The sequence below is a fragment of the Budorcas taxicolor genome, chromosome 8 (assembly GCF_023091745.1).
Source record: "Budorcas taxicolor isolate Tak-1 chromosome 8, Takin1.1, whole genome shotgun sequence".
Taxonomy (NCBI): Eukaryota; Metazoa; Chordata; class Mammalia; order Artiodactyla; family Bovidae; genus Budorcas; species Budorcas taxicolor.
In genome coordinates, this window is record NC_068917.1 from 67,709,380 (window position 1) to 68,286,095 (window position 576,716).

At 40.5% G+C, this 576,716-nt stretch overlaps 5 protein-coding genes and 1 pseudogene across 9 annotated transcripts; 2 read left to right on the forward strand and 4 right to left on the reverse strand.

Annotated features, from left to right (window-relative positions):
* The first annotated feature begins 749 nt into the window (after positions 1-749).
* On the forward strand, positions 750-66,815 carry STX17 (syntaxin 17). Its single transcript, XM_052645098.1, has 8 exons — positions 750-783; positions 11,795-11,980; positions 22,946-23,011; positions 45,368-45,593; positions 54,763-54,878; positions 54,957-55,007; positions 65,055-65,141; positions 65,888-66,815. The coding sequence occupies exons 2-8, from the start codon at positions 11,858-11,860 to the stop codon at positions 66,125-66,127; spliced, it is 909 nt and encodes a 302-aa protein (XP_052501058.1). The 5' UTR covers positions 750-783; positions 11,795-11,857; the 3' UTR covers positions 66,128-66,815.
* A 15,579-nt stretch (positions 66,816-82,394) lies between these two features.
* Positions 82,395-170,644, reverse strand: ERP44 (endoplasmic reticulum protein 44). 2 transcript variants are annotated; one of them, XM_052645073.1, is made up of 12 exons: positions 170,419-170,644; positions 132,221-132,293; positions 129,748-129,787; positions 124,664-124,779; positions 104,280-104,464; positions 102,907-103,022; positions 101,066-101,123; positions 98,756-98,872; positions 96,407-96,518; positions 95,398-95,539; positions 84,687-84,789; positions 82,395-82,714 (listed from the first exon to the last, which is right to left on the reverse strand). In XM_052645073.1, the coding sequence occupies exons 1-12, from the start codon at positions 170,473-170,475 to the stop codon at positions 82,613-82,615; spliced, it is 1,221 nt and encodes a 406-aa protein (XP_052501033.1). In that variant the 5' UTR covers positions 170,476-170,644; the 3' UTR covers positions 82,395-82,612. The 2 variants fall into 2 exon arrangements, with proteins under 2 accessions (XP_052501033.1, XP_052501034.1); XM_052645074.1 differs by lacking the exons at positions 129,748-129,787; positions 132,221-132,293 and having other exon boundaries at positions 82,396-82,714.
* A 298-nt stretch (positions 170,645-170,942) lies between these two features.
* On the forward strand, positions 170,943-304,725 carry INVS (inversin). The gene is made up of 17 exons (XM_052644796.1): positions 170,943-171,044; positions 173,985-174,113; positions 189,026-189,192; positions 234,126-234,299; positions 237,490-237,657; positions 241,326-241,506; positions 243,823-243,932; positions 246,308-246,479; positions 252,652-252,807; positions 253,221-253,450; positions 257,498-257,604; positions 265,776-265,988; positions 279,669-279,955; positions 291,260-291,977; positions 299,301-299,530; positions 300,241-300,312; positions 302,988-304,725. The coding sequence occupies exons 2-17, from the start codon at positions 174,008-174,010 to the stop codon at positions 303,137-303,139; spliced, it is 3,243 nt and encodes a 1,080-aa protein (XP_052500756.1). The 5' UTR covers positions 170,943-171,044; positions 173,985-174,007; the 3' UTR covers positions 303,140-304,725.
* On the reverse strand, positions 303,842-353,615 carry TEX10 (testis expressed 10). Of its 4 annotated transcripts, XR_008199816.1 has the most exons (16): positions 353,467-353,615; positions 349,712-349,900; positions 347,378-348,090; positions 346,756-346,999; positions 342,508-342,620; positions 333,714-333,952; positions 332,867-333,002; positions 331,310-331,485; positions 329,546-329,723; positions 325,524-325,630; positions 324,113-324,246; positions 312,593-312,673; positions 310,672-310,853; positions 306,049-306,259; positions 304,534-304,850; positions 303,842-303,942 (listed from the first exon to the last, which is right to left on the reverse strand). XR_008199816.1 is itself a non-coding variant. In XM_052644797.1 (15 exons), the coding sequence occupies exons 2-15, from the start codon at positions 349,889-349,891 to the stop codon at positions 304,737-304,739; spliced, it is 2,808 nt and encodes a 935-aa protein (XP_052500757.1). In that variant the 5' UTR covers positions 349,892-349,900; positions 353,467-353,615; the 3' UTR covers positions 304,442-304,736. The 4 variants fall into 4 exon arrangements, 3 of the variants coding, with proteins under 3 accessions (XP_052500757.1, XP_052500758.1, XP_052500759.1); XM_052644797.1 differs by lacking the exon at positions 303,842-303,942 and having other exon boundaries at positions 304,442-304,850; XM_052644798.1 differs by lacking the exons at positions 303,842-303,942; positions 312,593-312,673 and having other exon boundaries at positions 304,442-304,850.
* Positions 353,616-399,648: 46,033 nt separating this feature from the next.
* LOC128052072 (putative serine protease 47) lies at positions 399,649-415,099 on the reverse strand. Its single transcript, XM_052644536.1, has 5 exons — positions 414,901-415,099; positions 413,712-413,895; positions 411,985-412,270; positions 409,570-409,701; positions 399,649-399,966 (listed from the first exon to the last, which is right to left on the reverse strand). Exons 1-5 carry the CDS (start codon positions 415,097-415,099, stop codon positions 399,649-399,651), a joined length of 1,119 nt encoding a protein of 372 aa, XP_052500496.1.
* A 142,846-nt stretch (positions 415,100-557,945) lies between these two features.
* Positions 557,946-559,454, reverse strand: LOC128052511 (platelet-activating factor acetylhydrolase IB subunit beta-like; annotated as a pseudogene).
* Positions 559,455-576,716: the final 17,262 nt, after the last annotated feature.

A 576,716-nucleotide genomic window follows, 5' to 3' on the forward strand; every position in this document is an offset into this window, starting at 1 on the left:
CCTGTGAACTGGACAGGGCTTCAAAGCCGACCATCTGCTTGTTCATTGGTAGCAGCTGGTATAACTGGAAGAACTTGAGAAGGAAATTAGGAAACCCAGTTGAAGTTCCAACTCTGTCACTAACTGGCTGAACTGGAGTGAGTCACTGGAAACTCTTTGTTGAGCCTCAGTCTCATTATCTATAAAACTGGAACAAGGGCGTTGGCATTAAGGGCCTAACCTATTTGGGAGGAAACACACTAGTCTAAACTTCAGTTTCTGTCCCTTTTACATTTAAACTTGTGCCCTGTCCACCTCAGAGGGTTTGGGGTTTGGGGGAAGAGCGACAGGGAGAAGGTATAACCTCTCTGAGCTTCAGTTTCTGTCTGTGTAAAGAGGTAACAACATCCCGCCAGCCCACCAGTAAAATTCCTAAAGAGCGGAAAATGGGACAGAAAAAGATTGCAAAATGTAAAAGGCTATACATATGTGACTTGTCTCACACTTAAAACACAAAAAACAGACTTAAAAAGCAATTGTGCAGAAAAAAAAAAAAAGCAATTGTGCGTCTCCTTCCTCCTAGCTCCAGTGTTACTGCCCCACAGCAAATAAAGACCAGCTTGTAAAACGGTCCAGAGTGGCAACCCCGTTTGTACACCCTGGAGTGCCAGCCACACCCCGCAAGGCAGGACCTGGGCGGGAGGGGGCGTGGCGGAGCGCCGTCCGCCTATCGCGACGCCCCGCCCCCGTCGCCCCTGCGCCTGCGCCCTGCGCACCTACCAGCCTCCGGCGCCCCGGCGGGAGGTAAGGGGCTCGCGGGAGGCCGCCTCGGCGGTGTCAGGCCGTGACCGAAGTGGTGGGCAGGGTGCCAGCACCCGGCTCGGGAGGGACACCCCACAGGAAGCAGGGCATCAGGTCGGAAGTGCGAGCGCTGTGGGGTCTCTACTCGACTTCTGGAAGTGGCGTTTTCGGTTGTGGAGGCGCTGTTCGAAGCGGGTATAAGGAAGCTGCCGACCGGGCGAGCTTGACGGCCTCCCGGGTCTCGGGGTGGAAAAGTTTCCGTCTTCCGCCCTGCCCGTTGACGCACTGTGGGTCCCAGATCCTCAGGGTAGCCGGAGTCTCGGTCCAGAGGCTGGCCCGGGCACCCGTTCCTGGGCGGGAGTGAGGGGAGACGGCGTTTGGTTTCTGTGGCCCAGGTGCGCGGTGGATGACACTGCGAGGGACGGTACGAGGCTCAAGGGAAGTGAGAGGAGGTCTTGGGGCGCGAGGTGGGAGCCAGCCTCCTGTCGGCTAGACCGGCGAGAGGGCGGTGGATCGCAGAAAGCCCCACATCGAAGTCCCCCCCTTTTTAAAATTCGGAATCGAAGGCTCAGAAAACAGATCATATGGGAGGTCGATCCAAGGACCTTGACTTTTCTTTCCAAAGTCAGTACCCCTTCCCCCAGTCAGAAACACTAGGCGACATGCTTGAGGGAATTTGGTGCCACCGGTGTAGGCAAATGTGGGAAGGTGTTCACTTTTTTTGGAAGGGGACATTGCCTGCAATTTTGGACTTTTCCTGAGAAACGGGCTTTTCCCTTATAAATAACCTTAAGTAATTTGGTTAATATCCCGGTACTTTCTCCTTATTGAGTAGTATGATACTCAGCTGGTAATAGTTGTAAGCACTCAAGGTTATGTTTGTAAAGCACCTGGCACCCTCACCTCTCCCCCGCCGCAAGTGTTAAGTGCCGTGAATACGATTGCAGTTCTTTGACTGCTAAATGTTTGACCTGTCTTATGTGAAACAGTTCACATATTATTTTAAAAGACTTTTTACTTTGAAATAATTTTACAATTACAGAAAAGTTACAGAAGTATCTGAGTTGTCTAGAGTTTCCCTTAATGTTAACATCTTACGTAACTATAATACAGTTAGTTACCAAAAGGAAGAAATTAATTTCGGTACAACATTGTTAACTAAATCACCGTTTCTTCAGATTTCATCACTTTTTATATTAACGGCCTTTTTCTGTTTCAGGATCCAATCTAAGATCCTATGTTGCATTTAGTTGGCATGCCTCCTTAGTCGTCTACAATCTGTGACAACTTTGAAGTCTTTTCCTGTTTTTCATGACCATTGCACTTTTTAAGAGTCCTGGTCAGTTATTTGTAGCATGTCCTTCAGTTGGGCTTTGTCTGATGTTTTCTCAGAATGACATTATGGTTGTATATTTTTGTTAATACCACAGAAGTGTATTTGCCCTTCTCAATAGTTTATCATAAGGGAGTGCATGAAATGACACTATTGTTGATCACTTGGTTAAGGTGGTATCTGCTGAGATTCTCTAGTGTAAAATAACTGTTTTCCTCTTTGTATTTAGTTAGTATCTTGGGGTAGAACTTTTAAACCATTCAGATATCCTGTTTCCCCTCCAGATTTAATTTGCTGATTTTAGCATCCATTAATGGATCCTGCTTTCAGTAATTATTACAGTGATGTTTTGTTTCCCCATTCCTTCTTAATTTATTAATTGGAATTTTTCGGTAAGGAAGAGCTGTCCCTTTATCCTATTTCTTTATTAATTTTTTGTATCAGTATGGACTCATTGATTTTTCTATTGGTTATTTTCCTACACTTTTGTTATTTATTTTATGTCTCAAGTTGTTCCAACTTCATCCATTGGAAGTTTTTTTCAGATTGCTTCCTGTGCCCTTTTAATAGACTCCCATCCACCCCCCGACCGCCTTTTTTTTTATTTAAACTGCCTTACTTTTTGGCATCATAAGATGCTCCAGGCTTCTCTTAACATTTTCCCTATCCTGGAATCTACCAGTTCTCCAAAGACCCCTGGTTTCTTTTATGGAGAGTACTATTTAAACACCAAAGGATCTGGGCTCTAGGTGTGCTCATTGCTACTGGCATATCATTGTTTCTAGTACCTGGCAGAAGACATCTAGGAAGGGGTGTGTGTGTGTGTATATTTTATATATATGCACGCTCAGTCCCTCAGTCATGTCCAACATCTTGCAACCTTATAGACTGTAGCTCACCAGACTCCTCTGTCCATGGGATTCTCCAAGCAGGAATACTGGGATGGGTTACCATTTCCTCCTCTAGGGGATCTTCCAGACCCAGGTATCAAACCGGTATTTCCTGTGTCTCTTGCATTGGTAGACATATTCTTTACCACTAGTGCCACCTAAGGAAGCCCATTGTATATGTATAAATGTGTATATTTCTAGCTAGCTATACAGTCATCCCTTAGTATCCAAGAGAATTGTTCAGGACCTGCTGCTGCTGATAAGTCGCTTCAGTCGTGTCCGACTCTGTGTGACTCTAGGCTGCCATAGACAACAGCCTACCAGGCTCCTCCATCCCTGGGATTCCCCAGGCAAGAACACTGGAGTGGGTTGCCATTGCCTTCTTCAATGCAGGAAAGTGAAAAGTGAAAGTGAAGTCGCTCAGTCATGTCCGACTCTTCGAGACCCCATGGACTGCAGCCTACCAGGCTCCTCCGTCCATGGGATTTTCCAGGCAAGAGTACTGGAGTGGGTTGCCATTGCCTTCTCCACCAGGACCTGCAGCAGATACCAAAATCACTGAGGTTCCATAGTTGACTTTTTGTATCTGCAGTACTGTATCTGCAGATTCAAGTAACTGTAGACCATGTAGTATTTATTGAAAAAATTTCCCTATGGGTAGACCCTTGCAATTCAAATCCATATTGTTCAAAGGTCAACTGTGTATCTGTATATGTCATGGAGATACAGGCATATTTATTTATATATATACACACACATATATACCCATGCATCTACAAAGATTTATATTTCATTTTTATGTTTATATGTGTATGTATATATACACATGTAATTATATATATACACATGTAATATATATATATATGTATGTTTTTAAACTGGAGTTTATTCTGATACTTATATTTCTAGAAAAATACCACATTGTTCATTACAGTCTTGCTCCTTATTTGTAACTTCTCTCTTCAACAGTGAGAAATCTGGCTTTTGTGTTCTACAAAATATGTTTTTTATTTGTTCAATCCTAGTAATACACATAATGTATTGTTAGTTCAGAATTCCTAACCCATAGTCCTATGAGAAACAAATTTACTAACTAGAGAACAGTAGAGTTGTGTGTAGTTTTTGTTGTTGTTGTTGTCTTTAACCTTGTGTTATCCAGTTTGTGCGGTGCTATGCTAAGTCACTTCACTCATGTCCAGCTCTTTGTGACCCTATGGACTGTAGCCTACCAGGCTCCTCTGTCCATGGCATTCTACAGGCAAAAATACCAGAGTGGGCTGCCATGCCCTCCTCCAGGGATCTTGACCCAGGTACCGAACCTGCGTCTGTTACATCTTCTGCGTTGGCAGGCAGATTCTTTAGTGCTAGCACCACCTGGGAAGCCCCGTATCTCATATCTAGACACCAATGTCCAGCATCTGTTTTCCAAAGTCACCTGTATTAGTTATTTTCTGCCACCACTGCTTTCAGTGTGGTTATGTTCATTTGTAATACAGTTTATTTTTTATAGTTTGTATTTCATTGTGGGTTCCCCCACATTTTGTTGTTTTTTTTAATGTACAGAATTTCACCTTTTGTGGTATACAGTTCTGTAAGTTTTGATAAATGTATTTTAATTGTGTATCGACCATCATTGTCATGATACAATTCTGTTCCCCCACATATTCCATTACACTTGAAAAAAAAGTCAAAAGTAATACAACTCTGCAGAAGTTTGGGAAATTAGTCATTTTTGTGTTCGCACTAGCTTTTTCGTAAGCATATTTTAAATATTTGTGATGTTAATGTAAATATATTTTGTATCCTGTGTTTGAATTATACCAGAAATATTTCCCAGTTTTTTCACTAAAAAATCAAGAAATGCTGAAAATATTTTCAACTTGTTATTTAGTCACACTCTTAAGCCACATTTTGTATTAAGACCTTCCCGTAATAGCTTACAAATGTTATTTGAGCTACTTTGTCATCAGAGTAACTGTTGGACAATTTTGTTGCAGTAACACTATACCTTATGCAGTTGTTTGAATGTTATGGTCTCTTCTTAGTTTTATATGGAAATTTTATTATACTTTTATGGACATGGAAATGGTAGAGAGAAGAAAAAAGCACTCTCTAGAAGGAAACCAGGGGATGGAAAAGTCTCTTGGGCCAGAACTTCTGCCCTGAAAGATGGCCCTTATGAAGCAGCAGGTTTTTCCTTCAGCACAAAATGCTAAGGGGCAAAGTCATGTACTCTGATCTGGAAATAACACTTTTTGAGTTCAAAAAAGAAAGCTGTCATCATAGCATAGGGTAACAGTGAAGATAAGCCAAATAGTCAATAATTGGGGTTTGTCAAGTATACCAAAAACTGATTAATGGAAGAGAAAGAAGAATCATTTGAGTTGTATCTCAAATGCTACATACTGTTGAGAGGCAGATGGGCTATAAAAGAGTGACTAGACAGAGGGAACACCTTGCAAAGCCAAAAGTAGAGATTGGATGATATTTCAATAGAATGAGTGGATTACTTAGGAACATTGTATTTTCTTGCTCAGATAATAGGAAACTCTTGGAAGTGTTTGTCCGAAGGAGGAGCATGTTGCCTTTGGTGTTTTAGATATATTAATTGGTGATAATCTATGGGGGAAGATTGGAGAGGGGAAAGAGACTAAAGGAAGGCCAAATAAGACACTTGTAATATGCTATGCATATTGTGCTGTTTGACTAGAGTGATAGGATTAGAAGTAGTGTAGAAGAGACATGTGAAGGCATGTTTTAGTTCCTTTAGCATTGGAATACCAGTTTGAATACCAGGTACTTTCAAAACCATTTTGATGGGAATAATAGTATATATAAAGATAGCTTCTGAAATAATCTGCATAGTGGAAGAAAATGCAAGAGGCAATGGGATAAACTAGGAAATGATGTTAGACAAGTAATAGATAATTTGTGAGACTATTATGTATTATATATAATAAGAGAAAGACATTCCCTATAGCAGGCAGTTGATGAAAGAAGACATGCAAATAGATAATAAATCAATCTTATTAGTAACTTAAAGAATGCAGAATAAATAAGGAGACACCATTTTTTGTCACCAGTTGAATGTCTAAGAAGAATGATAATATGAGATAATGGTTGGAGTATGGATAAATGGACATTTAACATTTTTTAAAATTGAAGTTTCAGTTCAGTTGCTCAGTCGTGTCTGACTCTTTGCGACCCCATGAATTGCAGCACGCCAGGCCTCCCTGTCCATCACCAAATCCCAGAGTTCACTCAGACTCACGCCCATAGAGTCAGTGATGCCATCCAGCCATCTTATCCTCTGTCGTCCCCTTCTCCTCCTGCCCCCAATCCCTCCCAGCATCAGAGTCTTTTCCAATGAGTCAACTCTTCGCATGAGGTGGCCAAAGTATTGGAATTTCAGCTTCAGCATCAGTCCTTCCAATGAATACCCAGGACTGATCTCCTTTAGGATGGACTGGTTGGATCTCCTTGCAGTCCAAGGGACGCTCAAGAGTCTTCTCCAACACCACACTTCAAAAGCATCAATTCTTCGGCGCTCAGCTTTCTTCACAGTCCAACTCTCACATCCATACATGACCACTGGAAAAACCATAGCCTTGACTAGACGGACCTTAGTCAGCAAAGTAGTGTCTCTGCTTTTGAATATGCTCGCTAGGTTGGTCCTAACTATTCTTCCAAGGAGTAAACATCTTTTAATTTCATGGCTACAGTCACCATCTGCAGTGATTTTGGAGCCCCCAAAAATAAAGTCTGACACTGTTTCCACTGTTTCCCCTTCTATTTCTCATGAAGTGATGAGACCAGATGCCATGATCTTAGTTTTCTGAATGTTGAGCTTTAAGCCAACTTTTTCACTCTTCTCTTTCACTTTCATCAAGAGGCTTTTTAGTTCCTCTTCACTTTCTGCCATAAGGGTCTGCATCTATTTCCAATGAAGTGATGGGACCAGATGCCATGATCTTAGTTTTCTGAATGTTGAGCTTTAAGCCAACGTTTTCACTCTCCTCTTTCACTTTCATGAAGAGGCTTTTTAGTTCCTCTTCACTTTCTGCCAAAATGGTGGTGTCATCTGCATATCTGAGGTTATTGATATTTCTCCCAGCAATCTTGATTCCAGCAGTATCAAGTAACAGAAAAGGCAAAATGGAAGTATAGTTGACATAAAATACTGTATTTGTTTCTGGTATACAACATAATGATTCAACAGTTTTATCCATTATGAATTTAACATCATGATAAGTCTAGTAACCATCTGTCATCCTGCAAGGTCATTACAGTATTATTGACCAAATTTTCTGTGCTGTACCTTCATCCCTATGACTTTATAACTGGAAATTTTACCCATTTCACCCACCACACTGCCTTCTTTCTGGTGACCACCAGTCTGTTCTCAGTATCTATGGATCTGTTTCTGTTCTGTTTTTCTTTTTAAATTTCATATGATATTGGTCTTTCTCTGACTTATTTCACTTAACGGAATACCCTCTAGGTTCATCCATGTTGTTGCGAGTGGCAAGATTTCATTCTTTTCTGTGGCTAAGTAATAGTCCAGTGTGTGTGTGTGTGTGTGTGTGTGTGTGTATCACATCTTCCTTAGCCATTCATCTATCTTCGAACACTTAATGGTTGCTTCTATATCTTGCTAATGTGAATAATGCTCTACGAACATAGGGGTGCATATATCTTTTCAATTACTGTTTTCATTTTCTTCAGATAAACACTCAGAATTAGAATTGCTAAATCATATGACTTCTATTTTTAATTTTTTGAGTAACTTCCATGCTGTTTTTTATAGTGGTTGCACCAATTTATATTTCTACCACAGTGCACAAGGGTTCCCTTTTTTCCACATCCTTGCCAGCAGCCAGCATTAATTATTTCTTGTCTTTTTTGATGATAGCCATTTTGACAGGTGTGAGGTGGTTTTGACTAACTTTTCCCTGATGATTAGTGATACTGACAATCTTTTCATGTGTCCTAGGAAAAAAATGTCTATTTAGGTCCTCTACCAATTTTTTAATTGGATTATTTTTTGATATTGAGTTGTTTCAATTAAAATTTCATGGACAGAGGAGCCTGGTAGGCTACAGTCCATGGGGTTGCAAAGAGACATGACTGAGCAACTTCACTTTCACTTTATATATTTTGGATATTAATGCCTTATCAGATACATTATTTGCAAATATCTTTTCTCATTTAGTAGGTTACCTTTTTGTTTTGTTGATGGGCTCCTTCACTGAGAAAGCTTTTTAGTTTGATGTACTCCTATTTGTTTGTTTGCTTTTGTTGCCCTTTCCTGAGGAGAGAGATCTAAAAACGTTGCTGAGACCAGTGTCAAAGGGTATCCTGTCTGTGTTTTTTCCTAGGAGCTTTATGGCTTCAGGTCTTTTATTTAAGTCTTTAACCCAGATAAATGGACACTTTGATATGTCCTTGTCCAGATATGTTGCTAGTGGGAACGTAAATAGGCACACCCTTTTTTGGGATTTCTAATATTAAAAGCCTTAAAAAATGTGTCTACCTGTTAATTCTACTTCCAGGTATTTATTTTAAAGAAATAATCATATAGATGGTTGTATGGACTTATGTGTAAGGAAGGTAATTACACTGTGGTGTAGTTTATAATAGAGGAAAATTGGAAACATCCTAAATAGCCAACATTAGGTGATTAAATCATCGAACCTCTATATAATGTGATACTATGCTGCTATAAAAAACATTATAGAAAAATAATTACATGGAAACATTTTTATTTAATCAGGTTGTTCAAAATAAATCTTTTATTTGTTCTTTTATTCATACTTTCCTTTGTTCACCCAGTAACAATATACTTTATTATTATTATTTTTTTTGCTCCTTGCCATTCTTTTCCTTTGGGTTTATTTTCTTTATTGTTAAATCATGCCTTTTAGTAGTACTTTTAATGAAGGGCTTTGTAATAAACTCGGTCTTTGTAGGTCTGAAAATGATTATTTTACTCTCACTTCTTAATAATCTGGATATGTATCACATCACCACTTTGAAGATATTTCTGTCTTTTGCTGTGTTGCTTTGATGAAAAGTTCCTGCTTTTGTTGTTTTAGTTTGTCTTTTATATCTGCTTTGCTTTTTAAGGTAGTTTTTCTTTTTCCTTAATGTTCTGAAATTTCCCATCTGTGTATTTTGGTAAATTTGTGTTTTTTAATGCTGCTTGGTGCTTATATGCATTTTCAGTTTGAAATTTTACATCTTAATTCTTAGCATATTCTCTTTGAATAGTGCCTTTTCAGTTCAGTTCAGTTGCTCAGTCGTGTCTGACTCTTTCCTACCCTATGGACTGCAGTATGCCAGGCTTCCCTGTCCATCAACAAGTCCTGAAGCCTACTCAGACTCATGTCCATTGAGTCAGTGATGCCATCCAACCATCTCATTCTCTGTCATCCCCTTCTTCTCCAGCCTTCAGTCTTTCCCAGCATCAGGGTCTTTTCCAATGAGTTGGTTCTTCACATCAAGCGGTCAGAGTATTGGGGTTTCAGCTTCAGCATCAGTCCTTCCAATGAATATTCAGGACTGATCTCCTTCAGAATGGACTGGTTGGATCTCCTTGCAGTTCAAGGGACTCTCAAGAGTCTTCTCCAACACCACAGTTCAAAAGCATCAATTCTTTGGTGCTTAGCTTTCTTTATAATCCAACTCTCACATGCATACATGACTACTGGAATGTGACTCTTACTTGTTATTGAGCTTCTCATTTTATCCTTTATGTTGTTTATCTTCTTTTTCCTTTTTCCTTTGTTCTGACTGATAGCTTACAGCCAATAGTTCTCTTTTCAGCTACAAAATTTACTGTTTAGCCCACCTTTGGAGGTTTTTATTTGTAGAATTTTTACTTGGTTTCTTTTCAGATTGGCCTGTTAGTGTTTCATAATATCTAATTTTTAAAAAAATTCTGTTTCTTTATATTTTTATTTTAAAATGTACCAATTTTAATTTCATTTTTAGATTATTATCTCTAGACCCTGAGCTATGAATTTTCCCATTTTGTTGGGTCTGTTGGCCAACTCTTTCGACAGTGAATTTTCCTGTGCACTCTAATGTCCACTAACCACTGTAGCTGTTAGACTATTTATGGTGGCTGGAGATTTTCCTTTTCTGTTTTCAAACTTAGATCAAATGTAAAGACCAAGTTTCTGGTGGATAAGATAATTTGTATAACCAACACTTCAAAGAGAGAAACATTATTTAAAGTAATAGTTTTTAATGTTTGTGGAGTGATAGAGTGTTTTGATAATTTCATGAAAGCAGTTGACTCCTATCTTCTGAAATAATTAAAAAATAGTCCTAGTTTTTTTGTAAAGATTCAGTGACTCCTCAAAGTCCTGAACACCCTTATCTCTGTGCACCCCAGTCTAGGATACCATCATACAATGAGATTAACATAGTCAACTTATCTATTTTTAATATGGGAGAGGTTGTGGCTAATTAGATAGCATGAAAACATGATGTACAAGAGTGGTTTTCAAGCTTACTTAGGCAGTGGAGAACCTTTATTTACATAAAATCAAATAAGTTCAAATTTATGAAATCAATGAAACAAAATTTTCTGAAGCTGAAGCAGGTATGGGGTCCTGGAGCCTGCCCACTTGACAGCTTTTATCATCACCTACTCTGACCCCAAATACATAACCCTAGACTCTCTGCAACACTGGTAGAGAAACTACTGGTGAATTAGAAAGAGCTTTTGATTGTACTCTCAGGAATACTGGGTTCTTATTCCATCTCTGTCACTGGTTACTTGTATTGATTATAGACAATGCTAATTACTTTGTAAGAAAGGGAAAAGGCAATTTAAAGAACATCAATGAGAAGAGTTGCCTTTTATATTTCAAGAGAAATGTTTATATTTCAGCAGAAATGTTAAGAATAAAATTTTTTCTTCCAGTTTTGCAAGTTGACACCTGTTTAGAAAACATTATTCACTGTCAAAGATACATTGGGTGATGAAGACTTGAACAGTATGCTTCTGGTCTTCTGAAACAAGTTATTTTAAATATATGCATATATTATATTAAAAAGACCTGGAAAGACATACATCAAATGGAAAAAATAGGGGGATGGGAGGGAGGAAAAATGGAAAGAGTAGCTAACTGTAAGTGAGATGATCATTGATTTTGTTTTATTCTCTATTTCCTAATCTCTAAACATTTTAAAGTGAATATACCTGACTTGTAGGAAGGATGGGGTGGAGAAGGCAGTGGCACCCGACTTCAGCACTCTTGCCTGGAAAATCCCATGGATGGAGGAGCCTGGTAGGCTGCAGTCCGTGGGGCCGCTAAGAGTCGGACACGACTGAGCGACGCGACTTCACTTTCACTTTTCACTTTCATGCACTGGAGAAGGAAATGGCAACCCACTCCAGTGTTCTTGCCTGGAGAATCCCAGGGATGGGGGACCCTGGTGGGCTGCCGTCTATGGGGTTGCACAGAATCGGACATGACTGAAGTGACTTAGCTTAGCTTAGGAAGGATGGGGTGGGAAGGGGGTTCAGGAGGGAGGGAACACATGTATGCCTATGGCCGAGTCATGTTGATGTATGGCAGAGGCCATCACAATATTGTGAAGTAATTATCCTCTAATTAATATAAATAAATTTAAAAACATTTTTAAGTTTGTTAACAAGTCACTCAGGTTCAGCATCAAGTTGAGTATATGTTCAGAATATCTTATAAAATTACCTAATTGTTGGTTTTTAAAAATAATGGAAGTTAATTTTTAAAACTCTTAAATATTTCCCTTTTAGGTTTTTCTACATGAGTGGATAAGATAATTGTTTCAAGTAGGAGAGACACAGCATTTTTTTAGGATGTCTGAAGATGAAGAAAAAGTGAAATTACGGCGTCTTGAACCAGCTATCCAGAAATTTACTAAGATAGTAATTCCAACAGATCTGGAGAGGTTAAGAAAGCACCAGATAAATATTGAGAAGGTGAGTTTTTTCATTTTTCTTTTTTTCCCAGTTTTTTCTTTTCCTTCTAAAGAAAGAGTTACATATTCTGATTTATATTTGTTGTGCATTTCACCTACATTGAAAATCCCAGGTAAGAGACTTTGCTAAAACATGTAGCTCTTGTTGATTTAACAACATTGTTCATTTTTTCTGTTCTACAAATACTCCTCTCATATTATTTCTTTTTTAATGAAAAGATATAAGAACAGAATCTATGCCTTTTTAGTTGTACATAGTGATGAATTAGCAGTTAATAATTAGAATTTGTTTGATAGTTGACTATAATATGAAGGTGATGGATTTCCACTAAAGGGCTTGCCTTAATTTCATTCACCCAGTGGCAAGTTTTCTTAACTGTGAGGTTGTGTTCATCAGTAACTCCTGTCCTCTTCAAGTGCTTTTGGATTAAAGAGGTAAATCATTGTTTGATATGAGAGAATTTCCCAGCTTCATGGCTTCCCTTTGAGGAAACCCCAAAGCCCAAATATTAGCTAGAGGTCAGCTTACAAGATAGGTAGGGGGAAGAACTAGCGTCAGGGACTATGGGGGAGGTTGCATAGAACCTGGCCCAGCTAGGGTCTGATGGAATGGTTGTGGCATTTATGGGGACATGAAGTTTACTGTGTACTGAGCATGGATTTGGCAGGTTGTGTTGTCTTATTTGCTGTGGGACAAATCAGTGGTATTTGATCTCTCAGGAGAACCTCCCCAGGTACAAATTTTAAGTTGTGAGGTCCTCCATTAAATGTTTTTTGGCTGGGAGTGGGTGGGAGGTGGAAGTGGTCGTTAAGCCTTTCAGTATAAACAGTATTTATCACCCTCAACTGTGTACCTTATACAAGTAAGAAGAGTGCCAGCTTTTTATTTCGTGGATACCAACTGTCTTTCTAGTATTTAAGTCTTCTGTAAAAGTTTAGAAAGTAAGTTCCAAGAAAAATAAGGTGAAAATTTCAATGCAAATATGAATAGAATTCAAGATTAACATTTCATAATCTTTTAGTTTCTTTCTTCTTTCTCCATGATAAGTATTATGACCTTTAAGGATGAAGGAGTTGTCTGGTAAACTGGTTATTCTTGTGGTAAGCAGAAATAAAGATTCCATGTTTTAATTAATAAGGAAGGCGTGTTCTTTTAACACTGTAACAATATGGAAATGGAGTTGTTTACTTTTGATAAATCATATCAGGGTGGGAGGTTTGATAAGGTGTGTTTCAAAGTCCTGAGCTTATGTTGAAAGTGTTCGGTTAACAAGATAAGAATTTGGCAAATGAATTGATTCTGAAAGGAAGAAATAAGTGGACTGTGGTCTATTAAGACTTTCTTTCATTGTCCTATTTTGACTTTGACATTTTTCCCTTTGGCAAATTGCCCCTTTTATGTATTTATTCTACACAAACAAAATGCCTGCTGTCATTACCCTCAGATCCTAGCCACATGTACCACCTGATAATCGATGGAAAGGCCAGAACCCTGGGAGAAAGGTGGGTGGGGATAGAAACAGGTCTGTTACTGATTTAATTTGCTGTGCCAGACTTCAGAAAAAAAAATTATTCTAGAGTTATATAGATCTTTTTCTGCCAGAACAATTTTTCCTCTAGCATTTTCTGAAAATTTTACTTTTTGAGAAACTTTTAGATGGTATCAGAATAGTTTACTGTATAGGTGATGTCTGAAGCTAAGCAGTTAGACTTACACTGAGCTATGTTTTAGTCCATAATCTTGATCATTCTATCTATAGGACTTCTAGTTTAGTTTTAATGGTGATTTTTTTAAATCTATATAAGTTTGAATAGCATATTTTAGTAGATACTTTATGGCAGTGTAAAAACATTAAAAAGCCACTGCCTCTATTGTGGACAATAGAGTTAAGAACTAAATTTAGAGTCCAGGTGTCTAACAGTGCCTCATTTTCAAAAAGAGATAGTCTTCTTGAGAGAAGGGTGTAGAAAGATAAAATATTTATTATGTTAGCCATCAGTCATCCAATATGAATTTAAAAGAAGAAAGTCAGACTGAAGGGAAATTGAAGGTAAGCCTTAGTAGAGTGATTGTGCAACATCTGAAAACAATGAGGGTAGTGTGCTGTGGACACCTGGGACTATATTCCATAGGTCCTTCAGCATTATGTTTTATTACACATGATAGACTTGATTAGAATGTAATCCTGAAATTTGAAGTGTTAGCATTTCAGCTTTGTTATCTAACATAGAATAGACTTAAGCATAGTTAATAGGAACAACAACATAATAAGCTTTGAACATAATTTTCTTTGTTTCATTTTATAGAATTTTTGGGGAAAACTTACTGTGTAGCATGCCCCACCATACACATCCTCCTGATTACCTGGCTGTGGTACCTCTAGTTAACTGAGTCTTTCTGGAGTAGTGCTGTTCCTTTGACTTACTTCTCACTGCCTTTCTCTCCCACTTTCCACCCCTTCTGTAACCCTGGGTTTCAACTTTCTCTGCTCGACTAAGTCAGCTGTAACATATCCATTCTCTTTCCAGCTTCCAAAATGTTGTTAAAGTTTCTCGTCAGTTAATATCTCCTGTTGTATTCTCATTATTCTTGGGGGTTGATCTCTTTTAAAGTTCTTTACTGTCATTTTGGTTAAATTTTGAAAAAGGGCAGAGATGAATATTTCTTCTATCTGCCAGGTTTAATGAGAAGGGAAATTATTACAGGATATAAACATATGTTGGCTTTTCATAAGCGCTGGTGTTTGCTATTTCTTATATTTTTAGCGTTGAAAGTTATGTAAAAAATTAGGTCTCTAATCTGTAAGAAGTTTACCCTCCAGTTAAAGAAATAAGATAGGAAATATTCAGATATGATGAGACAACATATAATTAGGTGTGAAAATGAGTGGTATAGACTATTTAGGCAGTATGAAGCCTGAACTATGTGGTACAAAATCAGATATAATCAGTCTTGTTGATTTGTTACTTTTGATTTGGTTTCATTTACTTGTTTTTTTAACTTGTGATTACAACAAAAACTATTCCCATTTCTCTTTTTAGTATGAGAATGTTGGTTTCAATCTTACAATCACATTTCCCCCCTCATAGTTTTTTTCTGCTGGACTCCTGATTCAGTTTGCTTTCTCCTGTGTTATAGGATAGGAAAGCCTCAGCACAGCTGGTGATGGTAATGGGTCTAATGGTGATAATTTCATGCTTGTCAGTGTTTGGTTAGCAATGAAAAATAGACATATCTGACTAATGAGACTTGAGGGAAAACATGTTTGGGATATGGAACTTCTGGAAAAGACTTTTCTACTGTATAAAGATGTACACAGGAGGAAGCAGTTCTGCTGGTCTTATGTCTCCCTGTTGTATATGTAACTATAGCCAGGAGGGGATAAGTATGAGAATGAAAACTCTTTGTTGAAGGTAATAAAGCAGACAGAACTTGGGTGCTTGACAACCTTGTAAGCTTCTGAACTAAACTACCCTTGAATTTATCATCCCACTTTGAGGGTGCTGTTTATGTGAGGTAATAAATATCTTTATTAGTAAAGCCATTTCTTTAAACTTTCAGCTTTCTGTTATTTGCAACCAAAAGCATCCTAATTGCATCAAGTTATAGTACAACTTTAACTTATCTATCTAGCATCACTGTGCAAATAGACAATACAAAAAAATGACATTTTGTAAAAACAAACATTTAGAAATGTTTGTCAGTGGTCCCAACTTAACTAAATTTTTAGGGGGTTATTTCTTATAATTCCCTCCCCCCCAACACACATTAAATCATTTAAAGCCTTTTCTCCTCTGCAGGTGTTTGGAATGACAGCCTTTAATAATTAAACCTAATTTAGGTTTAACATTGTGTAGCAAACATAGAGTCTGAGCTATTTTCTTTTTCTTAGAATTTTGTTGTGAGACGTAAGGTTTCATCTATTCAGTCTTCATCCAAGACACTAATCTCTTCTACAACTTACTTGACATGTGAGCAAATAATAATAATAATAGTAAAGACAGTAGCTATTGTGTTTATCTGTTGAATGCTGTGTAAAGTTTTTGTATTTATCATATTTAATCTCACAACATCCCGATAGGTTAGCCTTCTTACTGTCTTCCTTTTTCAGGTGGGGAAGCAGACTTGGAGTGGTTAAATTACTTTCTTGAAATCACCATGCTGCTAAATATATTAATCTTCTAATATTGTGCCTGAAATATAGCATGATTTAAGTTTGTTCTCACTCTTTTTTAGTTTTTGTTTTCCTCTTAGTCTTGTCTATTGTGGACTGTTCTATTTTTATGCTCATTTTCCAGTGAAGAAGGAAAATGGAAAAAATAGAATTGAATACTGTGACTTTCCTACATTTATTAGCAGTATCCACTCCAATTGCTCACCTTTCAAACTTTGTTTTTTTTGTTCAAATCCCAACTTAGTTACATCCTGTGGAACATTACCTGGTTGACTCCAACCTGGGTCAGATACAAATACACCATCCCCACACAGCACTGTGCAGTAGACCTTCAGGTTCACCATCATTTTAACCATTCATGGGCAATCTGCAGATGCCCATGATTGATCTCTAGAGAGTTGTAAAGGTAACATTAAAATCTTTCTCATAGTGTTATTCTGAGGATTGAGATATTATATAAAGAATCCCTGAATGCAAAGTTGATACTTAGAAATGAGTTACTTAACAGGTACGTTATTGTTTTCAGGTACTCAACATTGGTGCTGTCAGTTAATTGTTTACAGTCATTAGGAGAGTCACAACATTCCTGAGATCTTTTGTGTCTGAGTTTTACATTTTTCATATATGGTAGACACAGTAAGGTGAATTACTTTTAACCTCACTGTACGGTGGATATTATTTATCATCATTACATGAGTAATCCTAATTTTATGGGTTATGCTCATTGGACTATCTGTTAATATTATGTAGCTTTACTTTTTGGGTCTTTGATTTTTTTCTTTTTTATTGAGTTTAATAAATTATTTATTTGAATTGAATACTTAAACTTTTCATCATCTACAGTACTCTCGTCCTACCTGGTTAATCCTCCATAAAGCCATCGTCTTCCCTATAATGGGTTCTGATCATTCAGATCATTGAGATATCCTTTTATATCCAGCAAAAGAAGCTTTCATCTACTTTCTGTGCTTCTTTCTCATCATCTTCCCATCATACATTATACCACAAACACATTGATCTTACGTCAGTCCTTTGGATATCACATATAATTTTACAGCTCCATAGTATTTCTTGGTCTTTTTCTCTCCAACTGAAGCATCTTTTTTTCCTACTATGCCCGTAAATTTAAATAAATCTTTTAAGTGTCAGCATAAGGTTTAAAGTGCTTTTATACCCTAAACTCCTAAATCCTGAACATTCTCTGTGTTATATCATCATAAAATTTCCCAAACCTATAATAAATAACTTAGGCTTCCCTGGTGGCTCAGATGGTAAAGAATCCTTCTGCAATGTGGGAGACCTGGTTTCAATCCCTGGGTTGGGAAGATCCCTGGAGGAGGGAACGGCTACCCACTTCAGTATTCTTACCTGGAGAATCCCCATGGACAGAGGAGCTTGACAGGCTACAGTCCATGGGGTTGCAAAGGGTCAGATATGACTGAGTGACTGAGCACATAGTGAAAACCTTATATAATTTTGGAAAATCATTTTTAATAATTATGATTAGCTTTTATGTTTTTATACTCTATGTAGTATGAGGCAGGATTATTATCATTGTTTTTCAATTTTGAATCAAAATATTCTGGAAGATGAAATGACATAAAATGTGAGCCTACAAATATATAAAGTTGTTTAAGTAAATGGTGAGGCGTTCTAGAGAGAACTCTTAGCCCGGATACTACTTTTGGAATATTTGTTCTCCTTGCCCAGCAGGCAAAGTGAAACTGAGAGACCTGGTGTCACTGCCAAAGAGCACAAAGGGATTAATGTCAGGAAGGCTGAAAACTCCTGTGCAGAGGCGTTCATTACATGGTGGTGTGGGTTCATAATCAGGGTTATCCAAAATGATAAACTAGAAGAGAGGGCAAAAGGAGACAAGGTGTTCAACAGGATGAGAATGGTGGACACGGCTTTTTCTCACCAGAATAAGAATGTGCTTTGGTCTCTTTGGGGAAAGTCTAGGGGAAAGGCTGTTTCTGTGAATGTTGGATTCTCTGCTTGTGCCTGTTCCACTTGTATACCATGAGGCCGTAAGACACATGAAGAACAACATGAAACATCTTCCTGAAATGACTGAAAAACAATGTCTATGATTTTTTTCTGTAGTTTTTCCTCTTTCTTGGTCCAGTTTATTCATAGCAGTTAAAGGTATTTATTAGAATACCTCTGCAGTATGCAGCAGAGGAAAAGACCGGAATCTGAATCACACTGGGGATGTCATTCTGAGTTCCACCCACCTTGAAATATTGGGGCAAAGCTTAATGGCCTGGAAGCCACGTAAGAGCAAATAGTGCTGAGACAAATCCTTCTGCCCACTCTGTGAAAAGTGTATATCCAATCGCATCTAGAAAATATTTCCTTCCAAAGTTGCTATGTTTAAAAACCTTTTAGAGAGAAGCCCTAAGGAGAAGCCCTTGGCAAAGGCAAACTGTTTTATAAAATCTCTTGACAGGTAATCTGCCCATCATTCCTTTTCCATCTCTTTGCATCGAGTCTTTGATATTTTCTATGTAGACAGTTATGACGACAGACTGTTTTATTTTTTCCTTTCTAATCTTTGCCTGCCTACTTCTTTCTTTTCTCTCTTCTGTTTCGTCTCTTTCCCCTCTCCTCCTCCCTTCCTTCCTTCCCTCCTTTGCTTTCTTCTCTCACTTCCTTTCTTACCTTATTGTCCTGGTTATGGCCTCCAGTGCAAGATCAGAAGTCCTTACCTTGTTCCCAATATTAGGGAATGATCTTTTACCACCAAGCATGATGTTAACTGTAGAGTTTTTGCAGATGCTTCTATGAGGTTGAGGATGTTAACTTCTTTTATAAGTTTCTGATAAGTTTTATAATGAATAGATGTTTATCAAATGGTTGTCTTTAAATCTACTATCTTGCTCTTTTTGTCTATTTGTTCCATCTATTCTTTCTCCCCTTTTTTTCATGTTTTACTCCCTTTTGGATTAATTGCATATTTTTAAGATTCTGTTTTTTCTCTTTTATTGGCTTATTAATTATACTTCTCTGTTTTTATTTTTAAATGGTTGCTTTACAGTTCAGAATATTCATCTTTAACTTATGATAGTCTACCTTCAAGTGATGTGTTATATATATATCACTTCACATATAAAAACTTTATGACAGTACACTTCAATTTCTTCTCTCAGAATCTATGTAGTATTACTGTAATATAATTTACGTCCATCTAGTCAAGGCTTTGGTTTTTCCAGTAGTCATGTATGGATGTGAGAGTTGGACTGTGAAGAAAGCTGAGCTCCAAAGAATTGATGCTTTTGAACTGTGGTGTTGGAGAAGACTCTTGAGAGTCCCTTGGACTGCAAGGAGATCCAACTAGTCCATTCTAAAGGAGGTCAGTCCTGGGTGTTCTTTGGAAGGACTGATGCTAAAGCTGAAACTCCAATACTTTGGCCACCTCATGCGAAGAGTTGACTCATTGGAAAAGACTCTGATGCTGGGAGGGATTGGGAGCAGGAGGAGAAGGGGCCAACAGAGGATGAGATGGCTGGATGGCATCATTGACATGAGTTTGAGTGAACTCCGGGAGTTGGTGATGGACAGGGAGGCCTGGCGTGCTGTGATTCATTGGGTTGCAAAGAGTAGGACACGACTGAGCAACTGAACTGAATTTACCATTTTCAGTGCTCTCACTTTTTTGTAGAGCCAGGTTTCTGTCTGGTATCATCTTCTCATCAACCTGAAGGACTTCTTTTCACATTTCTTGTAGTGCAGTTTTGCTGATGGTAATGAATTCTGCTTGCTTTTTTGTGTTTGGAAAAAAATCTTATTTTGCCTTGACTTGAAAAAAAATATTTTCTCTAGGTATAGAATTCTAGGTTGACTTTTAGATCGTTTTAGTACTTTCAAGATGTTGCTTCAGTGATTTCTGGTTTGCACTGTTTCTCACAAGAAGTCCTCTATCATTCTTATTTGTGTTCCTCTGTACTTCACATCCTTTTTTCTCTTACTCTTTTTTAGATTTTACTATCATTTATTGTAAGTACTTTTGTTATGATATGCATTAGTATAATTTTCTTCATTTTCTTATTTATGGTATTCCTTGAGTTTCTTGGATCTGTGGGTTTATAGTTTTTACCAAATTTGGAAAAGCTTTGGCCATTCATTTTTCTTTTTTCCTTTCTTGTTGAGATATAACTGACATGCACAACTGTTTTTAAGGTGTACAACATAATGATTTGACTTACATACATCATGAAATGATTATCACAAAGAAATAATGAATGTCCATCATCTCATACAGATACAAAATAAAAGAAAAAAAACAGACTAGGATTTACTCTCTGTTTAACAACTTTTGTATGTAACATACAGCAGTGGTAATTATCTTAATCATGTTATACATTATCTCCCTAGCTCTTATATATCTTATGATTGAAAGTTTGTATCTTTTGTCCATAAACTATATGGTTTCTTCTTTATATCTTTAGTTGTGGAAAATCTCTTCTGGTAGTCTTTAAGTTGTTCTTATCCGTACTTGCTCTGAAAATAGTTGTAATTTTGGTGCACCTGTGGGAGGAGCTGAGCTCAGGGTCTTCTTACTCAACCATCTCAGCCAGTATCTCATTAATTTTTCACATATTTTTTCTTTCCTTCAGGGAGTCCACCTGCATACCAGTTGCTTTCAGTTTTCAATGTTGCTTTCAATTGGCCTTTGATTATTGATACTATATTCATTTATTGGCGATTTTTTTTCTGTTTCATTTTGCATGGTTTCTGTTTTACATTTTTAAATTTACTAATCTTTTCTTTGCATGTCTTAACCTTCTGTTCATTTTTCATTTCAGCTATCTTTAATTTTAGGAATTGAATTAAAAATATCTTTCATATCTCTGTATCTTCAGTTTTCTTCAGCTTTCTTAAACATGGAATACATCATAACTTTTAATATCCTTGTCTGTTAATTCTGTTATCTCTATCATATCTAAATCTGTTTTTGTTGATTGGTTTTTCTTATTACAGATCATATTTTCCTGCTTTTTTTTTTTGCATGCATGGTTATTTTTTATTGGATGCCAGACATTCTGAATTTGTTGGATACTGAATATTCCAAAATTTCTTTGAGTACTTTTGAACTTTATTTATTCTGAGACACAACTAAGTTATTTAGGAACAGTGATCCTTTTGAGGCTCTTTTAAGCTTGCAGAGGATCAGAACAGACTTTGTTCCAGGCCTAACTTTCCCCCACACAGTACAGTACTTTGGAGTACTCTGCCTGATTCCAGTATGTTGAGAGATTTTTCTACTCTGACTGGTGGTCACATGAACTGTTTTTGGGCTTGTGTGATTTGGGGTGATGAGCCTACCTGGTCTTTTTCAGTGATTCTTTTTCTGTCTTCAGGTAGTTTCCTTATGTGCTTGTGCTGCTCTGTACTCAGCTGAAGACTCAAAAGCAAAACCCTGCGGATCTCTGAAACTCTCTGTATGGTCCTCTCCTGTTAATGCAGTTATATCCTCACATGCAGCTTTTTCTCTGATACTCTGCTCCATGGATTCTTGCAGCCCTGACTTCCCTGGATTCTCTGTTTCCTTAACATTAATTTTTGTTAAAAATATCATGACAGATTAGTATTAAGTAATAAATTTTAAAGTGACTTGTTTTCAGATATGTATTTTTGGCTTCTATTCCCTTCTTTTTATTAATATAACACTATCTAAATGAACATTTATACTGAATCTGCTGGCATCATTCAATTTTTATTAGTGAAAGTAGTAAATTTTAAATTTATTTGATTGGGTAGTGGTTTTAAGTTTATGTTTGGCAAATATATTTTCAATATAGTCTAGTTATTTTTAAGCTTAATAGCTATTGTTCTTAGATGATGTAAAAAAAATTCAGGAGTTATCAAGAGTTTCCTTTTTTTGCTGTGTTGTTAACAATAGAGAATATAAAAATACCCTTGAAAAAATTGTAATGCTCTACTTTTATAATCTATTAGGCCTTCTATGTACATATGGGACATTTTCATGTTTATGTGCTTTCAGAATATTTCTAGGATGATTTTGTGTGTGTGTGTATGTGGGTGGTATACCAAAAATATGTTTAATGTTATTATTTACATCTACTGACATCTTAATTATTTGGATTTTTAAAATTTCAACCAAAAATAATATGTGATGTTTGACATTGTTTATATTTTGTGTAAATATTGTCATGTTACCACATTTTGCTATGGTTCTTCTCAAATGAAAAATTTTCCATTATGCTCAATAAGTTTCTTAGATGAGACTCTGAAAACTAAACATAATCTAGGTGAAAAGCTGAAATATATAAAATGTTCATTCTCATTTTTACATACTTTCTAGTCTGTGATATCAATGTTCCTTCTTCTCAAATGAGATTTTAGTTTTCAGTAGTTGACTCTATCATTAACAGACATTTCAAAATCTTCATGTATAGTAAGAATATCTGATGAATGCTGTTAATCTTTTCATTTTTCACCTTCTTTTACATTCTCAATCTTTATTTTTTTTTCACCTCCAAGGAGTATGCATTATTGACAAAATACATACTCTTTTTCAGTAAAAGAAAGTAAATAGTATTTAGTGGTTTTTATTTGTTTTACCGTTTGCCAGAATTTTGTGTGTAATGTTTTTGAAAACTTCCTACCTATATGGTCTTTGGACAGTTAATTCCCACTACTAAGTCAGTAAGTTTTTTAGCTTGCATGTTTAAGTTTGGGTGGGTGAGTGGGGATTTTTGTGGTAAACTGGGAATAATCACTTAGTGATTTAAAAAGTTCAGTACCTTTCCTTTTCTTTCGTACAGTATCAGAGGTGCAGAGTATGGGACAAGTTGCATGAAGAGCATATCAATGCAGGACGTACAGTTCAGGTACGGCTATTTTATTGTTTCAGTTAAATCGATATGAAAAAGACAGTCTTAAAGAAATTTTGCTAAAATAAATACCCTTGTAGCTGAATCCTTTTATTGTATTTGTAACTATTTCCTTAAAGGTGCATTTTTAGCAGAAATTATTGAATCAGATGTCAGTCATCTTTTTAAGGTTTTGAATAATATTACCAAAATTTTCTCCAGAAATGATATATTAACTTACACTTTCACTATGTATCGATTTTACAACATTAATACTATTCATTCCTCAAATTTTTGCTAATTAATAGGTTAAAATAATACTGCTTTGTTGTTTTAATCTGGACTTTTTCTTTCATTGCTTTGAAAGGTGAAACTTTTTATATGTACCTTGGATAGTAAATTTTTTTTTAATGAATTGTCTGTTCATGTCCCTTGCATATATTATGTTGTTGTCTTCTGTCAGAATTCCTTATAATTTTAAGATAATTGATCTTCTTTTTATAAGACTGATGCAGTAATGTAGTGTTGTAAATATTATTTGCCAGTTATTGGCTTTTTGATAAATGTTAATTATTTTAAATTAATTTTTGAAATTCATATATTTACATAGTTAAAAGCCAAGTAAAAAGACATAGCACCTACCCTTCTACATCTCCAGGTCCTTCTTTTAAGAAACTACTTTTAATCCTTTTGGCCATGTTCTCTGGTATTTAATTCTCTATTCCTAAATACCATGTGTAGACTGTTATTTCTTAATCAGGTTTAGACATAGCCTCTTCACTTCTTGCTATATGAGGTGCAGATCTAGCTTTCAACCCTACTCTCCTATTTTCTTCCCCGTATTTATATTATTATAATTTTTGGTTAAATGAGTGATATCTCATTGTTTTGATTATAAAGACATTGTTTCTTGCTAAGCCAAATAGTGATAAACAGTACAGACTTTTGCTTTGTTTTAATCTGATGACTTTTAGAATGTGTTCAGTGTTTATTTTTAATTGAAATATAGTTGATATACGGTATTATATAAGTTATAGGTATATAACATAGTGATTCACAATTTTTAAAGGTTATATTCCATTTATAGTTATTATAAGATATTGGCTATATTCCCTGTATTGTACAAGGATATATTTATCCTTGTAGCTTATCTATTTTCTACGAAGTAGATTGTATCTCTTAGTTGCCTACTCCTGTCTTGCCCCACCTCCTTTCTCTGTCCTTAATGGTAATCATCAATTTGTTCTCTATATCTGTGAGTCTGCTTAGGTCTTCTGCACATTTTTTAGTTGGATTGTTTGTTGTTTTTGCTGTTGATATATACAAGTTGTTTATATACTTTGGGTATAAACCCCTATTGGTCACATCATTAGCACACATTTTCTCCCATCCAGTAGGTTGTCTTTTTGTTTTGCCAGTGGTTTCTTTTTCTGTGCAAAAGCTTTTAAGTTTGATTAGGTCCCATTTGTTTATTTTTGCTTCTATTTCCTTTTCTTTAGGAGACAGATCCAAAAGAAATATTGCGAAGATTTATGTCAGAGTGTTCTGCCTGTGTTTTCTTCTATAAGCTTTATGGTTTCTGGTCTTACATTTAAGTCTTTAATCCATTTTGAGTTTATTTTTGTATATGGTTTTAGAGAATTTTCTAATTGCATTCTTTTATATGTAACTGTCCTGCCTCTACTTACTGAAGAGACGACTTTTTTCCATCGTATATTCTAGCCTCTTTTTGTAGATTTATTGACCATGAGTAGGTGGATTTATTTCTCAGCTCTCTATTCTGTGCCACTATCTATGTGTCTGTTTTTGTGCCAATACCATACTGTTTTGATTACTGTAGCTTTGTAGTATAGTCAGAAGTCAGGGAGCATGATTCCTCCAGCTCTGTTCTCTCTCAAGATTGTTTTGGCCATTTAGGATCTTTTTTGTTTCCATACAGACTTAAAAATTATTTGTTCTAGTACTGTGAAAAGTGCCCTTGGCATATTGGTAGGGTTTGCATTGAATATATAGATTGCTTTGGGGAGTATGGTCATTTTAAGAATATTAACTCTTCCAATCCATGTACATGGTATATCTTTCTGTCTGTTTGTGTCATCTTCATTTCTTTCATTAGTTTTTTATAGTGTTCCAGGTATAGGTCTTTTACCTCCTTAGGTAGGTTTATTCCTAGATATTTTATTCTTTTTGATGCAGTGGTGGATGGATTATTTACTTAATTACTCTTTCTGATTACTTTGTTGTTAGTATATAGAAATGCAACAGATTTCTGTATATTAATTTTGCATCCTGCAAATTTACCGAATTTATTGAGCTCTAGTAGTTTGCTGGTGGTATGTTTAGGATTTTCTAAGTATCATGTCACCTGCAAACAGTGACAGTTTTACTACTTTCTTTTCAGTTTGGATTCCTTTTATTTCTTTTTCTCATCTGATTGCTGTGGCTGGAACTTCCAATACTATGTTGAATAAAAGTGCTAAGAGTGGACATTCTTGTCTTGTTTCTGACCTTAGAGGAAATACTTTGTCCTTTTTATTGTTAAGTATGATGTTAACTGTCCTTTTGCTTCTTTTGGAGTTAATAATCTTTTCATTTAAAAAAATTTCCTGTTTTTTGTATATTTTTAGTTAATTTTTTTTATGTTTGTTGTAGCTAATGTTTTATTTTTTTATTATTTAAATTTTTATTTTTACTTTGTTTTACTTTACAATACTGTATTGGGTTTGCCATACATTGACATGAATCCACCACGGGTGTACATGCATTCCCAAACATGAACCCCCCTCCCACCTCCCACCCCATATCATCTTGCTCCACATCTCTGCCACAATGCTGTCAATATTTTTCATATGCTCAAATATGTCAGTTCAATTCTCTATTGTAAAGACTCTCTCCTGAAACCCTTCTTCTGCCATTTCCAATCTGAACTCATTTTCTAGGTTTGTTGCACAGCTGTTGTTCTGGGACTTCCCTCAGTTGTTCCCGTGTTGGGTTCCTGTTTTTTCTGGATATCACGTCTTCCTCATTTTTGGCTTACTCCATTGTTCTGTTGGAATATATCTTTCAATAGCTCTCAAATAAAGGTACCTTAGAGGTAAAATTTTAATTTATTATGTGTCTGATAAATACTGTTATTCTCCCCTCACATGTGATTGCTAATTTCAGTAGGTATAGAATTCTCTTTCAGTTTTGAAGGCTTTCTAATTTACTGTTGCTCTTAAAAAGTAAATATCATCTAGTTTCCCATTCTTTGTGTAGGACCAAGTTTTTTTTCCTTTTGGGAACTCTGAAATTTGATAATGTTATATGCTTCGTATTGGACACTTTCAATTTAAAAACTCATGATTTTAGTTCTGTGAATTTTTCTTTCCTTTTCATAAAATATATTTAAAAAAATTATTTACTTATTTTGGCTGCACTGGGTCTTCATTGCTGCTCTAGGACTTTCTCTAGTTATGGTAATCAGGGGCTACTCTAGTTGCACTGTGTTGGTTTCTTGTTGCAGTGGCTTCTCTTGTTTTGGAGCATGGGGTTAGGGCATGCAGGCTTCAGTTGTTGCAGCTTGTGGGCTCTAGAGTGCAGGTTCAGTATTTGTGGTGCATGGGCTTAGTTGTCTCACAGCATGTGTGATCTTTCTGGATCAGGGATTAAACCTGTGTTCCCTGCATTGGCAGATGGATTCTTAACCACTGGACCACCAAGGAAGCCCCTGGGAATTTTTCTTACTTATTGATTATTTATTCCTCTGTTGTTTTCTTTTGTCCTCTCTTTTAAAACTATCCTTTTACCACAAGGGTCAGCAAACTATAGCTCACAGGCCAAATCTTGCCTGCTGTGGGCCCCATTTGTTTATGTACTATCTTTGACTGTTTTCATACTACAACAGCAGAATTGAATGGTTGCATCAAGAGATCATATGGCTGGCAAAGCCTAAACTATTTACTGTCCAATCCTTTGCAGAAAAAGTTTGCTGATCTCTATTCAGTTGAATGGAAAACTCTTGGATTGCTTTTCTAATTTTCTATTCTCTTTTCTGAGAGATTTCCTCAGCTTTATTTTCAATTCTTTCTACTGAATTCTTTGTTTCTACTATTATGACATTTATTTCCCAAGAACTTTTTCTTATTATTTTTTATAGCATTTTACCTTTGGACATAACAATTCTTTCTGCTTTTCTGAGACATTAAAGAGCTTATTGCTTGTCTCCTGGTGGACTTCACTTAAATTTTCTTTGATAGGCTGGCATTTTCTTTGGAGCAACCTCCAAGTATCAGTGTCTGGAGGTTGTTGTGGTTTAGTTTTCTGAAGAAGAATCCTTGTTTTCCTCCTAGGGTAAGTATGCACTTATTTCCTAATTACAGAAGCAGCGTAGGTGAATTCTGCTGTGCTTCCATTGTTCAGTCATGTGAGTCCTGCCCCCTCTCTATTTTAGCCCTGTGCCAAATGTTTCTGAATTTGAAGTCTCACCAAAAAAGGCATCTTTAGTCCTCTTACATTTCAAGAAAGGTTACTATGGCTGCAGTATACTCAGTAGATTGGGATAGAATATAATCAGTGCGAGAGATTATTTAGGAGTGGTTACAGAAATGGTGAAGGTATAGAAAAAAAGATTGATTTGAGACTTAGGTGGAAATTTGACTTGCCTTTCATATATATGTATTTTATCAGTATTTCTTGTTGCCTAGATTATAGCCCTAATATCAGTTACTATGTCTCCACTAATTGTGTATCTCAGAATGCCAGCTGCTCAGCAAGATTCAGAGTTTATGGAATGGTACTGTGCATGTTAATGTCAATGAGATTATTATGACTTTTGTTTCTTACCATCTTCACTGTTTAACATGTTATTGAAAATCACTTATGACTTTCTTGAGACAGTGGTAGGGTCAAAGTGTTTGTTTAGTGATTTTTTAAAACTATATATGTATATTTACATTATTGATCTCCATCTGGCATAGAAGTTTTGTGTGTACCATTAAAATAATGAGATTGAAACTGTTTTTAGATGTAGGTATTGGCTTAGTTTTATTCGTATATGCCTTGAATTTTTTGTATAGGCTTGTTCTTTGCTAGTTTGTGTAAAACATTTTTAGATAAACAATTTCATGAACAGTTACTATGAATTTTCTAGATTTATCATTATTAGATTTGTACAGTAAGAACTGTCCTTTTACTTTTGTTACAATGTCTTTGTTGAAAAGGAGCTCTTAATTTAAATGTGTCAGTCTTTATTTATCAGTCTTTTCCCTTGTGGTTCATGCTTTTGCTGTCTTGTTCAGGGAATGTTCTGTGTCCTAAGATCAAGAAGATATTTCCCTATATTTTCTATTGAATATTTTAAATATTTTGCTTTTAACATTTAAGTTGTTAATCCACCTGGTATGAGGTAGGTATAAGTAAAATATTATCCCATTTGGAAAACCAGTTGTCTTTCATTATTAACAGATTTCTGCAGTGTTACTTACATATTGCAGTTCCATATATGCATGAGTCTGTCTCTGGTCTTTCTCTTCTATTTGTCTATTTCTCCATCAAAGTCCACACTATGTTAAGACAGCCTTCTTATAAGGCTTGATATCTAGTAGGACAATACGGTTACCTTGTTTTTCCTTCCCAGGAGTGTTTTGGCTGTACTTGGCCATTTGGTAATCCATATAAAATTTGGGATCTGCTTTTCAAAGTTTATACACAATCTTGTTGGAAATATGGGAATCACATTAGATTTGTTCATCTATTTAGAGAAAATTGACATATTTACAATGTCCAGTTTTCCTACCTATGAATATATGATATTCTTGCACTTGTTTACAACTTCTTTATTATATGTGTATCATTATAGTTTTATGCATAAGATTGTGGTAGATTGTACAATCTATCAAGATATCGACCAAGGTTTTTATCATCGTACATGGTCTTCTACAATATGACCTTGTTACTCCCCACCAACAGGTGGAGTCTCATTCCCCTCCCTTTGAATCTGAGCTGAGGCAGAAGTAATGCCACTAGACCTCTGAGGCTAGGTTAGAAAAAGCCAAATAGCTCCCAGTGGTTCTCTGAGGATGCTTGCACTGGAGGAAATTAGCCATATGCGAAACATCCAAATATCTGAAGACCTCCATGCAGGAGATATCCACAGCCACAACTGAGCTCTTAGGAATTTCCAGCCTCAAGTGCTAGCCACATGAGTGAGCCATCTTGGACATCAGTGCAGTTGAGCCTTCAAATGAATACAACTTCAGCCAGTGCCTGACTTAATTACATGAGTGACCCCAGGGAAGAACTCTTCAGCTGATTTCTTCAATGTCTGGTCTGCAAAGTCATTAGCAAAATTAAGTGGTGGTTTTAGGCAGGAGGAGTTTGGAGGAATTTGTTGTGCAGCAACAAATGACTGGAATACAGGACTTACACTTAATTTTGTCTATTTCAATCTACTTCATTAATTTGTTCTTAAATACTTTATTGTTTTAGGATGTGTCTTTGTGTTTGAGGAAGGTGTGAAACATTGTCCTTTTAAATTATGTTTTCTAACTTTTGGTGGTATATATAGAAATATAGTTAATTTTCATAGATAGATCTTATGGCCAATTATATTAAATAATAATTTAAAGCTTTAGGAAAAGAAGTATCATAAGTCAGTATGTGACTAATTGTCAAATATATTCTGGAGACCAGTAAGTGATAGAATGTCAGCTATTTGGATGCTGGATAAGGGCAATATTATTCTCCTTTTTCGGATTAAAGAAGGCTGGAGAACAGAGAAACTGGTGTTCGTCTAAAGCACCAGACTGTCATAAGTTGAAGGACAGGGGAATTATTTTTAATATTAACTCAGGTAGACAGACTAATCCAGGAATATTCTCAGGAATACTGCACTTAATACATAGACAGTAGGTCTTCATTACATATTTTTTGAGTAAACGAATGGAGGCCCTTTTCTCCTTTGGTTTTTATTCCTTTTGGTGGTTCATGTAATATATTTTAAGCTATATGTAATCTTTTCGGTGCCTTTTGATATTGAAATATGTGTGAAGTCATTAACTACTATTAATACCTTAACGTAATAGTTAGGTAATACAAGCAAGGGATAGTCCAGATTTATTTTAATTAAATAGTTATGGCTTTGGGGTCCTTGATAATAAATTGTATGACATCTAGAATGTGTTTACTCTAAGTTGTTTAAATGTTTCCCAGTGGACTTGTGCTTTATGTTTGTAAAGAAATCAGATTAATTATTATGATACCAAATGTTTTCTGCTGTGTACAATTTGCTCTCAAAATTACATGTTGTAAAAACACATTAGAAATCCTTAAATCAATATTTAACAAAGGCAAATATATGCATAGCCTCTCTTGTTTTAATCATTACATACATAATTAGCCATTTTTCAGAATTTAATTAACTCAGAATGATTACTTTTTACAATTATCAGAATAGATAAGTATACATTTAAATATATCTTTTAATCTATAGACAGAAATTTCAGGATATTTCTGGAAGAAGGGAAAAAGCCATAACTAGTTACTAAATTTAGATGCAGAACTAGAAAGAAAGAGATGTCACCTTTACTTTACTGAAAATTTGGCCATAGTTTGCAGTTTACTACTACTTGCTTACTGCAAAATGTTTTAATTACTGAGTTGGTATACTTTAAAAAAAAAAACTTATTTCCTTGATTATAGTACCATTTATCAAACTTGATAGTTTTGCATATTTTCAGAACTTGGCATACTATTGTTTATTTTCAGGAGATTATTGGGAGAACCTGATTATTAGGAGAACAGAAACACTTGAACATTTACTATGTCCTAGATACTATTCCAGAGCTTCCCTGGTGGCTCAGCAGTAAAAAATCCGCCTGTAATGTAGGAGACGCAGGTTTGATCCCTAGGTTGGAAAGATCCCTTGGAGAAGGAAATGGCAACTCACTCCAGTATTCTTGCCTGGGAAATCCCATGCACAGAGGAGCCTGGCGGGCTACAGTCCATGCAGTTACAAGACATGACTTAGCCACTAAACCACCACCACAGATACTATTCAAGCCACTGGAGATACAGCTGTGAGCAAAACAGAAGAAAATTCTTTTCTCATTAAACTTATATGTTGGGGGTAGGAATGAAGAAAACAGACATATTTTTAAAATAAATATTTAGATGATTATAAGTACCTTGAAGTAAAAGCAAAAGCTCGTTAAAAAGAACAAAGAATTGCTGGAGATGATGAGTGTTCTTTTGTATAAAGGATGGTTGTGGAAGGTTTCTAATGACATTTGAGCTGAGACCTGGAGGAAGTAAAGGCATAAGGGAAACCCAGTGTGAAGACTCTGAGGTGAGAGGATGTGTGTCATATTCAGGGAGTAATAAGGAGGTTAGTGTGGTTGATGTGAGCCCAAGAGATGAGGTCAGAGAGATCAGCTGTCTCTAATTAGGGAAGGCCTTGCAGGATGTGGTAACTTAAAGTTTTGAGCATATGATAATGTGATATGATTTAAAAGAGCACCTTGCCTATTATGAGAAGGATAGATTCTGTGGGAGCAAGGATTGAAGCAAGAATGCCAGATAGGTGGCTAATTTAATAATCAGGGTACTATGGGTCTGCTTTTTGGCAGAAACACTCATGTATAGACAATTTGTGTAGAATGTCAGAGGCCTGGTATGTTAATTTTTACATACATTCTGTAGCCCTGGGAAAGGTTCTGGACTTAAAAGCTTGACAGAGGAATAAGGGACTATCTTGATAACAAATTTAACATTGAAATACCATTTTGAGAAGTTACACACACTTCAAATATACAAAAATGTAGGAAAGGAAATAACGAAAATATAACATTTATGTACTCATCACTTAACTTTGTCAACTCTTAACATTTTGCCCAATTTCTTCCCATTTTTTTTGGAAAGAAAAATTTAGAAATACCACTGAAGTCAGTTGTGTACCCTTCCTTGATTCCATTTACTTTGTTCCTGTCTGCATCTGAAGGAAATCTTTTCCCTTGTTTTAAGTATTTGCCATTTTTCTGCATATAACTGTATATAAATACCTGGAGAAGGAAATGGCAACCCGCTCCAGTATTCTTGCCTGGAAAAATCCCATGGACAGAGGAGCCTGGAGGGCTGCAGTCCATGGGGTTACAGAGAGTTGGACACAACTGAGCACTTGTCAGCAGCATATATAAATAATATATGATATTGTTTTTGCTTTTGTTTCTGCTTTTTTTCCCAAACAGCTTTCTTGAGGTATAATTGACATTTGATAAAGTATACAATTTGATAAGTTTTGATATATGTACACACCGTGAGACCATCACCGCAATCAAGATACCATGAACCCTTCACCACAGTCCAGATAACAAAAATATATCCATTGCTCCCAAAAGTTTCCTTATACCCCCCTGGTAACCCTCTTTCTGACTTCCTCTTCATCCTCCCACATGCACATACACTCCTACTACCCGAGCAACCACTGACCTGCTTTCTGTCACTATGCATTAGTTTGAATTTTCTAGAATGTTCTATAAATAGAAGCATATAGTATATACTTCTTCTTTGTCTGGTTTCTTTCACTTTCACTTTGCATGTATATTTTGAAGTTCATCCATGTTGTATTGTGTATCAGTACTTCACCACTTTTGTTTTTATTTTTAATTATATATCTTTATTAACAAAAGATAAATAAAATACAAAATAGACACTAATATCAGATTTTATGTTGAACCAGCCTATGTTAAGGTAGGAATATGAAAACATAAAATTTGACATTCTTAAAGTAGGTAAGAATTAGATCTGTTTGCATCATTGTTTTAATTTCATACTGGTCTGAATTTAGATTCAATGTATATCCACAGTACTTGACAGTTTGATTTAGTTTCTTTCCCATCAGCAGTATTTCTGAGATGTTAACTTAATGCAATATTCTAGTGGGTTTTAGTAGTTTGGAAAAGCCAGTGAACTGTTCAAAGTCAATGTACTTGTGTCAGGGGTTTTAAACAGGCTGTTTTCACTGATCCCATGCTGTCAGTATTATCTTCACAATGTTATTAGAAGAAGCTAAAAAATCATGTCATTCTCAGTTACTAATAACCCCACAGGCTATACTTGTAATATTTTGAAGAAATCTTCAACTTCAAGTTTCACTTTTTGCAAATTTTACCAAAAGACACCTGCTGGCTATAAAGATTAGGTACAACAGATACTCTACAATCTTTAAAAACTCTAATATTCATGATTGTTATATAAAGGCAGTCACAATTAAAATAGCAATTAGTATCACAAAGCATATCCTCTGTGATAAAGGAGAGGATTTCGGTGCCTGAACACCTCCATCCAGAATTATAAAAGACCTAGGACTGATCAGTCAACACTGACTCAAGGGTGAAAAACTTTTTTTCGCCATTCAAAGGCTAACACATTTAGTTCTGAGTATAAGATACAAGGAAATGTTTTGAAAATCAAAATTTTATAACCAAGTGGAAAACAGAATTATTACTACACAGATTGACATGAGGGATAAAGTTATTCACATGTTCTACAGATTTCCTTCCAGTAACCCAGCGCTCAAGATAGGTTATCAGCTTCAGATCAGAAAAATCTGAGAAGGCAAAAAGAAATGATTATCAAATAACTACAGTTATAGTTACTACTAATTTAAAAAAAATGAAGTCCTTGTTTCAAGAAAGAGTAACTAATTGCCTTCACAATGAGTCCTAACACTACATAAAGGGCCATAAAAACTGAGGAAATAAAGTTTGAAACAATAAATAAATGTTGAGAAGATATTTGTGATAGGTGGAGAACTAAGACTGTTACCCACATCACTAATATAAAATCTCAAATAAAATCTTAATCTGCACTTAATGTACCACTTTATTTCTTCTTCTTTGTTCTTCACTGTGTAAAGGAAAGAATTTACTATGAGACTTCTGGATGCTTTATTAAAGTCAGGCAGTCTCCTTGCTTCCTGACTTTAACGAGAATAGATACGGATTTTTCCATCGATAATCAACAGCAAGAATCTAAAAGAATGTATCAGCAGAGTCTATCTTGGGTCACCGTCAGTGACGAGTTACTACTGTCCAAGGAAGGAGGCCATGGGGTCATCTGGCCTCTGACGTTTCATTCTGTAGGCCTCCATTTCCTCTTCAGTGGTTGCTGAGTTTCATATATGCTGTTGTAAGGTCGCTTCCTCTCATCGATCTGCATGATCTCCTTGACGTGAAGAAGATGGGCCTCTTCTGCATTCAGTGCCTTTTTTTTTCTTCTTTTTCTCCTCTTGTAGTTTTTCCTGATGCATCTCCATGAGGGTTTGAGGGTTTTTTCACAGATTCTTCTCCAGTTGCATCATTTACAATACATTCCTCTGAATTAGCAGTCTCATTCCCAGCTTCTACAGTACAATAGGAATACTTGAAAAAAGAATGACAGCATTTGTATCCCCATCGGCCTTCTTTCCAGTAAGATCCCCAGATATGTGTATGATTGTTGATCTTCAGATCTTCCTCGTACTTGGAGCAGGTGACAGCCACTCCTGGCCTTTGATGACTGTCCAATATCTTGAGTATTCCACATAGTTTTCAGTCTGAGCTAAAAGCAATTTGGCTGGAGGAGCATCCAAGCGTTCTTGCCTGCCGTACTTTTCCAGGATGCTTTCTTTCTGCTGTTCTTTGAAGTCTTCTTTCTTGACTTTGAAGGACTCATACAGTAGCTCTAGTTTTGTAGGATCTGCCTGTAGATGCACTTCACACCCCTTGTCATAGGCTTCCCAAGCAAACAGTTGAGTATGAGCCATTGAAATGGTATCACCTGTGTATCTAATGAAGTTATCCCCTGCATAGCTGACTTCATCTGGATTCATTCCTGCATTTACATAGGGATTCTCTTTCATTGCTCCAGTTTTGGGATCATAGTAAGCAGAATTTGGATCTAAATTCTACAAATATTTTACAATATATTCTCAAATCCTGAGATTATGACAGTAATTCATCTCTTAGAGTCAAAATTCTGTCCAGGCATGCCAATATCATCTGCATATTTATCTTCATCCTCATCTTCATTGTTATGATCTTTTTCCATCTGAGAATTCATTTCTTCTTCTCCCCACTGATGTTTTAGAGAATTAGCCTGTTCCACTAATTTTCCTGAGGCTAATTCTTCTTGGAGTTTTTGGGCTTTCAGTGTTTGCTTTGCTAGGTCAACTTTGGCATCAGTTCAGTTCAGTTCAGTCGCTCAGTTGTGTCCAACTCTTTGCAACCCCACGAACCACAGCATGCCAGGCCTCCTTGTCTATCACCAACTCCCAGAGTCTACCCAAACCCGTGTCCATTGAGTCGGTGATGCCATCCAGCCCTCTCATCCTCTATCGTCCCCTTCTCCTCCTGCCCCCAAACCCTCCCAGCATCAGAGTCTTTTCCAATGAGTCAACTCTTCGCATGATGTGGCTAAAGTATTGGAGTTTCAGCTTCAGCATCAGTCCTTCCAATGAATACCCAGGACTGATCTCCTTTAGAATGGACTGGTTGGATCTCCTTGCAGTCCAAGGGACTCTCAAGAGTCTTCTCCCACACCACAGTTCAAAAGCATCAATTCTTCGGCACTCAGGTTTCTTCACAGTCCAACTCTCACATCCATACGTGACCACTGGAAAAACCATAGCCTCGACTAGACGGACCTTTGTTGGCAAAGTAATATCTCTGCTTTTCAATGTGCTATCTAGGTTGGTCATAACTTTCCTTCCAAGGAGTAAGGGTCTTTTAATTTCATGGCTGCAGTCACCATCTGCAGTGACTTTGGAGCCTCCCCAAAATAAACTCTTCTACAATTTTCATATATCTGGATTGTAGCCATTCCACCGATCCCTCTTCCCATCGTAGTCAAACATCAGCTGAGGCTGGACATGTTCATCTGGAGCTATATTAGTCTCTGTAAATTTTGCTCCAACTCACCTAGGTCTCTCAAAACAGTCTTTCGTTTTGTGTGTCATGGCTCTACAGTTTTCACATGCTCCTTTTTGATATTTAGTAGTTATGGAATTCTCTTTTACACCCCTCTTATACCATTCTCCAGATGGGCCTATACTGCTTTTGTTTCTCTGGCTGTGGTCTCTGGTGCTTTAAAGTAGGCATTTTTGATGGATCAACATACCATGGCACTGAAGAAATATACTGAGGAATATGAGGATTGATGTCTTTTCCTTCTTCATCAACTTCTGCAGGGGCATTGCCCAGTTTTCACTGTTCTTCTAGATCCTTTTTCTTTCTGCAGTCCTCTTTAGTCATCTTCTTTGGTTTCTCCAAACTCATTTCCTTGGGCCCTGACAAGGGGGCCACATTGGCTGCCTCACAGCCGCAGCTGACATGGTTATCTGGCCTCCTGGTCCCAACGCTGCTGACCCTATGACAGCTTGACACGAATAAACTTCACCACTTTTTATTATTGAGTAGATACTATATTTTATGGATCTACCACAGTCTGTTTATCTATTCATCTGTTGATGGACATTTGGGTATTTCTAGTTTTTGTCTACTACAAATAAGTCTACTATGAATGTTTGAATATAAGACTTTGTATGTACAAAGAATTTCGTTTCTCTTGGATAAATACTTATGAATAGAATGACTGGGTCATATTCTTTACCTTTTTAAGAACTGCCAAGCTGTTTTCCAAAATAATTGTAGCATTTTAAACTCCTGCCAGTTCCTTCATATGCTTGCCAACACTTGTTATGGTTAACCTTTTAATTTTAGCCACTTTTTGTAGGTCTGTAGTGGAATCTTATTGTCATTTTAATTTCATTTGACTAATGATGTTTACATTGTAAATTTCTTAAGTAGTAGAATCTTACTTGAAGATAAACTATACTCAGTATACTATAAACCCTAAAGTAACAAAGTTATAGCTAGCAAGACAAGAAAGAAGATAAATGGAATGAAATATACTTAGTTAATTCAATACGTCTAGTCAAGGCTATGGTTTTTCCAGTGGTCATGTATGGATGTGAGAGTTGGGCTATAAAGAAAGCTGGGTGCCGAAGAATTGATGCTTTTGAACTGTGGTGTGGGAGAAGACTCTTGAGAATCCCTTGGACTGCAAGGAGATCCAACCAGTCCATCCTAAAGGAGATCAGTCCTGGGTGTTTATTGGAAGGACTGATGTTGAAGCTGAAACTCCAATACTTTGGCTACCTGATGCCAAGAACTGACTCATTGGAAAAGACCCTGATGCTGGGAAAGATTGAGGGCAGGAGGAGACGGGGATGACAGAGGATGAGATGGCTGGATGGCATCACTGACTCGATGGACATGGGTTTGGGTGAACTCCGGGAGTTGGTGATGGACAAGGAGGCCTGGTGTCAGACACAACTGAGTGACTGAACTGAACTGACTCAAGGAGTCAGACACAACTGAGTGACTGAACTGAACTGAACTGAATTCAATACAAAACATAAACTGAATCTCCATACTGTTCTCCATAGTGGCTGTGCCAATTTACATTCCCACTAACAGTGTAGGCAAGTTCTCTTTTCTCCACATCCTCTCTAGCATTTAATGTTTGTAGATTTTTAAATAATGGCCTCCCCTCCCAGTCTTTATGCTGCTGTTGTCATATATTTTACTTATACTGATACATGTGTTATTTATTTCATAATGTTTAAACAGTTATCTTTTTCAAGTGATTTAGATATTAAGTGGGAGTGGGGAATCTTATTTATTTACTTCTGTTATTTCCATTTTTATGTGCTTAATGCCTTTATGTAAACCCATATTTTTATTTAATTTTTTATTTTTTTATATAAATTTATTTAGTTGGAGGCTAATTACTTTAAAATATTGTATTGGTTTTGCCATATATCAACATGAATCCGCCACAGGTGTACACGTGTTCCCCATCTTGAACCCCCCTCCCACCTCCCTCCCCATACCATCCCTCTGGGTCATCCCAGTGCACCAGCCCCGAGCATCCTGTATCATGCATCAAGCCTGGACTGGCGATTCATTTCACATATGATATTATACATGTTTCAGTACCGTTCTCCCAAATCATCCCACCCTCGTCCTCTCCCACAGAGTCCAAAAGACTGTTCTATACATCTGTGTCTCCTTTGCTGTCTCTCATACAGGGTTATCGTTACCATTTTTCTAAATTCCATATATATGCATTAGTATACTGTATTGGTGTTTTTCTTTCTGGCTTACTTCACTCTGTATAATAGACTCCAGTTTCATCCACCTCATTAGAACTGATCCAAATGTATTCTTTTTCATGGCTGAGTATTACTCCATTGCATATATGTACCACAGCTTTCTTGTCCATTCATCTGCTGATGGACATCTAGGTTGCTTCCATGTCCTGGCTATTACATACAGTGCTGCAATGAACATTGGGGTACATGTGTCTCTTTCAATTCTGGTTTCCTTGGTGTATATGCCCAGCAGTGGGATTGCTGGGTCATAAAGCAGTTCTGTTTCCAGTTTTTTAAGGAATCTCCACCCTGTTCTCCATAGTGGCTGTACTAGTTTGCATTCCCACCAACAGTGTAAGAGGGTTCCCTTTTCTCCACACCCTCTCCAGCATTTATTGGTTGTAGACTTTTGGATAGCAGCCATTCTGACTGGAGTGAAATGGTACCTCATTGTGGTTTTGATTTGCATTTCTCTGATAATGAGTGATGTTGAGCATCTTTTCATGTGTTTTTTAGGCCTCTGTATGTCTTCTTTGGAGAAATGTCTGTTTAGGTCTTTGGCCCATTTTTTGATTGGGTCATTTATTTTTCTGGAATTGAGCTGCAGGAGTTGCTTGTATATTTTTGAGATTAATTCTTTGTCAGTTGCTTCATTTGCTATTATTTTCTCCCATTCTGAAGGCTGTCTTTTCACCTTGCTTATAGTTTCCTTTGTTGTGCAGAAGCTTTTAATTTTAATTTGGTCCCATTTGTTTATTTTTGCTTTTGTTTCCATAATTCTGGGAGGTGGGTCATAGAGGATCCTGCTGTGATTTATGTCGGAGAGTGTTTTGCCTATGTTCTCCTCTAGGAGTTTTGTGTTTTACATTTAGATCTATAATCCATTTTGAGTTTACTTTTGTGTATGGTGTTAGAAAGTGTTCTAGTTTCATTCTTTTACAAGTGGTTGACCAGTTTTCCCAGCACTACTTGTTAAAGAGTTTGTCTTTTCTCCATTGTATATTCTTGCCTCCGTTGTCAAAGATAAGGTGTCCATAGGTGTGTGGATTTATCTCTGGGCTTTCTATTTTGTTCCACTGATCTATATTTCTGTCTTTGTGCCAGTACCATACTGTTTTGATGACTGTGGCTTTGTAGTAGAGCCTGAAGTCAGGCAGGTTGATTCCTCCAGTTCCATTCTTCTTTCTCAAGATTGCTTTGGCTATTCGAGGTTTTTTTTGTATTTCCATACAAATTGTGAAATTATTTGTTCTAGCTCTGTGAAAAATACCATTGGTAGCTTGATAGGGATTGCATTGAATCTACAGATTGCTTTGGGTAGTATACTCATTTTCACTATATTGATTCTTCTGATCCATGAACATGGTATATTTCTCCATCTATTAGTGTCTTCTTTGATTTCTTTCACCAGTGTTTTATAGTTTTCTATATATAGGTCTTTTGTTTCTTTAGGTAGATATATTGCTAAGTATTTTACTCATTTCATTGCAATGATGAATGGAATTGTTTCCTTAATTTCTCTTTCTATTTTCTCATTATAAGTGTATAGGAATGCAAGGGATTTCTGTGTGTTGATTTTATATCCTGCAACTTTACTATATTCATTGATTAGCTCTAGTAATTCTCTGGTGGAGTCTTTAGGGTTTTCTGTGTAGAATATCATGTCATCTGCAAACAGTGAGAGTTTTACTTCTTCTTTTCCAATCTGGATTCCTTTTATTTCTTTTTCTGCTCTGATTGCTGTGGCCAAAACTGAACCCATATTTTTATATGGTATAATTTTCCTTTTGCCTGAAAGGCTTCCTTAAACATTTTTTAGAGTGCAGTTTTGCTATTGTTAAATTCCTTTGTGTATGTATCTGAAGAGTCTTCATCTGGCCTTTGTTTTCAAAAGGAATTTTGCTGTATATAGAATTCTGCATTGTGTTTTTCCTTCAGTACTTCAAAGATGTTGTTCAACTGTCTTTTCAGTTGCATTGTTTCCAATGAGAAATCTGCTTTATTTTTATCTTTATTCCTCTATATGTAATATGTGTCTTTTCTCTCGGTACTTTTACAGCATTCATTTTATCAGTGGTTTTGAGCACTTTGATTATAATGAGCCTTGGTAGAGTTTTCTTCATTTTTCCTGTGCTTCAAATTTGTTGAGCTTCTTGCATCTCCTCATCTATTGTTTGCATCAAATTTGGAAATTTTTTTGGCCATTATGTCTTAAAATTGTTTTCTATCCCTTCCTATCTCTGATCTCCTTCAGGGACTCTAATTATATATATACTATGCTACTTGAAGTTAGCTCACAGCTCACTGATGCTCTTTTAAATTTTTTGCATCCTCTTTTCTCTGTGTGTTTCATTTTATATATTTTCTATTTCTATGCCTTCATGTTCACTAGTATTATCAGCAGCCATGTCTAATCTACTGTTAATCCATTCAGTGTATTTTTCATCTCTTCTTATAATTTTCTACTCTAGAATTTTGATTTGGGTTTAATATCTTCCATTTCTCTACTTTTTAAACATATGCATACAATTATAATACTTTTTATATGCTTCTCTGCTAATTGTTATTTCTGGATCAATTTCACCTGATTATTATCTTCTTTATTGGCCATATTTTTCTTCCTCTTTGTATATATAGTAGTCTTTGCTTGGGTTACCTTTGTATGACTGGATGCTAGATAATTTTATATTCCTGTAACTCTTCTGAGCTTTGTTATAGCACATAGTTAGGTTACTTGGAAAGAGTTTGATCCTTTTGGATCAAAATGATCCTTACTTTATGATCTATTATAAGCTTGATTGGAACAATGCTTGGTCTAGGGCTACTTATTTTCCCATGACTGAAGTAAAAACCTTTTTGAGTATTCTACCCAATGCCCCATGAATTAAAGAGTTTTTCCAGTTTATCTGGTGGGACACTTTCCAGCTTTGAATGAGTGCTGAGCACTGTTCCTTCTAATCTTTTTAGATGGTATTTTTCTCCAGCCTTGGATGGTTTTCCTGCATACATGTTCTAATCAGTTCTTTGCCAAATGCTTGAGGGTTACCCTTCTTCATATCTCCAGCATTCTTTTTCTGTACAGCTCTTTCCTCTTCAGTACTCTGTTCGACAAACTCTGCAGAGACAGAAGTCTATCTGTTGTTATGTTTTGAAACTGCAGGTATTGAGGTTGGCCAAACCAAAAGAATAGGTTTAATGGTTTTATTCTTTGGAATAAGAAATCATTAAGAATAAGAAAGATTTTGTGATCAAATTTTGAAACTAAGTGAAAAGTTGAAATTGTTACTACTCTAATAATTTGATGAAGAACATTAACTTGGCTTTTATAGAAACTTGGTCAGCAGTGATGATGCAGAGCTTGTTGAGAACACGGATTTCTGGGACTCACTTTAAAGATTCTGATTCAGTAGATGTCAGACCACATTTGGAAAGAAACTGCTCTACAGAGAGTCTGTCCCAGTTCCATAGGTAGCATAAATACAAAGAAAGTCAGGCATGGAACTGGTAGAAGTAAAATATGGCTTTCATGATTTTATTACTACTAGGAGAAATACAGGATACTTGAGCTACTTCTTAATTTTTTAAGGAAAAATTACAAGGGAAAAGTAGTAGAAAAGAGAGGGAATGAGGAAGATATAGGGAGAAATGAGGATAGTAGATAAAAGCTAGGAAAAAAAGAAAAGATTAGACAGAAGCAAGGCCAGGTATCTTAAGGGAGAGAAAGAAGAGTAGACACTAAAATGAATGCAATTAGGAGATAAATTCTTTTTAGGTTATTATGAGTTTAGAGGAATTTAAACTTAAATTTTGACTTGAAATATTTGTGAGCTGATTAGTCAGGATTTAGGATTCCTGCCTGCCTCCCCCCTTTTTTAAAAATACATTTGGTATCTATGCTTCTACTCTGATTGGAATAGGTACTATAGAACCTCAGGGAGGAAATTAAATCTGAGGCACCATTGCTTGTAAGATAGACCAGTATTTTCCTCTAAGAGGCATAAAGTGCTGCCAGTTAAATATGCTTTTTTTTTTTTTTAAAAAAAAACCATCTCTTTTTAAGATATATTCCAGTTTCAGAGATGTTGGAAAGATGTGCCCTAAAATTGATGAAATACAGTATTTCCACTCCACCTTTATCTTTTTCTTTTATTTTCTTTTTTAGTATTAGTCATCAAGAATGGCTTAAATCTCACCTCTGTCATGAAGCCTGTGTAGATCCTTACAGTGAGATGTTTCAGGTTTCCTTTGAGCATGTTTCTTATGCCCCTTTCAGTTTTGAATATTCTTCTTAATGGAGAATCAAAAGCAAAATAGGAGTTAAGTAGTTCTGCTTTCTCTGTATCATCTGCTAACATTATACCATCTGCCCCAAGCAGTAGGCCTAAACCTTCTTTCTTGTTCCTCTTGCTCTACATGTTTTTTAAGTCTTTTTTATCGTTCTTAACATTTTTCACCAGCCTCCGCTCATTCTGGGCTCTTACATACATCTTCTTCTCCTTTCACATCACTCTTTTGTGTTCATCCTTATTCACATGCCTTTCTTTTCCTTCTTTTTTTTTTTTTTTAAATGACTGTCTTAAAATTATGAACTTACAGCACACTTTACCCAGTCATACTGGATTTTTAAAGATATCCATCCCCCTTAACATTTTCCCTTCACCCATAGTAACAGAATTCTTAAAGTCTGACACTGTATTTTTGGCTGGGGATATAACATTGAACAAATTCTATAGAAGAGGGAGAATATGTCACAGGCAAATGCTCATTAGCTGCAGAAACTTCTTAAAGCTTCTCCAAACTAATATTACCTAACGTACTTCTGTGAACCATGTAGCGTTTAACCAAGCTTTGTAACTAGTGTAGAAAAGAATCACACAGCCAAGAGCCATGTAGTGAACAATATTGTTCCAAGGCTTGAGAACTGGACCTAATCCTAATTCTGCCACTGTGTTCAACTGGACTCTGGTTTCCGTACTGTAAAATTGTGAGGTTGAATGGATGATCTTATAAGCCCCTTAGGGTTCTATGATTTTTACATATAAAATGCTTAATATCATATATCTTTAGTTTTTCCAGTTCACATTGGAATGGTAAGAGTGGCTATAAAAGAAATATAAAGTCATGATAGGATAGAGGTACAACTTTTTGATTCACCCAGAAAATCTTACAAGATGCTTTAGTGTAGCTAAACTTTTTTTTTTCAGAATTGGCTTTAATATAGTGCAATAGATACTTTAGATTGTATTAAGGTGCCATATAGCTAGGAATTATGTTTATAGTTTAATGGAAAGGTTGCTGACTTATAAGAATACCTGGGTTTTAACCTCAGCTTTGCTGGTAGATAATTAAATCCTGAACAAATTTTGTTTTGATTTCTGTGTGTAATAATGTGAAATGTAATTATATGGACTATATCACCCCACTGAAAGTAGGCACTTGAAACATTAAAGGAATCAATACTTTTTGTTCTGTTTACTGTGCAGGATTTGCATTTGTGTCTGTGAAAGTACATTAGGGGAAAATAATTTAAAATATATGAACAGAGATCTGCAGTTTTAAAATAGGTGTCATATATAGATCATTCCAGTATTCTTGCCTGGGAAATTCCGTGGACAGAGGAGCCTGGCAGGCTATAGTCCATGGAGTTGCAAAGAGTCAGGCACAATTGAGCTACTGAGCACACATGCACAAATAGATCATTCTTACAAGTTCTGTTTAATTGTAAAAGAAAAGTTGGATTTTATGTTTTCCAAGTATAGACCATTGAAAAAGATTAAAAGCTCCCTGGTTTATTTTATGAAGGTAGCACAGCCTGTTAGAGTGAGTTTAAACTTAGTGAAGGTAGCACTTACCTGTTAGAGTAAGTTTAAACCTAGTGAAGTTAGTATAGACACACACACTGGTCATGTATGCATCTGTGCACACATATACACATTCACATATTCAACACGTACTGAAATTCCAAATAAAGTATTAGCAAATTGAACCCCACAGTGTATTAAAAAATTGCATGTATTGACCAGGGAGGGTCTATCTCAGAAATATTCAAATGGCTCTATACCATGAAATTTGCCCAAAATTCATTATATCAACACATTACAGAAAAATTTATGATTATGCCAATAGGCAATTTTTAAAAGAGAGAGAAAAGCATTTCATAAAAATCCAGCAACTTCACTCAGAAATTTAAATAAAAGAGAGAGACAACACATAGTACTGGCAGTATATGGGGAAATGGAAACTCAGACATTAGTGGTAGTGTGAATTATTAAGCCTTTCAGGGGAAAACTGGTAATAGCTTTTGAAATAAAAATGCATGTTATTCTTTGAATTCCTACAAAATATAGTATAATACTATATACTAGAATACTAATATATACTGTTACTATTTATTAGGATGTATGTGCATGCATCCTCAGTCATGTCTGACTCTTTGTGACCCCATGGACTGTGCCTGCCAGGCCCCTCTGTCCTTGGGATTATCCCAGAAAGGATACTGGAGTGGGTATCCATTCCCTTCTTGAGGGGATCTTCCCGACCCAGGGATCCAACTCATGTCTCCTGCAATCAGGATTTGTAGTCTAGGACATTTGTTTCATAGTTTGTAATAGCTAAAAACTGGAAACAACATGAAAGACTGTTGATCACTGGGAGAGTGACTGAGTAAATTATATTATATCAGTACGATGGAATATGGTATAGTCATTGACCAGGAAGGATACCCATTATGATATTGTTAAGGTGCAGTGTGAAAGTTTGTCAGTTATAGATTATTCTGAATAATCTGCAATTCATTTTTTGTGAAAAGAAGGTCTATATATGCTAATATTTGTATGAGCAGAGAGAAGTATGCAACCTTATGTAATAGGGTTAAAAGAAGTGGTAGGCTTGATGAAGTGAGGAAATCATTGTTTTTCTTGATGTGTTTCTGCAGTGTTTCATTTTTTATGAAGAATATTTGTTACCTTTGTAATAATCACATTTAATGAAGGAAAAATGCTAAATTCAGAATATGAGGATATGAGTTCTAAAGAAGCTGGATTTGGCCAGAGATATAAAAAATAGAAAGTACTAATTAATACTGTCTGCTCTAGAGGATACTTGTAATCATGTCCATTCAAAGCCATTGTTACAGATTGGCTCTGAATGTAAAGATATTTTATATTGATATGGTAGCTTTAATGATTTTTTTTCTTTTACAGCAACTCCGCTCCAATATCCGAGAAATGGAGAAGCTTTGCTTGAAAGTGCGAAAGGATGACCTAGGGCTTCTGAAGAGAATGATAGATCCTGTTAAAGAAGAAGCATCAGCGGCAACAGCAGAATTTCTCCAACTCCATCTGGAATCTGTAGAAGAACTTAAGAAACAATTTAATGATGAAGAAACTTGTTTACAGCCTTCTTTGACCAGATCCATGACTGTTGGCGGTAATGTACTAAGTCGTATTCTTGATCATAGTATTGTAATGCAGTTAATTAAGTTCACTTCCTTGTACTGATATTGTAGATTTGCAAATTATATATAAATCTCCAGGGATACCTCCTAGTTCAGTATGCTGAATTCTTGGTCCCTGAGTGTGACTGGAAATGTGTATCCTAAACATTTCATGTGTATTAGTTGCTCAGTTGTGTCTGACTCTTTGTGACCCTGTAGACTGTAGCCCATTAGGCTCCTCTGCCCATGGAATTCTCCAGTCAAGAATACTGGAGTGGGTTGCCATTCTCTTCTCCAAATCATTTTATAGGATTAAAAAAAATAGAGGCTATGCTGTATAGTGTGAAACATAAAGGCTTCAAGTACCTACTTGTTCATATATTAAAAATAAGTTTTAAAATATTTCCTAAGGAGAAAATTAGTACTCTGGTCTGCAGAGTACTTCTCCCTCATCTCCAGGTACAGAGGCAGCCTAGCCAGGCATGCTTCTTTCTGAGGCATTCTAGTTTTCAGAGGGCATGTCAGATCTATCTCCCATAAAAATCTACATTGGGGGGTCACACCATTAATTTTTATGAAGTGATACTCTAAGGAAGAGGCCAGTAAAACCTGTCATTATAGCTCCTCTAAGGATGTAATTGATAATTGTTGATTACATTAAACAATGTATGTATAAAGAAACCTGAAAAAAATTATTGGTTTAATTAGTACTGCTTCAAAGCAGTTAATCTTTTTTATTCTTATAGATACTGAATGGCATAACTAACAAAGTTTCCTGCTTGAGTTGTTTACTAGAATGTGAAAGAAAGTGAAAGTCACTGTCGTGTCTGACTCTTGGTGACCCCATGGACTGTAGCCTGGCAGGCTCCTCTGTCTGTGGAATTCTCCAGGCAAGAATACTGGAGTGAGTAGCTGTTCCCTTCTCCAAGGGATCTTCCTGACCCAGGGATCAAACCCAGGCCTCCCACATTGCAGGCAGATTCTTTACTGACTGAGCCATCAGGGAAACCCAAGAATACTGGAGTGGGTAGCCTGTCCTTCTCCAGTGGATCTTCCTGACCCAGGAATTGAAATGGGGTCTCCTGCATTGCAGGTGGATTCTTTATCAGCTGCACTACCGGGGAAGCTTACTAGAATACTTAAATATAATTTTTTTAACTTCTAAAAGCCTAAGTTTTGAATTTTCCTGGCTTGATTTTGTAATTACTGCCCTTGTTTTTCTTTTGAATTTCTCTTTTTAATTTATGCATCCTATTATATTTTATACATGTTCTAAGCCACCTTAAAACTTTATGGAAAAGATGGGCTATAAATAAATTGTTGTTGTTCAGTTGCTAAGTAGTCTCCAACTCTTTGTAACCCCATGGAATGCAGCAGCCCAGGCTCCTCTGTCTTCCACTATCTCCTGGAATTTGTTCAAATTGATGTCCATTGAGTCAGTGATGCTTTCTAACCATCTCATCCTCTGCCACCCCCTTCTCCTTTTATCTTCTATCTTTCCCAGCATCAGGGTTTTTTCCAGTGAGTGGGGTCTTTTCCATTGAGTTGGCTCTTTGCATCAGGTGCCCAAAGTATTGGATCTTTAACTTCAGCATCAGTTCTTCCAATGATATTCAGGGTTGATGTCCGTTAAGACTGACTGGTTTGATGTCCATGCAGTCCAAGAGTCTCTCAAGAGTCTTCTCCAGCACCACAGTTTGAAAGTATCAATTCTTTGGTGCTCAGACTTCTTTATGGTCCAACTCTCACATCTGTATATAACTACTGGAAAAAGTGATATCACTGGTTTTTAATATGCTGTCTAGGTTTGACACACAGACACACAGACACACACACACAGACACACACAGACACACATGTTAGTCACTTAGTTGTGTCTGACTCTTTGGACTGTGGTCTGCCAGGCTCCTCTGTCCATGGAATTCTCTAGGCAAGAATACTAGAGTGGGTTGCTGCTCCTTTCTCCACGGGATGTTCCCAACCCAGGGGTCGAACCCAGGTCTCCCACATAGCAGGCAGAATCTTTACCATCTGAGCCATCAGGGAAGCCCCATTTGTCATAGCCTTTCTTCTAAGGAGCAAGCATCATAATTTCATGGCAGCGGTCACCATTTGCAGTGATTTTTGAGCCCAAGAAAATAAAACCTGTCACTGCTTCCACTTTTCCCCCCTTTTATTTGCCAGGAAGTGATGAGACTGGTTGCCATGATATTAGTTTTTCTAATGTTGAGTTTCCCAGGTGGCCCTAGTGGTAAAGAATTTATCTGCCAGTGCAGGAGATGTAAGAGACATGGGTTCAGATCCTGGGTTGGGAAGATCCTCTGCAGGAGGACATGGCAACCCAATCTAGTATTCTTGCCTGGAGAATACCATGGACAGAGGAGCCTGGTGGTCTATAGTCTATAGAGTCGCAAAGAGTTGGACATGACTGAAGCAATTTAACATGCACACATGCCAGTATTCTTGCCAGGTGAATCTTGTGGGCAGTGGAGCCTGGCAAGCTGCAGTCCGTGGTATCGCAAAGTGTCTGAGGACAACAATAAATTACAAATTAGAATACAATCTGAGAGGTGTTACATCTGACCGCTTTTCCTCTTTTTATTTACGTAGAAAGTAGGAGGCTCCTGTATCACTCTCTGGCTCCAAAACCTGATTGTTTTAATGCTATATTTTCAGTGCTAATGAATCCAATTTTACAGGTCTCTACCAGGCTCCTTTGTCCATGGGATTCTCCAGGCAAGAATACTGGAGTGGGTTGCCATTTCCTTCTCCAGGGGATCTTCCCGAGCCAGGGACTGAACCCAGGTCTCCTGCATTGCAGGCAGACACTTTAACCTCTGAGCCACCAGGGAAGCCCTAATGCATCCAATTTTACAGGACTCTTCTTTTTTTTTTAAATAGAAGAGGCATTTAGGCCATTATTCAGTTTCTGGATAATCTTACTTTCATTGTCTCCTCAGTACCTGAGCATGTAGTACATAGAACTTGGCACACAGTGGACCGTTAATAAACATGTTATAAGTATGAATGAATAAAAATCTTTTTAGAGACAATTTTGTAATTTCAAATGTGCTCTAGTCACTTCACTGTGTAGATAATCACTGTCTAACAACACTACTCAAAGTATTGTTTTGGGTAGAAAGAAATCTTAGCACTCAACCTTGGTTGAAGAGTATTTAGGAAGAATTCTTTTTACTGTTTATATCATTGTGTTCATATAGAATTATCACCTCCATAATGATGTGGCTAAATGCTGTTCTAACTATGAAGTATAAAGCTATGCTTTCTGTTTATGTATAGAGAAACTGGGCCTTATAAGTTCCATGAGATTAAGGAGTCACCTTATTTACCAGACCCTGTGACAGTTGTGATGGTAGTAATAAAAGTGAAGATGGTGGATTTTCTGGAAAGAATCACTGGTATCAGTCTCTTCTGCTATTTAGTTTTGAATTGCCCATCACCAGCAATTCCCTCACAAACAAAAATTTTGAGTTCTATTTAAGTATTTTAGCCTGAATTTGCATTTTATTATTGCATTGTTTATGTTTTTACTAGTAGAATTGCTTGGGCTCAACAAATTTGGTTCTACGTGTCATCAGAGGAATTGGGTGATTATTAGAAAAAGGCAGCTTACCCAGTTTGGTGGCAATTAACTTTCTCTGTAGGTAGCTGACTGGTATTTAAAAAAAAAAGTGATGGGAAAATTTGAGGAAGCATGTATATGGAGAAAGTGAAGAAGATTGGGGCAGAGCTAGAGGGTGAGGGAGAAGAAATAGCAGGTGAAATTTGTTTTCCAACTCTGTTGATTCTCAAACTTCTCACTTCATGGAGCACCAGATTAGCTAAAGAACTAATCACTTGCCACTGAGAGAAACTATGAAATCAAATCTCTGCATCTAGTGCAGATTTGATTGAAACAGTCATTCCATTTATGAGATCAGATACCTGAATCTCATAATCTAAAACACCTAAAAAAAAAAACTCATAATCTAAAACACTGTGTATAGTTTCAAATTCTGAACAATCTTCTGGTCAGATTTTGCTTTGACTTTGTATCCATTGCCAACATTAAGCAGTTAAAATTAACTGTCTCACTCAGTGCCTGAGTATTTCACCAAACATGAAGTTTCTACTAGGTTGTGTTAAATCCATAAATATTAACAAGTAATTGAGAGGGTGGGAAAGGAGAATAATGAAAAGGAAGTAACTAATTTACATAAAACTTTAATAGTGGGGAAAGAACTGGGTTTGCTCTATGTGTGGTCTTCTAGCTATAGACTCCTTTCTATCACCCTACATGTTTTTATCCTGTGCTCTCTGGGGTTTTTTTTTTTTTTTTTCCTTTTTTCCTATTTTTGCTTTTGGTACTCATAACAGTAGTGACAGCTTATACAGAAAAAAAAGAAGAGTGATTTGCGCAGAAATTTAAGTGCCTTAAAATGCTTTTTCCTTTAAAAATTCAATCTAATTATAAATAAATTGGTTGGAAACATGAGAGCAGAAATTCAGGAGCAATGCCACATTTCCATGACTGAGATCAAAATGCAAAAATAGTTTTTCATTTACAGATAGAAATAACAAGTAGAATAGAATGTTTTTATGTTCGCTGGAGAATGAAAGAAGCCTATTACGTTTAGGGGGAAGCTGTGATGATTTTGCTGTATCTTTTGTCCAGATTCTGAGAGTTTCTAAAGCACATCTTCTCTGCCAATCTTGCTTGATCTGAGAAACTCCCTTCTGTCTCAGTTGTGTATCTAGTTTCATTTTTAGCATATTGCTTCCCACCAAGAGAAGTGATGAGCCTCCAAATTTTATTTGTATTTAGCAAGGTGTATCAAGTCATACAGAGCAAATCAGTGCTTCTCTCTGTCTTTGTCTTTCTTACTTCCCATCCAGCTCACACACTTCACCAGTGTAGTAGGAACAGAATCTTACTACATTTTAAACAACTATTCAGAAAAGAGAAGAGTCAAACATTAAAACTCCTGGGAACTTCAGACCAGCATGTTGAATTTTATGAAATACTAGATTTTATCACAGGTATATGTACACTGGTATTGAACACATTGTGAATCATGTAGATGTTTTTATATATTACTTAGAAGGTGTCTTTTGAATTGACTTTAATTTTCTTAAAAATGCTCCTTTGGAGCTAAGTTAAGCCATGACTCCAAAGTCACTTTATCTTGATAGGTAGGTTTATATAGATGATCAGTAAAGTAATTTCAGTATGATAAAGCTGTTAGAACATGAAAGAATTCAGGAAATGCTTTTGAATTAACTTAGATTTAAAATGGAACTTTTCCTAATGTAAAATGTAGTGGAAGTTCCTTAAATATTGTGTTGTAATTCTTACTGGAATCATTGCCCTTCCTGATGTGTGGAGAAAGATCGGGGAGTGTATAGTGAGAATAGTTTGGACGCATAGAAGGAAAAAGTCTTATGTCTATGTTGCTAAGCTTATTTTTTACATCAACTAAAAATATCTTAATGTTTGAGTTTATAGTCAATAATGTTTTTAAAAAATAGAATCTGAATAACACTGCTAAGTGATACCGTATTCCACATAGACTTTACACTTGCAGTTGTTTGCAAGTGAGTGAAATTGAGATTGTTATACAAGAATAGCAGTTTTGACTTCAGTGGACAGGGTAAGAATTGTTTGGCTGTCTTTCCCGCAGCTATAATCTCTCTGTGTTTTGCCTCATTATGTCTGTAGTAGTTTGTAAAAGTTCAAAGTCAATGGATGAACACTGAGATAGTGATTTTTAATACAAGCTAGAATAAATGAATTACAGAAGTTGTAGAAATTAAGAGGTTCCTTTCTTAATTGTTAGTCATGCCTTGAATTGATTAGCAATGTTCTAAGTTGTAAGTTTACAGCAGGATTTTCCATGGAAGAGAACAGATTTCTTTGTTCTAAGACTCCATTTGAACTGAGATACATACGCAGTTTGGTTTCAAGTGAAACGTTAATGACTTACACATTTAATTATTTTTTTCATTGAGGGAAATCTTTTATGTTTGCTTAAAATGTCAAACATTTCCCATCCCTTCATTTTTAGATCAAGAATTTTTGTATGATAATCTCTCCTCATTTTGTTATACATCCTGGCATACTGCATTGGAAGCTTCTCTAATAGTATAATAATTATGGCTTTAAAAAGTCTTTTGAGTGATATTTACAAAGTTTTGCTTTACATTTGATCTATTAATGAAAAGAGGTATCATTATTTATCATCCTATTAAGGAAGTTGGAGTTCTTATTACGAATGGAATATTAAGTAGAAGAAAGATCTTAGAGTAATTAATTACTTTGATTGAAGTAAAACGTTTTTTTATGTGGTAACTTAGGACATGGAGTAAATAACTCTCCTAAACGTTTGTAAAAATCAGAGCTTTTAATATGTTGGATATTTGCCATATGTTGTAATGTAAAACTTTACTCTGTGTGTGTTGTTTTTGCTCTTCCTTTAAGGTAGGGAAACATATTCATTTCAGTTAAGATTCAAAATTAAAAGAACACTGTCAATTCTGATAGACCTATAGATTTTAAACTTTTAATCAACTGACTGCCCTTCCTAAACAATTCAAATAGGTTTTATTTCTTAAGAGGTAAAACGTTCACAAACTTTGAAAGTAAAATAGAAATGCAGTTTTATAAAATACCATTCAGAGGGGCTTCCCTGATAGCTCAGATGGTAAAGAGTCCATCAGCAACCCAAGAGACCTGGGTTCATTTCCTGGGTCAGTAAGACCCCCTGGAGAAGGGAATGGCACCCACTCCAGTATTCTTGCCTGGAGAATCCCATGGGCAGAGGAGCCTGGTGGGCTACAGCCCATGGGATCGCAAAGAGTTGAACATGACTGAGCAACTAACACAACCACATAGGCTTAGATGAAAGGAGAAATTGATAGAAAAGACGAACTTAAGAGTCATAATGACTTATTTTTAGGAATACAGCAGGTCACATCACTATGTTACTTTCCTGTTTATAACCGTTAATAGATTTCCATGGTCTTCTAAATAAAGTCCAAAGTCTTTTAACTGGGCTGCAAAGTCCCTCCTAACCATCTATAATGTCTTATACTTCTAGCTGTACGTTTTCAACTTTATGCTTTGGCAAGACCAGACTGCTGATTTTATGTTAAGCTATATTGGGTATTTTCTGAGGAACTTTTTCATGTTGGTCTCTCTATTTAGAATTTATATTCCTGTCTTCTTAGCCTAATAAGAAAAAATTAACCTGTTTTAGTAAGTTGTTCCATAAACTGCACACCAGACCAACCTTGGTCAGACGCCATGCCCAGCTTGAAACTCCCATAAGCACTGTAGGTATCTGTATCTATTTATCTAGATATCAGTGCAGTCTCTTATTGTTTCAGGATTGTCTGTTTGTATGTTTACTTTTCTAGAATGTAAGTTCTTTGAGAACAGCTACTTTGTACTGTTCACTTTTTTATCTTTGATGCTCAACCCAAAACATAATGGATACTCAGAAATATTAAAGTACTAGATGTTTTGAGCTTTCAGTAAGGAAGACAAAGGGAAGTAGACCTTCAGATCTCATCTCTCCATTTCCACTGCCACTGTTCTAGAGCACACTGTCATCATTTAGCACCAGACACATTGAAAAGCCTCCCAACTGGTTTTCACTCTCTAATTTTTTGCCTTTCAACTCAATCCTTAATCTGTTCTTCACACTACAGCTGTGGTTACCTTTCTAAATCTGAAATCTGATTATGGCACCCTCAATTTCCCAGTAGTCTCAATATCCTTTTAAAAGTTCCATACTGATCTTAAGAGAAAGACAGAACTCTTTAATGTAATTTACAGTGCCATAAATGATGTCACCTTAGACTTCCAGCCTCAACCGTTGCTTTCTTTTGTCATAGTCTGTGCTTCAGCTATACTGACTGGTTTCAGTTCCTAAACTTAAGCACGTTAGTCTTTCTGAACTTTATATTCTCTCCTTCTCCCTTCACGCTTGCCCTGGTTCAGCACTGTAATTTCTGTTCATCCTCAGGCTTTAGCTTCACAACCTTGTCAGATCACTCTTTCTCTACAAGTCTCAGTTAAATATTAAATACCTTTCTTCTGTGCTCACATAGCATACCATACTTACCCATATCATAGTTCTTTTCAGACTGTACTGAACTTGCCTGTAAACCTCTTTATCACACATTATATAGTAAACTCCATTAACAGTAACAGCAGTGACAGTATTCTTAATAGATAAGCCAGGCACCATTTAAAATAAACATCACCTTATTTTACAAGTGAGGGAAATAAGCCAAAGAAATCAAAGAGCTAAGTAAATAGGCAAACTAGGATTCTAACCCAGGTCTTTCCAACTAGGCCGATACTCCTAACCACTATGACTTCTTGGAACTGATTTACCTTAGCATATTGATTGGCATATAGTAGGCATTTTATAAATATCAGTTTAATGACATTGGTAAAACCAAGGAGGAGGTAATGAGAAAGACTTGAAGGTAGAGTTTGGAGTATAAATTCATCTTTATAGCAGTGTTAATGACTAAAGGCTTAAAGGGTTGATGACTTTTTAAAATTCAGAAAAGATGTAGAAGAATGAAGGCACAGGCCAGAAAAATTACTCTGAGGAAAAGGATGACAGTGTGTGCAAAAGGATACATATGGTAAGAGGTGTTTAATGACAAATTTACTAAAAATGACTGATAATTACTAAAATGACTGATAATTTACCAAAAATGACTGATTTTTCATTGCTAAAAATGCATCATTTCCCTACTTTTAAAATCTTGTGAATCTGATGTTTATTACTAAAATAGCCAAAGAAAATGTTACTGATTTAGCAATGAAAAGTGTTAATTTTGACTAGGTTATCTCTTCATAGAACATTGGCCAAATAGAATAGTTCTACTTTATGCTACTTTAGCATCTAGCCCTAGTTGTTCAGATTGGGTAAGTAGTATTTGTAGTAATTTTCTTAGATGATTTTGTAGAATAATTAAAGAAATAATGTTTGTTAACTAACCTCCCCATAGATAATCAATTTACTTTTATCCTGAACTTAATTAGTAAGCATTTTGCATGGTAGTTGTTTCATGGAATTGATTCATGCTACCATCTTTCTAACAAAGCAGATATACTCTAAACATGAGGCTATGTTCATCCAGGAACATTTCACAGTACTGAAGATGAAGCTGATCCTCAGAGTATGACTCAGATTTATGCATTGCCTGAAATTCCTCGAGATCAAAATGCTGCAGAATCATGGGAGACCTTAGAAGCGGTATGTTAGAGATGATTTTCCTTTTGGCAACTGTGAGGCATGAAAGTAAGTAATTTCCTCTTTCTCTCTCTTTTTAAGGACTTAATTGAACTTAGCCAACTGGTGACTGATTTCTCTCTCCTAGTGAATGTAAGTATATAACTGTTTTTGACTCAGAGATGTTGGATTAATAGAATAAGAGGCTTTTATCAATTACTAGACTTCTGATTAGAATTTTAATAGAATTTACAATTTCTAAGACTGGTATTGAGCCCTAGACCGAAGTCTTAAGTGTCCTCAAATCCCACTTCAATTAAAAAAAATTTATTAAGCATTTTTTTATATAGAATATACTGGGTATTAGGGTTATGACAAGATTGGATATAGAAATAAATGAATCCTGCTCTCTGCCTTCAGGGATTTACAGTGGGTGGCCATAAACTTGGACCCCACCAAAACTGAAATTTCAAGAATTATTGTTAAATGTAAAAATAAGCTATGAAAAGTATTATTGGCTCCAAGGAGAAGTGTTTAATTCCAAGGGAAAGTTGCAGGTGTCATGGCACATTAAGAATAATGTCATAAGATAGGTAGCATTTGCCTTCAGCCTTGGAAATTGAGTAAATTTCCACAGGTGGGAATGAGGGGTGCAGTTGAAGATATCTAAACAAAAACATAAAGTAGAAAAGTGTATGGGCTTCCTGGGTTGCTCAGTTGGTTAAGAATCTACCTGCAATGCGGGAGACCTGGGTTTGATCCCTGGGTTGAGAAGATATCCTGGAGGGAGGGCATGGCAACCCACTCCAGTATTCTTGCCTGGAGAATCCCCATGGATAGAGGAGGCTGGCAGGCCGCCTGTGAGGCGGGAGACCTGGGTTTGATTCCTGGGTTGAGAAGATCCCCTGGAGGGAGGGCATGGCAACCCACTCCAGTATTCTTGCCTGGAGAATCTCCATGGACAGAGGAGCCTGGCAGGCTGCAGTCCATGGGGTCACAAAGGGTTAGAGCACAACTGTCCTTTCAGGAATAACAGGTGTTAATAATGTGACTAATGCATAAGGTACCATGGGTAAACTAAGCAAGGAGATTGAGATGCCACTGAAAGCCATACCAAAGAATTTGAACTTTACTTTGTAGATATTAAAGAGCCAGTAGACTTTTGAGCAGATAGAGCGATGTGATATTCTGTACTTCAGAAAGATCACTATTAGCCGTGTGAATAATTGCCCTGGGCGGGAGGAGAATATAGGTGGAAGGACCTTTGGAATCACTTCCAAGAGTTTCACTGAGTGCATGGCAATACAAATATTAATACAAAGGTAAAAGGCAGCTTAGAGGCATTTCTGGGGTCAATTTATGAGAAATTGGAGACAGGTGGAAGAGTCAAAATAAATTAAGGCTGTTTTATTCTACATAATTGGGTGGCCAGTGATACTGTTAACAAAGATTGGGGAACAAAAGTAAATTTGGTGGGAAAGATAAAACAGATTTTCTGTCATTATTTTTGTAAGTTACTCTTATTTTTCCTTCCCAGGAATTATGGGAAGGGGTGTGTGTGTGTGTGTAGCATGTCTGTTTCTGCATATGCTTCTTCTGGGTTTAGTTCATTGTTCTTGATCAAACTATGAGTTAGGAGTTATACATCTTTGAATTATGGTTTCCCTGACATTTGGCTTTAAATTATAGGATGTTCCTAGGTCATACAATCTCAGGTTTGGAATTGGAAAGGACTTATGAGGCCTATTAATCTGATGCTTCTACTCTTGCTCCAGCTTCTTAAATAGATGATCTTTTGCCTCCTTTTCAACAATCACAGTGCAGAAATACACTCATTCCATTTGGAGGCGCTAACTCATAGAAGTTTTTTTCTTATGTAAAGTAAACTTTGATCTTAATAACTTCCTTCTGGTACTTTAGCCCTCTGAAACCCTGTCCTGAAAAAGTCTTTTTTCCTTATAAAAGTTTTTCACCACAGCCAACATAATACTCAACAGTGATAAGCTGAAAGCCTTCCCACTAAAATCTGGAGCAAGACAGGGAGGCCCACTCTCACCACTTCTATTCACCATAGAATTGGAAAGCCCAACCATGGGAATCAGACAAGAAAAAAAAAGGTATCCAAATTGGAAGAGAAGAGGTAAAATTGTCAGTGTATGTAAATGACATAATTCTGTGTTGATGGACATTTAGGGTGCTCCCATGTCTTGGCCATTGTAGAGTGCTGCTGTGAACTTTGGGGTGAATGTGTCTTTTCAAATGGTAGTTTTCTCCAGATATATGCCAAGGAGTGGTATTTTTGGATCATACGGGAACTCTATTTTTAGTGTTATGAGGAACTTCCATACTGTTTTCCAGAGTGACTGTACTAATTTACATTCTCATCAACAGTGTAGGAGGATTTCCTTTTCTCCACACCCCCTCTAGCATTTGTTATTTGTAGACCTTTTAATGATGGCCATTCTGACTGGTGTGAGGTGGTACCCCATTATAGTTTTGATTTGCATTTCTCTAATAATTAAAGATATTGAGCATCTTTTCACATGCCTATTGGCTGTCTGTATGTTTATTTCAATCTTCTGCCCATTTTTAGATTGGATTGTTTGTCTTTTTTGTTATTGAGTTGTATGCAGTGTTTGTATATATTGGAAACTAATCTCTTGTTGGTCACATCATTTGCAAATATTTCTCCCAGTCTGTAGATTGTCTATTTTTTTAAAAGTGATTTTCTTTGCTGTGTAAAAACATAGGTTTGATTAGACCCCACTTGTTTATTTTTGCTTTTATTTCTATTACCTTGGGAGCCTGACTTAAGGAAACATTGCTGTAATTTATGTCAGAGAATGTTTGGCCTATGTTCACTTTATGATGTCTGTCTTAACATTTAATTCTTTATGCCATTTTGAGTTTATGTTTCTGCATGGTGAGAGAGTATGTTCCAACTTCATTGATTTACATGTGGCTCTCCGATACCACTTGCTGAGGAGACTGTCTTTTTCCTATTGTGTATTCTTGCCTCCTTTGTGTGAGTTTATTTCTGGGCTCTCTAATCTGTGCCATTGACCTATGTGTCTGTTTTTGTGCCAGTACTGTGCTGTTTTTGTTACTGTAGCTTTGTAGTATTGTCTAAAGTCTGGGAGAGTTGTGCCTCGTGCTTTGTTCTTTATTTTGGCCGTGCTGTTGTACAGGAGACAGGGATCAAGACCATCCCCATGGAAAAGAAAGGCAAAAATGCAAAATGGCTGTCTGGGGAGGCCTTACAAATAGCTGTGAAAAGAAGAGAAGCAAAAAGCAAAGGAGAAAAGGAAAGATATAAGCATCTGAATGCAGAGTTCCAAAGAACAGCAAGGGGAGATAAGAAAGCCTTCCTCAGCGATCAATGCAAAGAAATAGAAGAAACAACAGAATGGGAAAGACTAGAGATCTCTTCAAGAAACTTAGAGATACCAAGGGAACATTTCATGCAAAGATGGGCTCGATAAAAGACAGAAATGGTCTGGACCTAACAGAAGCAGAAGATATTAAGAAGAGGTGGCAAGAATACACAGAAAAACTGTACAAAAAAGATCTTCATGACCAAGGTAATCATGATGGTGTGATCACTCACCTAGAGCCAGACATCCTGGAATGCGAAGTCAAGTGGGCCTTAGAAAGCATCACTATGCACAAAGCTAGTGGAGGTGATGGAATTTCAGTTGAGCTATTTCAGATCCTGAAAGATGATGCTGTGAAAGTGCTGCACTCAATATGCCAGCAAATCTGGAAAACTCAGCAGTGGCCACAGGACTGGAAAAGGTCAGTTTTCATTCCCCAATCCCAAAGAAAGACAATGCCAAAGAATGCTCAAACTACCACACAATTGCATTCATCTCACATGCTACTAAAGTAATGCTCAAAATTCTCCAAGCCAGGCTTCAGCAATACGTGACCCGTGAACTTCCTGATGTTCAAGCTGGTTTTAGAAAAGGCAGAGGAACCAGAGATCAAATTGCCAACATCCATTGGATCATGGAAAAAGCAAGAGAGTTCCAGAAAAACACCTATTTCTGCTTTATTGACTATGCCAAAGCCTTTGACTGTGCGGATCACAATAAACTGGGGAAAATTCTGAAAGAGATGGGAATACCAGACCACCTGACCTGCCTCTTGAGAAACCTGTATGCAGGTCAGGAAGCAGCAGTTAGAACTGGACATGGAACAACAGACCGGTTCCAAATAGGAAAAGGAGTATGTCAAGGCTGTATATTGTCACCTTGCTTATTTAACTTATATGCAGAGTACATCATGAGAAATGCTGGGCTGGAGGAAGCACAAGCTGGAATCAAGATTGCCGGGAGAAATATCAATCACCTCAGATATGCAGATGACACCACCCTTATGGCAGAAAGTGAAGAGGAACTAAAAAGCCTCTTGATAAAAGTGAAAGAGGAGAGTAAAAATGTTGGCTTAAAGCTCAAGATTAAGATCAGAAAACGAAGATCATGGCATCTGGTCCCATCACTTCATGAGAAATAGATGGGGAAACAGTGGAAACAGTGTCAGACTTTATTTTCTGGGGTTCCAAAATCACTGCAGATGGTGACTGCAGCCATGAAATTAAAAGACGCTTACTCTTTGGAAAGAAAGTTATGACCAACCTGCTGCTGCTACTGCTAAGTCACTTCAGTCGTGTCTGACTCTGTGTGACCCCATAGATGGCAGCCCACCAGTCTCCCTGTCCCTGGGATTCTCCAGGCAAGAACACTGGAGTGGGTTGCCATTTCCTTCTCCAATGCATGAAAGTGAAAAGTGAAAGTGAAGTCGCTCAGTCATGTCTGACTCTTCACGACCCCCTGGACTGCAGCCTACCAGGCTCCTCTGTCCATGGGATTTTCCAGGCAAGAGTACTGGAGTGGGTTGCCATTGCCTTCTCCATGACCAACCTAGATAGCATATTCAAAAGCAGAGACATTGCCAACAAAGGTTTGTCTAGTCAAGGCTATGGTTTTTCCAGTAGTCATGTATGGATGTGAGAGTTGGACTGTGAAGAAAGCTGAGTGCCGAAAAATTGATGCTTTCGAACTGTGGTTTGGGAGAAGACTCTTGAGAGCCCCTTGGACTGCAAGGAGATCCAACCAGTCCATTCTAAAGGAAATCAGTTCTGGGTGTTCTTTGGAAGGACTGATGTTGAAGCTGAAACTCCAGTACTTTGGCCACCTCATGCGAAGAGTTGACTCATTGAAAAAGACTCTAATGCTGGGAGGGATTGGGGGCAGGAGGAGAAGGGGACGACAGAGGATGAGATGGCTGGATGGTATCACCGACTCGATGGACATGAGTTTGAGTGAACTCCGGGAGTTGGTGATGGACAGGGAGGCCTAGTGTGCTGCGATTCATGGGGTTCCAAAGAGTTGGACGTGACTGAGCGACTGAACTAAACTGAGCTGAGGTGTTTGTAGCAAATGGTCTTTCTCTAGTTACAGCCAGCAGGGGTACTCTATAGCTGTAGTTGTGGGCTTCTCACTGTGGTGGCTTCTCTTGTTGAGCATAGGCTTTAGGGTGTTCAGGTTTCAGTAGTTGTGGTGCCAGGCTTAGTTGCCCCACTGCATTTGGGATCTTCTCAGAACAGGGATCGAACCTGTGTCCCCTGCACTGCAAGCCAGATTCTTAAGCACTGGACCACCAGAGAAGCCGTCTTGCTTTGTTCTTTTTCTTCAGGACTGTTTTGGCAGTCCTGTTTCCATGACTGATTCTGGGTCTTTTATGGTTCCTTATAAATTTTAGGATTATTTGTTGTAGTTCTGTGAAAAATGTTGTGGGAAGCTTGATAGCATTAAATCTGTAGATTGCTTTGGGTAGAATGACCATTTTACCAATATTAAGTCCTTCAATCCAAGAGCATGGGATAGCTTTCTGTTTCTTTGAATCATCTTTCCTTTACCAATGTTTTATAGTTCTCAGCATGTAAGTCTTTCACCTCCTTGGTCAAGTTTATTATGCCTAAGTATTTTTTATGTGATTAAAAGGAATTTTTAAATTTTAATCTTATATCCTGATACCTTGATGAATTCATTTGTCAATTCTAGTAGTTTTTATGTGGAGTTATTAGGGTTTTCTATATACTACTCAGCTATAAAGAAGAAGGAAATAATGCCATTTGCAGCTACATATATGAACCTAGAGATTATACTAAGTGAAGTCAGAAAGAGAAAGACAAATACCATATGATATCACTTATACTTGGAACCTAAAATATAACACAAATGAACTTATTTACCAAATAGAAGCCGACTCACAGACATAGAGAACAGACTTGTGGTTGCCACAGGGGTAGGGGGTGAGGGAGGGATTGACTGGGAATTTGTGATTAGTAGATGCAAATAATTAATCTTATGTATAGAATAAATAAAGTCCTACCCAATCACAGAGGGAAATGTATTCAATATTCTTTTACTAAAACATAATGGAAAGGAAAAAAAATTATTCAGTTTTTTGAGATCAGCATTATCCTTCCTCACCCAACCACACCTCAGCATATTTTCTTCTCTTAAGAACCCTTGATTCTCTGTTTTTTCTAGAGTCTAATTTCTCAGCTTTTCAGTACTAGTTATTTACTCTAGTTTGTGGATTTATTTCTCGAAATGTAACACCTAAAATTGAGTACAGTACATTGTTTGAAGCATTTTCCTTTTTTATGCTTCTGAATCGGAAGCAGCAAAATGTTTGAAATTTCTGAGTTAGGTATCTGTACAATCTATTAATATAGTTGTGTATGAAAGAGAAGTATATAATAAAAATCCAAAAATATTTGTTTTTATAATCATGATTTATTCAATTTTTATAACTCATAATCTGATCTAATGCAGTGTGTAAAATCTGTACATGTAGGGTTACACAAATATTTACATTTGCTGCAAGTCATCAATATTTACACAATAAAATGGATGAGTTACAATGTATGTAAATTATACCTCAAAGTTGATTGAAAACTAAACATGTACAAGTTCTCATTCAAAAGGAGTGCATTTGTCTTCCAATGAAATAGGCACATGAAAGGGAATTTAAGGGTTTGTGGCCATTTAACAAGTTATATTTCCTATTAGGTTATATAAGCAACTCCTAGCCCCTAATCTAAGAAAGATTTGTACAAGAAAACTTTGGGTATAGCCATGGCTCTATACAGATGTCCTATTTATAACAGTCTGTGTAAGGACATGAGACAGAATGCTATTAGGCAAAAGCTCAAAGAAGAACCCCTGATTACTGTTCCCAGGGTGACTGAGTTCTCATGACCACATGGTCAAGGACTCAACAGAAACTCCATTTAGACATGGTATGATTTGGAAACATAACTAAAGTGACCACATCCTTTCATTATCATCACATGGACATGATAGTATTTAGGCTAATTAACCATGTATTTATGGAATGCTTTTTGTGTGCATAGTATTGTGCTAAACTCAGTACAATGAAGAATAGAGAATAGTATTAAAAAAGAACCTATAGGACAGTCACAATAGTTACGCAAAATTGTGAATGTGCTTAATACCATTGAATTATACACTTAAAAACTGTAAATTTTATATATACTTTTACCATAATAAGTAAGCACTTGCAAAGCCGTTAAGAGATCCATGTATATTTCAGTAAATGTTAATTATTATCTACTAGACACCCTGCTTTTTTTTCTTCAGCCTTATTGCTCAAGTGCCCTCTTCTGTTCTTGTAACTGTGGAACCAGCCCTGTTTCTAGTCAAGAGGAACTAGGAAAACTCTGGGCCATTTGCTCAATAGCTTGTCACTATTGCTGCTCATCCAGTTTTGTCTCTACCTTTTGCCATATCCTGTATGGCTTTTATACTTAAGTTTTACTCCCAGTGCATAAAAACTGGGTTGTAATTGATTAGATCAGATTCTTCCATTTATTATTTATGTGACCTTCAGAATGTTAACAACACTTAGCTTTGTAAATAGATGGGAGGACTCCATGAGATATTGTCTTATTTCTCACTCCCTTCCCTACCCTTGGAGTAGGAAATGCCAATCCACTCCAGTATTCTTGCCTGGAGAATTCCATGGACAGAGGAACCTGGCAGGCTATAGTTCATGGGTCACAAAGAGTAGGACACAACTCAGCGACTGACACACACACACCATTCCCTACCCCGACCCACTGCATTCTTGCCTTTGTCCCTCCCTGTTTGATTCACTCTTTGCTTAGAATTCCACTTTTGCCACCACCAATACCTTTAGACATTTTAGTACTGTAGTTCCTATAGTCGCTTTCCTATTACTGGAATCCCTTAATGTCAACACCATACTTACCCACCCTGCTTATTGCCTACTCTAGGCCAGTACACTCTGCCTGTGTATCATAGTGTTTGTATGCTTGTTTCTGGGCTTTTCTGTGTATATGAGTGCATATAATTAAGTTTAGTATATTCATATTATCTGTCTTTGGAGCTCAGAACCAAGATAGCTTAGTTGGTTGGGATCTAAGACTAAAGCTGGCCTTGAAGGCTGGCTGGAATTTAGAGAGAGAAGAATAAAGGAACATATCTGGAATTTTGGCATTAGTTTCTTAAACCTGTACTTTCCAGGCACATTAATAAAACTGTACAACTACCAACAAGGGGAAAACAGTTCTTCATAGTTTTGACTTCAAATGCCCAAATTGCATTCTGCTTGACAAATATTAACTTAATAAATCACATTTCCCCCCAGAATCTTAGGTGCTCTTATAACTGCTTATTAAGATTCTGTTATTTTTTTCAGGCAGGTAAGGAAACCTAAGTCAGTGTTAAATCCATAAACATATTCTTAGATTCTTTGGAGAATTGTTTTCCTTTAAAAAGGAAAGTCTATTCATTACTCTAGTTTGAGAAAACTATAGTGATCCTCATAAATAGTTTAAATAATTGTTAAAGGGATGCTGAGAACAATATGAGGTGCCAGTGTTAAGTTGATGGTTGTCAGATTTGGGAGGCCTAGGTCAATGAAAGCAAACATAAGTAAATCAGAAGCAAAAGGGAAGGTTGGTAGGTAGGGGTGAGGAGGCTTTGTTGTTTGGGGCTTGGTGTCCTGTAGTAGAATAAAGTTGCGTATGTATAGTTTGGCCCAGCATAAAGAGCCAAGATCACAGTGGACAAATAGGGTCCAGACTGAGCTCTGAATGGAGTCTAGTTTGGCATTTAGTTGGGGTTGAAGAGGGATTCTCTTCTATTATCTGTGAATTAAAAAAACCCTCAAAAGTAAATAGTCTATATGTTGATGTTTACATCAACATGGGTTGATGCTTACATGGGTTTATACATGTGTGAGAACTAATCAAAGGATATGCCCTAAGAATTGGTTGTATATTATATGTAAATTCCATATAAATATAGTTTTCTAAAAATGGGAATATGTTCCTCTGTCAGGTAGTGAGTTCTTGTCACTGGAGATGTTTGAGCTGAGATTCAGTGGCCACTTATCAGAAGTGGTATAGTGGGGTTTCACATAGCTGAGGGGAAAGTTGCACTTCCACCCAGAGATTCCGTGTTTCTGTTGTGTCAGCACAGATGTTGCCATTTTATGTAGAAGGCTTTATTAATATGTTTGATCTGAAACATTTTAATTTGTCATGATTTTTAAATGTACTGAAGTGTACAGGTATAAAACATGGGACAGTAAGTTCGTTCACTGCTCCCTTGTGCATATCACAAATGGAACAATTTTATGGCAGGTCAAACCATATTATATTTTTACTCCTAAAACATAATAACTTGTGTTTATTGGATCAAGGGCATTTAACTCCTGAGACAGATTTGTCTGTTTTAAACTGAATCTTCAAAGAAGATAAGTTAGAAAGGCTTTTGGTTTGATTTTTTTTTTTCCATCAAACCTCGCATGACACGTAAATGCTTATTTGGATGTTTTTCCTCCTGGAAAGTAGATTCATTTGGAGAATAATATGTTTGTATGTTAGAATGCATTTTAGTGTGAGATGCTTTGTCCTATAAAGGTGCCACCCTTTTCTTGTCTAATAATTAAGTCACCCTCTTTTTTTCATACAAGTGAATTTGTACTTTCAACATGGTTTATCAGATGCTATTAATGAACCGCTATTAAGACTGCAAGGCTGCAGTACCCAGGGCTCTGATTACAGGAATTAAAGTAGTGTGTATTGGCTGACTGCTGCTCCCCAGCAGGAACGTTCACTCATAATTCCTTTGCATCTAGTCTCAGCAGGAGAAGATTGACAGCATTGAAGACCATGTCAACAGTGCTGCTGTGAATGTTGAAGAGGGAACCAAAAACTTGGGGAAGGTAAGATTCTGCTCCTGCTGACAAATCAATGGTACTCTGGCTCTCAGGAATCCCTAGTATTAACCCAATTGATCTGTTCTCTTTAATGTTGAGGGAACCAGCAATTAAGAAAATAAGGAAGAAATGACACATAGGTAGTGCAGGAAATCAATGGTGGTTGTAATATTCTACTCTAAGATTCCTTCTGTTGGGAGAGAAATTTTTTCAGAGAGAGAGTAAACTGGAGCCCTGCTATATGGCACTTGGTGTTACAAAATAATATTTTCAGGGGTCCAGGAGAGGAGTAGAGAGGGTTGCCAGAATCCAGTAGGGGCCAAAGTTTAGGGACGTGACAGCACACATGGTGTGGGTCCATCTGTTTCTCATAGAAAGTGGCTTTTAACCCCAGGTACATAGCATGGAGTAATCTGTGTGCAACATAAAAGCTTTGGGAGTATCTGTGGCTACTGAAACTGTTTAAATAAGCTAGCTAGATAGTTAGTGAATTGACTGTTTTGCAAGTAAAATCAATCTGTAGCAGTCCACTCTTTGTAGCTCATTTCTCTAAGTTCTGAGATCTGGAGCAATTAGAGTACCTGTGGAATACTTTCTCCCCTCCCCCAACCCCAGAACAATCTCTAAGGTTAATTATGTACCACGAGTTAAAGAGGCATTGCCAGGAGTAATGAGAGGAAAATGCATATCACCACAGGGAGATATTCTCAACTCAATTTCTAAATTGAATTTTTTTTTTTTTTTTTTTACAGGCTGCAAAATACAAGCTGGCAGCTCTGCCTGTGGCAGGTGCACTCATCGGAGGAGTGGTAGGGGGTCCGATTGGCCTCCTTGCAGGCTTCAAAGTGGCAGGAATTGCAGCTGCACTTGGTGGTGGGGTGTTGGGCTTCACAGGTGGAAAATTGATACAAAGAAGGAAACAGAAAATGATGGAGAAGCTCACTTCCAGCTGTCCAGATCTCCCCAGCCAAACTGACAAAAAATGTAGTTAAAAACCAAACTTCGGTATTATTGGTGCCAACATGTCTATCCTAATGACGAGCTTCACTGCTGTTGGACACCCAGTCAGCTTTCAGAACATGATTATATCCCAATAGTGGCTGTAGATGCTCAAGTGGAATTGAACTGTGATAAGAGGATATATTTTTTTGTTTGCTGGGGTATTAATGGGGATGTGAGAAACTGAGGAGCCTGGACTGAGGGTGTACAGTATTTGTCAGGTAAAGTTAAAGAACTGCCAGGGAGCAGATTTTCTACTTGGAAATGTGAAAACTGAACCTATAACTTTGATCAGGACTTGTGATCTGTAGACTTGTTGGGTTATGGAAGGACCGTTTTCAGAATATTTTCTTCCATGACCCTGACTTGGAGACTCCAAGGCTAAGCATATTGTAAATATGCTTCTTTAACTCCTAAATATACATTATTTAGACAGTTTAGCAGAGAAAAGAATGGAAGTTCAGGAGCTTTTCACATCAAATAGGGAAATCAGGATCTAGCAAGGGGCCCAAGTGAACTACATAATGGAGTCCATTTGGTGAGCCCTATTGCCGTTTGGTCTAACACTATTTTCCAGTAAAGGAAATAAATATTGTAAGAAAATGGAAAAAAAGGCCCAATTTCTCCTTCAGGTATCTTAATTTGTGACACTAGCTTCTTCTCTGAAATCTTTCTTCTGCCTTTCTGTAAATAAAGAACACAGAGTCTCAAGTCACCCTATCTCTTAACACCTCAGAACTCCCTCTGCCTTTCCGTAATTTTGAAAAGTTCTTTGACTTATGGGATGAATTCTGCCATGTTTAATGAAGACTTTTCTCATAGTCTGTTTTTTTTTTTTTTTTTTTTGGTATTGTACAGAGAGGTGTTGATCTCCAAACATTGTTAGAGTTTGGGCTAAAAAATAAGCAAGGCGGGGATAACCAGATCATTTCTTGGGGCATCTTACAATTTCAAGGGGCTCATGTACTTGCCGTGCAGTGAGTCTTTGACCCTATTTCTTTTGTCTTTTCAGCTGGCAATTGGAGGAGCTAAGAACTAGCTTTCTACCTCACTTCCATTACTACCATCCTTTTCCCTAGGTTTTACTATCTCCTGTGCTTTCCTTCACTTTGTACAGCTGCATTTCTTCCCGAGAATAGCATTCATGCTTGTCTTTTCTCACATTCAAGATTGATGATGGACAAGGCCTGGTGCCAAGACTCAGTCCTGGTGGAGGATTTGTGGTGCTAATTTCAACACGTGACATTGATAGCAAGCATGACCCAGCCCAACCCAATGTCTGTCTCAAATAGCAGGGAAGTTTTAAATTTAGGAAAAAAGAATTTAAGATTATGGGCAGCCTCATCCTGTACCCTCAACTCATCTGAAGTAGGAAGGAACCACCTTTTGCCTTGTTCTTTATTCTTTTCTGAGGACAGAGGAAAGGGCACCTATACCGTAAAAGATGTGAGCTCTCTGCTTAGGAACCAGATGGATTCATCAGGTGGTTGAATGGTTTATCACTTCTTTCTTGCTGAGTTTACTCTTAATAACTTTTATTGATTGCTGCCTTTTACCTGTATGTCTAATCTAAAGAGACCTTTCTCTTTCATACTTTTTGCTTCTCACCAGTCAATTCCAATGAGGCAACATACCATTTCTTATCGTTATTGAATAACTGGAAAACATATTGGTCCCTGCTGACTTGTATCTTTAGTATAATACCAGGAGGGGAGTACTTTGAATAAGCGTCAGATTCTGATCCAGTATTTGATATTAGATACCTGTGAGGTTGGGATAATTACTTTTGAGCTCCACCTTTTTATGTTTTCTGATCCTTGCTGTCCCTTTAACACAGGATGTTCAAGCCAGAATGAGGATCAGAATTGCCCAGGGTGCTAATTTAAAACAGAATTCCTATACTTCAATCCCATGGGTTCTAATAATAGCCATTCTGATCCTGTCAGCTAAAATGATAAATTTAAGATATAGTTATATCAAGATTCAGCTGAACTGCTGAATTCTGTAATTTCTAGTATTCTACGCTTCAGCATAGCCCAGTCTTCATCACTGCATATTATTCCTATTCTGCCAATCTAAAATTGGTTAGCTCACCATCTTAACAGCACTAGGGATTCATTATACTGTCAGGGTGGTTTTTGCTCAAGACCTGGTGGAGGAAAGAGGCCTATTGTTGACCCTCACATTTTGTTTTGGGATCTTTCCTTTTCACTGAGCTAGTGTGGGCCATCAATGTATGTGCTCATATAGGCCTTGAATTTTTTTTTTTTTTTTTTTACTGCTCATCAGGATGGGACTGTTACTCTAGCGGAGTAATATTTTATGCTTAGGTAAGTTACAGTCCTTTTTTAAAGTTTTATAATTCAAAATTATTTAGAAATTGTATCTAATTTCCTCATTAAGAGAGCCTAATAGCCAAATTTTTGTAAGAAATTTCTATAAGTGTTCAATCAACTATGAATGATATACCTATAAACTGTGTTAGAAATATAAATTAGCCAGTATGACACAGAAACCAGTCTTAAAATTGAATTTAATGCCCTGTAGTATCAGATTAAATTTATCTTCTATATGATTCATGTATTATTTTTACTGCAGCAAGTTAGAGGTAGGGAACATTTTAAGTTCTTAAAATTTACTGAGGCTTATTTGGTTACAGGCAGCATTTCTACAGCCTTGTTGATATAATAACCTGAGAATTTCTCTGTAGAGCAGAGACTGAAACTTTTTGGTTGTAATCTATAGTAAAAAAAATGCATTTATATCAAAACTCAGCATATGCATCATGGAACAATACTGTATGTTCAGTGTACTTTGTTTTTTGTTGTTTTGGCTTTTAAAATATGCTAGTTGTAACCTATGAAATTGATTTCATAATCTACCAGTAGGTGCTGACATTTAGTTTCTTAAAAACAACAAAACCCATATAGAGGAACTGATACTTATGGAATATTGTCTGTTGGTCAGGCACTTCACTAGGCATTTTATAGGTAAGGAAACTGGGTCTCAGAGAAACTAAATAATTTGCAGATGGTTATTCAACTGCAAAAAGGTGAAGCCAGGATGTAAACTAGGTCTGTTGAACTACAAAAACTTCTGTACTCTCATACTGTGCTGCTTCTGCATATAAAATTGTGATGGGCTAGTCACTCTGCTTCACCCAAACACCCATATTTTCTGTAAGGCAGCAGCAGCAGGCTTGGTTTGAAATTACATGTGCCATTCATTTACACTTTTCTTAAAATCTTCTTTTTCCTCACCAAGTGTCTAGCAACCTCAGAGTTTTTAATGGTTCGGACAGTAAAGAATTTGCCTTCAGTGTAGGAGACCAGGGTTCGATTCCTGGGTTGGGAAGATCCCCTGAAGAAGGGAATGGCTACCCACTCCAATATTCTTGCCTGGAGAATTCATGGATAGAGGAGCCAGGTGAGGCTGCAGTCCTTAGGGTCACAAAGAGTTGGACACAACTGAGCGACTAACACACACACATGCAATGCAGAAGTACACAGTGGTGAATCTGGTCCTTAGACTATAAAAGTGTTTCCATCCCACACGTATCCTACATATTTCCTTATCTTTGTGGGTCACAGTCATCACTTAAACAGTGTTTTTTATATTGAATTTTAAAATAAACTCTGAAGTAATGTTTTAAAACAATTATAACTCATAGAGTCAAGTTATTATCCTTTACCATGGTACCCTTGGGAGGCCATGTACTTACTGTAGTGATGCTAGTATTACTTAGAATATTTTTGAAACTTTTCTTTTGGAATTGGCTTTAAAGACATTTTACAAATCATGTAAAAAAAGCCACCTCAGTGTTTATTAGTCACAGATTATGCTCCTTTATCCTTATGACGTCTTCTTTCCTTAGTTTTGCTTTTCTTGTGCTGATCTAGCTCTTCTACCCACCTGTGCAGGAGCCAATAACCTAAGAAGCCCCAGAAGATGGGTGTGTTGGCCAGAGTTCCAGGAGCAAGAATTTTAGGTTATACTGAAACTGAGTGCTGTGTAGGGAGAATTCTGTGAATCCAAAAACCATCTTCTGTGGTCTGCATAAGTGCCATAAGTAATTTGCACAGGAGTAAGGACTGCAGTATCTATGACTCACAAGAGGCTGTAGAAACTTAAATATAAACAATTGTGTACAACATTTTTCTCCAGTGAAAGTCACAGAAGCCAAACCAAACCATTCTTTGTTCTCAGGGTCCCCTTTGCCCTTCATGGCTGCCACTCAAAATCTCTGGGAAGAAGGACGAGAAAGAACTTGGGGAAATTGTTCTCCTGTAAAATGGCATTTTCTTCTCTTGTGATGAAGTATGACATGGTGGTGGCTATCAGTACTTGAAACTTTAATTAGTGAGAGACCTAATAAAAAATAGGGAAGCTTCCCCACTAGCCTAAATTAATGTAAACAGTTCAGGTTTTGTTTGTGTTTTTATCAACACGTCATGTTTCTAACAGGAGTTTCTTACTATTTATACTGATTAATTTGACGCCATTTTACAAAGACACTTCTTGGGTATTATAAACAGTCAATGGTTAAAGATCCACATATTATCTATATTACTGCCCTCAGAAATTATTGGTATAGACAAGAAAAACATCTATGCAATATTAACAAAAATAAATTTATTTAAAAACATGAAAGGTGTCAAAGGCAAGTGATTTCCCCAAGGTTAAAGCTACTTAACACAAAAGTTAGAACTAAAACCATGGTCCAAGAAAAAAATCCTCAAATAATTTAACTGAGTTTCTGTTATGCCATATCAAGTTGCTTGCTGAAGTTTGTGGTCTTTCAGACCAACATTAACATTCCAAATCAGTCAACAGCTCTAGTGGAAAGAGAATTCACTGGGGAATCAGGTCAGGGTTTTAGTTTTGTCTTTGTCTATTGTAGTAAGTATTTACTCAGGGTAGCTGCTTTCTCCCATTCTCTAGGCAGGGATTCCCCCAACCTAACATTGTCCATTCTTTATATTTAGCCTCCTCCTGGGTCTTGTCAACTGTTTGAATATTAGTTTTTTTTTTTTCATTTCTTATATCTATTCATAGCCATCACTCTAGTAAAAGACTATATTACCTCACATCTCCTACCTCATCCTCCCCAACTTTAGACCATTCCTCACATCACCGCCACAAAAGTCATCTTTTACTTTTTGCTGAAATATTTTCAGCAGCTCCTATTGAATAGCTGATCAAGTTTTTCCCTTCCATATTTTGGCCCCAGCTTGTCTCTTCAGACTTGCTACTCACCATATGACAGTGCCACTGAAAATCAGACATTCTATAAGAATGATTTTAAGCTTTTTCTGTGGTGAAGGAAGAAAATGGTTATAAACTATGTTTACATTTTTTCCAGGCTAATTTCTGTAACAGTACATTTTACAAAACTAACCAGCTGAGTTTTAAGCTTTTGAACAAGCCTAAAAGTTGTTTCCTAAGGAGAAGAAATCTTTTGTCCCCCCTGCAAGAAGAAAGTATATTCAATTTCTTAACCTTCAAACAATGTCAGTCTTGCGACCTGTGCATTGGATAGCCAAAGCCATGAGGATTTTAATTTAGCAGCATAGATAATTCCAGACTAGAACTGACTGTTGTCAAGCTCCTGTGAGAAACTTGACTGATCAATATTTGAGGAAAGCGCTCAAGAGTACATTTCTCAAGTACTAGAGATTGGTTAATCACTAAAAAAGATGTTTACCTGGGCTTCGTTAACTAACTCCCCCAATTATGTCTTCCATTTTATTATTAAAACCTTTGGTGTTAGCAAGGGTCAGCACAAGAAAAGGCCCAACAGAGAATTTCTACAATTCTGTAAAGCCTCCTGAGTTCACTTATTGTGTTGCTGAGTGGTGCTTATTTAAGGAAACATGCAATAAATTTACTTATTCAACAAACATTTAACTGAATGCCTGTTGTATGTTGGGTGCCAGTGCCATATGTAGAAAAATATTAGACCTATAGAATCTACCCTTATAAACCATTCAGGCTAGTGAATTCAGACACTCAAAGCAAGTAAATCACCATAAAACATGGTAAGTACCCTAAAAAAGGAGAGCAAAGTATGAAGATACAGAGAATGGAGTGACTTGTTCTGCCTGGAAAAGAAGGGGAAGACTTCGTAGAACATGGGGTATTTGAGCAGTGCTCCAAAGAAGAATATGCCTGACTGAAGACTGGATTTGTAAGCTTTCAAATGGCAAAGGAATTGCAAGTACAAAGGGTTCAAAACATGAACAAGTATAGTGTGCTTAGAGAAAACGAAGGAGTTAAATGTGAGTGATGAAGCTGGTTAGACCTACAGACCAGGGTTGTTTTTATATGTGTGTGTATGTATTTAATATATACATTTAATAATTATTTGTTTAAATGGATTATTTGTATCAGATAAGACTGTTACAACTCTCTAAGTTCTTTGCTTTGCCTTCCTTGCCAGAGAAGTTAGTAATAAAACTCACTTTTGCCTGGGCTCTTGGTACATTCAGCATATTTGCTTTTCTTCCCCACATGTAAGAAATGATTTGTGCTTTCTTGCTTCTGTTGTGAGATCCCCTGCTTGACACAGAATGTCTACTTTCTTCCTATCCTGTTACTCATTCCGTAAATATTTATTGAAAACCCACTGAGAAAATAGTCATGAAATTTACTTTTGCCTTTTAGTGTCCAAGACCTTCATGGCCCAGTTTCCCTTCTCTATGTGAGTATTTCTTGGTAACTGCAATTCATTTGGCTTTCATTTTCACTTGGGGCTAATTCTGCAGTGTTTTATAACTTAATAGGTATAAAATTCTTTCATTTGTGGTAGTGTGATCTCTCCAACTAGAATGCTAGCTTCTTACAGGGCAGGGACTGTATCATCTGCTTCTTAGAGTATTTTACAACACAAAAGTACAGCAATGAAAAGGGAAAAAGAAGCTATACCCCTGTTAGTGACTTCTTGATGATGAGTAATGAGGTCATGGCATGTGTGTTTTGCTGTTTACAGAGATGTGTATTGAAATGTTAAAAAGCTTTCTAAGACATACCAAGCCTTTGCTCAGCCCTCACTTTTGTATATTAACATAGGAATGAATGATGCAACAGAAGAAATCTGGAAAACATCTCTGGGACTTGGATATCATGAACTGAAATTTTCAGAATTTGGAGGTAAAGGTATTTCTCTTTTTCCAATTAAAAGTCATGAGTTGGAAGAGAGAAGATATAAATCACTAAAGGAATGATGTGGGAGAATTGGGTTTTCTGTCTTACCATAGAATTAGTAGTGTCAGAATAGTAGGAACCCAAGAATTTATAATCTGATGGTCTAGTATTGAAACAGAATAGTGGCAGGAATTTAATTGCTCTGTCCGGCAAGCAGAGATTGCAATTAGGTAAGGGCAAGGTTCAATCTAGGAAGTAGGCATTTCACAGGATTTGAACCAAGGTTTCTAATACTCAGGGTCATGCCTCTCAGTTAATAGGAATGAAGAGGAATGAAGTGCTCCTCACTTACTAATTCTCCATAGGTCTTAGTTCCTTTTCTTTCCTTTCTAGGTTTTATTGTGTGTAACAGATTGCTGCCTCTTTTCTGGGTTAGGGTGGGGGTCAAGAATTCAGGACTTCCTTAGTGATCCCCTCCTTGCATCCCCAACTCCCTGTTGGTAACTTACCCATCTTACAGGGTGGTTGTGAAGATTTTAACATTTATACATATCGAGTGCCTAAATGGAGCCTGGCTCATAGTAACTACAAACGTCAGTTGCTACTGTTGTTGTTGCAACTATTATTATTTTTCCCTGAAGTTTAAAGGAAAGGCACATTAATGAAAAATTAACATGAATAGTGTTAGCTGCTGCTGCTGCTGCTAAGTCGCTTCAGTCGTGTCCGACTCTGTGCGACCCCATAGACGACAGCCCACCAGGCTCCACCATCCCTGGGATTCTCCAGGCAAGAACACTGGAGTGGGTTGCCATTTCCTTCTCCAAGGCATGAAAATGAAAAGTGAAAGTGAGGTCGCTCAGTTGTGTCTGACCCTTCACGACCCCATGGACTGTAGCCTACCAGGCTTTTCCGTCCATGGGATTTTCCAGGCAAGAGTACTGGAGTGGGATGCCATTGCCTTCTCCAGAATAGTGTTAGGGAGACACCTAAAATGAGTGGAAAGTGGAAATGTCAGTTGCTCAGTCGTGTCTAACTCTTTATGATCCTGCCAGGCTCCTCTGTCAATGGAATTCTCTAGACAAGAATAGAGTGGGTAGCCATTCCTTTTTCCAGATGAACCCTAAAATAACTTTAAAATGGCTTAGTTACTAAGAAGTGGTATAATGATGACAGATGCTTGATAGAAAGTAAATCTTAATCTCAATTAAGAATGATACCCAAACATGAAAAGGTGTGCTCAGATGGTAAAGAACCTGCCTCCTATGTGGGAGACCCAGGTTTGATCCTGGGGTCGGGAAGATCCCCTGGAGAAGGAAATGGCAACCCACTCCAGTATTCTTGCCTGGGAAATCCCATGGACAGAGGAGCCTGGCTCCATGGGTCACAAAGAGTTGGACTGAGCAACTGACACACACACTTAGTAACAGGGTGATCATCTATTCCAGTTTGTCTGGGACAGTCTTGATTTACATCTCTTGTCATGGTGAAATTATTGCTTAATGCTCCCTTTCACTCTCAAATAACTTCAACTGGATAAAAAAATTAAAGTGTCACCCTAGTTACACTGGCAGTAGAAGTAAGTGTGAAATTACCAAAAAAAAAAAAAAACAAAAAAAACCCAAACCTGTATTTTGAAAGAATTTCTAGTTTATAGGCTCAGATTTTTTTTTAAAAAAAGCATCCTAAGGTTAGTGAGAACCTGTATATGTGATCATGAAGTACTACCAGCAGTCTTTGAGGAACTAGGAAATAAAACATGCCAGAACACAGCTTGGGCAAAAGTCTAAAATCCAGGCATAAAACTGGATTTCAGAGAGCAGGGAATTTACCTTCTAATCCTAGGAAATTTCTGAAGTGGACTGTTCAGCATTGTATTAAATCAGAAAGCTGTGCTCATCATGAAAGCATGAAGAAATATGAAGAACTGATTAAGTCAGAATAGAGGCCTTGTTTTTTTCCTTTACTATGTGAATAGCCAGGGATGTCCTGCACTATCCCTCTTCTTGGGCAGTGGTTAGGGCAAGATAACAATCACGGTGTCAGGCCTCCAAGACTGATCTGATCTTACCTAGCCAAGTATACAAGTAGCATCAGGAGAATGGGCATACAGCTTTCTGCCTGGAACTCATCCCAATAAGTAAAGCACATGAGAGACAGCACAGATAGGCTGTTATCTGTTAACTGAGTGGCCGAGTTGGGAAGGAAACAACAGGGCAGTAATTACTAGTAACACTTTGCTACTGAAGTAAGACACTAATAGAAAATCACAGCAGCCTCTATTAATGTAATGGGGCTTCCCAGGTGGCACAAAGAATCCTCCTGCCAAAGCAGGAGACTTAAGAGATGCAAGTTTGATCCCTGGGTCAGGAAGATCCCCTGGAGTAGGAAATGGCAACCCATTCCAGGATTCTTGCTTGGAGAATCCCATGGACAGTCTGTGGGGTTGCAAAGAGTTGGACACCATTGAGCATGCACGTATGTATTAATGTAATTCTCCTAGAGGGGAGAAGTTTAGGAAAGTATAGTTCTTTCTGTTCCTATGCAAGAAAACCACTTACGAGAAGATTCCCTTGACCCCCAAGGCTGCACACACACCTCCATGCTCCTGTGGTTAACTCAGAACAGCACCTAAAACATTCTATTATAATTTTTACTTATCTGTTTAGCTCCTTCACTCAACTTGGAAGTCTGTGACAGTAGGGGCAATCTCTTATTCACTGTTGTATCCTTATCCTGGCAACAGTGGATTCAGTTCAGTTCAGTCGCTCAGTCGTGTCCAACTCTTTGCGACCCCATGCATTGCAGCACGCCAGGCCTCCCTGTCCATCACCAAATCCCAGAGTTCACTCAGACTGACGTCCATCGAGTCAGTGATGCCATCCAGCCATCTCATCCTCTATCGTCCCCTTCTCCTCCTGCCCCCAATCCCTCCCAGCATCAGACTCTTTTCCAATGAGTCAACTCTTCGCATGAGGTGGCCAAAGTACTGGAGTTTCAGCTTTAGCATCATTCCTTCCAAAGAACAGCCAGGACTGATCTCCTTTAGAATGGACTGGTTGGATCTCCTTGCAGTCCAAGGGACTCTCAAGAGTCTTCTCCAACACCACAGTTCAAAAGCATCAATTTTTCGGCACTCAGCTTTCTTCACAGTCCAACTCTCACATCCATACATGACCACTGGGAAAACCATAGCCTTGACTAGATGGACCTTTGTTGGCAAAGTAATGTCTCTGCTTTTGAATATGCCATCTAGGTTGGTCATAAATTTCCTTCTAAGGAGTAAGCATCTTTTAATTTCATGGCTGCAGTCACCATCTGCAGTGATTTTGGAGCCCAGAAAAATTAAGTCTGACACTGTTTCCCCATCTTTTTCCCATGAAGTGATGGTACCAGATGCCATGATCTTAGTTTTCTGAATGTTTAGCTTTAAGCCAACTTTTTCACTCTCCCCTTTCACTTTCATGAAGAGGCTTTTTAGTTCCTCTTCACTTTCTGCCATAAGGGTGGTGTCATCTGCATATCTTGAGGTTATTGGTATTTCTCCCAGCAATCTTGATTCCAGCTTGTGCTTCTTCCAGCCCAGCGTTTCTCATGATGCACTCTGCATATAAGTTAAATAAGCAGGGTGACAATACACAGCCTTGACATACTTCTTTTCCTATTTGGAACCAGTCTATTGTTCCATGTCCAGTTCTAACTGTTGCTTCCTGACCTGCATATAGGTTTCTCAAGAGGCAGGTCAGGTGGTCTGGTATTCCCATCTCTTTCAGAATTTTCCCCAGTTTATTGTGATCCGCACAGTCAAAGGCTTTGGCATAGTCAATAAAGCAGATGTTTTTCTGGAACTCTCTTGCTTTTTCGATGATCCAATGGATCATCTCTGGTTCCTCTGCCTTTTCTAAAACCAGCTTGAACATCTGTAAGTTCACGGTTCACGTATTGCTAAAGCCTGGCTTGGAGAATTTTGAGTATTACTTTACTAGCATGTGAGATGAGTGCAATTGTGCGGTAGTTTGAACATTCTTTGGCACTGCCTTTCTTTGGGATTGGAATGAAAACTGACCTTTTCCAGTCCTGTGGCCACTGCTGAGTTTTCCAAATTTGCTGGCATATTGAGTGCAGTACTTTGACAGCACCATCTTTCAGGATTTGAAATAGCTCAACTGGAATTCCATCACCTCCACTAGCCTTGTTCATAGTGATGCTTTCTAAGGCCCACTTGAAATTCCAGGATGTCTGGCTCTAGGTGAGTGATCACACCATCGTGATTATCTTAGTCGTGACGATCTTTTTTGTACAGTTCTTCTGTTTTGTCAAGAGAACACACTGATCCTAGCCAAACACCCTCTTCCAACAACACAAGAGAAGACTCTGTACATGGACATCACCAGATGATCAATACTGAAATCAGACTGATTATATTCTTTGCAGCCAAAGATGGAGAAGCTCTATACAGTCAGCAAATACAAGACCGGGAGCTGACTGTGGCTCAGATCATGAACTCCTTATTGCCAAATTCAGACTGAAATTGAAGAAAGGAGGGAAAACCACTATACCATTCAGTTATGACCTAAATCAAATCCCTTATGATCATACAGTGGAAGTGAGAAATAGATTCAAGGGACTAGATCTGATAGACAGAGTGCGTGATGAACTATGGACCGAGGTTCGTGACATTGTACAGGAGATAGGGGTGAAGACCATCCCCATGGAAAAGAAATGCAAAAAAGCAAAATGGCTGTCCAAGGAGGCCTTACAAATAGCTGTGAAAAGAAGTGAAAAACAAAGGAGAAAAACAAAGATAAAATCATCTGAATGCAGAGTCCCAAAGAACAGCAAGGAGAGGTAAGAAAGCCTTCCTCAGCGATCAATGCAAAGAAATAGAGGAAAACAGTAGATTAATTCTTGCCAAATGCTAAGTGTATGTTTTGTAAACCACATGTGGTATTTTGTCAATTCACTCTAGTCTGTCCTTCCACAAGGCTGAGTGACTGAGAAGGGGTCAAATCCACCTCACAGAAAATGTGTCATGTTCATGGGAAAGTTTCCAGCACTTCTGCAGGACTCTACACTGCCCAAATGGGCATTCCAGTGTCATTCTGAGTTATGTATCTGTGGGTTGGTTTAAGATTTTAATCTCTTCTAGAATAAAACTCTTAAGACTCCAGAATCAGTTTAGGATATAGGATGAAATGTGACTAGCTATCAGATAATTGGGATTCACAGATGGTGTAACCGAGGCCATTTGGGGATGCTTTGTTGTCCCTTATTCATTCATTTATTATTATTTTGACTTTTTTCCCCCCATCACATAGTAATCACTTGTGCTGGGAATCAAAGATGGAGCAGTTTGTGCTTCCAGAGCCAGCCTTCACATGGTGATCAGGAAAAGGGATACATATACTTCCAACTTCTTTTAGACTGGTATTCTAAAACACTTAGATAAAGGGCTGTGGGACCACAACAGGTGGTAATGGTCCTGGGCATTGAAGGATGGATAGAAGGATTTATTAGGCGAGGTGGGGAAAGGAAGGGAGGGAGTAAAGGGAGCACTTTTGGGGCACAGTTTGAAAGCTGCACTCTTCCTCTTCCAGTGTCTCCAAAACCTATTCTCTGAAGGCAGGCTGGCCCTTCCCCACTGTGCTCTGCAAGAGGGAGCTTTGATGCTTTAGCTAAAGGCTAGGTCTGTTACCAGCACATGGATTCATACAGCTTCCCATGCTGAGTCAGGTACAATTAAATAATCTAAAAAATAACTGCAAAACTGGAACATCTTGTGACTCTGGTCATCTGAATTTTGAGTCAAATATTCATGACAAATAAGTAGTCTCAAATATAGAAGTATTTTAGAAATATAGTTTTATTACTTGGAAATACATACAAAAATTCAAACACAGCTAAAAAACAGTTGCCAAGCAGCAGCCCTATCCAATCTGTTTTAATGAACACACAAAAGTTATAATCAGCATAAGACAATTTAAGTTCTAAAACAACTTACTGTCTTCAGGGTCTTTAAATATTGGGCTTAAAACTGATTATTCTTTACAGCTGTTTAATCATCCCCACAACTATAAAGTACTAACTCACGGTTTTGAAAACTGGAAGAATGTTTGTCCATTTCTAGTCTTCTGTTACCTTATGATCTCCATGGTTTCTTAAAAATTCCCAGCAGTTGCTGACAGCATTTGGTACATCCAGCAGCTGTCTGTGATACTGGAGTTTGGGCCTAAGAGCCCTAAAACTATTCAAGGTGGCAACATTTTTACTTCCTATTTTTGCGGTTTTGCTTATGTCATTTTTTTGTCCAAGCAAACTAGGTCTGTCAGAGAAAAAAATAAAAAGTGAGTTACTCTGTTTTTCCTGATTGTTGATCCAGTATACTCCTTTATCTGTTTTTCTTTTTGCTGTGATTCAGGTTTTAAAATATTTTTTGGCAGTGTTAGTGTTTTCTGCACATTTAAGCTCATTCTGAGCTTTAACATATCTAACACTGTTTTTTATATTTCACTTTGCTCTTTTCGGGCCTTGTCATGCCAGTTTTTCCTTCTTTTGTATGTAATCTTTGACAAGTTGACTTCATCAGAGAGCTCTCCATGAGATGCTTTAGTCACCCATTCTCTGCCTTCTTCTCTAGGTTCATTTAACTTTTAAAAAATGTTCAGAATTTCATCTAAAGTAAGTTCACCCTTTTATCGTCCCCCTCACTACTGTAACTATTAAAAAACAACAACTGGAGAAGGTAGTGGGCTGACAAGCAGTAGGGCCTGCTTTTAATTTTGGTTTTGCAACTTGACTCTGTTCTTCAGTCTAGTCTAGCATCCTTTCTTTCACAGCTGAGGAGCCTGAGGCCTGAAGTAGATTGGATATCCTCTGATTCACTGAGGTTCAGAGGAGAAGTCTAAATTTTAAGTTCTAGATTCCTGAAGTTCTCTCTCTACATCCAGCTGGTGACAAATGCCTATGGGACCTCTTGTATTTCTCTCCATCTCTGCTGTCCCTATCTTAGCTCTGCCTTTCTTTCTCCTCCACTGCACTCATTTAATTATCTTGAGACCTCTGCTACAGTGTTATGAACATACTGACTTGCTTAAACTTGTTGATGGATCTGGCTATAAGATACAGTAAAAATCTCTTCCTTAGATTGGCATACAAGGCCCTACACAATCAGCTCCAACTTCCTTTCCCATTGTCCTAGCCACAGGCCTCCTCCCCACCCCAACCCTGCACTAGCCCTGTGGCAAGAACTTACTTTCTCTAGTGCATTTCTGCTGTTTTGCACTTGAGCTTGTTAGTGACTTTACAAAACTGGGCAACAAATCCTGATGAGTGCCGAGCATTTCAGGTATAAAAATTACCCAACGTCACTGCATATCTCATTCATTCAGTAAACATTTATTGATGTTTATTGTCCCGATACAGGCATAAAATTTAGTATCCTTGCATGCCCTCAGTGGCTTCACACTCTGGAGAAGACAGTGACAGTGGCAGGGCTACAGTCTAATAAGCCCCCATATGCATAAATGCTAAATAACGCCTCAAATCCACTTTAACAAGCCACTTAGATCACACTGTGTTATCTTAGATCACACTGAAGATGTGTTCTTCAGGGCCTTTATCATGACTACTCTCAAACCAATTCTATGCAACCCAATTCTTAAGTGTAATCTTCTGCTTACTATTTTTTTTAAAGTCAATTAAAGGATTACAAATTTATTCCAGTCAATTGCAGATGCTGCTTTTGGTTTTGTATGCTTGCTTGTTTAATGTTTCTAAGTTTTCATTCTGACACCTCACATTTGGTCCATCTTCTGACTTGAAGACTGTAGCTCTGATTTCAAAGTTACTGATTAAAAGCAATGGAGAGAACAGAACTAAGGCCCAAACTTGAGGAAGCTCTGTCCTGCTTTTCTAGCATTTTCTATTAAACATGCCCCATACTACCTTACTAACATTTATTAGTCTAAATGAAATGATGGGCAAGTCATGCATAACAAAGAATTTTAGACTGATTTTAAAAAATAACAATCATTAAATATCTATTATAAATATTTACTTTAAAAGAACTGAAAGATGTTACATATATTACATACTACATATAATGGCACATGTCAGCCTTTTAAGCTTAAAAATAATCTTTCCCCAAACTGGGATTGACTCAGACTCCAAGTATAAAATGACTCTTGGCCTATAGCACCAACCCAGGCCCAGAGGAAAGCCAATTTTGAACCTGTCCTCTGGCATTGGGCTTCCTGATATGACACCGAGGGTCTTCTCCCTCTGATTTTGCTCCCTGGCAGTACTGAGGCCTGGCACAGGGACCCATTTCACTGAACGCTGCAGGCCTAGGAAATCAGGGAATCTAGAGGACATAGGGTCCTCCTTAACAATTTCACAATGAAGAAAGAAATATGCCTTACTGTCTTTGCTTTTGATCTATACAACTAGAACAAGACTACATGATGGAAGAAGGTCAGAATTACTGAAATACATTTTCTCTGCTGGTTTTTCTCTTTGGAAATTTAAAAGTGTCATGATAGGAGGAGCCTTAAAAGCCATCTAGTTCAATACTGGTAATCTGTTCCACTAGTATCTCCTTTTCCTCAGATTTAGGTATAATTCAAAGTTTTAAATGCCACCCATATGCCACTTTGTTAGACAAACACATAGAAATTTAATAACACTTTTCATTTTTTTTCTTAATTTATAAGGACAATTCCTGCCAAATGTTCTGGCTTATGGCTCTCCTCCTCTTCATACTATGTTTAAGTTGCATATTAAGAATCCAAAAAATACCACTATGGAATTTTCATAAGCAATATCCAACTAATCAGTAAAACACAGTACACAGTGTGAAAATTTTAATTTATTCCCCCTCCCCCCAGCCATCCAGAATGTATACCCCTTTAGCTTTGAGAAATGTGAGAACTAAAAATACCAACAGAGTTGATCATATATAGAGAAAAGAATGAAAAACACATACTACACAGGAAACATCCCTAAGTCCTCCCTAGCCTAGTAGTGCAAGTTAATGGTATATATCTGGCAGTCTCACCTTTCACTTGATGTATAAAAATTTTACAGGACAGATTTAAAGTAAAGGTAGGCCTCTGATTTTTATTTATTTATTTTTAACCCTAGCAGATTTTTTTAAAAGAGGCTATATTAAATGACAATACATTTTGAGTCGGGGAGAGAAAAAATTAAAAAACCCAAAACTTCTTTCAGTTTATTCAAAATAAAAATACACATAGAATTATGAAAATATAGGTTTACTATTTCCACCATGTAAGTTGATGCTGCTGTTTGAAAGGCTTGCAAATTGTTTTTCCAAGTTTTTAAAGCTCATCTCGATCCCTCAATAGAGTATACCTATATTCACTGGGTGCTAGTTTCTGGAAGGAGCTCTCAGGAGGACTGCTTGCTACATCCTGGACTTCCTACATGGGAAAGAATAAAACATTTTTATATCAATATATTTTATAGTTATATTTTAATAGGAGTATTAGGTGCATGGTAATTGCCCTATAATTATTTATTAATAATCAATAAACTATAGCTACTATATGCCAAAGACAAGAGTTGAGTTTGAAATCTTGCTTTCCCTGTTTCAAATGCCCTTACTCAGATTCTCCAAGGCAGGGCTACCACAGAGCCATTAACCGTTGATCTGATGACAGTTACTGAGGTGTGGTGGAGAAGCAAAACATCTGACACCTGGGTGCTTTCCTAGAATATTCTGTAGAGGCAGTAAAATCCTAAGCTGGCCAAAACCCTTCCATTTTACAAATGACTGCTAAGATTATTAAAGGCACCTGTAGCCTGGCAGGCGACAGTCCATGGCATTGCAAAAGAGTTGGACACAACTTAGCAACTGAACAATTCTGCAGACAGAGATCTGGACGTCAGCAGTTACAAAAACCTAGCTGACGTAAGGAAGAAAAACACTTCAATACTCTTAAGAAATTTCTGTAGTATTTTACTTGTATACCAACAGTACGTAAAAATATCCAGTGGAAATATAAGAGTGACGTAGAAGAATTTCAAAAGGATAGTGCAGTCTGTCCTTTACATTGTGAGCTCCTCAAGAGTAAACGTGATTATCATTGTTTTAATATTCCCTGTAGTTTACACAGGCACATGGTACATGTAGTACACTATATATATATATATATATATAAATAAAATGGCACATGGGAAGCAATATATCCACACTTTACTTTTTATACTTAGTCACATTCCCTTTCCCCAATACATTTGTTATTTTTTGCTGAGATATGTTTGGTTTAATTAATCTGAAGCTATACTACTATGAAATGAACATGTATTTGGTGCCTACTATGTATTAGTATGCAAAGATAAATACAAGAAGTTGAGTATCTAATATAGAAATTGAAACAAATCAGGATAATACAATAATGGCAAGCCACATCTTTTCTTACTCTGATAAAATACTAAGCAGGCCTACTTTGGGTTACTGCCAACAAAGTTTTCCTATATCTATAGTTGCTTAATTATCAAAGAAAATCTGATCTCAGATTGTAAGGAAAAAAGCATGTTGTCAGATTCCCAAAAGTAACTGGTAACTCTGAACTTAATTTGACTGTTAAAAATTCACTTAGTTTTTATTTTTCTTTGGTGGTTCTTTTGGCAAAAACAGTGTATTGACGTTCTGGGCATATGCAGTAAGGGTTTTGGTATATATCATCTCTGGTATATATCATTCCCTCTCAGTATAATGGTAACAGACATGATATAAATCAATAATGCATCAAAATGCAAATTTAGGGGTGTTTAACGAAGTAGGTACTTATACAGAATTTACAAGGTAACTTAGAACAGAAGAAAATTCTCAGGTTAAAAATACCTATCTGTATATCAAGCAAATATTAAATTGTATTGGTAAACAGTTGTCAAGCATTCTACATCTCAAACGGAAAAGCTGCATTAAACTGTAAGTTTTGAGCATTATGAATACCGTGGTGATGAAGGCTCTTAAGATATCAAATCATTATTTTCTTTATAGTGTGGTGGTCACTCAGCCACAGAGGAAGGCTTAAGCAATTAATGAAATCCACTGATTTCTTTGCTAGTCTACCTGCTTCTAATTCCTACCTCCTCTATATGAAGCTAACTGTATTTAACCCTTTTATGGCCATTTTCCACCAAGGACTTACCAGACAACTTTGTTTATATGATCAAGGAAGTATATTGTAATATTCTTACAACTTTTCTGAAGGTTTAAAATTTTTAAATGAACATAATTTATATATTATCTAGTTTGTTTAGAATTTTTTTACAAAAATATTCAGGACTGGAAACTCAAGCTTATGCAAGAGCTTCAGAGTCTTTTCAAGACTAATTGAAAAAGAAAAAAAAGACTTCCCACTGAGAAACAAACAAGAGTCCTACCTCTCCTGGGGCAGTATCAGTTGGGTCAGGACCATGATGGAATTCTCTGTGTAGTTTTCCAGAATGTAAGTCAAATACAAACTGCTTGAGTTTTCCAGGAATTCTAAAACCAAAGTAAAACAAAAATTTAGCTTAAACTATTTAGATGGACTTATTTCTATTTTACCAACTTCACAACATTAAAAACAATTAAAAAAAAAATTTAGCTACAATCCCACCAACTCACCATAACTAGTAACAATCAGTCCAGGTACATCTCAAACATTTTCACACAGTTGTAAATCATCATGTCTAGTACTCAACCGTGTGTTCCAATGCTTGCACGTGTTTTACAGAAAATTTTCTACGCTTACTGGAACAAATGCTTCAGAATCAAGATGGTGTCCTAAGGCTTATTCCCTTATGTTGGGCATTCATAAATTTTCCTTAATATATAGAACTGCAAAATCTTATGTTCTGCAAAATTACACTAAAAATAATAGAAGCTCAAGGGAAAAAAAATGTAGGGACTAATCACTTAAAACTATGTAGGTCTATCCTGAATTAACTGAAGGAAGATTATATTACAAAGCTCCACATCCATTTGGCAAAGTATTTGGAAGGCAGAATTTTAAGCCATGGGAAATAAAGAGAATCACACAGAAAACAGAGACTGATGTGAGCACTTCAGAATGACATGGTGCTTCCAAATATGTAAGGCTTCTCCACCATTCTACACGTTCATGACAAAGGAAATGAGACAAAGACTATGAAATAGAAAAAAAATAAACTGGTTACAAGTCATAGCTTGTTACATAGGTTTGTAACCAGATTCCTACTAAGAGCCTAAAAAATATTAGTGCCCTTCAGCCTCCTCCAGCATTTGATCTCTGTGTCAGCCAGATGACACCTTAACCTGAAGCTTAGCAGTCTTTTTTGAGATATAGGGCATTCACTGCCAGCATAACAAACTTTATCAAAATAATCTAAACCAGGGTATAGCTCTTTCATGTTTTTTCTTAGAGGGAGAACTTTCTTCACAACTTAAACCACACAGGCAGTTTCATCGGCTACCTTAACACTGAAAAGCAAAGCACTTCTCAAGGCCAGTGGCCTTAAAAAAAAAAAAAGTCTTCATACATCACAAACACAAAGGCATTGTCTTTTATGGTGAAAAAGCTTTCCTTAGTGGCTTCAAACTATTCTGAGGAAAATAACGTGAACCAACATCAGTTCAGTTCAGTCGCTCAGTCGTGTCCAACTCTTTGTGACCCGAAGGACAGCATCACACCAGGCTTCCCTGTCCATCACCAACTCCCGGAGCTTGCTCAAACTCATGTCCATTGAGTTGGTGGTGCCCTCCAACCATATAACTCACTGTATATTTGATGACATTCCTGTAATTACCAATTATGGTATGAGCACATCTGCAGGACAGAAACATGCACTGCAGCAAAACAGACCAGTATAAACCTAAGCAGATTTACATAGTACCAGCCTTTTCCTTTACAATTATTTCCCTGAGTTGTATCTGATAAAGAAGGAGTGATGAGTTAATGTGTAAGAACTTAAAACAAAGTGGGCAAATTATGGTTACAGAACATCAGTATTGACTACTGCTTGTCTACCTGTTTGTTCTCTGAGGTCTTGCCAGCACTTTTGTCTTTAATACTAAAATCCATTTTGCTAATTTGATAAGTAAAAGACACCAGCATTTTGATTTCCATCTCTTCAGAAATTAAGCATTTTTTCCATTGTTTTAATTTCTATTTCTGCTCATATGAATTGTTTGTCCTCTGCTGAGATCCTGGTAGAGATCTGGCCTCTACTGAGATCAATTAAAATTCATTATATTTTTAAATAGAAACCTGTTTCTCCCCCTCCCCCCAATCTATTGCATGGAATAAAATGCAGGTCTACAAACATTTTATTTCCTTCAGTAGAACTGATTTTTTAAATGACTGTTTTGGTAGCATACCTGGCTTGTGTTAATATTACCAGTTTTTCTTTTTATCCTCTCCTGAGGTCCTGCAAGTGCTGTTTCTTCTCTTCAATAACTCCCACTGAGATTAACAGCCAATAACTTCATTGTACACCCATTTCGGCTCCCCACTAGCTCCAATGCAACAGAGGCCAGCAGGTGCCAAATGCACAGTTTACAAATACAAATGGCTGTCAGGTAGCTGTATTGACAGAATGCCTCTGAAAGGGTCTCTGGTACAGAAGAAACTGCACATGCACCAGACAGAAACACTGAGAGGATATCAATTTAATCTGACATCATCTATTGTCACCCACAGCAAAGTGCTCAAATATATTCAAAGAACTGCAAATCTATACTGTTTAAGATAAAGCCCTTGCTAGTTTGTTATTTAAAAATGTTCAAAGATGGTCACACCAATACAATGTGAATTGCTTCTGCTAGTCAAGAAATAATTTACAATTAAATCTTAAGTGTAACAGATTCATAGACTACACTCCAAACAGATTTTTCCCCTACTTGATTTTTTCCCCTTTGTCAACATGTGGGAGAACTGTGAGTAAAAGCAAAGACAAGAGAGAGAGGATGAATCTGAATTGATGTGGTAGAGAAACAGATGACAAAGAGCTCTTATCTAGCTTGTGGCTAGAAATTATCCAGTTATTAGGTAACAATCAGTGAATCAACAATACATTGTCAAGAAAACAGGCAACACAGTTATTTGCTAAAAAGGAAGATAAATAGACCCTTACTATAATAAATTCAATTAAATTTTCATACTTAGGGTATACTTTTTCTAATTAGAACCCCTAAGTGTTTCTCTTTCATCCTCCATTTTTTTGTCTGCTATTTTATTTTTAGGTGATGCAAAATTTAGACATGGTGAAATGCACAAAACATAAGTGTATCATTTAAACGAGCTTTAACAAGTGCTTATGAGGTGAGAAGTATTTTTATTAAAAAATTTACATACAATAGAATTCATTTTTTAGGCTTAAGTTATATGAGTTTTAACATAAGCATGTAGCATCTTGTTACCACCTATACAAACAGGAAATAGAACAATTCCAACACTCACTCCTATCTTCCTCTTCCCTTTAACTCTTGCTGATCTGATCTATTCCCATAATTTGTCTTTTCCAGAATGTCATGGATGTGAAATTGTGAGACTGGCTTCTTTTACCTAACACCCTGCATTTGAGATTTATCCCCTTTGTTGCATGCATAAAAATGTATGTTCTTTTATTCACTGAATAGCATTCCATTGAGTGGATTTACCACAACTGGTTTATTCATTCACCCACTGAAAGACACTGGTTCTTTCAAGACTTTGGTGATTGTAAACAATGCTACCACAAATGTCTGGGCATAGGTTTTTGTGTGAATATAAGTTTATTTCTCTAGGTAAAATACTAGGTTATATGCATGGTGTATGTTTGACTTTTTAAGAAACTGCCAAATTGTCTTCCAGAGTGGCTGTATCATTTTGCAGTCCCACTAGCAATGTATGAGAGTTCCATTTGCTCCATATGTCAAGCATACCTCTGTTAAGCTGGAAAAAAAAAAATGGGGGACATATAATTTGGAGTGGAGAAGGAATCGATCTATGTGGGTTGAGCCAATCAGATGTCTACAGAATGTAGGCCAAGGGGTTTAAGGAATGCAATCAGATGATATGATGAGAGTTAAAAAGTCATAGAGAGTTCAGACTAAGTCCCATCATGGTAAATCAGAACTGCGTCCAGGCAGAAGTTAGAGCAGGGCAAAGGAAAAGCTGCTCTACAGAGAGGAGGATGGGGCAGATGTGAAGTGAGAGCCCAGAGAAGAGCTCCTGGGCCCCAGAGGAAGGGAAGAAGAGATCAGCTGCCCAGCACTTGCAGTGCTTCAGCCTAGTTCCCCTCAAGCAGTTCCATTCCTTGTCATTTTCTTAATAGTTTTTCAGCATAAACCCCTTGGTTTTGAGCTTCACCGGGTGAGTTATTTTGTTCCTTGAAACTGCAAATACTTAACAGCAGAACTATCCAACAGAACTTGTGTGATGACCAAAAAATACTGTATATCTGTCCTGTCAAATACAGGAACCATTACCTGCATGTGGCAACTGAACACTTGAAATGGGTTTAGAGTAAGTGAGAAACTAAATTTTTAATTTATATCATTTAAATTAATGTAAACTTAAGTATCCATATAGGGCTGTTAACTATCATATTGGATAGAACAGCACTATGACTTTTGACAAAAGGTCAAAAACAAGAAGCACAATCAGTAAAAGACAATGAAAGAGCCATTTCCCCCCTACCAACAAAGGGAAAATCATGATGGGGAAAGTGTTCCATAGCATCAAAACTACAAGGATGTTAATGAGGATGAATCAAGTAAAGTCCCATTAGTAGCAGTGTTATTTTTTCATGGGAAAAACCTGGATTTCAAACAACAGAGGTTATTTAGACAAATCATGAAACAATCCATTCAAAGGCAAGCTATCTGGCCACTAGAAATAATGGAAAAATACCGATGAATGGGAAGATGTTTATAATGTGTGGATAAGTTAAAAAGAAAATTTATAAAATAGCATGGTTCCAATTTGGAGAAGGTGATGGCACCCCACTCCAGTGCTCTTGCCTGGCAAATCCTATGGTAGGCTGCAGTCCGTGGGGTCCCGAGGAGTTGGACATGACTGAGCAACTTCACTTTCACTTTTCACTTTCATGCATTGGAGAGGGAAATGGCAACCCACTCCAGTGTTCTTGCCTGGAAAATCCCAGGGACGGGGGAGCCTGGTGGGCTGCTGTCTATGGGGTCACACAGAGTAGGACACAACTGAAGTGACTTAGCCACTTAGCAATGGTTCCAATTTTATAACACATACATATATTTAGATCTCTTTTGTGGATTTATAGGTGATTTTTATTCTTTGGCATTTTATCAACTTTAAGAATTATCCACAAAGAAAATATTTTTATAATCAGATATAAGGGACAAATTATATCCTTAACAGATACATAGAGAGCAGACATTTTTGCCTGGTGCTTGATGTTAAGAGGAAAGCATTCAGTCTTTTACCATTAGAAAATAGCTGTAGGTTCTCTGTAAATGTCCTTTATAAGATTGAGGAAGTTTCCATATATTCCTGGTTTCTTAAGCATTTTTGTCATGATTGATATTGAATTTTGTCAAATGCTTCTTGTGTATGTTGATGTAATCAGTATATGCCTAATTACTCATTGATTTCTGAAAGCTGGAAGGAAATGGCAACCCACTCCAGTATTCTTGCTTGGAAAAGCCCATGGACGGAGGAGCCTGGTAGACTACAGTCCATGAGGTCGCAAAGAGTTGGACATGACTGAGCGACTTCACTAATGACTAAATGTACCAGCCTTGCATACTTGGGATAAAGCCCACTTGGTTGTTGATATATTATTCTTTTTTCACTAATTGCTGGATTCAATTTCCTAGTATTGTTTACTACTTTTTAACTCAACTTATACAATAGTTTGAACTCATTCAATGTATTACAGTGTAAAAACACTATATCTTGTCATTTTAGTTACTTCTTTGAGCTTCAGCTTTCTGATATGTGAAGTGAGAACAACTGCTTTATTTATCTAACTGTATTGTTTTTATAGTCACAGACTTGGATTTAACTCCAAATATGTTAGTGCCTATAATAATCACACGACCGAGCGACTGAACTGAATAATCATAGCTAGCCTTCTAAACACTAGCCATGTATCAGACACTGTTCTAAGAGTTATACATATTCATTTAATACTCAGAAGAACTCTGTTAACTAGGTAAAATTATTATCATTCCTGTTTCATGATGAGGAAACAGAGGGATAAAGGTCTTAGGAAACTGCCCAGGGTGATATAACTAATAGATAACAGACTGGGTCCAGAGTCTGTGCACATAACCACTGTATTCCTTGCCTCTTTAGTGACTCCACTTTAGTGAATTTTCTAAATCTTGCAGAGCTTAACTTCTTGATTGTAAAGTAGAAATAATATCTACCTTCTAAGCTTGTTATAGATTAACTGAAAACACATATAAAAGGATAAAGTAGGGCTAGTACAGTGCCTGGCTCTGTCAGTGCTTGATGTCTGTTTTGCTGGCAAAACCAAATAAGGTAAAAATATATTGGAATGATCTGAAAAGTAAAAGTACTTATAAATACTACATATCAAGATCAGGTGTACAAAAAGTATGTTACAGGAATATAAAAATGGTATTTAGGGGCCTGGACCACTGTATATGTATCAGCCCAGTGGCTGATAAGAGAGACACATTCAGAGAATTAAAACTACAGAGATGAACAGGAGAGGTAGAGAACAGGGCAGATGAGTAACTGAGAAATACTAGGATATATTCCAGATATATACATTCAGAATAGTCAAACTCTTAATCTTATAACAAGTGATGAAACTAAAAGCAAATTAAAAGCATTTAATACTAATTTAATACTAATGCCACCACAAAGCACTTAGCATAGCAAGAGATGATGAAAACTAAATACTGGCCTTTTAAAAATATTCTCAGGGTAAAGAATCTGCCTGCCAGCGCAGGAGACATGGGTTAGATACCTGGTCCAAGATCCCACATCCCTCGAAGCAACTAAGCCCGTATATGCGACAATAACTGAGCCTGTGCTCTAGAGTCCATGAGCCACAACTACAGAGCCCGTGTGCTGCAACTACTGAAGCCCTTACATCCTAAAGTCCACGCTTCACAACAAGAGAAACCACTGCAATGGGAAGCCTGTGCACTGCAATGAAGAGCAGTCCCTGCTCACCATAACTGGACAAAAGCTGGCACAGCAATGAAGACCCAGCACAGCCATAAATAAAACTATAAACACACATAAAAGATTTTGCAGCACCATTTTTTTTTTCAGTCAAAAGCCTGACTTGGGTTAAAAAAAAAAGAACCCCTAGATAATGAAGAATGAAACCAGGTTGTCAGGGTTACAAGGGTAAACATTTCTTTTACCTATCCCTCTAAGTTCTTTATCATCTCATTCAGTTCCTGGTTTGTTCCCTCTAAGTTGAAGGAGACAGGCTAGTTCATCATGGCAGCAACCAAACTGCTAAATTAGGGAGATACCCACCCCTGTAGCTTCAGTTTCATGTTGCCTCTCTCATCTCCTCACAACCATGCCCCCTGAGTAGTTTAAGGAATTATGATCATAATTTTCAGTGATGCAGTGATTTGAAATAAATGACCTAGATCTCAGAATTGGGGAACTCCTTAGCCTTAGAGTAACTTGTTCATTTCCCTAGGAGTGATCTGACATCTTGCTGCTTTTTCCCGTCACTGGGGCTCTGGTGGGAGCTTACCTAAGAACCCCTGAGCAAAGGAACAGATGGTGGGGATTTGCAGGCCACAATTTTTAGAAGGTAAGTTTCTCCAGAAAGCCCTTCAACAGTCTTTACACTAGACCCCATCATTTATTCTCTTCTCTCAGGGCTGGCGAACATTTCCTAGGCCTATCCCTATGTGCTTAGGCTTCAAAACTTCCCCCTATTCTACCTCCATATAAAATCTTTACATTTGGCAAGACATCAATCTGGTCAAACTACAGATAGATAGATAGATAGATAGATAGATAGATAGATAGATATAAAACAACTAAGGATTCAGAGAGGTGTGATTCAGTTTCAGGTATTAACAAACAGTGCCTCTTCAAACATCTTTCACATTCACGCTTAGACTGCCTTTGTATGTACTGAAAATGTAACTGTTTTGGTATCAAGTGTTACGAGCTTGAGGTTTGGGGGTTCAATATACTCTGACATGACTTCTAGCCCTGCCAGTGATTAGTGGTGTGGCCTTGCTGGTTATGTTACATCCCTAAACCTCAGGTTCTCTGAAATAAGGGACGAACAGAATACTGGTTAGCAGCTCCCCACACCATGCTGCAGTGCCTGCCTTTAGCATGGGAGGAGACTGCATCATAAATCTGCTTTCCCTCTCCTTACCACCACATACTTCTACCAGTTGACTCCAGAATTGCTGAGTTACTAAGTAAAAGTAATAGTAATTACAGTAATTTATGGAAACGGCTTATCATTTAAGCCTTAATTACCATGCAGCACAATAACAATTACACAAGCCATTAAATGTGTCAGATTCACTTTGCTGCATGTCTTTTATTTTTTAACACTAACATCTATTCACATAGGCTCAGTTTGTAGCTCAAACAGCATGTGCCTTCTTATAATTAAAAAAATATTAGAGGAAACAGTGCCTAGGAGGGGAAATCAGGCACCTAAGGGAGAAATTAAAAGTAATTTGTTTCAGAGCTTCAAATATAATCACTTCTCTTATCTCCCTCCCTGCTCACAGGACTCAACACTTGCAGGATGGGAAAGAATCATTTCCCATTTCCATGTTTCTTTGGGGAATTTTACTGACTCTGTCTTTTTGCACCAGGGCACAAGCAGAGAGAGTGCTTCCAGCTGATAAATTAGCTTTTCTTGGTAACATGCCCATCTCTTGGTCCAGTGAACTGTGGCTGGAGGATAGGGGGATTGGGTCATGTGATAAATAATATGACCGCTGATCTTAGTTTGGGTACTCTAACAGACACCAAGATGGGATTGGAAAGGCTAGAGTGTTTTAAATCTGACCAGAACTGGAGGAGAAAACGTAAAAGATAGCCATGGTGAAATCTGTCACAGGTTTCCCTTCATGTGTAACAATGTTCCTGGGAATAAAAGCCAAAGTTGGGCATAGTTTGGTTTCTGACTCGTAAACCTAACCTAAGTCAGCATCCTCTTGACTTTGGCTAACTTGAAACTTCATAATTAGGGCTGGAAATTTACAGTGAAAGGAAGAGGTAGATAAACAACCCAAGATTTGCCCACTACCAGAGGTAGGAAAATATAAAAATTCATGCAAATAACCCATGAAGAGGGCAGCATTTTAATACCAAACATTGTCACTGCCTGGAAGCTCCTGAAGTAAACTCAACCACTACAACAGCTGCCCCCTCTCCTAAAAGGTCTGTTCTTTTAGCTAGAGTTTACAGCCTCTGGAGGCAAGCCAATGAAGTAAGAGGAAAAGGATATGCAACCAGCTAAGACATTTCTGTCTAGCACAACAGTCAATGCTCACACAATGCTCAGCAATTTAGATGTTTTCACTTTACCTACACTCGGAAGAATACCACTTAGCATATTAACTCACTGAATATTTATCTGGGTCTTCTATATGACAGTTGTATAATATAAACCACTGGTTTATATATAAAATAAAACCAATGGTTTATATATAATATAAAAAGTTTACTAAGACTGGATCCCCAGTTCAGTCCAAGAACTCACAACCAGGTAGAAAAAGGAGATAAGCTGGGAATAGGCAATTGGGTTTTATAATGTGGTAAGTGCTCTGACAGGGTTCAGCAGAGGGGCACTGATTCAAGATTTCTGGAGATGTTAATGCCTAGGGTAGGACCTAATGTTCTGGAGAAGTTTTTCATGGAGGAGAGGAGATGGGGCTTGGAGAAAGGCGATGCTGGGAGGAACAAGTACAGACACTGTGGGCTGAATATGAGTAGACAGGAGGGGGATTGCTGAGGTAAAATAAAAACAACTAATGTTTTTAAGTACTTAATGGTTCATAACACAATTATCATCTCTCATTCATTTTTATAACAATCTCCTTAGGGAGGCTGTACCACCAACCACACGTTAAGTGTAAAAGAACAAGTAAACAGAAGTGACTTGCCTGAAAGTGAAAGTCGCTTTGTCGTGTCCGACTCTGCGACCCCATGACTTGCCTGAGGGAGGACCCCAAATGGAGACCTCCTCTATGTGAGGACTGAGAATCTTCTTCTATCAAACAACCATATCTCTATTAAAATATTTAGAAGTGAGTGAGGTAGTCCATTCTGCAATAGGACTTCAAATCACCCTCAAACTGTGAAATTTAATCTTTAAACATTAAAATGAGTGATATTTAAATTAATTTTGAAAAGAAAAAGGTCTATTTTGAATTAATACTTGTATTGCTTAAATTTTTCATATACGAAGAAACATTTCTACTTTAACTGTTGTATCTAGCATCTCAGAAAGCTGATATAAATAGTAGTATCTGTGGTAGTTACTAGGTTTATGTTTATTAACACTATGAGAACAGAGTCAGAAAGCATATCTGTTCTTGGAAAGGTTCTTAGCTGTATGCCTTTATAAATGCTTTGTCATAGCCATCTTCTGGTCTTAAATACCACTAACATTCTTGACACACAGTCACAAATGAGCACCAATATTATTCATTTTCTTTAATCTACTTACTCCCTTGATGTGCTGACAAAGACTAAATTCAATTCAAAACAAATTTCTCATAGGTCAAAATTTTTCTTTCAGAAATTAATTCCCAAGCATTTAAGATTATCTAATTCTGGCATTTCTATAGAGATATATCATAATTCTCATCGTCATTTAACATTTTCTTTTTTTCCTTGGTTTTGCTGCTCAGCTCATGGGATCTTAGTTCCCTGACCAGGAATTGAACCTAGGGCCACAGCAGTGAAAGTACCAAGTCCTAACCATGGAACCACCAGGGAAATTCCCCACAGTCATTCATACTACACTCTGGAGTTTAAAACAAAACAAAACAAAACAAAACTCTTCCTTCCAAATAACACAGCATTACTGTTTCAACATAGGATTATTTAAAATATCCAAACAATCATTTTAAGTTCATTTTTGAGACACAGATCAGTAATTTTAAAAAACCAAAACGAATACTTACAATACATCCCTGAAGTCTCCAAACACATACATATGCCTAAAGCTGTCAATAGCTATTACAGGGCAATCTGCTGGAGTTTTCTGTATGTGCAGAAGAGGATGTCTAAATTTGTCACAGTCAGCATGTAAAAAGTTTATTGTACCTTAAAAAGAAATAGAATTTGGAGAGGTAGATTAGAATATTCTTTATTATATTTTCATAAGTTTGCAAGTTCATAAAAAGTGATATACTAAAAACTTCCCAACATGCTTTAGAGTAATATAGACTACAAAGACTAAAACCTAAATATTACAACACTTAAAGAGGTAGGATTTTAATTTTTAAGGCAGAGAGTATAATTTCTTTAGAAATGCAATAGTGAATTTTAAATTTTTCTGGGCAATTGTTTGCCCTGGAGATTATGCTGGTCTGTTCTCATGGGAACATCTTCATTTCATCAAGGATGCCCTTCCAGTCCCTACTGGTTGATTTTTAATCTACTACAATTCCCAAAATATTTACAGAGACTGAAATGGGCATGGCTCTATATAAAACCTTCAGTCTATTTTGTTTGACTTTCTTCTCCAGTGGTGATAATGCAAATTCCGTTTTGATGCTTTGGAGAAGTTTGCAGAGAACTACTCAACTTACTTTCATTTAGAAATACAGTAAATGTTAATCAGGCTGTGAAAGTCCTCTCAGCAATATCTCTGGAACTATTAGAAAAGGACTAGACAAGCATCAAGGTGCTGGAAGAAAGTGCCTAAAACACACTGTCCACCCATGATCCCACTTTTCATGCTACTTGATTTTAAAAAGCTAAAAAAATTGTGTGTTTTGTTTAAAGCTACTGCTTTGCATTATCTCTACTCATACCTCCCTTCCCCATATTTTCATGTAATTTTAGGAGTTGAGTTAAAATAACTTTAAGTTTTTAATCCAAATATACTTATGTCAATATTAATGTAATGGAAAGGGGGAAAGTAAAAAAAAAGAGAAAAGAAGGATATAAACACCTTCATCTGTCTACCTTTTTCACTTATTAATTGTCGGGCTACTTCATTCTGGAATATTTCTAAACTTTCTGTATCTTCTTTCATGTGGAAGAGTATGAGAAAAGGCAGTCCTTCTTCTGTCAGTTCCTGTATAGAGAAGTATTCAATGAGAATTACCAGGCCTCTCCATTCAGCTCTAGCTATTTTCTAGGTAGGAACAATTTAACCTCAGCCCATGTAACATAAAGCAGCTGCAACATTCCAGGAAAAAGAGACCAATGGTGTAAATAAATGCCTCAGTGGAAGAAGGAGCCACTGAGAATGGCCCCCTGTGTCCTGTACCTTGGGAACTGACCTGCCTTAAGGTAACCACTTGGCTGACCTGTGACCTAGTACTGGATGAAGCCATGGTATTTAAAAAATGAGCTGACTAATGAGAGGATAAACACTCTTCACAGATAACAATGAAAAACTGAGTGTACAGCAATAAATAAATGTAACTGATTTGCAAACTTACATTTATTCTAAGGTTTATTGCAAAAACCACTCCACTTACATGAGACCTACCAACAGCTGAAAAGTGTGATACAGAGCAAAAGACAAAAACCCCATAATATAGCCAGTTTTCAATCAATATACAATTTATCAACATTATTAACAAATACTTCCACTTATATGTGTATGCTTATATATATACCTTGTGCATATACACACACAAAAATACCTTGAATCTGTTCTGAACTCTCAGAACATTTTCTCAGTGCCTCACATGTGGCATGTTACTTTTTAGAAAATTTAAGAGCTAAGAAGTTAAAAGTAGAAAAAATATATTACTTTATTAGTAATAAAATTACTAATTTTGTAACTAAACAAAATTTTTTATTAAAAGAAATCCTACAAATATAGGTGAACTGACAGTTGTTAAAGAGAGAAGTAATAAATTAGTAGTTTGAAAATATGAATTAGTTTGCTAAACTAATTTACATACATTAACATAGTAGCTGGTAGTTTAACCTACTAGAGCTTCCAATGTACCCATGTCCACATCTGTACCAATATATTCTTTACAAGTAGGTAGTCAAGAATTCAGGAGAAAGAGAGCAAGACAACCAGATTTACAGGTTAACAAATCTTTCCTTATATTTTAAAGGATTTGTGGGTAATTGGTTATGAAATGTAACAAGTCTAAAGAATTTCATTAAATGTGCCGACTACTATAAATGAGAGGCAGGGTTGGGGGTGGAAGGACAGACCTCTGTTTAATTGTTCAAGATTTTCCAGGTCTGTACCTTTAAACTGTTTTGAAACTAACCCTGTAAGAACTGCCAAAGCAGTGAATAATGACAGGTTACTAGATCTTTCTGAGTCTCTAAGGTCTAAATGAGCTGCTACAATAAAAATGTTAATTAATTCAGATAAACATACCTGAAGCCCAGGGAACAGAGAAAGTAGAAAGGATAAAACTAAGACAATAACCAAGCAAGCAAGCTTTACTGCAACACAACCACACTTATTTATGTACTAAGGCTGCAAGTTGAATAGCTGCAACACAGACTGTATGAGCTGCAAAGCCTTAAAATACTCACTGACTTTTTACAGAATTGCCAACCTCTGACTTGGCGGGAATTATATGAGAGTGTTTATTCTGTCATAATTTCTTGAGTTGTATATTAATACCTGAGCTATGTACTTATTCTTTTGAAGTATATATCCATATTGAAAGTTTTAAGGTAAAAAAAATTTTTAAAAAAATTACATTCTTAGGCTGTGGGTTTTGAAAGTGAAGGAGTAAAATGAAATGAAAGCTATGTTTCAAATACAGTAAAAAACAGAGATGTCTTTTTAAAAACAGACACAGCACTTTGTATTTGCTCCTCCAACCTCCTAGGTTTTTATGGGAGTTGTTAAGAACTGGAGATAGGCTTTATTTCAGGCACATGGGATCACTGAGGACAGTTACATGGTAATAATAATTGCTTTCATTATTTACAATGGAAAGAGAACACAGTTTCATTCTTTTAGGAGAGGAATCAGAAAAACATTTTCAAAGCAAAGGATTATTCACTGTATATAATCAAGTCTAACTAAAATCTGCAGAACATTGCTTCTAAAGCAATCTCCTTAAATAAGAATCTTCAACCAAGGGTGGGATCAGAATCACCTTCAAACTCATTTTCAAGGTGGTCATGAAACACTGCTACTGCAGGAAATACAACAGTGGGATCTGGGACAGCAGAAGTGGCCCACTGGCCTGTATTATGGAAAGAGCTATGACGTGTTCACTGTAACAGTAAGTTCTGTGTTAAAACAGCAAGATGGGTAGAAGCAGCTTGCTCTTTCGGAAATCTTTATTAAAAATAGCAACATACACTAGAAAGCCATACCTCTCCATTTTCGAATGTTATTTCTCTGACAAGAGGAACGCATTTATCTTGAATCCAATTGTAAGTCCCATCAAAATTTGTCATAGATCCCAAGTACACCATATCTGGAGCAGAATGCTGTTACAAAAACAAAGAAAAAAGTAAACATCTAACCTATGCTAGCAAAACTGCATTCTTAAAGCCATCTATGAGCTTAGAAAATCTACACGGGATATAAAAGAAGCAAAAAATCATGGAACTTCTGAGAAAGAGGACTACTGATGGTAATAAGCTGCTAACTATGATTATGAGGGACCTGATTATCTAATCTGTGATGCCTAAGCCTTCCGCTTTCCCTTGGATTTGCATCAAGTAAATGCTTATCAGTATCTTCATCAATAGCCGGCAGGTGTTGGGAAAAGAATTATCCTAATGATTTCATTGAGCTATCTCTCCCTTCAAAAATGTCAGAAGAAAATTTGGAGACTTCCAGTGAAAAAGCCTTGAAAAATACATGATACTATATAAATCTAAACTAAAATTAACTGCTGTTATCTGTTTCCACATTCACTCAAAATCAGTACCTATGAAGTGCCTAAAATGATGATAAATTGCTAACATTACCTAAGCCAACTACTGTGACCAAGCATTGTTTTATCACCTTGTATGTGTTTTAAGCACCTTGTATGTGTTGACTCAATTAATCCTCAAAACATCCCCATAAAGCAGGTACTAGTATTATCATGGCTGTTTTTACTAATGAACAAACTAAAGCACAGAGAAGCTCACAAACTTTCCCAGAGTTTTACACCTAGGAAGGTAGCTGATTGTATTATTTTAGTGAAGTACAGTTGATTTATGGGCTTCCCTGATAACTGGAGACCTTGGTTCAATTCCTGGGTTGGGAAGATCCACTGGAGAAGGGATAGGCTACCCACTCCAGTATTCTGGCCTGGAGAATTCCATGGACTGTATAGTCCATGGGGTCACAAAGAGTTGGACATAACTGAGTGACTTTCACACACATAGTTCATTTACAATGTTGTGTTAATTTCTTCTGTATAGCAAAGTAACTCAGTTATATATACATACATATCTATATAAACCTGTATTGTATATATGTATTTTGTTGTTCAGTCACTAAGTTGTGTCCATCTTTTTGTGACCCCTGTGGACTGCAACATGCCAGACATCCCTGTCCTTCACTGTCTCTCAGAGTTCGCTCAAGTTCGTGTCCAGTGAGTCAGTGATGCCATCAAACCATTTATCCTCTGTCGTCAATTTTTCCCAGCATCAGGGTCTTCTTCAATGAGTCGGCTCTTTGCATTAGGTGGCCAAAGCATTGGAGCTTCGCTTCAGCATCAGTCCTTCCAATAAGTAGTCAGAACTGATTTCCTTTAGGATTGACTGGTTTGATCTCCTTGCTGTCCAAGGGACTCTCAAGAGTTGTCTCTAGCACCACAATTCAAAATATTAATTCTTCAGCACTCAGCCTTCTTTATGGTCCAAATCTCACACCCATATATGACTACTGGAAAAACCACAGCTCTGACTAAACGGACCTTTGTTGGCAAAATGATGTCTCTGCTTTTTAGTACATTTTCTAGGTTTGTCACAGTTTTTCTTCCAAGGAGCAAGTGTCTTTTAATTTCATGGCTACAGTCACTGTCTTCAGTGATTTTGGAGCCCAAGAAAGGAAAATCTGTCACTGCTTCCAGCTTTCCCCCATCTATTTGCCATGAAGTGGTGGGACCAGATGCCATGATCTTAGCTTTTTGAATGCTGAGTTTTAAACCAGCTTTTTCAGACTGTTAGGTCAATTTGGGGTAATAATTGTGAGTTTTGTCTTTCTTATTTGTGGTTACCATCACCTGGGTCTAAACAGCTACTTCTAAGTTTAGATACACTTAACTTCTTAGCCAAGGGTTAAAAACAACCTAGCGCTCCTTAGTATCTGCCAAGTACCAGGTGAACTTATACACCAGGAGACATGGGAGTTTGGCTAGTCTCATTCAAGCTAGAGTGATGACCACAGACCTCTGAAGCATTGTTTTGAACGTGAGTCCCAGACTGAAGGTGAAATAGAAGTGGGAAAGGCCTGGGGGTCAGGCGGTCTCTAGTCCCAGCTCTGCCACTAAATGCCTGTGTGACTTTAGGCTTGTGTTTTCATCTTTACTTTAAAAGGTTTGGATTAGGACAAAATGATGTCTTAAGGTTCCTTCCAATACTAAAACTTTATGAATCTGTGAATATTAACATGTACAAAACTATAAATTATAGTATACACATATTTACATTTTAAATTATACACACTAAGAAATAGCAACTTACCCCTGGAGGCTTATAGACTATGTTGTCTCCACTGTATCTTTCTGGTTTTGAAACAACCCTAACAGAAAGAGAGAAACAGTGATAATATTTTTTAAGAAAAATAATAGCAGTAATATGTCTAAAGTATCCCAGGTGGCACAGTGGTAAAGAATCTGCCTGCCAAAGAGATGCAAGAGATGCCGGTTTGATCCCTGGGTTGGGAAGATCCCCTGGAATAAGAAATGGCAACCTACTCCAGTATTCTTGCCTGGGAAATCCCATGGACAGAGGAGCCTGGCTGGTTACAGTCCATGGAGTCACAAAGATTCAGACATGACTGAGCAAGCACGCTTAGGAAATATGCTAGTTGTTTTGCAACATATGAACTATAACTTGAAATACATACCTTTCCATCTTTCCTACTTATAAGATGATGCAACACCAAGAAAAGCATACATCTGAAGGAAAAGTTTAGTACAAGGCAGATTTTTTTTTTAAGGGACATTTTAGTTAGCTGTTTTTGTGATTGAGTATGTTATCTTTGGATTAGAAGTTTTGGCAGTAAATGGCTGTTTTTGACCCCAGATTGTTTCTAGTAACTGAGGTGATATCTGGACAAAGCCCTTTGGATACAGACAATAAGGATAAACGCTCTGCTCTTAAGTGTGCTTGCAGTGTTAGAGGAATAGTGAGGGGCCTGCATGGCTGGAAACAGTAATGCAGAAAATGTAAGGGATATGTTCCTTCATTATTTACTCTGTACAACCATCCTCATAAAACACTGATAATGTTTACAATAGAACACACATACAAAACCTACAGAAGCATTTAAAATAAGGGAAAAGGTCACAAACTGGAGAGGAAATACTATGCCCGAAATCTGGGCTCTACTCAAGACTACAATTGTACTAGTCAAGGTACTGCAATTGAATCTTATCAGTTACAGGTCAAAGAAAACAGATAGTATTGCAAAACATCAAAGGATGGTGGAGATAATTTTCAGTGAGAAGAGACTCAAGGACAGAACCATAAGAATGATTCTATTTTGAAAGAGAAAGAAAAAAAAGAAGATAAAGCCAGGGAAATCAGAAATGTAAGGATCAAACCAGGGAGATTCAAGGTAAAGTACAGACATAGCAGAAGAAGGACAGGATAGCTCAGGGTCACATCCTTCAGAGAAATTGTAGAGAACTAAGACTGGAAAAAAGACCACTGGATTTGCTAATTAAGAAGTCACTTTGTGACTGTGCAGAGAGATTTCTTTAGGGTAATGGAGGTAAAAGTTTTCAGGAGGTTAACATATTTGAACCATTAGAGTATGAGAAATTCAGGGTAGTCAAGCATAACTAATCTTTGAAAAAAATTTAAGAATGAAAAGAAAGAGTTGAGTTAATAGTTCAAGAGACAGAAGAGACAGATTAGGAATGAGAGAATCATGCTTTTGGAAAAGGAAAACAGTTCATGAAAAGGGTCAGACTGAAAACATGAGAAAGCAAGGACAACTGATGGATCAAAGCCGCAGAGGATTTTGAAGGGACAACTGTAGGGATGCTAGTGGAGAAGTTAGCTGTGGAATGAGCATGTTCCTCTGAGGTAGGGAAAAGACAGAAGAAAAGCTGGTCCATCCTTTTCCTCTTATGTACATTTTGAAAAATATAGTACAGAAAGAATAATTAACAGACTTTTAAACTCCTAAAAAGAGAGGTCAGAGATAGGCATAAAAACTTGTCAGTGACTTTAAAAGGACTGACATAATCTTTATGAGAGGTCATCTTCAAAAAAACCACCACACACAACAAGAATTTAACATGGCAGCTGAGCTGACCCAACCACCAACACACTGTACCAATTAGGCTACTTACCCAAATGCAGCTAGGAAGGCACAATCATCATGCAAAATATTTGCTACTCTTTCAAAAACTCTGTAGTTTTCTGAATCCTTCTGCTCAAAATATCCAATGATATTTCTTTTGCTGCGCTGTAAAATAAAGTATGTAATTACTTTATAAACATATGTAGTTCTTTAAAAAACATTTTATTTCATTTACGTAGCTGCTGTTCAGTTATCTCCAAATGAAGTGTAACCAGCTTTTAACACCTAATCCAAAACTATTAAAGATTACCTTAGGTTTAAAACAGTCTGAACTATCATCTAATGTAATAATTTCCTAATAACATTTTATTTTAAAATTTCAAGAAATAATAACTGTTTAATTGGTGACAGTTTTTTTCCTAAATAAGATGACTAATTCTAAGGTGTGTTAAAATAATACATCAATTTGTAATGTGTGGCTGTTGGCAGAGACTCCATCATGGGTCTCTCACACTTTTAAACATTTAGGTATACCCAAGATCCAAGAGTCTGACCATTCTTGATCCAGGTCATCTCTCAAGGTTATGCTTATAGGGAGCAAGGCTCAAGTATGAGGTGATGTCTCCCTCCAGGACAGAGAGCAGGCTTACTGCTGGGTCTGAGACAGATATTTCCCAAGCCTAGAGTTCTCCTGTCACAACCCCCTGCATGAGCAGGGATCCATCTGGCCCTCTTTCACCTCCAGGACTTGGGGGACAAGGAAAACAAATGCAACCATGCTCACACTGTTTGCTGTGATGTGAGCAAGAAAACTGTTGTCTCTGACCAGGAGCCTTTGTCTTCTAACAGCATCCATGAAATGAATTGGCTAACCTGTTCATTTGTAAGCAGGGTAAGAATCAAGTTGTAATGACAATTTAGCAATGACAATCTGAAGCCCAAACTTAATGTTTTCGTTTGCTTTTAAAACACTTCTTGGTGTACAAAGAAAAAGACCTTGTTAATGTATCATTAAGGGTGGTTAGGTCAGAGGATACTAAAATTTATACAAACTGCTGCTACAGGAGTAGTGAGAGCAGAGACCCTGAGGGTTGCCACTAAGCAGAAAAAGGAAACTGTGGTTGTGTGTGCCTGACATTAACTTCTATTTCTTCGTAATTCAGGCTACCCTTTGCCCTCAATTAAATTGAATTAGTGCAACTTTATTGCTTTATATATTTTATTCAAAGGCTCAGTAAAACATTAGCATTCCCCTTGAGAATTAATTCAAGAAAAATTCAACTTGTTATGTATATGTATACATCAAAATCCACTGCAGTGGACTATAAGAAAATGTCTATAGATTCTTTGGTTTCCTAAGAATCTGTTTACATGAATCAAGCAGGCTATGCTCATTTGATCCAGCAAAAGTCAATGACTTACATCAGGAGTGGTGATTTCTGCCAAGTCATGAAGTTCTTGAATGGGGTCACTTTTTTGTTGCCTGATGTAATCTGCAAGTGCTTTCACTGATCGCTGACCCCTGTATTCTCTCTTCATCATCATCCCATTACGAAACAACTTGAGGGTTGGGTATTTGCTTATCCTATATCTCTGGGCTATATCAGCTAAAAGAACGAAAACGAAAATTAACTTTACCTTCTAACTTGGTCTCAGTGGGCCCTTTAGCCCAGCTGTAAAAATCTTACAATTATTTAGGGAGAACATTTTGGTTCATATAATTCTTTTCCAACATTAGAAAAAAGAAACTAATCATGACAAGGTTCATATTGGTTAAGAGGCTAGGTTCCAGACGTATACTGCCTGGTTTAAACCTCAAAGCTATTTTACTGGCCGTTGAATTTGCAAGGTGCATCAACTCCCCATGCCTTATTTCTTATCTGTTATATAGGGATAATAATTTCTACCACACAGAGTTATTTTAAGGACTAAGTTAGACAACTCAAATGCATAAAAGAGTAAATTCTTAATAAATGTCATATTATTGTAGATGCAGTCTAGAAAAAAAATTGGAATGTGCAAAATTCCAATTTTGAAAAGTCATTCAAATTACTTTATATTGTAAGGATCTTACAGTATTTAGTAAAAGAAAATTAAATTTAAATCACTCTTAAAGGCTAAAACTATTAGATTCATGGCTAGAAGAAGTATTTATAATCCCACATATGAAAATTTTCTGTAAGCTAATACAATTAAAAGCAAAACTCAGAGTATACACCAAAAAAAAAAAAAAAAAAAAATATATATATATATATATATATATCCCTTTACTATGACCTAAGGGTATATTCTCACACAAATCATTAAAATTAGTATTCAGAGTTTCAAAATAAGAAACTGAGTAAAAATGTATGCTGATCTCACTTTTAGGAATCACAATTACTAAGATACAGACTCAATCAGAATGGAAAAGCCTTGAAATTTTTCCGCTGTTACTTCTAAGAGGTAGCTACTAGGAGAAATCAATGGTTTCTAGACACTTGTTTTAATTCCTAAGTCGTGTCCATCTCTTTTTGTGACCCCCACGGATTACTACCTGCCATGGTTTCTCTGTCCATGGGATTTCTCAGGAAAGAATAATGGAGTGTGTTGCCATTTTCTTCTCCAGGGGATCTTCCTGACCCAGGGATCAAACCCACATCTCCTGCATTGGCAGGGGGATTCTTTACTGCTGGGCCACCAGGAAGTCCTAGTGAAGCTCAACGGCCATACTAGTCACAAGTATGAGAATGTTAAAGGTGCGCTACACTTTTAGACTGACGGGAACCTGAGAGAGCATAAGTAGCTTAAGACAGGTGAAAAAAAATGTTTTTAACTGAGTTCTAAAATTAAGGAATTTTAAAATAGCAGCACAAAAACCATGAAAATTCTCTAGCACTACCTCCATTCCTAGCAGTTACAAAACAAAACAGAACTGCAATACTGTCTTTAATTTTCTAGGAGATCAGACGGTAGAGACAACAGTACCAGAGGATATATACTCGGATGAGTGCTGACAGTTTCACGGGTGTACACATAGGGCAAAACTTAATTTGTATGTTTTAGCTATGTACAGTTAGGTCAACTATACCGCCATAAAATTTTTTAAAAATTAAAATGACCACTGACTATACAAAACAACAACTATGCCTTGTGGGGTTTGACACAAAATACATAAAATAAAAACAACAACATATAAACTGGGGGAAGGGAAGTAAGCAGAAGGTTAATGACTGTCTGTAAGCATTCTAATGTCTTTGCAATGCCTTGGAAGAGGTAAAAATACACTATTTTGGTAACTCAAGGTTGCATTTATTCCCTAAGATCAAAGAATGCTAAAATGGTGTATTAGAAGTTAAGGATGGAATATGGGTTCTCAGAAGTAGGTTTGGAGAAAAGATGATGTAATTAAGATCATATAACTCTTTGTTAACCTCCATGGAGGATTTATAAAGGAGTAAATATGCTTGACTATTATTAACATGGGCTTCCCTTGTGGCTCAGCTGGTAAAAAATCTGCCTGCAATGCGGGACACCTGGGTTCAATCCCTGGATTGGGAAGATCCCCTGAAGAAGGGAACAGCTTACCCACTCCAGTGTTCTGGCCTAGAGAATTCTCGCAGAGTCGGACATGACTGAGCGGCTTTCACTTATTATTAATATAATTCTTTAAATAGAAGACAAATATGAGCAAATAGAACCACTGGTCATATGAGACTGAGGAGAATATTTTATTCACCAAATCACAGAAATTTGAAATAATATTAAGATATCTTAATATGCATGTATTCACTAGACATTAATCTGTTTGGCTTAGGAGTCAATACTTTCTGAAGCAGAATACTACAGGATATATCAGCCATAAGCCCTTTATCAACCTGATAAATTAATGAGAAAACATGTCTTTAAGGTGTTATAAAAATGGTGGGTTTTATTACCTGAGCAAGGAATTAATTAGACTAAATTGGTACTATAAATTAAGGGGTAATCTTCAATTTAGTTGTTCAGTCAAGTCCAACTCTGCAACCCCCATGGACTGCAACACACCAGGCTTCCCTGTCCATCAGCAACTCCCAGAGCTTGCTGAAACGCATGTCCATGGAGTCAGTGATGCCATCCAACCATCTATATTCTCTTTTGTCCCCTTCTTCTCCTGGCTTCCATCTTTCCCAGCATCAGGGTCTTTTCTAATGAGTCAGTTCTTGCATCAGGTGGCCAAAGAATTGCAGTTTCACCTTCAGCATCAGTCCTTTCAATGAATATTAACGACGGATTTCATTTAGGATTGACTGACTTGATCTTCTTGCAGTCCAAGGGACTCTCAAGAGTCTTCTCTACCACCACAGTTCAAAAGCATCAATTCTTCAGTGCTCAGCTTTGTTTATGGTCCAACTCTCACATCCATACATGACTAAAGGAAAAACCATAGCTCTGACTAAATGGACCTTTGTTGGCAAAGTAATGTTTCTGCTTTTTAATATTATGCTGTCTAGAATGGTCATAGCTTTTCTTACAAGGAGCAAGCATCTTTTAATTTCATGGCTGCATTCACCATCTGCAGTGATTTTGGAGCACCAAAAAATAACTGTTTTCTGTCACTGTTCCCATTGTTTCCACATCTATTTGCCATTAAGTGATGGAACCGGATGCCATGAACTTAAGTTTCCTGAATGTTGAGCTTTAAGCCAACTTTTCCACATTCCTCTTTCACTTTCATCAAGAGGCTCTTTAGTTCTTCTTTGCTTTCTGCCATAATGGTGGTGTCATCTACATATCTGAGGTTATTGATATATCTCCTGGCAATCTTAATTCCAGCTTGTGCTTCATCCAGCCTGGCATTTCACATGATATACGCTGCATATAAGTTAAATAAGCAAGGTGACAATATACAGCCTTGATGTATTCCTTTCCCAATTTGGAACCAGTCTGTTGTTCCATGTCCAGATCTAACTGTTGCTTCTTGACTTGCATACAGATTTCTCAGGAGACAGGTCAGATGGTCTGGTATTCCCATCTCTTTCAGAATTTCTACAGTTTGTTGTGATCCACAAAGTCAAAGGCTTTGGCATAGTCAATAAAGCAAAAGTAGGTTTTTTCTGGAACTCTCTTGCTTTTTTCATGATCCAATGGATGTTGGCAATTTGATCTCTGGTTCCTCTGCCTTTTCTAAATCCAGCTTGAACATCTGGAAATTCATGGTTCATATACTGTTGAAGCCTGGCTTGGAGAATTTTGAGCATTAACTTTGCTAGCATGTGAGATGAGTGCAATTGTGTGGTAGTTTGAGCATTCTTTGGCATTGCCTTCTTTGGGATTGGAATGAAAACTGACCTTTTCCAGTCCTGTGGCCACTGCTGAGTTTTCCAAATTTGCTGGCATATTGAGTGTGTCACTTTCATAGCATCATCTTTTAGGACTTGAAATAGCTCAACTGGAATTCCATCACCTCCACTAGCTTTGTTTGTAGTGATGCTTCCTAAGGCCTATTTGACTTTGCATTCCAGGATGTCTGGCTCTAGGTGAGTGATCATACCATCACTCACCTAGATGAGGGGTGAGAGTTTTTGTATAAGCAAGAAGTCTTTCAAGAAAAACAGAAGCACTTGCTATAAGGAAAGGGCTACAAAGTCTTATGCTTACCCTAATACATGAAAACCAGCTCAAAGAAATAATAAAAAGTACAGAACTTTACCTTTCCTAACTAAAAAACTCATTCAGTCCTCATCATGCCACACAGTAAACCTAGCATACTATAAAATGAATTTTTGCAATAATATATACATGAACGAGTTTTTAGTAAAAATGCTGTTAAAATTAGGCTAAATAGTTCTACTAGTCAATGCTACAATGCAGTGGACTGGACTGTAGAAACATCTTTTTAAAAGTTACTATTTTTCCTGAATATCCATCAGTAGGACACTGGTTAATTAAAGTATGGTACACCTACACAACAAAGTACTAGGCTGTTATATAAAAGAATGAAAAAGATTCCTTTGTGCTTCTGAGGAACACTCACTAAGATACACTGTTCAGTGAAAAAAGCCAGGTGCAGAGATGAAAGAAATATAAACGAAACTTAGAAAATAAGTAGGACTATGTATATATATGTATCTTTGCCCCCTTACCCCCTCACTCCCTCCAAAAAACATCAAAGGATGAAAATGCAAGGTGAGGTCAGGAATGGAATTTATAGCTCCTGACTTTACTGTGGTTTACAGTTTTGATTTGGGATAAAGAAAATATTTAATAGTAAAACAAAATTAGATTAAAGATATTGAATACTCTAATTATTATTTTGAACTAAACACACACACATTATAGATAAAGCCATGAGTAATCATGCTAATGCTATTAAAAATCAAGATTTTCAGAATAAGATACAAATATAAAATTGAGGAAATTAAATAAAAACCCTGTATTATTTAGTTGGAGTTGAAATCACTACCAAAAATTCAGCATGTGTTTTTTCTCTTTCAAAAAAACGTATTTCTAAGCACTTTCCACTGAAAGCTTCATTGGCTAATTCTACCAAATATTTAAGGAAGAAATAATTCCACTTCCACAAAAACTTTTCCCCAAAACTAAAGAGATTACTTTCCAATTATGATTACTTGGAGTAATTACTTTCCAATTACTTTCCACCATTACCCTTATATCCAAGCCAGATAATATTTGGGCATTTCTTATAATACCCAAATATTATTTTAAAAATCACAGATTAGTATACCCAAAAATCAAAATTAGAGGACCTACACTAGTGGATTTTAACACTTAATGTAGGCCTCCAGTAATTTAGACATTGTGATACTGACATAAAGATAGACAAACAGACCAATGGAATAGAGTCCAGAATCAGACCCACATACCCATGTAGAACTGATTTTTGGCAAAGATACAATAGTAAAGTCTAACTATACACTACTTACAAAATACATATCTAAACCTAAGGATGCAAAAACCTTGAAATTAAAAGGACAGGGAAATATATACTGTGTAATACTAATCAAAAGAAATCTCAAGGGCCGAGAGGAGCTACTCCGCGTTCAAGGTCAGGAGGGGTGGCCGTGAGGAGATACCTCTCGTCCAAGGTAAGGAGCAGCGGCTGCGCTTTGCTGGAGCAGCCGTGAAGAGATACCCCACGTCCAAGGTAACAGAAACTCAAGTAAGACAGTAGGTGTTGTGAGAGGGCATCAGAGGGCAGACACACTGTACACATAATCACGGAAAACTAGTCAATCTAATCACAAAGACCACAGTCTTGTCTAATTCAATGAAACTAAGCCATGCCATGTGGGGCCACCCAAGACAGACGGGTCATGGCGGAGAGGTCTGGCAGAATGTGGTCCACTGGAGAAGGGAATGGCAAACCGTTTCAGTATTCTTGCCTTGAGAACCCCATGAACGGTATGAAAATGCAAAAAGGTAGGATACTGAAAGACAAACTCCCCAGGTCAGTAGGTGCCCAATATGCTACTGGAGATCAGTGGAGAAATAATTCCAGAAAGAATGAAGGGATGGAGCCAAAGCAAAAACAATACCCAGTTGTGGATGTGACTGGTGATAGAAGCAAGGTCTGATGCTGTAAAGAGCAATACTGCATAGGAACCTGGAATGTTACGTCTGTGAATCAAGGCAAATTGGAAGTGGTCAAACAGGAGATGGCAAGAGTGAACGTCTAGGAATTCTAGGAATCAACGAACTAAAATGGACTGGAATGAGTGAATTTAACTCAGATGACCATTATATCTACTACTGCAGGCAGAAATCCCTTAGAAGAAATGGAGTAGCCACCATGGTCAAAAATGAGTCTGAAATGCAGTACTTGGATGCAATCTCAAAAATGACAGAATGATCTTTGTTCATTTCCAAGGAAAACCATTCAGTATCACAGTAATCCAAGTCTATGCCCCAACCAGTAATGCTGAAGAAGCTGAAGTTGAACGGTTCTATGAAGACCTATAAGGCCTTTCAGAACTAACACCCAAAAAAGATGTCCTTTTCATTATAGGGGACTGGAATGCAAAAGTAGGAAGTCAAGAAACACCTGGAGAAACAGGCAAATTTGGCCTTGGAATGCGGAATGAAGCAGGGCAAAGACTAACAAGAGTTTTGCCAAGAGAACACACTGGTCATAGCAAACACCCTCTTCCAACAACACAAGAGAAGACTCTACACATGGACATCACCAGATGGTCAACACCAAAATCAGACTGATTATATTCTTTACAGCCAAAGATGGAGAAGCTCTATATAGTCATCAAAAAGAAGACTGGGAGCTGACTGTGGCTCAGATCATGAACTCCTTATTGCCAAATTCAGACTTAAATTGAAGAAAGTAGGGAAAACCGCTAGACCATTCAGGTATGACCTAAATCAAATCCCTTATGATTATATAGTAGAAGTGAGAAATAGATTTAAGGGACTAGGATCTGATAGATAGAGTGCCTGATGAACTATGACAGAGGTTTGTGACATTGTATAGGAGACAGGGATCAAGACCATCCCCATGGAAAAGAAATGCAAAAAAGCAAAATGGCTGTCTGAGGAGGCCTTACAAATAGCTGTGTAAAGAAGAGAGGCGAAAAGCAAAGGAGAAAAGGAAAGATATAAGCATCTGAACGCAGAGTTCCAAAGAATAGCAAGGAGAGATAAGAAAGCCTTCTTCAGCGATCAATGCAAAGAAATAGAGGAAAACAACAGAATCGGAAAGACTAGAGATCTCTTCAAGAAAATTAGAGATACCAAGGAGACCTTTCATGCAAAGATGGGCTCGATAAAGGATGGAAATAGTATGGACCTAACAGAAGCAAAAGATATTAAGAAGAGGTGGCAAGAATACACAGAAGAACTGTACAAAAAAATCATGACCCAGATAATCACGACGGTGTGATCACTCACCTAGAGCCAGACATCCCTGGAATGTGAAGTCAAGTGGGCCTTAGAAAGCATCACTATGAACAAAGCTAGTGGAGGTGATGGAATTCCAGTTGAGCTGTTTCAAATCCTGAAAGATGATGCTGTGAAAGTGCTGCACTCAATATGCCAGCAAATTTGGAAACTCAGCAGTGGCCACAGGACTGGAAAAGGTCAGTTTTCATTCCAATACCAAAGAATGCTCAAACTACTGCACAACTGCACTCATCTCACACGCTAGTAAAGTAATGCTCAAAATTCTCCAAGCCAGGCTTCAACAGTACGTGAACCGTGAACTTCCATATGTTCAAGCTGGTTTTAGAAAAGGCAGAGGAACCAGAGATCAAATTGCCAACATCCACTGGTTCATCAAAAAAGCAAGAGAGTTCCAGAAAAACATCTACTTCTGCTTTATTGACTATGCAAAAGCCTTTGACTGTGTGGATCACAATTAACTGTGGAAAATTCTGACAGAGATGGGAATACCAGACCACCTGACCTGCCTCTTGAGAAACTTGTATGCAGGTCGGGAAGCAACAGTTCAAACTGGACATGGAACAACAGACCAGTTCCAAATAGGAAAAGGAGTATGTCAAGGCTGTATAGTGTCACCCTACTTATTTAACTTATATGCAGAGTACATCATGAGAAATGCTGGGCTGGAGGAAGCACAAGCTGGAATCAAGTTTGTCAGGAGAAATATCAATAACCTTAGATACACAGATGACACCATGGTTATGGCAGAAAGCAAAGAACTAAAGAGCCTCTTGATGAAAGTGAAAGAGGAGAGTGAAAAAGTTGGCTTAAAGCTCAACATTCAGAAAATGAAGATCATGGCATCTGATCCCATCACTTCATGGGAAATAGATGGGGAAACAGTGGAAACAGTAGCAGACTTTATTTTTCTGGGCTCCAAAATCATTGCAGATGGCAACTGCTGCCATGAAATTAAAAGGCGCTTACTCCTTGGAAGGAAAGTTATGACCAACCTAGACAGCATATTAAAAAGCAGAGACATTACTTTGCCAACAAAGGTCCGTCTAGTCAAGGCTATGGTTTTCCCAGTGGTCATGTATGGATGTGAGAGTGGATTATAAAGAAAGCTGAGTGCCGAAGACTTGATGCTTTTGAAGTGTGGTGCTGGAGAAGACTCTTGCAAGTCCCTTGAACTGCAAGCCGATCCAGCAGTCCATCCTAAAGGAGATCAGTCCTGGGTGTTCATTGGAAGGACTGATATTGAAGCTGAAATTCCAATACTTTGGCCACCTGATGCAAAGAGCTGACTCATTGGAAAAGACCCTGACGCTGGGAAAGATTGAAGGCAGGAGGAGAAGGGGACGACAGAGGATGAGATGGTTGAATGGCATCACCGACTCAATGGACATGGGTTGGGTGGACTCCAGGAGTTGGTGATGGACAGGGAGGCCTGGTGTGCTGCAATTCATGGGGTCATAAAGAGTCAAACACTACTGAGCGACTGAACTGAAATGAACTAAACTGCATGAATCACAGAAAACGTCTCAACAGCTTTCAAATGATTCAACTCATAATGAGAATAAAGTAACTTCTATATGCCATGGATTAAAGATGAAATTACAAAGGGAAACTGGAAAATATTTTGAAATGAATGATAATGAAAATACATATGAGAACTTCCAGCATGCAGCCTAAGCTATACTTAGAATGAAATTATAACACTAAAATGGATATGTTGGGGGAAATTCTACCAAACATTTAAGGACACGATAATGCCATTTATACAACCATTCTAGAGAAAAAAGAAAAAAAGGGGACATTTCCCAAGTAATTTTATGAAACAAATTATTCATATTCATAATATATAAAGAGCAGTAACTAAAAGACCATTAAAAAAGATAAGTGGGCTAAGATATCAATTTATGAAAGAAACCTTTCATAAAGAATGACCAATAAAAATATGCTCAGTTGTAATCAAGAAGTAACAAATTAAAACTATCACAGAACACATTTTGACCATCCTATCAGCAAAAGAGCAATAACAAAAAAAATTTTTTAATAATACCAAATCGTAGGAAGGGAAAATATATCCTACTAGGTTCAATTGAGGTGCACATTCAATGTTAAGTCTAATGTGCCAAGAAATTAAATCCCCAAAGGATTTGGCAGAAAGGATATGAGATAGATTCAGAAAGAAATGAACTAGTCTAATACAAAACATCCATTTTCTATTTGTGGCCTAAGGATCAGTATGAAAAGGGATAGCAAGAGGCACTGCTTGAGACAATAGAATGCTTTCAACTTCCTTAACTTGGTGAATTAGTGGGTATAATGGGAAAAGAGAGTTCTGATAGCAAATACGCATATACTAGAAGTAAAATAAATAAGGCTAGAGATGGACTCCAGAAAATATTAAGTGCTAAATTAATGGAATTTGAATTTTATCCTACTTGTGATAAGCAGTCCCTGAGCAGCAGAGCCGGGCTTCGAAAATATTCACCTGCCAGTGTAGAGCACCAGGAAGACTAGTAAGGAAGCCACTACAGCAAACCCAGCCGCAATGAGTCTGTTTACCAACTTAAACAGCACAACCTTTAGAACTGCTGCCTTAAAATCCTAGTTACAGATTAAAAAATAGATTAAATAACACTTAAAGACTATTTAGAGGGATAGATACTTGCTTAATTCTCAAACAACATCATGGCAGCAGGTATACAACATAATGAGGTAGCGTTTAATTACTAGGAAGTAATAAGCTTAAAATTGCACTGATCAATAATCTCAGACATAAAGGTGACTTTTTACAAGCTTTGGTCAAAAGTGACTTAGGATAATTACAAGGTGACATTTGACAGTACAATGAAGAATGACTTAAGGGGTATAATAAATGGAGGGTTTTTTAAAAAATTATTATTAACTGGATGGATCAAATGTTAAAATGGATGGCAAAGGAAGTATAAATTTAAGAAGGTTAACAGCATGCTGATTGGAAATTAGCACATACTTCTGCTTCAGTGGTCACTTACTGCTCCTTGATGTGTTCTGCCTGCCAGCCTGCCATCCTCATGCCCAGCAAGGTTCCAAAAAGGGAAGTGCCCCTTGCTCTGGTCTGAGCAATGTCCCTGCCTGCTATGATTATCCATGTCAGAGAGTAAAAGAGGCAGAAGATTTCAATAGACAGGTCTTACTGTTCTAGTTCCAGGATAAGGAACACTGCTACCTATGTGTTTTTCTATTCCCAAACTACGCCCTCCCACAACGTGGTAAAAAAAATCCAAAACAAAACCAAACCACAACAATAAAATAAAACCCTAAATGTAAAAATCAGAAACTAACCCTATAAGCTTACTCGGGATTCGGACTAAACCTGCTCATACAAGTTCTATTTTATGCACATGAATTCTTCACTGTATATCTTTTTTTCAGAACTGAAATATGTCATGTTGACTTGATTCATTTCTATACTGCAATATTACAGCATGATCCTCCTCACTATAGTGTTAGCTAATATTCCTAAATTTACATAATTATGATTCCTTTTTTGTCGTGGGAATAATTAAGATCCAGTCTCTTAGCAAGTTTGACGTTAATATTGTTGTCTATAATTATTTTCCCATTCTTAATGTCTCACTTGTTTATAGCTCTTAAAAAAACTTCTCAGTTTCTTATGTGGAAGGTTCAAGTTGCACTGGAAGGCAGACAGGTGACAGTGACACTGGTATTTGGGAGAAAGTGCTGCCTACTTCAAGAACAATTACAAAGTACTTTCCCAAAAGTGCTAGTGGAAATCTGAATGTTCTGCACTGACCAGCAAATAATACATTCAACAAGACTATCTCTTGCTTGGAGAAGGAAATGGCAACCCACTCCACTATTCTTGCTTGGAGAATCCCATGGGCAAAGGAGCCTGGTGAGTTATATAGTCCATGGGGTAGCAGAGTCAGATACGACTAAGCTACTGACCCATCTCTTGCTCAGTGCCATACAGCCTATAGCCACTGGAGGTCAGCAGAGAACCTGGTCCCACCAGGGGCAGATGAATGAACTTCCTACATCTTAAGGCAGCATGACCACCAAGGAAAGTGGTTAATTTTATCCCCAAACTCCCCAAAAGAGGTTGAATAAGATGAGACCAAGTGATATCATGATCTGTAAGTGAAGAACAGGCAAGTTTTAATCATGCACATATGTACAAATTTTGGAAGACAGACAATTACAAACAAAAGGACATGAGAACATTTTGTAATCCAGCTACCACTGGGGAAAATCACTATTAACATGTTGGTTATATATTGCTGCATTTGAATAACAGTTGCTTAACTAGCAGTGACATGTTTTAATTGAGAAAAAAATATATAACTCTGAGGTTAGTCAAACAGTAAAGTGCCAGCATCAGTACTTATAGAACGGGGTATTAACAGATTGGAAGAAAATCCTAGAAACACTCAAAATGGCACAGGAGTCGACATTGTGTGGAAAAACACAAGAATCAATGACAGAATTGGAAAGTGACTGCACAGGAGTCAGATTCTGAATGTGAAACTGGTTCAGGATTTCTTGAATGAATCTGTTTCCCTTTTCAGGTGCATAAATAACCGGTGCGACAAATCTGTAAGGAATTCTAAATAGCTCTTAGGATGGACATAAAAATCCCAAGTGATAAGAAAACACTGTGCTGTAGTTCTGTTTTGTTTTTCTGGTTGTTTTCTTTCCAGTTACAGATAGAAGTGTGCTTATAATCAGCGACAAGTAAACTTGATAAAATACAGCAAAAAAAAATTATCATATTGTTGAGAGGTAATGAGAGAACCTATTTGAAGGATTTAACAAAGTACCTACAAAGGAACAGTTCATAAATGCTGGCTATTATTTATCATCCATCTATTCAACAGCTATAAATAAACACTGGCTGTGTGCTAGGTGTCAATCCAGTGCAAGACACAGAGGGGTAAAAAGACAAGATCTTTGCTCTTACAGAGCTTCCACTTTACCACTATCATTGTTGTCATTAATATTACTACTGTTGCTACTACTATTTCTAACTGTTTCCACACACTAGAATCTTTTTTTTCCTAACATTTATTGATTCATTTGGCTGTGCCAGGTCTTAGTTGCAGCCTGGGATCTTCGGTCTTCGTTGCAGCATGTGGAACCTTTAGTTGTGGCATGTGGGATTTAGTTCCCTGACCAGGGATTGAACCTGGGACCTCTGCATTGGGAGCTCAGAATCTTTGCAACTAGATGACCAGGGAAGTCCCCAGACTAGAACCCTAAATGAAATTCGTAAAACTCTTCATATATAATACAGGTAACAAAAAGATGTACCAGTCTGGATTTTCAAGATCAGTATAAAAGAAATCCTCGAATAAGTCAATAATAAATATATCTTCACCAGAGATGCAGCAATTCCTTTTATGGGGCCCCCAGATGGGTGAAATTAATAGGCAATTGTCAGATCTGTGACAAATATGAGCCCAGTCTCCCAGTCCTCTGCAAGATGAGCGAGGACATAGTGGCCATCACAGGACATAAATGCCCTCTGGGTTGTGGGAAGATTGTTTTTCTATCTGTATCTTACATCTCTCTTTAACTGCCCTGACTTTTCCTTTTTCTTTTCCTCTACTTCTCTTCTACTTAAATAAAACAAATGGAGAAGTTAGGGGCTCCTAACCGAACTAAATTCTACCACTAGATGAGGGTTTTTCAAGCTACAAGCTTTACACTGGGATTTCAAAAAAAATATAGCTAAGCTTAAACAAGGTTGGAAGCTTCCTGATGTCACCCCAGCATCACTCTGAGTTTAAAATTCTCTAACAGTTTCCAGCCTTTTGCAGGAAGAAAGTAGAGTGGGGAAGGGAAATCAAAGCTGCTGCCTCCAGCTTATACACAGAAACCAAAGGGCTGATGGAGTGAAATTAGCCTGCTGCAGCACTCTTGCCTTCTCTCCTCTAGCTCCAGGTTCTCAACCTATTTACCTGAACCTTTCAACCTTCAAATAAAGTCCTAAAAGGGCATACAGAGGTGAGATAAAGGTAAGAGAGAAAGCACTCCATGGGATGCTGCTAGGTGGAAAAGACATAGAAAGAAATGTGGGCAGCAGACCTATAATTATGCCCTGAGATGGGTTTTCCTGATCAACTAGTAAACTGAAGTAGAGGACAACTCCAAACTAAGAACGTCCACCAGGTTCTAAGGAATGAGTATGTGCACTGCCTCCCACAGGGACTACTTTGAAAATACTCACTTGGCATATTTTATGAAAATTAGTGCCATTACCTTTTTGTATTATTATATAATTATGTTGCTTGTTTCTTAACTTATTGGTATCCTCCTGTTCTCAGTTCTTAAGCAAGGCTGATAAAGAAAACATACGTAACACCACACTGGCAGAAATTCCCAAATGCAAGACAATATACAAGATTTGTGGCTAAGATAAATAGGTAAATTCTGACATGCCACACCTCAATTTAAGCTTGGAAAAATATTAGGGAGCAATACACAGTCACTAAAGATTTTAAAAATTCAATGCAAGCAAAGTGTGGCTCATCTATTTTGCCACATTAATTTCTTCCAATAATCTATCTTGAGTTTTATTAAGTCTTTCAGTGTTTACTGATAGGATAAGCTGGCTTGCCTCATTTTAGATCTTGATGGGATTTATTGTATTTCCTAACATTAAGCCATTTTTGTGTTACTGGCATAAATTTCTTTTTTTTTTTTTGGCCACACAGCACATGTGATCTTGGTTCCCTAATCAGGGACTGAACCTGCACTCTCTGTATCGGAAGTGCAGAGTCTTAACCATGGGAATGCCAGGGAAGTCCACATAAGTTCTACTTGGTAATGGAAGACAAAGGGCACATCCACCTTCCACTGTACCTGGTGGTAATGCAGAGATGCTACTGTCCAAGAGAAGGCAGCTTATGAGAGAAGACAGTTCATGACCCACAAAATGCCTTCAACTACCATCCCTGCACACAGGAGGTTTTCACTGAGAAAGAGACAGCCACTAAGAGAACTTGGGCTCGGATTCCAAAAGCCATCAAGTGGCTCTAAGTATTCCTCGAAATGCCAGTAAACGTCTATTCAAGGACATCCTTTTTAAATTCAATCATCATGTTGAAAATTACTTATCACAGTGAAAACAAACAGAAATTACAATTAACAGCAGTATCACAGAACACCTGTAGAGTGCACATTTCAAGCTGTTTTTACCTATATTTTCTCAAAAAGTCTAAATGAACAAGGCTCTCCTCTCTCTTTTCTAAACTAGACAAATTATAGTTCAGTGACTTTTTATAACAGCTTTCTATCTTGAAAATTTTCAAGCTTATAAAAAAGATGAGAAAGTAATATAGTGAGTACCTGTATGCCCTCACCTGAATTTAACATTTAACCACACCCACCCCTCCTCACCCCTACACATACTTTTTATGGTGGCTCCTGAATCAAGTTCAGTGATTTTTTTAAAAAAAGATAACTTGCCCAACTATATATGACTTAGTAGGTAGCAGGCCACTGGTACTAGGACAAAGGCTTCTACCTTAGTAGAGGGTTGGGCCACATAGTACAGAAACAATAATAGAAACAATATCATATGTAAGTAAATACATTTTTATGTATACACTGACCCAGTATAGATAATTTAAACAGACCATTGCATTATTCATACCAAACATTTTAAGTCATTTTAATACAGGAACTGGGTGAATTCTCAGTTTCTTTGAGAAACCTCAATTTAAATTACTTTACTTTGATTTTCAAAATCATAGTTACCTGATAAAAGCTGTATACTCCTGGGGACAGTCTGGCTCCCTCCATATACCATGTAACCTCGATAAATCACTTACTCTCTCTTAAGTCTTTCAGTGTCTTTATCTATAAAGCAATAATATACTCCAGCTCTCTGGAAGTCCAACGTTCATCACCACCTCAGAAACTTCACATTCACTGCTCCTCCTGTCTGAAACACTCTTCTTCCTCTATTTCCCTTAAAAACTCCTACTTTTCCTTATTCTCCAAGGGGACCTCTGTATACCCTTAGATTAAGTTGGACTTATTATCTCATAGTACCTAAAACCCTTCCCTTCAAAACAGTTATCCTGATGAGCAATTGTGTGTGTACTGCCCTTGCCTTTCTGGGTTTATCTGGCTCATTGCTGTATCTCAAAAACTTCCCACACTGCACTACAAAGAGCAGGCATATTAAAAAAAATGCTGAATAAGTAAATAACACTATCTAACTCAAGGGGCTGTGGCGAAGATAACTGAAATAATACACACAAAAAGCATGCCTAACTCCAGTAGGTTTTTCCCAACAACCTGACTAGAATTTTTTTCCAAGATCTTTTTCCAAGAAATAACACTATTATTTTGAATGGAAGTTCTGGGTGACACACTGAGTCAGAAGCAAGACAGACTTAAGTATCAGAAGGTAAGACAGAGTAGGTTGCCACAGTACCAGACAGGTGATTAATAAGAAAACCTATGTGGACAGGATGGTATTTTGATTCTGAGGTCACCTTCTGGTTTTGATAGGAAACTTTATATCAAACTTCTGTCTGACAGACACAAATCCTAAAGCACCAAGTAGGTACACTTGGCTGGAAAAACTACTGTAAGGAAGCAAAGACTGTAAGAAGTAAAACTTTTTATTTGCATACAGCATAACTGTCTAAGTAAGGGATCTACATAAGACTTATTAGAACTAATAAGTACCAGTATACAAGATCATTATACAAAAATCAATTGTATTTTATATACCAGCAATAAACATCAGAAATTAAAATTTTAGTTTTGACAAATGTACCATGGAAAGGTAAAATGTCAATCAATATTAGGATAAACTAGGTTAGGGGGTAGAAGGAAGGTCACTGTATTATCTTCAGAATTTTTCTACAATATATCTCTACATTTGCTCCAAAAATAAAAAGGTTATTTGAAAAGTATCATTTACAACAGCATCAAAAAATAAATACCTATTGATAAATCTGACAGAGATGTGAAAGACATGTAAACTAAAACATTGCTGAAAACTGCAAAATACTGCTAAGAGAAGCAGAAAAGACCTAAATAAATGGGAAGACATACAGTATTCATGGATTAAAAGAGTCAATAATGTCAAAATGACAGTTCTCCACAAAGTGGTCTAAGGGTTCAAAGCCATCCCAGTTAGAACCCCAGCCATCCTCCCGCAACCACACCCTATGGCTAGAAATTAACAAGCTGATTCTATAAGTCTTACAGAAATCCAAAGCAACTAGAGTAACCTAACCACTGTGAAAAAAACGACAAACTTAGAAGATTTAAACTACTTGCTTTGAGACTTACTACAAATCTAAGAGTTGAATCACTGGAAAAGACTCTGATGCTGGGAGGGATTGGGGGCAGGAGGAGAAGGGGACGACAGAGGATGAGATGGCTGGATGGCATCACTGACTTGATGGACGCGAGTCTGAGTGAACTCCGGGAGTTGGTGATGGACATGGAGGCCTGGCGTGCTGCGATTCATGGGGTCGCAAAGAGTCGGACACGACTGAGCGACTGAACTGAACTGAACTGAACAAATCTAAAGTAATCTAGAAAGTGAGGTACTGATATTAATATAAACAGACAAATATATCCAGTACAGAACAGAGACGAGAAATAGATCCATATATATATGGTCAGATGATTCTGACAAAGATGCAAAGGTTAGTGAAGAAAGGATTGTCTTTTCAACAAATAATGTCAGAACAACTTGGCAACTATTTAAAAAAAAAAGGCACTCTAATCCAAATATTGTGCCACAAATAAAAATTAAGTCTAAATGCATCACAGACTTAAATGTACACTTCATACATAAAATTTATGAAAGAAAAAATAGCAGAAAATCTTTGTGATCATGGGTGAGGCAAAGATTTATTAGAGAATTAAAAAGTATAGTCCATTTTTGAAAAGGACAGAATTAGATGTCTTTCAGAAGATACTCTCAAAGAAAACTTGAGATCTCATACTTCCTAACTTCAAAACTCATTACAAGGCTACAATAATTAAAAAAAAAAAGTGTGATACTAGCATAAACACAGACATATTGACCAATGGAACACAACAGATTATCCAAAAATAAACCCTCATATATATGCTCAAAAGATTTTTGACAAGGGTGTCAAGATCATTCAACAGAGAAAAGACAGTCTCATCAACAAATGGTGTTAGAAAAGCTGAATGTCCACTTGCAAAAGAATGAAACTGGATCCTTACCTTGAACCATACACAAAATTCAAAATGGGTAAAAACCTAAACTTACCATCTAAATGATAACACTCTAAAAAGAAAATATAGGAGAAAAGATTCACGACATTGGATTTGCAATAATTTCTTGGATATAACACCAAAGAAATTATTGCAAATCCAAACGTTGGCAGTTCCATGGTCACCTGAGGATGGACGGGAGAGACACACCACAAAGGAGCATAAGCAAAATTTGAGGGATGACAGATATGTTGATATCTTGACTATGATCATAGTTTCACAGCTGTACATGTGTCAAAATATTAAATTGTTATAATTTAAGCTTGTGCAGTTTACTATATGTCAATTATACTTCAATAAATCTTAAAAAAAAAAAGGCAAACCCTAACAGGCATTTTTCTCCATACTACAGGACTCTTAAGGTCCTTCCAGATGAAAACTTCTGCAATTCAACTATTAAGTGAGGGATTACCCAAAGTACAGCCTATTGTACAATCCCTAAAGACAGAGTGGAAAATATGAACAAATCATTAATAAGGATTTCATGGTGTCACTTTAAAAAGGGAAGAATTGGGCTTCCCTGGTGACAGAGTGGATAAGAATCCACCTGCCATTGCAGAGGACACAGGTTTGTTTTCTGGTCTGGGAAGATTCTAAATGCTGTGGAGCAACAAAGCCTGTGAGCTGCAACTACTGAGCCCAAGCTTGTGTGCTGCAAATATTGAAGCCCATGCGCCCTACAGCCTACATACTACAACTACTGAGGCCCACAAGCTGCAACCACTGAGCCCACATGCTGCAGCTACTGAAGCCCAGGCACCTAGACTGTGTTCAGCAACAGAAACGATTGCGACGAGAAGCCTGCAAACTGCAACGAAGAGTACCCCTCCGCCTACTCCAACTAGAGAAAGCCCATGTAAAGCAATGAAGACCCAGCGCAGCCAAAAAAGGGGGAAGAATTACACAGAAGGGAAAAAAAATACTTAAATAAAACACACAGTGTCTCAGATATAACTTTCACTAGTAAGAAACTAATTCTGTAGATGTCTCTAGTGAATTAAAAAAAAAAATCTTAATTATGGCTATTTACTCCCATAAAAAGATTACTAGCAATGATGTTAGATTTATTTATGTTCACTAATCTGTTAGAATTAATGATATATATTGTTAAATAAGTTAATTTTTCTAATAACTGTAAGCTTGAGAGCAGAATTTCAGATCTTATAATCCAAATTCAGTCAAAGTAGGGACTGTTGTCTGTTCTAATTAAATACATTAAGAATAGAAAATTTTGAAATGAGAGCCCACACCAAAAACCTCATGTTCTCTGTCAGGGAAAGGTGGGAGGAAAGATCCAAAAAGCAGGGTGGGAATGCAGGCCATGGTTGCACTCACAACCTTTTCTTGCTCCCTTCCTCTTATATAGTTATGAACCTCAGCAGACAGATATGTGGGGCATGGTTTAGGAGATTTGGAAATACTTTGCTGTCAGCTGTTTCTGCCTAGCACAGGGCTTTACCAGAAAATCCCCAAACCATTTGTTGAACTGAATGGAAAAGAAGTAAATGGGTCTGGGAAGGCATTTGGTCAGGAGATCTGGATTTGAATTCTGCCCTGACTAAACAGTAAGCTATATGACACTGGTTAAGTCACTTTTTTATTTCCATTTTCTCATCAGCAAAGTGAAAAGTTAGTGTATACAAACATGTGCACGGACACACACACACACAGTCTTGTCAGGTGAAATGTAAAGGACAGGAAATCTGCAGAATAGGAATGTTCTGTAATTCAGGCCAACTTACCAATAACTCAATACTTTTTTTAATGAGCTATCTTTGTCACCCAGAAACACTCAGATGCTTGAGATTCAAAGAATTAATTTGGTCTCCACTTATTAACAAAAGGGAGATTTAAAAACAAAGCTAATAGTTCCTGCCTTTGAAGAACTGACATTACAGTTGGTGAGACAGCCAAGACACAATGAAGCAGAACTACAAAGCGCAATGACTTTGGCACTCTGAGAGAGTTACATTCAGGGATAACAGAAGCACTCAGGAAGAAACCTCCAAGTAAGCACCCTGGCTCACACTGGAGAAATCTGTCATGTATACAGAAAATTATAAGGATTTTACAAAGAAAGCACCAGTGAGACAAATGAAGTCCAAGAGGTTGGGTTCTAAGTAGGACTAACCTAAGTTTCTCAAAATTAATCAGTAACTAGAGCAAATTATACCTCAAAGATAGTTTAAGACATCCTAGTAGAATCTTTTATATAAGAGAAACCACACAAAAATCTGAGACTGTTTTATTTGAAATGACTACAAATGGTATTTTTGCATGATTCTAAAACTAACAGAAATCATTTTCTTTCCTAAGCCTATATATCAATTTTATTTATTGATTTTGGTATTTGCTTTGGTAGAAAACCACAATGATTTACTACCTGCATGCTTGCCCTACTATAGTTTAATGAAAAAAAAGTTTTTTTTTTTAATCCTTCACACAGGCAAAATGGAAAGTTGTATTGTAAGTATCCATACATAAAGATTAAATATTAATATTTTAACCAAAGTCAAGAGCATTTTTGTCTTGTTCTCTACTTAAAACAGAGCATTAAAAAAAAGTGTGTGGGTATGTGTGTGTGTGTGTGTGTAGGAGAGGTGGGGACAGGACAGTTTCTTCCAGACTTCCTATGAGGTACTTACAGTGCTGATCACAGTCAACTCTGGCAAAGACTACTTGATTTGCATTTGGGTATTCTTCCTTAATGACATTGGAAGCTTCCTCAAAAATTGGGTGCAACATCTGGCTGAAACGACACCTATGCACAGAAAAGGATACCAATTAAAACTGAAAAGTAGAAGCAATAAAATTTTATTTTTGTTGTTATCTGTTTATATTTAGTATTTACTATATGTACAATAAACAGAATTAACAATCACACTGTTAATTCAGGATTCCTGATGTCATTCACTGGAGATGAAAACAATTTGAAATTCAAAGACTATTCCGTTTCAGACTGTACAAATAATTTAAAGATGGATCTCTCACAGAGGCAATGAAACAAGTGTGAGATAAGTCCTCTAAAATGTATCTACTTGGATCTGTAATTACTGAGTCTCAGGCATTTATAAACGAAATTAGCTTCTCCGAATAATGAACGTATTTTTAGACTACAAAGTCTTTAAAATGATAAGTTTATTGCAAATATTAGACTGATTCACCTGACAAGTTCAATCAAATCTCATAGGCAGGTTAATATGAAAATGGCATATGGTGTAGACTGAACTGTTTCCTCTCAAAATTTACCTCTCGTTCAAATAGGCTTTTGTATGTATAAGCTATTAAACATACTAAGTTCAGGAGCAAACTTTTTTAATTCTCAAAGGAGACTTCCTGTCCATGTGTCCTCTGTCTGTAGCTTTTTGCTCTGCCTTTACTTTTAAAAGGGGCCATAAACCCCACAATATTTTAGAAACATAAGACTTCTAATTCCGACTGCCCCTTGATCAAGCCAACTACTTCACAAATGTATCCTCTGAGTCATTAAAGGCACCTGATGAGAAAGAGAAGAATCAGAATCAGCACACAAGCAGCTGGGCTAGAATGGTTATTTTCATATGAAAAAGGTATTGAGTGTTTATTAACAACAACAACAAGAACACAACTATAATTCCTACTATTGTTTCCAGAGCCCTTTTCCATCAAGAAATGTACCTAAATGAAGCCTGTGAACTCTAATCCACATGTAATTAGGTCAAAGAAAGAAAGTTTTAGTCACTCAGTCGTGTCTGCCTCTTTGCGACCCCATGAACTATAGCCCCCCGGGCTCCTCTGTCCATGGAATTCTCCAGGCAAGAATACTGGAGTAACCACTCCTTTCTCCAGGGGATCTTCTCAAACCAGGGATCGAACCCACATCTCTTGCATTGCAAGCAGATTCTTTACTGTCTGAGCCAGGGAAGCGCAATTAGGTCATACATATTAATTATAATTTAAGAAAAATATAAAGTCTATGACAGGATACAAACTTTATATACTTCCTCCCTATTTCTCTTTGTATGTAACTCTTCTAGCCCACTCACCTGACTTCCTAATGAGATGTCATAGAAAATACCAAGGAGACACAATCTGTGTCTTCAATCTCTCGCTTTCAAGTGGCTCTTTTCTCTTCTAGCATTCTTAAATCTCTCCCATCTGGGATAGGTGGATGGGGTCTGCAGACATCAGGGACCGTGTCTTATTCTGAGACTACATATTCTAATAAGCATTTCAGTAGATTTCTGTTAAATGAATAAATTGGTAGGATGGAGGAACTGGACAGGCTAGGGTCACAGGTTTCTGGGTTCTAGAGGGCCAGGGAGGCAAGGGGTAAGGATTGCATGATGATTTCTTGAAGAAATTAGGATATGGCTTAGTAAAGAATCCTGATTTAAGGGCAAGAAAAGAGAGATATTAAGGGCTCCTTTCTGGATTATCCAGTTTGCTGCTCAATAAGCACTTATAGCACTTATCCTATTAAAACAGGATCAGTTATAATACCAAAAGGTGAAAGGGGAAGATAAAATAAAACTTCAATTGCAATATAAAGTTACATTTACAAAAGTGACACAACCAAAGCAAACAGATCTATTAACAGGGCCTTGGAACTGTGGTGTTGGAGAAGACTCTTCAGAGTCCCTGGGACTGCAAGGAGATCCAACCAATCCATTCTAAAGGAGATCAGTCCTGGATGTTCCTTGGAAGGACTGATGGTAAAGCTGAAACGCCAATACTTTGGCCACCTCATGCGAAGAGTTGACTCACTGGAAAAGACTCTGATGCTGGGAGGGATTGGGGGCAGGAGCAGAAGGGGACGACAGAGGATGAGATGGCTGGATGGCATCACCGATTCAATGGACATGAGTTTGAGTGAACTCTGGGAGTTGGTGATGGACAGGGAGGCCTGGCTTGCTGCAGTTCATGGGGTCGCAGAGTTGGACACGACTGAGTGACTGAACTGAACTGAAGAGTCATCTGAATCCAATCTCCGTATCTAGTACTTGAAATCAACCCTTTACAAATCAACCAAATGAGGCAAAAGTCTTTGAGGGGATAATTTAAGGACACTTACTAGTATAACCTAGTGGGAAAAAAATAAGCTTCAAAGTCAGACATACTTGAGGTTAAATCTCAGTTCCACCACTTACTAGCCGAACGACCTCTCTGAGCCTCAATTTCCTCAATCTAAAATGGAAATTATAATACCTACCTGGAGAGTAGTTCTGAGCATTAAAAACAATATATGTAAGGAACCTGGCACATAACAGCATTATTAAGTTCTACTGTGGTTTACTGTCCTTTCAGGTATATTTTTAGGCAACTCTGTTAGAGAATTCTTCCTTAAGCTGTGCCAGATCCACAACTCCCAGAGGGAACTCAGAATCCTGACTTTGAGGCCACACAGTGTAAGTCTAAGTCCTATGTCAAGTTATCCACGTTTTTTTCCATTGAATAAAACAGCATTAACTTATGTGCAACTCCAAGTATTCTTTGGGAATAGGCTTCTCAAATAACTGTAGTTAGTCCACATTTCTAATCTGCTTTTTCACAACAAGGTTGGTGGCATGTTCTATTTCTCTTTCTTACAACACACAAAACCCCTCCATCAAGGTAACTGCATTCTACTGGGTTGGCCAAAAAGTTCATTTGGGTTTTCTGCAACATCTTATGGAAAAACCCAAATGAACTTTTGGGCCAACCCAACAGTTTCAACTCTGCCACAATCTAGTCAGGTAAGTATGGGAAAAGTATGAATCTGTTTACTTTTAAAGTGGACTGAATTCAATAATTTTCTACCACATTCTGTGGTTAATGTTACATATGCTGCTGCTGCTGCTGCTAAGTCACTTCAGTAGTGTTCGACTCTGTGCAACCCCATAGACAACAGCCCACCAGGCTCCACCATCCCTGGTATTCTCCAGGCAAGAACGCTGGAGTGGGTTGCCATTTCCTTCTCCAATGCATGAAAGTGAAAAGTGAAAGCGAAGTCATTCAGTCGTGTCTGACTCATAGCGACCCCATGGACTGCAGCCTACCAGGCTCCTCCGCCCATGGGATTTTCCAGGCAAGAGTACTGGAGTGGGGTGCCATCGCCTTCTCCGAATGTTACATCTGGACAACCCTAATTTACTTCGGAAACTATCTTCTGTTGTACATTTTATAAATGGAATTTTTTCTGTATAGGTTCAACATTCTACTGAAGTTCTTTAAATACAGATACTATACATTGTTGATCCAGTAAATATTTACTATGCACTTATCTGCCAACTGTCATGCAAAGTGCTTGGTGATTCATGTTGAAAAAAAGATAGATATGGTACAAAGTTAATGATAGAGGAGGGAGGTACCAACTAAACCATGGCATACAAGTGTTATGACTGGCTAAGTATGCAGGGTTATGAGCAGATATAGAAAGGGTTTCTAACTGTACTTGAGAGTAGGGGTAGGGGCATGATGTAGGAAGGTGGCCTGGAGAAAGTGGCGTCTAATCTAAGACTTGAAGGATGGTTCAGACTTAATGAAGTAAACAAGTGGGTGAGAGAAGAGAGATTCATTCAGACAGAGAAATACCATGACTAAAGGTCAGTGATGAACGGATACAGAGTATTACAGAAACATAACAGAACAGAATGTGGGAATGGAGAGAGGCAAGAGATACAGCAGCAGAGGTAGGAAGGAACAGGGCCACCAGGGGCCTTCCAGGCCAAGGTAAGGGACTCAACTAAAAGTAATGGAAAACATTTAAGGTTTTTAAGATGAGGTGTAAACTAATCTAATTTTCACTTTAGGAAAGACTACTCTGGCTTACTTTGTAGCAAAAAGAATGGAGACATATAAGACCAGAAGCAGAGGAAATAAGCTAAGACTGTTAATAGATATCTAGGTAAGCTGCAGGACTATGTGTGGCCTGATGTAGGGGTAGAGGCACCTGCTAGGTGCTAAGCCCAAAAGGGTCATATAAGATATAGACTGTCTAGGAGTAAGGATGATGTGAGTTGTTTCAAACTTCTCTCCAGCTGAAGTACCCCTCTTCCTATCCCCATGCCACATTCTTTAACATCTACAATATACTGTGCCCTTGTCTCAATGCTGGGAACACTAAGAAAAACTTTATCTCTGCCCTCAAAATTGATTTGCTGGAACACAGAGACTGAAGACAAAACAGTGTAGTAAGAAAAGAATGTGGGACATAGGAAACTATATGAACACACAAGACAGAATCCGATTCAGACAGGGAAAGGAGTAAAGGCTTCCTAGAAGTAGTAGTAGATGGTATGTATTACAAAATATCAACATTATTTTTCCTTCTAAATCTGCCATACCACATCCTCACCTCCAAACACTGCCCTACTTCCTCAGTAAGGAAAAACAGACAACTGCAGTATGTACATGTGTGTATGCATGTGTGAGTGCCAGATGGAGAGACAAACAGAGACAGACAGACTGAGTAAGACAGAAATCTGAGCTATTCTGTAACCTCTTTTATTTTAAAATGTGGGATGATGGAATCAGTATATTGTCTCTCTTAAAACAAATGCTCACCAAATTAAGTTGCTTCATCTATGAATGAATGAACCTGAATTATTAATTTTGTTTATGGAATATTGTCTTACAGAAGAAACAGGCTTCCCTACTTACTCTTTTCTAGCAAAGAAAAATCACCTCTAGAAAGTTAAAAGCAAAAAACAAAATAATCCCAAAACCCTTAATGATGTACCCCTCCCCGCCAAAACAAGGTATTACTTACCAATCAGCATAAAAATTTACTAAAGCAACATCAGCATTGTCTGAAATTGAAAAACAAAACCAAACAACCTAAGTTACGTGTGTCTACATAATTATGACATAATTCAAGATAATGGTTTTCATCATAGCCTTTTCTATTTTAAAGGCTCACTAAAAATATACAGTAACTATTAAGTTATCTCTCACTCAGAAACCTGTACATAGCATCAAAAATGGCTTACATAATTTGTGGGAGCCCCTATTCCTTTTCTCTACATCCACCATCTTAATACCTCCACTGAATGAATATAAAATAGAGAATCAAGCTCAGATCAGGCAAGTAAGCTACTAAATAGCCTACTCTCATAAAAAGTGAAGTGGAGTGATCTGGATTTTATTAATCCACTTTTTGACCTTCCATATTCATGAATAACTGAGAATTAGCTCTGCAAATATTGCACTGGCCAAAAAGTTCATTTGGTTTTTCCTTAAGATGTCACTGAAATGGAGAAGGAAATGGCAACCCACTCCAGTAATCTTGCCTGGGAAATCCTATGGACAGAGGAGCCTGGCAGGCAAAGAGTCAGACACAACTGAGGGAGGGGCAGGCGCTCGCTAGAGACCCCAAAGCTTTTCACCCCTGGTCTGGGAAGACCGCACATGGCAGAGCAGCTGAGCCCATGCATCAACAGCCACTGGGCCGGGGCTCTCGAGCCCGGGAGCCGCAGTACTGAGGTCTGTGGGCACCAGAGCCTGTGCTCCCCGAGAGGAGCCACCGCGGTGAGAAGCCCACACCCCCCTAAAGAGCAGCCCCTGCTCGCCACAGCTAGAGAAAAGCCCCCGCCGCATGAAGACCCTGCATAACCATAAATAAAATCATTTAAAAAACATAAAAAAAAAAAAAGACGTCACTGGAAAACCCAAACAAACTTTTTGGCCAACCAATAAAATCCTATTTCAGAGAACAGACTTGTATAACTAAGCTATTTCTAAAACTCAGATGCCACCTAGTAGCAACAAGTAATCTACAAATAACAGTGTTGCATAAGATGTACCTTTTCTGGTTCCTACCCCTTTAACATTTATTCTCTGTTGCAAAATATAACAGTATTATTTGCATATCCAGATGTGAAGACAGGAGAAAGATATCTGTTCCTTTTGCCTAAATCTAACAAAAACTCAATACCCAGTAAACTGCATGCATGCACACAGGCATGCAAGCACACGCACACGCGCACATATACACACACACACACGCAAATCATACCCACAAAGATATTCTAGAATGTGAAAGATGAAAGGAGTGAAGATGATTTGTGAGTTTCAATTCTCTTTTTCCTTTTTTATTTAATATCTTTAAAGCACTTTTTATCCACGTACTATTCACTAATGCAGAGTGGTTCTCAAACTGTGATTCCTGGGACCAGAAGCATCAGCATCACACTGGAACTTGAAGAAATGCAAAATTCCTAGGTTGGGTCTAGCGATTTCTATCAGAAACTGGGGGCAGGCCTATCAATACTGGTATTATAGGTCCTTCATGTGACACTGATACAGGCTAAAGTTTCTCTCAAGATGTTATGAGGAGGGAGGTGGGAGGGGGGTTCATGTTTGGGAACGCATGTACACCCGTGGTGGATTCATGTCAATGTATGGCAAAACCAATACAGTATTGTAAAGTAAAATAAAGTAAAAATACAAATTAAAAAATAAAATAAAGTTTCTCTCAAGAAATCCCACAATGTGGGAATAGACTTTCTAGCATTTAAAACTAGTTCCAAGGAAACAAGACAACATATGATGGTCAATGAATAATGCTTTTATCTTTCATTATTTTTAGTTTTGCTCAAACCAGTGGGTGAAACGAAATGTTTTTTTAAAAAAAGACATCATTTATCCACAGTACATTTTCTTAAATTTCCTAAGTTGTGATTTTCCTATTAACCACATCTTTACCTTCCCTCTATTTCTAAAAACAAGAAGAAATGTCTTCCCCCAAATTAATTGAATCTACAATCACACTGTCAACAAACAAGCAAAAAGACTTACTAAACTTAATTGGATCAATGACAAAAAAAAGAAATCAGAGTACGTGATATAGTTAAAAGCTAAAAAAGACACACATACAAAAAATTGTAGACTGTGTCCTAAGGTCATTAACATAATACTGCACAGTGGAAACTGCTGGTCTTTAAGCAACAAAATACTCTAAGAGTGGTATTTATGACAAGGCAAAGAAACAAAACAAGACTAAAAGTTTACCTGTAAGACAGGAAAGCAGACTTACACATTTTAAGAAATTTTACCAAAAACTAAAATGAAAAGTGCTTAAATACATATGCACACACACACACACACACACACACACCCCATGGAATTAATCAGAATGCTGGCTCTTCAACTGTTTTAGGTAACTGAGATTTCATTTTGTTTTTCTATATAAACTAATTCTTAATAGAAAAGAAAGTATACTTTAAAAATATGAAGGTACTTACTTAAAATGTCATCTATATTCTCTGTATCAAGACTTATTATTTCAGCTGTTACAGGAGTAAAAACCCAAGTTACCTGGAAATTTAAAAAACGTGAAATTAATAAATGTTTCTACAAAAGGCAAATGATGCTGAAAGTCTAAAAAGAAAATTTACAAACTAAGTTGGTTCCACTAGTTAAAAAATTACCAAGTAGTTTTGATCTTTATCACCTACTCTAACTCTTCATGGGATCACTGAAACAGGAGCAGTACAACTTCTCAAGCCTGGAAACGGGGTTCAACAGATTTCCTATACTTCTTTCTAAATACATAAAAGAAACTGTTTCTAAACAGTTTTCAAAATTAAAAATGTACTCACTCTTTTAAATTAATATTCTCAACAACTTTATCTCTGATGCCACTAGAAAAAAAAATTGCCAGATTATTAACAGTCTTGAAAGAATATAAAACCAAGGCTAAGTTTGCTGATTCTAACCCACCATGCTTCTAAGACAGAACAAAATACTGAAAAGAATTCAAGACTTTTCAAATTGTTAACCAAAAGCCCTTCTTGCCTGGTCTTCACATGCAGGTGGTAACAATGTGAAGGTGAGAGGCTATAAAGAAGACAGTAAGAGTAGGTAAAATAAGTGTGTCCACTTTAACATGTCTAAGACACTAAATTCAAAGAAAATCTCAGATTGCCATCTACGAAACAAAGAAAAGGCATGATTTTAAACTAAACAAACAACTGCTTACTTATTTTAAAAAGCTGTATTATTTAAAAAGTAATGTTATCTCACACACTAGTAAAGTAATGCTCAAAATTCTCCAAGCCAGGCTTCAGCAATACGTGAACTGTGAACTTCCAGATGTTCAAGCTGGTTTTAGAAAAGGCAGAGGAACCAGAGATCAAATTGCCAACATCCACTGGATCATTGAAAAAGCAAGAGAGTTCCAGAAAAACATCTATTTCTGCTTTACTGACTATGCCAAAGCCTTTGACTGTGTGGTTCACAACAAACTGTAGAAAATTCTGAAAGAGATGGGAAGACCTGATCTGTCTCCTGAGAAATCTGTATGCAAGTCAGGAAGCAATAGTTAGAACTGGACATGAACAACAGACTGGTTCCAAATAGGAAAAGGCGTACGTCAAGGCTGTATATTGTCACCCTGCTTATTTAACTTCTATGCAGAATACATCATAAGAAACGCTGGGCTGGAGGAAGCACAAGCTGGCATCAAGATTGCCACGAGAAATATCAATAATCTCAGATACACAGATGACACCACCATTATGGCAGAAAGCAAAGAAGAACTAAAGAGCCTTTTGATGAAAGTGAAAGAGGAGAGTGAAAAAGTTAGCTTAAAGCTCAACATTCAGAAAATGAAGATCATGGCATCTGGTCTCATCACTTCATGGGAAATAGATGGGGAAACAGTGGAAACAGTGGCAGACTTTATGTTTCTGGGCTCCAAAATCACTGCAGATGGTGACTGCAGCCATGAAATTAAATATGCTTCCTCCTTGGAAGGAAAGTTATGACCAACCTTGATAGCATATTCAAAAGCAGAGACATTACTTTGCCAACAAAGGTCCATCTAGTGAAGACTGTGGTTTTTCCAGTGGTCATATATGGATGTGAGAGTTGGACTGTGAAAAAAGCTGAGCAACAAAGAATTGATGCTTTTGAACTGTGGTGTTGGAGAAGACTCTTGAGAGTCCCTTGGACTGCAAGGAGATCCAACCAGTCCATTCTAAAGGAGATCAGTCCTGGGTGTTCTTTGGAAGGAATGATGCTAAAGCTGAAACTCCAATACTCTGGCCACCTCATGTGAAGAGTTGACTCATTGGAAAAGACTCTGATGCTGGGAGGGATTGGGGGCAGGAGCAGAAGGGGACAACAGAGGATGAAACAGCTGGATGGCATCACCAGTTCAATGGAGATGAGTGTGAGGGAGGCCTGCTTGCTGCAATTCATGGGGTCGCAAAGAGTCGGACACGACTGAGTGACTGAACTGAACTGAATGTTTAGTGTATTTTATTTTTAGGTTCCATCTTTAATACACTGTGTGTTTTTTATCTTTGTTTCTGCACTCAGAAAGTTTACTTCTAATGGAAAAACAAGCATTAAGTAACAAAGACAAAATCAAATAAATCATGTATGGCATCCAATGCAATAAGTAATTTGATAAATACAATGAGTGAAAGAGATGTTTCAACATCATACTTGGTGGGATTGGTGAACAAGTCCATGAAAAATAAACTCAACCAAGGAATGAATACATACAAAAACCAGCAAAGAGGATAAAGGGAGAAACTGAGTATTAATTTCCAAAAGAGACCCACACCTGCTTTGGCAGCAAGCTGTAAGGAAAAGTCTGAAACATTGCATATGGCCCAAAAGTACAAACAGGACTGTGCATGTTGATGTGCATCAGTCCTTCCAATGAATATTCAGGACTGATTTCCTTTAGGACTGACTAGTTGATCTCCTTGCAGTCCGAGGGACTCTCAGGAGTCTTCTCCAGCACCACAATTTGAAAGCATCAATTCTTTGGCACTCTGCCTTTTTTATGGTCCAACTCTCACAACCACACATAACTACTGGAAAAACCCTAGTTTTGACTACAGGGAACTTTGTTGGTAAAGTGATGTCTCTGTTTTTTAATATACTGTCTAGATTTGTCACAGTCTTCTTTCCAAGGAGGAAGTGTCTTAATTTCATGGCTGTAGTCACCATCTGCAATGATTTTGGAGCCCCCCAAAAATAAAATCTGTCATTGCTTTCATTTTTCCCCCCATCTATTTGCCATGAAGTGATGGGACCAGATGCAACACTCTTAGTTTTCTGAATGTTGCGCTTTAAGGCAGCTTTTGCACTCTCTTCTTTCACTCTCATCAAGGGGCCCTTTATTCCCCTTCACTTTTTGCCTTTAGAGTGGTATCATCTGTGTATCTGAGATTGTTGATATTCCTCCCATCAGTCTTAAATCCAGCTTAAGCTTCATCCAGCCTAGCATTTTGCATGATGTACTCTGCATGTAAGTTAAATAAGCAGGGTTGATAATATATACCCTTGACATACTCCCTTCCCAATTTTGAACCAGTCTGTTGTCCCATGTCTGGTTCTAACTGTTGCTTCTTGACCTGCATACTGGTTTTTCAGGAGGCAGGGAAGGTAGTCTGGTATGTCCATCTCTTTCAGAATCTTTCAGTTTGCTGTGATCAACACAAAGACTTTAGTATAGTCAATGAAGCATACGTAGATGTTTTCTGGAACTTCCTTGCTTTCTCCATGATCCAACGGATTGTTGGCGATTTGATTTCTGGTTCCTCTGCCTCCTTGAAATCTGCTTGTACATCTGAAAGTTCTTGGTTCACACACTGCTGAAAGCTAGCTTGAAGGATATTGAGCATAACCTTGCTAGCATGTGAAATGAGCGCACTTGTGTGGTAGTCTGAACATTCTTCGGCATTGGAATGTAAACTGACCATTTCCAGTCCTGTGGCCACTGCTGAGTTTTCCAAATTTGCTGACATACTGAGGGTAACATTTTAACAGTATCATCTTTTAGGATTTGAAATAGCTCAGCTGGAATTCCATCACCTCCACTAACTTTGTTCATAGTAACACTTCCTAAGGCCCACTTGACTTCATACTCCAGGATGTCTGGCTCGAGGTGAGTGACCACACCATCATGGTTATCTGGTTATCATTAAGACCCTTTTTGCATAGTTCTTCTGTGTATTCTTATCACTGTTTCTTAATCTCTTGTGCTTCTGTTAGGTCCTTAACATTTCTCTTCTTTACCATGCCCATCCTTGCATGAACTTTTACCTTGATATCTCCAAGTTTCTTGAAGAGCTCTCTAGTCTTTCCTTATTTTAGATTCTTTTTCCATATAAGCCATTCCAGAGTATTGAGTAGAGTTCCCTGTGCTATGCATTAGGTACTTATTTGTTATCTTTTTTTTCCCCAATTCTTTTTTGTTTTTCTGGCCGTGCAGTGTGGCATGTGGGATTCTTAAGTTTCCTGATCAGAGATCAAACCCATGTCCCCTGCAGTGGAAGTGGAGCATCCTGGCCACTGTCCCACCAGGAAATTCCCTTAGTTATCTATTTTACATATAGTATGTATATGTCAACCCCAATCTCCCAATTATCTTCCCCCGCTCTCCTGGGAACCATAAGTTTGTTTCCTACATCTGTGACTCTACTTCTGTTTTGTAAATAAGTTCCACTTGTACCATTTTAGGTTTCACATTAAGCGATATCATATGATCTTCATCTTTCTCAGTCTGACTTATTTTACATAGTGTGACAATGTCTAGGTCCATCCATGTTGCTGCAATTGGCACTGCTTTATTCTTTTTCGTGGATGACTAGTATTCCATTGTATACATGTACCACATCTTCATCCATTCCTCTGTCAATGGATATTTAAATTGCTTCCATTTGCTATCTGGACAGTTTTTGGTTCAATCCTGTTTATGTGTGGAAATCCATTCACTGAACCACTGCTCTTTATCAAATGACAACTAACATTAGACCCTGATCAAGGTACCAAAGACATTCTTCTGCCCACTCATTTCACAGATGCCTTTGGTACTCACAACAGTTACAATTTAAAATTTTATAATTCACCAACACTCAGTTTCTAAGTAATATAAAGACACATATTGATGTAGCTAAATAAGCCCGTAATTTTTGAAATATTTCTATAAATTCATTCTTTTCTTAGAAAAAGCCTGAGAATAATACTAGTCTTATTTTCAAGTTACCATCAGTTCAGTTCAGTTGCTCAGTCGTGTCCGACTCTTTGCAACCCCATGAATTGCAGCACACCAGGCCTCCCTGTCCATCACCAACTCCCGGAGTTCACTCAGACTCACATCCATCGAGTCAGTGATGCCATACCAGTAGTCAATCATTGACATTATTTCTATTAGCTACCAATAAATTATACTCTCCTGAAAGCAGGCCAGATAATTTAAAATCCCCTAATATTTTACTTATATACTAATCTCACTATTTTCAATACCTTGAAAATCAACTGGAAAGCTCAGATTTCCCTCACTAGTCATTACTTACTACCCATACCACAATTAACAAATCTTTTCCCACATCAGTGTATGACTAGCTCTAGACAACTATATAAACTTTTTGAAGATAAACTGAGGGACATTAAAATGTTTAAGGGTGTATGAGCAGAAATAAATTTGAATCACACAGCATCCAATCTAGCAGAGAGAAAAGAGCTTCAAGGAGCCGTACAAAATGAAAGACTTTTTAGGCAGAGGGGAGAAGGAACAAGGACATTATACTAGGCAAAGGAAAAAAAAGTTGGTTGGTTATTGCAAATTTACTTTCCTTTAGAGGATGGTAGTGGGTCTATCTGGCAGATCACCTAACAATTGATAATCCAGTGACTCCTGATTGACCGGTTTAGAGTTCATTTCTGGAAGAACCTCAACTGTAATTAAGTGAAGCCATGGTTTGGTGATGTGGAGCTTAGCATAAATAACTCTACTTGGGGTCTGTTGTCTTGTTTCTAACAACAGTATTGATACCCCAAGATTTTAGAATGGATTGTATGTTGAAAAAAATTCAAGAAGATCACATAAAAATATCATAGAGCAACAAAGCTGGTCATTAGCAAAGTCAAGTCATTAAATAACTCAACAGTCATTGACAGTGTCTGCTAGGTGCTGAGGGCACAAAAGCATAAGGCATATAATATGCATGCTCTATCTCAAGAGCTCTCAAACTAGTGGTGGCAATAACAACTGGAGAAAAAAGTGAGTCACACAGATATGATCATGATCTTCAGCTGTATAAGCCAAGGAAGCCCATTTTTGAAGTTAGTCACCGCCTATCAAAACACATGTTTACAGAGAAGCATATTCTAAACTTAATTGCTTTTTACAAGCTAGACAGTGACAAAAATTAGGCACAATCAATTTGGCTGTATTAAACAGATAACTATTACATAAGAAGCATAGCGCCAATGAGCATGCAACTGCTAAGACAGATTCTGCTAACAGCTGTGTTTAAGGGGGCCCAAAGCAAGCACACACTCTCTGACCCAGTAATCTCTCCTCACTGTAGGGTGTAAAGGAGGCAATTTATCATTAACATTTCTATTAATACACAATATGAGGGGAAAGACAGGTTGTTTATTTGAATTGTTAGCAAGCCCCACTAGTCTGACAAATTGTTTCTTTTCATGTCAGCCATAGGCAGAAACAAGATTCTCCTGGGGAAACATCTTTATGTGTCAAATGCTATAGTGCTTAAGTAAAATATAGACAAGTAGCTCTAAACCAGGAAGGAAGGATGAAAATCATTTTTTAAAATTTATACTTGAAGGTAACTTTTAATTTTTTCTTAAAGAAACAACAAAAGCCTACATAGAAATCTTCAATAGCACTTAATAGTCCTGGAGAATTTAGCCTCTAATGATGAAATATTACAACATACATAAATATACAGACACAAATTTCTGAAATATTTTACAAACTGGTCTTTCTTTCCAGTTCATTAGCTCATTTTCTTGCCAAGAAAATTAAGAAGCATTGCCAATCATCTTATATTGGTTGTAAGCTCAAGCTTAAGCAAGTTCAAGGATATATTGTACAACACAGGAAATACAGCCAGTATTCTGCAGTAACTATAAATGGAAAGTAACCTCTCAAAATGTATAAAGTAAATAAATAGGAGAGTCTTCTTCAGCAAGTAAAGAATATTTTCTTCATTAGATGGTTTTTAAATACTGAGATATCTTTGGGAAGTGAAAAGCTTGCCTTTCCTTTAATGTCTCTGTACCCTTTATGGCCACGCAACTGGGTGGTAAAACCAGTGCACTAGCTGTATTTCCACAGCAATTTTTAAGCCACTCAGTAGCCAGTTACTTTTCTCTTTTCCACTACTGCATAATCAATCCTTCAAAGATTAATTCCTTCTTCCACATTGCTTTATCTGGTTTTCCTGGCAGAAAATGCCTTTTTCCCCCCTGCAAAGCCCAACCTGCTTTGCAAGCATAGAAAAAGGAAAAATGTAGGTTAGGGAAATGGGAGTTACTGCAAAACTAAAATTCTTTCTATATTAGATATCAATTTAAAAAAAGATACAATGAAAAGTTAGTTACATGATTTTTAAAAAGTATTTTGGAAATAAATCTTGGAAGATTTATTATTTACCTTCTCTCAATGTGAGGTCAAACTTACTGTTACAGCGTTAACATGTAAAAATGCTATAATACTAATACATATAAAATGCTCTGGCACTCACTGCTAAGCCCTAATGCAATTCCTCTTTTGAAAAAAACATTAACTGAACAAGATGTCAACCCAACAGGATCTTCTTTAGAAGTACAACTAACAGCAATAATAACATGTGTTGGAAGTGAATCATTAAAATTCTCAGCATAATTTTTAAAATAAATAAATACATTTTCCTAGTACATTAAAACCATTTGAGTGGTTACCATTTGAAAAGAGCCTTAAATGACACTCCCTGAATCAGTATCTCCCTTCAATCCAACCTACCCACAGAGTCCAGACTAATCTTTTTGAATTCTGCTTTGCATGTATCAATTCCTCTGCCCCTAAAAAAAAAAAATCTCCAATGGTTTTTCACTGTCTACAGCATAAAAGCCTAACTCCTTAGCTTGCATTTAGGACCATTCACAAAGTACCCACACTAGCATTCCTAAATCACATCATACTGCTTCCCATTCATATTCTGTACTCCAAGTAACATAAAGTATAGTTAACAGTGACCATACATTCTAGTTGGTCATATACTCTAGGTTGCTTGAGACAAATCTAGTATATGCTTTTTGCCCTGGAATATTATTAATAGCACCACTCTCTTTCAGAAGGGTCCCAGTTTGGACAATAAATTATATATTATATATGGTCAGCCTATTTGTAGTAGACTCTTGGTAACTGGGAGCAACTGTAACTATCTCTTCACAAATCCTAAATTATTAATAAGCATTAATAATGTTCTCCCATATAACAGGCGGTAAAATGAGAGTGGAATGAGAGATGAATAGGGAAAAATAAAGATGGACCAAGATATGAATGCTAAGCTAAACCAATCACTAGCCTTAGGCATTGACTTGAAACACTGGGCTCTTAGGAAGGGGATAAAATTAGTAAAATCAGTAACTTAGAAAAATTATTATATGACTGCTCAAGGATCATTCACAAATGGTCCAAATCCTCTAAGCTACAAATCTAAGAATGCAAGGGGTCTTCAGTATTTGCAGTTCCTAAAATGTGACATCTTAGTCTCTTGCTTCCATACTTTGCACATGTAGTTTCCTCTGCTTGAAACAGCTAGGAAAGCATTTAGTTTTCAAGACCCAGTTCATATGCTCTATGAAGGCTTTCCTGATGATCCCAGACAAGAGTAATTAATTTTGCTCTCCTCTGAAGCTCCAGAGCACTTTCTTAGGTTGTTAACATATTAATTTTTCACACAGATTATCTGTCCTACCTTACCTCCTGTAGGAGACGTTCAGTACCTTGAAAGTAGAGATTGTACCTTATTCCACTTTGTACCCCACACATCACCTACTACAGTACCTACCAGTACATAACGATTACTCAATGTACTAAGTGAATGAATGGGCAGATTGTGGTAATAAACTGAGAATTTAGAAGTGAGAACCAAGGAAAAGGGGTTCACAAATGGGAATAGTCAATAAATATTTTTAACATGTTGGAGAAAAAGAAGGTAATCAAATAAGTCTATTTTAAAATTTATTTTTAATAATGTAATGATGAAAAGCACAACACTAGTGATGATACACACACTCAGATTTAGAAGGATACTCAGAAGTGATCTTTCTATTCACTACAGAAACTCCTTGCTATTGCTGTCTTTGAGCTGTCACAAAACCCTAGTAATACCTTCTTCCAGTTCCCTCAGCTATTCCCTGGCATGACTTCCAGACACTTCAGCACAGAGAATGCTCACACTTACAAATAGCTATGCTACAATAGTGGATAAAAATCCAATATGTCTTGTATTGTTCCATTTTAAGGCTGTTAATTCAGTCATGAAAATAAATGATTTGGGACTTTCAGGACCAGAAGTTAATACAGTTTAATACCAGGCAGAAGAGGTTATTAAATATTTCTTTTGGCAAGATTTATAGTAATAAAAGCATTTCCTCAGCCTTACTATGTTTTATTAGAATATTTAGTAAATGAGTTTAGAAAACAGAAAGTATTTCCAGTGAGTGAGTTTGTATTATAGCCCAATGACTTCAAACTTTGCATTCAAACAATGGTCCCTGAACCAGCAGCAGTGGCATCATGGAAGAGCTGGGGAGAAATGCAGGCCCCACGCCACCTACTGAAGCATAATCTCCACTTTTATAAGATCTCCCAGTGACTCCTGTTCGTATTAAAGTTGAAGAACCATGGCCTTAGAGAACAAAAGTTTTGACTCTGCAAACAAGCACATAAATTCATTTTAAATCATGTACAAGGTTTTTCGGCCCTCAAATATGAATACAGTAAGCTCATTCATGAGAATTTTGTATTGACCAATTTTAGAGAAATGGGGAACTAAAATCTCAATAGAAATCTACATTGATGTTAATTTTTAAAAGTATGTCCTGCTTGAATAGATATTTCTACACAAAAAATAGAAGCTTCAGTAGAGGATGTATCTTCTCTATGGCATTACTGTTCTCAGCTGCCATTACATGTGCGAGGAATTCTGCAGTAACAGCTTACTGTATTTTTGCTGAATCTTTCATTTACCCGCCTTTCTACTGCGAGATTCTCAAAGCCCTTCACAAGCTATGTGTCTCCTACGCGTGCTAAGTCGCTTCAGTCGTATCCAACTCTGTGGGACCCCATGGACTGTAGCCTGCCAGGTTCCTCTGTCCATGGGATTCTCAAGGCAAGAATACTGGAATGGGTTGCCATTTCCTCCTCCAGGGGATCTTCCCGAACCAGGGATCAAACCTGCGTCTCTTAAGTCTCCTGCTTTGGCAGGCAGGTTCTTTACTACTGGCACCACCTAGGACACCTGTGTGTCTCCTATAGCAAGAAACGAGTAATGTACCAGGCACAAGGTTCCTTGCATTTATGATCCAGACTGACAAAGCAGCCTCCCACCTGCAGTCCCAATGCCGTGGGGCCAGAGTGCTTCTCCTCCCTGGGGCGGTGTGCTCACTCTCGGTTTCACATTAAGCTGGCAGGCAGCAGAAACACAGAGGGCTGCAGTTAGCTGCCAGGAGCTAAGAGATGAATGGTCCCCAGAGAAAATAAGCTGAGGCTGATAGGCACTGTAAGAGCCGTGAAGCTGGGTATCAATCCAGGCACATCTCACTGTTAGTATTCCCAGAAGCATTATAATGAACCACAAGTTCAAAGAGAGGGGAAAAACAGGACTAAGTATAGAATAGCACTGGGAAGCTACTATAACCCTTAACTCGCTCAGATACAACTTTCCTATAACATCAGTGCAACGCATTTTGGACAAGTTAGAACCAATTTGCTTTTATAAAGAAACATTAAAACAGTCACAACTTTCTTCATTAAATAACTCAAAATACGGTGGGTGCAGACATGTTTCAGAAAACAAATTCTATGCAAAAACAAAGAATTCAAATGTAAATAATACAATCCCTTAAATCAAATTCTGTCAGTAAAAAAAAACCGTAGAAAATAAAAAGAAAAAAATGCTGTAATTCATACATTTTCTTACATATTAGTTATTTGATCATGCAAGAATTTCCATTAAAAATTGATGTCAAAATTGTGTTTTGTTCTTCACTGTATCCTAAAAATGGATTAATCAATTTACCTGGAAGACAATGCACTTCTCTGACCTTCAGAGAAGAACACTCTTATTACAAAAAACTCTTCAGGACTGAGAATGAGCTTATCATTGTGTGGAAAGGATTTTTTGATAAAACCACCACCTCTCTAAAACCCAGATTTCCAGAAATGGAAGTACTAACAGAACATAGGAACTGGAAGAAAATTCAAGATGAGAATTGTTTTCTTCCTTTTCTGTACACCCTCTGGGACCATGGGGAAATGTGTGAGAGAACATTCCATTCATCACCATCTCCCAATTAGTATCTAGCACTGGATCTGGCAAGATAACAGTCCAGAACAAATATTCATACATATATGCCCAGAGAAAATTATGACTGCCCTCCTTGTGCTAAACTGTAATTCTTCCCCAGGATGCCCGTAAGAGAGTCTACAAATATGTGGTCCAAACATTCTTTTGTTAGGTCACTCATTCAATCCACAAATGTTTCACTGAATCATATATTACATGCTAAGTGCTGTCAGTAAAAACAAGACTGGGAGCTGACTGTTGCTCAGATCATGAACTCCTTATTGCCAAATTCAGACTTAAGTGATGAAAGTGAGGAAAACCACCAGACCATTCAGGTATGACCTAAATCAAATCCCTTATGACTACACAGTGGAAGTGAGCAATAGATTTAACGGACTGGATCTGATAGACAGAGTGCCTGATGAACTATGGATGAAGGTTTATGACACTGTACAGGAGACAGGGATCAAGACCATCCCCATGGAAAAGAAATGCAAAAAGCAAAATGGCTGTCTGGGGAGGCCTTACAAATAGCTGTGAAAAGAAGAGAAGCAAAAAGCAAAGGAGAAAAGGAAACATATAGCCATTTGAATGCAGAGTTCCAAAGAATAGCAAGGAGAGATAAGAAAGCCTTCCTCAGTGATCAATGCAAAGAAATAGAGGAAAACAATAGAACGGGAAAGACTAGAGATCTCTTCAAGAAAATTAGAGATACCAAGGGAACATTTCATGCAAAGATGGGCTCTATAAAGGACAGAAATGGTATGGACCTAACAGAAGCAGAAGATACTAAGAAGAGGTGGCAAGAATACACAGAAGAACTGTACAAAAAAGATCTTCATGACCCAAATAATCACGATGGTGTGATCATTCACCTAGAGCCACACATCTTGGAATGTGAAGTCAAGTGGGCCTTAGAAAGGATCACTATGAACAAAGCCAGTGGAGGTGATGGAATTCCAGTTGAGCTATTTCAAATCCTGAAAGATGATGCAGTGAAAGTGCTGCACTCAATATGCCAGCAAATCTGGAAAACTCAGCAGTGGCCACAGGACTGGAAAAGGTCGGTTTTCATTTCAATCCCAAAGAAAGGCAATGCCAAAGAATGCTCAAACTACTGCACAATTGCACTCATCTCACATGCTAGTAAAGTAATGCTCAAAATTCTCCAAGGCAGGCTTCAGCAATATGTGAACCGTGAACTTCCAGGTGTTCAAGCTGGTTTTAGAAAAGGCAGAGGAACCAGAGATCAAATTACCAACATCCGCTGAATCATCGAAAAAGCAAGAGAGTTCCAGAAAAACATCTACTTCTGCTTTATTGACTATGCCAAAGCCTTTGACTGTGTGGATCACAATAAACTGTGGAAAATTCTAATAGAGATGGGAATACCAGACCACCTGACCTGCCTCTTGAGAAACCTATATGCAGATCAGGAAGCAACAGTTAGAACTGGACATGGAACAACAGACTGGTTCCAAATAGGAAAAGGAGTATGTCAAGGCTGTATACTGTTACCCTGCTTATTTAACTTCTATGCAGGGTACATCATGAGAAATGCTGGGCTGGAAGAAGCAAAAACTGGAATCAAGATTGCTGGGAGAAATATCAATAACCTCAGGTATACAGATGACACCACCCTTATGGCAGAAAGTGAAGAGGAACTAAAAAGCCTCTTGATGAAAGTGAAAGAGGAGAGTGAAGAAGTTGGCTTAAAGCTCACCATTCAGAAAACGAAGATCATGGCATCTGGTCCCATCACTTCATGGGAAATAGATGGGGAAACAGTGGAAACAGTGGCAGACTTTATGTTTCTGGGCTCCCAAATCACTGCAGATGGTGATTGCAGCCATGAAATTAAAAGATGCTTCCTCCTTGGAAGGAAAGTTATGACCAACCTTGATAGCATATTGAAAAGCGGAGATATCACTTTGAAAACAAAGGTGCGTCTAGTCAAGGCTATGGTTTTTCCAGTGGTCATATATAGATGTGAGAGTTGGACTGTGAAGAAAGCTGAGCACTGAAGAATTGATGCTTTTGAACTGTGGTGTGGGAGAAGACTCTTGAGAGTCCCTTGGACTGCAAGGAGATCCAACCAGTCCATCCTAAAGGAGATCATTCCTGGGTGTTCATTGGAAGGACTGATGCTGAAGCTGAAACTCCAATACTTTGGCCACCTCACGGGAAGAGTTGACTCATTGGAAAAGTCCCTGATGCTGGGAGGGATTGGGGGCAGGAGGAGAAGGGGACGACAGAGGATGAGATGGCTGGATGGCATCACCGACTCGATGGACATGAGTTTGGGTGAACTCTGGGAGTCGTTGATGGACAGGGAGGCCTGGCATGCTGCGATTCATGGAGTCGCAGCGTCGGACACTACTGAGCGACTGAATTGAGGTGCTGTCCGAGGCGCCTGAGAAAGAGATGTGAATAACACTATATTGGTATTTATATTATATCTGGTAAGATCAAACTTAATAATTTCACTTTCATATTTAAAAAGAAAAGACATTTTCTCTCAAGTATTTTAAGAGTCCCCATAATTCCTGCAAAAAAAAAGTGTTAGTCGTTAAGTCATGTCTGGCTCTTTGCCACCCCATGGACTGTAGCCCACCAGACTCCTCTGTCCTTGGAATCCTCCAAGCAAGAATACTGGAGTGGGTAGCAATTCCCTTCTCCAGGGGATCTTCTTGACCCAGGGATCAAACACATGTCTCTTGCATTGCAAGTCAATTCTTTACTGTCTTAGCCATCAAGGAAGCCTAGATAACTGCTGGGCACGGAGTAATGAGTATTATACAGTAAGTCCTAGTCCCTTTTTGCCTAGGCTATCCAGAAGCTTTGAATTAATCTTAATGTGAAACAACCGCATCGACACTGTTAGTGAACAATCTTAACATCTCTACAAGTAGGACAACCACATATTGCTTTTTTCTACCTGTTTTCTTGTGATGTAATTGACACATAGCACTGTGTTTAAGTGTTAGGGGCAAGCATAATCACTGAATGTATATCATGAAATGATTACCACAGTAAGTTTAATAAACATCCATGATCTCATGTAGAAACAAAATTAAAATATGTATTTTCCCTGTGATGCGAACTCTTAGGTTTCCCCCTCACAGCAACTCTCATATACAGCATACTGCAGCATTAACTATATACTAACACACGACTGAGCGACTGGACTGAACTGAACTGAATGTCTCTTGAAAGAATGCAATAGGAAATAAAAAGCACCACTTATGAAGTAATCTTAATCCCCTAAAACTGAACCTGATTTCAATCTACTCAAGCCCAAGAATTAGTGTATAGGAAACAATTGTTTAGTCACTCAGTCATTCCCAACACTGTGACCCCATGGACTGTAGCCCATCAGGCTCCTGTTTCCAAGGGATTTCCCAGGCAAGAATACTGGAGTGGGTTGCCATTTCCTTCTTCAGGGGATACTCCTGACCCAGGGATTGAACCTCATCAGCAGGCAGATTCTTGACCACTGAGTTGCCTGGGAAGCCCACATAGGAAACAACGAATACATGTAATGTGATACCATGAGGATGCAAGCAGTTATGTCAAAATAAAGGACCTTTTAGAGGAATATGATAGCTTATCTTCATTTGGGCTCCTGCCAAAAGTAGATCCCTGAGACAAGCAGTTTATTTGGGAGAAAAAGTTAAGAACCCACAGATAAGTGGGGAATTAGGATGGCAAAGACAGTCAGTATGCAATATAATATAGTGAACTAAACACTAATGTTTTCACTTATATAATTTAAAGTTTTAAACTCTCTTATTTACTAGGTTCTTCTGGTAGCCCATGCATTCCTACAATGCAGAATATGAATATGAAGGAAATATCTCCTACATATGTCAAAATATTATTTTATTTCACTATTAAACATGTGAACTTGACTTTTTTTTTGACACGTCAACAGCCTTCAATGAAAAACTGTTCTTCAGTGAAAGTTTTTGTTTCCCATTTTCTACATTCACTTAGTTTTAGAATGAACTCAGGCTTTCTAGCTTTTCTTCAGTACTATGTTTTAAGGTAAAAATTTATTTTTTTAATCAAATCCAGGCATGATTCCATTATTATACAGGCCTAACATATTAATCTACTACTAACTTAAAAAATCTGTTATCTTCATAATGTCCTGTTACTTCTAACCAAACCAATTCTAAATGTCAAACACATCCTTGAAAGGCCACATACTAGCTAAGATATCTAAGCTAATTAAATAATCATTAGAAGAAAGACTCTTTAATGCTGCCTCATAGGCTCCACAATATTTTAATTAACTTTTGTAAAGAAAATAGGTTTGTCTTTCTCTTATCTGGTCTAAAAGGTCCCCAGAGATGGTCTCAAAGCTCTCATATATATTAAGGGTTATTATCTTATAACCTCCATCACCACCACATCGTTTTTGTTTACTAAAATACTACTCAGGAAATGACTGTGGTTTGCTACAAGGAAATCTGAATTTCAGAATCTGTCTCCTTTGTACATTTCTGTCTCCTTTTTCTTAACTGCCATGAGATAGAGGTAAAGAAAGAAGGGTAAAAGAATTGGCATAATTAGGAATTACTAACATCAGAAGTGAATGAGGGCACATCACTACAGATCTCATGGACATTAAAAGGATAATCAGGGGATACTAAGAACAACCCTACGCTCACCTAGATGAAACAGACCAATTCCTCAAATGACACAGTCTACCAAAAAACACACAAAGAAACAGCCTATCTAAACAGACTGACATCTATTAAAGAAACTGAATCAATAACTAATAACCTTCCAAAACAGAAAGCACCAGGCTCAGATGGGTTCACTGGTGAATTTTACCAAACATTTAATAAAGGGAAAAAAACTACACTTATTCTCTACAATCTCTTTCAGAAGACAGGAGCAGAGAAAATATTTCCTAACATTCTATGAGGCCAGCATTACCTTCATACCAAAGCAGACAAGCCATTACAAGAAAATACAAACCAATATCTTTCACGAACACAGATGCAAAACTCTTCCAAAAGATATCAGTGAACTGAGTCTAACAGTAAATAGAAAGAATTATACACAACGACCAAGTGGGTTTTATTCCAGGTATGCAAGACCAGTTCAACACTTGAAAATCATTTAATGTAATCCATCATCACAACAATAGGCTAGAGAAGAAAAGTCCTAAGATTATATAAATACATGCAGAAAATCCATTTAACAAAATCTAATACCTACTCATGTAAATTAGGAAAAGAGGGGAAGTTCTACAACTTGTTAATAAACATATGAAAAGTCTACAGCAAACATCATACGCAACGGTGAAAAACTTGAGCTTTACCACTAAGATCAGTTATAAGGCAAGGATGTCTCTTCATACCATTGTTTTTTAAGATTACACTGGACATCCTAGCTAATACAATAAGACAAGAAAGGGAAATAAAACATATGCAGATTGGGAAGGAAAAAATAAAACTGTCTTTGTTTACAGACAACTTGATAATCCATGCAGAAATTCAAAACAAATGACAAAAAGCTGCTAGAACTAATAAATGATTACAGCAATGTTGCAGAATATAATGTTAATACACAAAAGTCAATTGCTTTCCTAAATCAGCAATAAACAGGTTAAACATGAAATTCAAAATACACCATCACATTGGCACCATCCAAAATAAAAATACTTAGTATAAATCTAACAGAATGTATACAAGATCTATGTGAGGAAAACTACAAAATTTTGATGAATGAAATCAAAGAAGAACAAAGTACATATTCATGTACCAGAAAACTCAAAAAATTGTCTAGAGGTGAACTCTTGCCAACCTGATCTATACAGCTAATGCAAACCTGGTCAAATTCTCAGCAAGTTCTTACCTGGATATTAAGAAACTAACTCTAAAGTTTATGCGGAAAGGCGAACAATACAGACTAGCCAACACAACACTGAGGAAAAGAACAAAATTGGAGGACTGACACCACTGACTGCAAGACTGACTATAAAGTCACAATAATCAAGACAGTGTGGTACTGGCAAAAGATCAGTGGAAATACAGAAACAGATCAGCGGAAAAGAATAGACAGTCCAGAGATAGACCAAGAAAAACAGAATCAACTAACTGATCCCTGATGAAAGAATAAAGGCAATACAGTGGAGCAAAGACAGTCTTTCCAATAATGGTGCTGTAACAAACTGCACATGCAAAAACATGAATGTAGACACAGACCATACGCCTTTCACAAAAACTAACTCAAGACAGACCACTGACCTAAATGTAAAGCACAAAACTACACCCGTGGCGGATTCGTGTTGATGCATGGCAAAACCAATACAACATTGTAAAGTAATTAGCCTCCAATTAAAATAAATAAATGTATATTTAAAAAATAAAATAAAATTCCTAGAAGATAACACAGGAGAAAATCAAGATGGTCTTAAGTTGATGACTTTTTAGATACAGCACCAAAGGCATGATCCATGAAAGAATGAATTGACAAGTTGGATATAATTAAAAATAATATTTTCTGCTCTAAAAAAATTTTACTTTTTTAAGTAAAATTTTACTTTTGCCAATGAAGTGTAGCTTTTATACTGTTTTGTTCATTTATCTCCTTAGTACCTAGTATATGCTTGACACACGGTAGAGACTCCACAATGTTTGCTTAATGAGCAAAGAGATTAACCAAATAACTTTAAAATTCTTCCATGTTTAGCCATTCTACAATTCTTTGAGACCTCAAAAGAAGCCCATCTACTTAAAGCTGGAAGAGGACGTGAATGACATTTACTTGACTGTTAAAACAGAAGGCATTTTCTGAAACTTTTGCCTGGGGACTAGAACTCAAATTATGACAGTAAAAGGATCACTTTCAAGTAGGAAAAAGAAACATAATTCATCATACAGCAATAATTCTAGAGACCTCCCACTCACAAAAAGACTTGAGAAGAATATCTGGCCTGCCTTAGGACAAGCAGCAAGTAAAAAAGTGACAAGTCAATTCACAATCAAATGAAGAGAATGAATTTTAAAAATACTGTTCTTACCAATGGATTTTATTTTAAAAGACAGAGAAAAGCAAGTTTCAATCAGCTGAAGTTCACATTCTCTAGCCTTGTGGGGAAGAGTATAATTTTTCTATTTATCATAAATAAAATTAACATAGCAATTCCAACAAACATTTTGTTTTTAGTAATTCAAAACAAAGTTTTTAGATAAAGAGTAGGCTAGATAGTCTTCTAAATGGAAGTCTCTCAGTAGTTGAACAAATCATCAAATGTGAAGGTCACAAAAATGTATTTTGTAATTTTGAATTTTGTTTTCAACATCATGAGATATAAATAGAGCACTGAAAAACAGGTCCAAAACCTACAAAGATTACTCAGCTATAAATTATTAGTATTACTGTTTAACATCTTATTACCTTTGTCAATTCCTAAATTCCCATCAGTCTCCCTGGCCTCTTCTTTATTAGGTCAAAACAGTACTTATTTAGAATTACAAAGTTGAAGGGGACACTAATTTATTTGACTGAATAATACCCTCCCCTCCTGGGTCATGCAGAACTCTGCTTAACAGCATCCTTGGCAGAATGGCCATTTAGCCTCCAACTGAACACTAGATATGATAGAGAACTCACAGGATGAACCAATACACTTTAGAGTGGAAAGTTTTACCCTACCAGGCTGAACATCTGCTCACCTTTTCCTTCCACACATTTATCAGACAACTCTATTACGTACAGCTCACCAGGAACATATCCACCTGCTCTCCCACAAGCTCACTGAAGTTCTTTGATTATAGTCTATGGGGATGGAAGCACTGAACCAGTAGGGCCTGCAGGGAATTCGATTAAAGGCACATTCTGTCCTTCAAGAGATTCATGATCATGCATGAAAAGTTAGCACAGAAGACATATGATACCAAGTATTGCAAGGCTTACAGAAAAATTTAGGAGAAGGCAGAGAGCACAGGATGGGTAAAATGAGCAGAGCAGTTTCCACAGATGAAGTAAGTGAACAGAAAGCCTGGCTATGGAAGCTCACATAGTGCAGTATGATGAGAGGAGATGAACCTGGAAGCTAGAATGTCAAGGGGAAAAAAAAAAAAAAAGACAAACACCAAGATGTTGGGAGAGTAAGTACGTGCTGTGCTGTGTGATAAGCCGCTTCAGTGGTATCCAACCTCTTTGCAACCCCATGGACCGAAGTCTGTCAGGCTCCTCTGTCCATGGGATTCTCCAGGCAATACTGGGGTGGGCTGCCATACCTTCCTCCAGGAGATCTTCCCAACCCAAGGATCGAACCCGCTTCTCCTAAGTCTTCTGCCTTGGCAGGGGAATGCCTTACCACCAGTGCCAACTGGGAAGCCAGAGTATAACACTCTTGAAAGCCTGACAGAGGGACTGAAATCCGCTGTAGCAGAAGTGAGACATCATGGGAGACTTCTCAGTAAGGAGGGAGCCCTGATCTTTAAGTTCTGGAATCACTGTGCTCCTCTCTTTACTGGAGAGAAGTAAGATAATACAGCTAATTGAGCAAAATGGTAATACAAAGAAGAAAGGGAAATAAGGGCCTGGACTGGGGTGGGGGAGATTTATAGAACTTTCGAAAGAAAGACAAACAGGTCACGGTGACAAACTAAAGGGAAACAAAAGTCAATGAGGCAAATGGAAGTCTCTCAGTAGTTGAATAAATAATCAAATGTGAAGGTCACAAAAATGTATTTTGTAATTTTGAATTTTGTTTTCAACATCATGAGATGTAAACAGAGCACTGAAAATAGTTATAAATCCAAGTAGCTAGAGGAAATGAAAGTAAGACTATTTTAGAAAAGCTATTACTATGCAATCACTGATTCACTTCAATTTCACTAGGTATATGTCTTGCCCAGTCAATGAGGAAATAGCTGACAGAAGATAAAGTACCTTCTACCAACTAGCAGGAAGAGTCTGGAAACTGTATTTGACTACTTTTCACAGCAGAACTAAAACACCAAGAAACTAACTGAGTCCAAGGCACTAACAAAACACTAACAGACACCCAAGTCACTCCAATCTTTAGAAGCAATAGATAAAACTGTGAGTTAAAATCACTGGATAACAAGATGTGATGAGAAGGGAGAAAAGCAGCTCTTAGCCAGTACATTTATCTCCTTACTGTCCTCCTTCTGTAACTCATATGAAGGTCTTTTCCCTTTCCCCAACCAGTGAGGGGGAGGGGGAGACAGAAAGAGGAAGAGAGAGAGAAAACGGAGTGAACCACTGAAGCATAAAAGAAGGAGAAACATTCTCTATATGATTTCAGTACCTTCAACCATGAAATTTTTACACCCAGTCTTATGTCCTTGGATACATTCCAGTGTCTCTTATAGTCTATGCGAAGCTGAATAGAAATCGTATTCTACTGTTATGTGAAACCTGTATAAATCTTAATTATGTTGAATTGGTTCATAGTGCTTTCCGGTTTACTATATCCTTCTACTTCTCTGTATAGTCATTCTATTAATTTTTGAGAGTTTGATATTGAAACTCCCAACTAAACAACGTTAATTTATCTACTTAAAAAGATAATTGTAATATATCATGGAACTATATATGTAACTTTGTTCTATATTTTCCAAGTCTCCTGTAAATGAGTTATCATATTTTCATAATTTAAAAAATAATAAAGATGTAGGAGAAAAGAGAAAAAAAGAAGGGGCATACTACTTCAAGAAGAAACAGGGTACCTGACAGAATAAAATGTTATCAGGGTATGAGTGAGAGACATACTAAAGGGTAGTCTAAAAACCTCACAATTATCATTTTTAAAAAGTTAAACCATGTCTGGTGCCACTAGTAAGGCAGACACAAGCTCCTCTACTTATACACTTTCAGTCTATAAGCTTAAAATTTGTTTACATGGATGCAAATCAACAGACCCACATAGACTCTGCCTGCCACCAACAGATAAAATTAGCCAACCGTTGTATGAGGTGTCACTGTAGACTTAGGAAGAAGTGAAGTGAAGTGAAAGTTGCTCAATCGTGTCCGACTCTTTGCAACCCCATGGACTATACAGTCCATGGAATTCTCCAGATCAGAATACTGGAGTGAGTAGCCTTTCCCTTCTCCAAGGAATCTTCCCAACCCAGGGATCAAACCCAGGTCTCCCACATTGTAGGTGGATTCTTTACCAGCTGAGCCACAAGGGAAGCCCTAGACTTAGGAACTAAGGCATTAACAAATATCATTTCAGAAGCTAAACAGGAATAGAAATGCTTCTTTATATTCCTTCATGATTTCCAGAAAAAAAGGGAAAAAAAAGATACACTTGCACACATTTGGCTTGTGTGAATGGAATTGACTTAAATTACCTAAAACAACTTACTGATAGGAAATACATCAGTCCTGACAATGGGATGATAAACTCTGATATTAATACAAGTATCATGCATTCTCTTAGAAGAAAATGTGCCCGGAATATACCCTTGTTCCTTCCTTAAACTAAAAACCATTTAAACAACCTGAATAAAAGCCCATTTTAAGCCACTGAGAAAATATCTTCTATCCCATTTTTAGACTATTCAGGGATATTTATTAACTTAGTCTTTGAAGTAATATTCCAGAATAAATAGTATACTCTTAGAAAATCAATTCATGTTGGAATATATACAACTTTCTGGTAATTTCTTCATATAGCACCATTTATTTGGCATAAGAAATAACAGCTGAAGATGATCAAGGGAAGTCAGTACCACTGTACATATAAGTATTCCCCAAATAAGGTAAGCTAAGAATGACTTACACTTAGGCATCCAACACTATACTGTAAGTACAGTTAAGTACTTCCTGGATGGTTTCCCTTGCTCATGGGCCAAATGAAAAAAAGAAGACTCAAAATCTGATTATTCTGCTACAGAATATTGAATACTTTGCAGAATTAAAAGCTATCTCTTGAAGGCTCATTTATATACCTTAAACCACCCCTGTGTTCAAGACAATAACCAGTGTATATCAAGGAGGCCTTTACAACTTAGTGTTGTGGACTGGGAAACGTAATTTACCCTTCTTTTCTGACCAAGTACCCATCTTCCCAATTGGAGGGGTTTGTAGATGTAGTCATGAGATTAGAAAAGGAAAACCATATGATGAGTTTTTCTTGATCCAACTTGAAATACTCTTTATAAACTATCTTATATGCCAATAGGTTCTTACCGAATACCTTTATCACAATTTCTAAACTCAAAAACATCTGTTATATCCTCAGTTTTCATCAAATCCATAAGCAGATCTAGCTTAATGGCCAAAACTTACTAAAAGTGGTATATATTATACATGCTTATGTGTAAATAACTTCACATGCTGCTGGAAGCAATATTTAAGGGATAACTACGATATATGCAAGTTAAGCTTATAGGAACATATGAAACTGTATAACCAGCAATTTGAAATCTTCCACACTTACACAAATAGGATTTTTATATTTACATCTTTTCAGTGACCAAAATATGCTGCAATAATCTTCTATTCTCTAAATTCTACTAGAGAAAGATTATATATTTCTAAGGAATCATCATCATTTTCCAAATACCTCATCAACTACAACAGTCAGGGATGTCTTTTTTTGAATGATTTTGAGAGTACAAAGTACTAGAAATGATGCCTTTCTGCATGGAGCAAATGATACCTTTCAAACAGAAAAGCGAAAGCATGTTTCTCACTTTCATTTAAACCACTTACAGGAATTTATTTGCTTTGTAGTAAAAGCAGAAATGCATATCAAGTTAGATTTTTATTTCTATCAATCACAGTTACATTTGCCACTATTTTGATAAGACTATGTTGTAACTTACCAGGGGAAAGAGACAAGTTGATAAGCACTTTGAGAAACCACAGTGTTTAGAATCAGACTTTTGAAATAAAAAGCCTCATCCATTTGCTCATTTCAGAAGGTTGGAAAGGTAGCACAAGCACCGAAAGTTTATCAGGACAGGCGTAATCCTCCTCCAAGGTACTCCTCCATTTCGTAAGCACGACTCTATCTTCCTTCTCTATTCATTACCTTACAGAACAAAAATCTCTTCTATATGCCAGACATGATGCAAACTACTTTATATACACTGTATCTTAAGCACACAACCGTGGAAAATAATTATCCACATTTTCAAAATATGAAACTTGAGGGTCAGAGAGATAAAAAAAAATTTTGCTTAATATCACACAACTACAAAGAGGGGTAGAGCTGAGAATGAACTAGGACTTTCAGTTATCCTGGAATTTCAGATCTTAGAATTACTTCCATAAAGCATCAACTCTCCTTGAAAGGGATGTACTCCACTGTAACCTAGGCAGCAGGGAAAATGTAAGTAACAAATATATGTTTGAAGCACACAAGAATATTTCAGTGTTACAAGTAGATTTACTATACACAAACACACAGCTCTTTTACATCATCATAGCAACTCCTGAAGCTGAAGTAGAAATTATCTCTAGTTTATAAATGAGGAAAGTGAAAGTTTGTAGTATTTCACACACAATAAGTGCAAATAGCTGCTGAAGGATTAAGACTCAAAGACTAACTGACTTGTGCAAACTAGTGGTGGAACAGGGTTCAAACCCAAGTCTCTTAATTCTAAAGCCAGTGGTCTCTACAACAAAACAACACTTTTAATTCTAAAACCAGCAGTTTGTACAACAAAATACCACTGTTTCCACAAACTGTTTTCATCATTATATACTGAATTTAAGTACAAATCTAAGTATAGTTATAAAATAGAACTCAGTTCAGTTTAGTCACACAGTCATGTCTGACTCTTTGCGACCCCATGAACTACAGCACACCAGGCCTCCCCGTCCATCACCAACTCCCGGAGTCCACCCAAACCCATGTCCATCGAGTCGGTGATGCCATCCAGCCATCTCATCCTATGTCGTCCCCTTCTCTTCCTGCCCTCAATCTTTCCCAGCGTCAGGGTCTTTTCCAATGAGTCAGCTCTTCGCATCAGGTGGCCAAAGTATTGGAGTTTCAGCTTCAACATCAGTCCTTCCAATGAATGCCCAGGACTGATCTCCTTGCAGTCCAAGGGACTCTCAAGAGTCTTCTCCAACACCACAGTTCAAAAGCATCAATTCTTCAGTGCTCAGCTTTATTTATAGTCCAACTCTCACATCCATACATGACCACTGGAAAAACCACAACCTTGACTAGATGGACCTTTGCTGACAAAGTAATGTCTCTGCTTTTTAATATACTGTCTAGGTTGGTCACAACTTTCCTTCCAAGGAGTAAACGCCTTTTAATTTCATGGCTGCAGTTGCCATCTGCAGTGATTTTGGAGCCCAGAAAAATGAAGTCAGCCACTGTTTCCATTGTTTCCCCATTTATTTACCATGAAGTGATGGGACCAGATGCCATGATCTTCGTTTTCTGAATGTTGAGCTTTAAGCCAACTTCTTCACTCTCCTCTTTCACTTTCATCAAGAGGCTTTTTAGTTCCTCTTCACTTTCTGCCATAAGGGTGGTGTTATCTGTATAGCCGAGGTTATTGATATTTCTCCCGGCAATCTTGATTCCAGCTTGTGCTTCTTCCAGCCCAGCGTTTCTCATGATATACTCTGCATAGAAGTTAAATAAGCAGGGTAACAGTATACAGCCTTGACATACTCCTTTTCCTATTTGGAACCAGTCTGTTGTTCCATGTCCAGTTCTAACTGTTGCTTCCTGACCTGCATATAGGTTTCTCAAGAGGCAGGTCAGGTGGTCTGGTATTCCCATCTCTATAAGAATTTTCCACAGTTTACTGTGAGCCACACAGTCAAAGGCTTTGGCATAGTCAGTAAAGCAGATGTTTTTCTGAAACTCTCTTGCTTTATCGATGATCCAGCGGATGTTGGCAATTTGATCTCTGGTTCCTCTGCCGTTTCTAAAACCAGCTTGACATCTGGAAGTTCACAGTTCATGTATTGCTGAAGCCTGGCTTGAAGAATTTTAAGCATCACTTTACTAGCGTGTGAGATGAGTGCAACTGTGGGTTGTTAGAGCATTCTCTGGCATTGTCTTTCTTTGGGATTGGAATGAAAACTGACCTTTTCCAGTCCTGTGGCCACTGCTGAGTTTTCCAAATTTGCTGGCATATGAGTGCAGCACTTTCACAGCATCATCTTTCAGGATTTGAAATAGCTCAACTGGAATTCCATCACCTCCACTAGCTATGTTCGTAGTGATGCTGTCTAAGGCCCACTTGACTTCACATTCCAGGATATCTGGCTCTAGGTGAATGATCACACCATTGTGATTATCTGGGTTGTGAAGATCATTTTGTACAGTTCTTCTGTGTATTCTTGCCACCTCTTCTTAGTATCTTCTGCTTCTGTTAGGTCCATACCATTTGTGTCCTTTATTAAGCCCATCTTTGCATGAAATGTTCCCTTGGTATCTCTAATTTTCTTGAAGAGATATCTAGTCTTTCCCATTCTATTGTTTTCCTCTATATCTTTGCATTGATCACTGAGGAAGGCTTTCTCATCTCTCCTTGCTATTCTTTGGAACTCAGCATTCAAATGGGTATATCTTTCCTTTTCACCTTTGCTTTTTGCTTCCATTCTTTTCACAGCTATTTCTAAGGCCTCCCGAGATAGCCATTTTGCTTTTTTGCATTTCTTTTTCTTGGGGATGGTCTTGATCCCTGTCTCCTGTACAATGTCACAAACCTCCATCCATAGTTCATCAGGCACTCTATCAGATCTAGTCCCTTAAATCTATTTCTCACTTCCACTGTATAGTCATAAGGGATTTGATTTAGGTCATACCTGAATGGTCTAGTGGTTTTCTCCACTTTCTTCAATTTAAGTCTGAATCTGGCAATTAGGAGTTCATGATCTGAGCCACAGTCAGCTCCCAGTCTTCTTTTTGCTGACTGTATAGAGCTTCTCCATCTTTGGCTGCAAAAAATATAATCAAGCTGATTTCGGTGTTGACGATCTGATGATAACCATGTGTAGAGTCTTCTCTTGTGTTGTTGGAAGAAGGTGTTTGCTATGACCAGTGCATTTTCTTGGCAGAACTCTATTAGCCTTTGCCCTGCTTCATTCTGTACTCCAAGGTCAAATTTGCCTGTTACTCCAGGTGTTTCTTGCCTTCCTACTTTTGCATTCCAGTCCCCTACAATGAAAAGGACATCTTTTCTGGGTGTTAGTTCTAGAAGGTCTTGTAGGTCTTCATAGAACTGTGCAACTTCAGCTTCTTCAGCATTACTGGTCGGGGCATAGACTTGGATACTGTGATATTGGATACTTGGATTACTGTGGCATATCTTGGAAACAAACAGAGATTGCATCCAAGTACTCATTTCAGATTCTTTTGTTGACTATGATGGCTACTCCATTTCTTCTAAGAGATTCCTGACCACGGTAGTAGATATAATGGTCATCTGAGTTAAATTCACCCATCCAGTTCATCTTAGTTCGTTGATTCCTAGTGTGGATGTTCACTCTTGTCATCTCCTGTTTGACCACTTCCCATTTGCCTTGATTCATAGACCTAACATTCCAGGTTCTAGGCAATAATTTATTCACTGTATGGTCACAGTTTCAAGTTGTTTTTTTTCTTTGGTATAATACTGACAGTGTAATCAGCACCAGAAGACCACAGGGGCTGGAAGCTTGTCATGCTAGCTTATTACTTCACACAACTAATGCACACAACTGTAATACCACAGGATGGACAACTTGAAAGTTACCTAAAAGAGCAAATATATTCAATCATTCATTCATCCACTCACTGACTCCTTAAACTAAACAACATTTGTTGAGCACTTAAAACATGACAGAAATAAAAAAATGTAAATGCCTATGATGTACCATGGACACACTCATAAAGTCTCATTTTGTCTTCCCTGAACTCTTCAAAAGAGAGGACTGTATTCTATTTGACAGGCAAGAAAAAGGAAGCTCTGAAAAACTAAATAACTTTCTAACATTAAGTGGTCAAGCTCAATGCCATTTCCAAGTTCCATGGGCACAAACGCATGTACACACGTGGGCAGCTTCTGTTCTCAGGTAGCCAGTAATGGTAGACTACAGCAGGACCAAACAAGAACATGTGCCCAATACTACATTGTTCAGAACACACATTTCACTGTTAAAAAGTCCTTTCAAATATGCACACATAAAAACTGGAAGGATGGATATACACTAAAATGTTTCAGTGGTAGGAGTATGTACTTTTTTCTTCATTATGCTTTTCTGTACTATGAAAGTATATTGCATTTCGCAATCAAAAAAAAAATGTCAGGAAATCTTTTGTCTTAACAGCTTGAATTATTACAACTTCAAGTTGTGACCCATCATGTTACACACCAGAGAATATTTTCAATTTAGCAAACTGGGGGAACACTGGGATAAACAGCCAAGGTGACTCCCAGCAGAGCCAACTGGGCCATGGCTGAGATCAATATTACCATCAAGCCTGTTAGGGAGTTCTACCTTCTTGGGTCATATCAGCAATTTAAAAAAAAAATAAGGCACAGAATAGAAAAAAAGAAAAAAGAAAATGTCAGCAATAAAGACAGCTTTGCAAAATGTGTTTAGGTACACGACTTACTCTTCTTATGCACTGCACCTTCTTCACAGCATGCCACACACACTGCCTTTCTTGCTGCTCCTTCTACATGCCTGTGACACTCTCACATCAGGGACCACTCTGGCTAATGCCCTTGCCTGGAAGGCTCTTCCCCTCAGGAAATCCCAAGGGCTGACTCCCTCACCCAGTCCAAAGCTCACCTTCTTGGTGATGCTCACAAACTCCTACTCCTCTGGGCATTCCTGATCCTCCTTACCCTAGACTTACCTTTTCTTTGTTTCATACACTCAACAAAATTATTATTGAGCACTTCATCTGTGTAAGGTATTGTACCAGAAACTAGTACCTGAGAATAAAAAGGTATGATACCTTTTTAGCACTTTTGTTCCACAGAATCGTAGAACCATGGAAATAACACCTCGTATGAGTCAGACACAAAACCTGTATTAGTCCTCAGAAGTTAATAGGCGAGACAACAAAAGGTGAGAAGCAGCAGATTCAAGATTTGAGCCCAAATCTCTGACTCCTAAATTAAATATTCTCCTAGAAGTTTTCTTTAGTTGATATACTTTCAAGTTATTATTAAGGAAAAAATACTTCACTTTGCCTCTGGAAGATACTCACGATCAGAGTGTAGGCACAATTAAATAATAAACTGGACAGTTTCTGAAACAAATAAATAGAATGTGGTTTAAAATGCAGCATACTTTTTACAGTTCTAAAGCAAAATTATGGTACCTGAAACTGTTCATTCAAAGGTTAAATTAAGAACCAAATATTTTGCAACACTGTGGTACTTGTGTTAATTGTGAAGAGATCACAAGACTTCCTATGAGAATCAGAATCCATTTTAATAGTAAAAACTGGTGCTAGAAAAATTGAGGAATCAGTCCATTTGAGTAGCTGTTTTCAAAGAATTATTTTGACTACTAAAAAAAAATTACAGCTCTTCTTTATCTCAGCTCTTTCAGAATGTGAAGTCATTACAGAAACATGAGCTTTTACTAGCTGCTGCTGCTGCTAAGTCATTTCAGTCGTGTCCGACTCTGTGAGACCCCATAGACGGCAGCCCACCAGGCTCCCCCGTCCCTGGGATTCTCCAGGCAAGAACACCGGAGTAGGTTGCCATTTCCTTCTCCAATGCATGAAAGTGGAAAGTGAAAGTGAAGCTAGCTGGGGTTTTACTGCAGTTGGGTCAGATTCTCTTAGGGAATCCTCTGGTAACCTACTGGTTAGAGCTCTTCCACTGCAAGGGGCACAGGTTTGATCCCTGGTCAGTGAACTAAGATCCCGCATGCTGTCTGGCACAGCCAAAAAGAAAAAAACTCTCTCTTAGATCACACACACAATTGAAACCATTCTTCACTCATAAACAGACTTCCATATTGTTTCAGTAATATTTTAACAGCTGGCATTTTCCCCTACATTTTATAAAACTTCAAAAAAAAAAAAAAAAACCCAGCTCAACAGCAGGCATGTAAATATGAGAGTATCTTGTCCAAAGGACCAAGGAATTATAACTACATTTACTATTTCCCTTTATATTCATAATCTCTACTCCATCACTGGGCTTCCCTGGTGGCTAAGACGGTAAAGAATTTGCCTGCAATGCAGGAGACCTGGCTTCAATCCCTGGGTTGGGAAGATCCTCTGAAGAAGGAAATGGCAACCCACTCCAGTATTCCTGTCTGGAGAATTCCACGGACAGAGGAGCCTGGTGAGCTAAGTCTATGGGGTTGCAAAGAGTTGGACACTACTGAGCAACTAACACTTTCACTCCATCACTAAATCACAGTTTCGTCAACATTTTGGAGTTGGCTCAAATTTCTTAGAAAATGCTTTATATATTAGATATTGGTTTGTCTTAATGAACTCATGTAACTTCTGGCCATTGTAAAGTGGGCAGGAAGAAAAATGCACATTAACTTCTGGGTTTATCAGATTAGAAGATTAAACTCCTGGCAAAGGTATCCTTCTGAAACCTGAGGCAAACAAAACATATGGGGGCCATCTTTCTACAGGTAATTTTAATAACTAAAATGTAGCAATGTTCTTAATCAATAAAGTTTTCTCTAAAGTATCATTTCTGAAGATGAAGCACTCAAAAGGAACTTTATGATGGAGACAAACTGTAGTCCCTCAAATCCCAACGTCCCAGTCACATTCCAGTGGAAGGCTCATTGGACTGCCCCAAACAGTCTATGCAATCCTACTCAATTTTCAGTCGAAAAACAAAGCCCCAAGAAGGACAGTGACTTGTCCTAAACTGCCTTGTGAACTAGTAGATGAATCAGTACTAAACACTCAAACTCTTATTTTTGAGTTTTAACTATACTGTCTGAGGTGAGGTGAAAGTTGCTCAGTCATGTCCGAGTCTTTGAGACCCCATGGACTATACAGTGTACGAAATTCTCTAGGCCAGAATACTGGAGCAGGTAGCCTTTCCCTTCTCCAGGGGATCTTCCCAACCCAGGGATATTGTCTGATGTCTCCCTAAATTTGCTATCAGGCTGCTGCTGCTGCTAATTCACTTCAGTCGTGTCCAACTCTGTGTGACCCCATAGACGGTAGCCCACCAGGCTCCCCCATCCCTGGGATTCTCCAGCCAAGAACACTGGAGTGGGCTGCCATTTCCTTCTCCAATGCATGAAAGTGAAAAGTGAAAGGGAAGTCGCTCAGTCATGTTTGGCTCTTCATGACCCCATGGACTGCAGCCTACCAGGCTCCTCCATCCACGGCATTTTCCAGGCAAGAGTTCAGGAGTGGGGTGCCATTGCCTTCTCCAAAAGACAAATCTGTGCTAATAAGACAACTAACATTTTTCCAGGTTATTGCTACCCCTTGGACAGGCAAGATATATGTTCCTCACATGCACTGAAACACTATTTATCTGAGGCATTTTCCTCATTCTTTACCTCACCTTTGTCTTGGGTTTCTGAGACAGATGACAACTAGACCAGCAGTATCCAATGGTACTTTCTGCAACAATGGAAATGGTTCATCATCTGTGTTGTTCAATACACTAATCATGGCTCAGTGGGTAAAGAATTCATCTGCAATGCAGGAAGACACAGGAGATGCTAGTTCGATCCCTGGGTTAGAAAGATCCCCTGGAGAAGGGAGATGGTAACCCACTGCAGTATTCTTGCCTGAAAAATCCCAAGGACGGAGAAGTCTGGCAGGCTACAGTCCAAAGGTTCGCAAGGAGTCAGACACAACTGAGTGATTGAGCACACACACATGTGACCACTGTGCCCTTGAAAAACGGCTAGTGTCACTGAGGAATGGAATTTTAGATTTTATTCCATTTTAATGAATTTACAGTACAGTTATAGATAATTAAACCTTCAGTCACTCTACCGCACATGACCCACCTAGTGAACTGAGCAAAACACTAACAATAGAGTCCCATAGAAATTCCTTTTTTCCAGTGCTAAAAATTCTTCTGATGCCTAAAGATCTTTTTCTAAAATCTCTTAAGTTCAATTACAACAGCTTCCTTCCACTACTAGACTCTTAATCTTAAGGAAGAAATGGGAAAAGTACTGGTACTCTAATTCACCTGACAGTTTTCTTTAGCTCCAATACTCAAATATTTTTCTGAGATGATTTCTTCCTTCTTTTCCCTTTTTTTTTTTTTTTTGGTATTATTTCAGTAATGTTCATGTCTACACATTCAGGTGACTAAAAATTAGATACATTAAAATATAATGTTCAAGGTTCAGAAAATCACACAACTAGAGGAATCAGAGATCCTGATCACAACATCACTGAAGGAATCAAAGCAGTTAGAATCTGACTGCAGTCTCTACAAGAACAGAACCAAGACCTGAAATCCATGGCATTACATAAAAAATTTCTCCACAGTCGCATTTTTGTCCTTCTCCTCTTCAGTGGAGTAACTGGAATACTACGGAGAATCCACTAACGACCATGATTTTTATTTTGGCTAAGATAATAATGAGCTGTTCTAATGGAAATTGGCCAAAGGGTTTGCTAGCTTCTTTAGGGCCAATTCTGACATCTGGCCATGTCAGTGAGCCACACAGGAAGAATCCTTAAAAAAAGAAAAGGAAAGAAAACCCCAAAAACAGGTATCCAAATCATGATACAGATTTATTGTCATTGAAGGATATAAGCTTTCTTATTCATTCCACTCAAGACTGAAAATTAACTCATCAATTTAACCTTTGAAGACTCTGTTCTCGTCTTCTTTCAAGACTTCTGATTCTGCCAATGAGAAGAAATTTGCTTCTTTTTAGATGTCTACAGCTGTACTTCTCATACTTAATGGTCATATATGAATCAACAAGGCACACTATTAAAGTACAGATTCTGAATCAGTATGGCTGATTTTGGGGGGCTCCAAAATCACTGCAGATGGTGATTGCAGCCATGAAATTAAAAGACGCTTACTCCTTGGAAGGAAAGTTATGCCAACCTAGATAGCATATTCAAAAGCAGAGACATTACCTTGCCAACAAAGGTCCGTCTAGTCAAGGCTATGGTTTTTCCAGTGGTCATGTATGGATGTGAGAGTTGGTCTATGAAGAAAGCTGAGCACTGAAGAATTGATGCTTTTGAACTGTGGTGTTGGAGAAGACTCTTGAGAGTCCCTTGGACTGCAAGGAGATCCAACCAGTCCATTCTAAAGGAGATCAGCCCTGGGTGTTCTTTGGAAGGAGTGATGCTAAAGCTGAAACTCCAGTACTTTGGCTACCTCATGCGAAGAGCTGACTCATTGGAAAAGACTCTGATGCTGGGAGGGATAGGGGGCAGGAAGAGAAGGGGACGACAGAAGATGAGATGGCTGGATGGCATCACCGACTCAATGGACATGAGTTTGAGTGAATTCTGGGAGCTGGTGATGGACATGGAGGCCTGGTGTGCTGCAGTTCACAGGGTCGCAAAGAGTCGGACACGACTAAGCAACTGAACTGAACTGAAATAACAAACATACATACATATTCAAGCAGAACTATAAATAATCAGTAATTATGAAGAAAACAAACCTTTGGTTGTAATCAAATAAATGTACATTTAAACCAGATAATACTGTTGGTCTACTAAATTGGCACAGACTACAAAAACACCCATTGTAACTAGTGTGTGAGGAAGTGGATATACTCTTACATTGTTCATAAAAATAAACATCTGTATAACTTTCCAGTAGGGCAAATTTGTCCAATGTATCAGAAATCCTAAATAAAAGACATACCATAAAAGAAAAAAAAAAAGGATTTAAGATATACAATTCTAGAGAACTAACCTGAGAATATATTTGCAGATCTATAGTGAATATCATTGTATGTGAATCATCTGCACATTTTTTTAACAACTGGAAAACTGGAGATGACCAATAACTGTATTTTATATTAAAAATATCATTTATATTAAAATAGTAATATTTTAACAAATGATGAAGTAAAATATAGTGCATCAAAAAGTTGAGTTACTACAAAGCTATTAAAAGTCAGAGTCTACAGTGTGGAACATGTTGTCAGTAACTGTGACAATCAGACATTTTTTACAAGGCTTTTACAAGTTTTAACCCAACCAAAATACTACTGAGTTGAGTAGTACGCTCCAGTGCTTCTCAATCTGACTGAATTTGAGGATCAACTAAGGTGATAAAGAGTTAAAATAAATGAGAAAAGTCTGTTACCTTGTTGGTGAGAACTCAAAATGGCAAAACTCCTGTGGAATTTCCACTATCTAGCAACAGCTACAAAGTTACATTTATTATTTGCCTGAGCAACTTCAATTACAGGAATCTATTAATATCTCAAAGATACACTAGCAAAAGTAGTTCTGAAAGTAGTTTAACATATTTGTTAAAGCAAAAGAATGGGAACAATAGTATCCACATCTACCCAGAGGAGAAATAAACAGTTTAAAAGAAATAAGGAATATTCCTATCCTGAATACACTTTACACTCTAGGATACACTTTACAGATTTTAAGAGGGGTGAGGTGGGCAGAGAAAGAATGAATAATGTGCTACAGTTTACAAAGTGTATGGAGAAACAGACAGATATACAGATACAAGTAGACTGCTTACATTTCTTTTTAAAAGAAAGAAATAAAAATTAAAAAAAAATTTTTAAGTTTTCTTATATTAGGAGGAAGTTAAAAGAAGAGAATAGACCAGGGATAGCCTTCTGTAAATACAGTTTGTTTTATAGATTCCTTTGAAAGCAGTAAACCTTACATAATGATAATTATATATTAGAAAATAACTTTTTAAAAACTGAAAAAGAAATGAACCTAACTACTGCATTGGTGGTTAAACCCACATAAAAGTTAACTACAAATGTATTGGGAATAAATGGAACAGAGAAACATGAAACCACACCACGAGGACACAATCAGAAACATTCAGAAAGTGAGAAATAATATAGGACAGAGGACCCAGTTTCTCAGCAATAAATTACAAGGGAAAAAAAAATAGAGATTGAGAGAGAAGCCAAAGATTTAAAAATTTTACAAGAGATGTATAATCCAACTGGGATGTATGGCCCTTACACAGCTCCTGCTTTGAACATTCAATTTGTTAAATTTTTTTCTCTTTAAAACAGGAAAATCTTAACACTAAGTATTTGATGATATAAAGAAATTTCTGTTACTTTTTCCACTTGTGACAATGGTATTCTGTTTTTTGCTCTGTTGTTTAATTCTCATCTTTTAGGGAAACATACTAAAGAAAAAACAAATGACCTGGGAATTAAGAACAAAGCAAACAAACAAAAAGCAATGTTTAGGTCCCCCAGATATAACTAGCCCGGTAGAGGACCTACACAGAATTGTATTAAAATTGGCCCAGATGGTTCTAATGAGCAACCAGGTTTTATAAACCATTGATCTGGAGCAAGCCATATCAATAGGATAAATAACCCACAGAGTTCTAAATGTAACAACATGTATCCAGAAGTACTCTTTTTGATGACAGGAATCAGTATTTATAATAGCCACAAATGGCTAAAACTGACATCTCTGAATTCTACTGTACTTATTTTTTAAGGTACTTAAAGAGTTTAAACAAATATTTACTTAGCTCTCTGATTTACTTAGTTCCCTAAGCAAACACTTCTTGGCTTCTTATACATATTGAACCAGGAGAACAATAATGTCCAGGCACAAGGCAATTAGGGCTAGTAACAATTTATGATCTATAAACCTAACCATCAAGAGATTAATGAGAAAGCCTTCTCCATAAAGTAACTGGAGCAGCATGTTATAAACCTGTGAACCACAGAAAAGGTGGTTTAGGCTGTATCAGACAACTTCATTCCAACTTAGTCTTATTTCACTTATCTCATACTCTCAAAACTCATGTACAAAACCAATGCTGGAAGAACTATTAAGAAATAAATAATTTAAGGGGAAAATGATCACTTTTAATCCTGAGTAAACCCATCTCAGAAAGATAAGCAGAAAAGAGCTAATGGATAAGTAACTGATTTTTTGGTTAGTGATAAAACATCCCCTTAACTTATCCTATGAGCTGCCAAGTAAAGACTGTCACATAGCAAAATGAAAAGATACTGCCATGATACATCTGGCCAGATGCTTTTTCTCTGATTCAGGTAGCTCTCCTTAAAAGCACACACAACTGAGAAGGAATTTCCCAATCCAGACATTATATACATGGAGCTTTAGCAGAGAAATGCTGCTCCAGCATTCAAATCATCCTCAAAATATGATAAACAATTATAGAGGCAGAGATTATGCAGTTTAGGAACTAGAGTTGTAATCGCACATCTAATGGATCAATTCAAATCATAACAGTAATAATGTAATGACATACAGTAAAGGCATCAGGAGGATTATGCCTTTTTTGCATTTGCCAGGTGACTCAAATACCTTTTCTGATTTACCCAAAATCAGTGTCTACAATACCTGACTTTGCCCAAGACATGCTGCAAATTCAGTAGAGTTTAAAAATAATTGAAAAGCAAAGCGTGTGTTTCAAAAAGCAAGCCCAAAATACAAGAACTCATTGTCTAAGACCCTGGCTTTAAAGCTATCTAAACATAAAAACTCAGGGAAGAAAAAGTTGTTACATTGAACTTTTATGTTTAGTTACCCATCCCAGAAAGGCTTTTAAGCCATAGCATGATATATCCCAAAATGATTTTGAGATAGAGGTCGAGGGAGGGGAACTACCTGCATACAGAAGTTTAGGATTTTATGTTTCAGCTGTCATCTTATGAACACCACTAAACAGATCTAGTTCTTCAGGGTGGAGGTATAGTTTGCCTGAAAAAAAATCACTGTGGTAAGAGACTATATGGCTTTTTGGAGCATGCCATTTAAGGGAGAGAAAGAAAATGACCTCAGCTAAGTGGGAACTTAGATATTCAATGGCTGAATGAGGGAGGGAATAAACTTGAAGTCTGAGAGTGGAAGTTGGAAGGAGGAGGAAGAAAGTACACTAGAGAAGATAAAGGATATATTTTTAGACAGGTGGGCTACTGAGTAAGCAGGTTCCATCACAAGAACAGAACTGGCAATTGGGTAAGTAATTGAAATTGTGATCAGACAGATGTTCTATAAATATTTGCTAACTGGGATATGATTATTAAAACTACTTTGGTAAACACTGTGTTCAAACTGAATTTAGCTCCGCTTGTAACTCTGGTTTACTAAACCTTTTCTTGGGCTTTATTTTCCAGCGTATTAACCTTTACAGGTTAACCTTTATTCTCTAAAATACCTTATGTATTTTATGTACCTATTCTGCTACATTTATTTAGAGAGGTAAGTATACAAAATGTTAACTAGATTTTAGAAAAGTATTAGAAAAAAATTTTTTATGCCTAACAAGGTTTGTAGGCTTTCTATAAAAAGTGTAAGTTATTTCAAAACAAATTATTTTTCTTTCTTAAATTTAGCTCTATAGCCAGTGAATCTTATAGTTTCTCTAATCAGTATTTCACCTTTTCTTTTCAATCTCTTATGATTTTTGCCCTTTATATTTTTTGTAACCTAGAAGTAATTTCTGGCAAACAACTCATAATTCTGGCCATTTTTATGGGTATGGCAAGATTAGTATCTATTACCCTTAAAGACAGTGGTCTCTGCGTATTATTCTAGTACTCCAGAAGAAAGAGACCCACAGGGTATGATGCAAGATTACCAGAAATAGTTCTCTACAGAATATTTTCCTCTATAGAGAAGACACTCGTTACCCTATGATTATAAGAAGTGACAACAGGACACTTCATCATGTAACATTACCATGTTTATATGCAACTTTTAGTTCTCAAAAGTATTTTGACATACTATCTTTAGTTCTTTAATAGCACTTTTCCTCTGAAAAAGTCCAGGTACTGGGTATGGCCTTTGAATATGACTTGAAAAATCGCAGAGAAAAGAGGGAGGAGAGAGGAAGGAGAGGGGAGAGAAAACAGGAAGAGAGGGGACAGGCAGAGAGAAACTATTTCATACACAAACATTAAAAATTTAACGTGATATGGCAGAATAATCACTGAGTCAAGACACTTGCTTCAAATCCCAGTTCTGCCAGTAACCAGCTATATGACTTCCTGTGAGTCATTGAATTATATTTCTTACATTGTCAAGAGTGATTTTAACTTAATGTTCAACTTAAATTTAGCTTTATAAAAACTTACAATTAAAGTACTTTCAAATATCGTGTTATAACAACAGTTCAATTAAAAGTACATCATTTTGCCACATGGAGTTAGTCCTTCACTTTTGTCTAAATTTGACCTGCAGCCTGGATTACTCAGGTTGCACACTTAAGATGTACTTTGGAGGAAGACGGAGTGGGGGAAGATTCCTTTGCAAGATGGGATGGTGCTAAGCCGGTGAGGCAGTTAAGGAATAAGTGCACATGTATGCACAAAACCTGGTCATTCACCAATCAGGAGCCTGAAGAACAACTCTACTTAAATTTCGGGGTGGAGAAGGGCAGTATAACCAGATGTGAAGGAGGCTCTGAGCTGAGGCTTTCTGGTAATCACAGCCTCCACCCTTCAAACCTTTGCTCCCCCAGTGGATACCAAACCAGCTTCCAGTTCCGGGTTCTCAACCAATCGTATCAAGCCACAACAGAGGGCTCCGCCGACCCGGGCACCGTTTCAGGGCTCAAGAGCGAGATTCACAAGACCCCAGCACCTGTCGGCCTCACACTGTTCCCAAAAGAAGGGGGTGGGAGGGAACAGAAGGTCTACGCCCCGACCTTTTGGACACAGACTACCACCAAGTTCATGAGCCCTCTGAACTGAAACAACCTCCGAAAGCCAGGGGAAGGGGCGCTGCTCGCCCTGACCCTCCCACAGATTCTTCTCCCAGGGCTAATTCTCGGGTTTACAGGTCTCATTCTCCGTCCGTGGTTTCTCAGGCCTCAGGAACCCGGGGCCTGGGAAGCGGACAGACGGATGCCGAGAATGAAGGCAGCGGGGGAGGGTGCACTCCTCGCCACCAGGAGGAAAAAACAGGAAAGCAAGGGTAGGAGAAGCTGTGTCCCCCTCGGTAAGGGCGGGAGACAGACAGACCATCTATCGAAGGGTCTGTCATTCCTTCACTCACTCACCAGGAGAAGCAGGGAGCATCTGAGGTCGGGTAAGGATAGGAAGATGGCAGGAATCATGGTAACGCCAGAGTCCGCGGCAGGGACAGGCGCTGGCGTCTGGGACTGGAGAAGGCTGGGTTAGGATAGGAAAGGGCTGGGCTCCGGGCGCCGGCGGCAGTGGAGGATTCTCCCGGCAGCGGGACCCCGTCCTCTCGACCCGGAGCTCCAGCGGCGAACACCCGGGACAACTTCCAGAGAGGCCTCGCACACCCTCACTTCCGGGTCCTGCCTCTCTCAGAGCCCGTCGGAACATGTAGTCCTGCGCCATTCTCAAAAAGCACGTCATCAAATGCACGGAACTCTTTTCCCATCAAGCTCTCGGGCCTGGTCCAGCAAGTCGGCCGCGCGCGGGGCCTTGTGGGATAGAAAGGGCGTGGGGGAGAGTTATTAGGGGACGCGAACTACAATTCCCAGAAGGCTGTGCCGTCAAGAGCCTGGCGCTGCCTTCCGAGGGGTTCCACTACTTTTCAGCCCGGTGGGCTCAGCCCCAGCTGGATGTAGTGGCCTGGCCTGGCAGGAGGGGCGGCCCAGCGGGGGTCGTGCCTCCTGGAGCCGCCCCCAGGACGTGAGTCCTGGAGGAGGCGACGGTGAGTAAGAGGGGGCCTGGCTGGGGAGGCTCCTATCGGTCTGCAGTGCTTAGCCCCTGCCTCAAACTGTCGGCCCTCCTGGCCTGAGCTGTGGCCTGAAGCTCCAATCACTGGCCTCCTTGCCTACTTGCTCTTCTCTCTGCGTTAGTTCTAGTATTATAAAGTCAGAACCACCCCCTTGTTGTGTTTCAGTGGAATGTGTTAATGACTTACCTGTAATTGTCACTTTGGACTCCTGTAAGGAATAGTTATGGGATGGACTGGGGAAGCCCGTTGTAAACTGAAAAGCTCAGTTCGAGAGTGATTGCTACTGATGAATGGATCACTCCTACAGGATAATTACAACACTTGCTAGCCAACCAGTTAAGGAACTTAACCTGGGCCCGGTTAGCTCTCCAGATTCATTTACGAACACCTAGCTAGATCGCCGTGCAGCCAATTGTAGCCAAGCAATCTCAACTGAGCTTGCCTGGTAGCTCAGCTGCTGAAGAATCTGCCTGCACTGCAGGAGACCCTGGTTTGATATCAGTCACCATCTCTGAGAACTTTCCAAACAACCAATCCTTTGGTCCTAATCGCAGTTACTCTTCCTTTGCTTGTGACTACAGCACCACTTTGGGCTTCCCTGGTGTCTCAGATGGTTAAGAATTCGCCTGCAATGCAGGAGACCTGGGTTCTGTCTCTGAGTCGGGAAGAACCCCTGGAAAAGGGAATGGCTACCCACTCCAGTGTTCTTGCCTGGAGAATTCCATAGACGGAGGAGCCTGGCGGGCTACAGTCCATAGAGCTGCAAAGAGTCAGTCATGACTGAGCGACTAACAGTACTACTACTACAGCACCACTAGTTTTCTACAGTTATTAGAGCGTTTATTACACTGACTTATTTTATAGTTAGTTGATGATGATACCTTTGTGTTTTATAGAATTTCATAACTAAGAGGTTTTGATCTATAAAAATTAATGAAAAACAGCGCTAAAAAATTTTTGTATACATTTGAGGGTTTGTTTTTTTTTTAAAAAGGATTTCTCAGGCTGACAAAATTAAATAGTGATGGAGTCAAGATTTTTATTTAGGTCTCCTCTCTCCTAGTCTGGTGTTCTTATCTCTTTACCACTCACCAACCTCTCTGGTAAATAGAAATGAGGAGTTATGAAAGATCTGAGACAGATGAGTATGAACTCATTACTCCAAGAAACTAAACATTGACCCTGGTCACCCTCTGGACTTAGTACTCAGCCTATGACTGATTTTTCACTCAACAAGCATTCACTGAAAACCATCTATCTACCTGTTTCTGTACTAAGTTGCTAAGAATTATGAGATGTATATAAATATATATAACTGAGATAAAATTTTTAATTTATTTTCTAAAAGTTTTTTTTGTGATTGTGATGTGTCCAAAACTCTGATCACCTTGAGTGATCTAAAGTGCAGAACAATGTCTAGAGATCAGAACAGTGCCTATCACATAGTTGCCACTCAACCTGTTGAATGAATCTGCATGGTCTGCTGATTTTATGTTTCATATTTTACGGGAAGGCAGAGCTGAGGTAGCCTATGTTTACACTGCATATTATTAAAGAACTGGACCTTGAGCCCAAGTATAATTACTCTTCTGTGTTTTAACCTCCACCCCTGTTTTGCAGCTTCTTTAAGTCACTTTAATTTAATCCTGCATATAACTGGTTTTTCTGACATGACAGACTTGCTCAAACATGACAGAAGTCTCTCAAAAGGCCCATAATTTCTGCCAACACATGAACTGAAATTGTCAGCAAAATAAAGCCATGAAGAGCTAAACTTTACAAAATTAAGAAAATACTTTCACTTTAAAATAACCAATAATCCTCGTCAACGACAGTCAAGCTCATGAACTGTAATAAATTTATTTTACAAAAGAGAGTCACAGGGATTGGAGTTTCACTTTTTGTTAAAATCAGAAGAGGGCTTGCTTACCTTTATGGTAGATATTAGCTGAAGCCAATTAACAGCCGCTCCCTTTAGATAGGTACACATATCCAGTTTGCCGTGTTACTTATCACTCCCCGTGTTTCTTGTACTTATCTCCCTTATCCTTGTAGGTTCAAGTTTGAAACTTTGATAGGACATCTTAAGTTTAGGATGCAAGTTTATCATCATTGATGAAACTACTCCTCTTTCCTTCCATCAGGTACTTGAATTCTTCCTGCTCCTTTTCTGACATAATCCAATCTCTGCTTAAGCACTCTTATGATAGGGAATGTACTATTTTCCTATGCAGTTAATGCATTTCTAGAAGAGTCTATCAAACCATATCAAATGACCAGTCAGCAAAATTTTCCTTAATGAAACATGGTTTATCCTAATGGTGTGATTTCCAAGATAAGTTCCTGAGGTCAAGATCTCTAACTAGGTATATTTCCGTGGTGGACACAAGAAGAGAACAAATAAAAATGCCTCCTTTTGTGGGCATGAAAGAAAGAATGAGGTACCTTCTAATTTAGCACTTAAATCTAGGTAGTTTTAACCTGATAAGTTTATATCATTATCTATTTTGTGACTTCATCATCACCTTTAGTCCCAGTATCAGTTCTAATAGTTAGTATTATGTGGAGTCAAATCACCTGTATTAACTTAGCCAGTCACTGTGCCTTTTGAACCCCGGTCTAACGTTAAATACTTAGCCTTTTTTTTTTCCCTCAGCCCCTGATAAGCGTCTTCAGTTCAGTTTGATAAGCATCTTAGAAGCATCTAATCCTTTCATTTTACAGATGAGCAACTTGTACAGAAGTTCAGCTGCTTTGCTCCTTATGTCTCTTCTAAAACTAGGACTGTAGACATTTTGAATCCTGGTGAAGTGTTTCTAGTAAGCCATAATTATAACATACCCATTTAGAACTGGTGAGATGGATTTCAGAAGTGTTTCCTATGGATATTTATTGGTTGCATCATCATTTCAGGTTGCTCAGTTGTTGAGAAGACTATGAACAGGTCAGAGAACTTGTTCTTTCCCGGTTCTTCATTAGCATCCCAAGTTCATGCTGCTGCTATTAATGGAGATAAGGGTGTTCTTCACAAGCTTATCGTAGGTAAGCTCCAAGTTCCTCTTTAAGTACAGAAACTTGAAAAAATAACTCTTTGTCCTAAGGAAATTTTTTCATTTTAATTTGCAGTTTACTCACACGTTTTAGTGGAAATACATTATTGTTTATATTTGGTTTCAAGACTTGGACAAGAAAGAAATTAAGTCCTGAAACTTAAAATTGTGGTTTTTAGATTAGATGAAAAGTACTTGAGAAATACCTGTGTATGTGGCATCAAATCTAGATCCGTCTAGTCAAGGCTATGGTTTTTCCAGCGGTCATATATAGATGTGAGAGTTGGACTATAAATAAAGCTGAGCACTGAAGAATTGATGCTTTTGAACCATGGTGTTAGAAGAGACTCTTGAAAGTCCCTTGGACTGCAAGGAGATCCAACCAGTCCATTCTAAAGGAGATCAGTCCTGGGTGTTCATTGGAAGGACTGATATTGAAGCTGAAACTCCAATACTTTGGCCCCCTAATGCGAAGAGCTGACTCATTTGAAAAGACCCTGATGCTGGGAAAGATTGAGGGCAGGAGGAGAAGGGGACGACAAAGGATGAGATGGTTGGATGGCATCACCGACTCAATGGACATGGGTTTGTGTGGACTCTGGGAGTTGGTGAGGGACGGGGAGGCCTGGTGTGCTGCAGTTCATGGGATTGCAAAGAGTCGGACACGACTGAGCAACTGAACTGAACTGAACTAGATAGGTACTCTAAGGTGCTAAGAGAATTAATTTGTCTTTTAGTAATTCATCTGTTATTAGAGATCTCTGTAAGAACAGAGATCTGGAATGAGATATTAGATAATGATCTATAACATTTAATATATTCCCAAAGTAATGTTTACAAATGATTTGAACTTCAATGATTTTAAATTGATTAAATGTTCTTATCACTGATTCAGCTGATTGAAGTTGATAGTGGTCACCCTGTCTTATATATAGAGAAAGGTCAGGTTCTAGAAGAACTTTTAGAGAAGCTCTAGAGAATAAAGTAAACAGGAAAAAGACAGTGGCTGAGAATTTTCCAAGACTGCAAAAACCACAAATCTACATAGTCACAAGTCGTTAGTCCCAAAGAAAATAAATAATATAAAAATCTGTTATCTGTAATCTCGATACATACCACTAAATATTTGATGACATCATGATTGACAACCCAGTCTTTAAAGTCAACACTACTTGAACCTCCATACCTATTCCTTTAGAATGTATTTTCACTCTAAATGTCTCGTTTTGGCAGGAATTTCTACCCATGCACCCTAACTGATGACTAGTTTTTCTATTCCTCAATATGACATAAATTTTGTCTTTGTTTCCTCTATACATCTATTCCCTCTCCCCCTTTTTTACCTTCTACCCCCTTACCTTCTCTGCTAAGCAAACTCCAACTCATCTTCAAGGACAAAGTTCTCTTACCACATCTCTGTAAAGATTTCTCTTCTCTTTCAGAGATGTGATCCTCACTTCACCTCAGCTATCTACATTCAGTTACTCTTCGAATTTGACGTCTTCTACCACCTCTGACTCTTTCACTCAGACTCCCACCATTCAACTAAAACTCTCAGTTCCAGCTCATTTACTAATGAGAATGATAGTTTTTCAGTGTCACTGAGTCCTCCAGTCCATTATCTTTTCCACTTTTGACCATCATTATTCTTCTGTTTTTACTTTCCTTTCTATTCAGCCCTGATTCCACAGTCTATTATTAAAATCCTTCTCTTGGAAGAACTCCCTTTTCTTCTCACCTGTGACACCTGGCTGTTGCAATCCCAACTCTGGATGGACCTAATCCATCTACCTCTGTCAAGCCCTGAACAGTTTAACCTGTGTGGAAGATTGGTAACACCTTAAATTCATGCCTTCCTACTTCAGAAAGGCACTCAAGACTGCTCATCATATTACATTTCTCCATATGACTGTCCCATACCTTTTTCCTCTACTGAAACTCTGACTACTGCCATATCTCCCTCCCTCCCTTTCTTAGCTAATTCTTTATGCTTCTTACTTAAAGTGGAAACACTAAATAGGAACTCTCCCAACTTTCAGCCTAATAACTATGTCAGCCTACAGCTTCACCCATCTTCTCTCTTCCTGCTGAAACAGAGCAAATATCCCTTTCTGTCAAAGATAGTTTCTCCCTACGTCTGTCTTCTCAGGAATCTTGTTTCATATTTTTAACCTCGGATTACTACATCATCAACCTTTTCCTCTATTCTAAATTCTTTTATCAACATTGAAGATAAACATGCTCTGTTAGCTCCATTATTTAAAAATCCTTCTCTGCTCCTTCTAGGTATCTGCCTCTAGGTATTGCCATATTTGTCAGCCTTCCTTTGTGTAAATGTATGAGTACATGGGCTAAACTGCTTTAACAGTGACTTAAATAAGATAGAGGTATATTTCATTCTCATAATAGAACAAAGGTAAGTGGGCAGTCTAGGGTGGAGAGACATCTCTGCTTTACAGAATCATCCAGGGATGTTGCTAGAGCTTTACTTTGCCATTCTCAACATGTGGCTTCCATCTTTGGGTCAAAGGCAGATTCTTTCACTGTTGTCAGAGCCCAGCCAGCAGGAAGGGGGAAAGAGAGTGTGCAGGGTAGCAATTTGTCATCCTGGAAGTGGGTGGAGTTAGAGCCACGCCTAGGACAAAGAGCCTAAAAAAACCTCTCTCCCTGAATGGCATCATGCCTGGCTAAAACTCAGGGTGCTCAGTTCCCAGAAAGAAAGAATGAGAGAGTGGTATGGGGCACAATTATCAACCTTTTTCACCAAAACCAAGCTTCTCGAGCCATCTGCACTCTTTATCCCCACATCTTTATCTCCATCTATATTTTACTGAAAGAAAAGAAAATATACTTTCTTATTTTGAAATATATGTATAGAGAAGCCCATAGAACTTAAATGTTCAATTTAATGAATAAATATGAAGCAAAAGTGCATGTAGTCAACATTAGGTCAGAGAACAGGACATTATTTTTCTAGAAGCCCCAGTTCATTGCTCCTTCCCTCTTGGCATAATATGGTGTCTTGACGTTTATGTCGGAGAAGGCAATGGCACCCCACTCCAGTACTCCTGCCTGGAAAATCCCATGGACGGAGGAGCCTGGTAGGCTGCAGTCCATGGGGTCACTGAGGGTCAGACACGACTGAGCGACTTCCCTTTCAGTTTTCACTTGCATTCGTTGGAGAAGGAAATGGCAACCCACTCCAGTGTTCTTGCCTGGAGAATCCCAGGGATGGGGGAGCCTGGTGGGCTGCCGTCTATCGGGTCACACAGAGTTGGACATGACTGAAGTGACTTAGCAGTAGCAGCGACGTTTATGTGATAATTATATTGTAGTTTTGCCACCTAGTCATATGTCTTACACTCTATAGTTTAGTTTTGCCTTTTTTGGACTTTTCTCCTAAATGTTCCATGTTTACTTGTACTAAAAATTGTATATTCAGTTATATCGAGCTCAAAACACTTGAATTGCTTCCCATTGTATTTGGAACAAAATTTTGAAACTATACCTCTTTCTCTCTCCAACCTCACATTTCACCACTCTCTTCCTAGAAAAACCTGCCTTATTTTCATTTCTCAAATCTGTAAGCCCTTTTCCATCTCAAAGCTTTTGCCTAAAATACTATTCTCCTCATTGTCTGTCGGGCTGACCTTTACTCATCCTTCAGATCTCATCATTGAGGTCACTTCTTCATAGAAGCCTGCTCTGCCCATTGAATCTCAGTGAAGTCTGTTCACTGTGTCCTCTCTTGTAACTCTTCAGTTTTCTTTCATAGAATTTATCTCAGGTCATAACTGTGTATGTGTATGTTTGACTATTTTAATGTCTCTCTCTAATTTAATAGCCTCCATGAGTATAGACTAGGTCTGTTGAAGTCGTCTTTATACACACAAAATCCAGCACAGTGCTTGGCACATAGTAGGCACATGAGAAATGCTTGTTGAAGAAGTGAATGAAAATTATTTTCGTTGTTTTAAGTATCTTTCCTCCCAATAAGTCTATAATCATTTAGAGGGCTGAGATTAAATCTGAATTGAGTTGAATTAAGAGACAAGTTAGGGCTAAATTTCATTGGGAAAAAATTTTTAAGTCAGAACTCCTCAAGAAAACATATTTTATAACTCTTTCATTATTTTAACATGAAATATAATTATTAAGGGGAACAAAGTGTGCAGTATAGGCTCAATCATACAAATTAATGTGTTATATAATAAAACTTAAAATATTTCTGTTATTTTATATCTCCAAAGGAAAAAATTCCTTAAAAACAAAGAAGCAATCATGATATGAAACAAATACAGAACTGACAAATGTATTTATAAGTTGATTCTATGTATTTTATTGTGTTGTCTAAGGAATCCCTTACTCATTACTCACTTTGAGCTGTAATATTGTTCACCTTTTAAGAATTATGCCATTTTTGTCTTCTGTTCAAAGACAGTAATACCTTTGCTCTGTGGTATTTCCTAACATTTATATATTCCCACCAAATAATATGTTATTTTTCAGTATTAAGATACATCTTAAATTTCAGTGTATCTTCTATGTTCTTTTATGTAGCATGAATGATGATATCTTAAGTATATGCTGTTTCTCTTTTCTAAACTAGCAACATAGTACTACAGATGAATTATTTTTTTCCTTCAATCTTTGCTCACCAACTGCTCCATGAATTCATTCACTTTAGCATTTTCTGTTTTCCCTTCTCTGTTTCCATGGAGAAGTGTGTCGTGATGTGTTTGACTCCATGGAAACAGATGAGCATCTCTTTCTACATACACAGCTAATTAAATCGAACACTTTCTGTGCTGCCCATTGTCCTGGAGGAGGAGTGAAGAGGCTTTTCCTGAATGAGACATCATTTTAGTAGCAGTTCTTAGTGTTTAACCTAATACAGTGGATTAATGTTTTAACATAGCTTATTACGTCCTAGATTCAGATGAACTGGGACTCAGTACTGGGCCCTAAAAACAAACATACATAGTAAAATCCTTTCATTTTATGCCTATCATTTATAGATGTGTAGATTTTTCTGTTAACATTAAGCTCAAATAATTTAATTGAATACCAGAGGTATTGTGGATAATATATTTTAGTTGATTCATTTTAATACTGTACAGTGTAATATAGTAAAAAGGATACAGATTTTAGAGTCAGATAAACCTGAGATTTTAATTCTGGCCTTGTCTTTTGTTTTTAATTAAGTAATCTATTTATTTGGCTGCACCAGGTCTTAGTTGCAGCTGCAGAACTTTGATCTTTGTTGAGGCATGTGGGGTCTTTCAGTTGCCCAATTCTCATCGCAGCATGTGGGATCTAGTTCCTTGACCAAGGACGGAACCCAGACCCCCTGCATTGGAAACATGAGTCTTAGCCACTGACCCACCACGGCCCTGGCTTTGTTATTTATTTATTATATTACCTTGGCTTAAACCACTTGACCTTTTTGAGCCTCTTTCCTCATCTGTAAACTAGAGATTATAATACTGTGCCTGTGGGACAGTTAAATTAGATAAGGAATGTAAAATATCTAGTATCACACATGGCAGACAATAGGTAGGTTGGATTTACAGTAAAATGATCAAATCTTGTGTAGTTTCAGAAATGTCCCAAAAAGAAAAATCTCTAAATGCTAACAAAGAATAACCCTTCTTTCTTTGTAAAAACCAAACAAAATAATTAGTAAATATTCACTGTGTGTAATGATGGATCCTGGCCTCATTGCTAAAAGTGTTTGGGGTATTTGCAGTGGTAAGGTAGCCAGGCAGCACCATTTCTGATTCTACTATAACTTTTGTTGACCTGTCCATACTCTGAACTTACATAAATCTCTCTGAATCGTTGTTTCTCTTTGTTTGTAACGTCTCCCAACACAGTAGTTAGGTGTGGCAGGGAGCCTCATAAGTCAGAGAGCAGTGACATTATTTTAGGTTACTTTTTCCTTTACCCTGGCTTTAAATGTTATGGTCATTAAAGGTTTTGTAAATGGTTGCTTACATACATGAAAGTGAAAATGTTAGTTGCTCAGTCATGTCTGACTCTTGGTGACCCCGTGGACTGTAGCCTGCCATGTTCCTCTGTCCATAGGATTTTCCAGGCAAGAATACTGGAGTGGGTAACCATTCCCTTCTCCAAGGGATCTTCCCAACTCAGGGATCAAACCTGTGTCTCCTACATTGCAGGCAGATTCTTTACCGTCTGAGCCACCAGGGAAGCCTACACATGTATATTTTTACAAATATACTTACAGGCATATGCATCTATACTAATAATGATAATAAAATTAGCCAACATTCATAAAGTTATGTTATATAAGCACCATCTTAAATGTTTTGTAACACGTGAACTCATTTAATAACAAAACACCACGAAGAGTTTGGGGTACTCTTACTTCCCTCATTTCATAGGTCAGGATACTGAGATGTGGAGAGATTAAGTAACTTGTCTAATAAAGAACAGAACTGAGATTGAAGCCTGCAAGACTGATTGTAAAGTCCATGCTTTTAAATACTAAACTATAGGGCCTCCATGTGTAGGTATATCTATCTAACATGCGCATTCTTGTGTATGAGTACGTAAAGAAAGACAAACATAAGAGGAAGACAAGAAAGTTGCTTAGTTCTAAACCTTGACTCATGAAATTAATAGTTATCTAGTTTGGACTTTTCTGAACATTTTTGTGCTATGAACTCTTTTGGCAATCTGGTAAACCTTGTGAACTCCCTTCTGAGAAACATGTATTTTAAGAGCTTAAATTTTATGTAATAACAATCCAAAGAAAATCAGCTGTATCAAAATACAGTTATCAAAGTATTTTAAAATTATGATGTAGCAATATACTTACATTCATTTTTTTAATCAAATAAATAGCAAGATCTAGTGGCAGATGTAGCAACTATGATAATTTGAAAATAGCGATGAATGTAAATAATATTTTAAGATAGCTTAACAATGATAATGAGATAATATATAAACATGTTTTGTAAAATCTCAGGTGCCCTCAAAATATATATCCCTCCCATGTTGTTATTCTCATTTTATATCAGGACACTCAGCAGTTAAGCAGTATAACTACACAGTTAAAACTCAAACCAAGTCATTGGATTATGGATCCTATCTTCTTTCCATTGTTCCCATGTGGCCTCTATAAAAATAAGCAGATAGTTTTTAGATCACCACAATTGTCTTCCCAAGATTGTGACAATCTGAAAGGTATGAAGTAAACAGCAGGTGAAAGGAGATAAATGCATCTTTGATGCTACGCAAAGGTAACATTTTAGAACAAGCAAATTAGATATCTACAGAGAATGCTGAATTCACTTGTGTGGGACAGTATGACGCCATAGCTATCGTGTAGAGTGGCACAACTGTCACTACATGTCACAGTCATTGCCTCTAAATGCTGGAGCTGGAGCTCTGGCTTCTGCACGTACCAGTCTGTACAGAGACTCTCCTGTTTCAGCTAGCCTTAAAATAACCGACTGCAGCAGAGCAGTCGGTTTCCAGTCATGGTTCCAGCTCAGCTTCCTGAACTGTGTATAGATGGAGCACATGCAGAATGCCAGCCACAGTTGGTGGTGGATTAGAGGCTACCTCCACAGTTGCCAGAATAATTAAAACAACACAGCACACTAGCCAGCTGCATCCTATATTAGCTGTCCCTGATAGGAATGCAAATTTAAGTGACTGCTGTCCAGTGAATACTAGTTTACATCATAAGCCCTTCATTTGTACAACATGTTGCAGTTACCAAACACTTCCAAACAATGAATCATCTCATTTGTTCATCAGAAGAAGCTGTGGTGGAGACTGGACAGGTATTAGCTGAATGTTGTAACCAAGGAAATGAAGGAAAGGAGTAGGGTAGCTAGATAAAGGAACAGGCCTTTCTCAGCTACTCTCATTTAGCAGGAAGCTCAGAACCTAATGGGCTGCTCAGAACCTAATGGGCTGCTCAGAACCTAATGCTCACCACTTGGAAACTAGCCATAGGGCCACTATCCCCTTAAAGCAACTCGAAACAGGACCCAGGTGAGGAGGCTAAGGGCTGCTTTTTCTAGTCATACTAAGGGATACATACTTTCAGCTGCCTCAGTTGCAGAAATGTTCCTTATAGGCACAGCATATTGGATGTTGGTGACACAACCAAATTAAATCTTCCCTGTTGGAAAGTATAAATATCAGTGACACAAAACCAAAGTATGTCAGGGGTTGAAGAGAAGCCTTGGAGTTTCCCTGTATCTTACAGCCGACTTTCTAAGAGTGAAGCGATTGCCCTGGGATGCAGAGTGACCTGTTGACCCCGTGGTTCTGACCCCACTTTGGCCCTGAGAAATCTAATTAGTCAGGATTACCCCAATGCATGCCAATTGCCTCCGTTTCTCACGTTCATTCTTATGACCACTGGTCCTGAATCCTCTCCCTTATTCAAACTTCTAAGGAAGGATGCTACTCTGCTGCTGCTAAGTCACTTCAGTCGTGTCCGACTCTGTGCGACCCCATAGGCAGCAGCCCACCAGGCTCCCCTGTCCCTGGGATTCTCCAGGCAAGAACACTGGAGTGGGTTGCCATTTCCTTCTCCAAAGCATGAAAAGTGAAAAGTGAAAGTGAAGTCGCTCAGTCGTGTCCGACTCTTAGCAACCCCATGGACTGCAGCTTTCCAGGCTCCTCCATCCATAGGATTTACCAGGCAAGAGTACTAGAGTGGGGTGCCATTGCCTTCTCTAGGATGCTACTCTAGGAGGAAATTATTACATAAATTACCATTATCTTGCTAACAGTAAGCACTACTGTCTTTGCTTAATACTAACAAATAAGATGTGGATGAGAGTGTATATCAATTATGAAATACAATAAGCTAGAGACCAGCATTTTTTCCAGTAGTCATGTATGGATGTGAGAGTTGGACTGTATGGAAGGCTGAGCACTGAAGAATTGATGCTTTTAAACTGTGGTGTTGGAGAAGACTCTTGAGAGTCCCTTGGACTGCAAGGAGATCCAACCAGTCCATCCTAAAGGAAATCAGTCCTGAATATCCATTGGAAAGACTGATGCTAAAGCTGAAACTCCAGTACTTTGGGCATCTGATGCGAAGAACTGACTCATTTGAAAAGACCCTGATGCTGGGAAAGATTGAAGGCGGGAGGAGAAAGGGACAGCAGAGGACGAGATGGTTGGATGGCATCACTGACTCGATGGACATGAGTTTGAGTAAGCTCCGGGAGTTGGTGATGGACAGGGAGGCCTGGTGTGCTGTAGTCCATGGGGTCACATAGAGTCAGACACGACAGTGACTGAACTGAACTGATTCTCTGTGTCATTTTTCACTGTAGAAGGACTCAAATGATAAAAGGAACACGCTCTACCTGTAATACATTTCAGTTCTGTTAATGAATGTGGGTTTAAATGAGTCCATATCTATAAATGCGGTGATAGAATCTCTGGAATCTTCTGGATTAGATATTGGAGGTCTTTGTATAGAGAATAATACCTAGCACTGAGTGACCACCCAGAAGACTTATGCATAGGGGCTTCTATTATCAGATATGTTGAGTCAAATTCAAAACTTACCTCCATCTTCAAAACCGAGATTCTGAAACAGAACAAAAACTTGCCTCTTCCAGGAGTTGGGCTTCCTTGGTTGCTCAGCTGGTAAAAAATCTGCCTGCAATGTGGGAGACCTGAGTTCGATCCCTGAGTTGGGAAAATCCACACTCCAGCATCCTGGCCTGGAGAAGTCCATGGACTACAGTCCATGGGATCGCAAAGAGTCAGACATGACAACTGTAGCCTATCAGGCTCCTCCGTCCATGGGATTTTCCAGGCAAGAGTACTGGAGTGAGTTGCCATTTCCTTCTTCAGGGGATCTTCCCGACCCAGGGATTGAACCCAGGTCTCCTGCATTGTAGGCAGACGCTTTACTATATGAACCACCAGGGAAGATGAGTATTTTATAAGGCTTTTTCAAATTTCAAGAGCAGTTACCTTTCATGCTTTATTAGCAGCATACAAGGAAACATGGATCAGCAAAAAGAGTTATTGGAGAAGGTATGAAGTACTTCTGGGTCCCAATACCATCCAAGATTCAAATATATATTGAAATATTTAGAGCTAAAACAGCTTAGTTTCAGGCAAAAATAACTCAGACCAAAGCGTGACATGTTCCCTTTCTTCATTTAGCAATTGTATTTCCCCAAAGCAAATATTTTGTGTGGTCAATTTTCTTCCTCCGTTAGCAGTTCATGCTAAAACACCTTAAAAATAACTGCCTTCCCTCATGCTCAACTCATATATGATTACCCTGAGCCAGTACGTGGATATCTGATGATTTGTGACGAAAGTAAATTTTTTGCACTTAGAGTGTTATGGTATCTTTTTTTGTTGTTTTAAAGTAAAGTTTATGGAGTTTTAATACAATCAATACAGTCAATTTTACGCTTTTTCAGTCTGTAGTTACTTAATTTTAGCAAACATGTGGTCATGCAATTACCACCACAGTCAAGATGTAGAACAGGTCCATCACACCCCAAATTTTCCCATGTTCCTTCATCATCAATCTCTCCCCACATCTCAGCCCCTGGCTGCCCCTGGATACAACTGGTCTGTCTTCTGTCCCATAGTTTTACCTTTTCTAGAAACCCATGTAAGTGAATCATACAATATGTATGTACCCTTTGAGACTGTGTTCTTTAACTTAGCATAATACACTTGAGATTTTTCCATGTTATTGAGTAGATTAGTACTTCATTCCTTTTTATTGCTGAGCAGTATTCTGTTGTATAGATGTACTTCAATTTCTCTTGTCATTTTCCAGTTGAAGGACAATTGAGATGTTTCCAGTTTTTAGTACTAGTAAATGAAGCTTTCATAAACATCCACATGCAGGTTTTTATGTGAACATAAGCCTTCCTGCTTTTACTTCTGCTGTGTACTGAACACTCGATGAAATTATTGGGCCATGTAGTAAGTGTATATTTAACTTACTATGAAACTGGCAAACAGTTTTCCATAGTGGCTGTAACGTTTATGGTACCAGTCCTACCAGCAAAATCTGAGTTCTAGTTTTTCCACATCCTCACCAAGAATTTGGTATTGACAGATTTGCTTTGGTTTTGGTTTAGCCTTTCTAATAGATGTGTAGTAGTATCACATTGTGGTTTGAATTTGTTATTTTCCTGTGTATTAATGATGTTGAGCATCTTTTCATATGCTTAATCGGTGAAATGTCTATTCAGACCATTTGGCCATCTTATAATTTCATTATCGGCTTTATTATTCACTTGTAAGAGTTCTTTATTCTGGATATATTGAAGGCTTTATTAGATATGTGTTTTATAAATATTTTCTCCAACTTTTTATGACTTGTGTTTTTATTTTCTTAACAGTGTCTTTCAAATAGAATTTTAAGTTTGGATCAAATTCAATCTATCAATTTTGTAAAGGACTATTCTTAGGTATCATCTCTAAGAAATTTTCACCTAACTCAAGGTTGCAAAGGTCTTTTACCTTTGTTTACTTCTAAAAGATTTATGTAGTTATAGAGATTGTACATTTACATTTATTATTGATTTTTAGATAATTTTGTATATGGTAAAAAGTATAGGTTTTGGTTTTTTTGTTGTTGTTGTTTTCATATGTGGATGTCCAATATTTTTCGTACCATTTGTTTAAAAAATTATCTATTGGTTTGCCTTTGCACCTTTATCAAAAACCAGTTGATCAGGGAGGGATAAATTAGGAGTTTGGGATTAAAATATACACAGTACTGTATATAAAATAGATAACCCACAAGCGTGTAGTTAAGTCCTCTCTCTTTTTTAAAAAAAAATCTTTTTATTGGTGTGCTTATACCATTTACCTATGTGTATGTATATGTGTTCAGTTGCTCAGTCATGTCCGACTTTGCGACCCTCTGGACTGTAGCCTGCCAGGCTCCTCTGTCCATGGGATGTCCCCAGCAAGAATACTATTTCCTCCTCCAGGGGATTTTCCCAATCCAGGGATTGAACCTGCATCTCCTGCATAGCAGGCAGATTCTTTATTGCTGGGGAAGCCTCACGTACCTATAATTAATCATTAATGTTAGAATTTAAGATTTCCAACTTATTGTGTATTGTTTCCTGTTTTTCATTCCTCTTTTTTTCCCACTCCTGTCTTCCTCTACATTTCTTGAATGTTTTTAACATTTCATTTTAATGTGTATGTAGTGGAAAGTATTGCGATCCACCATATCAGCATACATACAAATTTAAAATGTGCAATTCAGTAGTTTTTTTCATATTCACAGAGTTGTATTGTACAAACATCACAATTGATTTTAGAAGAATTTCATTGTACCCCTATAACCGCTATATCCTTTAGCTATCCTCAGACACTTTTCCTTTTCACTCCTGGTCTACGCAAGCACTTGATGTAGAATTCTGGGTTAATAGTTCTTTCTCCTCCCCCTCAACACTTGGAAAATGTTGTGCCATTGCCTCTGGCTTCCTTAGTTTCTTATGAGAAATATACTATAATTTGAATTTAGTCTTCAGAAATTTGATTTTGACTGACTCAGTATGGATTTCTTTGGGTTTATTTTGTTGAGCTTTGCTCAACTATGTAAATTTGTAGGTCTGTGTCTTTCACTAGATTTGGGCCATTTCTAGTCATTATTCCTTCAAATATGTTTTTAGCCTCTCTTTTTCCTCTCTTTCTGGGGCTCTGATGATATGAATGGTAGAAACTTTGTTATTGTCCCACAGAGCCCCGGGACTCTGTTGATTCTTTCTATCTTTTCTATCAGTTGTTCAGACTGAATAATTTCTGTTGGTCTGTCATCAAGTTCTGTGATTCTTTCTTTTGTCATTTCCATTCTGCTATTGTGCCTATTTAACGTGATTTTTATTTTAGTTCTTTTATTTGTTTTTTTACTTATTTTAAAAGTGGTATTATTGTGATATTTTCATTGGATTCATCGCTTTTTTATTTTTAGTTATTTCTCTTTTCTTTTTTGGATTTCACTGGATCTTTGCTGCTGCATGTAGGTTTTCTCTAGCTGTGGTGCACAGGCTTCTTGTTACACTGGCTTTTCTTGTCGCACGGCATAGGCTCCATGGCACACGGGCTCCAGTAGTTGCAGCGTGCTGGCTCCAGAGTGTGGGCTTAGCAGTTGTGGTGCACGGGCTTGGTTGCCCCACAACCTGTGGGATTTTCCTGGACCAGGGGTTGAACCTGTGTCCCCTGCGTCAGCAAATGGATTCTTAACCACTGGACCGCCAGAGAAGTCCCACCGAGTTCATCTTTATGAGGCTTTGGATTTTTCCATTTGCCTCAATAGCATTCATAGTTGCTTATCAGACTTTTTATGACAGCTGCTTTAAAATCTTTGTCAGCTAATTCTAATATCTGTACCATCACAATTTGTTGCCAGTTTATTACCTTATTTAATATTTTCCTGATGTTTGGTTTGTCTAGTAATTTTGGATTATATCTTGAACATTTTGTGTATTATGGTGAAAACTCTGAATCCTATTTAAATCTCCTATTTTAGTAAACTGATAATCTGTTTAGGTTAGAATGAACATTTTGTTCCAATTTTGTGGACTGTGGTTCAAATGTCAAACTTTTTCAAAGCTCTTGCAAGTTATTTTCTGGTCTGCCCCACTTTTGTAATACCCTGGCCAATTTAGAACCTGGGCAGTATTCCACTAAGAGTTCAATTCTCAAAGCTTTTTCTATTTTAACTTTGGTCAGTTCCATACATGGTCTGCCAAAAGTTATCCATGGCATTATGCACTGATATAAAGAATTGCTTTCTCTAGCTTCCTCCTTTCTTTTCTCCACTGTCTAGTTGAGAAGGGATAAGGTAACACCTCATTGCTATCCTTTGCCTGATTCAGGGCATAATGCTTCATAAGGCTCCTTCCCTACAGTCTCTGTAGTATCAGATGGAAAGGAAAAGAGGTACAGTTTGTTGTCCCATGTGCTTTGAATAGAGGAAGTTAGTCAAAAGATTTCAGTGCTGCTGAGCTACTGTTGTCCTGATGTTTTGACTGGAGAGAACAGGCTTCTTGGGGAATTTTGTGAATGTGCCTCGTGGTGTTTCTGGTGTTCCGGCTACTTTAGCACCCAGGCCGTCTCTATATATAGGAGGCAAAAAAAACCGCAAATCTGAGAACTCAACACCACATTGTTCCTGGAGTTTCATTGTTCTCTAGCCAATTTGCCTTCCTTTCACCACCTTTCATTTATTTTTCCTGGAGTGTTTAGTTTTAATTAGCAGGAGGATTATGTGCTTGTTCCTTATTGTCTAGAACAGAAAGTCAATCATGACTCATTTTTGTAGTTCTCAGAAACATACCACAGTGCCCAGTGTATGGTCTACATTAAATAAGTATTTTTTTTTTTTTGACAAAGAGTAAGGGAGGAAAAAAATAACCTCATATCTCAAAATGTTAATTTAGTATAACATAGTAGTTAAGAACATACTGCTTAAAGTCAACACTCAGTTTGAATTTTAGCTTCACCATCTACTTTCAGTGTAAGGTGAAAAAGTTACCCAACTCCTCTGAGTCTCAATATCCTGTAATATAGGTATGGGGGTTCAATCTCTGGGTTGGGAAGATCTCCTAGAGAAGGCAATGGCAACCCACTCCAGTACTCTTGCCTGGAAAATCCCATGGACAGAGGAGCCTGGTAGGTTACAGTCCAAGGGGTTGCAAAGAGTCGGACACAACTGAGCAACTTATGACTATGACTATGACTATGACTGTCTCTCTCATAGGGGGAGTAAAACTGAGGTAGTATATTTAAGGCATTTACCCCAGTACTTGATGAGAAACAGCTAGTAAATATAGTTCCTAGTTATATTAGTGATAACAACAATAATTATCAAGTATCGCGATTTGTTTCTTGTCCTCACAGGGAACTCTGCCCTTAAAGACAAAGAAGATCAATTTGGGAGAACACCACTTATGTATTGTGTGTTGGCTGACAGACTGGATTGTGCAGATACTCTGCTGAAGGCAGGAGCAGATGTTAATAAAACTGACCATAGCCAGAGAACTGCCCTCCATCTTGCAGCTCAAAAGGTGAGAAGTCAAATTATTGTGAAGAGTAAACCTGCTTTGTGGTATTTGTAAATTGATTAGTGGAACTGTGCAGTGGACAGATGGTAAAGAAATCTCCAGTTTATAACTTTATTTTCATATGTTTTCTCAAAAAAATGCAGTCTTTAAACTGCAGAGAGTAAGCACAGATAACCATCACTTATTCAAGTTCCTCAAGCAATGAAGTTTATTTTCTTATCTAAGATTAAGCTGGGGAAAAGGAAGTAAAATTATATGGATAGTATGATTGGACTATGTTAAACTATATTTCAAGTCAGTTTATGCATTGGAAAAGGCAAAGAAAGAAAGAAAACTACCACACACTAAATTGTCAGTAGTTGTTGGGTTTGGGAATTTCCTGGCGGTTCAGTGGCTAGGACTCTGAGCTTCCATTGCAGGGAGCATGGGTTTGATCCTTGGTCAGGAACTAGCTGCAGTCCATGGGGTCGCGAAGAGTCGGATGACTGAGCGGCTTCACTTTCACTTTCATGCATTGGGGAAGGAAATGGCAACCCACTCCAGTGTTCTTGCCTGGAGAATCCCAGGGACGGGGAGCCTGGTGGGCTACCGTGTATGGGGTCGCATAGAGTCGGACACGACTGAAGCGACTTAGCAGCAGCAGCAGCAACTAAGATCCCAGAAGCCATCCACATGAAGCACAGCCTAAAAATAATAATTGTCAGTAGCGTTTGGATTGAAATAATGGGAATATATATGAATTTTAGTACTTCTCATTGTTTAAAATGTTTTCCTTAGTGAGTGTTACTTTTACAATAAAAAGCTGTAGTCTTGTAAAATATGTGGCATTAGAAGCATAAAAGAAATTTATTTTCTGAAATGTATTTTCAGTTTTTTTAAAATCTAAAACTATATTGCTAGTATAAATTATTTCAAATTTTTAAAGGCTTGTTAAGAGCTCAGCTTTTTTAGGATTAGGCATATCAAAAAATTTTTTAAACAGGAAGCTTCTAAACTTATTTGAAGATTTTATTTACCTGAAAACAGTTTTTCTCACCATGAAATTTTGGTCTATAAAATGTATTTCTGGTGCCTGGTATTTTTCTCTTTGTTCTTTTAGATACGTATTTTTGGAACAAAAAGCAATGAAAATTAGTTAGATCCAGCAGAAACTATTAGTTATTTCCCATTAAAAAATGTGAACCAGATATAGCTGATTAATTGAGGGGTTAGAAAAATACCTTTTCATTAGTTGAAAGCATAAAAAAAGATTGACATTAAGGTGTACTTCTGAATATGCTACTTATATGCGCTTATCAGTTGGGTCTGTCAGGTTATTTCCAAAGTTATTACTCTTGAATCTGCTTTTCATTACAGTAATTTAAAAGAATTCTCCCTCATTTTCAACCTCTCTTTTAACTACTGCTGAGGTATCTATGACCTTTCACCTAAGCTTGTCAGCTGTTAAAAGTATTCAGTCAGGAAGGGTAACTCTATTTAACTTGTTATCATAAAAAAATAAACATTTCAGATTGGGAATAACCCCAGTATTAAGAATTTAATACACTTTAGATTTTTTTTCATTGTGATTCATTTAGGTTTAAAACTCAACTTCACAAATGTAAGGGGAAACTAATTGCACATTAAATGGATCATGCGAGAAAAAAAGAGTTTAAGAGTTGATGATCCAATCATGTGACATTTTGTAGAGGTACAGTGTGAAAAAGTTGAAAGGGGAGTGCACAGCCAGTCGCGGGAATTGTTCAGTCTCTCAGTGAGATGCCGCACATCGTTTCCATTTGCTTTTTGTTTCTCCTTTATTTTTTTTGGTAGTGATTTCTTTAGTGTCAAAGAATAAATAGAACTATGATTTACATGTCACAGTTTACATAACTGATTTTTATAAATAACAACTTTCACAGTCTCGCACCTATCTGATAATTATGCATTTCCCCCGTCTCTGTGTTGCTGTGTGTATTTGTGTGTTTGCCAAGAGTCATAATACATCTTTAAGTTATACTTAAAGTATAGTATTAACTAGTATTAGTAGAATACTAGTTAAGTTATACTGGTATTAGTAGAATTTCCAGAATAAGGGTGATAATCATTGTTTAATACTCTACTCTGCCCACATCAGACCTGGGTGTTGTGTTTGGTTTTGTGTGTCATGCAAAGGCACCATTATTTAGAACCAGAGATAGTATAGTTCAAGCAGGAATAAGATGGTGGAGGATCTAGAAATAATTTTCAAAAACGGTTGGAGATGTCCCAGGTCTGTAGCCCAACCTGCCGTTCAGCAGTCACAGACCCAAATTCTCTTTAGAGAAAATAGCTTCACCTTAAACTTCCCATATATATTCAGCTCAGTTCAGTCGCTCAGTCGTGTCCAACTCTTTGCAACCCCATGGACTGCAGCACACCAGGCCTCCCTGTCCATCACCAACTCCCGGAGTTCACTCAAACTCATGTGCATTGAGTTGGGGATGCTATCCAACCATCTCATCCTCTGTCATCCCCTTCTCCTCCTGCCCATATAAATTAAAACAGACCAGATATGATCCCACAGTGAAAAATCACCAACACATAGGGAAGCGATGTACTGTCAAGGAGAGTCAGTGGAAACAATAAACAAATTTCTATCAAAAACATTAAAAACACAATATAAAGTAACCAGATGGAATATTTAATGGAATATTTAAAGATACATAAAAAAGAAATATTTAAAGATATAGAAAAGGAAATCATAGTAAAGAGCTACCAACCAGACACTTTCGTGACTAAGCATAAGTTCTCACCATGAACCCCTATTTTTGAACAGCTTGTCTGCCAAAAGCATCTGAAAACTTAACAAATATGTTGTTTGAAGACATTGGAAACAGTCAGCACAGGCAGGATCATTCAGAGAAGGGAAGCTTGTGAAATTAGCTCCACATTCATCCTGGCTTTTTCCTTTAAGGCGTTTTCCAAATTGGAATGTAAAAGAATGCAGCCCTAGCAGGAAGCAGGATTCTTAGAAAGATGGAAAAATCCAGGTGGAGTTTGGTGTTAGCAGTAGCTGGAACTTGAAAAGCAAACCCTGAAAACCTGAGTACAGATTCCTCACAAGTCATTAGCAGCTACTTTGGAAGAGGATAAGAATGGAGGTACATAAAAGCCATTATAGTTCAGGCCAAGAGAGAGGAAGAGTTGGATCCAGGAGATATAGTTGCCAAGTATCTGCTCGGTATCATGTTTATACACCTAGTAGTTGTTGTTCAGTTGCTCAGTCGTGTCTGACTCTTTGCAACCCCATAGACTGCAGCACTCCAGGCTTCCCTATCCTTCACCAGCTCCTGGACCTTGCTCAAACTCATGTCCATCGAGTCAGTGATGCCATCCAACATTCTCATCCCCTGTCATCCCCTTCTCCTCCTGTTTTCAGTCTTTCCCAGCTTGAGGGTCTTTTCTAACTAATCAGCTCTTTGCATCAGCTGGCCAAAGTACTGGAGCTTCAGCCTCAGTCCTTCCAGTGAATATTCAGGACTGATTTCCTTTAGGATTGGCTGGTTTGATCTTGCAGTTCACGGTACTCTCAAGTGTCTTCTCCAGCACCACAGTTCAAAATCATCAATTCTTCGATGCTCAGCTTTCTTTATGATCCAGTTCTCACATCTAAACATGACTACTGGAAAAACCATAGCTTTGACTATATAGACAGACCTTTGTGGGCAACGAAATGTCTCTGCTTTTTAATATGCTGTCTAGGTTGGTCATAGCAGGCGTCTTTTAATTTCATGGCTGCAATCACCATCTCCAGTGATTTTGGAGCCCAAGAAAAGAAAGTCTCTGTTGCCATTGTTTCCCATCTATTTGCCATGAAGTCATGGGACCAGTTGCCATGATCTTAGTTTTTTGAATGTCGAGTTTTAAGCCAGTTTTTTCACTCTCCTCTTCCACCTTCATCAAGAGGTTCATCTTTAGTTCCTCTTTGCTTTGTGACATTCGGGTGGTGTCATCTACATATTTGAGGTTATTGATATTTCTCCCGGCAATCTTGATTCCAGCTTGTGCTTCATCCAGCCCAGCATTTCGCATGATGTACTCTGCATAGAAGTTAAACAAGCAGGGTGACAATATACAGCCTTGACTTACTCCTTTCCCAATTTGGAACCAGTCTGTTGTTCCATGTCTGGTTCTAACTGTTGTTTCTTGACCTGCATATAGATTTCATAGGAGGCAGGTCAGGTGGTCTGGTATCCCTATCTTTTTAAGAATGTTCCACAGTTTGTTGTTGTGATCCACACAGTCAAAGGCTTTAGCGTAGTCAATGAAGCAGAAGTAGATATTTTTCTGGAATTCTCTTACTTTTTCTATGATCCAGCGAGTGTTGGCAGTTTGATCTCTAGTTCCTTTGCCTTTTCTAAGTCTGTCTTGAACATCTGGAAGTTCTTAGTTCACGTACTGTTTGAAGCCTTCCTTGGAGAATTTTGAGCACTACTGTGCTAGCATATAAAGTGATGGCAATTATATGGTAGTTTTAACATTCTTTGGCATTGCCTTTCTTTGGGATTGGAATGAACTGACCTTTTCCAGTCCTGTGGCCACTGCTGAGTTTTCCAAATTTGCTGGCATATTAAGTGTAGTGCTTTAACAGCATCATCTAGAGAGAATATTAAAAAATGAATAATATAGCTGCTATAAATAAGTACTGTCAATACTGAGCCCTATTAAACTTCACATCCCTTTGTTTAGTGAAGTTATCTGATATTTTGGATACCAAATATTCTTTTCAAGTATTGTCTGTCTTAATTCTATTATCTGTGAACTCAAAAGTGCTACTTATGTAACACTGATATTCATATATATGTGCATGCATGCATACATTCAACATATGTTAAAAACTTACTGTATAACAGGCACTGTGCTAGGCATTGGAATGCAAAGATGAAAGACATGATTCCTGCTCTTAAACTGCTCACAAACACCATGGATAAAGATATTAAATAACAAAAAAGATATTAAGTAACAAAGTTGGCCTATCTACTGTAAAGTATATATACTTACATGTGATATTAATTTACCTAAGTGTTTTGTAAATTTCAACAGCCATAACATGTAAGTAGTCATTGCCATTATTACTGACCCAAAGATTAACCATTTTCATATATTATTTATTATGGTTTTGGGTTTTTTGTGATAATGAACTATGTTGTGGTATCTTAGGTTGATTAATAGGAAAAACTCATGTTTGCATAGCATCTCATTCATATCTCTGTTGGAGCCCCACTGTCTCATATGTGTGATAATTATTACTTACTTGTGTCTTTCCCACCAGATTGGAGTTCTGGATGAGAGACTTGTTTTATTTATTTTTGAATCCCCCAGAATCTAGCACAGTGTCTGATTTGTCTTGGTTGAATGAATGAATACATTTTGTGTCACTTATATAGAAAGTCATTATTAATACAAATGCTAGACATTTTGTTTGTTAGAAACGTTTATCCAATTTCAAAATACGTACATGGTAAAAGCTTATTGAACTGTGTCGATTGACTTAGTTATTCTGACACATACTTTTCTGGAAACAAATTACTATTAGTCCAAGCAGCTAAGGAAATTATACACATGAGAATAAAATTAATCTCAATATACTGTATGTTTGTACCTAGTTTGTTTTTCATTTAGCACACTCAGTTTAATCCAAGAAAGAAATCAATCATACCTTTTCTGGGTTTCTCACAAAAGATATCTGTTAGAAATGTTTTGATTCGGGGAAGCTACTGTTTCTCTGATTTCAACAGATACATTTATTTATTGATAAGGATAAAAAAAGCTTTAGCAATCTCACTAAATGTCAATAATTGTGCATTTTTAATCTTCCAGGAGGTTATTAATTTGGCTTCAAGAAGATGAATATTACCCACCCGCTTTGAAAAATTATATCATGTTAAATACACAAAGAAACCTCAGGTTGTGGTTGAGTGTTCTTTTTTTATTCATAAAAGAGAATTCTCAATTCATCTCTGAAAACTAAATATTAATTTTCAGTTCTAAAAATACATTTGCATGTTAATGCTTTAAAAAGTAAAGAAGAGTAGAATACCTCTGAAACTTTTCTTGAAAAATTAACACCAACAGCATTTGGTTTCCTTATCTTACACTCATATACAGATGTCTCTGTATACTTGAGACGTATGCACTACTATATATGTGTTATACCTCATTAAAAATCTATTATAAAAAAAATGATAAAATATCCAGAACTTTGTGACCATTATTTGTAGTTCAGCAAAAGGAGAATGGAAGCAAGAATGGTTCCTAGCCTAGACTTTTTTGTTGTTATTATTCATTGTTATAATTTCTTAATTTTTATTTTATATTGGAGTTAGTTGATTAACAATGTTGTGTTAGTTTCAAGTGTACAGCAAAGTTATACAGTTATACATACACATGTATCTGTTCTTTTTCAAATTCTTTTCCCATTTAGGTTATTATGGAGTACTGAGCAGAGTTCCCTGTGCTATCCAGTAGGTCCTTGTTTGGTTATCTGTTTTAAATATAGCAATATGTATGTGTCAGTCCCCAAATCCTAATCTATCCCTCCCTCCACCACAGTTCCCCTCCAGCAACCCCAAGTTCCTTCTCTAAGTCTGTGCATCTATTTCTGTTTTGTAAACAAAATCGTTTGTATCATTTTTTCAGATTCTGCATGTAAGTGAAGTAATATGATATTTGTCCTTCTCTCTCTGATATTTGTATGTAATCTCCGGGTCCATCCATGTTCCTGCAAATGGCATTATTTCTTTTTTTATGGCTGAGTAGTATTCCATTGTATATATGTACCTATGTATGTACCACATCTTCTTTATCCGTTCATTTATCGATGGACATTTAGATTGCTTCTATGCTTTGGCTACTGTAAACAGTGATGAAATGAACATTGGGGTGCATGTCTCCTTTTGAACCATGTTTTTCTCTGGATATCTTCTCAGAGGAGTGGGATTGCTGGGTCATATGGTAACTCTATTTTTAGTTCCTTAAGGACTCTCCGTACTGTTCTCCATAGCAACTGTACCAATTTACATTCCCACCAATGGTGTAGGAGGGTTCCATTTTCTTCATACCCTCTCTATCATTTATTGTTTGTAGACTTTTTAATGATGGCCATTTTGCCCGATGTGAGGTGATTATCTCATTGTAGTTTTGATTTGCATGTCTCTAATAATTAGCGATGTTGAGCATCTTCTCATGTGCCTCTTGGCCATCTGTATGTCTTCCTTGGAGAAATGTCTGTTTAGATGTTCTGTCCATTTGTTGATTGGGTTGTTTGTTTCTGGCCCAGGCTTTTAAGCACTCAGGTCACATTTCCCCAGCCTTCACCTCAGGAGCTATTTGGAAGCCTTGTATCTATGCTATAATCCAGTGGTTCTTAAGTATGAGCACACAGCAAGATGACCTGGAGTGTTTAGTGGGTGCTCCCAGGCATCTCTGTGACTGTATTCACTCAGTCTGTTTAAAACCAATTTAATAAGCGCTCACTCTCCCACAAACTATAGCCAGTGGATATCTGAAGTGTAAGCAAATGGGGTTTTAGCTGTTGGTGTGCTTCAGGTGGCTCAGTGATAAAAGAATGCGCCTGCCAGTGCAGGAGACACAGGTTCAATCTTTGGGTCAGGAAGATCCCCTGGAGGAGGAAATGGCAGCCCACTCCAGTATTCTTGCCTGGAAAAATCCCATGGAGAGAGGAATCTAATCGACTCCAGTCCATAGCGTTGCATGGAGTCGAACACTGCTGAGCCACTAAGTACATGCTTCTAAAAGAAGGCACCAAAAGGCATTTGCAATGCCCACATTACATAGAAAGTCTGATCTTATAAAACCCTTATATTCTGGAATTTTAATGATTGCTCAAGACCACCTCTGGACTGAGATGGGCTATGTTAACAACCTTTATGTACTATTCCATTTGACTTCAGCCCTAGCTAAGCTGCCTTTTCTGGCAGAGAGAGTCTTAACCTGAAAAATCTTAGCTTCATTACATTCTAACTTCTTAGGTTTCCAAGCCAGTATCAAGTTTGTCCTCTTCTGAGTACTTAGAAACTGTATTTAAACCTGTCTGCTGGTTTTCCAGTTTAGAACCTGATTTCAAATAATTAGGGTCTTTGAATTGAGTGTTCCAACCAAATGAGTGTTTCAACCAAAACCAAGATTGGTCTATTTTTAAACAAATCTGAGACTTGAAATAAAAACCTGTCCATTCTTTAATATTTTGACTATAGTTAATGCACTTCTACTTTCATAGTTACAAGAAACAAAATGTCAGCAAATCTTGATAGATATCACTACTTCTGAGTTGTTCTAACATAGTACAGCTCCAAGCCACCTGATGCAAAGAGCTGACTCAATGGAAAAGACCCTGATGCTGGGAAAGATTGAGGGCAGGAAGAGAAGGGGTTGACAGAGGATGAGATGGTTGAATGGCATCATCGACTCAGTGGATGTGAATTTGAGCAAGTTCCAGGAAATAGTGAAGGACAGGTAAGCCTGGCATGCTGCAGTTCATGGAGTCGCAAAGAGTTAGACAGGACTTAGCAACTGAACAACCATAACAACATAGTTCTAGTAAGAATAAAACCTTCATAGTAGCTTCTTAGCAATTAGAATAGTTGAATATTAACTGTTTTCTATAGAAGTAAACTGAGGTCTGGTTTGAGTTCTTCAAGGCCACTTTTTCACTTGCAGATTCAGGAATTATCTTGTTTTTCTGATTCCCAGCTCAGTGCTCCTGGTAATGCTCCACTGAAGGAGAACTCACTCTTCTGCAGCTTACTTTTTCAGACCTCTGGTTCTGTCATAGAGAAATTCTGAAATCCAGCTTCCCAGTCATCTTCCCGCCAAAGTACCTAAGTCTTTCTTTGTCCCTTCCTTCCTTCCTTCCTTTCTCTTCTGACAAAGCAAAAGACTTTATTGGAAAGAAGTGCTCAAGCAGAGAACCATGAAGTAAGGGAACCCAGGAGAACTGCTCTCCAACAGGCTTCTTTCTTATGGGCCAGATTCAGAATTTAAACCCAGAGCTAATGCCTTTACATTAGTTTTTTTCTTCTTCTTCTTCTTCTTTATGTTGTAATACCTCCCAAACACAGAAGAACAGCCTTGCAGGCTGTGTTTTGAAAACTATGTCGCTTGCAGCATTGTGTTTCGAACGTGATCATGTTTTCTACTACCATATTCATTTTCTAATCATCTTTATCTCTTCTCTGACCCCCACTTTTACTAAGCCATGAAAATTCAGGCATCTGCTTTCCACGACTAGAGATCCCCACAAGCCTAGATTCCCATGGAAACCAATCAGAAACTAAAAGGAAAAGAAAGAGTATATATTGAATTTCCCTGAGACCTACAGCTTGTTTTTCATTAGACTCATGCTGATTTCTTTTAAACTCTGGGCATGGGGCCAGTGAATATTTTTACAGCTGATAAAAAGGAACTTCAGATCCATTTACTTTCATTTAAACTTCTAAAAATTAATTTTGTATATAACATCAATTCCAAAGAAAATGTGATCATTAATTTGCTAATTACCTTCTTGTGTCTTAGAACTGTATTTGTTCATATAATTTTCTCTGCTTGTTTTTTGTACATTTTACTGTTCAGAATTGAAATGAGAGGGAATCAGGGGGCTCATTATTCCCAAAATATGAATATTGTCAGCCCCTGGACACAGCATTTTTCTTGTGACCAATCATAGACCTCTTTATAGCTCTTCTGACTATGAAGCTTTTCCAAAGCCCAGATGATCATTTACTAATATAATAAGAGAAATATAACCAAAATGCTAAACTAAGGGGGTATCAAGAAAACCAGGGAAGAGGCACCTGGGGAAAGCAAATCAGAGCTGTAAATAAGGCAGTCAGAATAGTCTTCACTGAGATGGAAGCAGTCACATTGGAAGCAAGACTTGTAGAAGGTGAGAAAGTAAGCCATGTAAATAACTGAGGGAAGAACTTTCTTTCATTCCAGGCTGGAGGAACGGTCAGAACAAAGACTTAAAGTGGGAGCATGCCTGGAATATTGGAGGAGTAACAAAGAGGCTAGCGTGGTGATAATGAGTGAGCAAGGGGAGAGTAGTCGGTCATGAGGACAAGACAGAAATGGGTGCCAGATTCACTAAGCCTTTCGGCCATTGTCAGGAATATGTTTTTATTCTGAACCAGATGGAGGAGGCATTGGAGGGTTTTGAGGAAAGAAGTGATATGATCCGACATGTCTTAAAAATAATCATTGTGGTACTTCCTCTGGCAATCTAGTGGTTAAGATTCACTTCTTCCACTGCAAGGGGCACAGGTTCGATCCTTGATCAGGAAACTAAGATCCCACATGCCATGGGGCATGACCAACAGTGTAATAATAATAATCATGATGGCCAAGTGAAGAAATTTTTCTCCAGTTTTACTATTCCTTCACTCCTTCTTCATAGAATGTTTTCAAGTCTCTGTTCCATCCTGAATCTTTCACCATATATGTATTTGGAGACCACAATTTTAAGTCTAGGGGTGCTTATTGTTACTGGGTTGATTGTTTCTAAGCCATAGCAGTAGACACTGCTTGGAAATATTTTTTAAATAAAAATATAGTTTTATCATTTCCTATTCTAATTCAGGACTAAGTTTGGTTGGTTGTTTATGTGTGTGTGTAGTTCTTTGGTTTTTTAGACTTACCCACTGTTATCTTACATTTCTACCCCTTTTTCTTATGCAGCTGAGAATGATGGAGTATCATATCACACACACACACACACACACACACACACACACACACTTTATTTTTTACCTTGTTTACTGTCTCATACTCTACCGCAATGTAAACTCTATAAAGTTAGGGATTCTTTTGGTCTGTTTTATTCACCGTTTTCCTCCTGTTGCCTAGAACAGTGCCTGGTACATGGTTCATGGTCAAAAAATGTTCATTAAATGAATGAGTGTGTTTCTAAAGTTACAGCTTCATTAGCTTTCCAGCATTCCCTACATTATGTATGTATTCTTAACTAAAAACATGTACTGACTTTCCAGTTGTCTTTTAGAATATTTTTTAAAGGAACAATAGATCTGCTTTGCTATCTCTTTTTCTCATGCAACCCTCCATCCCCACCCCAATGACTCTTGCTTGTTCTTCATAGAATACTTCCTCTCTTGAGACTGTATTTCTTTTTTCTTTTTTTCCTCTCTTCTTCTAGTAAATAGCCATAGACTGTCCATTTGAACTGACTCTCATTGGAAAGTGAGTCAGTGTAGCCTAGTGGAGAGCGAAGGACTGAGTATTTGCATCTCCAGAATGTTTGTATTGACAAATGGCAGTCAGTTATTGACATTTATGTCCCTTGGTGATACTTCAATTGGCTTATCTTTGCTGGTCAAATGCCTTAATTGTTCTGGCCTTTAATTCAGTCAACGTTGGAGTTAGAGCAGAGGGGAAAGAGAAGGAGCAAGCCTAACAGAACATCAAGCTTGAGCTAGGAGGCTGCTGGCAATGATCAGCCTGTCATAATGTTATGATTTGTTCATTTTTATACCATTTATTAGCCTTTACTTGTTGTGCCATTTGGCCTCCAGGGCAGATAAAGTGCTGTCTAATTTGGTAGGTTTGCTTCTGTCAGAGCAGCCTCGACAGGGAAGGTGTTAGCTGCAGTGACAAGTAATCAATAGCTGTCGTTGTCATGAGGAACGTGAGCAGTTGGGCCTTTCATCTGGAGGATTAGAGGTCTAATTGGATTGAGAATAGGGAGGGTGGGCTGTTGGATAACCCTGTCAGCCTTGTGAAGCTGTCAAATGTCGGCCTTATTCATGGTGAAGGGAATAAGGAACGTGTGCTTTTAGAATTGAGGGGGAAGGCATGTGAAAGCCCTTTATACAAAAGAATGGATCCTGAAGTCGACGTAGCTAAAATAGGCTCCCTTTTTTATTTAATTAGAGATCCCTTTGGATAATAAATCTATGTAACGTTAAACGATATCTTCAAGCGTGGATGTACAAACACACACACATACACACAATACAAATCTACATTGGTTCTTTTTGTCTTTGATCACACTAAAAGGTAAACTGCTTAAGTGGAGATTAGAAATGAAACTATAGGGGAGAGATTGCATAAATTGACATCTCATTGTCAGAACTAAAAAGTGATAAAGATTTTAAAGTGTTATTAAAAGAAAATGACAGAGACATTAAAGGATAGATGAGTTAATAATGAAGTATGGATATTTGATAGTATTTTTCTCCCATACTCATTTAGAAATATTGTTCCTTATAAAACAAAATCTTTCATTTACTCCTACATGAACTAACCCAAAAAATGAAGTTATGCATTAGCTAAATTGTTCCTTCCAAATAATACACAATTTTTTATTTCTTAGTGAATTAGAACAGGTGCTAGAATTGGATTTAAATGATACCAATGCTATTGTGTCTAATTCAGGCTCAAAATCACTTCTCTTGTATATCCCTATATACTTATGCTGTTCTTCTATATGTATCATATATTTGTAGTATGAATGAAGAAAGTACTTGGAAAAAATGAGTTAGTTTATTCTCTAATGTAGAGAGATCCTATTACCACCTCTTCAAGGCCAAGTAAATGACTTTAAATTTCAGGAACGAACTATGAAACGAACTTAACAGTGATAAATGGTAAACATTTATGTTTCCTTATACGTACACTATGTACAAATTAAATTCAGTGCATTTTTGTCATTCAAAAGCATATATAATTTTTAAAAATGCTTCTGTAGTATACTGAGTACTGAGAGCATTTGTAAGCATTATTTATACAGTATATCTTCATGAAAGCTTGAATAAAGGTATGTTGACAGTAATGTCAAGAGTGTATGAATAAGCATTTGTAGGTTATGGATTATGTCTTCAGCCCATCCCTATAGCTCCATGGTCTCTTTGCTATAGTCATTCAAAGCTCTGCTGACCAATTTGAAATGACTCAAAAAAGTATGCCAAAAGAACTGAATGATGTACAAACTAGACACTGCGTAGATGAACCCAGTGACCCCACTAGGCCTTCAAACTCTGAGAGTCATTATCATTACAAATATTTTGTTAAGTTCTTCCTGCCTAAGTGCTATCTTGAAGAGTCTATTATAGTCCATAAAGATTCTATTCTTTATAGTCCATAATGCATATTATAAAAATTCTCAATACTGCTGACTAAGCGTTTAGATTTATTATTGAAAGTACTTGTTTTGTTTGATCTAAGTTAGGAAAATTTTTAAGTTTCAAAGCAACTCTCCAAGGGTTGCAGAAATCTCTCAGATTTCATGCAGTTCTTCTATAGTTACATCTGTGAGAATATAATTGTGACCACATTTTCTTAAGCGAAATTGCTCACAGGAAATGGTAGAAGCAAACTTGTTGTCCTTGCAAAAGAAGTTTAACATTTAAGTAGCTAGATTCACATTAGGGTGTTTGATCAAAACATACTGTCTGTGACCGATAAGTGGCATCTTTGCTGTTGAAGTCACATTAGGTTACTTTATTGCCTTGTAACTCCTGATAATCTTATTGATTCTTTCATTTAACAAGTGTTTATGCAAAAGCCTCTATGCTAAGTTTCAGAAATAAACCATGAACAGGACATGATCCTGCCCTCAAAGACTTCATAGTTTAATGGGAAAAACAGATAAGGTAAACAAATGGTACTTAGACTATATAACATGCTCAAAATTCTCCAAGCTAAGCTTCAACAGTACACAAACCAAGAACTTCCAGATCTTCAAGTTGGACTTAGAAAAGGTAGAGGAAAGTGAAATTGAAAGTCGCTTAGTCCTGTCCAACTCTTTGCGACCCCATGGACTATACAGTACATGAATTCTCCAGGCCAGAATACTGGACTGGGTAGCCTTTCCCTTCTCCAGGGGATCTTCCCAACCTAGGGACTGAACCCAGGTTTCCTGAATTGCAGGCGGATTCTTTACCAGCTGAGCCACAAGGGAAGTCCAAGAACACTAGAGTGGGTAGCCTATCCCTTCTCCAGTGGATGTTCCCGACCCAGGAATCGAACTAGGATCTCTTACATTGCAGGTGGATTTTTTACCAACTGACCTATAAGGGAAGCTCTTAAAGGCAGAGGAACCAGAGATCAAATTGCCAACAACCATTGGATCATAGAAAAAGCAAGAGAATTCCAGAAAAATATGTACTTCTGCTTTATTGACTATGCTAAAGCCTTTGACTATGTGGATCACAACAAACTGTGGAACATTCTTAAAGAGATGGGAATATCAGACCACCTGACCTGCCTCCTGTGAAATCTATATACAGGTCAAGAAACAACAGTTAGAACGAGACATGGAACAACAGACTGGTTCCAAATTGGGAAAGGAGTACGTCAAGGCTGTATATTGTCACCCTGCTTATTTAACTTCTGTGCAGAGTACGTCATGAGAAATGCCAGGCTGGATGAAGCACAAGCTGGAATCAAGATTGCTGGGAGAAATATCAATAACTTCAGATATGTAGATGACACCACCCTAATGTCACAAAGCAAAGAGGAACTAAAGAGTCTCTTGATGAAGGTGAAAGAGGAGAGTGAAAAAACTGGCTTAAAACTCAACATTCAAAAAACTAAAATCATGGCATCTGGTCCCATGACTTCATGGCAAATAGATGGGAAACAATGGAAATAGAGACTTTTTTTTCTTAGGCTCCAAAATCACTGCAGATGGTGACTGCAGCCATGAAATGAAAAGATGCTTGCTCCTTGGAAGAAAAGCTATGACCAACCTAGACAGCATATTAAAAAGCAGAGACATTACTTTGCCCACAAAGGTCTGCTAGTCAAAGCTATGGTTTTTCCAGTAGTCATGTATGGATGTGAGAGTTGGATCATAAAGAAGGCTGAACATCGAAGAATTGATGCTTTTGAACTGTGGTGTTGGAGAAGACTCGAGAGTCCCTTGAACTGCGAAGAGATCAAACCAGTCTACCCTAAAGGAAATCAGTCCTGAATATTCATTGGAAGGGCTGAAGCTGAAGCTGCAATACTTTGGGCACCTGATGGGAAGAACTGACTCATTGGAAAAGACCCTGATGTTGGGAAAGATTGAAGGCAGGAGAAGAAGGGGACAACAGAGGATGAGATGGTTGGATGGCATCACCGACTCGATGGACATGAGTTTGAGCAAGTTCTGGAGCTGGTGATGGACAGGAAGGCCTGGTGTGCTGCAGTCCATGGGGTTGCAAACAGTCAGACACAACTGAGCGACTGAACTGAATTGAGACTATAATGTTCTTGCGTTAAATCCTAGAAGAGGAATAAGCTTAGGGATATTGTGGAGAAAAGTGAGGGGCACCTAAGCCACCATGGTGTGTAAACAAATAGCATCTGCTAAGTGGAGAGAGAAAAGAGGTAGGGAGACCACTTCAAGAATATCTTGGAGTGTTGTTGGCAATTTGGTCTCTGGTTCCTCTGCCTTTTCTAAAACCAGCTTGAACATATGGAAGTTCATGGTTCACATATTGCTGAAGCCTGCCTTGGAGAATTTTGAGCATTACTTTACTAGCGTGTGAGATGAGTGCAATTGTCTGGTAGTTTGAACATTCTTTGGCATTGCCTTTCTTTGGGATTGGAATGAAAACTGACCTTTTCCAGTCCTGGGGCCACTTGCTGAGTTTTCCAAATTTGCTGGCGTATTGAGTGCAGCACTTTCACAGCATCATCTTTCAGGATTTGAAATAGCTCAACTGGAATTCCATCACCTCCACTAGCTTTGTTCGCAGTGATGCTTTCTAAGGCCCACTTGACTTCACATTCCAGGATATCTGGCTCTAGGTGAGTGATCACACCATTGTGATTATCTGGGTCGTGAAGATCTTTTTTGTGCAGTTCTTCTGTGTATTCTTGCCACCTCTTCTTAATATCTTCTGCTTCTGTTAGGTCCATACCATTTCTCTCCTTTATCGAGCTCATCTTTGCATGAAATGTTCCCTTGGTATTTCTAATTTTCTTGAAGAGATCTCTAGTCTTTCCCGTTCTATTGTTTTCCTCTATTTCTTTGCATTGATCGCTGAAGAAGGCTTTCTTATCTCTCCTTGCTATTCTTTGGAACTCTGCATTAAGATGCTTATATCTTTCCTTTTCTCCTTTGCTTTTTGCTTCTCTTCTTTTCACAGCTATTTGTAAGGCCTCCCCAGACAGCCATTTTGCTTTTTTGCCTTTCTTTTCCATGGGGATGGTCTTGATCACCATGGAAAAGAATATATAGTCTACTGTATATGGATCACTGACTATGAGGTATAAAATATGGAGAGATGATATTGGGCAAGTGAAATGGAGTCAAACCTTAATGGACCCTACATGGAGAACTGTGAAAGCACTTGAAATTTTATTGAAGGGTTTTATTTAAATATGATTATATTGGGCTGAAGGAAATGGATTTGCAGCCAACTCACCAATGCCTTTCTGATCACCACATTCAAATTCTTTTCCTAAGTCCTCATCTTCTTTGGCTTCATTGGTACACTTGACCTTTTTTATAACCCTCTCCATGAATTTCTTTCTTTTTCCTGAGTTGTATTACCTGTTACAGTGGCAAAAATATTGCACTAGACTCAGAAGTCAAAAGACCTAGATGGATGACATAGGTTCTATTCCTTTATAACTAAGTGATTTGGGGCAAGTTTTAAGCATAATTGCTCTGGGCTTCTGTTTCATATTCTTTAAATTTGTGATAATACTAATCTCAAATGGTTCTAATGCTTAAATCATGAATTTGAAAGGACCCTTTGTTTCTGCTAAGGGGTATATATTCTGAAGAGACCTGACTTGAATCTCAAAGTGATAAGTCTGTTAAGTTAGGAAAAGCATGTATTCAAGCACATTAAATGAGTCACTTCAAAGCTAAAATTAAGAAACAACCACCGAGATAATCAGGTAACAGTTCTGAGAATCTTTTATTTGATCTTCTCTTATGAACCTTTGCACTTTTTATCCTGTATTGTGATTATTTATGAACAAATCAAGTGTTCTGGAGTGCTATCAAAGTTATCTTTGTATCCCCTTGCAATCATTTCACTAAATAAGTGTTAAATATTTGTGTATTGGGAGAAATGAAACAAGGAATTATTGTGCTAGTATTGTAAGAATTCGTTCTGTATACAGTTTCATATTCAAATCCTTGAATCTATGTGTTCTTTCATTTTCAGTTTTGCAGACATGTTTAAAATAGCATTTACTCTGTAAAACCTTTTATTACCCAAACTTTAGGATTTTTTAACAAAATATAGCATACCCTCTTTGGCAGCACATATATGAAACAAAATGTAGTATTTGACTTACAGTGAGAGAGAGGAAAGGACAGAGCCGTGATACTGACCTCACCTGCTTGATTAAGGAAAAATAAGAGAAGTTGTGTTACCCAGTTTGTTGTAAGGGTTCAGCAGGAGGGGATGTTGCATCATGTAGAGATCATACTTGATCTGTAATCACGGATAGCTATCGTCAGCACAAGACCCAAAATAAAATAGTTAAGTGGTACTTATGTGAATGGTCAAGACTACCTAAATGTGTCTTCCATCCTCAGGTTGGTGCAGTGTCTGTCAACCATCTAGAGAGCTTTTTAAACTTAAGAACGCCTTTTCCATTTGCAGCAACATGGATGGACCTAGAGATTATCATACTAAGCAAAGTAAGTCAGAAGAAGAAAGACAAATACCATATGATATCGTTTATATTGGAATCTAAAATATGACACAAATTAGCATATCTCCAAAACAGAAACAGACTTACAGAGATAAAGAACAGGCTTATGGTTGCCAGGTGGGAGGAAGGGTAGGAGATTAGCACATGGATGCATAAACAACAAAATCCTACTGTATAGCACAGGAAACTAATGTATTCAATATCCGGTGATAAACCATAATGGAAAAGAATATGAAAAAGAATATATATGTATATATAACTGAATCACTTTACTGTATACAGAAATTAACACTTTACTGTACAGCAGAAATTAACATTATAAATTATACTTCAATAAAAATATTTTTTTAAAAAAATGAAAAATAACAACACCTGTTAATGATGGTGTAGCTCATTTTGGATCATCCTTCCCACAAAATTCATTTTAATACTCTGGACAAAATTTAAAAACAACTACCTAGAGGAAGTGAAGAGTGAACAGAAGCATGCTGAAGTTGGAGAGAAATAAACTCTTGGAATAAGTAAAGACAAGGAGGCTTTGAATGGGTTTCCACTTTTATCACTGGGCCTAGTCAGTTCTTCAAGGAAGAGGAAAACTGAATAGAAGTCTGCACTGGTGCTACTTGTGAGGAATCAGAGGACAGCATTTAGGATGATGGCTCCAAATCAAGAAAGGTATAGAATAAAGCGTTTGTTGCTCAGTCATGTTCGACTCTTTGTGACTCCACAGACCATAGCCCACCAGGCCTCTCCATCCATGGAATTCTGCAGGCAAGAATATTGGAGTGGGTTGCAATTTCCTTCTCCAATTAAAGAATAAAAGTACTCACAGAAGTGGGGCTCTGAATTCTACATAAAAGCTGCCAAAATCTTCAGCTAACCTCTTATCAAAACTTTAATTGCTACCTGCCCATACAAGAGAAATAGTTTAGAGTTTGAATTCAGACAAGTTGACTGACTGTTTAAAAAAGAAATCAGTACAGGTGTACCTTGAAGATATTGCAGGTTCAAAGACCACTGAAATAAAGTGAATATCATAATAAAGCAAATCATGTGTATATTTTGGTTTCCCAGTGCATATAAAAATTATGTTTATACTGTAATCTGTTAAGTGTTCAATAGCATTGTATCTTAAAAAAGAAAGTATATACCTTAATTAAAAAAGACTATTGCTGAAAGATGCTAACTGTCTTCTGACAACACAGAATTGCCACAAACCTTTTCTTTTTTAAAACACACAATATCTGATAAGCACAAAAAAGTGAAATGCAATAAAATGTTATATCTATAATCTTTCACTAGTGGTAAAGAACCTGCCTGCCAATGTAGGAGATGTAAGAGATGTGGGTTTGATCCCCTGGAGGAGGGTATGGCAACCCACTCTAGTATTCTTGCCTGGAGAATCCCATGGACAGAGGAGCCTGGTGGGCTGTAGTCCATTGGGTCACAAAGAGCCAATCATGACTGAAACGACTTAGCATGCACACACAGAATCCAGAGCCTCATTTACAGTGTGTAAAATGTTATCTAAAATTATTAGACATGCGGACAAATGGGAAACTGTGATCCATACTCAAGAGAAAAGGAAAATCTTTGAGAGTAACCGAAGATGATCCAGATGTTGTAATTAGCAGATGAGGATTTTAAAGCAGCTACTTTCACTCTGTTTACAAAAAATATACTCATAATTAATAAGCACAGATAGTAGAAGCTGTAAAAAAAGAACTAAATGGAAATTCTAGAACTGAAAAATATATAAATAAAAATTTTATTGGAAGAAATTATTGGTAGGTCAGAGATGACAAAGAGTCAGTGGGCTTGAAGATAGATCAGTATAAATCTTACAACCTAAAATAAGGAATATATTAAAGAAAAAATTGTGTCTCACTGATTTGTGGGGCAATATTAAAAGATCTAACATACTTGTAATGAGATTACAAGTGTAATTACAAGAGGTAAGAGGAGAGGAAATGGGGCAGAAAAATAAGGTTTTCTCAGTGATGACCAAAACTTGCCCAAACTTGGTGAAAGACATAAATTTAAAGATTCAAGAGGCATGGTGAACCCCAAAAGATAAATACACAGAAAACCTTACCTATAAATACTATAGTCAAACTACTAAAAAACAAAGATAAAGAGAAAATCCTGAAAGCATCCAGAGAAAAAGATACAACCCAATAGAGTAAACCATGAATACAAATGACAGCGTACGTCTCAGAAACAATAGACATAAGAGGACATTAGAATGATCGCTTTAAAATGCTTGGGGGACGAAACTATCAACCTAGAATTCTCTATGTAGTGAAACTCTCTTAACATATTAAAAATAAGGACAAACAAAAACTAAAAATGTATCTTAAAAAAACCCACATTATAAGAAATGCTAGAGGAAGTTTTTTGAGCTGAAAGGAAATGGTATCAGATAGGAACTTACAGTGTTGTTGCTGCACCATCTACTGTTAAAGCCAAATTTTATGGCAGCTGGCAAAGGAGAAATGGTTATAAAGTCTAGCTCCAGTATCACTGTGTTTGTTCAGTGACTCAGTCGTGTCTGACTCTGCAACCCCATGGACTGCAGCATGCCAGGCTTCCCTCTCCTTCACCATCTCCCAGAGTTTGCTCAAACTCAGGTCCATTGAATCAGTGATGCCATCCAACCGTCTCATCCTCTGTTGTCCCCTTCTCCTCCTGCCTTCAGTCTTTCCCAATATCAGAGTCTTTTCTAATGAATCAGCTCTTTGCATCAGGTGGCCAAAGTATTAGAGCTTCAGCATCAGTCCCAGTCCTTCCAATGAATATTCAGGGTTGATTTCTTTTAGGATTGACTGGTTTAACAAAATAAAGAAGAGTTTATTTGGAGTTATAAGGCAAATAATTGGTAACTGCTACAATGATTGAGGAAATTTATTTTGATTCTAGTTTGCTGAGAATGTGTACCAAGAGTCGGTATTGAATATTGTCAGATGTCTTTCTCTCATCTTTTTGTTCAATATGACCATTTTTTCTGTTGTTTCTGTTGTTGTTTAGATGCTAAATTAGATCCAACTCTTTTGCAACCCTAGAGTAGCCCACCAGGCTCCTCTGTCCAAGAGATTTTTCCAGACAAGAATATGGGAGTGGGTTGCCTTCTCCTTCTCCAGGGGATCTTCCTGATCGAGGGATCAAACCTACCTCTCCTACACTGGCCCTTACCCCTGAGGCACGAGGGAAACGATTTTTTTTTTTTTTTTCTGTTAGGCTGTTATAATAGCTGCTCTAGAGTGCTTGTGTGTGAATTCCAACATCTGAGTCTTCTTGTTCAGTTGAGTTTAGTCTCGCAGTCGTGTCCCACTCTTTGCGACCCCATGGAGTGCAGCATGCCAGGCTTTCCTGTGGATCATCAAATCCCGGAACTTGCTTAAACTCATGTCCATTGAGTCGGTGATGCCATCCAACCATCTCATCCTCTGTTGTCCCCTTCTCCGCCTGCCTTCAATCATTCCCAGCATCAGGGTCATTTCCAATGAGTTAGTTCTTCCCATCAGGTGGCCAAAGAGTCATCTTGAGGTCTGTGTTAATTGTTTTTTTCTATTTTGTCCAAAATTTTTTTGTTTCTTTGCATGTGTAGTAGTTTTTTATCATGTCCTCACAATTTTAGGTGGTATGTTATAGGGACTCCTCATTCTGTTGTCTTCCTCTAGAGAGTGTTGATTTTTTTTTTTGTTTGTTTTATCAGGTAGTTAAAACTGGTTAATCACACTGAACTTAAATGTTTTACTTTTTTCCCTAGTCTTTTGTTGAATCTTTCAGACCTGATCCATACATAATCTATGCTTTTAAGGCATGGCTCTTCGAAAATTTCAGTGGAAACCCTGAGAAGTGTATCAAGCCCTCTAACTAGGTGAGACTCAAAACTCCAAATTCTGTCTCCTCTGTGCTGGGTGGTAGCTGAAATCTCTGATCAACTTTTTTTTTAGCATATTTATTTATTTATTTTGCTTTACATTACTGTATTGGTTTTGCCATACATTGACATGAATCAGCCATGGGTGTACATGAGCTCCCAATCCTGAACCCCCCTCCCACCTCCCACCCCATATTGTCTCTCTGTATCATCCCCGTGCACCAGCCCCAAGCATCCTGTATCCTGTATCAAATACACTGGTGATTCGTTTCTTACATGATAGTATACATGTTTCAATGCCATTCTCCCAAATCATCCCACCCTCTCCCTCTGATCAACTTTTTCAACCTTCAGTTTATTAGTTTCTGCAGACTTCTTGGAGTTTCTCCATGCATTTGCAGTTCAGGGGTCAGCCAAGGATTTTAGATGAATCTATGTGCATATCTGAGGTCTCCCCACTTTGGCTCTTTTTTCCATTCCTGTTATTCCATCATTCTAATCCCATCCGTCGTAATTTAATGTCTAAAGAACTAAAGTAGCCTGTCAGCATTCTGGATTCATTTCTTCCCTCTCAAACCATTCTCCATGCTGCAGCCAGTTTCGTTCATTCATTAACTCATTTGTCAAATAATTGATGAGCACACACTCAAAAGACAATACAGTCGAGCAGTCAAGCTATTGCAGCTAGTAGGTTGGCTTGCCACATCAGCAGCTGAAGAGACCATAAGATCACATTTATTTCAATAGTTTATTATTTATGATAGAGCAGGCAGCATTGATTCTTCTTGCCCCCAAGTACTACGGTGATGCAGAAGCAAGTCCAGGTAGATGCCACACAGGCAGTAGGACTGTGTCCCATTTCAGAAAACTTGAGCTTAGAAATCTTACATTAGGAATGTGAGCACACCTGCCCAACCTTTTCCCTCAAACATGACATTATCTTTGTTGTCCTTGGGCAGCAAGCAGATTCATCCTCCTGCCTGAAGGGAGATACTATCTCTAGATTCCAAGGCCACTTACTGTGCAGACATCCTTGAAAAGACAGTCTAAGTAACCAGACAGGTAGAAAGACTGAAGAGTCGCCTCCAAACAAGTCCAGAAGCAAACCAAACTTACCTTAGGTTGAAGTTTCAGAGTGATTTCAGAGATAATAGAAATGTGTCCATCTGTTCCCTTAAGTCCTTCTTCCTTCTTTTCATCTGCAAAGGAAAAATGGAATCGCAGTGAGGTGATAGGTTTAAATTTCCAGAATATATTTTAAATCTTTTATCCCACCACAAAATATAAGGCTGTAAATTTTAATTACCTTGGAAGTCTTAGACTTATATTCTTTTACACTAAATTGGAAAGGTGTCTGCAAAGGCAGAATTTGTTTATAATCAGCAATTTATTAACCCTTTGAACAGCTATACAAAGGAATTGGGTTAGATTTTATTGAAGAAGAAAGACTATATGTTGTGATTCTACCTGCAAGAGCCCTATACCCAAAATGAGGAGAATGGGCCTATACTTGAAGAGGGTGTTTTTCTTATAAGACAGCGTCAGTATCCTGAGTGTACCTTGTAAAGAACCCAGGCCGTAAGGGTTTCTCGGGTGGTAACAACTACCAAGGGAAGCTTTTATGGCCCGTTCCAGTTTCCAGTGTTCTTCCTGCTGGGTATGGAAAGGCAGTTATTAGAGCAGTCTGCCCACCCCTGCCACTTCCTGGTGTAGGTACAGACTTGTATTGAACTTAATACTGTCGTCACGATGGCAGCTTTGCATTGTTAGAGGAATCATTCCTTGAAGCCTAGTTCCTTCTGATTATTTAGCATTTAAATCACTGTATGAAAAATTCTTCCTGTCTAAAATAACTAAAATAGCTGTTTCCTATACTGGATGAACCTAATATACGGAGGGCCTGAAATTTCAGGTGGGCCTAGTGAAATGGTCAAACTTAGACAAAGATCAGAAATGAGGGGTAGAATTTCAGATAGAAGTAATTGAGTGAGCCAAGACTGAACAGCAGAAATGGCCTTAGCAATTTTTTAAAAAAGAAACACTAAGGAAGTTAATTATAGAAGAGAATGAGAGATGGATTCGTTTCCTGTAAGTTTCTTTCTTATTTAATCCTAATTCTTTTTGTATCTCACTTCCTTCCTTTCTTTCTGGTTTCCCCATCCTTTTCTTCCCTATTTTACTTGCCTATAGCATAAACCTTTCAGTTTCATACAGTAGCATCTATAGGCATTGCTTACTTATTTTGGGTGGCCTCCAGAATTAAAGTTGCCACACGTCCAAAGCTTGTCCTTTCCATTGAATATTCTACTCTTAGGTCAGCAGAGTCATTCTTGAACTTGGCTGTATTACTGAGCAGACTCATTCATAAATTTAGACTCCTTGGACTAACTAGATTTATTGTGGGCTACCAGAAATCCCTTTCAGATGTGCATGACTGCACTTGGAAGCTCTGAGCTTTACAGCCCTCTTTACTTCCATCTCTTCTAACCAGAGCAATATCTCGTATCCACTAGCAGAAGAGAGTTAAGGATGTGATTGGGAGTTTGAGCATGAAAGTAATGTGATGGGCTTGGAGAGTGTGAATGCAAGGTGTGTTGGAGATAATAAGATAGGTACTTCACCACAGCTATAGGCAAATTCTGTCTCCTAAGGTATTACTACAAAACATAAAGCCCAATATATACTTAATGTTTAGCATCTACTACATTTGCTGAGGCATTGTGAAGAACATACTGGTTACTATGATAAATTAGGGTGAAAGGAGATTTGATTGGAAACAATCTCTGCTTCAAGTGTTTTGTGGTTTGGGTGATTTTTATTTCTTGCTGCATTTGCTGGCATTTATTCCCAATGTTTTATATTACCCAGTAGCTTGATTTTTATTATTGACAATTATAGTCTCAAGTGACTTTCTCCTTGACTTTGTGAGAGTTTTTTCCCCCCCAAGCATATTTCCCAGGTTTATTCTATCCAAGAAAAATGAGGGTAGTTAATAACCTGCTCTATGTTTCTTATTAAAAAAAAAATTATAAAAGCTTAAAAAGGACCTTGAAAATCATTATGTACATCATTTCCCAAAGCTCCTTCCTTAGAACAGGTAGTCTCATGCAATGTTGTGTGAAAAATGGATCCCATCGTCAGAGAAGTTTGGGAAATACTGAATGTTCTTTCTTGGAAATTTGCAATACACACTAGCAACTTAAAGGCTCTGAAAAATGATACAGTAAAGAAACCTGTGTATTTTTTTTGAATCTAGGATTTTTCAAAATCATTTGATCTCAACACTTTTTAAGGCATAAACTGATAGCATCTTAACTGAAAGTGAAAGTCGCTCAGTCGGTTACTGACTCTTTGTGACCCCATGGATTATACAGTTCATGGAATTTTGTAGGCCAGAATACTGGAATGGGTAGCCTTTCCCTTCTCCAGGGGATCTTCCCAACCCAGGGGATCAAACCCAGGTCTCCTGCATTGCAGGCAGATTCTTTACCAGCTGAGCCACAGGGAAGCCCAAGAATACTGAAGTGGGTAGCCTCTCCCTTCTCCAGCAGATCTTCTGACCAGGAATCGAACCAGGGTCTCCTGCATCACAGGCGGATTCTTTACCAACTGAGCTATCAGGGAAGCAGCTTAAGGAATTGGTCAAAGACTTGGTGAATACTAGTTTATTTGAATATCTTTATTTCACAGCTGAAGAAACATGGGCCCTGAAAATTGTCTTACTCATCACATCTAAAAACAATGCCTTAGATCTACAAATAAATGATAGATAATGATATGCTCTTATTTAGGAAACTAGTTGTAGCCTCAATCAAAACCCAGACTAGTTGGAGCCATGATCAAACCCCAGATATTCTAACTTGTATCTCATACCATTTAATACTGATAGTGCGTTGAAACTTATGTGTGCTACTGTTTAAGCTGAAGATAAACTTTAAAAATGTTATTATTGCTGTAAAATGTTTCATGCTAGCTAAAAAGGCAAACTAAAAAGTGAATATTTTGGTGATGTTTTCAATAGTTTTAGACTACTGCTGTCTTTAGTCTATAACATTGTCAAGTGCTGGTCCCTTGAAATTGGTTAGAGTGCTCTGGGTTTTGAAAAAACAGTTCAAGTCTCTTTAAAGCCATCTGAAAGGGGAATTTTCTGAAGCTTTTTCTATTCCCGTGATTCTCACAAGATTCTCCAGTTCTTTCTAGTATAGAAAGTAATGGATCTTCCCTTAAAGAAGTGCTAATCCCAGAGTGATCATGTAAGACAGATTTTCCCACCTCTGATCAGGTTTTTTTTTTTTTTTTTTTTTATATATGGTGTTTTATCCTCAAGGTGTTTCTTTTCTCATGAAAATAGTGTACTGTATATAAGAAACACTCTTGGAATTTTTATTTTTCAGGACTCTATTTTGGTGTGACATTTTTTGATCATTACCACACTTAGCTAAGTCAGATTTCACTATCATCAAAGAATATATCTTAGAATTAAAATCTCAAATTTCACTTGACCTTCCTGATTTGCAGTCTATTTAAATTAGATAGTATCTCCCGTCGTCTTAAAACAGGTGACCTCTTAGAACGCTACCATTTGTGGAGAAAGCAACTATAACAATAAGAAAAATATGTGAGGTGAAGAAAAAGCCTGTATCATTTGTTTTAGCATCAAAAAAAAATCTATGAATAGTTTTTAATGCTGGAGATAAACAGGTATCATAAATGGTGTATGGGGGTTAACATTAGTGTATCAGAAGTTTTTATGGGCACTCTTACTGATTACTTGATGCAACCCTGTATATATTGTGCTGTGTTTTCTCAACTGCCTTTGTAAACACTGTGGCCTTAATAGATCATTTTGAAAGAAGCTACCATCCCACTGCATCTGTTGGTAGCCTTCTTTCAGGTTTCTGACATATCCTTAATCTGATGCTCAGCCTTGTCATTTGGATCAATAGTAAACCAGATAAGATGTCTTCTACTTGCAAGACTATGGCTATAAAAGGTATCTGAAAAATAAATTCACTTTTTATGTCCATGCCACAAACCTTGGGGTTACTAATTTGTCATTTGTCTCTCCATCTATCTGTAAACAGTCAGTTAAATTGGTTATTGATGAGAATAAGGTGAATTATACTTGAAACAAGAGTAATATAGAAATAAACTTCATAGTAAATTTCTTAGATTCCTTCAGAAAAGTGACATCTTTTTAAGAGATGGCATATCTTAAATTTAATCTCTATTTTAGAATGAGCAATTTGTTTTCTATATTGTTTTCTATATCATCAATAATAATTATAATAATGTTATACTTTATAAAGCACTTTTATATACATGATCTTATCTTCATAACCTCATAATGTATTACCAGTTTTATAATTTGTAATGCATTTATCAGTCATTCAGAATTTTTTATCTAGTACCTGTTAATACTATATATATATAATATATATTTATATATTATATGGCACCATGCTAGGCACTGCACATTCTGTATACAAAAAATTGTTGGTGATGATAGAAGAAATTAAAATTGTGACATTTTAGTATTAGAAGGATTTCCCCAAATCATCTCCAAACTTATTGTTTTACAGGAAGCTAACTTGCAGCTGGTTTGTGAATCATAGTCAACCAGCCATCCAGTAGCATTGTTTTTTTTTTTTTCTGTTATATAAACTGATAATCTTTCTAAAGTCAACCCATAGTTTAAATTTTCGAATCTGTGTTTCTTCATCTATGAACTGACAATGATTCTGGCCTTCACAAAAGGGATATTATGAATATTAATAAAGGTATGATTATGGAACATTTCAAAATTGAAATGCCCATCTGAGGATAAGAAACAGGTCCTATAGGGAAGAGACAGGGAGCAAGTGAATCAAAATGGAAGCCATGGTTCCCTCATGTTTGTGAAGTGCAGGCTGCTCATTGTTTTCTTTATATTTTTCTTCATTTTTGAAGTTTCTTTAATGAACATCCTACTACTTTTATAATAAAATTAAGTTTTTTCCCTCTCTACCCCCTCTAACTTTATACTTTGGAATAATTTCAGATTTACACAAAAGTTGCAAGAATACTGCAAAGAATTCTCATGTACCCTTTACCCAAATTCCCCAGATGTGCACATTTAACCACATGCACTTTATCCTTTACTCTCAGTGTATATGAGTGTGAGACATTGTCTTCTCAACCATCTGGAGTAGGTTGTAGACATGATCCTCCTTTGCTCTCACATCTTTAGTGCATATTTCCTATTAACAAGGACATCCTCTTAAATAACCACAGTTCAATTATTAAAACCAAGCAACTAACATAAATACAGGCTTCCCTGGTGGCTCAGACGGTAAAGCATCTGCCTGCAATGCGGGAGACCCAGGTTCGATTCCTGGGTCGGGAAGACCCCCTGGAGAAGGAAATGGCAATCCACTCCAGCACTCTTGCCTGGAAAATCCCATGGACGGAGGAGCCTGATAGGCTATAGTCCATGGGATCGCAAAGAGTCAGACACGACTGAACGACTTCACAACATAAATACTATTGTCAAAATCTTATTTAGATTTTTCCAGTGATCCAAATAATACCATCTATCTAAGAGAAAATCCAGGATTAGGCATTTCATTTGATTATTATATTTTTTTAATTTTCATTAATCTGAAACAGTTCCTTAATCTTCTGTGTGTGTGTTTGTGAGTGTGTATGTGTGACCACATATGACATTACATTCTAAAGTGTACAGACCAATTATATTGTTTTTCATTTTGAATTTGTCTAATGTTTCCTCATAATCTAGATTATACATTTTTGGTAAAAATGTCGCAGGAATGATGTGTGGTTTTCTTCTCAGTGCACCATAGCAGAAACGCATGATGGTATACGTCCCATTACTGGTGATGACCCTGATCATTTGGATAAAGTGACTTCTGCCAGGTTGCTCCAGTGTAACCTTACTTGCTTTCTTTTTGTGATTAATATGTATTTTGTGGAGCGCTCATTTGAAACTATGTAAATATGTTATTACTCCTCAAACTTTCACCCACAAGTATTAGCCTCCTCTGGCCACTCCACCTGAGTCAGTTATTATTATGATAGCTGCCAATAATAGAAGTTTTTTTTTTCATAGGTAAGAAGTAGATTTATTTAGAGAGAAACACACTCTGCAGACAGAGAGTAGGCTCTAAAATGTTATTTTTAATCAGTCGCTGCTGGTTCCAAATATGAAATTGGGTGTATGGTCTGATGGAAACTATAAAAGTGACCTCTCCTGTTAAACAAAAAAGCTAATAATAAGTGGAAGAGATTGTACCAAGAGGCTAAAAAAAAGCTTATGTTAGACTTAGGGTAATGGAATTATAGGAGATCTTTTTCCTTATTTTCCAAATTTTTAATAATTTTCCAGTTTTCAATACATATGAAATATATAATTCATAATTTTTTAATTGCTTTCTAAAATGTGTATTTGTTTATATCTAATTGGTCCACAAAGAGCTTGAGGGCAATACTAAATGTTGATTTAAGAATTGTGATGTGCTTGAATTTAGAAGGACTGTTAAACTAGAATTAAAACATAGCTGTGGCAAAAAGGACACTTTTCCTGGGATAAGTTATCAAATGGAACAATGAAAATAATCTTTGATCTGCTGATGTTTCTTCCCCATTCTAACTGCTAAACTGCAGCGTTATTTTTTTTTACCAACTCAGTTGCCTCTTTCTTAGTTTCAAGAGAAAAGGTCCCAGAACAGTGGAAGATGAGGAACAGTACAGAGTTCAGGGGTTGATCTGTAGATGGAGGTGGTGTGTGATATGATATTTTGAAGATGGCTTAGATTTAAGACTAGAAGGTACGTGTTTGAATTCAGGTATCACCATTCATTGTGGGGACCTTGGCTACTATTTTGAAGATGGGTCATAGTTATAAAGTCAGATAACTACTTAGTGCTCAGCATTTAATGAAACCCTTTAATGAGTAGCCTGAATGAGGTTCATTAAGGATTTCTGAGTATAATTGAATTTATTTACATATTTATCTGTCATTTGTCTTTCCCACTATCTAAGAAATCCATCCATAGTGTGGAACTGAAGTAGAGAAGGCAACAAATGGATTCAATCAGTTGTTTGAAACAGTTTCCCCAAAGGAACATATCTTAGCCAAATAGATGAATTGATTTTTTTTTTAACTGCATGTTAGGATCGATAGAAGGTACGTTATTGAAAACTAAAGATGGAGCCCTACTACAAGACTTGGGGTGCTTCAAAGGAACCAAATGTTAAGCAAGATTTGTTTGGATTTAGCTTCTGAATTTAGTAGTGAAACATGATTTTTTTAAATATAAATTTATTTATTTTAATTGGAGGCTAATTACTTTACAATATTGTAGTGGTTTTGCCATACATTGACATGAATCCGCCACAGGTGTACAAGTGTTCCCCATCCTGAACCCTCCTCCCACCTCCCTTCCCATCCCATCCCTCTGGGTCATCCCAGTGCATCAGCCCTGAGCACCCTGTCTCATGCATCGAACCTGGACTGGTGATTCATTTCACATATGATAATATACATAAAACATGATTTTTAAAAAGTAACTGCTTTCAGTGCAGCTCAGGAGACTGCTCAGGGTCAGTGAGGAGAACAGACCAGGCAGATTATGATGTTCATCAAACAGTGAGAACACTAGGAGTAAATTCTTTCCTCCTTTGAAGGTTGTCATCCAACCTTCCTGGTGTATTTTTGTATTTTTTATGCACTTGCCCCTCCTTGCATGTACTACATTGTAATGTATAGTGACCGTGCATATGTATTTTAAGTATTTTTAAAGCTTCCAAAACCCTTAGCGGAGTGTCTGATTCAGAGTAATTACATAGTAAGGAACTGTTGAGTATCGAATGAATTGTTGAATTAGCAAGTCTCATTCTTGATACCATTTTCAAATTACCTGTAGAGCATTTAGGAAATACTAATCCCAAAGTCTCAAATTCTGACTTCATTGACCTAGAATGAGACAGGCATTCTGTTTTGGTGGTTGTGAGTGCTTTTTTAAGTTCTTCATGGTTGAGAACTCTGATAATTAGGTTATTTGTTTAAACAATGATTCTCAAAGTGTGAACTCCTGGACCTATCAGCACTGGTATCTCCCATAAACTTGTTGGAAATGTAAATTCTTACAACCCACACCAGAGCTAGTGAATGAAAAACTCTGAGGGAAGTCCCCAAGCAGTCTGTTTTCCAGCCCTTCAGAGATCCTGATGCATGCTAGAGTTTGAGAACTACTGATTTAAGATGAAATCAATATTTTCCTATAAATAAAATGTCAACTATGCGAAACAAAATACATTTTATAATCAGCCCAAAAGGTTGTGCCAACTTAAAGCACCACTCTAAGTAAATGAGGGTAGCTCACAAGCACGAGGGAATTGTACTTGTGGAAATAAGCATCACAGCATTTTACAATTTTTTAATATTTATTTTTTTGAATGAAATGCTCTCTACTGAAGGGACTAACTTTCATACTAATCTTAAAAAATTGGCCCTATCAGGCAGAAAAATCACATGAAAAATCCAACATTGTGTAAGGAAGACTCAGAGTCAAGGATACCTTTCTATAGTTTCTTTTCTTAGAGAAAAGTCTGTCGACTTTTTTCTTGACAGTAACATTTTCTTTTTCTGTTGGTGCTGTTTGACTATGTGCCACTTGATAGTTCTGTCTGTTCCTGTGGAAACCAAGTTAGTGGATGGAGCCAAGGCTTGAGGGAGGCATTGAAGAGAAATATTAGTAGAGTTCAGCCACAGAGCAACTAAAGATGTTGCCTTTCCTTCAGTCAAATCCTTCTTGAGAGCCAGAATCTGTTTTAAGCCAGGGAGATGTTCTTGGCTGATGTATTGTCTAGCTGCTCTGCCAGATGGATGAACATCTTAAACTTGAAAAGCAACAAATAGAGCTCCCATTCTGCCTTTGAAGTACCATTCTTAGCCTTTGCTTAGAGAATTGTCAAATAGGTGTTTTGTTTTTTTTTTTTTAATTAAGATTTGCTTAAGTTGACATGTTAGTGATGTGGTTACCATCATAGGTGTTGAGTAATTAGAGCTTTTACCTGTAAAACACAGTATTTAGGCTTGAAATCAGAAATTTAAGGAAAGGAGGAGAATGTCTCTGACTGGAAAAAGCAACATGGATTTCATTTCATTGCTATAGCTCAGTAATCCATGTAATCATTTCTATAGCTCAGTCATTCAAAAATTTGGTTTTTAAAGCTGTTTCCTGTAAGGATTCACATTAAAATTTTTTTAAAGAAAAAGCATGAAACCAAAGTACAGTGAGACACCTAATTGGCGCCCAAAAATTATCCAAGCAGGCAATAATAATAATAAGGAAAAGCCCATCTTTTTTCCAATTCACTTACACTCTGTATTTGATATGGTAGCAGTATCTCGTGGTCTAGGAAAAAGAACAGTGTGGATCACATTATACTAAGCTAAGCTATTTATATGGTTATTTAAATTATGTTTATATTTCAATTAGGATGTATAGATTCATTTTTCCAGTTTTATGTGCTTTCATTTATGCCAGAAATTATGTCTTTTGATAAAACAGTTGACATAGCTATTAATATAGATGATTTATAACCTTGTATCTTGAATCCTAGCCATCTCTTCCAATCTTCAGATCCATATAGATTCTCTTCTTTTTCTACTTTTCTTTTTTGATAGACATCTCTGTATAGATTTCCCTTAGGCACCCTAAACTCCACATGTTAAGAAAACAGAACTCAAAATCTTCATCCCGAATCCTGTTGTTCCTTCTGTCTTTTCAGTTATTGATACCACTCTCCATTGGACCCATTCAGGAGTCCTGTTACATTTAACAGCCCATCCTCTAATTTCCGCTTGCTGCTGCTGCTGCTAAGTCGCTTCAGTCATGTCCGACTCTGTGCAACCCCATAGACAGCAGCCCACCAGGCTCCACCGTCCCTGGGATTCTCCAGGCAAGAACACTGGAGTGGGTTGCCATTTCCTTCTCCAATGCGTGAAAGTGAAGTCACTCAGTCGTGTCCGACTCTTAGCGACCCCATGGACTGCAGGCTACCAGGCTCCTCCGTCCATGGGATTTTCCAGGCAAGAGTACTGGAGTGGGGTGCCATTGCCTTCTCCGAATTTCGGCTTAGCTGCCAACATTTCTATTCTGGATCACTGCTGTAACCCCCTAACCAGTTGCACTGCCAAAGATTTGTTTGCCTCAAATCAATGCTTCAGACTGCCTCCAGGGCATTTTCTAAAAACATAAATTTACTTACATCATTTCCTTAAACTCTTCATTGGTGCCCCATTACCTATATAAGTTTTAGACTCTTCATCTTGCTGTATTAGACTCTCCATTTTCTAGCCCCTACTCACCTCTCTAATCACATTTCACTTCTTATACTTCATTCATGTTGCAATAACATAGAACTGTTTTCAAGGCCTAAGGTTTTATTTTACCCTGTATACAAGCCAAGAAGTTAGTCTGTTACTCCTTCATGGATGTTGACAATAGACACAAGCCTCTAGGTCAGGGACAAAGAAACTTATTATTCATGGTGTAGAAAAAAAGCACCAGCACCCATCTGTTTGCATCCCTTTCCCCAAAGAACCATGAGGAAGGCCCACATAGGTGCTGTGCATGCAGTAGGTTTCCATCACAGCACAGAGGAACACTGAACTTCAGGAATCACACTTTTGTAATGAGCAGTTAGTAAACTCAGGGGAAGAGATGTCCTGTCCTTCAAATTGATTGTAGCAGACACAGCCCAGAGAAGCTGCCTAGGCCAAGAATGGTCAAGTCTCTGCATTTGGGGCATAAGAACATGCACAGCTGATTAGGACCCATGGTAAGTTGCTTCCCCCAACAACCCACCACTTGGCCTTCCATGTTCCTCACATGAGCATGCCATTCCATCAGCTACTCTGATTAATCTAACCAACAGAGACTAGGAACAAACCTAATTAATATGTCTCATATAGCATTTAAGTGATAGAATTCTAAGCTGCAGGGTGAGAACAACCTGCAGTATTGACTTCAGTGTCCTGGATTAAGTCCACTGTGACTAAGTACCAGGGGAGACAGCAGGTCTTACTTTACACAGCCAAGATATACTCTAAGGCTTTTCTGTTATCAATTATGATACATGCAAAGGAGTTTGGCTGACCTGCTGATCTCAGTGTTATTGCCAATAATTATAGGAGGCACTAGATGGGCTGAAAAACAACCCCTAAGCCCAGTGGAGAAATATTTCCCTCTCTCCTCCAGATATAAACATAAAACTTGAAGAGGCACAAGTCATTTTAGTTCAGGGTTTATTGTTAAACATGGATCACCATTGGCTTTCCAGGTGGTACAGTGGTAAAGAAACCACCTGCCGATGCAGGAGACGCAGGTTCCATCCCTGGGTCGGGAAGATCCCCTGGAGTAGGAAATGGTAACCCACTCCAGTATTCTTGACTGGAGAATCCCATGGATAGAGGAGCCTAGCGAGCTACAGTCCATAGAGTCACAAAGAGTTGGACATGACTTAGCGACTGAGCATATACACACACATGCCACCCAGAGGGTATACCCACGAGGCCAGCCTGGGATTACTCTTAGGGTATGAATCCTACATTTTCAAAATAGCTGTGTATAACCCCCCACTCCTTTTGTCCTGATTATTTCCCAGGAGGCTGCCATGAGAAGATGAACTCTTTCTGAGGCTGGCCATGTACAGTAACCAAACTACCTCTCTCTTAGGTGTGTGGATCAGGAAGAGGTAACAGAAGTAGAGTTAGAAATCTTTTTGAATTTGTTTTTGAGGAAGCCATGCCTGCTCCTGATTATTTCAGATTCCTGGAAACATTATGGGGCATAGAATGTCTATCAAATATCTCAACTATTGGCCCAATTTTGGATGGTCTTTGTGACAAAAGACACATCATAGTCAGATGGTATAGAAACCCAAAACATGAAAAACACTTCAGTTTCATGGGCCTCAATGCCATGGCTAGTATAGGCTAATCAGACTGAAACAGTGACATTGTAACCTGAAACATGTCTGCAATCGTGAGGCATAAGGTGTCCCTGAAAGGGGTTGGTCAAAATCCCTACGAAGAATGGGCAGGGGCAATGCCCTGTTAAAGTGGCCTCCTTTATTTTAAGAGAAATCGGCCAACTTAGAAGAACAAGCAAGTCTGGTATGCAGTGGTAGCTTCTACATCAAACATGTACCTTTTACTCTGGGCCCAATCTGTGATGATGGATTCATTACTGTGTTTAGTGCAATGATGAATCCAGGAGGCAAATGGCCAATGACCTTGGCAATACAGGCTTATTCAGCACCCTGAAGCCAGCTGTTCTCATAAGAGAATAGGCCCTTACAGTGGGCATCTACATGACTGACCCAGACTGTTCAATTGGCAGCTAGAGTTTATCTCCATAGTTTGTAGCCCCACAGAGGGATGTCTTTAAATGATCATCTATAGTCTTCCAGGTGCCAGATCAGATGACTTGAACATTGACAACATTCCATGAGTTAAAAAAAAAGCATGTCCCATCCCTAAGAGTAGTGTCTAAGTTAAGGACGATGGCTTTCACTTCAGCCCACTGGGCTGACCCGTCGTTAGCGTAGTCAGTCTTCCAGAGTTGCCATTGAGACTGGACTGCTTCCTAGTTGTGGTTGGACTGCCTCCCAGTGGATGCCATCTAGTTTTAACTTAGCCAGATCATCAGTAAATCAGGCCAGGGCATTCAGGGGAACCTCTGTGTATTGAGGGCACCATTAAACAAGCAGCTTTGCTTTGAATAGTGGCCACCTCTACACCCAGTGCTTTGTCCTCATTACCAGACAAAGCAGACCATAGCAGGGATTGGGTACATGGCACAGTTGGCTCTGCATTATTAGACAAGGCATTGCATTCATTTTCACTTTCGAGCCGTTGCTCACTCAAGTCTCAACCAAGGGAACGTCTACTGTTTTCATTCCACCCAAAGTTCTATATCAAATAGCAGGGTCTCATTGCTTTCACCATTTAGTTTCACTTTGGAGAGTCCTTGGCTCAGCAACCACAACCACACTGCCTTTCAGCTTGCTGCCCCATTGTCATGCTGCCATCTCTTTCTCTGATTGCCCAGAGGAAGGTGAGCTAAAACCAAGGCGTCATTTGGGCAGGTTCTTTTAATCCTACTCCTCATCACTGAGTCAACAGACAGGTCAGTGGGGTCCTTTACCTCCCCAGCCCTGCCCACCATGTGAATGTGTGAAGATTCCACATGGAATCTTCTCATCCCTGAACCTGACCTGCAGGGCCCTTGTCGTTACTCTTAGAGAAGACTATGTCTCTGTCAGCATCCCCTCCTCATTTCCTGTAATGTCAGGTGTTGGATTTAATTTATCCTACTTCCCTGCTTTTTTCTTTGTATGTACCAACTTACTACAAGGTAATGAATTAGCTCTGAGTACTGGCAGAAGATATATGAGTACCTTCAGAGACAAAAGAGCTTACTACTGATGGCACAGCAGAAAGCATAATCACTTGCATCTTTGCATCAGTTCCTTTACACCAAGAACCAGGAGGCATTGCCAAGGCCCCAGATGGACACTGAGCACACAGTGGGTTCACATGGCATCTGAGGGATGCTGAACTGGGACGTATCTCCAACTTTTCTACTTACTTTAGTAAACACTAAACAAGACTCCTCTCGATCTAATGTTCAAGGAGACATGAATGTCCCACAAGTTTGCTCGGTACAAAACCAACTCCAAGAAATGGCCCAGGTAGAGAAGTCAAGGCTTTGCATTCTTGGCACCCTTAATAAGAACATGCAGGGACACTCCAGCCCCATGGCAGAGTGCCTCTCCTGACACTACTGTGGTATTTCTGACTGATTTGTGTCTGCAGCCATTACAAGAAAGCTTGATATAAAGAGGTTATTGATATTTGTGACCTGTATATTTCCTGCTGCTGCTGCTGCTAAGTTGCTTTAGTCGTGTCTGACTCTATGTGAGCCCGTAGACCTCAGCCCACCAGGCTCCTCTGTCCCTGGGATTCTCCAGGTAAGAATACTGGAGTGGGTTGCCATTTCTTTCTGCATATACTTCCTAGGGATAGTGATTTTTATTAAAAATTAATATTGTAAATGCCTTGAGAGTTTATAAATATGTAATTATATAGATATCATTAGAATTAATAATAACAAATGTTTATATTACTTCCATTTAAGTTTCAAATGATATATCTTTTGGGGGTACAGAATGATTAGGATTTAGATAAAATATGGCAGAATGCCTACCTTACATTTATTTGTGCTATCATATATATATAGTTATAGTTATAATATTTCCAGGACAAAATTATACACAAACATATAAATGAAAACAAAATATAATGAACATTTGGTGGACAGTTGTTTTCTCCCTCAACTACCATGAGAGTAAATATAAATGCTGAGGACATAGAACAAGAATGCATCAGGAAACATACAGGTTTGGGGAAAATATATGGTCTTTTCAGTGTCCCAGTGGGGAAAAGGGCTGCTGTATGCAGTCCTGTATTCACACTAAAGCAAAAAAAAATTGCTTAGAATTTGGGGGTATTCTTTGTCTTGACATGAGGCTATTAATTTAGAGGAAGCTGTTTTAGAGAAGTGGCAGGCGCAGGACAAAGATCAAGTCTCAGGAACAGGAAGCTACCCACTAGCTCAGTGACAGTAACTGTGATACCCCTAATATCACTAGACGTGGGGCTGTAAAACATCATCATAAATACAAATTCTTAAATGAACCAGGGGCTGGGCGTTAGCAGCTATAATGGTGCGCAGAGAGAAAAAAGGAAAACAAAACAAATAAAAAATAACAGCAAACAATCTTCACTTCAAAATGAACCCACAGACAAAATAGATGAAGAAATCTAATGCTGAGACAGCTAACAATATCATCATTTCAGATAATGAATTTATTCCTAGCAGAAGTGTGTAAACAAAGCAAAAAGGACAGCCACACAAAGAGAGAAGATATTTGCTAAATAAGTCAAGAATTAGTATCCAGGAAACTCCTACAGATCAGTAAGGAAAAAACAAATAGCTCAGCTGTGAAATGAGTAAACAACACAAAAAGGCTGCTCAAGAAGAAGAAACAAATAGCCAACAAAGACATTCCACCTCAGGAAGGGAAGTGAAAATTAAATCCATGACAAGACACAGTTGTGTACCCACTGGCAAAAGTCAGCAAGTCTGACAAAACCAAGTGTGGAGAAGATGTGGGGAAACAAAAATTCTCAAACGTAACTGGTGTGAATGTAAATTGGAGTACCTACTTGAGAGTACAGCTTCAGCCCAGCAGTTTCAGAAATTCTGGTACATGTACCAAGAGATATATGAGAAAATTCCTTCCAATATTGTTTGTAATAGTGCAAAATGAGAAACAAGCTAAATATTCCCTTAGAGATAAATAAATATACTATTTTCATATGACAGAATGCTTTCTCCAGTGAAAATGTATGAACCAAAGCAATTTGGATATATCTCAAAAATATTGCTTTGAGTAAAAGGTGGCAAGTGATTCCTGGAGGACTACTTATATAAAGATTGAAAACATACCAAATAATGCTGTGTCGTTTATGAATACATGTATTTGTAAGAAATAAAATATATCAAAACATTCATGAGAATAATAATCACCAATTTCTCCAAAGATAGGGAATAGACCGGGGGAAGGGCACAAAGGGAGTGTTAACCATATATGTTATATTTTATTTCTTAAAAATGAAAAATTAAAATATCAAAGTATTTCACTCAAAACCTCCAAATCTTTGTTATTTAGATTAAATGACTTTTCCAAAAAAAAGGAGTTCATCTTAGCAAATTGGACAGACAAAAATATGAACTTAAGTGGCATTTTGAGTTGAGTCAGATTCATTTCAAATGCTGTTCTCCAGGTCAGAGAGCTTTTTCATTCTCTTTTACCCTTTTAGATATTATACTCCTTTTCACGTATCTGAGGAAAATCCAAATGTCATAGTCATTTACATGACAGACAAAAGAAGATCATCATGTTAATAATTGTAGAAAGATTAAGATGAAGATTATTAGTACCTAACAATAACAGCAACAACAAAAAACCCCAAACCAAAAAATGACATCTTATTCAATGTTTCAGAGCCATTAGGAAATATTTTCACATTTGCATGGCATAATAGACTTCATATCAGAGTTAATATCATTTTACTGATGAAATAGGACATTTTTGTAACTTTAGTTCTCATTTCTACTTACTTGCCTGCAGAATTTTCTTAAGAATATATACTCTTTTGATCTATTATCTATTTCACTTACACTATTTCCTACCCAGTCTGAAATTATAAAAGTAGATCCCCACTCTTTACCTCAGGATCGTGTCATGTGGCCTTAAGAGATGATACTAAATTCCTAGTATCAAAACAAAAGTAATTGTGTCATAATAAACCTGAAAATTTAAGCAGTCCTGATTTGGAGCAATAGTGAGGAAATGTTTGAACATTTTGTTTGTTTGCGCTTGTATTGAGGGGGCTTTATGGGAAACAGAGTAGCCTATAACATGGGTCCCCAAAATCATACAGTCTTCAGGGGGTTATCAAAATAGCTTGCTGCCTGAAACTAGTATTTTCCTCTTTTCCACTGTTACTAGAAATACTCTCTTGATTTTAGCTCAAAGAGTTGTCTGTCCCCTCTGTTCATTCTCAGAATTGAGTTTGTATACACTGAGCATTTAACAAATGCTTGTTCATAAAACCAAGGAGGTTGATGTTGGTCCAAATGGATTATATTTTTTCTAGTCCGAGCATTTGTCAATAGTATCTCAGATGGTCTATGTCCTTCAGAATAGGAGAAGCTAGCCTGATCATGCAGGAGACCCTGGTTCAATTCCTACCCACTCCAGAATTCATGGGCTTCCCTGGTGGCTCAGGTGGTAAAGAATCCTTCTGCAATGCAGAAGACCTGGATTTGATCCCTGGGTTTGATCCCTGGGTGGGGAAGATCCCCTGAAGGAGGGCATGGCAACCTAGTATTCTTGCCTGGAGAATCCCCATGGACAGAGGAGCCTGGGGGCCTACAGTCCATGGGATTGCAAACAGTCGGACATGACTGAGCGACTAAGCACAGCACAGCAACACTCCCCACTAAATTCCTGCTGGGTATGTTCTTTTTGGTACTGTATCACCTTTATCTGAGGTTATAGACATTTTTCTCAATGTAAAAAAAAATCAGAAAAGCCATTATATAGAATATTCCATCTGTTTTTACTTTCACCTGTTCCTAACCTTGGTTCTCTCCTTAATCACTAGCTATGTACACTGTGTTCAGTCAGATCTTTCTATCTACTTGCCCTCAGTCATGGGCCATTCTTGGTTCCACTTGACCATCTGTTTTTTGTTGCTTCCTCCACATTGGAAAACTGTTTGTAATAAAATTAGCAAACATCACCGAGCATTTGCTTTGTGTACTGTTCTAAGTAAAAATATTACCTTTATCATTTCGTATACATGATAATCTCAGGTACTATTATTATTCCTGTGTTACAGATGAGGAAATTAGAAGCACAGGAAGATACTTTATTTCATATGTAAAAATTTACCCTGATACTTCTGTGAGGAACAAAGATGAAATCTGTGTCAAAGTAAAGTACATTTTACTCTTGTCTGCTTTGTAACAAGGCTCCAAGAATGTTTTCTGAATGATTGAGTAATTATTACTGAAATGTACCATGTTTTGTGTATGTGGAACCCCCAGAATAATGTGGAGTGCAAATATAATAAGCACTGTGTCTATAACTCAGTAGCCACCCCTAACATATTCTAGTTTCCTTCTTCTCCTTCCCTTTTCCTCTTAATTTCAAAATCACAATGATTGTCTGATTGACTATCTTTAAAAGGTCATGATGAATTATTCTGTAATATTTGAAATGTTATGCTCAGAAAGGTCAAACCTTATTTTTTTGGTATGAAGTACCACATAGGTTTGTTTTTCCTGGGCATTTTTTTCTTTTTTCAAAGAAAGATGGCAAGAGATTTAGAGCAGAGTGCCCTCTTGAGGAAATTTTAGTACCTTTTCAAAAACTGGAACTGGCATTGGGTGAAGTGAAAAAATCCAGATAAATGATGTCCACTATGAATGAAGTGCTGGTAAATAAATCTTAAAAAATAAGAATAACCAAATACCACATATTTGAGAATTAATATTCTTAACTGTTATGTACTAATTTAGCAATTGTCAATAAGTTTTAAATAAAAACAAAAAGCTCTAGAAGATATTTTACATCCTCCTATTCACTCAGTCCTTCAAGTAACATTTATTAAGCACCTAGTCTGTGCTAGGAACCATGCCGAGCACAGTGATCAATAAAACATAGCCTCTGCCTTCGTGATGCTTACTACTTGTGAGGAAGATCTCAGTAAAGAGAAATTAACAGATATATATGTAACTACAAACTGGGGAAAGTGCTGTGAAGGAAATGAAAAGATTCTGCAATAAAGAAGAACAAAATAAGTTTTCCCTAGGGTGGTCAAGGAAAACCGTTCTAAATGGAAATAACTGAGCTGCATCCATGCTTTTCAGTCCATTCCAGCTTTGCCTATCTAGTGTAGACAGCCTTATGGACCCCTTTTCTAGTTTCCTCCCTTATTTCAGCCTCTGCCCTGGAGCTGAGTTGACTCCTGCCTCTGAGGCAAGCAGACAAGTCTCATTCTTCTTTCCTCACCTCCCTGTTGCCTTAGAGCCTCACATTCATTACAGTGAGGGTGGGGGTGCTCAATTAATAAGTGTCTTCCTTATTAATACTGATAGCCCCGTTAGTAGAACATTAAAGCATTGTAATTATATTGCTTAAAAGCCACATTTCCAACAGTGTTAAGATGTAGACGGTGTCAGTTTCAGTTGCTCAGTCGTGTCCAACTCTTTGTGACCCCATGGACTGCAGCACACCAGGCTTCCCTGTCCATCACCAACTCCTGGAACTTGCTCAAGCTCATGTCCATTGAGTCGGTGATGCCATCCAACCACCTCATCCTCTGTCCTCCCCTTCCCCTCTTGCTTTCACTCTTTCCCAGCATCAGGGTCTTTTCACATGAGTCAGTTCCTCACATCAGGTGGCCAAAGTACTGGAATTTTAGCTTCAGCATCAGTCCTTCCAATGAATATTCAGGACTGATTTCTTTAGGATGGACTGGTTGGATCTCCTTGCAGTCCAAGGGACCCTCAAGAGTCTTCTCCAACACCACAGTTGAAAATCATCAGTTCTTTGATGGTTAGCTTTCTTTATAGTCCAGATCTCACATCCATACATGACTACTGGAAAAACCATTGCTTTGACTAGATGGACCTTTATTGACACAGAAATGTCTCTGCTTTTCAGTATGCTGTCTAGGTTGGTCATAGCTTTTCTTCCAAGGAGGAAGTGTGTTTTAATTTCATGGCTGCAGTCACTATCTGCAGCGATTTTGGAGCCCCCCAAAATAAAGTCAGTCACTATTTCCTTTGTTTCCCCATCTATTTGCCATGAAGTGATGGGACCGGATGCCATGATCTTAGTTCTCTGAAGGTGAGTTTAAGCCAACTTTTTCACTCTTCTTTTCCACTTTCATCAACCAAGAGGCTCTTTAGTTCTTTGCTTTCTGCCATAAGTGTGTGTCATCTGCATATCTGAGGTTATTGATATTTCTCCAGGCAATCTTGATTCCAGCTTGTGCTTCATCCAGCCCAGCATTTCTCATGATGTACTCTGCATAGAAGTTAAATAGGTAGGGTGACAATATACAGCCTTGACATGCTCCTTTCCCAATTTGGAACCAGTCTCTTATTCCACATCCAGTTCTAACTTTTGCTTCTTGACCTGCATAGAGATTTCTCGAGAGGCAGGTCAGGTGGTCTGGTATTCCCATCTCTTGAAAAATTTTCCACAGTCTGTTGTGATGCACACAGTCAAAGGCTTTGGCCTAGTCAGTAAAGCAGAAGTAGAGGTTTTTCTGGAACTCTCTTGCTTTTTTGATGATCCTACAGATGTTGGCAATTTGACCTCTGGTTCCTCTGCCTTTTCTAAATCCAACTTGAACATCTGGAAGTTCACGGTTCACGTACTGTTGAAGCCTGGCTTGGAGAATTTTGAGCATTACTTTGCTAGCGTGTGAAATGAGGGCAATTGTGCAGTAGTTTGAATGTGCTTTGGCATCTTCGCATCCTGTAATGCCAAGTCAAGTGGGCCTTAGGAAGTATCACTACAAACAAAGCTAGTGGAGGTAATGGAATTCCAATTGGGCTATTTCAGATCCTAAAAGATAATACTGTGAAAGTGTTCCACTCAGTATGCAAGCAAATTTGGAAAACTCAGCAGTGGCCACAAAACTGGAAAAGGTCAGTTTTCATTCCAGTCCTAAAGAAAGGCAATGCCAAAGAGGGTCTCAGAAGGTGAAAAAGACAGGCTGCCCTGCCTGCCACTATGCTTTGAGTAGAGAAAGAGAAATAGGCATGAGCACGGCAGAGAATTTGATCATGGAATATAGTTTGTTCGTATTGACTGTGAAGTATATATGGAATCTAGAAAATGGTACTGATGAACCTCTTTGCAGGGCAGAAATAAAGACATGGACATAGTGAACACACTTGTGGACATGGAGAAGGGAAGGAGAGGGTGAGACAGATTGAGAGAGTAGCATTGACATATATACATTACCAAGTGTGAAATAGATAGCTAATGGGAAGCTGCTGTATAGCACAGATTACTCCACTCAGTGCTCTGTGATGACCTAGACAGGTGGGAGTGGGGAGGGGGAGCTCGAGAGGGAGGGGAAGTATGTATACTTATAACTGATTCATGTTGTTGTCCAGCAGAAACTAACACAACTTTGTAAAGCAATTATACTCCAATAAAAATGAAAGAAATAGAATTATCTATGGTACCAAGCATATTGACGTCTCCAATCAGAATTGGAAATATAGAAGTAGATCTCAGGGAAGAGTTCAGAAGCACTGCTCTTCAAGGGTTTCAAAGCTCACACAGGCATACTGTATAATGGTTGACTTAAGTACCATTATGTGTTAGTGTTTCAGTCGTGTTTGACTTTTTGTGACCCTATGGACCCACCAAGCTACTCTGTCCATGGAATTCTTGGCAAAAATACTGGAATGGGTTGCCATTCTCATCTCCAGGGGATTATCCCAACCCAGGGATCGAACCTGAGTTTCCCGCTTTGCAAGTGTATTGTTTCCTGCCTGGGCCGGAAAGGAAGCCCAAGTACAATTACAGTCAATCCATCTGGAGAAAGAAGTTTAGCTAGAACTTCTTTCTCCAGATGGATTGATTGTGCCAGATTGGAAGGTTTAACCGATGTGGACAGCACTGCCTGCACTGGGTGGCCCACAGTGACTTCTGGGTTGGTGTTTATGTGGCCATACGAGTCTGGAACCTGAGCTGTGAGGAAGTTCCTTATACCTTAGTTGTAACTATAAATAGCTCTCTTCAAGAACACTAACCACCTTCTTATTAACCAGTTGCTATGGAAAAAAATATTTAACCCCTTTGAATCTCACTTCTCTCACCTCTAAATTGGGGTTAAAAATCTGTTTACTTCACAAACTTATTATACTTTGAATATAAATAATATATGCTGTGTTGGTCAGATTGTGCTGAAACTAATACATTCATACATTGTTGTTGCTGCTAAGTCGCTTCAGTCGTGTCCGACTCTGTGTGACCCCATAGATGGCAGCCCACCGGGCTCTGCCGTCCCTGGTATTCTCCAGGCAAGAACACTGGAGTGGGTTGCCATTTCCTTCTCCAATGCATGAAAGTGAAAAGTGAAAGTGAATTCACTCAGTTGTGTCCTACTCTTCACAACCCCATGAACTCCAGCCTACCAGGCTCCTCCGTCCACGGGATTTTCCAGGCAAGAGTACTGGAGTTGGGTGCCAGTGCCTTCTCTGACATTGTTGCTTCTAGATAGCAATTTGAAAGATACACCAAAAACCATAAAATGCACAAACTCCTTTGACCCAGTAATTTTGTTCCTGGTAATTTATTCTATGGAAAAAAAAAAAAAAAAAACCTAAGTGAAAAATCATATACATTGGAGCATTTTCTATTCAAAAAGTTATAAACAATAATAGAATGATTAAATAAAATATCTTGCCTTAACACAATGAAATATTGACCAACTCCTAAGGAAACTATAGGTATGTAGAAAACAGTTGGGAAAAAACATGAACAAAATAAAACAATGGATAGTAAAGTAGAATTTTAAGTATTTTTCCTTTTATTAATTTATCTGAATGTTATTACTCCAGCAGAATAATTAAAATGCTTAAAGCATTTTAAAATTAAAAAAAAATTTTTGGCTCCAAACTAAATTTCTTCTTACTGTCTCTTATTTTTCATTTAGGGAAATTATCGTTTCATGAAACTCTTACTTACACGCAGAGCAAACTGGATGCAGAAGGATCTGGAAGAAATGACTCCTTTACACTTGACTACTCGGCACAAGAGCCCTAAATGTTTGGCACTTCTGCTGAAGTTTATGGCACCAGGAGAAGTGGATACACAGGATAAAAACAAGGTAACAGACTATCAGAATGGAAGACAAGTAGAACAGAAAGCAAACACTTTATTTTATGATGTGAAGCCTCAAGGAAGAAGGCTCAATTACCACTTGTACATGGCAGAACAATTCCAAATCTCCATATGCCCCAGTAAAGGATTTCACTTAAAACTGTGTCCTGCCAGCAACTGTAGTGTAGTGGTTAGTATCATCTTTTCACATATGGGGAAACTGAAGCTCAAGAAGATTAAAATTCTACCAAAGATCCAAGTGCCAGGACTAGAATGTGAACCCAGGCCTGCCTAACTCTAACTCATTATTTGACTGCTAGTCATGATAGTTGCAATTTGCTGTGAGATTTGTGGTGACCAAATGCCCCCAAATAATGTACTTAGTGCATAACTGCTTTAATGTCCTGGGCTTTGACATACTTCTTGGGTTTCAGTGTCAGTTCAGTTCAGTTGCTCAGTCGTGTCCGACTCTTTGTGACCCCATGAATCGCAGCACGCCAGGCCTCCCTATCCATCACCAACTCCCGGAGTTCACTCAAACTCACGTCCATCGAGTCGGTGATGCCATCCAGCCATCTCATCCTCTGTCGTCCCCTTCTCCTCCTACCCCCAATCCCTCCCAGCATCAGAGTCTTTTCCAATGAGTCAGCTCTTCGCATGAGGTGGCCAAAGTATTGGAGTTTCAGCTTCAGCATCAGTCCTTCCAATGAACACCCGGGACTGATCTCCTTCAGAATGGACTGGTTGGATCTCTTTGCAGTCCAAGTGACTCTCAAGAGTCTTCTCCAACACCACAGTTCAAAAGCATCAGTTCTTCAGCGCTCAGCTTTCTTCACAGTCCAACTCTCACACCCCATACATGACCACTGGAAAAACCGTAGCCACTTCCAGTGTAGAAGCCACTAATTGTTCTGTGTGCATCAACTTACTTAACCTCGCTATACTTCAATTTTCCCGTATGTGAAAAGGGGATAAACAGGGTTGTTGAAGATAAAATGAGATAATATATATTGAGTGTTTAGCACAATGCCCAGTGCATAGTATTCTCTCAATAAATACTAGCTGTAAAATTATTATTAATTTCATTTTCATTGTAATATTTGCTCTGACATTGTTATTGGGATTCATTATCTTCCATGCTCTTGAATTTGAACATGTTGTATCAGTTCAGTTCAGTTCAGTTGCTCAGTCGTGTCAGACTCTTTGCGACCCCATGAATCACAGCATTCCAGGCCTCCCTGTCCATCACTAGCTCCCGGAGTTCACTCAGACTCACATACATCAAGTCGGTGATGCCATCCAGCCATCTCATCCTCGGTCGTCCCCTTCCCCTCCTGCCTCCAATCCCTCCCAGCATCAGACTCTCTTCCAATGAGTCAACTCTTCACATGAGGTGGCCAAAGTACTGGAGCTTCAGCTTTAGCATCATTCCTTCCAAGGAAATCCCAGGGTTGATCTCCTTTAGAATGGACTGGTTGGGTCTCCTTGCAGTCCAAGGGACCCTCAAGAGTCTTCTCCAACACCAGAGTTCAAAAGCATCAATTCTTCGGCTCTCAGCCTTCTTCACACTCCAACTCTCACATCCATACATGACCACTGGAAAAACCATGGCCTTGACTAGACGGACCTTAGTTGGCAAAGTAATGTCTCTGCTTTTGAATATACTATCTAGGTTGGTCATAACTTTTCTTCCAAGGAGCAAGCGTCTTTTAATTTCATGGCTGCAGTCACCATCTGCAGTGATTTTGGAGCCCAAAAAAATAAAGTCTGACACTGTTTCCACTGTTTCCCCATCTATTTCCCATGAAGTGATGGGACTGGATGCCATGATCTTCGTTTTCTGAATGTTGAGCTTTAAGCCAACTTTTTCACTCTCCACTTTCACTTTCATCAGGAGGCTTTTTAGTTCCTCTTCACTTTGTGCCATAAGGGTGGTGTCATCTGCATATCTGAGGTTATTGATATTTCTCCTGGCAATCTTGATTCCAGCTTGTGTTTCTTCCAGTCCAGCGTTTCTCATGATGTACTCTGCATAGAAGTTAAATAAGCAGGGTGACAATATACAGCCTTGACGTACTCCTTTTCCTATTTGGAACCAGTCTGTTGTTCCATGTCCAGTTGTAACTGTTGCTTCCTGGCTTGCATACAGATTTCTCAAGAGGCAGGTCAGGTGGTCTGGTATTCCCATCTCTTTCAGAATTTTCCACAGTTTATTGTGATCCACACAGTCAAGTAATGCTCAAAATTCTCCAAGCCAGGCTTCAGCAATATGTGAACCGTGAACTTCCAGGTGTTCAAGCTGGTTTTAGAAAAGGCAGAGGAATCAGAGATCAAATTGCCAACATCCGCTGGATCATGGAAAAAGCAAGAGAGTTCCAGAAAAACGTCTATTTCTGCTTTACTGACCATGTTGTATACATTGGTCATTGTTTTGATCAACATTCTGATTATTCTTTACAGGAAAAAAATGTGGTCTTTAGTTAGACAAAGGCAGTCATCCTCTTCCTTTTCATCAGGCACTTAATCATAGAGTCTTGCAAACTCCTGCACACTCATGAAATTAAAGATGTTATAATTAAGTCCCTGGGTTGATGCTCAATAACCTTTTCACTCCCATAGTATTCTTAATGCGATTTTTAAATTTTGTTGAGTAGTCACTCATATAACCTGAAGTTCTGAGATCAAGTTTTTAATTTTACAACTACTGTAAATTGATGTTATTCCTAACTCACAGCATTTGTAGTGCTAATAGTTCACTGAGATTTCCCTGGGCATCCAGTGGTTGGGCCTCTTCATTTTCACTGCTGAGAGCACGGGTTTTCTGGGTTGGGGAACTATGATTCTTCAAGCCATGTACTACGGCCAGAAAATAAATATTTCACTGAGAAAAGCACTTTGTTCAGTCCACAAAGACCCATTAATCACTCGATCGGAGTAAAAGTCCTTTACTACGTTTATGCCATTTAGCAGATTGCTTATCCTCCTCACGCTCAGTTTCCTCATCAGTCACAAGAGTGCAAATCAGTGCAAATTCAAGAGTGCTCATCTCCCAGAGTTGTCCTGATATAGACTACAGGAGAGGAAATATGCAGAAGTCGTACAGCAGTAGCTGCCATGCAGTAAGAGTGTGGGAAAAGTTTGCTGTGTTGTCACTGTTCTGTTGTCAGTGTCATTTTGAGAATCTCTTCATTTTGCAGCAAACAGCTCTGCATTGGAGTGCCTACTACAATAACCCTGAGCATGTGAAGCTGCTCATCAAGCACGATTCTAACATTGGAATTCCTGATGTCGAAGGCAAGATCCCACTTCACTGGGCAGCCAACCACAAAGATCCAAGTGCTGTTCACACAGTGCGATGCATTCTGGTGGGTATAATGGATGGCCTTACCCCCCAAGAGAAATTATGTTATGAATTATCCACTGTATGCAAAAGCATTTTACAGCACCCTAGCAAATTATGACACAAAAGAGTACAACAAAAAACGTGTGAGTTCATCAGCAAGAAAGAGAGCATTTTAATACTGTGATTTAAGACCACACAGAAATTTCCTGCATGCCTGCTTCCAACGGCGTTCTCTCTCCCTATGCCATGCTCATTTTTGTCCCGCATCAGCTACTTTTCTGAGTTCCTATTTATCATCCCTGACTTTGTTTTATACTTGTTCTTATCAAATAGTAAGTAGATGTAAGTGAATAAATACATTTAAGATATAAAGAATAAGGAAACTTCTGTACTCATCACTGAGTGGAGGAGCCAAGTAAATCACTGTTTAAGTTCCCTGGGTACCTCCAAGTAGCATTCTTTTATCTCCTTTCTCAGAGGCAGCCACTACCCTCAATTTTGTGCTTATTATTCCACGGGTTTTCATTATAGTTTTGCCACATATGTTTGCATTCCTAAACAATGTACTGTTTCATTTTTAACATTTTTGCATTTTATATTCATAGAATCATACTGTATGTATTCTGAGACATCCTTTTCTCTTGCTCAGTGTTAAGTTGGTGGTTTTAATCTGTGTTGCTGTGTGTAGCTGTAATATGTTACTTTTTACTGCTATATGCTGACTAGTATTCCATTTTTTGAAGATTAAATGACACACATTTTTCATTCTGTTACTGACAGACATTTGAACTGTTTCCAGTTTTTTGCTATTTACAACAGTGCTGCTTTGAACCGTTTTTAAAAACCCTATTTAGGGTATGAATTTAACTGGTTGTTGCAGGTGCATAGAAATGCAGTTGATACTTTTGGCCATTAATTATATATCTAACCAACTTTCTATACTTATGAATTTCGAATGTTTATCAGTAGATTCTTTGAGGTTTTTTAATCATTTCTTCCAAAATTAGCACTTACATGCTGTGGTAGTCTAATGTTTGGTCCTATTTGCTTATAACACAGAAATCAGACTTTTGAAGATGTTATTGTTTTATTTATACAATGATTAACTTATTTCTACCTGTTTGTTACCTGATTCCTCTGCCGTGCATTTCTCCTTGGATCTCCAGTTTTCCTTCCAGAGTTACTACCTTTTTCCTTGAAATACAATTCTTAGCACTCTCATTAGTATAGATGCATGGTAGTTAACTCCCTGATTAATTCAACTGTTAAGAATGTCTGTGTTTCTACAATGCTTTTGAATACGTAGGTTTTCTGTATACACAATTCTAGGTAGTTACTTTTACCAGCTCTTTCAGACTGTTATTTTGCTGCTTTCTGCCTTTCATTGTTCCTCTTAAACAGTCTGTTATTTGTCTAATTGTAATCCCTTTATAGATTATCTTTTCTCTCCAGGTGGTTTTTAAAATTTTTCTATACAGTATTCTACAGTTTTACTACAGTGTGTCTAGTATGCCTTTTTTTTTTTTTTTTTTTCGTGTTTAGTATACATTCTGATTATCACATCTCAGTTCTGGAAAATATATAGCCATTATCTCAGTATTGCTTCTCTTTCTTTCTCTCTATGCCTGCCTATGGGGTCTCCAATAATGCATATTTTAGACCTTTCCATCTTACTTTCTATGTCTGTTAACTTTTCTCCTACATTTCTATCATCTTGTCCCATTCTGCTACATTCTGGGTAATTACATCAGATCTGCCTTCCAGTTTACCAAGTCTTTCTTCAGCTGCATCCAGTCTTATTTACACTATTTGTTTAGTCTTCAATCTTAGTGATTGTGGTTTCACTTCTAAAAGTTCTCCTCAGTTCTTTTTCAGATCTGCCTGATCATTTCGAGAGCTTTTTCCCTTGCTTACTTTAAACCTTTTTAACTGTGCTATGTGGTTTGTGGAATCTTAGTTCCCCCACCAATAATCAAACCCATCCGCCCTGCATTGGAAGCACAGATTCTTAACCACTGGACTGCTGAGGAAGTCCCCATTTTTTATTTTCTTACGTGTTTTATTATTAGTTATTTTGTATTCTCTATGTGTTAATTTCAAAATCTGAGGTCTGTGGAGGGTGATTCGCACTTATAATATTTTCCTTACAAATTTGGCTTTTTTTTTTCCTCCATTATACGTGCATTTAAGTCCTTGGGAGGCTGAAGGTCCTAGAATGCCGCCGTGGTAATATTCTACTTCTTTTTTGAAGTGTTTTATAATACCTTTTATACTCTTCTTTTATAAAATAGGCTGACTGGATAGAGAGCTCTAAACCTGGAAAGGCCCTTCAAAGAGTTCTTAAATTGGGACAGGAGGGCTTGACTTTGGGTATGACCTAATCTGAGAAGGGACCTGAGGTGGGCGAGGAACTCTCTTAAGCTAAAGCAGTTCCAAAAAGCTGACAGGAGAAGATCGTCTGCTGGTAGCACTTTCAGCAGCTGTGGAGGTAGGGAAGGAGGATCTAAGCAGTGCATCATATCTCTACAAAGATCCAGAAGAAAAACAAATAAATGTTGTGAACTGTCAGTTTAAACCGAAAATCTAATATCCATGTGATAAAAAAATTTCAACCTCATTCATAAAAGGAATACAATTTAAAGCATCAGTGAAATGCTTTTCCTACCTACAAGGGGAAAAATGTTTTAAGTTTGATAATATCAAGTGGTTAATTTGTGCCAGCATGTGGGGAAATAAAAGCTTTTACACATCGTCATGGATGTGTTAATTAGTACAGCCATTTGGAGAGCAGTTTGACAATACCTAACTGAAGATGCAGATATCTTTTAACCCAGCAGTTTCCCTTCAAAGTATCTGGGCTAGAGAAAAATCTCACATATATGCCACAAGGAGATATGTAAAGGAAGTGCAATGTAAAAAATGCATTGCAGCATTTTTGTTAATAGTGGAAAACAGTGTAAGTAACCTAAATATCCTTCAGTAAGGGCTTGCCTGGTGGCTCAGATGGTAAAGAATCCACCTGCAATGTGGGAGACCTGGGTTCCATCCCTGGGTTAGGAAGATCCCTGGAGAAAGGAAAGGCTACCCAATCCAGTAATCTGCCCTGAAGAATCTCCATGAACAGAGGAGCTCGGTGGGCTACAGTCCATGGGGTTGCAAAGAGTTAGGCATGACTGAGTGACTTTCAAGAGAATGGATAACTAAATTGTGGTTTAACAAATAGATTAGTATCATTACAAATACCCAAATGTATTGTGTTGAATTAAAAAAATTTAAAAATATAATTTTGAAAGAAAAAATTCAAGGATATACATGGCATAATGCATAAGTATAAATATTGAAAACACATACAAAATTTATCTATTGTTTATGGATGTATATATATGACGCAAAAATACAAAACATATGGCTTTAGCTGAATCCATAACAGATTTAAAAAGCACGTTAGGGAAAGTGTTGATTCCTATTTAATCTAGATAGTACAAGTACATTTATTTTTCTGTACTTTTTATAGTTAAATATGAAATTAAATATTTTAAGATTTAGACTGTATACTTTTTTCCTTAATTTTATCACTTCTGCTGAGAGAGAATATATAGGTTTCAAAAATTGCTCAGTTAATACTTACATCAAATGTGGCTTTTTTGAGGATTCTATGTATGTCTGAAGTCTCTGGTTCCTTAAAAATAGGATGCTGCTCCAACAGAGTCTTTACTGAACTGGCAAGACTACGAGGGTCGAACACCTCTTCACTTTGCAGTCGCTGATGGGAATGTGACAGTGGTTGATGTCTTGACCTCATACGAAAGCTGCAATATAACATCTTACGATAACTTATTTCGAACGCCGCTTCACTGGGCAGCTTTGCTAGGTGAGTGGACTATGAAACCAAGGATCAACAGTAGGAGGAACTGCTTGAGTACAGGAAATTTTCCGTGGCTTCTCCCTGCTATCAGCTCCCACCTCCTATATAATTGGTTTAATTTTTAATTGATATGTAGTACTTTGTACCTAAATTCCTCTGTTGTATGCTTAAATTTTAACAATATAAATGTATTGTATGTTATATGTTAATTTCAACAACATGTCTTTTAAAATTGTTATTATAAAACCAATGTGCATTTGTTAACAAATGTAAATATAAAATAATCTTCACATTTCAATGCCTTTGGTTTTTTTGGAGAAGGGCTTTAATTTTATGTTTCAGCTAATACTATGTTTGATTTTCTTCTTCATATTTCCTGATGTGCCTTTTACTTAGCATTTTTGGGGATCACTTTTTTATATGGGAGATTATATATGTGTATCTGTCTGAATTTTGGCAATCTGAGAGTCTTTCCCTTTAAGTGAAGGAGTTTTGCCCACTGACAGTCATTGTTACAAATTGTACAATTTGATCTTTTTTCTGTTATTCTGATCTTTGAGGATTAGTTTTTTTTTCCCCTTAATTTGGAGTTTTTCCTGATTTCTTTGTTTTCTGCCTTGTCGTGTATGGATTACATTGTAGCTATCTGGTTTTGAATTTCCTAATGTTTCAGGAGGGTTTCTAGGTTTTACTGGTAGTTACTTTTAAATTTATTAAAAGCTTACTTGAGCCTAAGCCTGAGTCAGGAGCAAAACTGCATTTACTGATTCCCATCTATTTAAAATGAGGAATTTGACATACTTTCACTTATACTCTTTGGGTGTTTGTTATATGATCTGACAGTTATTATTAATATTAATCATTATAAAAAGATTATTATTATAGACTTAGTTTTTAAATTACATGTTATCTCTTTTTTTAATTATTCTTACATTTGCATTTGGTTTTATAGTCAGATTTATAATTATTATTCAGTCTTCATTTCAGTGTTTAGTTTCATTCCTTTTCCTCTGCATTTTTGCAAATTTGTCTACATAGCACTAAACTGAATTTTCTTTTCATGAATTCTGCTTTCTTTCTGCCTCTTATAGATTATATTTTAGGCTATGTTTTTATTTCCCTCTATCATCCATATTTCTTTTATCTCAGCTTTTTATATTTTCACCTCCTCCCATTACCCTTTCATTTTAGATTATCTTCTTCTTAGGATACTGTTTCACTTCATAGAGGCCATCTTTCTGTAAAAGTCAAGGATGCCAAACTGTTGCCTGAAATTTTCTTCCGGATCCTTCTCTAGATCATTTTCTGAGGTATGCTCTTGTTCTTTCTGATAGTGTTCCTTTCCCCTGTCTTAAGAGTGTTTCCATAAAGCCTTTTCTGAATTTTTCTCCTTATCTCTCAAACAAGATGAGAAGTATTTAGATTGAGTGTGTGGCATAAATTGCCCTTGACCCTACTTTTGCCCATTTGTGTTATGGAGCACTCGATCTCAAACCACAGCTGAGGAGCAGGCAGAGGAGCACAACTCCCATGCAAATTCCTGTTTTTCTGCTTGGCGTTCATGCAGTGTATTCTTGCTCTGCTAATGTGGCTTCTGCGCCATTGCCTCACTCCCTGTACACTGAAGCAATAGCATGTATGAAATTGAGGTTTCCTAAATATACTGTTAGCAGGTCTGTTCATTCTTTGATCTTTTCTACAGTCCTTCACTTGGGGAGACCTCCTCCACATCCTCCAAAATGGACTGCAGAGCACTCTTTTCTACCAGCACCTCACTATTCCTGCCCACTTCTGGGGTTTGAAATTACTGCCTAGGTGTTCAAACATTGGGGGAAGGAGGTACAAAGTGATAGACAGAAGGCCCAGAGGTCACAAGAGACTGTGTTATAACTGGTCCACCTGAATAGCAGACGAGAACAGCCATACAGTTCTGATTGGTTGTGCAGTAGAACCTGGAGATGAGGGACAGAGAGGGCCTGCCTTCTGACACCTTCCCTCCCTCTTGATGGGCAGTTTTATAAGGTGAACCAAGGGATGCAGTGAGCTGGTACCATATACAGTTTTTTCTCAGTCTGGCAATTATAATTAGTCATTTCCTTGTTGATCAAAGCATTGAGTTTTTAGTATTTACATTTTTGCCTTTGTGTTGCCTAATCATAGTATTTTGGTAAGAAGTTAGAAGAGGCTGCACTAGGGACCGTTCTTCTGAAACCCTTGTGAGTGCTGGTTTATGGACTAGTGATTTTTCTTTTCCCTTTCCTTTAAACAGACCATAAATGAATCAGTCCTTTTGTGTGATAACTACCGTGTGTCTGCTTTCAGGCCATGCACAGATTGTCCATCTCCTTTTAGAAAGAAATAAGTCTGGAACCATTCCATCTGACAGCCAAGGAGCAACACCCTTGCACTATGCAGCTCAGAGTAACTTTGCTGTAAGTAACCCATGATAGTTATCTCCTTTTAAATTAGAATGTTATCATCAGCACAGTATAATTCCATCTTCCTCACCTCCCCTAATGCACCATTGAATAGTACACGGAATACTCAGATTGCTAAAATACCTTAATTTCCCACATTTCTTTCTCTCTGGTACCCATAGCAAATATAGCTATAGTTCTCCTTCCTGGCACTCCTAAAAATCTATTCTACTTACCACCTACAGTTTCGGTAAACCTTTATCTTCTATTATCTCCCAAGATCTCAGAAAAATACTAAGTTTTGAGGTAGGGTTCATTCTTATTATGAATAGATAAGAAATTCAGTTGGCCCACTATAGTCAATCTATGGAAATCATAATTCAATCCATAGTTCAACACAGGCCTATGTAAAGACATGTTATCCCTATTTAGAGATGAAGAAACCAATATTCCAAGAGATTAAATGATTTACCCACGATGTTTTTTTTTAATATACTTTAGTGTTTTTATAGTTTATTTATTTATTTTTGGCTGTGCCCCGTCTTCATTGCTGTGTGGGCTTTCCTCTAGTTGGAGCAAGTGGGGGCTACTCTCTAACTGTGGTATGTGAGCTTCCCTTTGCCGTGGCTCCTCTTGTTGCAGAGCACAGGCCCTGGGGCATGCAGGCTTCAGTCGCTGTGGCATGTAGGGTCAGTAGTTGGAGCTAACAGGCTCGGGAGCACATGCTCAGTACCTGTGGTGCATGGGCTTAGTTGCTCCATGGCACGTGGGATCTTCCCAGATCAGGGATCGAATCCATGTCTCATGCATTGGCAAGTGGCCTCTTTACCACTGAGCCACTGGGGAAGCCTTGTCTAGAACCCAACTCTTGGATTCTGGATTTAACTATGTACAGAAACTAGTAGTTAAGTAGCTGTGCTAATGAAAGTAAGAAAGAATACTAGAACATTATAGATGTTTTTTCAAAGAAACACTTGCTGTAGATAATTTGCCAATTACAGAAATAGTTTTTTAATGATTATGCAAAGTCTAAGCTCAGTTTCAAGTCCCTTGATCTCCTTTAGACTCTATTAACTTGAAAGAGGTTGTAATTCCCTTTTTAAAAAACACTACCACCAACATCAAAACCCCATAAAACCCTTGTAAGTATTCATCACTTAGAAAACATACTGAACAAAAGAAATGTTTGCAAATTGTTAAAAGAAACCCCCCAAATCACCAACATTAAAAAAAAAAACTATTTCTTTATTCAAGTCTACTTAATAAGCACCTACATTAGCTCCTGGGAGCTAAGCTATAATACTGCAGTAGCTCAACAACTAGTTTTAAGACTAGGAAGCAGTGTGTGTTGCAGTAGAAAGAGTGTGGTAACTTAACCCTGGATTCTACTTGTGTGTTTGCTACCTGTGTTTATGTGGCCTTGAGCCTAAATCTCATCTGTAAAATGAGGAGCTGGAATAGATGAACCCTTACATTTTTTCTTGCTCTAAAGTATTGAACATCAACATTTTATGCATTTCTTGCCAACTCACAGCCTCCAGAAATTGTTTTTTCTGAAACTATTTTATTTCCATCCAAGCAAAAGTGCCTATGATCTTCCTATAAGTTTGTAAGCATCTGAGTTTTGAGGAAAGATGCAATTTTAAGTGCTGTGAATATTGTTGTTATTTAGTCGCTAAGTCGTGCCCATCTCTTTTCAACCCCATGGACTGTAGCCTGCCAGGCACCTCTATCCATGGGATTTCCCAGGTAAGAATACTGGAGTGGGTTGCCATTTCCTTCTCCAGGGGATTTTCCTGATCCAGAGATCGAACCCACAATTTCCTGCATTGGCAGGTGGATTCTTTACCACTGAGCCACCAGGGAAGTAGCTATGAATATTAACTGCCATTAAAATTGTCAAACACTGTAAGAATTATTAATGGTCCTCATTTTTGTATGATTCTATAGAGGAAGGACTTAGAATGCAGGAATTACTGAATAATATTTGTTAGGTGAATTGAACACTGCACTTCTCAGTAGCCACCACTCATCATTTGATAAATCTATTAACTATTTAAAAAAATAGTAACAAAGTACATAGTTTCTTCTCTGCAGTTAAATTTTTAAATTTAATTGAGAATAATCATTCTCAATTATAAGAATATTGAATGAGGGAATTAAGTTATATTTTAAAATGCTGTGAAAACTAAAACCAATACATAAGGACAGCAGATTGTTATTTTCAATGGAAATCATAATTTTATTATTCATAAAAAGATAATTTCATTTGATTCGAAAGTAGACCAAAAAATTCTTTGCTTCTTAGTGGAAGTCACATATAAACACTGGTTTTATTGCAATAGAAAATGCCACTCTCATGTCTCAAATTTTTTAATCTTTTCTTACAGGAAACAGTTAAAGTGTTTTTAAAACATCCATCAGTAAAAGATGATTCAGACCTTGAAGGAAGAACATCCTTTATGTGGGCTGCTGGGAAAGGCAGTGATGATGTCCTTAGGACTATGCTGAGCTTAAAATCTGACATTGACATTAATATGGCAGATAAATATGGAGGTACAGGTAAGAACTGGCAGACATATTCAGCTTTCATTCAGGCTTCAGAGTATAGATGGTGCTATAATACTTCCAAAATAGCGAGTTGAAACCATTGTTCCTAATCTACTATTATTTGACATTGATCTTTACTTTTTAAGTTTAGGTTGCCAGGATATCACTCCAACAGCTTTATTTTTCCAAGTATTACAGCTAAAATTACCCTATGTTATTATCAAGTAAATTTTGACATTGATTTACAAGCCTTGTTGCTCCTTAGACATAATTGCAGGAACTCTTCTGATCATATATCTTTGCATAAAAAAGCATAAACCTGACTTTAAAAACTATGCATACTTAGCAGTTATTAACTACATTTTCAAAAATTTAGAATTAATATTTTAAAGAATGCACACATCTATGTATGTTCTCACCAGTCTCATTTAATATGCTGTTTTCTCAGTTTTGAACAGCATTACTGCTGTTCTCCTGAATCTCCCATTTCTCCCATTAACCTCCCATGACTCTAGAAGCTTCAAAGCTTTGAAAGCTCTTCCTATATGCTTCCTTTAATCTCTTTTTCTAAGAAGAGAGCCCTCGAACGATGTGTTGATTACTAAGAGAAGTACTTGTTTTTGTAACACCCATTGTTACCTTGGGTGACACAGCTCTTCCTTGTGTACTGCAGTCAGCCCTCCATATCCAAGGGTTTTGCATCTGTGGCTTTGGAAGGCTGACTTGTACTGCACCATCTCATAAAAGAGTCTTAAGCATCTTCAGATTTTAGTATCTGTAGAGGCTCCTGGAACCAATCCCCCATGGATAATAAAGGACACTTGTATATACAAATTACAAGTCAGAAAGAAAAATCACAGCACAGAAACACTGAATGGAACAAAACCTCAGCTACAAGCTTCTCAATGTTATGTTTTCTTACACATGAAAACATTCTAGAGCCATTTGCACCTACCTGTCATCCTGGATAAGATCTTTCTATCTTTCTTGATCACCAAAACCGTTCATATAGCACTTGTGGGACAGAGGGGTATGTGGTTGCTATACCTAATATCTCCCTCCTTATACCTAGAGCATCTCACCTTCTGATTTTTTAAAAAGAGTTTTTAGGTAATATCAATTTTGATAAAGGCTTCAACTTTTAAAAGTATTTGTTTATCAGAATTTCACCATAGACCTTAAGCTTCTTAAGGAGTATTATACAGACATATAAGGCACTGAGTTTATAAATGATCTGAGTATTTAATTTTTTTTATCAGACTTTTATTATTATGCAGTCTTTATCACTGGCATTGCTCTTTGTTTAACTTTTCATGTATTTTAATAAAGTATGGGCTAGGATACTTGCATTCTCAACCAAAGATGTCTTTCTGATGTACATCTTAGTTGGGGTTGAGACCTAAATTTTCAAATTCATTCATTCCCTGGGCTCTTTCTCTTAAGGATATTTAATTATACATCAGCGATACATATCTTTCTGACATTTCTATGCCAGTGAGTTCCTCTCCATCATCCCTTTCAGTTCAGTCAGTTCAGTCGCTCAGTCGTCTCCAACTCTTTGTGACCCCATGAATTGCAGCACACCAGGCCTCCCTGTCCATCACCAGCTCCCGGAGTTCACTCAAACCCATATCCATTGAGTCGGTGATGCCATCTAGCCATCTCATCCTCTGTCATCCCCTTCTCCTCCTGCCCCCAATCCCTCCCAGCATCAGAGTCTTTTCCAACGAGACAACTCTTCGCATGAGGTGACCAAAGTATTGGAGTTTCAGCTTCAGCATCAGTCCTTCCAAAGAACACCCAGGATTGATCTCCTTTAAAATGGACTGGTTGGATCTCCTTACAGTCCAAGGGACTCTCAAGAGTCTTCTCCAACACCACAGTTCAAAACCATCAGTTCTTCGGCACTCAGCTTTCTTCACAGTACAACTCTCACATCCATACATGACCACTAGAAAAACCGTAGCCTTGACTAGATGAACCTTTGTTGGCAAAGTAATGTCACTGCTTTTTAATATGCTCTCTAGGTTAGTCATAACTTTCCTTCCAAGGAGTAAGCGTCTTTTAATTTCATGGCTGCAGTCACCATCTGCAGTGATTTTGGAGCCCAAAAAAGTGAAGTCTGACACTGTTTCCACTGTTTCTCCATCTATTTCCCATGAATTGATGGGACCAGATGCCATGATCTTAGTTTTCTGAATAATGAGCTTTAAGCCAACTTTTTCACCTAAAGCCAGACATCCTGGAATGTGAAGTCAAGTGGGCCTTGGAAAGCATCACTACGAACAAAGCTAGTGGAGGTGATGGAATTCCAGTTGAGCTGTTTCAAATCCTGAAAGATGATGCTGTGAAAGTGCTGCGCTCAATATGCCAGCAAATTTGGAAAACTCAGCAGTGGCCAGAGGACTGGAAAGGGTCAACTTTCATTCCAATCCCAAAGAAAGGCAATGCCAAAGAATGCTCAAACTACCGCACAATTGCACTCATCCCTTTAGAGGGTTGTTTTTCCTTAATTAAAAGTGAGTTCTTATCAGTAGCAATCTATAAGTATTATTTGGATCAAATAAATCAACTATAAAACAAAATACAAAGCTATCAGGAAAATGTGAACACTCTCTGGGTGTATCTGATATTACAAAACTTGTGTTAACATCTTTTAGATATGAAAATGAGCCTGTATTTTCTTTGCATTGCTGGGGCTGGGGTTCTGCAAACCACATTTGCTCTTTGCCAGCAGGGGAGTCAGCCCACAGTGGGCAGTACAGGGAGACTGGAAAGCCAGAAGAGGAGTTTGGGATTACAGCTTCCTGTTTGCTTCCTATTCTTGTATTTGTTTCTAGTTCCTGTCAGTGTATCCTAGTCAGTCTTACTCAGCAGAGCACTGATCCCTTGTTCCAGTGGCAACAGTTAATTCACTTTGTGGTTTTTCCAGCACTTACAGGACCTGCCAAGCAAAGCCCCTCCTCAGAGGTCTGAGTCTCAGCTTTGCAGAGCACCTCCTCTAGGCCTTTAAAGTTGTAATAATTCTATCCTCTTCTTTTTGTTCCCTCAGTCTTAGAATTGCTAGCCTCTGTGATACCTTAGTGTTTCCTTTTTGCTTTTTTAGCTCTTCAGTACAAGGCTGGCAATCCTTCATATTTAATTTTCTCTGTTAAAGTATCTGAGAGATACTCTGATTGATACAGTGACTGTGTTTTGAAAAAGAACCCTCATCTTTCAGCCATACTAACTAAAATATTCACAAACAGAAGGATGTGACTCTAGACTTTTCTTCAAAACAATCAGAAGTGGGGGAATGGATAGCAGTTAAATGAAACAAGATTAGCCAACAAGATCACTGTTGAAGCTGGGTGATGACAGTATTCACCCAGAGACTCTTGGCTTTATTTATCTTTTTTTGTAGTCTTCCAAAAAGATACATGCACCCCTGTGTTCATAGCAGCACTATTCACAATAGTCATACATGGAAACAATCTAAATGTCCATTGACCAATGAGTTGATAAAGAAGATGTGCCTTTACATTTGAATAACATTTGAAATTCTCCATAACATAAAGTTATTGGAAAGAATTTTTAAAGTTCCTACGTAAACGTGTTTTTTCAAAGAAGGAAAAATGATTGTAGTCTAAAATTGTTTTAAAATAAATGAAAATCAGAAATGGGAAATTTCATTTAACAAGATCCTTAATTCTATCTTTTACTCAATTGAAATTTTGTCTTTTAAAAAAAAAACTTGACATTGATATTTATCTGAAGAGTATCTGTTGATGCCACATTACACAATTATAGAATTTCAGAGTTAAAAAGTACCTTAAAATTACATCTAGTCCAGGATTTTCTAAGCTGTGTTCTTCAGACCAGTACCTTCCCATAGAGTTATCTAAAGTGTTGCTGAGGGAGTGGGTGCTTGAATGGGTAACCCCTACCCCTACTTTAACCAGAAACACTCACCTCTTAACTATTTTATATGTTGGATGTTTTATAAAGTTTCATTTGGGAGGGAAAAAACTAACATTCTTATGGTTTTAAATGTGAAAATCACTGAACTATCACAGATGTATCATGTGCCTTAATCTGCCTTATAACATTCTCACCAACATTTTTTTCACCAAAGACATCTCCTTACTGTCTTTCAACCTCCAGTTGAACACTCCAATACAGATAACTCATTACCAAAACTTCGGTCTTTCATTTTGGCTGTGCCATGTGGTTTTTATGATCTTAACTCCCCAACCAAGGATGGAACCTGGCTGGGCCCTTGGCAGTGAAAGTGCAGAGTCTTAACCACTCAACCACCAGGGAATTCACCCATTACTTCCATCTTAATCTCACTCTATTAGGATGTGCTTCTTTATACTAAGCCAGTATTTTTCAGACTGAGTGTTGCTTTCTCTGTTGTCTTCCACACGACATGCTGCAGATACTTGAAGGCTGTCGCACCCATCTTGTCTAGGCTAATCTACCTTTCAGGCATTTAGGTCAGGCTTTTCAAACTCTTGTATGCATAACAATTACTAGAGATATTCCCAGATTAAACAGAGATCCTACATCAATTCCTGTTAATAAGTCCTGTTGATTCCACATCCAAAACATTCTAAATTTTTTATGCTTCTCTCCATCTCCATTCCTGTCACCCTAGTTCAAGGCACCACTATTTTCACCCAGTCTACTGTACTAGTGTTAACTGGTCTCCATGCTTACATTCTAATTTGCTTGAATGTATTCTCAAAATGGCTAGTGTGATTCGTTTTGAACATAAACATCACTCACCCACGTAAAGCCCTTCAGTGTCTTCCATCACTCTGACCTGATGGCCATTTATGATCTAGCCTTTTCTACCTTTCTGGCTTACTGCACTCTCACTCATATACTGCAGCTTCTTTGCCTTCCTTAAACACATGCATTCATCCCTGTCCTTGTTCTCGTTATTCTTTTTGCCTGGACTAGTCTCCCTTGAGAGCTCTGCTTTGCCTCTTTTTTTATGATTTCGTCTCAGCTTAAATGTCAGCACCTTGACAGGGCTTTCCCTAACCACCAATCAAAAAGTAATCCCCAGGTCTCTTCACATATCAAAATAGTTTTTACTTCTTTAACTATACCATCTATCCCATCATCTAACACTTAAATGTTATTAATTCATTGTTTTTGTTTCGTTCTGCTTTGCTTCTTCTATGAAAATGTAACCTTAGCTATTTTGTTCCCTACTGAATTCCCAGCATTATATTGTGTACCCAGCCCATAGTGGCATCTCAACAAATCCCCAGGAATCTGCATTTTATAGGCACCCCAGGTTTGGTCCATGGATCACACTTTATGAAAAAAACATTGTCCTAGACAGTATAGAGCCGTAATTCTTAGATAGAACTGGCCTGAATCTCTAGACAGATACCCTGAAACATTGAGAAGAATTTAGAGAATAATGACTTAAATAGAATTTAAAGAGTAATCTAAAGAGTGATGACATAAGTACTAGAGGAGAATAACAGGCAGGGATCAGTGCGATGTGAAACTCACACGTAGTCAAAACTGCTCTTTCAACCCCTTACCAGAGGCGAGATCACATTCCACTTGGTTTTTTCCTCCAATCTTGAAATGAATTGCTCTTTTTAAAATTGGGCCCTGAGGAAATAGCTGACTTGCATTTGGAATCATGTTCTGTGAATAATGCTCTCAAGGCAGTGAGATGCACACACTTTTGGTACCATGTGGATACACAGACCAACTGGAAGAGTAGCACAGGTAACCGACTGAAGAACCAGTAGATTGACGGCTCCCATCACATCCCCTCGGAGGCATATACTGATTGTGAGTGGCTTGGTGGGCAGATTGCCTGCATCATTTAAATCATTTCTCTTTGTCAGTTTTTGTTCTCTTGCTCTCTCGAAAGAGGAAAAGATAATAAACTAGTAACTGAGGAGACCATTTCAGACCAACAGGCTAGAAAGGAAGAAAACAGTGGGATGAGAAAGGTAGAAGGAAGGGAAAAGTGGGAGTAATAATACATACCAATAGAAAGGAAGATATAAAGAAGTGTATACAAGTGGAAAATAGATAATCTTGAAGATTAAATTGCGTTTGGCCAAAATGATGGAAAAATCGAAAGAGGAAGAGATATATAGTTAGAATAGTAAAAAGGTAAAGTTGTTACTTAAACGTTCTTCACTCTCTTTTGCTCCCTTTTTAGCTTTACATGCTGCTGCACTTTCTGGCCATGTCAGCACCGTGAAGTTATTACTGGAAAATAACGCTCAAGTAGATGCTACTGATGTCATGAAACATACTCCACTTTTCCGAGCCTGTGAGATGGGGCACAAAGATGTGATTCAGACACTCATCAAAGGTTAGTTATTAAGAGTGCTCATAACAAGTCAGTCTCAAAAGGTAGGATTTCTTACATTCACCTTTTGAAATACAGCTGTACATGGCAGAGAGGTGCCTGGGTGGAAGCATGGAGGAAAAAGCCTGGCATCAGGAAACTCGAGAGTCACTTCTAGCTCCACCTATTAGTAGCTGTTTGATTTGGGAAAAGTCACTGTTTCTGCCTGATACTCAGTTTCACTTCACATAAAAGGGGAACGATTTCTATCCTGACCAACTCCCAGGCTTATTGTAAAAATCTGAAATAGATGATACACCTGAAAGATTTTTGCTAAGAGTAAAGCATTTAAAGGACTGTCATATTCTTTAAACTTCTCTTCTCTTTGATAAATGCTCTCTATATTAGACATTTTCACTTTATTTTTGCTTTTTCAGGTGGAGCGAGGGTGGATCTAGTCGACCAAGATGGACATTCTCTTCTACACTGGGCCGCGCTGGGAGGAAATGCAGATGTTTGCCAGATCCTGATAGAAAATAAGATCAACCCAAATGTGCAGGACTACGCAGGGAGAACCCCACTGCAGTGTGCTGCCTATGGGGGCTATATCAACTGCATGGCAGTGCTCATGGAAAACAACGCAGACCCTAACATTCAAGACAAAGAGGTAAAAATTCTAGGTCTTTTCTCTATTGTTTGCTCCAAAGTGTTTGCAGCATTGCTTCTTTGTTAACTAAAATTAAGTAAAATAGTTCATCAAGTGAAGAGATCACTCGCAAATCTGTTAGTTAAAAGTGATTTTTATTTGTCCATGTTCTCTTCTAGTCCTTGTGCATACATATATATAATTTTTAAAAGCCATAAGATGGGAATAGTTTAATAATTTTTATAAAATATATAGATACATGGCATATATATATAGGTATGTAAATATATATATATGATTTTACAAACCACATTTTGTTTTGCTTACTTAAAATTATCACCAATATTTTTTCATTTGGTATATAATGTTTTTCATAATCATGGATGCTTAATATTTCAAAGTTCTAAGAGCTTTTCGTTCTGTAACTCATTCAGTCCTCACGGCAAGTCTATAAAACTGCTTTTATTTTCTGTATTTGAAATTTTCACTATTTCATTGATATTTACTCTCATCTTTATTATTGCCTATCGTCCACTTTTATAAGGTTTGATTTAATATTCTTTAAAAAATTCTTTTGATGATATTTTAAATCATTGGGTTTTTTTTCAATGTATATATTTAAGCATGTTTGTTACTCTAAATGCTGCTTTAGTTGCATCTTACAAATTTGGATAAACTGTACTATCACTGGAGAAGGCAATGGCATCCCACTCCAGTACTCTTGCCTGGAAAATCCCATGGACGGAGGAGCCTGGTAGGCTGCAGTCCATGGGGTCGTGAAGAGTCGGACACGACTGAGTGACTTCACTTTGACTTTTCACTTTCATGCACTGGAGAAGGAAATGGCAATCCATTCTAGTATTCTTGCTTAGAGAATCCCAGGGATGGGGGAGCCTGGTGGGCTGCCATCTATGGGGTCACACAGAGTCGGACGTGACTGAAGCGACTTAGCAGTAGCAGCAGCAGTACTATCACTATCATTCAACACAAACACTTTCTGATTTCCATTTTGATTTATTATTTGAATTATTTGAATTAGTTAAGTGTATTGTTTAATTTCTAGGCAGTTCGGTATTTTCTCATTATCTTTTTGTTAATGATTATATTGGTGTTCTATTGCTGCTGTAACAATTACCACAAACTTAGTGTTTTAAAACTAAACAAATTTGTCATATTACTAATGTGGGTGTCAGAATTCCAAAGTGTCCTAAAGATCAAGATGTTGGCAGGAATTCATTCTCTTTGGCGACTCTAGGAGAGAGTCTGTTTCCTTGACTTTTCTAGCTTCTGGGTGGTGCCCACATTCTGTGGCTTGTGGCTCCGTTTCTCCAGCTTCAAATCTAGCAGTGACTGGTTGACTTTTTCACACTGCATCACTCTGACATTCACCTTCTGCCTCTCTCTTTAACTTACTATAAGGACCTTTGTGATTACACTTGGCCCAACTGGATAATCCAACTCATAGTCGACTGATTAGCAACCTTGATTCCATCTACAACCTTAATTCCCCCTTTCCATTAATATAACATAGTTATAGATTCCAGAAGTTATAAGGCCTTATTCTGCCTACTCACTGATTTGTAGCTTAAATTATATTTTAGTTTAAAAAAATACTCTGCATTATTTTAATCTTTGAACAGCTTTTGAGGCTTTCTTTATGTTCCAGCTTATGGTTGATTTTGGTAAATGTTCTGTGTACACTTGAATACTAATTTTGTCATTGTTCAATACAATGTTTTATATACATTTTACATTGTATTGTTCATGCTGCCTATACCTTTCCTACTTTTTGATCTATTTCTGCTATCAACTATTGTATGACATGGGTTAAAAACCTCCCACTGTAATTATGGATATGACTGTTTCCTCTTTTAATTTTGTCAGTTTTTATCCTATATATTTGGAGACTGTGCTATTAGTTGCATTCAGATTTAGGATTGTGATATCTTCTTCTTTGACTTCTTTAACACTATGAAATATTCCTTTTTATCTCTAGCAGTGCTTCTTGACTTTTTTCCTCTTTCATGACATTGAAATTTTTAAAGAATACAGGCCATTTATTTTCTAGAATTTCACTCAATTTGTTGTTGCCTAATGATTCATCATAATTTGATTCAGGATTTACATTTGAGATGGAATATTATGTAGATGATACTGAATCCTCAGAGTATCATTTTGGAAACATGTGATACTTCTTCAGTTCAGTCCAGTTCAGCCGCTCAGTCGTGTCCGACTCTTTGTGACCCCGTGAATCACAGCACGCCAGGCCTCCCTGTCCATCACCATCTCCCGGAGTTCACTCAGACTCATGTCCATCGAGTCTGTGATGCCATCCAGCCATCTCATCCTGGGTCGTCCCCTTCTCCTCCTGCCCCCAATCCCTCCCAGCATCAGGGTCTTTTCCAATGAGTCAACTCTTCGCATGAGGTGGCCAAAGTACTGGAGCTTCAGCTTTAGCATCATTCCTTCCAAAGAAATCCCAGGGTTGATCTCCTTCAGAATGGACTGGTTGGATCTACTTGCAGTCCAAGGGACTCTCAAGAGTCTTCTCCAACATCACAGTTCAAAAGCATCAATTCTTCGGCGCTCAGCCTTCTTCACAGTCCAGCTCTCACATCCATACGTGACCTCAGGAAAAACCATAGCCTTGACTAGACGGACCTTAGTCAGCAAAGTAATGTCTCTGCTTTTGATTATACTATCTAGGTTGGTCATAACTTTTCTTCCAAGGAGTAAGCGTCTTTTAATTTCATGGCTGCAGTCACCATCTGCAGTGATTTTGGAGCCCAAAAAAATAAAGTCTGACACTGTTTCTACTGTTTCCCCATCTATTTCCCATGAAGTGATGGGACCAGATGCCATGATCTTCGTTTTCTGAATGTTGAGCTTTAAGCCAACTTTTTCACTCTCCACTTTCACTTTCATCAAGAGGCTTTTTAGCTCCTCTTCACTTTCTGCCATAAGGGTGGTGTCATCTGCATATCTGAGGTTATTGATATTTCTCCTGGCAATCTTGATTCCAGCTTGTGTTTCTTCCAGTCCAGCATTTCTCATGATGTACTCTGCATAGAAGTTAAATAAGCAGGGTGACAATATACAGCCTTGACGTACTCCTTTCCCGATTTGGAACCAGTCTGTTGTTCCATGTGCAGTTCTAACTGTTGCTTCCTGGCCTGCATACAGATATCTCAAGAGGCAGGTTAGGTGGTCTGGTATTCCCATCTCTTTCAGAATTTTCCACAGTTTATTGTGATCCACACAATCAAAGGCTTTGGCATAGTCAATAAAACAGAAATAGATGTTTTTCTGGTACTCTCTTGCTTTTTCCATGATCCAGTGGATACTTCTTAACATAGTATTTTTTATAATTTTATTTATTTTGGGCTGCAGTGAGTCTTTGTTGCTTTGCATGAGCTTTCTCTAGTTGTGACAAGTGGGAGCTACTCTTCCTCGTGGTGTGCAGGCTTCTCATTGCAGTGGCTTCTCTCGTTGCAGAGCACAGGCTTTACGCATGAGGGCTTGGCAGTTGGGACCGAGGGCAACTGTCCCTCGGTGTGATGCACTGGCGTAGTTGCTCCACTTCCTGGACCAGGGATCAGACCTGTGTCCCCTGCATTGGCAGGTTGATTCTTCACTGTGCCATCAGGAACATCCCTTGCTGCTGTTACTGCTCAGTCACTTTAGTCATGCCCAACTCTTTGCAACCCCATAGACATAGCCTTCCAGGCTCCTCTGTCCATGGGATTTTCCCTGCAAGAATACTGGAGTGGGTTGCCATGCCCTCCTCCAGGGTATCTTTTCAACCCAGGCATTGAACCTGTGTCTGCTGCATTGCAGTCTGATTCTTTACCACTGAGCCACCAGGGAAGCCCGGGAATTCTATTAACATAGTATTAATTTTGATCACTTGGTTAAGATACCGTTCATTTTCTCCACTGTATACTTAATGTTTTCTCTTTCTGTAAGTAAGCAACTGGGAGAAATGTTTATATATTTGAGTTAGCATAAATAAATATGTGTCCCAAAATACTGACACCAGATGTATTTGATTTCTGTTTACGCTTGTAGGGAAGAACAGCTTTGCACTGGTCCTGTAACAATGGATACCTTGATGCCATTAAGTTACTTCTAGACTTTGCTGCTTTCCCTAATCAGATGGAAAACAATGAAGAGAGGTAAGCCACTGGCAAAAAGAATGCATCATTGTTCATCTCACATCCTTTCTGCCATATTTTAAAATTCTCAAGTTTAGATGCTCGTTCAGAAATAGTATTTCATCAGGAAACACTACACTAAGAAATCTTGAACCAGAAGAAAACAGAAGTTCCATGTAGTGTTGATTTAGAATCATGGGGTTTTAAAGCTATTAGAAACTTCAGGCATTACTTAGGGCAAGCTGACACTTTCCAGATGAAGAAATGTAGGTCTTCTTTTGATGTGTGTCTAGCATCAAATCAGGGGAGTCCTGACTGACCAGGACTAAGAATTCAGTTAGGCCAGTGAGATGTGTTATATGTTCAAGAAGTTTCTCTTGATGAAGAGGATATTATCAGTTAGTGGACAGAGATGCCACCATGTAGCGTGAAAAAATAAGGAGAAACTGAGGCTAAAGCTCAGGATTTTAATCTTAATACAGGTTTCTTAAATAATATGAGATTCACAGAGTTAGGCTGGGGTTGCTATCCAGTGACCCAGACCCAATAAAAAGGACTTGACATAGTGTGAAGTCTAAGCAGGAGACATTCTCGATGGTCTTGGATCTAGGAAGATTCTAGTAATTTGTAGGTAACAACTAAGATGGTAATCAGATTTCCATACCTGCCCCCTGCCCCCTACCCCCTACCCAGATCTGTGCTTTAGTTGTCATTGTTCATGGATACTGTCACTAAAATGGCCTTGCAGTGGCACCATCTCTGCACTCTCAGCCACCACCAGCTTTTTCTTTCTTTCAGGAGGTGGGACACTTTGTAGAAAAAGAGGGGTTTTCTCTAAGCCCTCTGTCTCAGAGGAAACATGGGGCCAACCCCTTCATCTTTCCCACTTCTTTCAGAACCTTTTCCCGTTATTTTACCCTCCATCTGTTATTTTCCAAGTCTCTTTTCTCAGGTTTGTCTTCTTTGCCCTCTCTCACACTGTCTTCACTGCCTCCGTTTCTTCATTGTCACCATTCATGCCTTTGCAGTTTGGCATCCGCCCTCTCGGTTACACTGAAATCTGCACCTGAATGGTCCCTGACAGATCCCTAGTTGATAAAGCATATGATGTCTTCTTTGCCCCCTCATTGGCCCTTCTGCCTCTCCTCTCTGTTGACCCCTCTTCTTCACCTTCTTGAGCCTGCATGTTCTCTAAGCTTCTGTGACAGTATGTTTTCCCAGTTCTCTTAGAATTAGGATTCTCTTCTAATCATGCTCCTTCTCCATTTCTTTTGGCTTCTGTTGCATTTTTTTCTGTTTTAAATATGAACAGTCTTCAAGGAGTGGATCAATTCTCTCAGCCTACCTCCTTTGGCAACCTGACCAACCGCTGAGGCTTCAGCACTCACCTGGGTGCTGGTATGTTCTCAGTCTACAGTGCAGACTCACACCCCTCCTTGGTTAACACTGTCATCTCCACTTCACCAGCACTGCTGTCTTGCCCTCTCTCACTCTTTCTGAAACTATTGCAATGCCTCCTCACTTGTTTTCCTTCCTTTGATCTTTCCCTCATTCAATTCATTACCTTCCAAAGTAACCTTTCTTAATCAGATTGCTAATATAGTGGTTAATCATGTCATTCCACTGTTCAAATTCAGTGTCATCTAAGGAGATTGTCCTGGTCCTGCAGTCATGTGTCCCAAACTGTGTTTCCTCCCCACTGTGAATCTTTATAGCCGTTGGCACATTTCACTTTTTATTATGATTTTATAGAATTTGTCTTCCTTTTAGCGGAGAACTCATGGTCATCTATGAATTGCTGACAGCGCTTTTCATGAAGTAAATGCTCAGTAAATAACTGGTGAATTGTCAGATCAGTGTTTTCAGGCTCCCAGTAGCATCACCCTGATTCATACCTTCATTAGAAACTTATGTGGAATTCTTAGACCACAGGCAAACTTAGATAAAGCAAATTAGTATGCCTTACTTTGAGAGTGATTATATAAAGAACTCCACGTCTCTATTATAGTCAAATGACAACTGCAAAACCACAATGAAGGTAGGCATTTGGACATTTAAGGAAACTGGAAAGCCAGAAGAATCCTCAAGGTTGAGGATTTGACCTTAAAAGAGGTATGTGAGGGTGCTGGAGGCTTCTCCCTTTGAAACCCTGAAGAAGCAAAAAGATTAAGAATTCTTAGAATTAGGGATGATATATTTCTATAAGGTGTATTTTTTAGAAAACCATTTACTGCCTGAGTGCTATTTTTTAGGAAACAATAAAAAAATAATTTTTTTGTAATTCAATGTCCATTTATATGCTGAATTTTGAATTTCAGACCTAAGTAAGCTTATGAATTAAGAAACTTACCACCTCCTGGAGCAAGCATATGTTAATTACAGACCAAAAGACCAAAGGAAAAATCCTCCAAAGTGTGCTTGCCAGTCTATGGATGAAAAGAGACAGTGGCAATATCCCAGTCTGTTTTAATGTTTCATCAGCAATGCACCTTGATGTACAGATGTCAGAACTTGGCACTGCCTTTTATGTTTATTGACATTCCAGTTTAGGCATTCTACTTGTTCCATCAGACCATTCCCACATGGCAAGTCCAATTGTATCTTGTCTCTTGTCTTTATCTGCATTGTTTCTTGACTGGTTACCATCAATGTACTGTTAATTTTTACTTCACATGCATTGACACAAACTGCTTGATGTTCTCTGTATAGACATAATTTTTGCCACCTACTGCTGGCTTTCAGTCAATAACTATCTGACAGCCATACCCTGACATAGATGGGAATATTCACAGCGCTAGAATGTGTCTCAGTTGAGTTTGGGATGAAGAAAGATTCAATAGTAGTAATCACAATGTGGTCAGTTGCCTAAACACTAAGTATAGACTTTAGTCTTAAAGCCTTGCTAGATATTTAGTTTGTGTCTACTTGAGTCAAAAATTGACCGAGAAGTAATTTGAAGAAACTAATTGTAAAAAAAAAAAAAAAAGGAAAAAGACGTTTTTTAAAAGAAAATCAGGAAAATGTGTGTTTAGAGTAGGCATTAGATCTTGCTAAGGAATTCCTGTTAATTTTGTTAATACAATGGCATTGTGATTATGTTCACCCTATTATAGATAAATCTAAAATGCAGAGAGATTAAATGATCGGAGTCTGGGATTTGCTTTATTGATTGATTGATTGATGGCTTGTGGGATCTTTCCCCACAAGGGTTTGAAACTGGGCCCATGGCAGTGAAATCTCTGAGTGCTGACCACTGGATCCACCAGGGAATTCCTCTGGGATTTGCTTTTAAAATATTTGAGCAAAAATAAAAAAGAAAGGAGTAGATGAAGTGAATGTAGAAAAATTTTGCTAATTATTTGGGTAATGAGTGTATAAAGCGTTAGTGTGCTGTTCGCTCTGCTTTTGTTTATGCTTAGTTTCTCATAATAAAAATGTGATTTTTTTTATAATAAAAATATTTAACATATTTGAAATGCAACTTTCCATCCACAAGCAGCCTGAGAAATCTAGTTCTTCTTTTCCCCTTCCTTTCACCTTTTACAAATGAGGAAACAAACTCAGAGAAGTGAAGAGAATGCCCAGGGTCACACAGGTCTGCTGACCTCCGGTTCAGCATTCTTTAGGTAATATTATGCCCATGTCATTTCTTTTTGTCATATTTGTAAGTAAACACATAACTTGGGCCTCACTTTCATAAGCCATATTTTGATAATCCTTCTTGTATACTATGTGAAAGATACTGTGTATTAATAATTATAAAAAAAATGATCAGGCTTAATAAAACTGCATATGTCATTTGCACATTGATTTAGAAGCAGTTTCATTCCGTAGGAGACATATATTCAGTGACTGAGAGATGAACTATGGAAGGATTACTGTACTGAACAGGGCAACATCTGATTATAATCCCATCTACGTTTTGCAGGTAACTAGTTACCTAGACTTCAGCATGTTGCTTAATCTTTCCAGGTCTGTTATAGTGAGGGTGTTAAACTAAATCTGTCAAATTCACTGCAGTGGTTCTCTGACTCTGATGATTTTTTTCTATTGGGAAAAGTACAGTCATGAAAGGCATTTTAGAATATATAGTGGCTTTTGTAAAAGTTCTTCTGAATTTACAAAATACGCTGCTGCTGCTAAGTCGCTTCAGTCGTGTCCAACTCTGTGCGACCCCATAGACCGCAGCCCACCAGGCTCCGCCGTCCCTGGGATTCTCCAGGCAAGAACACTGGAGTGGGTTACCATTTCCTTCTCCAATGCATGAAAGTGAAAAGTGAAAGTGAAGTCGCTCAGTCGTGTCCGACTCTTTGCGACCCCATGGACTGCACTGCAGCCTGCCAGGCTCCTCCGTCCATGGGATTTTCCAGGCAAGAGTGCTGGAGTGGGTTGCCATTGCCTTCTCCTACAAAATGCTATTTACATGTAAATAATGTTTTAAAGTTTATTCAGGCACCTCTACTTTATGGCCTTCTGGTTTCTGAATAATATTAGCAGATCAAGCTGTCCTTAAACGGGGGTTCATTCATTTTAGCATTCAAGAACTTCCTTCTGACTTTGGAGTCTCCTGACTAAAGTGACCAAACTACCCTTTGCATTTACTGAAAACCTCTTCCTTTTGTATCTTACTGTGACTGTTAGGTGAGTTTTGAAGAGTTTCTTTTCTATAATCATTGGCTGATTTTCTGAGTCTAATCATGCACCCATATAGTCATCATTTTTCCAGCTCTTCAATCAGCTGATTATTTCCTTCCAACACTTGTGACTGCACTGACTCAGTGACAGTCATCCAGAGGAAGCTGATCTGGCAGTTGTTCAGCGGTCATAAATGCTAGTTTGGGTCTGTGCAAATAATATTCGTGATAAGTGCTATCACCAACACATAAGCACTGCAGTGTGAGTCCTGTAATAGCACTAATCACACTAACTTTTATGAGCTGCTTCCCTCATGCCAGGCACACTGCTGCCTTCTTCACACTGATTATTTTATTCTGTCATCATGCCAAATCTGTACGAGGATAAGTGGGGCATAAGTTGGTCAGGAAGTGACAACCATTGTTATTACCACAGTTGGATGGTTGGGGGTATTTTCTTTACTTCAAATTTTAGTACTTTTTACATCATTTGAATTCTTAAACTGTATGTCATTTTTACAAAGTAATTATTTCTCTTTAAAAAAGGAAACATACTTCCTAAGATATTAATATTAACAGTGGTTAACTCTGAGAGTGAGAGTGTAGATGACTGTTATTTTCTTCTCTATATTTACCTGGTTTGTTGTAGATTCCAAAAATAGAGAAGATGTATTTTTTTTTAATCTGCCTAAAATCACAGATCTAGAAAGTATTCAGTTGAAATTCTAATATATAACTCTATGATAATAATAATATCCATCTTTTCTAAATAATATACTTATCAAAAAGGTATGTACACTGTACAAAATTTAAAAAGCATAAAAGGGCATTTAGTAAAACAGCTGAGACAGCTAGCTTCCTCCCCAGAGACATCACTGTCACATTTTCTTGGGAAACTCCTAGAGAGTTATATCAATATTTTACATAGGTGAGAATATAGGGATATATTCTTTTTATGTCAGTAAAGCACATCATAATACTGTTCTGGTTTCTTACTTTTTCTTTTTTCCTTCACTGAACAAGTCATCCTGGTGATTGTTCCTTGTTTATTCATGTACACAATAATGGCTGCTTTATGCAGGTGACTTTATGATGGGATGGCCTGTACTTTATTTAACCAGTCCTATATTGATGGAGGGCTTCCCTGGTAGCTCAGCTGGTAAAGAATTTGCCTGAGTGCAAGTCACCCCAGTTTGATTCCTGGATCGGAAAGGTCTGCTGGAGAAGAATTAGGCTACCCACGCCAGTTTTCTTGGGCTTCCCTGGTGGCTCAACTGGTAAAGAATCTGCTGCCTGCCATGCGGGAGACCTGGGTTCAATCCCTGTGTTGGGAAGATCCCCCTGGAGAAGAGAACAGCAACTTATGGGGAAACAGTGGAAACAGTGTCAGACTTTATTTTTGGGGGCTCCAAAATCACTGCAGATGGTGATTGCAGCCACGAAATTAAAAGACGCTTACTCCTTGGAAGGAGAGTTATGACCAACCTAGATAGTATATTCAAAAACAGAGACATCACTTTGCCAATAAAGGTCCGTCTAGTCAAGGCTATGGTTTTTCCTGTGGTCATGTATGTATGGATATGAGAGTTGGACTGTGAAGAAAGCTGAGCGCCCAAGAATTGATGCTTTTGAACTGTGGTATTGAAGACTCCTGAGAGTCCCTTGGACTGCAAGGAGATCCAACCAGTCCATCCTAAAGGAGATCAGTCCTGGGTGTTCTTTGGAAGGACTGATGGTGAAGCTGAAGCTCCAGTACTTTGGCCACCTCATGCGAAGAGTTGTCTCATTGGAAAAGAGTCTGATGCTGGGAGGGATTGAGGGCAGGAGGAGAAGGGGATGACCCAGGATGAGATGGCTGGATGGCATCACGGACTCGATGGACATGAGTCTGAGTGAACTCCGGGAGATGGTGATGGACAGGGAGGCCTGGCGTGCTGCTATTCATGGGGTCGCAAAGAGTTGGACATGACTGAGCGACTGAACTGAACTGAACTGAACCTACTCCAGTAATCTGGCCTGGAGAATTCCATGGACTCTATAATCCATGGGATCACAAAGGGTCGGACATGACTGAATGACTTACACTTTCACCATTGATGGAATTGAGGTTGTTTCCAGACTTCCCTTTTGGCTCAGACGGTAAAGCGTCTGGTCTATAATGTGAGAGACCTGGGTTCGATCCCTGGGTTGAGAAGATTCCCTAGAGAAGGAAATGGCTACCCACTCCAGTACTCTTGCCTTGAAAATCCCATGGACAGAGGAGCTTGGTGAAAGCTACTGTCCATGGGGTGGCAAAGAGTCGCACGACTGAGCGACTTCACTTTCACTTTCCACTGTTTTACTGTTTCAAACTGTGCTTCTGTGAATATCCTTATACATAAAGAACTTCAGAGGAGAGCAGATCTACTGGATGAATGCCTATAAGTGAAGAGGCTATGGCAGAGGGCAGATACATGGATAATTGTGAAGTATATTGCCAGATTGCCTCCCTAGTACGTAGAGAGCCTGTCTCCCTCCATCCTCGCCAGCACAGTGTGTTATTAAACTTTCTGGTCTTTGCTAAATTAATCTTTAGATTAAAGTGCTCACTCATATTAGTCTTAAATTGTATTTCTCTTAAATGAGTGACATTGAACATATTTTTATATGCTAGTAGCCCCTAGTATTTCCTGCTTGAAGAACTGTCTTTTGTCTTTGTTATTGGTGTTTTTGCCCTATAGATATTTGTTATTTTTATGTACTTGGATTTATCAGTCTTAAGGTTTCTGCATCCTGTATCTTTCTTTGGGAAAAAACTTCCCATTCCAATATTTTTAAAAATCATCCATGATTTTTTCTTCTACTTTCACTTTTTTTTTTTCTGGCCATACCATGCAGCTTACGGGATCTTAATTCCCCAAGTAGGGATTGAACGTTGGCCCTCAGCAGTGAGAACACAGAGTCCTAACCACTGGACCACCAGGAAATTTCCTTAGAAAAAAAAATTAGATCATTACTTCATCTAGCATTCATTTTGGAGTGAAAGTGATGTAGGAATCTTTTCTTTTTGTTTTCCCAGATGACCATACAGTTGTCCCAACTCTGTTTAGTAATCCATCATTTCTGCAGGGGTTTAAAGGGCCATTCTTCTCACAGACTAACTCTCTCCATTTGGAGATATATTTTGCATTTCATAAACATTAACTATCAGTAATCATGGGCTCAAACTTAGGAACCTCACAGAATATTATTTGCAGTGTTTTTTAGATAGGATTAAGGAATTACTTAGAACATGGTGAGGAAGAAAAGTGATCATGTATTCTCAAAGCCCCTAATTTGTGAGCAAGTGAGCAAAACTGAGGAATAGACATGGTCAGCAGTGCAAAACACCAGGTACCAGCTCCACCCTTGTTCTGTGCTCCTCAGAGAAAAAGGAACAGCCCCGGAGGACAGAAGATAGCCATGCCTCAGGAGTATTCGACATCTTAGAATGAGGTTTCCTCCCACTGCATAATGTCACCAGTTTAACTGTGCTCTGAATTACCTTACAACACTTAAAAAAAAATCTCCCTACTTCAGGTACACCCCCCTGGATTATGCTCTGCTTGGGGAGCGTCATGAAGTGATCCAGTTCATGCTGGAGCATGGTGCCCTGTCCATCGCAGCTATACAGGACATCGCTGCCTTCAAGATCCAGGCCGTCTACAAAGGGTACAAGGTCCGCAAAGCTTTCCGAGACCGGAAAAATCTCCTCATGAAGCATGAACAATTGAGAAAGGACGCTGCTGCCAAGTAAGTGTGAACTCTAGAGACTGTGTTCTCACAACTCAGGAGTCAGTGTGGAAGGGGGCACGGTGGTGGGAGGGGCCAGGAGAGGGAACCAGGAGGGAATCTGAAGTAACTGTGATCCCTACATCCACGTCACCTCCCCACTTCTGCTCACCAGTGCTTCAGGGGACTGAGGCCAACAGGAAGGACCGTGGCCTTGTCTCCACTTGGTGGCTGTTCCTCTAGGTTAGTCCTCAGGGTTCTAACTCTGGGACACATCACTGCCATACCCAGCCATGGCGAGGAGCTGGGGGTGAGGGCACTGCCTGCAGTAAGCCACAAAGGAATATCTGGTCCTCTCACTCTTCCTACCTTTTCAAGAGAAACTCATGCCAATATCTAGCCTGCTTCTACTAGACAAATATAGGTCTAATTTTGATTTGATTAAAGCAACCGACTTGTACAAATAACTTGCTTTTCCTTACCTATTCCTTAACAAATCCCTACTAACTAATGCAGTTTATTCCAGAAATACTGATTGAATTCTTACTGCACATACAACACTCTTGACTTGAGCCTAAGGAGAAAATAGTACTTGCTTCGAGGACCTCACACTTGTTTAGGTAATGATATAGTGTGTGAAATAGTCATTTGTGCCTGTTATAAATCTGAAACTGTTAGTTGCTCAGCTCTGTCTGACTGTTTGAGACCCTATGGACTGTAGCTCACCAGAATTTTCTGTCCATGGGATTTTCCCAGCAAGGATAGTAGAGTGGGTTGCCATTTCCTTCTCCAGGGGATCTTCCCTGACCCAGGGATCAAACCTGGGTCTCCTGCATTGCAGGCAGATGCATTACCATCTGAGCCACCCAGGAAGTTTATTATACATTGTGATTGTTTTTACTGTGAGTGATTGATTTTAGATTATGTTTTGGTTTGACTTTTCTGTTATATACGTGTTGGGTATTTTAAATAGGAAGAGAGTATTGCATTAGCAGGTATATAACCAAAACATCTGATGATAAAGATCACAGGAAGATTCTTTGTGTGTGTGTGTGTGTGTGTGTGTGTGTGTGTGTGTGTGTGTATGTGGCTGTGCTGGGTCTTCCTTACTATGCGGCTTTTTCTCTAGTTGCAGGGAGGTGGGCTACTCTTTTTGTGGTGCACAGACTTCTTTTTGAGATGGCTTCTCTTGTTGCAGAGCAGGGGCTTAAGGATGCATGAGCTTCAGTAGTTGTGGCTCCTGGGTGCTAGAGCTCAAGCTCAGTAGTTGTGGCACACAGGCTTAGTTGCTCTACAGCATGTGGGATCTTCCCAGATCAAGGATCAAACCCATTGGCAGGCAGATTCTTTACCACTGAGCCATGAGGGAGGCCCTGTTCTTAATTCTTAGTTTCTTGGGAGCTGTGCTTACTGTGATAATCATTGAAATTACCAAAACTGAAAATTTTAGCTTCCTTTACTTTTTCTCAGTCACAGTCTTCCTCATTATAGGGAGTAAATGAGTTTCTTAATACTTCTTAACCATCACCTCCTAATAGTCATTGTAGCCTAGATCTCCAGGAGAAATATTTGAATCGAGAATTACTGATTTAATTTGTGTTAATTTTATTTCTCAAAAGTTATTCCTGAAAATGTGAGTCAGTGTTTCATTTTGGTTTTGAATTTGGTTTTAAGGAACAGGAATCAGAATGTTAAATGTAGCCTTTGCTGCTGCCACCTCATTGACTAAGATGGCCCAGGCACATCACGTTGCCTCAACATACCCTCCCCAATTTCTCATGTTAGGATGGCAGAAATCACCGTCCTTAAAGTAAGGGTGTCAAAGAGACTGATTAAACTTTAAGTGATTTCTATTTTGCTGGTAGAAAAATTGAAAGAGAGACGTTTTAGTCATATTTTCTAAGGCTTTTTTGTTTGTTTGTTTAGGAAATACCTATAATCCATTTAAAAAGCACTTTATAACTCATACTACACCTCCAATGTGTTGCCAAAATGACTACTGTAATCTACCTGCCAAAGCACAGAGCTGAATGCACATGAAAATAAGACTGTATTTATGTTGATCGCTCCTTTTCCCTGAAGCTTCCTTTTTGCTGGGTTTTTGTTCACTCTCTAAGCTCAGATCCCCTCTAACTTTCTGAACTCTCCCTTCATACATCTTTTCAATTATACCATCTCCACACTGAAGTCAGCACTACAGGCTAACCCTTTAAACTTCTTTTCTTGCCATATTTTTTTCACTGAAAATATATCTACTCTTAAAACTTAAATTACTTTGTCTTTGTAGATAACCCCTTCATCTCTCTGACATCTTAATCTCCTGGAACTCTAGTCCTAGATCATCAGCTCTCTGCCAGGCACTTCCACTTTGCTGTCCTTTTGTTACTTGCCAACATGTCAGATCTTTGGACATTTCCATTTGCACGCCCTGCTGTCACTGTCACTTCAGGCTCACTGTGTGAACCATACAACTCATCACCACGGACTGTCTCTCTTTTCACCTCCTGATCTCCCTGCTAGTGCTGCCACCACCAGCTGTGCTAATTCCTCTTTCTGAAATGTCCTTTTGTTTCAATTCTTCTGTCCCACCAACCTATACAGGCATCATTCTTGAGTAGCATTCGTGATGCTACGTCAGACCCTGTAACATTTTACTTCTGCTTATATCTCCAAGTCTCACCTTTCTCTCCACTAATTCCACCCATTCACCCTCACACCTGACGTCTCAACCGTCTTGAACTTTCTTCATTTCCTCACTTACAGCTTTCCTTACAGCCCACGCTCTTGGGAGACCTGAGCTTCTTTCTCACTAGTGTATGAGACTATGTCTCTTAAGAGTTATGTAATCAAATCCAGTTTGGGTCACCCAGTTCAAGCTCTCATGATGCTCAAGTTCCTTCAATGGGAGGTTGTTCTGTGTCCTCAAAAAGTCAAGTGACAAGGAGTTCTGTGCCTCTAAGGCAGCACATTTCATTAGTGGACAGTTCTGTTGCCAGTATTCTTGCCTGGAGAATCCCATGGACAGAGGAGCCTGGTGGGCTACAGTCCATGGGGTCACAATGAATCGGACATGACGGAGTGTCACACTGTTGGCAGAAGTTCTTTTCTCCCTTTTGATCTTGAGCTGCCCCTTGAAGCAAAAGAGAAAAGTCTAAATCCTCTTCCTAAACCAACTTCCAGATAATTAAAAAAGGTGCTCCTGATACTCGCACTCCAACCCCAGCTCTCTTTCTCACTTTGTAATAGATCCGCTTGCAGCCTGCTCCCCAAACATCTTCCGTTTATCAATGCCTTTCTTCAGGGTTGACCCTTAGGTCTGAATCTTCTGCTCACCTGTGGTCTGATGCGTGAAAACACTTCCATCATTCCACTCTCTGAGCCTCAGTTTCTCAATAAAAAGAAATTTTTTTAGTTTGGGACAGGTTTTGGGGCTCCATGAATGCCCTGAAACTGTAGGCAGTATTTTGTATGTTATGAGTTCATATGCATTTGGTGGGAAGAGAGGATCTAGATTTTTATCACCTTCTCTAAGATGGTCCATGAATCACAGAAATATTTTTTTAAAAGATTGGACTAAATGATATCTAAGGTTCCTTCCAGCTATAACATTCTATAAGTCAAAGATCCTAAAATGCATGACATTTTCTTATTCCCTTGAAAGGAAGTCAAAGACCAAATATTACTAAGCCTGTGCTTCAGCAACAATCAAGAGATAGAATCTGACAGACCCCACCCCAGCCCCCATCCAATGCAGTACCAACTGAAAAGGTTAGAGCCAAACCTTTTCTGTCTTCTGAGGTAAGCAGTTTACTCTCACTGAAAATGTTCCAGGATAAATTGAATTATCATCTCTCCAGGATAAATATATAAGGAATTTAAAAAACTATATAAAAGAGCCGGGCTCTCAGATCTCTTCTGAGTCAAAGATTCTATGAGAGCTGTGCCCTCTGTCTGCCTGAAATAACCTTCTCTCACTTCTCTCCTTTCTGACTTTGACATTATTTCTATGAAACCTTTTTTTTCTCTTCCAGTTTAATTAGTCTCCCATATCCCCAACCCCCAGCTCAGGATTAATACTTCTGTTTTCAGTTCAGTTCAGTTCAGTCGCTCAGTCGTGTCCGACTCTTTGAGACCCCATGAATTGCAGCACACCAGACCTCCCTGTCCATCACTAGCTCCCGGAGATCACTCAGACTCACGTCCATCGAGTCAGTGATGCCATCCAGCCATCTCATCCTGGGTCGTCCCCTTCTCCTCCTGCCCCCAATCCCTCCCAGCATCAGAGTCTTTTCCAATGAGTCAACTCTTTGCATGAGGTGGCCAAAGTACAGGAGTTTCAGCTTTAGCATCATTCCTTCCAAGGAAATCCCAGGACTGATCTCCCTTAGAATGGACTGGTTGGATCTCCTTGCAGTCCAAGGGACTCTCAAGAGTCTTCTCCAACACCACAGTTCAAAAGCATCAATTCTTCGGCTCTCAGCTTTCTTCACAGTCCAACTCTCACATCCATACATGAGCATTGGAAAAACCATAGCCTTGACTAGACAGACCTTAGTTGGCAAAGTAATGTCTCTGCTTTTGAATATACTATCTAGGTTGGTCATAACTTTCCTTCCAAGGAGTAAGCGTCTTTTAATTTCATGGCTGCAGTCACCATCTGCAGTGATTTTGGAGCCCAAAAAAATAAAGTCTGACACTGTTTCCACTGTTTCCCCATCTATTTCCCATGAAGTGGTGAGACCAGATGCCATGATCTTTGTTTTCTGAATGTTGAGCTTTAGGCCAACTTTTTCACTCTCCACTTTCACTTTCATCAAGAGGCTTTTTAGCTCCTCTTCACTTTCTGCCATAAGGGTGGTGTCATCTGCATATCTGAGGTTACTGATATTTCTCCCAGTAATCTTGATTCCAGCTTGTGTTTCTTCCAGTCCAGCATTTCTCATGATGTACTCTGTATGTAAGTTAAATAAGCAGGGTGACAATATACAGCCTTGATGTACTCCTTTTCCTATTTGGAACCAGTCTGTTGTTCCATGTCCAGTTCTAACTGCTGCTTCCTGACCTGCATATAGATTTCTCAAGAGGCAGGTCAAGTGGTCTGGTATTCCTATCTCTTTCAGAATTTTCCACAGTTTATTGTGATCCATACAGTCAAAGGCTTTGGTATAGTCAATAAAGCAGAAATAGATGTTTTTCTGGAACTCTTGCTTTTTCCATGATCCAGTGGATGTTGGCAATTTGATCTCTGGTTCCTCTGCCTTTTCTAAAACCAGTTTGAACATCAGGAAGTTCATGGTTCACGTATTGCTGAAGCCTGGCTTGGAGAATTTTGAGCATTACTTTACTAGCATGTGAGATGAATGCAATTGTGCATTAGTTTGAGCATTCTTTGGCATTGCCTTTCTTTGGGATTGGAATGAAAACTGTCCTTTTCCAGTCCTGTGGCCACTGCTGAGTTTTCCAAATTTGCTGGCATATTGAGTGTAGCACTTTCACAGCATCATCTTTTATGATTTGAAATAGCTCAACTGGACTTCCATCACCTCCACTAGCTTTGTTCGTAGCGATGCTTTCCAAGGCCCTCTTGACTTCACATTCCAGGATGTCTGGCTCTGGATTAGTGATCACACCATCATGATTATCTGGGTCATGAAGATCTTTTTTGTACAGTTCTTCTGTGTATTCTTGCCACCTCTTCTTAATATCTTCTGCTTCTGTTAGGTCCAGACCATTTCTGTCCTTTATCGAGCCCCTCTTTGCATGAAATGTTCCCTTGGTATCTCTAATTTTCTTGAAGAGATCTCTAGTCTTTCCTATTCTGTTGTTTTCCTCTATTTCTTTGCATTGATCGCTGAAGAAGGCTTTCTTATCTCTTCTTGCTATTCTCTGGAACTCTGCATTCAGATGCTTTTAGCATGCATCATATCTAGAATTCAGCATCTTCAGGAGTAATGGGTCTGATTTCCCAACTAGATTGTCAGTTCCTGGAGAGCAGGGATTGTGTTAGGTACCTCCATACTTCTAGTGACTTAAAGCCCCTGATATGTTTCTTGTTCTTCAGTCACTAAGTCCTGTCTGACTCTTTGCGACCCCATGGACGGTAGCACACTAGGCTCCTCTGTCCTCCACCATCTCTCAGAGTTTGTTCAAATTCAAGTCCATTGAATCGGTGATAACATCCAGCCATTTCATCCTCTGTCACCATCTTCTCCTCCTGCCCTCAGTCTTTCCTAGCATCAGAGTCTTTTCCAATGAGTTGTCTCTTTGCATCAGGTGACCAAAGTATTGGAGCTTCGGCCTTAGTCCTTCTAATGACTGTTCAGGGTTGATTTCTTTTAGGATTGTCTGGTTTGATCTCTTTGTTGTCCAGTGGATTCTCAAGAGGCTTCTCTGGCACCACAATTCGAAGGCATCAATTCTTTGGTGCTCAGCCTTCTTTATGATCCAACTCTCATATCCCTATGTTGTTACTTGGTCAGTGATGTCTGACTCTTTGCGACTCCTTAGACTGTAGCCCACCGGGCTCCTCTGTCCATGGGATTTTCCAGGCAAGAATACTAGAGTGAGTGTCCATTTCCTTCTCCAATATCCCTGTGTGACTATGGAAAAACCGTAGCTTTCACTATATGGACCTTTGTCAGCGAAGTGATGTCTGCTTTTTAATAGCAAGCATGTAATAATAAAGAATCTGCCTGCAAAGCAGGAGACCCAGGTTCGATCCCTGGGTTGGGAAGTTCCCCTGGAGGAGGAAATGGAAACCCACTCCAGTATTCTTGCCTGGAGAATCACATGAACAATGGAGCCTGGCAGCCTGTCATAAAGAGTTGGACATGACTGAAATGACTTAGCACGCACCCAAGAGAGGCTTGAGAGATGTGATTAATATGGCTTCTACAGAAAAAGGGGTTGTGTGGTTTCAACAATGAGCATTTCCTGAAAATGTCATCAGGCCCAGCCCTGTAACTCCTAGATGGTGGGGCATTCATGCCACACCCACATTTCTTCACTTCCAGCCGGAACCAGTGACAGCTTAACAGCTTTCAGTTCAGTTCAGTTCAGTCACTCAGTCATGTCTGACTCTTTATGACCCCATGAATTGCAGCACGCCAGGCCTCCCTGTCCATCGCCATCTCCCGGAGTTCACTCAAACTCACGTCCATCGAGTCCGTGATGCCATCCAGCCATCTCATCCTCTGTCGTCCCCTTCTCCTCCTGCCCCCAATCCCTCCCAGCATCAGGGTCTTTTCCAATGAGTCAAGTCTTTGCATGAGGTGGCCAAAGTACTGGAGTTTCAGCTTTAACATTATTCCTTCCAAAGAACACCCAGGGCTGATCTCCTTTAGAATGGACTGGTTGGATCTCCTTGCAGTCCAAGGGACTCTCAAGAGTCTTCTCCAACACCACAGTTCAAAAGCATCAATTCTTCAGTGCTCAGCTTTCTTCACAGTCCAACTCTCACATCCATACATGACCACTGGAAAAACCATAGCTTTGACTAAACAGACCTTTGTTGACAAAGTAATGTCTCTGCTTTTCAATATGCTATCTAGGTTGGTTATAACTCTCCTCTTGATTACTTATATTGATATAGTTCTTTATAGCTTACAAAATCCTTGTACAGTAAACCCTTACAATAACTCAGTAAAGTAAACAAGGCAACTGTCCTTAAACTCATTTCATGCAGGGGATGATAATACCAATTAACTTGCCTGAAATCACTCAGCCAGTAAGGGCGGAGGTTGGCACCTGGATCTCAGTCTTACCCTAAGCCAGGGTTCCTGCCATGGCTTGGTTCTGGGGAACATCCCCCAGCCATGCTTATGCAGTAGGCTCTCCAGATCCTAGCACTATCTGATAGGCCGGCATGGAAGGGCCCTGCTTCTTTCTCTTACTTACATGCAATATATAACTGTTGGTGCAAAGGTCAGCAGGCCCCTCCGTCAGCTTTTGTCTTAACCCAGCACTTAGTCAGCTGTGCATGTTGTTTCCAATGGCTGTTAAGAGAGTGGCACCAAGCTGCCACCATCAATTCTGCAACATTGTTCAGGGAAAATCTTATGACTCAGAGCTAACCGAGCAGAGCATACCAGTATCCTTCTAAATCCTTGAGAAAGTTAGGAAAATTAGTAGGCCCCTAACCTACACCAGGACTATGACCAAGAAAGTCACCAAGGCAAACCCAGGTGTAATCAGTGCAACAGCAGGACACACTAACTTAACCTTCCTTTCCTGTGGAAACCATTTTAATCACAGCTCTCAAACCTCTCTTAGTCCTGTATTGATGGCACTGGCGACTTGAGTACTCATGAATGAGAATGAGCCTGCTTTATTTCTGTGGGGTCTGGCAGAATTACTTTCTTTTTGATGAAACTGGACAACTATTAATACAGCTCTCTGTGGAAGCCACACAGTGGGGTAGGGAAAAAAAAAACTCCATCAACTTCCAGGACTTTAACTTTCCAGACCCAGAGGAAAGCATGTGCTGTCTTGTGCAAACAGATGCATCCAATGCTGAGATGCTGAAGCTGTGGAACGTTCAAGTTACTGCCCTTGACCTAGTTCTCTGCACAACAAGCAATCTTTTGATAATTTGGTTTCTTTTTTCCTTCTTCTCTTTTTTATTGAGGATAATTGCTTTAGAATGTTGTGTTGGCCTCCGCCACACAATAAGGGGAATTAGTCACAACTGCACATGTCTCCTGTCCCTCTTGAGCCTCCCTCTCCTCTCCCTCCCACCCCTCTAGGTCATCACAGAGAGCCGGGCTGTGCTCCTTGCGTTCTATGGCAGCTCCCCAGCAACTCTGGTTCACACATCATAGCTTGTATATGTCACTGGTGCTCTCTTAGTTCTACCCTACCCTCCCTTTTCCCCACTGTACCCACAAGTCTGTTCTCTGTATCTGCCTCTCCATTTCTTCCTTATAAATAGGTTCATCAGTACTGTTTTTCTAGATTTCATATATATGCATTCATATACAGTATTCGTTTTTCTCCTTCTGACTTCACTCTGTATAACAGGCTCTAGCTCCATCCACTCACTACAACTGACCCGCATTCATTCCTTGGATAAGTTTTCAATTAGCAATAACTGCAGCTCGGATAAACCTCATTGGCTATGATAACTGCCACAGTGCAGAGCTCACTTGGTTTCTTATTGTTTTTTTTTTTTTTTTTTGCTGTTGTCATCTAGGCTGCTCATTTGTCAGGTCCTCTCCTTGGGTCTTAGATCTGTCTTGGGAGAGTTCCAGGGTATATCTCTGTGCCACCACAGCCCTTCGGAGATTTGCACCAGCAAAGCGTGCTTCTGGTCTTTTTTCCCCTGGGTGAAACAACCCTTGGTTCCTCTAGTCCATCCTTTGGAGACCCTCTTCACCGTGTGGTGGACAGCACCTGAAGCAGATGTTGTCAGAGATCTGATCCCTGGTTGGCTTTCTTACAGTTTTATACTGTAAGCCTCTAGGGAGCGGTTCAAATTGCTCTAGAAAGACAGTACAAGCCAGACTAATTGGCAGCCCATCAGAAGCTGTTGTCTGGCTGATTTCCCGTAGAGGAAAAGGGGAGGAAAATGTGGGACTGGTTAAGATTCTGCCATCTTAATAAATGTCCAGCTAAAATGTTGCTTGCTGTGTCATGGCCAGGATTTTTTTTTTCCTCTTTAAATTTTCATGTAAAGTAGAATAACTTTAGTTTGTCCTCTTTTATTTGTTTCTTGAACTTTACAAAAATAGGTCAAGTGTATAGCATGGCCCACCCTGAAGATTAAAGATCTTTGACAGTCTGAAATAAATTAGTCGGAGAAAACACACTGAAATTTTAGGATAATTATTAAGTCTAAGAGTTTAAGACTAAAAGCTAAGCTAGATGCTAGCTTGAAATGCTGTTAATGGTTACTTTGATGTGATGTTGCCACTTTCTTCTTATGACCCAATTCATTTTTTACGTGATAGAAGATTGACATTTTTACAAATGATTTTGTGAGGTGAATTTTACAGGAAGAAGTTAAGCTGCCAAGTTCAGCTCAGTTCTGTATATAGTTTAGCATGTAACATTGGGCAAGTCACTAAGCTCTCTGCCTCAGTTTCCTTATCTGCCAAATAAGAGCCTGGCCTCAGTAAAGTGAGATTCTTTCAGACTCTGAGCAGTGGTTCTGGACCTTTTTTTCCCAGGGAAACTAACACACGCACACACACACACACAGGATCATGTTCTGTTCTCAGGAGCTGTTTCCTGTGTGTGTGTGTGTGTCTCTGTGGTGGTGGTTGTTGCTTTTTGTTTCAAGGTGGCAGTATAGATAAAATAGGATGCAGGTCAGGCATAATTCCCAGTTCTAATCCCCCCTCCTTCTCCTCAGTGATCACAACTTTTACATCAATAACCACAGCTCTCGTGAAATGCACATTTGTGGAATGTGTGCATTGAAAGATTTTTTTAAGTGCAAAATGCATCAGTTTTTGAAAAACATTAATTCTGTTCATCCGCTGAAGGTGTAATTATATATTCTTCTGTTTACATTCTTTCTCCCGGCTTACTGAGTTCTACCACAATGAAAAACCAACCCCTCTGCAAACCTCCCCCTCCAGAGGAGTCTTAAAAAAGCAGAGCTCCCCAAGTGCTGGCCAGCCTGATCACTCTGAAAGGCTGGGTCCCCTGTTTGTCCCATGGCTGTCCTCGTGGGAGGCCCAGAAAGGTCTGCAGTGACAAAGTTTGCCCCCCAGGGCTAATTATACAGCGGCTTCTTGGAATTGAAAAGGAGAGCTGTTTGGTCTCCTAAAACAAAGCGAAATAAATGACTGCTCAAATAACAAAGTCTAGGTTGTCACCTCAAAGGCCCCGTTGATGGCAGTGATATATCCATTCAGGTGCCAAGCTGGGCAACCCCACACGCCTGTCTGTCTGCAGGACCAACGTTCTCTTAAAGCAGTTCTATTCATCCAGCCTCGTAAAGAGAACAGCTCCCCACCTCCCTGCCAGGAGCAAGGTTGTTAGATCAATTAGCAGCACCTCTGCCACCCAGATACTTCCACTTTCTTCTGAAAGCAGGCTTCTCCCATTCGAATCACACTGAAATGGCACCATCCATGTGAACTGCAGGCCCTGAGGATGACAGGTCGATTGCAGTGCAGCATATGCCAGTGTCAGTGCTTGGAGAGGCCTGTATCAAGACTACAGCTGAACGAGAACGTTCGAGCTGCGCTGGAGTCAGCACGACCCACCGGAACACTGTCTCTGGGGTGGCCCCCAGTGGGAACCTATCAGGAGGGCTTCACAGCACAGGCCAAGAGACGAGTTGAGTTGACCAGGCTTTCTATTGAAGTGTGACTCAGATATCTGTCGTCTGGTCTTCCCTGTCCCTTGAGATATAAATAAGCTTTGCTTCAAATTGCACAGTCTATGGAAATCTGAATTCTGTGACTTCCTGGGGGCTTGGGGTCTCTGTCTCCGCTCTTGCTTCTGTGTCTGGGACCTTAGCCCTGCAGCTTTCAGGTTGCTTATGAAAAGGCATGTATGAGCATGGGACCTTCCAGAAAGCTGGTGTCATCAAGACGACCCCATTTCATATCCCATAATGGTATAATTAACAGTGCACCTGAGTATAGTTAACAGTCCTCATGAGACTTGCCTGTTCTCTTAAGCTTTGCTTCTCAGGGTGTGGTCAGAGGCCCGATAGTACCTGTATGACCTGGGTGCTTGATAGAAATACAAAATCTTGAGCCCAACCCCAGGCCTGACAAGTCAGCATCTAGGTTTTACCAAGATCCCAGGAGATTCCAGTCCTTAAAGTGTGTGAATCACGGATCTAAAGTCCTTGGCTGTCCCCTCACCCTGGGCGGATTCTCTGTCCCACCCTTGCTCCACACGGTACCCAGTCTTCTACCTCCTCTTTCTTCCGCCTCTGTTCTCCCTCTTGTTCTTTCATCTCTTCCCTCCCTGTCAGGAACTGCAAATAAATTCTTTGTATCTTGACAGATCAGGCCTCTTCTCTGGAGCCTCAGAGTCAGTCATCACCTAGGCCCTGAGGGTCTCACCTTCTATCAGCTCTCAATCCTGTCCTCAAGCTTATTAAAGTATTTGTCTAAACAAGGCCCCCAGCTTAGAGGGACCCTGATACCAGATACTCTGATAAAAGAAATCTCTCCATCTCAGTATAAAACACAGCCGTGATTTTATCAAGACATTCTAGAAGTGAAAAGAGAACTATTGGTCACTCAGTCGTGTCTGGCTCCTCGTGACCCCATGGACTGCAGCCTGCCAGGCTCCTCTGTCCATGCATTCTCCAGGCAAGAATACTGGAGTGGGTAACCATTTCCTTCTCCAAGGGATCTTTTCAACCCAGGGATCAAGAGCCTAAGTCTCTTGCGTCTCCTGCTTTGCAGGCAGATTCTTTACCATTTGAGCCACTGGGGCTTTCACAAGACATCCAAACAGACTCTTAAATCAGTTCAGGATTATTAGCTATCATATAAGCGCTTCTCGGTGGCACTAATGGTAAAGAATCCACCTGCCAATGCAGGAGACACAAGAGACTTAGGCTCAATACCTAGCTCAGGAAGATCCCCTGGGGCAGAAAGTGACAACCCACTCCAGTATTCTTGCCTGGAAAATTCCATGACAGAGGAGTCTGGCGGGCTACAGTCCATGGGGTTGCAAAACTGAGCACACATGTGCACACACACAGAGCTATCAAACAAGCCTGAGACCTGGAGAAACCGAGTCTTCGACAGGAAAGTGACTTATTCAAGGTCTTCTTGCATAATTTTTTCATGTAATTGTTAAGGTTTGCCAGTGGTCTTTTTAATGAATAGAGAAGATTAAAGGTTACCCCTATGCTTATCATTCTCAGTTGCATTCTGATGTACTTTCTGGAAGAGGAGAAAAGAGTGTAGTTACAGCTCTGGGGATCACAAGCTTGGGGACACACAATGGGATCCTGTTGTATCTCACCAAACAGTTTCATGTCATGTGTCTCCCAGCTGGGCACAGGTTGACCTGTAAGGTTCTTTCCAGCTCCATCATCCTTTCAGATACAAAAGTCAGGAATCTGTGAAATTGTGAATTACCAAATCCCCCCGTGTTGTGGTTCAGTTCAGTCGCTCAGTCATGTCCAACTCTTTGCGACCCCATGAATCGCAGCATGCCAGGCCTCCCTGTCCATCACCAACTCCCGGAGTTCACTCAGACTCACGTCCATCGAGTCAGTGATGCCATCCAGCCATCTCATCCTCTGTCATCCCCTTCTCCTGCCCCCAATCCCTCCCAACGTCAAAGTCTTTGGCAATGAGTCAACTCTTCACATGAGGTGGCCAAAGTACTGGAGTTTCAGCTTCAGCATCATTCCCTCCAAAGAAATCCCAGGGCTGATCTCCTTTAGGATGGACTGGTTGGATCTCCTTGCAGTCCAAGGGACTCTCAAGAGTCCTCTCCAACACCACAGTTCAAAAGCATCAATTCTTCGGCACTCAGCTTTCTTCACAGTCCAACTCTCACATCCATACATGACCACTGGAAAAACCATAGCCTTGACTAGACGGACCTTTGTTGGCAAAGTAATGTCTCTGCTTTTGAATATGCTATCTAGGTTGGTCATAACTTTTCTTCCAAGGAGTAAGCTGTAGCTCCTTTTAAAAATCAAATCTCACTCAAGAGTACTTGAATAGGTAACACTCTGAATATTTTCCTCTTTGCCCTTGGTTTTGTTCCCAGGAAACGAGAAGAAGAAAACAAGCGGAGAGAGGCAGAACAGCAGAAAGGAAGGCTAAGCCCAGATTCCTGCAGACCCCATGCTGCTCTCTGTCTGCCCAGCACCCAAGCTGAGCCCCAGAGCCAGAGCTGGGCCCCCAGCAAACAGCCCCCCTGCAGCGACAAGGCCCAAGGCCCTGAGCGGAAAGCCTGTAGACGGTCTCCAGGTAGAGGGTCTCCAAGCAGAGCCCCCCAGAAGGAGCAGCAGCTCTCCTCAGACTTGCAGAGAACAGAACCCAGAAAACCAAATGGTAAGTGTATTGCCTTGCGATTCAGTGCTAACCCATGGACTGTGGACTCTTTTGTTTCATATTATTTAGACCATTTACATTTGAGGTAATTATGTCAGCACTTAAGTGTGCCACTGTATCATTTATTTTCTGTTTATTTTTTCTGTTTCTCTTTTCTTCCCTTCCTGTTGTATTTCCTCAGATTCTTTGTTAGCTTGGGATCGTTATATGGCAGTCCCCTTACCCATGTTAATTAAAAATGCCTCTTATTTTTTAGCCCTCAGAGTGAATGCTCCTTCCTCTGACACGCGTGCATTCCCACCCTGAAGCTTTTTCCCTTCTATATGCTCCCACAGCTTTCCTGTGCATCCCTATTGTAAAGATCCTCAGCTTGCACTGTCAGTGGATTACTGGCTTACTTGTCTGTTTTTTCCACTAGACTATACAGCCTGTAAAATCAGGATTGCTTCAGTTATGTAATGCTGTGTAACAGACTACCCTAAAACTAAGTGATTTATAATAACAGTTTACCATTTCTCGCGATTCTGTGGGTTGGTCTCGCAGTTCCTCTTCAGGTATCATCTGCGCTCACTCATGTGGCTACATTCAGGTCGAGGTCAGTTGAACTGGTTGGTCTAAGATGGCCTGCCTTGAATATCTGGCAGTTGGTGGTGGCTGTCAGCTGGGATTCCTTGGCTCTTTTACATGGCCTTTCATCCTCCCATAGGCTAGACTGGCTTCCTTACACAGGGGTCTCGGGCGTCATTCTGACAAAGCACAGGAAAAAGCTATAAGACTTCTTGAGGAATAGGTTCAAGAATGTGCACACCACATTTTGTTGATCAAAGAAGTTGTATGATCATCCCAGACTAAATAATATAAAGAAATAGAATCCATCTTTGCATACTAAGATGGGAGTAATTTTTGGCTATTAAACAATCTATCACAGTTACTTTTTGGTCACAGATTATTCACATTTCTCCCACATGTAAAATGTTTCATCCCTTATCTTAGGACCCAAAAATCTCATCCCAGTTAACACATCAAGTTTGAAGTCTGGGATCTTGAGACCTGTGTGAGATTCCCCATGTGTGAATCTTTCTGATTCAGAGAACAGTCAAAAAGAACACACATTGGCCCACACATGCCTCCAATAAGCAATGGTGAGATAGGACCAATTCCAGGTGGCTCAGAGGTAAAGAATCCACCTACTAGTGCAGGAGATTTGGACTTGATCCTTGGGTTGGGAAGATCCCCTAGAAAAGGAAATGGCAACCCACTCCAGTATTCTTGCCTGGAAAATTTCACGGACTGAGGAGCCTGGTAGGCTACAGTCCATGGGGTCACAAAGAGTCAGACACGAATGAACAACTGTGGATGCACACAAACCACAATAGATACTCCTGTTCCAAAAGAGGAGAGATTGGTACATGGCAGTCACTGCTGCTGCTGCTGCTGCTGAGTCGCTTCAGTCGTGTCCGACTCTGTGCAACCCCATAGACAGCAGCCCACCAGGCTCCGCTGTCCCTGGGATTCTCCAGGCAAGAACACTGGAGTGGGGTACTATTGCCTTCTCCATAGCAGTCACTAGTCCATAGCAGTTCTAAAAGCCTGGTTATACATTGGCAAGGCCCCTACTCTGAGGTATGAAATACGCCTTGAGTAAGGTCTGGTTTTACTCCTCTGTGTGTTTTCTATGCCATGTTCGTCTTGGCTCTGGGCTGTGCCACCTGGGTTCTTGGCCCTGCTGAGAAGTCTTCCTTTTCAATGAGACGTAGCCCATATTTGCAGCTGAGTAGCTTTCTTAGCCTGTTTCCAGCATAAAAGAAATTGAGGACCCAGAGGCTCCTTTGTGTTTGAAACTGCCTCCATAGGTCAAGCTCGTGGTACTCTCAGTGATACAATTATTTCAAAAAAAATTCATGGGTCTCCTATGAATCTGATTGAGTTCACTTCATGTTTCAAAACCACATCAATGATTATTTTTCAAATAGGCCTTTCTCTACTTTGGGTGGCTCCGGCTACTATGGAAAAATGCCCTTGAGATTCTTAGAGTTCTTTTGTCCAGCCAAAAGCCCCACAGTGTACCATCTTTAATATTTATGAGATCTTAATAAAGGGTTGCACAGCCATACTCTTGATTTGATCTTTATCTCTAGGTCATATTTTACTATGAGACTCTTTTGGTGGCTGGAAAAAAAGAAAATTTAAAACAGTTTTCTATTCTGACCCAGCACTGGGCTTTTATAGGTACTGTACATTTTTCTTGTAAGCTGAGAAGTTCTTTTTTTATCTTATTTCTTTCTCTCTGTATGTGCGTGCTAAGTGGCTTCAGTCATATGCAACTCTATGCTACCCTATAAACTGTAGCCTGCCAGACTTCTCTGTCCATGAGTGTTCTCCAGGCAAGAATACTAGACGTGGGTTGCCATGTCCTCCTCCAGGGATCGAACCTGAGTCTCTTATGTCTCCTGCACTGGCAGGTAGGTTCTTTACCATAGCACCACCTGGGAAGCCCTCTTTCTCTCCACAGCTTATCATATGCAGCTAAAAAATCCGTTTGATATTTTCTTCAACATTCCTCCTGGAAAACTCCTAAGCCATATCTGTTAAGTTCATTAGGTGTATTTTCTGTCTTCCAAGTTACTGCAGGTTGCCAGTTATCATACCACTGAACTACATGGTTCACTTTTTTCCAGACTCCTGTAGCAACTCCTATAGCAACTTCCTATAGCACTTCTCTAGTCTTCACTAGTTAATAGTGTCTTCATTGTCTTTCTAACCTCTGCTCACCAGCCAGTCCCAAAGTCAGTGCTCTGGGTTTCTGCTAGGCCAGCCAGCCTCTGTTTTAGGGATCAGTTTCTGTGTTGATTATCTCTAGTGCATTAACACCCCACCCTCCAAACTAAGTGGCTTAACACAGTGATTTATTATTTCTCACAGTTCTGTGGGTTGGTTAGGCAGTTCCTCTACTGGATCAGCGGGGCTTGCTTTTGTAGCTGCTAGAAGGGTGGTCAGGCTAGAAAGTCCCAATGTCTTCCTTCACATTTCTGACAGTTGGTGCTGGCTATTGGTGATTGGTGTCTCAGTTCTCTTCTACAAGCCCTTTCATCCTCCAGTAAGTTAGATCGTCTTACTTTCATACTGTTCTCAGGGCGGTGTCCTGAAAAAGGAAAGCAGAAGCCACAGGCCCTTTTGAGGCCTGGGCTCCAGAACTATCACGTCCCTTCTACCACATTCTGTGGATTAGAGCAATTCACAAGGCCAGCCCAGTTCAAGAGAGTGGAGACATAGACATATTGCAAAATCACATTTGAAAGGTGAGTGGATCCTCAGATGGGAAAAATCCTTGGCCATTAAACAGTCTATCAGAAGGACCAGTATGTCTCTCACTTCTATATCCCAGCAGGGTACTGGGCACATAAGAGATATAATAAGCATTTGTTGAATATATATCTGTATGGTACTGGCTAAGTGCTTGAGATTCAGTGGGTATGACTGGTGGGAGTGTCAGTGGCCCTTACATTTGGAACATGCACAGTGGCTAAGGCAGCAAACTCTGTTTGCTTACCTCTTTCCTTACCCCAGTTATGTATACTCAGTTATTTACTATGTCATCATTTAGAATCTTGCCTGGAGAATCCCAGGGACGGCAGAGCCTGGTGGGCTGCCGTCTATGGAGTCGCACAGAGTCGGACACGACTGAAGTGACTTAGGAGTAGCAGCAAGGTATCTCAGACTCAACCTGTCCAAGATAGAATTGAATGACATATTCATCCATCTGTATGCCATCCCAGGAGTAAAATCTGATCATTTTCTTCTTTTCCTTTACCACTCAAAATCCAGTCTGTCACCAGCTCTTGTCACCTTTACTCCCTAAATACCTTCCGTTCTCCGTATCTCATCTACTACCACCACCTGGTCTAGCTAACATTTGCTTACCTTCGTCTCTGTCTTGGACTGTTGCAGCAACTTCCCAGCTGGCCTTACTTATCTACTCTGATTCCTCTAATCCATTTTCTTCTCGATATGTGAGCATATCAGTGCCTTTGAACGTGAAATCACATCAAAGCCTTGTAATCAGCACTTCTCCAGGAACCAGGTTCCTTTTGTTGGAGATGGTAATAGAAACCAAGATCTGAGTGCTAGGTGTGTATACCACTGTTGGACTGTCATTGCTCCTAAGCCCTTTCAACAGAGAGAACTGAGAAATATTTATATCTATTTGGCATCTATTTGTGTATATCACACACACACTGTTTTCATATCAGTACCTCCAATTGCATTTGACACCACAGATTTTATTCTAGCTTTTATCTTTTTTATTTGAAATTTTTTTCTCCCAACTGACAGATCTGGCTTCAGTTATCTGTGATATATATGCTTATTTGTTCAACCCCATTGTACACCTAAAGTAGTTTTAGAATTGCCATCCCATACCCCTTTGAGAAATAAATTTACTAACTAGAGCTCAGTATTTTCATACATTCCTTAGTCTTACAGTACTCAGCCAAAATATGATTTTACAAAGTTACTTTGGTAAGTTCCCTTCTCCACATTTTAGTGTGATTACCTCATCTATTTGTAATAGTGTTAGGTTTATTTGTTATTATTTTTATTCCATCTTGGGTTCTTTCCCACATTCTAGCTGATTCTAATTGCTGTTTTTTTGTGGTTTTTTTTGGTAGTGGGGTGCTTTTTATTTAAACAGAAAATGACATTTTCTCATAATTATAAAATTAGTTAATGTATGTTACCAAAAAATTTAAATAAGAGAAAAGAAGAAAGAAGAACAAATAAAAATCCTAAAAATTAATAAAAGTCTTTTTTAAAAATCTTAAAAGTAAACAATTATACAAATCCTTCTAATTTTTTTAAAATCAGAAAATTGTGGACATCCTGTTTTGAGGTATTCTTATATCATTTCTTTGTTTTCAATAAAAGTGTTAATAGCTGCTTATTATTATATCAGATTATGAATACAGCATGCTTTGTTTAATCATGCCTGTGTTGCAAAATATGTAAACCAAACAGCTTTTCATATAAAGTTTTGTGTTTATCTCTAATATTTATAGCTCTTTAAACTTGCTGCCAAACTTCTTACCAAGAAGGTTGAAGAAGTTTGTTCTACCCTTTCAAAAGCCAAAACCAAAAACCTCTCTCCAAACACTTAGGCAAATAATGGTTTTACTAAATCCTAGTTAGAAAGATGATATTTTGTCATGTTTTTATTGGCTTTGTGTATTTTCTGGATTTTTCACTAATATCCTCTGCCAATTTTTATATTGGTTTTTCATTTTCTTAATAGTTATAAAATCTTTTTATATAATAAGGATAGTAACCTTTCTCTCTCATATATAATAAACTTTTTTGCATATGCTATAATTCTGTTTAATTTTTTCTTCTGAGATTTTCTCTTTGTGGTTTTATGCCAAGAAAACATTTTTCTCACTTTAAATACATATATTTTCTAATTTTTAATATCTCATTCAATTTGTTGTATAGTGAGTTTGTAACCGAATGGTTTCTTTTTAGAGAATAAGTGGTCATGCCAGCCATAAACATTGAGCCATCTGGAGCTACTGTGCTTGCAGCAGGCTTGTGAACAGTGGCTTCTGGAGAGCATAGCATTGCTGTCTGGGGTCATGCCCAGGGTCTGTGAGCACCTCATCTAATTCAGAATGCCATCTTTATTTTCGTAAATGGGAATATTTTTAGCTTTCTGTTCTTTCTCACTGATCTGTCTCTACTAATACCCAAATCACATCATTTTTATCATTATTAGTGTGTAATAATATCTATTAATAATAGTCTCTTCATTACCTGTTTCTTTATGATAGAGTTTGCTTTTTAAAAAAGATTAGTACTTACCTGGTTTTGGCCGTGCTGGGTCTCCATTGCTTCGCGGGCTTTTCTTAGCTGCGGCACGTGGGGCGACTCTCCAGCTGTGGTGTGCGGCCTTCTCACTGCAGTGAGAGATGCACTGCAGTCGGCCACTGCAGTGGCTTCTCTGGTTGTGGAGCACAGCTCTGGGGAGTGCAGGCTTCAGTAGGTGCAGCCCTTGAGCTCAGTAGTTGTGGCTTCCAGGCTTTAGAGCACTGGCTCAATAGCTGTAGCACAAGGGCTTGATTGCCCTGCAGCATGTGGGATCTTCCTGGATCAGGGATTGAATTCTGTTTCTCCTGTATTGGCAGGCAAATTCTTTACCACTGAACCAACCACCAGGGAAGCCCTAGAGTTTGCTTTTTAGAGAAGTTTTAAGTTCACAGCAAAATAGAGCAGGAAGTACAGAGAGCTGCCATATACTCCTACTCACAAATGCATATACTCCTCCATCATCAACACCCTACACCAGAATAGCACATTTGTTAACAGTTGGTGAACCTACACTGACACATCTGCTTCTGCTTCATTGACTACACTAAAGCCTTTGACTTTGTGGATCACAACAATCTGTGGAACATTCTTAAAGAGATGGGAATACCAGATCACCTTACCTGCCTCCTGAGAAACATGTATGCAGGTCAAGAAGCAACAGTTAGAACCAGACATGGAACAAGAGACTGGTTCCAAATAGGAAAAGGAGTACATCAACGCTGTATATTGACACTGTGCTTATTTAACTTATATGCAGAGTACATCATGCAAAATTCTGGGCTGGATGAAGCATAAGCTGGAATCAATATTGCTGGGAGAAATATCAATAACCTCAGATATGCAGATGAAACCACCCTTATGGCAGAAATCAAAGAGTAACTAAGGAGCCTCTTGATGAAAGTGAAAGAGGAGAGTGAAAGAGCTGGCTTAAAGCTCAACATTCAAAAAACGAAGATCATGGCATCTGGTCCCATCACTTCATGGCAAATAGATGGGGAAACAGTGGAAACAGTGACAGACTATTTTCTTGGGCTCCCAAATCACTGCAGATGGTGACTGCAGCCATGAAATTAAAAGACGCTTGTTCTTTGGAAGAAAAGCTCTGAAAAACCTAGACAGCATATTAAAAAGCAGAGACGTCACTTAGCTGACAAAGGTCCATCTAGTCAAAACAATGGTTTTTCCAGTGGTCATGTATGGATGAGAGAGTTGGACCATAAAGAAAGTTTGGCACTAGAGAATTGATGCTTTTGAACTGTGTTGTTGGAAAAGACTCTTGAGAGTCCCTTGGACTGCAAGGAGATCCAACCAGTCAATCCTAAAGGAAATCAGTCCTGGATATTCATCGGAAGGACTGATGCTGAAGTTGAGGCTCCAATACTTTGCCACCTGATGTGAAGAGCTGACTCATTGGAAAAGACCCCAATGCTGGGAAAGATTGAAGGTGGGAGGAGAAGGGGACAACAGAGGATGAGATGGTTGGAAGGCATCACTGACTTGATGGGCATGAGTTTGAGCAGGCTCTGGGAGTGGGTGAAGGATAGGGAAGCCTGGAGTGCTGCAGTCCATGGGGTCGCAAAAAGTCAGACATGGCTGAGCAAGTGAACTGAACTGACACTGACACAACGTTATCACGCAAGTCCAGTTTGCAATAGCATTCACGCCTGGTGTTACACATTCTGTATAATAACTTGTATCATACAGAATAGTTTTACTGCTTTTATCAGGGGTCTCCAGAGAAACCGAACCAATAAGATAGACAGATAGACAGACAGACAGACAGACAGGCAGACAGGCAGACAAGCAGGCAAACGTTAAAGGAGATTTGGTATAGATTGCTTGTTTGATTGTGGAGGCTGAGGAGACCCACAGTCTGGCATCTGGAAGCTGGAGACCCAGGAAAGCTGGCAGTGTGACTCAGTCTGAAACTTAAAAACAAGGGAACAGATGCTCTGAGTCCAGAGTTTTGGAAATCGAGGGGCTGATGGTTTAAGTCATCATGCTCAATTGTGTCTGACTCTTTGTGACCCCATGGACTGTCACCTGCCAGGCTCCTCTATACATGGAATTTTCCAGGCAAGAATACTGGAGTGGGTTGCCATTTCCTACTCTAGAGGACCTTCCTGACCCAGGGATTGAACCTGTGTCTCTCCTCTATCTCCTGCATTGGTAAGTGGATTCTTTACCACTGAACCACCCAGGAACCTTGTACAAGTCCTGGTCCAAGTCCAAAAGCCTGATAAACAGGAACACCTGTGCCCAAGGGCAGGAGAAAATGGATGTCCCAGCTCTAGCAAAAAAGGAACATCACCCTTCCTCCACCATTTTTTTCTGTTTAGTCCCTAAATAGATTGGACTATGCTGACCTGCCTTGGTGAGGGTGGTCTTCTTTACTCAGATTACCAACTGAAAAGCTGATCTCTTCCAGAGACACTCTCACAGACACACCCAGAAATAGTGTTTTACCAACACTCTGGGCATCTTATACCAGTCAAGTTGACATTACATTAACTGTCATACTGCCCTAAAAATCCACACTTTCTTTCCTGAACCCCTGGTAACCACTGAGCCATTTAGTGTCTCCATAATTTTCCCTTTTTCCAGAATGCCATATAGTTGAAATCATATAGTATATGGCCTTTTCATGCTGACCTCCTTCACTTATTAATATGTATTAGTACTATTCATGCAAGGATAGTAATATTTCACTTCATAATCTGTGTGGCTGGGTAGCTCATTTCTTTTTGGTACACATTCATTTTTTAAAAACTCATTTCCTATTAGTTCACTTCTTTTTATTGCTGAATAGTATTCCATTGTCTGGATATAGCACAATTTATTTATATGTTCACCTACTGAAGGACATCTTGGCTGCTTCAAGTTTGGGCAGTTACAAATAAAGCTACTATAAACACCCATGTGCAGGACGTTGGGTAGACATAAGGTTTTAATTCATCTGGGAAGATACCAAAGAGCAGGATTGCTGGATTGTATAAGAATATATTCTGTTTCGTAAGAAACTGCCAAACAGTCTTCCAAAGCAGCTGTACCATTTTGCATCCCACCAGTAATGAAGGAGAGTTCCTGTTGCTTCTCACCTTCATCAGCATTTGATGTCAGTATTTTTTATTTTTACCATGTGTAGTGGTATCTCATTGTTATTTTGATTCACTGTGGGTTTTTTTTTTTTAATTTTGTTTTGGTACCTGTGAAACATTATAATGTGTCTGAGAGAGCGGTACAGGAAGTTTCACTCAGGAAAGCATCTATCACTTCCCCACTCCATCCTTGTAGGGATCTAGTCTCTTCAGTTTCCGGATTATCCTTCTATATTTGTTTTGTACAAATGAGCAGATGCAAGTCTATTTTCCTGTATACCCTTCCTTTATACATGAAGAATATGCATATTCTTCCACACGTAAGAATAGCTATTTTAAAGTCTGTTTCTGAAAACACGTCTGGATGACCTGCGTGTCTGTTTTATTGTCTATTCTCTCTCCCTCTCTCCTTCTCTCAATTTTCTCTTGTATCATCTCCCTGTATATTTCTCACCAAGTACTGGACCATTGAGTATAACAAATTAGAGAAATAAGTTAAAGCCTAGCATGGTATGATTCATAATTCCTCCAGGGCGGATTTACATTGACTTCTGCCAGGCATTCAGGAGAAAGAGCAATCCAGGGTCACCGTAATGTGGTCCCAGAACTGAGATGATGCAGAGTGGGGCTTTCAGTGCCGGCAAGGGTCAGTCCACTGCCAGTTCACCTTTTCTCCCTGGAACAGCCATCGAGGGGCCCAATCCAAAACAATGCTCTTTGGCTGAATCTGGGCTCCAAGTTTTGTCCGCCAAACCTCAAGGAGCTTATTTCCTTAGGGATATGTAGCTCCAAATGCCTTGTTCATCTCCTGGTCACCTGATTTTCTTGGATCTTGGCCTTTTTTTTTTTTTTTCCTGCCTTGTTAGCTCTTCAGTGCCTCAGACAGGTGCATGCATGCTAAATCACTTCAGTTGTATCTGACTGTTTGCAACCACATGGTCTGTAGCCCACCGGGCTCCTCTATCCTTGGGATTCTCCAGGCAAGAATACTGGAGTGGGTTGCCATTTCCTTTTCCAGGAGATCTTCCCAGCCCAGGGATGGAACTGATGTCTCTTGCATTGGCAGGCAGTTTCTTTACCACTAGCGCCACCTGGCAAACAGGTGGTTGTAATATTTTAGCTTTTTGATTGTCCTTATTGGTGAGTATGCGTAATTCTGCCGTTATAGAAGCAGAACTTCCTTCACTGTTTATTACCTCAAGACTAACATGTTTTCATTTTAGATAATTATATTTAGTTATTTAAAATTTTTTTCTCTAACTTTGAACTTCTTCTGTGTGTTAATGAGTACGCTTTGTGCACATGTATGTGCACATACACATTGTTCTATTAGTTGACATTTTTGTTGATCTAATCTTGCTATTTTTCTCTGTTAACTGTCCCTCATAGTAGGCTGTTTCCTTGTGTTTTTGTAATGATGGATTGCAAAGTTATTTTTAGGAGGTCCCCTCTGTGCGGCCTGTGTTTGCTTCTGTGAGGCCCCCTGCATTACCACCATTCTGAGACTAATTTTTATATTAATTTTTCCTCTGGGTTGAGCATAAATGAATACCAAACCTATGTGAGGCACAGCACTTTGGTTTCAAACTCTCATGGATGACCCTTTACCCTATCTGGAACCGAGGCTGAGACAAATTTCTTTATCATCTTCTAGTGCTGGGAAGCGGAGAAGGCGATGGCACCCCACTCCAGTACTCTTGCCTGGAAAATCCCAGGGACAGGGGAGCCTGGTGGGCTGCTGTCTGTGGGGCCACACAGAGTCGGACACGACTGAAGCGACTTAGCAGCAGCAGCAGCAGCAGTGCTGGGAAGATATTTTTATCTGGATTATCATTTCCCAAGAGTTTACTGCCTCAAGAGTCCTGACTTCATGCAGTGTCCTGTTTCCAGTTAACTTTCTGCCTGCAAGGCTTGTCTTCTATTCTTATCTGGATGTTTAAACAATCTGTTATTTAATAAGACCAGCCATTGCCCACTTCACCACTAGCACCTGCCTGACAGTCGCTGGATCAGCTCACAAGCTTATTACTAGAGTTCTCGGTTTTCTCTTTGTTTCTGGCCCCCAGGGATTTCTTTTATTTTTCTTGAAGGCACTATGGTGCTTTTAAAATAACGTTTATTATATTTTAGTCAGAATTTCTAGGTTTCTATAGGGGAAGGCTTTCAGGTTGTCTAACCTACCATTACTAGAAAAAGAAGTTAAACAATTTTTCCTAATCATACTGTCACTATCATGGTGACACGAAAGGAAAAGTCTGAATATTTTTTTGGTGAACAAGTGGGCAGCACTGCCCTACCCTGCAAGTTTTGGACAATAATGGTTCTTCCCCTTCTTCCTTGTCTCCCCAAGAAACAGCCAGAGAACATTCTAAAGGCCGATCTGCCTGTGTCCACTTCAGCCCCAGTGAAGGCAGTGATGGGAACAGGCGTCCGGGAGTCCCCCCTGCTGAGAAGCCCAGAGGTGAGACAGCTGGGGAGCAGCACTGTGACAAGGGGAAAGGCTCCTCCAAGCAGCCCTCCCATGTCAAGGGGGCTGGGCCCGATGTGGAAGGCAAGGAGGCCAGCTGGGCAGCTGCAAGCCTTCCACAGCAGGACAGCCACTGGAAGGCCAGCCGGCGGCAGGACGCAGCACCCAAGGCCATGCGTGCCTCCCCGAAGAGGCGCAGCCAGGAGCTCAGAGGAGGTAGGCGCTCCCCGGCCGGGTCCAGCCGGCCTGGCAGTGCCAAGGGGGAAGTGGTCCACGCTGGGCAGAGTCCTCTCCACCACCGGACGCCAAGGAACGCAGTGACACAGGACAAGCTCGCAGGAGGGACCTCCTCAGATTTGCCACCAAGCGCAGAGGTGTTGAGATCAGGAGTCAGGAAGCTGGGGACATCGGCCCGGTCTGAGGACACTCGACTACCCAAGGAGACTGATCCGGCTCCTGGTCCCCTCCCTGGGCAGACTGTGAACATTGACCTTCTCCCCGTAGAGCTGCGGCTGCAGATCATCCAGAGAGAAAGAAGCAGGAAGGAGCTGTTCCGCAGAAAGCACAAGGCCGCAGCGGTCATCCAGCGGGCCTGGAGGAGGTATGAAGGCAGGGCGCCACCACAGCTCTGGCTCTGTGGCTGTCCTCCACCTGGCGCGACACTCCCTCTCTCTGGGACACTTGCTTGACATATGCAGTTTTATTTATTTATGGCTTCTTTGGGTCTGCATAGCTGCGTGGGCTTTTTTCTAGTTGAGGTGAGCGGAGGCTACTCTTTAGTTGTGGTGGGCAGGCTTCTCACTGCGGTGGCTTCTCTTGTTGCAGAGCATATGCTCTAGAGCCCAGACTCGGTAGTGGTAGCACACGGGCTTAGTTGCTCTGAGGCATGTGGGATCTTCCCAGACCAGGGATTGAACCTGTGTCTCCTGCATTGGCAGGTGGATTTTTTTTACCATGGAGCCACCAGGAAACCTTCTAGTGAATTACATGTGCTGGCCTGACAAGGCCAATTTTACTGAGCCTACCTATGAGATTCACACGTTTAGATCTTAATAGTTTATATTAAGCTATTTGGAAGGTGTTTTTGCCCAGAGAGATAGGAAAGCACCCAAGATAGTGGGGTGTAAATGAAAAACCGGGGAGCCTGAGTTTCAGGTGAAGCTCTAACACGTTATCTGACCTTGAGCAATGGCCTCCCTGACCCTCGGTTTCCTCCCCTGCAAAACGGTGTTTAACAATTGCTGCAACCTGTCCTGCTTTTGTGACAGGTTGCTAGGATGAGATAAGGTGTGCTTTGTAAGTTCTAAAGCACTGCACATGTGAGGAGATAATTTTCCCTCTTTACTACTCAGGAATTAGATACAGTGCATCGAGTGGCTGAAAGTTATAGAAACCTGTGTGAGCTCAGAAAGTGGAGTGGGTGCTGGGAGTGGTGCTTCCTGAAGTACTGAGATGAATACACCCAGCTGTAAGTCTGGGAAGACTGCAGAAGTCCTTTGCTTCAGGTTTTCTCATCTCTCATAATCCCTTTCATACTGCAGGCCCTCCTAGGGCCCGAATCCAGATTAGGCCTTCCAGTGATGACCACACCCAGGGGGAGGGCCAGACCCGTCACGGGCAGGTGGGAGCCATGCGGTCTCCGTCTTGGTAGAGAGGAAGCTTGATGGGGGAACAAAGCAAGCAGATCAGAGTGAGCACAGGTGTGCCACGTACCAGTGCCCCTGTTGGGAGATAAAAGTGCCAGAGACCCTAACGCTGGCAGAGGGAGAGCTGAGAGTCTTGGGAGGTCCAGGGAGACGCCTCAGGGATCTTCGCGCTGAAGTCTCCTAACCCGGAGCCAGCGACCTGCCCGGGGCCTGCACGGTCATCACTGTAGGGCATCTTCATGTCTGCTGAGGCTCGTGGCTGCTTACAGTCACCTCATGCCTGATCTCCTCAGCCCTCCCAGCCATGCCACCAGCTGACACGGCAGGGATTCGTATCCCTGTTTTTCAGATAAGCAGATGTTCTCAGGAGACGAGGCTGGTGCTAATGGTCAGATCCAGCGCTCGAAGTTCCGTCTGACTTGAGTCCAGGTATCTTTCCCTTAGGTTCTCTGTGAAGGTAGTGTGTGCCGTGGTCAAAATGATGGAGGCACAGGCCAACCTCACGCTGTTCACCTCAGAACAGGCTAGAGAATAGGCTGTCTGGATGGTCTCACCACATCAACATGTTTTTATAATGTTATGGGGTTTGCTGTTATCACTGTTACTAATACCAGTAGTTGCGTTCATCTGGCACTCCCGCCAGACACTGCTCTAAGTACTTGTGCATGTATTAACTCAGGTAATCCTCACAGTAAGCCTGTGAGGGAGGCCGGGGACACTGTTCTTCCCCCCATTCCACAGTGGAGGAGACAAGCACAGAGAGGTTCATCAGCCAGCCCTGCTTACAGAGCTGGTATGTGCCAGTACTGGCCTCCCACTCAGACCGGTGACCTCTGAAGCCACAGATAGGAAGGGTCCTCGCTCCCCCTCTTGGGTGTTCTGCCAGGACGTACACTGGCTACCATCCCAGAGGAACTTCTTGTTAAGTATCTCAGCTGAAACCTGGGATCCAAACACGCCTGTGAGGCTTGCCCCTCGAGCCCCACAGCTGCTCCCCAGCTGCAGGGCCTCCCTGTCAGGCTGGCCTCTGGCTCCTTTGAAGAGTCAGCAGCTGACAGGTCCTGTCAGCCAGTGTCCGCAGCAGCAAATGAGCCTTCAGTCATTCTCCTCAAGAACAGTGGACTCACAGTCTGTGTGTCCACCTGGGGAGGTAGTTACACAGGCCCCTCTGGTTGCACCCTGTGCATTTCTGAGTCCTGGGAAATCAGCTCCCAAAGGGCTTCTGGGAAGCTGCAGACTGTGGCAAGTCCCGTGCCAAGCGACAGTTAAAACCCCATTCTGCAACAGCCATGTCTGTCTTCTGTTTGAAGCCCAGGAGCCCTCAGTGCCATCCAGGATGATGCAGGGTGTCCGAGGTGTCCTCAGGGGCCCTGAGGGCAGGGGTAGGGAGCAGGGCTTAGCACATGAGCTCCCATAAACTCAGGTCACAGTCCTAGGACATATGCCCAGGGAAGCAGGCAGGCCAGCTGAAAACACACCGGACAGGGTAAGCAAATTGAGCCTGGGACCCAGAAAAAATGAAACTTCGTCCTAGAATGTGTTTTATTACCAGTCAAGGCTTGACTAAAGGTTGAAACTGGATACTGGACAAGCTAGGCTGTGCTGGGAAGTTGCTGTGATGAAGAGGAGTTGCTGTGTAAGGCACTTATCAGCTCCTCTCCAGCATGTTTTGAAGTAAATAAGCAAGGAGCAGCTGGATCACAGCAAGAGCCCTGCACCCAGGCCAAAAGGGACCATTGAGTGTGTTTGGATTCTCAGCAAACCAGGAGTGCACATTCTCCTTGAGAACAGGAGACCAGCAGGCAGACTCAGTCTCCACACCAGAGTCCATGAGGTGGCAGTTTGCTACAGCTTCAGCCAACCCCTCGGTTCCCAGCCTCCGCTTGCAGAGCAGGGGATATGGGAGAATTGAACTGGGGAGCCGTGTTGTCCCATAACGCTTACTTCTTTCTATAATTGGCTTTTTGAAAACATGGTACATTCTAGTAAAGGGGTGCCATGGTTTGTCATGCTCTGGGGAAAGAAAGGAAAAATTGCTGTAGTTCTACTCAGATAGCCTTTAGGACAGGAGGGAAGGGTTGCACCAAGCACTGCACAGAGCTTTGAGCACTTGGGAAGAAGGTTCTGTCCCGTCTGGTGTATTTTAAGACCAGGCATGCAGCTCCCTGTGAGCGCACCAGGAAGAGTTAATCAGCTGCGGTTAATGAACCCTGGTGCAGCTTCCCTGGGAGGCTGCACAACAGCCAAGGGCTCAATAAGAGCTTCGGGAGTGCACATGGGATAAACACTGGAAGGAAAACACCAGAGGTAAATATAGCCATCACCCTGGTGCCCCTCCCCTCCCCCACCCAGGCTCCACCCTCCAGCAGAATGGTTTTAGTAAGACTCAGCTCTTAGCCTTTGCCACTGTTTTTAGAAATCTCTGAGCATCCCCACCAAGAACAGAGTAGAGACCAAGTCATTAGCAGTGTTTGGCTGCGGGACTAGACAAGCACTGATCTGAATGTTGGCTTCTCCTGGCTGTTGACCTTTTCCCTCCAATTTTTATTGTGATATAATTGAGATATGGCCCTGCGTAAGTTTAATGTGTACAGCATAATGACTTGGCTTACATATGTTATAAAACCATTACCACATAAGTTTAGTGAACACCATCATCTCACATAGGTAAAAGGTTTTTTCCCTTGTGATGAGAACTCTTAGGATTTACTCTTTAAAAACTTTCACATATGTCATAAAGAAGTATTAACTATAGTCATCACATTGTATGTTGTATCCCCAGTACTTACTTGTCTTATAACTGGAAGTTTGTACCTTTTGATCATGTCCATCCAATTCCTCTCCTCCAATCTCTGATGACCACAAATCTGATTTCTCTATGGATTTGTTTTTGAAGATTGCACATGTAAGTGAAATAATGCAGTATTTATCTGAAATAAGGTCTTTAGGGTTCATCTGTGTTGCTGCAAATGGCAGCATCTCTTTTTATGACTGAATAATACCCTATTGTATATATATAATACATATATAGGAAGAAACACTATGACCAACCTAGGCAGCATATTAAAAAGCAGAGACGTTACCAACAAAGGTCCGTGTAGTCAAAGCTATGATTTTTCCAGTAGTCACGTATGGATGTGAGAGTTGGACTGTAAAGAAAGCCAAGTGCTGAAGAATTGATGCTTTTGAAATGTGGTTTTGGAAAGACTCTTGAGTCCCTTGGACTGCAAGGAGATCCAACCAGTTAATCCTAAAGAAAATCAGTCCTGAATAGAAGGACTGATGCTGAAGCTGAAACTCCAATACTTTGGCCACCTGATGTGAAGAACCGACTCACTGGAAAAGACCCTGATGCTGGGAAAGACTGAAGGTGGGAGAAGGGGACGACAGAGGACGAGATGGTTGGATGGCATCACTGATGCAATGGACATGAGTTTGAGTAGGCTCCAGGAGTTGGTGATGGACAGGGAGGGAAGCGTGGCGTGCTGCAGTCCATGGGGTCGCAGAGTCGGACATGACTGACTGAACTGATAATACATATATAATGTACAGTATTCTATTGTGTGTGTATATATATAAAACAACTTCTTTATTCATTCATCCATCAGTGGACACTTATGTTGTTTCCATGTCCTAGCTATTGTAAAATGCTGCTGCTATGGATATAGGGATCTCTTCAATGTACTGCTTTTATCTCCTTCAGTTATATACTCAGAAGTGGGAATGCTGGATCATATGGTAGTTCTGTTTTAAATTTTCTACATTTAAAGTAATTATTGGTACATGTGTGCTAAGTTGCTTCAGTCATGCCCGAGTCTGTGTGACCATATGGACTGTAGCCCTCCAGGCTCCTCTGGCCATGGGATACTGCAGGCAAGGATACTGGAGTGGGTTGCCATGCCCTCCTCCAGGGGCTCTCCCCAACCCAGGGATCGAACCCACGTCTCTCACATCTCCTGCATGGGCAGGCAGGTTCTTTACCGCTAGCGCCACCTCAGCCCAATTATTAGTAGGTAAGGATACACTGTTGCCATTTTGCTGTCTTGTTTTTTTGTTCCATTGTTCCATCTTATCCTACTATCTTTTTTTTGTGTTTTGGTGCTTTCTGGTTATCAATCTGCATTGACTTATCATGTTCCTTGGTGTAATTAGTACAGGTTTTACCCCTGTGATTACCATGAAGCTTATATAAAGTATCTTAAAATATCATTATTTCCTTTGGTATCATATTTACCTGTGGTTTGTTTTTTTTTTTTGGCAGTGGGGGGAATTGTATCCTTGGTCCCTTATGTTGGCATCTATGCATTTGAATAAGCAGTCTCCTCTCTCAAGTTTGCTTTGGCAGAGACGGTCCTTCAACACTGAGCTCAGTTTGGGTTTCTGGATGTGTCTGCTGATAATGTACTTGGGCAGGTGGGACTTGCTTTCTCTTTTTGGGCAAGGCCGCTGCCTAAGCTCTAAGATTGCATGGCGGGGAGTGGACAGGACTGCTGCTTTGGTTCCCTGCTCAAGTGAGGCTGTAGGTTGGGCTCTGCAAGTTGCCCGGATTCTCTGGTCAGGCATACTTAGTCGAGACTGGCAGTAGGCAGAGCTAGGATTTACCTTCCTGCTCTGGTTGGATAGGACGCCCCAGCATAGGCACTGAATTCCCTGGCCAGACACAGCCACTAGTTTTATTCTGTAGAGGGGAAAGCCACGGGCAGTCCTCTGTTCAAGTACCACTCTAAGGACTATGGGATGGGTTTCAAGGCTTGAGTGTACTCTGGTGAGGTCCCCTGGTTGGACGGGCTGAAGGCTGTATTCAGCCATGGTGGGGCTTGGAATTACTTTCCCTACTCGGACAGAGTGGCGGAACTGGTTTCAAAGGTGGCTTATTCGTGATCTTGATTCAAGCTGCCCTGCTCCCCAAGGTCCCTGGCTGAACAACGCTGCTGGCTTTGTGGATGATCGGCTCTGCCTGCTTTGCCCTATTCTTGAGCATTCCTGGGCTACACAGCTTCCAGGCGGTCTGGCCAGCCTTTCTGGTCAGGAAGCAACCAGAAACTACACTCAGCCATGGCCTGGGCTATGACTCAGCTCTCCTGCCGGGGCAGGGTCAGACTAGGCTCCAAGGCCAGCAAGGTTTTTTGTATAAGAAACTGGATCAGGGAAACTTGAACTCCAGTGGGTTCCCTGGTCAGACTGTACTGCCATCTTGTTTCTACACAGTCCAGTCAGAGCTACTGGTTTGAACTACTACTTGGACTCTACAGGTAGGCTCTGCCAAGATCCCTCTGCTGGTTGTTACAAGCCCCTCATTCCTTCTCTGTCATCACTGGATTCCCAGTGGTTAAGTCCCAGAGTCCCTTGCAGTCCCCATGGAGTAAGACAGGAGTTGCTCCCAAGAAGCAACCCATGATGCTGGGGGAGCTGGATGTCCATCCTGGGCTCTTTTCCCACTGGAAGCCTAGCAGGCTCAGGGCAGACCTCTCCGTGTGATGCTGTGCCAGCCTGGGGGAAGGCAATGCTGTCAGCATGGAGCTGCTCACACGGTTACCCTTCTAAATCTGTCTGTCTCTGGAGCAGGGGTTCCTTGAGCCTCATCCCCATGTTCCAGGATTTTCTCACTGCTGTCTTTATCCATGAATATTAGCTGCTGTTCTTGTGATGGGTAGCAGTCAAAATGGACTTATGTCACCATCTTGGTGATGTTCCCCTCTACTCAGCCTCATAACATCTACCTCACAGGTTTACTTTCAGACTTAACCACAGGGGAGGTGCCTGGTATTCAGGAGGCCCTGACCAAATGCTGGTTCCTTCCACAGTGGGGCCCAATATCCAATCCTCCTTGCCTTACCAAATACATAATCCTTTGCACACATCTCACTCCGCTAGTAAAGATTCATGCACAAATGCCCACATCTCTAATCATGTCAATTCTGCTACCCAGAATGCCCTTCCCTGCCTAGCAAGCTCTCACTTATCCCTTAAAACCCAGCACAAACACCAGCCATCTAGCTCCTAGCTCTCACATAGTACTTCTCATACTTCATTTGTTTACACGTTGTCCTGTCCCACTTTGGCAAGGACCCATCTAACTGATTCCTAGTTCAGGAAATACTGATGGACAGGGGCAGAACTCAATATACAACATACTGCCACTGAAATTAGGAATGGGACTTTGAATGAATCTCACAAGAGTTCAGCAACTACCATCTTATAGCTTCTAGGAACTTCAAGGGACATTGGCTTTCTTAGTACTATGACCTTAAATTCTCTGCCCTCCTCTGACTCGCCAGCTACCAGCTCAGGAAGCACCTGTCGCACCTCCTGCACTTGAAGCAGCTTGGAGCCAGAGATATGGACAGATGGAACCGAGAGTGCCTGGCTTTGATCCTCCAGGTTTGGAGGAAGGAACTGGAACTGAAACCCCCAAAGACCATGGCAGTAAGCAAGACCACCAAGAGTCCACCCAAGGGCAGCTCAGGCACCAAGCCCACCAGGCACTCAGTGCTCAAACAGATCTACGGTAACTGTCCTTCTGTGTACTGTATGGTAGCATCCCCGAAGTGTGTCACCTCAGATTTTGAAAACAGGATTTAATTACATTGGGCAAATGTCCATTTAGGTAGGAACTGTATTAAACAGCCAAAGAGAATTCTCATCATATTTATGCCTCCTTTGCAGCAACTCTGGGTTGGAATTGGTTTCATGAAGCATTCTGATCTCAAACAAGAGAGCCTTACTGCCAAGAGATTGTCTGCTGGGCTTCCTCATGGAAGCCTCACCACACAAGCTCTCTAGACTGCTGCCGGATTTCCCCTTAAATTCTCATTAGAGGATCCCAGGCCCAGGCTGACCCTGCCTGCCTCATGCTGACCTTCCCTGTGCTTAGACAGCACAGAGCTGCCTGTCTATGGGAACACCCCAGATCCAAGCACTGAAGTACATGCTTGTTTGGCAAATAAACTGCTGCATACTGAACCCTTTCAGCTCTAGAACATGCCTGACTCGCTCCTCGATGGAGGGAACAAAAGTTAAGGCACCTTCACAAACAGATCTGTGGCCCTGGCAGCAAAATCTCCAGACTTAACCCCGGACCTATGTGGTTCTGCACATACCTAATTTATCTTGGTGGACACCTGCAAGCTCAAGGCTTCACCTCTATAAGAAATTCAGCACTTGGTCAGGCTACAGCTGTCACTGGTTAAAAAACAGGTAATTGTTGGTTGATTTCAGGTTCTCAAGAAGGGAAAGTACGTCAGCCCTCAAGATCTTCGAAAGCCCACTCTGTGCTGGGTCTCAACTCAGGTAAGGCAGTCCCTACATGGGCAAAGCAGACAGGGGGGACCATGTGAGAAGCACTTCCCTTTTCTGTTTCACCCCAAAGGTGGAGACATTAGAGCAGACTGCCAGGGGGTTCCAATGGCCAGTTGATTTCAGGACTGCATGTTTTTCAACCCCTTTCATGGAATCATCACCACAATAAACATCTCTTCTTCAGAAGAGACAAGTTATTTTTATAACCCAAAACTGTAACATTACCTCCAGCAGAAATAATAAATAGCACCTATTACTGATCACTTTACCATACTTGTTCACATACAGGAAGGGTAAGCACAAATACTGTTATTCTTTAAAGTAATATCCTGGGAGTTCTTATTCTGTTTTGGTTTCCCATTAAGATCCACCATCTCCTCCTCAAAGATGGGAAGAAGTCCTTTTACTACAAATTCTGGCTTTTGCCTTTTAGGGCCACCTCAGGAGGACATTTTAATAGCAGGTCCAGCTCAGGTTCAACTGTCCACACTTTCACTCACACAGGCAATTCAGGGAACTTTCCTTTTAGCCCAAGACAAGAGTGTCTTACTCAGGGCCCCTCCATTCATGCCAGCATTAAATGTGGGTGATAAGTTCAGTGCTGTCAGCAGTTAATGCCAGGTCTAGTGTTTCTCATAGGTGGCTATGGCAACACGCTCCCCCCAGTCCCTGATCCAGTCATCCGGCGGGAACAGGGTGCAGCTGGGGAGGTGAACAATGATTGTCAGCATGAACTTTAATTTAGTTTTTGATGGGGGGAAAATCTGGAAATGGGACAGTAATTACTACCAAAGCTTTAATAAGAGTTGGGCAATTCATCTGACATAGGCAGGCTGATCAGGGCAATTACTCAAAGGAATCAGGCCCATAGTTCTAGGTTTAAAAGAAAAAAAAAAAAAACACACATACACACCTCTAGTTATCTTGAGTGAATTGAAGAATAGTTTCAAAAACAACTGTTAGATAAAATTACTTTAAGATGTAGCATTTTTGGTATTTTGGTATTTTACTCAGTCTCAAGAAAGTCCAAGACCATCAAATCTTTAAAAAATGAAGGTGTTTAACAGCATAAGAGGTTTTAAGTTAAAGGGCTCACAGTTAAAGACAGAAGAAACAAAACAGTCAATAGTTTCTTAGAACTATATATGAATTAGTTTATTCTACACTGGCTTGAAAATGGATGAGGACAGAAGAGAATCTTTTCCTGAACCTAAGCTTGAGGACAAAGGTTTTATGAGGCCCACCTACCTACCCACATTAATCATTAACCTGTGAATAAAGCTGATGGGCAGAGCAGCAAGCTAGTTAGCTGCAGCCCATGTTTTATTCAGAATACAAGTCTATAATTTCCATGAAATGGGCATGACTTGGGCAGACATATTTGTTTCTGCAACGTGGCGTCACAGATGGCCAACTGAACCAAGGAAGACAAGCCGTTTGTTTTAGTCTCTACCTTGAGTATAACTTTTTGCTTTGAGGGACTTCCCTGGCAGTCTGCACTTCGATTGCAGGGAGCATGGGTTCCATTCCAGGTCAGGGATCTAAGATTCCACATTCCTTGAGGCACAGCCAAAAAGTTTGTAAAAAGTTTCAATTTTTTTTGCTTTGAGAATTCCATCGAGTTAAAGATGTCTGACTTTTGTTCACTGTTTACTTAGCTTTAGTGCATTGTTGGGCATATTGTAGGTGCTCAGATCTGAGTTCAGATTGTGGCTCCTAACCTTCAACTCAAGGAGAGATGTTAGTGCTTTTATCTCTTACAAGGAATAGAAAGTTAGCTGGATAAACCAAAGAAACAAACTCCTTGGACTATTTCTTTACATGCATCCAGGAAACAAACAATTGCATTCTCCCCAGTCTTCCCACCCACCTGCAAACCACCCACACCCAGAAAGAACAGCACCATCATAATGGATCAGAGAACAGAGAGAAATGTGCCAAATTTGGAGGCCCATCTCATTAAAAACTTCCTCTAAAAAAAATCCCATTCCAATGAATGGAATAACCATGGCTTAGTAAAAGTGGTACCACCTGTATGAATGCAGAATATTCCTGCCCACCTACAGAGGGGTATGCAGATAAGACAACCTGATATACAGCAAAGCAGCCAGAAAACATCAGAGTTCCAAAACAGTCCACTTCAGCTTTATTGAATAACAGTAATAAAAACAGAAGAGAACAATTATCTTTGTAACTTTTTAAAAAAACTACTCACCTTTCATGCTTGCTTCTTTGCTTCACAGCAAGTTAGGAGCAACATTCACCAATACAGCCTCCACAGCGTCTCTTAACCCTTCGGGGCCTTAGCATCCTCCTTTGTTAAGTGAGAGGGTTGAGTGCACCACGAGTTTTCCCACTGTAGCATCCTGTCTTAACTGTCGTGTTAAGAGGAGATGCAGAGAAAGCAGCATCATAGTGGTTATTTCAAACTGAAGACCTATGTTCCCGTCCTAGCTCCTCAGGCACCTGCCCCATCACAGTCAAGGTTCTTTCTTAAAAAGATGTCAGTATCTTTGAGAGGATGGAAAAGGGGGGCTTATGTCATCCTGTCTCTACCATAAACCATCACCTTTTTGGGTCCCATGGATAGTCCAAACCTAAACCCCTTTTCCTCCCCACCCTGCCCTTCAGCATTAATAATTTGAGTATCTATCTGTTATTAACAGTGAGCAACTTGCAGTGTATTCACCTCCTTGAGAACAGTGGAAGATCACAGAATTTTTCTTACAACCTGCAATCAGCTAACCCATCAAGAAACAAACTAAAGCTTCGACTGCCTAAGGAAGGAAGACTGTGCCCAGGGGGCTCGGATAACTAGTGCAGACTTCAAGTTCTCTGATTAGCGTTTACACTTTAGGCAACTTTAATATCCCAAAGCCTTATTAGCCTGAAAATGTGGTAACAACTGAAAAGAAATGTGTTTTCCTTCTGCTCTCACATAGCACTGTTTTGTAAATTCTTCACCTGCACTGAAGGGACCAGTGTAGTCCATACCTGTGCAGAACTGCCCATCTGCCTCCACTTCAATAGGAATGGAAAAGACTTTATAGTAACAATGAGTCTATGTAGAACTAAGAAAAGTGAGCACTGAAGATGCTGCTGGGTTGGGATTTCTCCCTGCCAGCTGGTGCAAGCCTGGCTTTGTTGACTCCAGTCTGAAGAACCTAAGTGAGATGCAGAGGAGCCTGGCCCACAGCAACTGCCTTCAGCTCACTACCTTTCAGCAATCAAATGCAATGAACTTCATTATAGACACCACATCCTGTTATAATTTTTAGACGAGAGTCATGACCCAGTGTTTGCTTTTAGAGATTGTAAGACTGTACCAGGTATATCGTTGATGGCTTACATTTTAGTTTCCACGTCAGCCTCTGGAGGCCACAGGTGGCTGCCATGTCCTCTCGGTGAGCAGCGTTCCTTCCGCTGAGCACTGGCGGCTGCACCTAGCCCCAAGGCCTCAGTCGGCAGGCCTACAGACCAGATCATTCACGCACAGGGTGCCAGCTTGGGCCTTAGCCTCCTACTTCTATTTTCTGCGTGACCTGCAGAGGTGAGCCATCTTGTCAAATTGCCTTTCCTCTGGCACTGTACGAACTGTGCATTCCAGCTCTTGAAGAACATCTGGTTTAAATAAAATCAGTGATTATGGGCTTCTTCGTATCTACTAAGGGCAAAGCTACTAGGAATGTAGACAGGCAGAAACAATGACATATTAGGCTCGCAGGTATTTCTAGGACTGCTTCTGTTTTAAGATTACTGCCACCCCTGTCTTGACAGTAAGAGACGGGAAACAACAAAGTGTTAAACACTTGGATTTTTTTTTAACAGTTGGCTAATTACATCATTATTGTGAAAATGATTATAACAAAAATTATAATCACTAGTAGAAAAATCATTTTTTAAGAGTTTTGCAGCTCAGACCAAACACCACTTAGGTATAGGAAAATTCACAACAATGGGAGTACTATCTTGAAATCCTGCTAGAAATCCTCTGTAAACAACACAACTCCAAGGCAAGAAGCAACCACTCCCAAACCAAACCAAAATCTAGTCTGTTGCTGTCTGAATGAACTGGGACTGAGAACACACAGAATGAGGTTTGCCTAGATGGGGCCAAAAAGATTCAGCTGGTTTCTTAGAATATAAGAGAAAGTACCATATTATTGCTGTGTATTTTATATATACTTAGCTATGAGGATGTATATACTTAACCACACATCACACGCTAATCCAAGAAGCCAGCCTGTGCATCAGTGGCAACTCCCAAGCATTATTTTCCTGTTTCAGTGCAAAGGAAAGGTTCATAAACAGCTTCTTTAAAAGTTCAGCTTTAATGACAAACATTTATGACATCAGTCTCTCTTCAAAATTAGATGTGAATAAACAGTTTCCAACAGAGGTACTGCAGTGCCTTTTCAATACACTGTATTCAATGCGTTGGGGCCCTGGGGATGCCCAGTGATGTACACGTTGAAGCAATAATGTAAGTCTGTAAGCCACTGCTCCTGCACACCTCCGCTCTTCAGTGTCTGCAAAGAAAACAAGAATAATGTGAGAGTGGTACTAAAACTGCTTCCTGATGGTTTTTATCACACCCAAACAAGATCTCAAGAGTCCCTTAGCGGTATCACCATCCATAAATTACGACAGCAAATCTCAGTGAAAAGGGAACCTGCTACTGGGGAATTACCACAGGGAGTTAAAACTGCTCGTTTCATCCTCAAGCACAAGTGCTACCAGTTTCTTGTTGGGTCTCTTCCCTCCTACCTCTGCTAGGCACTAATGAAACTGCACCATTAACCACCCCTTACTCTGTATTTCTGCCCTTTTGCATTCTAGAATCTCATGATCTCTGCATTAACATCAACTGAGAATAATAATTCTACAGGACTCAATTTGTCATTCTTACATAGATGGGCTGATTCTCCAAATTCTTGACTTCTTCTATTTCTGAATTCTGCTTCGTCTTCCATTACTGAAGAGATTCAGAATGCATCCTATGTTTATGCATGTATAAGCTCTATGACTCTGAAGTATTATTATATATACCAATTAATAACTTCCTCCAATCAAAAAAACCTCATTTCAACTCTCCAAACCAAAACACCCAAATGAATCCTTAAACAGAGCTGCCTGCCCCAGGTGAACACAGAACCAACCGTTAGACAAAGCTAAAGCCTACAACTTCCAGCTTCTTCCCCCTCTCCAGTGACCTAAATGACCAGAAATAGGTCTGCAGTTTATTCCTGCTAAACTTCCTTAATGACAGCTAACATTTGTTGGGTATTTAATAAATGGCAGTTACAGTATAAACTTTACTTGGATGATTTCATTTTGGTCAACAAAACCCAACAAAGTTGCTACTATTTCCATTTCTACAGCTAGGAAAACAAGCTCAGATAGGTTTTTTTAAAAAAAAGAAAACTTGCCAAATCACCATAGTCAATCAATAGAATCTATCACAATCCAGGCAGGACTGACTCTGATGCCGTACCTTTTCCAACTAAGCTGCCTGCCACCTTAATTTAGTTTGAATATTTTAAGGCTTTTAGTACTGATTCTGGAATCAGTGACAGTTACCAGACACTAGGGGAAGTCTTAAGAAACCACCACACTGGGCTTAATCCCAGGAGTCTGTCAAGGTGCAGGAACCCTGGCCTCCCACAACCACCTCCGTGTCCATGAATCTAGTACAAGCAGTAGGGTGGCCCTGTTCGTGCTTCTTACTGTGATATTCTTGATGATCTGCTGCACCAAGATGGCGTTGGTCAACATGTGGGTCCTGAGGGGTGCATGCTGCAGCAACAGGCGGAGCAGCTGGCCCACTACAGGCAGCTCCTCAGGCCCAGCTCTGTTCACCCGCAGGCTCTGCAGCATCAACCTGAGGACTCGAGGCAAGAGGGCCAGGACGGAGACACAGACCCCCCAGAGCTTGTCCCTGCAAAACAAAGAAACGTGTCAGTGAATGGACACATAGAGGAGAGGGGCCCTTTCCATACTTCCCAAGACTGAAAAATGTCCTTTTAATGAGAAATGAAGTGTTTTCTGATAAAACCCCACAAACCAAAACTAGTAGGAACTGAGTTTCATTGAGAGCTAAGTAAGCAAATGCAGTGATGAATTAGCTGCGTGCCCCTATTTTAGGGGTTTCAGAAAGCCTAGCAAGCAGCATTTTCCTGGGCAAGACATTCTTGAAGCCCTAGTGATCATATTTAACAGAAAATTCACCAGAGAATAGAAAGACCTGTACATACATATTATTCTCTACCAGTGAACATTATGCAACTGTTGTGCAATACCAAAGGTCAAAGGGGAAAGAATATCCCACTGGTAAAAGAATAAGAAAAGAACCTCATGAAACTCTAAGCCTCTGACCTGGATTCTGAGCTGCTTCAATGTGTTAGAACAGGGCAAATTTGCAGAGAAATATGTGCTCTCAAGGAACCAAAAGGCATTTGAGAAAGTAGCCAGTCAGGGAACTGTCATGGACCAGAGACAGTAAATCCAAATTTCAGTGAGCATCATTCTTTTGGTAACTTTATAGAACAGGAACAGAAATGTTTTATGAGAGCAGTAAATGGTCTAACCACAGTCTAGAAAAGCGTCAATTAAATGGAGGAAAAGTCCACTGGCTGCTAAAGGCTCTGATCTTAGTCTGTTACGGTTTCAAGAGTGCCTAACTGACCCAGTCCCAAGACTTTCTAAGAAAACCTGACTACCTCTAGACACAGAAGCAGCTAACCTTTCACCATCTGACCTCCCTCCCAAATCCACATACAGCAACTGCATCAAAGGTGGATACTGAATCCATCCTAAGGCGGCAACCAAATCCTCTTACTGGAGACTTTATTCAGCCTGTGGACTCATGCACAGCCAGGTCAGGACAGCGGTGTGCAAGAAGAGAAAGTCAGACTGAAAGACACAGTTAATGATGAGGCAAAGGCACAGAGATGGTAACTACACAATCTAGAAAAGACTAGAGAAAGCCACTTTGGTTCTTCCTGGGTTTCAAATTCCTACCTGCACAATTCCTACCCTTTGGGGTTTTGTTTTTTTAAAAAAAACAAGTCACTAATGACCCAATATATTCATTTTCTACTTGAACTTGAGTGAATTTCAAATAACTGGATCAAGACTTCTAAAAGGACTCATAGATTCTACATCATACCAAATTAAGTATAGTGAGGGGATGAGTGGTTTAGAATTTCACCTTCACACACCACAATTAAAGAAAACTGTCAGGTCAAAAAGAAGATGACCTGGGGAACCACAAATGATGGAAGCAATACCATTTGAAGAGTCATTCTTAGGTTTTTCTAAGAGTTGTTATGTACAAAAATAACTGTACTTAACTATAAATTATTTAAAGGACAGAAGCAGAACCAATGAAGTTGAGATTTTAGCTCAACAGAGAACAATAGTTCTAAACCACTCTAAAGGAACTGATGAAAGTCATTTCATATATAATTTTCAGGAGTTCCACTAACTAACTGCAAACTTCTGATATATTCTTGTCAGATAATACCAACCAATCCTCCGCCCCCTAAACACAGAAATATGGATAATATACTTAAAAAAAAAGAAAAAAAAAACCAGCAAAGCTCAAAAGCTAGAATGGTGAACTCTCTAGGTGCCAGCAACTGACAGAACTCCTATAGATACACAGGGGCACAAACTGGATGTGGGATTTTAGGACGCGTTTTCAACAGCCAACAGCTTTGGAAGATAAGGCTTCAGCCCCAGTTATAGAAGGTGGGGAGCTAAGAACTGGGCTCCCTGCAGAGAGCTGGAAGCCAGGAAAAGGCAAATGTGAAACTGCCCACAGGGAGGTCTCCACAGATTCTCACAACAGATGAATTCAGAGAAAGCTATACAGGCCCAAACATGAGGTTGTTTCTTCATCCCCATGAGTGACATTTCTAGAGCCTGACCTGCTCCCCAAAACAAGGGAGAATTCCCACACCAGAGAAACAGTGAACAAAACAAACTGACAAGAAACACCAATGAATGAAGAATAAGCAAGAATGACAAAGAGCCAAGTAAAAACTCAAAACAGATCAAAGGGAAAACTACAGCTGACAAAATAAAAACTTAACAGAAGGGTTAAAGAATTAGCAAAATGGAAGATGTTAAGAGAGGACAGAATCAGATGCTCCCTATGTTTAAAAGGAGTTTTTAGGAGAGAACAGAAACAGTGGGTGAGATAATAGAAATAAAAACGGTACTTCCCATACCTGAAAAAAAGAAACCTGTCTTCAGATTAAAGAAGTTAAGTCTCAAGCAGGGTAAATAATAACAAACCTACACTAGGTTATAACCTGACTTTCAAGGGAACAAAGAGAAAAGAGTCAAAAACCGTGGAAAAGAATAGACTATGAGACAAGAGGGCTCAGTTGAACAGCAGATCTTTCATTTATTAACAGAGTCCAGGAAACAATACAACAGTTTCTTCAGAGTACTGTGGCCACAGTTTTGAATACCTCAATTGGTTGAGCCCGATTTTTTGGTTAGCACTTGTGAAGTTCCCAGTAGTTTCACTGGCACTCTCATTATCTGTAATCTCACAATTACCTTGTGTAGGAGGGTAGGAGCAGCCCAAAAGGGAAACTTAAGTACCTAAGGCTCTGGCTGCCAACCCTTTCTTGTGCCTAAGTAACGTCATCCAGAGATGCATATGGTCATCGTAGTATCAAACTTTCCAATACCCAGCACAAAACACTTTTACAACAGAATTTCTAAACAGGCAAAATGTATCAAATACACTTAATTTTGTCAGTCCAACCACATACAATCAAAGCAGAATGTTCTATAAGAAACTAAGAAGACCTCTGAAACATACAAAGGGCCTATATTTCAAGTGACAGGAAAAGACAAATAGCAAAATACCTATTTCAGGGATGCTCACTATAAAATTTTTATAACCTTGAGAAGTTCCTTGCTATTTACAAAGGTTTTTCTTGAGCTATTAGACCTAAAGTTTGATGATGTGTAAGAAAAGTACCGTCAGATCTATTTATGTGTAAATTTTACAGGATATTAACAGTGAACTCTACCAAGTTTTAAATACGCACAACACTGTGGGAAAAATCCCCATCAGTAAGTTATAGTACATTCCTAAAACGGAATACTACAGAGCAAAGGTACCAGACGACAGCCAATCCTGCTTGCAGACTGTATTTGTAAATAAAATTTTATTGGAACACAGCCACACCTATTCATTTATGTATCATCTGATGCTGCTTTCATAGGATCAGGGAGTGCTGAGTAGTTCTGACAAGTTCTGACAAAAGCCTAAAATATTCACCATCTGACTCTTTATAAAGAAAGAAGTTTGCTGACTCCTGGTAGAGAGAACCAAAATGAATTACATCCTTAAATCAGCATGAGTAACTCTCACAATGCTGATGAAAATTAAGTCACAAAAAATACACTATGATTCCTTTTATAGTAAACTCTTAAAACATGCAAAACAAAGATTCACTGTTTATACATGCACATAAAACTTTTAAATAAAAAGGCAGCAGAGTGACTAACACAGAAGTGGTCTCCGGAGCTGTAAGAGAGAGAGGTAACTGTGGAGAGGACATGGATAGAGTGCACGCTGACAAGGTTCTATTCCTAAACCTGGAATTTAGCTAAATGGATATTCAGTTTATACTCTTTAAACTACTTAAATGTTTGACACAATCATATGTATGACATATTTCTATGACACTTAAAAGCTCGAAAAAAGACTTAAAAAGGCAAATGTCAAAATGTGACAGAGTGATTTTTATTTTCTTATATGTGCTCATCTCTTAAGACTGTTTAATAACCTCCTTGCAATGAACTGTAAACAGCATACCGAAAAGAACATAAGCATGAGAACACTTGAAATGAGAGTGAAATCTTCCATACTATCCTAGAAGCTTTAGTCTAAAAATTATATAGGAACAAAAGTAATAATTAAAAAACACCAGCATCTTAGAACAGTTTGCTTAAACCCATGAATTTAAAATTTGAGTCTACCTAGTTCTAATGAAGCCCAAACAAAATACAAAGGCTCGTATTAATGAGTCCATTCTTCTTAATTTTTTCTTGCCAGATCTATAGCAAAGTTAAGGAAAGCTGCCAAGAAACTCTATAATACCATCTAACTTTTCAAATTTGTAGCTTACAAGAAAAAACAAAACTAAGACTGCTATACCACATCACAAAGGGGATTCACAAAAGAACAAAGAGGCAGGCAGCTAGGGATATACAAACTCTAAAAAAGAATTAGATTTCGGAAATATCTTTTATGGATTGACTGACTGAAGGGAGTTGAGCAAGTAGGAAAAAAATTAAAAGTTAAGAGTACAAAACTGTTACCTTTTTCTTAGATGTTCTGCTTCTCCTTTCTCTAAAGTAAGCAGAAAATAAAGCAGACTGTAGCAACAAGAAGCCAGAAACGGCAGTAGAGTTTCACTAAGTACACACGTATGATCCAGGAGCTTACAGATAACACCCAAAACACAGCCAGCCGTGCTGTCAGGAATTACAGTCAATCCAACCTAGGCAGAGAAATATGAGGTTAATGACCTCTTCACAACAGCCCTTCTCCCCAGAATAAAGACAAATACCATCACCTGGACAGTTAACCTCCCATCACTACTGGTGGCTCAGATGGTAAAGAATCTGCCTGCAATGTGGAAGATCCAGGTTTAATCCCTGGTTTGGGAAGATCCCCTGGAGAAGGGAATGGCAACCTACTCCAATATCCTTGCTGGAGAATCCCAAGGACACAGGAGCCTGGCAGACTACAGCCCATGGGGTCACACAGTCGGCAAGGACGTAACAACTACCCTACTACTGGTGGAAATGAGAATAACCACAACACATGCCATGCCACCCACCGCATCAGAAGGTCCTGTTTCCCTCTGACAACTTAACTGCTACCTGAAATGACCCTGAAAATATTTAAACTCAAGAAATACTATCAATCCAATCCCCCACATCCCCTTCAAGACAAAGTCTCTTAAATTTTCTAGATGTTACAATTTCTACTGTTGGCCAGAAATATTATTTAAAAGGCTTATTTCATGGATCCAAAGAAAATCTTGATACCAACGATCACATTTACATGATCCTGAGTATTCAGACTGGAAAACGCTAATCTGGCACCACCCTCATCTCAAGAAATTAAATGCACAAACCAGAGTTCATTTTACAATTTTCCTTCCCCTGCCCTTTGATTTGACTGGTCATTCAGACATAACCAAAGAAAATCATCTGCACTGGAGTAAGGTAATACTATACTTACTCTTGACTGCCTCACTGCCCCAGACCCAGACAGGGGACATCCTGGTACACTGGCTCACCTGGACTCTACTGTATCAACAGCCATTAAGGTGGACTCTAACTTGTAACGATAAGTATACATAGTTAAAATCTCCTGCAAGCAACTGTTGAGTAATCATAGTCTGCAGGCTCTGAGGTCTTAACCTTTCTACCAGGCTGTCTGAAGAAAGTGACCAAGACTGACTGGAATGCTGATCTTGGAACAGTGAGTTAAAAAAAAAAAAAGATGGGGATCTTTGGAGATACAATGTATATGGATTGGAAGTTTAATAGCAGGAAGAAAAGGGTACTGAGAATTCAAAGAGGTAGTCTTCCAACTTGAGGGAAGTAAAGGAAACGGGGTACACATGTGCCTATAAAATTATCCAAACAAGTGACAGTCCCTTGAAGAAAACCTTGGGAGCTCTCCCTTGCACTGTAATATATCATTATACTAAAAAGTCAAAGATCAAAGTGTAATGGTTGGAGGAAGTTAAAAGCAAAACCCAGGCATATACCTAATGAGAATTCAATACCAATGGGAACAAGAGACACCCACAGGCCAAAAGACAAGTAAGTTTCATGGCTAAGCTCAGTTTCTAGTGGCCTTGAGCCTGTGAGGTGACAGCCCTACTCCACACCTCACCCCTTCTAGGTATGACACTAAGCACATGTTCACGAAAGCATTTCAAGTCAGAAAGACCCAAGGTATCATTTTAAGGTCTTTCATTGCTCATATGTAGAGAGTAAGGTCCTGGGAAAAGCGAGGGATTTCCTTAAGGTTACAGAATTAATTAGCAACAGCCAGCAAACAAACCAAGATTTCTCAGTTCTCACCACAGATCAGAGGCCATGAAATTATTAAGCTTAGATTTCTGGACACACACTCTCTCCCTGATTATGGCAAACCAAATATTAACCAGTGAATCTCTATGCTTTTTGTGTAACAGAAAAAAATGTTAAGTATATTTACCAAATGCTTACTGATGGCAGTCTGCAGGACGTCAAAGCTTTGGCTTCGGACAGGGACAACCAATAAATTGTGACAAACTGTCTGTCAGAAAGGAGAAAACCAGTACCAGATCAGAACACTGTAGGTCAGAAACAAGTCCAATAGTTTTTTTTTAAACCTACTTGCTCTACATATCAAAAAGAAACTCAACAAGAAGTGACTCTAAAGATGCAAACATCAATCAATCCTCGTATATATGGGCTAATTTTCCAAATAATTCATTTATTAAATACTTACTGAGCACTGTGGAGAAGGAAATGGCAACTCACTCTGGTATTCATGCCTGGAGAATTCCATGGACAGAAGAGTCTGACAAGCTACCAAATATGGGGTCACAAAGAGTTGGACACAACTGAGTGACTACCACACAAACTGAGCTACTCTTATCAGGCGCTACGCATAAGAGTGAAAGAATGAGAAACTTCTGTCTCACAGCCCTCGGGTAGCTTACAATCAACCAAGGTAGAGCCTACATTCCCATTAAATAAGCGCTACAATAGGGAATACACAAAAATACACAGAGGAACTGTACAGAAAAGATCTTCACGACCAAGATAACTGCAATGGTGTGATAACTCACCTAGAGCCAGACATCCTGGAATGTGAAGTCAAGTGGGCCTTAGAAAGCATCACTACGAACAAAGCTAATGGAGGTGATGGAATTCCAGTTGAGCTATTTCAAATCCTGAAAGATGATGCTGTGAAAGTGCTGCACTCAATATGCCAGCAAATTTGGAAAACTCAGCAGTGGCCACAGGACTGGAAAAGGTCAGTTTTCATTCCAATCCCAAAGAAAGGCAATGCCAAAGAATGTTCAAACTATGGCACAATTGCACTCATCTCACATGCTAGTAAGTTCAGTTCAGTCACTCAGTCGTGTCCGGCTCTTTGTGAGCCCATGAATCGCAGCACGCCAGGCCTCCCTGTCCATCACCAACTCCCGGAGTTCACTCAGACTCGCGTTAATCGAGTCAGTGATGCCATCCAGCCATCTCATCCTCTGTAGTCCCCTTCTTCTCCTGCCCCCAATCCCTCCAGGCATCAAAGTCTTTTCTAATGAGTCAACTCTTCACATGAGGTGGCCAAAGTACAGGAGTTTCAGCTTTACCATCATTCCTTCCAAAGAAATCCCATGGCTGATCTCCTTCAGAATGGACTGGTTGATCTCCTTGCAGTCCAAGGGACTCTCAAGAGTCTTCTCCAACACCACAGATCAAAAGCATCAATTCTTCGGCACTCAGCTTTCTTCACAGTCCAACTCTCACATCCATACATGACTACTGGAAAAACCATAGCCTTGACTAGACAGACCTTAGTCGGCAAAGTAATGTCTCTGCTTTTGAATATGCTATCTAGGTTGGTCATAACTTTTCTTCCAAGGAGTAAGCATCTTTTAATTTCATGGCTGCAATCACCATCTGCAGTGATTTGGGAGCCCAAAAAAATAAAGTCTGACACTGTTTCCACTGTTTCCCCATCTATTTCCCATGGGAGTGATGGGACGCGATGCCATGATCTTCGTTTTCTGAATGCTGAGCTTTAAGCCAACTTTTTCACTCTCCTCTTTTACTTTCATCAAGAGGCTTTTTAGTTTCTCTTCACTTTCTGCCATGAGGGTAGTGTCATCCGCATATCTGAGGTTATTGATATTTCTCTCCCGGCTATCTTGATTCCAGCTTATGTTTCTTCCAGCCCAGCGTTTCTCATGATGTACACTGCAAAGAAGTTAAATAAGCAGGGTAACAATATACAGCCTTGATGTACTCCTTTTCCTATTTGGAACCAGTCTGTTATTCCATGTCCAGTTCTAACTGTTGCTTCCTGACCTGCATACAGATTTCTCAAGAGGCAGGTTAGGTGGTCTGGTATTCCAATCTCTTTCAGAATTTTCCAGAGTTTATTGTGATCCACACAGTCAAAGGCTTTGGCATAGTCAATATAGCAGAAATAGATGTTTTTCTGGAACCCTCTTGCTTTTTCCATGATCCAGTGGATGTTGGCAATTTGATCTCTGGTTCCTCTGCTTTTTCTAAAACCAGCTTGAACATCTGGAAGTTGACACTTCACGTACTGCTGAAGCCTGGCTTGGAGAATTTTGAGCATTACTTTACTAGCATGTGAGATGAGTGCAATTGTGCAGTAGTTTGAGCTCAAAATTGTCCAAGGCAGGCTTCATCAATACGTGAAGCGTGAAGTTCCAGATGTTCAACCTGGTTTTAGAAAAGGCAGAGGAACCAGAGATCAAATTGCCAACATCCGCTGGATCATGGAAAAAGCAAGAGGGTTCCAGAAAAACATCTATTTCTGCTATACTGACTATACCAAGCCTTTGACTGTGTGGATCACAATAAACTGTGGAAAATTTTGAAAGAGATGGGAATATCAGACGACCTGACCTGCCTCTTGAGAAACCTATATGCAGGTCAGGAAGCAACAGTTCTAACTGGACATGGAACAACAGACTGGTTCCAAATAGGAAAAAGAGTACATCAAGGCTGTATATTGTCACCCTGCTTATTTAACTTCTATGCAGAGTACATCATGAGAAACGCTGGGCTGGAAGAAGCACAAGCTGGAATCAAGATAGCCGGGAGAAATATCAATAACCTCAGATATGCAGATGACACCACCCTTATGGCAGAAAGTGAAGAGGAACTAAAAAGCCTCTTGATGAAAGTAAAAGAGGAGAGTGAAAAAGTTGGCTTAAAGCTCAACATTCAAAAACAAAGATCATGGCATCTGGTCCCATCACTTCATGGGAAATAGATGGGGAAACAGTGGAAACAGTGTCAGACTTTATTTTTTGGAGCTCCAAAATCACTGGAGATGATGACTGCAGCCATGAAATTAAAAGATGCTAACTCCTTGGAAGGAAAGCTATGACCAACCTAGATAGCATATTGAAAAGCAGAGACATTACTTTGCAAACAAAGGTCCATCTAGTCAAGGCTATGGTTTTTCCAGTGGTCATGTATGGCTGTGAGAGTTGGACTGTGAAGAAAGCTGAGTGCCGAAGAATTGATGCTTTTGAACTGTGGTGTTGCGTGAGAGTCCCTTGGACTGCAAGGAGATCCAACCAGTCCATTCTGAAGGAGATCAGCCATGGGTGTTCTTTGGAAGGACTGATGTTGAAGCTGAAACTCCAATACTTTGGCCACCTCATGTGAAAGTTGACTCATTGGAAAAGACTCTGATGCTGGGAGGGACTGGTGGCAGGAAGAGAAGGGGACGACAGAGGATGAGATGGCTGGATGGCATCACCGACTCGATGGACACGACTCTGAGTGAACTCCGGGAGTTGGTGATAGACAGGGAGGCCTGGCGTGCTGTGATTCATGGGGTCGCAAAGAGTTGGACACGACTGAACGACTGGACTGAACTGAACAATATGGAGGTCTCAGTGATATAAACAAAGAGCTGACAAAAGCCTTTCTCCCATCTGGTGGAAAAATACATCACTGAAAAAAACATGATCCAGAAAATAGAAATACCATGTGCAAATTATGCTGCCTCTTATTCCCTAACGGTAAAAGAACAGTCTATAACGAAGAAAAAGATGAATGAGATGGGAATCAAATCTCTAGTATTTTTAATTTTCCAAGATCTCAAGAAAACAAGAAGCAGAATGACAGCATCAAGTCCTTCAGAGAATCACAACACAACTCCAGAAGCCAATGGAATGCAGTACCAAAATGAAGTTTGTAGAAAAATCCCATGGGGACACAAGATAAGGCTAGTGGAAAGAAGAATATGACTCTAGGAAGAGAAGGAATCGTCAAGATAAATTCCAGAGAACTGTCAATCCTCAAAAATCAACAGTATCTGCATTATGTCTCTATAAACCTCTTGCAGAGTGATACTACCCAGAGTTTTCACAGGGCAATTGTCTTCTCTTTTAAACCAGTAGGTAACAATGTAAACAGGATATTTTCAATGCCATCTTCCTTCTTCAAAATGAGCACAGTGAATATTATCATTCATAAAAGGTAAATCATATTTGAAAGGCCCATTCAATAGTAAATGATCACTCAATGCCCTTCTTTTTCCTTTCTGCCTCCCTCCCCTCCTGAACGATCAGTTTAGCTACTGCGTGAGGCCAAGCTAGACATCAGCACTAGAGTCAATGGGCGAGCTTCAGTGGCCCAGAGTCAGTTATCTGTTAACAAATAGAGGTGCTCTGTCCCCAAGAATTGGAGTTCAAATGGGATAAGAAAGATGCCCACAGGGGAAAAGGGTGGCACCGAAAGGAGACGATCACAGACAGAGGAAGTGACCAAGTAGGTAAATAAGTAAATGGAAATTGGAAGAAATAAGAAATGGAAATTTCTCACCATCAGAAAAAGCAGGTACAAGAGGAAAAGGAGAAAACCAGAATGAACCCCATGGTGTTGAATTCCTGATTTCTGTTCACTGATAAGGTCTGGGAACAGCAACATCAACTAGCAATGAACACACTTCTAAGAGTCCAGAATTGTTTCCTAAAATCCATTCTCCACCTAAAGGAAAACTGGGCTTCTTAAAGAAATACCTGATTGCTGGGCTGGGACAGGGAAAATACAACATGAATCTGAAACAATCTGTGATACAATAAAAGTAGTACAGCTAACCCTTGAACAACATGGGAAGGGGATTAGAGGCACAGACCCGCTGTGCAGTGGAAAATCTGCACGTAACTTAATAGCGGGCCCTCCACATCTAACGTTGTTCGTATCTGCAGATTCAACCATGGGTCCATGTAGTAATGCAGTATTTACTACTGAGATAATCTGCATGTAAGTGGGCCTGCACAGTTCACATCTGTGTTGTTCAAGGTCAACAGCACTCAGAGAAACGTGAGGACATGTCAGAAGAACAAAGACGTTTGCTTCCAGGAGGACCATGGCAAACATGAACATCACAATTAATAAAGATAGTAAGGAACTTTAATCCACTGCAAAGTATAAGAAACCATTCTAACAAAAAGAAATAAATGAATAAAAGAGAAGACCAAAAAGAAATGATATTTACACTGTTTCAAAACATCATAAAATATTACTAAAGGGGAAAAAATAGAGTGGAGAAGGTGACCAGAAACCACTTACTCAAGTGGGCAAAGTGAACATCTAATGGGACAAATCAAAACCCTGCACCATCTGACAAGCTGCCATCAGAAACCCACAGCATCACTTCAGCATCACTTGTGACATATTCCTGCCACATCTGTATAACCTGATTTAACCATGCGGAAATAAACCTGAATTGAGAGAAATTTTACAAATAACTGTCCTGCAAAAATGATGCTTACTCCTTGGAAGAAAAGTTACGACCAACCTAGACAGCATAGTAAAAAGCAGAGACATTACTTTGCCAACAAATGTCTGTCTAGTCAAGGCTATAGTTTTTCCAATAGTCATGTATGGATGTGAGAGCTGGACTATAAGAAAGCTGAGCGCTGAAGAATTGATGCTTTTGAACTGTGGTATTGGAGAAGACTCTGGAGAGTCTCTTGGACTGCAAGGAGATCCAACCAGTTCATCCTAAAGGAGATCAGTCCTGAATGTTCACTGCAAGGACTGATGTTGAAGCTGAAACTCCAACACTTTGGCCACCTCATGTGAAGAACTGACTCATTTGAAGAACTGACTCATTTCCCTGGTGCTGGCAAAGACTGAAGGCGGGGGGACAAGGGGATGAGATGGTTGGATGGCATCACTGACTCAATGGACACGAGTTCAACTCCGGGAGTTGGTGATGGACATGGAGGCCTGGCGTGCTGCAGTCCATGGGTTCGCAAAGAGTTGGACACGACTGAGTGACTGAACTGAATGGATTCTTCAAAAATGTCAGGGTCAATGAATGACACTGCTTTATCAGCAAAGTCTATGTGCTATTCTAAATCCTTTGTTGTCATTTCAACAATCTTTACAACATCTTTACCAGGAGTAGATTCATTTCCTCATTCTTTGCTCATTCATTAGAAGCAACTCTTCATCTGTTCAAAGTTTTATCATGAGATATCTGCAATTCAGTCACATCTTCAAGCTCCATTTCTAATTCTGGTTCTCTTGCTATTTCTACAACTGCAGTTACTTCCTCCACTGCAGTCTTGAACTCCTCATGAAGGTTGTAATCAACTTCTTCTAAACTCATGCTAATAGCGACATTCTGACCTCTCGCTATAAGTCACAAATGATCTTAATGGCATCTACAGGGTGAACTCTTTTCCAGAAAGTTTCCAATTTACTTTGCTCAGATCCATCAGAAGAATCTCTAATTATGGCAGCTTATAGCTTTAGAAAATGTTATTTCTTAAATAACAAAACTTGAAGGTCTAAATGACTCCTTGATCCATGGACTGCAGAACGGATGCTGTGCTAGCAAGCATGAAAAAAACATTAATCTCATTATGTATCTCCATGAGGGTTCCAGAACGACCAGTGTTTTGTCAATGAGTAGTAATACTTTGAAAGGAAGCTTTTCTTCTGTGCAGAAGATATGAACAGTGGGCTTAAAATAATCAGTAAACCATGGTGCACTGTCATCCAGGCTTTTTCCTTTATAGGACACAGGCAGAGTAGACTTAGCATAATTCTTAAGGGTCCTAGAATTTTCAGAATGGAAAATGAGCACTGGCTTCAACTTAAAGTCACCAACTGCATCAGCCCCTAACAAGAGTCAACCTGTCCTCTGAAGCTTTGAAACCAGACACTCATTTCTCTCTAGCTAAGACGCGTCCTAAATGGCATCGTCTTCCAGTATAAAGCTGTTTTGTCTATATTGAAAGTCTGTTATTTAGTGTAGCCACCATTTCAATCATCATCTTAGCTGGATCTTCTGGATAATTTGCTGAAACTTTCCCATCAGCTATTTCACCTTACACCTTCATGTCATGGAGACAGGTTCTTCCCTTAAGCCTCATGAAACAGTCTCTGCTTCCTTCAAACTCTTCTGCAGCTTCCTCACTTCTTTTAGCCTTCAGGGAATTGAAGAGACTTATTAGAGTTTTAGGGCTTCCCTTGTAGCTCAGTTGGTCAATCTGCCCACAATGTGGGAGACCCGGGTTCGATCCCTGGGTCAGAAGATCCCCTGGAGAAGGAAATGGCAACCACTGCCAGTATTCTTGCCTAGAGAATCCCACAGACAGAGGAGCCTGGAGGGCCATAGTCCATCGGGTTGCAGAGGGTCGGACATGACTTAGTGACTAAATCATCATCAGGGTTTTGCTTGAGATTTGGCTTTAGCTTTAGAGAATGTTGTGGCAGTTTGATCTTCTATCCAGATCATTCAAACTTTTTCCATGCCATCAATAAGGTTGTTTCACTTTCTTATTATTCCTCTGTTCATGGAATAGCACTTTTAGTTTCAAGAACTTTTCTTTTGCATTCACAACTTGGCTAAACAGCACAGAGGTCTAGTTTTCAGCCTATCTTTGCTATCAACATGCTTTCCTCACTAAGCTAATAATCATTTCTAGCTTTTGATTTAAAGTAAGAGATACACAACTCTTCCTTTCACTTGAACACCTGGTGGCTCAGACAGTAAAGAATCTGCCTGCAATGCAGTAGGCTGTGGTTTGATCACTGGGTCATGAGGATCCCCCAGAGAGGGAAATGGCAACCCACTCCAGTATTCTTACCTGGAGAATTCCATGGATAGAGAAGCCTGGCGAGCTACAGTCCATAGGATCACAAAGAGTTGGATACAACTGAGCGACTAACACACACACACTCACAGAGGCCACTGTAGGGTTATTTATTAACTGCCCTAATTTCAATATGGTTGAGTCTCAGGGAATAGGGAGACCTGAGAAGGAGAGAGATAGGGAATGGCTGGCTGGTGGGGCAGTCAGAACACACATATTTTACTAAGTTCTCTGCACTATCTCATGTGGGCATGGTTCATGATGACAATTAATTACAAAGCCTGAAACAATTACAACAGTATTATCAAAGACCACCAATCACAGCTCACTGTAAGAAATAACAACGAAAAAGTGTGAAATATTTCAAGAATTACCAAACTGTAACACAGAGACATGAAATGTACCCATGCTATTGGAAAGATAACAGACATCCTCAATGCAGCACTGCCACAAAATTTCAGTTTGTAAAAACTCAATCTGCAAGTACGAAAAACACGGTCTACTTGTATGCTGAAGTATGGACTATGGGCATTTTGTCAAATAGTTTAAGAAAACAAGTTATCTGTACTGCAGTTGTAATTTTTCTTTAAGTCTGAAATTGTTTCAAAAAAAAGTAAACAAAAATACAAACACAGAGACACACAAACATACATGTATATAGGCAATCTTCACTTTTGCAACTACAGTGTTAACCAAAACTTGCATACCTCAGATTCCTGACCTCACAGTGCACAATTCCAGAACAGGCATGGCAATTCGCTACTGTGGAAACTAAGTTTTTAAAAAATTTTCTACCTAATTTTATACAGAAATATCATACAAATAAAACTGTTAATAAAATGAGAGATTTCAAAAACAAAAGAAAAATGGTCTATTTCTTAAACTAGAGTAATGTTTTATTATTCTTCAGAATTTAGTTAAAAAGTAGTCTTTTCAAACCATTCAAAATTTTATAAATGACAATGAAAATTAACCTTAAAACCTTCCACTAGCTCTGGAAAAGACACTTCCATTTGGGAATGATATCTCTGTCCAAAGATTCCTTTTCCCTTTGTGATCTTTCCCTTTCAACTACTATTTCCATCATTAATGGAAAGATCATACAATTCTTTCTTCAGTGTCTGGAAGAAATGATCACGAAGATACTAAGTGAAAACTGCAAGATCCAAATCAGAGTATGTTATTTGTGTAAAAGGAGAAGCCAAAAGAATACATATAATCATTTGTGAAGACACAGAAGTTATCCAAAAGAATACATTTAGAAACTAAGGAAGGGAATTGGGTGGCTGGGAGACAGGGAATGGAAGAACACTTTTACTATGATCCTTCTGTTCTTCTAAATTGTGCTTTGTGGGACTTTCCTTGTGGTCCAGTGGTTAAGAATCTGCCATCAATGTAGAGGACACAGGTTCAATTCCCGGTCTGGGAAGATTCCACAGGGCAACTAAGCCTGTGTGCCAGAACTAATGAAGCCCTAGAGCCCATGCTCTGCAACAAGAGGAGCCACCACAGTGAGAAGCCTGCACTCCACAACTAAAGAGCAGCCCCAGAGAGTGACCCCCACTTGCTGCAACTGGAGAAAGCCTGTGCACGGCAACAAAGACCTCGTACTGCCATATAAAAATAAATAAATGCTTAAATGTAGTTAAATAGATAAATAAATTATACTTTGTTTAGAAAATCTACTCAGAAAAAAAGGTCCGATTTAAATAAAAAACCACTTCAGACTAAGCAGATAAAATAACTAAGCAAACCCACTCCAGGGACTACTAACTTTTTCAAATGAAATAATAATAAAAAATCAATTTTTACACTAAGGCTGTCAAAAACTAAATATATTTCAAATAATTTCATATGAAAAGGCCAACTTAAAGACAAATTTTATCCAAAACAGAACTAGAATCTTAACTTCAAAAACTAACAATGAAACTTTCAGATTTTTCCTAATTTATGTCTTAACATTTCAAAGACAGCATCCTTGAAGTTTAATACATGTCCTTGGCAATGTACACTCAGAAACATAACCAATCACATTTTCATGACATGTGTCTTTACACAGATGTGATTCTGAAAAATTAAAATTGTCAGAGAAAGATTACTGGAGTTGTGCAAGTTATCAAACTAGACACTTAACAAGTCTATGTGTGGAATCTGGGGCCCACTAATCAATCCCCATACCACGCTTTCCCCAACCCATAATGATGTAGTTTAAAAACATTAGCAACAATCTTACAAAACAACTACTAATACTAAACCCAATCTCTTCATGTACTATGGATTAAGATAAAATGCCAGATATTAGATATGCAGGCTGGGTACCTAACTCATTAGTTTTCACTGTTTAAAATCCACTATTTTTTGAAAGCCGATATATGAATATGGTTAGGCACCCAGTAATAAAGAGAAGAAAGTGTCCCTGGCATGACCTAAGTATTGTGATCAGAGTCAAACAAAACCATGAGAGAAATGTGTTAGATATCTGTCTACAAAAGGTGTAGCCCTAAGATACAGGAAGAACGTAAAGATTATTCTGGAAAAGAATGCAAGAAGTAGTAAATAGATCAGCTGAATAAAATCAATTGGTATAGCAATAAAACAGATTTAGGTTCTAGAGACTACCCTGTTGAGAACAATGACAAATGTTGTTTTTTGTTTGAAAAGGCTATGGCCTAGCAATTACGAGTTACAAGAAAAGAATATACAGTCAACACCCTAACCAAAAACCTTATGTATCATTAAAAAAAAAAAAGTTAGCTAGCACAGAACACAACCTCAGAATTTGCAAGAAAAGTTCCAACCAACATTATTTGGGATGACACAACTGCACTACTACTGGGCAAGTACTGTCCAATGCAAGGAAAGAAACTGAAGAAATAAGTAAAAGACATTAACTAACATATAAATATCTTACAGACTCAAATCCTTAGGACTAGTATTTAAGATGCTTTTACACATTTATATATTTGTAACACAAAACAATTCTGACGATTAGCATAAAAGATCAGCCCTATAATTCCAATTTAAATCACTATTAACAGTTAACCTAGACTTGTAGTTTTAATTTGAATTTCACTATAAACAGTACTGAAACTTAAGATATTAAGATGCACCATGCTTGTAAGTTTATTAAATGTTTTAAGATTTACCATAAGAATTGTGAAGGTTTGTCTGAAAACTGAACTATTTACCAAATAGTGAATATATTATTTAAACTGTTTTTTAAAGTTTTAAATATGTTTGTAACAGGGATAAAATATAATTAAAGCCTCCTTTTAAAATGACTGCCTAAACTTACTATACTTATCTAAAAAGACTTGTTAGGCTGAACTTTAAAATTCAAGGGAAATTTGGGGTTTAAAATGTAACTTTGATAAACTACATACTAATTCTTTAAAACCAAATGAACTTCCAAATAATTTTTTCTGTTTAGAAAAACCCACCTTCAAGGAAACAAAATCCTGCTTAACTCTTATTCATCCTTCACTATCTACGTAAAATTCTTCCCTTTCCGTGAAGCCTTTCCTCTTTTCTATAAATGGATTTATCCTTTTACTCTACACTAGTAAAAAGACAATAAATGTGTCTCTATCATTCAAACAGCTAATTTATTCTATTCTAGTGCCATAACTTTTTGAACACTCTTCTTTTAGGAATCTAGATCGCCTATCCAAGGATCACATGCACTTTCAGAACAGGGACTGTGTTTTATACTACTCTGCTGCTGCTAAAGTCGCTTCAGTTCATACTACTCTAAATCTCTAAAACCATCTTACACGAGTCAATGCTAACACATAGGAACTACTGGTGGCTGACGAACTGAATTCTAACAATCTTGCATGCCTTTTCAAACGGACCATTACCTCTGTTACGTCCCAATGGTGTAAAAACTGATCCAAGTCAGTGAGGTAAAGCAGCACAGGAGAAAGCTGCGTCTGGATGACGTGAGGCACTCCTCGAAGGCTCTGAAGCCAAGTCAGTTCCTCTTTTGAAAACCCTAATTTGAGTAAGAAAGCCAATTTAAAATAAATCACAAAGCATGTAACATTCTTCAATAATTTTTTAAAAACAGACATGTATCTTCAAGTTAAATTCTTCAAGCTGTTTTCTCTGAATTTCATGTATTATTTTAAAAAATAAAATGCCAGCAATGTAATAAAATTCATATAATTATGTAAACAAAGATGTGACCTGAATCAATGTGTAATACATCAAGAAATAATATTATACCCCTTATACTGAGGACTTTACCACCTTTATACTTAAGTAAATGTGAAAGACATAATCATTCTAATTAATGTCAGGTTTAAAAAAGCAAACGAACAAGAGAAACAGCATGCTCCTTCATACATATACCAAACTCTGTATTCTTAAACAATAGCCTTCCAAATGTTTTAAAACTATTCCATCCCTCCTAAGTCTATTTCTTCAACAATTACTGTGTACTTTCTTCTACCTATCCTATTTGTAAGATTTCTGATTCTCTTACCACCTCTATTATACCTAGTCTGACCTACACAAACAACTTGCCAAAGTCCCTCCGGAAAGACAGCTCTTAGAATGATCAGAATACCAGCACAATGTGGTCTGACCCTAGCTACCTGCTTTGATGTTTTCAGATCACTGCACTTCCACGAACATGCCCTAAAGAGTTATTGGTTTGGAAGCCATATCACACTCCTGATTGATTCCTAATGAGTTTCCTAAAACCACTAAACCCTTTGACAGGTACTACTAATTAAAACATAAAGCCCTCACATCCATCTCAAACGCACACATCCAAAGCTATCAAACAAACATGTACAAGTCTACTTGTTTCTTTTATATAGTATTTATCTTGCTACATTCAGCTCCTTATCAGAACCTTTCAAGCTATTTTCGGATTCTGATTTAACATATTTAATAAGTCTATTAATTTTAAGTCTTCAGAAAATTTCAAACACTGTCATCTTTATCATCCAATTACAAAACAAAATTACTGAAGACAGTACAATCATCTAAAACAACAGTAAAAATACCAATCCAATACATCAAGACTCATTTTACTAATTTTTCTTTGAAATCAATGGAAAGCAAAATATGGCTAATTAAAATCTGATGTTTTTCCTAACACACTGAACATTTTAAACATGTTTAAAATGAATATTCACCATCTTATTAAACTATGCAGTGAGGTTCAAAACTTAGACCCAAACAGGTAAGACAGTAAATCTTAGGGGAATTTTCATACTAGGTTCTTTTCCTTTCCTTAACTTGGCAGATCAGTGTAGTTACCTGTAAGTGTTGAAAATAAGAAGCTGAAATAGTCCGCATTACTGATGTTTAATGGTACACTTCCATTCTGTTCTTTCACTGAAGACTTCCATCCAGAAAATGATGATCTATAATAAATGGAGACCTAGTACTAGAAGTGACCAACTTGAAGACTCAGGAATAAAGACAGAATATACGACTATTTTTCTTTATTGAAAACAAGTCTAATTTAAGAGCTCAGACAAAAATCCACAGTATGTATAATCTTTACATATAAGGGTTCAAGTACCATAATATGGAAAACATTTTCAACATTTATTTATGTAGTTTCCTTGAAAAGCATAACTGGTCCACATATATGGTGCAACTTAAAAAATTTTCCACACCACTCAAAACTCAGATTCAAGGAGCCAAGATGAAGTTCTGCTTTTCAGTAGTAGGTTCAGCTGCTATGTATTTACTACCTCATCTTTATTAAAAAAAAGTCTTACCTTGCTTATATAAATGAGCTAAGTTTAAACAAGCTCCTGCTTCCTACCTAAGCAAAAGCATCTTAACTAGGTAAAGAATACTTTAATTTAAAGCCACTCTGTGATAACTATGCATTCCTATACTTTGCAAAGCTTTATAACTAGTCTACTTCACAATACTGCAGCTAAAGTATTGGTAGGGGACTTAAGGGAATAGCTAAGCATAAAGCAGCTTCTCATTAAATGAAGATTATCTGGTTCCTGCTATGAGATCAGTTTCCAGTGATATCTTTAAAAACTCTCTTCAAGGTAAGACTAAGAAGGAATACAGGCAAATGTCAACCATGGATACAGCAAAAAAAAAAAAAAAGGAGGAAGAAAAAGCTGAGAATAATCAGATCCAAAAAGCTAAGACTACAATTTTTTATCACAGAAACGTGAATAAATGTCAAGACAAAATTAGGAGTTTCTAATTCAACAAGAAGCACTTAAATTTTTTTACCACTGAAATAACTATTTATTAATATTCTTAAGAGTTGGGGAGTTAAAAATAATGGAAACATTCTTCTGAATCATTCCCACTTAAAGGACTTCTCTTTGCTTAAAGGGCTATGGAGGGAATGTCACAAGCTCAGAGGTATAAAAAGTCAGAGATGTTCAATGGAAATGAGTACAAAATGGTGATTAGAAAACAAACCAACATCCTCTTGAACCCAGTGAAAACTGCGCCACCCAGTGGCTAAAAGGGGTAGCAAATCCATTTAAAAATCTAGTTTGGACAAAAGACAAGCAATGTATCACACTGTCCTTAAAACTACCATGACCATATATACTGGACACACCAGAACACTTCTGAGAATAGAAGGGACGCTATTATCAATCATGCTTGGACAACAGCAGCAAACTAGACCTGCTCCTGGCAGCCTAGCTCACATGTTCACCCTGCTTCGAAACCGGGCTGAATTTCTCAGTAGCTGCTCCCTTCTAATATTTTCATCTAATAGTGTAGATTACGTTTCCACATCCATGTCTTCTGTTCCCCAAATCAGCTGTAAATAAACTAGGGGCAGAGAGGATAAGGAAGAGTAAAGGTCAGCAGAACAACACAGGTAGATGGAGGGGGAAAAAAACTCAAACTCAAAAAAGCTCTAAGTGGATGGTGAAAAAGGTAGGAACAGCAATTCTAAGTACAGTTTTTAAAAGATAAACTAAACACCAACAGTTTTAAGTTGATGGGTTTTTCACACATTGAACAAACTGAGATGATCTGCTCTTAGATAAACTCCCTCTGCTAGAGACAACAGTGTCAGAACTACAATACCCAAAGTGAACTAGATGGTAGAGCCAATTAATATAACAGATGAAAATCAGAAATCATTAAAGGAACATTTCAGGAAAATTAACCTGGCAACAGTGCATGAAATATATGGAGCTGAGAAGCAAGACTACTTACTATAACGGTACAGGTGGGAGATAATGAAAAAGCTGCCAAGTTTACAGTCATGATCAAGGACAGAAGGGGATATTTTGAAGAAAAAACTTAAGATATAAAACCCAGGTGACTTCTAAGGAACCAAACATTATTCTTCAATTCTAAATCTAGAAAAAGTGATCCAATAATAATACCACTGGCCTGGGAAAGTTGAAAAGCCCCCATTTTGTTTTAATTTTTAAAGAGATTAGTTTGAATAGGGACAAAACATCTACAGAAAGAGAAGTATACTAAGACTCTGTGCAAATGCTAAAAGGCAAAATTTAACTTAGTAGAGTTTTAACTACAAGACAGTTTGCTTTTGATGATTATAAACTTCTATTGCCATTACTTGAAATTAATATTTTCTCAGTACTAGCCACAAACCCACAAAAAAAGGTAAAAGACGACGTGTGAAAAAATCCTTTACAAAAGTTATTGAGCATAAGTCAAAAATAGCTGATGCCAATAAAGATACTAAATACAAGTTCTAAACAGAATTAATTTTAAGAGGTGTTCACAAGTTGCTTTTAAATGAATGTTAAAACAGATCCTCCACTAGTTTCTATCATGGGAAAAGAGTGCCCTCTACTGGAAGTTAACAGACATGAAACCACTTAAGTTAACTCCATTTCTTAAAGACCTGGCATTAAGTACTGAACTAGACAAAGAGGGGTTTCACATATAGGCAACACATTGCAAACAGCTCTCTTTTGCTAAAAGGAAAAAGTTATTATCAGTTATGAAGCACACTTTGGGTGACAGCATTCAAACATACGTCCTATCCTGGTATGAAGAGACTGGCAAACAAAGCTAAAGAAAATCTGCTAATAAAGTGAGCTACTCCTGTTTAATTGGGACAGAGGATCTGCTCAAGAAGCCAGCTACAGCATAGATTCAATTTCTGCCTAAAACTATCAGACCCTGGCCTTGAGCCACAATCAGTTAGAAATGGCTGAATACGAAAGTACTATGCCTGATACAGACATTAAATTTTAAAGGATACTTTGAACTCGCAACATGAAACACTATTAATTTTAAGACCTTTGAGGGTAAAAGGGTACAGTCACACTCTGGAAAGTAGTTACTCGAAAAATTAAACAGAAAATTAACATATGATCCAGCAATTCTACTTCTGGATATACAGCCAAAAGAATTAAAAGGATTCAAACAGGTATCTGCACACCAGTGTTTATAACTGCATTATTCATAATGGCCAAAAGGCAGCACAACCAAGTATCCATTAACAGATGAATATATCAAAATCATGAAGACAAAACAGTGGTAAACAAGGGCTGGGAGAAGGGGAAATAATCAGTACAGAGTTTCAGTCTGGAATGATGACAAGTACTGGAGGTGAACAGTGGTAGCAGTTGCACAACAGTGTCAATGTACTTAATACCCCAAAACAGTTCTAACTGTACACCTACAACTGGTTAAAACGGTAAGCTTTATGTGATGTATATTTTGCCACATACACACCCACCCACCCAAAGATATTTCAATGATTCCTTGTCGGAGTCTGCAAGCTTTTATTTCACCACCTACATTAAACTGAGCTCCCTTCCAACAAGGAAGACCTGTATTACAATTTCATAACACCAAAAGTTTTAAAGCACAGCACTCTCATCTGCCACTGAATCCTTACTATGGCTTACTTCTGATCATTTTAACCTGTTTCAATCAACCTACACAAATCACTGTATGTATCTACCTATGGCTCAGCGGTAAAGAATCCACCTGCAGTGCAGGAGAACAAGGGTTCAATCCCTGGGTCAGCAAGATCCCCTGGAAAAAGAAATGGCAACCCACTCCGGTATTCTTGCCTGGAAAATCCCATGGGCAGAGGCGCCTGGTGGGCTACAGCCCATGAACTTAGTGACTGAAACCATGACGATGCAAACCACTGAACAAACCACCGGGAGCAGTCTTCCTCTAGTGAACTTCCTCCACCTAGTAATAACCAACAATTTTAACTGCTGTTTTAAGAGCAAATGCAGGGAGGGGCAGTATTTTTACGTCAGTTCATAAACTGCCAGGGACTGGGGAAGGGTGAGGGAGAAGGTTGTACACTTGAAATACAGCTCACTTCAGCATGCTACCTCATGTGCAGTATCCCGATGAGCATGGCAGCCAAATCTGCACTGAGTCTTCCCATGATACAGCAGCGACTTAACCGAGAAAGCAAGTCAGCAGGCAGACTGGGTAGAAAATACACAAGCTGGACCAAAAGCTGCTGAGACTCTGCTGGGAGAACCACCACAGCGCCTTCTTGTGGATCTAGTGAGGTAGAAGACAAGTTAAATTTTAAAAGATATACAAGTAAGAATTAATAAAGCAGACATAATTTTCACTGTGCTATGTTGAATTCTCGGAGAAGGCGATGGCAACCCACTCTAGTACTCTTGCCTGGGAAATCCCATGGATGGAAGAGCCTGGTAGGCTACAGTCCATGGGGTCGCGAAGAGTCGAATATGACTGAGTGACTTCACTTTCACTTTTCACTTGCATGCACTGGAGAAGGAAATGGCAACCTACTCCATTATTCTTGCCTGGAGAATCCCAGGGATGGGAGCCTGGTGGGCCGCCGTCTATGGGGTCACACAGAGTTGGACACGACTGATGTGACTTAGCATGTTGAATTCTAACATACCAATTACATGGAAAAAAGTTTTATCAAAAAGCATATATGTATGGCTTAAGGTACTGCCTAGAGTAAAAGACTAAATACAATCATTATTTAGAGATAACATTTAACACTGAATTTCATAACATTCAAATGTGTTATTTGAAATAAAAACTGATGGAGTTAAAGGAATCAGAAACAAAGCAAAACAGTAAAAAAAGCAAGCACTTTTGCCAAACAGGGACAATTATAATATCAACCTAATTTAACACCAAAGACTTATTTGAGTATACACACACACCCCTACATATAAGCAATACTAAAAAATACAGATTTTATAATACCACACACAAAAGGTAGACACAAACCAATGTTCGTCACCTAATAAATGGATAAATATAAAGTGGTGTATCTTCAACAATGGAATGTTACTCAGCATTAAAAAGAAATGCAGTACTCATATATGCTACATGAATGAATCCTAAAAACAGTATGCTAAGTGAAAGAAGCCAGACTGAAAAGACCCACATTATACAATTTCATCTAAGAAATGACCAAAATAGGCAAATACAAAGAGACAGAAATGGTGAGCAGTGGTTGCCAGGAGCTGAGGAAGGAAGAAATGAGGAAATAGGGACAGACTACTAATGGCAGAGTTTCTTTCTGAGGTGATAAAAATATTCTGGAATAAGAGAATAGTGACTATTGCACGATCTTGGGAATATGCTAAAAATTAATGAATTGCACAGTGTAAAATGGCCAATTTTATGGTATATGAATTGTGTCCCAATAATAAATACTAATTATACATATGTATATATGTCAGTATGTTTTTATTGATATTTTTGCTTAAAGAATGAAAAGGTTTTAAGGGTGAATAAAAAATTAATATATGAAAGCCACACAAGATTTTGATAATGATTAAGTAAGTAAAATGTGCCATCAAAGTTTTAAAATAATTTTCTAAGAATACCAGGTCAGTTTTGAATTTGTGAGTTTCGTGGCTTAAAAGACAATTTAAGATTTGAAGAAACATCTACAACCTTTAATTTTCTAAAACTATTGTATTAAGTAATACTATTGAAAATGAATTTACTGGTTGATATTTTGTTCATTTTACCATGGTATAATTAATGCCTAATTTGAAGGAAAAGTAAAACCTAAAGGTCTCCCCTTTGAAACATCGTTCCTAAGTTGGGGCAGACAGAGTACTACTTACACAGGTACACAAAACTCTTACCATAGATTCGGAGAGCAGTAACTTGTAAACTTCTGAGCAGCTCTTTATTTGCTCGGGCTGCAGCAGTATGGATAATGTCAATAAGCTGTGTTGAAAGTTCAGGGTTTCGGGAGCCGAGATGAGCAAGCTGCAGTGGTAAACCAGCCAACCAACGTGATAACACTTTACTACGGTATCTAAGGCCATCAAAGAGAAGAGAAATACACCACATTTATTTAAACATTTGAGAGCCTATAAGATGGCTGGCATCATTTATTCAGCTATAGCATTCTCTAAGGTTTACCCCACTGTATTTTAAAAGTTTATGTAATTTGGGGCACTATGTAAATTGTAGTTTTATCTTAAAGGACACAAACTCTACTCCACTTCTTGTGAACTATTTATACTAATTTGTAATAATTATTTTATTATTGATGCACTCAGTATAGGGTGCCCCACATTAAGTGGCTTCAAACTTGTGTTGTTTCAGTTCTTTCTTATACTTGCTAACTCTCTAATGCCTCATCTCGGACACAGCAATCACTTCTGCTGTCCCCCAAGAGCTTAGTGATTTACACATGACCTTTGGAGTCTAACAGACCCGAACTTAAGTCTCAGTCTGGCTGCCCTTTAGCAGCATGACACTCACCAACTTATTTAACCTAAGCTTCCTTCTGTAAGGCAGAAACCAACAGTGCCTACATCGAAGTATGAGAATTACTGAAAAATTAAGAAAAGCCCTGACTCACAGTAAAGACTCGAATATGTTCTAATAACTACCTATGTATGCTGAGGTATCCCAAATCTCTTATCTTAACTCAAACATCTCTTCCAGACTATCCCAAATAAACCTCAAACTCACCGTATCTAAAAACAGATTCCTTAGTTCTACTCTTTGTGTTGTCTATGTCACCAGACAGCACCAAACTAAGCCAGGAACTTTCTCACTTTAAAATACTCCCATTTTTAAAAACTTATTGAAACATTTTTGACACACAGTATTATCTTAGTTTCAGGAATATATCACATAATAATCTGACAACTGTACACACTGCAAATGGTCACAAGTCTAGTAACCACCTGTCCTAATAAAAGTTACTGTAGTATTACTGGTCATATTCTTTATGCTGTATATTACACCCCCATGGCTTATTTACTTTATAAGTAAGTTTGTACCTTTTAATCTCCTTCACCTATTGTAAACCTCTCCTCTTCCACTGCCCTCATTCTTATACCATATGTCCCAATATGTCACTAAGGGCCAGAGGTTAAACCTCCATAAAATTTACGGGAAGCAAAAGAAAAAGCTGAGGCTGCTACAGGTGGTTCCAATTGTCCTTTAGCTGTTAATCAGACAAGTGGAAATATATGCTCAAAGAGACGTTTACCTTCTCAGTTATGTGTATAAAGGTTACTGGAACTATTATGTACACCTCTTTATAAAAAAAATTTTTTTTTATGAAACCAAAAAGGATAAAAGAATTTCTCCAAAGATTTAATCACTCTATCATCTTATTATACAGATTAGAAAGTAACCTGGTAAGAAAAAGAAAAGCAAAATAACATAGGGAACTGTACCGGATTCTGTAAGATCTCAGTTCTTCTTTTTGATAGATTTTACTGAAAAACTTCAGTAACAAAGTCCGAACTGGAATGAGCAGGCCTCTTTGCTGATACAATGTATAAACTGCCTTTATGAGAGACTCTGTCGCCTCTAAAACCAAGAGAAAACAATTGCATGTGAGTCGAAATATTTCTTCACCAGCACCATAATTCTTCTAAAAAGCACAGAAGCACCTTGTTCCTATGACAAAGCAGATTTTAGCCACAAACTGATGACTACCATCAAAATCCTACATCAATGGCCTAATACAAAAGTCAAACCAACCAGAGATTACAGTACAAATATTCCTAAGAGACAACAAACCTAGGAAAGGACAGCGAAGAACAGAATACTAGAAAGGTGGATAAGCCAGGAACCAACCAGGAAAGCTCTGTTTTGAATGAAAAGAATTATTAAGTCACAGTAAAAATTGACAATGCAACATAATTTCAAGTAGCAAGAAAGGTAAAGAGAGAAGGATCAATTTCTAGTCAAATTAGATCAGAAAAGAGTACTTCTTCATCCTTAGGCTCAATGTCACTTCCTCTTAATAAAACATACCTCCTTTCACTCCAACTATATAATCTAGTAGAAAACCTTCCCATCAGCTTCAGAGTGGACCTACCCACTGAAAAAGGGGTGTTCTCAGCAATCAGGGTTCAAGGAGATATTCCTTCATGATTATGCTAGCTACCTTTTATGGCTTGAACGTAAATGACTATGTGAAATGTTTGATAGTTATCAACTCAAAGTTAGACTCTAAATATTAATAGCATGCATAAGAGCTCCTCTCTTAAATAAGGACAAAGCATTAACACCTACCTCTGTTTGGCTGTATCTGCATTAACCTCCAGGAGACTCCAAGCAATCTGTTCAGCTGCTTACTATTTAGCCTAGAGCCATCTTCAAGGGTTTCTGTTACAAATTTCCTTATCCTTTCTATCCAACTGGAATCCTTCTGCAAAGTTGAGGCATTTGCCAGGGAGACCATGATATCAGACAGTGTTAAATTCAGTAAAAGATGATCTACATTATTCGAGAGAATCGTGCAATGCTTGATGCTAAAAACAAAGACATACATAACTGTTACGTCTTGTTATCTACCATGCCTGCTTCACTAAAATACTTAACTATTCCTCCCAGATTCCCTGGTAGCTCAAAGGGTAAAGAGTCTGCCTGCAATGCGGGAGACCCAGGTTTGATCCCTGGGTTAGGAAGATCCCCTGGAGAAGGAAATGGCAACCCACTCCAGTATTCTTATCTGGAAAATCCCATGGACGGAGGAGCCTGGCAGGTTACGTACAGTCCATGGGGTCACAAAGAGTCGGACACCACTAAGTGACTTCACTTTCACTTCATTCCTCCCAGAATGAATTGCCAAGAAGGTAGGTATATAAAAGCGACTGTAAGTAAACTATTCATTACAGAATCAGGGTTGTTAAGGGATAAATTAAGAATGCATCCTGCTCAGTTCATTACCCAAGTTGCTATTCACACAAAAAATACAGGCCCTTGAAACACGGCTTGGTAATCCTATATGTAATGTGGGGATAAGAACACTTGAAAACTTAAACACACTTGAAGATTTTAAGCAGATATTTGTATTAGGATGAAACTCACAATAGACCTTGATTCTGCTTCTAACTAATTTTGACTTAATAGAATCACTGATTTCTCCTGACCACAATTTCCTTATGTGTGAAGACTGGTCTAAATAAGCCCGATTCTGAAACAACTTAATTTTATCAGTCACATATTGAAATCACTTTTTCCTAGCCATATAAAACACATTTCTTTCAAAGCTTGAAAGAAATGTCAAAAAAAGGTTCTAACAGATTATCCTAACAAAAACAAAGTTTGCAACTAAGGATATAAACCACTAAAAGATACATAAACACTATATAAACACTGTAGATTTCAGGCTACACTGCATTCAACAGCAGGGCAGAGCCTATTTATTTTCATGTTCAGAAACACGGAAGTTGATTAAACTAAAATAATACCTGAAACTAACTTATTTTAAAAGAAAAAGTTAACCCTGGATTAAGCATGAGAAAGGACACAGTAGTAACAAACCACAAATACAAAGGAAGGGAAATTTTTAACATTTGGTGTTATTAGGGTATCAAATGTAGAGTTAAGAATGACAAATGGGACCAGATCACGAAGAGTTGAAAGCTAAGGACACTGAAATCAATTCTGCAAGCACAGGAGTAACATAGTTGAAAAGTTCTTTCTTTTCTGCTGATGAAAAAGAAAAAATCAGTTACAAGACTCTAAACAAAGTAGTTGTATGTCTATTAGAGCAATACAGGCAAGACGTGAGGAGCTCAAGAAACAATGCTGGTACAGACTAGGAGAAAGGGGGATGTATGGAAGAATAAAAGTTAGCTGGATCTGAAGTCTGCTTAAATGCATACATGCATGTGAGCTTTTAGCTCAGCTGGTAAAGAATCTGCCTGCAATGCAGGAGATCCCAGTTCGATTCCTGGGTTGGGAAGATCCCCTGGAGACGGGATAGGCCACCCAGTCCAGTATTCTTGGGTTTCCCTGGTACCTCAGTTGGTAAAGAATACGCCTGCAATGTGGGATACCTGGGTTCCATCCCTGGGTTGGGAAGATCCCCTGGAGAAGGGCATGGCAACTCACTCCAGTGTTCTTGCCTGGAGAATCCTCACGGACAGAGGAGCCTGGCAAACTACAGTCCATGGGGTCGCAAAGAGTCAGGACATGACTGAGAGTAAGCATAGCACAGCACAGCACAGCAAATGCCCAGCAAAAAACTGGGAATTCTATAACAAAGAGGAAGAATGAATGAAAACTGGGACAGATGACCAGCAATCTATATACTACAAACCCAAAACTACTGGTAGGTTCTTTGCCCAACTGTTCAGTGTCCAAAACCAAGGCACACTGTTTACTAACCAGACCACACAAAAGCTCGACTGCAACATTTCTTCACCACAGGTAAAGCTTTTGAAGATCTACTTAAGTTTATCTTAAGCAGTATAACCTATTACTGTCTGGAAGGTGTCAACAGACATAGAAAAGTTGGGAGAATTCATCCTGCTCCTCCAAGAATTTACACAAAATTTTAGTCTAAATACACTGACCACCAATTCTATGAGGGAGGCAGGAAACTGAGGAAACTCATTTTCAGCAATGATAGAGGAGGAAATTAGAACTGATTCCCTTCCTGAAAATAACTTTAAAAGCTGGATGAAATAGTTTTTAACAACTCAAGAGCATTCAAGAAGGAACAAGATGATGATCAATTGCTGGGTCCCCCAAATAAAGCAAGACCACAGCACTCAACTTCCAAGGGCTGCTGCCAATTCCAACAAAAGGGCTAAAAAACTGAAGTAACCTTTCAGAGGCCTCACAGGGAAAAGTCAAACCCCAGAGCCAGACAAACACAGGGACTCTGGTATATTATTCCTACTTCAAGCTGGACCCTTAAGGGCTTTCCCTTTCAGAGTACGGGTGAACTGGAAGTAAAGAGAGCTCTTACATAAAACAGACCCAGTTATGCATCACCTCAGTAGTTAACAATTTTTCCCAACTAGATCTATAGATTCAACACAATTCCAATCAAAACCCCAGCCAGTTACTTTATAGTTATCAACAAAATGATTTCTGAAGTTTATACACAAAAGCAAACACTAGACTACCCAATATAAGACTGAAGCGGAACAATGTTGGAGGACTCACACCACTCAATTTCAAGACATACTGTACTACAGTAATCAAGACAGTATGGTACTGGTGAACGAATAGACAAACATAGGTTAATCCAAGAACCCCAAGAGAGGCCTGCAAGTACAGTCAACTGATGATTTTAGACAAAGGAGCAGAAGCAATCCAAAATAGAAACAATAGTCTTTTCCACAAACGGTGCTGGAATAACTGGACAGAAACTCTAGAACTGAAAAATAAAAACAAAACAAATTCAACAAATATATGTTTGAATGATAAAGAGAAACAGAAAAATCAGTAAGTGGGTCTTATACACATTCAATTAATCTTTAAAGGGAAGGAGAAAAATGGCACAAATATTTTTTTGAAGATGAGATCTTTTTCAGATGTGTTTACACACTTCATTCAAGATCTCAGATTTAAGAAGCTCACTGAATTCCAAGGAAAATCAATAAAAAAGAAAACCACACCTGGATACATCATTATCAAACTGCAGAAAATAAAAGACAAGGAGAAAAGTCTTATGGGAGGGGAGGGGGGAGTAACTTTTATAAAGTAGCAATAGTTCAGACTCATAGCTGACTTCCTAACAGCAGTGGAAACCAAGAGAGAGCAAAGTGTTGCTGTCAGTATGCTCAAACAAGAAAACTGCCAAACCCAAGTACTGCGCTCTGTTAAAATAGTCCTTGGAAATAAAGGAGAATACATATATTCTCCTTCATTATACATATATGTATTTGTGTGTGTGTGTAAACCGTCTAGCAGCTTCTAAATAAGCCTAATGAAGAGAGATGAAAAAAATGAAGAGCAAAAAAGTAGGATATACAGATAAAACTCAGATGGTGGATACAAGTTCTCCCAAAATATTCATTTTTGCTTAAAGATTCAAATTTTATCTCTAGCTCAGACACTATTTTCCTGGAACTGATAGGCTTACTTTATTCATTTCTGAGAAAACATCTGCAAATACCCAAGTCTGAATAACCACAGTTAGTCATTCAAATTAAAATCATGTCCATCACAGAAAATACAAACAGAATGACAAGTGCATTTCCTTGAGACAACCATCATTCTTTGGTATGTAGCCAAAATACTTCAGGCATACTTCCCATTTCACCACACAGAATATTAAAAATATGTGTTTTCAAGGACTGTGACTTAACACGATTAGTAATTTTTACCACTTAAGAACAATTTTAAGTGAAACTGGCATGTTCTTTTAAACTGTGAATGCATGGTGGTGAAGAATAGTTAGCCCTCCAGACCGTTCTGCATCCACGTAGTCAACCGACCGCAGATGGGGTATCATGTTTATGAACTGTGGTTTTCTGAATCCACAGGTGCAGAACTTCTATATTTGGAGGGCAACTTGCTTCTGCTGCTAAGTCGCTTCAGTCATGTCTGACTATGCGACCCCACAGACGGCAGCCCACCAGGCTCCCCCATCCCTGGGATTCTCCAGGCAAGAACACTGGAGTGGGTTGCCATTTCCTTCTCCAATGCATGAAAGTGAAAAGTGAAAGTGAAGTCGCCCAGTCATGTCCGACTCTTGGCGACCCCATGGACTGCAGCCTACCAGGCTCCTCTGTCCATGGGATTTTCCAGGCAAGAGTACTGGAGTGGGTTGCCATTGCCTTCTCCGAACTGGCTTCTAGGACAGTGAAAATACCATGTATGACACCGTGTCTTACACAAAACTCAGACTGTACAACACCAAGAGTGAACCCTAACATAAACCAAAGACTGAGTATAAATGATGTGTCAAGTTCGTATTTTACAACAAATATACAGCTCTGGTGTGGGATGCTGACAGTGAGGGAGGCCATGCATCCACAGAGGCAGGAGTACAGTATACGAGGACTCCATATTCTCTGTTCAATTTTACTATGAATCTAAAAATCTGCCTGCAAACTAAACTCCATTTTAAAAAAAAAGGAATGAAATGCTAGTAGCACTACAACATGAATAAACGTTAAAGATATCATGCTAAGTTAAACCAGACACAAAACAGTATTTTAAGTTTCTACTGGTATGTGGTACGCAGAACACTCAAATTAATAAAGGAAGAAAAGTGCAATAGCAGTTTCCAGTACCTGCAGGAAGAAGAGGATAGGAAGTTATTATTTAATGTGTATTGAGTTTCAGTTTGGTAACATGAAAACCGTGAATGTACTTAATGCCACCAATCAGTACACTTTAAAAATGGTCAAAATGTTAAATTTTATGCTATCGACATTCTACCACAATGAAAATAGTATCTTTTGTAACTCCACAGTTCCACCCAAGATTAAAAAAATCTAGACATCAGGTCAAAATTGAGAACCACTGGCCTAGGCCACATTGGCTCCTCTAACTTTAACTTGTGAATTTAGTAGCTAGCCTCCAAAGGCTACCTGCGAAATAGTCAATGTACTTCCTTATGGAAGTATAAGAGCAGCCTGCAGACCCTCAAAACAAATCACTAGGGAAATTTATGATAGTCAATCCACTGTCAATCCACTTTTGTTAAGAACTCCACAATTTCACCACCTCAGTCTCTTCATAGTTCTTTTCACCTTTTATATCTTGGCACAAATTACTCTCTAGGCAGGCAGCCCTCTCTAGGACCTATGGCCCCCATGATAGAGCAAGACCAGCTCCTTACTACATCGATATACTCTTGTTACCCTATTCTTTTTCCTAAGTGCCTTCAACATATTAAGTGTCCAATAAAGTGAATAATGACAGTACACCCATATGCTCGAGTAGTTTCAGTTCAGTTGTTCAGTTGTGTCCGACTCTTTGCAACCCCATGAATCGCAGCACGCCAGGCCTCCCTGTCCATCACCAACTCCAGGACTTTACCCAAACTCATGTCCACCGAGTCGGCGATGCCACCCAGCCATCTCATCCTCTGTCATCCCCTTCTCCTCCTGCGCCCAATCCCTCCCAGCATCAAGGTCTTTTCCAATGAGTCAACTCTTTGCATGAGGTGGCCAAAGTATTGGAGTTTCAGCTTCGGCATCAGTCCTTCCAATGAACACCCAGGACTGATTCCTTTAGGATGGACTGGTTGGATCTCCTTGCAGTCCAAGGGACTCTCAAGAGTCTTCTCCAACACCACAGTTCAAAAGCATCAATTCTTCGGCACTCAGCTTTCTTCACAGTCCAACTCTCACATCCATACATGACCACTGGAAAAACCATAGCCTTGACTAGACGGACCTTTGTTGGCAAAATAATGTCTCTGCTTTTTAATACACTGTCTAGGTTGGTCATAACTTTCCTTCCAAGGAGTAAGCATCTTTTAATTTCATGGCTGCAATCACCATCTGCAGTGATTTTGGAGCCCCCCAAAATAAAGTCTGACACTGTTTCCACTGTTTCCTCATCTATTTCCTATGAAGTGATGGGACCAGATGCCATGATATTAGTTTACTTACATTTAATGGTCTACCAAATTCCAAACATCCTTTTATTCAATCTCATTTTGATGAAAACTATATCTGAAACCTCTTACTTGACAACATAAAAAACACATATAATTATATTCACACGTTGAAGGATATTCTAAAGCTTATCCCATGCACCTGATTAAAAACTTCTGTATCAATAAGAAAACTGTATCTGGAGGAAACAAACCCTAACAACTTACTTGCTCAAGAAAGTATCTCCCTATTTGGTTCTGTCACCTCCAACTCCAGAAACTCTAAATTAATGGTCCTAAAACATGGTTTTGATCCAACCAAGTCTTCAATGCCAAAAGGACCAAGGATGAAAGAGAAATGAGGGTCAGAGACAAAAAAATGACTTTCAACATTAAGGGTATTCATCAATAGAAACTGATGTGATGCAGGTCTGTCCCATGTTCTCCATTACACCATTCTATGGCTTTCTCATGCCCTGTAATATCTCCTTCCATTACTACAATCATCCTCCACTTCACTTCTGCCTGCTAAAGTCACATTCATGTTAAAACACTATTCTCCAACACTGCTTTGTCTGTTTATCCTAACAAGGATCTGTCTCCTCCTATGAATTCCTATAGCATTTCTTAATCATAAAGTTCTAATGACATTTAAATATGCCTTGTGTTAAATATGTAGATTCATTTTTCTTCCTGCAAGTTACTGACCTTTTGTTTCTCAGCCTTAAAACCACCCTTCCACACTCTTACTTTGTGATTCTGGGAGTGAGCCACATTTTCTCCTTTACAGTTTGCTTCTTGTTAGGCTCTGCCAATAAAGTACTTGTTATTGTTTAGTCACTAAGCTGTGTCAGACTCTTTTGCAACCCCGTGGACTGCAGCCCGCCAGGCTACTGTCCATGGGATTTCCCAGGCAAGAATACTGGAGCGGGTAGCCATTTCCTTCTCCAGCCGATCTTACCAACCGAGGGATTGAAATCTGTCCCCTGCATTGGCAGGATTCTCTACCACTGAGCCAGCTGGGAAGCAAAGAGGTACTTGAGACTGGAAAGCTGTAAGAGGAAAATGCGGCACTTTCTGTTTGCTTCCTACTTCTAGTTTTTGCTCCCTTTTGCCACCAGTGCAACCCAACCACTCTTCAGGCCAGCAGCAGTTCATTCTAACAGCCAGAGTCAGCTCCAGTCTGTATTTCCCTGACACAGAACCAGCATCATTGTGCCCCTGGAACACCAGCGCCAGCCAGCCAGAACCCCCTTTGCTGAATCCTGTACCCCTATCCCACTGGGCCCCTCTCCTGATCTCAGACATCAGTCCCAGCTGAGTGCAAACCCCGTCCTAGAGGGCTGAGTTTGGGCTCCAGACAGCGACTCAAGATACCTGCCCTCTTCTCTCTGTTCTCCCAGTCGAGAGGCAGTGGCCGCTTCCTGCAGGCCTACCTCTGCAGTACCTTACTGTTCCCGTTCACCTTTCCACTATGAAGTGGAAATGCCTAGTTTCCATTTTCCATCAAACTAGGAAATACCTAGTGTAATACCTAGTTAAAACCCGTTTGTATTAAATTCTCTGTGAAAATCACTGGTATGATTTCCATCTCATGACTAGAGTCTGACACACATTTTTATCAATTTTAAGATTTTGTATTGATTTTTGCAATTTATGAAATCACTTAAGAGATCAAAGGGTATACCTTAGGACATCTAATTATCTGTCATAATACTTTACTTACAGTGAGAGACCAAAAAACTTCGGTGAATGAATGAAGTTTATCTGCCTACAACATACTTTTCACTTCTGAGCATATCTTCTGAACTCTGCCCAAAGAGCCTCACTGATTCTCCTCACTGATTCTTCCTTTTGATAAATTTAAGAACCTTCTGACAGACTTTAACATCTGTTCAAGTGTTTGCTCATTTGGGGAATTACACCTTGAGTTTTCTAATTTGTATCTGCTTGTCAAATTTTATTGGGTAATTTGTTTTTACGTTTATCTGCTCTTACTTCAGGTAATCATTTGAAATAACTTCCAGGCTTACACTTTTCCAGTGAAACTTCATCCATTATTCATTCTTTCCACTTATTTTAAAAAAGAGAACTACTTTTCTCCAATTATCTCTCTTCCATCAGGATACTGATAATAGTTATATTACGCTTCCTTGTGTATATAAATGAGAGCAGAAACTAGTGATGTTATGCTCTCAAAGATTCAGTAATTACACAGCGCCTCTCACAAATAAACTATCCACTCTTAGCAAATTTTTATTAAATTCTTATCTATACAATTTGATAGCTGACACTCATTTAGCACAAAACATTCACTTTACAGATTAAAAATAAAAATAAAAGTTAAGTAAAATTGCAAGTCCAGGGCTTAAAGTGACTTCTTTAAGATCAGATACTATAGCTTTTCTCTTTACTTCACAAAGTCTATATAAAAACACCTCACAGTGTACAAAGTTCAGTTTAAGACTGTTTTCTGAAAATGTCAGATTAAACAGTGGAAGAGAATGGCAATACCTTTTATTTGTCTCTTTCCTTTTTTGCTTGGTTATTTCTTTTAAGGCATATGGAAAATTATTCATAAAATGGTGTTTGAAATCAATAAGGTAATTCTTTCGAAGCCATGACTCCTAGTAAAATAAGCACAGATTAGAAAATCTATAAGAAACAATAACTTAAAATAGCAAATAAGACTTTAAGCAGAAACAACAACTTGTCAATATTCACTTACAAATTTACCCTTATAATACATCTTCTGCTAATGATATAATATGTAAATATCTTAAAATCTGAATAAACTGTTAGGCCATCAAATTTTCACCCACAGTTCTTTTTGCTGGTTTTATTTTTACATGCATTTATCTACTTAGAAGGAGAAAAAAGGGAGAAAGTAAGATTTAATAAAATTCTGAATTCAAACTACTAATATTTATAAAATATACAAGAAAATCTTCTCCCTAGTATTCCATTTAAGAGTAACTATTCTCTAGAAATGCTACTGCTCGTTAAAGGCATTTCACACCTTCAAAAGTCACTGTACTTGTCTAAAATTCTTCAGCAGTATTCTTCAATGTATCATGTTCTCCTACCTGAAACACTGATTTCCTGCTATCCAGAGGACCAATCATTGCAGTCTGCCAGTGACTGAGGGGTTGCTTGGGATATGGGACATGAGATGCTACAATAGCTAGCTCCAGCTCCAGCAAAACTGGAGGCCAAACTTAGTTACCTTCACTAGGTTCTTCTCTTTTTCTTGACCTAAAAACATGTACTTGACAACTCCTGGACTTCTAATAGGCATCTTAAATTTAACATGAATAAACTGAACTCTCCTATGGGTGGTCACACCATCATTTAGACCATTAATACAGGCATCACTCCTGCTCCTCTTTTCTTTACTATATACACCAGCATTCCCGCTGCTTTCACCAGAATCCAGCTGCCTCTCATCACTTCAACCACTAGCTACCGTAGGACTCCAAGCCACCATCACCTCTCACTTAAGATTACTGTTTCAGTCTCCCAATGGTCCTCATGTTTTTCCTCTTGCCCCCCTAAACTTAATTCTCTACACAGCAGCCAGGGTGATCGTTTAAATCATAAATCACACTTCAAAATATTACAGGAAAGAATAAAGGAGATAATGTATATAAAGGAAGGACAGGTCATCCATGGGATCAATGATCTCAGTTAGGCCCCAGTTTTGCTAGAGCTGGAGAATGAGAACATGGGAGTTTATTACTGTTTTATTTGTAAATGTGACATATTAAAGTTAAATAAACATAATTTAGATCATACCACTCCTCTGCTCAAAACCCTCCAATGTCTTTTCACTACACTGAGGTTAAAATTGTAACTCTTTACCACAGACCACAAGGAACCACACGATGTGCCTACTGTCACTTCACCCCTCATCATCCACCACTGTCCCAGTACCGCACTTGCATAGGCCTTGCTGCCATTTCTCAAATATGTCAAATTTGTTCTCACTTCAGGGTTTTGCACTTGCTGTTCCCTGTGCCTAAAAGGTTCTTCCCACAGGTCTTCACAAGACTTGCTCCTTCTCTTCATTCAGTGACATGTAGACGTTAAGAAGGCATTCCCGACCACCTATTTAACAGTCCCCTCCCTGCAGTTTCATTACATGTTCTCTCTTATCCCACTTTCATCTTTCTTCCTAATGATGACATGATGGACATCATCTATTTGTTGGACATCATCTCTCAACCCCACCAGGAGCTAAGTATTTGCCTTGTCAGTCATGTTTATCTCTGTATTCCCACAGTCTAGCACAGAACCTAACTTACTGCAAAGCAGTGCTATTCAAAAGACCTTTCTGCAGTGACAGAGCTATTTTATATCTGTGCTGATATCACCTGCCACCTGAGGCTACTGAGCATTTGAAATGTGACCACTGTTTATGTGAGGAACTGAATTTTAATTGAACAGCCAAATTTACATATGCTCAATTAACCTTTGCATCCAATTCTTTCTCACAAATTCTGATCTTCATGGTAAAATGAAACAATAAAGAAACATTTAGACTGAAAGTAGCAAGCATTAAAATACAAAGCTAAGATACAACAAAATCTCCGTAGTGTATAAAATTATAATACTGACCTAAAGCTATTAATACAGGCCTCCAAAAACTGAAGTTAACTAAAAAGTTAATGTTACTTTGTATTTTAAAACAACTGTGTGTCTTAAAAATATTAAACACAATATACTTTAAGGATACTAAGGATACAAAGAGTGTATTAGAAATAAACCACCTCAGTCAGGATCTGAGTACTCAACCACTATAAATAAGATTTAGTGTTAACTTGAAATTTCTTTCCAAAGATGAAAGATTTCAAATTCCTAAAAAGGTTTTTTAAAAAAAATACCTGGACAAAAATGAAACCTCTCAATTATGCAGCAAAATACAAACACACTATATGCATTTAGCAAAACTTAAAAAGTAAGCAGTCAGTTACCCTTAGGTTGGCACCCTAATACAGATGCCAATTTATCAACAGAAAACCTACATTTTCTGAATTTGCTGAAAAAAATTCAGCCTGTGGTGCATAATTACAAGACCAAGGAATGCCATTTCATTCCTCCTAAAGTCTGAACTTTGACCACTCAGTACCTTAAGTACTAAGCTATAACTAAGGTGAATGAGAAAGAGGAACTAACAGCAGGAATGGTAATGAAAAATAAAACAACAGGCATTTTAATGTCATCTGGTGTAACATACATATTTATACTCTGTCTGCAAAGTAATAGATTTACCTTATTCAGTTATTACAGTTCAAATCTGCCATGGTAAATTAGAGAATTCTACCAATGGATGCTTTTAAATACTATTTCTATTTGAATTAACCACCCTCGGTTTATTTCAATTTTATACACTATCCCAATTTACTGTTCTACATAACTTTCAACAGTCTGTGCAAAACCGTCTTCTGAATTTAGTATCCTATGTTAATGAACTGCTAATAAATAATTTTAGTTGTAATAGCACAGAATATTTCTAAAACATACTATTTTAAATATTCATAAAACTAAGGCATTGTTTAGATTCTGTGTTATCTCAGTGTTCTTGCCTGGAGAGTCCCAGGACGGCAGAGCCTGGTGGGCTGCTGTCTATGGGGTCGCACAGTCGGACACAACTGAAGTGACTTAGCAGCAGCAGTAGTAGTGTTATCTGAATGACAGTAGATGATCCAAAACTACACAATTAATGAATCTGCATTTAGTCCTACCATTCTATCTAATTACAAATATTACTAAAGCAATAATAAGCATTAAGGTGCCCATGAATAATTAAACACCCAAATGCCTGAAATAAAAAGAACTAAACAAAACTAAAAAACTGCCTTGTCCATTCTGTACATATGTAGGCAACTTCAAAGATTCACAACTTCCTAGTCAAGTCATTGCAGAAATTCTCCTATAAAACGATGCTCCAAACTTTAAAGTATTGTTGCAGCAGCTGCCTTTTTTAAGATTAACCACATTAATCCAGCATCACTTAAGCATGTTCTTCCTTACTTGTGCCATGGACTATGTATTATATTCCCCACAACAAAACACTTTTAAAAAGCCCACCAATACTCAAAATCTCCCCAAACAGGAGGTAAATTCACTCATCTAGAAACATGTTTGCTAGGTGGAAACTGTTCTATGACTTGGAATTACTTAGGTTAACTTCACTTGCACCATACTGGCAATTGCAGCTTACCTAAAGTAAAGGTAACTTTAAGAAATGCTTTCCAATTTACATCCTTTATCAAGAAGAAAACAAAAAAGCATACACCAAGCAAATTTACATATAACTTCTTCCCTGAAACGTAATAGTTTAAAAACAACTCAGGGTTAGATATGAGATCTTCAGTTTCATCCATTTCTTGGCATAAACTCTGTAACGTGGCCCAAACTGGAAGACACTGCTTAATAACCAACTTTTTAAATCAAGTAAGAGGTCTCCAGACACTAGAATGTTCCTATGTAATCAATCTGCCATAAATAATACAATGTAACATTATTATATAGTTAATAAAAAAAGAAATCAAGCACCTTGCTGTACATTTCACTTAAAAATTAAAAGATAAACTCAAAGAAATATTTTAATTTGCAGTTTTGAGCAAATGTTACAAGTTTATAGTTAAATCTTGGGAATTTTTTGGAAAATGCATAACCAGTTAGTAGTAATACACTGATTTTTAATCTGTCCAGTTATGATAAAAGGCATTACTCAGAAAATAACCCAGTAGTTCTCACCAATTTATGAGTTTCATCATGTTGTTTAGAGAGTTTCCACAAAAGGGAAATAATATTAAGAACTTGCTGCATAACCTGCAGAGGTTCTCGTTCTATACCATTTCCAACAGAAGCCATTAGTTGTGGAGGCACAGCTTCAATCCAGCACTCAATTAGCAATGGAATTATTATCTCAATAAATCCTTTCAAGTTTTCAGTAGACGACAGGCCTTCATCCACAGTGCCTAGTCCTCCAACCAGATACCTAGCAAGGAAAGGTAAGAATGAAAAATTTTTAATTAAAAAATATTACTCCTTGCTTAATTTAAATCTTAAATATATTAAGTACCAGTAAAATGAAGCACCATGAATTGATAATTACATTGATCAACACTAGCAAGAAAAACAGAATTCTAAGACAAAGCCAAAAGATGATCAATTTTTACTTTCCATTAGGCTTTGCTAGAAATGAGTAAATTAGTATACTTTGAAATGACTCCTCCCATCAGTAAATAAAATTAAATTATGAGTAACTATTGAAACTTTGGAAGACACCTGCGTGTCTCCCGCCATTAGCCATCAATGGTCAGCAGTTATAATTCAATACAGGAAAACTGAGTGTGGACGTAACTGAAATCCTTACCGTAGCCTGAACTGTGAACTGACATTTGGCTGTGAACCCCCATTTTCATAAACCTGGATGTGTTGCTGGTCGTTGGCATGTTCCTTCCAGTTGATAAAAATGGAGTTGCTAGTGGCATGGGGATTTTCTTTTTGTTCCTGAAGTCCTTCACTTTCTCTCAACCTACTGGATCCATCTGTCAAGGCCTGAAGGAATTTACTGAGTCTCACTAAGACTTTCAGCCTCCACTGCTGAGAAGTGAGTCTCCGATTAGGATTTACAGAAAGTATCCAGGACTGGGATCTGTCTCTATTTACCAGTCCTTTGGACGGCTGCTGATGAGAAATAAGTTCTACAAAATTCTTAAGCAATATACTGCTACGGTCAGTAATCAGAGCTGGGTACTGTTCCAGCAGAATGTCCAAAACTTTTAAAGAGTCCTCCTGAATTCCTTCAGTAATGTGAGTCATGGCACTAGAGAGATGGGCACTTACCAAAGGAAAAAATGGAGAAATTTGTTCAGCTCGTATTTTGGGGGCCAGGAATTGAAGAAGTTGAACTGCTGCTAATCGTACATTAGCATCTTTATCTGTAAACACAGCAGTCACTTCACTTAATATGTTTGAGAGGTGTGCATCAATTATATATGGGTATTGAGACAAAAGGTCTTTAAGTCCAAGAAGAGCACTTTGTTTAACCCCAGCATTGTAGTGATGCATCTGTGACAGCAAATCCTATAAATAAAAATACAGGTTTTAGGTATATACATACACATCATTTTCAAATAAACAGTGCTAACTGAAACTATGCTAATAAAGTGACACTTCGGTGGGTGTCCAGGGCTGCTTCAGTAGGTATTTTTCAAGTGTTACTTTGAGAAAAATGTACCTTTTATTAAGATCAGAAACAGTTTTAGCTTTAACGTAGCTTTGGCTTCATAAAAGAATTGTTTAACTTTCAGTATTTTCTCGTTTTGAAATTACACAGGATTAGGCACACTGTCGTTTAAACTGACAGCAATCATCATTATCACTTAAAGACCTACTATGTACCATATACGTATTTACACTATTTTCTGCCTATTTTAAGTGGTCTTTCAGGGTGTCTGTGTATTTTATTCAGAGTGTAACATATGGCAATTCTATTTAGAATAATTTATATAATCTGTAAAGAAACCACAACTTCAAATATCTTTTTGATATTATTTAACCTGCAGACATTAGAAAGCAAAACTAGAACACGTGTATCTTCACAAAGATTTGTTCACAAATGTCTCTAACAGCATTATTCATAAGAGTCAAAAAGTGGGAGTAAGCAAATGCCCATCAACTGCTGAGTGAAAAAATATAACATAGCTCTGCACTGGAATACTATCTGACATATCAAAGGTATGAAGTATTGTTTTGATATGTGCTGTAACATGGATGAACATCAAAAACATGCTAAATGAAAGACCAGTAACAACAGACCACATTTCATGATTCCATTTATATGAAGAGTCCAGAATAAGCAAATCTTTACTGATAGCTTAGTGGCTGTCTAGTGTGGGGAAGAAACGGGGAGCAACTTCTAATAGGTATAAGGTTTCTTTCTAAAGTGACAAAAATGTTTTAAAACTAGATTACTGTGATAGCAGCCTAACAATGTAAATATGTTAAAAACCACTGAACTGTCCACTTTAAATAATAAATATTATGTGCAAATTACATTTCAATAAAGCTGTTACATTTTTAAGCAAAAATACTGCTTAAATTTCAATTAATTTCACACATTTACTATGAATCTGGAATAGCTATGCATTGTAAAGGTTCAAAAATGGGTAAGACAGGGTCCTATCCTAATGAGCTATAAAAACAGCTGAAGACCTGTCACATCAAAAACTTAACACATCAAAAAGATATAAAAATTACTTTCAGATGACATATTAAATTATCACATGAATATCCAAGGGAGAAATCACTTTGACTTTAGCTGAGCAAGTGTTTCTGGAGGAAGTGGGAAAGTTGTAGTGGCAGCATGACCTCCGAAAAACAGATAAACTCCAATCTTCAGCCACTTCTCCAGTGGCTCAGACGGTAAAGCGTCTGTCTACAATGTGAGAGACCTGGCTTCGATCCCTGGGTTAGGAAGATTCCCTGGAGAAGGAAATGGCAACCCACTCCAGTACTCTTGCCTTGAAAATCCCATGGACGGAGGAGCTTGGTGCAGGCTACTGTCCATGAGGTCCCAAGAGCTGGGCACGACTGAGTGACTTCACTTTCACTTTCAAGAGTTAAAACAACTTTCCATAAAAGTACACCATTCTAGATGACTTTAAGGAAAATCCTATCTTATCAAAAAAAATGTTTGATTTACCTTTATGTTAAGTTTTCTATTGTTTGTTGGAAGTGTTACATCCTCTTTGAGCTGCTCAGGCAGATGTATAGTCTTCGTTTTAAAGTTTGTAAGAGTAGAATTTTCTGACCTGGGCTTCTTCTTACCAACTTTTAGTTTTACTTTCTGAAAATCATCTTGGCGTTTTCTTTTTTTGGTCATTCTTGAGTACTATGACGGAAGAATTAATTTAAAAACAATGAATACAGACCAAAGATAAATTATAGTAGAGAAGGTATTTTCTAACCTTTACATTACTCTAACATTGTCAAGATCAACAATAACCATGCCAATGCATCAAAATATTAAATGGAAAATACCTTTATAAAGAAAAAACAAAGTCAGTTTACTTAAGATATTTTTCACTATGCAACCTTTTGTCAAGCAATGTGCTAAATAGGAATCTTGGGTCGAGCAATGTGCTAAGTAGAAAACTTGTGTATATTTCAATTAATATATTTATACTTCAATAAAAAAGGAAAAAAAACTTCTGAAAATTTTTTGTTTTCATAGGACAAGAGGGAGGTAGCAGAGTTGCTACAGGTATACCTTGCACCTACTGGGAAGCTCCTGGCCCCCAGAAACCCCCAAGAAACTCTAGCAAAACAAAGTCTAAACCAATTTTATTATTGAATGCAGCCTGTAATAGCTAGGAAAAATTTCATGAACCTAAGCTGAGTGCCTGAAAATGGGGACGATTCAGATATGCAGCAAGGACAGGCACTGGGCATTTCATGAGCAAGGAAAACAGGAGAGATGAAGAATAGGGGATAAGCTTGGTATAGGCAAAAATGAAAGTACTAGCATTCTGAACACCAGGAAAAGTTCAGACTAGATACAAACCGGAAACAAAAAAAGGAGGAAAAAAAGCAATATAAAAGGAAATACAGTGTAACAGAGAGCTAAGGAACAAAGACCAGCTAGGCCGCTCAGGTATAACCCTGTTGAACTGCACTTCTCTTTCTCCATCATATTCTTTCAATTTACACACAGATTATCCCACTTACACACAAAATCTTTGATCTGTGCCTTCTCCCCATTCCCACTCCCTGCTTAAATCCTTTATTTCAACCCAAGACTGTTCAAGTTTCCCCACCAGCATTCCTGCCTTGTCACTAGTGTCCACTTCATGATCCATTTGATAATCGCCAGAGGGCTCTTTCTAAACACAGATCTGATCAAGGCTCACAAGCTTTCAACTGCTCCCTTTACTTGCTTACAGTAAAAACACCTGGGTTTGACGGTCAGCGATCCTTCCTAACTTCCTCTACAGCTTTATCTTCCCATCAACTAACCTCTATCTAAAAAAACAGCCTTCTATACCTGGAACTGGCTCAGCCCTTCTTGAAGCCTTTTCCACACAAAAATAATAAACCCTACCTTGCACTGTATACCCACCAGAGTAGGTGTCTCTGGAATAAATAAAACTTCCCCTGACCTATCATAATTATCCTATGCCTAGCTACTTTTTTTAAGTCACAACACTACACGCAGGAGTTCAAGAAATTTGAGCAAAATGAAGGTTTGCATTATTTTAAGATTAATAAAATGGCTGGTGCAAGACCAGAAACTTGAAGTTTCAGGAATCTAGAAGCTAATCACCTATGACATTACACTCAAATTCACATGGTTACAAGGTTTTAACACATTAGAGCCCTATCACCTAGGCTTTGGCTACATAGGTTAAGAGCAGATACAAGAGAGCAACTAGCTCTTATCCAGACTCTTGCACTTTATAGCCATAGTTAAACCACCTGTCTCAGTTTTTATCTACAAAACCGGGCTAATAATAATGCTTACCTCATAGAGTTGTTACTAGGTAAGATGAATGAGGAGCAAATGAGCTCATGTGTAAAATACTCAGAACTGTGCCTGGCACGGTCAACAGATATGCTATAAGCACAAAGGTGTATTTTCTTAGTCTCATGACCAGTACATATCAAGCATAACAGCAGATATACAAAAGCATTCAGTTCTCACAAGACCATGCAAGGAGGGTGATGCTAAAACCATTTGAAAGATGTGTCAGTCCTTTACTAAGGACTTGGAAGAGGGTTTTGTAAATAAGACTGAATTCATCAAAACCAACTTTATGCTATATATACTGCAATCCTGGTGAGAATTGGGGGAAAGGTGGCAAAATGGCTTGCCTTATTTCATTATCCCAATATCAAATTTTCAGCCCACCCACACCTCTAGTTATTCTGGTCTAAAATATGAGTAGGTAAAAACTACAAAGAGGGCCCTAATACTCACTTGGCCTCTCTGAAATAAGCAAGCACAGTTTGTGAGCTTTCATTACAATTACTATCTAGTACCAGAGATGAAAACAAGTCGAACAAGATATTCAGAAAAATCCAATCAATTAACCCTCCACCCCCTAATTCTCTGCGCTATCTTTAGCCACTAACTAGCTGATCAGGGTCCAACACACAGTCAAGCTTGTACAAGCATTACCCACCACTCAGTATTAATTACTCTGTTCTCCCTCCGTTAGGAAAGCTAACAAGACTGACCGCCTCTCCTTGACTTTTCAAGCTTATAAGATTATTATTATGGTACACAGGGAACATTTTTATACTAGGACTCAGAGTTCTACAGCAACTGTTATTTTCGCTTAAAAGCAAGATTTTCATAATACAGCAAACCAAACGGCCTCCCTGGTGGCTGAGAGTAAATCTGCCTGCAACATAGGAGACCCGGTTCGATCCCTGGGTCAGCAAGATTCCTGGAGAAGGAAATGGCAACCCACTCCAGTATTCTTGCCTGGAAAATCCCTTGGAGAGCGTACGCTAGAGTCCATGGGTTCACAAAGAGTCGGATACAACTGAGAAACTAACACAAGCCACTTTTACAGAAGCTGGTATCGAATAGATGGTAGGAACACCAACCTCAGGGACTGAGCTCTCACATCACTTGAAGCAGGTGAGCCTCAAAAGTTTTCAAGATGAATTTCATATGCTCCAACTACAGGCTAATTTCAATAAAAAGGAGAGTCTAGTCTACCAGGATTTCAACCGAACCGAATTTCAGCTAGTTTGTCTGCCACCTCACTACCCTCTCCTAATTTCCAACTTCTTTCCACCCGCCAAAAAAAAAACCCTCAATAAGTCACATTGTACTCGGCCTTTGGTAATTTCCTCTAACCCTTTACGCTCACGAGTTCCTCCCAACTCTACCTAGGGGCCAATCGGAGACACCTGACTTTCCAAAGAACAAACATCCCAGACCAGGACCACTCGAGACGTCCGATGGTCTAACTTGCTCGGCTGGTTACTCCACACCTGGACTGCGAGGGCCGAATTGAGTACGAGACGACTGCGCATCCTCAACCCCAGACTTTGGTCCCGTATCCCATAAGCGAAGACCCCGTGGTTTTCAAGAAACTATCTTTCCTTCTCCCACAGGGGACGGCGGTCCGGACCACAGTCCAGGAAGCGGGGCCCAATTAACGCGCACCGGCCTAAAAGTCTCCTAGACCCGAAACCGCGCGAACCCGCCCAGTCACTTGAAACGCTTCAAATGCCCGCGGGGCGCCCCGCCCCCGCGCTGCCCCTCTCCGCACCCAGGCCCTGCTCTGTCGGAGCGCCACGACCCGGCCCCCGGGGGACGCAGACTGACCCCAGCCCGCCCTACCCGCCTGGGCCGCGGACCGAGGGGCAACGGCCCGGGGCAACGGCCCCGCGCGCCGTCCCGCGCCCCGGGAGGGCCCGGCCCGACCGGCGGCGACCGCTCACCTGCGGACCCGGCCGGGACCCGGGCGCGGAGGCAGAGGGGAAGAACGTGCGAGGAAGAGCCCAGTGGGCAACGGCGGGCGCCACCGGCCTCAGCCTCTCGCTCCCGAAGCGTGTTTTCAAATCGCCTCGTCCTCACGCGGCCGCGTCTCCTTCCGCCGCCCGGAAATCAGGGCCCCTCCTCCGCCGCGCCGCGCTCACGTGATCACGGCCCGCAGCCGCGCGCAGCCGGGGAGGCGGGAGCGGGAGCGGCAGGCTCCGCCCCCAGGAGGAGGGGGCGGGCCCGCGCCGGAAGCTCCCCGCGCTCCGGGAATCCGAGATCATAGAGCGCAGGATCCGAGGACAAAGCTTGGCCCTCCCTGAATTTCCCTGGCGTGCATTTACTGATGGGTGTCGCCCTGGTCACAGGTAGTTGAGGGCTGGCGTCTTCTCTCCCTGCTAGAACACTGTTCCTCAGACCTGGAGCCACATTCAAATAAGAGTATAAGTTGAACTGAATTGAGAAAGAGGATAAGTTTGGGACTGCAAGAACCCTAGAATTCCTGGGAACTTTAACCTGGATGGAGCAATTAAGAATTAGTTGACAAGAGGGAAAAATACGCCTAGCATCTGGAGTCTGAAAGTCTTAGTTGAGGATTTTATCTAATATTTAGTTTCTCAGCACTAGGTAGGGTTCCTGCTGCTGAAATCAAGTGGGCCCAGAGAATTTAAGAGAGAAAGTTGAATGCCTAGAAAGGAAGTGGGAAAGCAAAGACAATGCGTCTTTGAAAGATAGCCTTGCCAAAGATTTGCAGGAGGCGTGGAGCCCCAGATATGGATTTTAGAACTTGATTTAAATTTGTTTCTACAGTTTACCAGGTTATAAGACTTAGTAAAGCGAATAAGGAGTGAGCCTCAGTTTGCTGGATAGGGATTAACAGCAGTGATGTCTGGGAGCTCAGTGGAAGAATCTGGTCCAGGCCTCTCTCCAAGCTTAAGCTTTACATGTTTCTTCGCTTGTAGATGGCGTTCTCTCTGTCTTCACAATGTCCTCCTTTCCTGTGTGTCTGTGTCCAAATTTCCTATTTATAAGGACACATGTCATTTAGGGCGTACCCTAATGACCTCATTTTAACTTGATTACCTCTGTGAAGAGTCTTATTTCCAAATAAAGTCACCTGAGGTAGCAGGGGTTAGGACTTCAACATGTCTTTTCAGAGGGACACAATTCAACCTTTAACAGTCAGTAAAATCTGTGTCCAGGAATGGCTTATATTTCTGAACATCTTTGCTTTCTTTGTCTATGCTCAGAAGCATCACAAAATTCTAACCTATTACCACAACATCTATGGAAACTTTGCATCTTCTTTGTTCTGTATACTAGGCTTCCAGTTAATATTTGCTTTGGAAATAGTGTACCACTGCTTAAAAAAAAAAAGTTGAAGCTCTATTAATCTAATAAATTTGATTTTATAATGTGTTAACTGTTCAGTTGTGTCCAACTAATTGTGATCACATGGACTGTAGCCTGGCAGGCTCCTCTGTCCACAGAATTGTCCAGGCAAGAATACTGGAATGGGTAAGCAGTTCCCTTCTCCAGGAAATCAATCCAGGGATTGTACCTGGGTCTCTTGCATTGCAGGCAGATTCTTTACGATCTGAGCCACCAGGGAAGCTTTTATAATGTCAAGACAGATAATAAAAGGGTAAACATGTTAACCTGGCTCTTACATTTCAGGTCTACTACTAACACAAAACCAGAGACTCTCTGAAGAAATGTGAAAAGGAAGAGTTCAGATTTGCTACAATGATCAGGGACTGAAAAAGTGCATTCTCTAGGAATTAATCGATACATTATATGCAAATGAGTTGATACACTGCCTGGCACACAGCAAGCCTTCAATAAATGGCAACAGATTTTCCTGTTCATTGGACAGTGTTTGTGCAAAATGAAAACTTGTAGTCAAGTTTCTTGGATAAAGGAACCAGTTCTGACTTTAAATTAAAAGGAATTTATTCAGAGAATGTTGACTAACACAGGTGAGAAAGGCTGCCGATCCAGGCTTGGATAAGAGAAAGGAGGGAAAATACTCAGGAGCCAGGAGTACCACCGCTGTTACACTACAAAATCTGTCCAAGACACAAGAACTGAAAATGATGTAAAATTATCTACATTTCTAGAAATAATTGTATGCCTAAAAAATATCAACTGAAAGGCTACTAAAAACAATAAGAGATTTTTTTAAAGGGTGCTGCTGCTGCTGCTGCTAAGTCGCTTCAGTCATGTCCGACTCTGTGCGACCCCATAGACAGCAGCCCACCAGGCTCCCCGTCCCTGGGATTCTCCAGGCAAGAACACTGGAATGGGTTGCCATTTCCTTCTCTGTGAGGCAGTATAAAACTAACACTTGGAAATCTATAGACTTCACATACACTAACAATAACCAGTTAGATAACAGGATAGAAAAGGAGGCACCTTTTGCAATAGCAATAAAATCTTATAAAATTCCTAGAACTGAATAAAAAATTTGATTAGAATATTTAACTTCCTAAATATACCTGTTGTTGGAGAAGGCAATGGCACCCCACTCTAGTACTCTTGCCTGGAAAATCCCATGGACAGAGGAGCCTGGAAGGCTGAAGTCCATGGGGTCGCTAGAAGTTGGACACGACTGAGCGACTTCACTTTCACTTTTCACTTTCACGCATTGGAGAAGGAAATGGCAACCCACTCCAGTGTTCTTGCCTGGAGAATCACAGGGACGGGGGAGCCTGGTGGGCTGCCATCTCTGGGGTCGCACAGAGTCGGACATGACTAAAGCGACTTAGCAGCAAATATACCTGTTGTCCCTAAATTAATTGGTAAATTGAATGAGATCCCAATAAATATGTCACCAGGGTTTTTTTATAGACCTACACAAACTGATTAAAATTTTTATATGAAAAATTAAACAAGTAAGGATAGCCAACAAATTTTTTTAAAAGGAAAGCAATGAGGAGGACCAACCTTATTGGATATGGAAATATAAAACCTCAGTGATTCAAACATAGTTTTGGCATACGAATAGACAAACCAGTGGGCCAAAATATAAAATTTAGAAATAGAACCAAATAAACTTGAGAATTTATAAATTAAAAAAATTTTATATGTACATTATAAAGATAACACCTCATATAAATGGTATAAACATAATCAGTTTGCATATAGGGAGCCAGCCACTTAATGAAACATAAAGTTGGGCTCATATTTCATGTATTACATTCAAAGATGTAAATTTAAAAAACAAATCCATAAAAGTACCAGCAAACAAAATGAGTGTATCATTTTACAACTTTGGATTTCTTCTAGAACTTAAAACTTAAATACCAGGGGAAAGCTTTTAAAATTTGATTACAGGCTTTTCCCAAAACCTTTAGAAATCTTCTTTATGACCAAAAAAAAAAAGAGAGAGAGAGAAAGAAATCAAAAGATAAGACAAATACTGAAAAAAAAATTGCAACTCATATCATAGGTAAATGATTAATTTTCTTAATATACAAAGAATTCCTAGAAACAAAGGGGGAAAAATCAAGTACTCGTTAGAAAAATATTTATTTTCAGCCAGTTTACAGGAAAAGAAATAAATATCATTGTTACATAAAAGATATTCAGCCTAATTCACCAAAGAGAAATATAAATTAAAATAAGATTTTTTCCCCTCACTTTTACACTTATCAAGGTCCAAACTTCTTTTAACATTTTTTTTTTACCTTCTGGCAGTGCTGGGTCTTTGTTGCTATTCGGGCTTTGCTTTAGCTGTGGGAAGCAGAGGTCACTCTCTAGTTGCAGTGTGTGGGCTTCTCGTTGCAGTGGCTTCTCTTGCTGGTTTTAAACTCAACATTCAGAAAACTAAGATCATGGTATCCAGTCCCATCACTTCATGTCAAATAGATGGAAAACAGTGGAAACAGTGGCAGACTTTATTTGAGGGGGCTTCAAAATCACTGCAGATGGTGACTGTAGCCATGAAATTAAAAGATTCTTACTCCTTGGAAGAAAAGCTATGACCAACCTAGACAGCGTATTAAAAAGCAGAGGCATTACTTTGCCAACAAAGATCTGTCTAGTCAAAGCTATGCTTTTTCCAGTAGTCATGTGTGAATGTGTGAGTTGGACCATAAAGAAAGCTGAGCACTGAAGAACTGATGCTCTTGAACTGTGGTGTTGGAAAAGACTCTTGAGAGTCCCTTGGACTGCAAGGAGATCAAACCAGTCAATCTTAAAGGAAATCAGTCCTGAATATTCATTGGAAGGACTGATGCTAAAGCTGAAGCTGCTCCACCTGATTCGAAGAACTGATTCATTTGAAAAGACCCTGATGCTGGGAAAGATTGAAGGCAGGAGGAGAAGGGCATGACAGAGGATGAGATGGTTGGATGGCATCACCGACTCGATGAACATGAGTTGAGCAAGCTCTGGGAGTTGGTGATGGAGAGGGAAGCCTGGCGTGCTGCCGTCCATGGGGTCACAGAGTCGGGACATGACTGAGCAACTGAGCTTACTTAGAACTTAGTCTCTTGTTGCAGAACACAGGCTCTACGGCACATGGGCTCAGTAGTCGCTGTTCCCAGGCTCTGAGCACGGGCTCAATAGTTGTGGTGCACAGAATTTGTTACTCCACGGCATGTGGGATCTTCCCAGATCTAGGATTGCACTGGCAGCTGGATTCTTTACCATTGAGCCCCCAGGGAAGTCCCAAAATCCAAATTTTGGCACCACATCTAACTGTAGAGAAGCAGCACTCTCATATATTGTTGGTGGAAACATAAATTGGCATAAACTCTACAGAAGATGTATTTGTGAGAATTAAGTTTGATGGAAGTAACAGTAAAACACAAGATGACAATTTACTTTTTCACATTAAAGTATAATTGCTAATTCCTGGCATTTAAGTCAAGATGTAGGCAGTCCAGTCTTCAGGTGGCTCTGTACCAGCAATCCCTCAAACACAGGCCACTTGTCTATTGTTTCATCAGACTCAAGGTCACCTCATGATTCAAGATGGCTGTTTTAGCTCCAGCCATCACACTCATATTTCAGCAAGTTAAGGTAAAGCAACAAGAAGGATATGGTCTCTCCATTTAAGGACACTTCTTGGAAGTTGCATATAGTATTTCTGATTACATGCCTTTGGCTAGAATTCAGACTGCTACTAACTGTATAGGAGCAGAGAAATGTGAAAGATATTCTGTAAGTAGTAAAATCCTCCACCTCAAACATGGTTTTGTGATATAATTTTTGTTTCAGTTTTATATAAACCTGTATATGTATATTCATTGACAAAGCAAAATACATTCTTATAGTGGTTCTCAACTTTTTAAAAGCTCAAAAACTGAGGCAACAATAGTGCAGAAAGAAAAACCATGTGGTATTTTTTTGGATCTCTAGGTGGAAACGACTTCTCAAAGCATAAAAGCAAAGGAAAAAAGTGACTAAAAAAAAAAATTGTTGAGTTGGACATAAAAATTGTTAAGGTCTATATATCAAAAATATTTTAAACAAAAACAGTAGAAAAAGATGGGTTACATAATGATCACTGTTAGGACAACTGATGAGCTCTTTAAGGGGTGGAGGGAAGTGGGATTAGCCTCTGGAAAATTCCTAACAACAAAAGCATGCCATAACATACAAAAAATCCAAAGGAAAAGATTTAAAAATTCAACAGCATCATTCAGGGTCAAATCAGGAAACAAAAATCATGTTAGTTATTTTAAGAGAGAATTTAATATAAAGAACTGTTAACCAAGTCCTAAAGAAAAAAAGGCAGAGAGAGAATCTGAGATATCCTAGGAGAATAACTGCAGGAAACAGATACCACACCAAGGGATGGGGAAAAGAGGGAGAGAGTGGGGATTATTGAAATTTACAAGGATGGATATGGAGCCCAATGAGCTGGAGGTCAGACCCACAGAGAGGGTCAGGACACCTAACTGGTATCTCTGTGGTGCCACCTAACTGGTATCTCTGTGGTGGTGTGATAGGGATGTTTTCCAAGTATTGGGAAAACTGCAAATTGGGATGCTATTCTGAAGCTAGTTGCCACTGGATGAAGACCAAATACTGCAGTGATGTTGACAGGAATGCAGGACAAATAGGAGTAAGCAAGTCTCTTCCTTCTGTATCTTTCCAGTCTCACTCTTCACTTGTCACTGACAGCCCAGCAGGGAGCTACTTGACAAAGCGGAAATGGGGTTTGCAGAGTCCTATATCTAGAGGTCATCAAAAAAGCAAGAGAGTTCCAGGAAAACATCTATTTCTGCTTTACTGACTGTGCCAAAGCCTTTGACTGTGTGGATCAAAATAAACTATGGAAAATTCTGAAAGAGACGGGAATATCAGATCCCCTGACCTGCCTCTTGAGAAACCAGTATGCAGGTCAGGAAGCAACAGTTCGAACTGGACATGGAACAACAGACTGGTTACAAATAGGAAAAGGAGTACGTCAAGGCTATATATTGTCACCCTGCTTACTTAACTTATATGCAGAGTACATCATGAGAAATGCTGGTCTGGATGAAGCACATGCTGGAATCAAGATTGCTGGGAGAAATATCAATAACCTCAGATATGCAGATGACACCCTGCTTATGGCAGAAAGTGGAGAAGAACTAAAAAGCCTCTTGATGAAAGGAGGCTTTCACCAAGAGGAGAGTGAAAATGTTGGCGTAAAGCTCAACATTCAGAAAACAAAGATCATGGCATCTGGTCCTATCACCTCATGGCAAATAGATGGGAAACAGTGGAAACAGTGGCAGAATTTATTTTGGGGGGCTTCAAAACCACTGCAGATGGTGATGGCAGCCATGAAATTAAAAGACACTTACTCCTTGGAAGGAAAGTTATGACCAACCTAGACAGCATATTCAAAAGCAGAGACATACCAGCAAAGGTCCGTCTAGTCAAGGCTATCGTTTTTCTAGTAGTCATGTATGCATGTGAGAGTTGGACTATAAAGAAAGCTGAGCACAGAAGAATTGATGCTTTTGAACTGTGGTGTTGGAGAAGACTCTTGACAGTCCCTTAGATGGTAAGGAGATCCAACCAGTCCATCCTAAAGGAAATCAGTCCTGAATATTTATTGGAAGGACTGATGTTGAAGCTGAAACTTCAACACTTTGGCCACCTGATGCAAGGAACTGACTCATTTGAAAAGACCCTGATGCTGGGAAGGATTGAAGGCAGGCAGAGAAGGGGACGATAGAGGATAAGATGGTTGGATGGCATCACCGACTCAATGGATATGAGTTTGAGTAAACTCCGGGAGTTGATGGTGGACAGGGAGGCCTGGAATGCTGCCGCCCATGGGGTCACAAAGAGTCGGACACGACTGAGCAACTGAACTGAACTGAACTGAGTATCTAGAGGTACAAAGCAGAGTAGAGAGGGATAGGTTTGAAGCCAAGGGAAGGTAGCTTAGTAATCAAGCACTTCAACCCCATGAAAACTGTAAATCATTAAACAAAATAACAAAAGTATAAGAAAAAAATTTATACAGTACAAGTATAATTTAGGGATTGGGGACGTTTTCATTAAGAAGATAGGAGACAGAAGTCACTGAAGAAAAATATAGATCTATTTCACAACATTAGAAAATATATTTCCCTGGTGGCTTAGACGGTAAAGCGTCTGTCTACAATGCGGGAGACCTGGGTTCGATCCCTGGGTCGGGAAGATCCCCTGGAGAAGGAAATGGCAATCCACTCCAGTATCATTGCTTGGAAAATCCCATGGACAGAGGAGACTGGTAGGCTACAGTCCATGGGGTCGCAAAGAGTCAGACACGACTGAGCGACTTCACACACACAGTATGGCAAATGATGCCATAAATACAAACCAAGGGCAAAAAGTAGCTTAGGAGAAAGATTTTCTATATATATATGAAAGGTAAATTATTAATGTCTGCAATATACAAGGAGCTCTGACAACTTATCAAGAAAATGACAAAAAGAATTCAATTGAAAACAAGGTGAAAACTATTAATGATTCACTCACCAAAAATCCAAATGATCAATAAACTTTGCAAGACTGTTCAATCTTATTGTCAAGGAAAGGTAAAATTAATATAACAGTGGAATATAACACCTCATTTATCAAATTTGCAAAATTATAAGATAAAATAATGCCAACTGCTGGTAGGAATGAAGAGAGAAGTGTACTCTCATGCCCTGCTTTGTTTTTCATACTTTGTTGGAAATATATAATACTGCAACCATTTTGGGAAGGAGTCTGGAAATATCTTTTTAAAAGGTTTTAAATTCATACTCTTTCAACCTAGTAATTATATCTCCTGAGAATTTATCCCATAGATACAAAAGCACCAGTCTGAAGTATATATTTATGAGATATTTATTACAACAAAATTTGAGTAACAAAGCACTAGGAAAAAAATGAACATGTAATCAAAAGGGAATAATTGAATGAACAGTGATAACTGATCTTTTTGGCACCATTGAAAAGGTTCAGTTCCATCAAGGGATTTCTCTGGTAGTCCAGTGGCTAATACTCTGAGCTTCCAATGCAGGGGGCCTGGGTTCCATGCCTGGTCAGGGACTAGATCCCATATGCCTCGACTGAAGATCCCTTGTATGGCAACTAAGACCAGCACAGGCAAATAAGTAAATAAATATTTTTTAAAAGATTCAGTTTCATCTATACCAGTTAATTTGGAGACTTTTTTTAAAATGTATTTTCAAGTAAGAAAATGCACATAATCTAATCACATTGTTATGAAATAAACCAAAAATATAAACATCAATATATGTCTATATTTGTGTATGACCACATAAACATGGAGAAAAATATGAAAAAAAAGTCAGAATGTTATTAATTACTTGGGAGAACCAGAGGGAAAGAGTGATATGGAAATAGCATAAAGAGATGATTGAAAGGATCAAAAAGGCTATCAAAAAGTTAAGTAAAGTAATATTTAACACCATAATGTTAAGCACTGTTCTGTTTTTTATTTTAACATAGTATATTGTTGAAACCAGGAAATTGGTATAATACTATCAACTCAGGTACAGCTTTTTTTTGGACCTCAGCAGTTTTTACTACAAGAAGTGATAATTTTTTTTTTTTTTTTTAGTTTTGTTAAGGTATTGGGCTTCCCTGATAGCTCAGCTGGTAAAGAATCTGCCTGCAATGCAGGAGACCCTGGTTCAATTCCTGGGTTGGGAAGATCCACAGGAGAAAGGATAGGCTACCTACTCCAGAATTCCGTCCTGGAGAATTTCATGGACTGTATAGTCCATGGGGTTGCAAAGAGTTGGACATGACTGAGTAAATTTTACTTTCACTTTCTCTTAAGGTATAATTGACATACAAAAACCTACAGATATTTAATGTATGCAATACAATGTGTTGGGATATATGCATGTATCCAGGGTACAAACATAACAAACAAGGTGATAAACATATTCATCACTTTCAAAAGTTTCCCTGTTTCCCTTTACTTTTTTGTCAAGTTACGAAAATATTATGATGAGGACATTTAACATGAGATCTACCCTCTCAGCAACTTTTTAAATGCACAACAGCAAATTGCTAACTATAGGCATTATGTTGTACAGCAGATCTGTAAGACTCATCTTGCATAACTGTAACTTTATACTCACTGATATCACTGCCCATTTCCTACTCTCCCCACCCCCTGACAACCACCATTCAGTTTTCTGCTTTTCTAAGTTTGACTGTTTTAGAGACCTCATGTATGTGGAATCATGCATTATTTGTCCAAGCATTGATTTTTAAATGCTTACTTAACCATATCCCCAAACTTGAGACATTAGCATGCCCTCTAACAACACATCTGTAAGTCCCATTACAAAGTTCTGGAGAAGATTCATCTTAATCAAAATTTTGTTTCTTAAAATGCCTGAAGAAGGAAATGTCAACCCACTCTAGTATTCTTGCTGGGAAAATCCCATGGACAGAGAGGAAACTGGTGGACTGCAGTCCGTGGGGTTACAAAGGGTTGGACACAATTTAGTGACTAAACCACCACAACTAAGACTTGATGCAGCCAAATGAGTAAATTTATAATAAAGCTAGAAAGCAAACAGATCACTTAAGTAAGAAAGTACATTCTTTAACAAAACTTTTTGAAAAAGTCATGGAATCATCATAGAGGTTAAAGTGTTACCTTACAGATCCTATACATCTTCATAGTCTCGGTAAATATTTTTCCACATCTGGATGTCACTTTTGACCCTCTCACTACTTCTGCTAAACTGGAAAAGTTTGCAGTTTCCACAGCTAGAGAGTGAATAAAGAGCTCTGTGGGATATTCTTACCGGGAGAATCCCATGGACTGAGGAATCTGGCGGGCTATGGTCCATGAGCTTGCACAGAGTTAGACACAACTGAGCAACTAACACACACATACACAGCTGCTGCTGCTGCTAAGTCGCTTCAGTCGTGTCCGACTCTGTGTGACCCCATAGACGGCAGCCCACTAGGATCCCGTCCCTGGGATTCTCCAGGCAAGAACACTGGAGTGGGTTGTCATTTCCTTCTCCAATGCATGAAAGTGAAAAGTGAAAGTGAAGTCGCTCAGTCGTGCCCAACTCTTAGCGACCCCATGGACTGCAGCCTACCAGGCTCCTCCGTCCATGGGATTTTCCAGGCAAGAGAACTGGAGTGGGTTGCCATTGCCTTCTCCGCATACACAGCTAGAGAGTAAATAAAGGGCTCTGCAGGTATCCTTGATTCTGTGTTGAAAGTCAGAAGGCACAAGCACCAGGTTAACGTTCTTATTCCCAAGGATGATAGGATGGCAGTTCAAAAGTTTTAACAAATGACACAGCTCAACACCAGACAATCCACACAGAGGCCCAGCTTCAAAATACCAAGACAGCCAGCCTAGTGCCTCCCAAGTGAACGTCAACCCTGAGGAAACTAAGATACAAGGATGTGCATGTAACTATGCTACTGCTAAGTCACCTCAGTCATGTCCGACTCAGTGCAACCCCACAGACGGTCTCCCACTAGGCTCCTCTATACCTGGGATTCTCCAGGCAAGAACACTGGAGTGGGTTGCCATTTCCTTCTCCAATGCATGAAAGTGAAAAGTGAAAATGAAGTCTAGGTAACTATAAACTCTGAATCCGGATATCAAAACCCCTAAATTTACAGGGAAAGAAATGAGACAGTCTTCCTTATTATACTCAACTAAAGAAAATGTTAAAATTAACAAATGGCTGTTACAGAGCCTCGGGCATTATTTCCAAAATATTATCCCTTAAAACAGCATTTTGCAATTAACATACTATAGTCAGAAATTTACATTTTTAAAACTTTATTTCCATAACTTTACAATGATTACACACACCCATGCACAGCTATTCTATATTTGCCATTAGTTTCTGAAAACAATAGGTGAGTAAGCATGAGTGTCACCAGCAATATTTCAACATTTCTCCATGGTTTTGAAACTGTATGGGTTAATTTTTTATTTTTTCTAATGTGAGCAATTTTTTTTTTTTTTTTTACTTCTCTGCATTCTATAAAATAAAATAACAAGCCTTGATTGTTCCTGCTGTGCTTATAGTAAATGTGTGTGAGAATGGTTAAGATAGAGAGGAAAACCAGCCCTCTCATCTGTGGAGACAATAAGCTGGTGCTTTTCACTATGCAGTAAGAAACTACAACACTTTTAGCTCTGAGACTTCCACTGCTAAGACTCCATTCTAAAAGAAAAACCAGACACATAAATACAGGCTTATGTATAAGCTATGTACAAGAATGTTGGTCCCACCAATGTTTACAGAGTGGAAAATCAGAAACAGTCTAAACGTGCAGCAGTTAGGGAATGGTTATAGAAAGTATGGTAAATCCTTAGGAAGGAATACACTGAAGCCTTTCTTTGAAGTATTTTTGGGACTTCCCAGGTGTTCCAGTGGCTAAAACTGCACTCTCCGAATGCAGGAGAGCACGTTCAACCCCATGTGCTACAATTAAGATCTGGCACAGCCAAATAAATAGGTAAATAAAAATTAAAAATACTTTTAAGAATATTTAGGGATGTGGGGAAATCTTCAGTGGAAGGATCAGACCAAAAAGTTGATCAGAGAACTTTTTTTTTGGTAGAAATATTCCAGCTAATAAATGAAGAAGGAATGAAGGGATTAAAACATCACCATTTTCAAAAGCCCTTAGTAAACAAATGGTAATGATCATAAACAGCTTTTAAATTATGGAGGGTGAAATAAACTTTACATACCTTATTAAAGAATGCAATACTATCTTTTAAAAAGACTTACCAAAAAATTCAAAGTCGAATATGATCAAGCCTACATCTATGGAATGTATGTAAATTAAGGGCAGAAACGACACCCTGGCAATGTAATCAGCACCTCCTGGATGCAGGAAACAAGACAAACCACCTGGTTTCTTCTGGGGAAAAGCTGATTTGAAGGAATAAAAAGAGACTGAGTAACTCTCTTGGTAATTGTCACATTGCACTCGAAATGATGGGGGTTATTTCCAAGTATCTCTTCATATTGGTTTCTAGCATAATTCCACAGTGATAGGAGAACAGACCCTGTGTGATTCCAATGCCTTTAAGACCATGAAATTTTTGCACCTTGTTTTATGTCCCTGGATAAGTTCCAGTGTCTCCTAGTTTACAGTCTATGGGAACTTGAATAGAATTTGTGTCTTACTTTTCTGTAAAAATGGTATAAATCTTAATTACATTGAATTGGTTCATAGTGTTTTTCAGGTCTAGTATATCCATTTCTCTATATATTCATTCTATTAATTTTTGAGGGTTTGATACTAAAACTCCAACTAAAAATCTTAATTTATATTCTTAAAAAATAATTGTAATATACAGTGTAGCTGTATGTAATCTTGTTCTGTATTTTCCCAGTCTCCTGTAAATGTGTTATTGTACTTTCATAATTTAAAAAATTAAAATAAAAAACTACTGTGTATAAAATAAATAAGCCCCAAGGATATATTCTACAGCACGGAGAATATAGTCATTATTTCATAATAACTTTAAATGGAGTATAATCTATAAAAACACTGATTCACTATATTATAATACTGAAACAAATATAATATTCTAAATCAACTACATGCTTGTGCGTGCTCTGTCTCTTCAGTGCTGTCTGACTCTTTGCTACCCTGTGGACTATAGAACACCAGGCTCTTCTGTCCACGGGATTCTCCAGGCAAGAATACTGGAGTAGGTTGCCCTGCCCTCCTCCGGGGGATCTTCCCGACCCAGGGATTGAACCCAAGTCTCCTGTGTCTCCTGCATTGCAGGCGGATTCTTTACCGCTGAGCCACCAGGGAAGTAAATCAACTATACTTCAATATAAATACCCTCCTCGAAAAAGAGATTGAGCAGGAAGCTAACGGAGAAGGCAACGGCAACTCACTCCAGTACTCTTGCCTGGAAAATCCCATGGACGGAGGAGCCTGGTAGGCTGCAGTCCATGGGGTCGCAAAGAGTCAGACACGACTGAGCGACTTCACTTTCACTTTCCACTTTCATGCGTTGGAGAAGGAAACGGCAACCCACTCCAGTGTTCTTGCCCGGAGAATCCCAGGGACGGGGGAGCCTGGTGGGCTGCCCTCTATGGGGTCGCACAGAGTCGGACAGGACTGAAGCGACCTGGCAGCAGCCGCAGCAGCAGGAAGCTAAAGATCAGAGAATCTTAAACCAAGAACCCTGATTTAAACAAAGAAACTAAATTATATATTATGGCAATCAAGGAAATATGAACACTAGATCTTTGATAATAAGGAATCATGGATAATGATAAAGGAATTTTAATTATTTTTTTAAAGGCTTACTGCCTTTTAAGAAAACATGCTGAAACATTTATGGATGAAATGATGATATAAGATTATTTGCTTTGCTTTGGCTTAGGATTTGCTTCAACCATCTCTATGAGGGGTTGGGGGGTGAGGTGGATTGAGCAGAAATAGAAAAAGTTTGTCCATGAGCTGAAAGCTGTTGAAGCTGGAGGATCAGAGAATATGGAGATTGGTGTTCTATTTTTTGTGTGTGAAATTTTCTATATTATAATCTTAAAAAGAAAAAGAAAAAAACTAGTAGACCCATTGGTTTTTTTAAAAAAGCAAGTAGGTCATAAGAGAGTAAGAAGATTTCCAATAATGGATAAACAACCTACAAATAGCTATATATAATGGTTATCCTACTGGAAATTTTAATATAAGTAAATTGTTATTTGGGAAAGTTTCTTTCAGGTTTATATGTTGTATTTGGAAAATATAACAGTCATACCCAGGGGCAAGTGACAAGACTCATCTGTGCACCTGGGTCTTCGCTGCCAATGCCTGTGACGCTTAACTATTTTACCATTACCACGCTACCATTCTCAGAATATAAGGCAAATCTTGCCTAAAACACTGTCACCGCCCCCAGAGGGTCCTAGTCCAGAGCCTTCAAGAAGGTCTTCCTCCAGAAATTAGACACAGTCCTTGTGTAGTTCTGTCCTCTAGAATCTTTCTCCCAAGTAACAAAAGAACAAGAGGAGAAAGGCAAAGATGTTCTGGATTTTTAAAAGAATCATCTGGGTGGATCAAGCTGTTTCTTTCTTTCTTCAGTGCACATTTACAAAGTCCCTCACCTGTGACAAGCTTCAGTGTTAGGTCTTGGTGACACATTCCCACTCAGAGACTGTCCCCTGGGGGAGAAGTAAATAGCTTCTTAATCTGAATAAGATCAATTTCATTTGAAAGAGGAAGTAGGTTTACAGCAATCCCTTTTCTCTTCATTGCCAGATTACCTCATTGCTTTAAAAGAAAATGAGCTCTTCCTCCTCAAGTGTTTGGCAAACGATAGTCAGCAGATTTGTGTAAAAAAAAAAAAAAGTATACATAGTCAATTAGGGATGGGTTACAAATTCCTATTCGGGGAGTCTCCAAATTGGGAACCTGGGAGTAGGGTGGAAAGGAGATTTTCCCCTTTGAATACTTTATGCCTTAAAAATTTTGAGTCACGTGAATGTATTGCTTTATGTAATTAATTAGTTAACTTGTTAAAAATAAAGATTAAATAAATAAATAAAAATAAAGATTATAATGGAGATCATAATGCCTAAAAAAGCATAAAGAGATTAACATCACAGGGCCATTTGCTCCTAACGTAAAAACTAATACAAATCACTCTATTAAGAATCAAAATTAAATGACACATAATATCAGATTTTCTTTTGCAAAATAGGCCCTTGTGGGCAAAGTTGGTGAATTCTGAATAAAATCTCTAAGTTAGATAACACTATTGTATCAATATTAACTTCCTGACTTTAGTAATAGTACTGTGGTTATATAAGTCTTTTTTAAGACACACACATCAAAACATTAGGGGTAAAGAGCTGTCATATCTGCAACTTTCTCTGAAAGAGTGGGGATGAGGTGTATAGAGAAAGACAGAAAATAATAATAAAGTAGACTCGATAAAATGTCAATATTTACTGGCAAAGAGGAGGAGCACCTGGAACTGTCACGCACTAACGGTAGAAGTAAAAAAATTATGACTATTTTTGAAACCTGGCAATGCTTTAATAATGTTAAACATAGACTTATCATATGACCTAGCAATTACACTACTAGGTATTTACCCAAGAGAAATTAAAACATAGAGATCCAAAATGTGTGTATAAGAATGTTCATATCAACTTTATTCATAATAGCCCAAAGTGTAAACAATCTCCATGTTCATTAATAGGAGAGTGAACCACGTTCATCAATAGGAGATGAATAAACAGATGTTTATCAATAGGAGAGTAAATAAACAAATGTATTCCCACACAAATGTTTCACAAACAGATGTATCCACTTGCAAAGCGGGAGACCTGGGTTCCATCTGATCCCTGGGTTGGGAAAATCCCCTGGAGAAGGGAAAGGCGACCCACTCCAGTATTCTGGCCTGGAGAATTCCATGGACTGTATAGACCATGAGGTGACAAAGGGTCAGACACTGAGTCACTTTTACTCCACTTCATTCACACAGTAGACATGGGAGATGATTCTCCATGGGTCCCTTGTGTTTCCACACGTCTTATGAACAGAGGCACTGACGGTTTTGCTCCAGACAATCTTCTCAAAAAAACACCTGCATAGCAGATACCCTTGGAAAATACAGTTTCTCCATCTGGAGCAGAGGGCAAGTTTTTTGGAGTCCAGTATGGTGAAGATAATGTCTCCTTCTGGGAACAAAGGTTGGGCAGATTTTCTTGCAGCCTCTTATTAAAGACTGAGATTTTCTAAGCTTAGGGTTCCTCAGCTATGACTCAAGATTTACTATGTGTGGACATTTAGGTTGTTTTTACCTGTATAAGTTTATTGAGGCATAATTTACATGCGACAAAATCATATTTGATCTGGTACAAGCATGAATCCGAGGCAGCCTAACTTGTTTGCTTGCAAATAGGATAAAATCTCAGATTCTTCACAGTCCTGACAGTGGAATGCTGCTCAGCAATGAAAAGGAATGAATCACTGAGACACACAGCAGTGCAAAAGAATCTTGAAAACATTATGCTGAGTGGAAAAGCCGAGCCCAAATCAAATATAATACTGTCTGACTTTATTGAAAATTCTCCATCAAGCAAAATAAATCTGTATTAATAGAAGTCACATCAGCAGTTGCCTGAGACAGGGGATTTGAGGCATGTTGACTACAGAGGTAAAGGATGAAGGATTTTCCTAATAGTCCAGTGGTTAAGAATTCTCCTTGCAATGCATGGGACACAGGTTCAGGGAACTAAGATTCTACATGCTGTGGTACAACTAAGCCCACGCATTGCAAATACTAGGTGAGGAAGAGTCCGCCCGATGCAACCAAGACCCGAGGCAGGCAAATAACTAAGTATTAGAAAAAGAGGTGAGGGAGGAAACTTTCTAGCATGGTGGGGGTGGCAGAACTATTTTGTATCTTTGTTGTGTTTGCATGGATGTATACATTTTTCAAAGTGTATCAAACAGTATGCCCTAAAATGTATAATTTTGTTACATGTGAAATATGCCTCAGTAAAGTTGCATAGATAGAACAGTCTAAACATCTATCAACATATGAACAGATAGGCAAAATATGGTATATACATAAAATGGAATATTATTCAGCCTTGAAAAGGAATTAAATTCTGAAACTTGCTACAACATGAGTGATCCTTGAAATCATTACACTAAGTGAGAGAAGTCAAACATGAGAAGACAATTACTGCATGCCACTTCTCTGAGGTACCTGGAATAGACAAATTCATAGAAAGTAGAACAGTGGTTATCCAGGGCTGGGGAGTTGTGATTTAGTTGGTACAAGGTTTCAGTTTGGAAGGATGAAATAATTCTGGAGATGGAGGTGATGGTGTTGTACAACAGTGTGAACATACTTAGGGCCACTTAACTGTACATTTAAAATGCTTAAAATGATAAATGTTATATCTAATATATTTATATGTATTACAGTAATGGTGTGAAAAAAATAATCTCTCTCCAGCGGTGTGCTGCAAAATGTATAACAACCAGCTATGCGAGGGAGGCATATTGGTAGTACTCACTTTGATAGCAACACTCCCACAATGATCCAGTTCAAGCAACAGTGTGATATCACTGAATGCAGGGTTTGGAAAAGATGCTAACAATTGATTTTACAAAGTCAGTAAGACCTGGCTCAAGGACATTACTGTCTCTATCCAACCGACCAATTGTTAGTATATAGCAAGTCCAATAAAGAAAACACAACATGAAAGTTATAAAGAAAAAGGGAAAAAAATCACCCTGCCACTATTTATATGCAGTTATCTGTATGCCAGCCAGGGAGGTTGATTGTTATTTGTGGGCTAATAACGTACAGGAACAAGAAGTTGCCAGTCATTGATCCTTCAAGCTGGAAGGCATCAGTTCTGGTTGGTTGGTGCCCATTGCCGTGTGTGTGTGTGTGTGTGTGTGTGTGTGTGTGTGTGTGTGTGTGTGAAGTTGCTCAGTCGTGTCCGACTCTTTGTGACCCTGTGGACTGTAGCCTACCAGGCTCCTCTGTCCGTGGGATTCTCCAGGCAAGAATACTGGAGTGGGTTGCCATTTCCTTCTCCAGGGGATCTTCCCCACCCAGGGATCAAACCTGGGTCTCCTGCTTTGCAGGCAAATGATTTATCCTCTGAGCCACCAGGGAAGCTTCCCATTGCCATATCAGTTATTAAATCTCGTGGCTCTTATTCCTGGTGGCAACATACAGAAAAGGAAAACTGTGGGACCTTCTTGAATTATGTTAAGTTTAGCTACCAGTAGGTAATCCTTTAACATTTTTATAGATCTTCACTGTTGTCATATTCCCTTTGTTTCGGCACAAAATGGCTCCAAAAGTAGAGGAGATACAAAAATTTGAAGCCATTTCCAGAAGATTTAGGCTGATTCTCAGTGCAAGTGACTCTCAGATAGGGTGTACATGTAATTACTTGGAGTAATCTTCATTTCAAAAGAGAACTACTGGTGATTCTAATGCAGTTGTTTCATAGACCACATTTGGCAACATTGTTGATGATGTAGCTATTTCCCTTCTCCTCTTTCATAATTTCACACCACAGCCACATTGCTCTAAGATGCAAATTAGGGTAACTGATGTCATACGGCATGTCCCAATGGGTGTGTAACAATGTCTGAAATGATTTTAAGATAATTCACTATAGACAAGGTGACATAAAAGTATGCTAATTGATTTTACTGTCATTGGTGAAACAAGTGTTGTTCAAGCCTTTTGATGTGGCAGATATATTTTAAGACAATCCCTTCTGTTCTTTGAACAGGAAATAAAATCTAGCAAACTGTGTAGCCAGTAACCTTAGGGATTGTACTTGAGGCTTGATCTGTAAAAGATCTTGAGTCCAAAAGTTGAACTTAACTGCCTGTATTGTTCTGCCTGGAGTGAGCCTTTCATGCATGCTGTGATCAGTGCATTTAAAAGAGCAGAGATCTGAACTTTATTGAGATTTATCTTATGCTTTATTATTGTGGGCTTCCCAGGTGGCCCTAGTGGTAAAGAACCCACCTGCCAATGCAGGAGACATAAGAAATACTGATTGGATTCCTGGGTCAGGAAGATCGAGGAGGGCATAGCAACCCACTGCAGTATTCTTGCCTGGAGAATCCTATAAACAGAGGAACCTGGTGGGCTACAGTTCATAGAGTCACAAAGAGTCAGACACAACTGAAGCAACTTAGCACACATGCATGTTTTATTAATAATGAATTTCTGTTTAGTAAATGTTTCATAATTATGTGCCAGACTTGCTTTTCTTATAATCTGGTGGCAAGTTTCAGTTCAGTTCAGTTCATTTCAGTAGCTCAGTCGTGTCCAGCTCTTTGTGACCCCATGAATTGCAGCATGCCAGGCCTCCCTGTCCATCACCATCTCCCGGAGTTCACTCAGAGTCGTGTCCATTGAGTCGGTGATGCCATCCAGCCATCTCATCTTCTGTCGTCCCCTTTTCCTCCTGCCCCCAATCCCTCCCAGCATCAGAGTCTTTTCCAATGAGTCAGCTCTTCGCATGAGGTGGCCAAAGTACTGGAGTTTCAGCTTCAGCATCACTGCTTCAAAAGAACACCCAGGGCTGATCTTTAGAATGGACTGGTTGGATCTCCTTGCAGTCCAAGGGACTCTCAAGAGTCTTCTCCAACACCACAGTTCCAAAGCATCAATTCTTCAGTGCTCAGCTTTCTTCACAGTCCAACTCTCACATCCATATATGACATAGCCTTGATTAGACGGACCTTTGTTGGCAAAGTAATGTCTCTGCTTTTCAATATGCTATCTAGGTTAAGGAGGCATAGTTAGTCTTCATCCACTCTAACTAATAAATGCTACATGAATCTACCAAAAAGAACCTTATAACTGTGCTTTAAAAATTGGCTTAGGGCAGCTCTTAATAAGGTGTTTGGGGGAACACTAAACCCCAAGATGCTCATTTGAAGAAAGGCTTGCATGATTAAATAAACATAGGGAATGCTGCATAGGTCAATATTTTATTTTTTCATTTAGTCCACCATTTACCAAAATTATTGATTAAGCATTTTAAAATTCCATGAGAATAACATTTTGTGGAATACAGATTTAGAAAAGAATTCTCCAGTGCTCTGGTGAAAATCTTAGCTGTGAAAGGGAGCACAGGGATAGAGAAGGAAATTAATATGGCATTCCTGACTTCAAACTTACTTTAACCACATTTATTTGTACTATTAAATGTAAAGCATTTGAATGGATTTACCAACAGTCATCAAGGATAGTCAGAAGGTAACTTCCCTGGTGGTCTGGTGCAGCCAAAAATTTTTACAAAAGGATAGTCAGAAGGTATTCAAGTTCCTTCTTGAAACTGTATCTGCACTTGACAGCTTAGTGAACAATTCTTTACCTAGACTTCTCTTACATAACGCAAACAAAACCTACATTCAAAAGGCTGCATTTTCAAGTAAGCATCAGTTCTCTGGGACATACTGTACTGATGGTGAGACGAAGCTCTGGAGCTAAGCTCTGTAGGTGAGAATCCTGGTCCACCACTTTTTAGCATTATGGGCAGCTTAACCTTTCCAGGTCCTTGGTGTCTCACATGTCAGTAAGGACTGTCGGAAAGACCAAATTTTTGAGACAAATAAAGACAGGGAGCATTTTTTTTTTTTTTTAACTCTTTAAACTTTTTATTTTGTATTGAGATATAGCCAATGAAAAAGCAATGCTGTGACAATTCCAGGTGAACAGTGAAGGTACTCAGCCATACATATCCATTCTCCCAAACTCCTCTCCCATCCAGGCTGCCACATAATATTGAGCAGAGTTCCCTGTACTATACAGTAGGTTCTTATTGGCTATCCAGGTGTGCATGTCCATTGAAAGGGTGTATTAATTTTAAATGTTAATTCATATTATTGCTACTTCTTTCATTTTACCATTATGGTAAAATAGTAATATTACCATTGCACTTCCACATAACTTCTGACAAATTTACTTTTTATCCAATGAACAGACCTATTGTTTTCACACAGAGTACAATTTATTATAAAAGATTCACATTTTAATATTAGCCATTGGGATACATATAGAATACATTTAAAATAATCTTAAATTTTCTATACAGCAATTGCAAAATAATTTGATTTTGCTATTGCTCATCTGTTTGTTTCAAAACACTTAAATGCTTTTCAAAACCTTACCTCCCAAATAATTGATTTCTCTGTGGAGTTTCCATAGTTCTCACGAGTTTGAATATTTCATCAATTTTATCTTCATCTAATTTTTAAAACCATTTTAGAGATACAGTTTCTTTTTCCATCTTAGAGGTCACTTCATCTGCAGGACAGAAAGATATTTTAAAAGAGCAGAAGAAAATTATTTGAGTTCCTATTATTTTGATTCTGTGAAGTAATAAATGGGAACCTTAAGAGAAAAAGCTTTCCATAAATATCATTGTACTATATTTCAGTGGACTCATGAGATGAGCAACAACTGTGCTGATGTTTTGAAAGGAAACTATGATGCAGAGTTCTTTGGAGGGAAAAATGCAGGTAATTTGTGCCATTACCTTGATAACTTTACTAAGGTGCCTGCAGGGTCTGATTCATCCCCCCTGAATGCTTAAAGGTTAGCTTAGGCAGGCTTAGAGTAAGCTTTCACTAACCACGCTCAAAGGAGCTAATGCCCAAAGACTGAGTGTCAATGTTTGGATTTCTAAAAAAGAAAAAAAAAAGAAAAACAAAAAAATAGACCTGCTGCAGAGCCCAGAACACTCAAGGCAATAAACTCAGCACAGTCTTATCCAGTTATGGATAAGACTTATCCTGTTATGCCTTATCTTATAGGCATTTTTCCATGGGAAGAAAGAAAAACTATGACCACAAGGCTGAATAGGGGACATGGAAATAAAATAAAAGGAATGCATTAACTTGAGCGGTTACTGGTAAGTCACTTTCAAAATTGAGTCAGATTTTCTCTAGGAAAGCGATTTCCAAAATTTTCCAAGTAAGTTTCTTCCCCTGAGCAGTGTTAAATGAGCAGACCAAATTTTTCTTTAGGAAGTTTCCTTTTCTTTTGTTTAAAAGGCCCATCAATTCCTCTTCTGATTGACACATTCTTTAGCTATAAAATAAATTCAGTTTAGCTTCAGTTTTGCAATCCAGAAGCCTGTCTTTCTTTATAAGTGACACATCCCTAACTCAAAACTCATAGACATTGTGATTGTACTTTAAGTCTAAAAAATGAAACTTTATTTCCTTTATTGATAATTTCTATTTGGGCCTCTTCATCACCACCACCTCCCCCACACATGTAAATCTGCCCTTCTGCTATGATCATCATCATTAATTATACAATTGTACAAAACCAGAATTAGGAATTTAAAAGTCTCCTTTTGAATACTCAAGAAAAAGAAATTAATTTTATTGTGAGACACACAATATGCTTAGAAATGTTGAGACCTTGTAGAAATATCATCTTTTAATTTTACTATCATTAAATCTAAATTCTAATTTTGATCCTGTTTCCAGTGTGGAACTCAGATAATAGAAAACACAAAGGCTGTTACTTTACGGAGTACAGGAAAGGAAAAAGATAATCTTCAAATAAAATATAAATTTTTAGGTTAAAAAATAGATAAATATATTTATATACTCACAAATTATGCATATTTCAATTTAAAATCAGAAAAATATTTCAAATAAAAATTTTTCCTTTTCTGTACCACTTAGTCTTTTTTTATGAAATATGGTTACAGGGACTAATAATCACAAAATAAGAAAGCTAGCTTGTCTTTAATATCAACCAAAACAAAACAAAATGCAGAAGCCTACAAATAAGAAGAGTTTTTGGCTCAATAGGGAAGGGATATAAATACACAGTTATGCCTGATTCTAGTTGTTGTAAAGCAGAAACCAACACAACATTGTAAAGCAATTATCCTCCAATTAAAAAAAAAAGGAGAGAGTTTATTTGGGGTCTTAAGAAATGCAGTTTGGAAGACAAAGATTCAGGTAAAATCAAGAGTGTTTTAGGGCAGAGAAAGTCAGAGGCTTATGTAAGCAAAAGTCATGAGGCTGGACTCTGACACAAGAAAGGATATATTTGTCCTTAGGAGGTGGCTGTCACTAGTCACCAGTCTTCCCACCAGTCATTTTAGGGTAAAGGTCCAGTAAGTAGATAGGCTGTCACAAGTTATTCTAGGGTGAAGGCACCATAAGTGTGCTGAGATTCTGACAGATGTTCTGGATGCCTTTGTTAGGACAGTAAGTAGTCAAAAGGTCATATCCCATCCAGGTTGAGACTTGCATAAGTTACATTATCTCAATGGCTTCCTGATTCCATTTTAGCAAGGTCTCTTAGCAATACCAACTCCATTTAAATTTTCCTCCCACATTAGCAAATGGTTTTATGATCTTTCCTATTTGTACAGCAGTCAGTTTCTTCATAAAGCAGTAAATCAGATGTTTGGAGTTAGAAAAGATCTGGGAGTGTTGTCACTTTACCCTAACACAGCAGCTCTTCTTCAGTTCTTCCTTAATTCACCTGTGCTGTACTTAGTCACTCAGTTGTGTCTGACTGTGTGATCCCATCAACTGTAGCCCACCAGGTTCCTCTGTCCATGGGGATTCTCCAGGCAAGAATACTGGAGTGTGTTGCCATGCCCTCCTCCAAGGGATCTTCCCAACCCAGGGATTGAACCCAGGTCTCCCGCATTGCAGATGGGTTCTTTACTGTCTGAGCCACCAGGGAAGCCCTTATAAAGCACCTAAGCATCTAAAACTTTGAAAAATTATCAGGAAGTTTAGGAACAGCAAAGGGAACACGTGCCACATTCACAAGATCATCTCTTGAGGCTTATTCTTTCCATTTGTACATAAGACTGAAGTACTAGATTCTAAAACTATACATGTGTACACTATGATATAATGTATGGTAAGGACATTAACTATACTTCTCTATATAAGCTATACCTGCAGAAGGCAGTATGTAGTGAGTGAGCCCAGTGCTGCCGGCAGGCTACCAGATACAATTCGCCGCACCATCATTTGAAAGTTGTACAACTTTGAGCAAGCTGTTTTACGTTTAAGTCCTTTAAGTCCTTTAGTTTCCTCATCCATAAAATGTGGGTTATATTAGTACCTATTTTATTACACCATTGTGAGGACAAAATGGGTATATATAGACAGAAAGAGAAAGAAGGAGAATTGGACATAGTCCCTATTGTAAAAGAGGCAGAACCTGACACATCTTAGTTTTCACCTGGGACTCTTAACAAAAAGACAGATTAACAAGAGAAAACCAGTTTACTAACACCTACAAGCAGACATCACACATCATGTGTTAGAAATCTAAACAAAAAATAACTCAAAATGACAGCTTAGAATTCCTGCTTACAGAGCATCATCAGCAAAGAACAATAAATTTGTAGAGAGATGACAGGATAAAGGAAAGCAGCATAGGCTCCCAAGGTCAGCCAACTGTGGGGAAGTATTGTGTACACAGGCGGAAACTAATGGAGCAAGATTCGAGGCTTCCTCTGGGCTGATAGAATGGCTTCTTTCCTCCTGGTACAGGGAGGGACCCTTTCACGCGGGAGTTTGTCTCCTACTTGCACAAAGTAAAAGGAGGGTCAGAGCATCCTACTTGCATCTGCTGTTTCTTAAGTGCCTTTAGTCAACATGACAAAGGAGTATATTTTGGGGTGACGTATTCCAGTTTCCTTCACTGTTATGTAACATGACAATGCCAAATGGTAGCAGGAAGTAGAGTAACAGAAATTCTCATATTTTGCTGGGAGCTCTATAAAATGGTATATTCACTTTTGAAAACCATTCTTCATTTTAAAAAAATTGAGCTTAATGTATACTTACTGTATGATGAAGTAATTTCACTTCTAGGTATTTCCAATTCTAGGTATTTATGCTAGAAAAACGAAAACTTACATTCATGAGAGATTTTGCTCAGGAATGCTCATCACAGCTTTACTCATAACTGGAAATAACCCAAATGTCCATCAACAAAAGATCAAATAAACAAATTGTGATATGTTCATACTCAGCAATAAAAAGAACAGCTGAATCACACAATAACATGGATAAATCTCACACATTATTTTGATCAAAAGAAGCTACATACTACAGAGTACATATTGTATAGTTCAATTTTTATGAATTTCAACAATGGACGAAACTAATTCATAAACTAGTTTTTAAAGATTGAGTAGTGGCTACCTCTTACAGGGCTAGAAGGAGTGACCTGAAAGATACACGAGGGAACTTCTGAGGTGACAGAAAAGATCTATATTTTGATAGGGATGTGAGTTGCACAGAGATGTACGTTTGTCAAAGCTCATCAGACTATATTCTTAAGATGTGTCCATGTCACTGTTTTAATAGCTAAGAATTCTATCTTTATGGAACAAGCAGCTAATTCATCTCTTTTATTTAAAAAATATTTATTTACTTAACATTTATCGATCATTTACTGTATGCTAAACAGTTCTTGGTTATACTATACACTGTATATATACTATGCACTATATATATATACATATACACACACACACTATGCTGTCTTGTGCTGTGCTTAGTTGCTCAGTTGTGTCCGACTCTTTGTGACCCCATGGACTGTAGCATGCCAGGCTCCTCCGTCCATGCGGATTCTCCAGGTAAGAATACCGGAGAGGTTGCCATGCCCTCCTCCAGGGGATTTTCCCAACCCAGGGATCGAATCCAGGTCTCCTGCATTGCAGGCGGATTCTTTACTGACTGAGCCACCAGGGAAGCCCATATATATATATATGCACCATACAGTTTGTATATACATCTCAGATATGCAGATGACACTACCCGTATGGCAGAAAGTGAAGAACTAAAGAGCCTCTTGATGAAAGTAAAAGAGGAGAGTGAAAAAGTTGGCTTAAAACTCAACATTCAGAAAACTAAGATCATGGCATTTGGTCCCATAACTTCATGGCAAATAGATAGGGAAACAATGGAAATAGTGACACACTTTTTTTTGAGGGGGCTCCAAAATCACTGCAGATGGTGACTGCAGCCATGAAATTAAAAGACCCTTGCTCTTTGGAAGGAAAGTTATGACCAACTCAGACAGCATATTAAAAAAAGCAGATACATTACTTTGCCGACAAAGGTCCATATAGTCAAAGCTATGGTTTTTCCAGTAGTCATGTATGGATGTGAGCGTTGGACTATAAACAAAGCTGAGCGCTAAAGAACTGATGCTTTTGAACTGTGGTGTTGGTGAAGACTCTTGAGAGTCCCTTGGACAGCAAGGAGATCCAACCAGTCTATCCTAAAGGAAATCAGTCCTGAATATTCATTGGAAGGACTGATGCTGAAGCTGAAACTCCAACACTTTGGCCACCTGATGCAAAGAACTGACTCATTTGAAAAGACCCTGCTGCTGGGAAAGATTGAGGGCAGGAGAAGGGGATGGCAGAGGACGAGATGGTTGGATGGCATCACCGACTCAATGGACATGGGTTTGAGTAAGCTCTGGGTGTTGGTGATGATGGACAGGGAAGCCTGGCATGCTGCAGCCCATGAGACTGCAAAGAGTCAGACACGACTGGACTGAATTGAACTGATACATTTTGTTATAAGCACTCTCATATAGTTTATAATTAGTCAATGGTTTAGGTGGTCTTATTATCATTATTATATAGCAATGTATAATAATATAAATTAATAAAAATGAATTATTATAATAATATATTGGTTTATAACAAGTTAAATAACCAAGTACACACTACTAGTGAGAGATATTACTGGGGTCAGAACTCTTATTACTTACAATGCTATCCTGTCTGCCTTACTTCAAACTGAGTTTCTGATGTAATCTTATAACCAGACCAAATCATGTTAACTGTAGTTCATTACATGTATTTTTAAAAATTAGAGACACATGTACTGCAATGTTCATCGCAGCACTGTTTACAATAGCTAGGGCATGGAAGCAACCTAGATGTCCATCGGCAGATGAATGGACAAGAAAGTTGTGGTACGTATACACAATGGAATATTACTCAGCTATTAGTAAGAATGCGTTTGAATCAGTGCTAACGAGGTGGATGAAACTGGAGCCTATTATACAGAGTGAAGTAAGTCAGAAAGAAAAATACCAATACAGTATATTAACGCATATATATGGAATTTAGAAAGATGGTAACGATGACGCTATATGTGAGATAGCAAAAGAGACACAGATGTAACTTTTGGACTCTGTGGGAGAAGGCAAGGGTGGGATGATTTGAGAGAATAGCATTGAAACATATATATTACCATATGTGAAATAGATCGCCAGTCTAGGTTCGATGCATGAGACAGGGCGCTCAGGGCCGTTGCACCGGGATGACCCTGAGGGATGGGATTGGGAGGGAGGTGGGAGGAGGGTTCAGGATGGGGAACACATGTACACCCATGGCTGATTCATGTCAATGTATGGCAAAACCCACTACAATATTGTAAGGTAATTAGCCTCCAATTAAAATAAACTAATTTACAAGAAAATTATTGTTTGAACAATAGGTGAGACATGGAAAAAACCTAAGTGTCCACTGACAGATGAATGGATAAAGAAGTTATGGCATATATATTAAACAAAATATTATTCAGCCATAACAAAATGAGGAAAGCCTACTATTTGTGACAGCATGGATAGAACTTGAAGATATTATGCTAAGTGAAATAAATCAGATAGAGAAGGCAAATACTATACAATCTCACCTTTTTGTGACATCTAAAAGAAATATGAATAAAAACACCCAAACTCATAGAAAAAGAGATCTGACCTGTGGCTAGCAGAGGTGGAGTTTCGAGGGGCAAGGAGCTATAGAAAGGTAGTGAAAAGGTACAAGCTTTCAGTTATAAGATAAACAAGTACTAGAGATGTAACATACAACATGATGACTATGGCTCACACTGCTATATGATACATGAGAAACTTCTTAAGATGGTGGATCCTAAGAATTCGCACCACAAGGAGAAGCTCTTTTTCCCAATTCTTTTCTTTTATTGTATGTTAGAATGGAAGTCAGTTGAACCAATCGTGGTAATCATTTCACAACATATGTAAATCAAATCATCATTCTGTATGCTTTAAACATATACAGTGATGTCTGTTAATTATTTTTCAATAAAACAGGAAATTTTAAAAAATTGACATAATTGTAGACTTCTGATTCATAGAACCAAGATTACAAACAGATATTTTTATAAGCCACTATGCTGAGAAACACTGGACTGGAAGAAACACTAGCTGGAATCGAGATTGCTGGGAGAAATATCAATAACCTCAGATATGCAGATGACATCACTCTTATGGCAGAAAGTGAAGAGGAACTAAAAAGCCTCTTGATGAAAGAGAAAGCAGAGAGTGAAAAAGTTGGCTTAAAGTTCAACATTCAGAAAACGAAGATCATGGCATCCGATCCCATCCCTTCATGGGAAATAGATGGGGAAACAGTAGAAACAGTGTCAGACTTTATTTTTGGGGGCTCCAAAATCACTGCAGATGGTGATTGCAGCCATGAAATTAAAAGACGCTTAATCCTTGGAAGAAAAGTTATGACCAACCTAGAAAACTTATTCAAAAGCAGAGACATTACTTTGCCGACTAAGGTCCGTCTAGTCAAGGCTATGATTTTTCCAGTAGTCATGTATGGATGTGAGAGTTGGACTGTGAAGAAGGCTGTATACTGAAGAATTGATGCTTTTGAACTGTGGTGTTGGAGAAGACTCTTGAGAGTCCCTTGGACTGCAAGGAGATCCAACCAGTCCATTCTGGAGATCAACCCTGGGATTTCTTTGGAAGGAATGATGCTAAAGCTGAAACTCCAGTACTTTGGCCACCTCATGCGAAGAGTTGACTGATTTAAAAGACTTTGATGCTGGGAGGAACTGGGGGCAGGAGGAGAAGGGGATAACCAAGGATGAGATGGCTGGATGGCATCACTGACTCGATGGACGTGAGTCTGAGTGAACTCCGGGAGTTGGTGATGGACAGGGAGGCCTGGTGTGCTGCAATTCATAGGGTCGCAAAGAGTCAGACATGACTGAGCGACTGAACTGAACTGATAAAGCCCTCTATGTGTTGTGCTGTGCTAAGATTCTTCAGTTGTTTAGACCACCAGTTTCCTCTGTCCATGGGATTTTCCTGGCAGGAATACTAGAGTGGGTTACTAGGCCCTCGTCCAGGGGGTCTTCCTAGCCCAGGGATTGAACCCATGTCTCTTATATCTCCTGCATTGACCGGTGAGTTCTTTACCACTAGGGCCACCTGGGAGGCCTAAAGCCCTCTATGTACTTGACTGTATAGCAGCTGTGTAACTTAGGATTTAAACAAGTATCTACAGCAGTGGAAATGGTGGGACACAGAGGAGGTGGGGTGCAGAGAGTTCATAAGTAGTAGAATTCATGGGTCTCCATGATGGATTGGGTGTAGAGGGACAGAGAAGGAAGAACTGCATGATTCTCAGGATTTTAGCTCCTCTGTAAACTCCAGGAGGACTGCCAAAGTCCAATTTCCTCTCCTTCCTCAGCCTACAACCAGCCTACATTTCCCAGCCTCTGCTGGGTTTGGTATGGCCATGTGAGAATGTTCTACTCTATCATGTGATTCCACTTATATGAGGTACCTAGAGCAGTCAAATCCATAGAGACAGAAAATAGAGTGGTGGTTGCTGGGGGTGGGGGGTTGTGTGGAAAGAAGGGAATGAGGAATTATTTCATGGGTATAGAGTTTCAGTTTTGCAAGACGAAAATCATTCTGGAGATTGATTGGACAACAATGTAAATGTATTTAGCACCACTGAACTGTACACTTTAAAATGATTAAGATGCTTTGCATATTTTACCAAATTTAAAAAATTAATTGAAAATAAACACAAATGCAGGAGTTCTTTAAAGGAGAGCGAGCATAGGAGAAAATGACTCACAGGTGACATTTCAGGAAATTTTCCTGACCAAGCCAGCTCAGCTGTGATTGTTCCTTTCTGTACCTTATCTATTTATTTTGTATTGAATCACTTTGATCTTTTGGATAAATAACTGATTTTTGTCATGCTTTTGCATGAATTTAGATTATGTGCTATGTGTTCAGTCAGTCCTGTCCAACTCTTTGTGGCCCTGTGGAATGTAGCCTGCCAGGCTACTCTGCCCATGGAATTTTCTAGGCAAGAATGCTGGGTTGAGGTGCCATCTCCTCCTTCAGGGGACTCTTCCCAACCCAGTGATTGAACTCTTGTCTCTTGCATTTCGTGCATTAGCAGATGCTTTACCACTAGCACCACCTGGAAAGCCCCATTAGTTAATAGATTATAAGCCCTTTCAGAATAGACATTCTTTTCCACTTCTCTGTAAATAGTAAATGTTTACCTTAGAACTACACAGATTTAGGAAATTCAACGTTTTCATTGTGAATTACTAGGAAGAATGATTAAAAACACAACTAGTGGCTGCACCGACTGCAAGTTCTGTATTTTTACACTGTCTAGTAAAAGACATCCATTCAAGGTCTTCTCAGCTGTTATTCAGGATCACGGTAAACAGAACAAAAGATAAAATTCACACACACAAAATCTTAGCTCTCCCTCACACAATCAACTAGTGTGATTAATAAAATTACTTTAAGATGGTCTTGGAGAACAGGTTTATTTTCTGTGGCTGCAGCACACAGCATGTGGGATCTTAGTTCTCTGACCAGGGATCAAACCTGCACCCCCTGCATTGAAAGTACAGAGTCTTAACCACTGGACTGCCAGGGAAGTCCCTGGAGGGTGGGCTTAAATTCCCCAACTTCTGCCTGCAACTTGCCTGAGGCTTGGTTGAAACAAGTCCCTGCCCTCTACAGTTCCCTTCCCCTCCTTTCTCAGACATCAAATTGTGTTCCCTTCAACTCGGGTCATCGAGGAGTGTTCAAAGACTGGGTAATACTCATATGGGTGCTCAATGCTGGCTGAAATTTTACTTCCTTAAATAAACAAAAATCCCCCACCATATTTAATAAGAAAAATTCAACACAATATAGAAAAGAAGGGAGGAAGGAAATTGACATTTGCTGAATGTGTACTTTGTGCCAAATTTCATGTAAGAGTCTACTTCAATATCAAGTTATTGTTCTATTACTTTTAACCTTAAGATTAGAATGCCTGTTTTTTTTTTGTTTGATGTAGGAAATTTTATCTGCTCATTCTATATGTATGAAGGGAAATCAAATTTATTCATAAAATTTGTATGATTTAACTAGCTACTATGACTTCACAGATCCTGGTTATAATTAACACAATCAATATAAGACGATTTAGACTATCTTTCATTGAGGAAAAAGGCACTTACATTTCTTTTAGAATCAGTTGTGGTTCGCATAAAAATAAATGATGATTGCAAGAGAAATATTTTTAAAACACGTTTTAGAATTAGACTTCTGTGACTGTTTCCTGAACCCCAACCCTCCCTAAGGCAATAAACTTATCTATTAACCCTTATTTGAAATTTGTTTAATTATTTCATCACAGAATTCTTGTAGCAAGTATTTTAATGAAGTAGGAATATTGCCTTTCAGTGAAATGTACGTGCCAATTAGGTGTTATGGGGTATGCTAATGCAAATGCAACTTATTTTTTGTTACAGTTAAATATTCACCATAATGGAAATTTAAAATGTAACTTGGAAAAAAAACTCCTAAATGGAAACTATTTGTGCAACAATTTTCTAGAACTTCCCTCCTCAGACTAATAATCAACACAGTAGTGCACATCTAGAACAGTAGCATCCCAAGTTCTTTCTGGTGCCTTTTGGGAATCACACAGCCGCATTTTTCACTTAGAAATCCCATTAACCCAACTATACTAAAGGATTTTTACATTGTCCCATTTCAAGTCCCTTGCACATTGTACAAACATTCACACAATGAACAGAGTATATCTGTCTTAAATCTCACACATTTGGTCTTCACAAAGCAATCATATGTGGTATATTTTCTAATGCCTGATAAGGCATTAAAATTTTTTGTTTTAAATATTTATTGATTTGGCTGCACCAGGTCTTAGTTGCAGCACATAGAGTCTTTAGTTGGAGCATGTGGGATCTTTTAGTTGTGAAATGTGGGCATTTAGTTGAGGCACGTGGCATCTAGTTCCCCATCCAGGGATCGAACTCAGGTACTCTGCACTGGGAGGATGGAGTCTCAGCCACTGGACCACCAGGGAAGTCCCTAAAAAGTATTTTTTGATTATTAGATATTATAGAGAATCACTCATGGAACATATTTATAGACCAGGCTTGCATGAAGTGTACATTAATTCTGAACACCTATGAGTAAATACAAATCTAAAATATTTAAACATAGATTTAATTAAAATTCCCCTTGTGCCCAAAGGGAAAAAGAAATTTTCCCATTTTCCTTCGTTTTAGCATTTTGTTTTAGCAAACTTGAAGCTGTAATTGCTTTCTCTGTCTCCTGGAGATGTATGTAAATCTTTTTTAGAACTAAGTGAGCTTCTTGCCAGTTCAGCATCTCAAGAATCTCTTTTTTGGAGCCACCTTTTGGAAACTGAACCTCCAGAAGCACAGTTTCCTAGCTACTTGGACTGACCGGGGATGCTTAGCTACAAGATGGGACTTCTCGCTGTTGAAAAGATATGAGAAAAGAAAAGGAAATTTTCCCCTTTCGTAAAGATAGTTAACGTATGTTTGTAAAAAGGTGAGATTTCTTTTTGATTTTACATCTTTTTAGTCATTAAGTGTGATAGGCATGATGTAATGCTTACTCAATAATAAAACTTTTTTCTTTTTTGAGTACTTTTGTGGAAATGTTTCCTGGGTTGTCAGTGAATATATTCAAAATTATTTCCTCAACACTCATGTTCCATTGACTGGTGTTCAGACAGGGCCACAGCTACAGAGGGAATAGAGAGAAAATAGCTAAACTGTGTGTCCATGTAAATAAGGGAAGGAAAACTTCATGACTGAGGTCAACTGATCACTGGATGTGGGGCGTGGGCAGGGGGCGGGGGGTGGATGGGTGGGTGGGGAAGCCGCAACTTAATTAACAATAGACAGATTAACAAAGAATAACTTATGCTCAAAAGAGTACTCAGTAGTTAGTAATTCCCCAAATCAGTTCAGTTCAGTCGCTCAGTCCTGTCCGACTCTTTGCGAACCCATGAATTGCAGTTCGCCAGGCCTCCCTGTCCATCACCATCTCCCGGAGTTCACTCACACTCATGTCCATTGAGTTGGTGATGCCATCCAGCCGTCTCATTCTCTGTCGTCCCCTTCTCCTCCTGCCCCCTATCCCTCCCAGCATCAGAGTCTTTTCCAATGAGTCAACTCTTCACATGAGGTGGCCAAAGTATTGGAGTTTCAGCTTTAGCATCATTCCTTCCAAAGAAATCCCAGGGCTGATCTCCTTTAGAATGGACTGGTTGGATCTCCTTGCAGTCCACGGGACTCTCAAGAGTCTTCTCCAACACCACAGTTCAAAAGAATCAGTTCTTTGGTGCTCAGCCTTCTTCACAGTCCAACTCTCACATCCATATACATGACTACTGGAAAAACCATAGCCTTGACTAGACGGACCTTTGTTGGCAAAGTAATGTCTCTGCTTTGGAATATGCTGTCTAGGTTGGTCATAACTTTCCTTCCAAGGAGCAAGCGTCTTTTAATTTCATGGCTGCAATCACCATCTGCAGTGATTTTGGAGCCCAGAAAAATAAAGTCTAACACTGTTTCCCCATCTATTTCCCAAGAAGTGATGGGATCAGATGCCATGATCTTCGTTTTCTGAATTTTGAGCTTTAAGCCAACTTTTTCACTCTCCTCTTTCACTTTCATCAAGAGGCTTTTTAGCTCCTCTTCACTTTCTGCCATAAGCGTGGTGTCATCTGCATATCTGAGGTTATTGATATTTCTCCCAGCAATCTTGATTCCAGCTTGTGCTTCTTCCAGCCCAGCGTTTCTCATGATGTACTCTGCATAGAAGTTAAATAAGCAGGGTGACAATATACAGTCTTGACGTACTCTTTTTCCTATTTGGAAACAGTCTGTTGTTCCATGTCCAGTTCTAACTGTTGCTTCCTGACCTGCATACTGGTTTCTCAAGAGGCAGGTTAGGTGGTCTGGTATTCCTATCTCATTTTCCCCAGTTTATTGTGATCCACACAGTCAAAGACTTTGGCATAGTCAATATAGCAGAAACAGATGTTTTTCTGGAACTCTCTTGCTTTTTTGATGATCCAGTGGATGTTGGCAATTTGATCTATGGTTCCTCTGCCTTTTCTAAAACCAGTTTGAACATCTGAAAGTTCATGGTTCACGTATTGCTGAAGCCTTGCTTGGAGAATTTTGAGCTTTACTTTACTAGCATGTGAGATGAGTGTAATTGTGTGGTAGTTTGAGCATTCTTTGGCAAAATTCCCTGAATAGTCAGAGATAAATGTTTATATACCAGATTAAAAAAAGGAGGACATTTAGGGCTTCAAAGGGAAAGTATGTTTCCCACTGAAAGGAAGATTCTATTGAGTTTTTTTATACTAATGTCAGCTGAGTTTGGACTTCCCTGGTAGCTCAGACTGTAAAGAATCTGCCTGCAATGCAGGAGACCTGGGTTTGATCCCTGGGTCAGTAATATCTGCTGGAGATGGAAATGGCAACCCACCCCAGTATTCTTGCCTGGAGAATCCCATGGACAGAGGAGCCTGGTGGGCTACGATCCATGGGGTTGCAAAGAATTGGACGTGACTGAGCAACTAACACACATAAACGCAGCCGAGTTTATACTTTCTTATGCTGAGGGTCAGTCTTCTTTCAAGAAGGAAACTTTCTTGGAGGAGGGTAAACAGTAGCTGTATTTGTAGAGGTTCTGCTAAAGTTCAGCTAACAATTTTTTTTTCTGTGGCTGCTGATTGCTGAGATGTTTCCAGTTTAAAATAATTTCCAGACCACTTTCATACCACTTTGGTGAGCTGTTAATGCCTTCAGTTTGATAACAACTAGCTAGCTTTTGCTTCTGCAGTAGATCAGATTTATATGTCTTCCCCAACACAGAACACTTTCAACACTTACCCAATGAAGAAATCCTAATGTTCCATGCTGTCAATGCATTCAGGAGAGTGACTTAGTGCATAGCTCCTGTTGAAGATCTTGTCTCCCCTCAGTGACAGAGAAACCAGCGCAGGTGTTGGATTTTTATTTACCCTTCAGTTCAGTTCAGTCGCTCAGTCGTGTCCGACTCTTTGCGACCCCATCAATCGCAGCACGCCAGGCCTCCCTGTCTGTCACCATTTCCTGGAGTTCATTCAAACTCACGTCCATCGAGTTGGTGATGCCATCCAGCCATCTCATCCTCCATTGTCCCCTTCTCCTCCTGCCCCCAATCCCTCCCAGCATCAGAGTCTTTTCCAATGAGTCAACTCTTTGCGTGAGGTGGCCAAAGTACTGGAGTTTCAGCTTTAGCATCATTCCTTCCAAAGAACACCCAGGACTGATCTCCTTTAGAATGGACTGGCTGGATCTCCTTGCAGTCCAAGGGACTGTCAAGAGTCTTCTCCAACACCACAGTTCAAAAGCATCAATTCTTTGGTGCTCAGCTTTCTTCACAGTCCATCTCTCACATCCATACCTGACCATGGAAAAACCATAGCCTTGACTAAATGGACCTTTGTTGGCAAAGTAATGTCTCTGCTTTTGAATATGCTATCTAGGTTGGTCATAACTTTTCTTCCAAGGAATAAGCATCTTTTATTTTCATGGCTTCAATCACCATCTGCAGTGATTTTGGAGCCCAAAAAGATAAAGTCTGACACTGTTTCCACTGTTTCCCCATCTATTTGGTAAATAGAAGTAATGTATGCCTCCTTCAGGCCTGGCCCATAAAAATGTTCCATGAGTGATTCTCTATATGCTTTCTCCATCTCATATTTTGAGATAGAGAAACTAGATGCCACATTTATATGGCTTTTCCAGTTGTTCATTGCTGTTATATAGAACATATCCTGGTTCAAATAGGTTAATATGCAAGTGGACACAATTTTTCCCACACGCGGATATCTAGGATGGAAGTAGTCATTTGAAAAGGGCCATCTGCTGGTCTTGGAGAGCCTCCCATAGATGAGGAAGGCAACTGGGACTCCACTGGGGACATAGACGCTGGAAGCAGCCATTCTGGTGGGCTCGTTCCACCATGAGGATGCCGATGCTGTCAAAAGCCATTTTGGAATCCTCACTCTAGTTTATTAGTGCTGACATGGCCCTGCCCGTCAGGCAGTTAGCACCAGTGCTGGGATACCCCAGACCAAGCAGCTAGCCAGGCAGGGCTGTAGCATCACATATCAGCAGACCAGTTGCCATAGGAACCCCTGAGTCCCTAACCAGTTGGGGACAAAACCCACCCACCAGTGGGCCAAAGCCAACTCCAGGAACCCTAGAACTCTGCAGCCAGAGATCCCAGCACACAGCTCCACCCACCCCTGGGGAAATGCCAGCCCTAAGGCTATCACAACCCCTTTAGCCAGCCAAGACCGGACCCCACCTGCCAACAAGTCAACACCAGCCTCAGGACACCTTCAGCCCCTCACCTAAATGCCTCAGGGTCTAGCCTCTCCTACCAGTGGACTGACACCAGCTTTTCCCTGGTGGCTCAGATGGTAAAGAATCTCCCTGCAATGCAGGAGACCCTGGTTCCATCCCTGGGTTGGGAAGATCCCTGGAGAAGGGAATAGCTACCCTCTCCCGTATTCTTGCCTGGAGAATTCTATGCACAGAGGAGCCTGGTGGGCTACAACCATCGGACTGCAAAGAGTCCTACACGATGGAGTGATTAACACACACACACTTGGAACACCTCAGAGTCCACAGCCAGCTGTGTCAGGAACCAACCTCACCTACTGGCAAGCCAACACCAGCCCCAGGGACCCCATGGGCCAGGCCTTGCCCACCAGCGGGCTGACACTGGCTCTGAGACACCCTACCTTGCAGCCAGCCATCTGGCTTCACCCACCAGTGGACCAGCAATAGCCCAGAGACCCACCCAAGGGAGGGCTCTGCAGTTGGCTGCTTTGTGACCCAACCACCTCAACCACAGGCTAATATTTTATTAGTCTCAGGTGCCTAACATAGTGCCGGGTGGGGTTGATACTGGTACATAGGTCAATGCAGCAGAATAGAGAGCCCCAAAGTGAACCCACACATACATGGCCAATTAATCTATGACAAAAGAGGCAAGACTATATACAATGGGGAAAAGATAGCCTTTCAATAAATGGTACTGGGGGAACTTCACTTGTGGTCCGGTGGCTAAGACTCCTTGCTACCAATGCAGAGGGCCTGCATTTGATCCCTTCTCAGGGAACTAGATCCCTCATGCACACTACAATAAAGAGTTTACTGCTGCAACTAAAGATTCCACAGGATGCAATGAAGAGTGAAGATCCCACATGCTGCAGCTAAGACCTGTGCAGCCAAATAAATAAACATTTCAAAAAATAAAAATAAAAATAGATTTTGGGAAAACTGGACAGATACATGCAAAAGAAACAAACTGGACTACTTTCTCACACCATAGACAAAAACAAACTCAAAAGGGATTAAAGACCTAAATGTTAAGAACTGACATCATAAAACTCCTAGAAGAAAACATAGGTAGTACACTCTTTGACATGTCTTAGCAACATTACTTTAGATCTGTCTCCTCAGGGAAGGAGAAATAAAGCAAAACAAGCAAATGAAACTACATCAAACTAAAAAGATTTTGTACGGCAAAGAAAACAATCAACAAAATGAAAAGGCTGCTACTAAATGGGAGAGGATATTTGCAAATAATATATCTGGTAAGAGGTTAATATCGAAAATATACAAAGAACTCATACAACTCAACATCAAAAAAATAAAAAAACAATCCAATCAAAAAATGAGTGGAGAAACTGAATAGACATGTTTCCAAAGACATACAAATGGCCAATGGGCACATGAAAAGATGCTCAACATTACTAATCATCAGGGAAATGCAAATCAAAACCACAGTGAAATATCACCTCAAGAATACTGGAGTGGGTAGCCATTCCCTTCTCCAGGGGATCTCCCTGACCCAGGGAATGAGCCTGGGTCTCCTGCATTGCAGGCAGACTCTCTTTACTCTCTGAGCCATCAGGGAAGCCCTTTTTAAAAAGAGTAAACCCTAAATCACAAGGAAAAAATATTTTTTCCTTTTTATTTTGTGTCTGTATGAGATAATGGATGTTCACTAAAATTATTGTGGTAATCATTAAAAAAGAAGAACAAGCAAAGGAAACTAAAACTCAGGAAAAAAAATCTAAGCAAAAGTACAAGACCTATATTGACAAAAGCTGTCAAAGCTGACCAATGGACATAATTTTTTTTCCTTCTAACTAAATGGAAAATCATTGTACATGGACTGGTTTGGAAGACCCAAATATAGTGGTGTTTCTTTTGCCCAAATTAAATCTATAAATTTCAAGGCAAGTCCACTTAAAATCCCAGTCAGATTAAAAAAAAAGAACTTGACAAGATGATTCTAAATTTCCTTTGATTCACGGTAGCATTCTTTGTTATAGCAAGGGATTGGGAACTACTTAATGTGCATTGGAAGGGAACAATAGGATGCCAAATTGTTATTAAAAAGAATGAAGCTGAACTATAAATATTGACATTGAAAGCTTTCCAAGATCTATTGTTAATGAAAAAGCAAAGTACAGAACAGAGTGCATTCTACCCTACAACCAGGGCCAAGAAGGAAGGAGCGTATGTATGTGTACATATGCACACATGCTTGTGTATATCTAGAATACTTCTGGAACAACACAGAAAAACCTAATAACGATAGTTTCCTTGGAGAAGGGAATTTCTGGAAGTGGGGGTTACAGATGGGAGGGGAAGCTTCCTTTTCACATAGCCTTTCATCATCATGTACGTGCATTAATTAAAAAGAAAAAAAATTTATCAAACAAGTTCACTTGGAAGCATATGCATAAGAATAGGCAGATTCCGACAAAGAAGACCATGTAGGGGATTTATTCAACTGAATTTCCAAATGTACACAAAGTTGTAGTAATTAAAATTCTGTGATAGCAGACCTAGAATAGACAAATAGATTGATGAAGCAAGGAGACTCAGGTATACTGTGTTAATCTAGATCCTCTGAGAACCAAATTGCGAGATACTGCTGCATTGTTGGTGGGAATGTAAATTGGTACAGTCACTGTGAAGAACGGTATGGAAGTTCTTCAAAAAACTAAAAATAAAACTACCATATGACCCAGCAATCCCACTACTGGGCATATACCCTGAGAAAACCATAATTCAAAAGGACACATGTACCCCAATGTTCATAGCAGCCCTATTTACAATAGCTAGGACATGGAAGCAGCCTAAATGTCCAACAGATGAACGGATAAAGAATATACACATATACAGTGGAATGTTACTCAGCCACTAAAAAGAATGAAACAGGGCCATTTTGTAGAGATATGGATGGACCTGGAGTTTGAAGTAAGTCAGAAAGAGAAAAGCAAATACAGTATATTAACCCTTATATGTGAAATCTAGAAAAATGATACAGGTGAACCTATTTCTGAGGCAGGAATAGAGACGCAAGTATAGAGAATGGACGTGCGGATGCAGAGGGGAAGGGGAAGGTAGGGCGGGTGAGGTGTTAGGACTGACGTGTGTACACTGCTGTGTGAAATTGATTGGTAGTGGGAACCTGCTTTGAAGCACAGAAAGCTCAGCTTGGGGCTCTGTGATGACCTAGATGGGTGGGATGTGGGGGAGAAGGGTAGAGGGAGGCTGAAAAGGGAGTAGATATATATGTACACGTATAACTGATTCATTTCATTGTACAGCAGAAACTAACACAACATTGTAAAGCAATTATATTCCAACTTAAAAAAAAAAAGAGAGCTCATATGCCACCGCTGAAGATCTTGTATGCCCCAGCGAAGATCACAGATCCCAAGCGCTGCTGCAACTAACACCCAGAGCAGCCACATAAATAAAAACAAACATTAAAAAAGGAGAATATGAAAGGAACATCAGAGGATGTAAGTGACTGTGAGTAGATACAATGTATTCCATATAGAGTAAATGGTTGTACTTATGTACAATATATTATGTTTTATGGAATATAGTGAATCCATTAAAAAGAAAAGAATACTATAGCTTTACATAAAACTAGTATGTAGAGATCTCCAAGATCTCTTTCACTATTAAGTGAAAAATCAATGTGTGGAACAATGTTATAATGATTTCTTTCGTGTTAACTTTTAAAACAAAAGAAAAATCAGTATGGATAGTATATGTTAATAAATGTAAGACTTTCTAGGAAGAATCACATGCTATCATGTTTTTCTTTGCTGAACGGTTTCTATTCTCTAGCCATGAATGATTATTGCTTTTATTATTTAAAAACATCCATAGATGGAGAGTGAGATTATGGTCTCCTCTGTATTTTTTTCTGAATTTGAAAAAATATAGCAAGCATTATTTTTAAAATTTAGGCTGCACTGTAAGGATGTAAAATCTTAGTTCCCTGATCTGGGATCAAACCTATGCCTGCTGCAGTGGAAGCAGGGAGACTTTCCCAGACTGCCAGGGATGTTTCAGGAATATTATTTTTAAATAACATTAAAAAAAAAGAAAAACTTTACAATAAAGAAGTTGAATCTGATGCCTAAGGTTTATTGTGGCATGAAAAGAGAAAGTTGTACAGCAAATGTATTATAAGAGCCTCTTTATTAATTAAAAACAAACATATGGAACTATATAATATACTTGTATAAATATGGATAAATAGTATAATAGATATTGATACACGATGGATATAGGTGCACACGCACACACGAAGCAGTTAATAGGGTTGGTGGGTGGCGAGGGAAGTGATATTGAGGGTATAGATGGGGGAGGGCTTCAACGGCACACACTTCTTACTTCTGTATTGCAGCCTTTAAAGTTTTTCTTATTCCCTGTACTTTTTCAGAGTCACCAGACTGTATCCAAGACTTTCTTTCTGAGAAGTTAGATTTCTTTTAAGTTCTCGGCAATTATCGGTTGCTGTCGCTTCACTAACGCTTCACTAGCATGCTTTCTATTCCCTTCTGGAACTCCTATATATCTAGATCTAGATCCGTCTTTGAATTTATTTTTAGGCACCTTTACCGAGATATAATTCACATAGCACATAATCATTCACCCACTACTAAATATATATTTGAAATGTCTTCAAGTGTCTTCCATGTTTCTCAACTGTTCACATTTTGGAAACAATCCTTTTGACTGTGGGTACTCTGGAAGAACTTATCCATACTATTTCCTAAGTCCATGGGAACATTGCTTCTTTCCTCATCCCTTGTCCTAATCATCTCTACCACCTAGCTGTTTCTAAGTTACATCCTTTTGCAGTAGGCTAGTAATATAGTCAGTTCAGTTCAGTTCAGTCACTCAGTCATGTTCGCCTCTTTGCGACCCCATGAACCGCAGCACGCCAGGCCTCCCTGTCCATCACCAACTCCCAGAGTCCACCCAGACTCATATCCATTGAGTTGGTGATTGCCATCCGACCATCTCATCCTCTGTCATCCTCTTCTCCTGCCCTCAATCTTTCCCAGCATCAGGGTCTTTCAAATGACTCAGTTCTTCGCATCAGGTGGCCAAAGTATTGGAGTTTCAGCTTCAACATCAGTCTTTCCAATGAACACCCAGGACTGATCTCCTTTAGGATGGACTGGTTGGATCTCCTTGCAGTCCAAGGGACTCTCAAGAGTCTTCTCCAACACCACAGTTCAAAAACATCAATTCTTCGGAGCTCAGCTTTCTTTATTGTCCAGCTCTCACATCCATACATGACCCCTGGAAAAACCATAGCCTTGACTAGTCGGACCTCTGTTGACAAAGTGACGTCTCTGCTTTTTAAAATGCTGTCTAGGTTGGTCATAACTTTTCTTCCAAGGAGTAAGCGTCTTTTAATTTCATGGCTGCAATCACCATCTGCAGTGATTTTGGAGCCAAGAAAAATAAAGTCAGCCACTGTTTCCATTGTTTCCCCATCTATTGGCCGTGAAGTAATGGGACCGGACAGAGAAGGCAATGGCACCCCACTCCAGTACTCTCGCTTGGAGAATGCCACAGATGGAGGAGCCTGGTGGGCTGCGGTCCATGGGGTTGCAAAGAGTCGGACATGACTGAGCGACTTCACTTTAACTTTTCACTTTCATGCATTGGAGAAGGAAATGGCAACCCACTCCAGTGTTCTTGCCTGGAGAATCCCAGGGGCGGGGGAGCCTGATGGGCTGACGTCTACGGGGTCACACAGAATCAGACACGACTGAAGCGACTTAGCAGCAGTAGCAATGGGACTGGATGCCATGCATAAGAAGCAGTAAAACAAAACAAATGTCACTACAGAAGTATCAATGAATGAAATAAATTTTTATCATATATGTCAGGATGGAAAAACTGAAATAATCAATGAAACAGAAAATAACTTAGGGAAAAAGAGTCAGTGTAAAACAGGAAAAAAGGGAATTCAAAATTAAGATCTCTATAAAAGAAAGTGGGAGAGAAAGATTTATGGATTCTAAAAACATTGCTTAGTGCCCTGAGTGTCATGTCATTTCCAAACATGTGGACCCTGATCTATACCACCTCAGTCTTCCCTGACAGCTCAGCAGGTAAAGAGTCTGCCTGCAATGCAGGCGACTCAGGAGACTCAGGTTCAATCCCTGGGTTGGAAAGATCCCCTGGAGGAGGAAATGGCAACCGACTCCAGTATTCTTGCCTGGGAAATCCCATGCACAGAGGAGCCTGGTGGGCCATGGTCCATGGGGTCGCAGTCAGACACGACTGGATGCACTAGCACCTACACCATCTCATAGTGCAAACAGCTCCTTGCTGGATACTGCCTTCAGCAGAAAGCCTCTGTCCTTGCTACTCTAAGAAGGCTATATGGTACCTGGGCTTCCCTGGTGGTGCAGAGGTTAAAGCATCTGCCTGCAATGTGGGAGACCTGGGTTCAATCCCTGGGTTGGGAGGATCCCCTGGAGGAGGAAATAGCAATCCACTCCAGTATTCTTGCCTGGAGAATCCCATGGACAGAGGAGCTTGGTGGGCTACAGTCCATGGGTCGCAAAGAGTCGGACACGACTGAGCGACTTCACTTTCTTTCACTTTCACTATATGGTACCTAACCTTTAACCAGGCACTCAAGCCTGAGCACACCTTTCAGATCTTTTAATCATGCAATCCCTTGCCCAACTTGTCAGTTCTTTCAGTATGGCAAAGAAGAAACTAAGACTAAATAATTAACAGGTGACCAGATTTCTTTCCTAGACTCCCCTTCAGTAATCCCGTAAACAAACTGTGTGAACAAGATAAGGACTAGAGGAAGATCACAGGGAGTCCTGGAGCCTGCATGCAATGACTCTGACTCAATCTCAAGGATTAACTGAAATTACTTCTCTCCTTTCCCTAGTAGTTCAGCTTGTAGAGAATCTGCCTGCAACGAAAGAGACCCCAGTTCGATTTCTGGGTAGGGAAGATCTGCTGGAGAAGGGAATGGCTACACCCTCCAGTACTCTGGCCTCGAGAATTCCATGGACTGTACAGTCCACGGGGTCATAAAGAGTCGGACACAACTGAGTGACTTTCACTTTTCCTTTAAAATTTTCACTATTGAGTAGAATCTTCAGAAGTAGTTTTCTGAGGGACACTGAGTTTATCATCTTCCCAGATTGCTGGCACTCTGATAAAAGACAACTTTCCTTTCTATCAGTGTTTGTAAATTTGATTCTGTAAGTGGTAAGCAGTGGGCCTTGATTCAACTATTCTGTAATCCCCCTTCTCTATCTCTCATCCTCACCCTGACATCCACCCCCAACCCAAGATTTTACTCTTTTGTTGTAACTCAGTTCAGTTCATTATGTCTCTTCTGAACCTAAAAGTGAGAACAGGGAATGCAGCTCTTGCATGTTGGGGGCCTGCATATGGTAGACATGAATGCATATTTCTTTTTAAAAAATATTTATTTATTTGACTGCATTGCATCTTAGTTGCAGCATAGTGAAAGTGAAAGTGAAGTCGCTCAGTCGTGCCTGACTCTTTGCGATTCCATGGACTGCAGTCTACTAGGCTTCTCTGTTCATGGGATTTTCCAGGCAAGAGTACCATTTCTTTTTCCAGGGGATCTTCCTTACTCAGGGATCAAACCCAGGTCTCCTGCATTGCAGGCAGACGCTTTACCCTCTGAGCCACGCAGGATCTTTAATTGCAGCATGGTAACTCTTAGTTGTGGCACATGGGATCTAGTTCCCTGCCCAGGCATCAAACCCAGGAAGCTGGGGCAGTGAGTTTAGGACCAGGAGGTGGGTGAGGGGACATGGGGGTGGGTGAGGGACCATGGGGATGGGTGAGGGGACGTGGGGGTGGGTGAGGGGACGTGGGGCTGGGTGAGGGGACATGGGGGTGGGTGAGGGGACGTGGGGGTGGGTGAGGGGACATGGGGGTGGGTGAGGGGATGTGGGGGTGGGTGAGGGGACATGGGGGTGGGTGAGGGGATGTGGGGGTGGTGAGGCGACATGGGGAGGGGGAGGGGCTATAGGGGTGGGTGAAGGGATGTGGGGGTGGTGAGGGGACATGGGGAGGGGGAGGGGCCATGGGGGTGGATGAGGGGACATGGGGATGGGTGAGGGGATGTGGGGGTGGGTGAGGGGATGTGGGGGTGGGTGAGGGGACGTGGGGGTGGGTGAGGGGACGTGGGGATGGGTGAGGGGATGTGGGGGTGGGTGAGGGGATGTGGGGGTGGGTGAGGGGATGTGGGGGTGGGTGAGGGGATGTGGGGATGGGTGAGGGGACGTGGGGGTGGGTGAGGGGACATGGGTGTGGGTGAGGGACCATGGGGGTGGATGAGGGGACATGGGGGAGGGGGAGGGGCCATGGAAGTGGTTGAGGGAGCATGGGGATGGCTGAGGGAGATTCTGGGAGTCTACTCTAGGATCAGAGATGTGAGGACTGCCAGACTGGACCTCAGCTCGCAGCCTGACAAGGGCCTCCTCTTCCTGTCTCCAGCTCAGTCTCCTAGATCCCCCACATTCAAGAGCCTTCTGTGCTGCAGGCTGGAACTCCCTTCTTTATGGCCTGGGTCATTATACTCCAGTTCAACTCAATTGTCCTGGACTCTGGGAACTTCCCTCTACCTCCACCGGGAGGAGCTCCTCCCTCCTCCAAACCCGGGGAGTGATGCTTCACTACCTTACTCCCCTGCACTACAGACACCTGACGATATGTCTTACTTCCTATTACGGGCTGAATTGTGTACCCCAAATTCTTATGTTGAGTCCTAACCTCCAGCACCTCAGAATGTGACTTTCTTTTGGCTGCGCAGTCCAGCAAGTGGGATCTTGGCTCTCCACCCAGGGACTGAACCCACATCCCATGCAGTGGCAGCCTGGAGTCTTAACCACTGGACAACCAGAGGTCCCCAGAATGTGACTTTATTTGGAGTAGAGCTTTTAAAGAGATAACTGAGTTAAAATAGGACCCACTAGGTTGGGTCCTAATCTAATATGACTGGTGCCCTTTTAAGAAGGGGAAATGTGGACACAGACACACAGAGGGAAGGCAGTGTGAGGACAGGGAGAAGATGGTGTCTACAAGCCAAGGCGAGAGGCCTCAGGCTCCTGGGCTCCGGAACCGTGAGATGATAAATGCGTGTTGTCTAGAACACATTGCCTGTGATATTTGTTACGGCAACTGGAGCTGACTGATGTTCTTCCTCTGAGGCCTGTGCATTTCCATGGTAGGAAGACACCCTTCTCTCTCCCCAGCTGGACTCCTTCAGAGTCCTCACCCCTGCCTCCTCCTGCTGTAATGTTCCTGCCGGTTCCTGTTTGCTTGTCCGGGGAATCAGACGACAGACCTCAAGAGAAGGGTGAGTGCTGAGGATCAGGAGGAGCAATAGGGCCCCAAGACAGAATCAGGATGACTCTTTCATTTGTTTTTATTTGGCTTTTCAAGCTTGGATTGTGGGGGTCACAGCTGGTGGACAGGGAAGCCAAGAAGGGACCACTGAGAGTGATGGGGCTGGGGGAGGGGAGAGGGGAAGGTTCCAGTGAGGAGGCTGGAGCCTGAGGCACAGAGCAGGAGCTGAGGGGCTTGGCGCATCACCACATGGTTTGCCTCGCGGAACCAAGCAGGAACAGCAGCAGGGGCCAGGTCTGTGGAGGCCCAAAGGCTGTGCCCAGCACGGACGAGGTGGCAGCCTGCAGAGACTGGTGTGGAAACTGGGTCTGTGGAGGAGTGGACGTGGGCTCAGGGTGGGGTGTGAGTCTCTGGATCTCTTCGATCCAGTCGGTGAAGTAGGTGACATTGGTGAAGATGCTGGGGTAGATGGGGTGTCGGCAGTCAAAACCCCAGCTGGCCAGCCCCATAAGAACCCAGGAACCGATGAAGTCACAGACGAGGGGGCCCCCGGAATCGCCCTAGGAAAGAAATGGGAGTTCACGTGGGTGACTGAGCCAGTTCTGAGAAGACCAGGTAGCAGGATGGGGCTTATGAGTCTCTGCCCTCCAGCCTCATTCTGTGAAATTCCAAGCACCAACTTCCCACTGCAGATCAGCCCAATTAAGCCATGCAGGCAGGCACTGGAATCATGCTTCAGGAAGTCCTGATTGACCCTCAAAACAATCACAGATCTATATCCATCAATATATGGATCCTATGCCCAGGGAGGGTGTGGTGGCCAGGGACAAAGCACTGTCCAAGGCCGAGAAGGGACAGACAGCTGCAGGATCTGAGCTCAAGAAGGCTGGTCTGAGAGTGGAACCAGCTGAAGCTGCTGCAGACCTGGATCTTGCAAATTCTGAGCTGCAGCAGCACATGTCCACCCAGGTCCGCCTCCTTTTTCACTCATTTAGTCAGTCCTTTAGTTTTCTCTCAAATTCTTGGTTGAGCATCTTCAGAAAGTGCCCATACCCAGGCCTGGGGGAGGCAGCCTGTATTGCTCAGGGAGCAATGAAAGCTGCTAGGGTCCCCTGAAAGCTGCTAGGAGTTACTGGAGTCTTGAAATGCTGTCAGGGCAGGACCACCTGGGTGGAAATCTCTCACTTCATCACCCAAAGGGAAGGTGTCATCCTTGGAGGCAGGGTGAGAGGAGCAGGATAGCTGTGCTTGCTGCCTTCCACACACTTGTCTAACACGCACATCCAGCATCCAGGGAAGCTTCTGCCCTGGGCACAGGGGTGAAATGTCAAGGTTCCTCTTTCATGGAGTTATTGTAAATAAGGCAACCAGCCTGCCATTGTCAGATGTGACATGTGGAAACAACACATGGAAGGGACAGGAGAGGAAGGGAAGGGCATTTCATAGGGTGGAAACATGGAGCTTTCTCAAGCTGAGAGTCCAAATGGGACAACCCAACTTTCTGATGCTGGAGCAGAGGGAGCAGTGAGTGCAGATGAGGAGAGGAGGGATGGCCAGGTGGGTGGGAGGAAGAGCAATGACATGTGGGAAGCGAGGGGGGTAGACGGGACTCGGATTCCCAGGGCCTTATGGTGGGGGTTGGAGTTGACGCCCATGGAGAACTGAGCCTATCTCAGGGAGGCAGTGTGGAGGGGAGGTACAGCCCCAGGGTCTCCAGCATTCAGAGGTGGGCAGGGAGGGGACCAGGTGCAGAGTGGAGTAGCTGGCTGGTCCTGGTGCCCAGGAAATGGCAGTGAGACTTGGTCAAGTGCTGAATGAGAGGAGGACTTGGGGCTATGGGTGTCTGGCAAGACAGGTTCCTGGGGACGCTGGCCATGTGGCTCTGGTGGTACTTGGAACACTCCTGGGTAGAGTTGGTTAGATCCAGGGGTGTTAGGAGGAGTCTCTGGGGGAAAGAGGCAGAGAAACCGGGCAGTAGCGGGAAGGAGAGTGCCACTGCTCGTTTATACGAGAGCCGTGAAAGCGGAGACAAGACATGGAGCAAGGGAGCCTCTGGACACCCAGAGCTCCAGGAGGGACTGGGTACAATGGGCCAGGAGGCTCGGGAGAGATGGAAGATGCCCACTGGACTGGGAAGATGAATGGCATTTTGTCCAACAGAATGCTTTGAAGTTCTCAGTGAAATAGGAAGCAAGCTCTCCAGCTGAGAGGGAGGGGTGGGGGAAGTGGTGACTTGAAGGAAAGAGAAGGGTACATGGTGTGGGCTAGCCAAAAGTAACCCTCAAGGACGGCCATCCTCATCAGCAGAACCTGGGGCTGTGTTACCTTACATGGCAAAAGGGACTCAGCAGCTGTGATGGAGTCGAGGATCAGGAAATAGGAAGATTATCCTGGATGATCTGGTTGGACCCAATATAAACACAAAGGTCCTCATGAGGAAAGAGGGAAGCAGGAGGTCAGAGTCAGAGGAGGAGAAGTGATGACAGGAGCAGAGGGAGGAGCAACGTGATTTGGTGACACAGGAAGGGGCCATGAGCCGAGGAATGCTGGGGACCTCTAAAAAGATAGAAAAAGCAAGAAAACATTTTCTCCTAGAGCCTCCAGAAGGGAGCAGCCAGGCCAACACCTTGATTTTAGACTCTGACGTCCAGAAATGTAAGATAATACATTCTGTTGTCTGAGCCACCAATTTAAGGTGATGGCACCAAAGCACCAAGAAAGTCACACCAGGGGCTTCTTGGACATTGGGAATGTGCCATCATCAACTCAGTTCTTCCCTTTTGGTGTCCCCACCTGGGTTGCCCTTGGCCTTCCCTACAGTGTACCCTCCCTGAGCTGTTCAAGGCCAGGGGAAGGCCTGGTCCCTGTCTACCACAGGCCTCCAGGATTCGTGCAGATAAGCCTCATGGTTGCTGATATTATGGTGAAATCTGGGCCAGTCTGTGGGAGATGGGAAGGGCTCCAAAAGCCTCCCGAACCCTAGGGAGCTCTCAGCACTAGTGGGAAGCCCCAACACTAGTGTATCCCATGAAAAGTGAGCTGTGGTTTGCACTATTGAAGAGACAGAGCAAACCAAGGCAGTGTGTGTGTGTGTGTGTGTGTGTGTGTGTGTGTGTGTGTGTGTGTGTTGTGTACTGTGTGTATATGTGTTGGATGGGGCCAGGGCAGTGAATTCTACCTTGGGTGAGAGGACAGGTCCAAGACAGGCCCAGAAGAACAGGTACAATCCTGGTAGAAGGAGACAGACCAGGCCAGGAGATTGAAAGCCAAAACTTGCTAGTTCAGCTTCAGTTCAGTCACTCAGTCATCTCTGACTCTTTGCGACCCCATGAATTGCAGCACGCCAGGCGTCTCTGTCCATCACCAACTCCTGGAGTTCACTTAGACTTGTGTCCATCGAGTCCGTGATGCCATCCAGCCATCTCATCCTCGGTCGTCCCCTTCTTCTCCTGCCCCCAATCCCTCCCAGCATCAAAGTCTTTTCCAATGAGTCAACTCTTCACATGAGGTGGCCAAAGTACTGGAGTTTCAGCTTTAGCATCATTCCTTCCAAAGAAATCCCAGGGCTGATCTCCTTCAGAATGGACTGGTTGGATTTCCTTGTAGTCCAAGGGACTCTCAAGAGTCTTCTCCAGCAACACAGTTCAAATGCATCAATTCTTTGGCACTCAGCCTTCTTCACAGTCCAACTCTCACATCCATACATGACCACTGGAAAAACCATAGCCTTGACTAGACAGACCTTAGTCGGCAAAGTAATGTCTCTGCTTTTGAATATGCTATCTAGGTTGCTCATAACTTTTCTTCCAAGGAGTAAGCATCTTTTAATTCCAAAATCTGCAGTGATTTTGGAGCCCCCCAAAAATAAAGCCTGACACTGTTTCCACTGTTTCCCCATCTATTTCCCAAGAAGTGATGAGACTGGATGCCATGATCTTTGTTTTCTGAATGTTGAGCTTTAAGCCAACTTTTTCACTCTCCTCTTTCACTTTCATCAAGAGGTTTTTTGGTTCCTCTTCACTGTCTGCCATAAGGGTGGTGTCATCTGCATATCTGAGGTTATTCATATTTCTCCAGGCAATCTTGATTCCAGCTTGTGTTTCTTCCAGTCCAGTGTTTCTCATGATGTACTCTGCATATAAGTTAAATAAGCAGGGTAACAATATATAGCCTTGACGTACTCCTTTTCTTATTTGGAACCAGTCTGTTGTTCCATGTCCAGTTCTAACTGTTGCTTCCTGGCCTGCAAACAGATTTCTCAAGAGGCAGGTTAGGTGGTCTGGTATTCCCATCTCTCTCAGAATTTTCCACAGTTTATTGTGATCCACACAATCAAAGACTTTGGCATAGTCAATAAAGCAGAAATAGATGTTTTTCTGGAACTCTCTTGCTTTTTTGATGATTCAGTGGATGTTGGCAATTTGATCTCTGGTTCCTCTGCCTTTTCTAAAACCAGATTGAACATCTGGAAGTTCACAGTTCATGTATTGCTGAAGCCTGCCTTGGAGAATTTTGAGCATTACTTTACTAGCGTGTGAGATGAGTGCAATTGTGTGGTAGTTTGAGCATTCTTTGGCATTGCCTTTCTCTGGGATTGGAATGAAAACTGACCTTTTCCAGTCCTGTGGCCACTGCTGAGTCTTCTGAATTTGCTGGCATATTGAGTGCTGCACTTTCACAGCATCATCTCTCAGGATTTGATATAGCTCAACTGGAATTCCATCACCTTCATTAGCTTTGTAGTGATGCTTTCTAAGGCCCACTTGACTTCACATTCTAGGATGTCTGACTCTAGATGAGTGATCACACCATCGTGATTATCCGGGTCATGAAGATCTTTTTTGTATAGTTCTGTGTATTCTTGCCATCTCTTCTGAATATCTTCTGCTTCTGTTAGGTCCCAACCATTTCTGTCCTTTATAGAGCCCATCTTTGCATGAAATGTTCCCTTGGTATCTCTAATTTTCTTGAAGAGATCTCTAGTCTTTCCCATTCTGTTGTTTTCCTCTATTTTTTTGCATTGATCGCTGAAGAAGGCTTTCTTATCTCTTCTTGCTATTCTTTGGAACTCTGCATTCAGATGCTTATAGCTTTCCTTTTCTCCTTGGCTTTTCACTTCTCTTCTTTTCGCAGCTATTTGTAAGGCTTCCCCAGACAGCCATTTTGCTTTTTTGCATTTCTTTTCCATGGGGATGGTCTTGATCCCTGTCTCCTGTACAAAGTCACGAACCTCATTCCATAGTTCATCAGGCACTCTATCTATCAGATCTAGGCCCTTAAATCTATTTCTCACTTCCACTGTATAATCATAAGGGATTTAGGTCATACCTGAATGGTCTAGCGGTTTTCCCTGCTTTCTTCAATTTCAGTCTGAATTTGGTAATAGGGAGTTCATGATCTGAGCCACAGTCAGCTCCTGGTCTTGTTTTTGTTGACTGTATAGAGCTTCTCCATCTTTGGCTGCAGAGAATATAATCAATCTGATTTCAGTGTTGACCATCTGGTGATGTCCATGTGTAGAGTCTTCTCTTGTGTTGTTGGAAGAGGGTGTTTGCTATGACCAGTGCATTTTCTTGGCAACACTCTATTAGTCTTTGCCCTGCTTCATTCCGCATTCCAAGGCCAAATTTGCCTGTTACTCCAGGCGTTTCTTGACTTCCTACTTTTGCATTCCAGTCCCCTAGAATGAAAAGGACATCTTTTTTGGGTGTTACTTCTAAAAGGTCTTGTAGGTCTTCATAAAACCGTTCAACTTCAGCTTCTTCAGCATTACTGGTTGTGGCATAGACTTGAATTACGGTGATATTGAATGGTTTGCCTTGGAGACGAACAGAGATCATTCTGTCGTTTTTGAGATTGCATCCAAGTACTGCATTTTGGACTCTTTTGTTGACCATGATGGCTACTCCATTTCTTCTGAGGGATTCCTGCCTGCAGTAGTAGATATAACGGTCATCTGAGTTAAATTCACCCATTCCAGTCCATTTTAGTTCACTGATTCCTAGAATGTCAACGTTCACTCCTGCCATCTCTTGTTTGACCACTTCCAATTTGCCTTGATTCATGGACCTGACATTCCAGGTTCCTATGCAATATTGCTCTTTACAGCATCTGACCTTGCTTCTATCACCAGTCACATCCACAGCTGGGTATTGTTTTTGCTTTGGCTCCATCCCTTCATTCTTTCTGGAATTATTTCTCCACTGACCTTCAGTAGCATATTGGGCACCTACTGACCTGGGGAGTACCTCTTTCAGTATCCTATCATTTTGCCTTTTCAAGGAGTGGTGGCTGTGCGGGCGCAGGAGGGCCTAGAGGAGCCATCCCATGCTGAAGGTCAGGAAGGGTGGTGGAATGAGATACTCCTCATCCAAGGTAAGGAGCAGCAGCTGTGCTTTCCTGGAGCAGCCGTGAAGAGATACCCCATGCCCAAGGTAAGAGAAACCTAAGTAAGATGGTAGGTGTTGCAAGAGGGCATCAGAGGGCAGACACACTGAAACCATACTCACAGAAAACTAGTCAATCTAATCACACTAGGACCACAGCCTTGTCTAACTCAATGAAACTAAGCCATGCCCTCAGGGCAACCCAAGACGGGTGGGTCATAGTGGAGAGGTCTGACAGAATGTGGTCCACTGGAGAAGGGAATGGCAAGCCACTTCAGTATTCTTGCCTTGAGAACCCCAGAACAGTATGAAAAACTTGCTAAGTACCTACTGAATGTCAGGCACAGTATTAAACTTTCTACAGGGACCCTATTAAGAGGAGGCTGTTAGCAACCCCATTTCATGGGTGAGGAAACTTAGCTAAGGTCACAATCCCAGTAAATGACAGATTGAATACTGAAACCAGGGCTCTCCTGCCCCGCAGTCTGAGCATTGAATGCCTCTGTGGCCTGTCTCTCCTTAGACCTGTTTCTGAGTGCCCTGCACAGGGCGAGGGGTACTTCCAAGGAGAGAAGAGGGGCCTGGGTTTCAGGGTGGGGGCTGGAGCAGGTGATGCGGCAGCAGATGAGTCTAGATGGAGTGTCTCAGGTAGGCTGTGGTGACTGAAAGGCTAAGAGAGGGAGGAGGGGGGTCATCTAATGCCTTGGCTCTTGGGGGTCCATCTCAGTGCTGTCCTCAGCCTGGGAAGAAACGAGAGGAGGAGTGGGCTCAAGGGGCACTATGGATGTCCAGCAGGCAAGGAGACAAAGGGTTCCAGCCCTGAGCTCCGTGGGCATGACCTCTGCAGGCTGGAAGGGAGGTCTCGGGTGACAGCAGTTGGGGACTCGGGGTCTGAGCCCTTTGTTTCACCTTCAGGTGCAGCTGACTCTGTGAGAAGGCCAGGCCAGGCCAGACAGCCAGACAGTTCATACCACTGGCTGTGGACTGGGAACCAAGAAACCTGGGTCTACCTCCTACAAGGACGGAAAGGGGCCAAGCTTCTCCCCTCTGGCTCAGCAGCTCACTGGGCCGCCATGAAAACAGCTGTCTGTGAGGCCATCCTGTGGGCCAGGTGCATCTCATCCCTCCTATGTGCATTTCCTGGCGTGCCAAAGCATATCACCACAGACTGGCTAACTCCTCTGAAAACAACAGAAATTGATCTTCTCACAGTTCTAGAAGTCAGACGTCTGAAATCAACTATCTGTGTCTCTCCGTCTTTCTATGAGAAAACAAGTCATTGGATTTAGTCAGTTCAGTCAGTTCAGTCGCTCAGTCATGTCCGACTCTTTGCGACCCCATGAATTGCAGCACGCCAGGCCTCCCTGTCCATCATCATCTCCCGGAGTTCACTCAGACTCGCGTTCATCGAGTCAGTGATGCCATCCAGCCATCTCATCCTCGGTCGTCCCCTTCTCCTCCTGCCCCCAATCCCTCCCAGCATCAGAGTCTTTTCCAATGAGTCAACTCTTTGCATGAGGTGGCCAAAGTACTGGAGTTTCAGTTTTAGCATCATTCCTTCCAAAGAACACCTAGGGCTGATCTCCTTTAGAATGGACTGGTTGGATCTCCTTGCAGTCCAAGGGACTGTCAAGAGTCTTCTCCAACACCACAGTTCAAACGCATCAATTCTTTGGCACTCAACTTTCTTCTCAGTCCAACTCTCACATCCACACATGACCACTGGAAAAACCATGGCCTTGACTAGACGGATCTTTGTGGGCAAAGTATTGTCTCTGTTTTTCAATATGCTATCTAGGTTGGTCATAAATTTTCTTCCAAGGAGTAAGCATCTTTTAATTTCATGGCTGCAGTCACCATCTGCAGTGATTTTGGAGCCCCCAGAAATAAAGTCTGACACTGTTTCCACTGTTTCCCCATCTATTTCCCATGAAGTGATGGGACCAGATGCCATGATCTCCGTTTTCTGAATGTGAGCTTTAAGCCAACTTTTTCACTCTCTTCTTTCACTCTAAATTCAGCAAGGTCTCATCTTGCGATTCTTAACAATCGTGTCTGCAAAGACCTAATTCTAAATAAGGTCACATTCTGAGATTTAGAAGACACAAATTTAGGAGACACTATCCAACCTACTATACTATCCTTGCAACAATCCCATGACGGAGGCCTCAACACCCTACACTATGAATGAGGACACAGGCTCAGAAGTTGAAAACACCACCCAAGGTCACATGCTGGTGCAGTGTCTCTAACTCCAGAACCCTAACACTTCCCCTCCACTCTACGACACCATCTATGGAAGAATCAGCACATGATGCCAGCTTGGGAGCCTGGGCCCTGAGGATGATGTGGTAGAGGTCAGGTTAGGCTTGGAATCAGAACACAGGGGCCCAAGTTGTGGTGTCTTATTTTAGGGTAGCCACTTTCCCTCTCCAGGCTTGTTTTCTCACCTATAAAAAGGCACCACAAAGAGTGGAAAAAAAAGCTTCACAATCAAATATCCAACAGCGGGACTTCCTTGGTGGTCCAGCGGTTATGAATCTGCCTTTCAATGCAGAGGATGCAAGTTCAATCCCTGGTGAGAGAACTAAGATCCCACATGCCCCGAGGCAGCTAAGCCCACATACTGCAGCTGCTGAGCCCATGGGCTCTGAAGTGCGCATGCTGTAACTAAAGGGAAGCCCACACGCTGCAATGGAAAGCCTGCCTGTCACAACTAACACCCAGCCAACACAGGCAAAACAAACAAACAAAGCAAAACCAAAACCCCCAAAAACAAATATCCAGCAGCAGACTGATATCTGGAATATGTAAAATGCACAAAGAACCCCTAAAGGAAGAGACAGGCAAACCAACAGAAAAGTGAGAGGGGAGAAAAACCCTGAAAGGAAATGTTACAGAAAAATATGTCCAAAGATAGTAAATATGTGAAAGTACATTTAATTCGTCAACCACAATAATTATTAAAATAAGAAAAGATGGAAAGTGCTAAGTATTGGTGAGAATATGAACTCTCATCCACTGCTTGAATGAGTGGAAATGGTGAACCACTTTGGAGAAGGTTGGTAACATCTGCCAAAGTTTAATATACACGTACCTTTTAATCCAATAATTCTACTCAAGGGTTCTGTGAAATAGAAGATAAAACATTTGGAAGGGAAATGAAATGAAAAATTTGGAAAGTACGAAAATACGCATTACAGTGTAACTGATCATAGGATTCAGTGGACAGAGGAGCGTCCTACAGAGTAAGAAGACTGAACACACTACAACTACAGGCAACAGTATGGATGATCTCACAAATACAACGTTAAGACAAGAAAGGTTGACAACTGGAAATACATTCTATTTACAGAACATTCAGAATCTAATCTAAGGTATTACAGGTGAAGATGGTGGTTTCTGTTGGGTGTTAGTGAAAGGAAGAAGGTGTGAGTGGGGCCTCTGGGGTACTGATCACATGTTGCCTCACTATGTGAAAATTTATCCAACTTATGAAAAGAGCATGGATATATTCTTTTGTATGTATGTTACACTTCAATAAAAACTTTAATATATGCCTCAAGAATAGATGCTGTCGATGCCCTCATGTGCAAGGGAGTTAGGAAGGGGGGTTGGCCTGGGGGACACTGCCAAGGGATGGAGCCCAGGAAGACGCATGGAGGAGGAAACGGGAAGTCCCAGGGGCTCCATAAAGAGAGCAGAGGCAACACAGCCCCTCCCCAGAGAAACCGAGGCCCTGAGACCAGCAGGGGAAACAGAAAGGACCTTACTCACTTGGCAGATGGACTTTCCTGTGGAGAAGTCCCCAGCACACAGCATGTCCTCCTGCACAGAGAGGTTCTTGCCTTTCGCAAATCCATATAACATATTACAGAACTTGTTCTCAATGAAGCTCACCTTACCCTCCTGGAGATGGAAGGGTTCGAGCAGAGGTGCTGCGAGGATAAGAAGAAAATCAGGGAAGGATGCTGTAGCCGAGCTACAGAGCTCTGCCTTACCAGTCAGCACTGCCCCTCAACATGAGGTTTTCTCTGCACAGCTGAGCTTTCATCCTTGTTTCAGTCTTCTACCTATGCCTAATAAGCCCTCCCGTGTTTCTCAAACGTTTCCAAACTCATCCTATTCCCTCCACCTATTTCATAGCAACAAACTACACTCCTCCTATTCCACAAAGGAAAAAGGCAAATCCCTCCAACACATGCCACTCACTGGTGCTTAGCAACCATTCACCAATCTATCTACCCTGTCACAAACCATCTCATCCACTCACCTTTTGTCTATCATTAACCTTGCTTTCCATTCACTTGTCCCTCCATCCATCTACCTATCTTTCCTCATGTCCCATTCACCCACTCACCCTTCCATAAATTTGCTTATACACTCATCTTTTCACCCATCCCTCCATTCTCGCCTCCAGCAATAGACCACTCACCGCATCTCTCTCCACCACCCTTTCACCCACCCGCCCAACCATCTTCCCTTCCACCCTCTCATACTCCCTCCTTCTCCCATCCATTCTCTCATCCAATCACTGATTTATTCATCATTCAATTACTCATTTATTGCTCTATCCTTGTGCTAAGTATCTTTTAACTAATGATACAGAGGAATATTTTAGTTGGGGCAGACAGGGTAAATGAGGTAAATAAATAGCATTACTTTAGATCTAATAAGTGGTATAAAGGAAATATAACAGGAGGATGTGCCATTAGGGGTTGCCTATTTTAGTTCACATGATCAAGTAAACTCCTCAGAGGAGCAGCTGAGTTGCATATGTAAAGAAACAAGCCATGACAAGGTTAGTCGGGAGAGTAAATGCATCCAGGGAGACAGCCAAGGTGGAGACCTGAGGTGGGAACCGCCTTGGCATCGTCAAGGCAGGAAGGAGGCCTGCTGGCTGGGGTGGTGTGGGTGAGGGATGCAGTAGGAGATGAGAGAGAGGAATGGGGCCTGAGAGCCAAGGCAGGGAGTTGTGACCTTATTTTAAGTAGAAATGAGAAGGCACTGGGGGTGATGAGCAGGGAACTGGCATGACTCCTGCTCTAAAGCAAATACTCAAACGGCTACATGGAGAGTAACGTAGAGCACACAGGGTGGGAGCTGAGATCAGTCTGGAGGTTCAGGGAAGAAGCACCCAGGGCAGCAGTGGGATACCTACCAGGTGCCAGGCCCTGCCTGGGGCACGGACTGGGATATTGAAAGACAGGGTCCCTGTCCTCAGGAGGAACCAGTCTGTGTGTGTGTGTGTGTGTGTGTGTGTGTGAAGTGTGAAGTGTGGTATACATGTGTTGTGTGTGGGTGGTGTGAGAATTCTGGGGACCTATTTGTTTGTCCTATGATTATTGAGTGTTAACTGACACACTAATAGGCAAGGACCAGGGATGCTGGAACATCCCACCTAATGAAGCAGCATCTGTTCAAAATGCCTGTAGCACCTCTGTAGAGAAACACCATACCAAATTATGACCCGACAAATAAATATTCTTTCCCTCCCTAATTTGGCATCGTAAGCATTTCACCAAGTCGTAGACACTCCTCTCTTTAGTGGAGACTCTTGCTCATAAGTTTTGGTCTCCTTTTCTTCTCTTTCAGTCTTAAAAAATACAGTTTTTTCATGTTACTCAGTTTGCCTAACAAGTCTACAAATTAGATAGATGACCTGACCTGGGAGAAAACCAAAGTGAGGTCTGGAGAGTGAAACCTTCTCAAGTTGTAATAATTCTAAATTGATCAGGCAGACTCAGAGGTCAGAGGTCATATTTGAGTTTTCTTTCCACTTTTCCCAAGCACCTCCTATGGCACTGGGAAATCAGAGAGTTTGTCAGTGACCTGAAAGGAGTCAGGCCCCAACCATGACCTTTGAGTTAGATCAAGTCATCTCAGATCTATGGTTGATTTAAACCTTGGAATCAAGAACCAGAAAGACTTCAAGAACTCAGATTCTTGATTCCAAAGTCAAATATTCCCAGACTTCAGAGTTTTACACTTAGGGAACACCAAAGCTTTAGAATCACACACTTTCAGAACTAGAACTAGAATGGTCCAGTCCTCTGGAAATGAAGCATAGTGGGCCAAGGGGACCTTTGCCTGGGGACACCTCAGGTGGAGACACACCTCTCTTCTTTGCCCCTCTGTCCTTCTCCCCTTCCTCCTCCTCCCCATTCTCATCCCCCCTACAACTCCCCACACCCTCTCACTTTCCTCGTTGAGCATCCCCCAGCCAGTTATCCAGCAGGATGAGTTACTGGGGAGCTTCATGCCAGGGACAGGGAGGCAGGCAGGGATGATGTAGGAGGTGAAGTTCACAGGAAAGCGCAGCTGCAACATGGCAATATCACTCCCAAAGGGATGTAACTTCTCGAAGTCTGGGTGTGTGATAATCCGGCTCACAGACACCTCCCGGGTCTGAGGGGTGTGCTGGTACAGCTGGGTGCTTCCTAGCAGAACCCGGTAATTCTCCGGGGCTTTGGATTTCCTGGAGGAGGAAAAGCGCACTGCCACCATCATCTCCAAGTGGGGACTAGCTCTTTCCCTGCATCCTCATCTAACTGCCCACACGCCTCTGGACCCCTCCACCCCACATGACACCAGACAGCCTTTGTCTCCCCATTTCTAATGCTCAGGAGGCCTTCTTTCCTGAGGCTAACGGATACCCTACTTACAGTTTCAGACATATGGCTGGCTTCTCCATCACACACTAGAATTGAGGGAGCACTGAATCCTTGTTCTGGAAAGGTCCTTGGTGAGGTCATTAAATGAAGGCCTTCTGATTGTACACAGCAGGCATTCTGGCTCAGTTCACGCTCTAACTTTACCCTTCCCGAGATGCCATACAACCCACCTTCTGGCCCCACACTCCTGTTAACCATCCCCTTTCTCTAAACACATCCATGCCCAAGGCCTGCTTCTCCACTTAGTTCCAAGGACAAAAGATTTGTTAAATAAATGAGCAAATGGGTGCAGGAAATGGAACTTTGCCTTGTTCCCTCAACACAGGTGCTGAATCTTCCCCCCTCCCTCACTGTCTTCACAGCTCATCTACTTGGAGACCCTCTCTCATGTTCCCCTCACCCAACCCTTCCCCTCCAGCAAGGCCTCCCTCTCCACACATCTTCTCCCGAACCCCCACCTCATCTGCTCTGCCCTTCTCATCCATGCTGGGTTTTCTCTTCTGACAGGATGGAGACATGGTGAGGTGGGATTTGCCACCCCTGATGCCACCAAGGGGCTTGCACAGAGCATGGCACAGAGTGGGTGCCGATAAACTCTGAGCCCTCAAAGCTCCAGTGCCCAGACCTGGGCTGTGATGCCTGAACTCCCTGGTGACCCCTCCTCATCCGTTCAGAAGCCAGTCACTGAGCCAGCCCCACCTGGCTAGGTGAATTAGACTCTGAGCAGCCCTGTCACTCTCCCAGGGAGCCTATCTCCCCCTTATGCAGCCTGGCACCACGGCTCCCTGCATGCACGCCAGTGACTGTGACTCCTCCTGGGCACAGTTTCGCAGGACTAATAAGAATCTCCCAGCTGCTGGCCACACATGTGGTCCCAGGCCCCCGCCAAGAGTCTGACACCTGGAAATATGGGGACACTGAGAAGAAGCTGTGGTCTGAGATGGGTCCACACTACATGGCAGTGAGGACTGACACTGCCGCTTTCCTGAGGCACACCTGTGTTAGGGAACGGACACAGGGGCCAAGGGCAGAGCATGAGGAGGATCTGGGCAGGTGAGCAGGGAAGACAGTCCAGGTGGAGGGTACACAGGCCAAAGGCAGGAACGACATGCCTCTGAAGGCCACAGACTGCCCAGAGGAAAGCCCAGAGGAGCTGACATGGGACACCATCCCCCTTTTCTCATCTTCCCCTGCATCCCCCTCCCCTGCCAGAGCCTGTGCTGGCAGCCTAGGAGGGAGACTCACTTGAGAAAGCAGTGGGCAGTGGAAAGAAGCCAGCTGGAGTTAATGAGGACAGCTCCACAGATGTGCGAGCCCTGGGACCGCAGGCTGGCCTGCCACGGCCACTGGCCAGCCTCCACGTCCCGGCCACCATAGATCCTCCCCATCACCTTGGATTTCCCGCACACTGTGGAAACTCTGCTGCCACCTACAATAGAGACACTGTTGGTGCCCCAAATGTCACAACCAGGAAGCTCTCCCCGCTTCACTGATGGGAAAACCAAGGCCAGGCGTCTAGCAGCCTAGCCAAAAGGCCAGGCGTCTAGTGGTGTAGCCAAAATGACAGGACTCTGCCTTCACTGGCTGCCACTGAGGACTGGACAGCAGAGCACAACACATCAAGCCCTGTGGGGAAGAGGACCCAGGGGTCTGGGGGGTGGGACAAGGAGGGACCAGCTCACAGGAGCGTCTCCAGGCAGGTGGACATCCTTGAGCAAGGCTGCCGAGCGCTGGGCATGGCACAGACCTCACTTCCCTCACCTCGCTCGCCTCAGTGCCTTATCTTGTAGATCAAAGAACTAAAGGTCTCAGAAGTTACCAACATTACTTTCTCAAGATCATGGCTTCTAAGGGCCTGTGCTCCCTCCACTCTACCCCATGTCTTAGGGAGGGAGACTTGCAGGCAGAAGTTGTGGTGCTGTGTGATCTGGGGCAAGTCACTCCCCCCTCTGACTCTGCAGCAGTCTCCATGTCTAAAAGAAGAAGAGTGGGCTAATGGGGACAGCCTGGTTCTAGGACTCACACTCGGGAGGGCAGGAGTGTGCCCAGGCCCCCTGAGACCGGGCATCCGGTCTAGGGCCTGGGCTCCCAGGGCCTCAGTGAGGGGAAATGACACCCCTGGTCCCTGGACTCAGGCCTGTTCACTCAGTAGTCCTAGAACTTTCCTCCACCCAGCCTCCAACTTCCAGGGCAGACCCTACTAGTCCCTACTCCCACAGCCCCACAAAGGGATTGGGTCTCTTCCCACCAGAGGCCTCACAGTGGAGGGCCTGACCCACCTGTGTGGAGGGGATCTCTGGGCTATCTGGTAGGAGGGAAGGGCAGAGAAAAGATGAGACTTAGTGGCTCAGGGCACACAGGCCCTGATCATAGCCGTCCACCCTCTGGCCCTGTAGGCTAGGGGATCTCGGCCCGAATGGAGGCCTCAACGCACCTGTAGCTCCCAGAGCCAACCGCTGTGCTCGCCAAGTCGGAGTGGCGCCCCTCAACGCTCCCCCATCGCCTGCAGTCGGGCCGGGGGCGGCCGTGGCTGGGGACCCTCGCAGCTCCCGGGTGGCCACGTTCAGCAGCAGCAGCCAGAGAAGAGCCGCGGGCTGGCCTAGGCGTTGGGGGATCCCCGCCTCCCCGCCCATTGCCAGGGTTACTGACCCCAGCCTGACCCCACCCTGCTCTGGCCCCGCCCCAGACCAACCCCAATCCACCCCTATCTTCTTGAAAACTTTATAAACAGCGCTACTTTTAATTTTTAAACCATCAAGTTCATTTATACAAAGGACAAGTCAATGATTTTCAGTAAATGTTTTAAAAATTTTGACTTATACTTAAGTAAACCTTTTGTTTTAGAACAGTGTTAGATGTGCGGAAAAACGGCAAAGATGATAAAAAGAGTTCAAATATTCCTCCTCACCCCGTTTCCCGCAATGATCAGATCTTGCATTACTCTGCACGTTTGTCACAAGTAGTGAGCCGGTACTGATACATTAATATTAACCTATCCATTCTTTCTTTCTTTCTTTTTTTCAATCTTTTAAGTTTAAGGTGCGTAGCATAGTGATTTGGAGAAGGAAATGGCAACCCACTCCAGGATTCCTGCTTGGAGAATCCCAGGGACAGAGAAGCCTGGTGGGCTGCCGTCTATGGGGTCGCACAGAGTGGGACACGACTGAAGCGACTTGGCAGCAGCAGCAGCAGCATAGTGATGTGCCTTGGGTGCATCATGAAATGGTCATCCTGATAAATTTAGTGAACCCACATGGGTACAGAATTAAAAAAATAGGAAAAAAAATGTGTTTCCAGTGATGAGAACTCAGGATTCACTCTAATAAGTTTCCTGTATAATATAGGGCAGTGTTAATTATATTTATCATGTTGTATATTACATTCCTAGTACTTAACTTATAACTGGAAGCTTGTTTCTTTGACTATAGCTATCTAATCCCTACCTCCCCATTCCTGGCTTCTTGTAACCACAAATTTGATATCTCTTTTTCTGTGGATTTGTTTTTGAAGTATAATTGACCTACAATGCTGTTAGTTGCTATTACACAACATAGTGATTGGATATTTCTGCACATTTCAAAAAAATAGGAATAGTTATGATATGTCACCATACAAAGACATGACATAGTTATTCACTATATTCTCTGCAGTGTTATTTCTTACCCATTTCATACTCATTTATTTGGCAATTAGAACTTAAAATATATATATATTTATTTATTTATTTATCTATTTATTTTGGCTCCACTGGGTCTTTGTTGCTCCATGAGGGATTTGTCTAGTTGTAGAGAGCAGGGAGTAGGACTCTTCGTTCTGGTGTGCAGGCTTCTCATTGCTGTGGCTTCTCTTGTGGAGCACATTTTCTAGGGCATGGAGGCTTCAGTAATTGAGGTGCACTGGCTTAGTTGCCCCATAGCACATGTTGTCTTCCTGGATCAGGAATCGAACACATGTCCCCTGCATTGACAGGCGGATTCTTAATCACTATACCACCACGGAACTCTAGCCATGGGAACTTTATACCTCAATTTCCCTCAGCTTTTGCTTTCTTCCCCCCAATCCTCTCCCTTCTGGTAAACACCTGTTTGTTCTCTTTGTCTATAACTCTGTTTATGTTTTGTTATGCTTGTTCATTTATCTTTTAGATTCCAAAAGAAGTGTAATCATACAATACTTGTCTGTGTCTGACTTATATCACTTAGCATGATAGTTTCTGGGCTTCCCAGGTGATGCTAGTGGTAAAGAACCCACCTGCCAATGCAGGAGACATAAAATAAGCAAGTTCTAACTCTGGGTAGGGATGATCCCCTGGAGGAGGGTATGGCGATTCTCCCCCAACTGCCCCAGCACAGTATTCTTGCCTTGAGAATCCCATGGACAGAGGTGTCTGGTGTGCTTCAGTGCTCGGCTTTCTTTATAGTCCAACTCTCACATCCATACATGACCACTGGAAAAACCATAGCTTTGACTAGACAGGCTTCTGTTGACAAAGCATTGTGTCTGCTTTTTAATGTGCTGTCTAGGTTGCTCATAGCTTTTCTTCCAAGGAGCAAGCGGCTTTCAATTTCATGGCTGCAGTCACTATCTGCAGTGATTTTGGAGCCCCAAATAAATAAAGTTGCTCACTGTTTCCATTGTTTCCCCATCTATTTGCTATGAAGTAATGGGACCAGATGCCATGGTTTTAGTTCTCTGAACATTGAATTTTAGCCAACTCTTTCACTCTCCTCTTTCACTTTCATCAAGAGGCTCTGTAGTTCTTTGCTTTCTACCATAAGGGTGGTGTCATCTGCATATCTGAGGTTATTGATATTTCTCGTGGCTATCTTGATTCAGGCTTGTGCTTCATCCAGCCTGGCATTTCACATGATATACTCTGCATAGAAGTTAAATAAGCAATATGTGTGAATGGACCCTCATCTTTCTGAATCATTGCATTGTTCCTATCAGGTGGGTCAAAGAATTCCCATCACAGTTGGGGAGTCCCAGCAGAAATCATGCAGATGGATAGAGGGATGTCTGTACCTTAGGCTGCTGGGCACTCCTTCACCATTTGTGTGGTCCTAGCATCTGGGCCCCTAGAAGGGTGGGTCTGGTGGACAGATGGCATGCAGAGGAGAACCTTCAGAGGTGTGTTGTTGGTGCAACAGGCAGCAGTCAAAAGTCATGGTGCTTCCTGGATAAGAGGTCAGATAACCAAGTGCTCTCTCAGGAAAAGGCCCTGAGAGTCAGTTGGACAGCTCCAGGTGTTGCTGGCTATTCTGTGGCACAGCTGACGGGCAAGGACAACTCCACATTGGGTCCAGGTGGTGAAAGTCTAAAAGTCTTGTGTCCCTGAACCCAACTTCCCCAGGAGCTGTGGGGACTTGAGTATCAATCTGGTCAGCTGTATCACTAGGTCTCAACCAACCTGTGTGTGTGTGCTCAGTCATGTCTGACTCTTTGCAACCTCATGGACTGCAGCCTGCCAGGCTCCTCAGTCCATGGGATTTCCCAGGCAAGAATACTGCAGTGTGCTTCCATTTCCTCCTTCAGGGGATCTTCCTCACCCAGGGATCGAACTCAGGGATCCAGGGATCAATCTGCACTGCAGGTGGATTCTTTCTTTTAAGGCACCAGGGAAGGCCTTCAACCAGTCTAGCTCCATGGAAACCTAATTTCTCAGGGATACACAGGACCTCTGGGGATCAGTGAACTGACAAGGATGAATGTGGGTGTTTTGCAGAAAGTTTTCACTTTCGTCTCAGGTTCAAAGAATTTCTTAACAAAATAAGCCACTTGTTATACACAAATAAATAATACAAAAATTTATTAGAGAATTATCTAGCTTTCTTTCAATATACTAATGTTAAAAGAGAAGAGAAATAGAAACAGCAGAGGATACATCACCGAATTGGGTTTTGACCAACATCCAGAATTAACCGCACTGGGAAGTCCCCTGACACAGCATATCTGGAGTCCTAGTTGGGAAAAGTTCCCAGGCAATGCATCTGCTTCATGAGTGAGACTTCAAATATTGCAGTTTGGGATTCCAGTTTATAATCCCAGGATGCAAACTGATACCATCATCAATCTGTGAGCAATTTCAGCTAGGTTTCACGCTAATGCTATTTGTTTGTCATGTAAAACTTGGAATATTGTTAAGCCTGGGGCTTGGTTGGCCAGTGTCCCTCCGGGGGCTCAACAATTTCAAGACTTGTCTCCTGTCTTGTCTATGGTTCTGCACAGCTTGCACTCACAATAGGCAATCAAGGCACCCAAGTCAGTGCTGTGTCCAAGCAAGTTAGAAGCAAGGTCAGAAGCCTGATCTGCTTTGTCTCTGAAGCCTGATCAAGACTATTTAATTTCCCTAGTAGTAGGGAGGCTTTGTTCCTGAGAGAGAGCATTGCTGCTGCTGCTGCTAATTCGCTTCAGTCGTGTCTGACTCTGTGCGACCCTATAGACGGCAGCCCACCAAGTTCCTCCATCCCTGGGATTCTCCAGGCAAGAACACTAGAGTGGGTTGCCATGTCCTTCTCCAGTGCATGAAAGTGAAGAGTGAAAGTGAAGTCACTCAGTTGTGTCCGACTCTTAGCGACCCCATGGACTGCAGCCTACCAGGCTCCTCTGTCCATGGGATTTTCAAGGCAAGAGTACTGGAGTGGGTCGCCATTGCCTTCTCCAGAGAGAGCATTAAGGACTGAGATTTGGAGAGCCTGGGGAGTCCCGCTCTGAGGAAATACAGCTCTGACGTTCTCAAATCCTTTAGACATGTTCTCTATTCTTTTCTGAAGGCTTAGGATTCTTCTAGCAGTGGAAGCTCATCTCAGTTTCATGTTTCCTTTATAGGATGAAGTGACCCATTTTTTAAAAAACTATTCAACAGGAATTCGGCAATAAGGATCTCATGATCTGAGCCACAGTCTACTCCCAGTTTTGTTTTTGCTGACTGTATAGAGCTTCTCCATCTTTGGCTGCAAATAATATAATCAATCTGATTTCGGTATTGTCTATCAGGTGATGGCCATGTGTAGAGTCTTAAATTCAGACTTAAATTGAAGAACGCAGGGAAAACCACTAGACCATTCAGGTATGACCTAAATCAAATCCCTTATGATTATACAGTGGATGTGAGAAATAGATTTAAGGGATTAGATCTGATAGACAGAGTGCCTGATGAAGTACGGATGGAAGTTTGTGACATTGTATAGGAGACAGAGATCAAGATCATCGAAAGAAAAAGAAATGCAAAAAATCAAAATGGCTATCTGAGGAGGCCTTACAAATAGCTGTGAAAAGAAGAGAAGTGAAAAGCCAAGGAGAAAAGGAAAGATATAGCCATTTGAATGCAGAGTTCCAAAGAACAGCAAGGAGAGATAAGAAAGCCTTCCTCAGTGATCAATGCAAAGAAATAGAGGAAAACAACAGAATGGGAAAGACTAGAGATCTCTTCAAGAAAATTAGAGATACCAAGGGAACATTTCATACAAAGATGGGCTCAATAAAGAACAGAAATGTTGGGGACCTAACAGAAGCAGAGGATATTAAGAAGAGGTGGCAAGAATACACAGAAGAACTATACAAAAAAGATCTTCACAACCCAGATAATCACGATGGCATGATCACTCACCTAGAGCCAGACATCCTGGAATGTGAAATCAAGTGGGCCTTAGGAAGCATCACTACGAACAAAGCTAGTGGAGGTGATGAAATTCCAGTTGAGCTATTTCAAGTCCTAAAGATGATGCTGTGAAAGGGCTGCACTCAATATGCCAGCAAATTTGGAAAAGTCAGCAGTGGCCATATGACTGGAAAAGGTCAGTTTTCATTCCAATCCCAAAGAAAGGCAGTACCAAAGAATGTTCAAACTACTGCACAATTGCACTCACCTCACATGCTAGCAAAGTAGTGCTCAAAATTCTCCAAGCCAGGCTTCAACAGCATGTGAACCGTGAACTTCCAGATGTTCAAGCTGGTTTTAGAAAAGGCAGAGGAACCAGAGATCAAATTGCAAACATCCGTTGGATTATCAAAAAGCAAGAAGAGTTCCATAAAAACACCTATTTCTGCTTATTGACTGTGTGGATCACCACAAACTGTGGAAAATTTTTAAAGAGATGGGAACACCAGACCACCTGACCACTTGAGAAATCTGCATGCAGGTCAGGAAGCAACAGTTTGAATTGGACATGGAACAACAGATTGGTTCCAAATCGGGAAAGGAGTACGTCAAGGCTGTATATTGTCACCCTGCTTATTTAACTTACATACAGAGTACATTATGCGAAATGCTGGGCTGGAAGAAACACAAGCTGGAATCAAGATTGCTGGGAGAAATATCAATAACCTCCTATATGCAGATGACACCACCCTTATGGCAGTAAGCAAAGAAGAAATAAAGTGATGAAAGTGAAAGAGGAGAGTGAAAAAGTTGGCTTAAATCTCAACCTTCAGAAAACTAAGATCATGGCATCTGATCCCACCACTTCCTGGCAAATAGACGGGGAAACAGTGAAAACAGTGGCAGACTGTATTTTTTTTGCACTCCGAAGTCACTGCAGATGGTGACTGCAGCCATGGAATTAAAAGACGCTTGCTCCTTGGAAGAAAAGTTATGACCAACATAGACAAAATATTGAAAAGCAGAGACGTTACTTTGCCCACAAAGGTCTGTCTAGTCAAGGCTATATTTTTTCCAGTGGTCATGTATGGATGTGAGAATCGGACTATATAGAAAGCTGAATGCCGACTAATTGATGCTTTTGAACTGTGGTGTTGGAGAAGACTCTTGAGAGTCCCTTGGACTGCAAGGAGATCCAACCAGTCCATCCTAAAGGAAATCAGTCCTGAGTGTTCTTTGGAAGGATTGATATTGTAGCTCAAACTCCAATATTTTGGCCACCTGATTCGAAGAACTGACTCATTTGAAAAGACCCTGATGCTTGGAGAGATTGAAGGCAAGAGGAGAAGGGGATGACAGAGGATGAGAAGGTTGGATGGCATCACTGACTCAATGGACATGAGTTTGAGTAAACTCCTGGATTTGGTGATGGACAGGGAGGCCTGGCGTGCTGCAGTCCATGGGTTCTAAAAGAGTTGGACATGACTGAGTGACTGAACTGAACTGAAATTAACTGTTTCAACAGGAAGCTGCAAAGCCATCAGATGGAGCCATGTGATCAGTGTGGAAATCAGCTGACCCCACAGCCACCTCCTGCCTCCCATGGATTCACCCAAGAATTTTTGAACCCTCTTAACGGTGAGTCTTCTGGCCTTTTCTCCCTTATTGTGAACCCTCCAGCTAACAAAACATTCTGTGGAAAATTAAGAAAAGCAAATCGTAACTATAGTTGGAATCTGGAAGGTCTGTAGAGGGAGCTCTTATGCAGTGTCATTCATCCTCAGTTACCCAACAGGAAGAAATATACCTTGCATTCCCAAACAAGAAGTGCAGCCACATTACCACTCCAGCTGGAGGAGGAAGACTTCCCTTTTGGCCAGCCACAAACCCAGCTAATAGAAAATTCTGCAGTTTAGCTAAAGAGAAGCCATTGTCACCTGAATGTTTTCTTTCCTCCACTGAAGTTACACTTGTTCCCATGCTGATGACTTATTTCCTTGTCCTGCCCTCCTTACCTTAAAAGCCTTCCATGATGTGTAACTCCTTGGAGCATCTCCCTGTCTTCCAAATGAAATGCTGCCTGGTTTCATGAATCATTTACTAGAGTCCATTTATTTTAAATTCGAAGTAAATCTTCAAATTTACTTTTTACTTCAAATTTACAAATTTTTCTTTCTTAATGTACTGGTGACAGCGATGGGATCTCAAGAGAATTTCTGATGATGTTTAGAGACAAGGAGAAACAACTGTGGTGCCCACACATCCTCTGAGTTCACTGTTTTTCTTGCCATTCACAGAGGTTGTTAGTAAGCTCCTCTTGGTTTGCACTCCATTCTCTTCGCATTTGTGCCCCTAATCTAATTGGCTTTCCTTTCAGGGAGGTTTGGGTTGGCTGGCAGATCATTCTGCCTGAGGCCAAACCCATAGCCTATTAGATCAAATTTCCAGTGCACAGTAACATTTCTTGGTTGTTGCCAATCTATTTTTGAGTGGTAAACCCTAGCCCCTAATTTTGTTTGCTAGATTCCAAGTTGGGAACTGCTGACGATGTAGTTTCTACTTCCCCATGTGTTTGGAATCAGTATCAGCCCAGCTTCTGTGCTCAGAACTGTCGGTGGCTGCTATAGGTCTCCATTTTGCATGGAATCAGTTTGTAGTCCCCATTTCTAGGGATTTGCTGGTTTTATCATTTTACCCAATACAAGGTTCTCTGAGAATTAGTGATTTTGCATGCCAGCCTTATTTTGGCCAGGCCATAGTAGCATCTCTTGGGTAGTGTTGATATATTATGGCACAGGTTTGTTTGTCTTGTTTGGGGATGACAAAGGCTAGCTAAAGAAATGGGAGCCTAATCCTACTGAGCATGTCACCTTCTGGCACAGCTGCTTATTTTATATTTTATATGGAAGAGCTATAGACCTTGAGGCTATAGATATTTAGAAAGATGGCAAATTTTTACTAATATTGATCTAGAATTATAGTAGTCATTGTGGGGAGTGTTCCAGGTAGACAAGATTGTTCATTTAAGGAAAACCCTAGAGAGCACAAGATCCCAAATTGGACAAGGTGAATGAGATGCCTACTTTAATTGATATGTAAAAGCTTACAGAAGGTTTCAAGATTCCAAAATAGCTTCATTTAAGGACAAAAAGCTAAGGAATGCATTGAAACATGTGCATTACCATATGTAAAATAGTTAGCTAGTGAGAAGTTGCTATACAACACAGGAAGTTCAACCTGGTGCTCCTTGACAACCTAGAGAAGTGGATGAGTTGGGGTGGGAGGGAGGTTCAAGAAGGGGTGGATAAATATATATATTCTCATGGCTGGTTCACATTGTTAAACTGCAGAAACCAACACAACATTGTAAAGCATTTATCCTCCAATTAAAAATAAGTTTATAAAAAATTAAAGGATAAAATGTACCTAAATCAAAAGACTATAAAGACTTAAATCCTACTGCCCCCCCATCTTGTCTTTTTTCACCTGAGTACTCATGTTTTACTAATTCTCTGTCTGAACTACTTTTCTAATCTAAAGAGCATATTTAACAATTATCATTTAAAATAACTGTACCTGAGGTTGCAGGCAAACCCCCTCAGGTGTTCTTTACTCCTTTGCCAAAACTGAACAAAGAGCTCCAGTCAAGGAGTTCTTTAAACCTAAGAAAGTGAAAAGTAAAAGTGAAGTCACTCATCGTGTCCGACTCTTTGTGACCTCATTGATTGTAGCCTACCAGGCTCCTCTGTCCATGGGATTTTCCAGGCAAGAGTACTGGAGTGGGTTGCCATTTCCTTCTCCAGGGGATCCTCCCAACCCAGGGATAGAATCCGGGTCTCCTGCATTGCAGGCAGACACTTTACCATCTGAGCCACCAGGGAAGTCTAAGAAGGAGCCTGCAATATTTTTTGAAGAGCTAAGGGTCATTGTGACGGCCTTGACTCCAAACTGCTAGATCTTTCTCAGCTTGTACACATGTTGGCAGGACCAGGGAAGGCCACCAAATGGATATAGCAAGCAAAATAGCAAAATCCTAGGATAATATTTAGGGGTTGGGAAGAACCCCTGGAGGAGGGCATGGCAACCCACTCCAGGATTCTTGCCTGAAGAATCCCAGGAGACACAGGAGAGCTGTACTACAAAGGTGGTGAGCTGCAGTCCATGAGGGCAGGGTCGGGCATGACTGAGCGACTAAGCACAGCACAGCAACCTTAATAAAAGGCTTCCGAAACAACAACTGACTTACAAGCCATTTCTAAAGCCATCCTTGCTCACACTGATTGATCTGTTATTCGATCATACAAATAAAAGAGGGAAGAATCTGCGGCCATTGACAGCTAGTTTGGAAGCTCTCTTTTTACAGCATTTGGGGTTCCGTGTAATAAAAAGGACACTCAGCAAACTTTAGCTGCCCTCTTTGTAAACACATTATCTTCTGAGATTGTTGTTGTTCAGTCACTAAATCCTGTCTAATTCTTTGTGACTTCATGGACTGCAGCATGCCAGGCCTCCCTGTCCTTCACTGTCTCCCTGAGTTTGCTCAAAGTCATGTCCATTGAGTCAGTGATGCCATCCAACCATCTCATCCTCTGTCACCCCCTTCTCCTCTTTCCCTCAATCTTTCTTAGCATCAGGGTTTCCCAAAGGGTTGGTGCTTCAAAGTAGGTGGCCAAAGTATTAGAGCTTCAGCAGCAATCCTTCAAATGAATATTCAGGGTTGATTTCTTTTAGGATTGACTGGTTTGATCTCCTTGCATTCCAAGGGACTCTCAAGAGTCTTTTCCAGCACCACAGTTCAAAGCATTAATTCTTCAGCATTTCTTTATGGACTAACTCACATCTATGTGTGACTACTGGAAGAACTATAGCTTTGACTATAAGGGCCTTTGTCAGCAAAGTGATGTCTCTGCTTTGTAATACACTCTCTAGATTTGTCCTAACTTTTCTTCCAAGGAGCAAGCAACTTTTAATTTCATGGCTTCAGTCACCATCTGCATTGATTTTGGGCCCAAGAAATGAAATCTGAACTGTCTTCACTTCTCCCCCACCTATTTGTCATGAAGTGATAGGACTGGATGACATGATCTTTGTTTTTGAATGTTGAGTTTTAAGCTAGCTTTTCACTCTCCTCTTTCACTTTCATCATGAGGCTCTTTAGTTCCTCTTTACTTTCTGCCATTAAAGTGGTGTCATCTGCATATCTGAGGTTATTGGTATTTTCCAAGCAATCTTGATTCCAGCTTTGAGTCATCCAGGCCAACATTTCTTTTGAGGTACTCTGCATATATGTTAAATAAGGAAGGTGACAATATACAGCCTTGACATACACCTTTCCCAATTTGGACCAGTCTGTTGTTCCATGTCCAGTTCTAACTCTTTCTTCTTATCCTGCATGCAGGTTACTCAGGAGGCAAGTAAGGTGGTCTGGTATTCCCATATCTTTACGAATTTTCCTCAGTTTGTTGTGATCCACACAGTCAAAGGCTTTAGTGTAGTCAATAAAGCAAAAGTAGATATTTTTGTGGAATTCTCTTGCTTTTTGTTGATTCAATGGATGCTGGCAATTTGGTATCTGGTTCCTCTGCTTTTTCTAATTCCAGCTTGTACATCTGGAAGTTCTCAGTTCATGTACTGCTGAAGCCTAGCTTGCAGGATTTTGAACATATTTTGCTGGCATGTGAAATAGTGCAATTGTACAGTAATTTGAACATTCTTTGGCATTGCCTTTCTTTGGAATGAAAACTGACATTTCCAGTCCTGTGGCCACTGCTGTGTTTTCCAAATTTGCTGGCATACTGGGTGCAGCACATTAGCAGCATCATCTTTTAGGATTTTAAATTGCTCAGCTGAAAATCCATCACCACCACCTGTTTTGTTCATAGTAATGAATCTAAGGCCCAATTGACTTCACACTGCAGGATGTCTGAATCTAGGTGAGTGGCCACACCATTGTGGTTATCTGGGTCTCTTGGAACTTTTGTGTAAATTCTCCTCTGTTCATGGGGTTTCTCAAGGCAAGAATACTGGATTGGGTTGCCATACCTTCCTCCAGGGGATCTTCCCAACCCCGGGATGGAACCCATGTCTCTTATGTCTCCAGCATTGGCAGGTGGGTTCTTTACGACTAGTGCCACCTGATTGAAATAAATAGGTCGTAAGAGCCCTTATATCAACCCTGCTTCTTTTAGAGGAAAGATTGTCATCATGCAGATAATCTGACTTAACAATGATAAGTGCATGGCAGCTATCATTAAGTCGATTTTAACAAAGCAGGGAAACTAGTTACATATGAGCAGTGAGAACTATGTCTGTGATATCACAGAAGTCCCCCTTTGGGAAGGGCTGGATTTACAGTGTGAGGATTTTGATGACTGCTGTACACCTTGTGTATGTCAATGCACACTTTGATTATTTATGTAAACATTCTTTGATTCAGATGTGAAGTCCCTTCTGGTCATTTTATTAGACCATGTGTATATATCAAGCAAGATTAAATGATGTCTTTTGTAAGATTCCACAGTATTTGAGGCAATGTATCCTTTTTTAGCCCTATAATGAACATAAAATTGAGCCCATTTGAGTCTTGGAAATTGTAGATTTTAAAAGAATTATTTAAATACTGAATCTTCTTAAATGGTTAATAAGTTTAAGCTATGTTATGTGGACATTAAGATTATATCATATTTTGGAAATATGCATAATATCATTTGAGGTCATTACCACATTTTGAGAAAAAAATAAGTATTTTTTTGCAGGGGACCAAAAAGCAATTGCCAGTTACATGATTCATTTGAAAACCTACACATAATTTTAGGCTGTTGTATTTGAACTTAAAACCCAAGCCTGACACAAGCCGTTATGTACAAAATGCTGTGTTAGTTGCATGGCCCCCTGGGAGGTGAGTGAAACTCCACACACCTTGTTGCTGGTTAATTTTATTCCTAGAGCCCGTTTGCTGCCGTGTTTTACCTTGTTTCCAAAGTAAAGAAACCTGCATCATGAGTTCAGATCTTATCCTCCAGAAAAGAAAAAATATATGATATTGGCACCATCTGACAGGAGGATGAATAAATGGGACAAATAAGATGCTTTCAACGGAGGTTGGCGGCATTTAACTCATGTTTAAAATCTGTGATTCTCTAAGCAATGTGAAGTCAAGTGGGCCTTAGGAGGCATCACTACGAACAAAGCTAGTGGAGGTGATGGAATTCCAGTTGAGCTATTTCAAATCCTGAAAGATGATGCTGTGAAAGTGCTGTGCTCAATATGCCAGCAAATTTGGAAAACTCAGCAGTGGCCATAGGACTGGAAAAGGTCAGTTTTCATTCCTTTTCCCAAAGAAAGGAAATGCCAAAGAATGCTCAAACTACCGCACAATTGCACTCATCTCACACACTAGTAAAGTAATGCTTGAAATTCTCCAAGCCAGGCTTTAGCAATACATGAACCGTGAACTTCCAGATGATCAAGCTGGTTTTAGGAAAGGCAGAGGAACCAGAGATCAAATTGCCAACATCCGCTGGATCATCGAAAAAGTAAGAGAGTTCTAGAGAAACATCTATTTCTGATTTATTGACTATGCCAAAGTCTTTGATTGTGTGGATCACAATAAACTGTGGAAAATTCTGAAAGAGATGGGGAATACCAGACCACCTGACCTGCCTCTTGAGAAACCTATATGCAGGTCAGGAAGCAACAGTTCAAACTGAACATGGAACAACAGACTGGTTCCACATCAGGAAAGGAGTACATCAAGGCTGTATATTGTCACCCTGCTTATTTAACTTATATACAGAGTACATCATGAGAAACGCTGGGCTGGAGGAAGCACAGCTGGAATCAAGATTGCTGGGAGAAATATCAATAACCTCAGATATGCAGATGACACCACCCTTATGGCAGAAAGTGAAGAAGAACTAAAGAGCCTCTTGATGAAAGTGAAGGAGGATAGTGAAAAAGTTGGCTTAAAGCGCAACCATCAGAAAACTAAGATCATGGCATCCAGTCCCATCACTTCATGGCAAATAGATGGGAAAACAGTGGAAACAATGGCTGACTTTATTTTGGGGGGCTCCAAAACCACTGCAGATGGTGACTGCCACCATGAAGTTCAAAGAGACTTACTCCTTGGAAGGAAAGTTATGACCATCCTAGATAGCATATATAAAAAGCAGAGACATTACTTTGCCAAGAAAGGTCCGTCTAGTCAAGGCTGTGATTTTTCCAGGGGTCATGTATGGATGTGAGAGTTGGACTATAAAGAAAGCTGAGTGCCGAAGAATTGATGCTTTTGAATTGTGATGTTAGAGAAGACTCTTGAGAGTCCCTTGGACTGCAAGGAGATCCAATTAGTCCATCCTAAAGGAGATCAGTCCTGGGTGTTCTTTGGAAGGACTGATGTTGAAGCTGAAACTCCAATACTTTGGCCACCTGATGCGAAGAGCTGACTCATTTGAAAAGACCCTGATGTTGGGGATGATTGAGGGCAGAAGGAGAAGGGGATGACAGAAGATGAGATGGTTGGATGGCATCACTGACTCGATGGACCTGGGTTTGGGTGGACTCCGGGAGTTGGTGATGGACAGGGAGGCCTGGTGTGCTGTGGTTCATGGGGTCGTAATGAGTCAGACACGACTGAGCGACTGAACTGGACTGAAGCCATGGGCTAGAGCTCAAGCTAAGGAAGATCTGTGGAGGAAAGACTTTTGCAGGTCTGCATGTGGAACACCATGACTCTTCTGTTCAGAGGCAATGGTTACAAAGGACAGAAGGCATGAGCATTTCCCCAAGCAGAGAATGCCATTTAGGGCAATGCTGACAGTATCGGGATATCTTGGAGTTCTGGGACTTGGGGTAGGGGCTGGGCACCATCTCTGGTCCTTCTTCTGTGCTGCCAGTTTTTTAACTGACATCTGACCCACCATGAAGGACCTGTCAAGTGGGTGGATACTCAGATCCTAAAGAACACCTGTGAGGTGTGTGCGTGGGTGGTCTCACAGCAAGGTCTCTGTGGGATGCTCTGAGTGGTCTCTGAGTGAAATTTCTCAGAGTGGATGTATGGGAGGTCCCCATGTGGGGACAGTGTGGGTCTCTGTGTGGAGTCTCTTAGTGAGGGGACCTCCATTGCTGGCTGTTCTGCCTCTTTCAGCAAGAGAAGGGCACAGGGATTTTCCCCTTCTGGTTTCTTGCTCTTTGTTGGAGTCCCTCTGCGTCACATTTCCTCACAGGTATCTTCAGGGTCAGCGCCCCCCACCCTCAGCACTCACCCCTCAGTGCCTCTGAGAGGACCAGGCAGCTCAGAGTCTCTGTTTTGTGCCCTCCTCTATCCTGAGCTCTGGAGGCCACTCTGTGCCCTGGGTTCTAGCTGCTCCCTTAGACCCTGTCTGAGCACCCACTGCTGTGCCCACCCTGGGGGATGCGGCTCAGAGGCAAGACCTGGCTCCAGGTAAAGACCTCAGCACAAGCAGGCCTGTGCACGCCGCCATGCAGACATGGACCTGGTCCCACATGTGAGGGTTGTAACAGGCATGGGGCAGGGCCATTCCAGCTGTCACTGGGATCAGAGGCCCCTCCTGGAGCTTGTCTCTCCACCGCTGTAGTGACTATGATACAGAGCCCCAAATCGCCCTAGAGAATTGCTCTTTTCTCCCTGCTTTTCAGGGCACCCTGGTGGCTCAGATGGTAAAGAATCTGCCTGCAATTCAGGAGACCTGGGTTCGATACCTGGGTCAGTAAGATCCCTTGGAGAAGGGCATGGCTACCCACTGCAATATTCTTATCTGGAAAATTACATGGACAGAGGAGCCTGCAGGCTACAGTCCATGGGATCTCAAAGAGGTGGACATAACTGAGTGACAAACACTTTCCTGTGCAGATGGGTCCTGGGGAAGAAAGCTGACAGCACCCTTCTCCACAGGTCGCTTCCGCTTGCTGGGTGACACATCCTGTCTGCTGGCTTCCTCACTGTCTGGGCTCTGGGCTGAGCAAGGCTGATGACAGGTGAGACTTGCGATGACTGTAGCAGAGCCCTTGGGCCTGTTGAGTTCACCTGTCCTCTGGGAACCTCCTTGGGCCACGTGCATAGGTAGAGGTCACAGACCACGAGTCTATCCCGAGCTCCCAGTCCTATGATAGCTGATTAACTACACTGTGGAGCGGTGAAGATTGCCTGCTTGGAGGCTCTGCTGCTTCTGAGAGCCTGGCCCTCTGTCAGGGAGTCCAGGTGGCCTCCCTCTGTCTGCGTTCTGGAGGCTAGAGTAGAGGGGAGACTCTGGGGTGGGGCCACCAGGAGCCAACGGCCCCGTAACTTCTTTCCTCTGGGCCTGTAGATGCTGGTGGGACACCAGGAGCTCCTTGGTCCCTGCACCATCTATGGGCACCTCTGCCCCCTCCCTCCTTTCCCTGTATCTGACACTAGGGGCACAGTGTCCCACCCTCAGACACTGAGGTGACTGCACACAAAAACATACCCCTACCCATTTCCTGGCAGAGGTGGGTACTATGAGCTGTCCTCTTCTCCAGGGCAGGGGTGGGCCAGCCCTCAGGGGCCTCCATGCTCCACACCGCAACCCTCAGAGCTGAGTGTGTGTGGTCCTCATTCTCACCCCTGCTCCAGAGCATGAGAAAAACAGAAAGGATGACAGGCCTGGCGCACCTCATTACAGCTCCATCTGGAAGAAGAGGGGCTTCCAGGACTGTGTCATCTAATCCCACCATGACACAGGAATGAGGTTTCTCCCACCCTGTACTTGGGGCCAGCACTGCCCCAAACTCCCCTCCTTATTCTGATGAGTGAACTTGTTTCTGACACTTTCTGAGCCTGAGGGGGGCGGAATTTCAGCTTCTGCAAACTCTTCCCCTACAGCCTCACAAGTTCAAAGTAGAGAGAGAGATGGGGAGGACTGAGCTGTCCTCTCCCCTGAGAAGGGAGAGGTCTTTAGGTTTAGTTCACCGTGACATATCCTGAATGCTGTTGCTTGTTTCTGTAATACTGTGCTGGTATTATGGACACTGAGGTGCAGGGAGGGAATTCAGGTATGGGTTGAGTATCCATTCTTGGGTTCACTTTCCTTCCATGACCCCGTCCCATATGGAAGTCAAAGCACGCACCTGGGAAGAGTGGACGCTTATCCATTTCCTTTCTTCAAGCAGACAGAGCCCCATTTCTCATGAGAAATAACATTTATTTCAGGAAACTAATTTTGTGGTAGGAAGAAGCTTTTAGCACACAGACGATGTTCTAACATGAGAGAAAAGCGTTTTCATGTGCATGGTATGGATTTTTTTTTGAGAAGTGTTTTCCTTTCAGGAAAACTGTGACAAGCATGTTCTGATTGGCCAGAAGAGGTGTATTTCTGAAGAAGTGCCTTGGGCTGTGGAGGGGATGGTTATGGGATACTTGTCACTCTTGATCCATGCTGGCAGGCTCTGCCCAGAAGGGGACCTGACTCCCTGGGTGGGAAGATCCATGTGCTGTTCCTGGGACTGGTCCATTTACTCTTGGTAGGATACCTGTGGCCTACGGGGGTAGCTCGCTGATGGTGGGCCATTTGTTTCATCACTCTCCTTTGCTCTTGATTTCTGAGAAAGCCGTGGTAGCAGTAAGCTGGACCTAACGGGGCCTGCAGTTCTGCTTTGTACCAGTGAAACTACCCTGGTGAAGCTCCATCTTCTTCTATAAGATCTGTCCAACAGATGTCATGAGATCCTGAGCCTCAACAGCCTTGCTCTCTGTAATCAGACTTCTTTTGACAGTTCCTTGGCTCTGAGCAGTGTCTGCTGCAGGCTTGCTGTTGCAGGGCTTGTTATAGTCTTTTGCCTTCATAGGGGCAAATCCACTGCAGAAAGTGCTTAATCCTTTCTCTAAAGCGGTTTTCTGAAGAAACCTGCCCCTTCTTCAGGATTAACTGTTTTGTAGGGACTCTGCTGATTCTTTTTTCTGGCCAGGGTGGCTCATCCTGTGGGCCTGGTGGAACTTCTGTGACACCAACCCCTTTTTATGCTGTTGTAGTTTGGGCCTCCTATTAGTCTGTCTCGCATCAGTGGAGATGAACTTCCTGTGCTGACTCTTAGGCTGGGGCTGCCTTTTCAGGGCCTCCTGCTGTCCCTGGCTGCTCCCTCCACTCGATGTAACATCACATGTGCGGGAATTGGCCGTGTCTCCACTGGACAAGGTCTCAAAACAGCACAGAGATTCCTGAGAAACCAAGGTGTTTGTGGCAATGAATATATCTAAATGAGTCTTTGAGAAGCCTCTCAGTGGCACAGTCTTGAAGGAGCAGGCAAGTGGCCTGGCCTTGAGCCTGTTTCTGCCAGTCTATGAACCCTTGGAACTTAAGCTTATGAAACTGTTCATCAAAGTATACATCTTCTGGATTTCTGGCAACAGACTTTGTGTTCAAGGAGGGATTTTTATGGGACCTTGGTGACCATGATCTCCTATCAAAATTAGTTATTTGGGATTTGATTAGTAGACCAGGTTCAAAAGTACCCTTCTAAGCAGGGTCTCCCTCCACAGTCTCTTGTTCTCTGGAAGACTGGGAACATTCATCAAGGTCCATGACGGTCACACTAGAGCAAGTTTCTGGGGAGGCCCGATCCCCAGATTCCTCCTGTGGCTCATTTCTGGCCATTGCTGGATGTGGACTGGGCTCCAAGCTTCCTTTGTCAGCCTCCACAATAGATTCACTGTGCCAAATTCTGCCCACAAAGTTGTATGTGGGGGCCTGAGAAGGTGGCTTTGTCTTCCTTTCCAGTAAGAGGGGCTTCTGAGGGCTTCTGGACGTTTCCAGTTGAGGTTCCTCCCAGAGCCCCCTGGGTTTTCTGAGTTGCCGGGTAGGGGGCAGGACAGGTACTCTCCAGGGTGGGCACTGCCTGGATTGTTGTCACTTTCTCTCCTGGATGGGGATGAGAATGATTTCCTGAGCCCTCTGTAACTTAGTATTTGGGTGGTCCCCAGAGTCACTGGTGGTCTTCAAGGTGGATCTTGGAAGGTGTATGTGATGAAAAGTTTTCAACTTCAAGCTATATATGAACCTGAGGAGAAGGATCCATCTGTGCCTCACCTGAAACTTTATTATATGAGCTTCCAGCTCCTGTTAAATATGAGGACTGAGGACAAGAGACTCATAGGAAGTCTACATGGAAGCTTCCCAATCCTGAGAACAACCTGCATTTTCTGTTCCCATAGGAGCAGTTGACAGTCCAGGAAGGTCTATGAAATGGTTGGCAGAAAGCCTTGAACAACAGACGTTAACAGGGATCCAGTACTCATGGATCTGCTATGATTTCCTGTTTATAAGGACCCCCAGGATTTCTTCTGGATGCTTCCTGCCTGGGCTCAACTCTCTTTCTAACTCATGCTTTGCACTTGGAACCTTCACTGGAGGGTTGGCTGAGGTCATGTACAGAACTTTTAGGATCCTCCCCATGCTCTGCCTTACATCCTGGCTCAGGAGTTTTCCTGCTGGGATCCTTGCTAGGTACCAGGATGTCATTTTCTGTGTTTCCTGGCTGCTTTTGCCTAGACCTGCAGAAGGTCTTGAGGGTTTCTTCATGCCCAGTGTCTGCCAAGGCCTTGGGGATTCGCCCTGAGGCTGCATCAATTTCTGAGACTGTGGATTCTGCAGGGCATGCCACTCTCTCGTTGCATGAACCTTTTGGAAAGAGGGTACTCCAGTTTCTCCTGAACCTCAGGGCTGATCAAATCCCCAGGAATAATGGAAACACATCTGCTTGCCTGGGAAGACCTGTTTTCCTGGGGAAGATTGGGGGTGATCTGGCTAAAGACTTGCTGAGATTTTTCTAACAGAAGAGGGTAAAGTTCACCCACTTTCTAGTTGCTTTTTTAAAAAAGAGACATTGTAGGCTTGAATTGCGTTGAGAATCAAAGATTGTGCCTTGTTTTGGAATATAAGGCAAGACACTTCATTGTACCTAGTCTTCAGTTGAGAGGAAGATAGTTCCATTGGGAAACAGTGTGAGATGGGCAGTGGGTCCCCATGTAAATCCGAGGTTGTGGTTGTGACTGAGGTTTGCTTGGAGTCAAGGATTGGGTTCGGGCCTGGGTCCCCATGTGAATCTGAGTTGGTGGTGTTTGAAAGTGAGCTGTGGTTGGAGTCAAGGGTTGGGGTGAGTATGGGTGTCCACATGAGCTGGAGGTGGTGGTTGAAAGTGAGTTACAGTTGGAGTCATAACTCCATAGTGTTTTGATTGGAACTGGGTCTCTACTTGAGCCTGAATTGGTGGTTGACACTGGGGCATGGATGGAGTCAAGAATTGGAGTCAAGAGTCTAGCCTGAGTCTCCATGTGAGCTTGTGGTGGTGGTTGAATCTGGGGGCATGTTTGGAATTAAGGGTAGGGGTCTGGCCTGGGTCTAACTGTGACTCAGAGGTGATGGCTGCAACTGGGACATGGTTGCAGTCAAGGACTGAGGCTAAGCCTGGGGTACAGAGTGGATCAAGGACTGGACCAATGGCAGTTGTGAAATTAATTTAGTTTGAATTTGGAATTGTTCAGCCTTAGAGCATTCATTGAATAAGATAGGGTGTAACTCTAGAGGGGACCCAGGTACTGTGTCAGTAGCCACCAGAGACACACTCTGCAGAAAGGGGAGACCCAGAAGTGCTACCTGCATGTCTTCTGTAGATGGTCCCTCAAAGTGTTAGGATATCGGAGCTTTCTGGGACCAAGCTGCTGTTCTGGTTTGCCTTTTATGCTCCAGAAATGTTGGTGACCCAAGGTATGCTGCTTGTCATGCAGCGACTTAATTCTCTTCCCCAGTGAAGTCAGATGGTGGCCTGCCTCCTCCTCCTTTTCTTACTCCTTCCAAATCTTGAGTTCCACTCTCTTGGTGATTCATATCTCCAGCAGCTTCTGGACATCTGCATTGACAAAAGAGAGGGTACCTGCCTCTACCTGTCTGTTTCTGGGGTCTCACCAAAATAATGCCTCTGGTGAGCGTGTGGGAAGCTATTCTTTTGTGGACCCCAAGTGTGTCAGGGTGGAGAAGCTCAATTCTTTGGCAGCCCCCTGCCACCAAGACAGGGTTGAAAGGGGCTAACTTGAATGGACAAGCCCTAAGATGGCTGGTCTCCGAGGGGAGCATGGGGATGACCTTTGTGGGATAGTGCCCAGTGTTAGTGCCATGGAGTCACCCTGAGTGAGACTCAGCAGGGAGCCTAATGGTGCTGAGGTGGAAGGCAGGTACCTTCATCAAGATGATGAGGGGAAGGAGAGAGAACAAGTGGGTGGAAGACTGTCCAGCAGAAGGAAAGGCTCCGGTGTTGGAGAGGCACTCAGGGATGAATCTGAGTGAATGGAAACTAAGCAGGGAACTAAGCCTGGAGAAGAGCTGGAGGCTCGAGGTAGAGGCCGTTTGGGCAGAGGAGGCATGGAGGACATAGTGGGAGCAGGCTTTTCCCTCCACAGCTGTTGGGCTGCAGTAGGTGTTTCTTTGTACATCTCCCCTGGGGTATCTTGAGAGACCTGATGAAAGCTGCCTTTGTCAGGGAACCTCCCCAAGTGTCTGCAGGAGACATGAGGAACAAGCTTCAACCAGGAGTTTCTGGGCCTGGAAACCTGGGCAGGCTGGGAAGGGGTGCACATCTGCAACCAACTACCCTGCACGAGCCCCATACTGACTTCACAGTGTCCTTGCTGTCTCTCACCCAGGATTTTAAACCTAACCCATCCCCAGAAGTCCCCCTTCCAGTTCAAACCCAGGCTACCTGCAGCCCTGGGGTCACACTATAGGCTCTGGGAAGAAGAACCACCAAGGAGAGAAAGGGATGATTCTCTACCTTTGCAGAGGTGATGTCAGGTCCCAGACCTCCTTCAGTGCTTTAAGGCAACTTCTGCAAGCTGGAAAGCAGCAGACTGGCTCATGGTGAGGAAGCCAGGGCATAGAGGTATTACAGGAGGCTGATTGAAGTGTCCCTTTAAGGGAACACAACTGGGAGGTTTGGGATCCAAGAACCAGACTCCAGGGCCACATGATCGCTGACAGTGATGGTGAAGCTTGTGATAGGGTTTGTCATTAAGAAAGTGCTTTCATATCCATTACCCCTTGATGCCTTCACCAATCCCTTTGTGGGGAAGAATGGGCAGCATTCACTGCATAGATAAATCTGGGAGAAGGTAGTTCAGTCCAGTTCAGTCGCTCAGTCATGTCCGACTCTTTGCACCCCATGGACTGCAGAATGCCAGGCCTCCCTGTCCATCACCAACTCCTGGAGATTACTCAAACTCATGTTCATTGCGTTGGTGATGCCATCCAACCATCTCATCCTCTGTCATCCCATTCTCCTCCTGACTTCAATCTTTTCCAGTATCAGGGTCTTTTCAAATGAGTCAGCTCTTTCATCAGGTGGCCAAAGTATCGGAGTTTCAGCTTCAACATCAGTCCTTCCAATGAACACCCAGGACTGATCTCCATTAGGATGGACTGGTTGGATTGCCTCATAGTCCAAGGGACTCTCAAGAATCTTCTCCAACATCACAGTTCAAAAGCATCAATTCTTCAGCGCTCAGCTTTTTTTATAGTCCAACTCTCACATACATATATGACTACTGGAAAAACCATAACCTTGACTAGATGGACCTTTGTGGACAAAGTAATGTCTCTGCTTTTAATATGCTGTCAAGATTGGTCACAACTTTCCTTTCAAGGAGTAAGCATCCTTTTATTTCATGGTGGCAGTCACCATCTGCAGTGATTTTAAAGCCCCCAAGAATAATATCTGCCACTGTTTCCACTGTTTCCCCATCTATTTCCCATGGAGTGATGGGACCGGATGCCATGATCTTCATTTTCTGAATGTTGAGCTTTAAGCCAACTTTTTCACTCTCCTCTTTCACTTTCATCAATAGGCTCTTTAGTTCTTCTTCACTTTCTGCCATAAGGGTGGTGTCATCTGCATATCTGAGGTTATTGATATTTCTCCCGGCAATCTTGATTCCAGCTTGTTCTTCCTCCAACCCAGCCATTCTCATGTATATAAGTTAAATAAGCAGGGCGACAATATACAGCCTTGACGTACTGCTTTTTCTATTTGGAACCACTCTGTTGTTCCATGTCCAGTTCGAACTGTTGCTTCCTGACCTGCATACAGGTTTTTCAAGAGGCAGGTCAGGTGGTCTGGTATTCCCATCTCTCTCAGAATTTTCCACAGTTTATTGTGATCCACACAGTCAAAGGCTCTGGCATAGTCAATAAAGCAGAAGCAGATGTTTTTCTGGAACTCCCTTGCTCTTTTGATGATGCAGCGGATGTTAGCAATCTGATCTCTGCTTCCTCTGCCTTTTCTAAAACCAGCTTGAACATCTGGAAGTTTGTGGTTCGTGTATTCCTGAAGCCTGGCTTGGATAATTTTAAGCATTAATTTACTAGCATGTGAGATGAGTGCAATTGTGTGGTAGTTTGAGCATTCTTTGGCATTGCCTTTCTTTGGGGTTGGAGCGAAAACTGAACTTTTCCAGTCCTGTGGCCACTGCTGAGTCTTCCGAATTTGCTGGCATATTGAGTGCAGCACTTTCACAGCATCATCTTTTAGGATTTGATATAGCTCAACTGAAATTCCATCACCTCCAACAGCTTTGTTTGTAGTGATGCTTCCTAAGGCCCACTTGACTTCACATTCCAGGATGTCTGGCTCTAGATGAGTGATCACACCATCGTGATTATCTGGGTAATGAAGGTCTTTTTTGTACAGTTCTTCTGTGTATTCTTGCCACTTCCTCTTAATATCTTCTGCTTCTGTTAGGTCCCTACCATTTCTGTCCTTTATCGAGCCCATCTTTGCATGAAATATTCCCTTGGTATCTCTAATTTTCCTGAAGAGATCTGTAGTCTTTCCCATTTTATTGTTTTCCTCTATTTCTTTGCACTGATCACTGAGGAAGGCTTTCTTATCTCTCCTTACTGTTCTTTGGAACTCTGCATTCAAATGGCTATATCTTTCCTTTTCTCCTTTGCTTTTCACTTCTCTTCTTTTCACAGCTATTTGTAAGGCCTCCTCAGAGAGCCATTTTGGTTTTTTGCATTTCTTTTCCATGGGGATGGTCTTGATCCCTGTCTCCTGTACAATGTCACAAACCTCAGTCCATAGTTCATCAGGCACTCTGTCTATCAGATCTAGGCCCTTAAATCTGTTTCTCACCTCCACTATAAGTGATCTGATTTAGGTCATACCTGAATGGTCTAGTGGTTTTCCCTACTTTCTTCAATATAAGTCTGAATTTTGCAATAAGGAGCTCATGATCTGAGCCACAGTCAGCTCCTAGTCTTATATTTGTTGACTGTATAGAGCTTCTCCATCTTTGGCTGCAAAGAATATAATCAGATTTTGGTGTTGACCATCTTGTGATGTCCATGTGTGGAGTCTTCTCTTGTGTTGTTGGAAGAGGGTGTTCGCTATGACCAATGCATTCTCTTGGCAAAATTCTATTAGCCTTTGCCCTGCTTCATTCCATATTCCAAGGCCAAATTTGCCTGTTACTCCAGGTGTTTCTTGGCTTCCTACTTTTGTATTCCAGTCCCCTATAATGAAAAGGACATCTTTTTTGGGTGTTAGTTTTAATAGGTCTTGTAGGTCTTCATAGAACTGTTCAACTTCAGCTTCTTTAGCGTTACTGGTTGGGGCATAGACTTGGATAACTGTGATACTGAATAGTTTGCCTTGGAAACGAACAGAGATCATTCTGTCATTTTTGAGATTGCATCCAAGTACTGCAGTTTGGACTCTCTCGTTGACTATGATGGCTACTCCATTTCTTCTGAGGGATTCCTGCCCGCAGTAGTAGATATAATGGTCATCTGAGTTAAACTCACCCATTCCAGTCCATTTTAGCTCGCTGATTCCTAGAATGTCGACGTTCACCCTTGCCATCTCCTGTTTGACCACTCCCAATTTGCCTTCATTCATGGACCTGACAGTCTAGGTTCCTATGCAATATTGCTCTCTACAGCATCGGTCCTTGCTTCTATCACCAGTCACATCCACAACAGGCTGTTGTTTTTGCTTTGGCTCCATCCCTTCATTCTTTCTGGAGTTATTTCTCCACTGAGCTCCAGTAGCATATTGGGCACCTACTGACCTGGGGAGTTCCTCTTTCAGTATCCTATCATTTTACCTTTTCATACTGTTCATGGGGTTCTCAAGGCAAGACTACTGAAGTGGTTTGGCATTCCCTTCTCCAGTGGACCACATTCTGTCAGACCTCTCCACCATGACCTCCCCGTCTTCCGTGGCCCTACAGGGCATGGCTTAGTTTCATTGAGTTAGACAAGGCTGTGGTCCTAGTGTGATTAGATTGACTAATTTTCTGTGATTACGGTTTCAGTGTGCCTGCCCTTGGATGCCCTCTTGTAACACCTACCGTCTTACTTGGGTTTCTCTTACCTTGGATGTGGGGTATCTCTTCACAGCTGCTCCAGCAAAGCGCAGCTGCTGCTCCTTACCTTGGCTGAGGGGTATCTCCTCACCACCACCCCTCCTGACCTTGAACATGGTGTAGCTCCTCTAGGCCCTCCTGCACCCATGCAGCCACCGCTCCTTGGACGTGTGGTTGGTCCTCTCGGCCGCCGCCCCTGGCCTTGGGCATTGGGTAGCTCCTCCTGGCTGCCGTCCCTGACCTCGGACGTGGGGTAACACCTGTCGGCTGCCCCTGTGCTGTTGCAGCCTGGCACTCTTAGCCGCTGCCCCTGACCTCGGACGTGGGGTAGCTCCTCTCGGCCGTGCTTGTGCGCCATCGCAGCCGCCCGCACTTTCATCAAGAGGCTCTTAAGTTCTTCTTCACTTTCACAAACATGGTATGTCTTTGTTTCCTTAATGGTCCATAGTGGAGTGGAAGACAAACTGTCTTCTGATGCTTGTGATCCTTGTCCAGAGATGTTTTGTCTCTGTGGTCAATACCTGTGCCCAGCCTCTCTGCAGGAATAGTCAGAGGTAATGATCTGAAGGAACTTAGATACTCCCTTCCATGACTGGTCTTCCCAATTTATATTTGGGCTGATTTGAATATATCTGTCTCTGGGGTGTAGTATTTTGTTAGTACAAAAATGATTACAGAATTATGACAGGATAGTTATTCCACAATGCAATTTCTATATAAATGGCACTGAGAAGATGCACTCAATATTGTATTCCAGTTATGAGTAAGAATCTTGTAAGTAACTAATAGAATGACTTAACAAGAGGACAAAGCAACAAGGAAGCTTTCTTTTCTTGAGTGCCTGTGTGCAATATTTTGCTTCACCATCCCTCTAGCATGAAGTTATAGGTTGAAAATCTTTTAAGTTTTCCTTCACAATAAAAGCTCAAGTACTGAGTGATATTTCCAAGTTATTTTTTCAGTCCCCAAAAGGAGTTTCTTCATACAAATTTCACCATGATATTGCTTGAAATACTCTCACCTCATCTTCTTGTCTTCTTTTGAAACTGTTTTCCCTTGCAAGGGGCAAGGAGCTTCTTAAGCAGCATCAGGAGTCTTTTTCACAGTGTGAAATTGTCCTTCTAAACCTCTCTTTCTTTCCCCAACACCCCATAATCAGTACTGCTGCTATAGCAGGGAGTGGCTCTTGTTTCTCAAGATATTAGTTTACAGTCCTCTGAGGTTCTTGCCTTTCATCTCCCTTGACAAGATTCTTAACAGTTCTTCTCACAACACAAATGTGAATACTCTTTCATATCATTGTGATAGTGATAAACTGACTGATTCACAAATGAAAATAAGAATCAGGCAAATTTTTTTTTAGAAGAGATGTTCCCATGATTTCTGTGCAGATGGGACCATATGCAGTGACGAGCCCAGGTTCTAAAGAGCAAGGGAATGTGATGCAAACAGAAAATTCACAAGCTTATAAGCTGGGCTTGCAGGTTAGGATTTAGATGGAAGTAGGTTTGTGTGAATGGAGAATGGCTTTTGGTAGATAAACTCTTGACATTGTTGGAAGGCACACATCCATTTCATGGTTAGTGGATTTTTAAAACCTAGAAAAACCAGGACTCTAGGATATTTAGTCCCTATCACAAGGAAAGAGAAGATTTTTGTCTTCTTGTTCCTTACTTCTGCCTTAGCCTTACTAAAAGTCTAAACATTGAATGCTATATGATGGCTCTTCCAAATCAATTTCCTCTAAGAAGTCTGAAGGGTTTGTACATGTTTGCAATTGTGTTTTGTATTGGACACAAAATACACACTTCTGTCTATTGACTGCCCGTTCTCTTTCTCAAAAGATGAGTAACTATTAATGACTTAGCATGTAACACTTTCCTTGGAAGTTGCCAGATAGAAAGCATATCTTGAGGTAACTGTAAATCTCACTCATATAATCAGAGAAAGAAATTGCAGTAAAACTATTTCCAAATATTGCATAGGACACAGTTATACTAAAAATTGTCACTTCTGTGAAATTCAAAAATCAAGTTCAGTTAAGCATCTGTTATTTTTATTTGCTAGTTCTGCCGACTCTATCCTTTCAGGTACTTTAAAATTTAAGAGACGGTAGAAAATTTTTGTTCTAGGACTCTAGTCCAGGAACAGTGGAGCCAGGATATCAGTACAAAGACAATCATTGGAAATACACTCAGATATATTGAAACATGTATGCTACCCACTCCAGTATTCTTGGGCTTCTCTTGTGGCTCAGCTGGTAAAGAATCCATCCACCTGCAATGCTGGAGATTTGGGCTTGATCCCTGTATTGGGAAGATTCCCCCAGAGAAGGGAAAGTCTACTCACTCCAGTATTCTGGCTTAGAGAATTCCATGGACTATGTTCATGGGGTCACAAAGAGTCGGAAACGACTGAGCAACTTTTTCTTTCACTTTCACATGAATATTCAACCAGGAGAAAAACTGAAGGGAGTTGTAGATTGCACTCATTTTTAGTTGCAAATCACATCTATGGAAGGACTTTAATAAAACAGATAACCCTGGTTTCCTCTGGGAAGAGGATAGGGTTGACAGCATAAAGATGTGGGAGGTGGGCTTGTCACTGAAAGGCTGCTGCTGCTAGCTGTGTGTTACACCGGATTTGTGACCTCCGGAGGAGAGGATTTTGATCCAGGGTCAGAGATGAAGCTTGACTACTGGGAGCTTTTTGTGTAGCAAAGTTTTATTAAAGTATAATAGAGATAGGGAAAGGCTCTGACAGAAGGGTACAGAAAGAGTGCCCCCTTGCTAGTTTTTAGCAAGGTGTTTTATGTCTGTTAGAAAGCTGTTTAATTAGATAAGAGAGACGCCTCAAGGCTGAGGGAGTTTCACCAGGGACCTCTCCCACAGTATGCACTTTTGAGATAGGATGGCATGAGATGTGTCATCCCCCGTCATAACACAATTGACAGGAATACTGGTTTGTCGAGCCATTATCAGCCCAAGGTTTAAGAAAAGAAAAAAGTTAGTCTTAGTTGGAACCATTTTAAAGAAAGGCAAATTCCAAAGCAAATACATAGTTTCATTACATAAGAAAAACTCATTGGTTAGCTCAAGGTAGAACCAGGTCTCCTCAACACAGAATAAAAAAATTAAAATCTTTTAAAATTTTGTGTAGAGAAGGAAAAAGCATCTGCCACTTGCAGTTTCTTTCCTCCTGCCGCTGGGAGACCTCTGGCCTTCCTGCCCATTACACTCTCATCATTGCCTAGTTCTATTTTGCACAGTGTAAAATATTGCACTAAAATAATTTAAAAAGTTAAAATAAACTAGTTAACAATAATTAATACTATGAGAAACACATTTGGTGAATTCTGGTCTTGGACATGTGGGCTGCATGATGTTTTATTTTTTATAGACAGGGGCGTTCCAGCAAAAAAGACCATCAGTAAGGGAAGTCCTGCTGCATGTTGGTTGGGGCACAAGAAATGCTTCCTTAGGAATAATGTACATACAACAATCATACACCCTGCATCTGCAGAGACAACCCTAATTTCAAACACTTGGTTCTATGTGGCCATAAATGCCCAAGTGTTTATCAGAGAAAGTTCTGAACTTTGTTGAGAAAGTCTAGTCTCTGTTGAAGTAAGCCAAGAGCCAGGCAGGAAGCAGAGAGGGTTGAGGGACACAAAACTATGGTTAATAGGTAAAGAAGTGAAATAAAGGGAACACCAAGATGCTACCATCAAGAACAACCTTGATGCTGTGAATCTGAAAACCAATTGATAAATTGCCTAAAAAGGCAGACACCAATTTTGTTGCTATTACGTAATGTGGAAGGAATGTCTGGTTCTTGCTTTCCTACCAGAGCCCTTCATGTCTCTTCACCCCACAGGCCCACCTGCCCTCTGCCCCTCCACCACTGCAGAATGTTTCAGTTCCACATTCTACAGTTTGAATTCAAACTTTTCCCTCCTTTACTCGGATGCTGAGTATCTGCTGAAGCAGGTCACTCTCTGGGTCCTGGTCCTGACTATTCTCGCTGAGGTTACCAGGCAGCAGTGGTCAGTGTCCAAGCCTGCGGGAATAGCTTTAGAAGTAGGTAATCCTGTAGGGAATAGCTTTAGAAGTAGGTAATCCTGGGGTTGTGTTCTCAGAGACTCTGCCATTTCTCAGATCCCTGAGTCCACATGTGACATTTCACTGTGGGCACATGGTTGAACTGAAGTTGAGTGAGGAGAGAGCATCAAACCCAGAAGGACTTCTGGGGAGCCTGAAGAGCCAGAAGAAACCTGAGACTGCATGGGGGAGGAGGTTCTTTGGAGTGGATCAAGGGAAATTGCCCTGGGTATGGAGAAAGATGGCACCAGAAGTCTTGGTTATTTCTAGAAGGAAGATAAGCCACTTTGAAATGTGTGTGTATGGAGTGCGAGTGATGTCCTGGTAGTGACAGAGGGAGGGTCATAAGAAGAGCCTAGCCCTGTATTGTGTTCTTTAGGCACTGGAAGCTTGTCCCCACTGCATATCTTTCTGAGTGGTTTTAAGTGTATCTAATGGGTCTTCCCTGGTGGCTCAGATGGTAAAGCGTCCGCCTACAATGCAGGAGACCTGGGTTCAATCCCTGGGTCAAGAAGATCTCCTGGAGAAGGAAATGGCAACCCACTCCAGTATTCTTGCCTGGAGAATCCCACAGATGGAGGAACCTGGTTAGGCTACAGTCCATGGGGTCGCAAAGAGTCGGACATGACTGAGCGACTTCACTCACTCACTCACTCACTCAATGGGGCCATAGGGAGAGATGGTCTTAGTCATAAAACTATTCAGTGGGGTTCTGTGTGGCCACACCTGTAGTAAAGCATCTGCTCTGAGAACTAGGCAGGAAGTTACCCTAACTGCCACAGTCCAGATCTATTCTACTTCCAGCGCATAGCTCACTTCTCTCTTCAGGTAACTGTTGCCTTGGCTTCAATAGGATGAACAGCCATGTAACTTCAACCAAGACAGGGCTCAGGTTCTTTGGCAAAGGGATGTGTTAATATCCTCTTGCAGCCATTCACAGGTGGACGATGTCAGGATGTTTCGATGTCAGGATGTTTCCCTGAACAAAGCACTTTGGTTTAACATTCAGGCAGAAGGGCAGGGTTCCCTGAGGCCGGTCATTATGTATAGACAGAATCCATTTAGCGAACAAAACCAAGAAGAAGCAAAAGTTACATAACAGATTCAACATTTAGTCAGATTCTGTTCTTCCCTGTAACATCCCCTCACTGTCCACGTCCATTTCACACTCTTGTGGGGAAAATGGCCATGACCATTATAATTGCTTCTTGTTGCATTTCATCAAATGGATCTCTGGGAATGTCTACCATAAGGGCCAGTGTTCCAAATGTCACTTCTTTTTGTTTCTCTTTGGAAAGTGTCTACTTTATATCTGTAGACTTAGAAATATTTGCAACCTAAAAGTTGAGAGTTATGTTTTATTCAGTAGGAATTTTGAGGACTTCATGCCTGGGAGGCAGCAACTCAAATTAACGAATTTACCTCTTTTCCATGCATGGGAAGATGCAAAGTCAGGGCTCATTGAAATCATTCCCTTGATACATACCTCAACTATCTGGGATTTATATCCTGTATTCTCATATCCTGAGTTTCCTCAGGGCTCATCGTGGGTGGGGAGTGGCCGCAGTCTGATGCCTGTTGGATAACAGATATTTTTCTCCTTCCTGAGTTACCTCAAGGTTCACAGGTTCACATTGGAAGGCTGTAATCACTGATGAATGACATGGCAGGAAATATTTCATTTCGCAGATCCTTTCGTCTTGGTCAGGAATTTGACCAATATTTGGGAGATATTTGTTAAAATGCTTGATATGCCAATCCAGGTGCTAATTTTTGGATTAGAACCTATTGGTAGTTGAAGATTCTCTGGATTTTCTGTCTAATTAGGGTCCAGTAGACATTTTCCCTTGTTTCTTCCCATACCTAGAATCATGCTCTTACAATTATTTTTTGCTATATACGTAATCTATTTCCTCAAGATGTTTAGCCATAGAAGTTTTACTGGAAGCCTGAATACTCACTGGGTACTGTAAGAGAAAACAATCTTATAAAATAGAACATAAGTAATGTAGTTAGTAAAACTGACAATGGTATAGTACAGCAGGGAGATACAAAGCAGAAGCAATTTGAATACAAGGAACAAATCAAAACAATGATTACTAAAACTAGTTGTAATCCAGTTGCAATAATGAGTAACCAAAGGAACTGTAACTGATTTGATGAGCTAAATGCAGTTTCACTGTACCAGGCAGGCATACACGCATGGCTTAATCTTTGAGACAAGCGTAGGCTACTGACAGGATTGACCAGGTAGTGAGAAAATGATACACATTTCAGTTCTCCTTACAAAGGTAAAATTTACCAAATTACTGTAAGTCATAATTAGTTTAAGGGGAAGTTTTCCCTTACACCTTAAAAACACAGATTTAAACCAGTAATTTTTCAGAAAGAAATCATAAAAATCATAATGATATTCACCAGTACATTCAGTCCTATATAACTGATCCTTTCTGTTAACAGCTTTGAGAAGCCATCAGGTTTATCATTTCTTGCCCAAATTCAGCATTATGATTTGAAAGCCAGAGACTTGTATTGACCTAAAAGTCCTTTCTATAAGTATTCTTGAAGAGGAAGCATTTTTGAAAAGGTATCAGAAAGAAGCCATAACTGTCCATAATGACAAAGACTTAAGAAAACACATTTAAATATTACAATGCAGTTGACAAAGTAAACTGGTGACTATTGTGACATATAATGCTTTCAAATAATAACTAAAATTATGACTGGTAACATAGATGGGAATAGCAGACCACTTGACCTCCCTCTTGAGAAACCTGTATGCAGGTTAGGAAGCAACAGTTAGAACTGGACATGGAACAACAGACTGGTTCCAAATAGAAAAAGCAGTACGTCAAGGCTGTATATTGTCACCCTGCTCATTTAACTTCTGTGCAGAGTACATCATGAGAAACGCTGGGCTGGAGGAAGCACAAGCTGGAATCAAGATAACCGGGACAAATATCAATAACCTCAGATATGCAGATGACACCACCCTTATGGCAGAAAGTGAAGAAGAAGTAAAGAGCCTCTTGATGAAAATGGAAGAGAGTAAAAAAGTTGGCTTAAAGCTCAACATTCAGAAAACTAAGATCATGGCATCTGGTCCCATCAATTCACGGCAAATAGATGGGGCAACAGTGGAAACCATTGCTGACTCTATTTTTCTGGGCTGCCAAATCACTGCAGATGGTGATTGCTGCCATGAAATTAAGATGCTTACTTCTTGGAAGGAAAGTTATGACCAACCTAGACAGCATATTAAAAAGCAGAGACATTACTTTGTCAACAAAGGTCCATCTAGTCAAGGCTATTGTTTTTCCAGTGGTCATGTATGGATGTGAGAGTTGGACTATAAAGAAAGTTGAGCACTAAAGAATTGATGCTTTTGAACTGTGGTGTTGGAGAAGACTCTTGAGAATCCCTTAGACTGCAAGAAGGTCCAACCAGACCATCCTGGAGGAGATCAGTCCTGGGTATTCATTGGTAGGACTGATTTTGAAGCTGAAACTCCAATACTTTGGCCACCTGATGTGAAGAGCTGACTCATTTGAAAAGACCCTGATGCTGGGAAAGATTGAGGGCAGGAGGAGAAGGGGACGGCAGAGCATGGGATGGTTGGATGGCATCACCGACTCAATGGATATGGGTTTGGGTGGACTCCGAGAGTTGGTGATGCACAGGGAGGCCTGGCGTGCTGCAGTTCATGGGGTCGCAAAGAGCTGGACACGACTGAGCGACTGAACTGAACTGAACTGAACATTTTATCAGGACATATTAGATATTTGGGAACTCTATAAAAATTTCTAGGCTATCTGCATCATTTACCATACAATGTAACCTAAGAAGATTTATTATTCATTTAATAACAATTCCCATGTAATTTAACATCCAAAGTGAACCTATTGGTTTCATATCTCTCTTTAGGGTGTTTCAGGGACCCTTTGAAACATCTCAAAGCTAGTTCAAGGTCAAAGGAACTTCATTATAATTTGATTTTGGAAGTTATATTGAAAAATATCAAAAAAGTTTTAAAACACCATAGGATCATAAGTCACTGTGAAACAATAATTTTTCATTTAACCAAAGTCACAAAATGATTAAAAGAAAACAAGTACAGATCACCTAAGGACACAGAAACGCTTGCAATCTGTTATCAAAATGGTGTACTTCTAACAGAGAGAGAGAGAGGTCAAATTCCAGTCTTATATTCTTACTTAACATAATCCATTTACTTAGTTAATTTCCACCTAAATTTAGTTAATCCTGATCATGTATAAAACTTTCACAGTAAAAGGCGATTACATTCTTCATACCTTAACTGAAAACATACATTCTACCATATTGAAATGTTTTATTATTTTCAGTGGCTTTATTTATATGCTGAAGCTAGAATCCCTGACTTCTTGAAACCTTAATTTCTAGTGAAAACCAAGGGAGGCAAGTAATAGTTACCAAAATCTGGAGATACTATTTTAGGTGATTTTTAGAACATAATTATTCTCATAGAGTTTACCTAAAAGCTCTTATATAGTTTACATTTACTTTAAAGTCTCATCATATCAAGTTATATTTCTTGCTGACAAATTTGCAACAGGTATAACAAGATTTTATTTAACTTCTATTAAACCTATGTGTAGTGAAAATATTATACTTAATGTTGATTATTCTAAAGAGCTGTCTATATTAATTAATTAGATCAACAAATTTGACATAAATACTAGGCATTAATTTAATACTGAATACTTCCCAGTTCACATGAACCTGAAATTCAGTTAGATAATTTCTCTTACATTTATAATTTTTTTGGCTTGTAATTGCTAATTTTTCTTTAAGCCAATTAAACAGAACTCATCCACAAATCAACCACAGACATATTATTCAAAGACAAAGACACAAACAAACAGAGACCTCATAGTTCTCAAATCAGATTTTAGCCCTGAGTAATGTGCAGCAATGTAAAACCCATCAATTTACAAAAGTGGTTGAATTAATGTTGGATTTCTGGCAAATAGAGAAAATTAAGCTCACTTGTCAGATGGCTATATATTTAGAGAAAACGCACTTATGATTTCTATTTACACTTGACAACATAATTTGAAATTACAATCAGTTTTGAAATTACTTTACCCTCTTTTCAAAAATCTGCATTTTAAAAAGATAGCAGAGATGAGCATTCCGGAGAAGACCAGATACAACTTTTGCATCTCAAAGGTATAGGAACGTTTTCCTTGGGTGACTTTGTTTCCCCTTTGTGTAATACTTACAAGCCTCCTAAGATAAGCAGGAAAGGTTTGGGGAGTGGTATCTATTAGAAAGTCAATCAACTTCTTCCCTACTGTTAAAGTTACCCAGGACTCTTGCAGGGAAACTCAAACAGGATGCCTCAAGCCCAAGGGAGTCCTCTGGTCTCTTTTTGTCCTAGAACTGAAATAAGCAGCTCCAGGACAAAATCACTTTTTCCTTTTATTAGTAACAAACTGTATTTCCAGTCTTCATACCTTCTTTTCTGAAAACATACTATTTTTCTTAAGCCACCATGAACTGCCTTTAACATTAGCAGTCCCTGATTGGAAAATCCTAACACTTCTAGAAACATGCGACGTTCCAAAGCACAATTTCTTTCGTTAAGATGCTGCAAGACATGTGTCTAATGAACCCAAACGACGCTCTCACAAGGAAAACAGAATAGGTAAATTTAGACCTGTTTAGCAATTAATGTTTCATCACAGTTAAAATGACATGGGGACTCAATAGATTACTACATTTTAACTTAATTTAGTTTCAAGTTACCAAAATTTGAAGGGACTATTCTAAATGGACTTTTCCAAAATACAGTTATTCCCATGAAAGTGTGAAAGTGTTAGTCACTCAGTCATGTCCAATTCTTTGGGACCCCATAAACTGTAGCCTGCCAGACTCCTCTCTGTCCATGGGATTCCACAGGCAAGAACACTGAAATGGGTAGCCATTTCCTTCTCCAGGGCATCTTTCTGACCCAGGGATGGAAGCCAGGTCTCCTGCATTGCAGGAGTATTCTTTTTCATCTGAGCGACCAGGGAAGCCCAATTATTCCCATCAGTTCAGTTCAGTTCAGTTCAGTCGCTCAGTCATGTCTGACTCTTTGCACCAGGCCTCGCTGTCCATCACCAACTCCTGGAGTCTACTCACACTCATGTCCATCGAGTTGGTGATGCCATCCAGCCATCTCATCCTCTGTCATCTCCTTCCTTCTTCTCCTGCCCCCATCCCTCCCAGCATCAGGGTCTTCTCCAATGAGTCAACTCTTCACATGAAGTGGCCAAAGTATTGGAGTTTCAGCTTTATCATCAGTCCTTCCAATGAATACCCAGGACTGACCTCCTTTAGGATGGACTGGTTGGACTTCCTTGCAGTCCAAGGGACTCTCAAGAGTCTTGTCCAACACCACAGTTCAAAAGCATCAACTCTTTGGCGCTCGGCTTTCTTCACAGTTCAACTCTCACATCCATACACGACCACTGGAAAAACCATAGCCTTGACTAGACGGACTTTAGTCGGCAAAGTAATGTCTCTGCTTTTCAATATGCTATCTAGGTTGGTCATAACTTTTCTTCCAAGGAGTAAGCGTCTTTTAATTTCATGGCTGCAGTCACCATCTGCAGTGATTTTGGAGCTCCAAAAAATAAAGCCTGACACTGTTTCCACTGTTTCCCCATCTATTTGCCATGAAGTGATGGGACCAGATGCCATAATCTTAGTTTTCTGAATGTTGAGCTTTAAGCCAACTTTTTCACTCTCCCCTTTCACTTTCATCAAGAGGCTTTTTAGTTCCTCTTCACTTTCTGCCATAAGGCTGGTGTCATCTGCATATCTGAGGTTATTGATATTTCTCCAGGCAATCTTGATTCCAGCTTGTGCTTCTTCCAGCCCAGCGTTTCTCATGATGTACTCTGCATATAAGTTAAATAAGCAGGGTGACAATATACAGCCTTGACGTACTGCTTTTTCTATTTGGAACCAGTCTGTTGTTCCATGTCCAGTTCTAACTGTAGCTTCCTGACCTGCATATAGGTTTCTCAAGAGGCAGATCAAAGTTTACTTAAAACTCCTATCTCAGTCATGTTTACTTAAAAGTTTAATCATATCAGGTTATTTTTCTCAGTGACAGATTTTACAATAAAAACAGTATGCACTTATTGATTTCCAGTAATGCTATGTACAAGAAAAGTATATTTCTTAACTTTGATAATACAGAGAAGTCTGTATTTATTAAACCCACAAACTTAAGCCAGGCAAGTTAATTTTTACAGCACCAGAGACCTGATCATTTTCCTGCTTAAATTTTAAAAGATCTTCCCCCACCCCTCATTTTGGGGGATCACAGATGGATCAGGTATTTCCTGAGAGTCGTGGCAGAATAGGCTTCCCAGGTGGTGCTAGTGGTAAAGATTCCACCTTCCATGAGGGAGACATGAGAGATACAGGTTCAATCCCTGGGTCTGGAAGATCCCCTGGAGTAGGAAATGGTAACCCACTGCAGTATTCTTGCCTGAAGAATCCCATGGACAAAGGAGCCCGGCAGCAGAATAGTTACACTGCAAAGGCAGAGGAGAGAGATGAAGGTTCCTCATTTCCTTTTTGTTCTTTAAACTCCCACTAAGTTGGCTCAGTGGGTAAAGAATCTGCGGCAATGCAGGAGACACAGAAGATCCGAGTTTGATCCCTGTGTTGGGAAGATCCTCTGGAAAAGGAAAAGCAACCCACTCCAGTATTCTTGTGTGGAAAACCGCATACACAGAGGAGCCTGGTGGGCTACAGTCCAAACGGTCACAAGAAGGCAGACATGACTAAGCTCACAGGCAAGCGACCCAAGGCTGGAGTGTCAAACAATGTGGGTTGCATTTGTATTTCAAGGCATAGGTGCTCCACCATGCCCACAATGTCAGCAGAGACTTGCAGGAGCAGTTGGACAGACAAACCTAAATAAAACAAAGATACCAATGACAGAAACTTAAAGACACAAACAAGAAGTATTCAGGATTAAGGGGATGGGTGTGCAGGTGTAGGACTAAGGGTGGGGTAAGGGAAGGAGGGACAGAAAAGACTGAAAAAAGAGAAAGTGACAGAAAGAGACTGCAGTTTTAATTCACGCCCATGTGGGTGTCTATTCAGGCACCAACCTGTGAGTTTCCAGAAAGGCCCAGTTAAGGAGGGACCACCCTGTGCACTGCCCACTCGGGTGATCAAGCCTGGAAACCAGCCAGTTGTATGTTGCTGTGGGACTCTAACCCACAGGTGGGACTCACCCATGTGTACACCAGTGTATGGGAATCTGCTGCAGCACTTCAGCAAAGGGTCCCACATCCCAGTCTGTCTCAAATTGGGGGGAAATATAAGAGATATACAGAAAACAAATTGCAAACTGGAAAATGTAATTCCAACTGTATTAATAATTACATTACTATGAATAGATTAAACAACCACAATTAAAGACAAAAATTGATAGATTATATTTAAAAGAACAAAATCCTTATCAATGTCAACTCTGTGATGTGGAAGAAAGAAAGAAAGGGAGAGAGAGAGAAAGAGAGGAAAGAAGGGAGGAATGGAAAAAGAGAGAGAAGAAGATAGGAGAGAAATAAGAAAGTAAAGAAATCCAACTTTAAATGGAAAAATTAGAACCTTTAGTGCAGAAGAGATGATCCTATATGTTAGAAACCCCTAGTGAACCCACCAAAGCAATGTAAAACAAGACAAAACAGACTAGGATGAATAAACAAGTGTAGGAAGTTCATAGGAAGCAATATTTCTTATAAAACAAATTGCATTTATGCATTCTAGGTACAAAAATATGAAAAGAGAATTAACAAAATAATTTCATTCATAATAGCATGGAAAAGAATAAAATCCTAGCAATAAACATAATAAAGAAGTGCAAGATCGGTACACTGAAAACTATAAAATATTGCTGATAGAAATTAAAGGTCTATACAAAGAAACTGTTCTTGTTCACGGATCAGGAGATTTCATATTATGAAGAAAGCAACTCCTCAAATTGGTCTATAAATTCAATGCAGTCCCAATGAAAATTCTAGCAGGCTTTTTTTGGGTAGAATTTGACAGCTGATCCTAAAATTCATAGGGAAATTCAAAGGATGTAAAATAGCCTAAACAATTTGGCAATAGAATAAAGCTGGAGAACTTTCATTACCTGATTTCAGATTTTACCATAATACATACTAATCGAGACAGTGGAATTCTGGCACAGGAAAGCAATACAGTTCATTGGCACAGGATTGAGAGTCCAGGAGTAGAACCTTACTTTTTGTTATGAATTGATTTTCAACAAATGTTCTAAAACAATTCAATATGAGAAAGAGTAAATTTTCTTTTTTAACCAAGAAAAGGTGCTGGTACAAATGGATATACACAAGAAAGATGAAAAACTAAGAAATGGAAACCTATTATATCTGGTAGGTAAAAATGAACTAAAACATGATCATGGTTTCAAATGTAGGAAACAACCTTTACAATTTCTCAGAGAAAACACAGAGAAAACATAGGAGAAACTCTTCATGATCTCTTAGATATAACATGCAAAGCATGAGTTATACAAGAAAAAAGAGTAAATTAGACTTCATTAAATATCAGTGAAGGCAGAGTCCAGGTAGCCCTGTCATTTTGACTAGGCCACTGGACGCCTGGCCTTGGCCTGGCCTCTGTGAAGTGATGTGACCCTCCTGGTTGCGACACTTGGGGTCTCTACTGTAGGTGGCAGGGGAGTCTCCACAGTGTGTGGGAAACCCAAGGTGATGGGAGGATCTACGGTGGCTGGGACATGGAGGCCAGTGGCCGCGGCAGGCCAGTCTGCAATCCCAGGGCTTGCACGTCTGTGGAGCTGTCCTCATTAACTCCACCTAGCTCCTTTCCACCGCCCACTGCTTTCTCAAGTGAGTCTATAGCCTAGGCTGCCAGCACGGGTGCTGGCAAGGGAGGGGGATAGTGTCCCACGTTAGCTCCTCTGGGCAGTCTGTGGCCTTCAGAGGCATGTCGTTCCTGCTTTGGCCTGTGTACCCTCCACCTGGACTGTCCTCCCACTCACCTGCCCAGATCCTCCTCATGCTCTGCCCTCGGCCCCTGTATCTGTTCCCCAACACAGGTGTACCTCAGGAGAGCGGCAGTGTCTGTCCTCGCTGCCATTTGGTATGGGCCCATCTCAGATCAAAACTTCTTCTCAATGCCCCCTATTTCCAGGTGTCAGACTCTAGGCAGGGGCCTGGGACCGCGTGTATGACCAACAGCTGGGCAATTCTTACTACTCCTGCAAAACTGTGTGCCCAGGAGGAGTCATGGTCACTGGCGTGCATGCAGATAGCCGTGGTGCCAGGCTGCATAAGTGGGGGTGGGCTCCCTGGGAGAGTGACAGGGCTGCTCAGGAGTCTAATTCACCTAGCCTTTTGGGGCTGGCTTAGTTACAGACTTCTGAACAGAGGAGGAGGGGTAACCAGGGAGTTCAGGCATCACAGTCCAGGTCTGGGCACAAGAGCTTTGAGGGCTCAGAGTCTGTCAGCAACCACTCTGTGCCATGCTCCATGCAAGCCCCTCTGTGACATCAGGGTGAAGTGACAAATCCCACTTCACCATACCTCCATCCTGTCAGAAGAGAAAGCCCAGCATGGGTGAGAAGGGCAGAGCACATGGAGCGGGGGTGGGAGGGTCAGGAGAAGGGCTATGGAGAATGAGTGCCTGCTGGAGGGCAAGGATCGGATGAGGGGAACATGAGAGAGGGTCTCCAAGTAGATGAGGTGTGAAGATTGAAGGCTGGAGGAGAAGGGGATGACAGAGGATGAGTTGGTTGGATGGCATCACCGACTCAATGGATATGAGTTTGAGTAAACTCTGGGAGTTGGTGATGGAGAGGGAGGCCTGGCGTGCTGCAGCCCATGGGGTTGCAGAGTCGGACACGACTGAGCATGTGAACTGAACTGAACTGGTTTCAGCACCTGTGCTGGGGAAACAAGGAGAGGTTCCATTTCCTGCACCCAGTTGCTCATTTATTTAACAAATATTTTGTAAATCTTTGTAACTAAGTGGAGAAGCAGGACTTGGGCAGGGAGGTGTTTAAAGAAAAGGGATGGTCAGGAAGACTGGGCCAGAAGGTGGGTTGTATGGGGTCTCCAGAACGGTAAAGTGAGAGAGAGAACTGCCCCAGAATGCCTGCTGTGTACAATCAAAAGGCCTTCATTTGATAATCCCACTGAGGACATTTCCAGAGCAAGGATTCAGTGCTTCTGCCATTCTAGTTTCTAATGGAGAAAGCAGCCATATATCTGAAACTGTAAATAGGATATCAATTAGCCTCAAGAAAGAAGGCCTCCTGAACATTCAAAATGGATGGACAGAAGCTGTCTGGCGTCACAAGGAGTGGATGGGTCCAGAGGGGTGTGGGCAGTTAGATGAGGATGCAGGGAAAGAGCTAGTCCCCACTTGGAGATGATGGTGACAGCGCGCCTTTCTTCCTCCAGGAAATCCTAAGCCCTTGGGAACTATCGGGTTCTGTTAGGAAGCACCCAGCTGTACCAGCATACCCAGCACACCCAGGAGGTGTCTGTGACTCGGATTATCACACACCCAGACTTCAAGAAGTTATATCCCTTTGGGATTGACATTGCCATATTGCAGCTGCTCTTTCCTGTGAACTTCACCTCCTACATCATCCCTGCCTGCCTCCCAGTCCCTGGCATGAAGCTCCCCAGTAACTCATCCTGCTGGATAACTGGCTGGGGGATGTGCAATGAAGAAAGTGAGAGGTTATTGGGGAGTTGGGGGGGATGAGAGGAGGAGGAGGAAGGGGAGAAGGACAGGAGCAAAGAAGGGAGGTATGTCTCTACCTGAGGGGTCTCCAGGCAAAGGTCCCCTTGGCCCACTATGCTTCATTTCCAGAGGACTGGACCATTCTAGTTCTAGTTCTGAAAGTGCGTGATTCTAAGGCTTTGGTGTTCCCTAAAGTGTAAAGCTCTGAAGTCTGGGAATCTGACTTTGGAATCAAGAATCTGAGTTCTTGAAGTCTTTCTGGTTCTTGATTCCAAGGTTTAAATCAACCATAGATCTGAGATGACTTGATCCAACTCAAAGGTCATGGTTGGGGCCTGACTCCTTCCAAGTCACTGACAAACTCTCTGATTTCCCAGTGCCATAGGAGGTGCTTGGGAAACGTAGAAAGAAAACTGAAGTATTACCTCTGACCTCTGAACCTGCCTGATCAGTTTAGAATGATTATGACTTAGAGGGTTTCACTCTCTGAAACTCGCTTTGCTCTTCTCCCAGCTCAGGTCAGTTATCTACTTTGTAGGGTTATTAGGCAAACTGAGTAACAGGAAAAAAATTGTATTTTTTAAGATTGAAAGAGGAGAAATCTAGGCCAAAAGTTATGAATAACTTATAAGCAAGAGTCTTCATTAAGGAAAGGAGTGTTTACAACTTGGTGAAATGATTATGATGCAAAATTATGGAGGGAAAGAATATTTATTTGTAATTGTTTGTAGGGTCATAATTTGGTATGATGTTCTACAGAGGTGTTATAAGCATTTTGAATAGATTCTGTCTTCATTGGGTGGGATGTTCCAGCATCCATGGTCCTTGCTTATTAGTGTGTCAGTAACACTCAGTAATTATAGGACAAACAACCAGGTCTCCATAATTCTTACAGCACAAACACAGACAAAACACACCTAAACACGCACAACACATGTATACACACTTCACACACACACACAAACATACACACACACACAGGCTAGTTCCTCCTTGAGGACAGGGACCCTGTCTTTGTTGTTTCAATATCCCAGTCCGTGCCCCAGGCAGGGCCTGGCACCTGGTAGGTATCCCACTGCTGCCCCCGGGTCCTTCTTCCCTGGACCTCCAGACTGATCTCGGCTCCCACCCTGTGTGCTCTTCGTTAGTCTCCACATAGCTGTCTGAGTATTTGCTTTAGAGCAGGAGTCATGCCAGTTCCCTCCTCATCACCCCCAGTGCCTTCTCATTTCTACTTAAAATAAGGTCACAACTCCCTGCCTTTGCTCTCAGGCCCCATTCCTCTCTCTCACCTCCTACTGCATCCCTCACCCACACCACCCCAGCCAGCAGGCCTCCTTCCTGCCTTGACGATGCCAAGGCGGTTCCCACCTCAGGTCTGCACCTTGACTATCTCCCTGGACTCATTTGCTTTTCCAACTAAGCTCATCCTGCCTTGTTTCATAACATATGCAGCTTGGCTACTCTTCTGAGCAGTTTTACTCGGTCACATGAGCTAAAACAGGCAACCCCTAATAGTACATCTTCTTGTTTATTTCCTTTACACCACTTATTAGACCTAAAATAATGATACTTATTTCATTTAACCTCTCTGCGCCAACTAAAAATGTTAGTATCATTAGCTAAAAGATACTTAACATGAGGATGGAGAAATAAATGAGTAAACTGGATGAAGAATAAATGAGTGATGGGGCGAGAGGATGGATGGCGGGAAGGTGGGAGGATGACTGGGTGGAAGGGAAGATGGCTGGGCGAATGGTTGAAAGGATGGTGGGCAGAGAGATGGAGTGAGTGGGTCTATTGATGGAGGGGAGAATGGAGAGATGGGTGAAAAGATGAGTGTATAGGCAAATGGATGGAAGGCTGAGTGGGCGAATGGGACATGAGGAAAGATTGGTAGTAGGATGGAGGAACAAGTGGATGGAAAGCAAGGTTAGTGATAGACAAAAGGTGACTGGATGGGATGGTTTGTGAAAGGGTAGATAGGTTGGTGAACGATTGCTAAGCACCAGTGAGTGGCAGGTGTTGGAGGGATTTGCCATTTTCCTTTGTGAAATAGTGTGTCTGTTATTATAAAAGAGGTAGAGGGAATAGGATGAGTTTGGAAAAGTTTGAGAAACAGGGGAGGGCTTATTAGGCATAGGTAGAAGTCTGGAACAAGGATGAAAGCTCAGGTGTTTGGAGAAAACCCCACATTGAAGTGTAGTGCTGACCGATAAGGCAGAGCTCTGTAGCTCGGCTACAGCCTCCTTCCCTGATTTCCTACTTATCCTCAGAGCACCTCTGCTTGAACCCTTCCATCTCTAGGAGAGAATGTGAGCTTCGTTGAGAACAAGTTCTATAAACTTATACTGAGATGGAAAAGGCAAGAACTGCTCTGTACATGTGGACATGCTGTGGGCTGGGGACTTCTCCACAGGAAAGTCCATCTGCCAAATGAGTAAGGCGCTCTCTCTTTTTCCCTCACCTGTTCTCAGGGCCTCAGTTTCCCTGGGGAGGGGCTGTGTTGCCTCTGCTCTCTTTGTGGAGCCCCTGGGACTTCCCGTTTCCTCCTCCATGCGTCTTCCTGGGCTCCATCCCTTGGCAGTGTCCCCCAGGCCAACCCCCCTTCCTAACTCCCTTGCACATGAGGACATCTACAGCATCTGTTCTTGAAGTATATTTTAAAGGTTTTATTGAAGTGTAACATACATACAAAAGAATATATCCATGCTCTTTTCATAAGTTGGATAAATTTTCACATAGTGAGGCAACATGTGATCAATACCCTAGAGGCCCCGCTCACACCTCCTTCCTGTCACCAACGCCCAACACAAACCACCATCTTCATCTTCAATACTTTAGATTAGATTCTGAATGTTCCATAAGTAGAATTTATTTCCAGTTGTCAGCCGTTCTTGTCTTCATGTTGTATCTGTGAGATTCGTCCATGCTGTTGCCTGCAGTTGTAGTGTGTTCAGTCTCCTTGCTCTACAGGACGCTCCTGTGCGCATTGAATCCTATGATTAGTTACTCTTAGTGGGTATTCTAGTGCTCCAAGTGTTTCATTTCATTTCACTCCAAATGTTTCATCTTCTGTTTCACAGAATCCCGTGAGTAGTACTGTTGGAGGGAAAGGTATGCACGTATTCACTTTTGGCAGACATTACCAAACGTCTTCAAAGTGGTACACCATTTCCACTCATTGAAGCAGTGGATGAGAGTTTATATTCTCACCAATACTTAGCACTTTCCATCTTTTTTCATTTTAATAGCTTACTGTAGTTTGATTTTCTTGATGACCAATTAAATATACTTTCACATATTTATTATCATTGGATATCTTTTTCTGTAAAGTTTCTTTTCAAGATTTTTTCCCCCCTCTTATTTTTCTGTTGGGTGCTCTGTCTCTTCGTTTAGGGGCTCTTAATGTATTTTATATATTCCAGATATCAGTCTACTGTAGGATATTTGTGTGTGTGTGTATTTTTTTGCATTTGTTTCTTTGTTTTCTTTTGGCTGTGTTGGGTGGGCACTAGTTATGGCACTCGGGCTCTTCGTTTCTGCGCGCGGGCCTCTCTCAGTTGTAGCATGTGAGCTCCAGAGCACGTGAGCGCAGTAGTGGCGGCATGTGGACTTAGTTGGCCTGTGGCACGTGGGATATCAGTTCCCTGACTAGGGATCTAACCAGTGTCCTCTGCATGGGAAGGCAGATTTGTAACCACTGGATCACCAAGGAAGTCCCACTGTTGGATACTCGAATTTTGATGCTTTCTTTACACTTTCTGTTTTCCCCTGTTTTATAGGTGAGCAAACAGGTCTCAAAGAGGGTAAGTGGCTACCCTAAAATGTGGCAGCACAGCCTGAGCCCCTGTGTCCACTCTTATACCCCACCCTGAGCCCACGTCCCCTCCTCCACAGACCCAGTTTCCACACCAGTCTCTGCAGGCTGCCGGCTCGTCCATGCCAGGCACAGCCTTTGTGCCTCCACAGACCTGGCCCCTGGTGTTGTTCATGCTTGGGGCCCTGAGAAACGCCCTGTGGTGATCCGCCAAGCTCCTTAGCTCCAGCTGTGTGCCTCAGGACACAGCCTGCTCACTGGAACCTTCCCCCCTCCCCTCCTCCAGCCCCATCAGGTCTCGATGGTCCCTTCTTGGCTTCCCTGTCCACCAGCTGTGACCCCGACAATCCAAGCTTGAAAAGCCAAATAAAAACAAATGAGAGTCATCCTGATTCTGTCTTGGGGCCCTATGGCTCCTCCTGATCCTCAGCACTCAGCCCTTCTCTTGAGGTCTATCGTCTGATTCCCTGGACAAGCAAACAGGAAGCAGCAGGGCCATTACAGCAGGAGGAGGGCAGGTGTGGGGACTCTGAAGGAGTCCAGTTGGGGAGAGAGAAGGGCGTCTTCCTACCATGGGAATGCACAGGCCTCAGAGGAAGAACATCAGTCAGCTCCAGCTGCTGTAACAAATATTACAGGCAGTGTGGCTTAGACAACAGGAACTGTTTATCACAGTTCCGGAGCCCAGAAGCCTGAGGCCTCTCGCCTTGGCTTATGGACACCACCTCTGCCCTGTGTCCTCACAGGGTCTTCCCCCTGCGTGTTTGTGTCCACATTTCCCCTGCTTATAAGGGCACAATTTGCAAGCCAAGGGCACCCCACTCCAGTACTCTTGCCTGGAAAATCCCATGGGCAGGGGAGCCTGGTAGGCTGCATCCATGGGGTCGCTAAGAGTGGGACATGACTAAGCGACTTCACTTTCACTTTTCACTTTCATGAATTGAAGAAGGAAATGGCAACCCACTCCAGTGTTCTTGCCTGGAGAATCCCGGGGACGGGGGAGCCTGGTGGGCTGCCGTCTATGGGGTCGCACAGAGTTGGACATGACTGAAGTGACTTAGCAGTACCCGGACCCATCCTAGTGGCCTCATTTTAACTTGATTATCTCTTTAAAAGCTCTACTCCAAATAAAATCACATTTGGGGACTGCTCTGGTTGTACAGTGGTTAAGACACCAGGCTTCCTCTGCAGGGGGCATGGGTTCAGTCTCTTGTTGAAGAGCCAAGAACCCACATGCTGGACTGCGCAAACAAAAGAAAGTCACATTCTGAAGTTCTGGAGGTTAGGACTCAACATAAGAATTTTCTGTGTGTTAGTTGCTCAATCATGTCTGACTCTGTGACCCCATGGAGTATATAGCCTGCCAGGCTCCTCTGTCCATGGAATTCTCCAGGCAAGAATACTGGAGTAGGTTGCCCATTCCCTTCTCCAGGGGATCTTCCCAACCCCAGGATCAAACCTGGGTCTCCTGCATTGCAGGCAGATTCTTTACCCCTCAGCCAATGAACTGGGGTTGGGGGTTGTCAGAATTCAGCCCGTAATAGGAAGTAAGACATATTGTCAGGTGTCTGTACTGCAGGGGAGTAAGAATCTTTCTCAAAGTAAAGAAGCATCACTCCCCAGGTTTGGAGAAGGGACGACCTACTCCCTGTGGAGGTAAGGGGATGTTCCCTGCATCAGGACAATTGAGCTGGACTGAGGTACATGACCCAGGCCATGAGGAAGGGGGTTCCTGCCTACAGTACAGAAGGCTCTTGCATGTGGGGGATCTGGCGACTGAGTGGGAGACAGAGCGAGGAGACCCTTGCCAGGCTGCGAGCTGAGGTCCAGTCTGGCAGACCTCACACCTCTGCTCCTAGAATTGACTCCCAGTAACTCCTCTCCCACCCCCATGTCCTCTCAGCCACCCCCATGATCCCTCACCCACTCTATGATCCCTCTCGGACCCCACGGATCCCTCACCCACCCCATGTTCCCTCACGGACCCCATCATCCCTCACCTACCTCCATGGTTCCAAACTCACTGCCCACCTTCCTGGCCCTGAACCCCACATGAAATTGCTCCCTTCTGGCCAGGGCCTCAGGCCAGCCTGTCCCAAGTGTCCACACACCTTCAGCAGTAGGAGCCTAGTGTCTTCTTTCTGCTTAGCTGACTCAGGACTTAGTTGCCTGGCAATAAGCCTTGAAGCAGTGTTCTCATCATCCTTCCTGCCAAGTACCTGACACAGAGTCATTGTGTAACCAGCAGCAACCCAGAAGGCCTCAGAATGTACCCACCCCAGACTTCGCATGATAACATGGTAAATTTCCCCTTTAGCACATGTCCAATACGGACTAGATGCTATTCAAAAGATTCAGGCCAAGTTCTTTCCAATCCTGGCATTGCCCATATATCCTGGGCTCCCACAGACAGATAACCACAAATGGACTCACATGCACTCTCACATGGATCCCATGTCTGGAGCCAGGAACTCGCACTCGAGTTGAAAAGGTCTCAAAAAAGTGTCTTCCCAGCATCCACACATTTCCACAGTCCCTCCCTTCGGCCATTCCTCTGGCTAGAGTTCTACCACTGAGGTACCACCATCAGCTTCAGCCCTTAACAGCCCAGCAGTCTCTGGAAGGTGAAGACTAACTTTCCCTGCCTTGGTGGGGAACTCTGGTATGGGTCCTTAGGCAAGATTGCTCAGGGCCCTGGAGTCAGGGAGCTACTGAGACACCATGTGGTCCACACACATTCTCCAGAAGACCAGGGGAGCTCAGGCAGTTCAGCTGCACTAGTAGCCACTCCACTGGTCCTAAGGTCTTATTTTCTTCCCAACCCCAGCGGCCTCAGGCTGGCTGTGCCCTGGGGCCAGGCCTTCCTATATCTTATTTCTGGAGGTAGGTGTTTTTCTGCCCCCCACCCCCACCCCGCCACTGCCCACCTGGTTTTCCTTAGACCTCTAACCAGGGGATTCCAACACATATCATATCCACATAACAGATGGACCGAATGTCTGCTCCAGGGCAGCCAGTTCCCCATTGCCTGAAACTGACTTAGTGCTCAGCATTCTTATCTTGGTTTAGCTGCTTTTAAAAAATAAACTGAAGCCTAGCAGGGTTAAGTAGTTTTTCAGAGGTCACATAAGTAGGAATTAGTGGGAACAGGGATTCAAATCTTGATCTTTCTTACAGAACTTGAATATCTTTGTACTCCTGCAGACTATACTCAGATCCTGTTACCCTGTGTTCATTTTCCTGGAGTAAACAGCCAGGGATGCAATTGCTGGACCATATGGTAAGTATATATTTAGTTTTTTAAAGAAATAGCCAAACTGCTTTTAGGTTTGACTGTATCATTTTACAGTTCCATTAACAGCACTATGACATACCTTATTCTTGGCACACTCACTAATAATAAAGTTAGTTTTCATTTTAGCTGTTCTAAATCAACATGTGATTTATTCTCATTGTGTTCCTAATTTGAGTTACATTAAAGACCAGGAGTTTTGAACGTCTTTTCATGAATTACTTGTCAAACAGATGTCCTCTTTCGGTGAAATGTATCTTCATATCTTTTCCTCATTTTCTAATTGAATTGTTCCTATTTTTATTGAGTTTTGAAAGTTTTTTATACACTCTAAGACTTTTGTCAGATGTGTGACTTGCAAATAATTTCTCCAAACTTGTAGCTTCTTCTCATCCTTAACAGAGTCTTTCATGTAGGAAAATATTGAATTTTCATAAAATCCAATTTTCTCTTTTTTTAATCAATAATGTTTTTCCTCTCAATGTGTAAAAAGCCTTCACTAAGCCCTAGGATCCAAAGATTTTCTCCTATTTTCTTAAAAATGTTTCAAATTTTGAAATTTTACATTTAAATCTATGTTCCATTTTGAGTTAATTTTAATATTTTTTAAAAACTCTATTCCTTTTCCATTATATTGGTTTTTAATGTTTGTAAAAATTTAGAAGAGCAATTGAGTCCTTTGGGACACAAATTTTTCTTTCTGCTTAAAAAGTTTTTTGCTCCTGGTGAAAAAAAAAAAATTAACTAAAGAAAAAAAATGCCTCAAAGGGCAAAGCTGTATGAAAACTTAACAGTGGCCATATTGAAAAAGAAAAATAGGGAATTGGGAATTCAGAACTCAGGTTCTTTACTCTTCTTTGTTACAATTGTGTAGGAAATTATTCTTAACTCATGCCCAGTTCCTCATGATTTCTACCTTTTTTCCCAATTCTAAATCTGAAAGATTTCAATGATACATATATTGGATACTTTCAGAGGGTTTGACCAGTCACTGGAAGGGAATGGCTTGTCCATCTGCATATTTTCCAGGCCTTTAGTGCTTTCAGTACAAAAATATCTTCTTACACGCACCTAACTTTTTCTTTTTTATTCTCTGGGTTAGCTACTCTGTGCAATCTCCCTCGACCTTAGTTGAGAAGATGAGGTGAGAGCAATTTAAGGAAAATCACAGTAAATTTTATTTAAAAAACAAAAAACATCAATCAAACTGTTAAGGGTTGAAGAAATTAACAACTTGGAGACATTTCTCACTATTTGAGCTTTTCTCATGGAAAAAGATGAAATTATTTTAACCAGTAACTTCACACTAGAGGAATGGGGAGGTAAAATATTGTACCCTGGCACTCCAGAAAGGTGGGCTTTCTTGTTGATTCTTCCCCTTGTCCTGTCAAAAAATTGTTAAAAAATTCTTATTCATGGCTCTGAGTAGAGTTTGAATGAACCTTCCCAGGGCCACTGATATAAAAATTGAATTTTGGAAAAATTATCCCATCTCATGTCTATAGTCATTTTGTACTCCATCAAAATCTTAGACCACGGAGGCAGATACAATTAAATGAGTCCAGAAGTAATTTGGGGAGACGGGCAACAGAAGGGAGTAGCAGAAGTCCTTTGGACCATGATCTCTGACTATCATGCAGAAAGGAGGGAGGCAGGTATTGCTTGCTGAGAAAAAAATCTATGGTTATGGATCACAGACCTTAGATGACCTATCGTATTCTGCTGAAGCATGGAACATTAGAAGTGCAGTGGGATTCCATGCTTATGTCTTGTAGAGTTTTCAATCTGTGTGCTTGGAGGCTCTCAGTATTGTTACATACCAGGGGTTTTAAGAGGTATCCTGTGAAGTAGAAATGGTACTAATTTTGGAATTGATCACTAAGAGAATCTGATGATTGAATCTTCTTTGTAAAGTATTACTAACCCAAATCAGTAAGTTGATTCTGCTACTATCTCTTTCTTTAAAAAAAAAAAAAAATTAGGGAGCTTAAATTCTCCAATATATAATAAAAACGGAAGGGAGCATAAAACTATTCCCATGCTACTGCTATGTCAACTGAAACTGACCCAGATTTTCAAGTCTTGATCAAAGTTATTGATACAACAAAAACCTTGCAAGGAAACATCTGAGAATCAACATTTACTGAAGACCCTCCATGAAGTAAATAAATAATAAGAAAAAATACTCTAGTGGAGTGAGTGCATTTGGAGAGTGTAGGAATGGAGTCAGCAGACAGTATCTCAGAGCGTTTTCCAGATCTGAAATTCTTTGCTAGAATTGTTCTTTAATGGAAACTTTTGGCCTACTAGGGAAAAGGACCTACTGGTATTTGACAGACATAAACAAGAATCAAGGAACTGCAGTCCAAGGGCATGAAAAGGCATGAAAGGGCATGAAAACACTTTCCCAATTTAAGGATGGAGTTCTCCAAAACTCTTGTATTTAAGTGCATGGATTTCAGGTGTGAAACATAAAAATCACCGGTGCGCAGCTCACGAGAGCTGATTTTAAGAGAGTGCTATGAAGCTTCCCCGTGAGAGGCCATGGACATAGAAGCTCCTCAGCGTGTTCGAACCCTAACTTCTCTGCGCTCCTGCAGCGACCTCCTCGGACAGTTGTCTGTGTGCCCAGTGTCTGCACGCATGCGCACGCCCACTGTGGACAGGCTGACGGCCATTATTCAAGAGCTGCTCCCAGCTTCTGTTAAGGTTGTCTGCTCAGGAAGACAGGAACTCTAGCTGAAATACAGAGGGCGGAGCCCCAACCGCCAACCTGGCTGCGTGGACAGAGGTGCCACTCAGGGCAGTCTCTAGCATCAGTTACAGAAACTTTGAGGTAAGGGAGACACAGACTTTTCAACCCTCAGGTGTCGCACTCTGCGCTGTTTTTCACCCTGGGGGTTACTTGTGCCCTTGTCAGTATAGGGAGACTCCCCTACAGCGCTCAGTTCCCTTGCAGTGTTTACACCAGGGTTACTGGCACCTCTGGGGAGCAGGTTGCAAGAATGCTTCCCTGACTGCAGGGCCTGTAGTGGAGGGTCAGTCGTGAGAGCAGTTTACCAGTGGAGGGTCAGTCGTGAGAGCAGTTAAACAGGTGCCATTCTAGTCCGTGCCTTCTGAGGCGTATAAAAGCAAAAGGGAATTTCTTCCACTTTAAAGCGCTCATCGCCAGAAGTAGCCCAGGTCATTGGAAAATGAGTGGAAAGTGAGTGAAGATCTAACATACATTCTCATAGTTTCATAGGTGAAAATATTTAACGTGAAAATATCAGTCGACACATATGTTCAAAGGGCAGTCTTGTCCATGATGAAGTAGCAGACATCTATTTGTAGTCTGATGTCAAATCATGATTGATTTGCAAGCATAGATGGGGTTTGTACGTAACTAATTGGTTAGTGGGAGTCTGATAGGTTGTCCAATGTGCAGGCTGGTTTTGTCTGTGGATATTTGTGATTAAGGGGAGTTCATGCCTCTATTTTTGTGAGTGTGTAAGGGTGAGTGTTGGATTTGGAGGGTGTTGAGATTGTAACACAGGCATCAAGTAGTTGGTGATTAGGTGTTTGATATTTGAGGACTATTTTTACATGTGCTTTTTTCACCCATGAATTTGGGGATTTGTATGTGTTTAATGGTAGGTTTTTCATATGTGTAAGGGCAATGTTAGGAAAAGTACTGGTGTATATTAGTTTGGGTGTACAGTCTATTTTGTGTCTATTTTTCCTTTGATTTTATCTTTGACCCAATGTTTTTTTTTTAATGTTTTATACAGCATAATAAATATAATTAAAATTGGTATATTTTATATATGACAGTTAAAGTAAATCCTAAGAGTTCTCATCACAAAAGAAACATTTTTTTCTTTTATTTTTATTTTGTATCCATAAGAGATGATGTTCATCAACCTTCTTGTGATAATCATTTCATGATATATGTAAGTCAAATCGTTATGCTGTATGTCTTAAAATTATGCAGCGGTCAATATCGGTTATGCCTCGATAAAACCAGAAGTGGGGGGAAAGAGTGTATTGTTTAGCTTCCACATGTTTCTCAATTTTCCTGTTTTCGTGCTCTTAAGGGATTTCTTATTTCATCCTATTGTGGTCAGAAAAGATACCTGAAATAATTTCAGTCTTTTTAAATTTGTTAAAACTTGATTGTGGCCTATTATGTATCCTGGAGGATGTTGCTTGTGTACTTGAATGTATATGTGCTGCTGTCTGGTGGTATGTTTAAATATGTCTGTAAGGACCATATGATCCTTACATGTTTTCATCAAGGCATGTTTGTTTATTGATTTTCTATCCATTTTTATAAGTGGATTATTGAAGTCCCTTACTGCCCTTGTATGCAATCAGTTTTTTTCTTTAATTCCAGTATTTGCTTTATACCTTTATGTGCTCTGATGCTGTATGCATATATAATTTTTATATCTTCCTGTTGAAGTGACTCATTAAAATATAGAGACCTTTTTCTATGGAAACAATTTTGGACTTAACATCACTCTTTTATATGAGTAGCCACCCCTGCTTTCTTTTGCTTACTATTTACATGCATGGAGTATCTTTTTCCATCCCTTCATTTTGAGCCTATATGTGTCTTTAAATCTAAAATGAGTCTCTTGTAGATAGCTTTGAGTTGGGTCTTTTTTTTTTTTTTTTAAACCATTCAACCACTGTTTAATCCATTTATATTATTTCTCGATCAGCAGAGATTACTGTTACTGTTTAGTTAATTGTCTTATTTATGTTTTGTAGGTGTTTTGTCCTCTTCCTGTCTGGAGGGTTATAGTTCTTCTTAACTGTGCAATCTGCCCCCCATCATGGGGCTGGACTAGTGTGAAGGTTTCCTGATGGGGGGACTTGTGCTTGTGTTCTGTTGGATGAAGCTGGATCATGTCCCTGAAGCGCAGTTCAGTGGTGAGTTTCGGGCTGTCTATGGGTTTGGTATGTCTTTGGGCAGCCTATATGCTAATATGCTGCATTGTGTTCCTATTTTGCTGGAGGACTGGCATGGGGCATCCTGCACTGGAGCTTGCTGACACTTATTAAACAAAATTAATAACAAAAGATTGAAAAACAAAAGTTAAAACTATGGGATAAAGATTAGACTCTCAAAAGTACATTATTGAAAACAAAATATCAAACACAAAAATTAAAAATACAGAATTTATTTTTAAAATATGGTGTTTTCTTAATTTTATTTTTAAAAAAGGTAAAAGCGGACTACAGAAAGGAGTAATAAAGAACCACTTTAGGAAAATATGAGAAAAAAAGAGAAGGTGGAAAGGAAAAAATAAGAATAAAAAATGGGGAGTGGGGAGTATATATAGGGCGGTAGTGAGAGGAATGTCCGTGTGATTCTTCCTTGTTCCTGCCCCAGTCGATTTGCCTACTCAGAAGGCCCTCCGATATATGTAGGAAGGTCTCTGGACCTGTTGTGGACAGTGTGGGGTCAGATCAGACTTCAATCTTCCCTCGCCCCAGCTTGTACTTGCTCTCAAAGTCTGCACTATCCCCTAAAGCACACAGTCTTGGGTTAATTGTGAGACTTTAATCTGCTGCACCTGCCCCTTCTCAGGAGGTCCCCCTTCTTTGCTTTGCTCATGCTCCTTTGAATTTTGGCCCACTGCTGCTTTCAAGTCTCTCTCCAGTGTCTGGTCTCTGCCCTGACACCAGGCGGCAAAAGTGGCCTCTTTTTTGGGCTCACTAGCTCAGTTGTGCGGAGAAGGCAATGGCACCCCACTCCAGTATTCTTGCCTGGAAACTCCCATGGACGGAGGAGCCTGGTGGGCTGCAGTCCATGGGGTCGCTGAGTCGGAAACGACTGAGCGACTTCACTTTCACTTTTCACTTCCATGCATTGGAGAAGGAAATGGCAACTCACTCCAGTGTTCTTGCCTGGAGAATCCCAGCGACGGGGGAGCCTGGTGGGCTGCTGTCTATGGGGTCGCACAGAGTTGGACACGACATGACTTAGCAGCAGCAGCTCAGTTGTGCTGTGGAGAGGGAAGGGTACTGCAAGAGCTGCTAGAGTGTGTGGGGAGTGCTCAGTGTGGTTGGTCACACAGGGGTGTCACTACAGCCTGAGGTGATGGTGCACTTCCCAGGGGAGTTGCTCCTGGTTTGTTGGACCCTTGGCAGAGCCAAGCCAACTGGGCTCCCAGCTGGGTCCTGTGGAGGTTGCCACAGTCTTAGGTGAGGTGTGTGTTTCCCCAGGGGAGTTGTCCTTGGGTTATGACCCTGCTGGCTGGCAGATCTGAGCCACTCAGGGTTCCGGGAAGATGTGGGTAGTGATCCGCGGCCACTCACAGCTTGGCTGTAGATGTGATCCATGGGTCCATGGGGCCAAGATTGTAGTGGTCCTTTGCCTTTTGCCTCTGGCAGTTGTGCGCCTGCTTTTCTGCCTCTGGGGCTACAAACTGCAGCCTGCTCTCCCCTCCTAGGTATTCTCTATGGTTCTGTTCTTTGTTCTGTGGGTGCACGCAGAATTAGAATGCTGCCTGAGAGCCTTCCCACAGAAGTGAACTTTCTCTAGTGGTCCCAGAGTTTCCCCTGTCCTGCTGTGCTGTGTCACATTAACCCTCTTGGAGTATCTTCACAGCATTCAGCCCCAGTCCTTTCCCTGAGGACCAAGCCCCACAGCCAGAGCCTCCGCACCCAGCCCCCACCTGCTGCAGGCAGATGAGAGTGTGTGAGCTTCTTTTTGGCTGGAAATTGCAATTTGGCACAACCTCTGTGCAGAATTTTCTCTGTTTTGCATTATTGTGCTTCCATCTGAGGTTCCTAAGCTCCCCTATAACCCCACTTGTGAGGGGGTTTCTTGTTGCCTGGAAACTTCTCCTCCTTCAGGACCCCCTCCTCAGGATGGATTCTCAAGATCCTTTGTCTCCCTTTTTGTCTTTGTCTTTTGCCCTACCTCATTCCAAGTAGATTGGCTTGTCTTTCTGGACTCCTGGGGTCCTCTCCCAGGGTTCAGAAGATGTGCTATGGGAATTGTTCCACATACAGGTTATCTTTTGATATATTTGTAGGGGAGAAGGTAGTTTCCCTGTCCAATTCCTCCATCATCTTGAAACCACCCCCCTTCTATAGCAAGTTTTGAAATCAAGAAATCTGAAACTTCAAACTTTATTTTGCTTACACATTATTTTGCCTGTTCAGGCTGTTAGAATTCCATGTGAATTTCAGGATGAAGTTTTTATTTTCTAAAAAAAGAAGACCTCATTATAATTAAAGACTGTCATCTGTGCATCACTTTTAGTATTGACAGGATTACGTCTTCTAGCCTGTGAACACAGGATGCCTTTACATTTGTTGGCATCTTTATTAATTTCTTTCAGCAATATTTTCTAGTTTTCCATATACATCTCTTTTTTCCCCTTGTAAAGTTGTTTCTAGTATTTTACCCTATAGTTCATGATATGATAAATGGTGTTGTTTTCTTAATTTCTTTCTCATGTTTTCCATTGTTAATATAGAGAGACAGAATTGATTTTTAAATGTTCATTTTATATCTGGCACTTTTCTAAATTCATTTATTAATGCTAAGGGTGTTTTTTGGTGTGTTTGTGTGTAATCATAAGGTTTTCTGCATATAATATTGTGTTGCCTGAAAACAAGTATAGTTTCATTTTTCCTTTTCGATTTAGATATCTTTTAGTTTTTATCTTGTCTTATTTATTTGTCTAGGAATTCTAGTAGTGTACTGAATAGAAGTGGTGAAACAGGCAACCTTTCTATGTCCCTGATTTTCACGGGAAAGTTTCACCACTTAATAGCTATGACTTTTCCCATATGTGACCTTCATTATGTTGAAGTCATCAACTTTTTTTTTAATCACAAAAAGGCATTGAATTTTGTGAAATGTTTTATTTTCTGCATCAATTAAGATGATCACATGATGTTTATTTCCATCTTTTTAAGTGATAAGCCATATTGATTTTTCTCATTTATTGAACCAATCTTACATTGCAAGATCAGTCCCATTTGGTCATGGTGTATAAGCCCTTTCCTCTGTTGTTCTGTCTTATTGTTTTTTAAAGGGCTTCCGCACCAGTTTGCATGAGGGATGTTGGTCTGTGGTGTACTTTTGTCATGTCTTTGGCTTTATATCCAGTGTAATGGTGACCTCATAGAATGACTGAGGAAACTGTCTCCTATTTAATTGTTTGGAAGAACTTGAGAAGACTTGGTGTTAATTCTTTCCACTTGGTAGAATTTACCATGAAGATACTTGATGCTGGGTGTTCAGTCACTGGAGGTTTTTTGATAGTTATTCAATATCGTCACTTCTAGAGCTATTTAGATTTTGTATTTCTTCATAATTCAGACTTGGTAGGATGTTTCTAGAAACCTGCTCAATTCATCTAAGTTGCCAAATTTTCTTTTTATGTCTATAAAGCTGGTAGTAATATCCCTTCACTTCTGATTTTATACATTTTTTCCTTATCTCTCTATGTAATGGTAAATTTAAGTAGTTTTGTTCATTTTTTTTATTTTTTTTCTCTTTTTTGAGGGATACCTGACAAAACCATGGTGTAGCTAAAGTACATAAAGTGGTTATTTGACATACATATGTGTTGTGAAAGGATTCTAACAATCAAGTTAATTAACATACCCATTACTTCTCACATATTTACATTTGTATATGGGGACATGTAAATTCTACTCTCAGAAATTTTCAATTACAGAATAGAGTATTATCAATTATAATCACATTATACATTAGCTCCTCAGACTTTATTCTTTCATTTATTTTTCATGTTATAACAGAAAATTTGTATCCGTTTACCAATCTGTTTGCAGATACCCCATGCCCAGCTATGATTGTCCTTTTTTTGATTCCACATGTAAGTGATACCATGCAGTGTTCTTTTCCGGAAGGCTTATATTATTTAGCATAATGATCTCCAGGTTCATTCATGTTCTTGTAAATGTCATGATTTACTTTTTTTGAGGCTGAGTAATATCCCATTGTATATGTTATGTATGTATATTTGTGTGTGTATTCTTTATGGACTCATCCACAGCAAACTGGAAGGTTCTCTCCATGCCATTACTATGAATGAAGTTTCAAAGGACATAGAGAAGTACTGATATCTCTTGAGAATAAAAGCATTTTAATTCCTTTTGCCCTATGACTGGAAGTGGAATTGCTGGATCACATGGTATTCTAATTTTATTTTTTTGAAGAATCTCCACACTGTTGTAAATATTGGTTGTACACATTTGCATTGCAAAGCACAATGCACATGGTTTGTTCAGTGATATCAGACTCACTATGAAGGAACTATCACAGTGTGTATACTCAGATTCTAAAGAATGCCTGTGAGGTCTGTGTGGGGGTCTCAAAGAGAGGTCTCTGTGTGAGATTGCTCAGTGTAGGTCTGTGGAAGTTTCCTGTGTGGGGTAAATGTGCGTCTATCAGAGGTCTCTGTGTGGGGTCAGTGTGGGTGTTTGAGAGATCTGTAAGCAGGATCAGTGTGAATCTGTGGTTGACCGCTATACAGGATCAGGGTGGATTTGTGGAAGATTCCATGTGAGGGTAGTGGAGTCCCTGTGTGGGTCAGTGTGGGTCTGTCAGAGGTCTCTATGTTGGGTCTGAGGGTTCCTGTGCAGGGTCGCTGTGAGTCTGTGGGAGATCCCTATGCAGAGTTAGTGTGGGTCAGTGGGAGGCCCTGTCTGGGGTTAGTGTGGGTCTGTCAGAGTTCTCTGTGTGGGCTCAGTGTGGGTCTGTGTGAGGGTTCCTGTGTAGGGTCGCCGTGAGTCTGTGGGAGATCCTTGTGTGGAGTTAGTGTGGGTCAGTGGGAGGCCCTGTCTGGGGTGTGGGTCTCTGGGAGGGCCCTGTGCTGGATCAGTATGGGTATATGGGAGGTCCCTGTCTGGGGTCAGTGTGGGTAGTCTTCATGGGGACCCTCCATTGCTGTCCTTTCTGCACCTCATGGCAGGAGAAGGGCAAGTGACTCTCCCCGTCTGCTTTCTTGCTGTTCTGTCAGGGTCCCTCCTGTGTCATTTCTCCAGATAGGCCCCTTAGTTCCAGCTCACCCGAGTCAGTGCTTATGTCTTGGCACCTCTGAGAGGACCTTGCAGCAGGCGGGCTCAGAATCCACGCTCTCTGCTCCCCTCTGTGAGCTCTGGAGGCCACTCAACGACCTAGGTCACAGCCCGTCCCCTCAGACCCTGGCTGAGCCCCCACCGCTATGCCCCCCATGGAGGACACAGTGCAGAGGCAGGACTAGTCTCCAGAGAGAAAACAGCAGAAGCAGGCCTGTGTCCTCTACCCCCACAGCCCCGGGCCTGGTCCCACATGTGGGGGTCCTGACAGGCATGGAGGCAGGGCCATTCCAGCTGGCTCCTGGATCGGGGATGCCCTCCAGGAGCAGATCTCTCCACAATGGGAGTATCTGTGACATAGAGCCCCAAATCTGTCTAGGGAAATGCTCTTGTCTCCCCACTTTCCCATGTGGATGGGCCCAAGGAGGAAAGCTGGTGGTCTATTCATTTTCTACAGGTCACTTTCATGCATGCTGGGTGATACATCCTGTCTGCTGGCATCTTCCACCCTGGCCTCTGGAGTGAGTAAGATGAGAGCAGATGAGACTTGCTATGACCCCTGAACAGTCTGTGGGCCTGTTGAGTCCTACCTGTACCCTGGGAGCCTCCTTGGGCCACAGGTGTAGGTAGAGGTCACTGACTGTGAGTCTGTCCTGAGTACCCAGTCCTGTGAAAGCTGATTGCTTCAATGGGGAGAAGTGAAGCTTCTCTGCTTGAGTCTCTGCTGCCTCTGGGAGCTTGGCCCTCTGTTGAGGGGCTCCAGGTGGCTTCCCTCTGTCTGGGCCCAGGGAACTAGAGAAGAGGGGAGACTCTGGAGTGAGGCCACCATGAGCCATCAGGCCCCTAACGTCTTTTCTCTGGTCCTGTGGACGGTGGTGGGACACAAATGCTCCTTGGTAAATGCACTGTTGTGGGCGCCTCTTCCACTAACATCCTTCCCCCGCATTCCATCCTAGGGGCACAGCGTCCCACTCTCGGACCATGAGGTGCCTACACACACAGAAACAACCGTGCTCATTCACTGGGGGAGGTGGGCGCTGTAAGCATGGCTGTCCTCTCCTCCAGGGCAGGGTGGGACCAGCCCTCAGAGGCTTCCATGCTCCACACTGCACACTCTCAGGGCTGGGAGTATGTGGTCCTCATTCTTGCTGCGGCTTCAGAGCACGAGAAAGGCAAAGGGAGGGTGACAAACCTAGCCTATCTTGTTCTAGCTGCATCTGGGAGAGAAAGGGGCTTTCAGGGCGGTGTCATCTATCCACTGTGACATAAGGATGAGGTTTGTCCTACCTCTGGACTCCCCTGCTTATTCTGACTGTGAGTTTCTCCCTGACACTTCCTGAGCCTGAGGGGAATTTCAGCTTCTGAACATACCTCCCTTACCAGCTGCACAATATCCAGGTGGAGAGAGAGTAGGATAGAAGTGAGCAAGATCCTGAGAAGGGGGAGGTCTTTAGGTTTAGCTCACTGTGACATGTCCTAATGGTGTTGCTTGTTTCTGTAATGCTGGTATTATGAAAACCGAAGGTGCAGTTGGGAATTGGGGCATGGGTGAGTATCGATGCTGGGGTCAACCTCCCTCCATGGCCCCATTCCATGTGGAAGTCAAAGCAGGCACCTGGGAAGAGTGGACCCTGATGCCTTCCGTTCCACTCAGTAAGGCACAGACAGCCTACTACCCCTGCTCATGAGAAAAAACCATTTATTTCTGGTAAGAAGAAGCCTTTAGCACACAGAGGATGTGCTAACATGAGAGAAAATATTTATCTGCATGGTATGGATTTTTCTCTTGAGGAAGAGTTTTCCTACCTGTAATGCTGTGAAAAGCATGTTCTGATTCACCAGAAGAAGTGTATTTCTGAAGGAGACCATGCCTTGGACAGTGGAGGGGATGGCCTGGGATGCTTGTCACTCTTGATCCAAGTTGGCAGGCTCTGCCTGGAGGGGAACCTGGATGCCTGGGTGAGAAGGCCCACTTGCTGTCCCTGGAACTGGTCCACTTACCCTTATTTGAAAAGCTATGGCACATCGGGGTAGCTTGGTGATAACGGGGTGTATCTCTCCTCATTCTCCTTTGTTCTTGGTAGGAGAGAATTCTGTGGTGGCAGTAATGTGGACCTATTGGGTCTTGGAATTCTGCTTGGTACCAATTTAACTCCGTGGCATGAGGTCCATGGTGAAACACCATCTTCTCCTTTAGGATCTGTCCAACAGCTGTTATGACAGTCTGAGCCTCAACAGCCCTGCTGTCCATGGTGGATTTGCTTTTGATTGATTCTTGGCTCTTGACACTGACTGTTTCAGGCTTGCCTTTTTGCAGGGGCTCTTCTGGTTCTTTGCATTTATTGGGGAAAATCCACTGCAGAAGGAGCTTAATCCTTTCTTTGAAGTAGCTTTCTGACGGAACCAGTCTCTTCTGTCGAAACTTACTTTTTAGGGACTCTGTTGATGCTTTTTTCTGGCCAGGATGGCTCATCCCTTGGGGTTGGTAAGCCCTCCGTTCTGCCAGTCCTTTTTGAATCTGTCTTAATTTGGGCCTTGTGTATTTCTCTCTCCCATCCTTGGGGACAGACTTCTTGCCTTGGCTCTTATATTTGAGCTGTCGCCTCATGTCCACCTGCTGCCCCTGGCTGCTCCCTTCACTTGATGTAGCATCATAGAGTTCTGGGGAATTGGATTTGTCTCCACTGGATAAGATCTGATAGGGCAGAGATTGCTGAGAAGCCAAGATGTTTGTGGCAAGAAACATATTTGAGTGACAGTCTTTGAGAAGTGTATCACTGGAACAGTCTTGAAGAAGTACACCGGTTTCACAGTCTTGAAGGAGCACACAGGTGGCTTGGCCTTGAGTGTGATCCTGCTGGTCAGTGAACCCTTGAGACTCAAGCTTAAGAAACTGTGTCTCAAAGAGTAGATCTTCTGTATTTGAGGCAACAGATTTTGTATTCAATGAGGGGCTTTTATTGCACCTTGGAGACCGTAATCTCCTGAAATCCATATTAATGTCTAGGGATTTGACCTGCACACTAGGTTCCCTGGTGCCCTTCCCAGCTGAGTCTCCTTCCACAACCTCTTGGGCCCTGGAAGATGGGGAACATTCATCGAGGTCCACAACTATCACATTAGAGCAAGATTCTGGGGAGGCCTGCCCCCTAGTTTTCTTCTGTGGCTCACTCCTGGCCATTGCTGAACTTGGACTTGGCTCCAGGCCGCCTTTCTCAGTTTCCACAACAGACTCACTGTGCCACATTCTGCTCACAAAGTTGTATTTGGGGGCCGGAGAAGATGGTTTGTTTTCCTGTCCAGTCAGACGGACATCTGAGGGCCTATGGGTGTCACCAGGTGTGGGTCCTCCCAGGTACCCCCAGGTTTTCTTAGTCGCCCATGAGGGGACAGGGAGGGGATTCTCCAGTGGGGCAACTGCCTCGGTTGTTATCAGTTTCTCTCCTGCGTGGGGCTGAGGAGGTTTTCCCAAGCCCTTGGTTAATAGGGCTGAGTGGTCTCCAGATTCACAGGTGGCCTTCAGTGTGGGCCCTTGAACCTTTTTCAACTTCAAGCAAAATATGAACTTAAGAACTTTGAAGAGTAGGCTCCACCTGTGCCTCACCTGAAACCTTATTATATGTGCTTCCAGCTCCTGCTCGGTATACGGACTGAGGGCAAGAGACTCATGGGAGGGGATCATGGAGGCTTTCCCATCCTGAGAGGACCATGTACTTTCTGTCTTCATGGGACCATTTGTCTCTCCCAGAATGTCTAAAACAAGGTTGCCAGCAAGCCTCGAATGATAGACTTTCACAAGGATCTCTCTCTCACAGATTTGCTCTCCCTTCCTCTCTGTAAGGACGCTTGAGACTGCTGGATGCTTCTTGTCTGGGCTCAACACTCTTTCTGACTCAGATTTTGCTCTCGGATCCTCCACTGGAGGGTTGGCTGAGAACATGTACAGATGTTTTGCGATCTTCCCCACACTCTGCCCTACATCATGGCGCAGGTCTCTCCCTGGTACGATTTGTGCTGGGCACTTGGACCTCATCTTTTGTGCATCCCGTCTCCTTTTGCCTAGACCTGCAGAGCATCTTGAGGGCCCCTCCCTGCCCTGTGCCTGACAAGGCCTTGGGTATCGATCCTGAGGCTGCATCAGTTTCTGAGATGCTTGGATTCTGTAGGGCAGGCCACTCTGTTGCTGCATGAACCTTTGGGAAATGTGGTGCTCCAGTTTCTCCCGCACCTCAGGGCTGATCAAACACCCAGGAAGGACGGAGACAGACCTGTGGGCCTGGGAAGACCTGTGGGCCTGGGAAGACCTGGTCTCCTGGGGTAGGTTGGGAGTGACCTGGCTAAAGACTTGCTGAGAATTTTTAACCAAAGAGGGTAAAGTTCTCCCTCTTTCCAGTTGTTTTTTCCAGAAGTGACTTTCCAGGTTTTCAATTGCATTTGAACTGAAAGATGATGCCTTATTTTGGACTGTAGGGCAAGATGTTTCAGTGGACCCAATCTGGTGTTGAGATGATGATGACTGGACTAGGCGAGAGGGTGATGGATGGACAGTTGTTTCGAACTGAGCCTGAGGTCGTGGATGATATAGGGGTATGACTGGAGTCAAGGATTGGGGTCTGGCCTGGATCTCCATATGAGCCCGAGAAGATGGCTGACAGAGAGGGATGTTTAGATTCAAGGGTATCGGTTGGGCTTGGATCTCCATGTGAGCCCGAGGAGGTGGTTGAAACTGGGGCATGGTTGGAGTTGAGGGTTGTTGGTGGTCCTGGACCTCCATGGAAATCTTAGATGTTGGTGGACATTGAGGCATGGTTGCCTGACCTCTACCTCCCCAAGGAAGGGGTTGGGCCTGGGTCTTCATGTGAGCCCAAACAGGTGGTTGAAACTGGGGCATGTTTGGAGTCCAGCGTAGGTGTTGGACCTGGGTCTCCGTGTGAGCCTGAGGTTGTGGTGGTTGACACTGGGACATGGATGGAGTCCAGAGTAGAGGTGGAACCTGGGTCTCCATGTGAGCCCGAAGTGGTGCTTGAAATTGAGGCATGGTTTGAGCCAGGAGTTGGGATTGGACCCGGGTCTCCATGTGAGTTTGAGGTTGTGGCGGTTGATACTGGGACATGGATGGAGTCTGGAGTAGGGGTGGAACCTGGGTCTCCACATGGGCCTGAAGTGGTACTTGAATGTGAGGCATGGTTTGAGCCAAGAGTTGGGATTCGACCTGGGTCTCCATGTGAGTTCGAGGTGGTGGTTGAAACTGGGGTATGTTTGGAGTCCAAGGAAGGGACTGGTCCTGAATCTCCACGTGACCTTGAGGTTGTGGTGGTTGACACTGGGACATGGATGGAGTCTGGAGTAGGGGTGGAACCTGGGTCTTCATGTGAGCCCAAGTTGGCGGTTGAGAGTGAGGCATGGTTGAAGCCAAGATTTGGGCACTGGACTGGGTCTCCATGGAAACTTCAGATGATGGTTGACATTGTGGCATGATTGGAGTCAAGGGTAGGGGTCGGGCCTGAGTCTCCATGTGACCCAGATGTGATGGCTGCAACTGGGGCATGGTTGGAGTCAAGGATTGAGGTTGAGCCTGGGTGACAGGGTGGGTCAAGTGCTTGGCCAGTGACAGTCTTGAAGTTGCTTTAGCTGGAAGATGGAATGGTTTGGCTTTAGAGTGTTCGTTGAATAAGACAGGGCGTAACCCTAGAGCTGACCCAGGTAGTGTGACAGCAGCTACAAGAGACTCACTGTGCAGGAAGGGGAGGCCCCAGAAGAGCTGGCTGCATGTCTTCTGTAGACAGTCCCCCACAGTGTCAGGATACCGGGGCTTCTCAGGACCAAGCAGCTGTTCACGTGTGCCTTTTCTGTTCCAGAAGTGTTGGTGACCCAAGGTGTCCTGTTTGTGACCCAGCGACTCGATCCTCTTCCCCGAAGAATTCAGGCGGTAGCCTGCCTCCTCCTCCTCTTCTTTCTCTTTCCAAAACTTCAGTTCCACTCTCTTGGTGATTAGTATTTCCAGCAGCTCCTGGACATCAGGGTTGATAAAAGCGAGGCTCCCAGCCTCTACCTGCCTGTTTCTGGGATCTCCCAAGAAGGAGGCCTCTGGTGGGGAGAGGGGAAGGCTTTCTTTCTGGGACTCTAAGTGTGTCAAGGTGGAGAAGCTCCAAGCTTTGGCTGCTTCCTGCCACCAGGCCAGGGCTGATCCAGGACTGCTTGAACAGACAATGCCTGAGATGGCTGCTCTCCAAGGGGAGTGTGGAGATGACCTGTGTTGGATGGTGCCCAGTGCGAGTGCCGTAGAGTCACCCTGAGTGAGACTCATCATGGAGCCTGATGGTTTTGGGGCAGAGCAGGGTGCTGGAGGTAGAGAGCAGGCTCTCCCATGAGGGGGCCTTGGTGGGGAAGGGGAAAGAGCCAGTGGCCAGGGTGAAAGGCTGTCCAGGGGAAATAAATGCTCTGGTGTTGGAGAGGCACTCAGGTATGACTCGGAGTAAGTGGAAACTGAGCCTGGAGAAATGGTAGAAGCCCATGGTAGAGGCTGCTTGGTCAGAGGAGCTGGGGAAATGGTGGGAGCTGCCTCTTCCCTGCATGGTTGGTGGGCTCCAGCAGAAACTGCTTTGCAAACCTCACCAGGTGAATCTTGACATGAGACCTGATGAAAGCTGCCCTTGTCAGGGAACCTCCCTAGGTGTCTGCAGGAGACATGAAGAACAGGCTTCAGCCAGGAGCTGCCAGGCCAGGAGCACAAGACAGGCCAGGCAGGGGTGGGCAGCTGCACCCCACAGCCCTGCATGGCCCCAGTACTGACTTCACAATGCTCCTGCTGTTCCTCACCTCAGGGTGATAGCCATACCACCCCCCCGGGAATCCTCCTCCCAGCTCAGCCCCAGGCTGCCAGTATCCCTGGGCTCACACCATAGGCTCTAGAAGAACCCCCTAGAAAGAAAGGGTAGATTCTCTACCTTTGCAGAAGTGAAGTCAGGTCCCAGACCTCTTCCAGTGCTTCCAGGCAATCTCTGCAAGCTGGAAATCAGCAGACTGGGTCATGGTGGTGAAGATAGGAGCCTAGGGGTCTTACAGGAAGTTGAGGGCACCGTCTCTTTCAGGGGCACCATTGGGGGATTGGAGCCCAAGCACCAGTGTCCAATACCACATGATCCCTGACAGTGATGGTGAAGCTCGTGAAAGGGTTTATCACTCAAATTTTCCATATCCTTTACTCCTTGCTTCCCTCACAACCTACCTGTAGGGGAAATGGGCAGGCATCAGTTTGCAGTTGAATCTGAGCAAAGTTAAACCCTGTGTCCTGTGTGTACTGGAGGGCTCACCCCTCCCAGTCCAGGTGCTATTAGTCCAATACAGCCCACACGCCCCTTTGGTACAGTCTTTTTCAGGCCCCTCACAGCTACATTCTACACACAGAATCTGGGAAGTATCTGGATTCTGCTGTCCTTCTCAGAAGCCTCCCTGGGGGCTCTGTCTCTCAAGGAAGAAGTCCAGCCACTGGCCCCCTCCGAGTCCGTGGAGCTGGGCCTCATGGCCAGAGAGGTGGGGACCAACTCTGAGGGCACTCATGGCTGGATGTCAGAACTCACCTTTCAAAGCTCCATTTCTCTTGCTGCTCCTGCTTCTTCCCCTTCGTTCCATTTGATGCTGAGAGAGAGAGAAAAAATGACAGCTTAAGACCCAAATCTCAGTCTCCCCTGTCTAGACAAGCATCAGGCACTAGTGTCCATACATAATATGACTTTCTACATTTCACTGACAGAGCTCTGCGATGTTTCTTCCCTTTCACTCATTTTTAAAGTGGATAAAATATTTTCTGTTTTCCTTCTTTGAAGAACGAAAGATGATTTTCAGTGTGAGAGGTACTTCTTTCGTCACTGTTCCTCTGCTCAAGAAACACACACATTCTCAGACTGTGGGCGAATCTTAGCTCCATCAGGTAGATCTCTGCTTCTTGATACCAGCCCCTGCTCTGAGGCTCTTGGGGCTTCAGCATTGCCAGAAGATCAGCCCTGAGACACTGTTCACAGCTGCTGAACTAGTGCTTAGAGAGTCCTGTCCTCTCCTGAGATTGAACTAAGTATCCAATCCTCAACCCCTGGTCACTTAGTTTGGGATATGCCCTGGAGCCCCTGCCACACCTGGACGCCTGATCTGAGATCTTTGGGTAGAAATCCTAGTTGTTCACTCTATCTCCTGCCCAGCCTGGTTTGTCCCTAGAGGCATGATGTTCTATTCTTCCCTGAAAATAGATGTCCTGTTCTTTCCCACCGCAAGAATCTCTGGTTGATTCAGAAAAGTAGAAATCATAATAAAAAAGATTTCATATGCTTGTGAGTCTGGACCAAGGGTTCCTTACCTTTCTGATGTTTCCATGTTTCCTAAGGGGAGGAAAGGATGGGTTATTCTCCAGGTAGGGAAGGATCAGGAAAAAGAGCCCCAGTCCACACAGAAAGGCGAGGATGGTATCGATCGCCCAAAAAGGGGAGCTGGAGTTCAGCCAAATATCAAAAGTAGTTTTCAGATAAAGGAGAGGATTTTCCTTCATCTGAATCACACCGCTGCCCTCAGGCAACTGAGCACAGGGTGTGCACTTGGGGACTAAAGTACTAGGCTCACATCACAGAGCTGTGGTCTGGTCACAAAGGGCCCTTGGGAGTAAGAGGGAGTAGCGGAGGAGGAGGCTGGACTATAGCCCTTCCCTAACCATCCAGCCCTGCAGCCTCATCCATCTCCCTTCCAGTGAGCCTTCCCATCCTACCTTCTCATCCTGTTAAGAGACATTACTCAAGTGTTGCCTCTTTACCCCTAGAACTCAGAGAATTCCAGGTTCCTTTGATATCATTGCTTGAGTCCCATCAATACTTTAAAAAATCTGGAGTTCTCCCTGTAACTTTGGTTAATCCCAGATATTTTTACTTTTATGATATTTTTTTAAAATTTCAGTTAATTTTGACTATATTCAACTACCAGGAATTAAAAGTTAGTAAAAAATTTTTGAAATTTCCAAGGCTATGAAAGATAAAGCAAATTAAACCTTCAGAGTAAATTTTTCATAAGTTTCCAGCATCCTTGTTTTCTGAACTCAATACACTGAACAAAAAGTTTTGGAACACTGTACAGATACACAAACATTCTTTAAACAAATCAGCCCAGTGTTTTCAAATCTAAGAACCAAGTTTTGTTTTGTTTTGTTTTGTTTTCAGTTCAAATGTTATCTTTCAGTATTTTTTATATGTTGGACTGCTAGCAGTCAGTTCTTCCAGCCTCTGTTTATCTGGGAATATTTTTATTTTGCCATCTTTTCTGATTTAATAGACATGGAATCCTTGGGTGACAATTTTTTCCTTCAGATCTTTTAATGTGGCATCTCACAGCCTTCCCTCTGCCGTTTCTGACTGGAAGTCAGTGATTAATCTTATTCTGGTCTCTTCATATATGGAGAGGAGAAGGAAATGGCAATCCACTCCAGTGTTCCTGCCTGGAGAGTCCCATGGACAGAGGAGCTTGGTAGGCTGCCCTCTGTGGGGTCACACAGAGTCACGACTGAAGTGACTTAGCAGCAGCAGCACCATATATGGAGAACAGTTTTTCTCCAGCTACTTTTTTTCCTTTGTTTTTCCACAGCTTGACCAAGATGTGTCTTAGAGTGGATCTGTTTCATTTTTCTAGAGGTAAACTCTGAATCTGGAGAGTGTTTTTCATCAAAATTTTATAAACTTTCAGCCATACGTCTACAAGTAATTTTATTCTGTCCCCTTTCCTCTCCCTTCTTTCTCAGAGTCTCTTTCCTTCCACATTTGATGGTGTGCTGAATGGATGCCGTAGATCGTTTCCCCTCAACATTTTTTCTCTTTGTTTTTTACATTGATTTCCTGAATTCATCTTCAAGTTTATGAATTCTTTCTGCTTCCATCTCAAGTGTGATATTGAACCTATTTTTCATTTTAATTATAGTTTTCAATTCTAGGATTTATATTAGTTTCCTTTTTAAAAATAATTTGTAGCTATTCATTGAGTGTCTCTTTTAACTTAGATGAATAAATGAAAATCATATTTTCATCTAATTCTTCAAGCATGTCTCATTTAGTCCATCTTGCAGTTATCATTATTTTGATATTTTAATGTTTTGACTTTCATACTGAATTTATACGTGATATGTGAGTCATATGTGATATATAAATGCTTTACTCACCACCATTTCAACACTAGAGTTTTCTGATTTTAACTGTGTACTTATCTGTCCCAGGGAGTTTTATACTTGGATATATTTTCCTTTTCCTAATTAGCATCTTTTCATTTAAGCTTGTAGAACTCCTTTTAACATTTCCTATTAGACTGATCTAATGGTGATGAACATTTGCTTGTTTGGAAAATTCAATGTCTCCTTCAATTCTGAATGACAGTTTTGCTGGGTATTGTTTCTCTGAAGTAACTTTCTGCCCCTTGCTCTGCCTCTTGTCCTTTCTCCCTTATAATTCATATCGTAGGTCCACTTGATGGTGTCCCTTAATTTAGTGTGCTTAACTTCACTCTTTTAACTTTTTTCTTTCTCTCTGAGGAGGTGATTTCCACGGTTTTGTCCTCAAGTTTTCTGATTCTCCCTTCCACTAGTCCATTGTTGAATCTCTCGGTTGATTTTTCAGTCCAGTTGCTGTACTGTTCAGATATGGCTTCTGTTTGGTGCTTAAAAATAATTTTTTTCCTATCTCTTCATTGAAATTCCTGTTTTGTATACGTATTGTTCTCCTGATCTTGGTGAACATGTTTTTAACAATTATTTCAAACTCTGTATCATGTAAATCACTTCTGTTCATAAGAATGAGGACTGTTTCTGATCTTTATTTTATTTTTTTTCATTTGGAACACTGTCCTCTGTTTATTTAATTTCCCTCACTCTCTCTGTTGGTTTTGCACATTAGATAAGATAGCCACCTCTCCCAGTCTTGACAGAGTCGTTTCACACTGAAGGTGAGACTCACCAATCAGCTCAGCCTGGGTTCTTGATTGTTTCTCAAATTTTGTGGGTTTTTTTCAACCACACTCTTTGTTCTTGGTACCTCCCAGTAGCTGAAGATGTTCAAGGGCCCATCAGTGTCCCAAAGGGGAGAATCACAGTCAGCACATGGAGGTAAGATGACTGGAAGCTGGGAAAGTATGTAGTCAGACCCCTTTCAAGGACAAGCTTCTTATTGGGAGACCTAGCAACTTGGTGTAGGACTGAGGAAGAAGGTAGAGGGACACAGGCTTCTTGGGTTTCTGGTGAGGCTCTCAGTCAGCTCACATGCTGGGTGTGCTCAGTTGCTAGGTCATGTCCAACTCTGAGACCCCATAGATTTAACTCTCCAGGCTCCTCTGTCTATGGAATTCTCCAAGCAAGAATACTGGAGCGGATAGCCTTTCCCTTCTGTAGGGGATCTTTCCAACCCAGGGATCGAACCCAGATCTCCTGCATTGTGGGCAGATTCTTTACCATCTGAGCCACCAGGGAAGTAGTGTTCAGTATAGTTATCATATTGTACATTACATCCAGAGTTTGTATTTATCTTGAAACTGAAAATTTGCACCTTTTGACTGCCTATGTCTAATTTCCCTCTCCACTTACTCCCCACCTCTGGCAAGTACAAATCTGTTCTCTTTTTCTATGAGATTTTGTTTGTTTTTGAAGTATAATTGAGCTGAACACTATATTAGTACCTGTTATGCAAAACAGTGATTCGATATATCTAAACATTTCAAAATGATCCCAATGTTAAGTTCATTACAATCAGTAATACAGAGATATTACCTAATTATTGACTATATTCCTCACATTGTACAGTTTCATACCTATGACTCCAACCAGAATAAATGTCCATATGTATGACATTTATTTTCCAAGCAGAAATTTGTACCCTCACCATTTCTCTTCTTTGAACCTCTTCTCTTCTGTCAGTCACTTATTTGTTCTTTGTATATATAAATATGTTTCTGTTCTGTTCTATTTGTCTATATTTTTGTTTTTGGATTCCTCACGTAAATGAACTAATAAAATATTTATCTTTCTCTGACTTTTGTCAATTAGCATCCCTCTGGTCCATCCAGGTTATCACAAATGGCAAGATTTCATTTTTTTATGACTGAGTAATACACACACACACACCATATCTTTCTCCAGTCATCTATTGGCGGGAACTTAGGTTGCTTACATATATCAGCTACTGTAAATAGTACTGTAAATATCAGCTACAGTGAACGTAGCAGTGCATATATTTTTTTTAATTAGTGTTTTCATTTTCTTCAGATAAATGCCCAGAAATGAAATTGCTGAATAATATGGTAGTTCTATTTTAAATTTCTTGAGGAATTTCCATACTATTTTCCATGGTGACTCACCAGTTTACATCACTATTTACATTGTATGGTACAGTGTACATTGTTTGGTTGAACTCCCCTTTGAAGCTGTCTGTCCTAGACTTTGATTTGCTGGGACGGTGTTGTTTACTGTTTCAGTTACACTCTACGACTAGGGACCAGTCTGCTCAGATTGTCTGCTCCTTCCTGATTTGGTGTTGGATGAAGCTGTCAGTCCTGGACTTTGATTTGCTGGGACGGTGTTGTTTACTGTTTCAGTTACACTCTACCACTAGCGATCAGTCTGCTCAGACTATCTGTTTCTTACTGATTCAGTGTTGGATGATCAATTTCTATAAATTGATTCATTTCTTCTCTCCATTCAATTTGTTTACACATAACTGTTTGTGGTATTCTCTATGATTTTTTAAGCTCTATGATATCAGTTATAATTTCTCCTCTTTCATTTTTTATTTTGTTGTCGTGTTCTTTCTTTTTTCTTTCTTAAACTGGTTTTGAATTATGTTTATCTTTTCAAAAACCTAGCTCTTGGTTTCATTAATCTTTTCTATGAAGATTTTGGTATTTCTCTTATTATTTCCTCTTTGATCTTTATTATTTTCTTCTTCCCTCCCAGTTCCTGTAGATAGTAGGTTAGGTTGTTCATTAAGATTCCTCTCGTTTCCTAAGGTAGGCCTGTATTGCTCGACTCTAAAAACTTCTTTTGTTGCATGCCATAGACTAAGGGAGGTTGTACCTTTATTTTCACTTGCTTCAAGTTAGTTTCTGTTTTCCTCTTTGATTTCTTCACTGACCCTATGTTTTCTCAGTAGCATATTGTTTACTCTCCATATGTTTTTTTTCTAATATTTCTTCTTAAAATTAATTTGTTTTTATAAAAAAATTTGACATCATTTCTATCCTCCTAAATTTGTTGACACGAGTTTTGCAGCCTAGCACTTGCTCTGTTCCATGTGCACTAGAAAAGAATGTATATACTGCTGTTTTTGCAGTCAGGGTCCAACATCTATTAAGTCCAACTTGTGTGTGCATGCATGCATGCTAAGTCGCTTCAGTCATGTTCAACTCTTTGAGACGCTATGGACTATAGCCTGCCAGATTCCTCAGACCATGGGATTCGCCAGGCAAGAAAGTTTGATAAGGGAAGGTATCACCTCTTTGTAAGGGCAGGTATGACATCTGGACTTTTGTTGCTTACAGGGTTTTTTTTAAATTACAAATTCAGTACCATTACTAGTGATTGATATGTTCAAGATGTGTGTTTTATTTTGATCAAGTCTTGGCAGGTTGTATGTTCTAGAAATTCACACTTTCTTCTGCTGCTGCTGCTGCTAATATGTTGGCATATAGCTGTTCATATTGTACTTTTATGATATTTTTTATCTCTGTGCAATTGGTTTTCATTTACCTTCTTTCATTTCTTAATTTTGTTTACGTGGCTTACCTCTTCTTGGTGAGCCTGGCTATAGGCTTATCAACTTTATTATCTTTAAAAAATCTTGATTTCATTGATCTTTTCTATTATTTCTGTCCTTTATTTCCTGCCTTCTGCTAACTTTGGGCTTTTATATTTCTTATTTTTATAACTACTTTAGGAGGGAGGTTATTTATTTGAGAGTTTTCTTGTTTTTTGAGTAAGTTTTTATCACTATGAACTTTTCAAACTGATTTTGCTGCATCCCATATAGTTTAGAGTAATGCATTTCCATTTTCATTAGTCTCAAGGTATTTTCCAATTTTCTCTCTGAGATCTTCACTGACCATTTTTTTTTTTTTTTTGGTAGCATATTTAGTCCCTCATGCTGTTTCCCATTTTCTTTCTGCAATTTACTTTTAGTTTCATACTGTTGTGATAAGAGAAAAAAGCTTTCTATATTTTCTGGCTTCTCAAATTCATAGGGATTTGTTTGTGGCCTAGCATGCTGAGTGCTGAAGAATTGCTGCTTTTGAACTGTGGTGTTGGAGAAGACTCTTGAGAGTCCCTTGGACTGCAAGGAGATCCAACCAGTCCATTCTAAAGGAGATCAGTCCTGGGTGTTCTTTGGAAGGACTGATGCTAAAGCTGAAACTCCAATACTTTGGCCACCTCATGCGAAGAGTTGACTCATTGGAAAAGACTCTGATGTTGGGAGGGATTAGGGGCAGGAGGAGAAGGGGACGATAGAGGATGAGATGGCTGGATGGCATCACTGACTCGATGGATGTGAGTTTGGGTGAACTCCAGGAACTGGTGATGGACAGGGAGGCCTGGCATGCTGCAACTCATGGGGTCGCAAAGAGTTGGACACGACTTAGCGACTGAACTGAACTGAACTCAACTGATACTTAAAAAGAATGTATATTCTGCTACTTTGGGATGCATTGTACTATAGATATATATGGAGCAGAGTTAGTCTACTGAACCAATGAAGACCATTGATGTAATTGAGGTGTTAAAGCCCCATACTCTTATTGTATTGGGTTGGGGCCAATTGGCTCTATTTCCTCTGAGTGTGTTTTCTTCTCTCCCTTTACCAGATCCCTTGCCCCAGAGTGGGTAAAGTGCTGAAGCAAGTTGGGGCTTTTGGGGGCTCTTCACTTGCATCTTCTGCAGACAGGCCTGCAGGTGCTCTGCATGGGCAGGCACCCATATTTACTTCTTTCACTCTGCACAGACTCAGCCTGTTCCAGGCCCTCTTTGATCTTCACAGCTGATCACTGCCCCTAGTTTCTGCCATTCCTGCACAGTTGTGGAGCCACAGGGCCTTTGTGATCTCTTAGCGTGTACTGAGGGACAAGATGTCATGGAGTGGCTGCTACCAGAGATCCGGGCTGCTTCTGATGCCTGCTGAGTAAGCACCAAGCATAGCTGCTCTTTCTGCCCCACCCAAGCTCTACGCCAAGACCAGGTTACTTCTGCCTTCCACAGTCAGGTCTTATCTCTGGCTGTCATTGCTCCAGGTTCAATGCCACACCTTGGCATGGAGTGAACAGTACCAGAATATTTGCCAGGAATGGGGCATGTTCTAAGGTGATCATGAGAACATCAGCAGCTGGTAGAATAGGATTCTCTACCCTCTGCCTCAGGAACAGGCCAGCACATACTGTTCTCATGAGCAAAGTCCATGCTTCCCACTGCTTATCTGTTTGTCCCAGTAGTCCATCCACCAGCCAAGAGCTTTGTCTCCCCTGCATCAGACCCCATGAGTAGGAATTCAATCTGTGGGTCTTAGGAATCCCTCCCCAGAGTGGGTGTCCAGCTGTGTATTTTCCCTTTTCTTCTGAGTGTCTTCCAAAGCACTAATGTCAACAAGAGTGCATTTCTTCCCTTCCTGCTTGGTTACCTATGCTTCTTCCTGATTGTCTTGGTTGTATTGGAAACTTTCATCCAATTTCCTGTTATGTTTCATCGAGAATTATTCTCCATGTAGATGTATTTTTGATGTTTTTATGGTGAGGACTCCACATCTGTGTATTTTTCCAAAGGAAACAAAACACAATTAAAAAAATATATGTACCCTTATTTGTTGCAGAGTTATTTACAAAAGCCAAGATATGGAAGCGGTCTGTGTGTCCATTGATATATGAATGGATGAGTAGTACATAGAGAGAATGGAACATTACTCAATCATAAAAAAATGAAATCATGCCATTTGCAACAACAGGGATGGGCCAAGGGGGTATTAGGCTCAGTGAAATAAGTCCTACAGAAAAACACACACATCGATGATTTTACTGCTGTTTGGAGTCTAAAAAGCAACACAGAAGAACATACATAACAAAACAAGAAACACAATTACAACCAGAAAATAAGTAGGTAGCTGCCAGAGGGTAGAAGGGAAGAGTGAAATTGTTGAGGGAGATTAAAAGGTACAAACTTTCAGTTAAAAAATAAAAGAGTCTGGGGGTGAAATGTATAGCATGGGGAATATAGATGATAATATTGTAATATCTTCACGTGGTGACAGATGGTAACTAGACTTATTGTGCTGATCATTTTGTAATGTGTAGAAATATCAAATCACTATGTCTTGAATCTGAAATTGACATTATGTTACAGATCAGTTACACTTCAATTAAAAAAAAAACTCTCCAACACCTAGAGATTTAGTACATAATCCTATATTAATGAGATGTGTACAGAAATATTATAGACTAGTTTTTAAACTCATAGAATCATTGTCACCATTTGTCTATGGAAACAGGGTTCAATATCTGTGTATTTCTATAGAGTATCTTTGTTGTATGTTGTGTAGATGAACACAGTCCATACTGAAGTAGGTATATGCACATATACGTGCAATCACAGATTTTGATTTGTCATGGCTGTCCCCAGGAATCACAATGCTAGGTTAGCATCAAAAACTCTGACATTTTGCCTTAAAGTTATAAAAGGTAATTTCATAGATATTACTTGGTTTCACCTGATCAAAAACACTCTTCATTCACTGCCTGAGTTTCAAATACATGTTTAATTATACAAGTAGCATATAAAGGTATTTTCTTTGTAAAAATGCCAGGTGTTGATATTAGAACCTCCGCTTAGGCTATCCTTGATCCCAATTCCCTGCCCAGGGGGTGATCACTGTTTTCAATTTGATGTGTAAAATAGTAAAACAGTGCTGCTGGTTGTATTGTCCCATTAATTGGTGAGGAAATGGCGAATCAACAGTGTCATTTGTTCAACGCAATTTGCAACCATTTAAATGTGGAGAATCCTTGTCTTGGTTCCAGGCCTCCGAATTGCAAATATGTAGTTCTTTCTCCTTCTCCCTGATCTTCTCTAGAGAGGTAACACAGTCCACCCAGATCAGCCCTTCAAATGTGGGGAAGCTGCTTGCTTTCTCCACGTTCCTCACATGGTGCCATTCCCAAATCCCACCACTGCAGGCGAAGTGCTCTGGTGTGTGGCTGGCTGTCTGTGCACACTGACCAGATCTACATATAGTTCTCCAGCTGGCTTCCTTAAGGTGCAGAGGCACCCTTGCTTCATTAGCTACCCCACACCACTGTCAGTGCAGCCAAAGTCAGCATTAGGGCAATCCTCCCTCTCTTACTGTTCAGCACCTGAGACAAACGAAACTTTGAGATTTCTTTATTTACCATCCTGTCTTCATTCAAGTCCCTGATAAAATATGTACTCCAGGGCCCGCTGGAAGCTCTGGTTTTGGTGAGTGTCCTGAATCGAGGGTCCCTTGTTTAGCACTCCTGCTTAGGCTGTTCTAAGTCAGTCACCCCACCAGCACTTACCCAACAGTCTTTCATCTTTTCAGACAGTTATAAAATACCTAACGAATGCCTTGATGACAGGAAGATGTATTTTTCCATCATTTCTCTATATATCTAGTCTGGTAAACCAGAAAAAAAAAAAAAGGAAATAAATGTAGATTGGAAAACATTGTTCGTATGAATCATGTGAATCTCGGGGCTACTTCTTAATTCTCTGTAGCCCTGTTAAGAGCCAATTGGTGCCCATCCTCCCCCATCCCACCCCCATCCATATGTTGAAGCCCAGCTCCCAACATAACTGTATTTGGAGACAGGGCCTTTAAAGGGGTAATGGCACCCCACTCCTATAGTCTTTCCTGGAAAATCCCATGGACAGAGGAGTCTGGTAGGCTGCAGTCCATGGGGTCGCGAAGAATTGGTCACGACTGAGCGACTTCACTTTCATGCATTGGGGAAGGAAATGGCAATCCACTCTACTGTTCTTGCCTGGAGAATCCCAGGGACAGGGGAGCCTGGTGGGCTGCTGTCAATGGGGTCGCACAGAGTCAGACATGACTGAAGCGACTTAGCAGCAGTAGCAGCAAGGTTAAATGAAGTCATAAGAGTAGAGTCCTCACTGGTATGATTTGTGTTCAAGGGGAAGAGACATCACGGATGCAAACCCAGAGGAGACATCATTATAACCCCAGGAGAGAGGACTCAGAACCAACCCTGCAACACCCTGATCTTGGGCTTCCAGTCTTCTGAACTGTGAGGAAATGAATGTCTATTGTTTAAGTCCCCAGAATGTGCTATTTTGTTATGCTAGCCTAGAAAATTAATATAAGCCTAAAAGTTTATACCGTATGCTTAACGTCACCCCAGTCATCTTGAAACCAAGTGAGACACTTTGGAGCTCCTGGGCATAGAAGCATCTCTGTCCCCCATGTCTTGTTTGTAGGAAATGGACCACAGCCTCCATGACCTTCCCTGAGTCCTGAAGGGCAGATTCAAACAGTTTCTAATCAGGGAAGGGAGGAGAGGCAGAGACAAGGGAGGAGCATCCAAGAAACAAAAGTGCAGCCTTGGAGCGGGGTCCTGGTTCCACCTCAAGGGGTACACATAACAGTATTTTTGAGCTCTTCTACAAAACTGAAACCCCTAAGCAAGGGAAGATGTTAGCATTCTTCATTCCAGAGAAGGCTACCTAAGGCCAGATTAAAGAAACCAGAGCAACTCAGCAAGTTTAGGAAACCACCTGAGGTCAGATTAAAGGAGTGAAGGTGCTGCACACACCCTAATCCTTGTCACAATCCTGCCCTTGAACCATTGCTCTAAAACTCCTCACTAAATCCTCCCAGGTTGGGCCACACAGTTTTGAGGGGCAGAAGGCCACTGGGTCCTCCTTTGCCTGGCAAAGCAATGAAACTCTTCTTTGCTACTTCACCCAGTACTCTTATCTTCAAGATTCAATTTGGCACCAGTGCAGAGATGCTGAAGTTTTGGGCATCCATCTTGTATTTAATTTTCATTACCTATATTATTCTTAAACGTGGGTCTGTTCTATCAGTGATGACTTTCCTTGGGGTGACCTTTGATTTCTTCACAGGCTGGCAGGAACCACAGTGTCATGGCTTCATTTCACATCTGGGTTAATGCACATGGTGCAGCTCACGATGGCAGGTACCAGCAAAGGACTATTAGGTTGTTTCCTCCAAATGTGTGGAAGAATAGCATCTGGCAAGGAGACCTTGAGCACTTTCCCTGTGCTCTCATTAACTCATTGAGTACATTCACCTACTGGTAATGAGATTTTGATGAAGGTCTAGAGTGACAACTGGGCTTCCCAGATGGGACAGAGGTAATGAATCTGTCAGTGCAGGAGACACAGGAGATGTGGGTTCGATCCCCAGGCCAGGAAGATGATCTGGATGAGGGCATGGCAACCCACTCAAGTATTCTTACCTGGAGAATCTCATGGACAGAGGAGCCTGGCATGCTTCAGTCATAGGGTCGCACAGAGTTGGACATGACTGAATCCACTTACCACACATGCACGCACTGCAGTGATAACTGTGCTCATGGCTGTCAGGCCCGAGATTCTCGGGTTGGCCCATCCCACCATCCCTCTTCCTTAGAAGGACAGCTAACTCCTCAGAGGGCTGTCCTGGAAATGGGCACGGATATCTTGGGAAGTGATTCAGTGTTCTCAAGACTTGAACCTCAGCTAAGGGAAGTGTACAGGCTCATTTAATTATAGTATAAAAGTCCTATAGAAAACATTGGCCATAACCACATAGCCATACTAGTAATAATAATCACACAGTAATCAGATAACAATCCATAGTGATGTGTTTCTCTCTGTAATTTTCATATGCACGTGCATATGCACACCCATGCATATGCAACAAACTTAAAAAAAATCATTCTACTCAGCAAGATGTAGAAAATAAAAGTCACTTGAAATCTGAATGATTTCATGTTAATGTATGGCAGAAGCCAACACAATATTGTAAAGTGATTATTCTCCAATTAAAAATTTTAAAAATTAAAAGAAATCGTGAACAAATTGAAAAAAAAATCAGAGTTGGTTAACTATATGCTTGTTTTCAAAGTATGTTTCAGAGGATATGCCACTGCGGTCTCTCCTATTTAAGTTGCTTTATAATGAAGACTTAGATAAGCACTTTTGTTAAAATCCCCTGGATCCACCTTAAACTGGTGACAATATACTGTTCTCTGGCGAATTGTTAAAGTAGACATCTCATCTTGAAAAATTAAAAATCCAAGACAGACTTGTGTATACAGAGATGATGACAGGAAGGAAGTGATGAACTTTTACAAAATGGGATACGATGCTATCCAGAAATTAATTTGGATTAATATTTACATTTAACTGATGATTTGGGCAGGATGACATGGCACAAAACATGCGATGTTGTGTTTAGTTTTCCTTATCATAGTTATCTTTCCATTTTAAACAGTCTCTTATCTTCTTTGTGCAGGTCCTGGGTTTGTATTTAGGGATGTGTACATTGAAAAACACAATAAAGAGATAAGTATGCCTCTGGTTGGGACACATTTCCACCACTGAGTGTGCTCTTTTCCTTAAGTTGAATGAGGTAAATATAGAATATATTAGCTTTTTTTAAACCTCAATAAAATGCAAGTTTTTTCTGCTGATACTGTATATCCAACGTGGGTGAGGTGGAGGGTCCCTTTGGGCAGAAGCTTCCACAGTCATGGTGGTAGAGAGAGAGAGAAAACTGGCAATTTGTACCTGGGCTCTTTTTAAATATAAATTGTCTAAACTATTTAAATATAAATAGTTTACCTTTATTGGAATAGCTGAACCATAAAGAAAGCAGAAGACTCTTGAGAGTCCCTTGGACTGCAAGGAGAACCAACCAGTCCATTCTGAAGGAGATCAGCCCTGGGATTTCTTTGGATGGAATGATGCTGAAGCTGAAACTCCAGTACTTTGGCCACCTCATGTGAAGAGTTGACTCATTGGAAAAGACTCTGATGCTGGGAGGGATTGGGGGCAGGAGGAGAAAGGGACGACAGAGGATGAGATGGCTGGATGGCATCACTGATTTGATGGACGTGAGACTGAGTGAACTCTGGGAGATGGTGATGGACAGGGAGGCCTGGCGTGCTGCGATTCATGGGGTTGCAAAGAGTTGGACACGACTGAGTGACTGAACTGAACTGAATTGAAAGAAGGCAGAATGCCAAGGAATTGATGCCTTTGAACTGTGGTGCTGGAGAAGACTCCTGAAAATTCCTTGGACAGCAAGGAGATCAAACCAATCTTAAGGGAGATCAAACCTGAATATTCACTGGAAGGACTGATGCTGATGTGGAAGCTCCAGTATTTTGGGCATCTGATGCAAACAGACAACTCATTGCAAAAGTCCCTGATGCTGGGAAGGATTGAGGACAGAAGGAGAAGAGGGCATCAGAGGATGAGACGGCTGGCTGGCTTCACTGATGCAATGAACGTGAACTTGGCCAAACTCCGGGAGATGGTGAGGACAGTGAGGCCTGGCGTGCTGCAGTCCATGGGGTCACAGAGTCGGACATGACTGGGCAACTGAACAACAATAATTGATTTATTAATATGATGCCATGTTGGTTTCAGGCATACAGCAATGATTCAGTAATGCATATACATATATTCAGAATATCTTAGAATTGAAGTGTTTGAGCTGTACTTCAGTAACAGTTTGGGGATGTTAGGAAAATGAGTGTCAGTGAGAAACACTTCAGTTCATTCTATTGCTGATTGCCTTCAACTCGGTGCTGTCAACTACAAATTGGCACTGACTGAGAGCATTGCCAACAACTGAACAATGAAGGCATTTGCCAACTGCCTCTAGGGAGATCAAACCCCATGCTGCTATAGTTGTTGACCTTCAACAATCCCTGAGGGAGTTCAGGGTGGAGTGAGGCACTCTGTGCTCCAGGGAGTCCGGTGGGATAGGTCTTTAGATAGTTGGATGTTTTTAGGAACAGATTTTATGATCTCAATCCTTGCATCTCCTCGTGTCTAGAAAAGCACTAAATCCCTTACCATCTGAGCCACCAGGGAAGGGTACATTAATATAAAATTTAATTGAATAAAGGAAATGGCAACCCACTTCAGTACTCTTGCCTGGAAAATCCCATGGACGGAGAAGCCTGGTAAGCTATAGTCCATGGGGTCTCAAAGAGTCGGACACGACTGAGTGACTTCACTTTCAAAGGACACTCTAGGTTTGTTTCTGCAGTTTATCTCAGTAATTTGTCTTAGGATGAAGATCAGATGCCTCACACATGGCCTGCAATAAGACTGGAAGAAGACATAATTTAAAGAACTGTCTCCAACGTTTCTATTGGTACTCTTAACTAGCTCATGCCTCGTGAAATTGAAGGGAAATTGACTCTTGGGTTAACTCCCACTTCCAAATGCCCCTAAGCTGGACTGGTCTATAGAGAGGCCTACTGGATCATGGAAAAAGCAAGAGAGTTCCAGAAAAATATCTATTTCTGCTTTATTGAGTATGCCAAAGCCTTTGACTGTGTGGATCACAATAAACTGTGGAAAATTCTGAGAGAGATGGGAATACCAGACCACCTGACCTGCCTCTTGAGAAATCTATATGCAGGTCAGGAAGCAGGTAGGAGATCTGGGTTCAATCCCTGGGTCAGGAAGATCTCCTGGAGAAGGAAATGGCAACCTACTCCAGTATTCTTGCCTGGAAAATCCCATGGACGGGGAGGCCTGGTAGGCTATGGCCCATGGGGTCGCAAAGAGTCAGACAGGACTGAGCAACTTCACTTTCACCTTCAGGTATCAGTTCAGTTCAGTTCAGTTCAGTCACTCAGTCATGTCCGACTCTTTGCAACCCCATGAACCACAGCACGGTTCATCACCAACTGCTGGAGTTTACCCAAACTCACGTCCATTGAGTCAGTGATGCCATCTAACCATCTTATCCTCTGGCATCCCCTTCTCCTCCTGCCTTCAATCTTTCCCACATCAGGATCTTTTCAAATGAGTCACCTCTTTGCATCAAGTGGCCAAAATATTGGAGTTTCAGCTTTAGCATCAGTCCTTCCAATGAACACCCAGGAGTGATTTCTTTAGGATGGACCAGTTGGATCTCCTTGCAGTCCAAGGGACTCTCAAGAGTCTTCTCCAACACCACAGTTCAAAAGCATCAATTCTTCTGTGATCAGCTTTCTTTAAAGCAATAAAATCAATAAAGCAGAAATAGATGTACTCTCTTGCTTTTTCAGTGATCCAGTGGATGTTGGCAATTTGATCTCTGGTTTATCTGCCTTTTCTAAATCCAGCTTGAACATCTGGAAGTTCATGGTTCATGTATTGGTGAAGCCTGGCTTGGAGAATTTTGAGCATTATTTTACTAGTGTGTGAGATGAGTGCAACTGTGCCACAGTTTGAGCATTCTTTGGCATTGTCTTTCTTTGGGGTTGGAATTAAAACTGACCTTTTCCAGTCCTGTGGCCCCTCCTGAGTTTTCCAAATTTGCTGACCTATTGAGCACAGCACTTTGACAGCATCATCTTTTAGGATCTGAAATAGCTTTACTGGAATTCCATCACCTCTACTAGCTTTGTTCATAGTGATACTTCCTAAGGCCCACTTGCCTTCACATTCCAGGATGTCAGGCTCTAGGTGAGTGATCAGACCATCATGATTATCTGGGTTGTGAAGATCTTTTTGTATAGTTCTTCTTTGTATTCTTGCCACCTCTTCTTAATATCTTCTGCTTCTGTTAGGTCCCTACCATTTCTGTCCTTTATTGAGCCCATCTTTGCATGAAATGTCCCCTTGGTATCTCTGATTTTCTTGAAGAGATCTCTAGTCTTTCCTATTCTATTGTTTTCCTCTATTTCTTTGCATTGATCACTGAGAATGGCTTTCTTATCTCTCCTTGCTATTCTTTGGAACTCTGCATTCAAATGGGTATATCATTCCTTTTCTACTTTGCTTTTCACCTCTCTTCTTTTCACAGCTATTTGTAAGGCTTCCTCAGACAGCCATTTTGCTTTATTGCATTTATTTTTCTTGGGGATGGTCTTGATCCCTGTCTTCTGTATAATGTCATGAACCTCCATCCATAGTTCTTCAGGTATTCTATCAGATCTAGTCCCTTAAATCTGTTTCTCACTTCCACTGTATAATCATAAGGGATTTGATTTAGATCATACCTGAATGGTCTAGTGGTTTTCCCCACTTTCTTCAATTTAAGTCTGAATTTGGCAATAAGAAGTTCATGATCTGAGCCACAGTCAGCTTCTGGTCTTGTTTTTGCCAACTGTTTAGAGCTTCTCTATCTTTGGCTGCAAAGCATATAATCAGTCTGATTTCGATGTTGACCATCTGGTGATGTCCATGTGTAGAGTCTTGTGTTCTTGGAAGAGGGTGTTTTCTATGACCAGTGCATTCTCTTGGCAAAACACTATTAGCCTTTGCCCTGCTTCATTCTGTACTCCAAGGCAAAATTTGTCTGTTACTCTAGGCATTTCTTGACTTCCTACTTTTGCATTCCAGTCCCCTATAATGAAAAGGACATCTTTTTGGGGTGTTAGTTCTAAAAGGTCTTGTAGGCCTTCATAGAACTGTTGAACTTCAGCTTCTTCAGCGTTACTGGTCGGGGCATAGACTTGGATTACTGAGATACTGAATGGTTTGCCATACTTTCAGGTATTAAAAGATGCAATGAGAGGGAATACTCTCCTGGACCATAACTAGAATACAGGTGTCCAGAGATCTTTGACTATTAAGACCTAGTCCAGTAATAGCACATTGAGTGTCTTATCAACAAAAACCTTCCTCAGAACTGGGAACAAGCATTCCCAGAAACACAGGACAAAATGGTCATGAAATGCTCCCCAAAGTATGGTCGGATTTATGGCCACAAGAGGGCTGTGTCAACTACAAATTGGCACTTACCAAGAGCATTGACAACAACTGAACAACGAAGGCCTTTGCCATCTGCCTCTATGGAGACTGAACCCCATGCTGTTGACCTTCAGCAACCCCTGAGGGAGTTCAGGGTGGAGTGAGGCACTCTGTGCTCCAGGAAATCTGGTGGGACAGGTCTTTAGATAGTTGGATGCTTTTAGGAACAGATTTTATGATCTCAATCTTGCATCTCCTATATCTAGGTGAAAGTGAAAGTCGCTTAGTCATGTCCGACACTTTGCTACCCCATGGACTGTGCAGTCCTGGAATTCTCCAGGCCAGAATACTGGAGTGGTTAGCCTTTCCATTCTCCAGGGGATCTTCCCAACCCAGGTATTGAACACAGGTCTCCCGCATTGCGGGCAGATTCTTTACCAGCTGAGCCACAAGGGAAGCCCTCATATCTAGAGAAGCAGTAAATCCCTTCATGGTGACATCAGATCCTCATGACTAACAAAAACCTTTTGTAAAATGAGTGCTTCATGGCATTGAACTCCCCCTTCACCAAAACCTTATATATTGACTTTTCCCCACTGCTGCTTAGGAGCAGCCTCTCAGGGCTATCTGAGATGCTGCCTCCCGGACTGCAGTCCTCATTTTACCCCAAATAAAACTTAACTCGCAACTCTCAAGTTATACATCTATTTTTTTAGTCAACAGTGTCCAGCCTGTGATGGCCAACAGACAATAGAAACTATCTTTCTAGTTTATTCCTGCAGGTTCAGAATTCCAACAGGCTGAAATGACTGTGTTTTCTCCCAGTTCAGTCTGTTGTTAGCCACAATGACCTGACACTGAATTACTGGTGAGAACAGTGAACTTCCTGTGGTGAGCCTTGAAGTGAAGATGACATGTGGGCAGAACTGTATGTAGCTCTGACCGCACATCAGTCTAAGTCAGGGGTGACTGGAGCCATATGGATTCTTAGTCTTGTCCCTGGGTCTGCCACCCTCCCCCTACACTTCAGGCCGGCTTTCTGAACCGGTGCACATGTGTGATAACCAGCCCCTCGAATTTCCTCCCCTGTTCTGGGCTTGTCCTGTGGTCTGTTTGCACAGATGTGTCTGATCACTCGAGCCATGTGACGAGGGTCACAGTCCAGCATCAAGAGACAGGTGCTCTCTCATTCTTGACCCGCTGCTGTTAGGACCTTGTTAGGTAGGTAGAATAGGGAAAAGGAGTCCAAAATGGCGGTGGCTAAAAGACAAGGAAGGGAAAAGCCCGTGAAAATAGGACAAAAGAAGGTCCGAGGACCAGAGTGAAGACTTCAGGTAGAACAAACAGCACTCCTGGCTAAGCCCAATTTGCATAGGGCAGGCCCAGGTGGAGGAAAAAACATAAAAGGAGGAGCCAAAGCGCTTTCTCTCTCTCTTCCTCTCCCGCGTGCCTGCGCTCTTTCTCTCTCTCTCTCCCTCCCCCACACACTCCTCCACTCTCTTCCCTTCAAGTCTTTGGGTTGGCACGTGCTCACACTTTGAGGATGGATTCTCCTGCTATCTTCTAAATAAATTAGAGCTGTAACACTGATTTGCCTAAGAGCTATGAAACAGTTTTTCCAAGACCCGAGAGCTGTGACGCGCCGAGGGCTTTAATGTCCGTCGCTCCAAATCTCTGTTGTGACGAGACAAAGAACCGAGGAACATACACTCGCATGACAGACTTGAAAGCTGCAGGGCCTGGAGTCCAGCTAATGACCAACTCTCTCAGTTTAGGAACCAGGGATCCCTGAAGGAGTAGATTCCTCCAAGGTCCTGCTCCTCTGACTGGCAGAACCTGGAAGGGCACTAAAGTTCCCCTGACCTCAGGTCAGAGTTCTAGCAGCAACACCCAGGGCACTCACCTCCCACCACTTGCCCATGGTCTTGTCACTTGGGCATATAAAACTGATGTTGCCTGGGTGACTTCAGAATGAGGAGCACAGTATGGCCGTGGAGCTGCTGGGGAAAGACAATGACAAAAGACCCATCCCCTGTACAGTGTAGGGGTGGGGGAGAGAGATAGAAAAACAGAGAGCGAAGGAGAGAGAGACCAATTGAGGCAGAGGGTTTATTATAGAGCAAGCATGAATAGATTGCAAAGTCAGATGAGACTTTCATGCAAACGTGTATGGGAAAGTAGAACAATTAAAGGTTTTCTTATCTCCTTGAGAGACAAGTGGCTGCCTCTGGGATGTCTCTGGCATACCTCAGGAGTTAATTTTGGAGGTGAATGTGTTTACAGTTCCAGGGGTTACAAGCCTTTGACCTTGGAGCTATAACATTGAGATGTCAGTCTCTTACTGAGCCTCCTGGCTTACAAGGAGATACCCTGAGGAGGGGAGAAGGGAAGACAGCTGCCTTCCTCCCCTCACTGAACAGAGTCCATCATTTAACCCTATCATGCCTGTGTAAGTTTCTGATTGCTGCTGTAACAAATTACTACAGTGGTTTAAACCATACATATGTATTGTCTTACAGTGTGGAGGTCAGAGTCTAAAATGGGCGGCAGGGCTGTGGTCTCTCTGGAGGCTGCAGGGGGCAACCTGTCCCTTGCCCTCTCCAGTCGCCAGAGCCCACCCGCATTCTTTGTTCATGGCCCCCTTTCCTCCTTCAAGGTCAGCAGCACAGCATCTTCAAATCTCTTTCTCCCCGTTGTTCGCCTTCTGTCATGTCACTCCGTCTGTCTGTAGTCACCTCCTGGTCTGTCTCCTCGTATAAGGACCGTGATGACTGCATGGGGCTAATCCAGGTACTGCAGGGTCAAGTCCCTACAAGATCCTACCTTAATCATGCCTGCCCCCTGAGATAACAAAGTCACACGTCCCAGGGATTACGATGCCTTTGGGTCATGACTCAACCTTCCACATTCCCCAGGCTTAGAGCTCTGCTGGATTCCACTGAGGCCCGATATGGGCCTCACCCTAGTGTCACTGCCCCAACAGAGGTGATAGTTTGGGCTGTGTGAACACTTGTGAGGACAGGTATCTTTTGTCCATCCTTGTAGGCAAAGAGGAAACATGGCTATGAGGTTTCACATTTGGGGCTGAAGCTTAATAGCGTGATAATAATTAAAACATTTAAAAATGTTTTAATCTCTTGCTGGAGTGCATGTATGCTAAGTTGCTTCAGTCCTGTTCAACTCTGTGATCCTATGGACTGTAGCCACCCCCCAGGCTCTGTCCATGGGATTCTCCAGAAAAGAATACTGGAGTGGGTTGCCATGCCCTCCTCCTGGGGATCTTCCCAACCCAAGGGTGGATCTTGAATCTCTTATGTCTCCTGCACTGGCAGACAGGTTCTTCACCACTAGCGCCGCCTGGGAAGCTTGCTGGAGTAGCATTGGAAAGTTCTCTGAACCTCCATGGAGAGAAGGATGCAGCCAAAGGAAACATTCTGCACTTCAGGCGCTCAGACTCCTGTTTCATGGAGTTTGTCTCTTCGAGAATTAAGCGGTCATTTCTAAGGGTATCATAACCAGGACTGCCATGAATTATTCAGTGTTTGATTTCTGCCTCTGTATAACAGAAACGCGGCTCTTGCTTTCACCGAGGAAAATGGTTGCTGTGCAGAGATTGTCCAGAAGAAGGAGCCAAAGACTTTGAAATGTGCCAGGAGCCCTGAGCTGATTCTAGGAAGCAAGATGCACCAGCCCCACAAGGGATCAAGCGATGTAGCTAGTTGCTACAGGTGCCCCCTGCTCACATACTGGGTGCTCAGCTGGGCCCCATGTGCTTCCTTGCGAATCAGTCATGCAGGGCCTGGGACACCTGGGCCCCTCCTTCTCGCCACTTAAGGATCCTTGCTTCGGTACATTAGGATAATATAAATTATGAATACTTGCTTTAAAAAAAATTATAAAAGAAATATACACATTGACAATTCAAAATAGCAATTAGTAGTGCCGAAAGCCCTACTGTAGCCTGCCAGGCTCCTATGTGGAATTCTCCAAGTAAGAATACCGAAATGGGTAGCCATTCCCTTCTCCAGGGAATTTTTCCAACCCAAGGATCGAACCCAGGTCTCCTGCTTTGCAGGCAGATTCTTTACCATCTGAGCCACCTGGGAAGCCATTTAAAAAATTGTAAAAGAAATATACACATTGAAAATTGAAAATTGCAATTAGTAGTGCTGAAAGCTAAAGATCTTATTATCTTCCCATAGACATAAATACTATTATCAATTTGGTCAATAGACTTCCAAACATTACATATTTACATTCTTTATTTGAATTGCTCGCACTCACCATTTGTTTGGAACTCACAGCCTGTGTTGACTCATCAGGGTATGTTTGTGCGTTGCCCTCTCCCAGCATCATCTTTCAAGTTTGCTTCTTCGATTATGCGGTTTTGGTTGTGGGATGTGGAGAGGTGCAAAGAAGATAAGAATTATAAGAGTGGACGTAGACACTGATGTGGAGAAGGCGATGGCACCCCACTCCAGTACTCTTGCCTGGAAAATCCCATGGACAGAGGAGCCTGGTGGGCTGCGGTCCATCGGGTCGCGAAGAGTCAGACACGACTGAGCGACTTCCCTTTCACTTTTCACTTTCATGCACTGGAGAAGGAAATGGCAACCCACACCAGTGTTCTTGCCTGGAGAATCCCAGGGATGGGGGAGCCTGGTGGGCTGCCGTCTCTGGGGTCACACAGAGTCGGACACGACTGATGTGACTTAGCAGCAGCAGCAAACACTGATGAGGAAGAGAAGAAAGCAGTGCATCCCAGTTCAGGGAAACATGGGGTTCCTCTCTGTTCTTGGTTTTATTCTCCAAAGCCAACCCAAACTGTAATAGAATCCACCTTCTGCTCGAGGACCCCTGTGATCAAAATACCAGGTGACCTTGTGTGTTGAGGGTTGGCAGAACCCTCTCCTTTGAGGGCACATTTGACCTCAGGCTGACCTTGTAATTTTGTTCCCCTGAACCCTGAGAAAGGGGGCTGGCGGCTGAGCCACCAGGCAGCACCAACTGTGGTGAGATAACCCTGACCATGTAAATTGCATCTGACTTTGGGGCTCCAAGAGTATATGGGAATGTCTGGTGGGAAGCTGTGGTTCTCCAACTGAGGTGACTCATTACTGGGACTGGCGACAGTAGAGAGCTGGGCTCCTGAGGGGCTGGGGCTTCTGAGTGCCCAGGTGGACCTGCTGTCACCTCTTTCACCTGTGCTGTGTCTGGGGCACTGGACTGCAGCAAGGACTGACCCTGAAAGAGGTCCTGGGTGCTGCTCTGCCTGCTTGTGACACTTCCTGGCCCAGGTCCTTTTCCATGAGTCTAGTGCCCAAGAGGACCCAGATTATCCTATAAGTAATAAGATCTCAAGACAGTGAAAAGATTGCTAGAAAGTGGGTGGTAAGTTCAGGGTTCGCCGAAGTGGTGGCTGCTGCTGTTCCCCAAAGTGGTGGCTGCAGTGGTGTCTGGTCTCCAGACAGCCACAGGGGTGTGGGCTCTCTGGCCAGTTGTTGGGACATGAGCCAAGGGAATTAGAGAGGATGGAGGGACTTGATTCCCCCAAACAAAAGCTGTAGAAAAACCAGGGGTCCAGAGCATTACACCTCTCCTTTAGATGTGTGAAAGGATTTTAATGTGAAATGGAGCTGGAGGATATGAAATGGAGCTGGAGGATATGAAATGGAGAATCACATGCGTGTACCCTCAGAAGAATGGAGAGACTGATTTCCTGTCAATGCCTGATTACAGAACACCTAGAGATACCTCAGAGAAGGCAATGGCACCCCACTCAAGTACACTTGCCTGGAAAATCCCATGGACGGAGGAGCCTAGTAGGCTGCAGTCCATGGGGTCGCTGAGAGTTGGACACGACTCAGTGACTTCACTTTCACTTTTCACTTGCATGCATTGGAGGAGGAAGTGGCAACCCACTCCAGTGTCCTTGCCTGGAGAATCCCAGGGGCAGCAGAGCCTGATGGGCTGCTGTCTATGGGGTTGCACAGAGTCGGACACGACTGAAGCGACTTAGCAGCAGCAGCAGCAGCAGAGATACCTCTTGATCAATGAACATTCACCAAGGATCTCTTCCCATCCTCAAGCCAAGGAACTTACTGCTTAGATTCTGCATGGACGTACCCCTCTTTGCACTTCAGGCCCATACATACAGCAAACCCCAAGCCCTCAGTGGACTCACTTGTAGCACTAATGCATGCATTTCCTAAATTATAATTCTGCTAAACCAGAAAAAGACTCAGTTTCTTCTCAACTGAACCTGCCTCAATTTACCTCTTTATTCGGGTTGACAGTCTTCACCTCATCTCATAAGCTTATATTAATCATTCTTTCCTCTGAATTATCTACCCAATGACTCAACCTTAGTCTGGGCAATACTGTCGTGACCTCTTATAGGGTCAGAACACATTATCTTTTAAAGGTTTAAAAGACCCTCTGCACACTACTATATTTAAAATAGATAATCAATAAGGACTTACTCTATAGCACAGGGAATTCTGCTCAATATTTTATAATAAACTAAATGGGGCAAGATTTTGAAAAATAATAGATACATGTGTATGTATAACTAAATCACTTGCTGTACACCTGAAACTAACACAACATTGTTAATCAACTATGCCCCAATACAAAATTAAAAAAGAAAAAGACTTTTTGCGCAATTTTAGCATCCAGTAAATGGTTAATTGATGTTTAAAATGATTAGTCTTTTGCAGTTTATGCTTTTGTTTTGTTTTGTTTCTCCAGACAGCCCACTGCACCCTGGCTTGCCAGCTGACATTGTGGTAACTAAGATTTCAGGAGTAGGCATCCCAACTTCCCTTTCTAATACTGCTTTCAGATTTTGTTTCCATGAACGGTTTTACTTTTCATGAATGCGTTTTCTCGCGGAGAGATTCCTTTCTGAAATGATACCTACATTCTGGGACAATGAAGCTCCATGTCTATTCAACAAAGCATCTCCTATTTCTTTTCTAAAACTCCACTCTTGTGCCAAGACCCCATTAACCATCAAACAAGTAGTACATAAAGTCCTGGTTGAACAACTGTCATCTAATCCTTCTCAAAAGTGAACTGGGAGAAACCAAATCGTGTGGTAAGATGAATCAAGTTTTTAGTTCTGAATGAATTGGCAGTCCTTTTAAAAATGACTTTGTTTTCAACTGGGAACATTAGAGAAATGTATTAGGATTTTTTTTTTTTTTGCATGAACTTGGTAAAATCTTGATTTTTGAGGTGACCTTTTATTTTTGTTTTGCAACCAAACAATTTATTATACCTCTGTGATTCTTAAAATTGCATATTATTTGCTCCAAGTGGTTTTGGAAATGAGCCCTATATTATTATTATTTTATCCATATAAAAATAGGAAAGCTAGATAACTATAAATGGGATTTCCAGTCATGCCATCTTCATTAAAAATACAGCTATCTATTTATCAGACCTGATCCACTCAACAGATTTCTAATCTCTATTTTTCTCTCTTGTTCCATTTATTACTGGCCTAGGAAAGCATAAGGCTCAATATTTTGTAAACACAGTAGAAATCCCTGAAAGAGAAAAGCTCAGAACTAATTTTAGAATAGGAAGAAAACCACCATGTGCTTGCTCTTAGGTTCCTGGATTGCATGGCTGAGTTAATTCCATAAGTAAACAGCCTCCCCACATTTTCAGATAATGTTATCAACTGAATTCAGTTCAGCACAATACTCATGTCCTGAGTTGGTGAACTTGGGGGAGGGCATTTGCTACGGTGGCCTGAGATGGTGAGTCAGGCTTCAGAGCCCAGCTGCCTGTAGCCTTGCCCTCACTCCAATTCATTCTCCAGTGCCCAGATTCTTCACATGTAAAGTGGAGACTGTATAGAGCTTCTCCATCTTTGGCTGCAAAGAATATAATCAATCTAATTTCGGTATTGACCATCTGGTGATGTCCATGTGTAGCATTTTAAATTCAGACTCAATTTGAAGAAAGTAGGGAAAACCACTCAACCATTCAGGTATGACTTAACCCAAATGCCTTACAATTATACAATGGAAGTTAGAAATAGATTCAAGGGATTAGATCTGATAGAGTGCCTGATGAACTATGGACGGAGGTTCGTGACATTGTACAGGAGACAGGGATCAAGACCATCCCCAAGAAAAATAAATGCAAAAAAGCAAAATGGCTGTCTGAGGAAGCCTTACAAATAGCTGAGAAAAGAGAAGTGAAAGGCAAAGGAGAAAAGGAAAGATATACCCATTTGAATGCAGAGTTCCAAAAAATAGCAAAGAGATAAAAAAGCCTTCCTCAGTGATCAATGCAAAGAAATAGAGGAAAACAATAGAAGGGAAAGACTAGAGATATCTTCAAGAAAATTGGAGATACCAAGGAATATTTCATGCAAAGATGGGCTCAATAAAGGACAGAAATGGTCAGGACCTAACAGAAATAGAAGATATTAAGAAGAGGTGGCAAGAATACACAGAAGAACTATACAAAAAAAGATCTTCATGACCCAGATAATCACGATGGTGTGATCACTCACCTAGAGCCAGATATCCTGGAATTTAAAGACAAGTGGGCCTTAGGAAGCATCACTACGAACAAAACTAGTGGAGTTGATGGAATTCCAGTTGAGATATTTCAAGTCCTAAAAGATGATGCTGTGAAAGTGCTGCACTCAATGTGCCAGCAAATTTGGAAAACTCAGGAGGGGCCACAGGACTGGAAAAGATCAGTTTTCATTCCAATCCCTAAGAAAGACAATGCCAAAGAATGCTCAAACTACCACACAATTGCACTCATTTCACACACTAGCAAAGTAATGCTCAAAATTCTCCAAGCCAGGCTTCAGCAATACGTGAACCATGAACTTCCAGATGTTCAAGCTGGTTTTAGAAAAGGCAGAGGAACCAGAGATCAAATTGCCAACATCTGCTGGATCATGGAAAACTCAAGAGGGTTCCAGAAAAACATCTGCTTCTGCTTTATTGACTATGCCAAAGCCTTTGACTGTGTGGATCACCAGAAACTGGAAAATTCTGAAAGAGATGAGAATACCAGACCACCTGACCTGCCTCTTAAGAAATCTGTATGAGGTCAGGAAGCAACAGTTAATACTGGACATGGAACAACAAACTGGTTCCAAATCAGGAAAGGAGTATGTCAAGGCTGTATATTGTCACCCTGCTTATTTAACTTATATGCAGAGTACATCATGAGAAACGCTGGGCTAGATGAAGCACAAGCTGGAATCAAGATTGCTGGGAGAAATATCAATAACCTCATATATGCAGATGACACCACCCTTATGGCAGAAAGTGAAGAAGAACTAAAGAGCCTCTTGATGAAAGTGAAAGAGGAGAGTGAAAAAGTTGGCTTAAACTCAACCATCAGAAAACTAAGATCATGGCATCCAGTCCCATCACCTCATGGCAAATAGATGGGGAAACAGTGGAATCAGTGGCATACTTTATGTTGGGGGGCTCCAAAACCACTGCAGATGGTGACTGCCGCCATGAAATAAAAAGATGCTTATTCCTTGAAAGGAAAGTTATGATCAATCTAGCCTCCTCTGGAGGCCAAGGATCCCAGCGTCTTTGCGTGGTTCAGCAACAACCTTTCAATATCTAACTATCCAAAGGACTGTTTCGTCCATCTTTTACAGAGCACAGAGCAAGTGTCTAACTTCTGATTTTCACCCTGCATTCCACTCAGGCGATGTTGAAGGACTAAAGTAATGCTCAAAATTCTCCAAGCCAGGCTTCAGCAATACGTGAACCATGAACTTCCAGATGTTCAAGCTGGTTTTAGAAAAGGCAGGGGAAGCGGAGATCAGATTGCTAACATCCACTGGATCATCAAAAAAGCAAGAGAGTTCCAGAAAAACATCTGCTTCTGCTTTATTGACTATGCCAAAGCCTTTGACTGTGTGGATCACAATAAACTGTGGAAAATTCTGAAAGAGATGGGAATACCAGATCACCTGACCTGCCTCTTGAGAAACCTGTATGCAGGTCAGGAGGCAACAGTTAGAACTGGACATGGAACAACAGACTGGTTCCCAACAGGAAAAGGAGTACATCAAGGCTGGGGTGGTGTGGGTGAGGGATGCAGTAGGAGGTGAGAGAGAGGAATGGGGCCTGACAGCCAAGGCAGGGAGTTGTGACCTTATTTTAAGTAGAAATGAGAAGGCACTGGGGGTGATGAGGAGGGAACTGGCATGACTCCTGCTCTAAAGCAAATATTTAGACAGCTACATGGAGAGTAACATAGAGCACACAGGGTGGGAGCCAAGACTAGTCTGGAGGTCCAGGGAAGAAGGACCCGGGGGCAGCAGTAGGATACCTACCAGGTGCCAGGCCCTGCCTGGGGCATGGACTGGGATACTGAAACAAGAAAGACAGGGTCCCTGTCCTCAAGGAGGAACTAGCCTGTGTGTGTGTGTGTGTGTGTGTGTGTGTGTGTGTGTGTGTGTGTGGTGTGTATATATGTGTTGTGTGTGTGTCTCTGTATTGTGCCTGTGTGTGTGTGTGAAGTATGGTATACATATGTTGTTTGTGTGTCTGTGTGTGTGTAAGGTGTGGTATATATGTGTTGTGTATGTGCTGTATATTGTGCCTGTGTGTGTGAAGTGTGGTATACATATGTTGTGTGTCTGTGTGTGAGGTGTGGTATATATGTGTTGTGTGTGTGGCTGTATATTGTGCCTGTGTGTGTGTGTGAAGTGTGGTATACATACGTTGTTTATGTGTCTGTGTGTGTGTAAGGTGTGGTATATATGTGTTGTGTGTGTGGCTGTATATTGTGCCTGTGTGTGTGTGTGAAGTGTGGTATACATGTGTTGTTTGTATGTCTGTGTAGTGTGTGTGTGTGTATGTCATGTGAGAATGCTGTGGACCTGGTTGTTTGTCCTATGATTAAGGTCGTGTTAGTGACATACTGATAGGCAAGGACCAGAGATGCTGGAACATCCCACCCAATGAAGACAGCATCAATACAAAATGCCTGTGGTACCTCTGTAGAGAAACACCATATCAAATTATGACCCAACTTAATAATTACAAATAAGTACTCTTTCCCTCCCTAATTTTGCATCATAAGCATTTGACCAAATCATTAAAGTTTTTCTTTAATAAGAACTCTTGCTCATAAGTTTTTGCCTACATCTCTCCACTTTCAAACTTAAAAAATACAATTTTTTTCCTGTGTCATTCAGTTCACCTAATGAGCCTACAAAGTAGATGACTGAACTGGGTTGGGAGAAGAGCAAAGCGAGGTTCAGAATTGATCAAGCAGGCTCAGAGGTCAGAGGTCTTACCTGAGTTATTTTTCCACTTTTCCCAAGCGCCTCCTATGGCACTGGGAAATCAGAGAGTTTGTCAGTGACTTGGAAGGAGCCAGGTCCCAACCATGATCTTTGAGTTGGATCAAGTCATTCAGATCTATGGTTGATTTAAACCTTGGAATCAAGAACCAGAAAGACTTCAAGAACTCAGATTCTTGATTGCAAAGTCAATGATTCCCAGACTTCAGAGCGTTACACTTAGGGAACACCAAAGCTTTAGAATCACACACTTCCAGAACTAGAACTAGAATGGTCCAATCCTCTGGAAATGAAGCATAGTGGGCCAAGGGGACCTTTGCCTAGGGACCCCTCAACTGGAGACACACCTCCCTTCTTTGCTCCTCTGTCCTTCTCCCCTTCCTCCTCCTCCCTATTCTCATCCCCTCCAACTCCCCCACATCCCCTTACTTTCCTCGTTGAGCATCCCCCAGCCTGGTATCCAGCAGGATGAGTTACTGGGGAGCTTCATGCCAGGGACTGGGAGGCAGGCAGGGATGATGTAGCAGGTGAAACTCACAGGAAAGTGCAGCTGCAACATGGCAATGTCACTCCCAAAGGGATGTAACTTCTTGAAGTCTGGGTGTGTGATAATCTGGCTCACAAACACCTCTCGGGTGTGCTGGGTATGCTGGTACAGCTGGGTGCTTCCTAATAGAACCCGGTAATTCTCCAGGGCTTTGGATTTCCTGGAGAAGGAAAGGCGCACTATCGCCATCATCTCCATGTGGGGACTAGCTCTTTCCCTGCATCCTCATCTAACTGCCCACAGCCCTGTGGAACCCTCCACTCCACGTGATGCCAGACAGCTTCTGTCTCCCCATTTCTAATGCTCAGGAGGCCTTCTTTCTTGAGGCTAATTGATACCCTACTTATAGTTTCAAACATATGGCTGGCTTCTCCGTCACACACTAGAATTGCGGAAGCACTGAATCCTTGTTCTGGAAAGCTCTTCTGTGGGGTCATCAAATGAAGACATTTTGATTGTACACAGCAGGCATTCTGGCTCAGTGCCAGCTCTAACTTTACCCTTCCCGAGACTCCATACAACCCACCTTCTGGCCCTACATTCTTCCTGACCATCCCCTTTCTTCAACATCTACCTGTCAAAAGCCTGGTTCTCCACTGAGTTATAAGGACTTGCAAAAGATTCATTAAATAAATGAGCAAATGAAGGCAGGAAACAGAATCTTGCCTTGTTCCCCCAACAGAGGTGCTGAATCTTCCCCCCTCCCTCACTGTCTTCACAGCTCATCTACTTGGAGACCCTCTCTCATGTTCCCCTCACCCAACCCTTCCCCTCCAGCAAGCCCTCCCTCTCCACACATCTTCTCCCGAACCCCCACCCTATCTGCTCTGCCCTTCTCATCCATGCTGGGCTTTCCCTTCTGACAGGATGGAGACATGGTGAGGCGGGATTTGCCACCCCTGATGCCACAGAGGGGCTTGCATGGAGCATGGCACAGAGTGGGTGCTGATAGACTCTGAGCCCTCAAAGCTCCAGTGCCCAGACGTGGGCTTGATGCCTGAACTCCCTGGTGACCCCTCCTCATCCGTTCAGAAGCCAGTCACTGAGCCAGCCCCACCTGGCTAGGTGAATTAGACTCTGAGCAGCCCTGTCACTCTCCCAGGGAGCCCACCTCCCCCTTATGCAGCCTGGCACCACGGCTCCCTGCATGCATGCCAGTGACTGTGACTCCTCCTGGGCACACAGTTTCACAGGACTAATAAGAATTTCCCAGCTGCTGGCCACACACGCAGTCCCAGGCCTCCATCTAGAGTGTGACACCTGGATACAAGGGGACACTGAGAAGGTGTGATCTGAGATGGGTCCACACCAAATGGCAGCGAGGACTGACACTGCCGCTCTCCTGAGGCACACAAGTGTTGGGGAACAGATACAGGGGCCGAGGGCAGAGCATGAGGAGGATCTGGGCAGGTGAGGGGGAGGACAGTCCAGGTGGAGGGTACACAGGCCAAAGGCAGGAACGACATGCCTCTGAAGGCCACAGACTGCCCAGAGGAGCTGACATGGGACACCATCCCCCTTTTCTCATCTTCCCCTGCATCCCCCTCCTCTGCCAGCACCTGTGCTGGCAGCCTAGGCTATAGACTCATTTGAGAAAGCAGTGGGTGGTGGAAAGGAGTCAGCTGGAGTTAATGAGGACAGCCTCACAGACGTGCAAGCCCTGGGACTGCAGGCTGGCCTGCCACGGCCACTGGCCAGCCTCCACGTCCCAGCCACCATAGATCCTCCCATCACCTTGGATTTCCCGCCCACTGTGGAGACTCCCCTGCCGCCTATAATAGAGACACTGGTGGTACTCCAAATGTTGCATAGGAAGGCCTCCCTTTCACATATGGGAAAAGCAAGGCCTGGCCTCTAGCAGCCTAGCCAAAATGACAGGGCTACCTGGACTCTGCCTTCACTGGCTGCCATGAGGACTGGACAGCAGAGCACAACACATCAAGTCCTGTGGGGAGGAGGACCCAGGGGTCTGGGGGGGACCAGCTCACAGGAGCATCTCCAGGCATATGGACATCCTTGAGCAAGGGTGCCAAGCGCTGGGGATGGCACAGACCTCATCTCCCTCACCTAGCACGCCTCAGTGCCTTGTCTTGTAGATCAAAGAACTAACGGTGTCGGAAATTGCCAACATTATTTTCTCAAGATCATGGCTTCTAAGGGCCTGTGCTCCCTCCACTCTACCCCATGTCTTAGGGAGGGAGACTTGCAGGCAGAAGTTGTGGTGCTGTGTGATCTGGGGCAATTCACTCCCCTCTCTGACTCTGCAGGAGTCTCCATGTCTAAAAGAAGAAGGAGTGGGCTAATGGGGACAGCCCTGGTTCTAGGACTCACACTCGGGAGGGCAGGAGTGTGCCCAGGCCCCCAAGACCGGTCATCCGGTCTAGGGCCTGGGCTCCCAGGGCCTCAGTGAGGGGAATGACACCCCTGGTCCCTGGACTCAGGCCTGTTCACTCAGTAGTCCTAGAACTTTCCTCCACCCAGCCTCCAACTTCCAGGGCAGACCCTACTAGCCCCTACTCCCACAGCCCCACAAAGGGATTGGGTCTCTTCCCTCCCAGAGGCCTCACAGTGGAGGGCCTGACCCACCTCTGTGGAGGGGATCTCTGGGCTATCTGGTAGGAGGGAAGGGGAGAGAAAAGATGAGACTTAGTGGCTCAGGGCACACAGGCCCTGATCATAGCCGTCCACCCTCTGGCCCTGTAGGCTAGGGGATCTTGGCCCGAATGGAGGCCTCAACGCACCTGTAGCTCCCAGAGCCAACCGCTGTGCTCGCCAAGTTGGAGTGCTGCCCCTCAACGCAGCCCCATTGCCTGCAGTCTGGCCGGGGGCGGCTTTGGCTGGGGAACCTTGCAACTCCAGGGTGGCTACATTCAGCAGCAGCAGCCAGAGAAGAGCCGTGGGCTGGCCTAGGCTTGGGGATTCCTGCCTCCCTGTCCATTGCTAGGGTTACTGACCCCAGTCTGACCTCACCCTGCTCTGGCCCTGCTCTAGCCTAACCCCAATCCCACCCTGATCCTCTTAATAACTTTTTAAACAATTCTACTTTGAGACATTACTTTTCCAACAAAGGTCCATCTAGTCAAGGTTATGGTTTTTCCAGTGGTCACGTATGGATGTGAAAGTTGGACTGTGAAGAAAGCTGAGCGCCGAAGAATTGATGCTTTTGAACTGTGGTGTTGGAGAAGACTCTTGAGAGTCCCTTGGACTGCAAGGAGATCCAGCCAGTCCATTCTGAAGGAGATCGGCCCTGGGATTTCTTTGGAAGGAATGATGCTAAAGCTGAAACTCCAGTACTTTGGCCACCTCATGCGAAGAGTTGACTCATTGGAAAAGACTCTGATGCTGGGAGGGATTGGGAGCAGGAGGAGAAGGGGACGACAGAGGATGAGATGGCTGGATGGCATCACTGACTCGATGGACGTGAGTTTGAGTGAACTCCAGAGATCGTGATGGATAGGGAGGCCTGGTGTGGGGTGATTCATGGTGTTGCAAAGAGTCGGACATGACTGAGCAGCTGAACTGAACAAAATGTCAAGATTCACCTGGTGAGGTTTGCAAATCAGTGCCCACTAGAGCCCATCAACCATGCAGGGAAGAGGCAGCTCCCACCATCTGCTCAGCTCCTCTGACCAAGCAGCCCCTACCTTGGGCTTCTACCATTTCTCCAGGCTCAGTGACCTCAGTTTCCATTCCCTCATGCTCATCCCTGAGTACCTCTCCAACACCAGAGCTTTTCTTTCCGTGGACAGCCTTTCAACCTGGCCACTTATAATTTCCCCTTCCCCACCAAGCCCCCTTTATGTGAGAGCCTGCCCTCCACCTCCAACACCCTCCTCTGCCCCACCACCGTAAGGCTCCAAGTTGAGTCTCAATCAGGGTGACTCCACGGCACCCACAATGGGCACTATGTGACACAGGTCATCTCCACACTCCCCTTGGAGACCAGCCGTCACAGCTTTGTCTGTTCAAGCAATCCTGTATCAACCTGGCCTGGTGGCAGGAGACAACAAAACCGTGGAGCTTCTCCACCTTGACATACTTAGAGTTCCAGCAAGAACACCTTCCCCTCTACCCACCTGAGGCCTCATTTTGGGAGACCCCACAAACAGGCAGGTAGCCTCTCTTTTGTCAATGCGGGTGTTGAGAAGATACTGGAGATACTAATCACCAAGAGAGTAGAACTGAAGATTTGGAAGAAGAAAGAAAAAGAGGATGAGGGAGGCTACCAGGTGACTTCACTGGGAAAGAGGATCAAGTCACTCGGTGACAAGCAAGATACCTTGGGTCACCAAAACTTCTGGAGCATAAAAAGCAAACGAGAACAGCTACATGGTCCCAAGAAGCCCTGATATCCTGACACTTTGAGGGATCATCTACAGAAGACATGCAGCCAGCTCTTCTGGGGTCTCCTCTCTGTGCACAGTGAGAATCTAGTGGCTACTGTCACAGTACCTGGGCCCCCTCTTGGGTTATGCCCTGTTTTATTCAGTGAGCATTCTAAGGCCGAACCATTCCAAATTCAAGATAAATTAACTTCACAACTGTCACTTTTCCAGCCTTTGACTTACCTGTAGCCCAGGTTGAACCTCAAAACAAGATTCCAACCATGCCCCAGGTGCAACCATCACCTCTAGGTCACCTCTAGGGTCACATGGAGACTCACGCCCACCCCCAACTCTTGGCTCCAACCATGCCTCACTTTCAGCCACCACATTGGGCTTGCATGGAGACCCAGGATCCACCCCAAACCTTGACTCCAGTCATGCGGCAGTTTCAACCACCACCTCAGACTCACCTGGAGACCCAATACTGACCCCAAACCTGGACTCCAGCCGTGGCCCGGTTTCAACCAGAACCTTGGGCTCACATAGAGATACAAGCCCAACCCTTACCCTGGTCTGCAACCTTGCTTCAATGTCAGTCACCACCTGAAGCTTCCATATAATCCCAGGGCCAATCCCTACCCTTGGCTGCAACCATGTCCCAGTTTCAACCACCACCTTGGGCTCACATGAATACCCAGGTACGACCTCTACACTTGACAACAACCATGGCCCAGTGACAAACACAACCACCTCAGCCTCTCATACTGACCTCAGCCCATCCCCTGCCCTTGACTCTAACCACGTCCCCATGTCAACCACCACTAGCTCAGGCTTACATGGAGACCTAGGCCAACCTCAACATTAGACTCCAATGCCACCTGCTCAGGCTCACATGGAGATCCAGGCCTGACCCAAACCCTTGACTCCAAATGTGTCAAGCATGACCTCAGGCACAGATACAGACCACTGTCCATCAGTCACCCTCTCTCCGAGTCTGACCACTTTCTCAATACCAGATTGGGTCCTGTGAAATATCTTCCCTACAGTCCCAAATAAGGCACATCTTTTATCTCAAATGCAATTGGAAACCTGGAATGTCACTTTTGGAAAAAGGAACTAGAAAGAGGATGAACTTCCCTCTTTCGTTAAGAAATCTCAGCAAGTCTTTATCCAGGTCACTCTCAACATTTTCCAGGAAAATAGGTCTTCCCAGGCTCACAGCTCTGTCTCCATCCTTCCTGGGGACAGGATCAGACCTGAGATTTTGGAGGTACTGCGGCATCAGTTTTCCAAAAGGTTGCTGCACCATCAGAGTGGCCTGCCCTGCAGAATGCAAGCATCTGAGAGACTGATGCAGCCTCAAGATCAATTCCCAAGGCCTTGTCAGGTGCAGGGAGGGGCCCTCAAGGCCCTCCACAGGTCGAGGCAACATCAGCTGGGACACAGAGAAGATGAGGTCCAAGTGCCCAGCACAAATCCCGCCAGGGAGAGAGCGACACTATGATGTAGGGCAGAGTGTGAGGAGGATCCTAAAAGATCTGTACCTGATCTCAGCCAACCCTCCAGTGAATGATCCAAGAGTGAAACCTGAGTCAGAGAGTTGAGAGGAGGCAGGAACAATCCAGAAGTCCTTATAAGGAGGAAGGCACAGGAGATCCACGAGAGTGAGATCCCTGTTGAATGTCTATATTTCAAGATTTGCTGACAACCTCCTTTTAGACATTCCTAGAGAGACACATGCCCCCATGAAGACAGAAAATCCACACTCCTCTCAGGATGGGAAAACCTCACTGAACACCTCCCTTGAGTCTCTTATCCTCAGTTCTGATATTCAACAGGAGCTGAAAACACATATAGTAAAGTTGAGGGGGAGGCACAGGTGGGATCTACTCTTCAAGGTCTTCAAATTCATACTTAGCTTGAAGTTGGAAAAGGCTCAAGGGTCTACCTTGAAGGCCACCTGTTTATATGGGGACCACTTAATGTCCTTATTAACCAAAGGTTTGGGGAAAGCTCCTTAGCCCCATGCAAGAGAGAAAGTAGTAACAACAGGGGCAAATCCCTCCCCGGAGAGGCCCCTTCCCACTCCCTCACAGGTGACTGAGGAGGCCCAGGGGGCTCTGGGAGGACCCAAACCTGGTGACATCCATAAGCCCTCAGAGGTCCCTCTGACTGGACAGGAAAGCAAGCCACCATCTCAAGCCACCACATAGAGTTTAGTGAACAGAATTTGGCACAGTGAGTCTGTCGTGGGGACTGACAAAGGCAGCTTGGAGCCCAGCTGTAGTCCAGCAATGGCCAGCCTTGAGCCACAAGAGGAAGTTAGGGGACGAGCCTCCCCAGAATCTTACTCTATCATGACATTAGTGGACCCCGATGAATGGTCCACATCTTCCAGGGAATGAGTCTGTGGAAGGAGACCCTGCTGGAAAAGAAACTTTGGAACCTAGTGTGTGGGTCAAATCCCTACTCATTAACATGAATTTAAAGAGTCCACAATCTCCGAGGTCCAGTAGAAACCCTTCCCTGAATACAAAGTCTCTTGCCTCAAATCCAGAAGATCTAAATTTTGAAGCACAGTTTCATAAGCTTGAGTTGCATGGTTGGGCCACCAGCGTGATCCATCAAGACTGTGAAACTGGTGTTCTCCTTCAAGATTGTGCCATGGATACACTTCTCCAAGACTGTCACTCAGATATGTTCCTTGCTGCAAACATCTGGGCTCTCAGGAACCTCTGTCTTGTTCCCAAACCTTGACCAGAGGAGACATCCACATCCAATTCCCAGAGGCTCTATGATGTTTCATTGAGTGGAGGGAGCAGCCAGGGGCAGCAGGTGGCCCTGGGATGGGAGCCCAAATATAAGGGCCAGAAGTGTGTCCCCATTGAAGGGTGAGAGACATATAGGAGTCCCATAGTAGGACAGCATCAAAAAGGATTGGCAGAATGAATGGCTACCAGGTCAGAGGGATTAGTCGCTCTGGCCAGAAAAAGGAATCAGCAGAGTGCCTAAGAAGCAAGTTTTGACATTTAATCCTGAAGAAGGGACAGGTTCTTTCAGAAAGCTGCTTCAAAAAAAGGACTGATCTCCTTCTGCAGTGGGTTTCCCCCAGTAAATGCAAAGGACTAGAAGAGCCACTGCAAAAGGCAAACCTGAAACAGCCACAGCCCAGAGCCAAGAGGCAGTCCAAAGCACATCGACCTCGGATAGCAGGGCTATTGAGGCTCAGACTCTCATGACAGCTGTTGGAGAGATCCTAAAGGAGAAGATGGTGCTTCACTATGGACCTCATGCCTCGGAGTTAAATTGGTACAAAGCAGAACTCTGGGACCCATTATGTCCACATTACTGCAACCAAAGTTTCTCTCCACCCAAGAACACACAAGAGTGAGAAGAGATATAGCCCATGATTACCCAGTTACCCCCATGGGCCATAGCTCTCCAAAAGAGAATAAGTGGGCTGGCCCCAGGGACAGGTAGTGGGGCTCCCACCCAGGGAGCCAGGTCCCCTTCCAGGCAGAGCCTGCCAGCATGACTCGAGTAACAAGTGTCCCAGGCTGTCCCCTCCATTGTCCAAGGCACTGTCTTCTTCAGAAATATGACTCTTTTGTTAAATCAGAACATGCTTTTCACAGCATCCCTGGTAGCAAAACTCTTCTCCAAGGAAAAAATGCTTATCTTGTAAAGACCCTTTCCCCCCCCTCATATTAGTGCATCCTTTCTGTTCAAAAGCAGAGACATTCCTTTGCCAACAAAGGTCCATCTAGCCAAGGCTATGGTTTTTCCAGTGGTCATGTATGGATGTGAGAGTTGGACTGTGAAGAAAGCTGAGCGCTAAAGAATTGATGCTTTTGAACTGTGGTGTTGGAGAAGACTCTTGAGAGTCCCTTGGACTGCAAGGAGATCCAACCAGCCCATTCTGAAGGAGATCAGCCCTGGGATTTCTTTGGATGGAATGATGCTAAAGCTGAAACTCCGGTACTTTGGCCACCTCATGCGAAGAGTTGACTCATTGGAAAAGACTCTGATGCTGGGAGGGATTGGGGGCAGGAGGAGAAGGGGACGACCGAGGATGAGATGGCTAGATGGCATCACTGACTCGATGGACATGAATCTGAGTGAACTCTGGGAGTTGGTGATGGACAGGGAGGCCTGGCGTGCTGCGATTCATGGGGTTGCAAAGAGTCAGACACGACTGAGCAACTGAAGTGAACTGAAAGTCCCATATTCTTATTTAATTGTGTTGGGCCCAAGTTGGCTCTGTTTGCTTTAAGTGTGACTTCTCCTGTCCCTTCATCTGGTCCCTGCCCCTGAGAGGGTAAGGCATGTAGCAAGTGGGGTCTCTGGAGGCTCCTCAGTTAAGTCTGCTGTGGATGGAGGCCTGAGCTCTCTCTGATGCTCTGCATGGGCAGGCACCCATAGTTACTTCTTTCAGTCTGCACAGATTCAGCCTCAGGTTCAAGACTTCTTTGGTCCTCACAGCTGATCACTGCCCCCATTTTCTGCCATTCCTGCCCAGTTGTGGAGCCAAACGGCTTTAGTGATCTCTCTGCATGTATCTTGGGGGCAAAATATCATGCAGTGGCTGTTGTCAGAGATCTGGCTGCTCCTAATGCTCTGAGTAAGCACCAAGCATTGCTGCTCTTTCTGCTGCACCCAGGCTCTACCACAAAGCCAAGTTACTTTGGCTCACCACAGTCAAGTCTTAATCTCTGGTTGTCATTGCTCCAATTTCAGTGCCATACTTTGACATGGAGTGAGCAGGAGTGAAGTGTTTGCTTTTCTAGGGCTAAGACATATTTTGAGGGGATCATGAGAAAATCAGCAGCTGGTAGAACAGAATTCTCTTCACCTTGCTTCAGGAGCAAGCCAGCACATGTTCTCCCTGTGAGGAAAGTACAAGTTTCCTGCTGCCCATATATTTGTCCCAGCAGTCCTTCCACCACCCAATTGGCCTGTCTCCCTTGTATTAGACCTCAAACTGTGGGTCTTAAGAATCCCTCCCAAGGGTAGGTGCCAAGCTACCTTTCTATTTTCCCTTTTCTCTGAATGTCCTCCTAAGGTCACAGATGTCAACAAGAATGTTTTTCTTCCCTTCCTACCTGATTGATTACCTGTGCTTCCTTCTGATAGTTTTGATAGTACTGGAATCCTTCATCCAGTTTTCTGTTACCTTTCATTGAGAATTATTCTACATGTAGATTTAGTTTTGTTGTGTTCAGAGTGAGCTTCACATGCTCTTACCCTGTCATCTTGACTGATCCTTCTTTACTGTATTCTATAAATAAGATTACATCATCTGCAAATAGTGACAGCATTCAGTTTGAACTGCAGCACTGATACCTCCCTGAGATGCTGTAAGGTGTCAATGGTCTTGCAGTTGTGTAGCACTGCCTTTCTCATCATAGAGATCTCAGAATTCAATAGGCTAATAACCCGATTACTATCATGTAAAGCTTATAAGAGTTGTTAAGGCTTAGGTATGGTCAATTACATCCTCCAACCCCACTGAAGGCACACACACACAAAAGCTGCTAAATGGTCATGCCAGTAGAATACAGATCTTTGACCCACTGTGGTGGTGTATTCACTAAGTCGTGTCCGACTCTTGTGACCCCATGGACTGTAGCCCTCGAGGCTTCTCTGTCCAAAGGATTCTCCAGGAAAGACTCTCCAGGCAAAATCTGACCCACTGGGATCATACCAGTGGTAGATTGTTTGGGGTTACCTCTAATTTGTTAACATGTATGACCTAAAATTTATAGGAATCCCAGGCTATACCTTCATATCCATCTCTGTAGACATGAAGGCCATAAATTAGTACCACAAATCCACTGAGTTCCATACCAGTCACTCTCTAAGGGCATAGCTCATAAAGCACCCAGCCTTGTCTCATAATTACCAGGTTGATCATTTTTAGTATGATTTAACCATTGCCAACACAGAGAAGCCTTTAAACTTAAATGACCATAGCCTGGTGTTAACCATGTAGATCCACCCAGTAATTGTGGGAGTTTTCCTTTTAATAGATGAGAGGTTAATTTTTTAATTGAGACTTAGCTTGTCATTCCAATTGAGTTTAAATGACCCTAGGGGAAAACTTAAATCTATGGCCAGCATCAGAGCAGGTATTATTAATTGGCCAGGTGAGAGGATCCCTCTAGGAATATCATGAAGATAGAACAGAACTGAACACTCATCTAAAATATTTTTCCTAGGGGTATCCATTCAGAGCCCTAGAGAACAGAAATTCACTGAGGTAACCCAAAAGTACTAGACACAGGTAATTGGCCACAACCAAACAATTGGATTGGGTTTTAAACTAGCATAGAATTGCGTCCATGATAGAAAACATTTGATTGATAGGCATAGGTCCAAGGAATCAAGAACATTATAAGTGATCATACAAGTCAGATTAGCATCTTGGGCAAGCTGTCTACTGCTGATGTCATCTTCTCATCCCAGTGTAGTGTAGTTTCCTCTGTTTGAGCATTGTTTTAAGGTGAGTTTGAGGTCAGTAGGCCTCTCTATAGACCAGTCCAACTTAGGGGCATTTGGAAGTTAACCCAAGAGTCAATTTCCCTTCAATTTCACTGGGATGAGCTAGTTAAGAGTACCTGATAGGAAGGTTGGAGACAGTTCCTTAAATTATGTCTTCTTCCAGTAATGATTGCAGGCCATGTGTGAGGCATCTGATCTTCATCCAAACACAGATTACTGAGATAAGCTGCAGAAACAACCCTAGAGTGTCCTTTAATAATTCAATTAAATTTTACATTAATGTACCCTTCCCTGGTTGAAGGGTTAATGCAGCCACAATAGGGTAGTGGAGATATGCCTGCAAACGGGACTCTCTGCTTGGGCTGAACGTGCTTGCAAACGAGGTGTTCTGCCAAGGAGTCTGGACACAGCCTTGAATTTAATGGTCCCTTGCAAACGAGGGAACATTCCCTTCTTGTGATAAGGAGAAAGAAAGGGCTCTGGACAGACTCTGCAGTAGACAGGGATTTCACTCCCCTTGCTGTACGATAACATGTATGCACCTGCGCTGTACTGAAAAGGCTTATTCACACAGCCTGGAATTCTGCCTAGGGGGCTCTATAAAAATAAACCGCAATTAGTTTTGCCCAGTTTCTTCCTCCGGCCGGAGTGGTGTATTGTCTGTCTCTTGTGTGTCTCGTGTGTTTTGTCTTTGTGTCATTTCGCTCGCAACATCTGGTGCCCAACATGGGGCTCGAGTAAAACCAAAAGGGTGAGTAACCCCAGGGGGATTTTACATCCATAACAAGAAAACTTTTGGAAAAATCATGGAAAATTCCTCATCATTACAGACACAATACATGGAGTTAGTCAAAAGACTTCTCCACTCCATAAGGCGTTAAGGCCTCGACTCGTCGACTGAGTGAGCTCTTTCACTTGGTAAAACAATATTGTCATTGGTTTCAATATCAAACTAAGTTACAGTTAAACTTAAAAAAATGAAAAATAATTTAAAAAAATTAAAAAAAACAACATCAAAAAGATAATGTGATCCCTTTAAAGTTATAGGCTTTGTGTAGTGCTATAACACAGGCTTTGACCTTGCTTTCTACTGATAGTAAAACTAAATCTAATGCTTCAAAAAAAAAAATTTATAAAGATGTGTCAGACGTTGGTGGGGCTTCTGCATCGCCTAAAGGCAAAGATACAAATGAGCCTCCTCCTATAAATGGTAAAACATCTGATAGTTCAAAATCAGATTCAGAGGCTTCTTCGGTTTCATCAGAAGAGGGCAAAGAGATGAAAAAAATGACCCATCTATTCCAAGAGTGGTAAAAATCCCATTAAAAAAAATCTACACCTTCTGCTCCTCCTTGTGCTTCTCTTTTCCCCACAATGGTTAATCGGCCCGATGTGGGCAAAAAACATTGTCGGTTCTCCTTTCCTTTGTCTATGCTTCATGATGATGACTTGCCTGCTCCCCCTGGTGGTTTTATCGATCCTCCACAATTATTTCCCATCCAGAGACAGCAAAATGACAATGTGATAAATGTTCAATACACTCCTTTAAAATATAAATTTTTAAAAGATCTTAAAGCTGCAGTAGTGCAATACGGTCCTCAATCTCCCTTTGTTTTGGCTATGCTAAAATCATTAAAAAAAGACAAATTAATCATTCCATTAGATTAAAAATCTATTGCCCAGGCTGTCTTAGAGGGTTCTTAATGGTTACAACTTCTTAGCTGTAAAGCTAAAAAACAGGCTCAGATTAATGAGAGACAAAATCCCCGTGGTCCTCTTAAAGACAAGCTAATGGGAGAGGGCCATTATCGGGCTTTAAAAAAACAGGCTCAATACTCTGATCAAGACTTACAACAAGTCCGCCAGGTCTTTTTACAAACATGGCACCGTGTGGTGCCTACTGGTCACACCCAGCCCTCCTTTATTAAAACAATACAAGGCCCCAGTGAGCCATATACTGATTTTCTAGCAAGATTGAGGGTAGCTGTGAAACGGGCTATAGAGAGGGATGAGATTTCAAAGATATTACAAACTTTAGCATTTAAAATGCAAATCCTAAATGCAAGCATATACTGAGACCATTAAAGGGACAGGGTGCATCTATAGCTAAATATATCAAAGCCTGCTCGGGAGTAAGAAAAACTGAACATCAGGCTAATGTCTTTGCTACAGCCTTGGCCAAAGCTATGAGACCACAAAAGTGAGGTAACTGCTTCCATTGTAAAAAACCTGGTCATATAAAAAGAGAGTATCAAAAATTAAAAGCTGATCAAGGTGTAATTCCTAAAGACAGATCTCTCGCTAAAAAAAATAAGACTCCTCCTAGACCTTGCCATCGGTGCAAAAAGGGGCTTCATTAGACTAATAAATGCAAATCTAAAACAGACAAAATGTGCAACCCGATACCAAAAAACTATCCTACGGGCCTAAGTCCTTGGGGCCCAAAAACAATACCGGAGACTTCTTCTCCTTGCCCTCCTGCCATCCCACCTGCCCCAACCCTGTTCCCTCCCAACAACCGTTAGGAATCGATGCCCCATTAAAAAGACCTCAGATGATGATTTCGGACTTACGGTCTGCTACTTCAGAGAGTGCTGCTGCTGATTTGCCACTAGCTGATACTGTTATTTTGTCACCAGGGGAAAGCATTTACAAATTAAAAACAAACGTATTTAGACCACTGCCTAAAGGCACTTTTGGCTTGATACTAGGCCATAACAGCGCGGCTTTAAAAAGTCTAACCATAATTCCTGAGATAATAGACTCTGACTATGTTGGAAAATTTTTAATTATGGTCTCTACTTCTACCACACTTTCATTGTTAGCTGGGGAGCATATTGCTCAAATACTTCTCCTACCTTATCACCCCTTTTTGGCTCTTCCTAATAAACAAACAAAAAAATTTAAAAATACTGGGCGACATATATTTAAAAAAATGCTTATCAAAGATTCTCACCCTGTTCTCTCCTTGATTATACAAAAAAACAACTTTGAGAGATTAGTAGACACAGGGACAGATGTTTCAATCATTTCTTCTCAACAATGGCCCCAAAATAAAAAAAAAAAAAGCCCTCTAATGCTGACGAGACTGGGCTCCATTACAGATGTCTGAAAGAGTACCCATCCCTTACAATGCCAATTCCATAATAAAAGATCAGTGTTTGTTACCTTTTATATTATAAACATACCTATTAATATATGGAAAAGAGATCTTCTCTCTCCTTTGGGGGCTTCTATAACCATTCCATCAAAAAACTAGTAGCCACTGCTCAAATTCCTCAAACACTCCCATTAAAATGGTTAACTAATACTCCAAAATGGGTTGAGCAGTGGCCATTACCACATATAAAGCTCAAGGTGTTAAAACAATTAATACAAAAACAACTCCAACTTAGTCATATAGAGCCCTCTACCTCCACCTAAAATTCTCCTGTTTTTGTTATAAAAAATTTTTTTAAAATAAAAAATGTTAACTGATTTACAAAAAGTTAATAAATATATTAAACCTATGAAAACATTACAATTAAAACTCCCCTCTCCAGCTCTTATTCCTCAAAATTGGTCCTTAATGGTGCTAAATCTTAAAGACTGTTTTTTACCATTCCCCTACAATTACAAAATAGAGATAATTTGCTTTTACAGTTCCTGTTCTTAATCATGCTCAGCCTGTTAAGTGTTATCAGTAGACAGTCTTACCACAAAAAATGATAAATAGTCCTACCTTATGCCAAAAATTCATAGCTCGCTCTTTACAATCCCTCCGTCAAAAATACCCCAATTATATTCTATATCATTATATAGATGATCTCCTATTAACAGCTCCTAATATTGCTAAACGTGATAAATTCTTTTTAAAAATACAAGAGGCTTTAAGACTATACAATTTGCAAATAGCCCCCAAAAAAATTCAAAAAGACTTTCCTATTTCATATTTAAAGACAATATTAAAACAACATAAAATAAGGCCCCAAAAGTTACAAATTAAAAGAGACCATCTCAAAACCTTAAATAATTTTCAAAGTTATTGAGAGATATTAATTGGCTACGCCCGATACTTAAAATTCCTACTTATCAATCACAACATTTGTTTTCTACTTTAAAAAGAAATACAGCTCTGGATAGCCCCCAGACCTTAACCCCATTGGCTTTACAAAAACTTCAATTTGTTAAACAACAACTAAATGACAGCTTTTTGACTTACTTACATGTGTCTCAACCTATTTCATTTATAATATTTCATACCCCTTATTCTCCATCTGGTATAATTGCTCAAAAAAAAAAAAGATTAATAAAATGGGTTTTCTTACCAACAGTTTTTCCAAAAAATTGACTACATATATAGACAAATTAGCCTTCCTTATACAAAAAAGTCGCCATCATATTTTACAATTGTCAAAATATAAACCACACCAAATTATTACTCAGTTAACAACTGCTCAAATATCTCAATATTTACAATTTAACAAAAACTGGCAAATTTCTCTTGCCTCACATCCTGGTTCATTTTCTAATCATTATCTGTCATCTCAATTGATTGATTTTCTCCAGACTAACGCTATGATATCTCATTCCCCAATTTCAGATGTTCCAGTTAAGAGACCCACTATTTTTACAAATACAAATAAAAATACTGCTAGATATTAGACCCCAAAAAGTTCCAAGCTTCTCCCCCACTCATTTTCTTCTATACAGCCCACTAAATTGTGGGCTATCTATTTAGTTTTACAAGATTTTCCCCAACTTCCTATTAACATTGTTTCTGATTCTCAATATGCTGTTCTCTCTTGCCTACAGCTTCCCATGTCTCCCTTCCACTGACCCTTAAAACAGCTATTGATAAATTGTTTTACCAAATACAACAATTGCTCTTACCGCATTCAAAGTTAATTTTCTTTACCCACATCCGTGCACATTCTGCCCTTCCTAGACCCTTATCATTCAAAAATGCTACAATTGATGCCTTACTTTATCCTATAAAAACAACAAAACAAAAACATCTCTTACAACATACCCACTCCAAAGGGTTACAAAAATCTCATACTATTACTCAAAAACAAACTCAAAATATTGTTCGTTCTTATTCCATATGTACACCCTTTGCTTTGCCATTTACCCCACCAGGTGTCAACATAAAAAGACAACAAACAAATCAAATATAGCAAATAGATGTAACTTACATTTCTTCTTTCAGACAACAAAAATGTGTACATCATACTGTAGATACTTACACACATTTTCAATGGGCCACTACATTATATTCTAAAAAGGCTGACGCTGTTATTACTCATTTGTTATCTTGTTTTACAGTTATGAGATTACCAATTAAATTAAAAACTGATAATACACCTGCCTACCAATCCACAAAATTAACTCACTTTTTATCTCAATACCATGTAATTCATACTTTTGATGTTCCTTATAATAGTCAAAGACAAGCTATCATTAAAAGAGCTAATCATACCTTACATAAATATCTTAAAAAAATAAAAAAGGGAAAACAAGAGAGATTATGATACCTAAAGACGTTCTGAATAAAACTTTACTTACCCTAAATGTTTTGAATGTTTGGAGCAAGGGAAATCTATTAGCAGCAGAGTTGCATTTTCAAGGGAAAGAAGAGGATAAGAAGATCTTAAATACGCCTATTTGGTATAAAGATAAAGAGAAAGGTTGGATCCCAGCATCATTAATATATTTGGGACGAGGGTATGCTTTCATTTCTGTTAATAATTACAGGTTTTGGACCCCAGCAAGATTGATCAAAATCAACAATGGCTGATCCCTTTGTTCAAAAATTCAAAGAGCTTACTATGCAGAGAAGCTTTACTTTCCGTACAAGGGAAGCAACACCTCCTACATGGGGTCAAATGAAGAGGTTGACCCAGAAAGCAGAAAAGACGTTAATGAAGGTGGGGCAACCTCTGAATCCTACCAACCTTTTGCTTGCCATGATGGCGGTGGTGACATGTCAGGTAATCGGTGTATCGACAAGTAATCATACATATTGGGCATATATACCTAATCCCCCATTAGTAAGAGCAGTTTCCTGGGGGAAACCAAAAGTGCAGGTATGTACTAATGAGATTGCCTTCTTTCCCCCGCCAGCTTGCGGGGGAATAGAACAACTATCTCATCATAAACAACAATATAATATTAGTAATTTGACCATTGCAGTGGAAGGTATTCCTTTGTGCATAGGAGGACACCCCTTTTGTCTGTCCACCAAGGAACATTCTCATCATTCCTATAATACATGGGGGGTAAAGTATAATAATTACCATTTTGCTACTTTTACTGTGCTTGTTTCCACCAGGGGATTTAACACCTCGACAGAACCGATAGACATTCATAATGGAAAACACATGTCGCTATGTCCTGTTAAGTTTTTTGTTCCTTCTCTAGAATCTCTGGAGTGGGAACGTTGCCAAGGTCATCGACCCTTTAAAGTCATGAATTATTCTGGGGCCATCATTGTAGATTGGAGTCCAGATCATGGGCAATTCTTAGAAAATGATCAAATAAATCTCTTAGGTGGCATCATGCAAATAGCACTTTGATGGGCAATGGTAATGAAACAGCTAAATGGTAACGATTTGCACTTGTCCCACCTCAATTACAATTGCAAGGATATCCGCACATTCAAGGAGATATTTGGAAACTATGGGCAGTTTCTGGTAATCTCACTATCTGGTCAGGAAACTATACTTTGGATAGTGGTGACTCTTTGGGTCCATTCCATGTTAATTTACATGTTAATAAATCTTATTCCACAAATGGCATGTGTAAAATATCCTTTTGCATTGTTATATGGGAATTGGACCTGGAATGATACTGTAGCGTCTGTGTCATGTGATTATTGTAATCTAACTCAATGTGTAAATCAGTCTTGGTGGGAAGAATTTGAAAGATGAGCCTATAACTCCAATTTCTCATTAGTAATTGTTAAGGCTTGGACAGAAGTATGGTTACCTATAAATCTGACTCTGCCATGGTCAGATTCTTTTGCTGTTTCCCATCTAGTAACTACTGTACAGACTTAGCTACACCAATCTCGACGTATGCTTGGTGTGGTCATTGCTTCGATTCTAGCAGTCACGTCAGTAACTGCAACAGCAGCGGTGGCAGGCCTTGCATTACACCAAGGAATTCAAACAGCTGATTTTATTCGGGACTGGCATAAAGACTCTCATTTTTTATGGCAACAACAGTGAGATTTGGATGCACAACTTGCTACCGACGTGCTCAATCTTCAACACACCATTTCCTGGCTTGGAGATCAATTAGCTGTTTTATCTACACGAAGTGTATTGAAATGTGATTGGAATTCTCAGTTTTGTATAACACCTGTACCATTTAACAGGAGCGAAGGATGGGATAAAGTAAAACGATCCTTGACTGGGCATCAAAATCTCACTACGGAGATTATGGACCTGGAACGACAAATTTTGTCTACTTTTAGCAGGACTTTACCTGACATTACAGGGTCTGATTTGCTGAAAAGTCTTCAAGAGGGAATGAATAACTTAAAACCATTAGGACATGTATCCTCACTAATTGGGACTAGCTTTGAGAACACTGTGTTTATATTATTTTATGTTGTGTTGCTTTTCTAGTCTTCCGGCGATGGCGGAAAGGGAAACAACTAAAGCGTGAAGCAGAGAAGATCCAGACCATGCTACAATTTATAAAAGCTAATAAAAAAGGGGGAGATGAAGGGTTAATGCAGCCACAATAGGGTAGCGGAAATGTGCCTGCAAACGGGACTCTCTGCTTGGGCTGAACGTGCTTGCAAACGAGGCGTTCTGCCAAGGAGTCTGGACACAGCCTTGAATTTAATGGTCCCTTGCAAACGAGGGAACATTCCCTTCTTGTGATAAGGAGAAAGAAAGGGCCCTGGACAGATTCTGCAGTAGACAGGGATTTCACTCCCCTTGCTGTACGATAACATGTATGCACCTGCGCTGTACTAAAAAGGCTTGTTCATGCAGCCTGGAATTCTGCCTAGGAGGCTTTATAAAAATAAACCACAATTAGTTTTGCGCAGTTTTTTCCTCCAGCCAGAGTGGTATATTGTCTGTCTCTGTGTGTCTCATCTGTTTTGTCTTTGTGTCATTTCGCTCACAACACCTGGTGGCTCAGGTGGTACGGGATTTAGTACTTTTCTAGATGAGGAGATGCAAGGATTGAGATCATAAAATCTGTTCCTAAAAACATCCAACTATCAAAAGACCTATCCCACCAGACTCCCTGGAGCACAGAGTGCCTCACTCCACCCTGAACTCCCTCAGGGATTGTTGAAGGTCAACAACTATAGCAGCATGGGGTTCAATCTCCCTAGAGGCAGATGGCAAATGCCTTCATTGTTCAGTTGTTGGCAATGCTCTTGGTAAGTGCCAATTTGTAGTTGACAGCACCGAGTTGAAGGCAATCAGCAATAGAATGAATTGAAGTGTTTCTCACTGACACTCATTTTCCTAACATCCCTGAACTGTTACTGAAGTACAGCTCAAACACTTCAATTCTAAGATATTCTGAACATATGTATATGCATAATTGAATCACTGCTGTATGCCTGAAACCAATATGGCATCATATTAATAAATCAGTTAATGTTGTTCAGTTACCCAGTCATGTCCGACTCTGTGACACCATGGACTGCAGCACACCAGGCCTCACTGTCCCTCACCATCTCCTGGAGTTGGGCCAAGTTCACGTTCATTGCATCAGTGAGGCCAGCCAGCTGGCTCATTCTCTGATGCCCTCTTCTCCTTCTGTCCTCAATCCTTCTCAGCATCAGGGACTTTTGCAATGAGTTGTCTGTTTGCATCAGATGCCCAAAATACTGGAGCTTCCACATCAGCATCAGTCCTTCCAGTGAATATTCAGGTTTGATCTCCCTTAAGATTGGTTTGACCTCCTTGCTGTCCAAGGAATTTTCAGGAGTCTTCTCCAGCACCACAGTTCAAAGGCATCAATTCTTTGGCATTCTGCCTTCTTTATGGTTCAACTATTCCATAAAATTAAACTATTTATATTTTAAAAAGAGCCCAGGTACGAATTGCCAGTTTTCTCTCTCTCTCTACCACCATACTGTGGAAGCTTCTGCCCAAAGGGACCCTCCACCTCACCCACATTGGATATACAGTATCAGCAGAAATAAACTTGTATTTTGTTGAGGTTAAAAAAAAACCTAATATATTCTATATTTACCTCATTCAACTGAAGGGAAAGAGCAGACTCAGTGGTGGAAATGTGTCCCAACCTGAGGCATACTTATCTCTTTATTGTGTTTTTCAATGTACACATCCCTAAATACAAACCCAGGACCTGCACAAAGAAGAAGAGAGACTTTTTAAAATGGAAGACAACTGTATGATAAGGAAAACTAAACGCAACATCACATGTTTAGTGCCATGTCATCCTGCCCAAATCATCAGTTAAATGTAAATATTAATCCAAATTAATTTCTGGATAGCATCGTATCCCATTTTAAACAGTACATCATTCTTTCCTGTCATCATCTCTGTATACACAAGTCTGTCTTGGATTTTTAATTTTTCAGGATGAGATGTTTACCTTAACAATTCACCAAAGAATAGTATACTGTCAGCACTTTAAGGTGGATCCAGGGGATTTTAATAAAAGTGCTTCTCTAAGTCTTCATTATAAAGCAACTTAAATAGGAGAGACCGCAGTGGCATATCCTCTGAAACATACTTTGAAAACAAGCATATTTTTAATCAACTCTGATTTTTTTCAATTTGTTCACAATTTCTTTTAATTTTTAAAATTTTTAATTGGAGAATAATCACTTTACAGTATTGTGTTGGCTTCTGCCACACATTAACATGAAATCATTCAGATTTCAAGTGACTTTTATTTTCTACATCTTGCTGAGTAGAATGATTTTTTTTTAAGTTTGTTGCATATGCATGGGTGTGCATATGCACGTGCATATGAAAATTACAGAGAGAAACACATCACTATGGATTGTTATCTGATTACTGTGTGATTATTATTACTAGTATGGCTATGTGGTTATGGCCAATGTTTTCTATAGGACTTTTATACTATAATTAAATGAGCCTGTACACTTCCCTTAGCTGAGGTTCAAGTCTTGAGAACACTGAATCACTTCCCAGAGATATCCGCGCCCATTTCCAAGACAGCCCTCTGAGGAGTTAGCTGTCCTTCCAAAGGAAGAGGGATGGTGGGATGGGCCAACCCGAGAATCTCGGGCCTGACAGCCATAATCACAGTTATCACTGCAGTGCGTGCATGCGTGGTTAGTGGATTCAGTCATGTCCAACTCTGTGCAACCCTATGACTGAAGCATGCCAGGCTCCTCTGTCCATGAGATTCTCCAGGTAAGAATACTTGAGTGGGTTGCCATGCCCTCATCCAGATCATCTTCCTGGCCTGGGGATCGAACCCACATCTCCTGTGTCTCCTGCACTGACAGATTCATTACCTCTGTCCCATCTGGGAAGCCCAGTTGTCACTCTAGACCTTCATCAAAATCTCATTACCAGTAGGTGAATGTACTCAATGAGTTAATGAGAGCACAGGGAAAGTGCTCAAGGTCTCCTTGCCAGATGCTATTCTTCCACACATTTGGAGGAAACAACCTAATAGTCCTTTGCTGGTACCTGCCATCGTGAGCTGCACCATGTGCATTAACCCAGATGTGAAATGAAGCCATGACACTGTGGTTCCTGCCAGCCTGTGAAGAAATCAAAGGTCACCCCAAGGAAAGTCATCACTGATAGAACAGACCAAGGTTTAAGAATAATATAGGTAATGAAAATTAAATACAAGATGGATGCCCAAAACTTCAGCATCTCTGCACTGGTGCCAAATTGAATCTTGAAGTTAAGAGTATTGGGTGAAGTAGCAAAGAAGAGTTTTATTGCTTTGCCAGGCAAAGGAGGACCCAGTGGCCTTCTGCCCCTCAAAACTGTGTGGCCCAACCTGGGAGGATTTAGTGAGGAGTTTTAGAGCAATGGTTCAAGGGCAGGATTGTGACAAGGACCAGGGTGTGTGCAGCACCTTCACTCCTTTAATCTGACCTCAGGTGGTTTCCTAAACTTGCTGAGTTGCTCCGGTTTCTTTAATCTGGCCTTAGGTAGCCTTCTCTGGAATGAAGAATGCTAACATCTTCCCTTGCTTAGGGGTTTCAGTTTTGTAGAAGAGCTCAACAATACTGTTATGTGTACCCCTTGAGGTGGAACCAGGACCCCGCTCCAAGGCTGCACTTTTGTTTCTTGGATGCTCCTCCCTTGTCTCTGCCTCTCCTCCCTTCCCTGATTAGAAACTGTTTGAATCTGCCCTTCAGGACTCAGGGAAGGTCATGGAGGCTGTGGTCCATTTCCTACAAACAAGACATGGGGGACAGAGATGCTTCTATGCCCAGGAGCTCCAAAGTGTCTCACTTGGTTTCAAGATGACTGGGGTGACGTTAAGCATACGGTATAAACTTTTAGGCCTATATTAATTTTCTAGGGCTAGCATAACAAAATAGCACATTCTGGGGCCTTAAACAATAGACATTCATTTCCTCACAGTTCAGAAGACTGGAAGCCCAAGATCAAGGTGTTGCAGGGTTGGTTCTGAGTCCTCTCTCCTGGGGTTATAATGATGTCTCCTCTGGGTTTGCATCCGTGATGTCTCTTCCCCTTGAACACAAATCATACCAGTGAGGACTCTACTCTTATGACTTCATTTAACCTTGCTGCTACTGCTGCTAAGTCGCTTCAGTCATGTCTGACTCTGTGCGACCCCATTGACAGCAGCCCACCAGGCTCCCCTGTCCCTGGGATTCTCCAGGCAAGAACAGTAGAGTGGATTGCCATTTCCTTCTCCAATGCATGAAAGTGAAGTCGCTCAGTCGTGTCCAATTCTTCGTGACCCCATGGACTGCAGCCTACCAGACTCCTCCATCCATGGAATTTTCCAGGAAAGACTACAGGAGTGGGGTGCCATTACCCCTTTAAAGGCCCTGTCTCCAAATACAGTTATGTTGGGAGCTGGGCTTCAACATATGGATGGGGGTGGGATGGGGGAGGATGGGCACCAATTGGCTCTTAACAGGGCTACAGAGAATTAAGAAGTAGCCCCGAGATTCACATGATTCATACGAACAATGTTTTCCAATCTACATTTATTTCCTTTTTTTTTTTTTTCTGGTTTACCGGACTAGATATATAGAGAAATGATGGAAAAATACATCTTCCTGTCATCAAGGCATTCGTTAGGTATTTTATAACTGTCTGAAAAGATGAAAGACTGTTGGGTAAGTGCTGGTGGGGTGACTGACTTAGAACAGCCTAAGCAGGAGTGCTAAACAAGGGACCCTCGATTCAGGACACTCACCAAAACCAGAGCTTCCAGCGGGCCCTGGAGTACATATTTTATCAGGGACTTGAATGAAGACAGGATGGTAAATAAAGAAATCTCAAAGTTTCGTTTGTCTCAGGTGCTGAACAGTAAGAGAGGGAGGATTGCCCTAATGCTGACTTTGGCTGCACTGACAGTGGTGTGGGGTAGCTAATGAAGCAAGGGTGCCTCTGCACCTTAAGGAAGCCAGCTGGAGAACTATATGTAGATCTGGTCAGTGTGCACAGACAGCCAGCCACACACCAGAGCACTTCGCCTGCAGTGGTGGGATTTGGGAATGGCACCATGTGAGGAACGTGGAGAAAGCAAGCAGCTTCCCCACATTTGAAGGGCTGATCTGGGTGGACTGTGTTACCTCTCTAGAGAAGATCAGGGAGAAGGAGAAAGAACTACATATTTGCAATTCGGAGGCCTGGAACCAAGACAAGGATTCTCCACATTTAAATGGTTGCAAATTGCGTTGAACAAATGACACTGCTGATTCCCCATTTTCTCATCAATAAATGGGACAATACAACCAGCAGCACTGTTTTACTATTTTACACATCAAATTGAAAACAGTGATCACCCCCTGGGCAGGGAATTGGGATCAAGGATAGCCTAAGCGGAGTTTCTAATATCGACACCTGGCATTTTTACAAAGAAAATACCTTTATATGCTACTTGTATAATTAAACATGTATTTGAAACTCAGGCAGTGAATGAAGAGTGTTTTTGATCAGGTGAAACCAAGTAATATCTATGAAATTACCTTTTATAACTTTAAGGCAGAATGTCAGAGAGTTTATGATGCTAACCTAGCATTGTGATTCCTGGGGACAGCCATGACAAATCAAAATCTGTGATTGCACGTATATGTGCATATACCTACTTCAGTATGGACTGTGTTCATCTACACAACATACAACAAAGATACTCTATAGAAATACACAGATATTGAACCCTGTTTCCATAGACAAATGGTGACAGTGATTCTATGAGTTTAAAAACTAGTCTATAATATTTCTGTACACATCTCATTAATATAGGATTATGTACTAAATCTTTAGGTGTTGGAGAGTTTTTTTTTAATTGAAGTGTAACTGATCTTTAACATAATGTCAATTTCAGATTCAAGACATAGTGATTTGATATTTCTACACATTACAAAATGATCAGCACAATAAGTCTAGTTACCATCTGTCACCACGTGAAGATATTACAATATTATCATCTATATTCCCCATGCTATACATTTCACCCCCAAGACTCTTTTATTTTTTAACTGAAAGTTTGTACCTTTTAATCTCCCTCAACAATTTCACTCTTCCCTTCTACCCTCTGGCAGCTACCTACTTATTTTCTGATCGTAATTGTGTTTCTTGTTTTGTTATGTATGTTCTTCTGTGTTGCTTTTTAGACACCAAACATCAGTAAAATCATCAATATGTGTGTTTTTCTGTATGACTTATTTCACTGAGCCTAATACCCCCTTGGCCCATCCCTGTTGTTGCAAATGGCATGATTTCATTTTTTTTTTATGATTGAGTAATGTTCCATTCTCTCTATGTACTACTCATCCATTCATATATCAATGGACACACAGACCGCTTCCATATCTTGGCTTTTGTAAATAACTCTGCAACGAATAAGGGTACATATATTTTTTAAATTGTGTTTTGTTTCCTTTGGAAAAATACACAGATGTGGAGTCCCTGGATTATATGTTGTTGTTATTGTTGTTGTTCAGTTACTAATCCGTGTCCAACTCTTTGTGACAGCATGAACTGCAGCACGCCAGGCTTGCCTGCCCTTTACTATGTTTCTGAGTTTGTTCATGTCCATTGGGTCAGTGATGCCATCCAACCATCTCATCCTCTGTTGCCCTTTCTCCTCTTGCCCTCTGTGTTTCCCAACATCATGACCTTTTCAATGAGCTGGCTCATCACATTAGGTGGAGCTTCAGCTTCGGCATCAGTCTTTCCAATGAATATAAAAGGCTGATACCCTATGGATTGATTGGAATGATCTCCTTGAGGTCCAAGGGGCTCTCAAGAGTCTTATCAAGCACAACAGTTTAAAAGCATCAGTTCTTCAGTGCTCAGCCTTCTTCATAGTCCAACTCTCACATCCATACGTTACTACTGGAAAAACCATAGCTTTGACTATATGGACATTTGTTGACAAAGTGACGTCTCTGCATTTTAATACACAGCCAAATTATATGATAGTTCTATTCTTAATTTTTTGAGGAATCTCCATGCTGTTTTCTACAGTGGCCCCATGAATTTCCATTCCCACCAACGGTGCCCAAGTGTTCCCTCGTCTCTATATCTTTGCCAACATGCTATATGTTGTCTTTTTGATAAATCCATTTTGACAAGTGTAAAGTGACATCTCTTTGTGGCTTTTTGACATAGTGATGTTGAACATCTTTTCATATGCCTTTTATCCATCTATGTCTTCTTTGGGAAAATGTCTATTCAGGTTCTCTGTCCACGTTTTATTCGGGTTGTTTGCTTTCTGATCTTAAGTTGTAGAAGTTTTCTGCATACTTTGGATGTTAATCCCTTATCAGATATAGTATGTGTGCATATCTTCCCCCAGTCAATAGTTGGGCTTTTCATTTTGCTCATAGTTTTCTTTACTGTGTAAAGGTCACTGTGGTTTCAGGTCTTTTATTACAGTCTTTAATCCAATTTGAGTTTACTTTTCTACTTAGTGTGAGAAAGTTTTACAGTTCTTTTCTTATAGATGTAATTGTCCAATTTTCTCAACATTGTTCATGGAAGTGGGAATCTTTTCCCATTTGTAAGTTCTTCCCTCCTTTGTCATAATTAATTGATCACAGAGGGTGGATTCACTTCTGGGCTCTTTATTCTGTTCCACTGATCTACATCTCTGTGTTTGTCCCAGGACCATGCTGTTTTGATTACTGTAGCTTCATAGTATAATTTGAAATCAGTGAATGTGATGTCTCCAGCTTTGTTCTTCTTTCTCAAGATTGCTTTGGCGATTTGGAGTCTCTTATTTTGGTCGCCCGTAATACAGACACCTCTGTATAGCCACAAATAAAGTACAGCATAAAAGTTCAGATTCTAGAGTTTAAATAACTACCCTGTGCCTTACTGTTTTTGTAAATTGGCCAAGTTACTAACTTTCCATGTCTAAGTTTTCTTATCACAAAGTGAGCATATTAATAGCTCCCTCTTTGCTACAAAAAGTAAATGGGATTATACATGATGTATGCAATACACAATGTTCCTGATACACAATAACTATTCAATAAATGCTAGTTGTTTAGAAAAAAAAACAAGGATATAGGGAGAAAGTTCCTAGCAAAAACGGCCTACTTCTAAAAATAATACATAGCTCAAATCAACTGCTTAACATTACATAGAACAAGAATAAATAAACAAAATCCAAGATTAGTAGAAAGGGAAATAAGAAAGATCAGAACAGAAATAAAATAGAGACTAAGATACAATAAAAACATCAGTGGAATTAAGAACTGAAAAAATGAACAAAATCGACAAATCTTTAAGTTAGACTCATTTAAAAAGGACTGTAATGACAAAATCAGGAATTTAAGAAGCAATATGATACCTAATGCCACTGAAAGACAAAGGATCATGAAACTTTTATGATTGATTAATATGTCAATCTAGATAGCATATTAAAAAGCAGAAACATTACTTTGCCAACAAAGGTCTGTCTACTCAAGGCTATGGTTTTTCCAGTAGTCATGTATGGATGTGAGAGTTGGACTGTGAAGAAAGCTGAGTGCTGAAGAATTGATGCTTTTGAATGGTGGTGTTGGAGAAGACTCTTGAGAGTCCCTTGGACTGCAAGGAGATCCAACCAGTTCATTCTAAAGGAGATCAGTCCTGGGTGTTCTTTGGGAAGAATGATGCTAAAGCTGAAACTCCAGTACTTTGGCCACCTCATGCGAAGAGTTGACTCATTGGAAAAGACTCTGATGCTGGGAGGGATTGGGGGCAGGAGGAGAAGGGGACGACAGAGGATGAGATGGCTGGATGGCATCACCAACTCAATGGACGTCAGTCTGAGTGAACTCCAGGAGTTGGTGATGGACAGGGAGGCCTGGCGTGCTGTGACTCATGGGGTTGCAAAGAGTTGGATACGACTGAGCGACCTAACTGAACTGAACTGAACTGAATTTGTCCACAAGTTTGACAACCTAGAATAACTGAATAAATTCCTAGAAACATCCATTTTACCAATATTAAATCATAAAGGAAAAGAAAACCTAAAAAGACTCATTAATACTAATGAAACTGAATCAGGAATCTAAAAACAAACAGGAATCTAAAAACAAACTAATAAAGTTTACCTGATGAACTCTATCAAATTTTCACAAAAGAAGTAATACCAATTTTCCTTAAACTTATTAAAAAACAGAAAAGGGATAACTTCCAAACTTATATTCTATTATGAGGCTAGCATCACCCTGTTACCAAAAATGAGAACGACATGAGAAGAAAAAATACGAACCAGTATCACTGATAAACACAGCAGTAAAACTTCTCACCAAGATAGTCACAAAACAAATCCACAGTACAATTACAGGCTCATACACCATGATCAGTTGAGATTTATTTCAGGAATGCAAGGATGGAACAACATCAGGAAATCAGTGCATGTGACTTACATACACTGTAAATGTAGGGTAAAACATGATCATCTGAGCAAATGTAGAAAAAACATTTGACAAAATTCAGTATCCATTTATGACTTAAAAATCCAATAAAGTGAGCATGGAGGTGAGAGAGTCATTTCCTAGGCAGGTTGATAAGAAGTCTAGGGGTCCCCAAGGAGAGAGGGGTCTGGAATTCTCAAGGAGGAAGAAAGGACAAACTTTCTTTCTGTACATTCCTTAGGATTATATAACAACAATGTATTCTGCCTGAGGACAGTCTCTGGATTAAATCCTCTGGCTAATTCCGTTATCTTAAAATGTAAATTATGGGAGTAGGTCTGATGAGGTCTTTACAACTTTCAGACATTCTTTACTGGAGAGTATATAACTCCATTGTTAACACTAGCAAGGGGGTACTCTTTCTGCCCTCTTCTGAGGCCTATGTCAGAAGCTTTCTCTATCTCCTTTATACTTTAATAAAACTTTATTACACAAAAGCTCTGAGTGATGAAGCCTCGTCTCTGGCCCCAGATTGAATTCTTCTCCTCTGGGGGCCAAGAATCCCAGCGTCGTGATTCAACAACAGGCCCCAGATTGAATTCTTCTCCTCCGGGGGCCAAGAATCCCTGCATCATGATTCAACAACAACCTTTCAGAGGGAAAATAACAAGATGAAATAAAGCCACTTATGACAAGCTCACAGTTACAGTGAATAACTAAAGCTTTTCCTCTAATCATGAACAAGACAAAAATGCCCACTTCTGCCAGTTTATTCAATACAGTGTTGGACATCCTAGCCAGAGAAATTAGGAAAGAAAAAGAAAAATTAAAATCATCCCATTAAAAATGAAGAAGCAAAATTGTCACTATTTTCAGATGATGGAATATTATTTATCAAATACTCTAAGGAAGGATCAATCAAGATGATGGTAAGAAAATGTGGAACTCACCATAAAAACATCAAAAATACATCTACATGGAGAACAATTCTCGATGAAATGTAACAGGAAATTGGATGAAAGTTTCCAATACAACCAAGACAATCAGGAAGAAGCATAGGTAACCAAGCAGGAAGGGAAGAAATGCACTCTTGTTGACATTAGTGCTTTGGAAGACACTCAGAAGAAAAGGGAAAATACACAGCTGGACACCCACTCTGGGGAGGGATTCCTAAGACCCACAGATTGAATTCCTACTCATGGGGTCTGATGCAGGGGAGACAAAGCTCTTGGCTGGTGGATGGACTACTGGGACAAACAGATAAGCAGTGGGAAGCATGGACTTTGCTCATGAGAACAGTATGTGCTGGCCTGTTCCTGAGGCAGAGGGTAGAGAATCCTATTCTACCAGCTGCTGATGTTCTCATGATCACCTTAGAACATGCCCCATTCCTAGCAAATATTCTGGTACTGTTCACTCCATGCCAAGGTGTGGCATTGAACCTGGAGCAATGACAGCCAGAGATAAGACCTGACTGTGGAAGGCAGAAGTAACCTGGTCTTGGGGTAGAGCCTGGGTGGGGCAGAAAGAGCAGCTATGCTTGGTGCTTACTCAGCAGGCATCAGAAGCAGCCCAGATCTCTGGTAGCAGCCACTCCATGACATCTTGTCCCTCAGTACACGCTAAGAGATCACAAAGGCCCTGTGGCTCCACAACTGTGCAGGAATGGCAGAAACTAGGGGCAGTGATCAGCTGTGAAGATCAAAGAGGGCCTGGAACAGGCTGAGTCTGTGCAGAGTGAAAGAAGTAAATGTGGGTGCCTGCCCATGCAGAGCACCTGCAGGCCTGTCTGCAGAAGATGCAAGTGAAGAGCCCCCAAAAGCCCCAACTTGCTTCAGCACTTTACCCACTCTGGGGCAAGGGATCTGGTAAAGGGAGAGAAGAAAACACACTCAGAGGAAATAGAGCCAATTGGCCCCAACCCAATACAATAAGAGTATGGGGCTTTAACACCTCAATTACATCAATGGTCTTCATTGGTTCAGTAGACTAACTCTGCTCCATATGTATCTATAGTACAATGCATCCCAACGTAGCAGAATATACACTCTTTTTAAGTATCAGTTCAGTTCATGTCAGTTCCATCGCTAAGTCGTGTCCAACTCTTTGTGACCCCATGAATTGCAGCAGGCCTCCCTGTCCATCACCAACTCCTGGAGTTCACCCAAACTCACGTCCATCGAGTCGGTGATGCCATCCAGCCATCTCATCCTCTGTCGTCCCCTTCTCCTCCTGCCCCCAATCCCTCCCAGCATCAGAGTCTTTTCTAATGAGTCAACTCTTCGCATGAGGTGGCCAAAGTATTGGAGTTTCAGCTTTAGCATCAGTCCTTCCAAAGAACACCCAGGACTGATCTCCTTTAGAATGGACTGGTTGGATCTCCTTGCAGTCCAAGGGACTCTCAAGAGTCTTTTCCAACACCACAGTTTAAAAGTATCAGTTCTTTGGTGCTCAGCATGCTAGGCCACAAACAAATCCCTATGAATTTGAGAAGCCAGAAAATATAGAAAGCTTTTTTCTCTTATCACAACAGTATGAAACTAAAAGTAAATTGCAGAAAGAAAATGGGAAAAAGCATGAGGGACTAAATATGCTACCAAAAAAAAAATTGGTCAGTGAAGATCTCAGAGAGAAAATTGGAAAATACCTTGAGACTAATGAAAATGGAAATGCATTACTCTAAACTATATGGGATGCAGCAAAATCAGTTTGAAAAGTTCATAGTGATAAAAACTTACTCAAAAAACAAGAAAACTCTCAAATAAATAACCTCCCTCCTAAAGTAGTTATAAAAATAAGAAATATAAAAGCCCAAAGTTAGCAGAAGGCAGGAAATAAAGGACAGAAATAATAGAAAAGATCAATGAAATCAAGATTTTTTAAAGATAATAAAGTTGATAAGCCTATAGCCAGGCTCACCCAGAAGAAAAGAGGTAAGTCACATAAACAAAATTAAGAAATGAAAGAAGGTAAATGAAAACCAATTGCACAGAGATACAAAATATCATAAAAGTACAATATGAACAGCTATATGCCAACATATTAGCAGCAGCAGCAGCAGAAGAAAGTGTGAATTTCTAGAACATACAACCTGCCAAGACTTGATCAAAATAAAACACACATCTTGAACAGATCAATCACTAGTAATGGTACTGAATTTGTAATTAAAAAAAAACCCTCTAGGCAACAAAAGTCCAGGACTGGACAATTTCACATGCAATTTCTATCAAACATACAAAGAGGTCATACCTGCCCTTATCAAACTTTCTTGCCTGGCGAATCCCATGGTCTGAGGAATCTGGCAGGCTACAGTCCATAGCATCTCAAAGAGTTGAACATGACTGAAGCGACTTAGCATGCATGCATGCACACACAAGTTGGACTTAATAGATGTAGGACATTGACTGCAAAAACAGCAGTATATACATTCTTTTCTAGTGCACATGGAACAGAGCAAGTGCTAGGCTGCAAAACTCGTGTCAACAAATTTAGGAGGATAGAAATGATGTCAAATATTTTTATAAAAACAGTATAAAACTAGAAATTAATTTTAAGAAGAAATGTTAGAAAAAAACAAAACATATGGAGAGTAAACAATATGCTACTGAGAAAACATAGGGTCAGTGAAGAAATCAAAGAGGAAAACAGAAACTAACTTGAAGCAAGTGAAAATAAAGGTACAACTTCCCTAAGTCTATGGCATGCAACAAAAGAAGTTTTTAGAGTCGAGCAATACAGGCCTACCTTAGGAAACGAGAGGAATCTTAATGAACAACCTAACCTACTATCTACAGGAACTGGGAGGGAAGAAGAAAATAATAAAGATCAAAGAGGAAATAATAAGAGAAATACCAAAATCTTCATAGAAAGATTAATGAAACCAAGAGCTAGGTTTTTGAAAGATAAACATAATTCAAAACCAGTTTAAGAAAGAAAAAAGAAAGAACACGACAACAAAATAAAAAATGAAAGAGGAGAAATTATAACTGATATCATAGAGCTTAAAAAATCATAGACAATACCACAAACAGTTATGTGAAAACAAATTGAACGGTGAGAAGAAATGAATCAATTTATAGAAATTGATCATCCAACACTGAATCAGTAAGAAACAGACAATCTAAGCAGACTGGTCCCTAGTCGTAGAGTGTAACTGAAACAGTAAACAACACCTTCCCAGTAACTCAAAGTCCAGGACTGACAGCTTCAAAGGAGAGTTCAACCAAACAATGTACACTGTACCATACAATGTAAATAGTGATGTAAACAGGTGAAGTCACTATGGAAAATAGTATGGAAATTCCTCAAGAAATTTAAAATAGAACTATCATATTATTCAGCAATTTCATTTCTGGGCATTTATTTGAAGAAAATGAAAACACTAATTAAAAAAATATATGCACTGCTACGTTCACTGTAGCTGATATTTACAGTATTATTTACAGTAGCTGATGTATGTAAGCAACCTAAGTTCCCGCCAATAGATGACTGGAGAAAGATATGGTGTGTGTGTGTGTGTGTGTATTACTCAGTCATAAAATAATGAAATCTTGCCATTTGTGATAACCTGGATGGACCAGAGGGATGCTAAGTGACAAAAGTCAGAGAAAGATAAATATTTTATTAGTTCATTTACGTGAGGAATCCAAAAACAAAAATATAGACAAATAGAACAGAACAGAAACACATTTATATTTACAAAGAACAAATAAGTGACTGACAGAAGAAGAGGTTCAAAGAAGAGAAATGGTGAGGGTACAAATTTCTGCTTGGAAAATAAATGTCATACATATGGACATTTATTCTGGTTGGAGTCATAGGTATGAAATTGTACAATGTGAGGAATATAGTCAATAATTAGGTAATATCTCTATTACTGATTGTAATGAACTTAACATTGGGATCAATTTGAAATGTTTAGATATATCGAATCACTGTTTTGCATAACAGGTACTAATATAGTGTTCAGCTCAATTATACTTCAAAAACAAACAAAATCTCATAGAAAAAGAGAACAGATTTGTACTTGCCAGAGGTGGGGAGTAAGTGGAGAGGGAAATTAGACATAGGCAGTCAAAAGGTGCAAATTTTCAGTTTCAAGATAAATACAAACCCTGGATGTAATGTACAATATGATAACTATACTGAACACTACTTCCCTGGTGGCTCAGATGGTAAAGAATCTGCCCACAATGCAGATCTGGGTTCGATCCCTGGGTTGGAAAGATCCCCTACAGAAGGGAAAGGGTATCCGCTCCAGTATTCTTGCTTGGAGAATTCCATAGACAGAGGAGCCTGGAGAGTTAAATCTATGGCGTCTCAGAGTTGGACATGCCTAGCGACTGAGCACACCCAGCATGTGAGCTGACTGAGAGCCTCACCAGAAACCCAAGAAGCCTGTGTCCCTCTACCTTCTTCCTCAGTCCTACACCAAGTTGCTAGGTCTCCCAATAAGAAGCTTGTCCTTGAAAGGGGTCTGACTACACACTTTCCCAGCTTCCAGTCATCTTACCTCCATGTGCTGACTGTGATTCTCCCCTTTGGGACACTGATGGGCCCTTGAACATCTTCAGCTACTGGGAGGTACCAAGAACAAAGAGTGTGGTTGAAAAAAACCCACAAAATTTGAGAAACAATCAAGAACCCAGGCTGAGCTGATTGGTGAGTCTCACCTTCAGTGTGAAACGACTCTGTCAAGACTGGGAGAGGTGTCTATCTTATCTAATGTGCAAAACCAACAGAGAGAGTGAGGGAAATTAAATAAACAGAGGACAGTGTTCCAAATGAAAAAAAATAAAATAAAGATCAGAAACAGTCCTCATTCTTATGAACAGAAGTGATTTACATGATACAGAGTTTGAAATAATTGTTAAAAACATGTTCACCAAGATCAGGAGAACAATACGTATACAAAACAGGAATTTCAATGAAGAGATAGAAAAAAATTCTTTTTGAGTACCAAACAGAAGCCATAAATCTGAAGGATATAGCAACTGGACTGAAAAATCAACCGAGAGATTCGACAATGGACTAGTGGAAGGGAGAATCAGAAAACTTGAGGACAAAACCGTGGAAATCACCTCCTCAGAGAGAAAGAAAAAAGTTAAAAGAGTGAAGTTAAGCACACTAAATTAAGGGACACCATCAAGTGGACCTACGATATGAATTATAAGGGAGAAAGGACAAGAGGCAGAGCAAGGGGCAAAAAGTTAATTCAGAGAAACAATACCCAGCAAAACTGTCATTCAGAATTGAAGGAGACATTGAATTTTCCAAACAAGCAAATGTTCATCACCATTAGATCAGTCTAATAGGAAATGTTAAAAGGAGTTCTACAAGCTTAAATGAAAAGATGCTAATTAGGAAAAGGAAAATATATCAAAGTATAAAACTCCCTGGGACAGATAAGTACACAGTTAAAATCAGAAAACTCTAGTGTTGAAATGGTGGTGAGTAAAGCATTTATATAGTACATCACATATGACTCACATATCACTTATAAATTCAGTATGAAGGTCAAAACATTAAAATATCAAAATAATGATAACTGCAAGATGGACTAAATGAGACATGCTTGAAGAATTAGATGAAAATATGATTTTCATTTATTCATCTAAGTAAAAGAGACACTCAATGAATAGCTACAAATTATTTTTAAAAAGGAAACTAATATAAGTCCTAGAATTGAAAACTATAGTTGTTAAAATGAAAAATAGGTTCAATATCACACTTGAGATGGTAGCAGAAAGAATCCATAACCTTGAAGATGAATTCAGGAAATCAATGTAAAAAACAAAGAGAAAAAATGTTGAGGGGAAACGATCTACAGCATCCATTCAGCACACCATCAAATGTGGAAGGAAAGAGACTCTGAGAAAGAAGGGAGAGGAAAGGGGACAGAATAAAATACTTGTAGACATAATGGCTGAAAGTTTATAAAATTTTGATGAAAACCACTCTCCAGATTCAGAGTTTACCTCTAGAAAAATGAAAGGAAACAGATCCACTCCAAGACACATCTTGGTCAAGCTGTGGAAAAACAAAGGAAAAAAAGTAGCTGGAGAAAAACTGTTCTCCATATATGGTGCTGCTGCTGCTAAGTCACTTCAGTCGTGACTCTGTGTGACCCCACAGAGGGCAGCCTACCAAGCTCCTCTGTCCATGGGACTCTCCACGCAGGAACACTGGAGTGGATTGCCATTTCCTTCTCCTCTCCATATATGAAGAGACCAGAATAAGATTTATCACTGACTTCCAGTCAGAAACGGCAGAGGGAAGGCTGTGAGATGCCACATTAAAAGATCTGAAAGAAAAAATTGTCACCCAAGGATTCCATGTCTATTAAATCAGAAAAGATGGCAAAATAAAAATATTCCCAGATAAACAGAGGCTGGGAGAACTGACTGCTAGCAGTCCAACATATAAAAAATACTGAAAGATAACATTTGAACTGAAAAAAAAAAAAAAAAAAACTTGGTTCTTAGATTTGAAAACACTGGGCTGATTTGTTTAAAGGATGTTTGTGTATCTGTACAGTGTTCCAAAGCTTTTTGTTCAGTGTACTGAGTTCAGAAAACAAGGATGCTGGAAACTTATGAAAAATTTACTCTGAAGGTTTATTTTAATTTGCTTTATATTTCATAGCCTTGTAAATTTCAAAAATTTTTTACTAACTTTTAATTCCTGGTAGTTGAATATAGTCAAAATTAACTGAAATTTTAAAAAAATATATCATAAAATTAAAAATACCTGGGATTAACCAAAGTTACAGGGAGAACTCCAGATTTTTTAAAGTATTGATGGGGACTCAAACAATGATATCAAAGGAACCTGGAATTCTCTGAGTCCTAGGGAGAAAGAAGCAACACTTGAGTAATGTCTCTTAACAGGATGAGAAGGTAGGATGGGAAGGCTCAGTGGAAGGGAGATGAATGAGGCTGGGGGGCTGGATGGTTAGGGAGGGGCTATAGTCCAGCCTCCTCCTCCGCTACTCCCTCTTACTCCCAAGGGCCCTTTGTGACCAGACCACAGCTCTATGATGTGAGCCTAGTACTTTAGTCCCCAAGTGCACACCCTGTGCTCAGTTGCCTGAGGGCAGCAGTATGATTCAGAGGAAGGAGAATCCTCCCCTTTCTCTGAAAAGCACTTTTGATACTTGGCTGAACTCCAGCTCCCCTTTTCGGGCGATCGATACCATCCTTGCCTTTCTGTGTGGACTGGGGCTCTTTTTCCTGATCCTTCCCTACCTGGAGAATAACCCATCCTTTCCTCCCCTTAGGAAACATGGAAATGTCAGAAAGGTAAGGAACCCTTGGTCCAGACTCACAAGCATATGAAATCTTTTTTATTATGATTTCTACTTTTCTGAATCAACCAGAGATTCTTGCGGTGGGAAAGAACAGGACATCTATTTTCAGGGAAGAATAGAACATCATGCCTCTAGGGACAAACCAGGCTGGGCAGGAGATAGAGTGAACAACTAGGATTTCTACCCAAAGATCTCAGATCAGGAGTCCAGGTGTGGCAGGGGCTCCAGGGCATATCCCAAACTAAGTGACCAGGGGTTGAGGATTGGATACTTAGTTCAATCTCAGGAGAGGACAGGACTCTCTAAGCACTAGTTCAGCAGCTGTGAACAGTGTCTCAGGGCTGATCTTCTGGCAATGCTGAAGCCCCAAGAGCCTCAGGGGCTGGTATCAAGAAGCAGAGATCTACCTGATGGAGCTAAGATTCACCCACAGTCTGAGAATGTGTGTGTTTCTTGAGCAGAGGAACAGTGACGAAAGAAGTACCTCTCACACTGAAAATCATCTTTTGTTCTTCAAAGAAGGAAAACAGAAAATATTTTATCCACTTTAAAAATGAGTGAAAGGAAAGAAACATCGCAGAGCTCTGTCAGTGAAATGTAGAAAGTCATATTATGTATGGACACTAGTGCCTGATGCTTGTCTAGACAGGGGAGACTGAGATTTGGGTCTTAAGCTGTCATTTTTTCTCTCTCTCTCAGCATCAAATGGAACGAAGGGGAAGAAGCAGGAGCAGCAAGAGAAATGGAGCTTTGAAAGGTGAGTTCTGACATCCAGCCGTGAGTGCCCCCAGAGTTGGTCCCCACCTCTCTGGCCATGAGGCCCAGCTCCACGGACTCGGAGGGGGCCAGGAGCTGGACTTCTTCCTTGAGAAACAGAGCCCCCAGGGAGGCTTCTGAGAAGGACAGCAGAATCCAGATACTTCCCAGATTCCGTGCGTAGAATGTAGCTGTGAGGGGCCTGAAAAAGACTCTATACCAAAGGGGCGTGTGGGCTGTATTGGACTAATAGCACCTGGATTGGGAGGGGTGAGCCCTCCAGTACACATAGGACACATGGTTTAACTTTGCTCAGATTCAGCTGCAAAGTGATGTCTGCCCATGGTATGCCTGGACTCCAAACATACCCCAGTATCAACCGCCACCTTGAACTCACATGGAGACCCAGGTCCAATCCCAACTCTTGGTCAAACCATGCCTCACATTCAAGTACCACTTCAGGCCCACATGGAGACCCAGGTTCCACTCCTACTCTACAGGTAGGTTGTGAGGGCAGCAAGGAGTAAAGGATATGGGAAATTTGAGTGATAAACCCTTTCACGAGCTTCACCATCACTGTCAGGGATCATGTGGTATTGGACACTGGTGGTTGGGCTCCAGTCTCCCAATGGTGCCCCTGAAAGAGACAGTGCCCTCAACTTCCTGTAAGACCCCTAGGCTCCTATCTTCACCACCATGACCCAGTCTGCTGATTTCCAGCTTGCAGAGATTGCCTGGAAGCACTGGAAGAGGTCTGGGACCTGACTTCACTTCTGCAAAGGTAGAGAATCTACCCTTTCTTACTAGGGGGTTCTTCTAGAGCCTATGGTGTGAGCCCAGGGATACTGGCAGCCTGGGGCTGAAGTGGGAGGATTCCAGGGGGGGTGGTATGGCTATCATCCTGAGGTGAGGAACAGCAGGAGCATTGTGAAGTCAGTACTGGGGCCATGCAGGGCTGTGGGGTGCAGCTGCCCACCCCTGCCTGGCCTGTCTGGTCCTCCTGGCCTGGCAGCTCCTGGCTGAAGCCTGTTCTTCATGTCTCCTGCAGACACCTAGGGAGGTTCCCTGACAAGGGCAGCTTTCATCAGGTCTCATGTCAAGATTCACCTGGTGAGGTTTGCAAAGCAGTTTCTGCTGGAGCCCACCAACCATGCAGGGAAGAGGCAGCTCCTACCATTTCCCCAGCTCCTCTGACCAAGCAGCCTCTACCATGGGCTTCTACCATTTCTCCAGGCTCAGTTTCCACTTACTCCGAGTCATACCTGAGTGCCTCTCCAACACCAGAGCATTTATTTCCCCTGGACAGCCTTTCACCCTGGCCACTGGCTCTTTCCCCTTCCCCACCAAGGCCCCCTCATGGGAGAGCCTGCTCTCTACCTCCAGCACCCTGCTCTGCCCCAAAACCATCAGGCTCCATGATGAGTCTCACTCAGGGTGACTCTACGGCACTCGCACTGGGCACCATCCAACACAGGTCATCTCCACACTCCCCTTGGAGAGCAGCCATCTCAGGCATTGTCTGTTCAAGCAGTCCTGGATCAGCCCTGGCCTGGTGGCAGGAAGCAGCCAAAGCTTGGAGCTTCTCCACCTTGACACACTTAGAGTCCCAGAAAGAAAGCCTTCCCCTCTCCCCACCAGAGGCCTCCTTGGGAGATCCCAGAAACAGGCAGGTAGAGGCTGGGAGCCTCGCTTTTATCAACCCTGATGTCCAGGAGCTGCTGGAAATACTAATCACCAAGAGAGTGGAACTGAAGTTTTGGAAAGAGAAAGAAGAGGAGGAGGAGGCAGGCTACCGCCTGAATTCTTCGGGGAAGAGGATCGAGTCGCTGGGTCACAAACAGGACACCTTGGGTCACCAACGCTTCTGGAACATAAAAGGCACACGTGAACAGCTGCTTGGTCCTGAGAAGCCCCGGTATCCTGACACTGTGGGGGACTGTCTACAGAAGACATGCAGCCAGCTCTTCTGGGGCCTCCCCTTCCTGCACAGTGAGTCTCTTGTAGCTGCTGTCACACTACCTGGGTCAGCTCTAGGGTTACGCCCTGTCTTATTCAACGAACACTCTAAAGCCAAACCGTTCCATCTTCCAGTTAAAGCAACTTCAAGACTGTCACTGGCCAAGCGCTTGACCCACCCTGTCACCCAGGCTCAACCTCAATCCTTGACTCCAACCATGCCCCAGTTGCAGCCATCACATCTGGGTCACATGGAGACTCAGGCCCGACCCCTACCCTTGACTCCAATCATGCCACAATGTCAACCATCATCTGAAGTTTCCATGGAGACCCAGTCCAGTGCCCAACTCTTGGCTTCAACCATGCCTCACTCTCAACCACCAACTTGGGCTCACATGAAGACCCAGGTTCCACCCCTACTCCAGACTCCATCCATGTCCCAGTGTCAACCACCACAACCTCAAGGTCACGTGGAGATTCAGGACCAGTCCCTTCCTTGGACTCCAAACATACCCCAGTTTCAACCACCACCTCGCACTCACATGGAGACCCAGGTCGAATCCCAACTCTTGGCTCAAACCATGCCTCACATTCAAGTACCACTTCAGGCCCATGTGGAGACCCAGGTTCCACCCCTACTCCAGACTCCATCCATGTCCCAGTATCAACCGCCACAACCTCAAACTCACATGGAGACCCGGGTCCAATCCCAACTCCTGGCTCAAACCATGCCTCAATTTCAAGCACCACTTCGGGCTCACATGGAGACCCAGGTTCCATCCCTACTCTGGAGTCCATCCATGTCCCAGTGTCAACCACCACAACCTCAGGCTCACACGGAGACCCAGGTCCAACACCTACGCTGGACTCCAAACATGCCCCAGTTTCAACCACCTGTTTGGGCTCACATGAAGACCCAGGCCCAACCCCTTCCTTGGGGAGGTAGAGGTCAGGCAACCATGCCTCAATGTCCACCAACATCTAAGATTTCCATGGAGGTCCAGGACCACCAACAACCCTCAACTCCAACCATGCCCCAGTTTCAACCACCTCCTCGGGCTCACATGGAGGTCCAAGCCCAACCGATACCCTTGAATTTAAACATCCCTCTCTGTCAGCCATCTTCTCGGGCTCATATGGAGATCCAGGCCAGACCCCAATCCTTGACTCCAGTCATACCCCTATATCATCCACGACCTCAGGCTCAGTTCGAAACAACTGTCCATCCATCACCCTCTCGCCTAGTCCAGTCATCATCATCTCAACACCAGATTGGGTCCATTGAAGCATCTTGCCCTACAGTCCAAAATAAGGCATCGTCTTTCAGTTCAAATGCAATTGAAAACCTGGAAAGTCACTTTCGGAAAAAACAACTAGAAAGAGGGAGAACTTTACCCTCTTCGGTTAAAAACTCTCAGCAAATCTTTAGCCAGGTCAGTCCCAACCTACCCCAGGAGACCAGGTCTTCCCAGGCTAACAGCTCTGTCTCCATCCTTCCTGGGTATTTGATCAGCCCTGAGGTGCGGGAGAAACTGGAGCACCACATTTCCCAAAGGTTCATGCAGCAACAGAGTGGCCTGCCCTACAGAATCCAAGCATCTCAGAAACTGATGCAGCCTCAGGATCGATACCCAAGGCCTTGTCAGGCACAGGGCAGGGAGGGGCCCTCAAGATGCTCTGCAGGTCTAGGCAAAAGGAGACGGGATGCACAAAAGATGAGGTCCAAGTGCCCTGCCCATGGCCCAGGGAGAGACCTGCGCCATGATGTAGGGCAGAGTGTGGGGAAGATCGCAAAACATCTGTACGTGTTCTCAGCCAACCCTCCAGTGGAGGATCCGAGAGCAAAATCTGAGTCAGAAAGAGTGTTGAGCCCAGACAAGAAGCATCCAGCAGTCTCAAGCGTCCTTACAGAGAGGAAGGGAGAGCAAATCTGTGAGAGAGAGATCCTTGTGAAAGTCTATCATTCGAGGCTTGCTGGCAACCTTGTTTTAGACATTCTGGGAGAGACAAATGGTCCCATGAAAACAGAAAGTACACAGTCCTCTCAGGATTGGAAAGCCTCCATGATCCCCTCCCATGAGTCTCTTGCCCTCAGTCCGTATACCGAGCAGGAGCTGGAAGCACATATAATAAGGTTTTGGGCGAGGCACAGGTGGCGCCTACTCTTCAAAGTCCTTAAGTTCATATTTTGCTTGAAGTTGAAAAAGGTTCAAGGGCCCACATTGAAGGCCACCTGTGAATCTGGAGACCACTCAGCCCTATTAACCAAGGGCTTGGGAAAACCTCCTCAGCCCCACGCAGTTGCCCCACTGGAGAATCCCCTCCCTGTCCCCTCATGGGCGACTAAGAAAACCTGGGGGTACCTGGGAGGACCCACACCTGGTGACACCCATAAGCCCTCAGATGTCCGTCTGACTGGACAGGAAAACAAACCATCTTCTCCGGCCCCCAAATACAACTTTGTGAGCAGAATGTGGCACAGTGAGTCTGTTGTGGAAACTGAGAAAGGCGGCCTGGAGCCAAGTCCAAGTTCAGCAATGGCCAGGAGTGAGCCACAGAAGAAAACTAGGGGGCAGGCCTCCCCAGAATCTTGCTCTAATGTGATAGTTGTGGACCTCGATGAATGTTCCCCATCTTCCAGGGCCCAAGAGGTTGTGGAAGGAGACTCAGCTGGGAAGGGCACCAGGGAACCTAGTGTGCAGGTCAAATCCCTAGACATTAATATGGATTTCAGGAGATTACGGTCTCCAAGGTGCAATAAAAGCCCCTCATTGAATACAAAATCTGTTGCCTCAAATACAGAAGATCTACTCTTTGAGACACAGTTTCTTAAGCTTGAGTCTCAAGGGTTCACTGACCAGCAGGATCACACTCAAGGCCAAGCCACCTGTGTGCTCCTTCAAGACTGTGAAACCGGTGTACTTCTTCAAGACTGTTCCAGTGATACACTTCTCAAAGACTGTCACTCAAATATGTTTCTTGCTGCAAACATCTTGGCTTCTCAGCAATCTCTGCCCTATCAGATCTTATCCAGTGGAGACAAATCCAATTCCCCAGAACTCTATGATGCTACATCAAGTGAAGGGAGCAGCCAGGGGCAGCAGGTGGACATGAGGCGACAGCTCAAATATAAGAGCCAAGGCAAGAAGTCTGTCCCCAAGGATGGGAGAGAGAAATACACAAGGCCCAAATTAAGACAGATTCAAAAAGGACTGGCAGAACGGAGGGCTTACCAACCCCAAGGGATGAGCCATCCCGGCCAGAAAAAAGCATCAACAGAGTCCCTAAAAAGTAAGTTTCGACAGTTAATCCTAAAGAAGAGACAGGTTCTGTCAGAAAGCTACTTCAAAGAAAGGATTAAGCTCCTTCTGCAGTGGATTTTCCCCAATAAATGCAAAGAACCAGAAGAGCCCCTGCAAAAAGGCAAGCCTGAAACAGTCAGTGTCAAGAGCCAAGAATCAATCAAAAGCAAATCCACCATGGACAGCAGGGCTGTTGAGGCTCAGACTGTCATAACAGCTGTTGGACAGATCCTAAAGGAGAAGATGGTGTTTCACCATGGACCTCATGCCACGGAGTTAAATTGGTACCAAGCAGAATTCCAAGACCCAATAGGTCCACATTACTGCCACCACAGAATTCTCTCCTACCAAGAACAAAGGAGAATGAGGAGAGATACACCCTGTTATCACCAAGCTACCCCGATGTGCCATAGCTTTTCAAATAAGGGTAAGTGGACCAGTTCCAGGGACAGCAAGTGGGCCTTCTCACCCAGGGATCCAGCTCCCCCTCCAGGCAGAGCCTGCCAACTTGGATCAAGAGTGACAAGCATCCCAGGCCATCCCCTCCACTGTCCAAGGCATGGTCTCCTTCAGAAATACACTTCTTCTGGTGAATCAGAACATGCTTTTCACAGCATTACAGGTAGGAAAACTCTTCCTCAAGAGAAAAATCCATACCATGCAGATAAATATTTTCTCTCATGTTAGCACATCCTCTGCGTGCTAAAGGCTTCTTCCTACCCGAAATAAATGGTTTTTCCTCAGGAGCAGGGGTACTAGCCTGTCTGTGCCTTACTGAGGGGGATGGAAGGCATCAGGGTCCACTCTTCCCAGGTGCCTGCTTTGACTTCCACATGGGATGCGGCCATGGAGGGAGGTTGACCCCAGCATGGATACTCACCTGTGCCCCAATTCCCTAACTGCACCTTCAGTTTCCATAATACCAGCATTACAGAAACAAGCAACACCATTTAGGACATGTCACAGTGAGCTAAACCTAAAGACCTCCCCCTTCTCAGGATCTTGCTCACTTCTATCCTACTCTCTCTCCACCTGGATATTGTGCAGCTGGTAAGGGAGGTATGTTCAGAAGCTGAAATTCCCCTCAGGCTCAGGAAGTGTCAGGGAGAAACTCACAGTCAGAATAAGCAGGGGAGTCCAGAGGTAGGACAAACCTCATCCTTATGTCACAGTGGATAGATGACACCGCCCTGAAAGCCCATTTCTCTCCCAGATGCAGCTGGAACAAGATAGGCTAGGTTTGTCACCCTCCCTTTGCCTTTCTCGTGCTCTGAAGCAGCAGCAAGCATGAGGACCACACACTCCCAGCCCTGAGAGTGTGCAGTGTGGAGCATGGAAGCCTCTGAGGGCTGGTCCCACCCTGCCCTGGAGGAGAGGACAGCCATGCTTACAGCGCCCACCTCCCCCAGTGAATGAGCACGGTTGTTTCTGTGTGTGTAGGCATCTCATGGTCCGAGAGTGGGACGCTGTGCCCCTAGGATGGAATGCAGGGGAAGGATGTTAGTGGAAGAGGCGCCCACAGACAGTGCATTTACCAAGGAGCATTGGTGTCCCACCACCGTCCACAGGACCAGAGGAAAGACATTAGGGGCCTGATGGCTCATGGTGGCCTCACTCCAGAGTCTCCCCTCTACTCTAGTTCCCTGGGCCCAGACAGAGGGAAGCCACCTGGAGCCCCTCAACAGAGGGCCAAGCTCCCAGAGGCAGCAGAGACTCAAGCAGAGAAGCTTCACTTCTCCCCATTGAAGCAATCAGCTTTCACAGGACTGGGTACTCAGGACAGACTCACAGTCGGTGACCTCTACCTACACCTGTGGCCTAAGCAGGATCCCAGGGTACAGGTAGGACTCAACAGGCCCACAGACTGTTCAGGGGTCATAGCAAGTCTCATCTGCTCTCGTCTTACTCACTCCAGAGGCCAGGGTGGAAGATGCCAGCAGATAGGATGTGTCACCCAGCATGCATGAAAGTGACCTGTAGAAAATGAACAGACCACCAGCTTTCCTCCTTGGGCCCATCCACATGGGAAAGTGGGGAGACAAGAGCATTTCCCTAGAGAGATTTGGGGCTCTATGTCACAGACACTCCCATTGTGGAGAGATCTGCCCCTGGAGGGGTCCCAGATCCAGGAGCCAGCTGGAATGGCCTCGCCTCCATAGAACACAGAGTAGAAATTGTTGAATTGTTTCTGTAGCTGGGTGTGGGGTATATGCAAACAGATTGGTAAATGGATACAAAATTTCGGTTATAACATGAAAAATAAATGAAAGTATAAGGTCTGAGGAGCTAATGTATAATGTGATTATAATTGATAATACTCTATTCTGTAATTGAAAATTTCTGAGAGCAGAATTTACATGCCTCATATACAAATGTAAATATGTGAGAAGTAATGGGTATGTTAATTAACTTGATTGTTAGAATCCTTTCACAACACATATGTATGTCAAATAACCACTTTATGTACTTTAGCTACACCATGGTTTTGTCAGGTAGCCCTCAAAAAAGAGGAAAAAAATCAAAAAAATGGACAAAACTACTTAAACTTACCATTACATAAAGAGATAAGGAAAAAATGTGTAAAATCAGAAGTGAAGGGATATTACTACCAGCTTTATAGACATAAAAAGAAAATTTGGAAACAGATGAAATGAGCAGGTTTCTAGAAACATCCTACCAAGTCTGGATTATGAAGAAATACAAAATCTAAACAGCTCTAGAGGTGAAGATATTGAATAACTATCAAAAAACCTCCAGTGACTGAACACCCAGCATCAAGTATCTTCATGGTAAATTCTACCAAGTGGAAAGAATTAACATCAAGTCTTCTCAAGTTCTTCCAAACAATTAAATAGGAGACAGTTTCCTCAGTCATTCTATGAGGTCACCATTACACTGGATATAAAGCCAAAGACATGACAAAAGTACACCACAGACCAACATCCCTCATGCAAACTGGCGCAGAAGCCCTTTAAAAAACAATAAGACAGAACAACAGAGGAAAGGGCTTATACACCATGACCAAATGGGACTGATCTTGCAATGTAAGATTGGTTCAATAAATGAGAAAAATCAATATGGCTTATCACTTAAAAAGATGGAAATAAACATCATGTGATCATCTTAATTGATGCAGAAAATAAAACATTTCACAAAATTCAATGCCTTTTTGTGATTAAAAAAAAAGTTGATGACTTCAACATAATGAAGGTCACATATGGGAAAAGTCTTAGCTATTAAGTGGTGAAACTTTCCCGTGAAAATCAGGGACATAGAAAGGCTGCCTGTTTCACCACTTCTATTCAGTACACTACTAGAATTCCTAGACGAATAAATAAGACAAGATAAAAACTAAAAGATATCTAAATCGAAAAGGAAAAATGAAACTATACTTGTTTTCAGGCAACACAATATTATATGCAGAAAACCTCATGATTACACACAAACACACCAAAAAACACCCTTAGCATTAATAAATGAATTTAGAAAAGTTGCCAGATATAAAATCAACATTTAAAAATCAATTCTGTCTCTATACATTAACAATGGAAAACATGAGAAAAAAATTAAGAAAGCAACACCATTTATCATATCATGAACTATAGAGTAAAATACTAGAAACAACTTAACAAGGGGAAAAAAGAGATGTATATGGAAAACTAGAAAATATTGCTGAAAGAAATTAATAAAGATGCCAACAAATGTAAAGGCATCCTGTGTTCACAGGCTAGAAGACGTAATGCTGTCAATACTAAAAGTGATGCACAGATGACAGTCTCTAATTTTAATGAGGTCTTTTTTTTATAAAATAAAAAACTTCATCCTGAAATTCACATGGAATTCTAACAGCCTGAACAGGCAAAATAATGTGTAAGCAAAATAAAGTTTGAAGTTTCAAATTTCTTGATTTCAAAACTTACTATAGAAGGGGGGTGGTTTCAAGATGATGGAGGAATTGGACAGGGAAACTACCTTCTCCCCTACAAATATATCAAAAGATAACCTGTATGTGGAACAATTCCCATAGCACATCTTCTGAACCCTGGGAGAGGACCCCAGGAGTCCAGAAAGACAAGCCAATCTACTTGGAATGAGGTAGGGCAAAAGACAAAGACAAAAAGGGAGACAAAGGATCTTGAGAATCCATCCTGAGGAGGGGGTCCTGAAGGAGGAGAAGTTTCCAGGCAACAAGAAACCCCCTCACAAGTGGGGTTATAGGGGAGCTTAGGAACCTCAGATGGAAGCACAATAATGCAAAACAGAAAATTCTGCACAGAGGTTGTGCCAAATTGCAATTTCCAGCCAAAAAGAAGCTCACACACTCTCATCTGCCTGCAGCAGGTGGGGGCTGGGTGCGGAGGCTCTGGCTGTGGGGCTTGGTCCTCAGGGAAAGGACTGGGGCTGAATGCTGTGAAGATACTCCAAGAGGGTTAATGTGACACAGCACAGCAGGACAGGGGAAACTCTGGGACCACTAGAGAAAGTTCACTTCTGTGGGAAGGCTCTCAGGCAGCATTCTAATTCTGCGTGCACCCACAGAACAAAGAACAGAACCATAGAGAATACCTAGGAGGGGAGAGCAGGCTGCAGTTTGTAGCCCCAGAGGCAGAAAAGCAGGCGCACAACTGCCAGAGGCAAAAGGCAAAGGACCACTACAATCTTGGCCCCATGGACCCATGGATCACATCTACAGCCAAGCTGTGAGTGGCCGCGGATCACTACCCACATCTTCCCGGAACCCTGAGTGGCTCAGATCCGCCAGCCAGTAGGGTCATAACCCAAGGACAACTCCCCTGGGGAAACACACACCTCACCTAAGACTGTGGCAACCTCAACAGGACCCAGCCGGGAGCCCAGTTGGCTTGGCTCTGCCAAGGGTCCAACAAACCAGGAGCAACTCCCCTGGGAAGTGCACCATCACCTCAGGCTGTAGTGACACCCCCTGTGTGACCAACCACACTGAGCACTCCCCACACATCCTAGCAGCTCTTGCAGTACCCTTCCCTCTCCACAGCACAACTGAGCTGCTGCTGCTAAGTCATGTCGTGTCCAACTCTGTGCGACCCCATAGACAGCAGCCCACCAGGCTCCCCCGTCGCTGGGATTCTCCAGGCAAGAACACTGGAGTGAGTTGCCATTTCCTTCTCCAATGCATGGAAGTGAAAAGTGAAAGTGAAGTCACTCAGTTGTGCCAGACTCTTAGCGATCCCATGGACTGCAGCCCACCAGGCTCCTCCGTCCATGGGAGTTTCCAGGCAAGAGTACTAGAGTAGGGTGCCATTGCCTTCTCCGCTCAAATGAGCTAGTGAGCCCAAAATAGAGGCCACTTTCGCCACCTGGTGTCAGGGCAGAGACCAGACACTGGAGAGAGACTTGAAAGCAGCAGTGGGCCAAAATTCAAAGGAGCATGAGCAAAGCAAAGAAGGGGGACCTCCTGAGAAGGGGCAGGTGCAGCAGATTAAAGTCTCACAATTACCCCAAGACTGTGTGCTTTAGGGGATAGTGCAGACTTTGAGAGCAAGTACAAGCTGGGGCGAGGGAAGATTGAAGTCTGATCTGACCCCACACAGCCCAGAACAGGTCCAGAGACCTTCCTACATATATCGGAGGGCCTTCTGAGTAGGCAAATCGACTGGGGCAGGAACAAGGAAGAATCACACGGACATTCCTCTCACTACCGCCCTATATATACTCCCCACTCCCCATTTTTTATTCTTATTTTTTCCTTTCCACCTTCTCTTTTTTTCTCATATTTTCCTAAAGTGGTTCTTTATTACTCCTTTCTGTAGTCCGCTTTTACCTTTTTAAAAAATAAAAATAAGAAAACACCATATTTAAAAACTAAATTCTGTATTTTTAATTTTTGTGTTTGATATTTTGTTTTCAATAATGTACTTTTGAGAGTCTAATCTTTATCCTATAGTTTTAACTTTTGTTTTTCAATCTTTTGTTATTAATTTTGTTTAATAAGTGTCAGCAAGCTCCAGTGCAGGATGCCCCATGCCAATCCTCCAGCAAAATAGGAACACAATCCAGCACATTAGCATATAGGCTGCCCAAAGTCATACCAAACCCATAGACAGCCCGAAACTCACCACTGAACTGCGCTTCAGGGACATGGTCCAGCTTCATCCAACAGAACACAAGCACAAGTCCCCCCATCAGGAAACCTTCACACTAGTCCAGCCCCATGATGGGGGGCAGATTGCACAACTAAGAGGAACTATAACCCTCCAGACAGGAAGAGGAAAAAACACCTACAAAACATAAATAAGACCATTAACTAAACAGTAACAGTAATCTCTGCTGATCGAGAAATAATATAAATGGATTAAACAGTGGTTGAATGGTTTAAAAAATAAAAAAAAGACCCAACTCGAAGGTATCTACAAGAGACTTGTTTTATTTATTTATTTATTTGTTATTTTTTTTACATGAAAGGACAATATTTATTTAAACAGAGCTCGATGGGGTAACCATGGTATCATCAGAGTGCATCCAGAGGAAAAAAGGGAGGAGGGGCCAAATGAGACTCAATCAACGACACTCCCACACGTTCACTGTTTGATCTACACTGCCAGTAACCATGTATGGGGCCGTCTTATGGAAATCCAAGGAGGTAACAAAGTGTTCATGCGCATTGAGGGTCTTCATGCATCGCTTGTTCTTGTAATCCCACACACGCAGGGTCTTGTCATCAGCACAACTCAAAATAAACTTCCCCCCAGAATGGAACAGAACTCCACGTAGCCAGTTATCATGACCCAGCAGGGTCATAAGGCACATGCCAGTACTGACATCTCACATCTTGATAGTCTTGTCCCTGGATCCGGACAGTAAGAATGGCCCAGGTTTGCCCCTTTTTTTAGTCTCAGATCCTGTTGCTTCAGAGATGGAAGAATATGAGCTTTCGGGAGCCCAGGAAATGCATTCTACCACATGCTCATGTTCTCGAAGCTCAGCCTTGCATTCCTTTGTTGCTACGACCCACACACGCAGAGTCTGGTCATTGGAACAGCTGGCTATCAGAGTGCCGCCTTGACTTGGCCGCACCATACGTACCCATTCTCTGTGTCCTGTGAATGTCTTCACACAGTAGCCAGTTTGCACTTCCCACATTTTTATAGTTTTATCCCTTGAGGCAGACACTATATGATCTCCATTGGGCATGATGGCTACTGAAGAAACATTGTGGCCATGGCCATGCATGGTTCTGATGCATTCAAAGCCCTGAAAATCCCATAGCTTAATGGTCATATCTGCAGAACATGAAGCCAGAAGCTTGCCACTGTGGTCGAATGAAATATCCTGTACAGAGTCTGTATGCCCCTTAAGAGTTCGTTCAAAATCTCCAGTCTCATAATCCCACACCTTAATTGTAGCATCCTCTGAAGCAGAGACCATAACACTGAACACAGGATGGAAAATGACTCGAGTGACTGGACTCCTATGACCACTCAATGCATATTTTTCTGGTGGACGGGGAATCCATTCTTTTGGGTCTCTTTTCTGACCAAGAGGTCCACCTGACGTAAATTCTTCTTTTGCTTCATTTAACTTTGATTCTAATTCCATAACCTTCTTTTGTAATCTAATAACAGATGTCCATTTTTTTTCCAAAAGCCCACCATATTTCTTATCTAATTCTTCATTCATATCTAATTCAGCTTCCTTTTTAAAAACTGAATATGCTTCTTCGTAGCCATTTGAACGAAGATAATCTGCTATAGCTCGATTTAGTTCATCTCGTTGTCTCTGGGACAGCACCATTTTGGCTGTAATATCAAGCTTATTCGATATAGTGGTATGTCCCTCTTCTGGAAAATCAAAAAGCTTTGCAATCCCTGGATTTGTAATTAAATAAGCCACTAAGTGGCTTCCACGCAGGGGAAAATGATTCTTTCACAAGTGAATCCAACGTGTAACCAGGAGATATTCAACAAGTAAGGTTCATTCCACCTGGGAGGTTAAGGCAGGCACTGCGTTTCCTATACGAGTGGGGAGATTCGAAGGAGAATGGCTGAGGGCCTCGAAGCTCAGTGTTACAACATCAAAAGGCAGCTCCCGTTGAAGGAGCTGACGGCAGAAAAGAAAATCCTGCCGGATTTGGTGGGTGGATGCTGCGGATGGTTCGGTGGGGTCAGGCCGCTCCTCCTGGGTGCAGGGGCTGAACCACCGCACAGGGGAGCCAGGGAAAGGCTGGACCATCCTTCTCAGGTCAACTCCAACCTAAGGACAGGTGGGGGACGGAACGCCTGCAGGCCGGTGGACAGTGCCGAGGCGGCTTGAGCCCGGTCCCTGAGCGCCAGCCGCGGGGTGGGGTGGGGACTGCGGAGCTTCTCTTCCGCGGACAGGGAGAGGAGAGCCGAACCCTCTCCCAAGATCTGAGAGCGACCTGCTCTCCACGCCCTTCCTACCCAAGAATACTTTTCTTGCTAAATCACCAAGGGAGGAAGGCGATCCCTTCCCCGGGAAGGCCGCGGGTGGAGCCGCGGCGGCCCTGGCACCCCCAGAACCCGGGCCAGGGAGGAGGGGAGCGAGGGCAGCGCCCTACCCGGCCTGTCCCCCCCTCCTCCCGTGAAGAGACTCATTTTAGATTTAAAGATACATATAGGCTCAAAATGAAGGGATGGAAAAAGATACTCCATGCATGTAAATAGTAAGCAAAAGAAAGCAGGGGTGGCTACTCATATAAAAGAGTGATGTTAAGTCCAAAATTGTTTCCATAGAAAAAGAAGGTCTCTATATTTTAATAAGAGTCACTTCAACAGGAAGATATAAAAATTATATATGCATACAGCATCAGAGCACATAAAGGTATTAAGCAAATACTGGAATTAAAGAAAAAAATTTGATTGCATACAAGGGCAGTAAGGGACTTCAATAATCCACTTATAAAAATGGATAGAAAAGCAATAAACAAACATGCCTTGATGAAAACATGTAAGGATCATATGGTCCTTACACATATTTAAACATACCACCAGACAGCAGCACATATACATTCAAGTACACAAGCAACATCCTCCAGGATACATAATAGGCCACAATCAAGTTTTAACAAATTTAAAAAGACTGAAATAATTTCAGGTATCTTTTCTAACCACAATAGGATGAAATAAGAAATCCCTTAAGAGCAAGAAAACAGGAAAATTGAGAAATATGTGGAAGCTAAACAATACACTCTTTCCCCCCACTTCTGGTTTTATCGAGGCATAACTGACATTGACCACTGCATAATTTTAAGACATACAGCATAACAATTTGACTTATATACAGCATGAAATGATTATCACAAGAAGGTTGGTGAACATTGTCTCTTATGGATACAAAATAAAAATAAAAGAAAAAATGTTTCGTTTGTGATGCGAACTCTTAGGATTTACTTTCTTAACTGTCATATATAAAATACACCAATTTTAATTATATTCATTATGCTGTATAAAATATTAAAAAAAACTGGGTCAAAGATAAAATCAAAGGAAAAATAGACACAAAATAGACTGTACACCCAAACTAATATACACCAGTACTTTTCCTAACATTGCCCTTACACATATGAAAAACCTACCATTAAACACATACAAATCCCCAAATTCATGGGTGAAAAAAGCACATGTAAAAATAGTCCTCAAATATCAAACACCTAATCACCAACTACTTGATGCCTGTGTTACAGTCTCAACACCCTCCAAATCCAACACTCACCCTTACACACTTTCACAAAAATAGAGGCATAAACTCCCCTTAATCACAAATATCCACAGACAAAACCAACCTGCACATTGGACAACCTATCAGACTCCCACTAACCAATCAGTTACGTACAAACCCCATCTATGCTTGCAAATCAATCATGATTTGACATCAGACTACAAATAGATGTCTGCTACTTCATCATGGACAAGACTGCCCTTTGAACATATGTGTCGACTGATATTTTCACGTTAAATATTTTCACCTGTGAAACTATGAGAATGTATATTAGATCTTCACTCACTTTCCACTCATTTTCCAATGACCTGCGCTACTTCTTGCAATGAGCGCTTTCAAGTGGAAGAAATTCCCTTTAGCTTTTATACTCCTCAGAAGGCACGGACTAGAATGGCACCTGTTTAACTGCTCTCACGATTGACCCTCCACTGGTAAACTGCTCTCACGATTGACCCTTCACTACAGGCCCTGAGTCGGGAAGCATTCTTGCAACCTGCTCCCCAGAGGTGCCAGTAACCCTGGTGTAAACACTGCAAGGGAACTGAGCGCTGTAGGGGAGTCTCCCTATACTGACAAGGGCACAAGTAACCCCCAGGGTGAAAAACAGCGCAGAGTGCGACACCTGAGGGTTGAAAAGTCTGTGTCTCCCTTACCTCAAAGTTCCTGTAACTGATGCTAGAGACTGCCCTGAGTGGCACCTCTGTCCACGCAGCCAGGTTGGCGGTTGGGGCTCCGCCCTCTGTATTTCAGCTAGAGTTCCTGTCTTCCTGAGCAGACAACCTTAACAGAAGCTGGGAGCAGCTCTTGAATAATGGCCGTCAGCCTGTCCACAGTGGGCGTGCGCATGCGTGCAGACACTGGGCACACAGACAACTGTCCGAGGAGGTCGCTGCAGGAGCGCAGAGAAGTTGAGGGTTCGAACACGCTGAGGAGCTTCTGTGTCCATGGCCTCTCACGGAGAAGCTTCATAGCACTCTCTTAAAATCAGCTCTCGTGAGCTGCGCACCGGTGATTTTTATGTTTCACACCTGAAATCCATGCACTTAGATACAAGAGTTTTGGAGAACTCCATCCTTAAATTGGGAAAGTGTTTTCATGCCCTTTCATGCCTTTTTATGCCCTTGAACTGCAGTTCCTTGATTCTTGTTTATGTCTGTCAAATACCAGTAGGCCCTTTTCCCTAGTAGGCCAAAAGTTTCCATTAAAGAACAACTCTAGCAAAGAATTTCAGATCTGGAAAATGCTCTGAGATACTGTCTGCTGACTCCATTCCTACACTCTCCAAATGCACTCACTCGACTAGAGTACTTTTTCTTATTATTTATTTACTTCATGGAGGGTCTTCAGTAAATGCTGATTCTCAGATGTTTCCTTGCAAGGTTTTTGTTATATCAATAACTTTGATCAACTTGAAAATCTGGGTCAGTTTCAGTTGACATAGCAGTAGCATAGGAATAGTTTTATGCTCCCTTCCATTTATATTATATATTGGAGAATTTAAGCTGTCTAATCTTTTAAAAAAAAAGAAAGAAAGAAAGAAATAGCAGAATCAACTTACTGATTTGGGTTAGTAATACTTTACAAAGAAGATTCAATCATCAGATTCTCTTAGTGATCAGTTTAAAAATTAGTACCATTTCTACTTCACAGGATACCTCTTCACACTCTTGGAATCTAACAATACTGAGAGCCTCCATGCACACAGATTGAAAACTCTACAAGACATAATAAGCATGGCATCCCACTGTACTTCTAATGTTCCATGCTTCAGTAGAATACGATAGGTCATCTAAGGTCTGTGATCCATAACCATAGATTTTTTTCTCAGCAAACAATACCTGCCTCCCTCCTTTTTGCATGATAGTCAGAGAGGACTTCTGCTACTCCCTTCTGTTGCCTGTCTCCCCAAATTACTTCTGGACTCATTTAATTGTATCTGCCTCCATGGTCTAAGATTTTGATGGAGTACAAAATGACTGTAGACATGAGATGGGATAATTTTTTCCAAAATTCAATTTTTATATCAGTGGCCCTGGGAAGGTTCATTCAAACTCTACTCAGAGCCATGAATAAGAATTTTTTAACAATTTTTTGACAGGACAAGGGGAAGAATCAACAAGAAAGCCCACCTTTCTGGAGTGCCAGGGTACAATATTTTACCTCCCCATTCCTCTAGTGGGAAGTTACTGGTTAAAAATAATTCCATCTTTTCCCATGAGAAAAGCTCAAATAGTGAGAAATGTCTCCAAGTTGTTAATTTCTTCTACCCTTAACAGTTTGATTGATGTTTTTTGTTTGTTAAATAAAGTTTACTGTGATTTTCCTTAAATTGCTCTCACCTCATCTTCTCAACTAAGGTTGAGGGAGAGTGCACACAGTATCTAACCCAGAGAATAAAAAAGAAAAAGTTAGGTGCGTGTAAGAAGATATTTTTGTACTGAAGAGTGCTACAGGCCTGGAAAATATGCAGATGGACAAGCCATTCCCTTCCAATGACTGGTGAAACCCTCTGAAAGTATCCAATATATGGATCATTGAAATCTTTCAGATTTAGAGTTGGGAAAAAAGGTAGAAATCATGAAGAACTGGGCATGAGTTAAGGACAATTTCCTACACAATTGTAACAAAGAAGAGTAAAGAACCTGAATTCTGGATTCCCAATTCCCTATTTTTCTTTTTCAATATGGCCACTGTTAAGTTTTCATACAACTCTGCCCTTTTGAGGCAGTTTTTTTCTTTCGTTAATTTGTTTTTTATTTCACCAGGAGCAAAAAATTTTTAAGCAGAAAGAAAAATTTGTGTTCCAAAGGACTCAACTGCTCTTTTAAATTTTTACAAACATTAAAAAGCAATATAATGGAAAAGGAATAGAGTTTTTAAAGAATATTAAAATTAACTCAAAATGGAACATAGATTTTAATGTAAAATTTCAAAATTTGAAACATTTTTAAGAAAATAGGAGAAAATCTTTGGATCCTAGGGCTTGGTGAAGGCTCTTACACATTGAGAGGAAAAACATTATTGATTAAAGAAGAGAAAATTGGATTTTATGAAAATTCAGTATTTTCCTACATGAAAGACTCTGTTAAGGATGAGAAGAAGCTACAAATTTGGAGAAATTATTTGCAAGTCACACATCTGACAAAAGTCTTAGAGTGTATAAAAAACTATCAAAACTCAATAAAAATAGGAACAATTCAATTAGAAAATGGGGAAATGATATGAAGATACATTTCACCAAAAGAGGACATCTGTTTGACAAGTAATTCATGAAAAGATGTTCAAAACTCCTGGTCTTTAATGAAACTCAAATTAGGAACACAATGAGAATAAATCACATGTTGATTTAGAACAGCTAAAATGAAAACTAACTTTATTAGTAGTGAGTGTGCCAAGAATAAGGTATGTCATAGTGCTGTTAATGGAACTGTAAAATGATACAGTCAAATCTAAAAGCAGTTTGGCTATTTCTTTTAAAAACTAAATATATACTTACCATATGGTCCAGCAATCGCATCCCTGGCTGTTTACTCCAGGAAAATGAACACAGGGTAACAGGCATCTGAGTATAGTCTGCAGGAGTACAAAGATATTCAAGTTCTATAAGAAAGATCAAGATTTGAATCCCCGTTCCCACTAATTCCTACTTACGTCATCTCTGAAAAACTACTTAACCCTGCTAGGCTTCAGTTTATCTTTTAAAAGCAGCCAAACCACTTCAGTATTCTTGCCTTGAGAACCACATGAACAGTATGGAAAGGCAAAATGATAGGATACTGAAAGAGGAACTTCCCAGGTCTGTAGGTGCCCAATATGCTACTGGAGATCAGGGGAGAAATAATTCCAGAAAGAATGAAGGGACGGAGCCAAAGCAAAAACAATACCCAGCTGTGGATGTGACTGGTGATAGAAGCAAGGTCCGATGCTGTAAAGAGCAATATTGCATAGGAAGCTGGAATGTCAGGTCCATGAATCAAGGCAAATTGGGAGTGGTCAAACAGGACATGGCAAGAGTGAACGTGAACATTCTAGGAATCAGCGAGCTAAAATGGACTGGAATGGGTGAATATAACTCAGATGACCATTATATCTACTACTGTGGGCAGGAATCCCTCAGAAGAAATGGAGTAGCCATCATGGTCAACAAAAGAGTCGGAAATGCAGTACTTGGATGCAATCCGAAAAACGACAGAATGATCTCTGTTTGTCTCCAAGGCAAACCATTCAATATCACAGTTATCCAAGTCTATGCCCCGACCAGTAACACTGAAGAAGCTGAAGTTGAATGGTTTTATGAAGACCTACAAGACCTTTTAGAACTAATATCCAAAAAAGATGTCCTTTTCATTATAGGGGACTGGAATGCAAAAGTAGGACATCAAGAAACACCTGGAGTAAGAGACAAATCTGGCCTAGGAATGCAGAATGAAGCAGGGCAAAGACTAATAGAGTGTTGCCAAGAAAATGCACTGGTCATAGCAAACACCCTCTTCCAACAACACAAGAGAAGACTCTACACATGGACATCACCAGATGGTCAACACTGAAATCAGATTGATTATATTCTTTGCAGCCAAAGATGGAGAAGCTCTATACAGTCAACAAAAACAAGACCAGGAGCTGACTGTGGCTCAATTCATGAACTCCTTATTGCCAAATTCAGACTTAAATTGAAGAAAGCGGGGAAAACCACTAGACCATTCAGGTATGACCTAAATCAAATCCCTTATGATTATACAGTGGAAGTGAGAAATAGATTTAAGGGACTAGATCTGATAGATAGAGTGCCTGATGAACTATGGACAGAGGTTCGTGACATTGTACAGGAGACAGGGATCAAGACCATCCCCATGGAAAAGAAATGCAAAAAAGCAAAATGACTGTCTGGGGAGGCCTTACAAATAGCTGTGTAAAGAAGAGAGGCGAAAAGCCAAGGAGAAAAACAAAGATATAAGCATCTGAATGCAGAGTTCCAAAGAAGAGCAAGAAGAGATAAGAAAGCCTTCTTCAGCGATAAATGCAAAGGAATAGAGGAAAAGAGCAGAATGGGAAAGACTAGAGATCTCTTCAAGAAAATTAGAGATACCAAGGGAACATTTCATGCAAAGATGGGCTTGATAAAGGACACAAACAGTATGGACCTAACAGAAGCAGAAGATATTAAGAAGAGGTGGCAAGAATACACAGAAGAACTGTACAAAAAGATCTTCATGACCCGGGTAATCATGATGATGTGATCACTAATCTAGAGCCAGACATCATGGAATGTGAAGTAGTGGGCGTTAGAAAGCATCACTATGAACAAAGCTAGTAGAGGTGATGGAATTCCAGTTGAGCTGTTTCAAATCCTGAAAGATGATGCTGTGAAAGTGCTGCACTCAATGTGCCAACAAATTTGGAAAACTCAGCAGTGAGTGGCCACAGGACTGGAAAAGGTCAGTTTTCATTCCAATCCCAGAGAAAGGCAATGCCAAAGAATGCTCAAACTACCACACAATTGCACTCATCTCACACTCTAGTAAAGTAATGCTCAAAATTCTCCAAGCCAGGCTTCAGCAATACGTGAACCATGAACTTCCAGATGTTCAAGCTGGTTTTAAAAAAGGCAGAGGAACCAGAGATCAAATTGCCAACATCTGCTGGATCATGGAAAAAGCAAGAGAGTTCCATAAAAACATCTATTTCTGCTTTATTGACTATGCCAAAGCCTTTGACTGTGTGGATCACAATAAACTGTGGAAAATTCTTAAAGAGATGGGAATACCAGACCACCTGACCTGCCTCTTGAGAAACCTCTATGCAGGTCAAGAAGCAACAGTTCGAACTGGACATGAAACAACAGACTGGTTCCAAATAGGAAGAGAAGTACGTCAAGGCTGTATATTGTCACCCTGCTTATTTAACTTATATGCAGAGTACATCATGAGAAATGCTGGGCTTGGAAGAAGCACAAGCGGGAATCAAGATTGCCGGGAGAAATATCAATAACCTCAGATATGCAGATAACACCACTTTTATGGCAGAAAGTGAAGAGGAGCTAAAGCCTCTTGATGAAAGTGAAAGTGGAGAGTGAAAAAGTTGGCTTAAAGCTCAACATTCAGAAAACGAAGATCATGGCATCTGGTCCCATCACTCCATGGGAAATAGATGGAGAAACAGTGGAAACAGTGTCAGACTTTTTTTTGGGGGGGGGGGCTCCAAAATCACTGCAGATGGTGATTGCAGCCATGAAATTAAAAGACGCTTAGTCCTTAGAAGAAAAGTTATGACCAACCTAGACAGCATATTCAAAAGCAGAGACATTACTTTGCCAACAAAGGTCTATCTAGTCAAGGCTATGGTTTTTCCAGTAGTCATGTATGGATGTGAGAGTTGGACTGTGAAGAAGGCTGAGTGCCGAAGAATTGATGCGTTTGAACTGTGGTGTTGGAGAAGACTCTTGAGAGTCCCTTGGACTGCAAGGAGATCCAACCAGTCCATTCTAAAGGGGATCAGTCCTAGGTGTTCTTTGGAAGGACTGATGCTAAAGCTGAAACTCCAATACTTTGGCTACCTCATGGTGAAGAATCAAAGCTACTCCATTTTGTAAGGTTCCGGGAAAAGAGCCTTTGGAAATCCCCCGACCTCACCCCACCACCTGCGAACCAATCAGAACCCTTGGCCAGCCCTGGGAAATTCGAATCAAGCCCGGGAAAGGAGAACCAATCAGTTTCGCGACTTGGGCATAACAATGGCAAGAGTTGACTCATTGGAAAAGACTCTGATGCTGGGAGGGATTGGGGGCAGGAGGAGAAGGGGATGACAGAGGATGAGATGGCTGGTTGGCATCACTGAATCGATGGACATGAGTTTGAGTGAACTCCGGGAGTTGGTGATGGACAGGTAGGCCAGGTGTGCTGTGATTCATGGGGTCGCAAAGAGTCGGACATGAGTGGCAGAACTGAACTGATTCAGGGAATTAGTAACTACTGAGTACTCTTTTGTACTCGGTTGAGTATAATACATTATTCTTTGTTAATCTGTCTATTAGTTAATTTGCAGCTTCCCCACCCACCCACCCACCCCACCCCCGCCCAGGCTTCACAGCCAGTGATCAGTTTGACCTCAGTCATGAAGTTTTCTTTCCCTTATTTACATGGACACACAGTTTAACTATTTTCTCTCTAGTCCCTCTGTAGCTGTGGCCTTGTAACTGAGCTCTAGTCAATGGAACATGAGTGTTGAGGAAATAATTTTAAATAAATTTATTCACAACCCAGGAAACATTTCCACAAAGGTACTCAAAAAAGAAAAAAGTTTTATTATTGAGTAAGCATTACATCATGCCTATTATAGTTAATGACTAAAAAGATGTAAAATCAAAAAGAAATCTCACCCTTTTATAAGCATAAGTTAACTATCTTTACCAAAGGGGAAAAATTCCTTTTCTTTTCTCATATCTTATCAGCAAGCGACAAGTCCCATCTTGTAGCCAAGCATTCCCGGTCAGTCCAGGTACCTAGGAAACTGTGCTTCTGGAGGTTCAGTTTCCAAAAGGTGGCTCCAAAGAAGAGATTCTTGAGATGCTGAACTGGCAAGAAGCTCACTTAGTTCTAAAAAAGATTTACATACATCTCCAGGAGACAGAGAAAGCAATTACGGCTTCAAGTTTTCTAAAATGAAATGCTAAAATGAAGGAAAATGGGAAAATTTCTTTTTCCCTTTGGGCATAAGGAGAATTTTAATTAAATCATTTTTAAATATTTTAGATTTGTATTTACTCATAGGTGTTCAGAATTAATGTACACCTCATGCAAGCCTGGTCTATAAATATGTTCCATGAGTGATTCTCTATAATATCTAATAATCAAAAAATACTTTTTAGGGACTTTTCTGGTGGTCCAGTGGCTGAGACTCCATCCTCCCAGTGCAGAGCACCTGGGTTCGATCCCTGGATGGGGAACTAGATGCCATGTGCCTCAACTAAATGCCCACATTCCACAACTAAAAGATCCCACATGCTCCAACTAAAGACTCTGCGCGCTGCAACTAAGACCTGGTGCAGCCAAATCAATAAATATTTCAAAAAAAATTTTTTTTAATGCCTTATCAGGCATTAGTAAATATACCACATATGATTGCTTTGTGAAGACCAAATGTGTGAGATTTAAGACAGATATACTCTGTTCATTGTGTGAATGTTTGTACAAAATGCAAGGGACTTGAAATGGGACAATGTAAAAATCCTTTAGTATAGTTGGGTTGGGATTTCTAAGTGAAAAATGCAGCTGTGTGATTCCCAAAAGGCACCAGAAAGAACTTGGGATGCTGCTGTTCTAGATGTGCACTACTGTGTTGATTATTAGTCTGAGGAGGGAAGTTCCAGAAAATTGTTGCACAAATAGTTTCCATTTAGGAGTTTTTTTTCCAAGTTACATTTTAAATTTCCCTTATGGTGAAATTGTAACAAAAAATAAGTTGTATTTGCATTAGCATACCCCATAACACCTAATTGGCACATACATTTCAGTGAAAGGCAATATTCCTACTTCATTCAAATACTTGCTACAAGAATTCTGTGATGAAATAATTAAACAAATTTCAAATACGGGTTAATAGATAAGTTTATTGCCTTAGGGAGGGTTGGGGTTCAGGAAACAGTCACAGAAGTCTAGTTCTAAAATGTTTTAAAAATATTTCTCTTGTAATCATCATTTATTTTTATGCGAACCATAACTGATTCGAAAAGAAATGTAAGTGCCTTTTTCCTCAATGAAAGATAGTCTAAATAGTCTTACATTGATGATGTTAATTATAACCAGGATCTGTGAAGTCATAGTAGCTAGTTAAATCATACAAATTTTATGAATAAATTTGATTTCCCTTCATACATATAGAATGAGCAGATAAAATTTCCTACATCAAACAAAAAAAAACAGGCATTGTAATCTTAAGGTTAAAAGTAATAGAACAATAACTTGATATTGAAGTAGACTCTTACATGAAATTTGGCACAAAGTACACATTCAGCAAATGTCAATTTCCTTCCTCCCTTCTTTTCTATATTGTGTTGAATTTTTCTTATTAAATATAGTATTTTTTTTGTTTATTTAAGGAAGTAAAATTTCAGCCAGCATTGAGCACCCATATGAGTATTACCCAGTCTTTGAACATTCCTCGATGACCCGAGTTGAAGGGAACACAATTTGATGTCTGAGAAAGGAGGGGAAGGGAACTGTAGAGGGCAGGCACTTGTTTCAACTAAACCTCAGGCAAGTTGCAGGCAAAAGTCGGGGAATTTAAGCCCACCCTCCAGGGACTTCCCTGGCAGTCCAGAGGTTAAGACTCTGCACTTTCAATGCAGGGGGTGCAGGTTTGATCCCTGGTCAGAAAACTAAGATCCCACATGCTGTGTGTTGCAGCCAGAGAAAATAAACCTGTTCTCCAAGACCATCTTAAAGTAATTTTATTAATCACACTAGTTGATTGTGTGAGGGAGAGCTAAGATTTCGTGTGTGTGAATTATATCTTTTGTTCTGTTTACCGTGATCCTGAATAACAGCTGAGAAGACCTTGAAAGGACGTCTTGGACTAGATGTTGTAAAAATGCAGAACTTGCAGTTGGTGCATCCACTAGTTTTGTTTTTAATCTTTCTTTCTAGTAATTCACAATGAAAACATTGAATTTCCTAAATCTGTGTAGTTCTAAGGTAAACATTTACTATTTACAGAGAAGTGGAAAAGAATGTCTATTCTGAAAGGGCTTATAATCTATTAACTAATGGGGCTTTCCAGGTGGTGCTAGTGGTAAAGCATCTGCTAATGCACGAAATCCAAGAGACGAGAGTTCAATCACTGGGTTGGGAAGAGTCCCCTGAAGGAGGAGATGGCACCTCAACCCAGCATTCTTGCCTAGAAAATTCCATGGGCAGAGTAGCCTGGCAGGCTACATTCCACAGGGCCACAAAGAGTTGGACAGGACTGACTGAACACATAGGACATAATCTAAATTCATGCAAAAGCATGACAAAAATCAGTTATTTATCCAAAAGATCAAAGTGATTAAATACAAAATAAACAGATAAGTTACAGAAAAGAACAATCACAGCTGAGCTGGCTTGGTCAGGAAAATTTCCTGAAATGTCACCTGTGAGTCATTTTCTCCTATATGCGCTCTCCTTTAAAGAACTGCATTTGTGTTTATTTTCAATTAATTTTTTAAATTTGGTAAAATATGTAAAGCATCTTAATCATTTTAAAGTGTACAGTTCAGTAATGCTAACACATTTACACTGTTGTGCAATCAATCTCCAGAATGATTTTTGTCTTGCAAAACTGAAAGTCTATACCCATGAAATAACTCCTCATTCCCTTCTCTCCACACAACCCCCCACCCCCAGCAACCACCACTCTATTTTCTGTCTCTATGGATTTGACTGCTCTCAGTTCAGTTCAGTTCAGTCGCTCAGTCGTGTCTGACTCTTTGCGACCCCATGAATCGCAGCACGCCAGGCCTCCCTGTCCATCACCAACTCCCAGAGTTCACTCACACTCGAATCCATCGAGTCAGTGATGCCATCCAGCCATCTCATCCTCGGTTGTCCCCTTCCTCTCCTGCCCCCAGTCCCTCCCAGCATCAGAGTCTTTTCCAATGAGTCAACTCTTGGCATGAGGTGGCCAAAGTACTGGAGTTTCAGCTTTAGCATCATTCCCTCGAAAGAAATCCCAGGGCTGATCTCCTTCAGAATGGACTGGTTGGATCTCCTTGCAGTACAAGGGAGTCTCAAGAGTCTTTTCCAACATCATAGTTCAAAAGCAACAATTCTTCAGCGCTCAGCTTTCTTCACAGTCCAACTCTCACATCCATACATGACCACTGGAAAAACCATATCCTTGACGAGACGGACCTTTGTTGGCAAAGTAATGTCTAGGTACCTCATACAAGTGGAATCACATGATAGAGTAGAACATCCTCACATGGCCATACCAAACCCAGCAGAGGCTGGGAAATGTAGGCTGGTTGTAGGCTGAGGAAGGAAAGGAAATTGGACTTTGGCAGTCCTCCTGGAGTTTACAGAGGAGCTAAAATCCTGAGAATCATGCAGTTCTTTCTTTTCTTCCCCTCTACACCCAATCCATCATGGAGACCCATGAATTCTACTACTCATGAACTCTCTGCACCCCACCTCCTCTGTTTCCCACCATTGCCACTGCTGTAGATAATTGTTTAAATTCTAAGTTACACAGCTCCTATATAGTCAGGTACATAGAGGGCTTTAGGCCTCCCAGGTGGCTCTAGTGGTAAAGAACTCACTTGCCAATGCAGGAGATATAAGAGACATGGGTTCAATCCCTGGGCTAGGAAGACCCCCCTGGAGGAGGGCCTAGTAACCCACTCTAGTATTCTTGCCAGGAAAATCCCATGATGTGTGCGGGCTACACAATTGAAGCAACTTAGCACAGCACACAACACATAGAAGGCTTTATCAAATGAACCATAAATGTGCAGAGTGTGCATGGAAATGAAGCCCTTAATTTTAACTAATTTGTTGACAATGATCTATTTTCATGTTTATTCTGACTGTGCTCTGGCTTGAAGATGTGAAGGAAACCCCCAGGAGTACTTACTGGATTCTTTTTCTTTTGCAGAATGATTAGGTTCCTTAGCTGTGCTGGTGGTCCAGAATTTCCTCTCCTATTGTTACAACAAACTCCCTTTCATTTGAGTAGTTTGACTAGCTTCTGCAACCCCATGCATCGCAGCACGCCAGGCCTCCCTGTCCATCACCAACTCCCAGAGTTCACTCAGACTCACGTCCACTGAGTCAGTGATGCCACCCAGCCATCTCATCCTCTGTCGTCCCCTTCTCCTCCTGTCCCTAATCCCTCCCAGCATCACAGTCTGGTCACAAAGATTTGGACACGACTGAGCAACTGAACTGAACTGAACTGCTCCTAGTCATCAAAAGATCCGTCAGGAAATTGCTTTTTATTTTTTGAAAATATACTTAACATCTAATGTGGGTATCACATGGTATTAAACGTTTGAGTGTTATCATATCATCTTGCTTGGAAAGTTCTTTGGCGGTGGCTGGTGATCAGTCCAAAGAAAAGCAAGACCTCTGTATTAGTTTTCTATTGCTGTTGTAACGAATTACAAATATATAGGGGCTTATGGCTTCCCAGGTAGCTCAGTGGTAAAGAATCCGCCTGCCAATGCAGGAGACGTGGGTTCGATCCCTGAGTTGGGAAGATCCCCTGGAGGAGGAAATGGCAACCCACTCCAGTATTCTTGCCTGGAAAATCCCATGGATGGAGGAGCCTGGTAGGCTACAGTCCATAGGGTCGCAAAGAGTCTGACACAACTTAGCGACTGAGAACAGTATACTGCTGCTGCTGCTAAGTCGCTTCAGTCGTGTCTGACTCTGTGCGACCCCACAGACGGCAGACCATCAGGCTCCCCCGTCTCTGGGATTCTCCAGGCAAGAACACTGGAGTGGGTTGCCATTTCCTTTTCCAATGCATGAAAGTAAGAAGTGAACGTGAAGTCTTTCAGTCATGTCTGACTCTTAGCGACCCCATGGACTGCAGCCCACCAGGCTCCTCCATCCATGGGATTTTCCAGGCAAGAGTACTGGAGTGGGTTGCCATTGCCTTCTCGAGAACAGCATAGTGGCTTATAAAAATATCCATTTGTAATCTCGGTTCTATAAGTCAGAAGTCTGCAATTATGTCAATTTTTTTTAAAATTTCCTGTTTTATTGAAAAATAATTAACAGACATCACTGTATATGTTTAAAGCATACAGAATGATGATTTGATTTACATATGTTGTGAAATGATTACCACGATTGGTTCAACTGACTTCCATTCTCACATACAATAAAAGAAAAGAATTGGGAAAAAGAGCTTCTCCTTGTGGTGCGAATTCTTAGGATCCACCATCTTAAGAAGTTTCTCATGTATCATATAGCAGTGTGAGCCATAGTCATCATGTTGTATGTTACATCTCTAGTACTTGTTTATCTTATAACTGAAAGCTTGTACCTTTTCACTACCTTTCTATAGCTCCTTGCCCCTCGAAACTCCACCTCTGCTAGCCACAGGTCAGATCTCTTTTTCTATGAGTTTGGGTGTTTTTGTTCATATTTCTTTTAGATGTCACAAAAAGGTGAGATTGTATAGTATTTGCCTTCTCTATCTGATTTATTTCACTTAGCATAATATCTTCAAGTTCTATCCATGCTGTCACAAATAGTAGGCTTTCCTCATTTTGTTATGGCTGAATAATATTTTGTTTAATATATATGCCATAACTTCTTTATCCATTCATCCGTCAGTGGACACTTAGGTTTTTTCCATGTCTCACCTATTGTTCAAACAATAATTTTCTTGTAAATTAGTTTAATTGGAAGCTAGTTACCTTACAATATTGTAGTGGGTTTTGCCATACATTGACATGAATCAGCCATGGGTGTACATGTGTCCCCCATCCTGAACCCTCCTCCCATCTCCCTCCCCATCCCATCCCTCAGGGTCATCCCAGTGCAACGGCCCTGAGCGCCCTGTCTCATGCATCGAACCTAGACTGGCGATCTATTTCACATATGGTAATACATATGTTTCAATGCTATTCTCTCAAATCATCCCACCGTCGCCTTCTCCCACAGAGTCCAAAAGTTACATCTGTGTCTCTTTTGCTATCTCACATATAGCGTCATCATTACCATCTTTCTAAATTCCATATATATGCATTAATATACTGTATTGGTATTTTTCTTTCTGACTTACTTTACTCTGTATAATAGGCTCCAGTTTCATCCACCTCGTTAGCACTGATTCAAATGCATTCTTACTAATAGCTGAGTAATATTCCATTGTGTATACGTACCACAACTTTCTTGTCCATTCATCTGCCGATGGACATCTAGGTTGCTTCCATGCCCTAGCTATTGTAAACAGTGCTGCGATGAACATTGCGGTACATGTGTCTCTAATTTTTAAAAATACATGTAACTGAACTACAGTTAACATGATTTGGTCTAGTTATAAGATTACATCAGAAACTCAGTTTGAAGTAAGGCAGACAGGATAGCATTGTAAGCAATAAGAGTTCTAACCCCAGTAATATCTCTCACTAGTAGTGTGTACTTGGTTATTTAACTTGTTATAAACCAATATATTATTATAATAATTCATTTTTATTAATTTATATTATACATTGCTATATAATAATGATAATAAGAACACCTAAACCATTGACTAATTATAAGTTATATGAGAGTGCTTATAACAAAATGTATTAGTTCAGCTCAGTTCAGTCCAGTCGTGTCTGACTCTTTGCAGTCTCATGGGCTGCAGCATGCCAGGCTTCCCTGTCCATCATCACCAACTCCCAGAGCTTACTCAAACTCATGTCCATTCAGTTGGTGATGCCATCCAACCATCTTGTCCTCTGCCGTCCCCTTCTCCTCCTGCCCTCAATCTTTCCCAGCAGCAGGGTCTTTTCAAATGAGTCAGTTCTTTGCATCAGGTGGCCAAAGTGTTGGAGTTTCAGCTTCAGCATCAGTCCTTCCAATGAATATTCAGGACTGATTTCCTTTAGGATAGACTGGTTGGATCTCCTTGCTGTCCAAGGGACTCTCAAGAGTCTTCACCAACACCACAGTTCAAAAGCATCAGTTCTTTAGCGCTCAGCTTTGTTTATAGTCCAACGCTCACATCCATACATGACTACTGGAAAAACCATAGCTTTGACTATATGGACCTTTGTTGGCAAAGTAATGTATCTGCTTTTTTTAATATGCTGTCTGAGTTGTTCCTAACTTTCCTTCCAAAGAGCAAGGGTCTTTTAATTTCATGGCTGCAGTCACCATCTGCAGTGATTTTGGAGCCCCCTCAAAAAAAAGTGTGTCACTATTTCCATTGTTTCCCTATCTATTTGCCATGAAGTTATGGGACCAAATGCCATGATCTTAGTTTTCTGAATGTTGAGTTTTAAGCCAACTTTTTCACTCTCCTCTTTTACTTTCATCAAGAGGCTCTTTAGTTCTTCACTTTCTGCCATAAGGGTAGTGTCATCTGCATATCTGAGATGTATATACAAAGTGTATGGTGCATATATATATATATGGGCTTCCCTGGTGGCTCAGTCAGTAAAGAATCCGCCTGCAATGCAGGAGACCTGGGTTCAATCCCTGGGTTGGGAAAATCCCCTGGAGGAGGGCATGACAACCTCTCCAGTATTCTTACCCGGAGAATCCCCAAGGACAGAGGAGCCTGGCATGCTACAGTCCTTGGGGTCACAAAGAGTCGGACACAGTTGAGCAACTAAGCACAGCACAAGACAGCATAGTGTGTGTGTGTATATGTATATATATATAGTGCATAGTATATATACAGTGTATAGTATAACCAAGAACTGTTTAGCATACAGTAAATGATCGATAAATGTTAAGTAAATAAATATTTTTTAAATAAAAGAGATGAATTAGCTGCTTGTTCCATAAAGATAGA

Coding starts and splice junctions, on each gene's coding strand:
- ERP44 (XM_052645073.1), bottom strand. CDS start 170,475: ATGATTCCTGCCATCTTCCTATCCTTACCCGACCTCAGATGCTCCCTG. Junction 132,294..170,418: donor GATGCTCCCTGCTTCTCCTG/GTGAGTGAGTGA, acceptor TTAAATTTCCAG/GTAACTTGGGTTTTTACTCC. Junction 84,790..95,397: donor GGAGACTTCAGGGATGTATT/GTAAGTATTCGT, acceptor CTTTGGTTTTAG/AATTCCTGGAAAACTCAAGC.
- STX17 (XM_052645098.1), top strand. CDS start 11,858: ATGTCTGAAGATGAAGAAAAAGTGAAATTACGGCGTCTTGAACCAGCT. Junction 23,012..45,367: donor ATGCAGGACGTACAGTTCAG/GTACGGCTATTT, acceptor TTTCTTTTACAG/CAACTCCGCTCCAATATCCG. Junction 45,594..54,762: donor CAGATCCATGACTGTTGGCG/GTAATGTACTAA, acceptor ATGTTCATCCAG/GAACATTTCACAGTACTGAA.
- TEX10 (XM_052644797.1), bottom strand. CDS start 349,891: ATGACCAAAAAAAGAAAACGCCAAGATGATTTTCAGAAAGTAAAACTA. Junction 347,000..347,377: donor AGTTCACAGTTCAGGCTACG/GTAAGGATTTCA, acceptor TTTCCTTGCTAG/GTATCTGGTTGGAGGACTAG. Junction 310,854..312,592: donor CTGCCATCAGTAAGCATTTG/GTAAATATACTT, acceptor TTCTCTGCCTAG/GTTGGATTGACTGTAATTCC.
- INVS (XM_052644796.1), top strand. CDS start 174,008: ATGAACAGGTCAGAGAACTTGTTCTTTCCCGGTTCTTCATTAGCATCC. Junction 246,480..252,651: donor AGATAAATATGGAGGTACAG/GTAAGAACTGGC, acceptor CTCCCTTTTTAG/CTTTACATGCTGCTGCACTT. Junction 265,989..279,668: donor AGAAAGGACGCTGCTGCCAA/GTAAGTGTGAAC, acceptor TTTTGTTCCCAG/GAAACGAGAAGAAGAAAACA.
- LOC128052072 (XM_052644536.1), bottom strand. CDS start 415,099: ATGGGCGGGGAGGCGGGGATCCCCCAACGCCTAGGCCAGCCCGCGGCT. Junction 413,896..414,900: donor GTTGGCTCTGGGAGCTACAG/GTGCGTTGAGGC, acceptor TCTCTATTGTAG/GTGGCAGCAGAGTTTCCACA. Junction 409,702..411,984: donor TCAACGAGGAAAGTGAGAGG/GTGTGGGGAGTT, acceptor TTCCATCTCCAG/GAGGGTAAGGTGAGCTTCAT.